This window comes from Mirounga angustirostris, unplaced genomic scaffold, assembly GCF_029215605.1.
Source record: "Mirounga angustirostris isolate CCGP_5_RB_7025 unplaced genomic scaffold, mMirAng1.0.hap1 SCAF_17, whole genome shotgun sequence".
In the NCBI taxonomy this organism is placed as follows: Eukaryota; Metazoa; Chordata; class Mammalia; order Carnivora; family Phocidae; genus Mirounga; species Mirounga angustirostris.
Window position 1 is genome coordinate 10,203,586 of NW_026991725.1, and position 511,045 is coordinate 10,714,630.

Sequence of the window (511,045 nt, forward strand, 5' to 3'; positions counted from 1 at the left end):
GGGATATACACGTGACTCTAAATATCCTCATGTTTCTCGTATGCAGGGAAGAGTTTCATGATGAGGCTTCAAATTCACAATAGGGGTCCTCACTATATCTTCTTAAATATGGTGTTATTGAGGGCGCCTGGGTGGCTCAGTTGGTTGGGCGACTGCCTTCGGCTCAGGTCATGATCCTGGAGTCCCAGGATCAAGTCCCGCATCGGGCTCCCTGCTCGGCAGGGAGTCTGCTTCTCCCTCTGACCCTCCTCCCTCTCATGCTCTCTGTCTCTCATTCTCTCTGTCTCAAATAAATAAATAAAATCTTTTAAAAAAAATATGGTGTTATTGAAATTACCTCATGCCAAACATCTATACCCAAAGAAAACCACGTTTCATTTGTTACTGCTTTAATCTTGGCATCACTAAGATGAAGCAATGCAGTGTTGCTTAAAGAGCTCAGGTTTGGGAATCACACAGATTGGGTTCAAAATGCAGCATGGCTGCATACTACCTATATAATTTCAGATGCAAGCTATTTAATGTCTTTGAGCCTCAGTTTCTTCTTCAGAAAAACAAGAATAATTATTAATCTCATAGGACTGTTGTGAGACTTCAATGAGCTCTTCTAATATGAAAAGTACCCAGAACTATGTGCAGCCAACAATAGGCACCAGTAAATGGTAGCTATTAAAAACTAATAATGTGAATATTATTTTCCTTAGTTTTAAGCCCTGATTGAATTTCTGTTTTCGATGGAGACATTCTGTATATTATAGACCTATATTATTGATCCAGCCTCAGGTCAGAGCTGATTTAAATTCAGAAAAGCAGGGCGCCTGGGTGGCTCAGTTGGTTAAGTAACTGCCTTCGGCCCAAGTCATGATCCTGGGGTCCAGGGATCGAGTCCCGCACTGCAGGGACTCCTGCTTGGCAGGGAGTTTTTTTTAATTAATACAAATGCATGCAAATTATTTATTCATATTAACTCCTTCTGACCCTCCCCCCTCTCATGTGCTCTCTTTCTCTCTCATTCTCTCTGTCTCAAATAAAATAAATAAAATCTTAAAAACAACAACAACAAAAACCAGAAAAGCAGGGGCGCCTGGGTGGCTTAGTCTGTTAAGCATCTGCCTTCAGCTCAGGTCATGATCACAGGGTCCTGGGGTCAGGCTCCCTGCTCAGTGGGGAGTCTCTTTCTACCTTTGTGCCCCTCTCCCCTAGCTCGTGCTCTCTCTCCCTCCCTCTTTCTCTCTCGATCACTCTCTCTCTCTCAAATAAATTCTTAAAACCAGAAAAGCATATCCTCCCCTGTAAATTCTCCCCAGGAAGTTTCACTGTGGGGTCTATGGACCTAGAGTTTATGCCAACTCTTTACTTCAATGTGGACCATCCACTTACAAGTTAGTAGTAACATGATTCCAGAACCCTTTATTCTGACAAGACTGGAGTGCCACCGTGAGGTCAGCTTTGGTCCTGGTGATATTTACTTGAATTCTGTCCTGATTACAAGAATATTTGAGTGGTTACATTTACATTGCATTATACTTAGATTAAAGCCTGAAAAGTACACTCTGTTGACCCTTATTGGCAAAAAAAAAAAAAAAAGGTACAAAAAGTATAAAAATTTGGATTTCTTATAGTACTTGATTTGGATTTCTTTCTTTCCCTTTCTTCCTTCCTTTTAACTAGGCTTCACACCCAGCTTGGGGCTTAAACTCACAACCCTGAGATCAAGAGGTCCATGCTCTACCAAGTGAGCCATCCAGGTGCACCCCCTTGATTTGGATCTTTAACCTACTATAGTACTGGTGAATCTTGAGAATTTGGAATTGAAAACTTAGCTCCAGGGACAGTGAGATTTTTCATCTAAGTGTGAGTGGCTGCTGATTTGTTATCTTTGTCCCATCACCCTCTCCCCAATTTTATTTTATTATTTTCCCCCCACCCCAACTTACATTTTAATTAAGCCCCTGAAGCTGTGATCTAGAAGTCTCTAGCTCCCTTTGCAAACAAATAATTCCCATTTCCAAATGACCATTAGGAACTCCACTCAGGTGTCCCACAGAAATCTCAAACTCAGCCTACTCAAAATTAAACTGATTACATTGTCCTTACACAAACCTAGCCCTCCAGTATTCTCCATCTCCATGAACAAAGCCATTCTCACCCAGTCACATAAGTTTGAGACATGGGAGTTATCTTAGCTTTCTCCCTCTCCCCATTTTCCTCCATCCAATCACTAAGGGAGTTCTAGCAGTGTTACTACCTTATTGTCCCTTAGTTCTGCTCTTTTAACCTCTTCCCTTTTGCTACTGCCTTTTCCCCTCGCTAGACTAACTACTGCACTTTTCTTCTGGTCTCTGACTTCAGACTTGCCTCCCTTCCATGTTGCTACTAGAGTGATCTTGTAAAATTAAAAACTGTTTATATCACTTGCTTAACATCCTTTAATGGCTGGATGCCTACAAGATCAAGTCAAAACTCCTTGGTATCCTATAAGGGGTATGGGGTCCAGTCCTTACCCACCATCCAACTCCATCTCTTGCTGCATTATCTGCTTCCACCTTTTTTTTTAAATTAATACAAATGCATGCAAATTATTTATTCATATTAACTCCTTCATTATTAGAATTTATAACTTCATGTCAATAAGTAACTTATGTCATATATCTTTCCATCCAGAAATAGGGCAATTTAATATATTTTGTATCAATGGCAAAAAGATTTGTTGTTTGTTTTATTTTGGTCCCAACTATGAAATTTCTGTGAAGATGTAAGGAATGAAAGGACTCCTAGGGTAGCCCTACACTGAGGCTCATGGGATGAGGAATATTAGAAAGTAAGACGCTGATCACTTTCTTCTGTTTGGCAAACCACTAGATCTCTGCACTAAGCTTCTATATTTTTATTCCAGTATAATTAACATATGGTGTTATATTAGTTTCAGGTGTACAATATAATGATTCAACAACTTTATATGTTACTCAGTGCTCATTATGATAGTGTACTCTTCTCCCATTCACCTATTCACCCATCCCCCCACCCACTTCCCCTCTGGCAACCACCAGTTTGTTCTCTGTTAAGAGTCTGGTTTTTTGTTGTTGTTGTTTTTTAAGATTTTATTTATTTGTTTGTCAGAGAGAGAGAGAGGGAGCACAAGCAGGGGGAGCAGCAAGCAGAAGGAGAAGCAGGCTCCCTGCTGAGCAAGGAGTCCAGTGCGGGATTCAATCCCAGGACGCTGGGATCATGACCTGAGCCGAAGGCAGATGCTTAACGGACTGAGCCACCCAGGCATCCCAAGAGTCTGTTTTTATCCACTTCCAGCTTTGCTGAACCACTAGTAGATCCCCAAACACAACAGGTTTTTTTTCATACCACTTTGCATTTGTTGTTATATTCCCCTTACTTAAAATAGCTTTACCTGTCTTGTCTAATTTGTTGACATCTTATTTTTTAAGGGTATGCCAAATTTATCTCCCCTATAAACCTTTCCTAACTTTCCAGAAAGCCCATCCTATCCTGCCACCACAGAGTGACTACTCCCTTACCTGCTATAACTTACATGACTGTACGTATATAATCTTCTTGCTTTGTCTGAAAATAGCTCTCTACCCTTAGCAGACTTGAAGCTACTCGAGAGCAAGGACCGTGTCCAATCCTTCTGTGTATCCCTAGGCCCTAGTCCATGCCGAGCCCACTGAAAACAACAGCCACAAAGTTTGGGGTATGATAGGTGGAGAGTGGAGAAGAAAAAAAATATTTTCAGAAACATAATTTTAAGGCATGGAGTGACCTCTCTATTCATAAAAACAAGATATCCCAAGTAGCTCCCACTACAGTGCTATCCAGACTTTGTGTTCTCACTTGCTACAGTTGAGAAACCATGAGTGTCCACCAGTCAGACCATACTGGTTTTTGGAGAAATTCCAGTTATACAAAATATGATTCAATTTCCTTGCCACTTTTATTGACAGTGGTTCTAAATTGCTTTGTTTTGTTTTTTCCCCAAGAGGAAATGGTCCTTTAATGAGTCACCTGGACATTGTCAAGATCAGAATTGATAGAACTCTGATAGTTCCTATTTGACTTTATTTATTCAGCCCCAATTTATTACAAAGCACCAAGCAAAAGACATAGGTCCTTTCCTAAATCCGCAAGGTTGGCAATTTCAGGGATCTTTGTCTATTTTATTTCACCTCATTAACTCAACAAGATTTATTGGCCACTTACTATGAAACGGGCTCCATGCTAAGCAAACATAATATGAGAATAAGTGAGATACAGGCCCAATCCCCCAAAAAGCTTAAAGTCTTGTGTGGGACAGATGTGGAAGCATAATTACAACACAAAAGGAAAAGAGCTAAAATAAAGGTATTTACAAAGTGGCACGAGAACTCATGGAAAGAAGACAGACTATGTCAAAGAGGGGACATTCAGGGTAAGCTTCACAGAGGAGAGGAGATATAAAACTGAGTTTTGAATAATACAAGGAGTTTGCCAGGAAAAGGAGAGAGGCCATATCAAAAAGAAAGAAAAATATGTACAAAGGTTCTGAGTCAGAAGAAGCCAAGCCAAAACGAGATGATAAAATTAAAGCTTAGAGAGGATAACTTGTCCTAAGGTCACATAGCTGGTAAGTAAAAGGGGTGGGGGCTGGGGGAGTTGAACCCCAGCTGAAATTATTCATGGGAGTATGTCATATTTCTTGAGAGTAAGCAGAATCATTGCTCAGGGCCTGGCATACAAGTTACAGGAGCTCAGACTACACTCAGCAGAAAATGGGGAATTATGAGAGGTTTTTAAGCAGAGAAACAACATGGTCCCATTGGGCCTTCAGAAAGATAATTCTAGCAGTGATTTTTAAATATTAAAAGTAAATTTATTCATTAATTTTTTTGAGTAGTGCTATTATGAACATGCATGTACATGTACATATTTGAGTATCTGTTTGCAGTTACTTTAGGTATATATTTAGGGGTAAACTTCTGGGTCATATGGTAATTCTATGTTTAATGTTTGGAGGAACCAACAAATGTTTTTTCCACAGTGGCTGAATCATTTTTACATTTTTAAAACAAATACATTTAACAGAAGTACATATATTTTTAACACAGTGTATGAGAGTTCCTATTTCTCCATGTTCACTAATTTGGCAAATACATACCGATTACTTTAAATGTTCAAAATGTAGTGTGGGGCTATAAAGAGGAAAGAAATGGAACTAATATTTTAAGACATAATGAGGCCTGATGTCATCCACTTGATTAAATCATGACTGTATAATCTAATTCATCAAATTCTTCACATCTCACAATTTAAAAAAAATTCTTGAAAATAATTGATACGCAGTGTTACATTAGTTTCAGGTATAAAACAGTGATTCTGTAAGTTTATGTGTTATGTTGTGCTCACCACAAGTGTATCTACCATCTGTCACCATACAACATTATTACACTATCATTGACTATATTCCCTATGCTGTACCTTTTATTCCCATGACTTATTCATTCCATAACTGGAAGCCTGTATCTCCCACCCACCTTCATCCATTTTGCCCATCTCCCCATCCCCGCAGTGATTCTTAACCCTGACTTTAATTAGAATCACTTGAGAAGCTTTCAGAAATTATAGGCCTGCTACACTAAAACAGTTAAACCTGAATTTCTGGGACCCAGTTTTCTTTTGTTTTGTTTTTCTTTTTTTTTTTTTTAAGTAGGCTCCCAGCCCAGCGTGAAGCCCATTGTGGGGCTTGAACTCACCACTCTGAGATCAAGAGTCAGACATTCAACCAACTGAGGCACCCAGGTGCCCCATCTTTTTTGTTTTTTAAGTTCCTCGGAGGAGTCTAATGTGCAGTGAGGGTCAAGAACTACTCAACTAGGAGAATGGGCTGAAAGATAGAAAAGAACTAATGTTTATTAAGCACTACTTTTATGAGATTTTATTCCAAATGCTTTATTCAAAACTATAATTTCTATATATTAGCAAATGTATATATATGGTATCCTGACCTACTTCTACCATTTTGAGCCCTGTGTGGTGAACAATCATATTATTCCTAACCTTCAAGGTAGATATTATAATCCTATAATCCCTATTTTACCAATGAGGAAATTGAGGCACAGACCAGTGAAATAACTTGTCTAAGATTATCACATTAGGTAGATACAACTGGATTCACCCATAAGTCTTTCTTTCTTTCTTTCTTTTTTTTTTAAGAAATACATTTTATTTATTTATTTGAGACAGAATGAGAGACAGAGAGCATGAGAGGGAGGAGGGTCAGAGGGAGAAGCAGACTCCCTGCTGAGCAGGGAGCCCGATGCGGGACTCGATCCAGGGACTCCAGGATCATGACCTGAGCCGAAGGCAGTCGCCCAACCAACTGAGCCACCCAGGCGCCCCCACCCATAAGTCTTTCTGATACTCCACACTCATGCTCTTTCCACTCTACACCATTGCCTATGAGCCTAGCTTAATTCTCAGAAGAATCCTGGAGTAAGTCTCAGGATCCTCATTTTACAGATGAGGAAATGAGTTCTAGACAGGTTAATTTGAATAGGTCACAGCTATTAGGTGGAGAGGCTGGGAGGTATTTAAATTTAGACTTGTTTAACACCAACTATATGCTTATGAAAGTAAAGTATATAGCACATATTCAACATTCAATACAATTCATTACTCTGAAAGAAGAGAGGCATGATGGATTATTAAAATAATCCAGAATATTATTCTTTTTTTAAAAGATTTATTTATTGGGACACCTGGGTGGCTCAGTCGGTTAAGCGTCTGCCTTTGGCTCGGGCCCATGATCCCAGGGTCCTGGGATCGAGGCCCACATCGGGCTCTGCTCAGTGGGAAGCCTGCTTCTCCCTCTGCCTTCCACTCCCCCTGCTTGTGCTTTCTCTCTCTTTCCTTAATAAATAAATAAAATCTTAAAAAAAAGAGATTTATTTATTTATTTGAGAGAGAGAATGGGGGAGGGGCAGAGGGAGACAGAGTCTTAAGCAGACTCTGCTGAGTACAGAGCCCAACATTGGGCTTGATCTTACGACCCTAGATCATGACCTGAGCAGAAACCAAGAGTCAGAGGCTTAACCAACTGTGCCACCCAGGTGCCCCCAGAGCATTATTCTTAATAAGGAGAGCCATCCCTAGGTCTTCCTTCTTAGGTCTCAGGATGCTAAACCTCTGTTGAACCACCAATTCTAGGGGCCTTTTTTTATCGGGGGGAAAGAGGCACAAAGAATTCTGCCATAACCCTCTATCATATTTACCTGAAAAAACTTTAACCCTGGCTAAGTTCAACACTACAATGTCTTCACACCTTTATCTAAGCAGCTGACTCATGCTGATTGGTTTCTTTTTTAATTCACTGTCTCCAACTCAAATGGGCATTCACTGCTCAGCAGTTATGCATTGTCCTACTAAGTTCATTTTCCCACTCTAGAGGATATTATTTCATATCATTTCTTCCATTCCCAACCCTCCAATGCTCCCTGACAAAATCTCATCCCACCCCCAGTCCACCAGTCTCCACTCTCCGTTGCATTATTGATCTCCATCTTCTCCATTTAAAGTCAACTAGGCATCTTCACATGTCCAAAACATAGCAGTTGATTCCTCACCACCACCACCACTCCTGTATCTCATCCTCACCAAAAAGCTGTTCTTCCATAATGGTTCCTGGCTCAGTAAATGGCATACCATCTACCCAGGGTTTCAAGCAAAAAATCTAGGAGTGGTCTTTGTGATTCCTCCCTTTCCCTCACTTCCACATAAAATCAATCTGGTACATTTAGCTCTACCTCCAAAATATATCCCAAATCTATCCATTCATTTCCATCAGCACAGAGACCCACCCTAATCCAAGCCATCATCATCATTTCTACTTTGACTAGCCTCCCTCTGTCCACTCTTAGCCTTTCTAGGATTCATTCTCCAAATTGCCAGAGTAATCTTTTATGAAACATTCACTTATTCAGTCACCAAATGCTTATTGAAGAGTGCACAGAAACTGGGAATACAGCAGTAAAGCAAATTAGATCCCCATGCTCATGGACTTTCATTCTAGAACAGAGAGAGGCGATGCATAAGTGAATAATTTTGTACATTACAATGAAGAAAATAAATATAAAGTGATATGCTAAATCATGTTGTTCTCTCAGTACAAAAAAAATTTTAATACCTTCACACTGAGATTAGATTAAAATCCAAATTCCTTACCATGACTCTGTTATAAGATTCTATGAGATCTGGTTTCTATTTGCCCCTTCAGCCTTATCTGTATCACACTTCCTCATTACAACTTGGTTCCAGTCACCTGGGCCTTCTATTCCTCACTGTTCCAAACCTTTCCCCTTCTTCAGACACGTGTTTCCTGTATGTGGAATGCATTTCCCAGATCTGGGAAGGGCTGCCTTCTTTTAGCTAAAATATCACTTCTCCAGAATGAACCTGACTAAGCTACCTAAAAGTGGCTTCCCGTCCCTTTCTCTATCAATTACACCGTTAGTTGTTTTATAGCACTTTTCACTTTCGGAAATTATCTTGCTTATTTAACAATATCTTTGTCTCCACTAAAATGTAAGTTTCCTGAGGTGAGGAATCTTAAGGTGTTGTTCACCAAAGTACCCATAAAAGTCTAGAACAGTGCCCGGCATAAGAGGATCTTGATAAACATTTTTGAAAAGAACAGATAATGTCGGGCTATAGGAGGTAAAACGGTTTAATTTCTCGCAGCCGCCAGGCTCCGCCCCCCAGAACCACTTCCGCCCACGGCCCAGCCCCAGACCTTCTGGGGGAGGAAGTTCTCTGCGCAGGCGTCCTGGGACCGCGGTGCTTTCTGGGTAAAGATGGATGCTCACGATCTCTTTCGCCGGCTTGGCGTGGGGGCCAAATTCGACGTGAGACGTTTTTCTGCGGACGCAGCGCGATTCCAGGTACTGTACGCAGGAAAACAGAAGCCCCAGTAACTGAGAGCGCAGGGGCCCGAGAATGATCTGGCTGCTGGGAGAGCCGGCGCTGGGAGACCGCGGCCTGGTCGTGGGGCATGTTCCCTCTTTGCGTTGGGCTCGTGCTCAGACCTATCTGGTCAAGTGCTGCCATCGGAGTGAACTCTTACCATTCATTTGTAGACTTCGGTGGGCCTAGCACAGAAACTCTTCTCCCTCCCTGCTTTTTAGTTTATTCAAAGCACAGTTAGAATCCTTTCAAAAGTAGCTTTTTCTCCGAAACTGGTAGAAAGGAATTTCGAAAACAGAATGAACCCAGAATGAAGAGAACAGATTCTTTCACTCTAGTCTACCCAGGTTGGCTTGGCATGCATACACCTTTAGTGGACATGAGTCTTTTTATTCCTGTAACCTCATGACGTGTTAAGTAACCAGTGAGAAGAGCGACTTAGAAATGGGGACTCTTACATAGTTAAGTAGTGGGTGAATGGTAAATCGGGAGAAGTTAGTTGGGACCCAATTATGGAAAATCTTATCAGCCTTGACATTGAGCAACACGTGTATTTCTCCTTTCTCTGGCGGTAGGTGTAGTTGTTGAGTTTGAACTCTGGAGCCGGATTATTTGGGTCCAAATACTGGATCTGTCACAACTTTTGAGACCTCAAGTTATTTGACATCCTAATGCCTTGATTTTTTTTCATCTGTAATATCGCTATTTACCCCTTAGCATTGTTGGAGGATGAAGTAATTTAATATATATAAGCATGCTTAGAAGTCTGCCTGACAGCATATAGGTGTTATGCTGATGAGCATATAAATGGTAATTACTGTTATGATTATTACTACAGTTAAAAGGTCAGAAAAGTCATCTTGTATTCCATTTGCTCAAACACACTTGCCAGCTCAACAGATACTTGGTGAAAGGATTAAAAAAAGGTGGGGAGTTATTAGACCCACGCCCTTACTGCCAGTACTGCTTGGGTGAAAGCAGTCAGTCAGTAGATTGCATTTTAAATTTTTTGGGTTTTAGGTAGGAAAAAGGAAACATGACTTTGATTCTTCAGAGGTGCTGCACGGACTGGACTTCTTTGGAAACAAGAAGTCTGTCCCAGGTGAGTGTGGAGCATCAAGAACTCATCAGGAGCTTAAAGATGAAGAGAAAAAAGAAGACAGCCTAACTGAAAAGAAGAGGGAACAGAGCAAGAAAAAGAGGAAAATGATGATGTCAGGTTAGTTCTTAGTTTCTTTTTTTTCCTCTTTTTTTTTTTTTCCAGTTACAAAAATAATACAGGCTTAAGGTTACAAATCAGTATACTGTCATTCATTAGTTAATGGCATTCAGGTTGTTTCCAGGTATTTGCCATTACAAATATTGCTACAATAAAAATACTTGTGTATATATCCTTTTGTACAGGTTCTGTTATTTCTGTAATTACCATTCCCAAAGTGGACTCACTGGCTGAAAGGGTATGCACACTTCTTTCTTTGAATAGATAACGAAAAATGACTTCCCACACCTGTGTCAATGCTGGATAGTATTGGTCTTAAATTCTTTGTCAACCTAATGAATGAAACTAATTTCTGTATATATTTTCTTGATAACTGGTGAGGTTGAGCATGTTTTCATATGCTTTAGTGGATATTTACATCTCAGCATTTGTGAATTTTTGGTTCTTACTCTTTGCCTATTTTTCACAGGGTTTTTTTTTTTCTGTACATTAGGGATATATGATCTTTTTCTTGGTTATATCTATTAAGTTTCCTAGCCATTTACCTTTTTCAGTAAAGTAAATACTTACACCTGGTTTTTATTTTATTTATTTATTTATTTTTTTTTTAAAAAGATTTTATTTATTTATTTGACACAGTGAGAACAAGAACACAAGCAGGGCGAGTGGGAGAGGGAGAAGCAGGCTTCCCGCTGAGCAGGGAGCCTGACACGGGGCTCAATCCCAGGACCCTGGGATCACGACCCAAGTGAAAGGCAGACGCTTAACAACTGAGCCACCCAGGCGCCCCATTAGACCTGGTTTTTAAAAGTTATACAGTGGTGAAAAGCAAATTTTCTTCCCACTATTTCTAGTCCCCTATTTCTCCAGAGGCAACTGCTGTTAATCATTTTCTTATGTATTTTTATAAAGATATCTATTCACTATATTTATACCTCCCTTAAAAAACCTGAACAATAGCATACTGTATCTGTTGTTCTATTCTGAACCTTCTCTCCTCCTCCACTTAAAAAATATATATATATATATATATATATATATATGTATGTATGGATGGATATATTTTGGAGATTGTTTGGAATCAGTAGGAAGTGCCCTGCCTTTTTCATTTTAACACAAAATATATCCCATTATACATTCCGTAATTGATTTAACAAGTTCGTTTGTGATGGACATTTAGTTTGTTTCCTCACTTTTGCTATTACAGTGTTGCAATAAATGCCATCCCACTTATCATTGTGTGTATGTGGGTATATCTGATAAATTCTTAGAAATGGAATTTCAGAGTTAACCAATAGGTTTATTTTAAGTTTAGGTATCTTGAAATTGTCCACCAGAAACGTTGTATCAGTAGGAAGTCCACTGCTTTGTTCATTGAATCATAGTATAGTATGCCATTACACATTATAAGGATGTTCCGTAATTGACTTGACAAGTCCACGTGTCAGGGACATTGACTTCGGTTCCACACTTTTGCTGTTACAGTTTTACACATTTTACTTCCCTGACGGCAAGGAAGTTCGATAAAGACTTCCACCAAGAGTAGTTAAAAAAGAAAAAAAAGACCTGCCACAAACTTGGGAAAAGGATTCAACTGTTGGGCAACCAGAAACACTCAGATATGTACTATAATGTAGCACATATGTGGCATAGTACAGAGTAATGCGGCATACCATGTTTTGATTGGACAACTAAATATTTTCTCCCTGAGGTGATCTATAGAATCAATGCAAAACAAACTCAGTTAAAATTTCAGTAGGCTTTTAGGGTAGAAATTGACAAAGGACTTTTTTAAAAAGTTAGACATACACCTACCATATGACCCACCTATTCTATTCCAAGAATTTACCTAAGAGAAAGGAAAAATCTGTGTCCTCACAAAGACTTCTACCAGGTGTTCATAGCACTGTGCTTTTATTTTCAGTAGCCAAAAACTGGAAATGACCCAAATGTCCTTCAATTTATGATCTTAGGATAAGGATCTTAGGATAAACAATTTATATATCCATAAAGTGGAATACTACCTTTAAATAAAAAGTTAACTATTGATACATGCTCCAACGTGGATGAATCTCAAAATAACTATTCTGAGTGAAAGAAGCCAGACTAAATTTAGTACATACTACATGATTCCATTTATATAAAATTCCAGAAAAAGCAAATTGATCTACAGTGACAGAAAGCAGACAGGTGGTTGCTTAGGGATGGAGCAGTGCATTACAAGGGGCCACAAGGAGATTTTGGGTGGTGATGGAAATAAATGTAATGATGATTTAACAGATGTATACATATGTCAAAATTCCTCAAATTGTATAGTTTAAATAAATGCAATTTATTGTATATCAGTGGTACCTCAGTGAAGTGAAAGAACTTTATTTTTATTTTATTTTTTGAAGATTTTATTTTTTTCATTTGAGAGAGAGAGGAAGTGTGAGTGAGGAGGGGCAGAGGGAGAGGGAGAAAGAACCCGAAGCAGACTCCGTACTGAGCGCAGAGCCTGACTCAGGTGTCAATCCACAACCATGATATGACCTGAGCTGAAACCAAGAGTTGGATGCTCAACCAACTGAGCCACCCAGGCGCCCCTCCACATGAACTTTTAAAGTCAGCTAGTCTGGCTTCCAAAACAATCCTGCCATGACTTCCCATTGAACTAATTTTAGTTATAGATTAGTGAGAATTACTATCTTTATATCAGTGACTAGTCCATAAGTACTGTGCTATGTTCATCACTATTAAAAGTGAAATCTATTCTTTCATCATTTATTTTCTAACTGGTTGAATATAGAAGAGCTGGCTACCTTATTGAAATCTCTTACTTAAGTATTTTCAATTTAATCTGTTACTGTTTTCAAGTATACAGTCATCTACATATCACACAGCTGAAATAACTAACGAAAAGAAGAGAATGAGCTTCAGAGCTCTGATTTTACTGACAGAGAACTTGCCTCTCCTTTTTCCAATTGTTATTCCTCCTATTACTTTCTTTTCTCTGTTGTATTAGCTAGTACTTTACTTTTGTTTAACGTGATGCTGTGGCCTGTTTGCTACTCCCAAGAATGTTGCACTTAAAAATCTTTTGATTTTTTAATATATATTTTAGAAATTACTTCTCAAGAAGAAGGTTCTACTATACAGTGGATATCATCTGTGGAAGCGAAGATTGAAGATAAAAAAATTAAAAGAGAAAATAAACTAACTTCAGGAAAGTTGGAGAATCTCAGAAAAGAAAAGGTTAGAAAAATGTCTTAGCCCCAGTTTCTTTTCTGACCTAGTGAATTTTTCCTTGTCCTTGGGTTATTCTCTTGGTAAAAGTGAATATAGTTTTATGAAGATAGAAGATTAATTATATTAGTTTAGATTTCACTCTAATGGAAACTTAAAGTAGGTATTTGTGCTGTGGCTGAAAATTTTAAAGTTTAAAATTCCCCCCCCTTAAAGATTATTTATTTATTTATTTGAGAGAGTGAGCGAGAGAGAGAGAAAGAAGCAGACTCCCCTGCTGAGCAGGGGCTTGATCCTAGGACCCTAGGATCATGAGCTGACCCAAAGGCAGACGCTTAACCAGCTGAGCCACCCAGGCACCCCTAAAGTTTAAAATTCTTGAAAGTATCTTGAAACTTGAACAGGTCAAAAGATTTGTGTGTGTGTGTGTGTGTGTGTTTCTTCTCATATTCTCATATACTATATACTGTGAATTTTTGACCTGTCTAAATTCACATTTGGAGTGAAATTTTTAAAATTCATACCCCCTTTGATAAACATAAAATTTGCTCCCTTTCTCCTCTTTGTTACGCTCACTGGTTTATTTTTTTTTCTTTTAAGATTTTATTTATTTGACAGAGAGAGCACAAGCAGGGGGAGCAGCAGCAAAGAGAGAGGGAGAAGCAGGCTCCTTGCCAAGCAGGGAGCCCAACTCGGGGCTCCATCCCAGGATCCTGGGATCATGACCCGTGACACTCACTGGTTTAGAAAGATTTCCTCTGATAGAGATTTGAGAGTTAGAATTATTATTATTATTTTTTAAGATTTTATTTATTTATTTGAGAGAGAGCACGAGCAGGGTGGAGGGGGAGAGGGAGAGGGAGAAGCAGACTCCCCATTGATCAGGAAGCCCGACTCTGGGCTCCATCCCAGGACCCTGAGATCATGACCTAAGCCAAAGGCGGATGCTTAATGGACTGAGCCACACAGGTGCCCCAAGAGTTAGAATTAAGAAACCTATTTTATACCTTGGGGTGGAGTAGAATACAGAACAAATAACAAATACATCATTGTCATGTCTGCTGCACACCTGCTATGTTGCAGATGGAGAGTATTGTTCAGCTCACTTCAGTAACCCTGAATCCAGCATTTGGCTGTCATTCTCACAGAATGGGAAAACAAACCGAATCAACACCACTTGACTCTGCTTTTGGCCCTCAATTTTAATAAATAGAGTTTAGAATAAATCATCAAAAAGCATTGGCATTTGTGTGCTGTCATATAAAGAAAAAACTAGATGGATTCAATGTCTGCCTTCTAGAAGCTTATATAAAATTATAAGTTACGATTATCATTGTGGCACATTAATATAAATAACCATTACTCATGCCACTGACACATTAATACAAGAAAATGGATAGATAGGTTTTATGGTTACAAAGGTCTTCTGTCTGTGAAAGGGCATGAAGTATATCTAATATCTGTATCTTTTAGGGCTTGGAATTTAACCAGAAAGTTTCACATGTTACTAAAGCTTATCCTAGAAACCGTTACTGTTGCTTTACAACATCTTACAATGTATGTGACAGTCTGTGACCCCTTTATTTCACTTTTCAGATAAACTTCTTCCGGAATAAACACAAAATTCATGTCCAAGGAACTGATCTTCCTGACCCAATTGCTACATTTCAGCAACTTGACCAGGAATATAAAATCAATTCTCGACTGCTTCAGAACATTCTAGACGCAGGCTTCCAGATGCCTACACCAATCCAAATGCAAGCCATTCCAGTTATGCTGCATGTGAGTATTAGAATGCCTCTAACGTTCCTTCCTCTGTGTCTTAGGTCATTCTCTTCCCTGTTTTTGAAGTCTTCCTCTCTACCTTGTCTCTCCCTGTTGAAATCCTTCCTTTGCTTTTAAGGTCCATCTCAAATGCCTGGGCCTCCATATCACTACAATTAGATGTGATCTTTTTCTCTTACCAACACTCTTCCCTCAACCACCAGTTCTCCAAGGTATTTAGTGTCTTTTTTTTTTGGCAACATTTATCTTAAACTTTACCCTATTATATAGTTATATTACTTGTGTATACCTTTTACATTTTACTAGAGTGTAAACCCTCTGAGGATAAGGGCTATGTTCTGTTTATCCATCCATGATTTAGTTTATTATTCCTAGGAACTATTTCAGAAATAGCGAATTCTTGTACATAGGCTGACTTCTTTTTCCCCAGTACTTTTTGTTACTGAAGTATACCTTATATACAATAAAATGCATAGATTGTAAGTTCATAGTTCAATGAATTTCGACAATGCATACACTGTATAACTATCCCCCCCAGCAGAGACGTGTTACATTGCTCTCACCCCAGAAAATTCTGTTGTGCCATTTCCATTCAGTCCACACCTCACTCCTGCCCAGGGAACTGCTGTTCCGATGTTTATTGCCATGTATTAGTTTTGCCTCTTCTATAGAATGTCATATAAGTGGTATCATCCATTATTTATTTTTTAATTTGTGGTTTCTCTCATGCTGTATATTGTTTTTGAGATTCATTCACATTGCATTTATAATTTGTCAGTGAGTAGTATTCTGTTGTTTGAAAGTACCCCAGTTTGTTTATATTCTACTGATAAAGGCATGGGTTAACTTAGAGTTTCGGAAATTAAATTTTTCTGAGGTTTTTTTTTTTTGTCCCTATGAGAGCTGACTTTTTCCCCCATGAAGCCAAAGAATAGGAGTTCCCTTTTCATCCGTACTAGTCCTTTTTGTTTTCTTTGGGAACTGAAGTGAGAATACATTTGAATGATGTTTTTGTCTCACATTATAGTAAATTTGCTTCTGATTTTCATCTAAGATTGTTTCTGTTACAACTTCAGCTTAAAGCTCTAAAAATCATAGTGACGTTTTGAAGACTGTCACCTATAAATTACTGTCACTCAAGTTATTGCCACTTTTTATTTCTTATCTTTAGCCATTCTGTTACTTATTAAAACCATCCCTAGGGATTGAGCAGTACAGATATCAGGGGGAAAAGTTGGTTTTATAATTTTGCTTTGATAAGAGAATTTGATGGGAAAGAAAAATGGAAATAATGGAAATACTTGAGGTTTTGAATTATCTTTGGATTTTAGTTATCCATATTCTTTACCCAAGTCAAATGGTATTTGGTGGCAATGGTCAGAAACTCCTTTGGGGCACTGGTGGCAAGGGTGGATGATGTTAGAAAAGCAAATATGGGAAAAGTTAGACAAGCGGCGGGAAGATGAATGATTACATTCATTATGATTATTTTGTTATTTCTATGGCTGGTTGTATTACTTGACCAGGCTCTGAAAAGTTTATGTACTTACCTTATACTTAATATACCTTGTTTTTAGGGTCGAGAACTTCTGGCTTCTGCTCCTACTGGATCTGGAAAGACTTTGGCTTTTAGCATTCCCATTTTGATGCAACTAAAACAACCCACAAATAAAGGCTTCAGAGCTCTGATTATATCACCAACACGAGAACTTGCCAACCAGGTATGACTTGTAGCTTCGAAAGAGGATGTATTTGGTGTTTGCTTTAGTCATTTCTTATTTGAGGGTAGTAAAATGGTCTCAAAAAGAGTAAGGCCCATGTCTTTTGGCATAGGCAAATATTCTGTACTGTATCTTACTCTGTTCTGTAACTTACTACACATGGGCAAGTTTTTTTGAATCTTTTTATAATTTTCTAAAACAATGATTTAAACATTAATGATGTTTCTTTGGCAAATGCTCTAAGATCTTTTAAGGTGAGGCTACTGGAATATATAGTCCCTCTCTAAAATGTATTTTTTCACCTAGAAAAATTAAACCTCATCTCAGTTTTTGAGAAAGAAAAACTACACAGTGACCTGCTCCACGCTTCCAAGGTGCTTAATAGAAAATATATGCCAAGCATGAGATAGTTTTCTAATAGCACTGTATTCCAAAAACAGTATGTAGCAGATTGCAAAATGCTGAGATTCCAGGTTAATGCACATATTTTTATGGGTTTAATTTCAGTTATTCATGGGCTGGTAATAGGTTTATTTTAATAATGTAAACAAGACTATACATCTTATCTAAGTATCTTAGCAGCTAATATTTTTGTCATTTGCCATTTCAGATTCACAGAGAATTAGTAAAAATCTCGGAGGGAACAGGATTCAGGATACACATGATCCACAAAGCGGCAGTGGCAGCCAAGAAATTTGGACCTAAATCATCTAAGAAGTTTGGTAAGGGACTCATGCTTGAGATATAGAGCATATAAGGGATTTGCAAATTACAAATATCCTTAACTGCCACCTAAGAGTTCTTAAAAGTGTAGTCGTACACACAATTAGTTTGGTTTTTAGAGAAACTGAAAGAGATTTCTCCACTCCCACTCGGTACTTATATAAATATATACCAGTGATTCTCATCCAGAGGCAGTTTTGCCCCCCACCTCACCTTCCACCCCAGGGACATTTGGCAATATCTGGAGACATTTTAAGTTGTCAAAACTGGAGTGCTACTAACCTATGGTAGGTAGAGGTAACAGCATCCCACAATGCACAAGACAGTCCCCTACAACAAAATGTTATCTGAACCAAAATGGCGGTACTGCTAAGGCTGAGAAACCCTGCTTTATACTGTTGATTTTTAATCTGCCATGGAAATACTCTGCAGATTAGAATGGCTTACATCCCTACCCTATATCAGTCAGAAAATCAGCTTTAACCTGTCTTTAATTTTGAGCTTCTGAGTAAAATTTCATTTAAAGAAAGGATTTTCCCAAAAAACAAAACTAAATATTTGAAAATAACAGTTGGCTTATAGTGTTCTTGCCTCTTAGAAGTTGAGAAGGCAGATCAAACATAATAAAAGGAAAAGTAAGCATATAGTAGTTTATGCTATCGTGGATTAAAAAATACATATATTAGCTTACAAATAAGAAAGAACTTTTGTGGCGTTGGTGTAGTAAGATAGCAAGTATAACCTCCCCCTCCTCTCCCCTCTTCAGGTTCTTCACTGAAATTCAGGAGGCTTAATTCCCTTGTTTAAGAGAGATGAATCTTGCTTTTGCAATTTGTATCATTTGTTTTTCCTATAGATATTCTTGTGACTACTCCAAATCGACTAATCTATTTATTAAAGCAAGATCCTCCAGGAATAGATTTAACAAGGTACAGATAATATTTTAATCTCTTCTGTGTGTATTTTCATTTAGTTGATTCTATTTTGCCCTTGACTGCTTGTCTTATGGCCCGTTGGATCTTGCTTTCTGCCAGCTTTCAGTCAGTGTTGGTGCTGAGAATAATAGTTTTCATTAGACTCGTAGGAAAGTAACTGTCTGGTCTGGAAGAAAGTTACAGATTCTGATAAGCAGTTAGTATAGAATTCCCCTAGATGTTTTCACTTCTTTCAGCAATGGTGATGGAGTTTATAAGGTTTATGTGAAGCTCTGTTGTTGCTAATGGAACCTCATGTCTTTGAGGTTAAAGGAATAGGACATTGCTTAATGTTTATCTTGTTTTTACCTTTTTCCTGCTGAGTTTTCTTTTACCTTTTTCTGGTATGATGTGTGGATCTGAGAAGTACCATGATGGTTTGACTGGTTCATGTGTCCCCACAGTTTAGTGAAGTGTCTTGGATCTTCCATCCAGTTCAGTACCCACAAGATGTTTTGTTATTTCTCAGTGTTGAGTGGCTGGTAGTAGATGAATCAGACAAACTGTTTGAAGATGGCAAAACTGGGTTCAGAGACCAACTGGCTTCCATTTTCCTGGCCTGCATATCTCCTAAGGTCAGAAGAGCTATGTTCAGTGCAACTTTTGCATATGATGTTGAGCAGTGGTGCAAACTCAACCTGGACAATGTCATTACTGTATCCATTGGAGCAAGGTAATTGTTCTTCTTTGTTATCCCTCTGACTTTTTTTTTAATACAAGTCCGTTTGTTTTTGTTTTTTTTTTTTAAAGACTCGAGATAGGTTGTTTGGCCTTAGATTAAAAACAGGGAGAGTTTTACTGAAGGACATGTATTCTTTAAAGTCAAGATTGAGTAAGGATTTTCTATTTTATTTTATTTTATTTATTTTTTAGAGAGAAAGGTAAGGGGGAGGGGCAGAGGGAGAGGGAGAGAGAGAGTCTTAAGTAGGCTCCATGCCCACTACAGAACCTGACATGGGGCTTAATCTTAAAACCCTGAGATCGTGACTTGAGCCGAAATCAAGAGTCGGACACTTAACTGACTGAGCCACCCAGGCGCCCCAAGGATTTTCTATTTTAGAATAATCCAAAGGGAGATTCTCGAATTATCATATTAGTATTTCTGTCATTATTTTTTCAGTTGATTTTTCCCATCTATCCATAAAGTGTGAAAGGAGCTTTATAGCCACCCAGAGGATTTAGTTTCTTTGATGGCTTAAGTAGGACCATAGGGCCACTTGATTTATAATCCTTTTAAAAAATATTAGGGGAAGCATTTTATATTAAATGAATGTGCACTAGTAGAAAAATGTTTTAGGAAATTGTAATATAGACACGTGATAGAATATTATGTGACCCATGAAATGATAAGTATGAAGACTATAGCTATATGAAAAAGTGCTTGGGGGCACCTGGGTGGCTCAGTCGGTTAAGTGTCTGCCTTCAGCTCGGGTCATGATCCCAGGGTCCTAGGATTGAGCCCATGTCGGGCTCCCTGCTCAGCAGGGAGCCTGCTTCTCCCTCTACCTCTATGTTCCTTCTCTCTCTCTCTTAAGTAAATATATTTTTTTTTTAAAAAGTGCTTGAATACCATATTAAGTAAAATAGAAGCCAAATGGAACAATAAAAAATACTTTAAACTTAAAAACTTCTGTTTATAAAAAGAAAGAACAAATACACCATAAATATAAAGGCAGAAAACAGAAGGGAGGGGTGCCTGGGTGGCTCAGCGGGAAGCCTGCTTCTCCCTCTCCCACTCCCCCTGCTTGTGTTCCCTCTCTCGCTTTGTCTCTCTCTGTCAAATAAATAAGATCTTTTTAAAAAAGAAAAGAAAACAGAAGGGAAAAAATATTTATGATGCAGTGTAATGTACTACAGCAACTTTTTTTTTTTTTAAGATTTTATTTATTTGAGAGAGAGCACAGAGAGACGGGGAGGAGGATCAGAGGGAAAGGGAGAAGCAGACGCCCTGCTGAGCAGGGAGCCTGACATGGGGCTCAATCCCAAGACCCTGGGATCATGACCTGAGCAAAAGGCAGACACTTAACCGACTGAGCCACCCAGGCGCCCCTCTACTACAGTATCTTATTAGTGTTTATAAAGCCTTTTAAGGCTCACCCCCGTCTATAAAAAAGCTCTTCTGAATCGTTAAGAGAAAAAGCTCAGACCTGTAATAACCTTAAAAAGTTATCATTATTTTATCCAGTAATTTTATTTTTAGAAATTTTTGTATGTAAATAATTAGATACATGAAAATTTATGATTAGGCTACAATAAAATGTCACAATTTATTCTAAAATGGTAGAATTGTAGACAATTTGTTTTACTGTTTACATTTTTCCCTATTTTTCAAATTTTCTTTAGATAACTTTTTTTTTTAAGATTTTATTTATTTATTTGACAGAGAGAGACAGCGAGAGAGGGAACACAAGCAGGGGGAGTAGGAGAGGGAGAAGCAGGCTTCCAGCTGAGCAGGGAGCCCAATGCAGGGCTCGATCCCAGGACCCTGGGATCATGACCAGAGCTGAAGGCAGACACTTAACGACTGAGCCACCCAGGCGCCCCTAGATAACATTTTTATAATTAGAATAAAACATTTAAAAATAACTTTGGGGGGCACCTGGATGGCTCAGTCAGTTGGGCATCTGGTTCTTGGTTTCAGCTTGGGTTGTGGTCTCAGGGTCGTGGGGTCAAGCCCCGAGTCAGGCTCCATGTGGAGTCTGCTTGTCCCTTTCCCTTTGCTCCTCCCCTGCGCATGCACGCACGTTCTCTCTCTCAAATAAATAAAATCTTTTCAAAAACAAATGAAAAATAAAAATAACTTTGGGGCATCTGCCTGGCTCAGTCGGAAGAGCATGCGACTCTTGATCCCAGGGTGATGAGTTCAAGCCCCATGTTGGGTGTAGAGATTACGTGAATAAATTAAACTTCAAAATAAATAAATAACTTTGTCTTCATATTAAAGTATAAATAATTAAATGCTTATATTGACAATGGAAAACTTGATTCTGTTGGGGTTAAATGTAAATTTTTTCATTTATTTAGAATTCGGGGGAAAAGCAAAAATTGGCTCTTGCAATCTACAAGGTATGTTTTCTTTTCAGGAATTCTGCAGTAGAGACTGTAGAACAAGAGCTTCTCTTTGTTGGGTCTGAGACTGGGAAACTTCTGGCCATGAGAGAACTTGTTAAAAAGGTATATTTGGGCTATCTTCTTGAATTTTGATGAAGTTCATCAAATCTTTTTTTTTTTTTTAAGATTTTATTTATTTATTTGCCAGAGAGAGACACAGCAAGAGAGGGAACACAAGCAGGGGAAGTGGGAGAGGGAGAGGGAGAAGCAGGCTTCCCACTGAGCAGGGAGCCTAATGCAGGGCTTGATCCCAGGACCCTGGGATCATGACCTGAACCAAAGGCAGACGCTTAACGACTGAGCCACCCAGGCACCCAGGTTCATCAAATCTTATATGACTGGTGGGAGGCCGAGCACTATTTCTGTGTCATACTTAGTAATCTAGTGGTAAATTCTTAAGCACATTGAGTCAACTGTTGTCCTGAGCAGGGAGGCTCACCACTTAGATTAGATTAAGTTTTCTGTTCCCAGCTCAGGGTGGGCTAGGAAAAGACCTACCTGATGCCCTAAAAGTCTCCTTTTTCCACATGTACATCTGTTTTTCATCTCCCCCCATCCCTCTGCTGGTTTCTTCTAGAACTCTAGGAGCATTGTAGAATGAGTAGGACACTGAGTGTGGTTTTCTGGGTTTTTTTTGTTTTGTTTTTTTTTTAAGATTTTTTTTTATTATTTATTTATTTGTGAGAGAGAATGAGAGACAGAGACCACGAGAGGGAGGAGGGTCAGAGGGAGAAGCAGACTCCCCGCTGAGCAGGGAGCCCAATGCGGGACTTGATCCCGGGACTCCAGGATCATGACCTGAGCCGAAGGCAGTCGCTTAACCGACTGAGCCACCCAGGCGCCCGTGGTTTTCTGTTTTTATCCTTTCAGTAAATATTGAGTAGAAGCCATAATTTAAAAGTTAACTGTGAGGGGTTAGGGCAGGGGAAAATAAAACAAATAGAAATCTTAAGCCCTGCCCCTAGAATTTAGTCTTTTTTTAGGGGAAATATCTTAGATATAGACTTGTGTAAGATAGTTTGCAGTAAAGTGTCATAAAAGGCTATAGAGTGTTTTTCTTAAGCACCCATGTAGTCATAATGGGGCCAAGAGGGAGAGTTGAATTGGTTGGGGAAAGCCTTATGGGGGAAATGCTACTAATTTGGTCCTTGGAAAGATCTGTGAGATAAAAGGGCAAGGGAAGTTGATGGTTGGAGGAGCGGCTGGAGTAGTCTAAGCAGTGGAGGGGAACACAGTGGGTTTAGAGACTTATGAAGAGATTACCTATTTTTTTTTTAAGATTTTATTTATTTATTTGACAGAGAGAGAGACAGCGAGAGAGGGAACACAAGCAGGGGGAGTGGGAGAGGGAGAAGCAGGCTTCCCCGCGGAGCAGGGAGCCCGATGCGGGGCTCGATCCCAGGACCCTGGGATCATGACCTGAGCTGAAGGCAGACGCTTAACGACTGAGCCACCCAGGTGCCCCAAGAGATTACCAATTTAAGGCAAAGAGTTTATGGTGAGAATTAAAGAAGATCAGGTTGGACAGGAAGGTTGGGGTCACCTTAAGAGAAACCACTGGACATTTGAAGAATTTTAAGGAAAATTACTTAAATTACTTGTAATGGCAAGAGACTGAAAGTAAAGAAATCAGTAGGTTGTTAAATTAGGCTGGTCAGAGATGAGGAGGAAATAAATGAGAGAAATGAGGGTGACAGCCTCAATGGTGGAATGTTAAGAATAGTTAGAGGGTGAAAGGGAAAGGTGTTTGCAGGTACCTAGTGACTACAGAAGTGGTTAAGAGTTTGAACTTTGGAGCCAGACTACCTGAATTGGAATTCTAGCTTTAGGCAAATTAACCTCACAGCTTCCTCATCTGCAAGATGGAAATGATAATATCTCATAGAATTGTTTTAGTATTAATGACTTGATACAAACATAGTACTTAGAATAGTGCTCAGCACACCATGCCATGCACATTCGTTTCATTACTATTCTGAAAGGTATCATTTGGCACTAGGAATTTTAAGGTTTTCACATGGATATTCACATGGAGATTATATATCAGGGATTTCTAGCCATGTATGAGCTTAGGAGGTCTGTGAACCCTCTGAAGTTGTTAGATTTTGTGTGAATGCATGGTTGCCTATTAGAAAGCTTCACAGCTTTATTAGATTTCAGAAGGGGAGATTATGAACCAAAATAAAAAGGTAAAGCCCTAATAGGGCAATTGAAAATAGAGAAAGCTGGTTTGAGAGAGAGGTGGGGTTTGATGATAGAAATGTAAAAATCATCTGCTTAGAGTGAGTAGTTGATAACTGAGAATATATTTAACATAAGATAATGACTATACTGAGAAAACTGAGAACCAAAGACTGAGCTTTGGAGGAATACCCACAATTAGGATAAACAGTGAATTAATAAAAGTTACTGCATTTTAGCAGAATTTAAAAATCTGAGCACAGAAGCCAAGAGATGATTGTTCTAGGGAGTGGGTATCTATCATTATAGGAAGGTAAAGGGGATTAATTAGACATGATTGTTGGAATTAGCAAGATGGAAATTAGAGTTCAAGTTGAGAAGAGAATGGATGGTGAAGAAGATGGAGGCAGATACTAATCTGAGAAATTTGGCAATAAAAAGTACACTGAATTGGGTTCTTTTATGAACTAAAATCATATGAAATACTGCTACTGTATTCTTGATTATGGGTTATATGTGCTGATTTTTGCCTTTTCTCTTTTAGGGTTTCAATCCACCTGTTCTTGTTTTTGTTCAGTCCATTGAAAGGGCTAAAGAACTTTTTCATGAGCTCATATATGAAGGTATTAATGTAGATGTTATTCATGCAGACAGAACACAGCAACAGGTAAAGTCAAGTGTATACTTTCAAAATGATAAAGAACTACTTAACTTTAAAATATTGGCATGAAATTTATAAAGTACTTGTTTTCTGTTCCTAGAGTGGTACTAAAACATTTAACATGTGTTTTATTAACTAGAGAGATAACACAGTCCACAGCTTCCGAGCTGGAAAAATCTGGGTTCTTATTTGTACAGCCTTGCTGGCCCGAGGGATTGATTTTAAAGGTGTGAACTTGGTGATCAACTATGACTTCCCAACCAGTTCAGTGGAATACATCCACAGGATAGGTGAGTTGTCTCTCCTGCTGCTACCCCTCTGCCCCCCACAACCCCTGCCACCCCCGGGCACTACTCGTCTGTCTTGCGCCTACTCCTTCCCTTCAAACATGCTCATTTTGTAGTGCTCATTTTAGTGAAAAGCCAGTGACTTGTACGTGAATCTTGAAGTTCCCTTTCCCCAGAAAAGTGGTTTTGTTTGTTTTTTTTTTTTCTTTTAGGTCGAACTGGAAGAGCGGGGCATAAAGGAAAAGCTGTTACATTTTTCACTGAAGATGATAAACCATTATTAAGAAGGTAAATTAGGAAAAATAACTTAGTATTAAGGTGGCAGGACTGCTTCATTATTCTTGCATGCACACACAATCAACAGATAATTACAAAATGGCCAGGTCCCAAATACGGTCATGGCATTAGTCAACCAGGTTTTAGCCATGACAAAAGGAAAAATGATCAAAGGGCTTTGTTTTTGCATTTTCATTATTAGAATTTGGAAGTATTCATAATGGAATATTCATTATTAAATTTCAAACTCACAGGATTCTCCCAGTAGCCATTGGTTGGTATTACTCACAATGTAATAGTGAAGTTTTTGGATTGGTGAATAAAGTTAACCCCTGAGTCTCTTCAGCCCAGTCGAAATTATCTCTTACCATGATGCACCCTTCCCTTAACTCTTATGGGCAGATGGAGTTTTATATTTAGTCCTGGGAAAAACCGTTTCAGTAACACACTCCCAATATTATTCAATTGTAGCTCTTTGAAGCCTGGGTAACACATGCACTTTTAGAATCTTGGGTCTTAATTTAGCCCAGCATCATAGATCTTAAAATAAAATCTGAGTTTCTTACATTTTGGCTGCCTACAGTAATTTTAGACTGATAATAGCACTTTGCATTTCTAACAAATGAAATTGAGTTATGGCCAGAGGCAGTTTGTACTTTGATGTGTTTATCAGTTTTGGCAAAGATTTTGATTTGTGCCTTCTGAACCTTGGCTTTGTCAGCCTTGGATATACTTTGAGCAGACTTTTACACGTTCATGTGTAGGGGAGTCTATTCCAAAAGCCTAAATTCACCTACATCTCCTCAGTTAACTCCAAGCATGTGAATTTCATGACCTCCATGTCAGTATAACCATGCCTCTCAGTTTTCCATCCAGGCAAGGGGGATAATAATAGTGTTTCATTAGTAAAGGGTTGTTGTGTGGATTTGGATTGAAGAAGTCACTACATGTGAAAAGCCCAAGACAGTGCCAAGTGCATAGTAAGCACTATCATCTAATAAATTCTAGTCAGTGTCCTCATCCAAGATTGGGTTAGTAGCTTTTCAGGGCTTGGTAAATGTTGGGGAGAAATGGCTGCTAGATAAAAATTACTCATCGGCGCATGGATTTCAGTCCAGCAGACAGTTCTCTCAGCAATCCTGCGTGCTTACATCTGGTGATCATTTATAACAGAACGCTGTCCCAGGGGCGCCTGGGTGGCTCAGTCGTTAAGCGTCTGTCTTCGGCTCAGGTCATGATCCCAGGGTCCTGGGATTGAGTCCCACATCGGGCTCCCTACTCAGCGGGAAGCCTGCTTCTCCCTCTCTCACTCCCCCTGCTTGTGTTCCCTCTCTCGCTGTCTCTCTCTCTGTCAAATAAATAAATAAATAATCTTAAAAAAAAAAAACCAAACCAGAACGCTGTCCTGGATTACTTTCTTGTGGGTGTAGTTTTCATTCCTCTCAAATTGTGCAGAGGGTTTAAGTACATAAACATCAATTTGACTAGATACAAATTTATGTTTATGGGTTCCTTTTTCAGCGTTGCCAATGTTATACAGCAGGCCGGATGTCCTGTGCCAGAATACATAAAAGGTTTCCAAAAACTACTAAGGTACAATCTTGAATTTGCCTAGATGATCTCTCTCTCTCTCTCTCTCCCTCTCCCTCTATCCCTCCGTATGCATTCTTGCTTTCACACTCTTAAAACTACAGTTCTAGCAATACTACTAGTTTTAGGAATTCTAAGATAAAAATTTTCCTTTTTAAATATCTGTGAATATGTTCTTTCCTTATCAGTTTTTTCATTCTTGAAATGCTAATCAGATTTTTAAAAAATTATTCAATGTAAGTGAAATATGCTTAGAATTTATTTTAGTCCATAAAACTGGTAAAAAGCAGTTAATTGCCCCAAGTGGAACTTCAGTGCTTGTTGGCACAGGATATAAGTGTGACTCAGGACATATTTTAATCAGTGCCTTTTTAAAAAATTGATCAAATTTATCATCCCTTTGGGTTATCTCTCTAAATGCTACTGGGTAATTTAGCATTTTAAAGTGGATATAGTGTCACCACAAACCATAAGTAGATTAAAAAGTGAATTTTTGTGATCAAGAATCAAAACTAGTTTTAGCTTAAGCTGTTTTCAATTAAGTTCTACTGAATTTCATTCCTTTCTCTTTTTATAACTTTCAGCAAACAAAAGAAAAAGATGATTAAGAAGCCATTGGAAAGGGAGAGCATTAGTACAACTCCAAAATATTTCTTAGAAAAAGCTAAGAATAAACGGTAAGTATATGATGACTGTTCAACTGTCATATGGTTTTAGTAGGCATTATTTCTCCTTAGGATAAATTTTTCGAGGTAGAATTGATAGGTTCAGTCAGTTATAGAATGTAATGAAAGTAATGTATTTTAGGTTGCCTGTGATTTGGGAACTTGGATGATTCAATCTCAGAATTTTTCTCTATCTGTATATTAATGATCTGGTTTTTTCCATCTTTGAAAGAATGATTTCAGTTCACTTTGAATTAGAACTGCACTGCCCACCACCTCCACACAGCCTACTTCAGGACATACTGCTGAGGCAGTGAGGGCTGTTGACTCACATTGATGGAATCTTCCCTGAAGGCTCCCTATTCTAGGCAGGATTTCAGTATAATCTTAGGCTTATGCTGAAGCACCTTGTAACACCTCTAAAAAGTATGACTTGAATAAATTTGTAGTAGTTTAGCTGAGTTTTAGGACGATGTTCAAGCATTGTTGTTTTGTTTTAGTATATACACAGGACTACCTTTTGATAGGGGTAATCAAGACTGTGCTAACCTCTACTACTCTTTACACTATTTAAGGAAAATGACACTCTTCAAATTCTACCGGTACCCGTTTATATCTAATATATATAAAATGTAGGCATTTACCAAGGACCTTTTCTCCTGCCAGGTGCTTGGGTATGTGAATGAATGTAAAATGAGACCCCTTTCCTAGTATACATTAAAAAACATTAGAGAATAATTTTTAAATAAAATAGAAGTTTGGAGAGGACAAATACTCTGAATTGGTGTAGTTACAAAAAGCTTCAAGGAGCTGGAACTATCTTTAAGGACAGGCAAAATTTAGGCATATGGAAGGGACAAGGTGAACAAAGGCAAGAAGACTGGCATGCTTTCCATCTAAGTGGAACAAGAGTCTTACTTGACATTTTGTATTGACTGTGAGAAGTATAATGTTAAGTTCAAGGATGTAGAGTGTACACAGTGTCCCAAAGTTTTAGTGCAGTTTTAACCTTTAATAACTTGGGAAGAATAAATGCAACAAACTTAACAAAAGTATCATTTGAAAGCTTAAAACATTTATTTATTTATTTTTGGATGTTATGTACTCTTTTTTTAAAATTTTTTATTGTTACGTTAATCACCATACATTACATCCTTAGTTTTAGATGTAGTGTTCCAGGATTCATAAAACATTTTATTTGTATCTGTACGTACTCATTTTTGTTAGTTCTTAGTATTAACACTTTTTATTTGAATTTTTTGTGGTAATAGTTTCTGGCTGACACTTAAACCAGTGGATTGGTAGAGATGGTCACCCTGCTTGGCCACCTTGGTTACCTGATCTATTAGACTTTTTCTTGTAGCTGTATCAGAACTGTTGTGTATGCATCAGAACATTATTCTGTGGGTGAACTTAAAGCTAGAATTAGAAATGTAATCTCTTCAGGCACTGAGCAGCAGCTGATGAAAATTTTAACAAAAAGTCAGAAATCACATATAGTATTAAGATGGTGGCTGTGTTGAATTTTAATAAGAAACATAATATTTTAAAGAATTATACTTTGGGGGCACCTGGGTGGCTCAGTTGTTGGGCGTCTGCCTTCGGCTCGGGTCATGATCCTGGGGTCCTAAGATCGAGCCCCGCATCGGGCTCCCTGCTCCGCGGGAGGCCTGCTTCTCCCTCTCCCACTCCCACTGCTTGTGTTCCTGCTCTCGCTGTGTCTCTCTCTGTCAAATAAATAAAATCTTTTAAAAATAATAATAATAATTATACTTTGGATGTTGATTTTATATGTTTGTAGCATTTACACTTGAGGTGTTAAAACTTAGCTGCACTGAGACTTCGAGGACACTTGATATAAATCTTGTCACCTAAGCCCCCCATTTAAGATGCTGTGGTCATGTCCATTGTTTCACTTTTCTTTTTAAAGATTTTATTTATTTGACAGATAGACACATAGTGAGAGAGGGAACACGAGCAGGGGGCGTAGGAGAGGGAGAAGCAGGCTTCCCACCAAGCAGGGAGCCTGATGTGGGGCTCGATCCCAGGACCCTGGGACCATGACCTGAGCCAAAGGCAGACGCTTAACGACTGAGCCACCCAGGCGCCCTGTCCATTGTTTCACATTTAAAAGCCATCCTCCTTAATAGAGCATGTAAACAACACCTGATCCAACTCCAGCTTACCTTTTTACTCTAGGTGTTCCTTTAATGATCCCACACCTTGCTGAGAACTCTGAAGTCCATATATCCAGGCCCAGCTTTCCATATAAACCTGAATCCTCTTGCCTAGTGGACCTCACATCAGGCACTACAAACTGAGCCTGGTAGAGTGGAGGGAAAAATTGGATTTGGAGTCCGAAGGATTGGCTCTCATACCACCTTTTCCTGTGTGACTTTGGACAAGTCACTTCCCCCTGTATATGATAGAAATAAGTATGTAAGTCATGCCAACTCTGCTACTCAAAGTTGGTTGAGGATTAAATAAGTTAATATACATCCAGGAACTTTGCATTACTAAACTGTAGAGTGCAAACATTGGTTATTTTCTCCCCAAATTTTTCCTTTTCCTCTGTTAACTTAATTGATGGGCATTCACCAAACTCTAAAATCAGACTGTCAGGGTTCATATCTAACATTTATTATCAGTGTGTGATGATCAGCAAGTTATTCAACCATTCTGCCTCATTTTCCTCATCTGTAAAATGAGGGTAATATTAGAATCTTCTTCGTAAGTTAGGAATATTATCTGAGCTGATACATACAAAGCACTTATAACAGTATCTAGCACTTAATCAGTGTGAACTCTTAACTATTAGTAATGTCAGAGTCAGACTCCATCTTTTATACTATGTTGTAGTGTAGTTTACGATGATGTTTCTGTCTCACTTAGGTGATTTTGGTTTCCTAAAGGGCAGAAACCATGTCTTATGCATCCTTGTGTTCCTAGTGCCTCGTATACTTGATTATACAGGTTTCAAGAAATGTTTGTTAAACTGGCAGAGTTTTAGAGAGTACATATATCTAGAATTTTGGATTCAACTTTAATTTTCTTGTCACAGGAAAAAGGTCACTGGTCAGAACAGCAAGAAGAAAGTAGCTCTTGAAGACAAAAGTTAAAAACAGACTTTTTAAAAGACTGTATCAGAAATGGAATTTTATGATCCCAGCATGAATGTTTTCATGAAATACTTCAAATCCTGTAATCACCTGTAACATTTGAAATCAACTACAAGAACGTGGGACTGATGAAAAATGATCCTGAACTATCAGTGCATCATGTCAAATTTCAATTTGTAGGTGACTTTTAAATGATTACACAATGGAAATAACGTTCATTCACATTTCTGTGGTGTGAATCCAGAGAGATACTTCTTATAGAAGAACAAAAGCTTATGCTAAAATTAACAACACCCAAATGTGGTGAACTCTTAAGGATTTTTTCCTTCAGTGTGAAGGAAGGTGTGATGTATGCTGTGGTGGGGCATCTGGAACCAAATTTCAAAATAAAGCCTTGAGATTAAATGCCCCTTTTCACCACCACTCCCCCCCCCCTTTTTTTTTGAATGGACAAGAAGCAGCACAGGCTGTCTACCAAGAAGAGACCTATTGCTCTCTTTATTTTACTATTTCTTAATTTGTTGATGGCCTTTTGTGGTAATGAGCCACAACAAAGAGCCTCTTCTGTGACTTGTTACTCAAGTTCCCTAGGATTTTAAATTCTTTGGTCTATTAAATATCCTTATACCTCATTGGTAAAAGCTCATGCCTTACCTGTCATAATGTTGCAGCTACAAGATTATGGTCAGCCTCCCTCTTTCTTCCATTTTCCATCATTTAATCATGCTCCCCGTCTCTTTCCATTCAAGATGACTTTGCGTGAAAACTGATAAACACTTTATCCTGATAAGGAAGAATGTTTTTGTTACTTGATATACCTGTGGCTGCATTCTCTTACAGCTTGTCTTTCCTGAGGCTTTACGGCCCTGCATCCATTTAGGAGACAGGTCTCTGCCAAAGGTAAAGAGTCAAGCTTATACAGTGATGGAGACTATTCACTATTAGCAGATTTTTCTTAGTTGCTAGTTTTTGTACAGTTGGAATAAAAAATTGACTTCATATATGTAAGGTACTTACAATGGCACCTGACATGAAGGTAGTTATTACAGTACTACTACAATACTGTAATGTAAATAATCTTAGCAGCATTTGAATTAAACATATTAATTTCCTTTATTCTCAGTCTTTTATTCTAATGTCAGGACAGATAGACTCCAACTTGAATATTTTAAATGAGACAAATTGTTCATCTTCAGAATTTATGTAAATGGAGACCGTATGCTACAAGGTACAAAAAATACATACAAGCATGTGATCTTTTTTTTTGTTCTTGCAAACAGATTCTTGGCTCTATATATCCTGGAGGTAGTTGTGATGGTGCCACCTATTGCCAACTCTATGACTTTGAATAGGTTCTTTAATTTCTCAGAGCTTTGGTTTTTTTATGTATGAGATTGGGGGTAATACCAACTATGTCTCAGTATTGGAAGTGCCTAGCTCTGTGCCTGACACGTTATATATTAATGCCAAATACTCCTTAAACAAACATGATATATTTGGTTAGGAATACAAGGCCTAATAACACCGTCTATGCCCTTAGAGTGTAGTGGTGGGTATAGAGTAAAGGAACAAATAGTGTGGCAGGCAAATGCTGTGTTATACATAAGGCCAAGATGCTGAAGCATCAGAGGATGGCATCTAATGTCATGGAAGGCTGACCTCCTGTGCTGAGTCTAGCAAATGTAGGAATCCACAGGCAAAGGAGAACAAAGTATCCTGGCAGAAACGAGATCACATCTTCTATGATCCTGATATACCCCCTTCATTTGACTTTATTTTCTCTTTTTAGTATTTCCTCCTGTGTAACTACCCATCCTTAAATAACAGTGGCTATATACACCAGTATTAACTTGGTTTGTCAATGGATTAATACCGAATTTAGCACTTTTATATCTGTTGGGACTATATGCTACACAAATTTCAGTTTCACCTAAAGAAGAAGAGAAATGAAATTAGTAGACCGTTATGAAAAGAGAATACATGATAACAATAGCTGCGCTAGTGAAATGAGTAAGGACTTTTATGTGTAACACCTGGGTTTGAATCCTGGTCCTGCTGAGTTGCAACTCTATGACCTAGGCAAATTACAACTTCTTTTGACCTTAAGTTTTCTCATCTGCAAAATGCCGATACTAACTCTTAGGGACACTGAAGACTTGAAAAAATTCAGTAAGGTTCCTGACTAGTGATTTGTGCCCAATAAAAGATAACTATTATTACAAATGGTTTCCCTGTAAAAGCCTTGGGGCAAGAGTGAAAGATAAAGCTAATTATAATTAATTCACTACCTGCTAATAAGCAAACTGCTTGAAGGCTTGAAAAGGTTTACATCGGACTTCCGTATTCTACTTAACAGTAGTTCGAGTAGGGGAAAAAAATATGCCCAAATTTTATATATATTTTATGTAATATACCCAGATAAGTTCAGAGTAATGATGAACTGCTTACCAAACACCGTTTTGCCCCTGCTTGCAAGTATAGGAAAAGCAGGGATTATTGGGTGGCATGGTGGCAGAACCAAACACATTGGAACGGTGCGCGTTGAAGGTTTTATATACGGGCTAGGTTTATTTGCGCTAGGCTGCTTCACTAAATTTTAAATACCTTTATCTTCTGGGGTGGGTGCCAAAAGGAAGCTGCCGAATTCTCGGGAAGAAGTAGAGAGAGGTGATCACTGACCAGCGCCGTAAAGCTATCAAAGGAGCGTCCAGGATCCACCTACTCTTTTAAGTGTAAAACGAATAAAATACCCGTGCACCCATCATTCCAATTTAAAAAGCAGGATTCAATCTCCTCTTTTCACTAACCAACCTGACGGTTTTTTAAACGGAGGGACAACGCTTTGCCGCTGGGCCGCCAGCCGGACCTTCCGGAGGGCCTTGCCAGAGAATGAATCAGCTCCCCTGAGCCGTCCACGCAACCCCAGAACTAGAATCGCACTCGGAGGACCCCCAGCGGCGGTCGGGCCACGTGACGAGGGCGCGCCGCACTCCCCCTCCCCGGGGCGCGGAGGGTCACGTGGGCGCACGGCTCCGCCCCGTCGCCCGGTCCGCGGCGTGGAGGGGCTGGCGTTTGCCCCGGAAGTGGCTGTCTTCCCCTGACAGCTGCTTGTAAGGTGGCGGCGGCGGGCCCGGAGCAAGATGGCGCTGCGGCCGGGAGCGGGAGCTGGCGGCGGTGGGGCCGCGGGAGCCGGCGCTGGGGCTGCCGGGGGAGGCAGGTGGGTGTGAAGAGCCGGGCCGGACCCCAGGGCTGGCCCCGCCGGGGCGAGGGCTGTGTGGCAGTTATGGCGGTTTTCGCCCGCTTCGACCCCTTTTCCCTTGGCACTGGGTTACGGGAGAAGGGGTCCTCCGGGGACCTAGGCCGAGGGGGCGGGGGAAACCCGGCGCCCGACTCCTCTGTCTCCCAGGCTCAGGGGCCCTGGTGCTGGGGCCGAGCAGCGAGCGAGAGCGTCCCAGTGCGGGGAGGGGAGGAGGAAGAAGAGCAGGAGGTGAGGGTCCGCTCGGCTGGGCTGGCACCCGGCCGGGGCTGGGGAAAGCAGGAACCCCGACGTCTCGCTTCTAGCCCGGGCTGGCTCCGAGCGACCAGACTTCCCTTTCCCAGGGCTTTCCGGGCTTGACCGGGGTTAGGGTAGTGAAGGCTCTGAAAAAATCTGGTCACAAAACTGAACAGCTGATTCCAAGATTTGTGTGTGTGTACTATTTGTCTTCCCCCGTTTAGAATGTCCTGTCCTTTTTATCACCTTAGGAACACACGAGAAACAGCAGGAAAAGGTAAAGACCTTTGAATTAATAAATAGAGCTCTTGTAGACGTAACCCTTAAGACTTGTCTCCTTATTAAAATCAAATCACTATTAAACAGCAGTTACACAGTTATTAGAACAAAGCTTCCAGACTTTTACTTAGTCCTTAAATAAATCTGTCCTCTGTCATATAATAATTGCCTGTGGTTCTCATATCCAGAATGATAAAGGAGAAGAACGTCTGCAACTTGACAAGTTCATCATTTAAGGAAATCCTTTATTCGGGGAAGTTTTCACCCCACTTCTGTAATGACCTAGTCTGAGTTTGTTTTGTTAACCAACACACAGTGCATACACATTTGAAGATAAAATTAGTTTTTTATCTTCATCCTAAATTATTTTTGGAAAGCAAAGTGTTAGTATTTTGATAGGCAGTGTTTTAATTTTGGAGTCAGGAACACTAAGCAGTGTGAAGTCTTTAAAGTTATCACCTCCTGCAGGTGCTTATATATATGCTAGGAAAAAAGGGCAGTGGCTGTTGAATGAACCACCTGTGTGCAGCCCCATTTTCCATTTCCTCAACACATCTTTTACTTTAGATTTAAAACTGTTTTCTTTTGTTTTCCAGTCTACGCTGTTTCATTAGAGTCTTTCATGAATCCTTGATATGTCAGTTTCTGGCTGCAGAAGACAAATACGTAATCTATTTTCTATAGGTGATGACAGTTTCTAAAATGTTCTTGAGTGGCATTAATTTGACCAAGTATATGATTAATCATGGCACTCAGTTCTGAAAAAATATAAATTTGGTATTTTAGGCCTATGGGTTTTCTTTTGGTTGTTTGGTTTCTGTTTTTTGTGTGGGGGGAGGACCATGTGCAGAAAGTTGAGTGGATCATCCCCCTTAGTTTATAGTGTTTTAATGTCACCAGTCCATGAACACTCATTTTTAAAAATAAGTATGGCCTGAATTGTGATAGAAGTTCAATTGGTTTTAAAATTTCTTTCATCTATAAAAGGTGGTTGGAGTAACATCGAATTCTAAAACTCTAGAGGAGAGGGACGCCTGGGTGGCTCAGTCGGTTAGTATGATCCCAGGGTCCTGGGATCCAGTCCCGCATCAGGCTCTCCTCTCTGCAGGAGCCTGCTTCTCCCTCTGCCTCCCACTCCCCCTGCTTGTGTACTTGCTCTGACAAGTAAATAAAATCTTTAAAAAATAAAAATAAAACTCTAGAGGATATGTGGGAGAGAAAAGTGGCTTAAATGTTCCTTACCTTGCAAAATGTATGGTAACTGTTAGGTATATTGGAAACTTTCTGAGGCTGAAAAGCTGTATGCTCAATAAAGAAAGAATATTACAGTTTTTAGAGAGCAGTGGTGAGGGCTGAAGTTATTTTATAAGGAAGTTAACATTATGATAGCCTAAGTATATTTTAAGGGAAAAGAAAAAGAGCCAGGCGATCTTTCTCAGCTTTTAGTAGAGAAAATCCAGGAACTATAAGGTACCATATTTCTTAGATACTTGTTTCTGTTCTAAGAGACTAAACAAAAATCAATGACATTTTCCAACTTCCTTAACATTAGCCTACTTTTGATTGGTATCCTGGTTGGGCTACTTTAGAATAAATGGTAGAGTTATATAAAGGACAAAATTTACCCAAGAGATGAGAAGTATAATTTAAAAAAAAAAAAAAACACAAAAAACAAGTACAGTGGAGAGAAAAGAATTGAAAGATCTTGATTAGTCTGTATCCTTCTGGGATATTATCATTTGTGAGCTTGTCTATGTTTTTCCTTCTCTTTTACAAGCTCCTTTAAGGACTTCCTCATCTTTTCATCTTCCACTGCTTCTAGTACATTGTAACATAGAAAACATTCTCTAAATATTTGTGGATTCAAACTACATTGAAAGTAAAGGAGGTATTTCAGCTGGGCCCCATTTGGAGGAAGAGGAAGGGGTCAAGGGATTGTCATAAGAAATATGAAGGCCTACTGAACACTAAGGGAACAGCAGGTAAGGCCAGATGGATTGTGGCACTAAATGGGAGATGAGTTTTGTGAGGTAAAACTGAAAAAGTTGTGCTAAAACTGGAGGTGGCCTTGGATATAAAGGAAGGAAATTCAACTTAAGGGGGAATTACTACGTAGTTTTAATCCCAGGAGTGGCCTCATCAAATGGTCCTTTAGGAAGATGCACCTCACCTGTTCTCTATGAGCTGTATTAGGAGTTTGAGAGTCTGGAGGTGGAGAGGCTTTAGGAGGTTTTGTTGGAGTCCATGCCTGCCAAGGGAAAGTTAGTAGCAAAGGTAACTGAAAGGGAAGGATGAATGGGACAGGCATGTGACAAGTAGACCTCTTGGTTCTGCTTTCATACTCAGGTATTGGTAATAAATAGTGGTTTTACCTTTGAAATTAAATTGTTGGTCATCTTGCTGCCCAGTTTTTGGGTTTTGGGGTTTTGTTTTGTTTTTTTTTTGCCAAACTTTTGCTGTCTCATCAGTGTCTTAGCTGCTTGTCTAACCAGTCTTTTTTTTTTTTTTTTAAAGATTTTATTTATTTATTTGAGAGAGAGAATGAGATAGAGAGAGCATGAGAGGGGGGAGGGTCAGAGGGAGAAGCAGACTCCCCACTGAGCAGGGAGCCCGATGCGGGACTCGATCCGGGACTCCAGGATCATGACCTGAGCCGAAGGCAGTCGCTTAGCCAACTGAGCCACCCAGGTGCCCCTTGTCTAACCAGTCTTAAAGCATGTTGATGTTAGTTATCTAAACATTCCAGAGAATCATATGAATGGTACATAGGTCACTGAAGAGTTTGGGTTGCTAAATAATTACTGGAGTAAGTCATGCTTGTCAGTAATGTTCTTAATTTAGTTTTTATTGGTTTTCAAGATAACCTTTATACATCCTATACATTTATTCCTATCTGTTTGGTTATCTTAGTTGGGACCTTGGCAAACTTACAGTTCTTGTGTTGTCATTTGACAGGGGGAAATAGGACAGGGTGGTGAAGGGGTTTGCATAGAACTTTACAGTTAATTTATGGCTGAACTGGAAAAAAAAATATAACTTGAGTTTCTGGTTTTTACTTAGCCACTAAACCATATTGGTAATTGTAATCTTTAAGACTGATTTGGAGAAGTCTTGACAAGTTGATTACTTAAATGCATTGGTTCTAAGTTTATAAATCTTAGTATGTGTGAGTAGCTTTTTAAAAAAAATGATACTACCAAATTTCAACTTGCAGTTTAAACATCTTATCCAGGTAACACACAGCTTAACTAATATATCTTGTGTGCAGTTCAAAAAAGCTGTTCACTATTCAAGCCTCTCTTTGGGTGTGGGCCTGCTTGTCAGCAGTAGAATTTGCTAACAGTTCAAATCCTCTACAAAGCTATAAATCACATATAACTAGATAGATATCCAACTAGAACTTTGTAAACCACTTTACAAAATTTTTTTTAATTAAAAATATTTTAGAGCTAAAAGACTCTAAAGTTTGGTTTTTAGCCTTTTTCCTGGGAAGGGGGTGTTATACAATAGAAAAATGCAAGGACACATAAATTTGGCATATAATTCCTGGATTTCACTAGATTCCTTAAAGATTATTCAGAACCCCCTTCAGATACTTTGACTCCCAAATTGAGTCTTTCCCACTCAGACTTTTTCTTCCTTGAATTGTCCCATTTTCTTTCCCTCCAGCCTTATAAAAAGAAGTTTCTCTTCCTTTTCAAAAGAGATCCTTTTTGCTACCTTCCTTTGTTAATCTCATTCCCTCAGAAACTTTGTTTTATCAGTTAGTAAGTATATCTTTTCTGTCCTAAACCTTTCTCCGTACAGGTCCAAGAGTTTCTCTTCCTCTTGACACTGTTTACTCAGAGATCAGCATTTTCGGAAGCAGTGAGCTTTTTTTGTTAATCCTCATTCTGATCACCTTTTCTAAAGCATTAGATACTGGTAATTACTTCCTTCTTTCTGAAATGTGGTCCTTCCTCAGTTATCACTCAATTATAACTAACTCCCTTGGTTTTCAGTGGCCATTCCTTACTCAGTTTTCACCATAGGAATTCTCCAAGTTGCCCTTTGGTGTCTTCTCCCTATATATGCACATTCCCTTAACTATTTCATTCACAACCAGGGCATAATTTTATTTTTTTTACCTTTATTTAAAAGAGCCTCTCTAGGGGCGCCTGGGTGGCTCAGTCATTAAGCATCTGCCTTCGGCTCAGGTCATGATCCCAGGGTCCTAGGATCGAGCCCTGCATCGGGCTCCCTGCTCAGCGGGGAGCCTGCTTCTCTCTCTCCCTCTGCTGTTCCTCCTGCTTGTGCTCTCTCTCTGTCAAATAAATAAATAAAATCTTAAAAAAAAAAAAGATTTTATTTATTTGACACAGAGAGATAGTGAGAGAGGGAACACACACACACACACGCATATATATATCTCCAAAAGAATTGACAGGGAGGACTCAAACAGATACTTGTACACCAATGTTCTTAGCAGCATTACTCACAATAGCCAAAAGATAAAAACAACCCAAGTGCCATCAACAGATGAGTGGACAAACAAAATGTGGTATGTACATACAATGGAGTATTATTCAGCCATAACAGGGAAAGAAATGCTGATACCTGCTACAACATGGATGAACCTTGAAAACATTATGTCAAGTGAAATAAGCCATGTACAGAAAGGATAAGTATCTCATATGATTCTACTTAATCTGAGGTAGCTAGAATAGGCAAATTCATAGAGACAAAAAATAGTGACCACCAGGGCTTGGGGGAAGGAGTGATGGGGAGTTATTATTTAATGGGTATAGAGTCTTTATTACGGATGATGAAAAAGTTCTGGAAATGGATCATGGTGATAGTTGTACAACATCATGAGTGAACTTAACGCTACAAACTATACACTTAAAACTGATTAAAATGGTAAAATTTTGTGATGTGTATTTTACCACAATAATCTCTGCCTTCATATAGTATTCAGAGGAAAATCAAAGGTCCTCCACAGTCTGCTTCTCTAATCCTATATCTTATATTCAACCTTAAATCATTTCTGTAAACACACAGCTCTGGCCTCAGAGCTTTCCCTCAAACTATAGTGTGACTCTCTTTGAGGGTTCAGCTTAAGAGATACCTTCACAAAATTGTGAGCTGTACCCCATCAAATTAATCTTTTTCTTTTCATCTCTGTTAGTATTTTGGACCTCTCTCAGCACTTAGCATGTTCTATCCGATATTAGAGTTAGTTGCTTGCATGCATGTCTTCAACAAGACCGTGAGCTGCTTCAATTCCTCCCTGTAATAGGTACTCCGTAAATGTTTGCTGAATTGAATCGAATCCAGCCTTCTCATATTATGGATGGAGAAATTGGAATCTAGAGAAGCCACACAGTGACAGGACCAGGACCAGTTTCAAGGTCTTCTGTTGTCTAGTTCAAAAATTTTCTCCCTATGCTAACATGCTGTCATGCATCCTATGGATGTTCAGTCTGTATTGATATTCAGTATTGTACTATAGAACAAATGGCAGGACCCTGTTTACACTTCTTTTGTTTATGTAAAAAATTACATGTTTTATTTGAAATCATTGTATATATTAAATAATCCTGATATGTTTTTCTTCTGTTCTCAGCTTCATGTTCCCTGTTGCAGGTGGAATGAGACCCCCTCAAGGTATGTGAAAGCTGAAGTTTTAAACTTTTCACTTTCATGTTTCTGAACTTGGGAATCAAGTGAATAAAAAAGTCTTGTTGCTGCCAAATAGAGTAAAATTTTCCTACAGTCTTGAACCTATATATATGCCAGCTATTCTTAAAATTTCTCAAAAATTGTGTAATTCTAGATTGTTAGCTCCAGAGGGCAGAAGCTATGTCTGCCTTATGCTCGTCGGTATCTGCAGCACCCAGCATACTGATAGAAAATTATAGGGTCTCTGTGGACGTTTGTTGAACCCTTTAATTACTTTATACTACCATGTTTTCTCTATATGATTTGGTCTTATGTATGTAAGAGAGCATATATTCTGATGCAGTATAAATTATTTCTTAAGTCTCAGTTTTATTCTTTTCAATTTCTTTACTGGGTGTATCCCTTCTGTTTCAGACAAGGGCCTACCAATATCAGTTCTAGCTGTGTCTTTAGGGCAACTGTAGTGAAGGGATACAGTCTTGACTCAACGCCACTGTGCCACTGGGACACAGCACTGAAGAAAGAATGTGTCTGCCTTTCTCTTCTTTCTGCTCACACCCTGACACATACCAGTCTGCTGCTGAAAACTGTCCCTTCTCACAAAGCCAGTGTTGATTGCTTATGGTGGAATTGCTAGAGAAACAGAGACTCCCAGGTCACCACTAGAGATGAAAGATAAAGAGTGGCTCAGTAGCAGGTGGTCAGTGGCTCATACTGACTTTGTCTACATTTGTAATCAGTGATGGAGGTTGGGTTTCAGGTAAATTTTTCCGAGGGTCAGTTGTATTATTTTCATTGTGCTTACATTTATGCATTATTTAAGCTATCTGTAATTAGATGTGTCCCAGATTTAGACTGAATGGTTTGAGATCTTTTGTTCTTTAGGAAGGCGTTACAGAGTTATTCATTACTGTGGCTCAAGATTTTGCATTTTTATAAAACTTTCAAGTAAAAATCTGCATTTGGAGCAAGAAGAGAGCCCAAAAGTTTGCCTGATATTTTTTCTTCTGGAATTTGGAATTGTTTTTGAGATTTTTTTTCTTTTTACAAAGTATGTTAGTATGGACATTTTGATCATTACAAGGCTTTAAATTATGCATGGATTATTTCTGAAAGCATATACAAGAAGCTGACAGCAAGAGTAACCACAAGATCATGGGTAGGTAAACAGGAGACGAGAGAAGCGAGAGTTTTCACTGTGCATACTTTCATGCCTTTAAATGTTGTACCAGATACCTGAGTTACCCATTCAAGAATTAAATAAAACTAATCCAAATGAACAAAACTTTAGGTCCAAAGGGACAAGAAGGAAAACATGGAAGTTCCATGAGGGTAAGGACCTGGTTTTGTAGACTACCATATCCCTAGAATGGTGCCTGACAAGGAGTAGGCCCTCAAATGTTTGAATAAATGATTGAATGAATAAATGAATGCCACTAATAATGTTACTTGTAAATATGGATGTTCATGCTTCTGAAATTAAACTGTGTATAAATAACCTTTAAGGTACACAGAACTCACAAGGTAAACGTGGCATACTTTACCAGACTTTTAATTTTTTTAAATCAAAATTTGATTAAAAGCTCCTTATAGTAGAACCAACACAGATGTAATAAAGTGCAAAATTAGGTTGAAATTTGTGTTCAGGCCATGTAGGGATTTTGTTTTGTTCACAGTTGTATACCAACTCTCTAGAACTGTGCCTAAAATATAGTAGGCACTTAGTATTTATTAAATTCCCAAAGGTATATATCTTTAGTCTCCACTCTTGGGAATACTTCATTGGAAAAGTTTGGGAGTTATTTTACTCTAAATCATATTTTCATGATAGTTCTCCTGCCATTGCATTATATACTTTCCATGCTGATGGCTATTTAGTGGTAAATGTTATATTAACTATTCATGTAAGGAAAGAGAAGAGGAATACCATTTCTTCAAGCATATTAGGTATTAAACAGTTTTACAGATAAGAAACTGAGGCACAGGGGCGCCTGGGTGGCTCAGTCGTTAAGCGTCTGCCTTCGGCTCAGGTCATGATCCCAGAGTCCTGGGATCGAGCCCCGCATCGGGCTCCCTGCTCAGCCAGGAGCCTGCTTCTCCCTCTCCCGTTCCCCCTGCTTGTGTTCCCTCTCTAGCTGTCTCTGTGTCAAATAAATAAAATTTAAAAAAGAAAAGAAAAGAAACTGAGGCACAGGGGCGCCTGGGTGGCTCAGTCGTTAAGTGTCTGCCTTTGGCTCAAGTCATGATCCCAGGGTCCTGGGATAGAGCCCCGCATCGGGCTCCAGCCCTGCATTGGGCTCCCTGCTCGGCGGGAAGCCTGCTTCTCCCTCTCCCACTCCCCCTGCTTGTGTTCCCTCTCTTCGCTGTGTCTCTCTGTGTCCAATAAATAAATAAAATCTTAAAAAAAAAAAAAAAAAAAAAAAGGAACTGAGGCACAGAAGTTATAAGCAAGTCCCAAAGGTACTAAGTGACATTTCTCATTGGCATCCACAGTTCATGCTATTAGTATATATGTTATTGTATAGTTACATGCTGCTGCATAAAAAAATACCCCAAAACTTAAAAAATACACATTTTATTATTTCACATTGTATCCACAGATCAGGTATCTGGGAATGGCTTCACTGGGTGGTTTTGGCTCAGGACCAAAGAGATTGCAGTAAAGATGTCAACCAGGGCTGTAGGCATCTTAAGGTTAGTTAGGGCTGGGTGATCTGTTTCCAAGATGGCTTACTCATACAGATGACAAATTTGTGCTGCCTTTTGGCAAGAGGTTTCAGTTCCACGCCACATGGATTCTTCATAGGACCTTGAGTATTCTTACCGTGTGGCAGTAGCTTTCCCCAGAGCAAGTGATAAAAGAGAGCAAGGAGGAAGCTGCAGTGCCTTTTAAGAAACCAGCCTTGGAAGTTATACACAGTCATTTCCACCATATCCTATTGGTTATACTGGTCAGCCCTAATTCAGTGTGGGAGGAGTGACAAGGGAATGAGTACCAAGAGGCAGAGATTGCTGGGGTCCATCTTGAAGGCCAATATCACAATTAGGCCATCCTGTCCATTTTTTAAGTATGCACAAAAATTCTGTAGAAAAGTTATTATCTTCACTTTACAAATGAAGTTTTGTAACTTGCCCAAGATCGCATAGCTAAGTAACGGATGGAATTGGAATTCATACTCAGGTCTGTCTGTCTCCACGGCCTGTGCTTTTTCCACTAAACTGTGCTGCCTCCCAGGTAACAAGTCCTTCATGTACTTACGGTTTTAAGAAAATAAACTTTAAAATACATTGACTTTAGGGGCACCTGGGTGGCTCAGTTGGTTAAGCATCTGATTCTTGATTATGGCTCGGGTCGTGATCTTGGGGTCGTCAGATCAAGCTCCGCGTTGGGCTCTGTGCTGGGTGTGGAGCCTGCTTGGGATTCTCTCTCCCTCTGCCCCTCCCAAGCTCGCGTGCACACACACACACACTCTCAAAAAAAAATTTTTTTTAATAAAAAATAAATACAGTGACTTTAATGACACCTTTGTTTTTCAGCAGGACTGATGCCGATGCAGCAGCAAGGATTTCCTATGGTCTCTGTCATGCAGCCGAATATGCAGAGCATGCTAGGAATGAATTATAGTTCTCAAATGTCCCAAGGACCTATTGCCATGCAGGTACTTGCCTCTTTAACCAATTGTTTACAAAGTTACTGTTTGTTGTTACATGTTACATACTAAGAGCTACATACCAGGAGCTTAATATTATATTTGGAAATGTCTGCCTCTTAGGTGGCTTCCTTCAAATATGTTCATAAGAATGGGGGAAGATAAATCATGTAAGGAAAATCTGGTGGTGACTACTTTGATTCCTGGCTTAGAAGAATTTTAGAATGACATCTTGGAAAGTTCAGGGACCTGATGCCATGAAGAAGCATTGTTAGAAGTAACATTGTTCTCGTGAAAGGGGCAGTGTCATTGTTTGGAAGACTTAGAGCCTTCTTTATATTGAATTATGTAATCCCATAACTTTTTAAAGAGGTAGTGTCTCCATTTTTCTGAGAAGGAATCTGCAGCTTTGTGAGGATGCTTACAGAGCACAGGAAGCCAGGATTTGAACCTAAGTCTTGAATATCAAGTCTGTTTTATCCAAATTAATACATTGAATTCTGTCTCAATTGAATAGTTTAAAGCAGTGGAATGATACAATCAGGTTTGTATTTCAAAAAGATCATCCTGACTGCTGACTAGAGAAGGATTGGAGGGAGAGAGGAGGGAAAAATAGATAGAAGGAGAATCATTAAAAGGCTGATGTAGTTAGAGCAGGTGATATGTTGACTGAATAAAGCAAATAATGTTACATTTTAATTTTAGAATTGGTGAATGAAATTGATAGTATCAGGATTTAGTAAGCACTGCCTAAGATGGGCCTCTTCCATTTTGGATCTCTCTGTCTTTGTAAATTATCTTCTTTAGCTATGATATCCATTTAAACCAAGTAGCCAAATAAACTGAATCCAGGAGTCAGGTCTTTGAATGGCTGAATCCAAAGTGTTACAGTAATTTTTTTTTTTTTTAAATAAACATATTGGGGGCGTCTCGGTGCAGTCGGTTAAGCGTCCAACTCTTGGCTTCTGCTCAGGTCGTGATCTGAGTCGTGGAATCCAGCCCTACGTTGGGCTCCATGCTCAACATGGAATGAGCTTGAGACTCTCTCTCTCCCCTGCCTCCTCTGCCACTCCCCCCGCACTGTCTCTTTAAAATGAATAAATAAATCTTTAAAATAAATGTATTCATTCACAAATAAGCCAGAACCAAGAGTTTCCATACTGTTGGGCGCCTGGGTGGCTCAGTCGTTAAGCGTCTGCCTTCAGCTCAGGTCATGGTCCCAGGGTCCTGGGATCGAGCCCCACATCGGGCTCTCTGCTCCGTGGGAAGCCTGCTTCTCCCTCTCCCACTCCCCCTGCTTGTGTTTCCTCTCTCTCTCTGTGTCTTTCTCTCCCTGTCAAATAAATAAATAAAATCTTAAAAAAAAAAAAAAGAGTTTCCATACTGTTAATAAATATTATAATGGCATATATTTTGTTTTTGCTAATTATTTAAAATTTTCTATGTGTGTTTTATCATGTATACAGATACATTAGCACAGTAGCGCATGTATATAATTTATAAATAAGTAATATTCAGCATTTACAATTGGAATTTAAGTTAAAACTATTGTCATGTTGAAGTCATTTAAGCAAATAAAGCTTCTGTGTTGTATGTAAAGATTTGGGAGAACTTCCAGAATCATTGTTTATTCATCGCCAGTAAAAGAAGAAATGGCACCAAATTGAGCTTTTGTAGGTTTTAAATCCATGTTACTCAGCTTTTGCTAGGTTATGTTACATAAACAGCAATCCCAAAATCTCTGACTTAGAAAAACAAAAGTTTATTTTTTCATTTGTGATACTTGTCCTTTGTGGGTTGGCTGTGACTCTGATCCATGTTCTCTTTATCCTGAGACCCTTACCTAGGACATCCCAGACTCTTGACATAAGGAAAAGAGATGGCCAAACCCTGTTACAACTTCTAAAGCTTCCTCTCAGAGGTGGCATTTATCAGTTACTTCTACTCACCAAAGTAATGTGGTCAAAACAAACAGCAGTAGGGGAAGAATATACCAGGAAGAATGCACATCACATAGGAATGTATAATCTTTGAGTAAAGACAGCAAATAGCTGGAAACAATCTACCGTAGAATGCAATATTGTTGTTGTTGTTTATTGAAGTATAGTTAACATACAGTGTTATATTAGTTTCAGGTGTACAATATAATGATTAACCAATTCTATATATTACTCAGTGCTTATCAAGATAGGTATACTCTTGATCCCCTTTTTTTCACCACTCCTTCCATCCACCTACATCTGGCACACACTAGTTCTCTTAAGAGTTTGTTTCTTGGTTTCTCTCTCTCTTTTTTTTTTTTTTTGGTGGTTCCCTTGTTTTGTTTCTTCAATTCCACATATGGGTGAAATCATACAGTGTTTGTCTTTCTCTGAGTGACTTGTTTCACTGTGTCATGGCAAATGGCAAGATCTTATTCTTTTTTATAGCTGAGTCATATTCCATTATATATGTGTGTATATATGGCACATCTTCTTTAGCCATTCATCTTTGGATAGACACTTGGTTTGTTTCCATATCTTGGCTATTATAAATAATGCAGCAATAAACATAGGGGTACATAGTGTTTTCATTTTCTTTTTTTTGTTGTTGTTAAAGATTTTATTTATTTATTTGAGAGAGAGAGCACAAGTTGTGGGCAGAGGGAGAGGGAGAAGCAGACTCCCCACTGAGCAGGGAGCCCGATGTGCAGCTCAATCTCAGGACCTCGAGATGATGACCTGAGCTGAAGGCATATGCTTAACTGACTGAGCCACCCAGGTGCCCTGTGTTTTCATTTTCTTTGGGTAAATACCTAGTAGTGGAATTACTGGATCATATGGTAATTCTATTTTTAATTTTTTGAGGACCCTCCATACTGTTTTCCACAGTGATGGTAGCAGTTTGAATTCCACCAAAGATGCGTGAGGGTTCCTTTTTCTCCACATCCTTGCCAACACTTGTTATTTCTTGTATTTTTGACTTTAGCCATTCTGACTGGTGTGAGGTGTTATCATTGTAATTTTGATTTGCATTTCCATGATGATGAGTGATGTTGAGCATCTTTTCATGTCTTTTGGCCATCTGATGTCTTCCTTGGAAAAATGTCTATTGAGGTCCCATTTTTAATTACCTTGTTTGTGTTTTTGGTGTTGAATTATATATATTGAATAGATAGATAAATATTGAATTATTTTGGATATTAACCCCTTATCGAATACATTATTTACAAATACCTTCTCCCATTCAGTATGTTGCCTTTTTGTTTTGTTGATGATTTCCTTTGCTGTGCACAAGCATTTTATTTTGGTGTAGTGCCAATAGTTTAATTTTGCTTTTGTTTCCCTTATCTGAGGAGACAGATCTAGAAAAATATTTCTATGGCCAATGTCAAAGAAATTACTGCCTGTGTTTTCTTCTAGGAGTTTTATAATTTCAGGTCTCACATTTAGGTCTTTAATCCATTTTGAGTTTATTTTTGTGTATGGTGTAAGAAAGTGGCCCAATTTCATTATTTTGCATGTAGTTGTCCAGTTTTCCTAGCACCATTAGTTGAAGAGGCTGTCTTCCCCATTGTATGTTCTTGCCTCTCTTTTATTGTAGATTAATTGACTATATAAGCATGGATTTATTTCTAGGTTCTCTATCCTGTTCCATTGATCTGTGTGTCCTTATTTTTTTTGCCAATACCGTATTGTTGAGGGTTTTTTGTGGGGTTTTTTTTTTAAGATTTTATTTATTTATTTATTTGAGAGAGATTGAGAGAAAGGCAGAGGGAGAGGAAAAAGCAGACTCCGCGCTGAGCAGGGAGCCTGATGCCAGGCTCGATCCCAGGACCCTGAGATCATGACCTCAACAGAAGGCAGACACTTAACCAACTGAACCACCCAGGCACCCCAGTACCATATTGTTTTGATTACTACAGCTTTGTAGTATATCTTGAAATCTGGGATGGTGATAACCTCTAGCTTTCTCAAGATTGCTTTGGCTATTCAAGCTCTTTTGTGTTCCATACAAATTTTAGTATTATTTGTTCTAGTTCTGTAAAAAATGTTGTTGGTATTTTGATAGGGATTGCATTGAATCTGTAGGTTGCTTTGGGTAATATGAATATTTTAACAATATTCTTCCAGTCCATGAGCATGGACTGTCTTTCCATTTGTGTCATCTTCAGTCTCTTTCATCAATATCTTACAGTTTTCAGAGTAGAGGTCTTTTGATTCCTTGGTTCAGTTTATTCCTAGGTATTTTATGACTTTTGGTGTAATTGTAAATGGGATTGTTTTCTTAATTTCTCTTTCTGCTACTTCCATTATTAATGTATAGAAATGCAACAGATTTCTGTATATTAATTTTGTATCCTGAAACTTTACTAAATTCATTTATCAATTCTGATAGTCTTTTGGTAGGCTTTAGGGTTTCCTACTTATAGTATCATGTCATCTGCAAATACTGACAATTTTACTTCCTTATCATTTAGGATGCCTTTTATTTCTTTCTCTTGTCTGATGGCTATGGCTGAGACTTCCAGTACTGTGTTGAATTAAAGTGGTAAGAATGGATATCCTTGTCTTGTTCCTAGTGTTAGAGGAAAAGCTCTCAGTTTTTCACTATTGAGTATAATGTTAGCTGTTTGTTTTTTATATACAGCTTTTACTATATTGAGGTATGTTCCCTCTAAACCCATTTTGTTGAGTTTTTAAGAATGAATGGATATTGTATTTTGTCAAATCCTTTGTCCACATCTACTGAAATTATCACAGTTTTTATCCTTTCTCTTGTTAATGTGATATATCAATGCTGATTGCAAATATTGAGCCACCCACCCTTGCATCCCTGAAATAAATCCCATTTGATATGGTGAATGATTTTTTTTTTAATGTATTGTTGGATTTGGCTTGCTAATATTTTGTTGAGGATTTTTACATCTATGTTTCTCAGAGATATTGGCCTATAGTTTTCTTTTTTTGTAGTGTCTGTCTGGTTTTGGTATCAGGGTAATAATGCTGGCCTTGTAGAATGAATTTGGAAGCTTTCATTCCTGTTCTATTTTTTGGACTAGTTTGAGAAGACTAGGCATTAACTTTTCTTTAAATGTTTGGTAGAATTCGCCTATGAAAGCATCTGGTCCTGGACTTTTGTTTTTTGGGAATTTTTTGATTATTGATTCAGTTTCATTGCTAGTAACCAGTGTGTTCAAATTTTCTATTTCTTCCTCATTCAGTTTTGGAATGTTACATATTCCTAGGAATTTATCCATTTCTTCTGGGTTGTCCATTTTGTTGGTATATAATTTTTCGTTGTATCCTCTTATAATCCTTTGTATTTCTGTGGTATTTGTTATTTCTCCTCCTTCATTTCTGGTTTTATTTATTTGAATCCTTTTTTTCTTGATGAGTCTGGCTAAAGGTTTATCAACTTTTTTTTTCTTTACAAAGAACCAAATCCTGGTGTCATTGATCTGTTCTTTTTTTTTTTTTTTTGTAGTCTTTATTTCATTTACTTCTGCTGCAATCTTTATTATTTCCTTCCTTCTACTGGCTTTGGGCTTTGCTTTTTTTTTTTTTCCTAGTTCCTTCAGATGTAGGATTAGATTCTTTATTTGAGATTTTTCTGAGGTAGGACTGTATTGCTATAATCTTCCCTCATAGGACAGCTTTTGTTGCATCTCAAAGATTTTGGACCATTGTGTTTTCATTTTCATTTGTCTCCATATATTTTGAGATTTCCTCTTTGATTTCTTGGTTGACCCATTCATTGTTTAGTAGCATGTTATTTGTGTTATTTCCAGATATTTTCTTGTGGTTGATTTCTAGTTTCATACTGTTGTGGTTGGAAAAAATGCATTTTATATATATATATATATATATATATATGTAAAATTGTTATATTCTGTTGTTGTCCTTTTGTTTCTTGTTATAGTCTGTTTTAATGTCTATTTTGTCTTGATGTAAGTATTGCTACCCTAGCTTCCTTTTAACTTCCATTTGCATGGTAAATGTTTTTACATCCCTTACTACTTTCAGTCTGCACGTGTCTTTAGCTCTGAAGCAAGTCTTTTGTAGGCAGCATATAGGTGGGTCTTGTTTTTTATTCATTCAGTCACCCTATGTCTTTTGATTTGAACATTTAGTCCATTTACATTTAATTATTGAGGGGCACCTGGCTGGCTCAGTCAGTAAAGCATGCAACTCTTGATCTCTGGGTCATGAGTTCGAGCCCCATTTTGGACATAGAGCTTACTTTAAAAAAATTAAAATGAAAACAGATCTTTTAAATAAAGTAATTATTGATAATTGTGTACTTATTACCATTTTGTTACTTCTTTATGGTTGTTTTTATCATTCTTTTTTGTTCCTTCTTGCTGTCTTTCCTTGTGGTTGACGGCTTCCTTTAGTATTATGTTTGAATTCCTCTCTCTTTACTTTTTTTGTATCTATTACAGGTTTTTGATTTGTAGTTACCATTAGGTTCATATATAACATCTTAATGCATGTAGCAGTCTATTAAGTTGATGGTCACTTAAGTTTGAACTCATTCTAATAGCACTAAATTTTTACTCCCTGCCCCCATATTTTATGTATATGATGTCATACTTTACATCCTTCTATTTTGCAAATCACTTGGCTGATTTTTATAGATATAATTGGTTTTACTGCTTTTATGCTTTAACCTCCATGCTGGTTTTATAAGTGATTAATCTACTACTTTTATTATATGTTTGCATTTACCTGTGAAATTTTTTTCCTTTCATCATTTTCTTACTCCTGATTATGACCTTTTCTTGCCAAAGAATTCCCTTTAACATTTCTTGTAAGGCTGGTTTAGTGATAAACTCCTTTAGCCTTTTTTTTTTTTTTTAAAGGTTTTATTTATTTATTTGACAGAGACACAGTGAGAGAGGGAACGCAGCAGGGGGAGTGGGAGAGGGAGAAGCAGGCTCTCCGTGGAGCAGGGAGCCTGATGTGGGGCTCGATCCCAGGACCCTGGGATTACGACCTGAGCCGAAGGCAGATGCTTAACGACTGAGCCACCCAGGTGCCCCACTCCTTTAGCTTTTGTATGTTTGGGAAACTCTTTATCTCTCGTATTATTAATGATAACCTTACACGGTAGAGGATTCTTGTTTGCAGGATTTTTTCTTTCAGCACTTTGAATATATCATGCCACTGCTTTCTGGCCTGCAGAGTGTCTCCTAAAAAATCAGCTAATAGCTTTATGGGGTTTCCCTTGTATATAACTGTTTTCTTTTGCTGCTTTTAAAATTCTCCCTTTATTACCTCTTTTTAATTATTGTGTGTCTTGATGTGGACCTCCTTGGGTTCATCTTGTTGGGGACTCTCTGATTCCTGATCTGGATGTCTCTTTCCTTCCCCAGATGAGGGAGGTTTTCAGCTATTACTTCTTTAAATAAGTTTTCTGCCCCCTTCTGTCTGTCTTCTCCTGGGATCCCTATAAAGTGAATGTTGTTACGCTTGATGATATTGCAGTTTCCTTAACCTGTTCTCATTTACTATTACTCTTTTTGTTGTTGCTGTTAAGCTTGGTTGCATTTCATTAAGCTGTCTTCCAGATTGCTGATCCATTCTTCTGCTTCCTCTAATCTGTTGTTGATTCCCCCCAGTGTATTTTTAAATTTTAGTTATTGAATTCTTTAGCCCTGATTGGTTCTTTTTAATATTTTCTATCTCTCTGTTGATGGTCTCACTGAGATCCTCCACTGTTTTCTCATGCCCAGTGAGAATCTTTGTGACCATTACTTTGAATTCTTTATCAGGCATGTTGCCTGTCTCCGTTTCATTTAGCTCCCCTCCTACCCTTTTTATTGTGGCCTTCTCTCTATAATTAGCTGTGGAAGGTCTATTCTGCCAGTCCTCGGGCTGTTTTCAGAGTTAGTCACATAGATGTAGTTCCTGTCTCAGTGTGTCCATGGGAGGAGGTGAGCTCAGGATCCTGGTTCATCCAGGATCTAGATTTCAAAAGAACTCTGCCATCTTCCCCGAACTACCCCCATTCTGTTTTTGTTTTTGCTTTTGTTTTCTTAAGTAGGCTGTACACCCAACAGGGGCTTGAACTCATGACCTGAGATCAAGAGTTGCATGCTCTACCAATTGAGCCAGCCAGGTGCCTCCTGTTTTTTTTTTTTTTTTTTTTGGTAGTAGCTGTTTTAATGGGTGTGAGGTAGTATCTCATTGTAGTTTTGATTTGCATTTCTCTAATGAATGATGTTGAGTATCTTCTCATGTGGTTATTGGCCATTTGTATATCTTCTTTGGAGAAATGTTTATTGAAGTCTGTCCATTTTGGAATTGAGTTTTTTGTTGTTGAATTGTAAGAGTTCTCTATATATTTTAGATATTAATCCCTTATCAGATGTATGATTTGCAAATATTTTCTTCCATTCTGTGGGCTCTCCTTTTACTCTGTGGATAATGTTTCTTGATGTACAAATTTTTAAGGTTTTCATGGAGTCCAAGTTGTTTATTACTTTTTTTTTTTTTAATGTTTGGTAGAATTCACCAGCAAAGCCATCAGGTCCAGGACTTTTCTTGTTGGAAGATTTTGATTACTGACTAAATATCTGTGGCTATATGACAAGTCTTCCCATGTTCTTCTTTTCAAAATTATTTGAACTATTCTAGTTCTTTTATCTTTCCATATAAGTTTTAGAATAATGTCTATATCTATGAAAAGTCTTACTGGAGTTTTGATAGGAATTATTAATTACCTTTTTATCAATTTGGGGGAAATTGACATCTTTAATATGTGAATTCTTGCAATATATGAGCATGATATGTCTCTCCATTTATTTAGGTCTTTGATTTCTGTCATTCGCATTGTATAGTTTTTAGCATATAAGTTCTTTAAATGTTTTGTTAGATTTACGTCTAGGCATTTCATTCTTTTGAGTAATTGTAAATGGCATTGTAGTTTTTATTTCAGTGTCCTGTTCATTGCTAGTATATAGAAATGATTGATCTGGGTATGTTTGTTTTGTAACCTGCAACTTTGGTGAACTCACTTATTCTAGGAATTTTTTTGTAGATTCCTCAGGATTTTCTTTGAAGATATTCATATCCTTTTATCGAATTTTAACATACCGTATTTGCTTCATATTTTTAAAAGAATTGAACAAAACAGTTACAATTCCATTCTTCTACTTCCCCAGAGTTGGTTATCACTATCAAGAATTCAGTGCTTATTGTTTTCATATGTATTCTTATACTTCTACTATTTTACATGTTTGAATATTCATGGACATTATATATTTTCTAGGTTTTGTACCCTTCTGCTTTGATTTTTTTATTTGACATTGTTTCTCCCCTAGATTTATCCCTGTTACAGAGTGGTCAAGTTTGTTCATATAGCTGCTGTGTAGTGTTCCAGTGCATGAGTATATATACTTCTGTTGATGGACATTTAAGTTGCTTCCAATTTTTTTGCTATTTGTTCCAGTTTTATTGATTTCTAAGAGTTCCTTGTATATTCTGGGATCTTGCCTTTGTGGTTATTTGTGTTGCCAGTGTCTCCTCCTAAACTTTGGTTTGTCTTTTAATTTTGGTGGTGGTGTCCTGTGTTGTAAAAGTTAAGTCAGATGGATAAATAATTTCTTTCATGGTTTTGAGTTTTGTGTCTCAGACATAGTCCTACTCTGAGATCATAATATTATTCTCCTATATTTTCTTATTAAACCTATCTGGAATTGTTCTTTGGTATCAGTGTGAGTCTAAAGTTCTAATTTTATTATTTTCCATTTGAGTAGCCAGTTGTCTCCAAATCATTTATCAATATCTGATTCCTTACTCATTGATTTCTAAGATTACTCCTATACTATCCAATTTCTTTATATGCTTTGGATTAGTTAGAGCTCTTCTATTTATCCCATTGCTATTTCTGTCTATCCCTGCATCAATAACTATCTTAGTCTCCTAATTTTTCTAGCCTAAGATAAGCCTTGATATCTGCTAGTGTGATCTTCTTAGTTCTTCTTTTAAAGAATTTTAGCCCTTCAGGTTCTTTCCTCTTCAATATAAATTTTAAGATAAGCTTGTCAAATTCCACATAAAATCTGTTGGGATTTTGATTGAAATTGATGTTTTTACTTTTTTAGTCTGTCATCTCTCTCCAGTTACTCAAATCTTTAGTAGCCTTCAGTATTCTTCATCTAGGGAGTGAACTTCTTTATCTTTAGTGTTTTTAGCAGTTTATTGGATATATCTCAGATTTCTGAGTTATTTCTTTTGTCATGTCATCCACCCAGTATATAACTAAAGATTAGTATTTTTTAATCTTTTGGTGTATCTAGATTTCAAAAGAATGTATTAAAAAACTAAAAATGTATAAACCTTTCAGTAGTCAGAGAACGACAAAATATCATTTAGCAAGTTTGATTCTTCTTGAAGAACAGAATTTTGTGAATAGGAAGGCAATGTGCATAATAATGCCTTTCCTTCTTTCATTCTTTGTTATTTTTTGTGGAATATCTGGTCTTTTGACCTATATGAGTTGGGTGGGGTTTTTTGCATTTTATGTGCCTTGGGTAAACTAAATCAGTTTAAAAAGGAACTTAATCCCTCACCACAAGAAAGAAATGGTGATTATGTGACATGATGGAGGTGTTAGTTAATGCTGTGTTGGTCATCATTTTGCAGTATGTAAGTGTATCACATCAGCAAGTTGCGTACCTTAAAATTACACAGTGGTATGTCAGCTATATCTCAGTAAAGCTGTAAAAAAATAGGAACTTGATTAAGTAAGTTATTATATTTAAATAGAGCTGGAAAAAAATAAATGTAATCCTAGGACTACAGTGCTAATTTTTAGCAGCAAGAGAACCACACTATGACTAAAAGTAAGTATACATTGCCACCCCCACCCAAGATTTAGCATAGAAAGTGTTAGTAATTAAGCAATATGAATTATTTGTAATTCCCGTTGTAAGGTCCTAAAACTCATAAGCCTTCCAAGCTGCTACTATTCATTAAGCAGGTATATGACTGAGCATATGAATAGACACACAACAGAACACATTAAAATTGTTTTTAAGTCGGGCGCCTGGGTGGCTTAGTTGGTTAAGCGACTGCCTTCGGCTCAGGTCATGATCCTGGAGTCCCGGGATCGAGTCCCACATCGGGCTCCCTGCTCAGCGGGGAGTCTGCTTCTCCCTCTGACCCTCTTCCCTCTCATGCTCTCTCTTCCATTCTCTCTCTCAAATAAATAAATAAAATCTTTAAAAAAAAAAAATTGTTTTTAAGTCTAAATCTGTGGTAGTTGTTGGTAATTGGAGAGGCAGCATGGCCTAATGGTGGAGAACATGGACTTTGGAACCAGACGCTGCCTGGTTCTAATACTGGCTCTGCCACTTACCAGCAATAAGTAAGGTAGGTAAATATCTTGTACTTCAATTTCCTCATCTGTAAAATGAGAATAGTAGTAATTATTATTATTAGTTATTATTATTACTGTTATAATAGTAATGGATCTTAGTCTTGTTAAAAAACAAACTTCATTAAAAATGCATTGCTGAGGGGCACCTGGCTGGCTCAGTCAGTGGAGCATGTGACTTGATCTCGGGGTTGTGAGTTCCAGCCTCTTAGGTATAGAGATTACTTAAAAGTAAAGAATCTTTAAAAAAAAAAAAAAAAAGTGATAAAAATCTGACTATATTAATTCCCAGAGTGTGAATCTAATCTTTACCTTAAAGTAATTTAAACTTGGTAGTTTACATTAACCAAGTTTGTATAAGGTTAGGGGAGTTCAGTTTTATTACAAACACATCCTTCATCCTCTATAACTGAAAGTAGCAATCCTGGAATAATGGACTAGGCAATTTGGGCGACTGAAATAGCTGGATGCATGTATTCAGGTTTTTGAAGGAAGAGAGAAGATAAAAGGTTTAGAAGAAGCAAGGAGGAATATTCCCCTTCTTTGCAGGAAATGTGGAAGAGAAGCAGCAGTCTCCAGATGAGAGAGTGCTTCTGGGGACAGCCAGGTTTCAGTTAGGGAACAGAAGGGAAGCCTTTCAGGAAGAAGGCTGAGGAGTAGAATTTCCACTCAGTGTAAATTAGCCATTATCATCATTATCAGTGTCCTCATCATCATTATTAACATTTTTGTGATTATCTATTGTGTAATACTATTCTTACTTCTGGATGCTTGAATAAACTTTATACTGTGGTATTGCTATGTCATTTATTGCTGATTAAATACATTTTACTTTCTGTAAAAGTTTGGATATCAGGTCTGTGATAATAAACATCAAAATACTCATTATCCTATCATACTTATTGGAAAAGCATGTTTAATCTCATTTTTGGAATAACTACCATATGCCAAGCTCTAATCTGTTGCTGGAAATACAAAGACATGTAAGATCTTTTCAAGGAGTATGGGTGAGTGAGCTCACCAGAATATACCCCGTGTGTGCTTCCATGCACACACGCCTTCAGACTGTTAGTAGTGGTCACCTCTAAGACAAGGAAATGAAAGAGGTGAGATAGTAAGGGGAGATTTCCATTTTTAGCCTGTATTTTTTTACTCTATTATTTTAAAAAATCATCATATAGTTCATTAATATATTAATTAAGAATTTATGGAAGTCATATTTTTTCTTTGTAGCAATTAAGAGGAGGAATTGTGGGGCGCCTGGGTGGCTCAGTTGGTTAAGTGGCTGCCTTCGGCTCGGGTTATGATCCTGGAGTCCCGGGATCGAGTCCTGCATCGGGCTTTCTGCTCAGAGGGGAGTCTGCTTCTCCCTCTGACCCTCCCCCCCTCATGTGCTCTCTCTCTCTCTCTCTCAAATAAATAAGTAAAATCTTTTTTAAAAATTTAAAAAATAATAAAAGGAATTTTGTTTTTTAAGCCTTTGTTTCTTTCAGGCAGGCATACCAATGGGACCAATGCCAGCAGCAGGAATGCCTTACCTGGGACAAACACCTTTCCTGGGAATGCGTCCTCCGGGCCCACAGTATACTCCAGACATGCAGAAGCAGTTTGCTGAAGAGCAGCAGTAAGAGACCTCAGGAGTCAAGCATAAAGACGCATGATAGCTGCTCTTTTAAGAACGGTCAAATGTTCTTTAATGCAGATTTGAAGCCAGTACAGTCGTGTCGCCTTTAAGATACTTGCAATACATTATTATATATGTTTTAAGCAAGAATGGACCTTACGGATCCTCTGATTCAACCCTGTAATTTTACATTTAGGGAAAGTGCGGTTCAGAGGATGAAGTGACTTGTCAGTCCAGGTCACACAGTTACTAGCAAAGCCTGGACCCAAATGTAGGCCTCCTGATGCCCCAAGCATTGCTCTTTCTCCGGTACAACACTGCCTTCCCAAGTCAGAGTTTCCTTTTTGTCTACCTTTGTCTGTTTTTGGAGATTATTTTTGAATGCAAAAGATTGTCTCTTTCTCTTGCAAATTAGACAAGAAATAAATTCATGTGTATAATTTAGGTAAATCTTTTTTTGGACTCATTTCATATATTTCAAAATTAATGTAATGAAGAAATGGTATTGTCATAAGGAATTAGATCTAATTAGCAGTGAGGTTTTTAGTTCTAGAAATGTAAGGTGATATTGCTAAAACTATTAGAAGTATGAATATAACACAGTTGACTCATTTCATTTATTCTGGAATTAAGATAATGGGGAAATAGTATTGTCATAAAAAATCAGATCTAATTAGCAGTGAGGTTTTTAGTTCTAGAAGTGTAAGGTGATATTGCTGAAACTATTAGAAGTGTGAATATAACACAGTTTATAATCTCTGAAGCTAGTTCTTTACTAGATTGTTTTTCCTTCAGAAAACGATTTGAACAGCAACAGAAGCTCTTAGAAGAAGAAAGAAAAAGACGCCAGTTTGAAGAGCAGAAGCAAAAGCTCAGACTTCTGAGTAGTGTGAAACCTAAGGTAATATATTCCACCACCACAGCCCACATACACCCTGCATATGCCTCTCACTCATTCAGTGGATTCTGTCACTTGGGCACTAGCCCAAGCTCAGGCTGTGGTTGATTCATTTGGGTCTGAGTCTAAAAGTGAAGAATTCTTGTTTTCCTGTAAGACATTGTATTATTGAACGGAATGAGATATCAACCGTCATCTTTTCAACTCTTTTTTTACTACCATTGGTATGTTTGTGATCTTTTCTTGGGAAGATTAATAATTGATTTTAATACTAATCAATATAGGATACTTAATATCTTTTGTTTCCTGAAGTATTTATAAATGAACCCTTTAATATTTTTGTGTTTTATAGAGTGTCATTTTATGCCTTTGGTATATGTATATACTTATCAGTGTTTTTCTGACTTAGAGAATTCCCTATCCGAAGTATGTGGTAAAAATACTGAAAACAGACCAATATCTATACTTTTAATTTGGGAGGATCTAGGATGAAGTAAGCCGTAATTGAAGATATATCCATATATCTGTTGTCTCTTAGACGGGAGAGAAGAGTAGAGATGATGCTTTGGAAGCCATAAAAGGAAACTTGGATGGATTTTCCAGAGATGCTAAGATGCACCCTACTCCAGCATCACACCCTAAGAAACCAGGTAATTTTAATTTAAAATTTTTCTTTCATTGGAAGGTGATTTCCTGTGTGTTTAATTGACCATTACGTGTGTGTGTGTGTGTGTGTGTGTGTGTGTGTGTGTGTGTGTGTGGAGAGTCAGTGCTCATTTCATCCTTCAAGCTAAGTAAAGATTTGGATGTTTTAAAATTTATAAGGGGTTAAGAATAACATTTCATTAATAGATGAAGAGTTGTTGAATCATTCAGCCAACCAAGTACTCTTTTCTGCTGGCATATATTACGTTGATAAATTTTATCTTAGACTCTTGTATTGTAGTACCTTTTATAGGTGATATCAGTAGGGAATAATCTAATATCGGCACAGTTACCAGTTCTTGACTTTCTGGGACAGCTTTAACTCTGGCCTATTAAATTCGCTTGTTAGATTATATACTCAGATTCTCATTCCAAATGTTCCCCAAAGTAAAATATATAGCAAGCTTGCAAAGAGAATGGATATAGCAGTCAGATTGAGTTCAGAAAGGAAAAACATAAATAAAAATGAAAATTATAAGCTAAATAACCACTCAGGAAGTAATTGAAAAATAGATATTGGAATGCTTGGAACTGGACCCTGCGTGGAACTTAGAAGAAGAAGGCAGAGATGAATGGTCATTGTTAGGGCAAACACTGTTCTGTCCATATAATGCCCTTTTTGGACAACTAGGTGTAGTTTAACAATCTCATTGTTAATAAATTGTTTTGATGTTTAAGTGGTCTCATGAATTCAGTCAACATGCATGCAGTAGCTGTTTCGAGTTACTGCTTTATACTTACCCAAAAAAAGATTTTTTAAAGCAAGCCCAAGAAGTTTCCAGAGTTTCTCCAGTTAGGGACTTATACCTAGGCCTAAAGTGCATAAAAAGAGTTTTCAGCCTTTTACCCACCAAAGGCATCTATTAATCCCCTTACCCCCACTGACTGTTTACCTTAAAATGTGGGATATACAGACTATCACATAATTTTATACTTCTTAATCATGTATATCACTGTGAGAGTTTAAAAACCAAATATATATAACACATAGATTAACATAATTCTAGTCAAATGCAAAGAAACATTGGTTTAGCATTTGCAGCCTTATTGCTGGTAAATATTTAGGGTCCATTTAAAAAATACTCATAGTAGTTCTCAGTTTTCCATTATTACTATTTTCTACCAGTGCTGGTCTGAGAACCCAAATTGAGAACTTAAATTCACACATTCATAACCATTTTTAGGAGGGGTGGGAATTCATTGGGTCATGGCTTTTTTTTTTTTTTTAACAAAATTAATTAAGACAGTAGTCTTGGATATTCATTTTACATCTTTCATAAAACCTGGAAGCATTGAAGATTCTATTTTATGAATCCAAAGGAGAAGTGTCCAAAAGAGAAGCATGTGGTGTCCCCATTTTTCAGATGAGAGCCTTTTTTAAAAAGACTGCTCCTGTGGCATTAGACTTTAGTAAATGTTAAAGCAATTTAAAGTAGTTAAAAATGTGAAGAAGGTTTACATGTAGAAAACCCTAAAGACCACCAAAAAAATGTTAGAACTAGTAAATGAATTCAGTGAAGTTATAGAGTACAAAGTCAATATGTAAAAATCTGTTGCACTTCTATACACTAACAGCAAACTATCAGAAAAAGAAATTAAGAAAACAGTTTCATTTCCACTTGCATCAAATAGAATAAAAGACCTAGGAATAAATGTAACCAAGATGAAAGACCTGTATACTAAAAACTTTAAGACATCAATGAAAGTAATTGAAGAAGACACACACAAAAAAGGAAAGATTCTTTGTGCTCATGGATTGAAAAAATGAGTATTGTTAAAATGTCCATGTTACCCAAAGCAATCTACAGATTTCAGTGCAATTCCTATCAAAATTCCAATGGCATTTTTTCACAGAAATAGAACAATCCTAAAATTTGTATAGAACCACAAAAGACCTCAAATAGCCAAAGCAGTCTTAAGAAAGAAGACTAATCATGACGTACCTTGATTTCAAAGTATATCACAAAGCTGTAGTAATCAAAACAATATGATACTGGCATAGAAACAGAAACATAGATCAGTGGAACAGAATAGAGAGCCCAGAAATAAATCCAGACACATCTGGTCAATTTATGACAAAGGAAGCAAGAATACACAATGGGGAAAGGACAGTCTGTTCAATAAATGGTGTTGGGAAAACTGAACAGCCACATGCAAAAGAATGAAACTAGATTACTATCTTATACCATACACAAAAATTAATTCAAAATGGATTAAAGACTTGAATGTAAGACCTGAAACCATAAAACCCTTAGAAGAAAACATAGGTGGTAAGCTTTTGACATTGGTTTTGGCAATGATTTTTTTGGATCTGATTCCAAAATCAAAGGCAACAAAAGCAAAAATAAAGAAGTGGAACAACATCAAACTAAAAAGTTTCTGCATAGCAGAGGAAACCATCGACAAAATAAAAAGGCAACCAACTGAATGGGAGAAAAATATTTGCAAATCATATATCCATAAGGGCTGATATCCAAAGTAGACAAAGAACTCCTACAACTCAATAGCAAAAAAAAAAAATCTGGTGAAAAAAATGGGCAGAGGATCTGAATAGACATTTTGACAAAGAAGACATACAGATGGTCAACAGGCGCATGAAAAGATGCTCAGCATCACTAATCTTTAGGGAAATGCAAATCGCATTGCAAACTACAATGAGATACCACCTCATACTAGAATTACTGTCACCAAAAAGACAAATGACTGTCACCAAAAAGACAAACAATAAGTATTGGCAAGGATGTGGAGAAAAGAGAACCCTTGTGCATTGTTGGTGGGAATGTAGGTTGGTGCAGCCACTGTGGAAAACAGTGTGAAGGTTCCTCAGAAAATTAAAAATAGAGCTACCATATGATCCAGCAGTTCCACTACTGGGTATTTATCCAAAGAAAATAAGAACACTAACTCAAAAAAATATATACACCCCATATTCATTGTAGCATTATTTACAATAGCCAAGGTATGGAAGCAACCTAAGTGTACATTGATGGATGAATTGGTAAAGAAGATATGGTGTATGTATACAACAGAATACTACTCAGCCATAAAAAAGAATGGAATCTTGCCATTGGCAACAATGTGGATGGATCTTGAGGGTATTAGTCTAAGTGAAATAAGTCAGAGAAAGACAAACACCATATGATTTTACTTGTATGTGGAATCTGAAAAACAAAACGAAAGGAAGGAGAACAGAACGGTAGTTGACAGAGGAAAGTAGGGGGTGGGAGGTGGGTGAAATGGGTGAAGGAGCTCAAGAGGCTCAAACTTCCAGTTATGAATAAGTCATGGGGTTGTAATGTACAGCATGAGGACTATAGTCAGTAATTTTGTAGTGCATATTTGAAAGTTAAAGTTCTCATTATGAGAGAAAAAAATTTTTTTGTAACTTTGTATGGTAACATGGTAATGAGACTTACTGTGGTGATCATCTCACAGTGTATACACTATTATCAAATCACTGTGTTGTACACCTGAAGCTGTGTGTGTTAGCCACACCTCAACAACAGCAACAAAGGCAGATTGAGAGGCACATCGTCCAGTTTGAAGCTGGCTGCGGACGATGGAGGGACAGAGATGGAGATAGTCAGGGACGATGTTGCCTTTATCTGTGTATCTGTGTGTGACTGTAGTTTTTAAAAGTTGATTTATTTAAAATAAATTTTGTGGATTTTGAGAAAAGAATAAGAAGCAAAAATAATATTACTAAATGAAGTCCCTATAGAGAAGCCTTATTACATAAGTAAATCTCACATTTAACAGTAAAGAGCTGCAATGATGTTTATAGACTTTAGAGCCAAAGATCTTTTAAACATAGTCCTCAGTCAGGGTTTACTTTCTTAAATTGTTGAGTTGTTTGACTTAGCACTTTATGGTGTCCCAATTTTGATGCTTTTTGCAGTACCACCTTGGTATTTGGTTTAATGTTCTTTTGTAATTTTCATTCCTCAAGTGGTAGCTTTACTGATGTGAACTATGTATGTAAAGTGTATGGATTAGGCATGATATATTGAAAATGACAAGTATTTATCCTGCATTGTTTCTAACTGGCATAATGAAATTTAATCATCAGAGTACGTATCTGTCCAAAATGTATTCAGCAGCATGGAGGTAGGTTTTCTAACATGTGGTACATACTGGTTTGAGAGGATATAATCCAAACATGACGTGGGTGTCAAAAGTAATCACCACTTTGATGTAAATTATTAGTGGTCTCAGGGAAAAAAACTGGTATGAACCTAATAAAAGAAGGAAGGAAATTTTGAGTTTAAATTTTCTTGTTTTTGAACAAAATGTAAAATAACCATAAAACTGCTTTTTGAAAAGAGAAAAATTGTAAATAGACATCAAAATGTTTTTCATTCATTTCATAATTCCATTGGACTCTCATTGCATGTTAGTTCTTGTTCACCTCTGCTATTCATGTTTCAGGATACTCTTTTGGAATTGCACTACATCTTAATTTCTTTTTTCCTTGCTGATTTTCATTTCTGAGTGTTTCATTGCCATTTTCCATTTTGCAGATTATTCCACATCATCTCATTCTACTAAAACTGTCTCCCCATCATCTGCCTTTCTTGATGAAGAAGAATTCAGTGACTTTATGCAGGGGCCTGTTGAAGTGCCCACATGTGGTCCTTCTTCCACTTCCCAGCCTTTTCAGTCTTTCCATCCCACCACCCCACTTGGCCAGTTGCATACACAGAAGGCTGGAGCACAGCCTCTCCCTCCAGGTCAGATTCCAGTGTCTTTTGCCTTACATGGTGTCCCTGGGCAAATTCCTTCTTTCTCTACTGCTGCAGCCTCATACAATGTACAGAAAGCAGGTAACTCCTAGAATATTAATGAAAGCATTCTTAAGATAATCTTGGATAATTTATTTCTTTTATATAAGTAGAATAATACACTGTTGTTGGTAAAGAAACATGTACCTGAATATATGAGTACTGTTGAAATTCACCCAAATAAGAATCTAGATTTTTTAATTCTGGGGGCCTCACATTCCAGAAAAATGATTTAAAACTTTTGCTCCTAAATTAGGAGCTATTTAAACCACCTTCGAACTTTAAAAACAAACTGATTTCTACAGAGTACTCTTGTTTGAGAAAATCACCAATATTTTGTTCAGAGTAATGAATCAAGAAAAGCTGCTTTAGAAAGTGCTCTCTCTGGTTCAGTGGTAGAGCACTTGCGGGGCAGAAGCCCGGGTTCTCCATTTATTGTCAGTGTGTCCTTGGACAAATCTTTAAACTGTACCTTAGTTTAGCACTTGTGAAAAGATGGGAGGGGGGACAGTTACACCTTCATTCTTGAGACATATATCCTAGCAAACATATACTTAGTCCAAACTTCCCCAGTTGGCAGATGTAGAAACAAACCCAGAGATAACTTTACTGGCCAAGGGCAGTGAGTAGAAGTGTCTCTATCTTGTGGAGGTCGTCAGAGTCCTAAGGTAGCACTCCTTCCACTATACCATTCTACCTGCTGGCTCATAGAATTCTTGAGAACCAAAGTAGGTAATGATGTTTAAGTTCTCTAAAACCTCTAAAGTCTTTCAGGTCCTATACAAGTGTGTAGTGACTGGATTATTTCAAAATTTACGTTATGTGTGGCAGGGCCTACCCTTGAGAATCTGGGGATGGAAATGGATAATTGAAAAAAAATCCAAAATTTGCAATTTTATACAAATAACCCTTCATGCTGTTTGTTTAGGCCCTTCCTTGGAGGAGAAGCTCCTAGTATCTTGTGATATAAGTACGTCTGGGCAGGAACAAATTAAATTAAATACTTCTGAAGTTGGGCACAAAGCCCTAGGCCCAGGTTCCAGTAAGAACCATCCCAGTTTAACGACCAAAAACGGGGGTGCTGTAGATGGACGTGTAAGTGGTACCACCACTGCAGAGGCAGAAAAGACTTCAGACCAAAACCTGTCCATTGAAGAGAGTGGTGAGCTCATGAAATACTCAGCAAAAAGTTTATTTAACCAAATGTCGCTCAAATGCTAACACCTTAAGCATTAATCTTCAAATGAATGCTGCTTCATTTTGCTAATCAGTGTTTTGCTTAAAATATTGTTAATGCATTCCTTTCTCCAATTAACCCCTACGATTTTGCTCTGAATTCTTTCAGCACAGTTATTCCTTTTAAAAATTTCAAAATAACCAGTTTTTTAAATCAGAATCATTCCTGATTTTAAATTTCTTTTCCTTTTATTTTATAAAAACTCTTTCACCCCTCTTACACTTTCTGTTCTTCTATAAGGGTTGAAAGTTAAAATTTAACTGGAAAAGTCACCAATGAGAAATAGTTTTGTTTCTCTGAAATAAATCATACACACTGCTGCGTAAAAGATCCAAGTTTTTATAAACTCAGCTTGCAGAGATAAATTAGAATTTGCATGGCATAGGAGACAAACTTTTGGAGGATTTTTTCTGAACAAAATAAAAATTAAAAATCCTATACATTAAGGCAGCAGTGTTATATTCAGGTTAAAAAAAAAATCAGACTTTGCAAAGTATTGTTAAAAGCTGCAAGGCAAGCTTGAGCCAATTACATTTTTTTTTACATGTGTAATTTTTAAACCACTGGCTGTCATGTTTTCTCCTTTAATTTGTAATATGTGAAATGATGCAAGCCTCATGTGATTCAGAATATTGATTTGGTACATTTTAGTTTCTTTTGCTTTCTCTTTAGGACATAGTTAATGTACAGAGTTGTTTAGAAACCAAATCTTTTAATCGTATTGGTGACTTTTTTTTAGTATCTTCAGCCAGCGCTCTTCTTATAAAAAAGGGTGACTCAGTGCAATTTCCCCATCATCTGCATGGACCGTTATGTACGTTAAATAATGTTTCTTATCTCCTAGGTGTGGGAGTATTTCCCTCACAGGATCCTGTTCAGCCCAGAATGCCTCCTTGGATTTACAATGAGAGTTTGGTTCCAGGTAAAAAAGCTGCTTTGTCCAGGATTCCCATCTGGATATTTCACTTTAAGTGTTGAAAACAGAGTTGTGAATATCTACTGTTGTGGTTACAAAATACACAGAAGGAATTTTAACTTTTTTCTTGTTTATTTTTTTCTGAAAGAGTACAGAAAATTTTAAAGATCTAATATTTCTAAAGACAGCCTTATGTGTGAAATAGCTATATAAATGTGGGAGAAATGTTTTGCTTTAATGTTTTATTGACCATCATAGACTTTTATTTCTAAAAGCTTTGCTTAGATTTATCATGCTTTAAAAGATACTGTTATTTCATAGATTATTAATAACCTCTCAAGAATAGTACTAATACGAGTGCCTGGGTGGCTCAGTTGGTTAAGCGTCTGCCTTCGGCTCAGGTCATGATCCTGGGGTCCTGGGATTGCGCCCCACGTCAGGCTCCCTGCTCAGTGGGGAGCCCGCTTCTCCCTCTCCTCTGCTGGCTCCCCCTGCTTGTGCTCTCTCGCTGTCTCTCAAATAAATATATAAAATCTTAAAAAAAAAGTAGTACTAATACATTTAATGTAATTTTCTGAACTCGTGCTGATTAATTTTTATATTTTAAAATATATTTGTTTTATGACATATAATATGTGAAGTAAAAGACCAAGTAGCATCTTTTTCAACATTGGAAGGTGGTGTTTACTTTTTACTTTATGTATATTATTACTGCTGAGCTAAAAAAATCCCTAAGGTGCATATTTTGTGATAGTATTCATTTGATACGAGGAAATACTCTGTTGAGCCATGGCTGATGTGCCCCCAGTAATGACTATTATAGCAGCATGGGTTAATCTTAATATATTGTAACATGTTCAGTTTGCTGTATTTTGCCAATCCCTGGAAAATTGTAGCTGAACTTCTTTTTGGGGTAAAACCAGTAATGTCTACTTGATATAATAATCATATACTCACCAATTGAAAGGCTAATTTCCCCAAATCCTATGGGACTTCAGTTGTACATAAAAATAATAGGTTTTCTTCCAAGTGCCCGTTAGACAGTTTGCATCTTCTTACTCTCTGTCTTCAAGCCAAACAAACAAACAAAACCCAGATCTTGGCGCGCCTGGGTGGCTCCAGTCGTTAAGTGTCTGCCTTCGGCTCAGGTCATGATCCCAGGGTCCTGGGATTGAGCTCTGCGTTGGGCTCCCTGCTCAGAGGGAAGCCTGCTTCCCCCTCTCCCACTTCCCCTGATGTGTTCCCTGTCTCGCTGTGTCTCTCTCTGTCAAATCAATTAAAAAAAAAAAATCTTAAAAAAAAAAAAAAACCCAGATCTGATATATTTTGGAGTTCCTTCCATTTTCTGCCAGCTTGTATTTCTCCCTCCTTCCAAACATACATGCACACATAATTTCCTAGGCAAAATATGTGTTTTTATAGCCAACCTACTAACCTATAATCCATATTCAAATCCTGGATGTAAATTTTTTGCTTTAAACATTTTTTTTTTCTGTCTGCCTTAGCCCTACCCACTGTCATCCTCCAAAACTCGTCTAACTAGGGTTGCCAGATTTAGCAAATAAGCTTATATGACATCTATTCAATTTTGAATTTCAGATAAATAGTAAATAATTGTTTAGTATAAAAGTATGTCCCATGTGATATTAGCATCCTCTATTTTATATGGCAACCTCATCTCTAAGAGCCTTTCCCATTTTGTCCTTCGGAAACCCTGTTTGATTGTGGAAAGACTCCTCAGCAGTTCCTTCCTTTTTTTTGAAACATGTATTCTGCTTTATCAGCTTGACTGAAAATTGCTTTCTCTGAAGGCTCTATTCCCATAGCACCTTACCCAGTACTATTTTTGCTCATAACCTCTAATTCACTGGGGGAGGAGACAGGTAGTATTGGTACAGTTCTCGCCTCCCTACTGCTGTTTTCAAACTATTCCCACCATCATTACAACTTCTCTTTTAAAGTGCAAAGCATCTGTTTATACCACCTCCATCTTAGTATTGTTACTATCTTCTGAATTTTAAGACTTTCTCTGACCCTTAGCCCCAAATCTTTATCTTCAGGACCAAGTTCCAACCTGTATTATATAAGCTGTAGACTCTGATTGTGTGTTGGAAATTTCCACCTGAATAACCTTTACAGCAACTCAAACGCTGACATGGCTTCAGTTCTGTTAAAGCAGTTTGACTTAAGATTATTCTTGTGTAAGCAACAATGACAACAAAAAAGAGCAACCACTTTTAATATGTTTATATTTGTAATCTGGTCTTTCCTTTGATAGATGCTTATAAGAAAATTTTAGAAATCACAGTGACTCCAACTGGAATAGATACTGCTAAACTTTATCCCATCCTGATGTCATCTGGACTTCCCAGGGAAACTCTTGGACAGATATGGGCCTTAGCTAATCGAACTACACCTGGCAAACTTACTAAGGAAGAACTTTATACTGTTCTCGCCATGATAGCAGTAACACAGGTAGACATTGTTTCTTAAGTTTGATCAAATAACTTTCAATATAAATCCTATTGACTACAACCTTGTAGAACTCCTTGTACATTAAAATTTAGATTATTTTTAGGATACAGTACTTCAAAAATGTACAGTTTTATATGATGCACATACTAGTAAAATATTCTCTTGTTTAAAGACTGTTTAGTATATTAACATTCTCTGACCTAACTGTATCCTTTCTGAACTTGAAAGTTATTCAATAATAGATGAAATTACTCTTCTTGTTTTTGAAGTCCTTGTTTAAAATTCCTTAAATTTAAGTATTCTTGGTCTGGTAGCAATTTTTCTTATAATACAAAATCATTTTAAATGATTTGATTATAATGAATTAACCGAACTTGTCAGAGAGTACAGTGTCACCATTGAGCTGTGTTAACCATTTCTTTGCCTGATATTAGGTTTACATGGACCTTGTAAGTTATTTTCTTGTATCAAATTCATGAGTTTTGGGACTCAGTGTAGAAAGCTATCAGGACTACAGATTTTACATTTAGGTCTCCCTTTGCTGGATTTAGATTATATGTGGTTTTCAATCCCCTAAAATGTTTCCATTTTCCTTCTATTCTGTATAGAGGGGTGTTCCTGCCATGAGTCCTGATGCTTTAAACCAATTTCCAGCTGCTCCTATTCCAACTTTAAGTGGCTTTCCTATGACTTTGCCTACTGCGGTGAGTCAGCCAACTGGGATGTCTTCAGGCCCTGCAGGCTCCATACCCCTCAACCTCGGACAGCCAGTCATGGGCATTAACCTTGTTGGACCAGTTGGGGGAGCTGCAGCCCAGGCTTCCAGTGGCTTCATGCCAATTTACCCTGCAAATCAGGTAAGTGGAGCAGCTGTGCATATTCCAAATAATCCCTGAAAGTGAATCTAGCAGCTTTTTTCCCAAGGATGCAGAGAAGGTTGTTGTATTATGATGGACACTGGAGGTGAAAATTAAACAGTAGTAAAACAATACAAAATTTCATTTCTCATTATTTAAAAAAAATGAAATTTCTTAAGTCTTAAGAGATTTGAATTTTGGCTAAAAGTTTATATAGTTCTTTATTATATATATTTTAAACATCAACCTTAATGAGGTTGAATTCCTAGACTGTGTCTTTTGGAAAGGATACTAAACCTGAAATTCAAATGCTTCCATTTATTTTTCACTTCTCAGACTAGCAAAAAGTTTAGAAAACAATAGTGTCAGGGAAAATGTAGGGAAAATGGTTTGCTGGTACAGCCTTCTTAGAAGGCAGGTTTGGCAGTAGCTGCCCAAATTCTAAATGTCTGTATATTCTGACCTAGCAGGCACACTATTAGGAATCTATCCCATAGAAATAGTAACTCAGATTAACAAAAATATGCAAGGATATTTGTTATAGCATTGTTTATTAGAGTAAAAAGTTAGAAATAGCTAAATGTCCCTCAGAAGAAGGAAGGTAAATAAGTTTTGCTTCATCTATATAGTGGTAAACTATTTGATCATTAAAATGAAGGAACTACTACATGTACAACATGGAAGCGATGTCCACATTATATTTATAATTACATCTTTTTTTTAAAGTGCAGAACAACATAGTATAAGCTCATTTTTCTATAAAACAAATGAACTGTTCACAGTACTTACTTCCAGAGCATGTGATTAGGAGTCAGTGTTCATTGTTGACTTTATACATACACTAATGGATTATAACAAGCTTGTATCACTTTTGTAATTTATATCGTGTATAAAATGTTTTTTAAAGATGGCAGGTTCTCAGTAATAAATATGATTTAGCTGCTTTAAAATTGTGTAGATTAGTTCTTTAAACCAGTCTTTTACCATTTGTACAAGAGAGTATCTAAAAATACAAGACAGGGGGGCACCTAGGTGGCTCAGTCGGTTAAGTGACTGCCTTCGGCTCAGGTCATGATCCTGGAGTCCCGGGATCGAGTCTCACATCGGGCTTCCTGCTTGGCGGGGAGTCTGCTTCTCTCTCTGACCCTCCCCCTCTTGTGCTCTCTCATTCTCTCTCAAACAAATAAGTGGAATCTTCAAAAATAAATAGTAAATAAATAAAATAAAATAAAAATACAAGACAGGGCACCTGGGTGGCTTAGTCGGTTCAGCTTCTGACTCTTGATTTTGGCTCAGGTCATGATTTCAGGTCGTGAGTTTGAGCCACGCATCAGGTTCCACACTGGGGGTGAAGTCTGCTTAAGATTCTCTCTCTCCCTCTCCCTGTGACCCTCCCACCACCCCCCAAAATAAAAAAAATACAAGACAGATTCTTGCCTTAGGTACTTGAGTTGGTGTTATACCTAAAGTGTGTTCTTCTAAAATTAGATAGTCATGCCTACCTAATTTAGGTACCTAAACTGGGAGATTTAAAAGGTAGTTTTTGAGTTTGACAGTTGTAAATTTGTTACTTACTCTTTTATCAATTCTCTCTCTCTCTTTAAATGTCCTCTATACACCTAGGTGGTAAAACCAGAAGAAGATGACTTCCAGGATTTTCAAGATGCTTCTAAGTCAGGCTCCCTTGATGACTCATTCAGTGATTTCCAAGAGTTGCCTGCTTCTTCAAAAACAAGTAATTCCCAGCATGGAAACAGGTAGAAAAGGGTTGAATATAGTTAACATTGTGTTTAATAAATGAGAAAGAGGCATCCATTTATTTGTGGCTCCCTGCGCTCTCCCTTACCACCACCAACTCTGTCAGCTCTGCTTGGCGTGGAAAAAGGCTGTATGTGCTCTGGCCGCTGCCTGTTCTCTCGACCATTGCCCTTCCCCCACAGCTCATGCTCCACCCATGCCAGAACGACTCCAAACTGATCCTGCTCTTTCAGGCTTCTGACCTTTTACTTTCTTCAATCTGAAATTCTCTCTATAGTTCATTCTAGTTCTATTTCAAAAATCAGGAAGTTTTTAGGGGTGCCTGGGTGGTTCAGTCGTTAAGCATCTGCCTTCGGCTCAGGTCATGATCCCAGGGTCCTGGGATCGAGCCCTGCATCAGGCTCTCTGCTCAGCGGAGAGCCTGCTTCTCCCTCTCCCACTCCCCCTGCTTGTGTTTCCTCTCTCGCTCTCTGTCAAATAAATAAATAAAATCTTTTAAAAAAAAAACAACATAGGAAGTTTTTACTAACCTCTCTGCATTAATTGCCGCCTCAAAGATGAGGGCCCTTCCCTTTTTACTGCCCTGGTGCCTTCTAGATATCTGTACCCTGGTTACTGGTTTACCTGTTTCCCTTACTAGGCTGTCGTACCTGAAGACAGTCTTTCATGGCTGTATTTGTAGTACTTAACCATATTATGTAATTAATAAAGGATTACTGGATGAATGTGTTGCAGTATGAAGGTTGTAAACCAGATTCATCAAATTAGTGGTTTACTCCTCTGGGAAAAAAAAAGTCTCAGTGGGTGAAACTTTAAGATGGTGGCCAGATCCAAGATATATGGGATATTAGCAATTTTGTGTGGCATTATCTCCACATAATAGTTTACTTTCATACATAGTCATACTTTGTAGACTTTTTTTTCCGTTCTGACTTGATTACTTCCATGCTTACATGAAAACATTTTGCTCATGTCTAAGAATCCACACTCATTGTTTATTTACTCACTGAAAAACATTTACGTACCACCTGCTGTACGCTAGACATTGGGGCAGGACTAGAACTACAAAGGCAGAAAACGCAGTACCTGCTCTAAAGAAGCTTGGTGTTATCTGGGCATTTATGCTATAGAATAAAATTCTCTTAGAATTGGTCCTTCAGTCTTTGTGTGTGTGTACATGTATAATGAATTCCCTAGTTAATGATCTGTGTTCCATACTATGAGTTTATTTTAAAGGGATATTTGTTAAATGATGATATAAATGGCTAAGCCTAGGTGAGACTGCTTTGGGCAGCACTTTTTTTTTTTTTTTAAGTAGGCTCCACACTGGGAGCCCATCACGGGGCTTGAACTCATGACCCTGAGATTAAGATCTAAACTGAGACCATGACTCAGACTCTTTTCTTTTTTCAAAGATTTTATCTATTTATTTGACAGAGAAAGCACAAGCAGGGGGAGCGGAAGAGGGAGAAGCAGGCTCCCCGCTGAGCAGGGAGCTGATGCGGGGCTCGATCCCAGGACCCTGGGATCATGACCTGAGCTGAAGGCAGACACTTAACCCTCTGAGCCACCCAGGCACCCAGTGACTCAGACTCTTCACCGATGAACTACCCAGATGCCCCTTGGGTAGCATTTTTAAGCAAAAAATGGGGCATTATTTGTTCAAGAAGATGAAAAGCCAAGTAAGGTGTTAAGTAGGCTGGAGTGGAGAGTATTGTTAGTCTGTGAAAAAAAAATCTCATTAGTTAAGGGCAGCACCAATGTGGGATGGCTTATGATTTGTGACTAATCTGTAAAGGGTTTTAGAGATAATAAGTGGCCTGAGGAAAGTGATCCCTGCTACTGTGTGGGTAAATTCAGCTGCCGTAGTGATCCTGTGGTGAGCTGTGGAGAGGTGCTCTGGGTTTAGAGTCAGGCACTGAAAAGTGTGCGTCTGAGAAATTGGTCAGACATGGTGTCGAACTGGATGTCAGAGGAGAAATAGCTAGCCCTTGAGTCAGCATGAAAGGGGATCTGGAAGGCAGCAGTGTCGTTCATTTATGCATTCACAAAATACTTAACTGTGAGCCGGGCCCTGGGGAGCCTGGAACAGTAGACACCACAGACATGGGGTACCAATGCTAAAATAGTTCAAAAAGGATTAAGGTGTAGGGGTTTTGAGTTGGTTAGCTTCATTTTACTTTTTAAGTGGCAGTATTTAGTGTGGTGTCTCTCCAATCAGCCCAAATGTGGGGTGACAATAGGGTGGAAGCCGGTGACGGCTCGTGGTGCAGGGCTGTGAAAGGATTCACCCCAGGCAGAACAAAGGAGATAGAAGTTGATTGAATACACCGCGAGGACAGCAAAGGAGAGACCATCTGCCACCAGGCAGTGGGTGCAGGCTGTTTTTAAAGGGGGATGATGGGGAAGTATGGCCACAGATGGAATTTTCCCTATTTGGTGGCGATGCCAAGTAGCCCACTAGTCTGTTAGGGCCTGTGGATATTTTGAGCGAGTGGACTGATGGCCCTGTCTGTATTCATCCAGGTGGTCGCTGTGAGCCCTTTTGCCTTGATTAAGTTTCCGTGGCTCAAGCCTGTTGTCTAAAATGTCTCTACCTTTAGCAGGGTAAGCAACTAAGTAAAATCATCTATGACAGCCACATGGAGTAATTGTAAAACAAATGGATGCACTAGAGAAAAAGCAAAATACTTTTTTTTTGGTAGCCAAATTCTCTTAAGTCTTATCTTTCAATAGACTGCAGGTTCTTAAATTTTAAAACAATTTAAAACACTGAGTATCTTTCACTAGTATTAAATAGTAGAAATAACAGTTTTCACATTTGGAATAGATATGTACTTTATATAACTGGCCTAAACACTGTCATGGTGATTACAGTTCGGTTTTTTTAAAATAATTTCAGAGAACTAGAATGAATTATTCATTTGTAATATGCATAAAATTACAGTCTGAGTCAGCTTTTTTTTTGAGTAGAATTTTATTTTGTTGACTTCAGTCAGTATTTCATGACCTGAAGTTCCTCTATTTTTTTCAAATCCTGAAAATAATTTTAAAATTAATGATAATTATATGTCACATTTAGTAGATTTTACCAGTGGGCTTTATAAGACCGTAGCTAAAGTTGGCAGTTCATGAAAAACAAATAGGTTGTTCAACTTTGTGATTTTTTTCTCCCTCAAACATTAATTACTCTTATTTATATGTAACATTCTGTTCGATGAGTTGTAGTTTAATTGCTTATGGAACTTAAAAAATCCACCTATAATGTATAGATGATGACCTGTTTGTCAAGATCAAATACATCACAGCTGTCTGGTAGTGATGTGAAATTATAATGTTTGACAGCCCTAAGTCCTAAAGCACTGTGGACCTCCATTAGCATGCATGTGCAAGAGCTGGGTTTTTTACCTTGCTTGTAGGCCACTGATAAGACGATTTAAATGACTGTGGAAAGATTTTTGCTTCAGGGCAAAAAACTCAATAGAAATCCATTTATATAACTTGTGTGTGTGGTATTGAATGATACAAACTAGTGGTGGAATGTAGTCATTCATATGTAAAGTTGTTCTTCCAGGGAGCTGCCTGGGTGTGATAAGAAAAAAAAAAAAAAAGCTATGCTTTTATAGTATGTGTTTAAGCCATCCAAGAATTACCCACACAGATACTACTCATTACACTCTTTTTCCATCCAGCAAGAAATATGTCCACAGGCAAAAGTATCGTTATCTAATTTTGAAGTGATTGTTGTTTTGCTACAAAGATAGCTTCTGGAACCGCTGATGTGGTCCTTGTAAAAATGTAAATTGTATTAACTCTCCTGCTGCTTATCAGATGTGTGAACTTCTGCCAGTAAGCAATGCACTAAGATCAAGTAAGAACAATTTACATCTTGGCTTGAACAACATTTCATAAATAGATGTTTATCTTAACTATTCTACCTCTGCATTCTGAACCCATTTCAAAGAATAATTTATATGAAGGTTAACAGAATTTACTCTAAAATATTGGGTATACGTATTTGGAACAGTTCACTTTTGCAATTTTATGGACCTTAAGTTAAAATTCTAGGAGGTCATCATTCTATAAGAATCTATTTCCAGAGCCATTCCAACTGTTTTTGTGACTTACAGCGATGATTAGATGGTCATTGTGGGTCTGACTCCTCTTCAGATAATCAAACAAAGAATTATCACGTGGGCGGTGTGTCAGTATATTTTTACAAGAAAAAGGATGTGTAAAAAAAAATGTTTTTTCGCCTCTGTGGTGAATATAAACAGTTGCTAACTTTTAAAGCAGGGAGCCATGAATTTTAACCAGGTACCTGTTCACCATTTTAATTCTAAGCTTCTACTTGATAAGGGAAGGATTCAGTGTTCTAGTCATTAAGAAATATTTCATTTTCCCTTATAGTGCCCCTTCTTTGTTGATGCCACTTCCTGGAACTAAAGCATCAGCTTCGATGGATAAATATGCTGTGTTTAAAGGAATTACAGCTGACAAGTCCTCTGAAAATACTGTTCCATTTGGAGGTAAAAACACACTGTCAATTCATAAACCTATGAATGTAAACCTTTTTAGTGGCGGCCTTTTGTGAGAAATGTATAAAATGCTTACACCACATGTCAAGTATGTATGGTTTGGTTAACCCAATCTGCCTGCCTGCCTTCCTTGAGTTTCATCTCAAGGTTCTTAAACTTAATGGACTTTCTGTCTTTTCATCATAGAGCCTGGTGATAAATACAGTGCTTTCAGAGAACTTGAACAGACCGCAGAGAGTAAATCTTCAGGTAAGTTTTTGATTCCTTAAATGGATAAATTACTTCAATTTTTCTTTTAAGATTTTTATTTATTTATTTGGCAGAGAGATAGCACAAGTAGGCACAATGGCAGGCAGAGGGAGAGGGAGAAGCAGGCTCTCTGCTAAGCAGGGAGCCCGACCCAGGGCTCGGTCCCAGGACTCTGGGATCATGACCTGAGCCAAAGGCAGATGCTTAATCGGCTGAGCCATCCAGCCGCCCCTAAATTACTTCAATTTTTAAAAAATTTTATTTATTTTAAGTAATCTCTACACCCAATGTGGGACTCGAACTCATGGCCCCAAGATCAAGAGTCGCATGTTCCTCTGACTAAGCCAGCCAGGCACCCCTCAATTTTTAATAAAAAATATTTTTGATAGTTCTTTCAGTGATATTCCTGAACATGTCTTTATAATATTGTGTGTGTGTGAGGGTTTTTTGGCTTTGTACCTTTGTAAATTATAAGGAAACAAAATGTGGTTCAGCTATTGGAAATTATTTTCTAAAATTTAGGGCAAACCCCAAATTGAGGCAATTTTTTTTTTTTAAAGATTTTATTTATTTGACAGAGAGGGACACAGCGAGGGAGGGAACACAAGCAGGGGGAGTGGGAGAGGGAGAAGCAGGCTTCCCGTGGAGCAGGGAGCCCGATGTGGGGCTCGATCCCAGGACCCCGGGATCATGACCTGAGCCGAAGGCAGACGCTTAACAACTGAGCCACCCAGGCACCCCAAGGCAGTTTCTTTTGAAGCTAGTGCTTCTCTTTCACTGGAAGCCTTCAAGCCAAGTTAGACTTCTGTATCAAATGGAGGGCTGTGACTGGTCTCAGTTATTTTAACGTTTAACAAGAACTTGAACTATTATCAGTCTGTGGACTATGGAAAAGGTAGCAACCAGTCTTTTCAAGATTTTCAAAATTGGCTATAATTTAATAAGATGAGGTAAGAGGGATTTATAGAAGGGCTTAAAGAGAGTAGAAAGGAATATAGAATGATAGTTTGAGAGCCATATGTGTAAAGACTGGAAGTTATGTTTGTGGTTAAATCCTAACCTGATGTGTAGGGTTTAGATAATCCATAGGTCAAATTATGTCCTTCAAAGCTTAACTGCACATGCTATGATATTTGTATACTCTCATGAGGATTTCTTCCTCAGTACAGTGCCATATTCTGTCTTTGTGTATTGAGTGCTCAAATTTGAAACATCCCTTGATAATCATTTGTTCTCACCCTTCTGTCCAAGAGGGTGGGAGTGGTGGGGGGAGGTGAGAGGAGATTATAGGAAAGATAATGTATGTGTGAAAGTTCGAGGGAAAAGTGTACTGCTTAGGGCGCCTGGGTGGCTCAGTCGGTTAAGCGTCTGCCTTCCGCCCAGGTCATGATCCCATGGTCCTGGGATGGAACTCTGCATCAGGCCCCCTGCTCGGCGGTGGGGAACCTGCTTCTCCCTCTCCCTCTGCTGTTCCCTCTGCTTGTGCGCACATTCTCTCTCTCTGTTGCAAAAATAAATCTTTAAAAAAAATTTTTTTAAGTGTACTATTTAAATATCTCTAAAAAGAAAGACCCACCAATTCTAAAAATATTCAATCCCTTATAGCTGTTAAGTTCTAGAAGTGTTGCCTTGTTTCATTCAAGCCTTTAGGATGTAATAACTTTTTTCCTCAATGCCTGTGTTAGGCACTAGGAGTACAAAGATAAACCTTAGAGGAACTTGGGGCACCTGGGTGGTTCAGTCTGTTGAGGGCCAACTCTTGATTTCGGCTCAGGTCATGATCTCGGTCCTGAGGTTGCGCTCAGCGGGGAGTCTGCTTCAGGATTCTCTCTCCCTCTGCCCCTCCCCCTGCTCACTCACATGCTTTCTTTCTCTAAAATAATAAATCTCAAACACACACACAGAAAAAAAAAAAACCCTAGAGGAACTTTTGGCTTGTCAGTTGGGTTTGACTCCCAGCAGTGCTTTCCTCACCTACCTCTTGGGCCAAGGCAAGTTTGGAGTAAAGAGCATGGTTTAATATCAGAGTTCTTTGTGTAGGGTGGTATTAATCATCATATCATAGGTATGTTATTCCTGAGAAAGACCGTGGTGCCATCAAAATGGAAACAGTACCTTAGTGCTGCTTTTAGTAGTACTTTAGTAACAGAACCCCATATTGTTGCTGCCATGTTTGTTGGCTTGCTTTCATTCCTGCCTTAACTTTAAGTTAAAGAGTTCCAGGTAGAGGTGCCAACTCTTTGTTCATTTTAGAAGAATATTTTATTCTGTTTTCATTAAAAATACATTGGCCTGGGCGCCTGAGTGGCTCAGTCGTTAGGCGTCTGCCTTTGGCTCAGGTCATGATCCCAGAGTCCTGGGATCGAGTCCCACATCGGGCTTCCTGCTCAGTGGGAAGCCTGCTTCTCCCTCTCCCACTCCCCCTGCTTGTGTTCCCTCTCTCTCTGTCAAATAAATAAAGTCTTTAAAAAAAAAAAAATAACATTGGCCTGAATGCATCAAGTATGTTAGTGTCTTAGAATTTATGAAAAATCATGTAGTATTGTGTTCAGAACTGTGGGTTTCGTAGGTTACTAAGTGACAGAGATTAATGTTATTTCCTTTTTTCCTACCCCTACAGTTTAAACCATAAATTTAAGGAGATGAGGAAAATACTGTGTATGGAGAAGTGACCCTTCTTACTGAAGTTTTAGCAAAAAGTGACCTCTGTTGAAATGTTTTTAGGGCCTAAAAAGTGACAAGTAGAGAGGGGAATTTATGGGGATTCAGAGGATTAATGTACCCTCTGATATGCAAGCTTCCAATGACTGCAACTAGTTTATTTGCCCCAAAATTCCCTTTGTTTTTGAACTTGTAAACCCACCCATTTTTATTTCTTTTTGACCCTTTCACACAGCTTACATTTCTAATGGAAACATTTACAATTCATCAGTAAGTTTAGTTTGCTGTAGTTTCTTTTTAATTTCTTTTTAAATTTCTTTTTAAAATAACATTTTCTTTTTAAAATTTCTTTTTAAAAATAACAAAGCAAGGGGCGCCTGGGTGGCTCAGTTGGTTAAGCGACTGCCTTCGGCTCAGGTCATGATCCTGGAGTCCCGGGATCGGGATCGAGTCCTGCGTCGGGCTCCCTGCTCAGCAGGGAGTCTGCTTCTCCCTCTGACCCTCCTCCCTCTCATGCTCTCTGTCTCTCATTCTCTCTCTCTCAAATAAATAAATAAAATCTTAAAAAAAAAAAAATAACAAAGCAAAACTTGTCAATTTCACAGATAATTTCAAAGCAGCACATCAAAAATATAGAGTGTGACTAAATTGGCTGCTTGTTACGTTTTCATTTGCAGAAATGATACAAATATTATCAGTAATATACTTATCCAAAATTGTAAGGGTGATTTTTTTTTTAAAGTTTTACATCTGCTTCTCCCGTCAATTTGTGAAATTGACTTTAGTTTTATTAGTGGTATGTCTTGAAAACATAAAATACAGAAATTTTGAATGCTGTTCCTCTCTTTCTAAAATTTCCTTAATGTTAAATAGATTTCTCTGTGTTGATGAATTATGCTGGTGAATTGATTAAATCAGCTTCCATTGTTTTCCATGCTTTCTTCTTATATCAAAGTGTATATCATGTTACAAACACAATATATTTAAAGCCTGTTTTATTTTAATGACAGTTTTAAGAATTAGATTTTGGTTTGAAATATACTTTTATAGCTCATCTGTTTCTATATCTCATTTTTAGGGACAAATAGAATTTTAAAAATGGACAAAGAAATTAAAGCCTATATTTTAGTTTATAACTGTCCAGAAATAGCACTCATATTTTCACATAAGTGATGTTGGTATAGCTATATTTATATTTTGATTTATCTCTTGATTTTCATTACTTGGTAAAACCTAGTGGATTTTATGGAAGACCTTCAGACAGCATTAGAAAAACTGAGATCATCTGCATCTTAACCTCATACTTATGAGTGATAACGTTACTCTGATAATAAAAGGAATTCTATTTAGAATCATGGGTCTAGATTTCTATCAGCATCTTAATTGAGTCAATTTATTTATTGGAAATACATTGTACCTATTTTCTCTAAAAAATGATGAAAAAAATTTTCAGTAACTCCTTCCTCAGAATAGCACAATATAAAGTTTAAATCCTATCCTTTGAAATTTTTAATACAGTTGTTATTTACTCAAATCCCTCTGAATTTTAATAAATAAGAATAAGCACTCATTGGTACAGTGGGATGGATGATTTCAAGAACAACCCAAGTACTCAGATTTTTTTTTCCATGAGATTGGCTTATTTGTTGTAGGGTATAGAAAAACCACTTTAAAATGTGTCCTTAGCAGGGGGTGATGCAATCAGTTAAGTGTCCGACTCTTGGTTTCGGCTTGGGTCTGATCTCAGGGTTGTGAGATCCAGCCCCGCATCAGGCTCCCTGCTCGGCACAGAGTCTGCTTGAGATTCTCTGCCCCTCCCGCTTATGCTCACATGAGCATACATGCTCACTCGCTTGCTTTCTTTCTCTCTCTCTCTTAAATAAATAAATCTTAAAAAAAAAAAAAAAAAAGTGTCCTTAGCTAGAATGCTTTGCAAATAAGTAGATACCTTTTCAAAAATTTTCATCAAAGTTCCCTTCAAATTAATGCCTCCGTATACTGGAGCAAGACCACAAGATATCTAACAATATGCTTACAGTGCCACGTTGAGCAAAGTGTTTCACATCCTAAATATTAGATGCAGGATTTTTCATAATACCTCATTGGTACCTGTGACATTTTTTTCCTGGTTGATCACCATGTAAAACATTTCATCTTTAAAGGATCATTATTTCAACGTGTGTCTCTTCGGGATCCTTCAGCACGTACTTCTCCTTCTCTTATGTGCTTGGCTGGCTAGCTGTAGTGAGAAGTCCTGAGAGCAGCGCTTTGGGCCAACTGGAGGACCGGGCACTAGGAGACCTAGCACACTTAGATGAGCAAATGAAACTGACAGTGTTAGGTGTTCTTGGTTTGATTTGTATTTCTTTTGGTATCACTAGCCTTCAAGGTGGAAACAGATGTGTAGTTTCCAAAGAGATGTTTTGGTAGGGTTTACAGTGTAGTTAAATAATGTCAAGCCGGTGAGAGAATAGTCTCTAAAAGTATGCTTGTAATTTAATATGCTGTGCATCATGTGGTTTTCAGCTCAGCATTCTTATTCATTTGGCTGTGTTTTTTTTTTTTTTCTTTCAGGAGAAAACTTTGCAGAATTCCGATCCGCAGGCACTGATGACGGCTTCACTGATTTTAAAACTGCCGACAGTCTATCACCACTAGAACTACCAACAAAAGACCAAACTTTTCCAGCGGCCTTTCCCTCAGGAGCTATACAACAGAAACAACAAACACAAGTGAAAAGTCCTCTGAACTTAGCAGACCTAGACATGTTTTCCTCTGTTAACTGCAGCAGCGAGAAACCCTTGTCTTTTTCAGCTGCATTTAGTGCATCCAAAGCTGTTTCCACACGACCGCCGCCAGCAGGATCTGCTGCAGCCACGACAGCATTGGCATCAACGAAGATGTCTAGTCTGGCTGATGATTTTGGAGAATTCAACCTTTTTGGGGAATATTCTAGTCCAGCATCTGTTGGGGAGCAGGATGACTTTGCAGATTTTATGGCTTTCAGTAATAGCTCTGTTTCAGCTGAGCAAAAGGCCGATGACAAATACGATGCCCTTAAAGAGGAAGCTAGTCCTGTTCCTCTAACCGGCAGCTCGGGCAGTACAGTGAAGACTGGACAAAACTCAGCTGCTGCGTCTACCAAATATGATGTCTTCAAACAACTTTCTCTGGAAGGATCTGGACTAGGTGGTGAAGAACTGAAAGATAACACTCCTTCAGGAAAAAGTGATGATGATTTTGCTGACTTCCACTCCAGTAAATTTTCTTCCGTGAACTCAGACAAATCCCTGAGCGAGAAATCAGTGGCTTTCAGACACACCAAAGAAGACTCTGCTTCAGTGAAGTCCTTGGATCTCCCTTCCATCGGCGGCAGCAGTGTTGGCAAGGAGGACTCTGAAGATGCACTCTCTGTTCAGTTTGACATGAAACTGGCTGATGTGGGAGGAGATCTTAAGCATGTCATGTCTGATAGCTCTTTGGATTTACCAACAGTTAGTGGCCAGCATCCTCCTGCTGCAGGTGAGGAATTGGTGAGATTACTCTGGTGATGGTGATGTAGATTTCAAAGGTGGTTTGGTGGGTGTCAATTTACAGTAGAGTGAGGCTCTGGCTCTTACCTTTATGAATTTCTAATAACATCTTCGTTGCCAATCCCATTAAAGCAGTGTTAAATTTGATTCTATAGACACTTGGACATATGGATCCCATGAATACTGTGGAATTTAGATTGGATCGCTAAAATATTTTTACTTTCGAAATCGAACACCAACTTGGTGTTAGAGGCACATAAAAATCCACTGCTGAAGGAACCCTACAGCACTAGGAATTTTACAAAGACTTCTGCAGTGTCAGTAATGTTCCTCTATTTCTGTAAGTGAGGTCAGTGTTGCCCTCGCCTTCTCTCTTCTCATGGGTCTGTTTGGCAGCTGCCAATGTAGTATTCTGTTCGGTTTACAGAAACTGACTCTCGGTAGGCCAAGAAAGTAAAAATGTCTAGCCGCTTGTATTGCAGTTGGCCACGTCCCCACAGGAGAGGAGGGAAAGCTTGTCTGTGGATGTCCTGTGTGCCAGAGTCTGGCAAGGAGGAGGGCGTGAGTTGTTAGTGGAATTCAGGTACGGTTTTCGGCCTGAACTCTATGACTGGAAATATTAAGTCGTAACAAATCTGTAGATGGTAGAATAGGGTAACTACTAACTTTCTCATAAAATGTTTGAAAACGTCTTACAAGGGAGCCCTCTCTAAACTCTGTATGGATTTACTTGGAGCGGTTTATTCTCTAGTCCAGCTTCCTGTCATAAAAACTAGATTCCCAAGTGTCCTCGTTTTTATTTTGGTTTGTTATTTGGTATGTTATGTAGAAAGATAAACCCATTTTGTGGCCTTTAATAATGAGAACTCTCTCAGTATTACTGTATTACTCTAGAGAACGTCTTACGCATTTGAAGGGTTTGTTGTGTTTTAACTAGAGAGGGACACACAAGACACTTCCAAGTTTACAGATTGTGGCGGAAACATCAAAGTAATACGGCTTTTGCATATATCAAGTTGGTAAGTCAGAGAACAAAATTGCATCCATCCTTTGGCGACTGAAGTGTCGGAGGTACCCTTGAACAGCGTGCTGGATCAGGAGCAGGTTCTCAGAGGCAGGATGCGTCTCACACGGCGGCTGGCTAGGGTACTGTCCGAGGGAGCGGGCTGTCTGCAGAGCTCCTTGCGCCCCACTGTCTACTTCCTTTTTTTGTACTTTTCCTCAGATGTTTTCCTATTTTTTTTGCTGCTGTTTGTTTGATCGAGTGATTTTGTTTCTCTTTTTTGTATGAGCGGCTTGAGCCAAGGTGGTCAGTTGCAAAGTGCTCTGTTTTTTGAAAAATATCTGATTTTTATTTAAAAATCTCATGACATGTATACTAGCCTTTTGGACTCCAAAGTTATTAATTAGAAGCTATTTTTCTGAAAGTGAATCTATATTCTTTCATAGTGCCAAGCTAGGTGTCTTTATGAGATGAGTCTAAATCAGGTTTGGGATGTCTTTTTCTTTTTCCTTCTTTTTAATTTTTTTCATTTTATTTGGGGAGGGGAGATTTTTTTTTTGACCGAGCTTGTTTTGATTGACCTGTTAAAATAATCTTCTGTGCTCATGTTCTTTTATGTATGTTTGGAACATCCCCAGCTTGGAACCTGTAATGTTCAAGCCAAGTCTCTTCAGTTTGAGGATATTCTCAAAAGCAGATTGTTTCCTCTTTTTGACCTGTAAACCGCCTGTCAGAAAGGAGCAGTATCCCTTTAGAGCGGTTGGTAAAAGGGGTTGATGTCTCACCAATGAGCTATACTGTTGCTGAGCAAAACTGCTGCATACATGTATTGTCGAAGGTAAATGGCAGGGACTTCTTCAATGCAGTTTGGTTTTACTTTAACCTCATGTTGACCACAGTGTCTCTTGCTCTCTTAGTTTGAGGGTTAAAGGTACTTCTTGTTGGAGAAATAAAAAGGGGGCTGATGAAAAGAGAATGAAACCTAGTAGATTGCTATCTCTGGACCTTAATCTTGTTTAGAAACCCTAACTTAACTCTGAAGCGGATACTGTCTCTTTTAACTCCTGCTATAATTCTTTGTATGGAAGGTAGATAATACTAATAACATTGCCTGATTTCTCTGCGTATTATTACATTTAACCCTTTGAGCCCTTGCTGCATATAATTTCAACTAGGCTGCTTTTGTCCCCACCACCAAATTTAATCTCTCTGGCACTGAAGCATCTTGATGTGCAGTCCTTACAACCATCTGGTTTTGTTGGCAGCAAGAGTTTACCCTCATTTGTGCCACTCTCAAAGGGTTAGCAAGACTTCTGTAGCTAGCTACCTACCTACCTGTAAAGTAGCTCTTCTTTGACATTGAAAATCGTTGTATTTTAATCAGCGCCTTATTATTAGTATTTTTTTTTTGGCTGCTTTTCTGATGTCTTTTTTTTCAATTTAGACATTTTCTGTGTGAATGTGCCTTTTCAAACTTGCTTTGGTATATTCCTCTGCAAATACTGATCTGCATGCTTATTCTGATGACTTCTTTTCCAGCTCTTCTGTACCACTCTCTTTTGTGATCTGTAAGTCCTATGTTAATAAATAATTCTTTGGCATATTTTGAAAGTGTGGGGATGTGTGTAATTTGTACTTTTTCAGGGTTAGACCAGAGAAATACCTGGTCCGTATCAAGTGAAAAGCAATAGCACCTCCTGTGATTAGAGGGTCTTTCTCTTTTGTTTTGTTTCTTCAAATACCTTTCTCCTAAGAAAGTATTGGTTTAGCCTTTGCCCCTTATAATTCCATTGATAGAAATTTTTAACATGACACTGGATTAAAACATTAACTTTAACCTTACACTATGCAATAGGAAAAGTTTACTCCTTTCTTCTAGTGAAAAAACGGAGTAGATCTTACTGCTTAGTAAACATGACAGAGCCTGTCTCCAAGACAAGAGAGGGAGCAGCTGAGGGGACAAATCTAAGAGTTGAGTGTTGGGGACAGGGGATACATCTGTTAATAACTAGATACCTGTAAATTTGACTGAAAATAAATCATGAAATGGTATTGAGATGGACTTCTGAGCACAGTACGTGAAAACTGAATTTAAATTGATAATCTCTGTAATGGAGAGTGTTCAGTGTTAATATCAGGAAGTCTTCAGGACTGAATTCAGTGTGAGTCTGAAATGGGCACTTGGGCTCTAATTGTAGAGCATGTTCTTTCCAGCTTCAGAATGTATCATGAAGCCACCCTGAGTCTTTTTTTTTTACACTCATAGTCCATAAAGCAAGTTCTTTTTTTAAAAGATTTTATTTATTTGACAGAGAGAGACACAGCAAAAGAGGGAACACAAGCAGGGGGAGTGGGAGAGGGAGAAGCAGGCTTCCCGCCGAGGAGGGAGCCCGATGTGGGGCTCAACCCCAGGACCCTGGGATCATGACCTGAGCGGAAGGCAGCTGCTTAACGACTGAGCCGCGCAGGCACCCCCATAAAGCAAGTTCTTAAAACAATTTTAGGGGATGTCCTCAAAGTAAGCTTTAAACCACTTTCCTTTTTAAGAAAACAATTCTAGAAAGACACATAAAGGTTAGCAATAAGAGAATGCCAAGTTTGGAAAATATTTTTTCCATTTTAGAGTATATTAATAGCAAAAAACCTTGGGAATATTATTGTTTTGTTTTGTTTTGTTTTTATCATAAACCCAAGACCAGTAAAGACCTTGGAAAAAAAGATTGTTTCCACGGTTGACTTTTTTTTTTTCTTATATTTTGAGATTTTAGTTCTTTGTTCTTTTTTCAAAATTTGAGGCAGACAGGAGATTAAACCATTAGATGAGGATTTTGAATAGGATTCCAGAGAGATCACTCACAGTATCTGAAATAGGCCATTTGAGAAAGAAAAAAGTTGCATATTGGGGTTTGGATTAATTCAAAGAAAAGCTGAGTCTGCCATTCAAATTACTGTGTTTGGATAAATATATTATGTCTTAATTATGATGTGTGCTGCAAACTAAATTGGAAGAAAGAGATCTTGGTATAGCCTCCATATAGTGATGATACCAACTGCCCTTTATTTAGGATTTTCTTGTGCCATATTTAAAACCAATCTTGTGGCTTTGGTGAGGAAATTCCTTTGTCAATGGAATTATCTAATGCTAGATTGGTCCATCTGGGACTGCTTTATTTTGCCCTTTCTGCATTTATCTGAACAAGCTGCAGAAAATAACTAAATATAACTGTGTGTAAAACATAATCACGTTCATTTAATAATATAATAATATAAACTTGTAATAAAGACTTGAAGAACTCTATGCTATAGGTTCAAACAAAAAATACTGTTCTGTTTACTCCTATGTCAAGTAAAGTAATACAGCTGGTGCTTGATGTCATATATCAGTGCCTGAGAAATTATACAAGTGTATTCATATTCTACAGTCACTCGATTGTTCACATTAAAATCTCTGCTGATTTTTAAAAGTAGCAGATGAACATGAAGGGGACACTGGCAGTATCGAAGAAGCCGGGCTAAATCCTAAAATAACTCAAAATCAAATTATTTTCTTTTTAAAGAGTTGCTTCTAGCTTTGTTTTCCATCAGTTGAATTCTTTTGATAAGTTGTTTTGGAAAATGTTGGCCAATGGCTTTGAGAGCATGATAAGGTCACGGGCATAAGGGGTCTTTTGGGTGCTGCCCTCTCTCTTGCATGGCCAAAAGACCCCACCTACAGTTGCCATCTTCTGTCCTCATATGGTGGGTTTTTTAATGAGATTTTTCATGATGACCATGAGCAGTCCCACTGTATGGTTGATCCTTGAACAACATGGGGGTTGTTGCCCCCAGTGTGGTCCAAAAATCCCCATACAGCTTTTGACTAATAGCCTACTGTTGACCAGAAGCCTTACTGATAATATAAAGTCAATTAACACATATTTTGTATGTTATATGTATTAGGTATTAAAGTAAACTAGCAAAAAGAAAATGTTACCAAGAAAATCACAAGGAAGAGAAAATACATTTACAGTGCTAAACTGTATTTATTTTTTTAAAACTCCACGTGTAAGTGGACCTGTGTGGTTCAAACCCGTATCATACAAGAGTCAACTGTATATCCTGAAACTCTTCCTTGGCCTCCCAGCCCCTTCTGACTTAAAATATCCCCAGAATAGCTGCTTTTCTGTGTTGAACTTGAAAGCACTGGTGCAGAAACGTGGGCATACTTACAGATAGTGTGGGTATCATTTAAACCATAGATTTCTGTGAGTCGGGACAAAGGAAGAATGGGAGGTTTCTATGCAGATTAGGGAACATTAGAAGGCAATTATACCACAGCATTTTGTAGCCTGTCATACTCACACTGTGATCACTTTCATTCCTCTTTTCTTGAACAACTAACTCTCCGAGTGTTTGAGACTTCCAGGACATAGCCAGGTTCTATAGTTAATAGAGCATGTGAAGGTAGAACAGGGTCAGGGGTGGAAAGAAGTTGAGATGTATGAATATTTCATGGTTTGCTTTGGCATGTGAAGTTTGGATTAAACCACTATTGGAAATTAAAAGATATTTCTTCCTTAGTCCCATGAACATTTTTATTGCTATATGAAACCCTGGAGAATAGTGGACTTTGCACATGTATCCTTTCTGCTTTTTCTAAACTCCCTTCTCAAAAGCCAGGAACTTAATCACCTGGGCATATGCTTACTGCTTTAGAAAATTTCCATGGAAATCGGTATGGCCTTTGCGTCGTGTGGTGGCGGCTCACATTCTTTGTTCCAAGAAATATCTTGTTTTTGTCTTCAGCATCCGTTCAGAGGGGATTTGCACAGAGGTCATGGAAGAGACTGCTAGGGTTACTTGCCAGCATAAGCAAGAAATCCATGTCTTGATTTGAGCTCCATGATGGAAAGGAGCTCGCCTACTTGATTCCTCTGGCCTTTGTAATAGGACATTCCTGGTTGCCAACAAATACCAGTATTAGAGCACACAATTCGGCCTATTATCTGTGTGCAGTTGCTGTTCAACCTAGCACAGCCCCAGAGCTCTCCAGGAGAACTGGAAATACAGTAGTGGTTCTCTTTTCATTTTATTGCATCCATTCTCTGTTTTCTTTTTCCTGTTTCTCCCGCAATTTTCAGAATTCAGCTATCAAATGAAAAACCCATCTATAGAAACTTGAGCGATTACAAAATGTGGGTTATTCCACATCATTTTTCCAGACAGGGTTTCCATCACTTACGTTTTGGGACTTACAGCAGCTTTAATATTTTGAAAACCATCATACAGTAATACATGTAATTTGACTGCTTAGAAAATGTAGACTTGTTAACATGGGAAATGAGAAATTTTCTTGGCTTAACCTTCCCTCAGTGAACTGATTTACTACATTTTTCTTAGAAAATGGCTTACTAAGATTCCCCATTCCAGAAAATACTACTCAGTTTTTATATTATTTAAAAATGCTAAGACTTAGAAAGACAGGGTTCTCATTTTCCTTACGTAATTCAGTGTTAGTACTTCCTTGTGTGTTCAAATGCATTGCACTTCAGTAAATTTTTTTTTACACTCTAGTAGCCAGCAAATAAGCAAAGTAAAATTTTAAAATCAACGTTGAGGCTGGATTTTGGTATATCTTGTATATTTACTCTTCTTTTTTTATTATAAATTTTTTTTTAATCTTTCATTTGGTCATTTCTGTAAATTGCTCCAAAAGGCAAAATGTTATGCCTCTCATTTTTAATAAAAGTAAGGTTTGTTGAAGATCTGTAGTATTATAAAAATATTTAAAAGCTCTTCAGCTAACGTAATCCCTTATTGTTTATAATGCCTTTTACCTGATTATATTACAATCATTTCTGTTTTGTTTTTTTTTTAAACCCTTGTTTTTTTCTTACTGCATAATTGCGCAAAAGAGTCTTTTTATTAACGTAGCAACTGGGTTGTGGTTTTTGAACTAGAGCTTAACTTTTCATTAAATTTACCTTTGGTCTTTGGGAAAATTGCTACCCTTTTAGTAGATGAGATTCTTGGAGCAGTTCATAATACAGCTTCCCCAAAAAGCTTTCTAGTAGGGTCTGATAATAAAAAATACCCATGTTGTGAGACATTTTTCTGAATGCACCCCTTGGAGACGACTCTCATGTTTAACTGCATCTGCCTCCTGATTGCAGTTCACCTCATTTGAGTCAGGGCACCTGCTGATCCCTTTCATTATTTGGGGGAGGGGTGGGAGGGACAAAACACTACAGCCAGACTCCAAGAAGGCATTTTTGTCTGGGGCCTCTTTTTATTCATTCTAAACTGTACATTTCTCACCTGAATCTTTCTTTCCCCATCCTGTTTAACCAGCCGGATTTGAAGGGTACCGTTCACACCACAGAGGTTTAAAATACACTGTTCTGTGAAAGTTATCTGCTTTTTGCTGGTTCGCCTTTTGTGTAATCCACGGTTTTCCACTTTTATTATTTAGTGCCCATTTCCTAATTGAGTTGAAAGAGAAAGAGAGAGGTTTGGAGTCTACTCTTAGAAGAGCTGTGGAAATGTCAGGAATCCCTTCATCCTCAGGGGAAGACAGACACAAGGACCTAGTGTGGTTCACCTATTGACTTAGTCAGCAAAACCTGGGTCACAGGACTTTCGAGCATTGCCTTGCCAACCACGCTTGCGGTGGTGAGAGAGAGGGAGTCTCGGCCTGGCCCGCCGAGCGGGAAATGAAACTCAGCCGGTCAGCCAGACTGGACGGGCGGCCCGCGGGAGGCGCGGCTCCGCAGCCTCGGCTGCTTTGCCCTTTGAAAACGGGCAGGAAACTCCCCCCAATTAAGACCATTAAAAGGATGAGTTGACATTTCATTGGTACTCTGAAATAATTCCATTTTAGGCCCTAAGGCAGCAACTAAATGTCAGATGGAGGCCGGCGGCCGCTGTGCTGTGTACAAGGCCCGCTCTCGCGCCTTGCTCCCCAGGCGCTGAGCTGGGCCCTCTACACGCGTCACAGCACCGCCCTTCCAAGGCCATGGTCGGCTAGGTTTACGGAGAAGCAAACCAAAGTTATGAGAACTGTTAAATAACTTGCGTCGTGTCACGCAAGCAGTAGGTGGCACCGTGCAATTGAACCGTGATCTGTCTAAATCAAAAAGCTACATTCTTGGGGTGCCTGGGTGGCTCGGTCAGTTAAGCCTCCGACTCTTGATCTCAGCGCAGGTCTTGATCTCAGGGTCATGAGTTCAAGCCCCACATTGGGCTCCACGCTGGACATGGAGCCTACTTAAAACAAAATCTTACATTCTCTCTGCTGTTTTATGCTACCTCTTAAATTCTTTAAACGAATAATAAGACTGCTTTGTAAAATGAGTCTTCTGCCCCAGCATTTCTTTTTCTTCTTTCTTTTCTTTTTTCTTTTTTTAATGAGGGGCTGATACATAGTTGAAGGAGAAACAGGAACCCACCAGAACCCAGAAGTTTGATTCTATTTTTTAGAGGCTAAAGTAGATTAGATTGATTTTTTTTCTTTCCTCATACTCCATCACAGCAGTGTGGCGTCCATATTGACAATAACAACTAGGTAAGTAACTGCTTAATTAAAATCTTACCTTTGATCTTGTCTGAGACAGAGACTCCTAAGAATGGGTTAAAAGTTAGGTAACGTTATTTTCACTTCCCTTTTGAGAAATTGTCAGTTTTTAAGTCGTTTGTCATGTACGTTTAATATGTCCATGTGTTAAAGGAACCTTTCCCAACCAAGTCAAGATGAAAGGGACCAGTTTTAGGCAGGGAGTATTGTAAGTACATTTGAAAGTTTGTATGTGAACAGTTTATTAAATGACCTGAACCATGTCATACACTGGTAGATGATATTCCTGTCTTTTTATAGTAATGTTTACATTAAAAAAAAAAATGGCTCTTTGTAACTAAATATAAATGCCAACTCAAAGCTAATGTGGGTTTTTAAAGACCAGATTTTACAGCCCGCTTCCTTTAATTTTAGTACAAGCTCTAAATTTAGTTAACTCCAGCATAGCATAAAACTAATCAAATATGCTAGACATTTTGCTTCTGCAGAGTTTAGGGCATTTTGCCTAAATCACGAGCTTGCCTCTAATCGTGGGGTCTTATTTCCCTTTCAGATATAGAGGACTTAAAATATGCTGCTTTTGGAAACTACAGTAGCAATTTTGCAGTGAGCACACTTACGAGCTATGACTGGTCAGACAGGGATGATGCGTCTCAGGGCAGAAAACTCTCTCCATTTGTCCTCTCAGCAGGAAGCGGGTCCTCCTCAGCTGCCTCAGTTCTTCAAAAGAAAGAGACTTCATTTGGCAGTTCCGAAAACCTCACCATGACCTCTCTCTCCAAAGTAACAACCTTCGCAAGTGAAGATGCTCTTCCAGAGACCGCCTTCCCAGCTTTTGCCAATTTTAAAGATGTGATTCCTCAGGCCAGTGAGCAAAAGGAATATGAAAGTGGGGAATATAAAGATTTCACAAGACAGGACTTGCCAACAGCCGAATGGAGCCAGGAGACCACCTGTCCGAGCCCAGCTTCCAGCAGCACTTCTCACGACACCCCCAAAGAGTGTTCAGATGACTTTGGAGAGTTTCAAAGTGAAAAGCCCAAAATCAGCAAATTTGACTTTTTGGTGGCCAATTCACAGAGCAAAATGAAATCCAGTGAAGAAATGATCAAAAGTGAGCTGGCGACCTTTGACCTTTCTGTTCAAGGTGAGTAGCTTTTGGTGTAGACTATTGTACTCTATGGTCTTTTCGGAGCTCGGTGCAAATCCATGACTAAGGCCTGGAAAAGCAGCCCAACCCTTATGCACTGATATTTAAAGATGTTCTTTCATACGAATAAAAAGTTGGCCTCTGGTTTAGAGGGAAATAGATTTTGCAGCCTCTGAAGTCAGGGTCTGTTACACATAGCTGTAAAAAAGGTTTGCAGCTGAACTGAAGGCAAGCCAATATCCCTCAGATAATTGCTTTTGGGGCTAAAAACAAACATAGCTCAGAGTCTGTTGTTCATTAGCATGTTGGCTAGAGGGGTACTGTGTTAAAAGAGCCAGAGAAATGGATTTGATCCACTTGTGGGCAAGTTAGCTCCGCTCCTACTCCCTGGCCATGGACGGTATTTTTTAATCCAGAGACTGCAACGTGGTAGCCATGGATCTGGATCCGGTTTGCAGACTTTTGATTGAGCCACACAGAAGGTTTTTTAATGTGTGGAACAGTTGCCAGTGTATAAGAATCATGAGATTTCCTAGTCTAGATTTCTAGCTTTTTTTTTTTAATTTTTTATTGTTAAAAAGTATGGAACGCTTCACGAATTTGCGTGTCATCCTTGCACAGGGGCCATGCTAATCTCCTTTGTATCGTTCCAATTTTAGTATATGTGCTGCCGAATCGAGCACTAGATTTCTAGCTTTTCTTGAAAAGTTGTCCTATCTGACACTACTAAGCCTGTGTCTCCCCTTTTGACAATCCCATGGGGCTGAGTAGCACTCTGACAGATGGGACGCGCTGTCCTGGTGTCACAGGCCCACCACTTCTTGTTTCCGGCTGGCCTACTTCAGTCATTTACTTGACCTGCCTACTCCCCAAAGGCATTTGAGTGTGCCCTTCCTGCTTTAAGCCCATCCTGAGCAAAGGCATCATTGATTCCTGTTGGATTGGGAGTAGGTAGGAGCTCGGTGCAAATCCATGACTAAGGCCTGGAAAAGCAGCCCAAGCCTTATGCACTGATATTTAAAATGCTCTTTATTGCACACTTAACAGACTACAGTGCAGGGTACACTCACTTTTACATGCACATTTGACTCCCCTTATTGCAATACTCGCTTTATTGACGTGGTCTAGAACCAAATGCACGCTCTTCCTGAGATATGCCTGGATAGTTTGCCAGAGAAGAATGAATAAGGACTGTGTTTCTGGATGCTTCATGACATAAGCATCTGAAGAAGAGAGGGTCGTGTTCGCAAGGAAAAGCCTTGGCTTGAATTAACCTGAGTGATGAGGACCCTTGACTGTGCCATCCGCTTCCCCAGGATCACACAAAAGGAGTTTGAGCCTCGGTGATAAAGAAGTAAGCCGTCCTTCCCCCTCTCCGGCTTTGGAGCAGCCTTTCAGAGACCGTTCCAACACGCTGAGTGAGAAGCCGGCCCTGCCTGTCGTCCGTGACAAGTACAGAGATCTGACAGGAGAGGTGGAGGTGAGTAGGGCAGTTTCCTCCAGGGGGCAGGTCGAAGACCAGCCGGGCACTGAGGGCCTCAAGAAAAGATACTTATGCGGAAGCGGGGGCAGAAAGTCACAAGGAACCAGACATAAAATACTTAACTAGAGGGAGAGGATGGTAACACTAGCCCTGGATGAAAATACTTCTCAGATGGGACATCTGCCAAAAGTTGTCCGTGACCCTAAAATTGAAATTATTCATGAGACTTCACAAGGACGAAAGTGTTTAAAGGAACTTTTCTTTGAGCGCTTAGACTTTATCGTTTTAGACTTAGTGAACGTTAAAACGTCAAAATAGAGGAGAGGGGGACAATGTTCTGGATCTTTGTTTGTTGGCTGCGTCCTAGTCCCACACTGTCTTCCTCCCACAGCCAATGCTCTTAACTCTCCGCCTTGGCCCTCCTTGTCACTCACACGCGCACAGTGGCCTAGCTGCGGCGCGGGAAGCCGGTGCTTTAGGGTTGGCTCTCGTACGAAACATCTGTGTGGTGAGCACCTTTGACGCAGTTTACGCTATTACTAGAACAAATGAGGCAACATTTACAGAGGGAAGCTGCTACAAAACCTTTCCCTCGGATTCGCAAATCCTGTGCTCAGAAGTTACACGTATTAATGATTTTGAATAGTCATTAGTGGTTTCAAAAGATAAACTGTGCTTGAAGTAGAGGGGTTTTAATAAAAAGGAAAGTCTTCTAGTGCTCTTTAAATGGACAGAAGTCATCTCTGATTCCGGCCTTTCTGGTTTAACCCAGTTCTTGTTATAAATTTCACAGGAGAATGAGAGATATGCATACGAATGGCAGAGATGCCTGGGGAGTGCCCTAGATGTGAGTATGTCATTTTTGTGGTGCTCACATGCATGTAAGTGCTGTCTTGTGCCATTTTGCCTTCTTTTGGTTCATTCGAATGGACAGAGGAAAACCCGAGGAGAGCCCTCCCTCAATGGCCTCGTGCAAAGGGAAGCTCTATGGAAAGCCAGACAGCTTAAAGGAGGCTTCTTTCACATATATGATAGCAAACACTGGCTCATTTGTCACTTGTGTCCTCACCTGTCACTGTGTTTAAAAAATAACAAAATGATATCATTAACACTGCCTAAATTAAAATAGTATTTAAAGAGCCTCTCTCTTTTCCAGAGAAATGGAGGATTGTTTCTTCAGGGTTAAAGTTAAGTTCTCAGATTCGTGTCCGCATAGTCATAAACATCTATCAGCCTGTTGTGCTTTTTCACACCTCCTGGCTTCTCCGTTGGGTTTTCTCCTAATAGGAAATTGATTTGCAGTGACTATTCTCGATTATCTAAGGTGATGTGATTTCATTTCCCGTAGGTCATTAAGAAGGCAAATGATACTTTAAATGGAATCAGTAGTAGTTGTGTGTGCACAGAAGTAATCCAGTCAGCTCAAGGCATGGAGTATTTATTAGGTATGTTCTTTTGTGTTTTACTTATTCAAAATCTTGACACTTCACAATATTTTCAGTTTTCCCTTATGTTAAGTATTTTAACCTAGATCTTTCAGAAAGCTACATGTGACTTCACTAAGTAGCATCTGCATTTGTAGGTAAGATGCTTAAGTCACAGAAACAATTGTTTGACTTCAGGTCCCTGTGGCGAAGTTTCTAAGTCCTTATACACATACCAGCAACAGTGTAAACTTGGGTCTGCATTACTGGTTTATCAAAGAACCTGACCTAGATGAGGCATTAGAATGAAATCCTTGTGGGGGCGCCTGGGGTGGTTCCATCAGTTAAGCATCCCAACTCCTGATCTCAGCAAAATTCTTGGGTCTCCAATTAATGCCTTACCTTGCTCATGCTCTGTCGATTCTTCCTCTGTACCCCTTAATGACTTCACAGATTCCTTACCTCCCTGACCATCTTCAGCTATTAAATGTCCCAGTCCAACTTGAGACCCCAGTCTCTGTCCAGTCCAGTGTTGCTCTCCTCCTGAAGTTTATGCTTGGCCATGGCCAGAGCCACGTGCGCTGGACCCTAGTCGTTTTCAGATCTCTGCTCAGGTGCCACCTTCTGAGTGAGGTCTTCCCTGGCCTCCCTTTCTCATAACTGTGTCCCCTAACCCTACCCTTGCACTTCCTGTCCCTTTCCCTGCTTGTTGTCTCCTTTGTCCTGTCGCCTTTAATAGCTTGTATATTTTACTTATTTTTGCTGATGATCTCTTTCCCTCCCTGGAGTGAACCTCCAGGAAGGGAGTGATTCGGTCTGTTTTGAGCCCTGCTGTGCCTCTAACACCTTGACCCGTGCCTGGCACACGGTAGTCCCTCAGACGTGCGCTGGCCGAGCAGGCGGTAAAGGGATGCGGTCTCTCCTTCGCTTCTGCTGCCTCGCTCTAGCTCCTGCCCCCTGCTTAGTCAGGCACAGCCCCACTGCACAGACAGACCAGTAGGAGGGTGCCTGTCTATCCTCGTCTAGATTTCCTGGTATCTGTGAAAGATTGTCTTAGAAGCCCCCTCCCTTGGCTTAGGGTAAGCAGTCATTCCTGCCCTTCCTCTGGGGAAAGAAGAGGAAAAGCAGAGCGCTGTACCCCAGCTCCTGGTGCCCTACTCTGAAGACCCCCTGGAATTCCTCCAGTCCTCTCTTCTAGAGGCTCGGGGGGAAGTTGGGCATGTGTCTGGTGGCTGTCCTTAGAAAGTGAAGATACTTGGCACCTTTCATCCTGGCTGGAAGAATTCAGCCACAATTCAGAGACCACAGGAGAGGAACCATCCTATGTTCTGTTAAGTATATATAAAAGATGCATGAAGCCACAGGGTTTGTAAATCATTGGGCATTCAGAGAAGTGAAATATTTCTTAATTACTTTGTGATGATGTTGACATTCAGATTCTTCTAGGCTTTTGATGTTCCCATTTTCTGCCAGTTTAATGGGATTTCCCAACTTAAACAGATGGACTTATAAAGAAGCCAGAAAAAAATGAGTTAATACTTCCGTAGTGTCTCTTGTTCTCCGGGGACTGTTCTAAGCCTTTTACAGTATTAACCCATTTAATCCTCTCTGGTGAGGTGCTTTTATTATGCCCATTTTACAGATGAAGAAAGTAAGGTCCAGAGAGGTTATGTGACTTGCCCAGAGTGACACAGCTAGTAAGTGGCAGAGCCGGGATTTGAACCCAGGTAGTGTAGTGGTGGTGTGAGCTCTTACACTGCAGCACCGTGTAGACTGGTCGCAGGGAGTAGTACATTATAGTCCATATTTCCAGCTAAGATACCAGCAAGCGGTAGTGGGGCCCTGTGCTGCCCGTCTCTGCACTCCCCGCCCTCACCTGGCGCTCTCACCCTGCAGGTGTCGTTGAGGTGTACAGAGTGACCAAGCGCGTGGAGCTCGGGATAAAAGCCACCGCAGTGTGCAGTGAGAAGCTCCAGCAGCTGCTGAAGGACATCGATAAAGTATGGAATAACCTCATTGGCTTCATGTCCCTGGCCACACTCACGGTAAGGCTGGTAGACGCTCAGCACTTGCTTTCCTTTCCAGAAACCTCAGTGTAAAGCGAAGTGTATGTTCCTGCGGCGGCATTTCCTGCAGTATGAAGGTGAGGTGCCTGCTGGATCGTGGGACTTACGGTGAAGGAAGGAGATCAGTGTACCGTTAGCTGAATAGCACCAGCTTGGCTTCTTGCTAGCCCCCGGGCCTGCGGTGCCACAGAAATCAAGAGCATAGGAAAACATTCACTCTGTCAACATCCTGCTGCTTCTTTTTTTCCCAAATTTTATTCATTTAAATAATCTCTCCACCCAACATGGGGCTCAAACTCACAACCCCAAGATCGAGAGTCTCACGCTCTTCCGCCTGAGCCAACCAGGCGCCCCGTCTGCATCCTTCTTAAGTCACATACATAGACACGCATTTTGCAGAGCCTCAGTGAGTTCCTGTGTTTGCTCTTCTAGTTCCGAATGGCCCCATATGTGTCCTTTTAAAAAGCTGAGCAACACACGTTGTTGCTGTCCTGTGGTTCACTTAGCCTCTTTACTTGCTTAGGTCTTTGGATTATTTCCACTTCATCCTGTTGTGAATAGTTCCATCTGAATCTCATTAAACAAATGACTGTTTATCCTTTCTGGGATATAGTTCCTCCAAGTGGACTTAAAAGGTAGGAACGTGTGTTTGCACACGTGCGTGCGTTCATACGTAGCTGTTGTTACTTTTCTTGTGTGGCTTTCCAGAGAGCTCGGGCTAGTGGGCAGTGCTTCCAACAATATATAAATGTACTTTTCTTTACACTGTGTTCCAGCTTTCTTTGTCCGCCACTTCATTTAGCAAGTGTGTAGTGAGTCCCTAAAGGTGTTTTGTTTTCTTTGTTTTGTTTTTAAAGATTTTATTTTTAAGTAATCTCTACACCCAATGTGGGGTTTGAACTCACAACCCCAAGATCAAGAGACACACACTACTGACTGAGCCAGCCAGGCGCCCCCCTCCAGGTGTTTTTATGTTTCATTCATTTCGTAGAGGCTCTGCAGTATTCCAAAGGATAATTTACTCTATTTCCTTTATGTGTAAGTTGATCATCTATCTGTTTTGACCGTTTGACCATCTATTCAATGAAATACTGTTATTAACCTTACATATTTCATATTTGTAATAGATTTATATATACACACATAGACTGGCAAGCTTATATCTGTTATTTTCTTCATCTTCTATTTTCCCTTCGTTTTCCATTTCATTGGGCAAAACTATTTTATTTTTTATATTCATACCTATTCAGTTTGTCTCTGATAATATCCTTTATTTCACAATAGTCAGAAATTTATCTTCCTTCCACAGCTGGAATAAATATGCTATTCCATTTTCTTCCTTTCTCTTTTCCCCCTCACATATAACTGTGTGACCCATCTGAGTGGGCCCGCAGCCGTGGGGTGGGAAGCAGTTCTTACCATGCTGTGCTGATAGGCAGGCGGACACCAACTCTCCCAACAACATGCCTTCAACAGCGGATCTTCTCACCATTGTTATGTTGCTTCTGGTTTGTAATATTAAGTTATTTTTTTAGATTTTATTTATTTATCCGACAGAGAGAGACACAGTGAGAGCAGGATCACAAGCAGAGGGAGAGGGAGAGGGAGAAGCAGGCTTCCCGCTGAGCAGGGAGCCCGATGCGGGGCTCGATCCCAGAATCCTGGGATCATGACCTGAGCCGAAGGCAGACGCTTAACGACTGAGCCATCCAGGCCCCCCTGTAATATTAAGTTCTTAAAGAGTTTAAATCATTTCCAAAATCTCTATTTTGTTCCCTTGGACTATTTTTCAATTTATAGCCTAAAATCATACAGTTTGGGTAATTATGTTTAAAAAATACAGTTCTGGCCAGTACAATAAGAAATGAAGTATAAATATTTGAAAAGAGATAAAATTATGTTTATCTGGTGATATGAAATACAGAAATCTGAATTCAAGAGGTTAAATTTATTGAGTTTGGCAAAAACTCATAGCATTCTTACATATTAATCGTAGCTAGAAAGTATAATAAAAATGGGAACCTCAGTTTTCTTAATGTATTAAATTACTCAGGTCCTTGTCACTTCTGACCGCATCGCTAGAGTTGCTGGTTCATTTTGTTATCCCTTATCGATCTGTCCTGCACACCCTCCCAGCCTGTTCTTTCTGAAATGCCAGTCTAGTCGTGTCATTTAAATCCCATTTAAAATCCTGCAGTGGGCTCTCCATAGTCTTCAGGATCAAGTTTCAACTCCTTAGCTCAATATATAAGGCCTTTTCCATCCCTTGGACTGCCTTTGCCTCTTTCTCTGTTAGACTGCTTTTCCCTCTGGACTCTGCATTGCTTCTCCCAGAAGTCATTCCAAAAAGCCCTTCAGTCTGAATTTGATGCCCTTCCTGTGTGTCCACAGCCACATTTCCCTCTGTCCGAGCACTTAACGTGCCTGTTGATAATCTTGTGTTTGCTTGGTTCTTGCCTGCTAGGTTGTCCGCTCCTTAAAAGCCAGACCGTGTCCTTTATTTCTTTGTGTTCTAATGCAATATTTGGTGGGACTTTGTACGTGTTGTTTTATACCCTTTTGAGCCTTCCAATTTTGTTCAAACTAGATACGCACTTTTTATACCTCATAATGTTAATAACTGGTTTAAATTTTTTAAATAAATGGATAAGAAAAATGAAACAGGGGAAGAAGAAAGGAGGGAAGATAATATAAAGCCAGGAATGAAGTTAAGTATACAAAAGTGCGTGCTTTTAAAGGCTTACATTTGCTAGTGGTGAGCTGTACAGTTAGTTGACTTTACCCTTTCTAGGAATTGACCTAAAGAAGACATGATGAGTTCCGTGATTCACTGTGTTCATAACGTAAAAATGCACCCACTATTGGGAGACGCATAATTATTCCTGGTACTGATACCAGAAAGCATTTCTTTTGTGGGCTTTTGTAAAGAGGAAACTAATGTAACCTATGTTATCTTCAACCTCCTTTCAGCAAATAAAGCAGTAGTTTTCACGGAGTCGTTTCTTAGGAAATCTCTCCATATGGGCCAAATGGCGTAGCTCCAAGTACAAGTTAGTGGAAGTCATTCTGAATGTGGGAAAATAGACTGAATGGGAACTGGGAAATAGCCCAGCAGGGCACACGGACGGTGGGCTCATGTCTTTGCTCCGTAAAGAAAACCTGCAAGTAGACAAGAAATAGACCAACATCCCAGTAAAATCTGAGCAAGACCGTGATGTGACTTGTGAAAGGGGAGGCACAGCTAATCAGTAAACATTAATTCAGACCCAAGCAAGATTTCATTTTCTACCTAATAATAAATCCAGTTTTTGTTTGGTTTGCTTATTGGAATCCTAATGGGGTCGATGTGGTAAAATGGGGATGATTCCTTAGGGAATTTATTAAGAAATATAAATCGGTATCACCCTATAAAGAGTATTTAGCAATATACTTTCCCCCTGTCTGTGAACTCCTTGAGGACAAGAACCAAGACCACATGTTGTTCATATTTTGTTCTCTATGTGAGCACAGTGCCAGGCACTGCATAAATACCCAGTAAAAGTCAAATGAATTAAAGGACTTACATTCAGAGTAGTTGGCTCAGCAGTCCCGCCTGTAGGAAAACTTCCCAAGGCAACAGTTCTAAATACAAGCTCACAAAAAGAAGCAAGATAAATGCACAAGTTGTCCTTTTAAGAGTGAAAAATCTAGAGGATCAGTCAAGTCAGTTGTGTGAATCTTCATATTAGGATGTTGTGTGGCCGTTTGTTTAAAGGAGCACCAAGTTTGAAATAACACAGAACTGCTACTACAGGGCTGGAAGGAACTAAGCCACAGTGACAATAGGGTTGTGTTTGGGTGACGAAACCTTGGGTTTTCTAATGTTTCTAAGTACCAGCTACAAACCAAGTGGGTTGGCTCATGACATTCAAGGGTGGCTGTGGGACAGGGAAGGACATGGAGTTCACTGTGGTGTTACCTTTACTTCACCTGAGCCTCTCTGGCTAGTCTTACGGAAGTCTTACCTCAAAACTCACCTGTGGCATGTTTTTATAGCAACAAGATATCTAAGACCAAGCATTAGCAATCTAGAGATGATGTGTCTGGGTCTCTCCTAATTCACCCATCTTTTGCTTCCTAACTTCAGCCAACTTTTACTGAGCGCTGACCATGTGCTATTCCCTGTTCTTAACTCTTAACTTTTTAATTTACTTAATAGAGAACTTTTGAGGATAGATACTATCATTCTCCCCGCTTTACAGGTGAAGAAACTGAGGCACCAAGATATTAGACCTGGGTTCAGTCTCAAAGTCAGGAGTCTGCTCTTCAATCACTATACTCTGTTGCCTCCTTGAAATGGGCAAACTGGATGGGGAAAACCAGAGATGTGCAAAAGCCTTTTTGGGGAAAGAGGGTCATTACTTAGCATCTGAGTTAATGAGGTGAAACACCAGGCGTCTCTCCTGGCAGCAACTTGATAGGAAAAATCAAGTTCTTTTCTGTACATTTTCCCCCTATTTTATATCCCAGGACTAGAGAGCAGCTTAAGAACCTTCCCCTTTCCATTTAGATTGTAAGACTCTTTGATTTGGTGGCAGTTTCTCATGTAATTAATGCTTTGAAAACTAGATTTCTTTACAAACCCTCCAATCAGGGGCGCCTGGGTGGCCCAGTCATTTGACGGTCCGACTCTTGGTTTCAGCTCAGGTCTTGATCTCTGGGTCATGAGATCAAGCCCTGCATTGGGCTCCGTGCCGGGTGTGGAGCCTGCTTAAGATTCTCTCTCTCCCTCTCCTCCCACCGCACTTGCGGTTGTGCTCTCTAAATAAATAAATAAAATCTTAAAAAAAAATACCTCAGGTCAGCTACCCATCTCTTCTCTCCTGCTGCTGGTGGGAAAGGATGGCTGTGATAGCAGAGCATCTTTCTTTGTCCCGATCTCTTTGAAGAAAAATTATCATGAAAGACCAAGCACCTTAACCAAGCTCCTTCTGTATTAATGCTTTTCAATCTGGGGCCAGGACAAATTGAGGAGAATCCTGGCATGGGTTGCTATCATGTATTTACTTCTTGAGGTGTAGCTGCTGTCACTGGGTGAGGTGGAAGCCAGGTTCATCTGTGCACGTCGCCTCCGACTCGCCGGTTCCCCGGTGCTACCGCTGCTGCTCGTGAGAAGGGCTTGCCTCCCAGGCTGCCCCGGCCGGCCGGCCGGCCTCCAGAAAAATGCAAACCTCGTTATACCACTCAGTAAGTTGTGTTACTTAAACCACTGAGCTTTGACAAGTGTGTACCCCAAACAACTAATACCCCTATCAAGATACAGGCTATCCCATCATTCCAGAAGGGTTCCTTATGCTTGTTCTTTGTCATCATCCCGCTCCGAGATTGTCATCCCTGTGCTGATTTTTTTTATACCAAGGATTAATTTTGTTCAGACCTTTTTAGGGAAGCCATAGGGGGGCGCCTGGCTGGCTCAGTTGGTAGAGTATGCGACTTTTTTTTTTTTTTTTAAGATTTATTTATTTGGGGCGCCTGGGTGGCTCAGTCGTTAAGCGTCTGCCTTCGGCTCAGGTCATGATCCCAGGGTCCTGGGATCGAGCCCCACATCGGGCTCCCTGCTCGGCAGGAAGCCTGCTTCTCGCTCTCCCACTCCCCCTGCTTGTGTTCCTGCTCTCGCTATCTCTCTCTCTGTCAAATAAATAAATAAAATCTTTAAAAAAAAAAAGATTTATTTATTTGTTTTAGAGAGCATGCACTCATGTGAGTCAGGGGAGGGGCAGAGGGACAGACTCTTCAAGAAGACTCCCTGCTGAGCATGGAACCAATGTGGGGCTTGGTCCCAGGACCCTGAGATCACAACGTGAGCCAAAACCAAGAGTCAGATAGATGCCCAACCCACTGAGCCACCCTGGTGCCCCGAGCATGTGACTCTTAATCTTGGGGTTGTAAATTGGAGCCTTGCATTGGGTATAGAGATTACTTAAAAATAAAATCTTTTAAAACAAAAAAGAAAAGCCATAGAATTTGCTTTTGTGATTTCAAAGAAAGCCTGTTGGATCTGGTTACCCATCTAACCTGGGAAGTGTTGCCCTGTTCACATGTGGTGATTCTAAATCCCTCAGTGTGGCAGAAAGTGAGGTAAATGGGAAGAGTTGCCAGACAGTCATGCCCTCTCCATCAAGCTCCCATGAGGAACTTCCATATCTAGCATCTGCGTCTAGTGAGTAATGTTACCTGACATTCTTTTTAGACACAGGGTAACAGTATAGGGATTAATTAGCCTGCAACTAGACAACCCAGGACTGCATGCAAATTGTACGTGAACACAACTGAGTATTCATTCCTCTAATTACCCATGCTTTTCCACTTGTGCCTTTTTCACCAAGTTAGCTGTGACAGAAAAACAATCCTTCTCTGCTTGGTTATTGTCATTATTCCTGATTATACCATGTCATTGCCTTTTGATAACTTGTAGGTCTTTGGTCTATAAAACTTGCTTGAATTGCCCACTGCATGAAGAATAGTGTGCATTCTCCAGAGGAAGTATTAAGATATGACTTATCACAAAGAAACCTTACTCTAAAAATAGATATGCGAGGGCGCCTGGGTGGCTCAGTTGGTTGAGCGACTGCCTTCGGCTCAGGTCATGATCCTGGAGTCCCTGGATCGAGTCCCACATCGGGCTCCCTGCTCGGCAGGGAGTCTGCTTCTCCCTCTGACCCTCTTCCCTCTCATTCTCTGTATCTCATTCTCTCTGTCTCAAATAAATAAATAAAATCTTTAAAAAAATAAAAATAAAAATAGATAAGCGAATGTAAATGACACAAACCAACATCTGCGTAGTTCAGCTGGAACAAAGCTCTGCAAACTTCAGGGACTCTGGATGGGAGACTCAATGCAAAGAAATCATTACTAGAGAGAAGCAGGACCGAGGTTGTATAGGAAGCTTGTAACTTTTTTTTTTTTTTAAAGATTTTATTTATTTATTTGATAGAGAGAGAGACAGCGAGAGAGGGAACACAAGCAGGGGGAGTGGGAGAGGGAGAAGCAGGCCTCCCGCTGAGCAGGGAGCCTGATGCGGGGCTCGATCCCAGGACTCGGATCATGACCCGAGCCAAAGGCAGACGCTTAACGACTGAGCCACCCAGGTGCCCCAGCTTGTAACTATTTATACCATTGTTTCATTTTAGGTAGAATTTAAATTTAAAGTTCCTTAGTGAACCAAATTGCTATAGTCGGGCTCTTGATTCCAGTACTGTAATAGTTTGTTTTGCACTAGAACCTGTCAGGTGTCGTGCTGTATGCTTTCCATTCATTCTCGTTGAACCCTGGTAGCCGTCCTGTGAGGTCACTGGTACCATCCCCATTTGCAGCTGAAGAAATTGAGGCTCAGAGATGAACCTTGCCTGAAACTGACAAGTCAGCAATTTGAATGCACATCCCAGTTTTATTTATTTATTTTTTAAGATTTATTTACGGGAGGCCTGGGTGGTATAGTGGGTTAAGTGTCCGACTCTTCGTTTGACTCAGGTCGTGATCTTGGGGTCGTAAGATCAAGCCCCGCGTCAGGCTCCATGCTCAGTGCAGAGTCTGCTTAAGACTCTTTCTCCCTGGGGCGCCTGGGTGGCTCAGTCGTTAAGCGTCTGCCTTCAGCTCAGGTCATGATCCCAGGGTGCTGGGATCGAGCTCTGCATCGGGTTCCCTGCTCCGCGGGAAGCCTGCTTCTCCCTCTCCCACTCCCGCTGCTTGTGTTCCCTCTCTCGCTGTATCTCTCTCTGTCAAATAAATAAAAAATCTTTAAAAAAAAAAACAAAACTCTTTCTCCCTCCCCACTGTTTGTGCATGCTCGCTCGCTCTCAAATAAATAAAATCTTTAAAAAAAAAATAAAGATTTATTTACTTATTTGAGAGAGAGAGAGAGTGAGAGCACCAGTGGGGTGGGAGGGAGCAAAGGGAGAGGGAGGAGGAGGAAGAAGACTCTGCGTTGAGTGCGGAGCCCCACCAGGGGTTCGATGTCACAACCCTGAGATCGTGAGTTTCAGAAGTCCACTCTTCTTACTGTGTCCATGCCAGCTTCCAGGATGCTAAAAAATAGACTTGTTTCTTCCATGAAGACATCATGAAACTATTCCCATCAAGAAGCAGCTGCATTACCTGTCTTCGGTGAAAAAGTCCTAGAGTGTTAGTGCTCTGTCACAGTAGTGGTGCTTGGGCTGAGGAAAGCAAAGTACACAGCCCCAGACTCCAGACGACGGCTCCCTGATAGTTACCGAAGCGGGGAGTTTTCCGGCCGAGTTTCAGCGCGCTCTTTATGCACCAGCGCCCTCTCGTGGTGGAAGCATGTGCACCTCTGGGCGCAAACTGTGAAGGAGCTGGGCGTTTCTCAGGAGGTAAACATCATCTATTTTAGTGAGATGAGTGAATGGTTACCTAAGAGATGAAGTGCAGTAGGTTTGGAACAAAGACAGACTCAGCCCTGGAAAACAAAACGGATCCATTTTGCCATATAAAATCTTGGAAGAGAGACAGGACTGTTAGTCTCCTAACCTCCAGTCAACTGAAAATCACACAGGCTTTGATTCCACTGTTTTCCTCAGTACAATACAGATTCTTTTGTACTTCCCTCCAATGTGAAATAAGCAGTGAATTTCAGAGTACTTACTTCCCACTGCTGTGGCATGTCAGGAGGTCAGTTTATTTTTAATAACGATAGCATTTTTGTCATCTTGCCGGTGCACATGTTGTTTTAGAGACCAAATCTTCATTATGTTTCTGCATGGCTATCCTCAGTTGACAGAAGGTGATAGGGTAGATGGAATAAGGCACACACACCCCCAGAGATGACCATGTCCTAATCCCTGGGACCTGTGAATTTATTACCTTATGTGGTAGAAGGATCTTTACAGATGTGATTAAGCTAAGGGTCTTTAAATGGGGAATTTATCCTGGATTATCAGGCATAAAGTGAGCACAAGAAAAAGCCATATGACAGTTGGACCAAAGAGAAAGATTGACAGATTCTCTGCTGTTGGCTTTGAAGATAGAAGGTGGTACCATGAATCAGGGAATGTACAGGTGGTCTCTAGAAACTGGACAAGGTAAAGGAACAGATTTTCCCCTAGAATTTCCAGAAGGAATGCTATGTTGCTGGCCGACTTTAGAATTCTGACCTCCAGAACTATAAGAGAATAAATTGAGGTTGTTTTAAAACAACTAAATTTTTGCTATTTTGTTAGGGCAGCAATAGGAAAAATTAGACAAAACATTGAAACTAAGAATAAAAATGGTTACATTGTAACTCGCACCAAAAGTCTAGAATTGCTTGTGGAACTGTGTCGAGATCATTTTTTGTATTAGTCAAACTAGGTCGGGTTTGCTATGGGAACACTTCCCCCCACCGTCTTAGTGACGTAAAACCGCAGAGCTGTGTTGCTTCTGCTACATGTCCATGTCAAGTTGGAGGGGTCCCTGTGGACGGGTCCTTCTCACTCAGGGACCTAGGGGACAAAGCCTCCACCATGTGGAACATAGCTAATCACCGTGGGAGGGTCAAGGGAACGTGACAAACAGCACATCAGTCTTAAAGGCTTGCTCCCAGAAGTGACACGTGTGACTTACGATCACAGTCTGTTGACTCTGCATGCTATTTGGCTATGCATCATTTAAGGGAATAGGAAGTGCCCATCCTACCATTGTCCAGAAGAATTATAATGAGGATATTTGTAAAGAGCACCAATTACTACCAAGTTCTTCTTCCTTGATAATGATTTTCTTGGACACCATTTTAGCAGTTTATTATTGGCTAAAGACTCGGGATTTATATATCCCAGTCTGACTTTGGGACTTACTGTATTCAGGCCATTTATACTGTAACTACTTATTAAAATCTTTACCAAATGCATGAAACACTTGCCAGTTAATGTAGGTGATGTGCAATTTAAAATGGCCTGTAGAGGGCGTACCTTCTTAAAAAATTATGGCCATGGATTGGTGTCCCGCAGCTTCTATGTACAAAACAACCCCCCTGCTTATAGTTGTGTATTTATAAAGGTTAATTTTATCATTTAAAAGATTAATTTGACCACAGGGTAATTTATGAAGAGCCTTATGATTTTCACGGGAGATTACAATATGACCTTTTCATTCGCTTTCCTTATGCCTTTGGTAAACAGATATTAAAGGGCTTTTCTTAATTGGATTGATTTCAAGATTGGGTTTTCCCAGATTCTAGTTATTTCTCAAATAGCCCTTGTTCCGTAACATGATAAATATCTATAACATAGATTATAGAAGTGCTACTATTTTTTTAACCTCTTAAAAAAGCTTGTTAGATTTTGTCAGGTAAATAATTTTAATAATCATTTAGAGCATTTCAGAGAACTTTTTATATATCTCTGAGGGTCCCAACAGCAACTGAGGAAGGTAGGAAGAACAAGTGAAATTGTTAACCATTTTATAGATGACAAAATGGGACAGCAAACAAAGTATAGTACAACCTGCTTCTAGATTTGACCAGAGTTGGCCATGATTGCGTTAGAAAAGTTATTGTCTATGGCTAAGGCCATGTAGGTTCATTTCAAGGTCAGAGTCCTCATGCATATCGGTGAAACATCTGCCTCCCCTTTTCTTTGAGAACTGTCTGTCCTTCCTTCCCTGGGTGTGATCTGAATGGATTCAGCTCAGGTTAGTTTAAGAAAGGTTTGTAAAGCTAATACACAGTTTATGATTTCAAATTAGAAAGGGATGAGGAGGGACGCCTGGGTGGCTCAGTTGGTTGAGCATCTGCCTTTGGCTCAGGTCATGATCCCAGGGTCTTAGGATCAAGCCCCACATCAGGCTCCCTGCTCCACAGGAAGTCTGCTGCTTCCTCTGCCGCATCCTCCCTGCTCGTGCATGTGCACTCTCTCTCTCAAATAAATAAAATCTTTTTTAAAAAGTTGGGGGAGGGGGGATGAGACCTATATAATCTATACATTTTTGTAGGGAGGAGCCATTCTTTTTTCCCCTAGGGAAGAAGAATACAATTTTTCAAATACAAAAACAGTACACTAACTCCTCAGGGGTTCAGCTTAAACTAAGTATAAAAGATGTAGCTATTATTTTGGCAGGAATTTGCCATCATCCTGGGTCACCTCAGTATCCACGAGGACAAACCACCCAACATGCCAGGCTCCCAGATCCTTGGCCACTGGCCTCAGGGACTCTTGTCTCCATGGCACTTCGGCCACCCACTCACATGATCACCTCAAACTGCACGACATGTGCCATCTTAAATTCAGACCTCTTTCTGAGCCCACATTGGTAACCCTCTGACTTGCTCACACCTGACTTACACTGCTCTTGTTTGGGGTTCTTGAGATAGGACAGTTGTTTGACCCTTTTACTTGGTTGCCATCGACTCCCATCCTGACCTCTTGTTCCCACCTACTTGGTTCTTAGCTTTTGAGGTTCCTTATGTCTATCCTTGGACAACCACTGATACCAGTTTGCTTAGGACTGAGGGATTTCCTCAGAGCTGAAACTGGAACAGTCTTGAACAAACCAAGAAGTTGGTCACCCTAGTCTGTTACATTCACATGTGGAAACACTATAGGATGGTACTGCAGGCATCTCTTCCCAGCACCATGTTCAGCGACATCACACTGGCACCTTGAAATCAGCCACGGTGGCAGTATTTATACCAAGGAGGTCCGCAAATGCTATATTGTGAATAGACCAGAAGCTGAGGAAATGTTCTTCAGTATTTGAGAACCGTTACCCAATTCAGCAGAGTCATTCACATATCTGACAGATGAGGGACATTCTGAGATCTGTCTGCTGTGCCACCTCGGTCTCAGTCCTTAACGGAGAACCACCACCCAGTGCTCACAACATCCACGCTCTGGTGAGCACAAGCATAGGCTGACTGTGGATCCAAGCGTTGGGCAAATGTTTGCAGAAGCAGCACTGTGAGACTCAAGTGACTCAGGAATTTGCAGTACAGATGATTGTATGTTTTATTATTTGTAAATTGTGTGCTTCACAGTCTTTATATCAATAAATATTTATAATAAGCTCATGTACATGTGTGTGTTTATATGTGTATATATATTTGTATGTATGTGTGCATATTTTTTTTCTCTTTGGAAAGTCCATTCTTAATGGTGGAGGAGGGGGTGATTTTGCCCCCAGATTGGCTATGGATCCTGTTTAACATCCTCCAGTGCAGAGGACAGGCCCCACAATAAAGAATTATCCAGGTTATCAGTGGTGCCAAGTTTGAGAAATCTCTGCTCAAGGGCACATAAAATCAAAATTAATTGGTGGGGCGCCTGGGTGGCTCAGTTGTTAAGCGTCTGCCTTCGGCTCAGGTCATGATCCCAGGGTCCTGGGATTGTCCCCACATCGGGCTCCCTGCTCAGCAGGAAGCCTGCTTCTCCCACTCCCACTCTCCCTGCTTGTGTTCTCTCTCTCGCTGTGTCTCTGTCAAAATAAATAAAATCTTTTAAAAATAAATAAAATAAATCTGTTTAGGTATATCTAAAACTTCTTCACATTAAGAATACAACTTTTCTGGGGCACCTGGCTGGCTCAAGTCAGTAGAGTGCAACTCTTGATCTCAGGGTTGTGAGTTCGAGCCCCACATTGGATGTCAAAATTACTTTAAAATCTTTTTTTTTTTTTTTTTTTTTAGTTACTTTTAAAATCTTAAAAAAAAAACAACTCTTCCGAAACTTTTTTTTTTGGCTTGTTTTGTTTTGGTTTTATAATTCAAGTGTTTTTCTTAATTGAGGGATAACTTAGTGAAATGCACAGATCTTAAATACATAGTTGAATTGGTTTCAACAAATGCATTTAGCCATCTAAGCCCACACCCTATCAATTTATGGAGTGCTTTCATCACCTCTTAAAGTTCTCTCTTGCCATGATCTGATTCCAAAAATAACCACTGATCTATTTTCCATAGACTTCTATCACCATAGAGTTGCCTGTTCTAGAACTTCATATAGAATTACATAGTATATATGTGTTTTGTGTCTGACTTCTTAGCATGTTTTAAAAATTCATTTACATTGTTATATCACTTTGATCCCTTTTATCAGTGAGTCCTATTCCATTGTATTGATATACCATGGGTTTTTAATACATTTTCTATAGAGATGTACTATTTCCAGTTTGGCTAATGTGAATGGAGTTACTGTGAACACTTTTGAGGTTGCACTTTTGTGCAAGACTTGGTTAACATGTTTTTATTTCTCTTGGATAAATATCAAGGAGTGGAATTGCATATAAGTTCATATAGTATAGTAGATATGTGTTTTAACTTTTAAGAAATGAAGAGCTTTGGGGCGCCTGGGTGGCTCAGTCGTTAAGCGTCTGCCTTCGGCTCAGGTCATGATCCCAGGATCCTGGGATCGAGCCCCACATCGGGCTCCCTGCTCCGCAAGAAGCCTGCTTCTCCCTCTCCCACTCCCCCTGCTTGTGTTCCCTCTCTCGCTGTGTCTCTCTCTGTCAAATAAATAAATAAAATCTTTAAAAAAAAAAAAAAAAAAGAAATGAGCTTTCAGGGCGCTTGGGTGGCTCAGTTGGTTAAGCGACCGAGTCTTGATTTCAGCTCAGATCTTCGTCTCAAGGTTGTGAGTTCAAGCCCCGCACTGGGCAGCATGGAGCTTACTTTTTTTTTTTTTTTTAAGATTTTTATTTATTTATTTGACAGAGAGAGACACAGCGAGAGAGGGAACACAAGCAGGGGGAGTGGGAGAGGGAGAAGCAGGCTTCCCTCAGAGCAGGGAGCCCGATGTGGGGCTCGATCCCAGGACCCTGGGATCATGACCTGAGCCGAAGACAGACGCTTAACGACTGAGCCACCTAGGCGCCCCTGGAGCTTACTTTTGAAGAAAAAGAAGTGAAGAACTTTCCAGGACCACCTGGCTGGCTCAGTCAGTAGAGCATGTGACTCTTGATTTTGACATTATGAGTTTGAGCCCCTGTAGGGTGTAGATACTACTTAAATAAATTAAGAAAAATTTTTTTAAAGGGGCAACCCCTTCAGGTCCCCTACCTCCTTGGGAGCTTTGTACTATCACTTTACTGTCCCTCAATAGACCTTACTTTGCTGCCCACCAAAAAAGAAAAAAATTTTTTAAAGAAATTAACAGCTTTCCAAAGTTGGGACCTGCCCTGTTAATCATTGGGCTATACTCCTATTTCATAGATTTGTTGTAAGGAAGAAATTAGATAATGCATGTGAAGAGCTTGATGTGATACATAGCAAGTAAGGACTGATAATAGCTGTATGCTGTATTTATATTTCTCTTTCTAGCTGATAACTTCTAAATCTCACAGTCTTGAGCACTAGAACTATATATCTGTCTTACTGCTTACATAACATCAGAACTTGGCTGTCCCACAGGCAGTTCCAACTCAGCATATACCAAACTGAGCTCTGTTTTTTTTTTTTTTTTTTTAAATTGTATTTATTTATTTGACAGAGCACAAGCTGGGGGAGCTGCAGGCAGAGGGAGAGGGAGAAGCAGGCTCCCGGCTGAGCAGAGAGCCTGATGCGGGGCTCGATCTCAGGTCCCTGGGATCATGACCTGAGCCAAAGGCTTAACCGACTGAGCCACCCAAGCGTCCCAGCAAACTGAACTCTTATCCCCAGCCCCCAGCCCCAAACATGAGTCTCCTTTCATGTGCCTTATGGCAAATCCTGTTGGCTGCCCAGGCCTCTCCCCTTCTTGCACATCTCACACATCACGCAGGCTTTTTCAGGTGACCATTTCTCTCCATCCCCCACTGTTGCTTCCCTAGTTCTAAGTTCCTTCACTGTCTCCTGGACCACTTACAACAGTGTCATAACTGAGGCCCATACCTTGAGGATTGCCATCCGCAATTGGTTGCCTACACTGCAATCAGAGGGATCTGTCCATAAGACAGACCTGATCCTGTCATGGTCCAGTTAGAACCCGTAGTGGCTTCCCAAGATAAAGTCTCTTCTATTCCTTTATTCCTTTCAAGGCCTTCATGCTAGAGTTCCATCTCCTACCTCGTTCCATAAGCTTGGCGCCCACCCCCTAGATTTCTTCCCACAGCCGATCTTTTGCTTAGAGGCCTTTGCCTGGTTGCTTGTTCTGCATGGAATAAATACCGTCTCCTGTCTTACCTCCCCTTTCCTGTCCCCTTCATGTAGCATATACCTCTTGAAACTGAGCCAAGGTGTTTCTAAGTGCTAGGAAGCATCCTCTGCCATCAGGCTCTTTTTCCCTTGGGTCGGAGTAGGTGCCGCCCAGCCCGTGTGCCCTAGTGCAGCTCTTCTGTCACCTGTCGCCTGGTACCTACCCGGCCACCCACCCTGGACTGTGAGTTCTCAGAGGACAGACCGCTTGCTGCTCATGCTAGCACCCCTAACACCTAGAACACAGCCGGTACCCAGTAAACATTTGGGAAATGGAGTAATTGTACTGATGGGATCAGAAGTGAAAATTTGCTGCTAGACCTGTTGGGGCTGAGTGATTGGGAGTGAAGCCAGCAGCATTTAGAACTGCTGCGCCCTTACCCATTTGTCTTGTCCTCACAGCCCGATGAAAATTCCCTGGATTTTTCCTCTTGTATGCTACGGCCTGGGATTAAAAATGCTCAGGAACTTGCCTGTGGCGTGTGCCTTTTAAACGTGGACTCCAGAAGCCGGGTAAGTGACACGCCTTCCCCCTGCCCCTGGCAAAGCGCCTCCCTCGCGTGACCTCCGGGGACCACCCTGTCTGGCCCCCTTCCTGCCCGGCCTGTGACTGCAGGCGGGGATTTTGATGAAGCTCAGGAATCGGACCCAGAAGTACCTCGGTCCTTACAAAAGGCCAGTGTGGGGAGCGGTTGCGTGAGGCGGTGGCAGAGGCCTTCCCTTCGGCGCCCTGAGCACAGCGGGGTGGTGAGGAGAGGAGGTTAAATGTGGGAGGCTTCACTTGGAGGCACGAGGCCCTGTTCTGGGACTTCTGTTGACCTTATGGTTTCGGCGTTACTTCAGAAAGAAGAGAAGCCTGCAGAAGAACACCCTAAAAAAGTACGAACCGGTCACACATTATCCTAGTGTCACCATCTCAGTTTTGAGTGTGGAAGGCAAATCCACGGATTCCGCCACCATCCTGAACTGTTCTGACCGGGAGCCCTTTGCCGAGGCCTGTCTGTTCCCGTAATGTTTGATTTAACCAACGGGTGTGTCTGGGGCGGGGGCGGGGGGGCGCTCGTGTCTTGTTTGCGCACTTGTAGCTCATGATTGGCTTCCGGTGTTGCGGGCATTTTTCTCCGTGATGCACAAGGTAACAGATGGAGCAGCTTCTGGAAGACAAAGTTGTGACACAGAGAATGAAATCAAAGAGCAGCAGGATTCCGCAGTTATCAGACAAAAACAAATTGGGGTTCGGAGTTCTGTTTACTTGTAGTGCTTTAGAAAACCCCCGGGGAGCTGAGGTTAGGACTGGCTGAGTGGGACTTCCCTGTAAGCATTAGTCATCTGGGAGTCATTCTTACGTGCTTTAGTATCTCTTTTTACAAACCCTGTACCTGGTTGGACTTTTTAATTATGTTGATTCAGTTATCAGGCCCCAGTGGCATTAGTCCCGGGAGCTTTCAATCCTGTGTCTTTCCCATGGGAGGACGGTGGGGGATCGCACGCATAGTTAACGTGCAGGCCTCGAGGCAGGCCTCGGGGCAGGCCTCCTTCCACACAGTGAGGGGTAAAAATCAGCCACGGCCCTTGGCTGTGTCAGTTCCCCATATAATGAACACCCCCACCCCCCATGGTCTCCCCGGTTCAACCTCTGTCTGCCTTTTCTGTGAAAGATTTGGCCTCCTTTGGCTGAAACTGGGTTTAATGGTAAAGATTTTTTTAGACCCTTAATTAGCAGCGAAGAACTTCCTCACTTGAATTGCTGTAGCTCCCTGCTCAGCTTCTGAGGCTGTCGGAGCGCTGTGCGTGCTGGCCGCCGAGCGAGCGGCGCTTGGCTGCAGAAGCAGCCTGACCTGCCCCACTTGTCCCTCTCCTTCCGGCAGGCGTTCAGCTCAGAGACAGACGGTTTCAAGCTGGCCTACGGGGGACACCAGTATCACGCCAGCTGTGCCAACTTCTGGATCAACTGTGTTGAACCAAAACCTCCCGGCCTCATCCTGCCTGATCTGCTCTGAAGAGCTCCTCGACAACGTACCTACCGGGTGGTTGGGGGGTTTTCCCCTCACACCCCGTGAGGTGACAGGGAGCAAGAAACAGAAGGTTCGCCTCCAGAAGCTGTATGAAGACGCCCCCCCGAGCCACAGCAGGAGGAGGAGCTGCTGGGATCCCAGGCCTTCCTACAGACGACCTTTGTCCCCTGCGGTCCCACTGCCGGCCTTGGGGGCTTGAGGTAAAATAGCCCTGCCCAGACTGCACGTGGTACCAGAAGGTTGCTAACTTATCTCTCGCTCTGGTAAGATGTTTGAAAATGTGGACCACAGTTTTCTCTAAGGAATGACTTGCTGCTGCAGGACTGATACTGTGAAGAACTGATGTTTGAAGAAAAAGCAGTTCCAGGACCGCAGCTGGCAAGCATGTTTGGAGGCAGGGCTTCCTCCGATCTAGAGCACTGTCGGCCTGTGAAGTAGAAGGCACTTACCCACACTTAGTTTGTCGATATCTACATGAATAAAAAGGGGAAATTGTGATTCAACTGATTTTTTTTATTATGTTAATCCCCATACATTACATCATTAGTTTTAGATGAAGTGTTCCATGATTCATTGTTTGTGCATAACACCCAGTGCTCCATGCAGAACGTGCCCTCCTCAATACCCACCACCAGGCCAACCCATCCTCCCACCCCCCGTCCCCTCTAGAACCCTCAGTTTGTTTCTCAGAGTCCACTGATGTTCTTTTTATAGAAAAACTTCTGCTCGTCTCCGTGGGACAAAACAAGGGCAGGTAGGTGAGGGTAGATTGACCAACTTTACTGTCACAACTGAACCAATTCTCCTTTTGTTCATTTCTAACACTGTCAACTTTCAAGAAGACTTTTTCCTCCAAATATGCTTGGGCACTTTGCAATGAATTGAATGTTCATTTTGACAAAGACCCAAATCCTTGTGTGTCAGGATGAATAGCCTTCCCCTTAGGAGCCTCCACAGAAAACTTTGGTTTACCTCAAAGACTGTGAACGTGGTCCTTTTGTTCAGACAAGATTTGGAAAGGCAGCTGAATGAAACCTCTTTGCAGTGGCCTGTGTCCAAACTTCCAGAAATGGTGGTGCAGGGACCAGTGCTGCCGACTTGGAAGTATCTATGTGAGAGACCTGAAAATTAGTTCGGGCTAGAAGCCAGAGTTCCTGGCCTACTGAGGTAAACAGTGAGATGGCTATTTACGGTAGCAGGAGAGACTTAGATGCCGTGGAGGAAAATTGTTCTAAAATAGATGGCATTCTAGAAGGCTCATGCTTGCTATCTGGTGTAGGGAACTTTCTTTGCCACTTAAACTGAATGCATAAAATCAGTAGGGGGGACAAAAAAGCCAAATGGTTAAGGATCGTCAAGTCCTGGGAAGAATAGGCCAAACTAGGACATACATTTCTCTGAATTCTAAGTTATGTGCTTTATGAAGAGACTCTGAATCTTGTGTTTCACATTGTAGGACTCAGGCTGTCTGACCTCGAGTTAGTTTTTATTTATAAACTGAACAAATTAGTTTTGTCTATAAAATAGCTACTTTACATCACTAATTAGATTGTTTTCCCTTCTCAGGACAAAACTTGAAGGGATTCTGTTGTGTTCCATCTTACACCCATTAGCTTCCATCTTCTCCAGGAAAGGAATAGAATGTTTTCGTTGAAGAGCTCTTGTTGAGGCTTCTGCTTTCCCTTGCTGTGCCCCAGAGTGCAGAGAAGTGAGGAGATGAATCTGCTTTTCTCTTTTGCTCCAGATTCATCTCCAGCTGACACAGCTGTCTGAATTATTACCCTCAGGGTTGTTGTCCTCCGTGGGGCTCGCGGAGTGTTAGTAACCACACGAGTGGGCCGGTTTCTCAGGCTTCCCTGAGGCCTCCGCGCTCCACGTCAGCCTGAGCGGCACCTCGTCTCCTCAGGGCCCCAGGATTCAAGCAGGCTTCTAATCTACCTTGTACATTCCATAAGGAACCGTGATAACAGAATCGACCTTTGCCTGCAGTAAGAGCGTCTCCCAGTTCGGCAGAATTTACAGTGCGGAGAGTTTTCGGGAATGCCATATGGACTATTTCTGTGTCGCTGTGGCCTGTGTCAATGACATTTTCAAAAGTATGCTCACCTGCTAACTAGAATGGTTCCATTCCTGGATTCCAGGATGTAAGCTAATTGCCGCTGGCCTTACCAAGCACGAGGGGTTTAGTCAGTCCATGGGAGGTGCAGGAGGACACAGCAGACGTCACCAAGAAGCCTTGGCTACGAGAAATAGTCCCCCCTTGTAGCATCTGTTCACTCACATGCCACCAATAAGGATTTCGGGAGTGTGGAATAATACTGCGTGTCCTTTATGTACACAAGTTAATTCGAATGGCTCCACGTTGCATTCAGCTTCACCTCGGCTCTTCTTGGCCGAGTCCAGTGGCCCTGGAAACAGTAACCAAGGTTACTTATTTCCGTACCACGAGTCGTGCAGGCGGCTTCAGCCCCACCGCTTGAGTGGTGATTAGTAAGCGCTCTTCTCTTTTGGTATTGTGTTTTGCTTCTCAACATTCTAGGGCCGTGTGTATTTTTTTTTTTAAGATTTTATTTATTTGACAGAGAGAGACAGCTAGAGAGGGAACAGTGTGGGAGTGGGAGACGGAGAAGCAGGCTCCCGGCCGAGCAGGGAGCCTGATGCGGGGCTCGATCCCAGGACCCCGGGATCATGACCTGAGCCGAAGGCAGACGCTTAACGACTGAGCCACCCAGGCGCCCCTGTGTAATCTGATTTTTGTCTGGACGCGCTTGAGGTAGAAGAGGCACAGGGTGTGTTACTAGCCATGCTTTATTTTGTCTGTGGCTACTAGTTAGCACTCTCTATAGGTTGCATATTTTAAATTATTTTCATGTTTTGTATGCACGGACGTATTTTTTGTCATTTAAGGATGTCTTCTGCTTTTATTTAATGACTTGTGTGATCTCAAGCTTTGGAAAGATTATAGGACCTTTACATTACAGAAATTTGCAATGTTTGCTTGGCGCGGGGATCACCATGGAAATTCCCCTAACGCCCTCTGGGTCACACACCTTCCTTTGTGACCCACTAATAAGCTCTGACATTTAGATAAGGTGTTAGGCTTCTTAAGTACTTAGTTACATCCCAGTCGTGGTGCTGGCCAGGATTTCTGCAGGAAATTTTCCTACCAAGAACATCTGTCACCAAGTGTTCCCTGCCTGTAGTATGGAGGTTATTTTTGGACTCTTAATCCACAGACTACAAGACTTCCAGTTCGCCTTCATCCTAGAGAAGCCACAGCCGTGGACTGTTTCGTTCTCTTGACTGATGTTTGACCATGTGCTGATGTAGCATTTATGGGTTCCTCTGCTTTCCCATTGAAACTATTAACTTCATTTTAATTTTCCTATTTAGACAATGGTGCATGTTTATAAAAGTAAATGGTATGAAACAAAGTAGAATTTGGATGGAAACCACTGCCACAGACCAGGTAAGATCTAGAAAATATAATACATATAAACATGTAGCCATGGGCATTATATTTATGGCTTCTTGCCAAAATAGGCCAAAAATCTAGAAAATTATTCCGCGAAGCAGCAAGCTGCAACCTACCTGGCAGCATCGTGACAACGCAAGGGCAGCTGGAGGACTCCCAGTAGTTTGTAAGGGGTGTGGAATAGGGGAGAACCAAGTAAACTTCTACCAAGTCCCTGAGGAGCTATGTGATCATGTTTTTTAGGAGCAGTGAAACGGGTGACATTTTCCAGTTTCAACAAAGGAAGCCATTGTTACTTGCTTATCACTTGAGGCTTAGCCGAGGGCATTTTTGTGTGTGTTAATGCAGCAAAGGCATAGCTTTTGTTAAACAGTGTCTTCGATGGAGGCCTCCCCGCTTTGGTGCACTCCAGTTACGGAGAGACAGCTGAAAACAGGGCCCTTCCTCAGAGTGCACACTCGATGCCGTTTCACACTGTTCCAGCATCGGGAATGGCATGAGTATCTGCCCGTCTGCAAGGACGGACGCACTGACATAGTCCAGCTGGGGTGTCTGTTTTAAGTAGCATTCACAGCTGTCACAGGAACCATATTCTAACGCAGTTAGGGGAGAGCATCTTTCTTCCAGCATCAACACACGCATCCACATACACACCCTGACATTCTTAGTAAAAATTCTAATACGTTATGCAGGTATATTTATTAAAAATAATGCTAATATAGTCCTGGGGCACAATGATTCCAAGAGGGTGTTTGCAGCAGATTTCATTATAATTACTTAACAACTAGATAATAAAGGTTTATGTTTTTAACTTACAGAGTCACTAAATAATAGGAAAGGAAAGAGTAGGGCTAATCCAGTAGACTGAAGCTGGTATCAATAGTCCCTAAGCATTGGTTTGGTCGGCAGCCTTGGGCAAAGCTGGTCTCTAAAGGGTTAATCAGGACCCAAAGTGATTTTTGCACTGAGCTCCTCCCGCACCTGCCATGATGCCTAAAGGCATGGGATTCAGAATACAGCAGAACCAAACAGTTTATTAAACTGTTCAAATTGTTAAAAATGATTAAAAGCCGGTTAAAGATTTTCATAAACACTATTCCAAAATGTTTAGTTTTAAAAATGATACTAGCAATGTGTGCATTCCCCTCATGTTCTTCCCCTCCCTCCCTAGCTTTTAAAATAAACTTGAACAGCCAGTGTAAAAAACACTTCAGGGAGAACCAGAAGTCAACCATTTGAAAAGAAAGGTGAAGAGGGGAGCAGACGGTGTGTAGCAGATGCTGGTTCTGCTCAAGGGGCTGCTGATGCAGGCTTTGGTGGCTTTATATCCCCCAGTAAGGCATCAGGTGTCGGGACTCTTTCTCATAAACGTCTGGAACTACGCCATACGGCGTCTGTACCATTTTAACTGTCGACTTCCCAAAGAGCTGGCGCTCGTAGTCTATCAGCTGCCTCCAGAAGCCTACGTTGGGCCTGATGACGGGCCTGCGGGCCTTCACCCAGTTGTAGGCCTCCAGCAGGCACACACTGTGGCATTTCATCAGGTAAGCGATGCAGAGAGTGGCCGAGCGGCTCACCCCCGCGGCACAGTGCACCAACGTGGCCCCGTGCTTCCTGCTCACGCTGTGGATCTTGTCGGCCACCGTGTCAAAGTACAGTCCAATGGGGGCATGAGGCATGTCAGCCAGAGGCACTTTAACATATTCAAACTGGGGCCAGTTGAAATTGGGGATCTCGATGGTAGCATTAACGATGCAGGTGATGCCACGAGCCTGCAGGAGGTGCCGGTTGGAGGCCACACTGCCCCTGCCCAGGAAGAGAGAGGAGGTGATCTGAGCGATGCCTCCTACATCGCCCTCAGAAATCATCCGAGGGGCCATGAGAGTCCGTGGAAGTGTGCTGTGACCTCTGGAGCTCATGAAGATGCCAGCGATCACACTTGCATCGTTGGAAGCAAGACCAGAGGGTTTGGTTTTCCTCCACCAAGGAATCCAAAATCACCGTCTCCTTCCTGAAAAACACAGGTATCAGTCAGTACTTTCAATGCTCCCGATTCTGGATGCATCACGGCCTTCCCTAGTTTTGTACACTAGGAAGGTGAAAGGATTAGAAATGGTTCATTTTTTCAAGGATGTAGATAAATCCTTTTCTACTGATTAACAGGAAAAGCAGTCAAAGACAACATGTAAAATCCATGTTAAAATTCAGCTCTCTGGTGATTCTATTAAAAAAAGGGGGGGGTGTAAATGGAAATAGTCCTATTTTAGAAATAATTCTAAACTCAAAACATGCCCAACTGATTCCTGAAAAACAATCTTGCAGGGCCTTGCTCTTTTTGAAGGGGGGGGGGGGTGGTGCTCCCTGGTAATTAGGAAGAAATTAGAAATTTTGATTGCTCCAAGAGCCATGTGCCTTCATATACCTCTTGCCTAGTTCCATAGCTATGATGACTATATTTTCCTAAACCTAATTCTAGACATAGAGATCTTACAAAGATATCAAAGTATAAAAATGATACATTAGGTAATATATTCAAGGAACTGCCTTTATAAACTGAAAAGATAACGAATTCAGAAAAAGTTACAGAAAAGCCAAGACATATGGTCACCTTAGCCCTTTATTATTAAAAAAAAAAAAATAGCTAAGGGGCACCTAGGTAGCTCAGTCAGTTGAGCATCTGACTCTGTGATCTCAGGATTATGAGACTGAGCCCTGCTTCAGGCTGGGTGTGGAGCCTGCTTAAGATTCCCCCTCTACACACCCCCCTCCACATACTCTCACACTCTAAAATACATCATTCATAAATTAATCACTAAATAGTAACATGCTGTGGCATTTCCATGGCAATAATCCCAGGTACTTTGAAGGCCATGATCGTACATTAGTCTACTGGGTGCCTGGCTGGCTCAGGCAGTAGAGCATGTGACTCTTGATCTCAGGGTTGTGAGTTTGAGCCCCATGTTGCGTGCAGAGATTACTTAATTTTTTAATAAATACATTAGTCTAGGGGCGCCTGGGTGGCTCAGTCGGTTAAGCATCTGCCTTCAACTCAGGTCATGATCCCAGGGTCCCCTACTCAGCGGGGAGCCTGCTTCTCCCCCTGCCCCTCCCTCCACTCATGTGCACCCTCTCTCTCTCAAAATCTTAAAAAAATCCATTAGTCTAAGTTCATGAGCGTTTTAGTTGACCTGACCCTGGGTGTGGTTAAATGAGAACATCACCTTCCTCAGCCAATTCTCAACTCCAAGACGAATCCCACGGGCTTCAGATGCTTGCTGGAATTAAATTTTAGTTTAATATTTGAAGATCTACCTTCTCTCAGTACAGTGTTTAATATTATATAATGTCTATATAGGACACCAGTAACAAAAGAAATAGAAAATACTGGTTTCCTGAGATTTTAGATCACTTCTTCACACTACTATACAGTCTGGGCCTGTGGGAAATGTGCTCCTCCCCACCCAGGGTACCGTAGGGGCCCCTGAAATGATTGCAGTTGGACAAGAACATCCTCAGTGCCACAGACAAAGGTGGTGCCAGAGCCAACTCACTTGTGAGGAATCTGGTTACTCCGCAGTCCTGGGTCAGGATCTGGAAAGTCCTAATTGAGAGTGCTGATCACAGTGGATACAAATCAGATCTGCAGAAAGACAAGGAGGCAACAATGTGGCCAATCAGGAAGTTCAAAAGAATTCCTCCTGGGTTTTATTACTAAACTGACTGGAATAAAACCAGCAAGTGGAAAGCATGCTACCTAAAGAACGTACCAGTAAGAAATAGCAACCGGAGTCTCAGCTTTTTGTTAAGGACATGTAACTCATGATGTAACAACCGTACGTACAGGTTTGGCCGTAACAAAGGCAAATTTTTGAGAGGAAATGTAATAAGGCACTGCTCACGGGGCCTGGGAAAGATGCAGACCAAGCGAGAGCATCTTCCCTGTGCCCTCAGTCCACTCAGCGGCTCGGCCAGACGCAGGGAGACCTGCACGAGCAGCGGCTGCTGGGGCCGGACGGGCCGGACGGCACTCGGAGCCTGCACCTTCTCTTCCACACTGGACCTCTTAGCTGTTCGTTTACTTACGACATGATGAGCACCAATAAGCGCTGTTCCAGCGTGTTCCTCCCCTCCCTGTCCCTCTGCTTTTCCCAGGTAACCATCACAAGTACTTTCACAGCCCTGTTGAGGTGTGACTGACACACCACTTGACCAGGTGTACAACCTGATGAGTTTTGAATTCTGTGCATACACCCCACACACCATGACTCAATGTGGTAAATCTCTCCATCACCCCCTCTAGGTTTCCTCATGCTCCTTTAATTCATCCCTCCCTCACCCTCTAGCCCCTGCCAAGCAAGCAATGATGTTCAGTCACTGTGTGTACATTTCCTAGACTTTATATAATGGAATCCTCCTGAAAGGATCTGTTTCTTCATTTGGCCTGGCTTTCACTCAGCATAATTATTTTGACATTCCCCTATGTTGCTGCATATATCCACAGTTCATCCTTTTCGTTGCTGAGTACTAGTCCATGGCACAGACACGTCGTGGTTTAATCACTTACTGATGGAAAGTGGGTTGTTTGTAGTTTGAGGCTATTACAAGTAAAGCTGATGTATAACGTGACGTAAAACATTCATGTGTAGGTATGTGTGTGGACATACGCCTTCCTTTCTCCTGGTTAAACACTCAGGAGCGGAAGGGCTGGATCATAGGACATGTTCATATTTAACGTTTTTTAAAAGCTTTAAAAATAGTTCTAGCTTGGGGCCTGAGGGGCAGGCGTCTAAGTTAAACACACACGGATGTAAGCATCCACTGCAGTCCTCTCCAGGATGCCAGTATTTCCCAGACAGGAGCTTCTCCACGTGTCTGTGCCCTGGTTTTGGTGGCTGCCAGCCAGGGGCCACCCACTGCCTGCCAGCTTGGTGCTCAGCAGGGCTTGCGTTCCTGGGCCCCGTGAGACTAACAAACGAGGAGACCATTCTCACTGGCCACCACCCCCAGGGCACTGCACAGCCAGCCAACTGGGGGAAAAAAAAATACTCTCTTTCTGTGAAAAAGGCTATTGCTTGTCCTGGAGCTTTAGCCTCAAGGGCAGGCTTCTGCCTTGGCACACGCCTGGGGGCCACTTGGGCTCACTCCAGGGACCAAAGCCAGGGGACGCCATCTTTGCGCTTTCCCTCTGCCCCACTCCAAGTGTCCAGTATCTCCTGGAAAGGAATTGTACACTTGTCTGGTGTCCTGATTTTTTACTGCTGTCCAGGGGACACCTCTAGATCACTGGGTTCTGTTGGCCAAGGAGACTGACACTTGCAGTCCCATAGGACTATGTTTATCTGCATATATTAAAAGCTGCTGAGTGACATCCTCCCCTTTAGAACACTGACAGGTCTTGTCACACGAGCAATGACTGGGAGCCACTAAAAATAAATAGGCTGCTGGGACAATCACAAACGTCTGAGAGAAAACCAAAAAGAAGGCCGTACTGAATACTAAGTTTCATTGCCTATAAGAGGCCACTCCTTTCAAGCCTGGGAGAGGTGGCTGTTTTATCAAATGCAGAGTCGAGGAAAATGAAGAAACAGAAAAATATGTTCCAAATGAAAGAACAAGATAAAATCTCAGAAAAAGTCCTTAATGGAGATAAGTGATTTACCTGAGAAAAGAGTTCAAAATAATGGTCAGAAAGATGCTCACTGAACCGGGGAGAAGAGTGACCATAGAGCTTCAACAGATAGAAAATGTAAGAAAGTACCAAAGAGAAATCATAGAGCTGAAGAACACACTAACTGAACTGAAAAATAAACCAGAGGGTTTCAATGGGAGAACTACCTGATAAAATCAAGCAGCAAAAGAATGAACAAAGTGAAGACAGCTTAAGGTATTTATGGGACAACATCAAGTGGACCAACATTCACATTACAGAGGTCCCAGAAGGAGAAGAAAAAGGAGCACAAAACTTATGTGGAAAAATAATGGCTGAAAGCTTCCCTAACCTGGCTGGCGAAAGAAAGAGACATCCAGATCGAGGAAGCTCAGAGAAGTCCAAATAAGATGAACCTAAAGGGACACACACTAAGACACATTATAATTAAGCTGTTAAAATGTTAAAAGACAAGGAGAGAATCTTAAAAGCAGCAAAAGAACTTGTTACATACAAGGGAACCCCCCCCCCCATAAGATGATCAGATTTTTCAGCAGCAACTTTGCAGGCCAGCAGAGAGGGGCACAACCGATTCAAGGCAGTGAAAGAAAACACTTCCAAGAATACTCTACCCAGCAAAGCTGTCATACAGGAGTGAAGGAGAGAAAGAGTTTTGAACTACAGGAGTTCATCACCACTAAACTGGCCTTACAATAAATGTTAAAGGGACTTCTTTAGGCTGAAAAGAAAGGGTGCTAATTCATAACAGGAAAACACATAAAAGTACAAATCTCACTGGTGAAGGTAGATATAGTAAAATTTAGAATAATGTAAAGGTGGTAGATTAGTCACTTATTTATAAAGCTACTATGGGGACGCCTGGGTGGCCCAGTTGGTTAAGCGACTGCCTTCGGCTCAGGTCATGATCCCAGGGTCCTGGGATCGAGTCCCAAATGGAGCTCCCTGCTCAGTGGGGAGCCTGCTTCTCCCTCAGTCTCTGCCCCTCCCCCTGCTTGTGTGCGCGCGCTCTGACACATAAAATCTTAAAAAAAACTACTATGAAGGTTAAAAGACAGAAGTAGTAAAAATAACTATAACCGCAATAACTAGTAAAGGGATATACCAGATAAAAAGATGTAAAATGGGACATCAAAGGGGCACGTGGGTGGTTCAGCTGGTTAAGTGTCTGACTCTTGGTTTCACCTCAGGTCCTGATCTCAGGGTTGTGAAACAGAGCCCTGAGTCAGGCTCCACACTCAGTGGGGAGTCTGCTTCCCCTCTCCCCCTCCCCACACTCACAAGTGCGCTCTCTAAAATAAACCTTTAAAAAGTAATTTAATGGGGCGCTTGGATGGCTCAGTCAGTTAAGCCTCTGCCTTTGGTTCAGGTCATGATTCCAGGGTCCTGGGATTGAGCCCTGCATCAGGCTCTCTGCTCAGCGGAGAGCCTGCTTCTCCCTCTGCCTCTGCCCTCCCCTCACCCCACTGCTCGTGCTTGCTCGCTCGCTCTCAGATAAAATGTGACATCAAAAATATAAAATTGGGGGTGTGTGTAAAAGTGTAGAGTTTTAGAATGTATTCAAAGTTGAATTATCAACTTAAAGTAGACTCTTTTAAGTTGTTATATGTAAGCCTCATGGTAACCACAAAGCAAAAGCCTATGGTAGGTACACAGAAGATAAAGGAATCTAAGCATACCACAAAATCATCAAATCACAAAGGGAGCAAGAGAAGAAAGTAATAGGAATTACAAAACAGCCAGAAAACAATGAACAAAATGGCAATATGAAAAAAGACCCATCTATATGTTGCCTACAAGAGACTCACTTCAGATGTAAGGACACATGCAAACTGAAAGTGAAGGGATAGAAAAATACATTACATGTAAATGGGAACCAAAAGAAAGCCAGAGTAACTATATTTAAATCAGACAAAAAAGACTTTTAAAACAAAGACTAATAAGAGACAAAAAAGGCATGACATAATGATAAAAAGGGGTCAATTCAACAAAAGGATATAACATTTGTAAATAATCATGTGCCAAGCAGGGGCGCCTGACTGGCTCAGTCAGTGGGGTGTGTAACTCTTGATCTCAGGGTTGTGAGCTTGAGCCCCACCTTGGTGTAGAGATTACTTAAAAAATATTCTTTTAGGGCGCCTGGGTGGCTCAGATGGTTAAGCATCTGCCTTCGGCTCAGGTCATGATCCCAGGGTCCTGGGATTGAGTCCCACATCGGGCTCCCTGCTCAGTAGGGAGCCTGCTTCTCTCTCTGCCTCTCTCTCGCTCTGTCTTTTATGAATAAATAAATAAAATCTTAAAAAAATATATTCTTTTAAAAATAATGCACCCAACATAGGAGCACCTAAATATATAAAGGAATATTAACCTTAAAGGAAGAAACAGACAGCAATACAATAATAACAGGGGACTTTAACAATCCACTTTCATTAATGGATAAATCATCCAAGTCAGAAAATCAGTAAGGAATCATTGGTCTTAAACAACACCTTAGACCAGATGGACTTAACATATACAAAACATTCCATCTAGAAGAGAATACATATTCTCAAGAGTACATGGAACATTCTCCAGGATAGATTATAAGGCTACAAAACAAGTCTTAATAAATTTAAGAAGACGCAAGTGATATCTAGCATCTTTTCCAACCATAGTGGTATGAAACCAGAAATCAATTACAGGAAGAAAACTGGAAAATTAACAAATATGTGGAGATTAAACAACATGCTACTGAACAACCAAAGGCTCATAGAAGAAATCAGAAACTACCTTGAGAGAAATGGAAATGTAGCATACCAAAATTTAAGGGATGCAGCAAAAGCAGTTCTGAGCAGTTTATAGTGATAAATGCCTACATCAAGAATCAAAAAAGCTCTCCAAAGATTTAACTTTACACCTCAAGGAACTAGAAAAAGAAAAACAAATTAAGTCCAAAGTTAGAAGGAAGGAGATACCAAAGGTCAAAGTAAAAATAAATGAAATAGAGACTAAAAAGACACTAGAAAAGATCAATGAAACTAAGAGCTGGTTCTTTGAAAAGGTAAAATTGACAACCTTTAGCTAGGCTTACCAAGAAAAAAAGAAAAGACTCAAATTAATAAAATCAGAAATGCAAGAAGGGAAGCTGGGACCAATACTACAAGAAATACCAAGGATAAGAGACTAAACAATTAAACCAACAAATTTGACACCTTAAAAGAAATGGACAAATTCCTAGAAAGATACAACCTGCCAAGAATAAATGATGAAGAAATAGAAACTATGAACAGATCAACAACTAGTAAGGAGATTGAATCAGAAATCAAAAACCTTCCAACAAAAGTCCAGGACCACTCAGCTTCACTGGTGAATTCTACCAAACATTTAAAGAAGAATTAATACCACCATTCTCAAACTCTTCCAGAACATACAAAAGGAGGGGATACTTCCAAACTCATTTTACAAGGTCAGGATTATGTTCATACTAAAACCAGACACCCAAGAAAATTACAGGCCAATATCCCTGATGAACATAATGCAAAATCCTCAACAAAACACTAGCAAACTGAATTCAACAATACACTGAAAGAATCATACATCACAGTCAAGTGGGATTTGTTCCAGGGATGCAAGAATGGTTCAACATCTGTAAATCAGTGTGTTACACCCCCGTGAGATACTACTTTACACCTGTTACAATGGCTGTTCCAAAAAGACAGGAAGTAGCAAGTGGTGGCAAGAATGTGGACAAAAAGGAACTTGTGCACTGTTGGCGACAATGGAAACCGGTGCAGCTGCCATTGAAGAGAATATGGAGATTCCTCAAGAAATTAAAAATAGAACGACCAGGGGCACCTGGCTGGCTCAGTCAGTGGCGCATGTGACTTTTGATCTCGGGGTCATGAGTTCAAGCCCCACAATCAGGGTAGAGATTACTTAAAACAAAAACAAGCAAAACAAAACAAAAAAACCTACCATATCATCCAGCAGTCCACGTCTGGGTACTTATCTGAAGAAAACAAAAGCACTAACTTGAAAAAATATATGCACCCCCACGTTCACTGCCAAGACACGGAAACCACCTACGGGTCCGTTGACAGATGGAAGAGATCAAGAAAATGTGGTATATAAACACAATGGAATGTTATTCAGCCATAAAGAAAATCTTACATTTGAGGTAACATGAATAGATCTTGAGGGCATTTTGCTAAGTGAAATAAGTCAGAGAAAGAACAATTATTCTATCAGTTATATGTGGAATCTAAAAAGAAAAGAAAACGAGCTCACAGACACAGAGAACTGACTGGTAGTTGCCAGAGGTGGGGGAGGGGGCACTAGATGGGCGGAGGAGGTCAAAAGATACAAACGTCCAGTTATAAAATAAATCATGGGGATGTATTATACAAGTTAATATTACTGTATTGCATATTTGAAAATTGCTGAGAGTAAATCTTATTAAAAGTTCTCACTGCACACCCCATCATCTTCGAGACACCCCAGTTGTGATGTGGAGGAAGAAGAGCCACCTGCAAGATGGATACGAGAGACAAGCTGCACTGTGAACCCGGGCACTCTGTGCCGACACTGCCAGCCTGCGGGTCTCTGAGGGCACCCCCCCCAGTCGGAATGCCAAATTCTCCGGTTTGCCCTGGGATATTATAGCAAATTATTTGTATGTTTAATGAAAATAAAACACACCTCGTGACAAAAAAAAAGGTTCTCATTACAAAAAAAAATTTGTAACTATATAGTGATGGATGTTACTAGACTTACTGTGATGATCATTTTGTGCTAATGTAAATATCAAATCATTATGCTGTATACCTGAAACATGTTATATATCACACCTCAATAAAAAGATAAATGAAACAGTTATAGCTACATAATACAGTGATTCTCAAACTTTAGCCTGCATCAGAGTCTTGTTAAAACAGATTTCTGAACTATACCCCAGGAGTTTCTGATTCAGTAGCTGCAAGGTTGGGGGGGGGGGGGGGGACTGGCATCCCCAAGGTGATGCTGCCAGTCAGAGGACACACTTTGAGAACCACTGCAGAGGTCGACGCCAGGGTGAGCCACCGGTTCCCCACGTCAAGACCAAGGCACTCAGAGTGCTGGTCCTGGTAAGTTCCAGAGTCTGCCCTCGTCTGAAGGGTGCTGCCTCCCCCAAGGTTCCAGCCTTCTCTGGGGGCCCGCAATTGGATATCGGCGGACACGCAGTATTTAGGTGAAATCGCACCATGAAGAGGAATAGGAAGTAGTCACCCAAGGAAATGTGTGCAGGTATGTGTTTTAGATGGAAATGGGCAGAATTTATATAGGAGAACATCCTGTCCTGCCGCAAAGTACAGTCTCGCGCCACTTCCACATCCTTCCGTGGCACAATCCCAGTGATTTAAAAAGCAAAGTCACTGTAGTAATAAACACAAAATCAGGCTCTCAGACTGCTGGTGCTAACTCCCTCCTGACTGAGGAAAATCTGGCAGATGCTAATCAAACCTCCAACCAGGTTATTTAGTCACTGTCTAATTACTAGTAATTCAGTCTTGTGGTCTCCCAAATCATCATTCTGTTCGGAAGCCACTTGCCCTCCTGAGACAAAGGTCCCAGACTCACGGTCTTCGCAGCAGAAGGGGTTCATCAAGGGTAAATAATGGGTGGTCCGGAAGCCTAACCTACTCTGCTAACTCTCCTTTGTTGAGCAGTGAGAAGGTACTTGGTACTGCAGAGAAAACAGATTGTGAGTCCTCAGGGCCGAATCCAAGTGAGACAGACATGATGCTCCCTCCCTGCTGCTGCCAGTCAGTCTCGTGCCAGCAAACCTGCACCACCCTGCCAAAGCCGGGTCCGACGCTCAGAGAAACGACGTCTGCTGGGGAGCACGCAGAGGGCACAGCTATTACTGATGCTCCGACAAACGCTCCTGGCCCCTTTACAGACCAGAAAATGGAAGGCTCCGAGAGGGCGAGCTGAGTCCCACTTGGAGACGAGACGTGCCCGAACCAGAAGGCCCAAGGTGTCTGGGCTCCTAGCTCAGGCCCACACGCTGCCCTCCTGCGTGACTGTGACCTCACAGCACTGCGACACCAGCAGCCGGCACCCGCAGTGCGGGAAAGGGGTCCCGCATCTGCCGAGGACAATGTGGTTAAACGCTGCTTACAGAAAAGCCCAGACAGGCTGAGCTACTCCAGTTTCCCCTGTGGCCCGGAATAGGGAAATACTGCCAGACTGGTGTACCCTTCAGGACACAGACGGCCCCCCTGAGAGCAGAGGGGCCTCAGCAGGGAATGGTTCCACGGAAGGCACAACAGGAAGCCCTAGTGTGCTCTGAGGCCAAGACCAGGAGATTCTGACCGTGAAGAAGGAAAGAATTCATGTGTATTACATCACAGGCTCATCAAAATCATCTTGGTCAGCGTGTACTGGAGGACAGGCCGAGGGGCTCTATGAGCGGAGTAAGAGGCTGAGGCAGGCTGGGGGGACCCGCGACCGCAAGGTACTCTGAGTGAGCACCCCACTCCCACTGCAGCACACCCGTCTCCGAGGAGCACCCAGGGACGTTCACGTCGCTGTCCATGGTGGTCAACTCAGTCCTTGCAAGTTGCTCTGGCAGCTGCATTTACCTCTTGGCGGGAAAAATGCTTTCCGGGCCAGGAGAATGGGGGTGGGGTGGGTGCAAGACAGAAGGGAGGACCTATCCTAAACCAACCCCAGAGAGGTACTTTTTTTTTTCCCCCCACAAGTTCTAAGAAACATCTTGCTGGTCTGTCTGAATAATAAACATCAAAGCACTAAAGTGCTCAGCAAAAACACAGAGCTAGTGTCTGTCCCGGTGGCCCGTACTCTCGATGCATAAGCTAGTAACACCGGACTGCTCCGTGCGCTGGGCGGTCGTGGGATGGGGGCACCAGCCTTGCATTAAGCACTGGCGTCCGTACCTGGCGCAGCCTTGGAATCGCTACCTGGGCTCACGAGGTACTCAGAGCATCCGCCCCAATGCCATGGAGGCTAGTTTGCTTGCTTTTTTTTTTTTCATCATAGCAAATAACCACTAGAATTAGCTGTTGGAAACTAAAATTCTATATTCTGTTTTCTCTCTTCTCACATTGAATAAGCAGAAAATGGCCATAGGATGCTAAAGATGACCGTGTAAATGATCTGACTAAATTACTTTTAGCTGCTTTAGGAATTTCAGAAGGACACAGTATATACTGGAGGCCGACACTGTTATTTTTTTATACCTGAAAAGCCCATGTAATCACATTTTCTCCTTCTGTTAAATATTTAAGGTTTTTTTTTTTTTTTTAAAGAACTAGCTAAAGTCACCCTTTTTAAAATAGAAGCAGGTTAACCTACATTGCCATAAATAAATAAATGCTACTTTTCTCATTAATTTTTATTAAATCAGAAATGTGTTCTGCTGGGGAAAAAATTAAAATACTCTTAAAAATAAAACTCATAGGGGTGCCTGGGTGGCTCAGTTGGTTGGGAGTCTGCCTTCGGTTCAGGTCATGATCCCAGGACCCTGGGATCGAGCCCCACATCGGGCTCCCTGCTCAGCGGGGAGTCTGCTTCTCCCTCTGCCTGCTGCTCCCCCTGCTCATGCTCTCTCTCTCTCTGACAAATAAATCTTAAAAAAAATAAAACTCAAACAAATGTTGAGTTATATTTGTATTAAAATGAAATAAAAGATACAAATTGTTCTTGCTCGTCTGGAAAGCTTTAGTAATTTGGCTAAAACACCTCAACATCTTACTTATGGAAGAGGGGTTGTTTTTGCTTTTTCCCACCACATAAATGAAATGATATGAAGATGTCCTGGGATGAGGATAAACATACATAATACACATAAAACTAAGGACAGAGTCACCATTCTGGTTTGGCCACAGATATTCCCCCAGTGTGACACATAATGTGCTGTATAGCAACTGCCTAAATAGTTGTGATCTGACTGATCACCTCTATGTCCTCATGTGCACCACCATCCCATGAACTGAGCCTAACAAAGGACAATCATTTTAGAGACTCTAACCAGCTGCTGGTTAGAGTCCAAAAGAATGACATGGGTAGTCAGTCCACCTGATTAGAGCAGGGAAAAAAGTATGACAATACAGTGACATATATAAATGCACAGACTTTAAGAAGTTTACTGATAAGTTCAGAGATTCCCATGTTGGAAATAGAATGAGTACTGAGAAGAGAGTATTAATAACTATAAAAGGTGAAAGCACATATTTATTTGGGTCTCATGGGGTAATCTGTTCATATCTGAAGTGAATTTTTGAATTTGGTCCTCATCCACCTGAGTGTTAAAATTACTTGCCACTCATTCACACAACAGTCTTTACTGAGTTCATGGCATGTGTTCAACACTATTCTAAGTGATGTGGGGATTGAGGGAAAAGGTCTTTGCCACAAATGACCATGAGGGAAAAGGTCTTTGCCACAAATGACCACAATATCTCCCATCCCACTTGACCTTCTTACAATATGACCAACTCAACCAAAAGAGTAGAGCAGAAATAATACTTCAAAGGCTACATTATAAACATGTCACACACTTCTACCTTGTTGTCTTGGGACTTGCTCTCAGAACCCAGCTGCTATGCTGTGAGGAAGCTCAACAGTTACCATGTGGTGAGGTCATACACAGGTGTCTCAGAGAGCAGCCAGCTGGTGTCCCAGCTGAGAGCCAGGATCAACTACGAAATACGTGAGTAAAGACAAATCGATGATTCTAGCTCCCAGCCATCGAGTCACCTACAGTCTTTGACTATCCCACCACTGGCCCCAGACATTGTGGAGCAAAGACAAGTTGTCCCCACTACATGAGGTCCAAATTCCTGACCTATAGGAATCAATGAGCAAAATAAAAATGGTTGTTTTTACACCACTGAGTTTGGAATGGTGTGCTAGGCAGCAATAGCTGGAACAAGGATATGAAGGTGTAACATAAACCATCACCCTATGCTAGGATTTTATCATCTTAAAGAGATGACACAAGATACATTATAAAACAGTTGAATAACAATAGGAGATCAACTACCATTAAGTGACTCAAATGAGTGGTGCAAACAGTGGGTACCTTAGCAATTCAGAGAAGACACAGGATCAAAGCAAAGTAAAATAGTCAATGGGGCTAAAAAACAGAGTTGTCTGTTTCTTGGGGAGGTGTCTCATAGAGGATACTATCGTACTTTTTCTCCAGTCCACTTAAAACATACTGCCATTTATGGGCTCCTGGGTGGCTCAGTTGGTTAAGTGTCTGCCTTCAGCTCAGGTCATGATCTCAGGGTCCTAGGATCAAGCCCCGTATCGGGCTCCCTGCTTGGAAGGAAGTCTGTTTCTCCCTCTCCCTCTGCCATGCCCACTCTGTGCACTCTCCCCGACTCTCTCTCAAATAAATAAAATCTTTATAAAAAAATTTAAAAAATAAGACTACCATTCTTGACATCCAAGAGCCTTCTTATTTTCAGATTCCAAATAGAGAACACAAGCCCTTCTCTTTTTTTTTTTTTTTTTTTTAAGGATTTTATTTGAGAGAGAGAGAGAGCATGAGAACAGGGTGAGGGGCAGACGGAGAAGCAGACTCCCCACTGAGCAGGGAGCCCTACACAGGGCTTGATCCCAGGACCCTGGGATCATGACCTGAGCTGAAGGCAGTCGCTTAACCGACTGAGCCACACAGGTGCCCTCAAGCCCTTTTCTATAACCCCTAACCCTCCAAGTGTGATTCCAGACCCAGCAGCATTAACCTGGAGCTTGATAGAAATGCATAATCTCAGGCCCCATCCCAGACCTATGGAATGGGATTCTACAGTGAACAGACCCCAGGTGATCTATATCAACTGTAAAGTGCGAGAAGCTTCGCTCTCAATCAGCCTCAGTCTGTCCCACTGGACTTGCTGGAAAAAAAAAACAAAAACAAAAAACTCCAGTGCCTGTTTTGTTGAAGCTCCATGAACATGCTCAGCCTCACGTGAATCAGTATTGTTCTGCTGTCATGGTTCCCAGATGAGGAATCAGAGGTAAATGAAGGTTAAGAGGCTTTCCCAGACTTTACATAGAAAAGTAGTAACCCCGGGGCGCCTGGGTGGCTCAGTTGGTTAAGCGATGGCCTTCGGCTCAGGTCATGATCCTGGAGTCCCTGGATCGAGTCCCGCATCGGGCTCCCTGCTCGGCAGGGAGTCTGCTTCTCCCTCTGACCCTCCTCCCTCTCGTGCTCTCTGTCTCTCCTTCTCTCTCGCAAATAAATAAATAAAATCTTAAAAAAAAAAAAAAAAAGAAAAGTAGTAACCCCACTGGGACCAGAACCCCTTTTTCATGAGTTGTCCATTTGTTGATTAGTCATACAATCTGACCACGACAGGTCAACTGATTGAAAGACTACCAAAATGTCATTTCATTGGGGAAGAAAACAAAAACTGCAAAGGAAAGAAATTAAGGCACATAAGGTCAGTCTCATTGTGCTTTATCAATAATGTAGATATGAATCTAAAAAATCCTAAACTGCTATGTGGTATGAGATGGTCTTAGGATGTGAAAAATGTGATAAACCTAAACCAAGAAAATGCTTGCAAAATCTTCCACAATCACATTTAAATCTGTTTGGTGATAACTAGAAACCAATTTGTGCCAGAGCCTATATACTTTAAAATCTTCAAGGAGTTAAGTGGTAAAAATTAAATATGAATCATAGACTCTTGGTTAAGCAGTGAACTTTGATTTATATAGGTCATAACATCTAGATGCAGAGTACTTTAAAAAAAAAAACAGCAGGGGGAGGAGGGATGGGGTGACTGGGTGATGGACACTGGGGAGGGTATGTGCTCTGGTAAGCGCTGTGAATTGTGCAAGACTGTTAAATTTCAGATCTGTACCTCTGAAACAAATAATGCAATATATGTTAAGAAAGAAAAAAAAAAAGAATGTAGCAGGAGGGGAAGAATGAAGGGGGGGAAATCGGAGGGGTAGACGAACCATGAGAGACGATGGGCTCTGAAAAACAAACTGAGGGTTCTAGAGGGGAAGGGGGTGGGAGGATGGGTTAGCCTGGTGATGGGTATTAAAGAGGGCACGTTCTGCATGGAGCACTGGGTGTTATGCACAATGAATCATGGAACACTACATCAAAAACTAATGATGTAATGTATGGGGATTAACATAACAATAAAAAATTAAAAACAAAAAACCAAAAAAACACAGCAATTAAACCCAAAATAGATAAAAATGTGCCTCAAAATTGCCAAAGTCATTACCACCTCTGAGAAGCAAGACTATGAAATCTCAGAAAATGCAGATTTTTTTTTTTTTTATAAATAAGATCTCAGTCCTTAAAAGTTCATTATTACTTTAAGGAAGACAAAAAAGGATTTATAAATTAAAGTTCATAGGACTAAAAGCTCAACAGTGAATAAGTGACAAACTTCGACCATTTTACTCTAATGTCTTAGTGGATGTACCAACACCCTTAAAACCCAAGCAATGAGCCTCAACTTTCTCTCTACAAGGATTTCTTTATCATACTCATGACCCAATTCCACATTTTTGGTGATTTCCTAGCAAATTAACTTCATTTATAAAGTATTGATAAATTAATTTCCCGTTTTTTCTTTATAAATCAAAGGCATCTAATTACCCACTAGAGTTCCCGAGGAGAGTAAGATAACCAGCCACGTAAGGCTCTTGAATTTACTAGAAGGAGGGAACCCGACGAAGCTCCGTGCCCTTTCCCTGCTGGGACAGCAGCCCTACCTCACTCTGAGGGCAACTGGGTGTGTCTGGGCCCCCCTGTAGCAAAGGGAGGAATCAAGTTTTTAGCTAAATATAAGTGCAAAGGCAAAGGATCCTGAAGTTATTCCCTTGTCTTTATTTTTTTTATTCCCTTGTCTTTGTCTCCTGAAAAAATAGTCTAATAGGACAATATACGTAATTCTTATGACAATTGTTTATATTATATTACTATATTAGCATAATTTATATAGATTGTATTACTGTTATTCACATGCTATGAAAGAATGCGGCGGCCGGTGAACCTCACTCTACTCCGCTTCAAATCAGGGGTGGGCAAACCACGGCAGACAGACCATGTCGAGCCCGCCATGTTTTTGTATAGCCCATGAGCTCAGAATGGCTAAAAATTAAATCACAAGAACAGTACGCTTCATGGCATATAAAAACAGTGTTCATGAATGAAGTTCTATTGTAACACTGCTGCATTCATTTGTTACAGATTAACTACGGCAGCTTTCTTGCTGTTAAAGTGAGTTAAGTAGTTGCTGGAGAAACTACATGGCCCACGAGCCTAAAATATTTACTACCTGGCCTTTACAGAAAAGGCGTGGTTGAAATTATGTTCTGAAGCCATCGTCCTATGGCAAAGGAATATTTTCAAAGTGTGGACCTAAGGACAGCTGCATGAGAATCACATCAGCTACTGGTTAGGATGCATATTCCTAGGCCCCACCTCAGACATAATAATCAGGATTTCCAGGGGTAAAGGCCTGGAATTTTTATTTCTAGCAAGTATCTCTGCAAAAGGAATTTAAGATAATATTAAGGGGCACCTGGGTGGCTCAGGTGGTTAAGTGTCCAGACTCCTGATTTCAGCTCAGGTCTAGATCTCAGGGTCATGAGTTCAAGCCCTGTGCTGGGCATGGAGCCTACTTAAAAAAATAAGAAGATGGGCGCCTGGGTGGCTCAGTCAGTTAAGCATCTGACTCCTGATCTCAGCTCAGGTCTTGATCTCAGGGTTGTGAGTTCAAGCCCCACAAAAACAAACGAACAAACAAAAAGACGTAATCCAGTATGAAAACAAGTTTCACTTCATTTACATTTTGGATCATCTTTATCTGAAAGTTTAAACCAGGGAGTTGAAACTCTGTAAAACATTGAATACTTCTCCAGTTTTTGCAAGAATCATATGAAATGATGTACAACCTCTAACCCTGAAAGAGTTCTGTCCCCTAAACACGACATATGTGACAATGCAAATTAAAGGCTATTGAAGGGGCGCCTGGGTGGCTCAGTCGTTAAGCGTCTGCCTTCGGCTCAGGTCATGATCCCAGGGTCCTGGGATCGAGCCCCACGTCAGGCTCCCTGCTCTGCGGGAGGCCTGCTTCTCCCTCTCCCACTCCCCCTGCTTGTGTTCCCTCTCTCGCTGTGTCTCTCTCTGTCAAATAAATAAATAAAATCTTAAGAAAAAAAAAATAAAGGCTATTGAAGATTTGTGTCCATCTGACATTCATCAAAAATGCACTATTTTAAATGAACAGATATTTAAATAAATCAAGTGGGCTGAAGTGAAACCTATCAAATTCATGGGGCATGGTTACCTCAGTGGGGAAGGAAAGGAAGGGCCCCAAGGAAGATTCAACTTTATAATCCTCACCCTGCTTTTTTTTTGATAAAAGAAAGTATCACCAATTTGGGGTGGTAATGATATAAATTTGTTCTTTGTAATTTTCCATATGACTGCAATTTATTTATTCATTTATTATTATTTTTGAGAGGGAGGGAAGGAGGGAGAGAGCATGAGGAAGGGGGGAGGGGGAGGGAGAGAGAATCTCAAGCAGGATCCATACCCAGCACAGAGTCCGACGCAGGGCTCAATCTCACAACCCTGAGATCATGACCTGAGCCGAAATCAAGAGCTGGACACTTAACCAACTAAAAACTAAACCACCCAGGCGGTGCCCCAGTATATGATTGAAATTTCTAAAAATAAAAATTATTTGGAATAGAAGAAAATTAACTACAACAAATGGCTGTCAACACAAACCCCCCCTCCAGGCTCTGGCCTGCACCTGCTGTTCACATGGGAGCCAGATTCACAGCTGATTTGGTAAGAGAACTTGGCAAGGACACCAGAGCGGCACAAGGGCTAAATTAGTGAAATTCTTAATTATAAATTTTGATTTCAAATTTGTATGTAACTTGCAAAGCTGACAGTACTCTCCCGGATTTTATTTTTACCAGTACTTCCTCAAAACTTCAAGCAAGCTCACCTCATAGTCTCTCTCTTCCAGACGAGGAAGGCTGGTGCTTCCCATGCTCGCTCTATCTGCCACAGAAATGTTTACTAGTTCAACAGAAGCAACATGCTCTACCTGAAGAGTCCTCTCCTGTGTTACCCACAAACTCAAAGACCTAAGGAATCAAGATCTGCTGCTATGCATAGGCCTATGATGCTGAAACTATTCTGGGACAAAGGCAGAAGACCAGCAGTTGCATGTGAATTTCAAAAGGGCCCCTTGGTGGGCGCCTGGGTGGCTCAGTTGGTTAAGCGACTGCCTTCGGCTCAGGTCTTGATCCTGGAGTCCCGGGATCGAGTCCCGCATCGGGCTACCTGCTCAGCAGGGAGTCTGCTTCTCCCTCTCCCGCTCCCCCCTCCTGTGCTCTTTGTCTCTCTCTCTCTCAAATAAATAAATAAAATCTTTAAAAAAAAAAAAAAGGGCCCCTTGGGCTGAGACTTTGAGAAGGCACGGTGGCAGGGGAGAAGCTGGCCAAACTGTCGGTGCCCTAGTAGGGGCAGTTAAAACTGGGTCAGTGCAAAGAGCAAGAATGGCAAGTGGCAAGGGGAGCTGGGAGGGCCGTGGGTGTAGGTGACGTTGTGTGGCCGGTAGGGCCACAGCCTTGGCACCCACCCTCCACCCCCTTCCCTACAACAGGTGGAATCCGGAGCTCTTCCATCAAGTACTGCCCGCCGGAAGGGGTACCAACGAACACAAATAGGACTCCTCCCCCCATCACTCGGATTCAGAGGCTTGCACACTCCTTTTTGTACTTTCTTTAATTTACACAGTTTTTAAAGTTATGACCATTTTAGAGAATCTGAAAAAAACTTTAACATGTAAGTGAAAAAGTTCTCATGATTTATGAAAGCCGGAAAATAGAGCATATAGCCCTTTTCTAAGATGCCTTACAGAAGAAATAAAAAAAGAACTACAAATCTCACATTCTTTGAACTATTCTTCCTTTACCCCTCCAACTAAGAAAAGGGATAGCCCTGAAGGTATTTTCGAAACCTACAGAACTGTAGAACATTCTACTCTAACAATGGAAGCAAACTGTTAGCAAATAATACTAGGCACTGTAGATACTCAACAAATACCTGCCCTGACATAACCTCCCCATCTCTCCCTATCCCTACCCCCTTCCCTTCTCTCTCTCCCCTCCCCCCACCTCTGTCTCTCCTGGACACACACTCCCCACACACCTAGCTTTAAATCCAGCTAGCAACACCAAACACAAGCAATTAAAGTTAACCTGGCAACTGTCTCCTCAAAAGCAGAAACTGTTTCAAACCCAGGTTTAACTATCTCTACTACGTTATACTAAGGAAGATTTGGAAAGAAGTACATTTTAAAGATTCTAAGAGAGTACTTTATTCCCATAGCAAAGAAGCTGTGGTTCCTTTGGAAACGCCAAGGGAAGAGGAGCCTTGGTCTGTGCTCAGTGCCTCTTCAAGGATCTGCACGCGCACACAGCATTCTCGGAGGGCCCTCCGAGGGTACTTTAACAAGCACTGGCCTGGGTTCCTGCACACGTCACACACTATAAAGCCAGCACTGCCGACCTACACATAGGGCTGGGCATCACGGCAGGCATTCACCAAGTCAAGGCAGCATCGAGTGGCCCCAGAGGTAGGATTCACCCAAAACCCTTAAAAGACTTTTAGGGAGGGGCACCTGGCTGGCTCAGTCGGAAGAGCATGCAGCTCTTAATGCAAGGGTTGTGAGTTCAAGCTCAATGTTGGGTGTAAAGATTACTAAAAAATAAACAAACTTTAGAAAAATCTTTTTTTCTTTTCAAAAAAAATACCTTAAAAAAAGTAAGACTTCTAGGTAACTAGACACTTTTATTCTTCACTTTGCATATTTAAATTTTCCTATAACTACACATCTGTTTTAAAAAAAAAAGGGAAGGATTTTCTTGGGTATTTGTCAACCAAATAGAGTGGAAAAACCATCTCTGGCCTTGGGTGGTATGTTGGTCCAACCCACACAATTAAACTTATAAGTATATATAAATACACTGGTACACAAAGGACCAGGGATCAGACCACCTAGGTGACATTCATTCATTCACACTATGGTTATCCAAACATACTGTGATATCCAAACATACTGAGGTTCAACAACAAATACGTGGATTATAAATTCAAGGCTGATACCACTGGAAGAATGTAAATTGGTACCAACCACTTAGGAAATGAGGCATCACCCAGTAAAGCTGCAGATAAACACACCTGCAGGCCCTGTTCATAACTGCCCCGGACCAGAAACGACCCAGCTGTCCGCCAAGAGATGAGTTAACTTGTGCTATGTTCATACAAAAATGAACTAATTACAGTCACAGATAACAACACAAATGAATCTTTAAAAAAATACCATGCTGCAAGAATTTTAAAAAACTGTAAGTGTCTGTATGTATATTCCTATATACACACATGTATATATACACCCACGTATGATGTTGACCCCCCAAAAAAAGTATTTAAAAGAATACCTACTTTGATTCCATTTGCATAAAGATGAAAACAGACAAAACAAACTTGTTTAGACATTAATATTTAGGGGAGAGAAACTAGCAACAAGAAAGGAAGTGATTTCCACAAAAATGAGGCTAGGTTACTTCTGGGGTGAGGGGAGAGGTTGTCATTGGCAAAGTACGGGAGGAAGGTGCTTCTTGACCTTCGAGATGGTTACAGCTGGGTGTTCTTAAAAAAAAATCAGTAATTTACCCATTTGTTTCGTATGCTTTTCTGTGTGTTATAATTCACAAAAAAGTTAAGTAAACAAAATGTTGATGTCCAAGAATTCAGAAACATTACAATTCTGGCCAATGTGGGGAAAGAACACTCCCTCTCTAAATGTCACTACTAGCTTATCAGTTTCATCGGTTTTCAGGGACCTTATTTGCCTTCTACCCCAATATTCAGCACTGGACCTTCAGCATGGCAAAAGTCCTCTAATATATAAACTCCTGATGTGAATTCTGTTTGAACTCACGTGTCTCCTGAAACTACTGATCTCAACTGTGCCCACATTAACACTTCCCTTTGTTTCCCAGTGAAGCTTTCATAAATAAGTAAAACTACTACCTTAAATGTTCACCTGTAAGTTTATACCCAGGGGCTGTTGCTTTAGCAACTCTCCCTGCCTTCCGCTCCCTTTTATGCTTCCTTATAGAGTAGATACAGTAGTAGTCCTAGATATTTTTTTTAATGGAAAAGTTTTCATTTTCATCTGAGAGTAACACCTAGGATCTTAATGATTTAAGTGCTTTTAAGGCTTTTTAAGAAGGGATCATTTGCCCATTGTCCTGAGAAATACTACCATGCTACAGAGGTAATGAACCTTTACAACCAGCTGTACTTAAAACACATGCTACCTCTTGTGGACAGAAGCCAAAACTCTATGAACAGAGCTGGTTAATTTTATAATAATTCATTTCAATTAAAAAATCACTGCGCAGACACATAAAAATGCTTAGAAAAGTCTAAGAAGTTATATACAAATCAATAAAGATATACACAGCAGTTACTTTTGGGAAAGATACTAAAAAGAAGGCTTTAACCTTATCTGTAAAATTCTAAGTTTTACAAAGAGAATTATTAATGAATTTCTGGTGACAGTGAGAAAAAGCATTTTCAATCTACCTTGCCTTAAAATCCCAAATGCAAAGGAATTTACCAAACACAAATTCCTCCCTATAGACCATCATTTAAAAATGTTAAGGTTTTCATGCTATAGCTTTAAAGGATTGCCTGGGTTTACACACCTGAGCAGTATTTTTTTTATATGAATACACATTTATGCCATTCTATTAAGGAATATTACAGAAATCATACCTGCATTCAACCAATATGACAGATTTCAGATGAGAACTCAGCATAGACACGTTTGACACTGACGTTAAAACGACTTGGAATGAAGGAAACCGTCTCCTGTTTTATGGGGGAAAGCCAAAAATATCAAGCAACTACCTTCTCCTCCCCCAAGCGTCAGAAGATGAGTCAGAGCTGGAGGCAGGAATAGGGCCCATGTGTCAAAGCCGCCTGTGCAGGGCGCCTTCCTACCTCCACCCGACAACCCTTCCCCCCCACCCCCACCCCAGGTCAGGGTCCCTGCCTCAGCCGGTCCCTGACGGGAATTCTCAGGTGTCCCTGGTGAAGAAGAGGCAGTTATTCATTCCGGGGTGCCTCATTCTCTGCATTTCTTAAAAGGAGCCCAAGAATGGGAGCCTTTATGAATCCACCACAACTAACAATCACCAAATGCAGCTCAAGGGAGTGGAGCCTCTAGACACACTCACGCAACTTTTCGAAGAAGACAGCACCTTTGTTCCCCTCATCTTAAACAACAGGAAACATGTAGGGAGCAGCTGTGACTTGTCCAGTATCACTTAACTCTTACGCAGCAGAGCCTCAACCACGCTGACACCCAGCCCCAGCCTCTCTGACTTTTAACTGCTCTGTACAATCTCAGGGAGGGTGCTCCAACATTCCAGTTTCCTTCTGTGTAGCCTAATGGACTAGGAATTCCAGGAAACTCAGGGTTAAAGATCTTGGTCCATATTCCTTTAAGATTAGTAAAGAATCAGGACTTGGTTCTTTGCTTCTGTTTTTACATCTGTAAAATGAGATGCAATGCTCTCTACCTACCCCTCCTAATAAAACTACAATGAACGGCTATAGCACATGCCAAATGCCTTGAGGTCCTGCTGGATGAAAAGTACAAGGTAGTTGTGTTGTTGTTTTTGTTTTGTTTTTTGTTTTAAATCCCTACACAGTAGAACTGCAATTGTAAGTCACTCCTCCTTCCCTCGCCTCTGGGATGCCCAGTTACCATAACACTTGCTGGTACCAATGGCAACATCCACCTAAATAAAATATAGTTATACAATTCACTAAGGCAGCTCCCGCAGGCGACTCCTCTCACACACAAACAACTCAACTTCGCTTTGAAGAGAGGGTACTTAGGAGGGTACTTCGGAGAAATAAAAAGAGACGTTAGCACTGTGCACCCCAATCTACCACCGCAGAGAAACACTCAAGTTGAATACTTGGCATTGCTGAAAGTCAAATTGCTTTTATCAATGCACCAGAAACCTATGGAAGAAGCAAAGCCGCCGACAGCTCCAGAGGCTCGGAGCGGGTGGATGCTGATGGCGGGTGAGGGGCTGGACAGACCATGGCGCGGCCGGAGTGCAGAGGGTCAGGAAGGAGGAGGAGAGGAGGGGAGCCCATAGGACGCCGGCTAAGGAGCCCGAGGGCCGGGACGTCGGCCGCACCGGGGCGCAGCCGGGGGGCGCGCGCCCAGAGCCGGCGAGGAGGGGGCGCTGCGGAGGGCCCCGGGCCTCGCCCCTCCCGGCCGCCCAGAGGAGGCGAGAACCGCCCGAGAGCAGGTGTGGGGGCCGGCACAAAGTTTCCAGAAATGAGGGTCGCGCGGGGCCCCGGCCGCCGGGTTCCGCCAGCCCCCGCCGGGGTCGCGTCAGAGCCAAGTCCCGCCCGCCCCCCGGTCCTTGCCCGGGCCCGCGGCCCCCTACCGGCTCGGCCCCGCGGCGGCTGGCACTCCGTCCTCCTGCGCGGCTCCCGGCTTCTGCGGGTTACCCGCCGCGCGCGCCCCTCCTTCTCCCCTCCGCCCGCGCCCGGGGCGGGCCGCGCGCACGCTCCCTGCGCCCCACCGCCCTCTCCCGAGGGGGGGCGGGCCGCTCGGGGCGGGGGAGGGGCCTCCGCGCGAGAGGCTCGCTGCGGGCGGGGGGGAAGCCGGCGGGGGACGCGCGGAGCGGCGGGCGGTGCGCGTGCGCACTGCGCCGTCCGCCGCCGAGCGGAGCTGCGGGGCGCGCACCCCCGCTGTCCTGGATGCCCCTCGGGTCGGGCGTTCCCTGGAGTCTCCTGCGTTTCACATCCTACGACCCCTCTGGTCGCCACTTCGGGGTTGGGGCGGGGGAGCAGGGGTGGTGTACTGGGTACTTTCTGGTTGCGAGAGGGTTAAAGGCAAGGAAACAACACAAATATAAAAGGTGTGAAGACTGCAGTAAGTGACTAATCACCGCCTCTCACCCCACCCCCACCTTGTATCCAGCACGAGAGCGCCCAGGAATTAGGACCGAAGAGTGAAGGGAAAATACATCTCATGGCAACTACTGGATGAATTTTGCTTGGGCAGGTACAGGCAGTTTCTAGTAACTCTGGGAGGCTATTTTGTCCGAGACTCAAAAGTAGCTATAGATAGGTCATCTCCTGCCGGCCCTGAGACCGCCAACCCACCATCCTACACCGCAGGTGCCATCGGACTGTCAAAACCCCAGATCCACAAACCGTGCCTCCCAGGTAGAGCTGTAGGGTGTCCGAAGCCCAGGCTGAACACATGGATTCGTGGAGGGCTTATTTGCTGTGTCACTGTGAGGGTCTTTTTAAATTTAGGTTTGCCCATCTGTAACATGAGTAGATGCGAATGGACTTTCTCAGCACAACCTGCCCTGGCAGGTGAGGGGAGGTATGAAGGACTTCCTCAAGGCTCCGCAGTGAGTCAGACACCCGAGTCCTGACCACGCCCAGCCCCTTTACTCACCAGCCCCAGCTCCTCACCGTTGTAAATCGTTGGCGTCAGAACTGCTGAACAAACGAGTAGTCCTAGGTTTGGGGGGAGGGGATGGGGAGGGAGGTTAAAAACAAAACAACAACAACAAAAAAAAACAAAAAAACACGCGCTTTGGGTTTACATCTCCCCGGCATCTTCAACCAAAAGCTCCGAGGCTTTTTCATGCTCTTCCTGATCTCTGACTGGATTCAGAGTCATCCCGTGGGTGCAGGAATGTCTAAAAGTTCTGTTTCCCAGACAAAAATATAACATGAAGGCATTTTAGTGATAATCTTAGGGGAGTTAAAAAGGCCTGGGCTGGAGAGATTTATTTTTGCCTTCATTAAAGAGAGAGTTAAAGCTTTAAAATTCGGCAAAATTAATCTTTTCGGCAAGAGAACAAAACAGAATCTGATTCAAGAAAAAACACTAGGAGTTCGAATCTTGCCTGGGAAAGGCATTTTTCCGGCACTAAATTGCTCCACCACCAATTCATCTAGTGACTTATTTTGACATGCGAACACCAAAATAGCAAAATCTCTAATAGAAACGATTGTATGCAGCTTCTTCCCCCCACCCCCACCCCCCCAGCCCCGCAGACCTTCCTTCAGTCAATTCAATGACTCAGCAACACAGATACATCCCTCTTCAGATTCAAGCTTGTTACTTACACAAGGCAGGTTTCCAGTACAGCTCTAGTTAGCTGGGCATTTTCACGGATTATAGGAACTAAATCTACCCTAAAGAATCATCCTCATCAGTGAAAAGGAGGGAGGAGGGCTAAAACAGAGTTTGTGTTGAGTGTGATGTATGTGCAAAGATCTAGAGATTAAGGAAAAGTAGGAAGAAGTGCTAAAGTCAGTAAGACCATTTAGTGACTATATATATATATATATATGCCTGTGGGCAGGGAGGTGCTTTACACCTTTAAGTGCAGGCTGACCTGTGCCTCTACAAAAATGCAGTTTGAAGGTATTATCTTCTAGATCAGACTGTCCAGTACTGAACTTGATGTGATGGAAATGTTCTGTATCTGCACTGTTGCACACAGTAGCCACTAGCCCCATGTGGCGTCTGAGCACTTGAAATGTGGCTCTAGTGTGCCTGAGACACTGGATTTTTTATTTAATTAATTTTAATAAATTTAAATAGCCACATGAGGCTAGTGACTGCCTTACTGGACAGCACATTACTAGACTGTACATAGATATTTTTATAACAACTATTTCAGATGTAGATACATCTTAGAGGCCATCTGCTACAGAAGTACGACTTGTCTATGCCCAGGGAAGGGGTGGTTCATCCCCACTATGTCTAAATAAGCAGTGCTTGAGAGCAGTACAGCTTCTGTGCAGAATGAGAGTTGATCTGATTAGATGCAGTAAGTACAGAGTGGAAACTTCTACTCTGCTTGGCTTCTGAAGTCCGCTTTTCCAAAAATATTCTCCTTAATTGCTTGGGCAATGACTTAGATTAGACTAATCAGACCTTTATGAGTCCCTTAGAACAGTTGCATCTCCCATTCGTATCATTGCCTCTGGTTAACAAATTGGCAACAGCTTTGATGTATCTGTCAGCATTGGGGAACAGCTGTGATCAGGGCTCCCCTGACCTACAGAAGTCTACAGAGGTTTGATTTCTGGGTACCATGAGGTCCCAAGGCTCACAGATGTTTCGAACACCTGCTTGCTAATGCTCCTAATTCCAGAGTATATGCCATTGATAGTTACAAAAATGCAAATCCCCTAAAGAAGTAAATCTTTATTGTCCTTTGACATGTTGGAGAAGAACAGTGGACACCAGGTGTCTGGGAGGAAACTCATAAACGTGGAAAAGATAAAAGAACTAGGACAATAGTCCCAGAACACATTTTATCAGGATGCCTGGGTGGCTCAGTTGGTTGGGCGTCTGCCTTCGGCTCACTCAGGTCATGATCCTAGGGTGCTGGGATCGAGTCTGGCATCGGGCTCCCTGTTTGGCGGGGAGTCTGCTTTTCCCTCTGCCACTCCCCCTGCTTGTGCTCTCTCTGTCAAATAAATAAATAGAATTTAAAACACACACATTTATCTACTACAGAAATTTGCTGAAGTCTTGTGCTATTTTATAAGATGTAAGATAGCACCTTATATGGCTATCATAAGGATTAACTAATTTTATTACATGTAGAATATTCCAAACTTCATTTTTAGAGTTTTCATCATTCTCATAAAATATTATTTTTCCAGGGACTCCTGGGTGGCTCAGATGGTTAAGTGTCTGCCTTCGGCTCAGGTCATGATCTCAGGGTCTTGGGATCGAGTCCCACATTGGACTCCTTGCTTAGCAAGGAGCCTGCTTCTCCCTCTGCCTGCCACTCGCCCTGCTTGTACTCTCCCTCTCTCTCTCTGGCAAATAAATAAATAAAATCTCTTTAAAAAAATATTATTTTTCCATTAATAAGCAAATGTCACGTTGCCAAAAAAGAGAGAGAGAAAGCATCACCCATAATTTTACTACTTTACGAAAACAGCAATTCGCAACTTTCTGGTCTTTTCTATACATGATTTTTTAGTTTTATTTATACAGTTACAATAGTGTATACACAGTTTTGTGGCCTGACTTCAAGTTTCTTGAGCTAGGCATTATATAAGGGAATATTACAACATACCTATGACAACTAGGTCACTTAATATCTGTGTCTGAAGCTTTCTGCCCTTAATTCAGCCCTGGGGCTGTGACAGTGATGCACAGTGATGAGAATTCCAAAGAAACATCCTTGAAAAAGGCACATCTACCTGTTTTAACATTTGCTCTGTGTCTTTTAGATCTTACTGTCCCTCTGTGAGACTTTAGCATAGTTTGAATTGTGTGGTACAGGAAAATCAAGCGCTGTTCATACCTGGCTGGAGTTAAATGAAAATATCAAAGGTTCGATGGGGAGGAAAAAGAAAGGAGGGCCAGGTGTGTTATCCCACTTCATTTTCATCACACTAAGTCAGGTAGGTATTATCAACCACACGTTAGCCATGAGGGGCTGAGAAACTTGCCCAAGGTTGCATTATTATTAAGTAGCAGGATAAGAATTAGCACTCAGGTTTTTCTAATACACTGGGGCAGGTAACAAGAAAGCATATAAATGTTATTAAAAAGGAAAAGAGAGGGGTTTTAACAGATTTTTTTAAAAGATTTATTTATTTATTTGAGAGAGCACACACACATGAGTGGGGGAGGGGCAGAGAGAGAGGGGGAGAGAAGATCTCCAGCAGACTCTCTGCGGGGCATGGAGCCTGACACGGGGCTCCATCTCAGGACCCTGAGATCATGACCTGAACTGAAATTAAGAGTCAGACTCTTAACTGACTGGGCCACCCAGGCACCCTGAGGGGTTTAAAAATCTTTTTTACAACAGAATATATGCATGTATTTCTTGAAAAAAAAAAAGTGGTTTTTTTTAAAGATTTTATTTATTTGACACAGAGAGAGAGAGAGCACAGACAGGGGAAGCAGCAGAGGGAGAGGGAAAAGCAGGTTCCCCAATGAGCAGGGAGCCCAACTCGGGGCTTGATCCCTGGACTCCAGGATCATGACCTGAGCTGAAGGCAGATGCTTAACCAACTGAGCCACCCAGGCGCCCCGAAAAAAAAAGTTTTTAAAGAAACCTTTAAGGAAGAGTAAATGAAGAAGATACTTCTCCCCAAGTGAGTTAATCACCTCTGGTAGTAACAATACCAGAATTGGTATTTTTTTTAAAGATTTTTTTTTTTTTTTAATTGAGAGAGATAGTGATAGAGAGCATGAGAGGGGGAAAGTCAGAGGGAGAAGCAGACTCCCCGCCGAGCAGGGAGCCCGATGCGGGACTCGATCCAGGGACTCCAGGATCATGACCTGAGCCGAAGGCAGTCGCTTAAACAACTGAGCCACCCAGGCGCCCACACTTTTTTTTAAGATACTTAATTTTATTATTATGTTAAATTAGCCAGCATATAGTACATCATTAGTTTTTTAGAATTTTTTTTTAAAGATTTTATTTATTTATTTGACAGAGAAACACAGCGAGAGAGGGAACACAAGCAGAGGGAGTAGGAGAGGGAGAAGCAGGCTAAGCTGAGCAGGGAGCCCAATGCGGGGCTCGATCCCAGGACCCTGAGCTCATGACCTAAGCCGAAGGCAGACACTTAATGACTGAGCCACCCAGGTGCCCCACATCATTAGTTTTTGATGTAGTGTTCAGTGGTTCATCAGTTGCGTATAACACCCAGTGCTCATCCCCACTCGTGACCTCCTTAATACCCATCACCTGGTTACCCCATCCCTGCACACCGCCCCCCACCCTTCTGTAACCCTGTTTGGTTCCTGGAGTCCAGAGTCTCTCATGGTTTGTCTCCCTCTCCGATTTCTTCCCATTCAGTTTTCCCTCCCTTTCCCTGTGGTCCTCCACGCTATTCCTTATGTTCCACATATGAGTGAAACCATATGATAATTGTCTTTCTCTGCTTGACTTATTTCACTTATTATCACTTAGCATAATCCCCTCCAGTTCCATCCATGTCGATGCAAATGGTGGGTATTCATCCTTTCTGATGGCTGAGTAATATTCCATTGTATACATGAACCACATCTTCTTTATCCATTCGTCTGTTGAAGGGCATCTCGTCTCCTTCCACAGTTTGGCTATTGTGGACATTGCTATGAACACTGGGGAGCATGTGACATCCTGGGTAATTAATGCCACTTTGCATAATCTACTATAACATCAAAAACAAAAAACCTGATCCCACTCAAGGGGAGTAAATAATCTACTACAACATCAAAGACAAAAAACCTGATCCCACTCAAGGGGAATAAATGTCCATGTCAACTCAAGAGCCTGAAGACTTCCCCTCTAGTTATGAATTGCTACTTAAGTTGAGCCTTTGACTTTGTAAATGAGAGTGGACTATGAATGGGGCAGGGGTAGCAGAGGTTCCCAGATAGGTTAAAAGGCGACATCTAACCTACTATGTTGTTCACCAGCTCTCTACTTTGCCAAATAGTAGCAAATCTGTGTTACAGGAAGTTGGAAGCCTCAAATAATTCTTCGCCAGACCTAAGATTACACACTGTAGTTGCAAACATATCTTGACTGCAAAGTGTATCCCTAGAGCCTTGGAGCAACGTGTGGTTACATCCTGGATGCTAATCTGGGGTATCCCCTTTCACCAGAGAGCCTCTAAGCTCCAACGCCTATATCCACCCCATCTTGCCACATCTGCTGGAAATCCATGACTTGCTTTTATCCCTCTCCTAGTTTCCATGGAGACCCAACAGTTTACTTTTTTCCCCCAACTCTCAGCCATGGTTATTTTTAACTGTAAAACTCTGAGCCAGGTCACAGCTGGGATCTGGAAGATGTAATGACGTCTATAGCCACCCTTCTCTCCCACAGACGCCTTCTTTTCTGCAGTTGCTGGGGGCGGAGGCACTCCTGGGAGATTTTGCTCTCAAAAGCATTTTGCTTTGCATTGTGAAGTTAAACCTATGCTGACTTCGATCTGACAGGTGTCCTGAATCTGAAACCGTGCACACCCGAAACAAGGCAAGATTTTCGTGGGGTGGGGGAGGAGGGCTGCCAGGTAAGCTTGACGTTGCTGTCACGAATCTGTGGCTAGAGCTTAGGTAAAATACCCTCTGGTAAAAATAAATCAAAGTGCTCTCCTCTGGGGAAAAAAAATAAGGGCTCTGGCTCCTGCCCCCAGTAGAGTGGCTTTTTTTTTTTTTTTTTTTGCTGCGGCCTGTCCTTGGTTAAAAAGAGGCTTCTAACAGGATACTGTATGTTAGAACCGTTCTACCTCTCCAGGGCAGACAGCAAATTCCCATGGGGTCAGGGTGGGAACCCTGCTGCCCCCTCCTTCTCTACGGAGAGTTCAGATCAGTCCACCCACCCCTCAGGCCCCTGGTACTTGGGAGCTAGTGTCTTCATGGCATTTCTGAACTCTTCACTCCTTTTCAATATTTCTGGGGTGTGGGGGGGGAAGCTATTAAATAACCCTGGAAATTGCCCTTCTCATCTTAGACAACATCCTAAGATTGAAAATGGACATAAAACATAAGACACTTAGCTCCAGTTCAGTATGTTTTCTCACAGGGGACACTGATTGGGAACATTAAAAAATTAAGCACCAGGGCACCTGGGTGGCTCAGTTGGTTAGCGTCTGCCTTCGGCTCAGGTCACGATCCCAGGGTCCTGGGATCAAGTGCGCATCAGGCTCCCTACTCAGCAGGGAGTCTGCTTCTCCCTCTCCCTCTCTCTCCATGCCAAATAAATAAAATCTTAAAAATTAAGCTCCCCAGTGCAGGTTCCATTAATTTTTTATTTCTTAAAATAATACATTTTTATGTTTTTAAGGAATTCCCTAAATGAAGGGTGATCATAGGGGAAAATCCAAATCAGGAGTTATCTATTGTTTAATGGGAGAAAAGAGAAGGTTAGGTCATTGCAAACAATTTCAGAAACAGAGTATATACTTGGCAGACAGCTCTCCAAGGAGAAGAGAGACACATTGCAAGTGTCATGACTTGGAACTTGGCTGTCAGTTCACTGAAGAAGGGTGATAAGATGACAGCATTTCAGCATTTTTACTTTGATTAATAAAGTGCTGGTTTCTTAAAACAACTATGAGGTCTCCTCCTTTCCACACTTCCTAAGATGCTATTCTGTTCAACAGAACTCTAGACCAAGGCAGGATTATTAGCAGGCTTCCACGGAAGACCTCAGGGTAAACCAGAGCAAGCCGGAAAAAAAAGTGTTGCTTGGTTAAGAATGATTAATTCAAGCAAATAATTAGTGTGGTGCCACAGAAATCCACCTCCTGTGCTCCAAAGTAGAAAATAAGTGGCTCAGACTTAATTATCCAGCCCTGAAAGACATCTAACAAGTCTGGGCCGGCAAAGGTTAAGTATAGGGCTTGCAAAGACAAAGGGAGGTACATCTATTAAATTAAAAAAAAAAATTTTTTTTTGTAGCTCTCAGTTTTGGGTTTTAAACCTTTTAATGGTCAACTTTCTGGATTCTTATCTCAACTTCCTCGTTATTCCTGCTCTTAACAGGGAAGAGGGCCCAGTACACAATACATAACAAGCAAGTAACTCATCGTGACAGAGACTTTTAATGTCAGATGTTAAGACAATCACGCTTCCCTTAAATACCTGTCTCTTGACTAGTAAGCCTGGTCAAATCAAAGAGCAGTCGATACTCTTACCATGGCGCATCTCAACTGACAGAAGCCAAGGCAGCAGGCAAAACTGAACAGAAAAAGAACTCCCTTCCATTAGATTTACAAACTGGCTTCTCAAATGATTCACCTGTCCCCGTCTCCCAGCCCCCAACTCCTCAAAAGCAGCAAACTTAAGTTCTGGTGCATACTACACGGATGGGCTACTTAGGTTCCAAAATATTCACTAAATGCTCACTTAATGTTCTCGCAAATTAAGTGCCTATGTTGGCATGCCCATGACTATCCTATCCAGGCTGCTCTGACCCTGTTTGCAATCAGAGATCCGGCTCCATCTCACATCACACTCAGAAGAGGTGGTTATTGTGTCTGATTGAGAAATTCTTTGTCTTAGTTCCTACACAAGGCTACAGGCATGGCTGTGTCCCTTTCTGGCAGGTCAGGGAGAAGTTAACCACAGCTGGCTAAACATACTAGGAAGGAAAGCAAAAACTTCCAGATCAATACTTCCTGAAACAAACTTTAATTTTTAGAAATTCAGACAAATGATGGGCGCCTGGGTGGCTCAGTTGTTAAGCGTCTGCCTCCGGCTCAGGTCATGATCCCAGGGTCCTGGGATCAAGCCCCACATCGGGCTCCTTGCTCCGCGGGAAGCCTGCTTCTCCCTCTCCCACTCCCCCTGCTTGTGTTCCCTCTCTCGCTGTCTGTCAAATAATTAAATAAAATCTTAAAAAAAAAATTCAGACAAATGAAAAACCAGGTACATAGGAGCTGTGGAAAGGCTTCTTGCGTTAACAGTAATAGAGCGTCTATCTATAAGGTACCCGCAAAGACATCCTTAAAAATGGATGGGCAGTATTCCAGGGTACTATTTAGAACACAGCACCACTCTCCTACCCAGAGATAAATGGAAGAGTGTTACGGACGAGTTTTTCCAAGCTTCTCTCTACAATTTGGGTCTCTGATTCTTTACACTGGACATTTTAGTTCTCTTATTACATAGCTACAGAGTTCCTAAAGCTGGAGTGACTTACCAACTGGAATTTTGTTGTTGTTGATGAATGTCATTGGTCTTCTCCCCTTTCTGGCTGACCACAAGCTGGTTTCATGACTCAAAACTAGGAAGCTTGTTCTTACCTCTCAGCAAGGACTGGTTAGTTAGCTGAGTTCAGATTTAAATGGGGGGAGGTGGGGGCAGGGAGGAGGAACGCAGGGGGTACTGTAAACAAGAAAAGGATGAAAACTGGAACCCAAAAAGAGATAAACCATGGAGTTAGTTGGTCTCAAGAGAGTCTAGATCTTTGAGCATGGAAAGGGTCATGACATGGGAAGAAATTTAATCTTTATTTCCCACCCCTGGCAGAAAAGGACATACCTAAAATTCCAGCAGAAACCTTTAACTTTAAATTGCAATAAAAATTCCTAACAGTAAAAAGTATTGATGTCACCAAGTTTGAGTAAATGCTCCCTCTTCAGAATGCTATGGACTAAGAGAGACCTCGATCAGTGTAGTTGGTTTATAGCCAACTCTGTCTAGCAGCAAAGGGGAAGGATGGAGTATACTTTTAAGGCCTTTGCTAGCTCTGAATTTTGAGTAACAAGAAGGGCCTCCTTTGGTGGTAAGAACATAGAAGGAAACAATGTATTTACACCAGCCAAGTCAAATATCACCAAGTGCTTTTCTATTTTAAGTGCAAAAAGATGGTGACTCTGACTGAAGAGTAGCCCTTACCCAAAATATGGCTTGATCTTTGAGAAACCTACCAGGGATTCTAGGTCATAAATTTTGTACAGTTGGGCTTACCACAATAATAACCCTACTTCCTAAAATCTAATCATTTGAAATTACAGCCTGATTTTTCTATCACTATTTTCAACCATGCCATTTTCCTCATCAAATCTAGATCCCTCCCCCACCCCATCAGTTTTTTCAGAGTTTGACTGGTTCCAAGGTTTCTATCAGACTGTCCTCCCATCCTCCCACTCCTAACTACCCCAGCTGCCCCTTGTGTCCTCGCCAACTAAACCTCTTGGCATCATTTTCCTCACTCCCACTGCTGCCTCCACATCATCCTCCACCCACTACGTCTGCAACTGTCTCCCACTTCCATCTGCCACTTTCTCTCTCTCCTCTCAATCCTCTCATTGCCTCAAGAGCTCACCTCTCCCAGGGAGCCTTCCTTAATCAAGACTAAGGACTCTTGGGACTATAAGAGACACCACCTAACCTTGGTGTCTAATGCATCCCCAATTTTTAGAACAGGAATTACCTTTCAGGAACAAGAAGAAATCCCTTTATAACCAAGTAGGGGTGATGGTAGTGGCAGAGCACATTTTCTAAGAGGTATAACAATGTAAAGACAAGACAGCATTTCCACAAGTCACCCTTTCTCAAGATTGAAGTCTTTTATTCTAATTCCCTCAGATCCTAAGAGTCTCCTTTTCATGTGCAACCCCCAGGTAAGCATGCATATTTACGTAAGTCAAAAAGTTTGAGCAAATAATTCCAACAAAACATACAATATTTTACTTAGATATGTTGAATGCTGAAAGAATTGAAGAATCATTCAGCTACTGGAGATAATTTGTGCAGATTCTGAAGTTACTTCTACATACAACTTTGCTTCTAACAGAAACGGGATAACCATGACTCCACGTTTGGCTTACTTTGTGGAAAGGTTTGAGGATCAAGTTTCAGATGTGGTGGGGTTACTCACCCTCATATCTAGTGAGTCCCATATATGAACTGCTTTACTTTTGTTTTAAAAGTTGCTTTTCTTGCAGGCTAGCCTGTCACCATTGAGAAATTACGGTTTAGGTCTCAATCCAAGCAAAGCCGAGGTTAGCTGTGTCATCTCCATCCTCAGGGGCCTGGTATCCTGGGAAACCCAGGGTAAGAACAGGGTGACTCCAGGACACACATGTTAGCAGAAACAGTGCGGCGTGATGAGGCGGGCACTCAACACCCTAAGTGTGCTTTAGTTACCAGAATACTTGACACACCCACAAATTAGGTAGCAAAACATTTTAATCCATTAATTCTAAAAATAACAGACATTTTATATCCGGTGCCACCTCCTCAAGAGTCTACTGCAGATTAGACAGTCAAGTAGAAAGCCAGACATTAAAAGGGGAAGATGTAGTTTGGGACAAGACCATCACGGGGAGATTTTTCCTCCCATTTGCTCATAAACGTAAGTCATCAGCTTAAAAAAATCCGCAGAAGGAAAGAGAAAGCTTTCTCATACTCTATAACCTTTCTCTTTATTTTAGATCTTTCTGTAATGTTTGAAGGCAAAACAGATAATCAGAAAACCAACTTCCCAAGTACAAAGATCTGGACTCCCGGGACTACAGACTGCTTCAGTTCTATTTCTACCGACATTCTGATGTGAGGTACTATGGTTCTTGTTTTAGTTACAAGAGGTGTTGGGAATAGAGGCCCACTCACATTTAATAATAGCTTATCTAGCACATAACTTTGCAGCACAACACCAACAACAGGAGTGTTTTAAAGCAGGGTGGAAAAGAAAAGTAGATATTAATACAGCGTAAGGTTCCCTTTGTCCTTCCCCTCTTTTTACAATGAGAACTCAGCTCAGCAATGAAACTCTCCAGAATGCCTGTGCTGTCCTTTGGCCTACCACATTCCAAATTTGTGATTTCTGATCCGAAGCCCTCAGAGCCTCAGGCTTTAGTGATGTATCCTTCTCGGATGAGGAAATCATAGATTTTCCGGGTTTTGTTCACATCTATCTTGATGAGTGCTCTTGCCTGCGCCAGTCTCAAGCCTCCTTGCTTGTTACATTCGTTCAATAGAGCAGATTTGTATTCTAAATAGGCTCCTGGGACCAACCTCACCATCTGACAGAGCTGCAAGACACGGCAAATTTAATAAACATTAACATCTGTCATTCTCATAATTTAATCCAATAGGTATAGCCAAAATAAAATTTAAAAAGTGACATCAACCTCCAACTATTTATAGGAGCTGCTGGGTGGCTGGACCACATTCCATTTAGTCTCTTCCTTGGAGAGAATTCTCCCTCACTACAGACACTGAGGAAGAGAAAGCCAGAGTCTGATGTCTCTCCCAGCAGGCTCACCTGGGTCTGTCAAGGAGCACAAGTATGTGTCCTGAGGAGCAGCCTGGGTCCACATAGCTCTCGGCCCAGCACATTCCAACACAGCCAGTCGGGGAAGAGCCACAGGGCACAGCAGGGGCGGGGGTGCAGATACTTGGGTTTCCAAGTGTGAATCACATTATTTTTAGTATCGGCATAAAGTAGTCATCCCTGCTTTTGTGACTACATTTCCTACTTTGAAGGAGGAGGAGATACAGACCTTGCGAAGAGGCTACTTCAGCTGCTAAAAATCTAGAAAGCTGGCTCAGTCCCAGTTCACCTGCCACGGCACCCCAGGGCAATGAGCAGTATGAGGTCACTGCTTGTGGGTAAGGATAAAAACTGCTTGCAACTCCCGGCCACTCAATACTTGACTCAGAAAGGCCTGTGACCTTCTTCAGCAAAACTGAAATAGAACATACACTCCTCTCTATTCCCAAACTAATCTTCACTGCTCCTGGGGGCTGAAATCAAAGACTAACAGCCCCCACTCCATGACTCCCCTTACTGTCTGACCTGAATTAATGACATGGAGTGGCAGATGGGGAGACTGATCTTGGGAACTGTAAAAGGAGCGCATGAGGAACAGAAGAGGGTTCCTCTTTTGGAATGGACTTCAGAGCTAGGCACATTTTTTGGAAAATGCTTGAGGATGACTCCTTTGAGGCTGGCTTTAAATTTTTGAGACAGCCAAAAGTAATATGAAGACAAGTCTGATGATTTTAGTGGAAAAGAAAAGTAGGTCATGGCATTTTTAATCAAAATTAGTATATGACTATATGTGATGATGAAGTTCCTTACTTATGGCTTACATACATGCTCTGGAAACAATCTTTTAAGTGATGGTTGTATTGTTGGGATAAATGTAGAGCTCATCAAAGTGACCATTCTAATAGGAAATAACTATTTTCATATACAAGTTATTTTAAGTTTATAAACAATTTCATTCACATGAAGCACTTAGTACAGTATCTGGTACATGGTAATGCTCAATAAACAACAGCTACCATTATTTAGATTTATATGTCATAATCAACCCTACTCTTGCTCCTCTAGCCCCCCTTCTCTTTGTTACCTCCTTTTCTTTTTCATTCAGCTTCTCTGTGCCAGGGAGGCCAGTGAGGTTCAAGGGTGGTGCACTTCGTCTACCTACAGACACAGAAAAAGGTATGTGTTTCATAGGAGTGACAATTCCTCAGGTGTGAAGTAACACAGCCCACTGCAACCAGGCCAGTGAGGTACAAGGTCACGATGTCCAGCTCTAAGAAATCTCTACCCATCACCTCAGGCCTCAGTCTAGTTGGCAACGTGGGCACCCCAATGTTTGCCTGAAAATACAAGTGGTAATTCACGTGCCCTTTGCTCTGCTAAACTACACAATCACATACACCCTAGCAACCCAGTTGCTACTCTTTCCAACCCAGTAAGATTCTAAACTCTAAAGCCCAGATGTCACCCAGTGAAGGACGGTCATACGCTGCCCGCCCCAACGGCTGATGAACGGAAAGAACAGCTCCACAGGAGAGACCCTTCCCAGCCCTCAGGACTCTGCCAGGAGCGCAAGGCAAACACAGTAATTAACCAAGTACCATTTGCTTTTGGATCAAAGGCAGACTGTTAGGCCAGCAAAAGGCCCTTCTTATTTATTATGTGAGGGAATATCTGTTCCTTCTAAAGAAGCCCTGTTTACCTGAAAGATCCACACAGAGGAACAATGAGCCATTATATGGCAAACCAGAAGCTGAGGTGAACTCACATACTGAGAAAGAAACCCAAGTATGAGGTCACTGCCCAGGATGGGAAGTTTCATGTGTAAGATTTTTTGCTTTTGTTTTGAATACATATTTGGGATTAGTGTTCAGTTGGGAGATAGGTGGGCTGAGTTAGGCAAAAGAAAATGTAGAATAATGTATTAACAAGTTTTATGGCGGGTGCCTTTTAGGAGGTGGCGAGAAATAGGGAGCAAGTGTTAGAGGCTGCTCTGAGAGAAAACAGGCTTCTCTGTAGTATCAACAAGCGCAAAAGAGCTTCTCCATAACCAGTAGGGCTAGCCTTCCCCTAAGTGTTCAAAAAGGGAGACTAAAATCATTTGGTACCTCACCAAAGTTACCAGAGGCTAGGTTGTAATTAATGATCCAGGCTTTCTACTTTGTACTGCCTTAGGAGCAACGGAGAGCATGAAGAGGAACAAGGGGTCTCCTCAACCTAAATACAGGGGGCGAGAAAGGCTAATACCAGCCTAGGAAGCAACAAAGAATAAATGAGTACAGATGGTTCCAAAAATGCAAACACCAAATTATTAATTATCACTGTACTATATTTTTGTTATTTGTATTTCTGTATTTAGATTCGGGGGGCAGGGTTAGAAATAAGAAATTTGGAAAATAAAATTTGCATTTAGCTGTTGTGACTACTCTCTAAAAGACTCTTTTCTCTTTTAAGTATTAAGAAATAATCACCTGAAACAAAGGAATCAATTTTTTAAAAAGTATCCCTAGAGTAGCCATCTCTGAGCCCTGTCTAGATCCTGAATCTGATTTTTTTTTTTTTTTAAGATTTTATTTACTTATTTGACCGAGAGAGAGACAGTGAGAGAAGGAACACAAGCAGGGGGAGTGGGAGAGGGAGAAGCAGGCTTCCTGCTGAGCAGGGAGCCCAATGTGGGGCTCGATCCCAGGACCCTGGGATCATGACCTGAGCCGAAGGCAGACGCTTAATGACTGAGCCACCCAGGCACCCCTAGATCCTGAATCTGAGAGATTTTAAATGGGATCACAAGGTCTATTGTTTCAAGCTTCCAAAGAATGGTAAAACTGCAATTGGGTCATCTTTTTCACTAGTCCTGTCTCTACAGGGGAATGGTCTGTATGTTCTGATACGGGAAAGTGGCTAATCTAGCATATGGAGCAGGGTGAATAATAACCAAGAGAAGTGGCAAAAAAAACACTACAATTTTGGATCAGAGCTCTATAAATCATACCACCCCAAATTACCATTCATTGATTTATCAAGCACCAAGGATTACCAGATAACATCTGGCTTAAGCTTGCTCTGAAAACTAACCTCAAAATAGAGGACATACCCAAAGAGATAAAGATAACAAACAGAAATACCTCAAGTCTCCAACTTATAAAGAAATCCTTGTGTTTCTGCTCAGGATACAAATCCTTTTTTTTTTTTTTTTTTAAGATTTCATTTATTTATTTGACAGAGAGACAGCGAGAGCAGGAACACAAGCAGGGGGAGTGGGAGAGGGAGAAGCAGGCTTCCCGCGGAGCAGGGAGCCCGATGCGGGGCTCGATCCCAGGACCCTGGGATCATGACCTGAGCCGAAGGCAGACGCTTAACGACTGAGCCACCCAGGCGCCCCAGGATACAAATCCTTTAATTGATCCCCTGTGAGACAAATCTCAAAGTCTGTGGTAGATACAACCACAGTAAACTAACTGCTCATGAACATTGGTAAAATACAAAAAACACCTCTCTGGAGCTCTTTCTTCCCTGTCTCTGTACTCAAACCCTGAAGATAATCTGTGGTAGATACAACCACAGTAAACTAACTGCTCATGAACATTGGTAAAATACAAAAAACACCTCTCTGGAGCTCTTTCTTCCCTGTCTCTGTACTCAAACCCTGAAGATAATCTCTATCTGGCCATGAAGATTCTGAAAACTTGCTGATGTTTATAAACTGGGATAACACTTACTTACCTGATCTGCCTAAGGACCCTGCTTCCACAAGGGGTAAGGGACTACTGGGTGAATCCCTAGAACAAAAACTTCACAATCAAGACATGCTCCAGCCTGAAAAATAATTACCTGAATTTGAAGTCATCGGAATAGAAGGGCTCAGGCCAGAATCACTAAAACAAAGAACAGGAATTTAACATAAGTCACACCAAAGAAGGCAATTTCCAAAAGCCCACGTGGGACTGGGTGCCATTTATCAGGCTGGTTACTTTATTTATTTTAAAATATATATATATTTTTTATTTGAGGGACGTCTGGGTGGCTCAGTTAAGCGTCTGCCTTCGGCTCAGGTCATGATCCCAGGGTCCTGGGACTGAGCCCCGCTTCGGGTTCCCTGCTCAGCGGGGAGTCTGCTTCTCTCTCTCCATCTGCCTGCCACTCCCCCTGCTTGTGCTTTCTCTCTCTCTGACAAATAAATACATAAAATCTTAGGAAAAAAAAAAGATTTTTTTATTTGAGAGAGAGTGCGAGAAAGAGCATGAGCAGGGGGAGAGGCAGATGGAGAGGGAGCGGCAGACTCCCTGAAGAGCAAGGAGCCCAATGCGGGGCTTGATCCCAGGACCCTGGGATCATGACCTGAGCTGAAGGCAGACACTTAACCAACTGAGCCACCCAGGCGCCCCAGGTTGGTTATTTTAAAGGGATACAGAGATAGATGGTACTGTTTTATAGGATATCCTACTATACTAACCAGGAAGGGTGATCTGTTCTGAGGGGTGTAAGAAATCGCCTGCATTTGTTAAGAAGAACTCTTAGTCTGGAACATCATGGAGACTAATCATGGGGAAATGACAGGGACATGATTTGCCAATGGAAATCATTCCATTAGATAATGGGGTGGAAAGAGGAGGCATGGTGGGGGAATTTACTAATTTTTGAAAAGAAAATCAAAGTAGCAAAGTAGGACTCTAGGGGGCCAGCTATGTTTCTCAAAACTGTCAGTATCGCAGTGTTTCTGAGACAGACTGCTAAGATAAGAATTCTGAGTTCTTCTAGCTACCCAATTATTACGACTCTGCCATGTGGGTGGGGTCCCCATGGAAATGTCTGAAACTACCTGTAAAAGCCAAAGCATCCCAGACGACGCCCCCCCACCGCCCCGGACTAGTTACCCACATGTCAGCCTGCCGCCGGAGCCACTGCTGGCAAGCACTGCTGTCCTGGATGTACTGCAGGACTTCCGAGAGCATGGTGCGTTTAAGGCGCTCTTCCTCCCGCGTCTTCTTGAGGTGGTCATAGGTTCTGGCACCTGAAGGTGACAAAAACAGCAGGACTGCGATGACAACGCAGCAGAACTAACTGAAAGGCTTCCTCACTGACCAGCAAACAGTTCGCCGCTTTTTGGTTTCTTTTGCAAAACTGCTTCCGGGGCGCCTGGTTGGCTCAGTCGGTGAAGCGTCTGATTCTCGGTTTTGGCTCGGGTCATGATCTCAGGGTGGTGGGATCAAGCCCTGTGTGGGGCTCCGTGCTCAGTGGGGAGTCTGCTTGAGATTCTCTCCCTCTCCCTTAGCGCCTCCCACTCTCTCTCTAAAATAAATAAATTTTTAATAAAACACAAAAAACTGCTTCCACAATTATTTTTCTTCTTTAGAAGATTTTATTTTTTAAAGATTTATTTATTTGAGAGAGTGAGTGAGCAAGAGAGAGCACGAGCAGGGAGAGAAGCAGGCAGAGGGAGAAGCAGGCTCCCCACTGAGCAGGGAGCCCCAAGCGGGGCTCCATCCCAGGGCTCCAGGACCACGACCCAAGCTGAAGGCAGACACTTAACCAACTGAGCCACCCAGGCGCCCCTATTTATTTATTTTTTTAAAAGATTTATTTATTTATTTGAAAGAGAGAGAGTGAGTGAGCATGAGCAGGGAGAGGAGCAGAGGGAGAGAATCTCAAGCAGACTCCACGCTGAGTGCAGAGCCCCACACCAGGCTTGATCCCAAAACCATAAAATCATGATCTGAGCCGAAACCAAGAGTCGGACATTTAACCGACTGAACCACCCAGGTGCCCCTATTTATTTATTTTAGAGAGAGAGAGATCACGGGCAGGGGAAGAAACAAGGGGAAGGAGAAAGAATCTCAAGCAGGGCGCCTGGGTGGCTCAGTTGGTTAAGCGACTGCCTTCGGCTCAGGTCATGATCCTGGAGTCCCTGGATCGAGTCCCGCGTCGGACTCCCTGCTCGGCAGGGAGTCTGCTTCTCCCTCTGACCCTCCCCCCTCTCATGTGCTCTCTCTCATTCTCTCTCTCTCAAATAAATAAATAAAATCTTTAAAAAAAAAAAAAGAAAGAAAAAGAATCTCAAGCAGATTCTGTGCTGAGTGGGGAGCCTGACACAGGGCTCGATCTCACGACCCTGAGATCATGACCTGAGCCAAAACCAAGAGTTGGATACTCAACCGACTCAGCCACCGAGGCGCTCCCCAAAATTATTTTTTTAAGAGCAATCTGATTCCCTTAGTTTGAAATCCCTTTTTTGACAAGAAATAATTAAATTTTTATTCTCTTCCTAGCTTTAAGAAATTTGGAGGCAAAAGCCCCCCAAACAGAAAAATACAAAGAAAGTAAGAGTCACTTATGTTTCCACACCCCAAAAATAACTAACTTTTAATACGGTCATGTTTTTCAAAGTTACACAAGTCCTATATGCATATACTCTTCTTTTAAAAACCAATTAAAATTACAAATAAAAATAAGTCCTCATTGACTAGCACGATTCCTTTCCCAGGTGCAATCAATATCAGGTAAGCAAAACCTGGTATCAGCGTCTTATTAAACAAAGGTTGCATGGTGTTTTCTCCATGTTAACAAAGGTGTACAGATTCCAAAGTAACCAAACCAGTGAGTTTTAAGCCATGTTCCATAAAGCCCCAGGAGCCCATGAAAATATCTCAGGGGTTACTGTGAAGAGCAAAGACACTACCATGTACAGGTGGTTTGGGTTCTGTAAATGACCTGCACCATCAGGCTTCAAAGTAGTCCCACTTTCCTCTTATTTATAGATTAGGGCTCTACATAAAATTTCATTTTGAAATAGTTTCCATTGTTAAAAATAAAGAACCATTACACTAGGCTGAACTTACACCCCACAAGGCTACTTCTCATGGGTAGTGGGTGATAGCTTTCAAGCAACAGAAAGGAGGGAATGCTAAAGATCTAACAAAACATGGAGCGCCTGGGTGGCTCAGTCTGTTGGGCATCTTTCTTCGGCCCAGGTCATGATCCCACGGTCCTGGGATCGAGCCCCGCACCGGACTCCCTGCTCAGCGGGAAGCCTGCTTCTCCCTCTCCCACTCCCCCTGCTTGTGTTTCCTCTCTCACTGTCTCTCTCTCGGTCAAATAAATAAATAAAAATCTTTAAAAAAAAAAAGATCTGGGGCGCCTGGGTGGCTCAGTCGGTTAAGCATCTGCCTTCGGCTCAGGTCATGATCCCAGGGTCCTGGGATCAAGCCCCGCATCGGGCTCCCTGCTCTGCGGGAAGCCTGCTTCTCCCTCTCCCACTCCCCCTGCTTGTGTTCCCTCTCTCGCTGTGTCTCTGTCAAATAAATAAATAAAATCTTTAAAAAAAAAAAAAGATCTAACAAAACAAGAGAAACTGCCATTTATTGAGCATTTACTGTGGGCCAGGTACTGTGCTGTTTTCATGCATTATCTCTAATCTTACTAACTCTAAGAGACTTGGAAAATTGAAACCCAAACAAAATTACAAATCTGATAAACAGGAGAGCCAGAACCCAAACCCAACCTGTCCAAGTCTATACCTCAAGCCCTCTTACTACTGTAACACACTGCCTTCCCTTATGACCTGGCTCTATCTCAAGTATCTCTTTAACCGTTTCAAACCTTAGTTTCTTCATTACATGGAAATAACAATGCCTATCTCCTAAGTTTGTTATGAGAATCACATGATACCATCCAGGTGAAATGCTTAGCACAGGGCCTGGTGTATGGTAAACAGCTGCTATTTAGATGTTAGCTGCTATTAATATAATTATTATTACTACCTTAAGTAACTGGGATGCAAGCACATAGAGCCATTTGAAGCTTGGTTAATACAAATGATCAGACGATGTATCACAAAATTTTAAAAGGCTGAGGCTAAAAATTAGAATACAAAATCCTTTTTTTTTTTAGAGGCCACAGCAGATTCCCAAACCTAAAGCAGCACCTCTCTTTTGTGTCGTCACTTTTATTTTACCTGAGATAATCCATACAATGGCATTTATAAGGACTAAACAGATGAGACTTTACTGGAAAGATCAAAAACTCACTCCAAAAAAGGAAAACTTGTTTAAAAAAAATCCACATGGCCTCAAACAGAGACTTCCTCTATGTGTTTAGAAGACACTTGCCCCCAATACAATGTGTAGCTTAAGCATACTTACTACAAAAATTGGTAATGCCTGCTGTCCTGTATTCCTGGAGCCTCTTGATTTCCCTTCGGAGTTCAAATTCCACTGTTTATGCCAAGAAGAATGAAGGAGAAAATTTGGAAAAACAATATCATCATCAATGAACACTTTTGCTGTTATTTTCAGTAATTCTCCCTTATATACGAGACCAGGCAATTCCATTTGAGGGATCCTATACGTTGGTGACATCTCATTAGAAATTTTACCCTCGAGCTGAGGAAAGCCTACGCTAGCCATCTTTTGGCTGCCATGGCCAACTGGAAAACGCAGCTGGAACTGTCCCCCAGAAAACATACAGTGAACCGGCTGAGTTCATTTAGCTACAGAAGGAACAAATATAATTTTTTTAAACAACTAAGTTTCCCCGCTCTATTTATCCTCTATTAACAGGTTTACCCACATAACCAAATTCTTTTATAAAACCTGTCTCTGCTATTACTTGATGTGGCCCTTTTGCGAGCAAAGGACAAAAGCTCTGTGCTCAAGTCCCAGATAGTTTCTTTACAGCTTTTCTCCTATAGGAACAAAAGAGCATTGTTTTCCATAAACCAAAGATTTCTGCCTCCTCTAAGTGCACAGCTCAGGTTGCAACTGCTTGGGTTATTACGTGATAGAACATTCAAAATTGAGTGCTTTGAAAGAGAGCATGATGAAGGAAGAGCCTGAACAAGCCATGGGGTGTAATTCTTTGGAATGACGCATAAACCAGGGGTGGCACAAACTGGGACAGGAAGTAAAAGATCAGTCACCCAGTACAAACCACACAAAGAATGCCAACCAAACACGGTGCTTGACGAGGACAACCAACCTGGCTCAGATAAATGCCTGCAATGCCATGCAAGAAATATTTGCATGATGAGAACAGGGTAAGAGCCTTGGTAAAGCATTCTCCCAGAACTAAATTTGAGGGTCAAATACACAAATCTAGTGAAGAAAGGTGTAGCCTAAGCCACCCAGTCCAGATTATTGTAAAGTGTAGGCCTCACTGCCTTAACAACTTCAATTTTTTTATTGTGAAAAATCAAATGGTAATTGGGTAGAGTCTCTCAGGAAGACAGGCAAAAGAATGGTGGAAGTACTGGGAAGCCTGGCTGGCTCGGTCCATAGAGCATGGGACTCTTGATCTTGGGGTTGTGAGTTTGAGCCCCACACTGGGCATAGAGATTACTTAAGGAAATAAAAAAGTGGGTTTTTTTTACTTAAAAAGAGAGAGAGAGAGAGAGAGAATGATGAGGGAGCCTGGGTGGCTCAGTTGGTTGGGCGTCTGCCTCCAGCTCTGGTCATGATCTCAGGGTCCTGGGATCGAGCCTCGCATCAGGCTCCCCGCTCAGCGGGGAGTCTGCTTCTCCCTCTCCCCCTGCTTCTCCCTCTACCCCTGCTTGTGCTCTCTCTCACTCTCTCAAATGAATACATAAAATCTTAAAATAAAATAAAATACTTAAGAGAGAGAATGATGGAGGTACTATCTCTATGAGTCATCCAACTCTGTCCCCATTTTAAAATCTAGTTTTAATACTAAAGTATTTATGAACAAAATGATCTGATGTCTGGGATTTGCTTCAAAATAATCCAGCTGAAGGTGAGAGAAGAGGGGGTGATAAAAATGAAACTGGATTGGCCATGTGTTAATTGCTGAAGCTGGGTGATGGATACATGGGGGTTCATTACACTATTATGTCTATCTTTGTATATATTTGAAAACTCCCATAATAAAAAGTGGAGGGGGAAACTACTAAACTACTGCTTAGCTGGGAAAAAAGAAAGCTACCAGCCTTTTTAACCTCTTCTGTCCTACCCCCAAAGTCCCAAATTTAGTTCATGGTAATAAAGGGGAAGAAAAGATAAAAATATCCATTTATTTATTTATAGAACTTCACCTAAAACATACCATTTTCTCTCCTATTTATATCAACACACACACACACACACACACACACTTATGCAAGGCTTAAAAAGCACCTACGTGCGTGGCTTTCAATGAACTTGTCGTGCTCCATTGGCCCCACTATCCTTGCAAATCGCCTCATTGTTTCGTAAAGGTCTTGGACTTCCTTGGGATACCGCCGTTCCATTACTACAGAGAACATAAAACACAACCATGCCATAGAGAATATAAGAATCTCTAAGTTCTCTGCATTTCTTTTATAAGAAGTGAGATGGAAGGACACTATGCCTAACCTCACATGACTAATTTACCCATGACGGGAAGCAAACAGGAAAGCCAAGAATGCAAAACACTAATCATCAAGATAAGAGCATCCCAGTGACTATCATACAGGGATGTTGTTATCCCTGGAGAACTGAAGACCGTCTGCATCACTGAGTGCCCTGGTGACCTCCACACCTCAGGCTCTTCATCTGTACAGGGGCAGGGACCGTTGGCAGTAATGGGAAAGATGATTGAAGGCAGATCACCATATTCTTAGGAACAACGTTGGGCAAAATTTCTGGTATTAACTTCCGCAGGAAAACAAGGGAAGTGCAGATACAATAATCCATCTAGAAGAGGTAGACTAGCCTAGAAAAAAAAGTGTGCTATCTTTCATGCCCCACCAGAAATCTCCCTAACAACACGGCCTCCAGTGAGGCATTTATTTCTTCACTCTCTATCAGGGTCATTTTGCCTTCCTCTAAACTAAGTACCACAACTAAATTTACTACTAATGAAGTTATATTTTGATAACTATCATCCACGTAAATGGTATATACACAGGGTAGCCACAGTCAGTAACTCTGAGGATCACTAACGACCAAATTTCTAATAAAAAGTAGTATCCGCAAAGAAGATGGGGAGTAAAACCTACCAACAGTACGTGGTAGGTTGGAGTAGCCAGAACAGCTACTTGGTCGTTTCAATCAGATGCACTAGGCTGAAACTAGGTGATTAGATGAGCTAATCAGTAACTAAGCTAGTTCTGCTCACTTTTGGACTACAGATACAAGCTTTCTGTCATGACAGTTATTTAAATTAAGTCCTTTCCTCAGCTGAATCTCTTCCCTTGAGGGAGACATTCTTATCCACAAATTCCAGGTGCTGATCTGATGGGCAGCCATAGACTATTTTGACTACCAAACCCTCCCCCCACCAAAACCAAAAGCAAAAAAACACCCTACAGGGATAGTACAGAAGAATTAGGAGTAAAAACTTTAAATTTGATGAAAAAACCCCTCTGCCTACAATATTAAGGTCACATACACTCACTAAAATGGCAATTGACACCTCTGAAACCAACAAAGCCTCCTCTCAGCTTCTAAACGTACAAAATACAATTAAAAAGAATAATCAGGCTAAACTGACCTCTGTTTACCAGCTGAGAATAGAGTTTATATGAGAGTCAAGGTCTATTGACCTTGGTCAAACCCCTATTGACCTATTATTGAAAGCCCAGGCATTCAGACATGGGAACCCACTATTGTAGCTACTAGAATATGACCAATAATTGTCTATAGAAAGGGCAATGGAAATCTGATCCTGAGTTATTTTTGCAAACCCACAGTCCTCAGTGAAGGATGAGGTTAAACCGGCAATCTCATCTATTGCTAGAAGGAATATAAATTGGTACAACCATCTTTTGGAAAACAATCTGGCAGCGCAGGTCAAGCATTTTTAATGATCACATTTTTTGACCTATTACCTCCACTTCTGGGAATCTACCTTAAAAAAAATTCTACATATATATAAAGCTTTATTCACAAATTCATCATAGGATTATTTATGATTCAAAAAAAACTGAAAATAAGCTAAATATCTAATAAAAGTTTAGCATGTTATATACTTATATATATACAACATATTACATAACTATTAAGAGGGACATCTTCAAAACACCTCAATCACTTGAAAAAGTGTTAACAGAAAGTGAAAAAAAATGTAACATACTTATTTATGATCACAACTATATTAAAAAACACTTAACCCATGACTGGCTGACCTGAACCCTACAATGGCTCAGAGTGTCAAGCCCTCTAAGATTCTATCAACTAGGATAAGAAGCACAATAATCGTTAGGAACTTTTACAAAAAGGACTACTGTGACATACAAGTATTCTAACATTTCTATATAAATACTGTAATCATATTATGAGTCATCATTCTTATTTGCTGAACAAATTCTACAGTGTAGAAGAAGAAAAAGTACAGAGACTTTCTGCTCAGCCTAGGTATCTCCAATATTTAAAACAGTAAGGTCAAAGTGTGCATTCACTTAGAAGTCATTATAGTTTTACTATCACCATCATACAATGCTAGATGTCTGTTTGTCCACTACTATGCAAAATAATGGTTGCTTTTCCCATAAAAATGTTTAACAACCCAATGACCAAGGTTATGTTAACATATAGTTCCTACCCACTTCCAGAAAATGATCCATTAATAGTCATGCTGTAATTATGATTACAGCTTTACTTTAAAAAAAAAAAGTATCATACAAGTGTTGATCATACATTAATGGTTCTGAACTCTACTATGTAACAGAATTTCCTTGAAGATTTCTTAAAAATGCTCTAGCACTAACCCTCAGAGATTCTGACTTAATTAGCCTCAGGTGATACCCAGGCATCAGAATTTTTTTTAAAGCTTCCAACATGAGATGCTGGGGCGCCTGGCTGGCTCAGTCGGTAGAGCATGTGACTCCTGATCTCAGGGTCGTGAGTTTGAGCCCCGCACTGGGTGTGGAGATGACTTAAAAAAAAAGCTACCTACATGATGCTAATATGCAACTTGGATTAAGAACCACTGCCATAAATGATTTGTTCAAGACTGTTCAATAATGTTGGAAGAAATTTTAAAATAAAGCAGCTAATACTTACACTGAAACTTTCTAAGGTTGATTAATCCATGGTCTCTTATAATTCTAGGATGAAAACCACAATAATGTATATTATAATTAGTTCCACATCTAATAATGTCTTCCACATACAGCTTTTATTACACATTTGAAACACTATGAGGTGGAATACTGAGGTTCAAAGACACCATCATTCCCCACTAAGTTCTGAAGGGTAGTGAGTCTGCTAACACAATTTTAGGCTTTCAAGCATCATATATTTTTCCTCTCCTTGCACCTGATAGACTCTCAGTAACTGTTTGCTGGATGAATGAATGAGCACTCAAAAATACTGAAATACATGTCTATAACTTGGAATGAAACAGAAGGGAATCTGTGTCTATGTCATAAGAATTAATCTGTTCAATTTAGGGAACTGATAATTGAGAACAGTCATTTAAGGGAAACGGCTAAACCATAAAAGGGCACCGTGATCACACCTTCAACATTTACAACTGCACACGTGTACATTCACAGAACGTTTTGAAGCTATTTGAAATAAATATTGTGCATGTTTAGTGGAAGGGCCTCAACATAAAATCTAACAGCATCCTCAACCACTGAGTTCCACAATACTGGCTAGCTCTAATTATGTGTTTTAAGCAAAAACAGAATTTAGGTAAACCATGCAGAGCTGTGTCTGGAACCGCAGGTATTCATGACTAGTGATGAAGCTTCTCACAGGGTCAGCTGGGTAATCTCCTTCCGCACTTCTCAGAAGCTGACTCTAGGCACGCTTTACTTTAAGGTCACATCTTGGTCCCTCAAGAGTGCCTCCCAAGTCCTATTCCTCTTTTTTTGTTGAGATGCCACTGTGTTTCTACTCTGTAACACCATGATAACACACACACATGTTCATACCCCTGCATACCCTTTTCTGAACTGTTAACAGTCTCTGTAAGCTAACAGGGGTCTGGGATCCATAATTTCTCAGTCTGAATGTATGTTTTTTATTCTGCTGCAAAGAGAAGGAGTAACTCTGAAACCTGTTCAGAATTTCTTTGAAATCCTATTTTAGATAAGACTTCTCATAAAAAATGAGCAGTTAGAATGAAAGCATTAAAAAAAAGCGTAACAATTTGATAACACCTTGAATTTATCTTGTTCCTTTTTTCCTTAAAACAGTGCACCCATATTATTCAATGGTCATCATAACATAAAGAAAGGGTAAGAAAGAGGAGGTAAAAAAACAAACAAAAAAAGGACAAGTATTATTATCCGCATTTGACAGATGGAAAAATTAAGGACCAAGGAAGATAAGTGTCTTCCTCAAGGTCACAAGACAAGCCACAGCTAGAATGTACTATGGGCTATATGTGGTCAATAGTCCATACCTGAAAGAAGGCTGGATGGTTTTCTATACTTACTTTTTTCGCCTTTGTCTCTCCTTTAACCTGGAATGGTAGATATCTACTACAGCCATCTTCAGAGCTATAAACAAACACATACACACACATAGATATAAAGCCAAGACAAAAATAAATCTTTTATCCGAATGGTCTTAAACCTTGAACCTCATATTGCTAACTATTCCACACTCACTGGTCTAGGCACTTTGTCTCTTGGAAACAAAAATATCCTAGGATACTGAATTTCTTTGTCAGTAAATTACAGTGAAGATCTTTTTTCCTATGTATCTGTTTGTATGGCATTACCCAATAGATAACAATTTCTGCTTTCTACTGAACAGCTCTTTTGGCCATGCCTTGTTATGCATATTACTAGGTTTCATATAATGGGAGTCTGAACTTTGGTCATACACGGGCTAGAAATCGCATCTATTAGAGTAGTCATAAAAATGAATATTGACTGGGGTTATAACCTCACAGGAGTAAGTTCAGGAGACAATATCAAAAAAGACTGATATGAATAAGGTGCAGCAGAGACATTTTCCCAGAGTAGCACTTTTCAGTTGTGGAGCAACAACTATTTAGGGGATAGTTTTGCATGCAGTAGTGAAAAGTTCCACTAACTGGCCTAACAACCCCAAAGCTATGTTCTGCTTTGTTGCGCATGTTCCAATCCTTTCCTGGCTTTAGCCTCATGTTAAAGACACAGGGAATTAGGAGAAAACAGTCAGCAGATGGCAAAAGGTTTCATCAATTCAATAGTTCTGGTTCTCTTTCTTTCCCTGGCCAATTTTTCCAGCTTCAGAGTTCCTCAGGGTTCTGTTCTCATCTTTCTTTTCACCCCTCACCTTATTCCTATAAACTCATCCACTCCTATGGTTCCAAGTACATCAAAATATATAATCTCAAACTCAGATATTTATTTTAAGCTCCAGACCCTATCTGGATATCTCTACTCCCATAGTCCTCAGTTACAAATTTGTACTTTACCTCTTTCCCAAAACTCTGTTGTCCAAGACAGAAATCAGCCTGACTCTCCCTCCCCTCCCTCCATATCCAGTCAGTGAGTCTTACCTATACTGAAGGCTTCAGTCTGTCTCGAATTCATCTCTTCCTCTTTGTCCCTAACCCTATTCCTTAGCTCGGGTATCTTGTCTCACCTAGATCACTGCATGTACTTTTTAGTAACTCCAGTCTATCTTATTCTAATTCAACCCTTCAAATGGTACCAGGGTAATGTTTTTAAGCATTATCTGATGGTGTATTTCCCCTGCTGACAATTTTTCCAGTGGCTTCCCATCCACTTACAGGAGTTCAAACCCTCACATATTATACAGAACTCCTTATTGCCTTGAATCTCCCTATCTTCCCAGTTTCGTTTCCTACCATTCCTTCATATGCCCTATACACCATGCAGGCAAAACAATCTGCCCTCGCTCACAGAGCTGCTAAGTACAGAGCAGGGATCCAAACCCAGTTTGATTCTAGAGCCTTGGAGTAGCAGAGACACTGAAATTGCCCAACATGTTTACTTTGTGAGAGTAGAGAAATCTGGCTTAACTAAAAATGAAATGAGTGTTTAAAAAAAAAACAAACTCAGAAGTAAACAACTCCCACAGGCTTTTTATAATCTGAAGACCCTCTGAAGTTAAGAAATAAAGACCAACCGTTAACAGCTCTAGAAGAAACTGAAGACTACTTGACTTGGCACTGTGCAACACAAACCATTCTTAACTATAATCCATGGATTCTGAAGGAACTTTTTTTTAAAGATTTTATTTATTTATTTGAGAGAAAGAGAGAGAGGGAGAGAGAGCACAAGTGGGGGGAGGAGGGGCAGAGGGAGAGGGAGAAGCAGACTCCCAGCCAAGTGGGGAGCCCGATGCCCGATGTGGGGCTCGATCCTAGGACCCTGGGATCATGACCTGAGCCGAAGGCAGACCCTTAATGACTGAGCCACCCAGGCACCTGGATTCTGAAGGAATCTTAAAATTTAATGATTTCAGTAGATTCTGGAACTATCTTAGTAACTTGTTATCCCCTTAGGCTTTGTGTAAGTTGAGAGTTTGATGGGTTTTGTTTTAATTACTGAATGTAGTCACAGAAGAAAGAGGCTCTAGAGCACAACATAATGACCTGACACGTGTCCTTTGAAAAACTAAAATATACTATTCAGATGGTAGGTAATAAAATTTAACACACCAGCCGTGCAGCCAAGAATTTATTGTGTATGACAATCACGTCTTCCAGGTTAGTGAGCTTCACTGAACCAAAATAGAGCCTAGAGCCTCTGTAATACTGATAAACAAAAAAGGCAATATAATCTCATTGCTCATCAGAAGGATGTGAGATACAAATTCAAGTTTAACCCATGGGGGCAATAAGTCAACACAGATTTGCATGTTCTCCTAGAATAACTTTTAAACGTTGTTTTCAAACACGTTCTTATTTGAAACGGACAAGTTAGGTCAGCTTTAGCTGAACCTCTTCTCCCTATTCTACCTCAGCTACCTTTTCCTGTAGTAGTCTCTGAGGGTACCTCCGTGGAATAATTTGAAACCCATACTTTTGCTTCCTGAAACTAGATTTTAAGGCAGGAAAAAAAATGCAACCAATCAAGTAAGAGAACAGTACACAATGGCTCGTTACAATCACGAATTTCTTTCAGTATATAAAACAACAAAAGTTGAGTAATGTACAATTCTGAGGCAGTGTCAATATGGTATTCCTGACAAGATAATAAATTCTGGATACTCCATGCTGACTCATTACTGTGCATCTCACTGCTACCTGGTCTCAGGACAGTCTCAGATTAAAAGGAAGAAATACCAAAATCTAACATGTGGGGCTATGAACAGATGCACTATATATGTATGTAACTTCAATCACTGGGAAATGACCAGGAATACTTTATCTAGGCCATTCTGCCTTGAGTCTGAGATAAAAATAACAAATTCTAACTGGATGATCTGAAGAGGTAAGTGGATGCATTACTTTTTAAAGTTTAAGTATAAAGAAAAAAGTATTAGTTACTACAGATTTTCTTTGTTCATTTCTAATAAGTTCAAAATTTTATTTATCTAAAGATTTTATTCAGGGGTGCCTGGGTGGCTCAGTCAGTTAAATGTCTGCCTTCAGCTCAGGTCATGATCCCAGGATCCTGGGATTAAGCTTTGGGCTCCCTGCTCAGTGGGGAGTCTGCTTCTCCCTCTCCCCGCCCCCCTGCTCTCTCACTATTGCTGTCAAATAAATAAAAATAAATTTTTAATAAATCTTTAATAAAGAGAGAGAGAGAGTGCACGCATAAGCAGGGGGAGCAGGAGAGGGAGAAGCAGGCTCCCTGCTGAGCAAGGAGCCCGATGTGGGGCTCGATCCCAGGACCCTGGAGATCATGACCTGAGCCGAAGGCAGCTGCTTAACTGGCTGAGCCACCCAGACGATCCAGTAAGTTCAAAAAGTTAAACAACACTGCTTTATTTTTCCTCACAACCATCCACAGATAAAAATAATTCAATAATATCAGATTCAAGATTTAAGGCAATGGTTTTCAAACTTTTTTTTAGGTAGAACTCTTTCTATAAGTGAGCTCTTTCTTGATGTAGAGGGTTGTTCCATATAAAAGCCCAGGTATCATGAAATACCCCACTGCTTTCTAACACCCTGCTGTAGTTTGATAAGCTCTAGACTGCTGTGCTGGTGGAGATGCACTTGATATCCCTGTGTGGTGGAACAGGCAGGTACGAATAGGGAGGAGAGGATGTGTCTCTAACCAAACACAAGTTTTACAGTGGACTCTAACTCTTTTTCATATGAGAAACAGAATTAGGCAGTCAACAGTTCAAGGCAGGAGAAGCAAAAAAAGGAGGGGAAAAAAAGCTACGGACACAGTTAACACACAGCTGAGTACTTATCACATTCCAAGCTCTTTCTGGGTCTTATCTTATTTACCTACCCAAACAAGATGAATTCAATAGGAAAAAAAACGACTTGCAGATCTAGTGGAAATTATTGCTAATTCTGAAAACATATTTCTGTAATCTTTTTTTTTTTTAAGATTTTATTTATTTGAGAGAGAGAATGAGAGAGAGAGCAGGAGAGGGTGGAGGGTCAGAGGGACAAGCAGACTCCCCGCCGAGCAGGGAGCCCGATGCGGGACTTGATCCTGGGACTCCAGGATCATGACCTGAGCCAAAGGCAGTCGCTTAACCAACTGAGCCACCCAGGCGCCCATACTTCTGTAATCTTTCTAAGATATTAACTTATCAGGTTGTTTCCTGAGATTTGTGTGGGAATGACTTAATTAACACAGAAAAAAAAAAAAAAAACTGAAGAGACTACAAAAAAAAAAATCTATCGATACTGACAACTGGTTTCACTGCTTGATCACTTCAATAGTTTGGACTGTGCAACTGGCTCTGGAGAACAAAGGGAAGGAAAGGCACACACAGAAACAAATGGGAGAACTGGAATTCTCCCAGAGGAAAATGCGTATTTGGAAGCCGACTCTTTTCTTTGCACTCAGATAGCAGCAACTGATTATAAAGTCTTAACTGCATGAATAACCCAGGGAGGACCACAGCACAGCAGGTAGAACAGAAATGAGAAGGCAGACACTGAAAGAATGGGAATCACAGGTTCACATTCTACTTAAAGTGACTGGAAGTTCCAGGAAAGCAGGCAAACAAAGAACCAGAGATTATAAACAAACCAACCAAAACCACCCATAACCTATTCACTCCTGAAATCTCAGCTTTGGGGGAAGAATTGTCTCCCTGTGATTACACTGGGGACTGATAATAAAGTTTCTAAACGGCTGGCCTTAAAATATTTCAAGAAGTGGGCATAAGTCAGAGGCAGTTCCTTCCCACTGCAGTGTATTTCTAACATTGTTCAAAATAGCTGGCAACATGTCTCTGTTTTCCTGACAGAAGGCACTTACTGCTTGCTTGGCAAGAAAGCCAACTCAGAGACCTTAACTGCAGGGAAGCCAATCAAAATCCCTATTGCAACCACACAAGCACAAACCTGTGACTCAGGTATTCCCCAGAAGCAAAGCTTTTTAAAAGTCATTTCCCCCAAAAGCTTTTGGTCAAGATGTACACAATTAATTCTGGGACGGAAAGAAGATGATGGGACCTAATGGTTAAAGTCAGCAAGTAGGAAGCCATAGTTACTTAAGTCCTTTGTGCACTTTCTTGAATGTAAAGTGGGAAAATATCTACCCCTACTTCTCAGCAATGTGGTTAAGCTATAGAAGATAACAAATGTGAGATTTCACAAACACACACAAAAAAACCCAGCAATAAAAATGCAAGGTTGTAAAGATGATAAATATTGTACAGTATTAACAACATAGATTCTGGAGATGGCTCTGTCACTAGCAGGTTATATGACCTTAGGCAAGTTACTTGATATTTCCATTCTTCAGTTTCCTCATCTATAAAACAGAGATGTGGATGATGATGACAATAATGCCAAGCTCATAGAGTTTTGTGAGGATTAAATGAGGTCACGTGTGAAGGGCATAGAATGGTACCTAGCAAACAGTAAAGGCTGTATGTATAAGCTATTATTACTAACAGCATTTATGTCTAAAATGTCCTAAGCATAAAACTTTACATGCTTTATATGCCTTTAAAGGGAAGGGTACTGCCAATAGGTAGCTAAGTATACACAGTGACAAGGCTGGACCTCTAATCTACTAACCATTCAATTATCTAAAGGCTGACAATATGAGCCAAAGAAGAGAAAAAAGGAAAAAAAAAAAAAAGGTGGGGGAGTATCCATGCCTGGCCAAGAAATTGTGCTGAAATTAGTTTTCCAAATAGAGGAAGAGTAATCTGTCCTAATGGGCAACCCTATGAAGTGTTGAAAACACCAACCCAACACATAGGAAGGAGCGCACAACACCTGTTGCTTGCCTAGGTTATAGGACAGCAATGATTAGAAGATGCTGCACTCAGGGTTTTAGAACCTGTGAAACTCTGGGAAAGGGGATTCCACAAATCGAGGAGCGGTTTTCCCAAATGGAAGCACACTGGGGAGAGATGGCCCACAGGAAAAAGGAACACCACTATGCATCTACACTGAGATCCCAAACATACCAGGACACAGGAGAATGCCAAGTTATGAGTCTTCTGCGTCACTCTTTCTGAGCCAATAATTTCTGCTTATTTCAATAAATACATGGTGGGGTCATTTAGGGATCCCAGAACTTCCTTATTTTCTTCCTCAGACACTGCTGCACTTGCAGTATCCTTTCCAGGCCCATTCTGAAAGCCTCTGGTATGGCTGGAATGCAATCAATTATCCCTCCACTGTATCCCAGGCCTCTATAATGGACCATTCAAACCCATCATATTAGACAAATTCCATGAATCATAGCAAAAATTTTGGGTGAGGAAAAGAGCTTGGTGGCTTCAGCCCTGGGATGGAATATAAAACCCAGCCAGTTTGTTTCCTTGCCGTAGTTATATAAGTGAGGGAACATAAAAGGAATGTTATTAACGCTCAGTAATATTAAGAGTATAATGTTGTAATGGAATGGTAATAACACCAATCTCAATTACATATTATCTTCATTGGAGACATTCACACTCTGACTAATCAGTGTTACCCCTCCTTTACTGGCAGTGGACATACACAGAAAAAAAAAAACCCAGCAAGCAAGATTGCAAAGACTTGCCCAAGATCACACAATGACTGAGAAGTAGGCCTGAAGTAGAATCAGTGTCCTAATTTGCACAAAATATGTGCCCCTCTCTCTGTTCTAGGTGTGCTCAGAAAGCTCCTTCTCATTCCTTCCTGTCTCTGGCAAGAAAACCTCTTGCCACTGGGAGTGGGCTCCCAGTCCCTCCCCTTCACTGGGTATTCTGCAAGAAAGTGCTCGGCTCAGGGGCTCGGGGGCCATACATACCACACTGGACAGTGGATCATGCAGCCAGAGGAGCTAAATAAGAACTCTAGACCATAAACAAAGCCTCCTTTTGTGGCACCAGCAAGTCATCCCTTTGATCTCAAGCACAGCTAAACCTCTTTCAAATGTCAACATCTTTTAAAAGGCACCCATCTGAGTATCTTATAGTTTGCCACTAAGACAGGGACGGAAAAGTGAGGCAGGGCTGATTATTTGCATTCTGTTAAAGCTGCTTATTGTAACAGTCAGTAACTGATGCTTCGATTCTAGCTCAAATTAACTAGAATCAAGGGACTTACAAGGCTGTAGAAATTGCAGGAAGAACACAAACTAAAGTATGTTCTAGGTTTGAAATGCTAACTGAAACAAAAACTGCTAATCAATAGCTTCTTTCTGATTTTTTTTCCTGTTGCCCCTACTTAGTTACAGAAAGGACCACAGTGTACCAGAAGAAATTGCAAATCTTGCTTCTACAAAGAATGAAGAGTGAAATTAAATACCCACCATTACCACAGTTTTCTTGATAATGTTGAGGCTAAAGAATGAAGACCTTGGGAAGAAGTGATCTGGCAAGTCTCTGACATAGTTGAGCCATTATTGACGTGGAAAATCCTGACTTTCAAAAGTTGGTTATTTTTGAACAGTATCTAAAAGGGTGATATTTATGGAGCTACTTTTTTTTTTTGCATTCTGAATAAGAAAGATGCAAGTCAGGAACAATAGCATTTTAATTAAAGCTGGTGTGACTGACAAATACTGAGCAGCAATCTGCACACTGCAGTTGGGGAACACCCCCAGAGGGGGGAAAGAGCAGCACGCAAGTTACTGGGCTGGAAAGGAAGAGACTGAAGTGGAAGACTGAACAAATACAGTCTATCTAGTGAATGCTCGAGTAGTTTGCTTTCAAGCTTTCCTCTTTTAGTGCCATCTGCGTCACCTCCACTTTCCTTAAAGTCGTGTGGGAGAAAAAGGGCGGAATGAAATTTTGCGAAGAAAACAGCTCAAGAAATATGTCGACAGTAAATCCTGAAGGTAAAATTTTTAAGAGGACTCTTTCTCTGTCCCAGATCTGGTGTAACGAATGCCTAAATAGCTCCTGTATGGAGAGCAGAATCAAGTGCCCTTTTCAGTGACAGAGTATCAGTTAATGTAATATGCAAGCTTGATTTGCAATTCCACAAGGATTCTCCTTGCCTTTCCTGCCTGGGATATAGATTTAAGAGAAACAATGAAGACGCTGTTTGGGAAATGCGGGAGAATCCAAGGAGTCATTGCTCACCTATTGTATCACATTCAATTCTAGACTAAAATGAAAGAAGATTGGGGATTATTTTAAATAGGTAGTTCAATGTAAATGGAAAGAGGGGGAAGAAAAGAGATTCAATGGAAGTCTTAACCCCCCACTTTTAAGAGCCCTGCTGACATTAACTACTTATGTTATAACACAAGAATGGACATAAATTCTTAGAGGGCTCATCTTAGGTGAGAATTCAGAAGTGCTGAAAATTCAACAGTACTGAGAAACAAGAAATTCCCAAGCTTGGTCTAAAAACCCTTGAAGAACTTCCATTCTTTTTCCCTGCTAAGAGAAATTTGGGGTAACAAATTATGGTGAACATCTAGCATCATCAGTTGCTACTGAAGTTCCCAAGGTGTTCACACTGACTCCCTTCCTTCTAAGGAGGCAGTGAGAGCCATTCAACCAACTACCTCATTATAGGCTTATCTCAGTCAAAAGAAAGATCACACAGTCCAATACTGGAATACCAACCACCATTACATGATCCATTCTCACCCTCATCACAAATGATCTTTTTCATGTGGTCAAAACACAACAACAGGTAAACGCAGCAACTTACCCCACCAAGTTTTGAGTCCCATAAAGGCAGGGAACATGTTTTATTCATCCTTTTATTCATTCCTAGCACCCAACACAGTGTCACCACACACTTTACAACTGATAAAAACGTGCTGAAATAAAATGTTACCATGTAAAATGTCCGAGTCATCTTCAACAAAATCGATGTCTCTCAAGTCCCATTCTGCGTAATTGTCAAACTCCTGTTTGGGGAAAAAAATTCCCACCCCAAACCCATCAGCTTTGAGTAATGCCTTCACAGTAGCCATGCTTTAGAAGCAAACAGAAAAGAAACAAACACTTGTTAAAAAGTACTGAATGGAGTAGTACATGGTCAGGAAACTACTATAAGAAAGAAGAAGTCACAGGAAAAAGCTGGAGAGGCTTTCAGGCAGTAGAGACAGCAAAAATATGAGAAAGTTACGAGTCCAGGAATAAAGCCAAACCTAGGTTCTAAAAATTAAAAGTAATCTGTTCATAAAATCTAAACTGAGAAATCTAACTCTGAATAGACCATCAAGTATTTAGATAAGAACACTGTCTACATTAATTCATTTACCTTTTTACTACCTTTTGAGGCTCTATTTATTTGATTTTGCTTATATAGTTGAATGGGTAGATTTGTTCATATTCGACTCAATGAGTACAATTTGTGGGAGCAGCGTCTACAGGGTAGCTCCAAAGTATCAGCTGCCATGAACAAAATGATGACCTGTATGTGGCTGGCAAAATTATTGTATTTTGCTAAACTTTCAAATTATCTCCAGGAGCGTTGTCATTGAAGTAGTGTTCCATGATTCATTGTTTGTGCATAACACCCAGTGCTCCATGCAGAACGTGCCCTCTTTAATACCCATCACCAGGCTAACCCATCCTCCCACCCCCCTCCCCTCTAGAACCCTCAGTTTGTTTTTCAGAGTCCATCGTCTCTCATGGTTTGTCTACCCCTCCGATTTCCCCCGCTTCAAGGGAATATACAGTTTTTATACACATTCATCATGCTTTATGTATTTGTGAATACACAACAGGGATCAGCAAACTATAGTCTATGGACAAATTTCAGCCCACTGCTTATTTTGTAAATAAAGTTTTATTGGAGCACAGGCATGTTTGTTTGTTTACACATTATTTATGTTGCTTTTGCACAGTAATGGCAGTTTAGTTGTGACAGAGACTTTATGGTCTACAAAAAATATCTACTGTCTGGTCCTTAAAGGAAAGTTTGCCAACCCCTGATATTGTACAACTTTGAAATGCCCGAAGGGTGGAATGAGAACCAGACCACAGAAACCCCATATCTATTAAGTGAGAGCCAACATCTTTGCAACTTAAGAAATAGGTTCTTGGTGTGTAAAACTACATTTCATATGTGAAAATGTCATGAATGAGAAAAGACACTCAAATGAAAAAATGTGGCTGCCTAAGGCCCTATAAATTACAGAGCCTCGAAAATCTGTTTTTAGTGGTATGGAACCTATAAGTAAGAGATATAAGCCTCATGTGAAACAAAAACAAGTTTCTCCTACCTCGATGAAATCTGCTCGAGCTGGCATGTATCCTGCCATGTCCCGAGAAAGCAAGGAGTCAAAGGTAGGTCGGGGAGGGTCATCTGTAGCTGGAAGAATTTAGGTTCTTAGTTAGTTAATAAAATATTGGCATGAAAAAGTAACAGAGAAATAGTCGTCATTTACACTCTGAAATATTTTTGTTTGGAAAAAAAAGTGTCTGAGAGAATAAATAAAATTCAAAACATTTTTATAAAGGGAAAAGTGAGAAAGATAAAATATTACGGAAACAGACTGAATTCTTAAAAAGGAAACTAAGACTTAGGAAATTCTCTAAATAAAATGGGGAGATTCCTTCGATTTGTGCTTTCTTAACGTAATAGAAAACCAAGGATCTTCTCTTTAATATTACAGAACATAAGTATTTACCCTGTCTGCTTCAGTTTCCTTACCCCTTACGACCAATATCAATTTACAAATCTCACCCAACGGAGCAAAAAAATCCCACAGGATTTGGAAGTTAGCTGGAATTGAGTCCCAGCTCTAATATCCTCTAGTCCCATGAAGCACAAATTATTTAACCTTTCTGAATCTGTTTCCTCACGTATAAAGCAAAAGCACTTGCTCTCCCTATCTCACTGGGTTGCTATGAGGAACAATTGATCTAATGGATTTGAAAATAAAATGCTACCACCCAAAGTGTTTTCCAAATAGGTATCATCAGGCTTTGAGTTAGTCGGCTATGAAACTGTTTCTACAGAGTCTGAGGAAAGGGGCGGGGAGGGGTGGTGGTGAAGAAGACATTCATATCTCATTATTTGTGCTTCTGGGAGTCATTCAGCAAAGATGTCCATTTATAAGTCATCATGGTTTTGTTTTGTTAGAAGACCCATGAGTCCCTTAGCCACATGAGATAAAAAAAAAAAAAGCTCGCTATTACTACCATAACTAAGTGAACTAAAATAACAAGCTGCTTCTTGGACTCAACACTGGGATGATTAATTAAAATGAATCAAATACTGGACTCCCGTAAGTAACTAATAACATCTAGAATCGTAAACCCTCCAAAGCAGCGAAGCTTGGTTCAATTTGGACATCTCATCCGCAGAAGCATTAAAGCTGGCGGATATGTTCACAAGCCTCAGAGTGGGTGGGACTACACACTGTTTCTGGGCACCGGGATTTCCGGTGCAGGACTTCAACCCCTCTTTTCCCCATTACAGCCCTGACTCTCAGCAACTGCCAAGCCAACTCCTCCCATCTTCCCTAAGCTCTTCAGCTGCCCAAACCACTGTTCATCTGCTACAGCAACAGGGCCGGAGGGTGAGCTCAGCACCTCTTGGCAACACGGGAGGCACTTACACTGAAATGGTATGGCTGTGTCAGCAGTTTTCGCCTCCTCCGCGTGCTTCAGGTTCAGCAGGGTAGATGCAAACAGAGGGTTATTGATGAAATGCTTCATATAGTGCTTCTCACACTCTTCCTTGGTCTTGGTGCACATCTGATTGGCTACATCCTGCCTAGAGGATCGTGAGAAGAGAAAGCTCTGACCATTTATACAGAGTGGTCAAAACATGGTTTGTTCTTTCCATAGTTTAAGTCCCAGCTCAGTAAATGTCTGGAATTTGACACCTCCAAACCAATATCATGGAGATATCAGCTGAACGATGAGAGAAACATAAGCCTAATACTGGTGTAATCTGATGTGCCAAATCAGATTCTATTCCAAGAGATAGAAATAAGATCCGAAAAGCGCTTTCCTTTCCACCAAAAGCAAGGAAGATCACTAGAAAATCTGTAAATTTCCGTGTGAGCTAGGCCTCAGGAAAAGAATTGCTATAATAAACCACTTCAGAACACTCAAAATGTACATAAGTACAGTTTCATTATTCGCATCATGTTTTATAGTTTACAGAACACTTCACATCAACAAACATTTCTTTACTAGAGTGCCCATGATAGGCTAAGCACTAAGCTAGAAACATTCACAACATAACTGAAGTTAGCCCTAGTATTATCCATGTAGTGTTGAGTACTTACTAGCTCAGTTTCACAGATGAAAAAGAGGCCCAAAGAGATTAAGAAACTTGCTTGAGAAAATAAAACATGTAAGTGCACAAAGCCAGAATCTGTACTTCAGACCTGACTCCTAAGCCCAGATGGTGGAGGAGTAGAGATGGAAGCTCTCCAAGTTCCCTCTTGACCTCTCTCCTCTACAGTACTTAACCTGCCCATCTGCTAAGGTATCATTATGCTCTGCTTCGTGTACTCCAATCATCCCTACATACATTTTGATTTCCCTACTGGATTATAAGCTTCTTGAGGGCAGGATACATGTCAAAATTTTTATCCCTACCACCCTCACCACCAAGTTTAGTGTCTTACTCACAGTTGACAGAGAAACAATAGTCTTTTTTTGTGTAGTCTTTACCAAGAGGGAAGGGGAACAGGGAGGATTAGTCCATTTTGGAACATCAGAAAGGCAAGCAAAAAAATGAAAAACTAGGCCCAAGATGATTAGCAAGCTCCTCACAAGTGATCACTTTTTTCTGTTTTCTTTGGTATTCCCCATAGTACACAATATTTTATGATGCTTACTAAATGCTGAATAAATACAAGCAAAATGTGAACTGAACTCAAGTTTCCTTCTGCAGGGCCCCGGACGCAATGGAGGTAGCACAGTATTTTCTATGGCTATTGGGATAGATTACTGACACTAGTAAGTCAGGACAGGGAGGATCTAGTTAGGAGTCCTTCACTAATAAGCTATGTGATCATGAGAAATGATCTTAACTCCCTAAGCTTCAGATTCTTCATGAACGAAATATAATTTAATAATGTCCCTACTATCTATTTTGCAAAAGGAAATCATCAGTGTGAAAGTATTCCCAAAAGGTAAATGTGAAAGTGGTAACATCATTATTAGGTGGCATTGCCTCGTAGGGCAACAGCAATGAATGCTGTTCAGTTCTGCCAAGCTTTGACTTATCTGCAAGCTAAAAACAGGGAATGCGAGTAACAGGTCTCCCAAACTCGAGCCTTAAGTAAGCTATGGCCATCTACCTAAAGTCTGACTCACTTAAATGATAAGGGTATCTACAGTCAAGAAAAATTCCTAAAATCAGAAGGGAGCAATAACTAATAAGTCTAAACTTCCCCAGTATTCAGAAAGAAATAACCAACCTTCCCCGTCTTGATATATCCAAAGTGGCCTTTTAGAGCTGCCCAGTCATGGACAACTAAACATACCATATCTCTGTGAGGCATTTCAGCCACTGAAAATAATATGCAGAATGGAAGAGGACATATCTCTAAGTCATGGGTCAAGAGAAAAGTAACACATAGCCCCAAACTCCTCTTTCTGAGGCTCCTCTCTTTACCCTTCAACAGCACCTTCCTCTCTGAGCCCACTAGGGCAGGACAACCCTTAACACCAAGCTCTTACCAATTTCCAAAGCCACAGTCCATCACAGCTTCTAAAAGGGCCATTTCTTCTTGAGCAGTCCAGCTGGGGTCAAGAACAGGAAAATCTGAGGTCTAAGGGGGAAAAAATTTTGCCTAAGAACAGATGTAGAAATGGAACCCAGCAACCTGAAATGTAATGCTAATTCATACTTAAATGACTGTCATTCTCATGGTTTTGAGAGGTACCTAAAGTATATTCTTATTAGTTGTCCATCTCTCCCACTTCTATTTCCACCATTAACTACAAGAGTCTCCAACAAACATTATCACTCAGAAGTGCCATGTAACTCATGTAGACATATATATTTTGGAAGATTTTATTTAATTAATTAGAGAGAGAAAGAGTGAGCAAGCAGAGGGAATGGCAGAGGGAGAGGGAGAGAGAGAATCTCAAGCAGACTCCACGCCAAGTGTGGAGCCCAACACGGGGCTTGATCCCATGATCCTGAGATCATGACCCGAGCCGAAATGAAGAGTTGGACTCTTAATTCACTGAGCCACCCAGGCACTCCAAAGTATTTTTTAAACTTAGCACAAAGGTAGAGATAAATATTATAGTATGTTCCCACTTAGCTAAGAAAGAAGGCAATACAAATATGTGTATATTTATGCTTTTTTAAACAGAAGAATAAACGATGTATTTTAAAAAATGGTTACTTATGGGGAAGGGAGGGACAGAAGCTAAACCTCTCTGAATATTCCTTGTTTGGTACATCTAACTTTGAAATATAAATATTGTACATTAACTACTAAATTTAAAATCCTAAGAGTCAAAAGCAAAATGTAACAAATAAACCTATGAATTAATTTTAAGGCATAATCACAGAAAGAAAATATCCCACATGACTTTAAAACACAGTGATTTGATTATAAATCTCTAGTAGAATACATCTCAGAAGAAAAACGAATTGCTGGGGCACCTGGGTGGCTCAGTCATTAAGCGTCTGACTTTGGCTCAGGTCATGATCCCAGGGTCCTGGGATCGAGCCCCGCATGGGGCTCCCTGCTCAGCGGGAAGCCTGCTTCTCCCTCTCTCATTCCCCCTGTTTGTATTCCCTCTCTCGCTGTCTCTCTCTCTCTGTCAAATAAATAAAAATCTTTAAAAAAAACAAAAGAAAAATGAACTGCCAAAAAAAAAAAAACTTAACACTGTTTTCAGGAGTGCTGGTATAGTTATTCTGAGGTTATTATGTGCAGATGTGTTATGGGGTAAAGCAAGTAAGAAACTGTGGTGGTGTCATTGGGCAGTGGGATTTCTGGCTTGGGGTTTAGAAAGATATAGATATAAGATCTATGCTTATATAAAAACCTTATAGTCTTATATTTGAATTGAAAGTTTTAGTATGAACTTACAATGGACTTTGTCTCAAAAGAATAATTTCCTAACACTGTTCAGTGAAAAAGTCTAGAAATGACAACCAACCCAGTAGCAATGAACACTTCTAATGCCCAGTATGCAGTCACTAAATAACTATTTCCCACTAAGGAAACAGGGCTCTTTGAAGAAAGACCTGAATCTAGGTTCGAGTAAGAAAATGTACCAGATGAGACTAGAACATTTTGTCATAATGGAAAGCAAAGAGGTTCTCAAAGCCAGTGAGGGTCATGTCAAAAGGATTCAGAGGCCAACTTGTAGAGGCTCCCACTAACCAAAGATGGAGCATTTTGAGCATTAACAAGGATAATAACTGCAAAGGACTGAAATACATAAAATCTTCTAAATATTTAGAGGATGCCAGGGAACCAACTCATATTTTCAAGATTAGTAAATAAAGGGAAATAATCAGGTATTTTATCCTGCCTTTCCTGTATAAACTTTACCTCAGGGTGACCACAGAGATGAGACATTTCTTTTTATAGAATTATATTTATTTTTTTAAAGATTTTATTTATTTATTTGACAGAGATATAGTGAAAAAGGAAACACAAGCAGGAGGAGTGGGAGGGGGAGAAGCAGGCTTCCTGCAGAGCAGGGAGCCCGATGCAGGGCCCGATCCCAGGACCCTGTGATCATGACCCGAGTTGAAGGCCTAACGCTTAACGACTGAACCACCCAGGTGCTCTAGAATTATTTTAACTCATAAATCAAAATGAGTTCTGGGGGGCACTTGGGTGGCTCAGTCGCTTAAGCGTCTGACTCTGGATTTGACTCATGATCTCAGAGTTGTGGGATCGAGCCCCATGTCGGGCTCTGCGCTGAGCATGGAGCCTGCTTAAGATTCTCTCTCTCCCTCCCCATCTCCCTCTGCCCCTCTCCCCTCCCTGCTCCCTTATCATGCATGTATTTTCTCTTAAAAAAAAAGAGTGCTAGTGCTAAGGTTAAAAGATAACTATTTTGCAATCCCTGATGAACAGATCTACACAATGATCATAAATGAATCTGGTACAGCTGCTATATGTCACTACCAATTTATAGAAAACACAGAAGACCGAAGCAAAATTCACACTCTACTAATATATGTAAGACAGAGAACTCATGTTTTTTAAAAATCAAATAACTATAAGAAACAAGAGAAAGAGTGAGGGAAGGGGGACAGGGAGAGTGGAACACCCACAGAACAGAATACATGTAAGAAGCAACCAACTGGAATGTATGGACCTTATTTGTATCCCAATTAAAATAAACTGTAAAAGTAAAAAAAAAATTATGATACCACTACACTCATGAAACCCACTAGCACAGCTAAAATGAAGAAACCAACAATATCAAAAGTTTGCAAGCACGTGGAACAATTAGAACTCTCATTCATTGCTGGCATAGGTGTAAAATACTACAGCCACTTAGGACACTTGATAGTTTCTTAAAAGTTAAATATAAATAATCACTTATTCTATGGCCTCGCAATTCCACTCCTAAGTATTTATCCAAGGACAAAAAACGTGTGTCCACAGAAAGCCTTATACAGGAAAAGTTCATAACAGCTTGATTCGTAATAGCATAAAACTAGGCAAAGCCCAGGTGTCCATCAACAGGAGAATGAATAATGTTATATTCATACCACAGAATATTACTCAGTAACAAAAAGGAATGAACTACTATACATAACATGAATACATCTCAAAAACATGCTGAAAGAAACCAGAAACAAGAGTACATGCAGTATGAATCCATTTATATGCAGTTCTAGAATATGCAAAACTGATCTATGGTGATAAAAATCAGAACAGGAATTATTTTCAGGGGTAGAGAAGGGAGCAGAGATATTTTTAAAAAGCTTTTATGACATGACTGGGGAATAAAGAAGAGTGACTTGAATTAAATTTTAGAGAGATCTAGTAAAACATTTATAGATGAAATAAGACGTCTGGGGGATTTGCTTCAAAATAATCTGGAGAAGTGGGGGTTTAGATGAAACAAGATAAGCTAGGAGTTGATAATTTTAAGAGCTAGTAACAAGTATATGGGACTTCATTACACTATACGTGGTAGTTGGGTTACAATGGTAGCCCCCATTAACTTCTAGAATTCACATCCTGGTGTAGTCCTGTCCCGTTTAATATGGGCTGGACCTGTGACTTGCTTAAGGCCTGGCAGCTTCCATTTTTGTGGTTTTGGGAGCCCTGAACCACCACCATGTAAGAAACCTAGCCTCCTTGCTAGAAAGACCATGTGGAGAGGCCGTGCCGGGGGGGCGGCTAAGGTTCCCTGGAGAAGAACCAGACAGTTAAAATGTTCCTGCTGGGGGCACCTGGATGGCTCAGTGAGTTAAGTAGCCAACTCTTGGTTTCGGCTCAGGTCATGATCTCAGGGTTGTGAGATCAAGCCCCGCATTGGGCTCTGTGCTCAGCACGGAGTCTGCTTCAGATACTCTCTCCCTCTGCCTCCAGCTTGTAGGCTTTCTCTCTCAAATAAATAAAACCATTAAAAAAAAAAATGTTCCAGGTGTCTCCCAACCAATTCAAGCCATTCTGAGGTACCAGAGGTGTGAAAAAAGCCCTGTGGACTTCTAACCTCCGCACATCATGTGGGCATGAAAGCCACCCTCACCGTGCCCAATCTGAATTCCTGACCTGTAGAACTATGGGAGACAATAAAATAGTTGGTATTTTAAGCCACAATGTTTTGAAGTAGCTATCAGGCAGCAACAAATAACGAAAACACCATTCTATTTTAGGGTAAAAATAAAATTTTGTTTTTTCGAAATTTTCTGTAAGTTATTTTAAAAAGGTGACAGGAGAGGTCTCCAGATTACACAGGCATTTAGATTGTTATACCGGGGCACCTGGGTGGCTCAGTCATTAAGTGTCTGCCTTCGGCTCAGGTCATGATCCCAGGGTCCTGGGATCAAGCCCCACATCGGGCCCCTGCTCTGCGGGGAGCCTGCTTCTCCCTCTCTCACTCCCCCTGCTTGTGTTCCCTCTCTCACTGTGTCTCTCTCTGTCAAATAAATAAATAAAACCTTTAAAAAAAAATTGTTATACCTTTTGTTGATGACCAAAAAAAAAAAAAATCTGTGATTTATGAAATTACACTGCTAATAAGCAACACATTTTTACCTGAGTACATACTATGAATAGGCCCAGCATATGAGGTACCATGAGATCCAAAAGAGAAGTCTATGTCATATATTGTCTCTGTCTATATTCATAATAATCTGGCAAATAGCACAAATACATATAAATATGAAAACTCATAGTTGAAGAGCTTATGTTATTTCTAAAACTACTTTAGGAAATTAATTAGTCCTCACCAACTTTACTGTGAGATAAACAAGAAAGACTTTCTACACCAAAAAATAAATGGGCATAAGGGAGTTTTTCTTAAAGTTGAATCAGTGTTATTCAATTCCTGGACCCAATCTCAGCCTTACTAACCAGAATCTTTTTTTTTTTTTTTTAAGATTTTATTTATTTGTTTGACAGAGAGAGACACAGCGAGAGGGAACACAAGCAGGAGGAGTGGGAGAGGGAGAAGCAGGCCTCCTGCAGAGCAGGGAGCCCGATGTGGGGCTCGATCCCAGGACCCTGGGATCATGACCTGAGCCGAAGGCAGACGCTCAACGACTGAGCCACCCAGGCGTCCCTAACCAGAATCTTTAAGAGTAGGGCCTAGGAATCTACAATTTTAAGAAGCTCCCAGGTAATTCTTAGGCACTAAAGTTTTAAAATCACTGGGTGTGGCAGAAAGAGGTGCCTTGACTTGTTCAAGGTTCTAAGAATTATAAGACAAAAATAGGCATAGAGCTCAGAAATCCTGATTAATGCACCACCCACCACAGCATGAGTAACTTCCAAAAATACAGTGCTATGAGATGACAAAAGTACGAAAACCCATTTAAAGTTTTCTGTGGCTTCATATGCAAAAAAAAAAAAAAAAAAAAAAAATCAAGTTTCTAGTGGCTTCATGTCTAGAAAGCCAAAATTTGGTCATCATTCCTACAGAAGGAAAGATTCTTCTTTTCCTTATCTGGGAATAGATAAGATTGGCAGGAAAAAAGAGAGTATCAGTAACCCCCCAAAACTCCCCAAAGTAAAGGACAAAATTCCGAAATGTGTTTGTATGGGTGTTGAATATGTGAGAAAAGGATGATGTAATCAGAAGACTTAATTGCCTTGGAGTGAAACTTAGTGCCTTCAGCATTATGCGGAAGGCATGGTGCCCAGAACAGATAGAACACAGCTCAGTTTTCCTACAGTGGATAACCATCAATCTACCCAGCCTATATTGAATTATCCCATAAGGAACTGTGGAAACAATTTAAAGGAAAAAATCTGTGTTCTGGTTCTAGGCATGTTTGTGTGAATTTGGAAAGAATAAACCAGTTTTCTGAAGATCTGCTATGTTGGTGAAATGAACTCAAAGTCATGGATACTTTGACCACATTTCCCCAACCCTTCATTTATTTTGCAGTTGACAAGAGAAAAAAAAGTTATTCATATGAAAAGACGTTTCACATCATATCTTATCAGAGAAATGTCAATTAAAACAAGAGATGCCACTATACGTCTATCAGAATCGCCAAGATGCAGAACACTGATGTCAGTGCTGGTGGGAAATGCAAAATGGTATAGCCACTTTGGAAGACAAGTTTGGCAGTTTCTTACAGAACTAAACAACCTTATCACGTGATCAGCAATTGCACTCCTTAGTATTTACCCAAAGGAGCTGAAAACTTATGTCCACAGAAACACCTGCACATGGATGTTTATAACAGCTTTATTCATAATTGCCAAAACTTGGAAGCAAGCAAGATGTCTTTCAGTAGGTGGATGGATAAACTGTGGTATGTCCAAACAATGGAATATTATTTACTGCTAAAAGAAATGACCAATCAAAAGCCATGAAAAGACATGGAGAAAACTTAAATAAATATTACCAAGTGAAAGAAGCAAATGTGAAAAGATTACATACTGCATGACTCCAATTATATGACATTCTGGGAAAAGCAAAACTATGGGGACTGTAAAAAGATCAGTAGTTGCCAGAGGTTGGGGGTCGGGGGCAGGGGGGGAGATGGATGAACAGGCAAGGCACAGAGGATTTTTAGGGCCATGAAACTACTCTGTAAGATACTATAATGGTGGATACATGACATTATATATTTGTATAAACCTACAGAATGTGTAACACCAAGAATCAATTCTGATGTAAATGTGAACTCTGGATGATAATGAGGTGTCAATGTAGGTTCATCAGTTATAGTATAAATGTACCACTTTCGTGGGGGATGTTGTTAATGGGAGAGACTATGCATGTGTTCGGGCAGAAGATATAGGGGAAATCTCTGTACTTTCTATTCAATTTCGCTGCAAACCTATAATTGCTCTATAAAATAAAGTCTAGGGGCACCTGGGTGGCTCAGTCGTTAAGCGTCTGCCTTCAGCTCACGTCATGATCCCAGGGTCCTGGGATCAAGCCCCACATCGGGCTCCCTGCTCGGTGGGAAGCCTGCTTTTCCCTCTCCCACTCCCCCTGCTTGTGTTCCCTCTCTCGCTGTGTCTCTGTCAAATAAATAAATAAAATCTTTAAAAAAAATAAAATAAAGTCTAATATAAAAATATCTTATTCCAAATCTTATAACTAGTGGAGAAACTTTAAGACTGAAGGTGTTTAGACAGAAGTTGGGGAAGGCTAGTCAGTTGGCTGCCAAGAACTCTTAGTAAGGAGCATTTTCTTTAATTATGGACCAGGATCTGACTCTCAGCATTATAGGCCCAGAAACTCATCTTAAACAGGACCCCACAAATAATCAGACTCAGAAATGCTAATTCACCCTTTCTAAACTTTTTTTTTTTTTAAGATTTTTTTAATTTATTTTTCAACAGAGAGAGAGATAGCGAGAGAGGTAACACAAGAAGGGGGAGCAGGAGAGGGAGAAGCAGGCTTCCCAGCGAGCAGGGAGCCCGATGCGGAGCTCGATCCCAGGACCCTGGGATCATGACCTGAGCTGAAGGCAGACGCTCAACGACTGAGCCACCCAGGCGCCCCCTTTCTAAACTTTTTAAAGAGACTGAGGTAGATACATTATGGCACTATGGTAGGCAGAATTCCAAAGATGCACCCCCCTCTCCCCCCAAGATTCCTGTCCCCTGATTATTCAATCAAATAGTAACTAGATATTGCTGTGAGGGGACTCTGCTGATGGGATTAAGGCACTAATCAGCTGACCTTAAAATAGGGAGAGCAGCGTAGATAATTTGGGTGGGTCTAACGTAATCACACAAGCCTTTAAAAGTAGAAGAGGGAGGTAAGAGAGGGGCATTTGACTGGCTTAGTCAGAAGAACATGTGACTCTTGATCTCAGGGTCATGAGTTTGAGCCCCATGTTGGGTGTAGAGATTACTTAAATAAAATTTCCTTTAGTTTATTTTTTTAAAGATTATTTATTTATTTGACACAAAGAGAGAAAGCACAAGTAGGCAGAGGGAGAGGGAGAAGCAGACTCCCCGCTGAGAAGAGAGCCCCGATATGGGGCTGGATCCCAGGACCCTGGGATCATGATCTGCGAAGGCAGACACTTAAGACGACTGAGCCACCCAGGAGCTCCAATAAAATCTCCTTTAAAGAAGAAGAAGGGGTGCACCTGGGTGGCTCAATAGGTTAAGTGTCTGCCTTAGGCTCAGGTCGTGGTCTCACGGTCCTGGGACTGAGCCCCAAATCGGATTCCCTGCTCAGCAGGGAGTCTGCTTCTCCCTCTCACTCTGCCTGCCGCTCCCCACTGCTTGTGCTCTATCAAATAAATGAATAAAGTCTTAAAGAAAAAAAAGAAAAGAAAAAAAGAAGGGAGGCAGGAGATTCAGCACAGAGGAAGCAGGAGAGGTCAAAAAGACTCCAGGCATTTTTTATCAATCACCTTCAAGAACTCCTGGACACTGCTAGCTTTGAACATGGGGAAAGGGAGGTCTCAAGAGGCTGAGAGCAAGCCCTGGCCAACAGCCAATAAGGGAAGAGTGGCACCAGTCCTACAACCTCAAGGTGGAGAATTCTTCAACCTGAATGAGAATAGCAGCAGATTGGAAGCAGACTCTCTCCCAGGGCCTCTAGATAAAAGCCCAGGCTAGCAACACCTTCATTTTGACATTATGGAATCTGCAGCAAACCAGGTGAGCCTAATGGTCTTCTGACCTACAAAATTGTGAGACAATAAATTTGTGTTATCTTACACCACTTAATTTTTGATAATTTGGTATAGAAGCAACAGAAAACTAATACAAGTATAAATGGATTAATTCACAATGTGAAATTATTACTGTTAAGATGCCCAGCCAGTATTCTTTCCTGTAAAAAAAAACAAAAACAAGAAACCAAAAAAACTGAATGGGAGGCCAAATGTAAGAAAACTACTTGGTGAATTGTTATTTTCTGATAACTGACAAAACTATCTTGACGAAGATGTATACACCTGCCAAACAGACCAGATATTCATTTTGGCTTATCAGAGTGCCCACTCCTCTGGCTAGAGCTTGAAAGGGACACTCCCAACGTCTGCCTCTCATTCCTTCTTTAGAGGTGGCAATATAATCAATCAGGTCCCAGCCAAGTTTTATTCTGGCCTATAAGCCAGTCTGTCATATCATTCACTCAATGTTCATTTTATAACTTCACTCTCAGAGGGTTAACTAATCTCCCCAAGGTAGGAGGAGGGAGTGCCAGACGTAAACTTCACCACTGCCCACATGAACCACATAGTAAGATCATTAGCCCCAAAACAGCAACAACACATTTACTATATGTTTATCAGTGAACCTAAAACGCAGTGTACCTCTTATCCTTACATCAGTAAATCTCAAAGTACTTTTTTTTTTTAATCTTTAGAATTTTTTAAAGTAAACTCTACCCCCAACATGGGGCTTGAACTCATAACCCTGAAGTCAAGAGTCACACACTTTTCTGACTGAGCCAGCCAGGCGCCCCTCAAATTCCTTCCAAGTTTGAAACAAAAATCAGAGTATAAAATGATTTTTAGACTTAAATGCCTTAGTAGATCCATAAAACCCTAAAACACTTACTAGGAAATGATTACCTAATTCAGAAGAGGAGGAGGGCGCCTGGGTGGCTCAGTTGGTTAAGCGACTGCCTTTGGCTCAGGTCATGATCCTGGAGTCCCGGGATCGAGTCCCACATCAGGCTCCCTGCTCAGCAGGGGGTCTGCTTCTCCCTCTGCCCTCTTCCCTCTCATGCTTTCTGTCTCTCATTCTCTCTCTCAAATAAATAAATAAAATCTTAAAAAAAAAAAAAAGATTTAAAAAAAGAAGAGGAGGAAAGAAAAGGGAAGGAGATACTTGGAGATGAAGAAAAACAGAAATCCCCAGTACAACACTTGACAAATGAATGGAAATTCCCTGCAACTTCACCATTACCATGATCTCATAAGTATGATCACTCTGATGTTTCTTGTACTCAAATCCTCGAGTGAAACACTGCAAAAGAAAGGAAAAGTAAGTTACCAAAAAGCTACTTTTTGAAATGCTTTCTTATAGGATAAAAGATGGTTTGGGGGTGCTCTACTCTTACTATGAGTTTTTAAGAATTCATTTAATCTTGTCTGCAGCCGCAAGAGGATGGTTACATACCTGATCACAGCTCTTCAGTGGCCCTCACAGAGGAAAAAATAATCTGAAAAGAAGACTTTTTCCGAGGACTTCGCCTCTTTTGATAAGAGCATAAGCCCTGGAATCAGACTGAGTAAATTTGAATCCTGGCTCCAAACCTAAAGTTTCTAAGTTAAAAATTTTAGGCAATTCTAAGACAGGTATTTTTTTATTTTAAAACTCCAAAATGAGGATTCATCTTATAATAAAAAGTATATTACAACTTCCATCAGCCATTTATCATTTCTAAAATTGGGATGCTTCTTATAATCAATAGCATCTTGGATCCAATAACATATGGTATTTGCTGTGTGACCTTGAGCAAATTACTTAAACTCTCTTTGCCTGAGTTTCCTCTATAAAATGGGGATGCTAATCATACCTACTTCATAGGGTTATAGTGATGAACTAAAGGTTAATTCACGTAAATTACTCAAAAGAGTGCCCAACAACAAAGGAAGCACTTGTAATTAGTATTATTACTATCATCATCCACAGAATGATTTGTTCCGTTTGTCACCTGCCCAAAGATCACGCTTCAATAACAGCATCATAGGTGCTATCAAAAGGAATAATCCTCCAATTCTGTTTCCTATAGTCCCAATACTTTTTTTTTTTTTTGAAGGTTTTTATTTATTTGACACAGAGAGAGAGAGAACACAGGCAGGAGGAGTGGGAAAGGGAGAAACAGGCTCCCCACCGAGCAGGGAGCCCGATGTGGGGCTCGATCCCAGGGCTCTGAGATCATGACCCAACCTGAAGGCAGAGAGAGGTCTGAGCCTCTGACTGAGCCACCCAGGCACCCCTGTAGTCCCAATACTTTAAACCTACTGGCAAAAACAGTGTTGAGCATTAGGTTGATATAGAGATGCAGAATATTCAACAGTCTGTGTCATCCATCTGCTCTGTTCCCCAACTTTTCACTGGTAAAATGCGTAATGGAAGACCAAGTAGAAGGAATAGATTTAACAAGGTATGGTTCTTCTGAGTCTTTGATAGTCATCTCTGAATTTACTATATCCATAAAACTAGGCCAGGAGAGGCAAGCCTCTCCTTAATGAGTTACCTGTAAGCAGAGGAAAAAAGGAGGTGGCCCACATTCAGCACACTTGATATAAGGCTCCATGAGGTAGGAGGAGCAGCTGCGGCAAGGTGGCTTATCAGAGGGATCATCTAGAACAAAAAGGACAATCTATCAGCTTCAAAACATGTTATGATTACCAAAGTGCAAGGTGAAAATCTGCAAACAACTACACAGGTGGTGAGCTGTGTGGAAGACTCAGCTCGTCTTGGAGACAAGATGAGCTCATTCTAAATAAGAAAAATCAAAAATCACGTTCCTTTTTCTCTGAAGGCAGCTTTGTTCCTTCCTATAGTAGTATCTACTACTATAAACAGCATTTAAGCAGATATGACCCCTAGAGAAATTTACCAGCATAAGCTTTCCCTCCTAGTTATTTTTCCAGGAGAGAAAATGTCACATACTTACACAACACACATACATATTTTTAGATAAAGCAAATCTGACAAAATGTTAATGATTGTTGAATGTAGGGAGTGGCCAACCGTACTGCTCTTTCAACTTTTCTGTAAGTTTGCAAATTTTCATAGTAAGAAGTTGGGGTGAAAAACTCCTTTAAGTATCTGTTTTGTGATATACTACTTTACATCTGAGTTAAGATTTAAACCCAGGAAAGCTCCCTTTCTCCCATGGTAAGCAGAGCACAGCTCACCTTCTTCTAGTTCCAATGACCGTACTGTATTGTCTCTGAAATATTAAGGCAAGAACTACAATCTAAACTGTCTAAAGTGATAAAAAAGCAGATTATGTGTGTCCCTGGTTGCCCTAAATTCTGCCTCTCTAGAGTCAGGGCAACCTGGCAGAGTCGTTTTCGGTGCTGAGCAGTAGGGGTCTAAGAAAACACAGGCTTTGAAGGTAGATGAAAGAATTTAATCTGCTTAGCCTGAGGCAGGATTTCTCACATTCTGTAATAGCATTTTCCTTCCTAAAGCCCAAGAAACACTCTTCAAGGCACCTTTCCCTCCTTCAAGTGATGATTATTGTTCATTTGTTTCTAAATGAAGACCTGGAAGAAAATAACAGGGGAAAGAAACATAATCCTTCTGACAATAGCTTCAAAATAAATATATATAACAGCAACTATGCCACTTCTCCCATTTCAAATTTTGACATGGAAGAACAAATATTGTTGTATATTAAGTGTCAGATGACAATTTTTACCAAATGACTTCTTCCTCACATCATTTTAATGATATAAGCTTGTTTTTCTTTCCTCAGGAAAAAAAAAAATCAGTTACTGACTGAAGTAAAGAGCTTTTAAACCCTTACATCAAGAAGTAATTATTTTGTAAAAGTAACCCAGTTTGTAGTTTTAAAAATTTTAGACAACAAAAGCATAAAGTCATCCTTTATTAACATTCTGAGTTCCAGGCTTTCTTCAATGTATGCGTGTGCATATATTTTAACAAAAATGATGCTTTACAGGATGTTTTGTAGGCTTTTTTCTCACTTGACAATATACTGTCAACATCTTTCATGATAGTATGCTTACATCTTCCTTGTTCTTTTTAATGGATGAATAATATTCCATTGTGTCAATCATCTAACCTATGATATATGTCCCTTACCCTTAAATGATTCTGTGTCAATCATCTAACCTAATAGTTTTCAACTGCCCCCTAGGAAGGCATTTTGAAAATGTGAGGAAAAGCTTTTTTTTTTTTCCTGCCACAATAACTAAAGAGCACTACTGGCATTTAGCAGGTGAGGACCAGGGATGCTAGATATTGTACAAGGCTCAAGACATTCCTGCACAACAAAGAAGTGACCTGTGTCCTGTACAACTTTCAAATATTCTACCAGACATTCAAAGTTGGTGACAAACCTGTTCATAATTACATGACCTAGAACCTAGTTCCATGTTACCTATAAAACAAAATGTTTTTGACAGTTTTAATATATATTTAATTTTCCAGGAAGGCAACTACATGTACTTCTACAGGAGATTATATCTTGTTTTGTTCGGAACTTTACCAAGAGTTATTCAAGCTTGTGGGATTTCTGAGTCACTAATACAACACAAATGAATCACTGTGCTTTTGTAGTTGTAAGATTCACAGTGATTCAACATATGGGTGCAAGCATCTGACTACTTAAGTCATTATGTCTCCTACTGAAATCGTGTCTAAACATATTGAGATACATACATTAGTTCATTTTTCTCTTTTGCTTATCCTTTGTATTATAGTTAGGGCATTATTATTTCTGTTTCTTTGACATCATGGGTGTAGATGTGTTATGCTATCTATGTATTTCATTTCCAAAGAGCAAATGGGCTCTAAAAATGTTATAAAAAGAAAACATGGGATCTTGTAAGGTTGAAAACAGCTGATCTAAGGCGTTCTCTACTGGTGGACATTTATGTTATTTCCAATTTTTCACTATTTTGAAGAATGCTGTTGTGTTCCTCAGAATATATATTTTTCTAGAACTAGAACTGTTGAGCATACAGAGGGTTTTTGATACACATAGCCAAACTATCCTTCACAAAAATATTTTAGAACTTTTCTATAACCTAAGAGTAAGGAAAGGCTTTTTTACCATCATTCAAAATCCAAAGGCAATGAAAGGTTAATAAATTTGACTACCTAAACAACACAAACAAAAAACTTCCTTGGCAAAAAACACCGTACGCAAGATAAAAAGGCAAATAAGCTAGAAGAAAATATTTGAAAACCTATTATAGATAAAGGACTAAAATCCCCAATATACAAAGAACTTTTAAAAATTGAGGGGAAAAAAGAACAAAAATCCTATTGCAAAAAAAATGAAGAGATAATTAGAAAAAAAAGAGAAAGACAAAAAAATGGTCCTTAAACATATGGAAAGACACTCAACTTCACTCATAAGAGAGAGCTAGACTGAGATATAACTTCTCACCCATCAGACTGACAAAAATTCAAAAGCTTGATAATACTTTCTTAGTAAGAATGTGGAAAAATAGGCATTCTCATAAGCTGCTGATGGGAATACATTAGAACATTATTTGGAATTACAAACTACTACCTAGTTATCCAAATGCTGGAGACTGGTTGAACAAACTATGGAGTACCCACACAATGGAGTACTATGCAACTATAAAAAAAAAGAATGAGAACAACCTTTACAAACTAAAACAGTATTTCCAGAAGATTCTATTAAGTGAAAAAAACCAAACTTCAAAAAAAGCACACATAGCATGCTATCTTTCCTGTACAAAATGAGGGGAAAAACCCCAAATATTATGTATGTCTGCTTATCTTTGCAAAAAGAAATACAGGACAGCTAAACTAGAGAACAATGAAGTTGGATACCTACAAGGGGTTGGGGAGGGGGAATGGAATGGAGTGGAGTGGAAGAGACATAGGAAGGAGCAACAATTCTCCAAATATATATTTTTGTATAGTTTTGACTTCTGGAAGTGTACTTACGTTCCTCAAATTTAAAAAACTGAAGTAGGAAATATAAAAAGGGAAAACTAAAAGCAGTATGAACAGATGAACCTAATAATATTTCAAAAGAACACTGTAACCACACTGAAAAGGAAAAAAAAATCTAAGTAACTTACGGACATTTAACAATATACCTTCAGTCTTGGGTGATGCTAACAAATCCTGAACTTGTTGAAGGAGGTCTGTTTTATGCAGTGGTATGTGAAAAGCAACTCTGACATAATTTTGGATGTATTAGAAGACTGAGCAAATGAGTAAATGTGCTGATGTTGGGTGTCAAGGTTCTCACTGAGGAAAGGACACACAAATAAGGAATGGGGGAAAACAAGAAAAAAGCTTATGCAGATGACTTGGAGGTATCAATGGGAACTCGTGATTTCTTAAAAGTGTATGTATGGGTAAGTATGTATGTATGTTGGTGTATATGTATATAGCATACATGCACATATATTTCATAGCTCTGTGGGCCTATGAGCCAAGATACAAAACATGCTAGTAGCAATGACCAGATCTTGGTCTCTAATATCAGTCCTCTTTAAAAGGAACCAGGGCTCCTCGGAGAAGTGGCTGATTCCAGGGCTGGGGCAGGGAAGATACAAGATGCACCTGCAACATGTAGGCAAAAGGTAAGGAGATGCTCAAAAAAGTGATGGGTGTTATTAAGGATGTAGGAGCCAGAACGAAGGAGCTCACAAGGGTCAAACTGGGACAATCTGAGAGCCAAAATAATTAAGTATGATAATGAATTATAAATCCTTGAAAAAAACAGGAATTCGCGTGTCCACTTACAATAAATAGGTCAGTGAAATAAGCGAGATAGGTCTCTTGATTATATAATCAAGAAATCATATAATATGTATCATTACATATTACATGTAATATATAGTTGTATAATTACATATATTATATAATTATGTCAGTGCTAACTACCAAATGTGGAGAGTGCTGGATTTGAAAAAAATCATTTTGCATGATAGTGAAGACTGGATCAAGGAAAAATCATAATGGATGTTAAGTCTAGGGAGAAATTTTGATGAGGAGTGGGATACTTTATGGTGTCAAAGTGTCTCCCTATGGGTTGTTTTTATACCCAAGGGAAAAATACAAATTATACATTGGAGAACTCAAACAGACACTATGACTGGGTTTTCAAAATCATTATCACCAAAGAGGTGTAGAGCAAGAACAAACAAACCCAAAACAAGAAACCTCAATTTTAAAAAAGGGGAGGGAGGAAGGGCCTGGCTTCTTCAAAAGCGTGAATGTCACTAAAGATAAATGCTATGGAAATGTTTCAGTTTAAAGGAGGCTAAAGAAACATAGCATTAATGTAAGACCGATTCCTGTGTCATTAGAAGGAAAAAAATACCATAAAGGACACTGTTGAGTCAGCTTACAAAACTGAATGAACTAGATGGTAGATTGGATAAAAATATTTTATGGATGTTAAATTTACTAGTTGATAACCCTACTGAAGTTATGTAATAGAATATCCCTATTCTTAGGAAATAAACACTAAAGTGCTTACGGGTAAAGGGCTATGATATGTCCCTTACCCTTAAATGATTCTGAAAAAAAAGGGGGGGGTATCTATATCTACCTATACATAGTATAGTATATAAATATATATTACTTATAGTGTATATATTACATACGGTGTATATAATGTATATTTACAGAGAAACAAAGAGAACACATGCAAATGGAGTAAGAAGTTAACAGTGTATGTGGATTCTTTGTATGATTCTTATTCTTCCAACTTTCCTGTAAGTTTGAAATTATTCCAAATAAAAAGTTTAAAAATATTTTATTTATTTTTTTAGTATTTTAAAAAGGGAACGGGAGTGGTTTCAGTTTACACTTCCAGCATCAGGAAAATTCATTTAGGTTTTCTCCATGTGTAAAATGAGAGATTTGAACTAGATGTGTTTGAAGCCTTCATTCTGTCCTAAATTTATATATATATAGGTGTGATGAGAGAGTAAATAAGAGGTCCTTTAAGAAATTGCTGAAAAGGAAACAATACCTCAAAAGTGCCTTTCTGTTTCTTCTCATTGGGACACTACTAACATCTAACAATAGAATTTCTATTTCTGCCAAATCTCTTATCATCAGAAACAAAGAAAAGGCAGTGTATTTTTTTCTCCATAGCTGGGGGTGCCTGAATTTATTTCACACACACACCATAATTTTCTGCATTATTATTATACTGTGGTTCACTCTTAGAACACAAGTTCCCCCTAAAAGGGAAGGGGGAAGAGAAGCATGTCTTTTATTCTACCACTGACATTTTTTATCAAGGCATCTAAAATATATTACTGGTTCTAAAGAGAAATCCAAGTGCTTTCTTAAGTCTAATTGCAGGTTAATCATATGCCTGAGCATAGTTTTCTTACAAGACCTAGGGTGATATGATTGTGTCATGTGTTTAGTGGGCAATCAATAAGTATTGGTTAATTTTATTTTGATTTGATAACTCTTATTCCTTTAGGATCAGATTCGCAGGGCTTAACTTCAAAGTGCTTATTTTTCTTCTTTGATCAACTTCCACTTGAGTCTGCTGTTAATATTCACCTGGGTCTTGTTCCCACTATACTTACTGCTAAAGGAACCCAAACGGTCCATTCCCTAAAATTTGCAAACAATCTTGTTTTGATCTTCCTCAATGCAGCACTCCTTCAAGGAGATGTCAGAACTGGCCAACACATACACCAAAGCTTGAGGACTCCCTATGAACAAACAAAAGCGGCATATGGATCAGAAAATAATTCAAAAGGACAAGATGCAGAGAAGACAATGCAATGTACTCAATTCTACCACATCCTAGCTTTGTAATGCTAAGCAAATTATTTTATCTTTTTTTAAATTTTGTTTTAAGGGGTTTTTTTTTAATATGTAATTATTTTAGAGAGAGAGAGAGAAAAAATGCATGCAAGAGTTGAGGGAGAGAGAGAAAATCTCAAGTAGACTCCCCACTGATCACGAAGCCTGACACAAGGCTTGATCCCATGACCCCGAGATCATGACCTGAGCCAAAATCAAGAGTTGGACACTTAACCGACTGAGCCACCCAGGCACCCATTTTATTTATTTAAGTAACGACTGAGCCACCCAGGCACCCATTTTATTTATTTAAGTAATTTCTACACCCAATGTGGAGCTCGAACCCATGACCCTGAGATCAAGAGTTATATGCTCTTCTGACTCAGCCAGCTAGGCTCCCCAATTATTTTGTCTTTATAAGCCTGTGTCCCCCTCTGTAAAGTGGGTATGAGAAACAGTATCTACCTCCTACAGTTATTGTGAAGATTAAATACCAAAATCCATATAAATAATGCACCGTGGTGGCGGCCCATAGTAAGCCCTCTATAAAAGGTACATATCTCTAATAAACAACTATTGTTTTTCTCTACCCAGTTTGACTTACACTTATACTTACGCCACTTACACTTGGCCCAAGTCACTTCTCTCCTTAACCCTCTTTCCTTTGGGACACTGACTCACCCACATTTTCATATGGTTCTGGTGGCGTTACCAATCACAATACTCTAAACCCCAACCCCACAGCTAAAGCGGCCAGATCTCTTATGAAAATCTCAATCTTGAGTAAGACATACAAGGACAGACGTCAAATGGAGCCCAGTCATTCACTAATCAAAGAATTTGGTCCATGAGCTCTGGCTATTGAGATCCCCAACCCCAAGGGTGGCCCCAACTGTTTAGATTTCTTCTCATTTCTCTATCTTTCTAATACTTTAATATGAATGACTATTACGAGAAACCAAGGAACCCTATTACGACATATATTTGTTCACTTACTCTTTGAATAAATATTTAATGTTTGAACAATGTACAAAGTATTTTCTTGAAGGCAGAAATGAAATCATACTTCACCCTAAGTCAAGAAAACATCTCTCCTTCTATAGTCCTACAGCTTCTTAGCTATCTCTTTTCTGGCAACCCATTCTACTTTGTGAGGATTACTTCTGAATGCATATTTTTTTCCCATTTGTAGACTAAATGAAAGCAGGAACTGGGCGCCTGGGTGGCTCAGTTGGTTAAGCAACTGCCTTCGGCTCAGGTCATGATCCTGGAGTCCCGGGATCGAGTCCCGCATCGGGCTCCCTGCTCAGCTAGGAGCCTGCTTCTCCCTCTGACCCTCCCCCCTCTCATGTACTCTCTCTCATTCTCGCTCTCTCAAATAAATAAATAAGATCTTTAAAAAAAAAAAAAAAGAAAGCAGGAACTACTATCCAATATACATCTGTATGCTTCAAAGTGCCAAACACAGAGAAAGAACTCAAAAAACAAAACGTAATGGACGAATGTTAGTTTTACAACAGGTTAATTCATCTTTAGTTCTCCTGGAGTGATTTCTTTCACCTGGTACACTGAGCTTGGGGTATAATTCATCCTTAAATCTGTATGACATTCAGATTACATGGCTGTCAATAAACTTGTCTTTTTTGAAGTGGGCTGGGATAGGATGGTTCTCACCCTACTCTGGTCCCAGGAAGAGTTAGCCTTGAAGAAAAATGGGTTTAGCAAGAGGTATTACGCACTCAGTAATAAAATAATGACCAACATTTACTGACTTTTCTCATATGCCAGGTACGGCGGTCCCACTCACTGTATGTGGATTATCTCTTTGAATCCTCACAACCTTCAGGCATGCTGCTTTTTCAAAGAAGAAAGGAAGTTCTGAAAGACTGCTACTTGCACAATGTCTTAAAGGTAGTGAACAGCAGCGACCTTCAACAAAGGTTAATAGGGATGGTCAAGTAAAGAATATATAAACACTCCATGTCATAAGCACAATATTGCAAAAAGCAGAATTTTCTTTTTTCCTCTCCTTTCTTCTCACAGGAGACATGACATCCATAAAAGGATGGGGGTAGCTCCAAATTAACATCTACCAAATTCAAAGTCACTGGGAGGTAGAAGGCAGGCACGCGAAGAATGGCATCCGCTGTGGTGCAGAGTACAGGTGCAGGGTTTGGAGTTTTGCAGACAAGGCGGAGCTTCTCACTTTGTTCCTTAAGCTGTATGATCTTGCGCAAGTCATTTTACCTGAGCCTCAGTCGGCCTCAAAATGGGGCTGAACTACCTAGTGTGTAAAGCCTACTTGAAAACCCGAAATGTAACGTCGGTCAGGTGCACGACACAGAGCTGCTGTTCCCAGCGTAATTAGGCGCGCCACCGCACAAATTGGAATCCCGAGGCTCTGGCAGTGCAGGGCCGCCCAGGGGGCGCAGGGGGCGGGGCGCGCCAGGCACGCCGCGAGGCGGGGCCGACCGGTCAGGCCGAGCCCGCGCCGCCCTCCACCAGGCGCGGCGCGGCGAGGCGCGGCGTGGCCCGGCTCCGCAAGCCCGCCCGCCGCGTTTCCCCCCGAGCCGCCGGGGCTCGCAGCTCGCCCCCGTCCCCGCCGCCCCTCGCCGTCCCCGCCACCCCCTCGGCCGCTAGAGGGGCTCGCGCCCCGCCGCCACCCGCCTTGTAGCGCCTCGTGCCTCACCTCGCTGCGTCCCCCTGCTCCGCGCTGAGGAGCCGCCAGCCGCGCGCGCCCCCGGGCGTGCGTGCTCGCTCTCGAGCGACACAGGCGCGAGCTCGCCGCCGCGCCGCCCCTCCCCGGCCTTCGCGGCCCCGCCGCCGCCGCCGCCGCCGCCGCCGCCCCCCCCGCCGCCTCTTCGGCCCGCGCCTCGGCCTCGCCGCGCGCCCGCCGCCGTCCTCCAGCAGAGGCCCGGGGGGTTAGGGCGGCCTGAGCAGCCTGCCTGACTTGAGTCCGGGCAGCAGCCGCTTTTGCGTGAGGCGCGTTCCCGGGCGCCAGAGGCTCCAGAGTGCGGTGAGGTGGAGCGGGCCGGTACTGTCCTGCTTTTGTGTTCCTAACATTCCCACTCCCGCCGCCCCTGCTGACGCGAAGGCAGCTGAGGCGGAGCGGCTCTTGCAGCGCTGCTCGCGGATTAACCAGACTGACTGAATGGTGTAAGGGTAAACAGGGTACGTTTTATTCAGATGCTTCTGGAACGTCGAAATTCTCTTCTTTGGAAAGAACCCTCCCCTCTCTGGGCTTCAGGGGCCCAGACTGAGGCGCAATGATGAGAGGATGTGGTGGTCCACTCTGATGTCAATCTTGAGGGCTAGGTATGTCCCAACATCTCTTATTACTACTACTAATTATTATAATAGCTACCATTTGTCGGGTATTTGTGCATGCCAGGCATTGTTACAAAAGAGGTGACATCCATGGTGTCATTTAATCTTCAAAACAACCTTATGAGGTGGGCACTATTATTACCCCCATTTTCCAGGTGAAGACATTTAGACTGGCTTATAAATAACTTGGGAACACACGGCTAGAAAGTGTTGGGAAGGGGATTCAAGCTGTGGTAATCTGCACCATTATGCTCTTACATCTATTTAGAAGTCTGTCTTTCATAAATTCGCCCAGCCTCTCTTTAAATTCATTTGCATTTTCTGCTGGTGTGGCCTCTTGATTCATCTTTTAGTTTATGAATGCTACAAATTCGTCCTAAAAAATAATCAAAATTCACACCAGCTCCCACTGTGTTAAATAAACAGTTAACATTTTGGTATACTCTTCCAGACATTTTCCTATGCATCGTGTCAATAGATCTATTATAGTGTAGTTTAATTTTGATGTATCCTGAAAATCTAGTCATTTAGTCAACAAATATTTAATAAGCAGACCCTGTTCTAGGTGCTGAGAACTCAGCAGCGAACAAAATAGTCTCTGCCTTATATAATAGTGGGGGAGATTGACAAGAAACAATATACATATTACTAAAGAACAGGTAGTGCCTGGTAATGTGGCAAGTTTTATGGGAAAAAAATAAATCAGAATAAAGGGATAAGAGTGATGTGGGCACGGTCTTTTAGATGAGGTAGACAAGGAAGGCCTCTTAATTGAAAGAGCACATAAGTAGAAACCTAATCATTAAGGGAGGCAGCACATGGATTTCCAGAGGGAAACTAGAAGAGAAGCAGCAATTGCAATGGCCCTGAGATAGGGACTTGCTTGGCCTGTTGGAGAAGCAGCAAGGAGACCAGTGTGGCTGCAGCACAGCAAATTAGAGAAATAAGTTGCGAAACAGGCAGAAACCAGATCATGCATCATCTCGTAAGCCATGGTTGGACTTTGGATTTTGGGGGGATGTGGTAGAGTACCATGCAAGGGTTGAGAGCAAAGGAGTAATCGGAATTTTTTGGGGGGGGGGAGACTTCTTTTTAGGGTTTAACAATTTGGAAAACTTATTTTGCCAAGCAATGTGGATTCGAATTTTATGTATTTTAGAGCAGTTTCTTTGCAGAGATGGCTCATGAATGACTCCTTGGTGTGTGGTGGGGGAGGTAATCAGATTTATTTTAAAAGGATCAGTCTGGCAACTGTGTGGAGAATAAGATGGTAGAAACATTAAAGTTACTCTTTAAAGCATTAATTATCCTTTTATACAGCCATCATTCAACAGTTAATCAACATTGGTGTTTCACCTACACCTTTACACCTCGGCAACCACTCATCTCCACAAAGAGGAGATAGGGTCAGACACTTGAGGACTTATCTTCATGTCTTTCTCACCTAAAGTGAAGTTTTTTGAGACTGGCTAGATCTCCATATATCCAGATCTGGATGTCATGATTGTCAACAAATTGAATATGAGTCATCAGTGTTGTACTATTGTGGAAAAAACAATCCCACATTAACACTGGGATCTATTCGTTAAAAACATAGCATTCAAGCACCTGAAAATTACCCTCTGCTTCAATTGATGTTAGGCCCTCATTAGAATTCTTAGCCCCAATTTAGTCATTTTGCTTAAGATGTGGAAAAATTAAAATGCACAGTGAAAGAAAGGGTAACACTGTTGAAGGCAGTGCTTTTCTGGGTTTTTGCCTTTAGCAATGTAATGGATAGTGGCATCAATTGTAAAACCAGCTGCAGGAATAACAGATTTGGAGGAGAAATTAAAAGTTCTGTTTTGGATTTGTGTTTTGCAATCTGAGTGGAAATGATATATATTAGATATATATTAGAGCTCAGAGGTGTATAACTGTATCAAAATTGTTTCTTTGGATGTGTGTCTTCTTTAGACAGAGCTTGAAGACAGACACTATGTCTTTTCTTCTTTGTAACTTCTGTGCCCGTAAGTGCATCCTGGACAAATATTTGTGAAATGAGCAAGTAAAGGCAAAGGTATGGATGAAGTCACTCAGGCAAAATATATAAAGTAAAAAGAGAAGAGATACCTGCTTTCACTGGAGGTCCAAGTACCTGAACATGATTTATAAATAGGGTGACCTGGGGCGCCTGGGTGGCTCAGTCATTAAGCATCTGCCTTCGGCTCAGGTCATGATCCCAGGGTCCTGGGATCAAGCCCCGCATCAGGCTCCCTGCAGGAAGCCTGCTTCTCCCTCTGCCTGCCGCTCCCACTGCTTGTGCTGGGGAAGCTTAACCGAATGAGCCACGCAGGCATTCCCCAAGCCCTTCCATTCTTAACGGAGGAGGTTGGCCTTTGAACTTGAAACCCAGCAGGGAAAATTGTATCCTACTGCCAGGGTCTGTAATGTAGCTGCCATTGACTGAGTCCAGAATATGCCAACAGGTCCTCTTCAACTGTAAAGCTGCTGTGTTTAGAATCAGAAGTGTAGTTTCTGAGTTCCCTCCCTATGGAAATGATTCTTTATCATTTCTAGTTACTCACTTGTCCTGAGTGCTGAGTTTATAAACTTTATCTCATCTAATACTTATATTTTTTCTAAGTGAGGTGGTTCTTTGTAGTCTGGTATACAAATAGATAAAAACAGAAAGTCTCGAAGTCTCTGCTTTCTTCTGGGTTTCAACTTCCTCTCCTTTAAGCTCTGAGGTATACCTAGTACATGTAAGTTAGCCAGAGATTTAGGTCCTGGAGCAGAGTCCTTTGCCAATTACCAGGGCTCTTCAAGGCAAGGGATCTTCCTTTGACACGCTCAGAAGAGAGGGTTTCACCCCACAAAAGGCGGGAGCCTCAAGGATTACAGCTCTTAGCTCTCAGCAATGTGAGTTCACACACACTAAGTCACTTTCCCAGAAGCATAGGCTCCCCTGTGGCCTAGTTCAGGACTGATTCTAGCCTCCTCAGGCTCTGCTGTGGAGTCTTGCATTCAGGAGCATTGCTTTCCTCCTTCCTGCGCCTTTACTCCACCTTCTATCTTTCTCTCTTTGTGACCACCCTCATCAAAGGAGTTAAGGAATCAATCCTTTTCTTTCCAGAAGGTTCCTAGACTGCTTATTTAACTTGATCCACCTCAACTGTGACCAGTCTGCAGAGGAAAGGTGGAAGCAGTCCTGCTAATCTATTTACAGAAATATAAGGTCTATATAGACATTTCTCCACACGGTGGCATGTCTGGGTTACTTCTGCATTAAGGAAGAGGGCCCTAAAGATCTCAGAGGTGAACAAAATGGAAAAAAAATTTTTGCTAAAGGGCCCTGCTGCATCCTACATTACAAATAAGGGAAAATAAGGCTCAGAAAAGGAAAACCATTTGCCCAAAGTCATTTAGTTACTAGGTAGCACAGCCAGGATGAAAGCCAAATCTGGCCAAATGTTACTAATAAACTACCTCTGACTCTTTAAAACTGAAGAGTTAGCAGGTATCAGGATTTTCATAATGCCATAGCCATTAAGGAGAGTGTCCGTGAATCTAGGCTTTTGCTACCCATCTGTTTTGCCTCTTCCTCACCATCCTGACTTCTTTTTGATCTATGTAAAGTGCAGAGTATCTGTCTCGTGAGTCACCAGGCTTTGGGTAGAATCCAAAAAGTTAGGTGAACTAGGAATGTATTGTTGCTGAGTAACTTCTGTTTATCCGAAAAATTTAACTACTACCCTTTACCACTTGCAAGTATTTAAGCAAGTTATTATCTTTCTGTGCCTTTTTTCTCCTCGTGTGTAAAATGAAAATTATAATACCTAATTCATAAGAGTTTTGTAAGGATATGACTATATATATAAAATACCTAGTTCATGGTGGGATTCAAATAAATTATAATTGTGATTCTAATTCTAGAAGTGCTCCATAGGATGACCCTGGGGCTTGTTTAGAAGTTGTAGGAGGCTAGGTTAGCCAGTGCTCAACATTAGAATTTTTTCATTATTTGAATCCTATCTACCTACTAGAAACCTGTTTCCAGAACACTGAGCAATTAAATAGAATTTCTTTTGCTGCTTGCTTCTTTAGCACCTTACTATACATAAGTAAGGGAGTGTACTTTATCTCCTAGGTCACAGAACAAATGCATAATTGCCATCAAGGATGGATAATCCAGCTTTACCTCTAGTGCAGAACAAACTCAGGAGCTGTGTCCCATTTACTTAATGTAAATAGTGAACAGACTTAGGCATTGTGAGCAATTAACTATAAGATTGTTCCTTAGAGTACAGAATGAATACTTTCCTATTATAATCAAATAAAACTTACAATGAGGTTAATCTGATGCATATTTAATGATAGATGTAATTGTTATTGTGCTGCATGATAATTAGGCCTTAAATGTTAAGCTGTTTCCATAAATGACTGTAATTGGTTATTTTTATACAGCAAAACACATTTTTTAGTGTTTGTCCACTCACTTTATTAATTTCCTAGAATCTATAATCATACCAAGGACAACAGTTTTCCCTGAGTCTTTACTGTTTAATCATGCATTCACACAAACACACTTTCAAAATGACACAGCAGGGTTCTCATCCTAATTTGGTACTAAAAGTAACTATTGTTCAAGGCTTTTTATATATATCTTTTCTCATTTTAGTCCTTAAAAACCCATTAAGGGAGGTGTTGTCACTCCCATTTTACTGATGCAGAAACTGATGCTCAGAGAATGTAAACAGGTAGCATAGTAGAGATTCAAACTTCTATCTCCAACTTGTAACCACTACTTTATACAACCTCAGAAGATGATGGGTCCCAGCCAAGATATGTCAAGATTTTCAGGAAGTGGACTGGCTCCTGGGAAATACCAAATATGTATAGTATATCCAAAGGGAGAATGAGTCATCCTGAAAGAGGGAGGCGTTAGTAATGGAAGTTTGAAGCCTATGGAAGCTGACTTTCTGAGTGCCCATTCAAGAAAAAGAGTCTTGGCCAATGAATTCCACGCATAATCGCCCTGTTATAGGCTGTGATATTGTAGAGACACCATATCAGCCTAATGCCATCGAATATCTGAATTTTAGAATTAACCCCGCTAATTCTGATTCCTTAAGAAAGAATCAATATGGGAGTTAAACTGGTGTTCTCAGGCTTTTTATCATGACTATCAGCCCTGAAGAGCCTTTTAGACATTCTTTTTCCTAATTGCTTCCCCCATTGAAGTTTTAATACTACAGATATGCCAGATAGATATCTGTTTATATACTATATGTCTACCTGTACTTTATATATAAAGAAAGATTCTTTTTGCCCTTCAAGATTTAGGTTTTTTTTTTTCTTCCATGGAGAGTGCAAACAATTATGCATGAATAATGTAGCTTCCCTTCAGGTTCAGGATATGCTACTTATACAGAGAATAGTATTTTTGTACTTATGACAATTATATTACTAGTTGTAATTAATAAATTGATAAATTTACATACAAGCTTGGTTAGTGTGAATCTGCTCCTAAATAATGGGACCATTCTCTGTGTGGAAAATTTGGGCTTCTAAGCCTGTAAAACAGCCTGAGAGGCCTTCAGACAGACAGCCTATTAGTCTTCTACAAGTCAACCTACAGAACATATCTTTTTATTTGAAATTTCTAGAACATTTTTTTTTAAGATTTTATTTATTTGTCAGAGAGAGAGCTCACAAGCACGGAGAGCGGCAGGCAGTGGGACTCCATCCCAGGTCCCTGGGATCATGACTTGAGCTGAAGGCAGATGCTTAACTGACTGAGCCACCCAGACGTCCCACTTCTAGAACATTCTTATGTGTTCATTCCTTTACCTTACAAATATTTTTTAGCCCTACTCTAGGATGAGGACTATGCCAGGTACTAGAGATTCAAGGACTAAAAAATAGTCTCTGCTCTCAAAAAGATGCTCACTGTCCAGGGGGGCCTGGGTGGCTCAGTTGGTTAAGCATCTGACTTTAGCTCAGATCATGATCTCGGGGTCCTGGGATCGAGCCCTGTATCGAGCCCTGCATCAGGCTCCACACTCAGCAGGGAGTCTGCTTGTCCCTCTGCCCCTTATGTGCTTGCATTCTCTCTCTCAAATTTTTTTTTTAAAAAAGATGCTCACTGTCCAGTTGGGGAGACAGATATGCATGAAAATAATTACAATACAAGATAATATGTGTTGTAACAGAGATGTGTTAGGTATACTAAAGGCTCCAAGAAGAGGTTAGTCAATTGTAGGGAGAATTAAGGTGTAAGTCTCTGGAAAGTGATGAGTTAAGTCTTGGAGAGGAGTGGGAAGGAACTTCCAAGCAGAAGGAACAAATTATTCAAAGGACAGAAGCATGAAATAGGGTGGCCAGCTGGTCCATATGATTGGAGTACAGAGAACAAGAACGGAGGGCCACTGTACATGACATGATATGGGTAGACAGAGGCCAGACCATAGTGGGTTTGACACTTTACTCGGCCATGGAGAGCCAGTGAAGCATTTTGAGTTGGGGAGCAGTGTTATCACTCATCTGAGTTTTAGACCTGAATCTCTCTGGCAGTGATGTGGACTGAAAAGTAGCAAAATGAAAGGCCAGGGGGTTCAGCAGTCCAAGTAAGAGATGATGAAAGATTGAACTAGCACCATTGGAATGGGGATGAGGAAGAAGAAATGGATTTAAGGCGTTTAAGAAGCAATTAATTAGGTGCCTGGGTGGCTCAGTTGGCTAAGCGTCTGCCTTCGGCTCAGGTCATGATCCTGGGGTCCCAGGATCAAGTCCCACTTTGGGCTCCCAGTATCTCCCTCTGATCCTCCCCCCCTCATGCTCTGTCTCTCTCTCAAATAAATAAAATCTTTTTTAAAAAGCAATTCGGGGGAGAAAAGTGATAAATAAGTGGTAGAATTAAAAATGATTTTCTATGTCCAGCATAGTTGATGAATAATGGCTGCTCACCAAGAGAGGGACCATCAGGCAAAGAGCAGACCTGAAGGGGAAGGGGTAGGTTTTGTTCTGGATGTGTTAAGTTTGAGGTGTCTGTAGGATGTACAGGTGCCCTTCACTAGACAGATTCAACAGCGGAAGGAAAGGTCTAGGTCAGATATACTGATTAGGGAGTTAGCACAAACGGATAGAAGTTTTGAAGCCATAGGTGGTTCCGTCAGTAGACCGTGTGATTCTTGATCTTTGAGTCAGAAGTTGGAGCCCCACGTTGGGTGTAGCGTTTATTTTAAAAAAAGTTTTAGGGGTGTCTGGGTGGCTCAGTTGGTTAAGCTTCTGACTCTTGGTTTCGGGTCAGGTGATGAGTCGTGGGATCCAGTTCATGGGATCGAGCCCAGTGTGGGGCTCCACTCTGAGCATGGAGTCTGCTTGTCCCTCTCCTTCCCCTTCTGCTTCTCCTTTCTCTCTCTCTCTCTCTAAAATAAGTAAAATCTTTTTTTTTTTTAAAGATTTTATTTATTCATTTGAGACACAGAGATAGAGAGAGCATGAGCAGGGGGAGAGGCAGAGGGAGAGGGAGAAGCAGGCTCCCCGCTGAGCCAGGAGCCCGATATGGGGCTCGATCCCCGGACCCTGGGATCATGACCTGAGCCGAAGGCAGACGCTTAACCACCTGAGCCACCCAGGCGCCCCATAAGTAAAATCTTTAAAAAAATTTTTTTAATATTTAAAATAAAAATATCATAAGCTATAAAGTATGTGTAGGGACAGCAAAACGAAGTTCTGATTTTTCCTCTGGTGACCTCTGTGAGTATATCTTCATCGTTATTATTTTGCTGCCCCTGACTTGCTAGTGCCCTAAGTACGTGTTTATTCACCTACTCAGTAACCAATATAGCACTGAAAGTACATCAAAGAAAATGAATTAGTCAACAGTGCCAAATATTACAGAGAAGTCAAAGATAAAGGTTAAAAAATGCTCACTGGAGAAAAGAAAAAGTACCAATTATACAAGCATATAACAGAATAGAATGTATAGAAGTAAACCAAAATAAATATAGGAACCTAGTATATAATAAAGGTGGCTACTCAAAAAATGGTGTGGACAAGTGGATAATATCCGGGAAAAAAATAAGTGTCAATTTGTACCTCACACCAGGATAAACTCCAAATGGATTAAATATTTAAATAAAAATATAAAAATTGAAAACAAAATATGAGAAAACTCATTTAGCATCTTGGCACAGGGAAGGATAATCTAATGATTCAGAATACAGAAAGCATAAAAGCAGAGATTAATAATTTGACTACACAAAGCTCACAGTTTCTGCCAAACAAAATAACACCTTAAGCAATGTCAAAACATAAGTGGCAAAGTAGAACAATGTTTGCAACTCGTATCACAAAGGGCTAATCCTCCTAATAAAAAGAAGTAGATAAGGAAGAGGTTAAACAGTTAAAGAGAAATATCAATGAAAGATGTAATTGGCAGGGCTCATATGTAGTGGTTAAGAGTGTAGAGATTTTGAGGTCACCTACCTGCATTGGAATCCTAGCTCTGTCACTTGCTAGCTCTGAGACCTTGGGCAAGTAAGTGGCTGATCCCTCACTTTTCCATAAAATGCAGATAATAATTGTAGTTCCTTCAGAGGGTAAGATGGGGACCAGGCTGGTGACTCATGGTAAAAGAAGGGAGGACACCGAGAAGATGGATTATAAATTTCTAGGATTGGGGTGCCTGGGTGGCTTAGTTGGTTAGGCGTGTCTGCCTTTGGCTCAGGTCATGATCTCAAGCTCCTGGGATCAAGCCTGTGTGTCAGGCTCGCTGATCCACGGGGAGCCTGCTTCTCCCTCTCCCTCTGCCCCCCCACCTGCTCATGTTCTCTCTCTCTCTCTCTAAGATAAATAAAATCTTTTTTAAAAAAATGAAAAAAACAAATTTCTAGGATCTGGGAACCTTGAAGGAAAGAGAGTCTGGGAAGAGAACCAACTCAGCCCCTATCTGTCTCACCTTTCATGAAGGGCACTTATTTATGAAATCCCTACACATGTCAGACACAGCTCTAGGACTAGGGACACAATGTAAGTAAAACAGGCATGGTGCCTGCTCTCAATGTAGCTCACCTCTATGAGAGAGGCGTCCATCAAATGCCACAGGAGAACAATTACAAACGGATTAATTCTGTGGAGGAAATTTACACTGTAAACCTAGTGGAGTTTGGGAGGCCAGAGAGGACTCTGTGAAGGAGGTGGTTGTTGAGTCAATATCTGAAATATGAGTAGGGGTTAAATAGGCAAAGGGTAGGGCGCTTGGGTGGCTCAGTTGGTTGAGCAACTGCCTTCAGCTCAGGTCATGATCCTGGAGTCCCGGGATCAAGTCCCACATCGGGCTCCCTGCTCAGCAGGGAGTCTGCTTCTCCCTCTGACCCTCCCCCCTCTCATGTGCTCTCTCTCTCTATCTCAAATAAATAAATAAAATCTTAAAAAAAAACAAAAAACCTTTAAAAATAAAATAGGCAAAGGGTAGTGAAGGAAGGGGAAGGTGGGGTAAGGGAATGGGAAATGGTGTCAGAGGCCCAGAGAACAGCATAGGCTCTGAGGCAAGAAAGAAGGAAGCTGGTCCACTGTGGCCGAAGCTAGAGTCAGGGGAACAGTGAGGGCAGATGAGACTGGAGAAGGAGACATGCTAGACTATTCAGGGCCTTAGCAGTCTTGTTAAGGATTTGGGGCTTTATCCTGATAGCGGTGGGAAGCCACTGAATGGTTTTTAGCAGAGGAGTAACACGATCAAATTTGTGTGTTGCAAAGCTCTTTCTGGCTGCAGTGTGGAGAACGGTGTACAGATTAAAGAGAGGCAAGAGAGCAACTATGGGGAGATAGAGTATGGTAGTTTAGGCCAGCTATATGCTCCTTAATCTACTTGTTTCCCTACTGTTACTTTAGCAGAAGACAAAGCTTTTGTTCTTACATAACAGATGTGCATGAAATGTTAGCTGTTATTACGGTCTACGGTTAGAGGACAGAGGTTTAAACTTAATCCACCAGGAAGAATGAGTATGTGGGGAGGGAAAGGATTTCATTGAGAGGGTATGGGAATCCAATCGTTTCCTATCTGGATAGGAAGGAGGGGATGGAAAGGGTAAACAATGACATCTGCAACAGAGAAAAGGAGGCTACGCTTCCCTAAGGTGATGTTGCTCTGGCACATGGACCGTCTCTTCTGCCAAAGTTCATTTTCCCATGCTTAGACAAATAAAAATGTTGGGCAAAGGTACTTTATGGCTTACCCTGGAGAGCTCTGTGCTTTTTAGTGGAAAACAGGCCCAGGAGTTTAGCTATCCCTGCATGTTGCACTTCTCTTCAACACTATAGAGTCATCACAAATGCCTGGGGAGAAAAATATCTAAATCAATCATTCTGAAATTGAACATGTGCGTTACTTAGCTGGTTTAATTTCAGAAGAAGACAATGACAGATACTAGTAGCTTCATGAGACCTACTTTTTTTTCTCTTCCTGCCATCAAGAATTGAATAGGGTTGGACGATCTGATGACCCAACTACCTTATTTTGTCATGTATGTGTTGGGCAAAGCAAAGTCCTTCAAGATGGGAGTTCTTGAAATCCTTCTAAGAAATACATTCAGTTTTGTGGGAGTTTTAATGTGTCAAACAGCTTTTTAAATGCAGCTGTAGAAGCCAAAGTCAAAACAAATTCTTGGAGCCAAATGGGATTCCCAGAGCTTCAGAGCCTGATGGTTGCTTTTTATGTATAAATCTGCATGTTGAGGAATAATATCTTAGAAATACACTTTTGATTGTAACATGTTTCACAGACAATTAGTGTCCAAGAATATAGCCAAGAATACAGACTTCCATAACAGTAAAAAAAAGAGACTAACAGGGGTTCCTGGCTGGGATTCTCGATCTCAGGGTTGTGAGTTTGAGCCCAATGTTCAGTATAGAGATTACTTAAAAATAAAATATTAAAAAAAAAAAGATTAACAACCCCCCTCCCCCAAAAAAGGGGAAAGGTTATAAGCAAGCAAGAGAAAACCTGAATGCAAATATGTGGAAGGAAACTCAACCTCATTATTAAGCAGGAAAACATACATAAGAACAACAATGACACATTACTTCATAGAGATAAGATTGGCAAAAATTTTAAAGTCTGATTTTCAAGTTAGGGAGATAGTGGAATAATACTCTAATGCTGGTGGGAACGTATTTGGTACAACTGCTTTGGAAAACCATATGCAATCTAGCAAAGTTGAAGATGTATGTATCCTACAACCCATGAATTCTACTCCTTGTCATATGTCCTAGACATAGACATGTCTGAGAAAATTCATTTTAATTATTATTTTTTTTAAGTAGGCTCCATGCCCAGCGTGGAGCCCAATGTAAGGCTTGAACTCACAACCCTGAGATCAAGACCTGAGTTGAGATCAAGAGTCGAATGCTTAACTGACTGAGCCACTCAGGCAACCCCCGCCCCCAAGAAGATTCACTGTAGAAGAAATAAACTGCTATCTGGTATTATATGTATAGTTCATAAGTCTTCAAATTCAGTGTCTCTTCTGTTGAATGTTTGGTTCTTCTAGAGGGCAATAAGGAATTTATAGTATAGCCTGCACTGTTTATTCTTCTTTTCCAGTACATTAGGGAGCAGTCATGACCTGAATAAATCCTTGGAGAGTCTTCTGGACATTATCTTATTCTGTGGAGACCATGACACTATACTCTGAACATATCCTTCTCCTTCCTATTTTAAATTTTAGAAAATAGACTTAAAATAGGGCAGGATCTTGGTGTTTATGAATGTTTTTTAACCCCCCTTTGGGCCAATAATACATACGGGCTTCACATTTATTTACATTTGCTTATTTTCATTTATTTTTGCCCACTTTTTTCAGAGGATGAAGTTAGCGACTTCAGCCACTGGGTGGCGCAAATTCACAAGTGTCTGGTAAAAGTTTGTATATTCCAGCCCAAAGTGCCCCCGTTGCTACACTCTACCATATGAAGGAAGGTTAGTTAGAAAAAAGGCTTTGGGGACCTGAAATCTAACCATAGACATGGATCCAAGTTCTCTAGGAATTCCGATTAAGGGAAATTTCTGGTATTAGATGACTGGTGAGTCAGATCACTAAATAAGGAAAAGGAAAAGAAGGAAATGGGAAAGTGTTAGAATAAGGAACAGGAAGAGAAAGATGAAGGGATAAAGAAATACGAGAGAAAAAAATATATTAAAGTCCAGAGAGATAAATTCAAATGTTACCAACAGTTCCAGGATGGCCTCTTGTTGGTTTGCGTTTACCTGGTAACCAATAGCAGCTTTGATTTGAAGTAAAGATACCTCATTTTCTTCTAGGAAGTCAGTTATGCTACCCTCAGCTATCCATTTAGTGGAGTGACATTATCAGCATATGTGTTGAGTGTCTGCTATGCACATGGTGCTGTGTCAGATTCAAAGTAATATAGTCATATACAAATTAATACAGCTACTACAGGCTTCAGGCATAAGAACCAGGCAGTCCAGGCAGCATAGAGGAAGAGATAAATGGCAACGTGGGGCAGCATGTGTAAACTCCAGAAATAGAACCCTGAGAATGGAGGGTCCGATTGTGAGGCGAGGAGGGGCCATACGACTGTCAACCGGTCCAAGGCAAAGAAAAAACAAGGATTCCTAGCTCCCAGTCCTAAGTACATATAGCAACTATTCCTTGGAAAATGGCTATTTCTGGTCATAAACATGGGAAAAGTGCTTTGGGTCAGAATCCACTGAACACTGCTCAAAGAGGCTCTAAAATAAGTAGGGTGGGGTAAGAGGATGATTAGGAGAGACCCATCCTTAAGTCCCTCTCTGATTAGTAACCCAGAAAAGGAGGGATGCTAATGTCCTGCTCAGGCCTTTCAGAGGTCCAGGGAGTCCTAGGTCGCTTTGCTTTTGGAGATCACAGGTATATAAATGAATCACAGGTTAAAAATGAAGAAATGACAGAACAAAATATAAAACTTACATATGTTAAGTCTTTATATTGAAGAAAGTTAGGCTTTTAACACACAATTGCAACTATTAATGTGATTCAACAATACCTTTAAAAGTTTAAATTGGAGGGTTCCTGTGAATGTTCCTTTTCTGTCCTAAGCAATTACCCACCTTAATCTTTGGGCCTATCAGAAGGTTTTGGGGTCACTAAAGCCCAAGAGAGAATGACTGCCAGGCTTCTCAACTCTAAGACTTGGGAAAAAAAAAAAAAAAGCACAACTTAATACTTGTGCCAACTGGGGCCAACTGGCTGGCTCAGTCAGTAGAGCATGTGACTCTTAATCTCAGGGTCATGAGTTTGAGCGCCATGTTGGGTATAGAGATTACTTAAAAAATAAAGAAAGAAAAATTTAGGGGCGCCTGGCTGGCTCAGTCAGTAGAGTATGCGATTCTTCATCTTGGGGTTGTGAGTTTGAGCTCCATGTTGGGCATAAAGATTACTTAAAAATTAAAAAAAAAAAAAAATCTTAAAAAAATAAAAAAATTACTTGTGCCAACTGGAAACACAGCAGTAATGTATTAACCAAAAAAGAAGGACAGGTTTAAAATAGTATGGAGAATATGATGTGATTTGTGAAACATGTGTCTTTATTTATAATGTCTGTAGAGAGATACATCCAAGTATTAACAGTGGTTATCTTTGGGAGGGGGGATTAGGTATCATTTCTTTCTTGTTTTTTCATTTATTCTTTTTTTTTTTTTTTTTTTTTAATATTTTATTTATTTATTCATGAGAGTCAGAGAGAGAGAGAGACGCAGAGGCAGAGGGAGAAGCAGGCTCCCCGCCCAGCAGGGAGCCCGATGCGGGACTCGATCCCAGGACCCTGGGATCATGACCCGAGCCGAAGGCAGACGCTCAACCATCTGAGCCACCCAGGCGCCCTTTTCATTTATTCTTTACACTTTCCAGCATTTCCTAAAAATTGTTATAATGAAAGTGTCCTTTAATAATCAAAAAACAAAGTGTGGTAACTTAATGAGAATGAATTTGCCATAAAAATCTTCCTGGCTTGTCACTTCCCAGCGGAATAATTGGCACTCCTTAGAAACTTTTTTATCGAGGGGCACCTGGGCAGCTCAGTCATTAAGCGTCTGCCTTCAGCTCAGGTCATGATCCCGGGGTCCTGGGATGGAGCCCCACATTGAGCCCCCGCATCGGGCTCCCTGCTCAGCAGGAGTCTATAGCTGAGTCTAGAGTGGTGACGACAGGGAGAATTGTGCCTTGCTGTGAAGGGACTAAAAGTTCACATCCCAAACTCCACATGAGAGTTCTCCCCCCCAACAGAAGGGAATTCTGTTGTCTGTCCCGTCTCTCCAAAGATCCCTACCGGTTCTATGGGATTCCAAACTGTTAACTAATTAGGGAGTCAGAAAAGCCTCAGAGGACCCTTGCTGTGTCAGAGGAAACACGTTGTCCTCAAAGCAAAGTACACAATTTTGATTCCGTCAGTGAATTTCTATAAAGTCAGTACAAACGTTACCCAGATCATATTCTTGCAGAAGATGTAAGAAATGTAAACTTTGCCACAGTTTTCGTCTCCTAGGGAACCTCATGTTTCTGGATTAAAGGACATGCTGTGGTGGGTGAGGCTGGGAAGGGTGGGGATGAATGTAGGCATCAGTCCTAGACCAAGAGTTTCTAAGTATAGAATGTTTTTAATCATCCTCCCTAGTGGTCTTGGGAAGGAGCAAGCTTTTTTCTTTTTCTCCCCATATCTAATGTTTAGACTGAGCCCCAGGATAAACTGGAGGCGATGTCGTGAATCAGTGTGGGGTGCAAATGATATGCTCATTTATCCAAATGGCAGCCCCAGTGCTCTGTCCTCTCCACCTCCTGTATTTTCAAAACTATCATCTTCCATGCTTTGTATCTGTTCTCTCTTCCAGGCTTAGCTTGAATAATAAATTGGAGCTTGGAGTGAGATATTTTCCCCTGTTGGTATAGTTTAGAGAATAACTTTTTTGGACAGTACCTGAAGTGAAAGAGAGAAGGATACAATCCGTATGTGGTTTTTACCCGAGAACTAAGAAAACAGAATTACTTAGTGACAGTTAAATATGGCCAAAATGAAATGGAATGGTTTCAACACTCTCATACTAGAAGCAGGATGACAGTCTTATCTCTGCTGCCATTCCCTTTTCTTAACCTGTTCCCTTCAACATCCACTGTTTCTGCTTCCTTGCCAGACTCTTACTTGAGCAGGTCAGACTTGACTCAGAGCTGTGCCTTTGTAAGGAAGATCATCAGAATCATTTTGCTCTGGAATCCTTGTTCAAAATGTATTCAGCTCAGCATTGTGGTTTAGGGTGTAATGTCAGGCCTGCTTGAAGAGTTGTGGATCATCAGGAGACCTTATGTGTGTCCTATTTTATGCAGTCCCTAAACCCTTTGGGGATGACTTAGAAGAAGGACTTCTGGAATGCTTAGGGTCATGTTTCCCTCACCAGTGTGTGGATAGCTCCGTGTAGGGCAGAGGCTAAGTCTTAAAACCCTATGAACATCAGCCTGGGAAGACAGGAACCCCCACCCTAAGCCAGCTGAGAGCCAGTGAGCATGAATTCAGCTGTGAGGATGACAGAGGCGTTGGTGAACGGTGCCACACTGGTGGCTGTTTTGCCACTTGGAGGCTATGTTTAAACCTTTTGTCAAAGACAGCAATAGGTCCATTCATAGTGCTCGGAGGGAAGACTTTTTGTTCTCATTTGATGAGAGGAAAAGATACCCGTTCTCCGTGAGGGATGAAGTGAATCTCAGAGGTGTGGGCTAAGATAGTAGCAGCAGCATGAGGGTAAGTCTGACTGCTAAGCCCAGGCTCCCCCTTCATTGGCCTGGCATTACTGTTTGATTGTCCTGTCCCTGCTGAAGATACGAGTGAATTCGCAAGGACCTGCCAATATTGGTTAATGACAGGGAGAAGACCATGTGGTATCCTTCATTCCATGTGTGAAGCAGAGAAGAGCTTTTCAGAAGTATGTCTCGTGGATGATAGTGATCCCTGCAGCTTTCTTTGGGCTTGATGAGTTGGGAGCATCTTGTCCAACCTAGAGATTGAAAGGAAATGAGCGGTAAAGAGGATGCAAATCGGTATTCCTTCATGTACCAACACAGAGATGGCTTAGTACAAAACCCAGTTTAATTCCAAGTACACATCATTTTGCCTCTTTGTTACCCAGCAATTCTAGGAAAAGTTATTGTATTTACACAGAAAGTATCAGCAAGGTGCATTTATTTATGCATGAGAACCTACAATTGGTTGGGCCCTATAACCCACTAGCAAAGAGCCCATCCACCCCTTGCTTGACCCATTTGCCTTGAATGGAAAAGGCTACTTTGGATCCCAGTTGCACAGGGATTCTACTTCATTTCTTGAATCAGACCCACACAATCTCACTATGTTTGAAAAGGGACAGAGATCTGAGTCTCTGTGGACCAAATATTTTATACTAATCCCATTCCACTCTTGGTATATCTCATTCCATATCCCATCCGATTTTCTGTGTTCTTTCTAAAGGCTTAACTATTTTTTTTATAGATTTTATTTATTTATTTGAGAGAGAGAGTGAGAGAGAGAGAGACCACAAGTGGGATGAGGGGCAGAAGGAGAAGCAGGCTCTCTGCTGAGCAGGAAGCCCAATGCGGGGCTCGATCCTGGGACTCCGGGATCATGCTCTGAGCTGAAGGCAGACGCTCAGTCGACTGAGCCACCCAGGTGCCCCTAAAGGCTTAACTATTATGAACATAGACTGTGACCCTCTTAAAGTTAGGGAACTTGGTGCATAGAAGGTTTTCAGTAAAATTTCAGTATAGGAATGAAAGACCTGGATTTCAGTTCTGTTTCTACCAGCTGTATGTCACACAACCTCTCTGAGCCTCAGTTTAAGTATCAATAAAATGTAGATAACCTGCTCTAGCTACCTCCCACAGTTTTTGTGAGGCTCAAATGAGATAAAATTGCTTATTATTCTTTTTATTAATTCCTTTATCATTTAGTAGCTTATTTTGTTGATGGGAAGAATTCAGTCAGTGTTGCTACTACATGGTTACCTCTAACTCTGGACTAGACTCTTTATTCCCGTTCAGGCCTATCTCTTCCACTGTTCAGTAGAAATGATAATGCAGATTGGAGTGAAGAACTAAACATACATCCTATGTTTAATCATACTAATTTACATGAGCTCATCATCCAATATTAGTAGAAACCGGATTATAGAAAATAGTAACCTTGGGCGCCTGGGTGGCTCAGTTGGTTAAGCGACTGCCTTCGGCTCAGGTCATGATCCTGGAGTCCCGGGATCGAGTCCCACATCGGGCTCCCTGCTCGGCAGGGAGTCTGCTTCTCCCTCTGACCCTAACCCCTCTCATGTGCTCTCTCTCATTCTCTGTCTTAAATAAATAAATAAAATCTTAAAAAAAAAAAAAGAAAATAGTAACCTAGACCAGAGATGACAAATAAGTTGGCATAAGAAACTGTGATAAATACTCTGTGATAAGAAATACTCTGATGCCATAGCTGGATAGAAAGAGTGCTGTGCTTCAGTTTCAAAGATTGAGATATAATTTACATAGAACATTGTGTAAGTTTGTGTATAGTGTCTTGACTACATACATTTTTTTCAAGATTTTATTTATTTATTTGAGAGAGAGAGAACTAGCATGAGCAGGGAAGGGGGGGAGGCAGAGGAAGAACAGACTCCCCGCTGAGCAGGGAGACCAATGCGGAACTTGATCCTAGGACCCCGAGATGACCTGAGCTGAAGGCAGACGCTTAACCGACTGAGCCACCCAGGTGCCCAACTGCATACATTTATAGATTGCAATATGATTACCACCCTAACACCTCTATCATGTCATAATAATTACCAGTTCTTTTTGTGGTGAGGACATTTAGGATCTAGTCTCTTAGCAGTTTTGAAGTATATAATACACTACTGTTGACCATAATCACTATTTTGTGTGTTAGAGCTCCAGAACGTATTCAGCTTCTAGGGCACTGTGCTTGATTATTGATATGTGCAGTCGACACAGAATTAAAGAGTAGACACATGTGTACCATCCTAGACTAGATAATCTTTGAGACCCATTCTCAATGCTCTAATTCTGAAAAAATGGATTCCTTTTTTAATTTAATTTTTAAAAAGATTTTATTTATTTATTTATTTTAGAGAAAGAGTGCAAATGGGGGGAGGAGCAGAGGGGGAGGGAGAGGGAGAAAGGGAAAGAATCTCAGGCTGACTGTGCTGAGTGAGGAGCCCAACACAGGGCTTGATCTCACAACCCTGAGATCATGAGCTGAGTCAAAACCAAGAGTCGGTCGCTTAACCAACTGCACCAACCAAGCGCCCCCCCTTCTTTAATTTTAAAATTATTGGAGACCTCATCTTAGTGAGTGTTGTGGATGTTGTAGAGAAGGCACACATCAGTTTCTGGTATTGAAAGGCTGAGTCCACTTCTGACAGGGAAACTGGATTTAAATTTTTTTTTTTTTAAAGATTTTATTTATTTATTTGACAGAGAGAGAGACAGCGAGAGAGGGAACACACACAGGGGGAGTGGGAGAGGGAGAAGCAGGCTTCCCGCGAGTAGGGAGCCCGATGCGGGGCTCGATCCCAGGACCCTGGGATCATGACCTGAGCCGAAGGCAGACGCTTAACAACTGAGCCACCCAGGCGCCCCAGGGAAACTGGATTTAAAGCAGCCATGCTGAAACAGTGGTAGTGTGTTTGTTTTAGACACTAAAGGGCAATATGAGCTTATGATGCTGTCAGGAAAACCAAAGGCCAAGAGGAAAGAAGCTACTTTGCCAAGTATTCAAACTTTTCAGGGTGGTGGTTCCTAAACTTTGTTGTGTATATAAGAGTTACCTGAGGGCAGGGGTGGATACATATGCTGTGGGTTCTGAACTCTTACAATTTGGGGTACCTTTTTTTAAGGAAAAAAATACAAATTTTAAGAATACAAAATTAGATACAAGCTTTATACAAGTCCCATGGGTCCTTAAGTTTAAGCTTCATTAGTTTCACAATAAATCCACCTCTGCTTAGGGGGGTCGTTAAAAATCTTAAAAAATAAGATTCCTGGCCTCACTCTAGACATTTTGAATGATTATATCTGGGGCTCAGAAATAATATATTTTCAATAAATACCCTATTATGTTATGGCTGGGCTGATGTTAGGAAAATAAAATAGTAGTACAAGTACCTCCCTATTTCCTGACACATAAAAGAAACGCCAACATTTGCTTCGTAAGTGAAGCAGCTCCCTATCTCCCAGCACTTATATATTAACCTCATTTTTTCCAAGCAAATGACATAGACCATACAGAGACCACTTTCCTTCTTGGGCTGAGACTCAAGCTGGGATTCAGCTGCCCCAGGTTGCTGGCCTTCTTCCTTTGCCTTCTGCCCAACCACTGGCATCGGCATAGCTCTCTGCTCCCCAGCACTGACTCCGAAGAGAAAAAGTAACTGGTGATAGTTTTAGGTGGCCGGTATGCATTTGGCCAGGCCATTTTAAAAAAATCATCTTTTTTAAAGAAAACACTCAATCTCGTTGGATCTGTCGTCCGTAAAGAATGTCCAAGTCCAGCAGAGGGCAGGAACTTGCATTTAGCAAGCGCCACCAATGTGCCAGGTGCCTTTCACACAGGATCTTAATTAACCTTCAAAAACACCATGAGAGGCAAATATCATTAGTCCCATTTTACAGATGAGCCAACTCATGTTGGGGAAGTCAAACAACTTTCTCAAAGCCATTCTGCTTGAGTGTGAGTGGCAGTTCTATCCAAACCCCAAAGTCCATGCTTTTTTCATTATGTGAGCCTGCCTCTGGAACAGAAAAAGAAAGTCTTTATAAACATGTTTTTTTTTTTTTTTTAAGTAGGCTCCGTGCTGGACATGGAGCCCAATACAGGATTTGAACTCACAACCCTGAGATCAAGACCGGAGCTGAGGGGCGCCTGGGTGGCTCAGTCATTAAGCGTCTGCCTTCGGCTCAGGTCATGATCCCAGGGTCCTGGGATCGAGCCCCGCATGGGGCTCCCTGCTCAGCGGGAAGCCTGCTTCTCCCTCTCCCACTCCCTCTGCTTGTGTTCCCTCTCTCACTGTGTCTCTCTGTCAAATAAATAAAATCTTAAAAAAAAAAAAAAAAGACCGGAGCTGAGATCAAGACTGATCTTGATCTGAGCCACCCAGGTGCCCCCAGAAGAAAGTCTTTATAGATCCAGTCCAGGGACCCAATACATTAACAAACTTACAGGGCATGGGACTTCAAAAAGGACAAACACTATCATGGCGACTCCACTGAGCAACAGGGTGACAGCAATCAGAAATTTGACCACAGTGCTCCATTTCTGCCTCTTCTTTAGGTTCTCATCTGTGTCTAAAAGGAGAGAGGAGTAGAAGAGGGAGAAGAGAGAACTTGAGAGAGGGAAGAGATTGATCCTCTGATTTGAAGTTCTTCTAGCTCCCCCAGACTAATAGGGGCCCAGCCCGATGCAGAGATAATAGGCTGAATTTCCATTTCAGACTCAGAGTCAGGAGTGGGGTGGGCCTCGCTCTAACCTCCTTTGCAGCCTCCTTCCAATGAGTCACCTTCCCTGGGATTTGGGATTGGCCATGATCAAGTAGGAATGATTCTTGCATTGTTTTCAGGGGAGGAAGGAGGTGGGTGCGCAAGGAGTTCTGAATTCATCTTTCACCAGCACCCTCTCAGGGTCTCTCCCCTTGTGCTCAGACAGACACACTGTGTGGGATCAGAAAATCACCTTCCCTATTCTTCTCTTGACTATATTGGGGAGTAGGAGGAACAAGGGTGAATTGGCATCACTTTTGGGTCAAAGGCAAACTTGGGGACAAATCGCTCATACACATCTTGTTATTACTAATCTTTTTTTTTTTTTTTTAAGATTTTATTTACTTATTTGACAGAGAGAAACACAGCGAGAGAGGGAACACAAGCAGGGGGAGTGGGAGAGGGAGAAGCAGACTCCCTGTGGAGCAGGGAGCCTGATGCGGGGCTCCATCCCAGGACACTGGGATCATGACCTGAGCCGAAGGCAGGCGCTTAACGACTGAGCCACCCAGGCGCCCCTTGTTATTACTAATCTTATATTTACATTTCTCCCAAGGGAACTGGGATGTAAACTAAACTGGAATATTACAGAATTTGAGTCCTGGCCAATTTAGGAAGAGCCATTTCCTAGAAACAGTGCAGATGAAAGCATGCACTTGGTTGTTGTCCTCATTGCAATGATGCTTGGTGTTTTAGATGTTCATCTATACATGCAATGGCTGGAATCCCCTACCACACAAGTACAATTCATTCTGTCCCCAAAATGGCCACAAGCTCACTTGTGTGGAGGCAAATGATTATTAATAGTGTCAAACTACATACATTTCTGGGACCTTCTTTAGAGAAGCTGATTTTTTAAAAAAAGATTTTATTTATTTATTTATTTGACAGAGACGTAGAGAGAGAGAGCACAGATAGGCAGAGCGGCAGGCAGAGGGAGAGAGAGAAGCAGGTTCCCCGCTGAGCAAGGAGCCCAACGCAGGGCTCAATCCCAGGACCCTGGGATCATGACCTGAGCCGAAGGCAGACGCCCAACGACTGAGCCACCCAGGCGCCCCTGTCTAAATAAAGTCTTAAGTCAACTTCTTTGAGAGAGGTTTGGGGAAAGCAGAGGGAGCTGGAAGAAGGAGAGACCACCCAGCTTCATGCACTCCTCAATTTCATTCTTTCAGAAAGAAAATTTTTTAAGTAGGCTCCACCCAACATGGCCGCCAACATGGGGCTTGAACTCATGACCCTGATACCAAGACCTGAGCTGAGATCAAGAGTCAGACATTTAACTGACTGAGCCATCAGGCAACCCAGAAAGTAAATTTTTTTTAAGATTTTTTTTTTTAAGATTTTTTATTTATTCATTTGACAGAGAGAGACACAGCAAGAGAGGGAACACAAGCACGGGGAGTGGGAGAGGGAGAAGCAGGCTTCCCATGGAGTAGGGAGCCCGATGCGGGGCTCAATCCCAGAACCCTGGGATCATGACCTGAGCCAAAGGCAGGCACTTAACGACTGAGCCACCCAGGCGCCCCAAAGCAAATATTTTTAAATGAATATCCATTCTGTACCAGGGACTGAGATTTTATTTGTTTATTTGATAGAGAGCACAAGCAGGGGGAGCAGCAGGCAGAGGGAGAGGGAGAAGCTGACTCCCCTCTGAGCAGGGAACCCGACGCAGGACTCCATCTCAGGACCCTGGGATCATGACTTGAGCTGAAGGCAGGTGCTTAACCTTAGACTGGGCCACCCAGGAGCCCCAACTTTATGTTATTTTAGAAGGAGGTAAGTGCTAAAAAAAAAAAACAAACTAAAAGCAGAGCAAGGTTAGGGCGAAGTCTGGCGGTGTAGGTGGGCAGTGGGGGGCAACCTGCAATACAAGCTGGTTTCCTTGAGAAAAGAAGTGAGCAAGGCTTGACAGAAGTAGGGGATTAGCTAAGCACACACCTGGGAAAGCAGTGATCTAGGCAGAAGGTACAGCTAGGATAAAGGTCCTGAGGTGGTGTGAGTGTGTCAGACGTGTTACAGTTTTAGAGAAGCAAGGAGGCCAGTGAGACTGGAATGGAGTGAGCACAGGGCAGTTGGAGATGAGGAAAGTTCTAAAGGTAACGGGCCTATATCAAGAGCCTCGTAAGCTACTTTAAGGACTTTGGTTTTTATTATGATTGAAATGGGGATCCATTGCAAGGTTTTGAGCAGAAGTGGTGGATGGCTTTGTTTCGAAAGGATCACTGACCTGCTGTGTTAGAAATAGACTGTAGGGGGCAAGCGTCAAAGCAGAGAAACCTGTTAGGAGGCCATTGCAGAAACCCAAATGAAAGATGCTGGTGACTCAAACCAGCCGCTGAAGTGTTGAGACATAGCTGGATTCTAGCTGTGGTCTAACTAACTAACTAACTAACTTCACTTGGCTCCAGAATTGACCTAATCTAATTCACACAGGTTCCTATTTTGTTTCTAATGGTCTCTAATCATTGCTTATTAAATTAAGGTCTGTAAGTCCTACTTGACTTTTCTAAATTACTTTCCGAAGTCTTGATTAAGTCCATGTGAAATGATAGTTCTTGCCTTCAGAGGCCAACGGCCACAGTACCAGGCACTGCATGTAAAATTACAGAGGAAGGAATAGTCCCTGCCTTCAGTTTAATCAGGAAGACAGTGTTGGCAAAGATCGGCAGAGATGGAGAGCCAACAGGTTGAGAAGGAAAAATAAGGAAATTATATTAAATATTTCCAGCATGGTGCCAGTCAGTTCTCTGAAGTAATAATGTATGTGTTTCTGAGACAGATGAGAAGGAAGATAAATCTCACTTTGGACGAGTCACATAAGTTCTTTGTGTTTTGGTTTCCTTATCTGTAAGATGGTTATAATAAAGTAATTCTTGGCCTACCTATTTCACGGCGTTAATGGGAAGATCAGAAACAAATAAAAATGAGGAAACAGGTGTGAAAACACTTTGCACACCGAGTGATATTGTGATTGAAAGAGAAGGGAAAAACCTAGTGATCCTCTAGTAGAAGAACTGTGCCCTCTAGCCACAGGGATAATGGTATTTCAATGTGGCATGTCTTCCCACCTCCTGGGAGCCACTGTTTCAAAGTCTTCTTAATAGGCTTCATCTGTCAGTGTATTTTCAGTTCTGCTTAAGCTTTGAAATTAATGTCCATCTATGTTGGCAGCTCTTTTAGGTCTCATCTGCTAGGTAACTGAGCATTAAGGTGGAGCACATCTGTAAATACAACCACTCCATTCCCGGTGATGATGGAATTGCAGTATTAGTTTTTTGTTGGCTAAGGATATTTGAGCAAGAATGCCCCCCTCTCAGATGTACAAACTCCAAATCTATGAAATGGATAACTTAGCAGATGATGCTTTGCTTTATTACAAAATAATTTATTTTAAATAGGGAACATTAGATACAGTATATTTAAATGGAAATCTCTCTTGGAGATTATTCTGTAATAATACTAGAAGGTCAAAAGGGCTTATTTGAGAGGTCTTACCTATTGCTGTTGAGTCTGTGCTTCAGATTTAAACCTCCCTTTGTATATCTAGAAATGATATCATCTAGTCAAATCTCTCATTTGTAGCTGTAGAAACTGAGCACTGGAGAAATTAAGTAACTTGTCAGAGATGATAATATCAGAATGAACACTTGTTTGATGTTATCTCTCCTACACCCTAGTTTCACATGGGGTAAACAGTCCTTAGAAATTGGTTCACACTTGGGGCACCTGGGTGGCTCAGTCGTTGGGCATCTGCCTTCGGCTCAGGTCATGATCCCAGGGTCCTGGGATCAAGCCCCGCATCAGGCTCCCTGCTCCGCAGAGCGCCTGCTTCTCCCTCTCCCACTCCCCCTGCTTGTGTTCCCTCTCTCGCTATCTCTCTCTCTCAAATAAATAAATAAAATCTTTAAAAAAAATTGGTTCACATTAATCAAATTCCAAGGAGCCTAATCTATATACTAAAATGACATTTAAAGAAACTTACATAGAATGTATCCATCAAATGGATCAGGTAGGATTTTTCTCTTCTAGGGATCCTGTTCTAAACATATAGGTTCTTTTGAAATCTAATTAGAAAGTCTAGATTTATATAGAATCTGAGCAATAGGAACTAGATGGTATAAACTATATTATATCATAAGTGAAAAACACCTAATGAGTCATCTTTGTCCACCAGAAAGAAATTTGGGGATATTTATAGTAAAGGATCTTTTCATTGGCCCAATTCCATAAACAGTAACAAATAGTCTCCATCTGACGTTTTTCTACATTCCATGTTGACCCACATCTTCTGATGACTGTGTTGTAGTATATTATCATCCTTCCAGTTTCAAATTCCTACTTTGCTCTGGGAACATTTTCATAAACTGTCTTCTGATTGTTTCTGGGACATCCTTTTGTGCAGACTGATGTCAACCATAGTGTGGTAATTTCAGAGGGCATCTCTTTTATGACCTTGTATATTTGGCCTTTTATTTAATTTTTATTTCTACCCTACTTGGTGTCTCTCACATCCTGGTATTCAATGTAAATTTAAATTCAGAATTGGCAGTTTCAAACTTATAAATGGAATGATATTTCAAAAGTCCATATATAAGTTGGTTGTTTGGAATTCACCATTATTCCATAGAAATGTATCATGAATGTTGATTAAGTCCACAAACTAGCCAACAAACATCCATTTAATCTCTTTGCACAGTTCAAGTAGTACTGGCTATTAGCCTACATTCTGAATTCAGGAACCAACCACCATGCCATGAAGGAAGGAGGAAGAAAGAAGCCCAGGGCAAATTTTTGAATTGGGTCAGGTTGATCTCTGGCATCCTTCCACCCCCTTAATCACCCAGTTTCCCTTGTTCCAAATTTCTAAGAACAAGTGTCCTTAATTGCCCAAATCCTACAATGCATAGCACTATATCCAAGAAAAATCCATCCTGCACAGAGTGCTCTAGACTCTAGAATGACTTAAGTTCACTAATATCGACACCTGCCATTGGTGGAGGGGTGTCACATGTTAGGAAAACAATCTGGTTGAATTACTTCACATTAATATTGAATAACCGAAAACCCCCAAATGCTGTCAGAATTTTTTTCAGTTTTTAATAAGAGGGTTTTTTTTTTTCCCACACAAATCGTTACCATATAAACTCTAGAAAGTACAATAAAGGGAGTGAAAACATTCATATCATGTGAGGATATATAATTTACTATACCTAGAATTACACCTCCCAAGAATCTCTCCACTTATTTCCCAATCTCTAGTCCTCTAAACAGACCATAGTTTTTAAAGTTTTTTTTTTCCATTATCCTACTTGGGAACCCCCAGTTTCTCTACAAGTGTTAAGTTTTATTTTTCCAGCAGTGCAGCAGTGGCATCTAGGGGATTGCCTGTATGTAAAGGGAAACTGCCAAAATCATAAACTGCTTGACAGAAAGAATGGGTGGGGGAAGGAAAGGAGGGCAGAACAGAGAGACTTAACTGATGTCAAGAACCATTGCCCAGGGGCGCCTGGGTGGCTCAGTTGGTTAAGTGACTGCCTTCGGCTCAGGTCATGATCCTGGAGTCCCGGGATCGAGTCCCACATCGGGCTCCCTGCTCAGCGGGGAGTCTGCTTCTCCCTCTGACCCTCCTCCCTCTCATGCTCTCTCTCAAATAAACAAACAAAATCTAAAAAAAAAAGAACCATTGCCCAGCACTTAGGGGGAACAGGCATTTTCACGGTGGGGGTGGAAGGGCAAAGTGGAATCACCGGATGGAAGGTAATGTCGCAGTAGCTAACAAACCTGTGATGCAGCAGAACTGCTTCTTGGAATTTACCAGGTGGATAAATTGTAGGTACACAGAGAAGAATGGATAAGGTCATTGCTTGCAATATTGTTTGTGTTTACAAAAGATTAGAAACCAAAATATCCATTGACAGGAATCTGGTGGAATAAATTATAGTACAGGGGCGCCTGGCTGGCTCAGACGGTAGAGCATGCGACGCTTGAGCTTGAGCCCCATGTTGGGCTTAGACATCACTTAAGGGAATAAACAAAAATTATAGGCATATAAAGGAATACTGTACAATTGTTGAAAGAGACAAAGTCATACATACTGATATGCAACAACCTATAAGATACATTGTTAAATGGAAAAAAAGCAAGGTACAGAACAGTGTGTATGGTATGCTACCATTTAGGTTTTTAGATGTATACGTCCGTCTATGCTTAGAGTAGGAAGGAGATTCAGTTAAGTTGGTAATAGTGGCTCCCTAGAGAACTGGAAGATTGAGAGATTGGAGTAGGAGGGAGACTGACTTTTCACTATAAATCCATGCTGTTTAAATATTTTATTGTCTGCATTCAAAATAAAATTCCAATAACCATTGTCAAGAGAAGACCCATCAGAAATGAAAACCCCAGCATGTCAGGGTTAGAAGGGCCCATAGAGATTAAAAAAACCCTGATGTTCAGAGAAGACACAGATCTGCCCAGGAGAGGATAGTATGTATCCTTGAGGGTTTAGCTACCACTGAGGCCCACCTGGCTTCAAGGATGTCAGCTAAAAGCCAGTGCCTACCTTCATCTCATTTTCCAGTCTCACCTTTGCCTGTTAGAAGGGATCCAGTCTGAAACTTGGATGTGGGGGTTAAGTGACAGTTTGGGGAGTAGTGCTGTTTCTGCAGGGAGCAGCAAGGACTCTCAGGTTCTTCAGCGTTTGCTTGACCTTTGACCTTTTCTCTGAATACACAAGGTTGACTTTGACTTTGCTCCCAGAGCCAAGGCACTGCAGGGTAGCCACAGTCTGATTTTGAATGAATGTAGACCTTTTGGTTTCTGGAAGGAGAAAAGCCAGACAGAAAAATGAAGCTGGTTCTTAATCTGAATGGTACCCAGCTAAGCAGCTTCCACTCGTGACCCCTGTTAAAACTCCACTGCTGTACTTGCTTCTCTTTTTTTAGTTCACTTCCTCCTCAACATGTGTTTATGGTCCTAAGTATACAAGCCCTGCCTTTCCTCCTTCCTGCCATGGGTCTCAGGAAGATAGGTGACTGTGATAAATTCAGCCCAGAGAAACACTCCTAGACCGTTTCCTCCAATGCAGAGAGGGTTGCGCGCTGCCTCCTTCTCTTTCTTCACCCTCAGTTGTTTGATTTACATAGCCATGCCTTAGGTCATGAGTGTTAATTTAAAAACTGGTTTCCAGAAAGCCTCTTGAGGGGACACATATCTTTAAAATAGGATATTTGAGATCTGGGCTGGGAATTGGGGGAGACGGGCATCTTTTAAAGGTAAAGATTTTCCAGAATGGCAAGGGGATTTTTCAGGAAGGGCCCATTCCCTACCTTGCACGAGCACATCCCTGATTCTTCTCACATCCTTTGGGAAGAACCCTGGCAGCTGTCCCACATGGCAGCTGCTATCTCTGAGTTCTGGAAACAAAAAGAAAAAAAGGTCAGGATTTACAATTTATTGGGTACTGTTCAGAATTCCAGGTATTGGAGACGGGGATTGCAAAAGAATGCAGTGTCTTCTCATAGAGCTGGCAATTGGGGAGATCAAACACTATCAAAAAAAGATTTTAAAATAATGATTTTATCTAGTACAAAGAAAACTGAGCACCAATCCATTACACTTAGGGGGGAAGAAAAGGTGAAAAAGAGTTAAGTGAAATTAGCTAATAAGTTAATGAAAAGACTAACCAACCCATTCCTTCAAATGCTGCTTGTTATCTCTTCTCCTCCTTGTTCTAGCTGCCTTCTTATATTAAAACTTCTGAAAGTTTATTAAATGTAACTCTGAACAAGGTATCTCTTCAGGTTTCCATGGAACCACTAATGCTTTTTGGCACTTAACTCACAGGATGTTGTGAGTTTTCTTCATCTGTTAAATTTGTTACTGCTGTGCCTTGAGCTGTTTGGCCGTAACTCTGATCAGCTAATTTTAGAGATGAAATGTTTGGACACTTTGGAAAAGCATGTTTTAAATAAACAGTTACCAGATAGCAGCAAACGGTGCCATTCCAGCCTACCCCCCTTACCCTCACCTCCCTCTACCCAAGAGCATCCCCATCTGTTTGGATGTACCACCTTAAAAAAGGAAGACAGCATCTTGTGAGGGTTATGAATTTGGGAGTGGTAGGTGTTGACAATACTGAAACTGTGACAGCACCCTCCAGTAAAGAAAGACATCTAATGGTGACAGCACTTTGAATGTTCGTTACATGAATAAGGCAGAAGAATGCATCATATTCTCTGAAGAATTCTTACCGTGGGGGGCACCTGAGGAGCTCAGTCTGTTAAGTGTCTGCCTTCTGTTCAGGTCTTGATCCCAGCATCCTGGGACAGAGCCCTGCTTCCTGGGGAGTCTGCTTCTCCCTCTCCCTCTGCTCCTCCCCCGGCTTGTGCTCTCTCTCTTCCTCATTCTCTCAAATAAATAAATAAAATCTTTCAAAAAGGGGGCGGGAAGACTTCTCACCATGGAACAGCTATCTCTCTGAGTTGAAGTAAGTTACAGTCCTGCCTAGAAGTAAGAGAATACATGGGATAACTGTAAAGCGTCACCTACTGAGAACTGGCTTTATCTCAATCTGGTGGAATAGACCTCCAAACAGTCTAGGTGTCTCTTTGGATTTTCTAGGATATTAGACTACAGAAGTACTTACCTTTCTTGCTGACATCATAGGACATGATGATTAGGCTAAAAACCAAGCACATGCTGCTAATCTGCCACAGCCCCTTTGTCTTCTTGCAAGGCGCTTGCACTACTGTCCTGGAACCAAGTTTGACCCCAGGAGAGTCTGGTTCCAACCTATTTTTGCCCCATTTCCTGAAGACCCAGGAATAGAGCTGATTGGAGAGAGAACCAAATGTGCTTGTTAGTGATTGACTCAAAAAGTCTTCCTCTGACTTCATAGCTGGTGCCGACATAAGGAACTGTAATTACCTAGAGGTTTCCCTAGAAGAAAGGACATAAACACCCAGTGATATGCTTTACAAATACTTGCACATGGACATGGAGACATTCACATGCATGCTCACTACATGGGCACATAGATTTATACACTGACACAAAGAGATGTGGAGATTTCTCTTAAGGAAAACGATTGAAGAATAGAGTGGGGGGACGCCTGGGTGACTCAGTCGGTTAAGCGTCTACCTTCGGCTCAGGTCATGATCCCAGGGTCCTGGGATCGAGCCCCGCATTGGGCTCTTTGCTTGGCGAGCCTGCTTCTCCCTCTACCTGCTGCTCCCCCTACTTGTGCTCTCTCTCTCTGACAAATAAATAAATAAAATCTTTTTTTTAAAAAAAAGAATAGAGCAGGAAACTAGGACTGAATGAGTTAGTGAACTACACTGGAGAGAGCACTGGACTAAGAACTTGGTAGACTTGAGTTTTAGCATAAGCCCTGTTATTAATATCACCTTGAGAAAATTGCTTGACTTCTCTGAATCTCCGTTTTCTCCTCTATAACTGGAGAATTCCAACCAAATAATCTCTAGAATTCATTCACAGTTGTACACATAAACTCATGTTAGCGTAGGCGCATCTACCTAGTTTTGCACATTTTCACACCCATGAATAGACCACATTGCCATGACTATTGCACTAGGTAAGTGCTACCATCTGCAGTTTGGGAAGGTTTTCCTAGACAGATAACCATTGTTGTAGAGTTTTCTAACTTTTAGCAAAGAGTTTACATCTAGTGTAATACTCCGTAGACTTTGTGATAGCATAGCTAGGAGGCTCATACAGCAGAAATGAAGATCTACGCAGATCCTCTGCCGAAGTCATGAGCCTCTGCAGTCTTTCTACTCACTGTAAATTTTCTTCACTGGAGCCACCATAGGTCTGGCTATGCATAAGAAGGTCTTGGAGCCTGACACTCTGATAATGATGTGAAGGGAGCTTGAGGTAAGGGATTTTCCATGAAGGAGTTCATGAGATCGGAGTCAGATCATAATTTAAATATTACCCTGTTTCCTGGCATTTTTAATTCAGGTTGAAATCTGGCTAAATTGAATTCAGGGGAAGTCTTGATGGGGAAACAGAATGGAAAGAGATGTCACCAGAGGACAACGTGCTGCCTGAAATGTGGAAGAAGGGCTGAGCATTCAGCCACAGTGCCTTTCACCCTTTCGTTCAACAAGTATGGTGGGCCTACTGTGTGCCGGCCACTGTTTTAGCAGTGAGCCAGACTAAGTCTGTGTTCACACGAAATGATGGGAAGCAGACAATAAATGCAGTTGGAGAGACAATAGTGCAGAGGGCTAGTGATAATACACGAATGCAAATACAAGATAATTAGAGGTTGTGATAGTTGTAAAGCAGCAAACAGGTGATGAGGTGAAGGACTACCAGCAGAGGTTACATTTACAGTGGTTAGGACAGACTTCTCTGAGGAGGTGACAGCTGAGCTAAGAAAACCAGGAGAGTGGATGGCAGAGAAGCCAGTAAAGAAGAGTCTTGCAAGGAAGGAATCAGGTGGTTAAGTGCAGAGAGGTTGTGTAGAATAAAGACAGTACCGGTGGGTTTGACAGTTTTGTGACTGCAGTTCTAGCAGAGTGGCAGAAGCAGGAGAGGGCTGAGAGGAAATTGGAGGTGAAAAAGCATACATCACTTTTTCAAGGTGTTTTGCTGTGGAAAGGAACAGAGAAGCAAGGCCACTGAGTGGAGGGAACCATAAGTACCTCAGATCTTTATTGACCGTCTTATTTCCTTTTTCCCTGGGGCAATTGCCTGATTCTCTTAGCAGGGCAGGTGGTTAGGGCAGAATAAAGGGCTCCATTGCCTTTCCTTTCATGATTTTTGCTTACTATTTCCTTCACATGATTACATGATTCTCTGCTCCCTTATGATATCAGAAACTCCCCCACCCCACCCCCATCCCGTCTGTCTGTTTGAAATATTCTGTAGATGAGGTCCTTCTTAGATGCCACTTAACAGTGCTGCCCCCTTGGAGCCGGGGTAGGAAAGAATCTAGGGCTTGCTATTGTCATTCTGTGTCACAAGGTGGCAGAAGAGCTCACTCTTCCCAAAGGAAACCTTGTGCTTGGACAAAGCGGAAGAGTTTTCTTTTATCAATTTCCAGACCCTTCCCTTTTCCTTTGTGTCTCAAAGGCCTAAAAGTCAGCCTGCATGGGGGGTAGCTATACTGTGGGATACAGAGAAGCAAGAGAGCTGCATTAACAAGGCAACATATCTGGGTCTCTTTCTGTACCACTAGATATTTTGACTGGTTTTCGAAGTGTTTAGAGTATTTGTAGAGGAGAGGATTATCTCTCCTGATCTCCTTTCCCCACAGCAAAGATTTCTAATTTAGGAGGGGAAAAAAAAAGCACTATAACATAGGTTAGTTTTCTGATATGTGTAGATGAGAAATGTGACTCTGGAAGATAACTGGAAACTAGGACTGGATGGATCAATCAGGGTGGGTCTGTGGGAGGAGCACTTGACAAGAAGCCAGGAGGTTTACCTAGGTTCTGGATTAGGCTCTGTAATTGACTGAATCCCTTTGAGTAAGTCACTTAACTTCTCTGGCCTCTATTTCAGTTTCTTGAGATGGTTAGACAAGATGATTCTGTTTGTTTTTTTAAAGATTTTATTTATTTATTTGACAGAGAGAGAGTACAAGTGGGCAGAGTGGCAGGCAGAGGGAGAGGGAGAAGCAGGCTCTCCACCGAGCAGGGAGCCAGACGTGGGGCTCCATCCCAGGACCCCAGGATCATGACCTGAGCCGAAGGCAGCCGCTTAACCGACTAAGCCACCCAGGCACCCCAGGCAGACAAGATGATTTTGAAGGCCTCTTACAGCTCTAAAATTATTATCTTAATGTCATGCTCTGCTTTTCTTTCTTATAAAGGTACATTTGGGGTTGGTTGGTTTGGTTTATTTTAAATTCTTTTATTATGGAACGTATCATACATATAGAAGAGTATATAGAACATAAGTATAGTTTTAATAATAGTAACAGTAATAATAATGGGAACACTATGTAGCCATCAGCCTAATGATGAAATTGAACATTGCCAGTGTCGTAGAAGCTGTTTATCTTCTGATCACACTTCTTTCCCATTATTTACCCATGCTTTTTAAAAATAGTGAACTATCTGGTATATAGATCACTAAAAATAGGCTTTTTTATTTTTGCCTGCTTTTGAACTTAAGTAAATGGAATCATTCTTTTATTATGTACAACACAAAATGGATATACCTCTCTTTGTGACTTCTCCCGATTGCTACCTACCATCAGGAGTAATCGTTATCCAGACTTCTACTGCCACAGATGAGTTTTGCCTATTTTTGAACTTTATATAACAGGAAACATACTTTTTGTCTGGAATTTTTGCTCAACATTATATTTGTAAAATTAATCCGTATTTCATGTAGCAACAGTTTGTTCATTCTCATTGTTTTGCAATACTCCATTGTATGAATGCCTCACAATCTATGTACCCATTCTACTGCTGAGACACATGGGGTTTTTTCCAGATTGGGGCCATAATGAACAATGTTCCTGGGCACATATGAAAGTTTCTCCAGAGTATAAATTCAGCAATGGGAGCTGGGTTATAGGGTAGACAGGGGATATTCAGCTTTACTAATTAATGCCAAACTCTTTTCTAAGAGGTTGTCCCCATTTACACTTCTATCTGCAATATATGAAAGTTCCTGTTGTCCCATGTCCTTGAGAAAGAGGCCAAAGAGCCTTTTCAGTGCGGTACAACCATGGGACTGAACAGGGCTCAGAGTGCCAACCCTGAAATATTGGTTAGTTTTCAGAAGCCCAGGCCACAGTCACTTCTCCTGTTTACTTGCTCCACCCAAATGAGGGTAAAGGATTCAAATAATCTCTAGGTCTCTGAGCACATGCTCTGTTACACTGGGAATATTGGCCTTGGGTGAGTGGGGTGGTGAATTTAATAACATAATCGCTCGGGTGAGTGGGGTGGTGCATTTTTTTTTTTTTAAAGATCTTTTTCTTTTTTTGAAAGACACACAGCGAGAGAGGGAACACAAGCAGGGGAGTGGGAGAGGGAGAAGCAGGCTTCCCATGGAGCAGGGAGCCCGATGTGGGGCTCGATCCCAGGACCCTGGGATCATGACCTGAGCCGAAGGCAGACGCTTAACGACTGAGCCACCCAGGCGCCCCATGGGGTGGTGAATTTAATAACATAATCATTCCTGAATGAAGTGAGCATCCATAGGATATTTTGTTCTTGTACTGAGCACTTGTAGGAGATGGAAGGGGGCACAGAAGGCAAAGAGGAAGTGATATTTTCAGTGTGCTTGTTATGTTCCAAGCTCTGTGTTAGAGACTTTACATTTTGGTTATAACATTTCATCCAAAACACAACCTTCCAAGGTAGCTATTATACCTCAGTTTTATAGACAAGGAAACTGAGGCTCAGAAAAGGGGTCATTTGCTCAAGGTCACAGAGCTAATTATTGACAGAGTCAAGATTTAAAGCCTGGTCTATCTAATTAAAGAGCTCAAGCACTTTACAATATAGAACAAGTCCCTGCTGCTCTTGAGGTGTTTTGACTTAGATTGCCAGTTCTCAGAATCAGCTCATCTCATTTCTGCTTGCCTATATTGACCCCCAAAACTATGCTGTTCAATTTATTATGGCCATCTCATTCACTGATTGATTTATTTTTTAAAAAAGATTTAAAATTTTATTTATTTATTTATTTTAGAGAGCGGGGAGGGGCAGAGGGAGAGGGAGAGAGAATCCCATGCTGACTCCCCACTGAGTGTAGAGCCTGATGCAGGGCTCGATCCCAGGACCCTGAGATCATGACCTGACCAGAAATCAAGAGTCGGCCACTCAACTGACTGAGCTCCCCAGGTGCCCCCCATTCATTGATTTAAACTACATTTTATTTTCATTCATTTTTGGTTTCCCTTATTCTTCTTTCTTCCTTTTCATTTTCATTAAGAAAATTCAGCCCATCGCCAAGACAGCAGGTCCACTGATGAGCAAGGCTTGTGTTGGGGACTTGGCTTTCTACCTGCTGGTCTGATGTGTTGACTAGAGGTGAGAGTAAGAAAGGACAGGAATATTGTGAAATCTTCTGATCCAAGTTATGATATAGGAAAACTTTAAGACTGAAGAAAAGGATGAGAGGAAGTTGAGTGATAGCTCACTTTTCCTTGAAAGGAGAGCCTTGATAAAAGTTACTAATGTTGTATTTTATTATTTATTGTGTTGCATACAGAATAATACAGTGGAGAGTGAGGGTATTTGGGGTAGATAGGTGGGGGCCTAAACATGTAGCAGGAAAAAGCTGAGTCTGATATGTAAAGAGTAATGGAGACACTGGAGAAGTCTGAAGAGAAGGTGAGGACAGGAGTAGAAAGTAAACTCATCAGGAACATTTTCATTGGTTTGCAGGAGAGTGAGGTCAGAGATGAGAAAAGTAAAGCTGATCAATATAAAATGTCAAAATCCCAGCATTGGGCAAGACCTAAATGAGTCATCTTGTCCATTTTCCTCCCCTTAGATAAAAGGGCCCTTTAAACGTTCTTTAGCTGTTTAGTTGTGAGGTGTGTAGAACTTAAAAAGATTAAAAAAAAAAAAGATCTTGGAGGTGTTGTGGAAGAAGCAGCTAAGATTAGGTAACCACCAAATATGGATAGGGACTAGGTATTCGGGATTAAGTAACAAGGAGGGAGGGAGAACTGAAATGCCTTGTGAAAACCTAAGTACCCATGTAAAAACCCAAGTGTCCATGTGAAAACATTGTGGTGAGTCTGCACTATGAACTATGTCCTTCATTTTGTAATCCTACCTTTCATCATTAGGACCAGACTTATAATGTGGCTTCCTTGAGGACAGTTTCGGACACTACGGTGTGAAGTTCCCTCAGGCACTTAACTCTGGAGAGACCTGAATGGCTGACTAGAGCAAAGAAGCATAGTGTTCAGATAAGGCCTTCATGTCTTCCCCTTATCTCACAACTGGAGCCACAATTCTGGTCAAGGCACTGACTTTCTTGATGAAGTCTGTCCATCTATAAAGCAGCCAAATATCCTACTGGTGTCTTTGCCTCCCAGAGGTGACATGAAGACGGATAAGCAGACATCAGGAGCAGAGTGGCCTCTCAGGTACAGAGCTAATCTTTATTTCAGTCAGTGAAGCACTTACTAATATCTGTACTCTAAGAGCTACAGAGGGGAGTACCAATCTCTAAGAAATGCTCTCTGCCTTTAAGATTATTAAAATTCAGTTGGCGAGCTAAAACCAACACACACACACAAAATGATAGCCTAATAAATGCTGAGCCGTGTGGTGGTGACCAGATTGGTACAAGAATTCAGAGGAGAGATAATTAGTGGAAATTGGAGAAGTAAAAGAGATCTTCTTAGAGAAAATGGGACTTCCAAGGACTGGAAGGATTCAGAAAATAGGAGGGAGGAAGAACGAGTTTGCTAGCATCACCAAGGTAAGAATAGGCATGGCAAGAACTAGAAGCCAGGTTAGAGTATATGTTATATCCCGGAGGCCAGTGGGAAATAACATCCCAGTGTTTCCTCTAGCCTCTATTGTAAAGGTTGATCACCGACCTTGCTACCTAAGGAATTTGGAACCATGGCCAACCACCGGGACAGGGGGCTCTTCACGATTCCGTTTCCTATTAAGGCACTTTTCTTTCCTCCCTTGGTTTAACTCTGGCCTGACCTGAGACTTTCCTGTCTTAGAAGTTCAAGTGTAGGAGGCATTGCTGTTTAACAGAGACACTGGAACAAAGAGGGAACAATAATGATAAGCCCTAAACTATTGTTCTCAAACTTCAGGGTGAATAATTGCTACTTTAGAAAGTCTGCGGTGGGGCTAGGAATCTGAATTTTTAACAAGCACCTAGTGATTCTATTTCAGGTGGTCAATGGAACATTAAGAAACACTGCCCTACGCTAAAATAGAATGGACAATAAGGTGCCAAAATGGCTTGGACGTTGACACACATACTGTTTATGTATTTCAAGGCTTACTCATATTTGAGAATTTATCCTCTCCCATCTATGGCTTTTGTAAAATCCACATGGCTAAGGAGCAATACATAGACGCTGTTTTGGTGTTTAGGTTTGTCTTCCTAACTAGATTGTAATCACCTTAAAGACAGAGACTGCTCGGGAGTCTTCTTACTTTACCTACAGTAGGGTGAGAAACCATCTTTAAGGTTGGAAAGTAGCTGGAAGGCTCAGGATTAATCCCTGATACCTTCATATAACCTTCCTAAAAGACCTGGACGCTGTTTGGTATTTGGGAACTTGTATTCGTTTTCTAGGGCTGCCATAATAAAGTACCACAAACTGGGTGGCTTAAACAACAGAAATTTATTTCTTCACAGTTCTGGAGGCTGTAAGTCCGAGATCAAGGTGTCTGCAGGGTTGGTCTCTTCTGAGGCTTCTCTCTTTGGCTTGTAGATGCCCATCTCCAGCATAAGAGCCACAGTCCTGGTAAGTGCTTCATCAACTGTGATTCACAGATGGTCTTCCCTCTGTCCTTGTGTCCTGATCTCCTCTTCTTATAAGGATGCAAGTCATTTGGAATGAGGGCCCACCTTAATGACCCCATTTTACATTTTAATTTCCTCCTTAAAGATCCTATCCCCAAATACACTCACATTTTGAGGTAATGGGGCTTAGGACTTCAACATATGAATTTTGGAATACAATTCAGCCCATTATAGCCATCTAGTTTCAGCTTCTAGAAGTGTGCCACTCCATTCACTCTCTTCCCTTCCACCTGTTAGTCTTGTACAGTAAGTTCTCTCCACCCTCTGGCTCTCCTCCTCCGCTTCTTACAGAGGTATTGGCTTGTGTGGCAAGAACTCAGAAGAGTACAGACGAGCCTGTACTAGAGATGGGCAGGTTGTGGCATGTACCAAACAACACAGCACTGAGGAGCTGTTGAAATTGTAGATGTACTGTTTTAAAGACATAGTTCTCTGCCCATTCTTCTTAACATTGGATAATCACTAGATTTTATATAAGTGGTTTGGGGACGTTCTAACTCATCCTTGGTTTTCTTCCACTGTAGTTCTTTCATCAGGCCTTGCTTTGTCTGGTTCTTTTTGGGGCTCAATTACTTCAAATATTCAGTGAAGACAAAAGCAGAGTAAGGGCTTGCTGAAGTTTCACATAAGGACAGTTTCTGAGAGAAACCCCCTGGTTTTGCCATGCTCCTAAAGCTGATAAACAGCAACACCACTAAGAAACACTCTTGGGGCAAAGTTCCTATTATTTAATAGGAAATAAGAAAGGTATATGGAAAGTAAAAGAGGCAGCCTCAAGATTTTTAGTTCTTTCCGAAGTCTTTTTTTAAAGATTTTATTTATTTATTTGAGAGAGAGAATGAGATAGAGCATGAGGGGGGGAGGGTCAGAGGGAGAAGCATACTCCCTGCTGAGCAGGGAGCCCGATGCGGGACTCGATCCTGGGACTCCAGGATCATGACCTGAGCCGAAGGCAGTTGCTTAACCAGCTGAGCCACCCAGGCGCCCCCAAAGTCTTTTCCTTCATGCCAACTTGAGAGGGCACTATTAGGGAGAGGCAAAGCTTCCCTCTTCCTGGGGCCTTTTTTTTCCTAGTCAGTCAAGCCAAACATTTTGTTAAACCAGGACGTTTTGCTCAATTATCTTTAAAGTTTGTTTTATTTAAAAAATTATTATTATTATTATTATTTTAAAGATTTTATTTATTTATTTGAGAGAGTGAGAATGAGAGAGAGAGAGAGAGCACATGAGAGGGGGGAGGGTCAGAGGGAGAAGCAGACTCCCTGCCGAGCAGGGAGCCCGATGCGGGACTCGATCCAGGGACTCCAGGATCGTGACCTGAGCCGAAGGCAGTCACTTAACCAACTGAGCCACCCAGGTGCCCTTAAAAATTATTTTTTAAGGATCTTATTTATTTATTTGACAGAGAGAGAGAGAGAGAGCACGCCTGCAGCAGAGGGAGAGGGAGAAGCAGACTCTGCGCTGAGCAGGGAGCCCTACACGGGGCTTGATCCCAGGACCCCGGGGTCAGACCTGAGCCAAAGGCACACACTTAACCGACTGAGCCACCCAGGCACCCCCCCAAAAAATTAAAAATTTTTTGTATCAAGTTTTTATTTAAATTCTAGTTAGTTAACATATAGTGTAATATTGGTTTCAGTAGAATTTAGTGATTCATCACTTACATATAGCACCCAGTGCTCATCACAATTGCCCTCCTTAATACCCATCACCCATTTAGCCTATCCCCTGCCCACCTCCCCTCCAGCAATATGCCCATTTATCTTTAAGTTCTAACTTTCCTCTGTTCATTGACAGATGCATCCAGTGACAGACACAGTTATTGTGAAATATGGTTCACTGCTCTGTAAACTCCAAATCTTTCCAAATTTCTATTTCCAGTCCCTTTTAAAGTAGGTTGGTAAACTCTTGGAGAAGCCACCAGCTAGGTATTATAAGGAGTCCTAGGTGAATATTATTCTTGTTGACCAATCTTCCCATCTTTCTGCCTCTGCTTCTGCCCAAGAATTTCTGACCTCAGTGTGTATTTCTACCCTAGTCACTTTTTGCCCTCTGGCATAGAACTTCCCACCAAATCATCATTCACCATACCTCTCCAGACCCTTAGCACAAGCCTGTGTAACGATCAGGAAAGTACTCTGGGTGCTTCATTAAATTCCTGTAAGGGATTAAAATCACCCCATTGTTCTGAAGTGCAATTTTCTCCAATTTTCTTTCTTTTCCACCCGATAATTGTATTATATACTCTCTTTCCTGTTACTATTACTTTTCAGCAGCCACCATAAATGTCTTACTATGAAGTAACTGGCAAAGCTAGAGAAATTGGTTGGCTCCTGTTCAATGACTTGGTGTAACCACAATGGAGTTTGGGAGGCACGCTCCAATCTGAGAAATTGGGAATTTACTGCCCTCTATTTTCTCTGCTCAAGGCAGGCAGAAAGTACTGTTGTCCATTGGCATTCTGCCCTTCTTACTGAGCTTCCTTTAGTGAGGCTTTCCCTCAGTGCTTCAGGATCCTGCACCTCAGAACCCTTTGGGGTGGGCTGCTTTGGGGCTGCTGAGCAAGCCAAGGGGCTGGTTGTGTTGTTCCAGAATAGGGGTTAGTTAGCCTGTACCAACTTGGAAACCAGCCTGTGTGATCCTGGGCAATTCTTGGATGCAATGTCCACCTCTTCAGGGGGTTAGTATTGAAAACCATAAGGTCCTTCCAGGCCAGAACACTGTCCTCTTTGGTTCTGGACTCCCTTCCGGTGCTGCAAGTCTGCCGGCCCCTCACTTTCTGCGGCCCAGGCGCCTCTCTACCTCCTGGGAGGTGCACGTGGGGCCATTTCCCTCACCCCGCTCTCCGCGGGGAGGAGAAGGCAGGCTGCCCCGCCCCCGGCCCCGCCCCCGGCAGAGGGGGCGGTGAAGGCCGAGCGCGGGGCGCTGCGACTGCCCGGGACCCGCCCGCCCTCTCGCCGCTGGGCCCCGAATGGCAGAGCGGCGCTCGGACCATCGGCATCGCCTCACGTCGTTCCGCCCCACTCCGCCCTCTCATTGGCTGTCGCCCGGCCCTCGGGACCCGCGCCTCTCCTCGAGGCCCGCCAGACCGCGCCGCAGCGGGGAGCGGGGTCAGAGGTGAACGGCCGGGAGTAACCCCGGACGTAGTCACCTCATGGTGCTCGCACGCTGAGGTGGGAGGCAGGGGCGGGGCGGGGGCGGGGCCGCCTCCCGTGAGGCCCCGCCCCTTCCCCGTGTGCCGGGCCGGCCTGGTGCTGCGCGCCTGTCAGCCATCGCCGGAGCTGCCGGCGTCTCCTCCCGCCCAGCACCGGATCTGCGCAGGGGCTCCCCGGCGCCGCCGGACCCCGGACGCCTCCGCCCTGAGGTGAGGTGAGGGCCGCCTTAGAGCCTGTGATCCGGGACCTGGAGTGGCCGGGGCCCGGGGAGGGGCCGCGGCAGCGCGGAGGGGGGCCGCCTCCCATCTTCCGCCCGCACGCGGCCCGGGCTCCATCCCGTCCCAACCTGTGCGGGGCAGCCCAGCCCTCGCCGCAGCCCTGGGCCCTTGAGTTCCCCCTCTGCGGAGACGCGGAGAGGACTGGGGTCTCGAAGTAGGGGGTGGGAGTTCAGACCCCGGAACTGGGAGTCGTACAGCCCAGGGCCTCTAAGGAGGGACTGGGGTGTCTGCCGGGAGCTCGCCACCATCCCCCTCCCCAACCTTGGTGTGGGCTGATTCCTTCCAGACCTCTCTTCAGTCCAACCCCACGCTTGGCAGAGGGGGAAGACCCACGTGGGAGAGGGATGTTGAGGATTAGGTCCAGTTGCATTGAAAGTCGTCTTCCTCTCGCAGAGTGAAGTGTGGGGTGCAGAGCCCCTGGCTTCTCTGTCTTTGTATCGTGGTGGGAGCCAGGGCCAGGCGAGTTGTCCCTTGCCAGTTCTTGCTCCTGGGATTTTATTATGTTTTCTGTGAGGGACGTAGTCAATGTACATGCCTGTTACTCTCTTCGCGTTTGCTATACTGATCAAGATAAGGTATTGGAGATAGAACGCAGGAAAGTCTATGTGAAGGTAATGATTTCAGAGGGATGTGCGTGAAGGTCCTGCTTCGGTCAGTACCAGCATTATTTTGGATTCGAAGACGGGAAAGTAAACACTAGTGGACCTTTGGAATCAGCCGTAAATATCAGGGACTTCTGTAGGCCTTGTGGGTTTTATAGAAGCATAAGAATATAACTACTCAGGTAGGAGAAATACTCTAATTTCAGATATTTTTTGTTTGGGGCCCTAAGTTTAGGATGGAAATCAAAAGACCCGAGGACTTCCTGATTTTATCTCTACTTAAGCAGTGTTTCTGTAATTTCCCAATGTGTGATGGAATAAACCTAATAATTGGGTCATTCTTTTTTTTTTTTTAAAAGATTTTATTTATTTATTTGAGAGAGAGAATGAGAGAGAACACGAGAGGGAAGAGGGTCAGAGGGAGAAGCAGACCCCCCGCTGAGCAGGGATTCCTGGGACTCCAGGATCATGACCTGAGCCGAAGGCAGTGGCTTAACCAGCTGAGCCACCCAGGCGCCCTTTGGTCTTCATTCTCAGAAGTTGGTCCCCTTGAATCTCTCTTTTCATTCATTTCTTTTTTTCCCCAACCCAAAGTGCAGATTGAGAAGCATGCTTGGGTTACCTGGTTTCTTCTTACTCAGGGAGTAGGAATTCTCTGATTTGCTTCTTGTTGGGGATGCCTTGGATGCCTGTGATGAGAAGTTCTGTGCTATTTGACAGGCACTTTTTTAAGATTTTATTTATTTATTTGACAGAGAGAGAAAGAGAGCCAAACAGGGGGAGTGGGAGACAGAGAAGCAGGCTTCCTGCTGAGCAGGGAGGCAATATGGGGCTGGATCCCAGGACCCTGGGATCATGACCTGAGCCCAAGGCAGATGCTTAACCGACTGAGCCACCGCCTCTTGACAGGCACTTTTAAGGGAAGTATTGTGGTCCTATACAGTAGGAGAGCAGCTGCAGTGTCCAGGTGGGTGCCTACTTGCTACAAAGTAGCAAGTCTCTTCCCACTTCTCTTGCCTCAGTTTCCTTTTTTCTAATTATACACGACTGTTGTGAATCCAAGAATAATTAACTCTTGTAAAGTGGCCAAATGAAAGTTGTCAAAGGCATAATATTAATTTATAAATCTGCCTGTGTTTATTTGCGTTGCAGAAGTTTTGTTTTGTTTTTAAAGATTTTTTTTTTAAGTAATCTCTACACGCAATATGGGGTTTGAACCCACAATCCAGAGACCGAGAGTACCATATTTCACCGACTGAGCCAGCCAGGCGCCCCGCAAGTTTTGTTTTGAATCACCAGTGCAGAATAGAAATATATCAAGCATAAGATTTAACTGTTTGTTGTTGTTTTTTTTTAAGATTTTTATTTATTTGCGAGAGAGAGAATGAGAGACAGAGAGCATGAGAGGGAGGAGGGTCAGAGGGAGAAGCAGACTCCCTGCTGAGCAGGGAGCCTGATGTGGGACTCGATCCCGGGACTCCAGGATCATGACCTGAGCCGAAGGCAGTCGCTTAACCAACTGAGCCACCCAGGCGCCCAAGATTTAACTGTTTTAAAATGGAAGGAAAGATAGGGGAATGGTGGCATTTGGTTTAATGAATTTACAGTTGAGATAATGACTAGGTTATGTCAAAGAATAGGCATTGTGAAAGCCAGCATCAGAACTCTCTCATCTGATAGTGACCTCGCTTAAATGCTGTGAACTGGTTCAGGTGTAGATCACTATGTAACATTCTATTTCCTTTTCAGTCAATGACTAGGACAATTTTTTTTTACCTGTCACACTGACTGGTTTAACAGGTCTGGGGCTAGTGTTTTTCCTTCTTTAAAAAAATTTTTTTTGATAGCTAATATCCTAATAGTCTTGGTTGAAGAAAGAAGTAAAATAAAAATTGTTGGAATTAGACATTGGTATTTCTTTTTTTTTTTAAGATTTTATTTATTTATTTATTTATTTATTTTGTTAAAGATTTATTTATTTATTTGAGAGAGCAAGAATAAGAGAGAGTACATGAGAGGGGGGATGGTCAGAGGGAGAAGCAGGCTCCTCGCTGAGCAGGGAGCCCGATGCGGGACTCAATCCAGGGACTCCAGGATCATGACCTGAGCCAAAGGCAGTTGCTTAACCAACTGAGCCACCCAGGCGCCCTTATTTATTTATTTTAGAGAGAGAAAAAGTGCGCCCACCTGGGGAGGGCCAAAGGGAGAGAGAGAATCCCAAGCAGACTCCCCACTGAATACGGAGCCCAACGCGGGGCTTGAACTCACGACTCTGAGATCAAGACCTGAGTTGAGATCAAGAGTTGGACGCTTAACCAAGCCACCCAGGGACCCCTACCTTAGGAATTTTCTAGTCAAGTTTTCTACTCATTATGAGAATATTTTATCTGATTCTCCTGTTGAAGACTTCCAGCTATAGGCAGTTCATCATCTGACCTAATGCATCACAGGGCAACTAATTTTTCAGAGTTCTTCATTATTTGCAACTTAAAACTATCTCCCTAAAACCACATAAGATGCTGTAATTCCGAGGTGCCTGGGTGGCTCAGTCGGTTAAGTGTCTGCCTTTGGCTTAGGTCATGATCTCAGGGTTCTGGGATTAAGCCCTGTGTCAGCCTCCCTGTTTAGCAGGGAGCCTGCTTCTCCCTCTCCCTCTGCTGCTTCCCCCCTCTGCTTATGCACGCTCTCGCTCTCAAATAAATAAATTAAATCTTTAAAAAAAAAGATGCTATAATTCCAAGAGGATTAGAAATGTCTGTTTTAACCTGTAAATTTCTCCGTCTCTGCCAGGTAATGTAATCTACAGTGCCTTAATACATCCAGGGGACTTGGGGGGGCCAAAAAAAAAAATCAAGAAATATTTCTTCAAGGAAGATATTGTTCTTATCTTTGAGACTCTGGAAGGCTGTTGACATACCTCAATCATGGCTCCCACTTTTTCTGAATGCTGTTCTATGAAATAAGATTATGAGGATGAGGGGCACCTGAGTGGCTCAATGGCTTAAGTAAGGGTCTGCCTTCGGCTGAGGTCATGATCCCAAGGTCCTGGGATCAAGCTCCTCATTGGGCTCCCTGCTCGGCGGGGAGCCTGCTTCTCCCTAGCTCTCTGCCTGTCGCTCCCCCTGCTTGTGCTCTCTCTGTCAATTAAATAAAATCTTTTAAAAAAGAAAAAGACTATGAGGACGAATTGATTCATAATCCCAGAGCTTTTTGAATTCACAAAATGGCTTTTTACCTGGAAGCCTCCAAATGTTTCTAGCGGATAATATTTGAAATAAGCACATGGCTCCTGTCTCCTAGTTTTGTAACTCCAATGTTCATTTGAATTCCTAGGGAACACTCAGCCTGCAAAGGCCTAGTGTTTACACAGTGTTGTGTGCTATTGGGGGTGGTGGATCCAAAACAATCAGAAGGGATAATAACTTTCCCAGCTTCATTGAGGAGGTAACTCATAGTCAGTTACACAGTAAGACTAACAAGGGAATGACATACCTGTTGTCTACTTAAATGTTCAGGCAGATATGAGATAAGGTATCAGAGTGGCATGGAATTTGGTAAAGTTTTTTATTAAACTTATTTGAAAAGCCTCAGTTGCTAACACATGAGTAATACATTCACATAGTTCAAAATTTTAAAACATATAAAAAGACAGTCTCCCCCCCAACCTTGTCTTGCAGCCGCCCAGTTCCCGTCACAGGAGGCAAGCAGTGTTCTTAATTTCTTTTTCTAAAAATATGTTTTAATTTTTTTTATTATTATTATTTTTTAAAGATTTTATGTATTTATTTATTTGAGAGAGAGAGAGCAGGAGAGGGGGGAGGGTCTGAGGGAGAAGCAGACTCCCTGCCGAGCAGGGAGCCCGATGCGGGACTCGATCCCAGGACTCCAGGATCATGACCTGAGCCGAAGGCAGTCGCTTAACCAACTGAGCCACCCAGGCGCCCCTATGTTTTAATTTTTTTTTAAAGATTTTATTGGGGCACCTGGGTGGCTCAGTTCGTTAAGCGTCTGCCTTCGGCTCAGGTCATGATCCCAGGGTCCCGGGATCGAGCCCCGCATCGGGCTCCCTGCTCAGTGGGGAGCCTGCTTCTCCCTCTCCCGCTCCCCTGCTTGTGTTCTGTCAAATAAATAAATAAAATCTTTAAAAAAAAAAAAAAAGATTTTATTTATTTGAGAGAGATACACAGCGAGAGAGCACAGGTGAGGAGGAGAGGGAGTAGCAGGCTCCCCCCCAGGCAGGGAGCCCAATGCTGGGCTCGATCCTAGGACCCTGGGATTATAACCCGAGCTGCAGGCAGACGCTCAACCAACTGAGCCACCAAGGCGCCCCTTAATTTCTTATTATAATTTCTCAATCATTCTCAGACATACTGATTTAAATTTAAAGTTGTTAATTTCTTAGTAATTATCAGAGATTTTATTCATGTTCAAACATCTATCCCCCTCTGCCAATTTTTTAAATATAAATTGTGCACACTTTATATACCATTCTTCACCTTTTGTTCGCTTAACATTATAGGATGAACTTTTTACGTTTTTATTTTCATCGAAGTTATACATGCACATAGTTTAAAAAGTATTGTTTTACAGAGTTTGTTACAGTCAAACAGCATTCCCTCACCCCCTTCGCACTTTCTTTTATTTTAGCTGGTATATTTATTACTATACCCTTTCATCTGTATATAACATTGTCTTGCTACCTCTTGATTATTCATTTTTAGACATTTCCTATTGATATCCTACTATGGAAGATGAGCATTTGACTCTCTTAACTGCATCACATCTGGAGGCAACTCATGTCAGTTTGTCCTAATAGTGGTGGTAATATAAACACTTAGAGTGATCACTGTATTTCTCCATTGTAAAAGTATCTGTTCCCCTTTGTAATTAATATGTAACCTGTGAGGTGTTTCTTTCTTCAATTTTTCTTGTGGTAAAATACATGTAAAATTTACCATCTTAACCATTTAAAGTACAGTTCAGTATTAAATACATCTATAACATTGTGCATCTGTTACTACCACCCATCTCCAAAACTTTTTTCTTCTTTTTTTTTTTTTTTTAAAGATTTTTTATTTATTTATTTGACTGAGAGAGACACAGCGAGAGAGGGAACACAAGCAGGGGGAGTGGGAGAGGGAGAAGAAGGTTTCCCACTGAGCAGGGAGCCTGATGCAGGGCTAGATCCCAGGGCCCTGGGATCATGACCTGAACCAAAGGCAGACACTTAATGCCTGAGCCACCCAGGAGCCCCTCCAGAAGTTTTCATCTTGTGAAACTGAACCTCTGTACCCATTAAATAATAGTTCCCATTCTCTGCTTCCCCCAACCCCTGCCAACCACTATTCTACTTCCTGTCTATATGATTTTGATTAAGTACCTCATGTAAGTAGAATTATACAGCATTTGTCTTTTTGTGACTGGCTTATTTCACTTAGCATAATATCCTCAAGGTTCATCCACATTGTAGCATATTGCAGAATTTCCTTCCATTTTAAGGCTGAATAACATTTAATTGTATGTGTATATCACATTTTGCTTACCTATTCATTCATTAGTGCACACTTGGCTTTTTCCATGTTGAAGCTATTGTGAATAATACTGCTATAAACATGGATGTACAAATATATCTTTGAGAGCCTGTATTCAGTTTTTTTGCATATATATCCAAAAGTGGAATTGCCGGATTTTATGGTAATTCTATTTTTAATTTTTTGAGGAACCACCATACTGTTTTCCTTACTGGCTGTACCAGTTTACATTCCCACTCATGGTGCCCCCAAGGGTTCCAGTTTCTCCACTTTTTTCTCTTTTTTTTGATGGTAGCCTTGATGGGTATGGGTTGGTATCTTATTGTAGTTTTGATTTGTGTCTCCGTAATGATTAGTGATGTTGACCATATTGACGTGCTTACTGGCCACTCATATATCTTTTTTGGAGAAATTTCATTTTAAGTCCTCTGCCCATTTTTGAATTGGGTTTGAGTTTTAGGTTATTAATCTCTTATCAGATACATGATTTGCACTTATTTTCTCCTATTTTTTGGTTTGCCTTTTTACTCTGTTGATAATCTTTTGCTGTGCAATTTTTTTTTAATTTTCAAGAAGTCCAGTTTGTCTATTTTTTCTTTTGTTAAGCTAGCTCTTGGTGTCATATCCAAGAAATCTTTTCCAAATCCAATGTTATGAAGCTTTTGTCCTGTGTTTCTTCTAAGAGTTTTATTGGTTTAGGTTTTACATTTAAAGCCTTGATGCATTTTGCGTTAATTTTTTTAATATGGTGTTAGGGAAAGGTCCAATTTCATTTGTTTGTATGTGGAGATCCAGTTTTCCCAGCACCATTTGTTGAAAAGGCTGACCTTCATTAAATGGTCTTAGCATCCTTGTCAAATATCATTTGACCATGTATGGGAGGGTTTATTTCTGGGCTTTCTCTTTTTTTAATTGAAGTACAATTAACATACACTGTTATATTAGTTTCAGGTGTATAATATAATTCAACAATTCTAAACATTACTCAGTGCTCATCATGATAAGTGTACTCTTAATCCCCTTCACCTATTTCACCCATCCCCCCACCCACCTACCCTCTGACAACCCACCAGCTTCTTTTCTGTATTTGAGAGTCTGTTTTATTATTTGTCTCTCTTTTTTTAAAAGGACTGATTTATTTATTTTTAAAGAGAGCTTTCAGGTGAGAGAGCACCAGTGGGGGGAGGGGCAGAGGGAGAGAATCTTCAAGAGGACTCTGCACTGAGCCTGGAGCCCTATGTGGGCTTGATCTCAGGACCCATGAGATCATGACCTGAGCTGAAACCAAGAGTCAGATGCTCAACTGACTGTGAGCCATCCAGGTGCCCCTATTTGTCTCTTTTTAAAATTAATTTGTTTTGTTTCTTAAATTCCACAAGCGTGGAATCATACGGTACTTGTCTTTCTCTAATTTAATTTTACTTATTGTTATACTCTCTAGGTCTATGCTGTTGTTGCAGATGGCAAGATCTCATTCTTTTTGACCTCTCTGTCCTATTTCCCTGGTCTGTATATCTGTCTTGATGTTAATACTGCAGCTTTGTAGTAAGTTTTGTTTTTTTTAAAAGATTTTATTTATTTATTTGAGAGAGACAGAGAGCATGAGCGCAGAGAGAGGCAGAGGGGCAGGGAGCCTGCCATGGGGCTTGATCCCAGGACCCTGAGATCATGACCTGAGCTGAAGGCCGGCGCTTAACTGACTAAACCACCCAGGTTGCCCCTGTAGTAAGTTTTAAAATCAGGAAGCATGAGTCTTCCAGTTTTGTTCTTTTTCAAGATTTTTTTGGCTATTTAGGGGTCTCCTGGGATTCCATACGAATTTTAGGACAGCTTTTTTATTTCTGCAAAAAACATTTCTACAGGGGCACCTGGGTGGCTCAGATGGTTAAGTGTCTGCCTTCGGCTCAGGTCATGATCCCAGGGTCCTGGGATCGAGTCCCATATCGGGCTCCCAGCTCAGCGGGGAGCCTGCTTCTCCCTCTGACCCTCTCCCCTCTCATGCTGTTTCTCGCTTGCTCTCTAAAAAATAAATAAAATCTTTAAAAAAAAAATTTTCTACATATAAAATCAAGTCACCTACTCCCCCCCCTCCGTTTTTAACATTTTCTATTTCCACATAACCCCTTCTAGTTGCATTTTTTTTTTCTATAGGTAGTTGTTTTTGATTCTTTCATATTGGAGGTTTTTCTCAGACTATATAGTAATCTTTAATTGCTTAATTTTAACAGAGGATGATTAAAAAGCTAATTCAAGTTTATGTGAATGTGAATGAGGCTGGTTGACTGTTAACTTCCTTATAGGGTGATCTGGTGGGGCATCTTAATTAGTGAACTCCAGCGTTACTTTTTGAGGTTTTTTCCCCTTGGTCTAGTTAGATTCCACAAAGAAGGATCTTCTAATTTCCCTCCTGGTTGGTGAAAATTGGGGAAAGAAGGCTGGGAGTTCATACTCAATATGCTTACTTAATTTCTCCATTTTCAACATGGTGCTCTCCCCTTTACTGTTGCTGATATCCCCCAGTATCCCCAGCACCTGACTTTACTAGTTGGGAAGGAAATCAAAGGATCTGAAGCCTCTGAAACAAAATTTCAACCAGATCCTCTTTATTTTAGCTCCATCATTCACTTCCATTTTCTGAACATTTTCAAGATTCTTTGATATAAAGTGTTGATTATGAGTTTACCACAGATGGCTTATGATTTAGTTTCCCAGGTTTGTGTAGTCATTTATCATGTTTCCATCTGCTTTCCAAGAAAATTATCTTGCTGTTGTCTCCCCTGACTTTCTTTTCCGGGGTGGGGGGTTTTGGGGTTGGGGAGGAGATGGGAGGAGTCTTTTGTGAATTATACCTTTTAAAAAAATTCCTTTATTTTTTTTTTAAGATTTTATTTATTTACTTGAGAGAGAGAGGGAGAGTGAACATGAAAGAGAGAGCAAGAGAGCGCACACCAGAGGGAAGAGAGACAAAGGGAGGAGAGGCAGACTCCCCGCTGAACAGGGAGCCCAGCGACAACGTGGGGCTCAATCCTAGGACCCTGGGATCATGACCTGAGCTGAAGGCAGATGCTTAACTGAGTGAGCCACTCAGGCGCCCCTTTACTTTTGTTTTTTTAGTAGGATTTTAGGGAGGAACAAAATGGATATGTATTCAACCTACCATCTTTATCCAGAAGTTTGGCAAGGCTTCCTTAAAGATTTCTTGAAAGATGCAGAAGCTTTCACCAGCTTCATCCTTGAAAAATATTCTATATCCATGGGCTGAGAAATGCAGAATAGAATAGACAATTACACAATGTTATTTTCTTTCTAAAGACTACTTTACCCTAAGGAAATACTCTTGTTTTTTTAAAAAACAAACAAAAAAAAGCCCCTAGCTGGCTCTTGAAGGAAATTACCTCAAATCTTGAAGCCATTCAGGTCTGGTATTTCTCATAAGTCGTTGTATTCTACAATCTGGATGTTTATTCAGTGGCTTCTTCTACATGGAGTGCTCCTTCCTCTCTGTCCTTGTTTATATCCCAGTTCTTTATTGTTAATGTCTTCCCACTCTGGGAAATCTTCCTTGATCCCTGTCCTCACCATTACCACCTCCAAGTTTGGATAAAGTATCTTTCTTTTTTGTGTTTCCATACCTAACAATTATTACACTACTATAATTGTCTGTTTCTTTAGGTATCTATAGCATCTTAGCCAGGGACCAAATCTTTTTTATCCTTCAGTATACATCATCCATCTCACTATTTGGGACACAAGTGTTTTTTGTTTTAAAATTTAAAACATGGGGCACCTGGGTGGTTCAGTTGGTTAGGCATCCGACTCTTGGCTTTGACTCAGGTCATGATCTCAGGGTCACGGGATTGAGCCCTGAGTCGGGCTCTGTGCTCAGCCCGGAGTCCCTTTGAGATTCTTTCCCTCTGGCTCTCTCTCCCCCTCTGCCCCTCCCCCAGCTCACGTGCCAGTAAGCTCAGGCACGAGTGCTCTCTTTCTAAAAATAAATAAATAGATAAAATCTTTAAAACTTGCAGGAAAATAAAATGTGGCTTTAAAAAACTCATGGTTACTGAATTAATACTAAAATCCATTTAAAAGTTTATCAGTAAAACGACAAAAATGAAAAGCAGATTCAGTGATTATTTTTGAAGAAATTCAAATGAAGTTACTATGACTTAAAAGGCAAGGACATGTTGTGTCAGCTTGGATACTTTTTTTTTTTTTTTAAAGATTGATTTATTTGGCAGAGAGAGAAAGCAAGCAGAGGGAGAAACAGGCTCCCCGCTGAGCAAGGAGCCTGATGCAGGACTCAATCCCAGGACCCTGGGATCATGACCTCAGCTGAAGGTAGATGCTTAACCGACTGAGCCACTCAGGTGTCCCCAGCTTGGATACTTTATCAGTGGCTATGAAAACTAATTGATGCCTCTTTATTAGAATCACTTGGAAAATAGTGTCACTTGAGTTCAAGGGAAACATAAGTTTGGTAAAATCTGTTCTGTTTTATTTAGAGAAATATCCCTGGGTGAAATGCAGGCTGACTCTTAAATAAAAGTGCATTAGCTATAATTAGCTTTATCCCATTTTCAGGCACATAGGGTATAGTTTGGGAGCCTTCTGCAAATATTTTGAAGAGTTTCTAACAGTTCAAGAACATTTTAAAACTTTCTTTTTTAATAAAGGAGAATTTGACAATTTGATCTAATGAAGAAAATTTTTATTTGGATAAGCAGAATGTACTACCCCTCCGTCTGGGGAAAGGCCTTCTTTTGGCCTTCTTTTGGAGGTGGTGAGATAGCAGCTATATGAGCCTTTCCCAGGGATCACCTCCATTCTTTGTCTTCTTTCTAGAGAGAAGGATCTTAACCTGATTCATGGCAAGGCTTTGGGGGTCCTAAACTTGTATGTAAGCAGAATTTTGTGTGAGGGTGAATTTTTGTCAAGTAAGAGTCCAGAGCTTTTATCAGATTTCTAATAGTGTCCTGACCTAAGAAAGTTTAAGAACCATTGGTTTAGGTATTAAGTCACTGTGTTTGTTCTCTTGTGAGAGCATAAAGTGGAGGGGGCAGGAGAGCAAGGATTCATTGTGACTCTAAGACTTTTTTTTGGACATACATATAACGGATATAAAAATTCACAGAACAATATTCGTCCTTACAAAGTATGGTTACTCTTAACATCTTCTGTTCTATTTCATTTTTTGTTTAAGATTTTATTTATTTATTTGTCAGAGAAAGAGAGGGAGAGGTCACCAGCAGTGGGGAGGGGCAGAGGGAGAAGCGGGATCATAAGCCGAAGGCAGACGCTTAACTGACTGAGCCACCCAGGTGTTCTGTTCTATTTCATTTTTAATGACTTTTTTTTTTTAAAGTAAACTATGCTCAACACCAGGCTCGAACTCTCAACCCCAACATCAAGAGTGGCAAGCTCGGGGAACCTAGGTGGCTCAGTTGTTAAGCGTCTGACTTCGGCTCAGGTCATGATCCCAGGGTCCTGAGGATCGAGCCCCATTTGGGGCTCCTGCTCAGCGGGAAGCCTGCTTCTCCCTTACCCACTCCCCCTGCTTGTGTTCCCTCTCTCGCTGTGTCTCTCTCTGTCAAATAAATAAATAAAATCTTAAAAAAAAAAAAAAAGAGTGGCATGCTCTACCGACTGAGCCAGCCAGGCGCCCCTTCATTTTTAAAATGTTGGTTGTATGGACGCTTGGCTGGCTCAGCCGGGTAAGTGTCTGCCTTCGGCTCAGGTCATGATCCTGGGGTCCTGGGATAGGTCCTTGCTCTGCGGGAAGCCTGCTTCTCCCTCTCCCACTCCCCCTGCTTGTGTTCCTGCTCTCGCTATCTCTGTCTCTGTCAAATAAATAAATAAAATCTTTAAAAAAATAAAATAAAATGTTGGTTGTAACCTTCTAAATTTATTTCTTACTGTTCTGCTTGGTGGTAACCCATAGTTTGAAAAACACTGGTCTAGTACATAGTTTACAGAATACTTCATATACTCTCTGTTTTCACAGCAGTCCCCTGAGGTAGCGTATGACCTTTTTATTTTTACGGATGACGAGAATCAGAGATGTTAAGTGACTCGTTCAAGTTTGCACTGCCAATACTTGGCAAAGTCAGAATTTGAGCTTGAGTCCTAGGTTTTGACTCCAGCTCTACTGCCCCTTTGGTTGCATCTGATTCAAACTACTTCCTTTCTCCTTCCTATTCTCACCCCCTCTTCCCTACCACAACTGTAGGGAATAATACCAGCTTAAACCACATAATTGGGTAAATCCAGCTTCCTCAGTTAACATACCTGCACTGTCCCCAGTCCTATCGCTTGTCATTCGAGGTCTTAGAAGTTCTGGATTTCTTCTCCACCCTGTATCAGTGGTTCTCAAGCCTGGAGATATATCAGTGTCAGTCAGCTGTGGAATTTAATATTCAGATCTCTGGGCCTCCAGCAGTGAATCTGATTTGGTAGATCTGGGGTGGAGTTTAGACATGTTTTTTTTTTTAAAGATTTATTTATTTATTTATTTGAGAGAGAGAGCACATGAGAGGCAGGAGGGTCAGAGGGAGAAGCAGACTCCCTGCCGAGCAGGAAGTCCAACGCGGGACTCGATCCAGGGACTCCAGGATCATGACCTGAGCTGAAGGCAGTCGCTTAACCAACTGAGCCACCCAGGCGCCCGAGTTTAGACACGTTTTTAAAAAGCACCATGGGGTGGCCCAAAATGGAGGCCAGCCCCTGCTGGCGTTTCCTAAAACTCTGTGAGGAATGGCCAGTGGAGGAGACCAAACGGGCCAGGCGTAGCACAGGCCTTTCTGGAGGGAGAGAATACTCAAGATTGTAGAGCCTGAGGCCTGTGATCGGATGTATGAGAGTTTCACATGGCTCCATTCAAACTGTTAGAAACACAAGGACCCTTGCCCCAAAGACGTGAGCTTCACTGGCCTGTCCACAGAAGAGTACAAGCCGATCCTGTCCACAGACATCTTGAAAGAGTTTAAGGAAATGAATAAAGGAATGTGGAAGAAACTGGGGGAGAAGTTTGCCCCCAGGAATCCCAACGAGAAGCAGAAGGCATGGGCTCAGTCCTTATCTCGCCCACGCTCCTAAGCGTGGAGTCTTCTAGTTGCCATCATAAATAAAACTGCCTGGTTCCCCTCCTCCCCCCAAAAAAGCTCCACAGGCCTGAAACCAGTGTAACATCATGTGTCAACTATACTCAAATTAAAAATAAATAAATAAATAAGTAGCTCCATAGGTGATTGTTATACATAACCAAAGTTGAGAATTTTTATCCTGGATACATATAAATTGTTGGGCATAGAAGGAAACCTAGGTTTCGGGAAGTAGCTAGAGACTTCTTGATCCCTTAGAGTTTTAGGGATCTAAGGGATTTAGATTTAGTTTTTAGTTTAATTTAATGCAAGATCTGTCCCCTTCCTGGCTTCCAACCTTATATGTGGGTATAACCATTTGGAAATATAATCAGAGTCTGAGTTCCAAGGGATCTAGTGGTTCTCTTCTCCCCCCCTGCCTCTTTTTTGATGAAATATTGGCTATCATAGGGTTGGAATATGTTCATCGAAGTATACAATTGGAAAAGGCACCTCCTGAAGTGGTAAGCTTGGATTATTATTTAATACTTTCATGAAAAAACAAACTCTTTGTGTAATGCTTTTGATTTATAGATATGAATAAATAATAGTTAAACAACTGAACTTTATGCTTCAAATTAAACAATAGATTTGATCAGAAAAATGATACTTTGAGTACTATCAGTTTTGTATCATGCTGAGCAAAACAGGAATTGCTAAAATTTGGGTTTCTTAAAAAATAAAACCACTTCAAATCTCTCTCTTTCTCTCTAGTTCTTTTTGGAGGTGGATATCTGCTCAGACAGTAAGAATTATAAGAGGTCAGTTACAAATAATATTCTTTCATGTTTACAGTGTGATAAAAATTTCATGTTCATGTGCTAAAGTATTAAACTGTAGGCATTTATGTGAAAAGTTGCCTTCTACAAAAAGCACATAGGCAGATTTAGCGGGGGGAATAACCTGAAGTGAATGGTCTGACAGTGGTAGTATTCCACCCCCCTTTCTCTTTAATTCTGGACTAGATTCAGTGGAAGTGGGACGGGCCATAGAGTAGTTTCTAGAGTGTCTGGACATCTACTCAGTGATTTTCCATACATGACCTCTCTTTTCTGGTGCTTTGCAGGCTTGTGCCCGGGGATACCGTTCAGGAGAATTGCTGGTTGGTTGATAGGCTCTTTAGCTGCTGACAGCTGAGCTGCTTCCAATCTTTGCAACAATTCAGGGGAGGCTGCCTTCATGTTCTTAGCTAGGAAAGAAAAATTTGAAGTTGACCTTATGGAGCCTCTCGTTTATTAGTTAAATCATTTCTTCTTCTTCTCCCATGGAATCAGAGAATTTCTCTTTTCTCATGAATTTTATTTTTTTGTGTAGTCATCTAATTTCAGTCAGACTCTAAACTAGAACATGCCCCTGAATGCCTTATTTATTTCTCCTGTGAAGAAGGCAGCCATTATTTTCTATATTAGTTGAGATGGAATTTGGAATTCTGCAGGGGTGGGGAGGGAAGGGGGTCTTTTCTTATTTTTTTATGTTTATTTTTTTAAAGATTTTATTTATTTATTTGACAGAGAAAGACACAGCGAAAGAGGGAACACAAGCAGGGGGAGTGGGAGAGGGAGAAGCAGGCTTCCCGCAGAGCAGGGAGCCCGACGCGGGGCTCGATCCCAGGACCCTGGGATCATGACCTGAGCCGAAGGCAGACGCCCAACGACTGAGCCACCAAGGCGCCCCTCTTATTTTTTTTTTTAAACTTGATTATTTACTGCTCTAAAATGTGAAAGAAGTAGACTTTTTTGTTGCTGTACCTTTTGGTGTTCCTCAAAGTGGTCAATCTGTTGGAACTTTCCCTCCCTCCTTCCCTCACTTTGTCCTTCTTTTCCCTTTTTCCTTCCTTTCTTCTTTCTCTTTTTAAATGATTGGTTTTCTTTTAGATTTCTGGAAGTGATTATCTTAATAAAATTTGGAGACATTTAAAAATTATTTTAAAGAAACCTAGTATCCCAAGGGAGGAATGTATAGTAAATTTAGATGTCAAGTTTTTCCTGTTGCATACCATTTTTATATTTGATTCTAGTTTTTAAAATAAAAGTTAACTGAAGTAATCTCTAACTCACTATTGGGAAATACCTAGAAGTAATTTTTTTTTTTTTTTTTTTTTTAGCATTCCTGGCAATTTGTTATTACTGTTTTATTCTTATAGCAGAGTGGTTCTCAAATTTTTAGGATTTGTTAAAATATAGAATACTGGGCCCCAAACTGTAGATTCTGATACAGTTATTTGCTCTATGGTAGGGCCTGAGAATCTGTACTTTTTTTTTTAAAGATTTTATGTATTTATTAGAGAGAGCATGAAAGGGGAGAGGGCCAGAGGGAGAAGCAGACTCCCTGCTGAGCAGGGAACCCCATGTGGGACTCTGTCCCCAGACTCCGGGATCATGACCTGAGCCGAAGGCAGTCGCTTAACCACCTGAGCCACCCAGGTGCCCGAGAATCTGTACTTTTAAGAGGTACCCTGGTGATGTTGCTGCTACTGCTGCTGGCCTGGCAACTACATTTTTTGAGAACCACTGCTCTATCATTTACAAATACTGTTTTGTCTTTGTAAATGAATAAGCTCTGATTCACCAATGACACAAGAATAATGGTGCACGTGTCATTTTAATGTTTAATGGTGATTTCCAAACATTTTTAAATCTTTTTTTTTAAGATTTTATTTCACACAGAGAGATAGCAAGAGCAGGAACACAAGCAGGGGGAGTGGGAGAGGGAGAAGCAGGCTCCCCGCTGAGCAGGGAGCCCTATGTGGGGCTCGATCCCAGGACCCTGAGATCATGACCTGAGCCGAAGGTAGATGCTTAATGACTGAGCCACCCAGGCGCCCCAAACATTTTTAAATCTTGATGTTTTGTTATCTGATGTCAAAGAACACTGCTTTCTACCTACTGTTATACTTCAAAGTAGTCTACAGCATAATTTATTAATATAAATTTATTATCTATTGATACACCTTGAAATCAGTATTGGGAATATTGCTTTCTAAATTAAAATTGTTAGGCCGCAAGAGGTTCAGTGCTAAGTTGATGTGTAGTTCTGAAGGGTTTTTTTATGGAATTTTTTGAGTGACAGAATAAATATTGTTTCTTTTAGCTTTGGTTTTTATTGTTCTTGTGGGCTTTGAACTGTTCTGGTCTTTGTTAATTAGTTTGCTAGTAGTTGGAAATATTTAATTTTGGCTAATAAGGCCCTATACCTAGAAAACTAATACTTAATTGAGATCACCCCTCCCTTATTTTAATTATAGGTTTTGAATTTGATAGTACATTCATTTTCTCCCTATCGATGTCAGCACATTAGAGCCAAGAGCAGACATTTTTGGATGAATTTTTAACAGATGTAATTGAAGAAAAAACTCATGAGGACAAGTAAAGATTTTCTCTCTCTCTCTATTAATCAATGTCAATGTATTTTATGTGTATATATTTATACAAAAATACACATATGTAAAATTCACAACCTCTCACAGTGTACAGTTGGAACGAGGTGATAGTTGTATAGTTTACTCTAAATACCTAGTTTGAAACAACCACCACTCTCCGCAAATCTTTTCCTGCATTTCTCCCTAGTATTGACAACTGAAGTCACACTAGCATGAGCAGCTTTCACCTACTGCAAAGGTTTCTCCATTGATCATAATTATTTCTTGGACGTTACCAAATTAATAAAGAGATTGGGAATGGCTTATAGTTTTTTGAGAGAGATTTCTTTGAGGAAGAGGGAGCTAATTTTAATTTTTTAGGCATGGTTATCATGATCTGGATTTTCCTCCCTTGTAGAAAACAGAGGCCCTGAAATAGATAGCCAAAGAAACTAGTTCTCAAACTATATGTTGCTTCCAAGTGCCAGCTGTAGTATATTAGGTATAATCTATGGTTGTCCTCTGATAACAGGTTGTTATCCATAACCTGCTTTTCTCACTCATTTTCTTCATAGCTCTGAGAGCTCATTTTGAAGGAATAATGGATGAACCATCCCCCTTGGCCAAACCTCTGGAGCTGAACCAGCACTCCCGATTCATAATTGGTTCTGTGTCTGAAGATAACTCAGAGGATGAAATTAGCAACCTGGTGAAGCTGGATCTGCTGGAGGAGAAGGAGGGCTCTCTATCACCAGCTTCTGTTGGCTCAGATACACTCTCTGATTTGGGGATCTCCAGCCTACAGGATGGCTTGGCCTTACACATAAGGTAAGACAGAAATTTAATGTTTTACTTATTTAACATGACCTATGGGTTTCACTGATTTTGTTCTGGAAAGAGCAAGAATAATTTTAGCCCAGGTTGTACCACCTTTAACTGCATCACTGGACTTGAAGCTTTTTTTTTTTTTTTTTAAAGATTTTTTTATTTATCTATTTGACAGAGAGAGAGATAGCGAGAGCAGGAACACAAGCAGGGGGAGTGGGAGAGGGAGAAGCAGGCTTCCCGCAGAGCAGGGACCCCGACGCGCGGGGCTCGATCCCAGGACCCTGAGATCATGACCTGAGCTGAAGGCAGACGCTTAACGACTGAGCCACCCAGGCGCCCCTGGACTTGAAGCTTTGATGAATAAATGAACTTTGCATGAAGTGCAATTTTCAAAGTGTCTTTTCCTAAATGTTCCTCTCAACTTTTTCCTGTTCTTTGTACATACTTGGTCTTTTAGTGACATCTAGTCAGTGAGAGTTAGGTTGAGGAATTTTGGTTTCTGTACTACTTTGACTAATGTTGTAACTGTCTTAATGGTTGATAGGACTTTTGCAGGGTTGGGCAAATTTATAGTAATCGTTCTTTGAATTGCTTTCTCATGTCAGGAAGGTATATACTATTTCTGGCAGGGTTCGTCCTCAATAACAACCTGTGGCAGGAACAAAAGGTTGTTATAGACCTCCCTTTTTCTCTAGAAATGGAATTCTTTATATGTAACCGAGAATGTCAGTGAATAGTAACAGTGGATTATTCTTATTTATTGATGTTTGATTATACAGCCAGTATGTGATATACTGATCTTTGGTCATTTGCTTTGCATTTCTTGGATTAAAGAGCCTGGATTAGTGGTTCTTGGTTTTCACTGTACATCAGAATTACTTGGTGGAACCTTAAGAAATGAGCCCCATCTATCTCCAGAAATGAGATTCTGATTCATTTGATATTGGCTTGGTTTGGAGCTGGGGCATTTTTTTTTTTTAAACTATCCAGGTGATTCTAATGTACGGCCAGGGTTGAGATGATAGTCTAGCAGAGATAAACATTAGTTAGAGTGACTATTGCTGTTATTATCTTGGTGATTCTATTATTAATGGATCATAAAATAATTAAGCTCCTTTTTATATACTCAAGATATAGACCGTGTAGTAAAATCCCATACCGGCTCTGGCTGAATGTGACTCTTCTGGGACTTTGGGGTCCTTACTTCTGAAAGATGAGGTAGTAAGTGTCGATGGACACCCCCATTTAGCCATGTGGAGTCAAAAGAGTTAAGCCAGTTAATTATGTTTTATGTCACAGATTCCTAGAACTGGGATAAACCTGAGAGATAATGTAGCCTAATGCTTTTTATTTAAGTAGATGAGAGAACTGAGGCCTAAAGAGGGGAAATAACTTGTCTAAGGGTGAATAACCAGAAAACTGGAATTCAAAGGTGCCCTGATTCCATTTCAGTAACTTTTCTACTCTACTTCCCTGACAGTAAAAGTGTCTTAATTATTTAGCTAGTTTAGACAAAGTTGGTGTTCAGGAGTTGATGAACAAAGATTTCATTTAATCTCTGGGCTAAAAAGATGAATAGAGGGCAGTATTTAGTGGCAGATAAGAGGGGTCAAGTCTTTTTTTTTAGGGGTCAAGTCTTTATGTAAATATTTCTTATAACTTTATAGTTCATTTAATGGTTGACCTGAAGGCTAAACTGCTGGTGATATCTTACCCTTTGAGGTCATTTCTAAATGTGTGAGGGTTGTGACTGGTGGGAATACAGGGGATACATTCCAAGACCCCCAGTGGATGCCTGAAACCACAGATAGTACTTAACCCTCTATATACTGTGTTTTTTCCTATACATACGTACCTATGTTAAAGTTTAATTTATAAATTAGGCATGGTAAAAGAGTAACAGTAATAACTAATAATAAAATAGAACAGTTACAACAATATGCTGTAATAAAAGTTATGTGAATGTGGTTTCTCTCTTTCAAAAATCATATATCAATCTCATCCTTCTTGTGATGATGTGGGAGGACAAAATGCTTACGTGATGAAATGAAGCAAGGCGAATGATGTAGGCATTGTGACGTAGCTTTAGGCTACTATTGACCTCATGATGTGTCAGGAGAAGGATCACCTGCTTCTGGACGGCAGTTGACTGTGGGTAACTGAAACCTTGGAACGTGAGACCACAGATAAGGGGGGACTACTACTGTACCCTTGCATTTAAAGGACAGAGGACCGGGGCACCTGGGTGGCTCAGTCGGTTAAGCATCTGCCTTCGGCTCAGGTCATGATCCCAGGGTTCTGGGATCAAGCCCCACATTGGGCTCCCTGCTCCATGGGAGCCTGCTTCTCCCTCTCCCTTTGCCTGCCACTCTGCCTACTTGTGCTCTCTATCTCTGTTAAATAAGTAAAATTAAAAAAAAAAAAAAAAGACAAAGGACCAGTGATTCTAAACCTTCTTCAATGTACTAGATAATCTCACATAGCCAAGAATTGTCCTCAAAATGTCATAGTGCCACTGTTGAGAAAGACCGGGTTAAATCTAAATCCTTAAAGCCACATAGCACCTTGAGAAATTTGTCCAATTTGAGGCCATGTAAAACAGACTAGCCATTTGTTGGACTAGGAAATTGTGTTTGGCAATGGTGGCATGAACACCATTATAGGAAACTCAGCCAGTGATTTGCAAGGCAGCTTGTAGTTGCCAAGTTGTTCCCAAAGTTGATGTTTCTTCTTGCAAAGACTGTGTGGTCAGTGGTATGAGTGCCTGAGAATTTTTTTGCAAGCCCTACAGTTGGAAAACTCATGCCCATAGCTCATGGAAGAGCAATGAACTGAAGTGTGATCAGCAGCCTGGGGAGGAGTTCATACCTGCTTCCCAGCTACTGAATGTTCCAAAATAGAACACATGTTTTCCACTGATCCATTTCTTTTTTTTTTTAAAGACTTTTTAAATTTTTTTATTAGAGAGCACAAGCAGGGAGAGAGGCAGGCAGAGGGAGAAGGAGAAGCAGGCTCCCTGCTGAGCAGGGAGCCCAATGTGGGGCTCTATCCTAGGACCCCAGGATCATGACCTGAGCTGAAGGCAGATGCTTAACCGTCTGAGCCACCCAGGCACCCTCCACTGATCCATTTCTAAGTCATTTGTGGATATGGTATCCTTGGGGTTAATTTAAATTGAGTCAGATTCACTTGATATTAGAGAGATCTCTGTTCTTGCATCTGCCACCAATTAGGTATGTGACCACAGAGAATTCAGAGAAATTACCTCTTTGGACTCATTTTCCTCATCTATGAAAATGAAGATACTGGTTCAGATACTCTTTTTCACTCTTTGAACCCAGAGTTAAAGATTGGTTTAGGATTACCTTCCTGAATGAATAATCTAATCTTTTACAAGCGATATAGATTAAAGGGGCAGGTGCACTCCTAACAGGTCATCTAAAACCAAGTAATGTGACTGCCATAGTATAGGATGAGAATGGGCCTCTCAAGTTTAGGGCTTGGTTTTTTATGCTAAATGAGAAGTTTAATGGGCATGTTGGATAGGCAGGAATAGAAAATAGACTGTTACAGAGATGGAGATGACTTGTATCACATATTTTGAGCATCACTGAAGGAAAAATCACTTTCTAAGCTTTATGACCTAGGGTACCTGCCTGGCTTAGTCAGTAGAGCATGCAACTTTGAGCTTGGGGTCATGAGTTCAAGCCCCATGTTGGGTATAGAGATAATAAAATCAATCAATCTAAGCTTTACAACCCAAACAAAGCTTTACAACCCAAACATTTGAAAATAATACCCTAAGAAAGTAGTTATAGCAAAAAAAAAAAAAGTAGTTATAGCTTGGTGGGACTATATAAGCCTCATTTGTAGACACCTGTGCTTTGGCTTATTTTTATTTTTTTATTTTTTATTTTTTTTTAAGATTTTATTTATTTATTTGACAGAGAGAGACACAGCGAGAAAGGGAACACAAGCAGGGGGGGTAGGAGAGGGAGAAGCAGGCTTCCCGTGGAGCAGGGAGCCCGATGCGGGGCTCGATCCCAGGACCCTGGGACCATGACCTGAGCCGAAGGCAGACGCTTAACGACTGAGCCACCCAGGCGCCCCGTGGCTTTTTATTTTTAGGTAAGATCAGCTAGGGATTGATATAGCAGCTAGGTTGATATATTTCTGAACCTCATTATTAATATTTAATTGAATATTTGAGAAGAAAGACCATTGAAGACTGAATGTAGGCATCTTAATTTTAAGAACTTAGGTGTGATTTGGTAGCATATAATAGAGCTATCTAGTTGCATGGATAATGATATCTGTTCCTTGTGGGATGCCACTTGAAGTCAGATTGTTCTGAATATTTACAATGCAGTGTAAATCCAGATCACCCCACAATCATGCTATCAACCAAAGATTATAATCAGTTTTGTCAACTAGTATGCTGAATTCCTGGTTGAAGTCCAGTTGGAAACAGGTGAGCCCCACAGTTGGGTCTCTCTTAGAGTAGTATGGTTTCTTTAAACCTTTTTTATCCTATAATTCATGTTACAGTATTTGAAACTCCATCTCAGTTTTCCTTTAAACTTCTTAAAGTAAATCCCCAAAGTATCAAATGGCCAACATTTTATGCTTAGCAAGCATGTTGGTGATTTCATTTGAGAACAATCTGTAATTGCTGTTATTTTTGTATACATAAATCCATCATATGATGTTCTATAGCTGGGTTTAAGACAGTGGTTACTGCTTTGGTAGGAGAGAGAGATTAAGTTTGCTAAGGCAAGGCCTCTTGAAAGTGAGCTACATTACTGTCTCCTTTCTGGTCTAGAAAGAAAAGTACTTTATCAATATCTTAGAAAATTTAGAATCCAGATATGTGATTGCCTATGAATTATTATTATTATTATTATCATTTTTAAAGATTTTATTTATTTGACACACAGAGAGAGCTAGAGAGGGAACACAAGCAGGGGGAGTAGGAGAGGGAGAAGCAGGCTCCCGGCTGAGCAGGGAGCCCAATGCAGGGCTCGATCCCAGGACCCTGGGATCATGACCTGAGCTGAAGGCAGATGCTTAACGACTGAGCCACCCAGGCGCCCTGCCTATGAATTATTTTTGACTCTTAAGAAGAATCCAAGTAGAGAGTTTTGAAGCTATTTTGTAATTAGAAATAATCTATAAAGTTTATCCAGTGATACCGGTCATGGAATACAAGCAGATAATATACTGAGTTGGGGATCATCTCCTAGATACCATACTCCTGGTCATAGACCTTTTTTTTCCCTTTTTTCTTTTTTTTCTTTTTTCCTTTTCTTTTTTTCTTTTTTCTTTTTTTTAAGATTTTATTTATTTATTTGAGAGAGAATGAGAGAGAACGAGCACACGAGAGGGGGGAGGGTCAGAGGGAGAAGTAGACTCCCTGCCGAGCAGGGAGCCCAATGCGGGACTCGATCCAGGGACTCCAGGATCATGACCTGAGCCGAAGGCAGTCGCTTAACCAACTGAGCCACCCAGGCGCCCTCCTTTTTTCTTTTCTTTTCTTTTTTTTTTTTTTTATTTATTTGCGAGAGAGAGAATGAGAGACAGATAGCCTGAGAGGGAGGAGGGTCAGAGGGAGAAGCAGACTCCCTGCTGAGCAGGGAGCCCAATGCGGGACCGGGACTCCAGGATCATGACCTGAGCTGAAGGCAGTCGCTTAACCAACTGAGCCACCCAGGCGCCCTCCTTTTTTCTTTTTTTTAAAGTAGTCTTCATGCCTAGCGTGGAGCCCATTGCAGGGCTTGAACTCATGACCCTGAGATCAAGACCTGAGCTGAGATCAAGAGTTGGATGCTTAACTGTCTGAGCCACCCAGGCACCCCCTGGTCATAGACTTTTAAAAAACACAAAGAGGGAGGTAGGTGGGGGATGGGTGAAATAGCTGAAGGGAATTAAGAGTACACTTACTGTGATGAGCACTGAATAATGAATAGAGTTATTGAGTCACTATATTGTACACTTGAAACTAATAGAATACTATACATTTAATTATACTGGCATTTAAAGACATATAGAGCTGTACGGACCTTCATCCAGAGGAAATAGCAACGAGGTGAGATTCTGAGAGGATCTGTGAGTGGCTTTCAGCTTTTGCTCCCATTGGGTCAAGAAGGAAATTTAGAAATTTAGGGGACAAGGATAGTGAGAGATAAAGCTGATCTATTGCTGTTACATCCTATCTTACTTTTCACATTATCTGTGAGAATTAGCAATCTTGTTTTCTCAGTGACTAATTACAATAATAGTAATAATAGGTAAGTTCATCAGGTGCTTTACTATATGCTAGACAGTCGGCTGTGCTTTATGTGGAGTTCCATACTTAATTTTTACAACAACCTCATGAGGTAAGTAATGTACTGTCATTGCCCACAATTTATGGATGGGGAACTGAAACACAGATTAAATAATGTGCCCAGGGTCACACAGCTAACTGTCTGTTGGATCCAGTCAGAGCCCATACTGTCAGCCACAATGCTAAACGAACCCTGGGTGTAATAGGTATGCTTATGTTCTCTTTGAGCAGTATTCCTCTGATTAAATGTTAACCTTATTAAAAAGATAGAGGGGCGCCTGGGTGGCTCAGTTGGTTGGGCGACTGCCTTCGGCTCAGGTCATGATCCTGGAGTCCCTGGATCGAGTCCCGCATCGGGCTCCCTGCTCGGCAGGGAGTCTGCTTCTCCCTCTGACCCTCCCCTCTCTCATGTACTTGCTCTCTCTCATTCTCTCTCTCTCACATAAATAAATAAAAATCTTTAAAAAAAAATTTTATTTATTTGACAGAGACAGAGACAGCGAGAGCAGGAACACAAGCAGGGGGAATGGGAGAGGGAGAAGCAGGCTTCCTGCCGAGCAGGGAGCCCGATGCGGGGCTCAATCTCAGGACTCTGGGATCATGACCTGAGCCGGAGGCAGATGCTTAACAACTGAGCCACCCAGGTGCCCCATCTGAATCCTTTTCTATGCATATATATGTATGCATTTCTTTCTACTGGAATGAGATCATCCTGTATACACTGTTTTATAATCTGTGCTTTTTTTGTTGTTGTTGTCAAGAATTCCCAATTTTTTGTTTCAGTAAATTTTCGTCTCATTTGCTATACCCACCATATTCCAGTTTCTGCAGTTGACTCCAAAATGCTGGTTCATCCAAACTCATGTCCAATCTAAGACCACACATTGTGTATTCTGTCTCTTAAATTTCCCAATATTGTATTACCACCCCCCTCCTTTTTTGGTGACAGTGCCTAGCCATTTGTTTAAAAGGAATTTAGCAAATCATGAAAGTATATGGCTACTGCTAAGTTTGGTGGTATTGAGAGAAATGGAAGGAAAAATAAAGGATAATTTACCGGGTGCCTGGGTGGCTCAGTTGGTTGGGTGACTGCCTTCGGCTCAGGTCATGATCCTGGAGTCCCGGGATCAAGTCCCGCATCGGGCTCCCTGCTCAGCAGGGAGTCTGCTTCTCCCTCTGACCCTCCCCTGCTCATGTTCTCTCTATCTCATTCTCTCTCTCAAATAAATAAATAAAATCTTTAAAAAAAATAAAAGGATAATTTACCATTCTACATTTTTTATAGTTATAGCACTTGTAGGAAAACAATTTAGTGTTGCACTAATGATATTTTAATGAATTTTATAATCAAAATGAAAGTGGACATTATAAAATACAGTGTGATTTGATCAAAAGCTATGAAGGACAGAGCTTTTTAGTTTCAGCTGTGTTTGTTTTTATTTGACCTGGACAGAAATTCTCTTTCCTTTTTAGTCTCTCACTTTAAACTCATGAGTTTGAAGTGATTTTGTTTAAATCTAATAATGGAGGTGAAGTTAAATAATATCTGCAAAGCTTTTGGGAAAGTAAAATGTGCCGTACTATGTAATATGATATTATTTATTATGAAGGAGTGCTCTTGTGAGGTAAAATTTTTTGACTGGATAAACCTTTTTAAGTCTTTTGCATATTAGCTTAAAACTTGGAAATTTAGATCTGAAAGGCTTTAATGACAGGACACATATACTGTCAATGTTATAATTGAGATGTTGAGAATAACCATTATTGAGAGGACAAGAAATTTCATTTTTCCTTCCTATCTGTGGCTCATCTGTCTCCAAGCTTTAACATGTGAAATAAGGAAAAACTGGCTCTAGTTGAGTTTATATATGATTTTGCTTATAGATGGGCCTGTGAGAGTGTTTTTATGTTTTGGCTTTCTTCACATTTCTCATTCAGCTTCCCTGAGCTTTCTCCCTTCCCCCAGCAGCTTTCCAAACCCTTTACTCTCAATGCTCCTTCCTTGATATTCTGAGGTTCCCAGTTGCCATGGTGCCTCAGAAGTGAGTAGACAGAGAAGGTCATTATGAGATTAGCAACTTGGTACTCTTTTTCTGAAGGCAATAGTTTGCTCTATTTCCCACCCACTCTTTCCATTCAGAAAACAGGAGCTGTCTGTGTATGTATTATAATCTCCAGAGTTTGTTCTATAAACTTAGCTAATTGTAGAAATGAAATTATGAATATGGTAAGTAGGGCTCAGGACGGCCACTTGACGATGTTTATTATTTTTATTCTTCTATTATTTTTTTAATTTATATGACAGAGAGAGAGAGCGAGAGCAGGAACACAAGCAGGGGGAGTAGGAGAGGGAGAAGCAGGCTTCCCGCGGAGCAGGGAGCCCGACGCAGGGCTTGATCCCAGGACGCTGGGATCATGACCTGAGCTGAAGGCAGACACTTAATGACTGAGCCACCCAGGTGCCCCTATTTTTATTCTTCTAGTGTAATGCATACATGTGAGTGAAGTTTGCATTTACTACTTAAAACTTTAAAATTATGAGGTATATACTTATTATAGAAAAGTTAGAAATTCAAAAAGCATGAAGGAATAGAAACAATCCAGAATATGATTGTCCGGTGATAATTGCTATTAATATTTAATGTTTCTTTTTGGTAATTTTTACCCCATAAAGATAAATTTCATTAAAAAACACATACATGGGGCGCCTGGTTGGCTCAGTCAGTTAAGTGTCTGCCTTCGGCTCAGGTCATGATCCCAGCGTCCTGGGATCAAGCCCTGTGTCGGGCTTCTTGCTCCGCGGGAAGCCTGCTTCTCCCTCTCCCACTCCCCCTGCTTGTGTTCCCTCTCTTGCTGTGTCTCTCTCTGTCAAATAAATAAATAAAATCTTAAAAAAAACCCAAAACCACATACATGGATGATATCATAATGAATACACAGCTCTGTTATTTGCATTTTCTCATGTCATTAAAAGTCTTTTGTAAGCTTCATTTGTTTTAGCTTTTCATTTTGAAATAATTTTAGATTTACAGAAGAGTTACAAAGACAGCAGAGTTCCTGTGTATCCTTCACTCACCTCCTCTACTATTAATATTTTCCATAATCATAGTACATTTATCTAGAGTTGTCAGATGTAGCAAGTAAAAATATACGATGCTTAGTTAATTTTGAATTTCAGATAAACAATGAATAATTGTATAAAAATATTAAATACTACAAATACTGCATTAGACGTACTTTTGTAAAAAATTATTTGTGTTTGCCTGAAATGCAAAATTTAAATGGGCATTCCGTATTTTATCTAGCAACCCTGTATTTATTAAAATTAAGTAGTTAACATTGGTGCAATACTTTAAAGCAAACTACAGACTTTGTTTGGTTTTCAGCTCTGTCTCCACCCTCACTAAGAGAGATCTACTGGACAATTCTAATTCCTGAGTTTTTCCAGAGTGTTAACCTGGAATCATGCTTGTTTCTAAGTGGCTTTCCCTACCGTAGGCTCTTTGGTCTCGAGGCGGTTACTTCTTGACCATCCACTTTCTGTTTTCTGCAATTTTTTGACGTCTGTATTTGTTAGGGACTCCTCTTTAATTTTCTTTGTTCTTATGTCTTTATGCCTCTTTTATTATCGTCATTTTTGTGTGATTTTTGGCAGAGAACAGTAATACACCAGTGCTCTGACAGTCTGTTACTGTCACCTGGTAGTTCCATCAGCTTCTTACTCTATTGCTGGCGGCTTCTGCTTCTACCACTTCTCTGAAACTACGCTTAGAAAACTCACCGGTGATCTCCTCGTGGGCAGAATTTGACAGTGTTGACTTTTCACTCATTCTTGAAACTACTCCTTATGTTTTATTAACATTCTCTCCCAATTCACCTTTCTGACCCTTCCCTCTCAGGTTCTTGAATAGACTTGGCTTTTTTCCCATGACACTTAATTGTTGATTTTCTGCAAAACTTCCTGGCTGTAGCCCTCTTCTGTTAGGCTACATCCTCTCTTTTGATCTACCTTAATTAACAGCACTGCCATTTCTCTGGTCTCCCGAGCCAGAAATATGGGTGTTATGCAAGATTCCTCTCTCCTCCACCCCTCATACCTAATTAGGTATGCTTATTGATGCTATACCCCAATAATTTTTTTAAGATTTTATTTATTAGAGAAAAAGAACAAGTGGGGTGGAGGGGCAGAGGGAGAGGGAGAAGCAGACTCCCCGCTGAGCAGGGAGCTCATTGTGGGGCTTGATCCCAGGACCCTGGGTTCATGACCTGAACCGAAGGTAGATGCTTAACCAACTGAGCCACCCAGGTGCCCCACCCCAATAATTCTTGAATCCATTCCCTTCTTTCCATTGCTACTGCCATTGTATTTGCTTTTATTACTTGTTTGGATTATGGCAATAGTATTTTAGCTCTTCTCCAATCTCTTTCACCTGTCAGTATAATAAGCTCCAGATGGTCATTGGAATCTTTCTAAAAGGTAAACTGATCATCTCATGGCATTACTTCAGTGGGTCCCTTTTACCAATAGGATATATTAGTGTCTAACCAAACACTGTGCCAGGTTCTTTTTTTTTTTTTTAAGATTTTATTTATTTGAGAGAGAGAGAGAGAGCATGAGCAGGGGTAGGGGCGGAGGGAGAGGGAGAAGCAGGCTTCCCGCTGAGGAGGGAGCCCAATGTGGGGCTCAATCCCAGGACTCTGGGATCATGACCTGAGCCGAAAGCAGACACTTAATGACTGAGCCACCCAGGCGCCCCCATTGTGCCAGGTTCTTAACAATATTTCCAATACGAGAGTTTTCATCATTGTTATGGTGGGCTTGTTGAGATCTGTAAGGGTTAATAATGTCTCAGATTTGTTTGAACTGGGTTTTGAAAGAATGAACAGAAAACGGGCAAGCAACAGAGTTAAGTATATATATATAGCGGGAACATTAGTGATGGTAGGGTTGACAACATGTGCGAAGTACCAGACGGAGACATCTAGCATGTTCAGGCGATTATAAATCATTGAGTATTACCATAACATAAGGGAGACAGGATGTTGAGTGTCGTGGAAGAAGGGGCGGGTAAGAAAGAGGTGAGATCATTAAGCATCTTGCCTGTCACACTAAAGACATATATAAAATGGGAAACAGTATTTAGATTTGGCTGTGCAACAGAGTCATCTGTGGAGCTTTAAAAAACTATGCATTTAGTTTTTCCACATCGGGCTCCCTGCTCTCTGTCAAATAAATAAAATCTTTAAAAAATAAATAAATAAAATATTTCATTTATTTATTTGACAGAGAGAGAAATAGCAAGAGCAGGAGCACAAGCAGGGGGAGTGGGGGAGGGAGAAGCAGGCTTCCCGCGGAGCAGGGAGCCCGACGCGGGGCTCGATCCCAGGACCCTGGGATCATGACCTGAGCCGAAGGCAGGCGCTTAACAACTGAGCCACCCAGGTGCCCCACCTTCTTTACATTTTAAATATCCCATTTTCTACTAAATCATTCCTGTTGGCATTCAGGCATGCTCTGATGACTCCCATCTTTATAAAATCCTTCTTTAATAGCCACACTCCGTTTGGACCACTGCCCTGATTATCTACCCCATGTCATGGCCAAGATTTTCAGAAGAGCTCCTACTTCCTTGTCTCCCATTCCTTCTTCAAGCTGCACTAGTGTATACTCTGCTCCTGAAACTGCTCACGTTAAAAATCACCAGTGACTATGGTATTGCTAAATTCAGTGGGTGCGTCTCAGTTCTCATCCTTCCAGGTCTCTCAATAGATGACTACTTTTTCCTTGAAACACACTCTTCTCTTTTCTGCTGAAAACCTTGCTTTTTTTGTCTCTCCTCCTATGTCCCTGGTACTCTGTCTAACCTGCTTTGCAGGCTCTTCCTTTTTGATGTTACTTCCAACAATTAGTCCTGCTTGGTCCTGGACCTTCTTTTCCTTTTACTTGGTATACATTTTCTTCCTGTATAATCTCACCGCTTTGCTACTGTGTATATGCCAGTGACTCCCATTATTTATGATATCCATCTCATACCTATCTTCTGAGCTGATTTGTTACGTTCGACTATATGTAGTGTCTTCACTTGAATGTGAATAGACATGAACTGTTTTTGTTTTTTTTTTTTAAAGTAAGCTCTATGTGTAATGTGGGGCTTGAACTCACGACCCTGAGATCAAGAGTGGTATGCTCTACTGACTGAGCCAGCCAGGCACCCCTAGACCTGAGCTCTTGATTTCCCCCATCCTCAATAAATTTGATCCTTGTATAATCTTCCACATCTTACTGATAAATACCGCCTCTGGTCACTTGACTTAAGTCAGAAACCTGGGGAATCGTACTTCAGTTCTGTTGATTCTGTCCCCAGTGTTTACTTCAGTACATTCACTTGCCATCACCTTAGTTTAAGCCTTAGCCCCTCAACTTTGTTTGGACTTCTAGAATGGTCGCTTAACTGGATGCTCTGCCTCCTGATTTCCCGTTGTTGGCACTTAGCATGAGATACTAAATAAATTCACAGCTTGGCTCCTGGGCCCCTGAATGATCTGACTTGTCAGCTTCAGTGTGTTGACAGTGCTTCACCCATATTGGGTTTTCAGTTCTTCCTATCTGGGGGCCACACATGCTTGTGTGCCAGTCTTTCCTATCTGGGGGCCACACATGCTTGTCCTTCCACCTGGATTCACTTTTACTCTCTCAGTGATTACTTGAGGCCCCCCCCCTTTTTTTTAAGAGATTTTATTTATTTGACACAGAGAGACTGAGAGAGAGCACAAGCAGGGGGAGTGGCAGGCAGGCAGAGGGAGAGGGAGAAGCAGGCTCCCCGCTGAGCAAGGAGCCCGATGCGGGACTCGATCCCAGGACCCTGGGATCATGACCCAAGCCGAAGGCAGACGCATAAGGACTGAGCCACCCAGGCGCCGAGCCCTGCTTTTATTATTCATAATCCTTTTGTTCTTCTTTCAAAGGACTTATCACAATTTGTAATATTTTCATTGGCATATTTATTTGATTGCTTGTTTCTGTTACACTGTAACTAATATGAGGGGCAGAGATCATATACGTTTTGTTTGCAATTGTATACCCAGCACTTTTTTTTTTTTTTTTAAAGATTTTATTTATTTGACAGAGACATAGCGAGAGAGGGATCACAAACAGGAGGAGTGGGAGAGGGAAAAGCAGGCTTCCCGCCGAGCGGGGAGCCTGATGTGGGTGGGGCTCGATCCCAGGACCCTGGGATCATGACCTCAACTGAAGGCAGACACTTAATCTGAGCCACCCAGGCGCCCCTACCCAGCACTTTCTATAGCATATAAATAGATATTTGTTGAATACATGGGAGAGATAACAAGATTGGCCAGGGGCAGTCACAAAATGTAATAGTATTTTAAATTATGCATATATATGCCATCTTTTTAGTAGATTTAGGATTATTCGGGTTTTCTGTTTCTTCCTGGGTGGAATAGAAAATTATTTTTCTAAGGATTTACCAATTGAATCTAAATTTTAAAATTTATTGGCATAAACTTCATAATAACATACTCATTTCTTTTTCATGTTTTAGGATTTGTAGTGAGTTCCCTCTTCATCATTCCTGATATTGAGCTAGCATTTTCTCTTATTCTTTTTCTTTTTTTTAAAGATTTTATTTATTTGAGAGTGAGAGAGCACAAACGGGACAGGGGAGGGGAGGGCCGGCAGAGGGAGAGGGAGAAGCAGTCTCCCTGCTGAGCAGGGAGCCTGATGTGGGGCTCCATCCCAGTACCCTGGGATCTTGACTTGAGCTGAAGGCAGGCTCTTAACTGACTGAGCCACCCAGGTGCCCCGCATTTTCTCTTATTCTTGATCAGTCTTAATAGAAGTTTATTAATTTTTTTTTAAGATTTTATTGAGAGAGAGCATGGGGGGGGCAGAAGGAGAGGGAGAAGCAGACTCTCTGCTGAGCAGAGAGCCTGACATGGGGCTCGATCCTAGGACCCTGAGATCACGACCTGAGCTGAAGGCAGACGCTTCACCAACTGAGCCACCCAGGTGCCCCTAGAAGTTTATTAATTTAATTGGCCTTTTTAAAGAACCAACTTTGTCTTTGTTGATTTTTTTTTATTGTACATTTGTTTTCTCTTTCACAGATATCTGCTATCCTCTTCATTCTCTTCTTTATACTTTCTTTAGGTTTAATTTGTTTTTTTCTAGCCTTTTGAGATAGATGATTATCAGCCCTTCTTTTCTAAGCTGTGTACTAATGTCTACAAATTTCCCCCAAGCCCATCTTTAGTTGTATCTCATGTCTTTTTTCAACATTTTATTATGAACAACTTTAAGCATACAGCACAGTTGAGAGCATTTTATAGAGAACGCTAGATTTACTCATCACCTAGATTCTACCATTAACATTTTTCTATACTTGCTTTATCATTTATCCATTTCTGTATCTCTTTATCCATCAGGTCATCCTATTATATCCCCTCAACTTTTGATGTGATAAATCTTTATTATCATTCAGTTTGAGATATTTTCTTATTTTCATTGTGACTTATTTTTTAATTTTTTGAGATACAATTGACATAACAGTATATTAATTTTAGGTATACAGCATAATAATTTTATATTTATATATATATATATAAAACGTACATACTTATATAATGAAATAATTACCAAAATAAGTTTAGTTAACATCCATCACCATACACAGTTACAATTTTTTTCTTTCTTCTTGTGATGAAAACTTAACATCTACTTTCTTAGCAACTTTCAAATATACAATAATACACTATTTGTTAACCATGGTCACCATTCTGTACATCACATCCCTAGGACTTATTTATCTTATAACTGGAAGTTTGTACCTTTTGACCACCTCCACCCATTTCGCTCACCTTCAGTGTGATTTTTTTTGACCCATAAATTATTTAGAAATGGAGTCATTAATTTCAAGACACTTGGGTATATATTAAGATCACTTGGACATATTTTAATATCTTTGTCATTGATTTTTTAGTTTAATCCATTGTATTCAGAGGATATACTCTGATTTCAAATCTTTGAAGTTTGTTCATACTTTATGGACTAGCATATAGTCATATTTTTTCTTAATCAGTTTCTGTTGTATTTATTTATATTTATTTTTAAGTAAGCTCAATGTCCAACATGGGGCTTGAATTCACAACCCTGAGATCAAGAGTCACATGCTCTACCAACTGAGCCAGCCAGGTGCCCCTAGGATATGGTCAGTTTTGATAAAGCTTTATAGCACTTGTAAAGGATGTGCATTTTGCAGTTTTTGGTTATAGAGTTCTATATATTGAGTTTTTCAATTGTTGTTCCTCAGTATCTCTGACATTTTTCCCCCCTACTTGTTTTGTCGGTTGGTAAAACCAGAATAAAATATCTTGTTTCTAGAATCTTGTAAATCATTAAGAAAAAGATATTTTAATGTCTTCTTTTTAATGGAACCGTAGTTGATATACAATATTACATTAGTTTCAGATGTGCAACATCGTGATTCAATGTTTATATACATTATGAAATGATCACCACCATAAGTCTAGTTACCATCTATCATCATACAAAGTAATTACAGATTATTGACTGTATACCCTATGCATCCCTGTGATTTATTTGTAACTGTAATTTTGTACCTCTTAATCTCCTTGCACTTATTTTGCCCTTCCCCCCTTTCTCCTCCTCCTTGGCCACCACCAGTTTGTTTTCTGCATTTATGAGTTTGTTTCTGTTTTGTTTGTTTTGTTTCTTAGATTCCACATATAAGTGAAATCATAAGGTATTTGTCTTTCTCTCTCTGTTTGACTTATTTCACTTACCATAATACCTTCTAGGTCCATCCATGTCATTGCAATTGGCAAGATGTCATTCTTTTTTATGGCTGAGTAATATTCTATTGTCTATGTATACCACATCTTCTTTATCCATTCATCTCTCGATGGATACTTAGTTGTTTCCTTATCTTATTGTAAATAACCCTGCAGTGAACATAAGAGTACATATATCTTTTCAAATTGTGTTTTTGTTTTCTTTGGGGAAATACCCAGAGGTGGAATTGCTGAGTGGTATGGTAGTTCTATTTTTAATTTTTAAAAAATTTTTAAAATCTATTTTTAATTTTTTGAGGAACCTTCATACTGTTTTCCATTTCCCATTCCTCCCAACAGTGCACAAGGGCTCCCTTTTCTCTGTATCCTTCTCAATGCTTGCTATTTCTTGTTTTTTAATGAAAACCATTCTAGGCGTGCCTGGGTGGCTCAGTCAGTTAAGAGTCTGCCTTCAGCTCAGGTCATGATCCCAGGGTCCTGGGATCCAGTCCCGCATCAGACTTTCTGCTCAGTGGAGAGCCTGCTTCTCCCTTTGCCTGCAGCTCCCTCTGCTTGTGCTCTCTCTCTCTTTCTGTTAAATAAATAAATAAAATCTTTAAAAAAAAAAAAAAGCCATCCTAACAGGTGTGAGGTGATAATCTCATTGTTTTGAGATTTGCATTTCCCTGATGACTAGTGATGTTGAGCTTCTTTTCATGTGTCTCTTGGGCATCTGGATGTCTTCTTTGGAAAAATGTCTACTCACATCCTCTTTCCATTTTTTAATTGGCTCGTTTGGGGTTTTTTGGTGTTGAGTTGTACGAGTTCTTTATATATTTTAGCTATAACCCCTTGTCAGATATATCATTTGCAAATATCTTCTTCCATTCAGTAGGTTGCCTTTTCATCTTGTTGATGGTTTCCTTGATATTTCAGTGTTTTATAAAGACATTTCAACCCAATAGAAATATGGGGAAAAGACTTGAACTTTACAAAAGATATCCAAATGGCAAGTAAGTTTATTAACGGTGTTCAGTATCATTGGTCATCAGGGGTTTGTGAATTAAAATTCCAATGAATTAAGTACCACCCCAATCAAAAAGGTTAATATTAAAAGACTAACAGTATTAAGTGTTAGCAAGGATGTGGGCCTACATTGCTGGTGGGAATGTAACTTGGCACAACCACTTTAGAAAACTTTTTGGGGGTTCCTGGGTTAAGCGTCTGCCTTCGGCTTGGGTAATGATCCTGGAGTCCTGGGATCGAGTCCCACATCGGGCCTCCATGCTCAGCAGGGGAGTCTGTTTCTCCCTCTGCCCCCCACCCTGCCCTCGTGCTCTCTCTCTCACTCTCAAATAAATAAATAAATAAAATCTTTTAAAAAAAATAGAAAACTATTTGATAGTATCTTTTAAAGTTAAACATACACATATTCTATCAACAAGCAAGTCCACTCCTAGGTATTCACCCAAAAGAAATGAATGCATTTGTCCACCAAAAACCAAGTACAAGGATGAATATGGTCAAGATTCATAAACAACTCAAATGTCCATCAATAGTAGAATAGATAAATTATGGAATAGTCACACAATGGAATACTACACAGCAATGAAAATGAACAAGCTACTGCTATGTCACAAGGATGAATTTTATAGACAATGTATTGATGAAGTACATTCAGACTGACACTATATATATGAAGTTCAAGAACAGGCAAAACTGATTTGTAGTGATGAGTTCAGAATAGTGTTTACACTGGGGAGGATGTTGACTGGAAAGGAGTGCAAGGGAGCCCTCTGAGACTCTGGAAATATTCTGTATCTTAATGGAGTGGTTGGTTATGTAGGTATATATATGTAAAATTAACTGAGTGTATACTTAAGATTTTTGCTCTTTACTGTATGAAGTTATATCTCAAAAAGTAAAGAAAACAGGCAGGACTTCCAGTTATAGCTGAGTAAGGATCAATAAATCCTTAACCCAAAAAGCAACTATAAGGCTTGACAAAACCACTTCAGCACCCTTGAGATCAACCAAAAGACATACAACAATCTGAGAAAAGGTGGTTTGAAAACACTGCTGAAATTCAGTAAGAGCAGGAGGTGGCCTAGGCCTGTTCCTATTCCCTTCCCTCTGGTTGGTTGGTGTAGAGATTTTGCCAGTGGGGGACTACCAGTTTTGATGCTGAGGTTGAGGGGAGCTTACTCACTTTGGGTGGTGGATGATGCCCATGACCACTGCTGTTGTCAGTGGAAATGATTATCTTGGTATTGGCTGTGTCCAGTGGGCCAGTGGCTCTACTAGACTGAGGTGTGTTGGAGCAAGCATATTGCTGGCTGAGGTTGTGTGCATGCACAGAGTAGACATAATAAGGCCCAGTAGGAAGTAAAAGCCAGAGCAGACTTGAAAATGTCCTGGACTTTGAATGTGCTACCCTGCCCCACACACAGATACATGAACAGAGTACAGAAGCCTTAATGGCTTCAGGTGTTTAAACATAACCCCTGCCTAATCACTGGGAGACAGCTAAGCTAAACCTTAGAAGGCAGGTTTCAACGTAAAAACAAGCAATATAAAGAAAATAAGCTGAGACATCCGTGATGGCACACTTAGGGGTAGACAGATTTCACAGATTTAGCCCAGGCAAGTTATTAAGCCAAGGAAGGAAGGGATGTAGAGAGGAGATAATAGTAACAAAACAACCTTCATAGGTAAAAGAAAGCAGAATCTAGGCTTGTTACAATACATTATTTAATATGTTGAGTCTTCAGCAAAATCGTGAGACATGAAAAGAAATACGAAAATGTGACCCGTATTTAGGACGAAAAGAAGTCAATAGAAACTGTCTAGAGGTGTCCCTAGATGCTGGATTTAGCAGACAAAATCTTCAAAGCAGCTATCGTAAATGCATTCAAAGAACCAAAGGAAAACATGTTTAAAGAATTTTTTTAAAGTATGACAACAGCGAATCAATAAATAAAATTCTCAATAAGGAAAGAGAAATTACAAAGAGGCAAATGTCATCAGAGGTTATACAGATAGCAAATAAGAACATGAAAAGATGTTTGACATCGTTAGCTATTAGGAAAGTGCAAATTAAAACAAGATAAACAAACACACCTATCAGGTTTCCTAAAATAGAAACTAGTTGATGACACCAAATGTTTGCAAGAATATGGAGAAATGGGATCACCTGTACATAGTTGGTGGGAATGTAAAATGATACAACTGCTATGGAAAATTATTTGGAAAAAAGTTTTTTTTTTTTTTTTTTTTTTTTTTTTAAATAATCTCTACACCCAGCATGGGGCTTGAATTTACAGTCCTGAGATCAAGTCACATGCTCTACCGCTGACTGAGCCAGCCAGGTGCCCCTGGAAATTTCTTAATAAAACTAGCTAGATATTTACCATATGATCCTGCAATTCCACTCTTAATTACATACCTATGAGAAATGAAAGCATATGTCCACATAAGGATTTGTGCCTGAATATCCACAGCAACATTATTCATAATAGCCACAAAGTGGAAGAAATCCAATATCCATCAACTGATGAATGGATAAACAAAATATGGTGTAGCCATACAATGGAAAATTGTCCGTAAAAAGAAATTAAGTACGAATACTTGCTACAACACTGAAAGCATTATGCTAAGTGAAAGAAGCCAGTCACTAAAGACCATGTATTATATGATTCTATTTATGTGAAATAACCAGAATCTATACGGACAGAAAGTAGATTAGTCGTAGCCTAGAACAGGGAGGGGTTGGGGGAAATAGGGAGTGACTGCTACTGGCTATGAGGTTTCTTTTTAGGGTAATGAAAATGTTCTAAAATTGTGATGATGGTTCATAATTGTGAATATATTAAAAACCATTGAATTATATACTTTAAATGGCTGAAATATATGCTCTGTGAATTATATCTCAATAAAGTTGTTACAAAATTTGAAAATGAGTTTAGCAAGGTCACAGGCTATATGATCCATATACAAAAATCAATTATATTTGTATATACTAGCTAGCAATAAACAAGCAAAAAACGAAATGAAGATAATTTCATTCACAATGGCATCAAAAAGAAAATACTTAGGAATATATTTAACAAAAGAAGTATAAGAATTGAGTATTAAAAATTATAAAACATTGCTGAGAGAAACTAAAAACCTAAATAAATGGAGAGACAGTCCATGTTCAGGGATTGGGAAACTCAGTATTGTCAAGATGGCAGTTTTCCCTAAATTGATCTGTAAACTCACAGTCCGTATCAAAATCCCAGCAGGCTTTTTTTTTTTCTTTCTAGAGTTTGACAAGCTGATCGTAAAATTTACATGAGAGCCCAAAGGGCCTAGAATAGACGAAACAGTTTTCAAAAAGGAAAGCAAAGTTAGAGGACTTACACTACCTGATTTCAAAACTTGCTGTAAAGCCATAGTTTTCAAGGCACTGTGGTATTGCTGCAAGGACAGGCATATAGATCAGAAGAACAGAATTTAGAGTCCACAACTAACCCTTTTGTATTGGGTGAGTTGATTTGCAAAAGAGGACTATCCTTGATCCAAGGTTTCTCTGCCTGGAAAAGCCCAGCGTAAAACAGTCTCTCGCGGTGTGGGCTGCAGTATAACTCAGACTGCATTGCAATCACGCCAGCTCACGCATAACTGTCTGCTGGATAAACCGCCACGTCATCCTCGGTGCTTGGCATGTTACAATGCTGGGATCACTGTGGGCTTCTGGTTGGATGTTGTGCCAGGTATGTGTCTGCTTTGGACACTCTCTATTCATGGTAGACGAAAATGGGGATGCTTTGAATTGGGAGGAATGAATGTGGCTTTTTTATTTCTCGTGTTCTAATATTACAGAGGATTGTGAGCAGCATCCATAAAAGATGAGAAATTCAAGCTTTGTTTTTGGATCTGGGTGTGCTGTGTTAGTGTTTGGTTGCTTTAGAAAGATCCCTCTGGTGAAAGGAAGCACAAACTCGATTATTCAGTGTACCTTTTTAGTATATTTTTCTGATAAAATTGAGTGCAGAGTAGCCTGCTTTACTCTATACACCGGGCTTTATTTGGTTTTTGGATGTTGACCTTATTATATAACAAAGGCAGAGCATGATTCTCTTGGGAACTGCCTACATCTGGAGACGCTTAGATGTGTAAAATCGAACTGCTTCTACATCTGTGGTCACTGTAATTGTTCTGAACAAAGACCTCAGCGCTCTATTTTTTGAGACACATTATTCTGAAGAGTCATAAAGATAGGAGGGCTCCTCTGCATCAGCTTGGTTCTTCAAAGGAAAAAAAAGTAAACTTGACTAACTTTATCAGACCTTGGCATAGTGTGTAAGGAATGATGCGAAGTGGTGCAGACCAGAAGACAACCCAGGACGTACATTTTCGATTATGGCTGATGGTCATGTTGAGTGGCCTGATTGAATCTTTTCAGGTCGGGTCATCCGAATGTCCCAAGGATCAGGGTTTGTCTGCCTTAATCATCTCTTTTCTATTTGATCATTTATCTTCTATCTCTGCTCCAAGTTATTTGTATACTTCTGTTTTGGAGGGTTTTTCTGGAAGATTAATAGGTTCTTAGCATAGTTGGCATCAGATGATTAACTATTCCTATCCTGCATTTTGGTGGGAAAGAATTTTTCTGTGGTGCATGAATCAGGTTACCACATTATTCTGGTGAATTATATTCTTCCCGAGAACTTATCATAGGAAGTTGTTGTTCTGTAGATTCTAGCTGTTGGAGTCTCTCCCATTACAAGGGAGCAATATCATTAACAACAGTTTTATTAGAAGCTAAAGTAGGACTTTAACATTCAGCCACTGTTTATTTTATTTAAGGGATCTATCTGGCAGATTTGCTTTTATACCAATATACGTGTCCCAGTAGCCTTTCTAGATAGAGTTTTTTCCTACCCTACTTAATCTGGGTTAGACCTCTGTGTCTAAAGTATTTGTCTGGGCCCCTTTTCTTTTCAAGGATTTTGTCCACATCTTCTCTATGTCCCATTTGTCCCAGCTCCGTTCTTACTCTCAAGTTTGCATGAAGAAAATCTCAGATCTTGTAACTTTAAAAAAGGTTTTTGCATGCATGTATCACTACTTTGGCCTGAAAATTAGAATTGTGGCTCCGACTTTATTCAAAGTTCCTTAGTAGTGGCATGTCCTGTCCTTTCTACTTGCTTTCTTTACCTCCTGACCTGCTTTCCCCGTTCTTGCAAGCTGATAATCCGTATTATTTGTTTTGATTGGATCTCAGAAATTACCTACTTAGACTGTGTGCTGTCCTCCCTCTGGATTTCATGACCCCATTATTTTCTTGACTTAGTCGTCCTTGTAAACGTTCTTTTTGCCTGGGGCCCTCCCTGTCATGTGCTCTTGGCAGCCAGGAGAGACTGTGGAGCTTTTCTCTGGTGACTGTCAGAAGAAAGTGACCGTTGTTGAAACATGTTTGCTGTGGCTAATGCAGAGCTAAGATCTATCTTCTAGTTATACAAGGTTTTATATTCCTCCCCCTCTCCCCTTAGTCCCCTTGGGAAATCAATTCTGTGTGTGAACCAAGTTGAGGGAGAAAATTTAAAAAGGAGGAAAGGTGGGGAAATACGGAAATTGGGGACAAAGTAGACAAAAAGGCTGTAGTTTGAGTCCATCAGGAATACTCCAGTCTGACTGAAGCAGGGCCAAGAAGTAGGCAGAAGGCACTGTATCTCTTGTCCTCTTGGGTTTTAAGCACCTGCAACAGGAGGACGGACTGCAGCTTGTGTTTACAAGGCTGAAACCCGAAGAAAAAATCTTCCATTCCTTTGCCATCTTGATATGGAGGGTTCTGCAGAGGAAATTAAGGAGATGAGATATTACATGCTTCAAAGGTAAGTTTTAGGGTGCCATATTTGGGCAATATATACCTTTAAAAACCAGTAAGTCATTGACAGCTAAGCCCTGGATCTTAGGGGAAATTTGATTTTTTTGTATCTATAAGAAACCTTTTTATTTTAAAGGAAAGGAATAAAAACTCCCATATTTGCTCCTGGATTTCAAAGCCTTTCTTTTACATTCAGAATTTGAATCAAAGCTACCCACGCACGTGTGTGATATTGTAGCCACGCTGAAAACAAGCACCCCTACGAGGACCTTGCTGTGCTGTTCTCTCGTTAAGGGATCTCAGTCTGTGCCTGATTTGCTCACCGGCTTGGGCTGGTTTTTCAAGAGTGATGTCTCTTCACCTACTGCAAAGGGAGCTATCAATTCTGTGTAGTTTTTGTGTAGTATATGAGCATCCCGTGGAGGATAGTTTTGAGAAAACTTCTTAAAAATATGTCTCTGGACACATTGATGGAAGAGAAATCCATTGATTGGAGAATCTGCAAGACCATGAGGTTCTTGATCTGTGCAGGGTATTAATGTCTAAGAGCTGCCTATTCCAGGATTTCTCTAGAGGCTGGCAAGAGTTCTGAACGAGTTGTCATTTCTGTCTTGCTGGTCTAACAGGGTGGGGAACGTCCGAACCTTAGGACCCACTTTTCCTTTTTTACCCGACGTTTTCCTGCCAGAACACCGTGGGTTGTTAATTGCCTTGAGTTGGAAAACGGTTTGCATTTACAACTGTAAATTTATTCATCCTTTTAATTTATGTAAGGTTTTTGTACACAGTTCTCAATTCTTTAAGAGATGACAACAAATTTTGGTTTTCTACTGTCATGTGAGAACATTAGGCCCCAGCAACGTGTCATTGTGTGAGGAAATAAAGTGCTGCAGTAAAAAAGAAAAATGTGTCTCTGGGGCCGGGAAAGGTACCTGCTGCCATTGCCTTACAATGTGACGGTGGGCAGCTGGACTGGAGTTGTGGAGGGTGCCAAGCTCTCCGCCCGCCACCCCCCCATGGGGGTCTTTCTTCTTCCTGTCCCTAGAACTTGGGGCTGAGGAGGAAGTGAATCAGGCCTTCTTGGCCATCTTCAAGCCACTTGCAGGTCTGTGCATGTCCATCAGAGGATTAACATCAAAGACCTGAATGATGGGCTTGATAGCAGTCAGTAAGGGCTCCTCCGTTATCTTTTTTTATTTGCTTGTTTTTGCAGTCTAGAGTTCTTATTCTAAAAAATATTGCCTGAAAATTAAACTGGACCTTGGTGGAAACAGAAAATAAGCAATAAACACTGAGTTGACAAAATTTATCTTTAGAACAGTTATCCTTTCCTTTTCCTTTTCATTTGACCTCTTCCACCCTTTAGGGGGAAAACCAAGCGGAACTTCCACTGGGTGTCAAATAAATAAAAAGCATTAAAGCTATATATATATAACATATATATAATAAAAATGATTTTTATGTATATAAAAGCATTTTTATATAACACTGTTTTATTGTTTTTTATTGTTTTTTATTTTTTAAATTTGTTTAATTTTTTTAAAGATTTTATTTATTTGACAGAGAGATAGCGAGAGCAGGAACACAAGCAGGGGGAGTGGGAGAGGGAGAAGGCAGGCCTCCCGTGGAGCAGGGAGCCCGATGTGGGACTCGATCCCAGGACGCTGGGATCATGACCTGAGCTGAAGGCAGATGCTTAATGACTGAGCCACCCAAGTGCCCCTTTACTGTTTTTTTTTTAATTTATTTTTATTTTATTTTTTTAAAGATTTTATTTATTTATTTGACAGAGAGATAGAGAGCACAGATAGTCAGAATGGCAGGCAGAGGGAGAGGGAGAAGCAGGCTCTCCACCGTGCAGTGAGCCCGATGTGGGACTTGATCCCAGGACCCTGGGACCATGACCTGAGCCGAAGGCAGACGCTTAACCGACTGAGCCACTCAGGCGCCCCCCCTTTACTGTTTTTTATATATAAAACAATCATATATACACACATGTATAAACAAAACATACATATAAATCACACACACCAAGTTTTGTTTTTCTGTGGGTAAATACAACAGGTGATCTGTCCACTGTTTTCACAGAGGCATCCCTCCTGGAGCAGCCAGTCCTCTGATTTGAACTGTCACCTAGGGAATTTCTTCTCTTCTTTATTAGCTCCTCTGTTTCTTACGTCCCTTCTTTTCCTTTTTCTTGGCTTACTCCATCCTTTTGGATGACAACATTCTCTAATAGCTTCCTGAGAAAAGATAGGTGAGTGGTAAAGATTTTGAGATCTATTCTCTCTTTATACCTGATCCTCTTGTTTTCAGCATCGTGCCTTACTTCAGAATATGCCTATGTGAAGGATCCCTTCATTAAAAGTAAGATTTTTTTTTTTAAAGATTTTATTTATTGGGGCACACCCCGGACCATGCTCTCTCTCTCTGTCAAAGAAATAAATAAATAATTTATTTATTTAAGATCTCATTTATTTATTTGACAGAGAGAGAGAGAGACAGCTAGAGAGGGAACACAAGCAGGGGGAGTGGGAGAGGGAGAACCAGGCTCCCAGCCGAGCAGGGAGCCTGACGCAGGCTTCGATTGCAGGACCCCGGGATCATGACCCGAGCCAAAGGCAGATGCTCAATGACTGAGCCACCCAGGTGCCCCAAATAAATAATTTTTTTAAAGATTTTATTTATTTATTTGAGAGAAAGAGGGAGATGACATGAGCGGGGGGGGAAGGGGGGGCGGCAGAGGCAGAGGGAGAAGCAAGCTCCCTGATGATCAGGGAGCCCGATGTGAGGCTATCCCAGGACCGTGAGGTCATGACCTGAGCCAAAGGCAGACACTTAACAACTGAGCTACCCAGGCGCCCCAGTAAGACAGGTTTTTGTTTTTCTCCCTGCTTTGATGATAAATGATCCTCAGAGCACTCTAAACTATTGATTAAATCTTATGACCAATCCCTTCTCCACTTTAATTTCATCAATGCTTTGCTTCCTTTCTTGTCTTAAACTCAGGTAGCTCCTTACTGATTCTTTTCTTTTTTTAAGATTTACTTTCTATTTTATTTTTTAAAGATTTGTTTGTTTATTTTAGAGGGGTGGGCAGAGGGAGAGAGGGAATCTCAAGCTGACTCCTTGCTGAGCACAGAGCCTGATGTAGGGCTTAAGCTCAGGACCTGAGCCCAAATCAAGAGTCGGACACTTAATTGACTAAGCCACTCAGGCGCCCCTATTTTTTATTTGAGAGAGAGAGCAGGAGTGAGGGGGTGGGGGATGAGCAGAGGGAGAGAGAGAATCTGAAGCAAATTCCCCACTGAGTGCAGAACCCAACACGGGGCTCCATCTTATGACCCTGAGATCATGACCTGAGCTAAAATCAAGAGTCAGTTGCTTAACCAACTGAGCCACCCAGGTGCCCCAGCTCCTTAATGATTCTAAGTTATAACTTACCTGTCCCTTCAGTCCTTCCTTAAATAACTGACAGCTGATCTCTGAGGAGTGTGTGTGTGTGTGTGTGTTTAAATTTAGGTGTATAGAATTATGTAACATCCTTCCTGGCACACTCATTGGTCCATTTGTGGCCTACTATTATTTATTTATTTGGTTAGTTATTGCAGTCTTTAAAACAATAATGTGAAAAGAATTTGAAAACCCATCACCTAAAACAAAGGTTGATCCCTGGCCATCACCTCATCCAACCATATGGTCTCTCCTCCTCAGCGCTTCTCCCTGCATTCTTCCACCCAGATAATCATTTTCCTTAATCACATGTTCATCATATTCTTTTATCTTCCTGTTTATGTAGTTTTACTGTAACTCTATGTATCTTCCAAAAATGTGTATAATTTTAGTTGTTTTAACTTTATGATATGTTTTAAATTTATAATCTGTAGTCTTTTTTTTTTTTTTTAAAGAATTTATTTATTATTTGACAGAGAGAGACACAGCAAGAGAGGGAACACAAGCAGGGGGAGTGGGAGAGGGAGAAGCAGGCTTCCCGCCGAGCAGGGAGCCCGATACGGGGCTCGATCCCAGGACCCTGGGATCATGACCTGAGCCGAAGGCAGACGCTTAACGACTGAGCCACCCAGGCACCCCTGTAGTCTTCTTTATATAATATTTTTGGAGTTCTTGTATATTAATCTGGATACTTGACTGAAGTCTCCTATTTCTTTTTTTTTTTTTTTAAGATTTTATTTATTTATTTGAGAGAGAGAGAATGAGAGAGAGCACATGAGAGGGGGAGGGCCAGAGGGAGAAGCAGACTCCCTGCCGAGCAGGGAGCCCGATGCGGGACTCGATCCAGGGACTCCAGGATCATGACCTGAGCCGAAGGCAGTCGCTTAACCAACTGAGCCACCCAGGCGCCCTGAAGTCTCCTATTTCTAATAATTTGCAGAGTCTTTTGTGTTTTCTCTGTAAACGATTATATCACTCACAAATAATGACAATTTAACTTCCTTGTTTGCAATCCTAATGCCTCTAATTTATTATTTTTTTCATTTTATTGCACTTGCTGGGAAATCTAACACACAGTGTTACATTTATGGATTTCTAAATTTTTTAAAAATTTTATTTATTATTATTTTGAAAGATTTTATTTATTATTTGACACAGAGAGAGAGAGATTGAGAGAGCACAAGCAGGGGGAACTGCAGGCAGAGGGAGAGGGAAAAGCAGGCTCCCCGCTGAGCAGGGAGCCCGATGCGGGGCTTAATCCCAGGACCCTGAGATCATGACCCAAGCCGAATGAAGGCCAGTTAAGCCACCCCGATGCCCCTTTATGTACTTTTTAAAAAGATTTTTATTTATTTATTTGAGAGAGAGAGCATGAGCGGGAGGGAGGGGGGTAAGGGGAGAGGAAGAAACAAGCTCCCCGCTGAGCAGGGAGCCTGATGTGGGGCTTGATCCCAGGACCCTGGGATCATTACCTGAGCTGAAGGCAGATGCTTAACTGACTGAGCCACCCAGGTGCCCCCATTTATGGATTTTCTAAAATTAAACAATACTTGCATACCTGGGACAAACTCAACTTGGTCGTGGAGTAATGTTTTTTTACTAATATTTTACCCATCCTTGCACCAGTACCCTACTATTTAGAATATTATATTTAGGAATTTTGCATTTGTAGTCACGAAAAAAATGCACCTGGACTTTTCCTGTTATGTGACATACTTGTCTGGTTTTGGTATCAGTGTTACTCTAGCTGAGGAGTTTTACTTTTTTTTTTTTCAAGATTTTATTTATTTATTTGAGAGAGAGAGAATGAGAGACAGAGAGCACGAGAGGGAAGAGGGTCAGAGGGAGAAGCAGACTCCCTGCCGAGCAGGGAGCCCGATGCAGGACTCGATTCCGGGACTCCAGGATCATGACCTGAGCTGAAGGCAGTCGCTTAACCAACTGAGCCACCCAGGCGCCTGAGGAGTTTCACTTCTTATTGTCTGGAAGTTTGGTAGACTACTGCCCTTAAAAGTTTGAAAAAACTTATCTTTTAAAACCATCTGGGGCGCCTGGGTGGCTCAGTCGTTGAGCGTCTGCCTTCGGCTCAGGTCATGATCCCAGGGTCCTGGGATCGAGTCCCACATCGGGCTCCCTGCTCAGCAGGAAGCCTGCTTCTCCCTCTCCCACTCCCCCTGCTTGTGTTCCTGCTCTCGCTATTTCTCTCTCTGTCAAATAAATAATAAATAATAACATCTTTAAAAAAAAAAAAAAAAAAAAACCATCTGGATCTGGGTTTTTTTTGTGTGTGGGAAGATTTTAATCATACCCTTTTATTTTGAAAATAATTTTTTAAAAAAGATTTTTAAAAAATATTTTATTTATTTGACAGAGAGAGAGAGAGAGTGAGAGCCGGAACACAAGCAAGGGGAGTGGGGGAGGGAGAAGCAAGCTTCCTGCTGAGCAGGGAGCCCCATGTGGGGCTCGATCCCAGGACCCTGGGATCATGACCTGAGCCGAAGGCAGATGCTTAATGACTGAGCCACCCAGACGCCCCTAAAAAGATTTTTAAATTTTATTTGTCAGAGAGAGAGAGAGAGTGAGCACAAACAGGGGGAGCAGGAGGCAAAGAGAGAAGCAGGCTCCCCACTGAGCAAGGAGCCCAATGCGGGACTCGATCCCAGGCCCCCGGGATCATGACCTGAGCCGAAGGCAGACGCTTAACCGACTGAGCCACTCAGGCTTCCCATAGTTTGAAAAGAAATTACTGCAGCATCAAGGTTAGAGTGCAGGAGAAAGGAAGAAAAGGTGGGAATAAGAAAACAGCTGTCCACTGAACAGTGTATACAAGTGCTTAGTTATAGCTGTTATCTCATTGAACCCCCAAAACACCTTTTCAAAGAGGGTCTGTCAGTCAAGGTCCAGTCAGGGAAAGAGAAACTGCCTTAAGTATTATAAACAGTGGGCATTCAATAGTGAGGACTGGTGACTTGGGTGTTTTCTGAAGTAGCCTCAAATTAATACTTGCAGGGGCGCCTGGGTGGCTCAGTCGTTAAGCATCTGCCTTCGGCCCAGGTCATGATCCCAGGGTCGTGGGATCAAGCCCCGCATCAGGCTGCCTGCTCCACGGGAAGCCAGCTTCTCCCTCTCCCTCTATCTACTGCTCTGCCTACTTGTGCTCTCTCTGTCAAATAAATAAATAAAACTTAAAAAAAAAATTAATACTTGCAGGAAGTAGCTACCACCCCTAAGGCTGGGAGAACAAAAAGGAAGAGGTAGGGTTACCAGAACACAGGAGCTTGAAGGAAGGCCCCTGGGGGCCAGCACTTGCACCTCTGAGAGGAAGCTTTGAGTAGCTGGTGCTTAGAGCAGATGGAAGCCTGGCCGGACAGGTCCTTGATCGATAGGCCCAGGCAGCACAGCCCAGAGGCTGCGTGAGCATGGAAAGGCTGGGACTCTGCCAAGGAGCCATCATCTGCTGCTCCTGGTACCTCTAAGGGATGCAATGAGGGCCTCACCAGGAACGTTGAAAGATTCTAGAGGCCAGAATTAACTCTCTGTTACTGTGGAGCAATGATGCTAAAAGCTGGAAAACAAGAATGAAATCCCTATTCTTACTGTCCCGCCTTCCCATTGGCAGAACTGAACAGTTTTGCAGTCTTAGCTCTGTCATCACAGAGCAGAGTGTAAAAGGATGGGGTCGGAGCCGAGAGACAGTAGGTAAATAACCAGAACACTGTATATTATGTGTATTTTGCAAAGAGAAAACTGAAGCTGAGCAAGGTTAAATTACTTGCTAAGATCATTGGAGCTATTAAGTGGGCAGATCTGGATTAAACTCAAACCTATGCTGTTTCTGCTACGTATTTCATCTATCCTTAACACACCATTGATTGTTAGAGGCACCATTATTGTATGTACCACTGAGGAAAAAAAAAATTCTGCCAGTTAAAGCGCACCATCAGTTGTAAGATACATATCGATTTCAGATATATTTTTTTAAGATTTTATTTATTTGAGAGAGCATGAGCACAAGTGGGGGAGGAGGGGCAAAGGGAGAGGGAGAAGCAGACTCCCTGCTGAGCAGGCAGCCCAACACAAGGCTCGATCTCAGGACCCTGGGATCATAACCTGAGCCGAAGGCAGAGGCTTAACCGACTGAGCTACCCAGGCACTCCCAATTTCAGATATTTTTTTAAAGTTTTTTTTTTTTTTTAACTTTTTTTAAGGAGGAGTGTCTTCTAATCAATGAAATACGATCTATTATGCTGCCTTGTAAAGTATCTGGTTTTGGAGTTACTGATTTTGAAAAGCATATGGAATACAGAAATAAAATGCTTAGTAGGCAGTTAAAAGTTTAGTTTCATAAGAAAAATGGAGACTGAAAAAAAAAAAAAGAAAAGAAAAATGGAGGCTGGAGATACAAAGGTGAAAGTCATCTGTGTGCCAGAATCATGATCCAACAACAGCCTTGCTGTTTATTTAGCTTTCCCAGTCTCTTATTATCTCTGTCATCTCAGTTCATCCTGTCTTTTACCTATCTCTTTGTGATGGCATCTTTTCGTAAGCCTTAATATTATCTTATTCAAGAACACTTAATTTTTTTTCTTAAATTTCCACAAGCAAAGACTTTTTTTTTCTCTTTTCCTCCTCTATTCAAAAAGTATGTGATCTGTCAGCGTGCAGTCTTCACAAGGGTGCAGTTGGAAATGCTGTTGTAAGTATGGTCGTGAAAAGCAGATCTCCAGGGGAGATAGACAGTGTGAAAAAAATCCTATCTATAGACTTTCATGCTTTCTCTATTTTTACAGGTCCAGCATGTCTGGCTTGCATCTAGTAAAGCAAGGTCGAGACCGAAAGAAAATAGACTCTCAGCGAGATTTCACTGTAGCTTCTCCAGCAGAATTTGTTACTCGTTTTGGGGGGAATAAAGTGATTGAGAAGGTAAGTTATAACTTGCTGAATTATTTTTTCAAAATCTCATGAGGTTCAATGCCTAGACTTGTTGTCTAGATTTGCTCAAAACTGATACTTGGATTTTCAGAGACTGCCTCTTTCTGCAGAATTAACCTCTCTACCTCCATAGTCCTGTGAATTTCACCATTTTCTATGTATATACCACTGATAATTTAGGCAGGGGTAATTAAAAAGATGAAGTGGTGGTCAAAAAGTTCTTTTTTAAAAGCTCTTGCAGTTTTATGGGGTTGGGCTGCCCCACTCAGAGGGTATGAGAAACCGACTAACTCATGGGGTAGCGGTGAAGAGATACGTCACCACATTGGAGCAAGAGCTAAGGGAGTGGAGGGAGTTTCAGAACAGAAGGCCTGAATAGTTTGATGCACTGCAATTTAATGGCTTCCAGCAGATATTTGAGGTGTTTGGAGGGACTACAACGTATGAAGTACCTAAAGAGATTACAAATATTTTGAAATGTTAGGAGTAGTTCTGTGCCCCTTTTATCTAAACCATGTCCGAGCTGAAAGGACGACTTGGCTGAAAGAGCTCGCAGTGATTAAGAGAATAAAGCGTGGGGACCTATACTCCCACTTTAGGAGTATTGCTCCAGTGGTGTCCAATCTGATAATCAGATTGTGTATCTCCTAGCCTCTGTTATCCTGGGGCCATGATTGCAAGATAGGTCAGGAGAGATTTGTTTACAGAGACATTTCAGGATCATTGGTTCTTCCACGCTTTTTCTTGTGACCATTCTTTGTAAGGCAGTCTCTACAGTTCTAAGGCATTTAGGGTTCAGCATTTTGGAGAGAGAGAGTGGTTGGTGGCAGCGTTCTTACGCCTGTTCAGGACTCTGCACCTTGTTTAATACAACAGGGAATAGTGCGTGACATTACACTGTTTAGTCGTCCCCCATTCCTTAATAATACATCATTCCTCTGAAGTTTGTCTTCTGTTTGCCTAGTAACAGGTATGGTAGAATAATTTACCAACTCACAAGATTTGAAAAATTGTGATTTTCCCCTTGAAGAAATGAAGATAGAAAGCAGTAACTTTTAGCTGGCACATATTAAAGTATTTGCCTAGCTAACATTTTAAAATATCCCTTGATTATGTGGGAGCTGGTTCCTAACTGCCTAGACATAGCAACACAAATTCCTAATTGCAAATCTGGCTTTTCAGAGAAAAACAGATCTACAGAAATGTAGATCTGCCTTTTCCTTGATCATTGCCTGCCTTTTGTACTTTTCTCTCCAATTCCCGTCCCCTCACTCTCCCAGGTGCTTATCGCCAACAATGGCATTGCAGCAGTGAAATGCATGCGGTCTATCCGTCGATGGTCTTACGAGATGTTTCGAAATGAACGTGCAATCCGATTTGTTGTTATGGTAACACCTGAAGACCTGAAAGCCAATGCAGGTGAGTGATTAGCATTAAGAAAGCATCACCCTTGGGCGCCTGGGTGGCTCAGTCAGTTAAGCGTCTGCCTTTGGCTTGGGTCATGATCCCAGGGTCCTGGGATCGAGCCCTGCATCGGGCTCCCTGCTCAGCCGGGAGTCTGCTTCTCCCTCTGCCCCTCACCCAACTCTTGTGCTCTCTCTCACTCTCTTTCTCAAATAAATAAAATCTTAAAAAAAAGGAAAGCATCACCCATGAGCATAAAGCATTGGAATAGCAAAGTCTTAAGTAGGAGAATGTTAACTTAGGGGGATTCCCAAACCCAAGGATTTCGCTTTAAAAAAGTGTCAATAATAGGCATATACAAGTGATTGTACTATATTTAACCTCAACACAGTCACCTGTGTTCTAAGTAAAAATAAGTGGACATTTAACCAGTGTTTTTTGGGGTTTCCAGGTCTGCCCTTCTAGTGACAAGTATTTGCTAAGCTATATACTTTAGCATGTGTAAGTGGAAAGATTTTGAAGGAAATGGCTATTTCACTTACAAGCTAAGCTACATTGAATTTTAGAGAATCTTAGGGTTAAGATTATTTTTTACCCTCCTTCTGAGGAACCCAAGTGGGTTTTATCCTGCAAGCTTTTCTGCATATTCTCTCTCCTCAGATGGCCCTCCATCTGAGAGTTGTCGATAAAGACTGTTAGGATAGCTGAGACAATATGACTAGTCTTTCCTCTCCGTACTTTTTATTGCTAAGGTATAATCTCTAAGGTAGAGTACCCACAGATAACACTAGCTCTTTAAGGAGCTATCTTTTTAAACCTATTTTGGTCTGTGTATGTTCTCTCTCTATTGAGACAATGATGTTAAGACTATTCTTAAGGAGTAGGGATTATTATCTTATTTAGAAACATAAGATACCATTTTATTGGAAAGCATGTTATTATGTAAAATCATTTAGTTTGACCCTTTAACATCTCTGAACCACAATTTTTGTATCTGTAAAAGGAAGATGATAATGTCTAATATACTGGATACTTATAAAGATGAAATTGTCTGTGATAAACATAAAACTACCTTGCATGATTTCTTTTTCCTCATCTATTTCCTACTAATTTATTTATTTACTCAGTGAACACGGAGACCCATAGTTGAATAAAATGTGATCTTGCTCTAGGAAACAAATAATTTCAATACAGTGAGGTAAGTGTTATAATACAAATATGCACAGGGTACTGTGAGAACACAGAGCTGAGGCATCTTACCTCTAACCCCTGCTCTTGATAGCAGGGTTAAGAGAATGCTCTCTAAAAGAAGTTACGCCTAGCCAAGAATGAGCAAGGATTAGTGAAGCAGTCAATATGACATTCCAGGCAGGGCGTTCCAGGTAGAAAAGAACAGTCTATGCAAATGTATGAAGGCATGACACAATGGTTTGCTGGAACCTACAAGTATACTTGTTAAAGTTTAAGATGTGAGCTAATATTTCTCAAGGAGGGCGTTGATTTTTTTTTTTTTTTTAAGATTTTATTTATTTGAGACAGAGAGAATGACAGACAGCATGAGAGGGAAGAGGGTCAGAAGGAGAAGCAGACTCTGCTGAGCAGGGAGCCCCATGCGGGACTCGATCCTGGGACTCCAGGATCATGACCTGAGCTGGAGGCAGTTGCTTAACCAACTGAGCCACCCAGGTGCCTGAGGGCGTTGATTTTTATCCTCAGGAGCATAGACTTTATTTTTTTAGGGGTGTGTGTGTGTGTGTGTGTTGGACATTAAAGGATTGGCATTTTAAATGGATTAGTTGTTGTTTTTAACAATTCAAAAGTCGAAGAGTATAATGAATCCCTTCTTATTTACCTATCATCCAGCATCATCTGTTATCAACTCATGGTCAATCTTGTTTCATCTTTACTTTCACCTCCTCCCCACTCCACACATAATTTCTGAAACAAATCCTAGATATATTATTTCATCTGTAAGTATTTCAGTGTGTATCTCTCTCTCTTTTTTTAAAGATTTTATTTATTTATTTGAGAGAGAGAATGAGAGAGAGAGAGCGCATGAGAGGGGGGAGGGTCAGAGGGAGAAGCAGACCCCCCACTGAGCAAGGAGCCTGACCTGAGACTCCATCCCGGGACTCCAGGATCATGACCTGAGCCAAAGGCAGTCGCTTAACCAGCTGAGCCACCCAGGCGCCCCTCAGTGTGTATCTCTTAAAGGTACTTTTTCTTTTCTTGAAACGTAAGCAGTTAGATGGACAATTCAGATAGCATCTTGGAAGATCCATTTGTGGAAGGCAGTACTACAGAACATGATGAGGCTGAGAAGAGAGAAGAAAGGGATGGTTTAGAGGCTTAGGAGGTAAAATTAGCAAGATTTGGTGATAGAGGGAAGAGTTGATGATTACTGTTAGGTTTCTAATTTGGTTGACGAGGCAGATGCCAGTATCATCAACAAGGGCAAAATAATAACGTAGCCAGAAGAGGAAGGTTCTTTGTGGGGGTAGACAAATGAGATTTGGGTACTTCTGTATAAGCAAATCCTACAAATCCTGTAAAAAGTTGGATATATCCTTCCAGAATTTAGAAATAATGAGAGCTGGAGACTAAGAGTCTACATTATCAGCAAACATATAGTAGTTAACACTACCCCCAAGCTCAAAGAACAGATAGAAAATGAAAAGAAGAGGGCTAAGGGTGAATTTTATAGACGAGTAAAATTTTAGGGATAGACTCAGGAAGATCGGCCCATAAACAGTGCTGAGAAAAGATGACTGGAGACAGAAGAAACAGAAGAGAGGAAAAGAATTTCCATAAGGAAGGGCCAAATGAGTCGGCAATCCAATGAAGTAGGAATAGAACCTGTCCAGTAATTAGGAAATCATGGTAGCGTTTGCAAGAATAGTTTCAGTGGAACAATATGAATGTGCAGATAATAGAGGACGTTAAGGAATGAATGGGAAGTGACATGGAGATAGCCAATATAGACAGATTTTTTTTAAAGAATTTTGAATGAGAAGGGAAGAAGAAAAGGTAGTAACTCAAGTGAAATCCAGGGTTAGGGAGGATTTTTATTTTTAAGAGTGAAAGAGACTTGGGAATGTTTGTAGTTCAAGAGGAAGGAACCAAAGAAGGAAAGGAGTGGAAGTGCATAGGGACCTGGAGGAGGTAGAAGGGGATGTGGTCTAGAGCACAAGTGGACAAAAATAAGCATATTCCCTGGTATTTATTCTGAGGAACAAAAAAATCAGTAGTGGGGGGCGCCTGGGTGGCTCAGTCATTAAGCGTCTGCCTTCGGCTTGGGTCGTGATCCCAGGGCCCTGGGATCGAGCCCCGCATCAGGCTCCCTGCTCGGCGGGAAGCCCGCTTCTCCCTCTCCCACTCCCCCTGCTTGTGTTCCCTCTCTCGCTGTGTCTCTCTCTGTCAAATAAATAAAATCTTTAAAAAAAAAATCAGTAATGGGGCAGATGTATTCATACAAAGATATATTTTCATTATAGGGTTACTTAAAATAATGAGAAACTGGGACGCCTGGGTGGCTCAGTCGGTTAAGCATCTGCCTTTGGCTCAGATCATGATCCCAGGGTCCTGGGATCGAGTCCCGCATTGGGCTCCCTGCTCAGCGGGGAGCCTGCTTCTCCCTCTGCCTGCCGCTCCCACTGCTTGTGCGTGCTCTCTCTGACAAATAAATAAGATCTTTAAAAAAAAAAGAGAAACTGGGGGAGTAACTTAAGTGTCCAACATGAGTGGATTAGTTACATAAAATGTGCACCAATTCTGTGAAGTACCATGCAGACATTAAAAAATAATGTTGTGGAATAACATTTGTTGGTCTAAAATGCAGTCTAATAAATTGCTACATTATTTATCTATTTTTGTGTAACAATATTACCATAAACTTGGTAGCTTAAAGCAAGTCATTAGTTCACAGTTTCTGTAGGTCAGAATGTGGCTTAGCTGGGTCTTCTGCTTCAGGTATCATAAGACTGCAATCAGTTGTCACCTGGATCTGCAGTCTTATCTGAGGCTTGACTTGGGATGGACCTACTTTCAAACTCAGGTGCTTGTTGGCAGCTTTCAGTTTTCTATGGGCTGTTAGACTGAGGGCCTGAATGTTTAGCTGGTTATTGGCAAAAAAAAACTACCCTTGACTCCTTGTCATGTGGGCCATCCCAAAATGACTGCCTGCTACGTCAAAGCCAGCAAGGGAGAGTCTTCTAGTAAGATCGGTTACTTTCTTATGTAATGTTATAGAAGTGACAGCTCCCTGTCCTTGCCATATTCTCTTGGCTAGAAGCAAGTCACAGATCTGCTCACACCCAAGGAGAGGGGGATTCCTTAAGGTATGAAGACCTGGAAACTGGGATCATGGGAACAGACAATGTGTCTGTCCATCACTGTTGCAAAGAAAAAAGTTAGCTATAGGGTGACATAATAATAGGGAATAAATACATTGCATATAGTCAGAAAAACAAAGGTATAATGGCATATACCAACAGCAATACTAGTTGTCTTTCAGGGTGGTATTTTGGGGTGTTTTTATTTCTGTTTCTGCTTTTTCTAACTTTTTTACAAAGAGTTTATACAATTTTACGATTTCTTTAAAAGTTATTTGAAAAGTAGAACTTCAGGAGGATTATAATACTAGTGGTATTGAATTAAGGAATTAGTATTTTGGATGATTTTTCCTTTTTTCTAACTTTTCTATTATGTTAATTATTTTAGTACCTTTCCTGAATATAATTTATGTGCCATAAAAAGTTCACAGTTCTATGAGTTTTAGTAAACTTGTACCACTGTGCAGTCACATAGGAATCCAGTGTAAAACACAAATTACTTTTGTAATTTAAAAGATTATGAAGAAGGCGGCTTATGGAAGAGTTGGTTATACACATGAGGAGAGGACTTTATCCTCTGAGACCTGGAGTGGGGCGGGGGGGAGCAGGCATACTTGACAGGTTAAATGAGGTGGTAATAATCAACCCAGGTGCATATTTTTATGTTATGCTCATTATTGGGAAAGTTGGAGATGTGGATGATTAGTGTAATCTGTGGTAAAGAACCAAGGATTCTCTTTTGAGGGAAGTTTTGTTCATTTGTGAGTATTCTTTAGCATATCTGGTGGTAATTATGGCAACTGTGGGAACCAGGAGACGATGAAGAAGTCCAAGCTGTGTGAATAAGATGTGCTTTCTTCTTCTATTTACCAGGGCTTCCCTTAAGGGTCTACAATCATGAGAATAGAAAACTGATAGGTGTGGAACTCTGAACCGTTGTTGGTTGTTGACCACAGTACCTTTGTAGACTGTGTTTGTGTGCATGTGCATGTGTGATGTAGGTCAGCAATTAATGTAACTTTTTTTTTCTGTACCCAGGGCTACAGAACTTCAGAAAAGACTAAACCACAGTAGAAAAGTTAGATGGATTTGACTATATAAAAATTTTTATTTAGCAAATAAAAAAAAGAAAAGTTAAAGACAAATAGTAATCTGGAAAAACATTTTGCAGCAAAGAGTGTGTACCTATAATAGAGAAAATGACACCCTTTAGTAGAAAACGAACCAAGAACATGAACTAGGTAGTTAATAAAAGAATGAAAAAGGAACAATAAACACATGAGAAGAAATTTGATACTAATGGTAATCAAAGAAATGCAAACCAAAACAGTAGTCGATTGGGATTTTTTAGTTTATAAGACTGGTAAAATTTAAAAGAGTGATAAGGGGCACCTGGGTGGCTCAGTCAGTTAAGCGTCTGCCTTGGGCTCAGGTCGTGATCCCAGGAGCCTGGATCGAGCCCCGCGTCGGGCTCCCTGCTCAGTGGGGAGCCTGCTTCTCCCTCTCCCTCTCCCTCTGCCCGCTCTTGCTCTCTCTTGCTCACTCTCTCAAATAAATAAATAAAATCTTAAAAAAAATAAATGAGTGATAATATCTAATTTAGATTAGAGTACAGATAATTTGTCATCCATGTTGCTGATGAGAGTCTAATGTGATTCAATCTTTGAAAATGTGGAAACCTTATCGCTTCTTGGCCTTTTGGCTAAGATCAAGTGAAAATGTGGAAACCTTTTTTTTTTTTTAAGATTCTTATTTATTTATTTGACAGAGAGACCCAGCGATAGCAGGAATACAGGCAGGGGGAGTGGGAGAGGGAGAAGCAGGCTTCCCGTGGAGCAGGGAGCCCGATGTGGGGCTCGATCCCAGGACCCCCGGGATCATGACCTGAGCTGAAGGCAGACGCTTAACGACTGAGCCACCCAGGTGCCCCCGGTGGAAACCTTTTGACCTAGTACTTGTACTTCTAGGAATGTATCCTGTGGGTATAATTAGACAGTAGTACAAGGATATTCATCATTGCATTATTTTAATATTTTCCAAATTATTAATGACCCATATGTCCAACAATAAGTTAGTGGTTAAATGAATTATGGACTATTGTGACATTATGGAATAGTAGACATCCATTGAAATATCAAGTATATATTAAATATATCTAAAATGTTAAATATATATATTATCAAGTATACCTTTTTTGTCATGTATGGGAAGATACCCACAATATATTGTTAGACTGGTTAACAGTTTTTGGTTTCTAGTACAACAAAGCATGAACTGATTATCTTTGAGGGGTGGGAGAATGAGTGATTTTAGCTGTTAAAAAATAGCATTACATCCTGATATATTACCTTTTTTTTTTTTTTTGTAATTAACATGCTCTCCCTTTTATTGTCAAAGAGAACAATAAACCTGTCTTTCTTTTGAACAAACTTTAGGCCTTTGTATCTTACTTTGAAATTTTTTTTTAGAAGGACATGAAACCTTTAAAAATTAAGAACAAGGTAGAAGAAGCATTAATAAATATGGTAGAGATGGACCTTGAGCAAGTTACTTGACTGCTCCAAGCCAATTTCCTGTAAACTAGGTGCCAATAATACCTGTCACTTGTAGGAATTTTGAGTATTACATAATATATGTAAACTGCTTAGTATAGTCACTGTGCCCTTAGCTGCTCTTCTACAGTTGCTGCCAGAATAGGAAGAGAGAGACATCAGGGGACCCTGGGCAAAAAAAATGTAGGGAGCAAAAGAAGGTATCTTTTAAAAGTGTCTTTCAAATATGCAGTATCTCCAACATTCCAGATAAACTCTCTTCAAGTACTTGGTAGATGCCTGTAACTGACCTTTCCTGTTCAGCCAGTCTGCAAGCCCTTCAGGATCTCCCCTCCCTTCCCAGTTTGTCCTGGCTCTGCACCAGTAAAAGGGCTTTCTCAGAGTACAGTGCAAGTTGACGATAAAGACTGTCAGGACTAAAACTTTTTATCAGACTAGAATAATTGTACAGGGGCCTCTAAGTGCCATCCTCGATACAGACATCTTAAAGACCTTTCTAAAAGGTTACATAATGAAATGTTTGAGAACTGTTGTTTTAGTATAAGAGCTTCCTAAATATGAGATTAGCACATGTTAGTGCCTGTGACTTCATAAAGTCAGAGCCTCTAACTAAATGGTCCTGGGACTTACCCCATTAACACAGTTTGTCCTGTCGTCACCTGTGATGGTATCTGTCCTTTACAGAGTTTTGCTCTGCTGTTATATTTCTGAAAATAAAGCATGTCTTCTCTATTAATTTGCTTGCATTTTCAGAATACATTAAGATGGCAGATCACTATGTGCCAGTGCCAGGAGGACCAAACAACAACAACTATGCAAATGTGGAATTAATTCTTGATATTGCAAAAAGGATTCCAGTACAAGTAAGAGATGCCAGTGTGTCCTTTCAAACCAGATTTAGCCATTTGACTGTTAGATGCAAGGGGCTATCCAGAGAAGAAGTTTAAATTTTATATAAAGCATCTTTGTTGAAAGTTTGATAAAAGCTTTTTTATACGGGATATAGCAGATTAGGAAAAGAAAGATGGAAAAAAATGAATGAGTCAAAAATAAAGTAAACATAATACAAACAGAAGGTTTGTAACGGTCTTTCAGAGATTATTTATGTTATCCATTTTACCTTCAAACTATTTCAAGTAAGTAAAAGCTCCTGATTCCAATGGAATATTCTTACCTCAGAATATGGTGGTGTAGAAGCAGATTATTTCTTCCCTATTATATTGTGTTAGGAAATTTAGTGTAAATGTCCTTAAGCCCAGAGAGAAAAAAACTAGAGATTTATATGGCAGTATAACCACTAGATATAAATGTGGAGTTGGGTGACCAAAGTAATTGAATCTGTGAAAGAAAACCAGTATTTCTAGAAAGGGCTCTATAGAGTCTAGTGGAAAGGCTATGAATTGAGTTTCCTAAAGAGCAGCAAGACTAGCTGGATCTTAATATCAACTTCAACTTGGTTTTGACCTCTTCAGAGGTTTTGCCACAGTGGACTGCTTATTCTTGTTCTGTAAAAAGTTTGCCAAGAATCAAGCACAGAAGCTGAATTAAGCGTTCAGCTCTTGTGGAGTCATTGTACCTCATGGAGTAGGGTCAGTCTTGGTAGAGAGTAATACAGTTGATCATGTATTTTTTTAGTATGAATTTTAAGAACAAATCATTATCTTCCCTTATAGGCAGTGTGGGCTGGCTGGGGTCATGCTTCTGAGAATCCCAAACTCCCAGAACTTCTTTTGAAAAATGGCATCGCCTTCATGGGTAAGGCTTTCTGACATACTCTTCCTGTCTTTCTGGTTCTCCCTGTCAGTTTTGCCTGTATTCCAATCTATATTCTGCTTTTCTTCTGTTTAACATGCACTGGGCTCTTATTCTTCCTCAATTAGCAACTCCCAGAGTAATCCTCTTCATTCCTTTTTCCTTTTTTTCTCTTCCTTATTTCTTTCATCCTACTTATCTTTCTTCATCTTGTCTTTTCTGTCCCCAGGTTCTTTTCCATGAGATATGGAGAAGGCTCTGATTTCTAAAACACTGGCCTTTTAAAACTTTGCCATTAATTTTAAGAAAATATATGGAGAAAGGACCTCTTTTTATATAGCAGAACTAATTGAGTATTAGGATACCCTAGCACTGTGCCCTTAAATATGAATCAGCACCTTCACATTTAACTATATAGGTTATATTCTTGCAAGTGAGTGCTGTTTCTTCTGACTTTCCTGCTCTCCTATAGCAGAGAGAGAAATCAAGAGTATATGGCTCAAAGTGTTTCTGTCTCTGTCTCAGAGACCTTCCACAATGATGACTATGTTTTGTAAACCCTATTAAAGATAAATCTTCCTTTTGGATTCCCCTAAGACCAAGGAGGGCATATTTCAGACTTGAACCCCAAACTTTTTAGTCCTTATTTTAGGATTCGTTAAAAAGAAAAAAAAAAAAGACTTTGATAATCTGGTCAAGTTGGATCATGAACAATGATAAAATCTGTTAGATTTGTTAGGAATTTAATTCAGTATATATACTGAACTCTGTATGCTAAGAGCTTACTACATTTGGTTGAGTCATAACATAGTAATTCCCCTAATCAAGTTCATGATCTCCATGATATGTAATATAGGGAGAGATAAGACAAATACAAAAATAATTATATAGAAGACAAAACTCTGTGTGACAGAAATGAGGCCAAAATGTTACAGTCAGGGTTCTTCTCTTGTTTTTAGGTCCTCCAAGCCAGGCCATGTGGGCTTTGGGGGATAAGATTGCATCTTCCATAGTGGCTCAAACTGCAGGTATCCCAACTCTTCCCTGGAGTGGCAGTGGTAAGAAAATACTTCTTGTTTGTATTTTGAAGTGCAGAAAAGCTCAGTAGGTATTTGGGACTGTGGCCTAGGTGTTAAGTTTATTTAAAATGTATTGGGTGATGGGCATTAAGGAGGGCATGTGATGTGATGAGCACTGGGTGTTATATGCAACTGATAAATTATCGAACACTACATCTGAAACTAATGATGTACTATTTGTTGGCTAATTGAATTTAAATTAAAAAAGGAAAAAAATGTATTCGGATATGTGATAAGAAATAGAATCGAGGTTGATTTATGCTATCTTGTATTTCCTAGCTTAATTAATACACCTGTGATTTTATCATGTCTTAGGAATATAAATTTTGTACCAGGTGCACAGATGCTAAACTGTGATTTAAGTGATCTAGGGACTTAATTTGAATTTGGAGAAACTCTAGGAAAACTCATATGGTTCTGTAGATTGGGATCTGCTCTGGGTAGGCTAGAATCTTTGTCAGAGATGGACTTTGGCGGAATTAGGCCTTTGAACCTGCCTGGCAGGTGACCTGGATCACTAAGAAAAACCTAAAAACCCACTTATTCACATATTTGCCTGCCAGTGTTTTCTTAATGTCAGCCCACTATCTATTGATGATTTGCTTTGCCTGTTCAATACCATTCAACCTCTCCTTTGCCCTTGATGCAGAAAATGAGGGCAATAGTCAATCTTTCTTCCAGGCATACAGAAGAATACAATTTTTCTTAAAATGATTTATACTTGACTAATCCCTTAAAGAGTGCTGTGTGAATCATTGTAGCTGATAACAATATGAACTTGCCTTTTTTAGTACTCCAGCACAGGGAGCAGACATACTCTAAAACCTTTTTTAAATGGGAATGACCATTGTCTTGAGGCTGAACAGATTTGAACTCTTGTTATTCTGGCTCTACAGGGGGATTGCAATATCCTCTCCAGACCTGCTGGGTCAAACAGTTTAAAATAAAAGGTTGAATTTGTTCTTGTTTGAATGGAGAGACTATAGCATTCCCCTTGTGGCTGAGTACAGGGACATTCAGGGAACATGGAATCATGACTCTGCTGAGGCCTATAAAACCGCCATTTCCATTTCTAAGGGCTCATAAAGATTGAATTATTTCCCAGACCTCTGGCCCTGGTGCAGGCCTGAACACACAAATCGAAGGTATTTTGCCTGCTGAGTTGCTGTGAAAAGTCTGACTTTTTTTGTGTGTGTGTCTTGTATGTCCTTGCATTTTTATAAGTTTCCTCCCTATTAGCTCTCCTGACTTCTTCCAGGGTGAGAACCCGAGTTGCCAGCTCCTGCTAGAGCTAAATATCGTTAACCCCAAGGACTGATGAGGTTTTTATGCCATCGTTCTTTCTCACATTTATTTTGGATAAATATTAGAGCATTTTAAAGAAGGAATAGCAGAAAACTGACAAGAACAGAAGCTTTTTTAGCAGCTTTTAAGTCACTGTTATCTATTACAGGTCTTCATGTGGACTGGCATGAAAATGATTTTTCAAAACGTATCTTAAATGTTCCCCAGGAATTATATGAAAAAGGTTATGTGAAGGATGTGGATGATGGGCTGAAGGTAGGTTACGAACTCTAGGGAGTGATGTCTTTCAACTGACCAGTTAGAGTCACAAAGTAATTTGTAGCCTGGTTCATGATATACACCCATGATGGCATTGGGGTTGTAAGAACCGGAGATACAGTTTATAGAGTAAGGAAGTGACCTAGATTTAACAAAAACAATTTAAATTTGTTTTGAAGCAAGCTGCTCACCTGGACAGAACATTTCTTAGGTGGCTAAATCAGAGCTTTTAGGGAGTACCGATTCTGCTCTCTACCACCTGTTAGTGTGTGTATGAGGTGGCAGCGGTAGGGGACAGAGCGACACACAACACACATTTGCCCCTGCTTGAATTCAAAACTAAGAAGCCAGGCAGACAGAGAAATGTCAGCTTTATTTCAAATGGAGATGTTGGTGAAAATGGCTTCAGTGTGTAAACTGAACGCCCGAGTTCAACATGCTTACTCACTGGGTACTTGCAGTGCTGAGTAACCACAGACTTTCCTCTGCAGAGACAGAGCTTTTTACCATTCAGCTTCTTGTATCACTGAGAGCTGACTAAGAGCATATGTTTTGTGCAGTGGGCTGATTCCAAAGGGCAAGAGGCTGAGCTCTGCATGCTCAGTTCCTCCTTCCAAACTGACCAATCACACCATTCACTCTTTTTTCCTTGGGGAGGGGTGAGGGAGGGAGCCAAGAGAGGCTGAAGGTGTCTAATTACTGTCCATTCTTGTAGAAACAGGAACCCAAGCAAAAGGAGATCCTTTCTCCCAACAGTGCCTTTTCTTTCTTTTATAGTTCTCCCCATTTTGTTCCCCTTTCACTTTTTAAATAGTTGGAAGTGTCAGTTATGCTTCCAAGTAGATGATGAAAGAGGCTATTTTAGAAAAACACACTACTTGTGTTTGACTTTGTATGTTATAAATTCAAGAGGGATGCTGAAAGCTCAACTAATTTTGCTCTTTTGTTTGCATTTCAAGTTAAGCCTCTCATAATCTCCTGAATAATTATTTCTAATTGAATTGCAAACACTATACTCTATTTGCTGTAACTTGCAAAAGAGTAGAAGCCCTTTGTAAGGAACTAGCTATTTTGCTTATCAATTGAAATTCCTTTTTTTTTCCTGATCATAATTTTAAATGTAAAAATTTCTGGTAGAAAATTTGGAAGGCCAGAAAAGAGATGATGGTAAAACCACCCATAAACCCACCATCCAGAGATAGATACATGTTCATAACACATTCATACATCTTATTTCAGCCTTTTTTGATTCATAGTATATATTATTATCATGTAGTGATCATCTTTATTAATAGATTCTCATAATTATGATAAGTATAAAATTAGGGTCTTACTGTATATATATATATATATATATAGTAGTATATGTACTGCTAGTATATATACTTAGTAATCCTAGTTTCTTTTCCTGTTTTTTATTATGTATAGGCATTTTCCTCATGACATTAAAATTCTTCTAAAATATTCTAAAAAGGGGCATCTGGGTGGCTCAGTTGGTTGGGCGTCTGCCTTCGGCTCAGGTCATGATCCTAGGGTCCTGGGATCAAGGCCTACATCAGGCTTCCTGCTCAGTGGAGAGCCCGCTTCTCCCTCTCCCCCTGCTCGTGCTCTTTCTCTCTCTCTCTCTCTCTCTCTCTCTCTCTCACTCTCTCACTCTTTCTCTCAAATAAATAAATAAAATCTTTAAAAAAAAATTCTGAATGGATGACCTGTGCCTAGAGCCTTCATATCTTTTTACACAAGGCCTACCTTCTTACTGCCATCATGTGGACCACCCTATTTTTTTTTTTTTAAAGATTTTATTTATTTATTTGACAGAGACACAGCGAGAGAGGGAACACAAGCAGGGGAGTAGGAGAGGGAGAAGCAGGTTTTCCGCGGAGCAGGGAGCCTGATATGGGGCTTGATCCCAGGACCCTGGGATCATGACCTGAGCCGAAGGCAGATGCTTAACAACTGAGCCACCCAGGGACCCCTACCCTATATATTTTTTTAAGTCTTTTTCACATTTGTGGCTGATTCTTTGGTACTTAACACTCAGTGATAGCTCTTTCTTTAATAACATTATTTCATCAGGCTACCTCCGTTTATAAGCATAGAAGTGAATAGAGGTAAGAGAATTTTAGAAGAGATGGAACTGTACTTAATCGACTAATTCAACATCTGAAATGCTCTTCTTTCTGTTGGTACATGTTTAGATATTGTTATAATGGAAACCGTAAATCACTGGAATGTTTTAACAAAGGAATGACTTAGTTATTCTAAATTTTGGTTAACTTTTCCCCACTTTACTTTTTGCCATAACAATACAATCTGGACATCTTCTGTATTGTTACATGTAAAAGTCACCTCATCCCTTTTAATACTTGCACAGTATTCTAATAGATGGACATATCTTGATTTAACTAGCTCCATCCTTAACAGATATATGATAATTTCCAGAAAGTTTTAGGATTGTTACCTGATCATTATTAAATTCTATAAATGCAAAAACCGCATTTAGAGTATGTGTTGAAAATTAGTGTTCTAATTTTTTTTTAATATTTTAGTGTCTTGTTATTTTTATCTTTTATGAAAAGTTGAGTGAGAAAATAATTTCTGGATACACGGGAGTTCTGATTTGTTGAATCTTATACGTTGTCAGAAGCTGTACTGGGACCATCAGCATTTTATTAAGTGAACTACTTACACCTTTTTTAAAAATAAAAATTAGAGGTAATACATGAATACCTACATACTATAATTCCAATAATAGAGAAATAAATATAGTAAAAAGTAGAAGTATATCTACCCATCTTCCTTTTAGAAATCACCACTGATGTATATTCTAGACTTTTTTTTTTTTTTTTAAAGATTTTATTTATTTATTTGACAGAGACAGAGATAGCGAGAGCAGGAACACAAGCCCCGGGAGTGGGAGAGGGAGAGCAGGCTTCCCGCCAAGGAGGGAACCCGATGTGGGACTCGATCCCAGGACCCTGGGATCATGACCTGAGCCGAAGGCAGACGCTTAACGACTGAGCCACCCAGGCGCCCTAGACTTTTTTTTTATACCCTGATATGTGGGTGTATGAATGCATACATAATCATATATAAATACATAAGTTTTTTAAAAGATTTTATTTATTTGAGAGAGAGAGAGCGCAAATGGGGGGAGGAGCAAAAGGAGAGGAACAAGCAAACTCCATGCTCAGCGGGGAGCCTGATATGGGGGCTTGATCCCATGACCCTGAGATCATGACCTGAGCCAAAATCAAGAGTTGGATGTTTAACTGACTGAGCCACCCAGGTGCCCCATAAACATATAGTTTTATTTTGTTTTTGATGTATATGGGATTATTTTAGGTTGAACCATATGAAAATGCCAGTATTCAACAATTTTTTTTTTTAACCTACAAAAAAAGGGCACTTTCTTTTTGTTCAACCTAATGCTACAAATACTGTTACTACTTTTTTTTTTTTCACCTATGTTACTACTTTTCTTTTTCACCTATGTCTTCAGGACCTTTCTATTTTACTACTTTCGGACCTACCAAAAACAGCATTTTTTTTTAAGATTTTATTTATTTTTATTTAGAGAGCGAAAGAGAGAATTTGAGCAGGAGGAGGGGCAGAGGGAAAGGGAGAGAGAGAATCCCAAGCAGAGTCCATGCCCGACATGGGGCTCAAGATATGACCTGAGCCAAAATCAAGAGTCAGTTACCCAGGTTCCCCCAATGACAGCATTCTTAAAGGGAGAAGGTGCCAGTTTTCTCCTTCCCTGTTAATACTACTCTTATTTCCATTTTTCTCTTTTTTTCTTGAAGGCAGCGGAGGAAGTTGGATATCCAGTAATGATCAAGGCCTCAGAAGGAGGAGGAGGGAAAGGAATCAGAAAAGTCAACAATGCAGATGACTTTCCTAACCTTTTCAGACAGGTAGAATACAAGTTGTTTTTGTTTGTTTGAATTTACATGTATGTCAGAGATATATCAGAGATACATGATATAACTCACAGTATATATATAAACTGTTACGTTGTACACCAAAAACTAATATAATGTTGTATATCAATTATACCTCAATAAAATAGAAGATAATAAGTCATCATATAATTTGGATGTCCAGAAAATATTTAATTTTCTCTGTAAGTACTCTAGTCTTTCTCTCTAGCTCCTACCTCCTTATTAGCAATGTCCAGTTCAGTGTAAGGTTTTATTCCCTAAGATAACTCAAACAATAGTTACTCACTCTATGTAAAAGTGCTCAGTTTCTCAGATAGCTCTTCCCTGTATGGTGCATGTGGAAGAGACGCTAGTAAAAGATTGTGCAAAGTAAGATTTTGCCTTTCTACCTTTTTGTGTCCCTCTTCTGCTGTCACTGCAAAGTATGCGGTTAACTCTTATTCTGGTTGCTCTTGGCTTGGCCAGACTCAGGCTCTCTGATTGAGTTTATCTTACTTTAGTTCAAATTGGCTGCAGGCTCCTGAGTTTTTGCTGTGTGTACCAACTACCGGGCCAGCTCTGCAGTCTACACCCTAGTCTGTGCTGCCTGGCCACCACACGCAGACACCCTATGGCAGGTTCACATTCTATAACTGGGGATGGTTAGGAAAGCTAAACCTCAAATCTCTGTCTGTCTAACCCTCTGGTTTGCAGCCAAGTGGTGTAGCCATACTACAAGTTAGTTGTGGAGGCCAAAAAAATGATCTCTTTTCAGAATCTTAGATAATTGGTAGACAAAAGTCTCTTCTTTCCTGCCCTAGAGCTACCCTCACATACTTGACTCATACTTTTTTTCTCCTACCAGAAAAAGAGGAATCAGAAAAAGGAAAATTGGGACACATTCTGGCCTTTCACTCTCCTAGCTTCCCACTGTTCTTATTTTTCCCACCATTTTTACTTTGCACAATCTTTTACTAGTGTCTCTAGCCACCTTCTGTTTGCTCTCTTTTTTTTTTAAAACCATTCAACAGCAAACTGATAAAGGTGATAAAGGTGTTGTTTTGCTGCATTGTCCTATTTTGAATGTCAAAATTCAAATATTACCCTTCTTTTTCTTTATATTCCTTTTGTAGTTTATCTAATTTCATAGGTAGATCAATGCCTCATGGGGTCTAAAGAAAAGGTCTTTTGCTCTTAGAAGCAAAAGAAAAAGCATGTTAATTTTTTAAAAATACAAGTCCTTTAGATGTTTCAAAACTACTTATTACTGTGGAATCAAATAGTTGAAGAATCTAGAACACTAAGATTAGGAAGTTTTACGTGAAAGTCCTCAAGTTCCAATAATGATTAATTAAATAACAAACCAATCATCCCATTGAGAACAAACTAGAAAAGCTGGACAAATTTTTTTTTTAAATCTATTTTAAGGCATTAGAAACCTTTCAAGACAATAAAGAGTAATGGGGCTAAGGTATAAGAGAAGAAGGAAACCTGAGGAGGTGGCATTTGAGACCACTTTTTCCCTAGAGATATCTTCTGGTTTGAGAAGAAGGAGTTAAAAAGCTGATTGGAGTTTTCAACAGTTTTACAAGACTAAAAGGACAAAACTTAGCCTTTAGAGTTTGCTAAGGAGGATTCCCTGGGAAACCCTCCCACATTTTAGGTTGGGATCTTGAAGGGACTATACCTTAGGAGTAAAAATAAACTGGAAATAGACCAACCTTCACAGGGACTAAATCTCAGCTTCAAAATACTCAACCTTTGATTCAAGCAAGGGGTTCTAGGATTGCTAGTGTCACTAGCCACTAGAAAGAAGCAAATATAATAACATCCAGAACCTCAAATTATTTCTATTTATTTTTCAAATGAAGTTTCAAATAGCCATTTCAAAGTAAGCAAGCATATCAAATTACATGACTGAAAATCTAGAAAAATAAAAGTCAGTTTTAAAGGGACCCACAGAGAATTTAGGTAATGGATCTATCAGACAAGGATTTTAAAGTAACTATACTTAATGTATTCAAGGAAATTAAAGACAAGAATTTGGTTGGAAAACTGGAAACGATAAAGAAGAAACAAATTCTAGAACTGAAAATACAGTAACTAAAAATAAGAAGTCAATAGAGGAGTTTAATAGCATGTTAGATGCAGTTGAAGAGAGAATTAGTGACTGGAAGATAGAAGAAAATTCAGACCGAAGCCATGAAGAGACAAAAGGATGAAAAATACAGAAAAGAGCATGTAAGAGATTATTTGCAAAGATGAACATGATGACTCCTCCCATCTCTCTATACAGACCCCTATGATTTTTGCCTCTCTTCCCATCAAGAAAGACTGTCTTTTTTCCCCACTCTTTAAAGTTTGGCTAACCCTATGACTTGTTTTAGCCAAGAGAATGTAGCAGAAATGATTTATAAGTTCTGAAGTCTAAACCTCATTTCTGCCCTTGCCCTCTTGAATTGAGCCTCATACTGACAAGTGAAGAAACCAGTCTAGCCTTTTGGAGAAAGAGAGGCTGCATGATGTAGAGATGATTTGTCCCAGCTGAGACTTCCTAGATCTACATGCTGACAGCATCACATTTGAGACAAGCAAGTGAGATCCTATTAGACCATCCAACCCCAGTCAAGTTGCCAGATGACTACAGCTGCATGAGTAGCTCCTGCCAAGATCAGCAGAACTACCCACCTGTGCCCCACTCAAATTGCTATAAGCAAATAAAATAAAATGGTCGGTGTCCTAAGTTACTAAATTTTTGGTGGTTTGTTAGGCATCAGTGGGTAACTGCCACAGAAATTGCTACCCCAAAGGTGTGATGCTGCCACAACAAAAAAGTAAAATATGTGCACTGGCTTTAAGACTGGCTCATAGATGGAGGCCAAAAAAATGATGAGATTTTTCATGAAGGCTGGAGGAATGATGAACAGACTGTTAGTGGAGGCTGGATAGGCTGTGAGGGAATTAATAGTAGAGTCTGATAAAAAAAGGTTAACACATGTTTTATAATGACAAAACAATTGTCTGAGGTAACTTGAAAGACAGAGAATGTATTTAATGAACTCATGGACCTAGTTAAGGAAATCTCTAGACAAAGTGTTGAAAGCATCTGTTAAATCCTTCTGGTTACTTAATGCTAAGGAATTATAAGAGAGAGATGAGCTAATGAAGGTGTTTCAAGCTTGTTGAATTTGAAAATAGTTTCTCATTCCCAGTCTCTCCACCTGGCGAAAGATCTTCAAAGTGAAAAGTGACCTCAGGGTAAAGGCCAAGTAAAGAATACCTGTGAGATCCTTTAAGGCTTCAGACATATTTAAGACACGACCGGGTAGATTACCCTCTCAGTTAACAGGAAAGAGCTTCAAAGAATCTTAAAGGTGTTGTCCCACAGCAGCCTGATATGCCCAAAGTATAGAGATGTCTGTGCAGAAAAGTTACAGATCTTTTGGGGCAGGGAGTAAATCTCCCAGTGTGATTCATAGGAAACCCACAACATTTTCAAGAAAGTTGTACTGATGATTACACCAAAGGATCCAAAAGGGACAGAGGTAGTTCAGACTTCAAAGAGGCTTCTGTGTCTCTTCAACTTTCTATAAACAGGAAGCAGACTGAGAAAGCTATTCAGCTGTAAATATCAGTCATTTCCAATAAAAAAAGAGATTTGTCAGAGAACAGAGCTAGGAACCCAGAGGGCAGAGCTAAGAGCAGAGGAGAGCCATGGATTAGGAAAATCACTCCCAGGGAGCAGAACAAGGAGCCTAACAAAATTTCCCTGTCTCTAGAGTCAGGAAACCTGAGATGCAGAGTTGCTATGGAACAGTGACTGCTGTGTACTTCCCATCCTCTCTTCTTTGAACAGGAATATCTTTTACAGTTATCCTTTCCCCATCTCATCATTAAATATTGGGGGTGTTGGGGCAGATAACTTGTCTTTTTAGTTCCCAGATCGTTGGATCAAGAGAAACTGTACCTGAGGAGCTGCACCCAAGGAGTCTCATTCGCATCTGGACATGATTCATGAGAAAATGGACGTCAAGCCTGATGCCATGATTGGATGACTTTGGGGGTCTTGGGAGGGGGTGAGTCAATTTTGCATGTGGGAGGTATATGAATTATTGTGGCCAGAGGGCTGACCATAGTAGATTGTTTGCAGAGATGGCCGCAATAACTCCTCCCATCCTTGTATGTATATCCTTTTGCAATGTGATTGCCTTTCCTCTCATCAAGAGGTGGCATCTCTTTTCCCACCCCTTGAGTCTTAGCTGGCCCTGTGGCTTGCTTAAACCATTAGAATGTGGCAAAAGTGGTGTCGTGTAAATTCTAGAGCCTAGAGCTTGTGAAGTCTTGCAGCTTCTGCCCTTACCTTCTTGGAACACTGCATTGAAGAAGCCTGAGCTAGCCCTATTGGAGGATGAGAGTCCACATGCTATAGAGATGAGCTGTTCCAGTCAAGGCTCCCTGGACCTACCAGTCAACAGTCAACACAAGTCACCAGACATTTCAGTGAGACCATTCAGCCCCACTTGAACTACCAGATGATGATATGCACACAAGTGACCCCAGGCAAGACCAGAAGAAGAACTGCCCAGATGAGGACAGTATCATGAGCAAATAAAATGATTGATGTCCTAAGCAACCCACTGAGTCTTGGGGAGACTTGCTACATAGCAAAACAGCATAAAAGACATATGGGATATAGTGAAATGATCTAACATCTTGGGCTTTGAATCTCAGAGGAGGGAGAGAATGGAACAGAAGCAATATTTGATGACATCATGGAGCAGAAACAGTATTTGAAGAGATAACGGCTAAGAATTATCCTGAACTTATAAAAGATACCAAGCACAGATTTTAAAAAATAAAAAACTATGAGCCACACAGGATAAATACAGAGAAAACCACATCTAAGATTACCAGAGTAACTCTGCTACCTCGCCCCGCCCTAAAAAAAGAGAGAAAGAAAATCTTAAAGCAGCTGTAAAAGGTTACTTTCAGAGGAGTAACAATATGTTGATAGCTGACATCTCAGTAAAAGCAGTGGAAGCCAGGAAACGTTGGATGATCTTTAAAAGAGCTACAGGAAAACTACTGCCAATGTAGAACTCTATCTCCAGGGGCGGTGTGCCTCCACACTGAAGATCCAAGTCCTTCAACTACAACACTGTGACAGAATGCGAACCAGGAAGGCACCTCGTCTGGAGCAGGGTGTACATTTGGCTGTCTGCCGCTGATGGCCGTATTTCACCCTTTTGTGGGATGTGTGTGTGTCTTTTCAAACTATTTTGTTTTTCACTTTTGTAACACACTGGATGTTCCTGTGTTTCACAATCACCAAGTAATATCAGTTATATAACTAAGAATGCAGGATCTTAAAAATAGATGAGGGCATGAGCTATGTTTTATTCATTTCTGTATTCCTACTAATTCACGTGGTCCCTGACACTTCTAGGCATCTGCCTGTTGAAATTGAAGCAGCTTATCAGGATAGGAAAAATGCTTACTACTTAAGAATTTGTTTTATTTCCTTTTCTAATATAGGTTCAAGCTGAAGTCCCTGGATCTCCTATATTTGTGATGAGACTAGCCAAACAATCTCGTCATCTGGAGGTACAGATCTTAGCAGATCAATATGGCAATGCTATCTCTCTCTTTGGTCGTGACTGCTCTGTACAGCGCAGGCATCAGAAGATTATTGAGGAAGCACCTGCTGCTATCGCTACTCCAGCAGTATTTGAACATATGGAACAGGTGTGTATATGAAAAGCTGTAAGTTTTGTTTTCTTACACAGGACTACTACTCATTCAATTCATATACCAGTCTGAGAATACTGGAATTTCACACAGTGGTTCTAGATAATTTATAAGATTATATCCTTTTCCTAAAGGAAAAGTGATTCTACCATTCTCCCTCTAAACATTTCGGGCTCTCAATTAGTTAACGCTTTTGAAAAAAATTATTTAGTATACTATTTTGAGTAGGGATAAAGAAAAGAAATGTTTGGGGATTTTTAATCTTACTGTTTAACATTTTTTTTCAGATTTTATTTATTTAAGAGAGCGAAGGCTTGAGCAGGGGAAGGGGTAGGGAGAGGGACAAAGGGAGAAGCAGCCTCCCCACTGAGCAGGATTCTGGGATCATGACCCGAGCCAAAGGCAGACACCCAACGGAATGAGCCACCCAGGTGCCCCTAGAGGGAGAGAATCTTAAGCAGACTCAGCGCTGAGCACGGAACCCGACATGGGGCTCTCTCTCAGGACTGAGCCACCCCGGTGCCCCTGATTTTTTTTTTTTTTAATAAGCTCATGATAATCAGGTAGTTCCATTTTTTGAATCTTCAGATGTATTTATTGAAATCCATTATCTCTTAAAAGGTCCTCTACGCATCTCTAAAGTTTATATATTCTGTATTTTTGTGTAGAAAAGAATCTCTCAGCAGTCTTGCACTTGTAGTTTAAGGGTCTGAACATGGGCTTTTCTGGAATAGTGACTGGGTCATCTTATCGGAAATATGTTTTCCATCTCTTTTCTCCTGAATTTCAAATAAGCTAAATATATGGTCATCTGTGTTGGAAGTTTAATTTATACATTGTGTGAATTTATTAAGAATCATTTCTTTACCTGCTGTAAAAAAGAGGCCTCCAAAATTCAGTGGCTTTAATAAGGTATAAATTCTCTTTCTCATTCTCACCATCATTGCAAGATGAGTTAGTACCAGGGACCCAGATTTATTGCTGTGCCATTCACTAGGAATGGGGTCAGCAAACTACACCTTGTTAGCGAAATCCAAACTGCCAACTTTCTTTGTAAATAAAAAGTTATTGCATCACAGCCATGCTAATTTATTTATGTCTGATCTGGCTGCTTTATCACTGCAATGCCGGAGTTGTGTGGTGTGGCAGAAACTATATAGGCCACAAAGCTGAAAATAATTACTATCTGGTTCTTTAATGAAAATGTTTGCCAACCCTTGCTCTAAGGTGTTATTATCTTCATGATTAAAGGTTCCTCACAAGATGAGGTTCGTACTATAGCCTGTGGGAGGAGGCGAGAAAGGACTAGGAGGGCAAGCATATAAAAATGTGATCCAGAAGTTACCCATATTACTTCTGTTCATATCCCATTGGGCAAAATTCAGTTACACAGTCACACCTAGCTATAAGGGATGTTGGGAATTGTAGTCACTAACTGGGTGGCCATATACTCAGCTGAAATTCAGGAGATGCAATTACTAGATGAATGACACACAGAAAAATCGCTGGAGGGCATTTAATAATTTAATAATCTGCCTCAGTCTGCTCCTCTGGCTACCCATTATCTTTTCACACCCCTTTTCTCACTTTCTTACTAACATACTTAGTCTTTCCCCAAAGAAGACAGCCCAAAGTACCAACCAGTTACTACAGTCAGCTCAGAGTCCAGGATCTCTAGGTCATGTACATTTCTCTGCATTAAATGTTCATGTGGCTTTTCACGGGCCAGTGGCCTAAAATACAAGTTATCTACCCCCAGTCATTCCTCCCTCCAGCATCTACCCAATATACAGTGATGGAATATGAACAGGATTACTCCCCATGGTCCATAGCAGTTAGCAGATCCTTCTAGGCAGTAATTGTGGTGATTTCATTTAGCCCTCTCGCTGCCTCTGGTTCTGCTCTCAGGTAGTAAATCCCTTGCCCATCGTCCCTGAAGTACCTGGCTTCGTTCCCTGTGAAGTTCTTCCTCATTGAGTTTTCTCTGTGATTGGGCTTTAGAGACTATGCCTTCTTTGGCAGAGCTGGTGCAAGAGTGGGGCCACAAATACTACTCTAGTTATCAATCACAGGCTTTTCAAGGCCAGGTTTGTGGTATGTTTAGAAATACAATTCCTTCAAAACTTAGTTAAGTTTCTGGATTATTTGCTTGCACCCAGCTTCAGGTAGGAGTAACCACACTCCCCAAATTTCTAGATACATTAAGTTTTCCTCTACTAGTGGATCTTTGATACTGGGTTGCTTCAGGGTGAGAATCTAACCTGGTTTTGGGGTACAAAAGCAGTTGGTTTTTTCACATTCTGACTTTATCTAACTTTTTCTTAGGGCTTACTTAGTGTGTTGTCTGCCATCCAAGTTATTGTGGAAGACAGTTTACTGAATGTTTTGTTATGCCTAACAATGAGGCCACAGCCTTTTCTTTCAGTCTGCAGTATTTGATTCCTTGCTACCCACTACTCTGTTGCTAAGCTAGCATCCCATATTTTAATTTTTTTTTTAAAGATTTTATTTATTTATTTGATAGAGACAAAGCGAGAGAAGGAACACAAGCAGGGGGAGTGGGAGAGGGAGAAGCAGGTTTCCCGTTGAGCAGGGAGCCCGATGTAGGGCTCGATCCCAGGGCCCTGAGATCATGACCTGAGCTGAAGGCAGACGCTTAACGACTGAGCCACCCAGGCGCCCCTAATTTTTTTAAATAGTAGCATCCTACCTAGATTTTATAATTTTTTTTTTTTAAGATTTTATTTATTTATTTGACAGACACAGCGAGAGAGGGAACACAAACAGAGGGAGTGGGAGAGGGAGAAGCAGGCTTCCCGTGGAGCAGGGAGCCTGATGCGGGGCTCGATCCCAGGACCCTGGGATCATGACCTGAGCCAAAGGCATATGCTTCACGACTGAGCCACCCAGGCGCTCTGAATTTTATAATTTCTGTATTGATTAGTTTACAGGTTAAGCAGTTAATAAAGAGATCCAAAAAATAAAATGACCTTGTTGAGGTAGAAGTTTATCTTTCCTTCCCATCATAATCTCAGGTGAGCTCTCCAGGGTTGTAGGACAGTTCTGCTGCCTGAGGCCATCTTGCAGTTCAGGTTCTTTCTGTTTTGTTCTGCCATTCTTAGTATGTTCTCATCTGCATGGTAGAAACTGGCTTGAGCTATTACGACTGTGTTCCAGTGCACAGGAGGGGAAAAGACAGGAATAGAGGATAAGTAGTTTCCTTTCCAAAACCTGATTCAGGGCTTATGCATATTACTCACTAATGCTGACATTACTATGTCAAACCTTAGTAACTAGCTGCAAGGGAGGTTAGAAAATCTAGTCTCTAGCTGGACAGCCATGTTTCTAGGAAGAGTAGTAGGAATACTAAAAACCAGGGCACACTAAATAGTCTGCCATGGCGGCTTTTTTTTTTTTTTTGCCTGCATACACTTACACCTGAGAGGGTGAAGTTGTCTGTGATCCCAAGTGAGAAACAGTTTTCCCCCAGCTCTGGATTGAGTTTGCCATCCATGTCTTAGGGGCCTTGTATAGTAATCAGGGAGGGTGAAATTTACTCTTATGTGGCTGAAAGCCTTTGGTGGCTCTTAAAAACGGTGGATATTTGAGTCAGGGAGAGAGGGAGGGGCTACAGTGGTCCACCAGCTCATCAAGGTTGAGATACTTACGTTGACTTATGTTTCTTTGAGTGTGCGGTGAAACTTGCCAAAATGGTTGGTTATGTGAGTGCTGGGACTGTGGAATACCTCTACAGCCAGGATGGAAGCTTCTACTTTCTGGAACTGAATCCTCGGCTGCAGGTGGAACACCCTTGTACAGAGATGGTGGCTGATGTCAACCTCCCCGCAGCACAACTCCAGGTGAATCACCTTGATCTTGGCTGAGCGAGTTGCCTGCAGGAGTTCGAAAGTCTGAGATGCCCAAGGAACGGGTTTAACCGGTGCCTGATAAGAGAGAAGCACCTCCTATCTAAGTCTCATCTCATGTTCATCTCTTGCTGTATGGGTTGTGATGTGTGGGTTGGTTTTACTGATGTGGTACAAATCTAGTAATACTATCATGTTTTTTAAGCCAGACACGTCTGATAGAAACTGTCACATTTTAGAAAGAAATTCTTAAAATAATATGCTTTTTAATTTTTAAGATTTCATTTATTTATTTGACAGAGAGAGAGAGACAGCGAGAAAGGGAACATAAGTCGGGGGAGTGAGGGAGGGAGAAGCAGGCTTCCCACTGATGGGAGAGCCTGATGCGGGGCTCGATCCCAGGACCCTGGGATCATGACCTGAGCCGAAGGCAGACGCTTAATGACTGAGCCACCCAGGCGCCCCTAAAATAATATGCTTTATTCAATTAATTGTAAAAAACTTTACAGCTTTGTCCTCCACTCCTTTTTTTACTCGTGTTCTGTAATGAAGCAATTCCACATCAGGGTGGTGGTGGAAGTTTTTCCTGGCAAGACTCTGGTAGCACCTGTTTATTTTTGTAATGTTTAAAGTGCTAGTTGTCAATCTTGTTTTCCCATTCGGCCCAGGAAACAAATGTTATGGGAAACAGTAATGGCTAATGGTGAGGTTTGGTATTATTTGTATTTAACACGTCTTTACCCACAATGGGAGGTCCTTCTGTATTCCAATGAAGTACTAAAGATTTATTTACTTTCTGAGTGGTTTGTGGGAATAATTATGACACAGTTAGGACTTTTTAGCTGTCTGAACTTCTTGGATAGTCACTTACACTGACTCTTCCCTTCTGTATTTTAATCCTGCTCCCTTAATGGAGAAATGTCAGTAGACACACACAACTAGGGTTACTTATTTGATTGTTGTAGAATACAGGCTACAAAGATGTCCATCGACAGATGAATGGATAAAGAAGATGTGGTGTATATATACAATGGAATATTATGCAGCCATCAAAAGGAATGAGATCTTGCCATTTGCAACGACGTGGATGGAACTGGAGGGTATTATGTTGAGTGAAATAAGTCAAACAGAGAAAGACATGTATCATATGATCTCACTGATATGAGGAATTCTTAATTGCAGGAAACAAACTGAGGGTTGCTAGAGTGGGGGGTGGGGTGGGAGGGATGGGGTGACTGGGTGATAGACACTGGGGAGGGTATGTGCTCTGGTAAGCGCTGTGAATTGTGCAAGACTGTTGAATCTCAGATCTGTACCTCTGAAACAAATAATGCAATATATGTTAAGAAAAAAAAAGAAGAAGAAGAAGGTAGCGGGAGGGGAAGAATGAAGCGGGGGAAATCGGAGGGGTAGACGAACCATGAGAGACGATGGACTCTGAAAAACAAACTGAGGGTTCTAGAGGGGAGGGGGGTGAGAGGATGGGTTAGCCTGGTGGTGGGTATTGAGGAGGGCACATTCTGCATGGAGCACTGGGTGTTATGCACAAACAATGAATCATGGAACACTTCATCTAAAACTAATGATGTAATGTATGGGGATTAACATAAGAATAAAAAAAAATACAGGCTACAATAGAACATTTTAGGTGGTGGCTTACTAAAATGAAAAATCTTACAGGTAATCTGATAGCCTCCACATTTTAAGGAAAGTACCCATGAAAATTGAGTGACGTTTTTCCTTTCAGATTGCCATGGGGATCCCTCTATACAGAATCAAGGATATTCGTATGATGTATGGGGTATCTCCTTGGGGCGATGCTCCCATTGATTTTGAAAATTCTGCTCATGTTCCTTGTCCAAGGGGCCATGTTATTGCTGCTCGGATCACCAGTGAAAATCCAGATGAGGTAACTTATCACTTAAAAGGTTTACACTTTTTTTTTCTTGTGAACTTTACTATCAATATGGTATCTGGAGGCCTGCTTCTGCAATAATCTTGGGACTTCCTCTGGAGAGGGAAATTTATAGAAGTCTCATCAGAGCAGACAAATAGGTGATCACTGCTCCGTTGACCATTTAATCCAACTTTAGTCATTATAGAGTCCTCTTTGGGTCTGTAGTACTGAATGTTGGCCCTTAAGCCTTTCTGATTTTTGTGCATCATTTCTGCTTCCCTATGTGATTAACACAGAGCCGAAACAATGAACATATAAACGTTCTCTTCCTTAGAAATATAATATGGTTTCTCATATTCTTCATTCTCTAACAGGGTTTTAAGCCCAGCTCAGGAACAGTTCAGGAACTGAATTTCCGTAGCAATAAGAACGTTTGGGGTTATTTTAGTGTTGCTGCTGCAGGGGGCCTTCATGAATTTGCTGATTCTCAGTTTGGTCACTGCTTCTCCTGGGGAGAAAACAGAGAGGAAGCAATTTCGTGAGTATAATAACATTTGATTGCATTTAAAAAAATAAATTTGTGCTAATCTTCAGTGAAAGGGTGAGCTTGGGAATGTGAATCATTTACCTGCTACAAAGGTACTGATATGGACAATGTTTTGGAAGAAATATATCTTCAATTGTACTTGCATTCATGTTGTGTTAAATTACGCAGTGTTTGGCAGATGGCTTTGTTCTGAGTCTTTTCAAGTATTTTTACTTTCAAATAGTTTTGATAAATTTATAAAATTGATTGCTTTAAAGAAATAATATTTTTCCATAGAAACAGTATTGTTTTGTGGGGGAGGTAAATTCTTGACCAAGACCTTGGCACGGTATGAAATCATAGATAAGATTTGCTATTTGTCATCAAAATAAAGGTATGGCTGTAAATGTCCTACAGCCATTTAAAATAATAAACTGCTTGTTACATGAAAATGACATAAGGGAACTATCCACACTGTTTACATAAGAGTCCTCAGCGTGCTATGAAATTTACACACAGCTTGTACACATATAACTGCTATATCGTGTTATTAATATTCTATTAAACATAAACATTGAATATTATTATTTTATTTATCTTAATTAAACATAAAATATTAAAAGAAGTTCTGCTTGCCTGAAAAGTAGGGCTCTAGGAGGTAATTTTACACTTCAAATATTTTAGAATATCTATCAAAAATTGAACTAGTGCTTTCTATTTTTTAATTGTCTCTTTTCTTTCTTTTTTTGAAGATTTTATTTATTTATTTATTTATTTTAAAGATTTTATTTATGTGTTTGACAGAGAGAAACACAGCGAGAGAGGGAACATAAGCAGGGGGAGTGGGAGAGGGAGAAGCAGACTTCCCGTGGATCAGGGAGCCCGATGCAGGCTTGATCCCAGGATCCCGGGATCATCACCTGAGCCGAAGGCAGACGCTTAATGACTGAGCCACCCAGGCACCCCAATAAAATCTTTTTTAAAAAAATGGGATGATAATGACAACACTGGTTTTATATTCCACTTGGCAAAAGTTAACTGAAGCTTTGTATGGCTGATGCTTTTAGAGGAAACGTGAACTCTCTTGTTCATCCAGCCCCCACCAATTCTGCCTCACTCATTTACATTCCCAGAGGGGCATCTGTTGGTATTTACGTGTATAGTCCTAATTAAGGAGACCGCTGAGTATTTTCTCCAGGCCACATCCTCTAATCTGGTTAAGAAGCCTTGCTCCTTACCTTCTGATCTAATCTGTACGTTCCTCTACAGTGTAAAGCTAACTAGGGTTAACTTTTAGCATATAAAAAATACGGTTTCAGGGGCGCCTGGGTGGCTCAGTTGGTTGAGTGTCCAACTCTTGGTTTCAGCTCAGGTCGTGATCTCAGGGTCCTGGGATCGAGCCCCACGTCACGCACTGTGCTTGGCGGGGAGTCTGCTTGAGATTCCTTCCCTCTCCCTCCCCCTCTGTTCCCCCCCTCCCCACATTCCCACGTGTGCACACACTTGAGCACACGCTCTCTCTCACTAGGGTGAATAAATAAATAAAATCTTTAAAAATATATATATGGTCTCTATAATAAGCTTGCTTCTTGACAACATGCCAGAAGTTCATTCTTCAACTCAGTTCGTTTCTCCTCTCTGCATAACATTAGATCTATATTCTTCAGCTTGGTGTTCATATTCTTGTCCTCCAGAATAACCTCAATCCCCATTTTCAGCATTATTTCCCATAGATGGTAATCCAAATACCACAAGAACAGGACTGTGTCTGCCTTGTTGCTGCTGTTTCCCCTGGACATAGTACGTGCTCAGTCAGTATTTGTTCAATAAGTGGCTTTGTCACTGGTTCCTGTCCTCATATCCCCTGCTTCAATCATAATGTTCCCTGAACACGACCCATGTTTTTGTTCCCCTTTCCCTTTGTTCTTGCTATTTCCTCTGTCCATTCTTTCTTTTTTTTTTTAAAGATTTTATTTATTTATTTGACAGAGAGATAGAGAGCACAAGTAGGCAGAGTGGCAGGCAGAGGGAGAGGGAGAAGCAGGCTCTCCACTGAGCAGGGAGCCAGACGTGGGTCTCGATCCCAGGACCCCAGGATCATGACCTGAGCTGAAGGCAGCCGCTTAACTGACTGAGCCACCCAGGCACCCCTGTCCATTTTTTCATTCACTGCATTCATCAGATATTTTTTGAATATCTGTTGGTGATGGCAATATAAGGTGGACCCAAATAGAGTCTCTGTCTTAATGGAATGTTATAGTCCACAGGAAGATAGGCAATAAGTGACAAAACTCAATGTAACAAATATTGTTTATGATAGTGGGGTTACATAAATGTGTTACAGGAACATAGAGCTGAGTCCACTGACTCAGTCTAGAGAAGGTCAGAGAATGTTTCCCAGAAGGAAGTGACATCTAGACTGACAGTTGAGAAGCGTGAATAAGCCAGGCCAAGAGGGTGTGGAGAGGGAGATAGAGGTGAGAAACAGAATAATATTCTAGCTGAGGGAATGCCTCGACCATTGCATTGGAATGATACTCCTTTTTTTTTTTAGATTTTATTTATTTATTAGAGAGGGACAGAGATAGCAAGAAGAGCGCATGAACGGGAAGGAGAGGGAGAAGCAGGCTTCTCGCTGAGCAGGGAGCCCGATGTGGGGCTCGATCCCAGGACCCTGGGATCATGACCTGAGCCGAAGGCAGACGCTTAACGACTGAGCCACCCAGGCGTCCCTGGAATGATATTCCTGTCATAGTCATAATCCCACCTATACTTTTATCCCATGTCAGATTCCACATTCTTCTTGAAACCATAGGGAGGCGGATTTTCTCCCTTCCTAAAACTACTCCAGCACTTTGCTTATATCTCTACTGACATTTATGATATTCTGCCATATGTTTTGAAAGCAGTTATTGAATCTATATTCTCTTTCCCTTATGAGTCTAGTATGTGTCTTGAGTCTGTGAGGTGCCTAATTAAATATTTGTGGAGTTAAGGATGTGCCCTGTCCAAGATAGACACTGGGCAGAAATATACAGGAAAAAACTCATAGTATTTGAAATTTTGTTAAAATTAGATCATTTTACACTTAATTGGGAAATAACAAAAGTAATGAGCAATTCTTTCCACAGATGTGTAAAATGCAGCTTAAAAAAACACTCTCACATGCAAGGTCAGACCGATAACTGATTATACCCAGCCAGTTGCCTCATTGTATGGGAACCAGTTAAGGTATTAGCATTGGTCAAAATGTATTGAACAGTATACTTAAATATATTTTATTATATGTAAAATATACTTTAATAAAATAAGGTGTAAGGAGGGGAGAATTATACCCTAATTCTAGTTAGGAATGATGGAAACCCAATAAGTGAAAACTGAGGATGGTTTGCACATAATTTGTTCTGTACTCTATGTAATGAAATATCTGTGATTTGCTGATGCTCTTATGGTAGAATCAGTCAGAACTCCTAAGTTTACTGACTTATAGATTCTCCTGCCTGGAATGCACATGAATGAGCACACTTACATGTGCACCCTCATTTGTTTGTGGAACCGTCTCTCCCCTCCCTCCCACGACTCCAAAGGATCGAAACGATTTTTTAAAATGATTGAAAAAGAAACAGATCTGCTTCTGTTCTCACAGAAACATGGTGGTGGCTTTGAAGGAGCTATCTATTCGGGGTGACTTTCGAACTACAGTTGAATACCTCATCAAATTGTTGGAGACTGAAAGCTTTCAGTTGAATAGAATTGACACTGGCTGGCTGGACAGACTGATAGCAGAGAAAGTACAGGTGTGTATTTCCCCACTTGCCAAACAGCTTTGGGGATTGGGTTTTTACAGGGTTGTGGTGTGATCAGTCCATGTCACTAGAGAAAATGTATTTGATTCTAATGTAAATGATGCTTGATCTACTTGGAAAAAATCTAGGAGTCAGTGTAATTTTAGCACCGTAGAGTCCTTGTGCCTGTGTTACCTGGTCATTTTATGGGTTCTCGTATTACTTCCTGTAGTGTATTTGAAGAGAGGCATCCAGGGATTGAAATACTTCTGTCCTCATTTGATGTTAAGTCGGCTTCAGAGTTACCAACTTTTACATCCGTCTACCAAGTGCTGATGAGAGGGGTCTCATTTAAATCAGCAGTTACCCCTTGTTTCTGAATCACTGGGCTATTCTAAATGAAATTTTGTATAAAATCATTAGACTCATCTAAATTATCTGAAGGTCCAAATTTTGATTATATACCATTTTTCTTTGAGATTAACAGTAGCCAGATCCTTACACCTTTTTGATTTTATTTATGACAAAATCTTGTTTTTGAACTCCTCTTTGATGGGTTCAGTGGAAATCTTAGGGAGAGTAGAGAGAAAGGTATTTTTCATCTCAATTCAAATGAAGCCTTTATTCAAATTCTTTTTTTTTTTTTTTAAAGATTTATTCAGGGGCTCCTGGGTGGCTCAGTCGTTAAGCGTCTGCCTTCGGCTCAGGTCATGATGCCAGGGTCCTGGGATCCAGCCCCGCATTGGGCTCCCTGCTCAGTGGGGAGCCTGCTTTTCTCTCTTCTGCTCTCCTGCTTCTGTTCCCTCTCTCACTGTCTCTTTCTCTCTCTGTCAAATAAATAAATAAAATCTTAATTTAAAAAAAGATTTTAGAGAGAGAGAGCACAAGTGGGAGGGGCAGGGAGATGGAGAAAGAATCTCAAGTGGACTCCAGACTGAGCACAGAGCCCAATGTGGGGCTCAATCTCATGACCCTGAGATCATGACCTGAGCTAAAAGGAAGAGTCGGACACTTAACCGACTGTGCCACCCAGACACCCTTGCCTCTATTCAAGTTCTAAAAATAAATATGTTTTTACCTCAAATATCAGTTGAATAATAAGGATGGAGGTTCTCAATGCTAGCTGTTTCTTCAGAGCATATGTGTACCTGATTTAAATTGAGGAGCCATGGTGCTAAGTGACCGTGCTTTTGATCTGCCTTCTTTTTCTTTCTTTTAGGCAGAGCGACCTGACACCATGTTGGGAGTTGTATGTGGGGCTCTCCACGTGGCAGATGTCAGCCTACGGAATAGCATCTCTAACTTCCTTCACTCCTTAGAAAGGTAGGCTTTGTTTGTTATAGGCACGTTAACCAGTAGTCCTGGTTTGAAGATCCATTTATTCTTCTCTCTATTCCTGGCAGTTTGTGAGTGCTACATGTTATTCAGTGATCATGGAGGTGGGGGAGAGAAAAGGTGGGGGAGAGAAAAGATGTGGGAGGTTTTTTTTTTTTTTTAAGATTTATTTATTTATTTGAGAGAGAGCAAGCAGGGTATGGGGATCAGAGGGAGGGAGAGAATCTCAAGCAGACTCCTGCTAAGTGCAGAGCCCATCTTAGGGCTCGATCTCACAACCCTGCGATCATGACCTGAGCCTAAACCAAGAGTTGGATGCTCAACTGACTGAGCCATCCAGGTGCCCCAGAATGGGTTGCTTTTTAAAAACGAATCCGGCCGAAATAAGCATTCTCTCCTGTACAAGCATGAAATCTCTCCACCACCACCCCCCCCCCGCCCAGTGATGAAAATCTGGTGTTTCTCTCTAGAATCAAACCCTGAATATTTCATATATTGCCTGCAACACCTTTCAGAAATTCATAATTGAGGCTGATATTCAAGATGACCTTATGAGTCTAGCAAATAGAGGATCAGACTATATGGGGCTAAACTAATTTCTAACTCTGGTTCTAGAGACTAAGCTCTGTCTTTGAGTCCCTGGAGGAATGGTCCGAGGGACTAATCATTTTAAAGCACTTTAATCACAGGCACTTTATTTCCTTCTGTGTTGTTAGACTGATACAAGCCTTCTTTTAAGGTGTCTGAAAGGAAGAAACAAAGTTTTAAAAATTGAACTGAGATTGCACAGTTATTCAAGTCTTACGATAAATATCTTTCATTGTGTTGCTTTCATGCACTAAAACCTTCAGCAGCTCACATTACCCTTGTGCATTAAATCTAAATCCCTCAATGTGTGACTTTCAACTCCCTATATACTTTGGCCCCTTTTTACCAGTCCAGTTTCACTTATATCTGTTCCTTACCATGCAATCTCTAATCTAGTTAAATGGCTTTCCTACTAGTGTACAAATGTGTCACACATAATCTCCTCTGCAAACTTCCCTCCATCTTTTTAATGTTAATTAAAAATAATGTTATTATTTTTATTGACTGATTGATTAAAGATTTTATTTATTTATTTGACAGAGAGAGAGCACACAAGCCAGGGGGAGAGGGAGAGGGAGAGGGAGAAGAAGGCTTCCTGCTGCTGAGCAGGGAGCCCAATGCAGAGCTCGATCCCAGGACCCTGGGATCATGACCTGAGCCGAAGGCAGATGCTTAATCAACTGAGCCACCCAGGCGCCTCTATTTTTATTTATTTATTTATTTTTTTTTTAATTTATTTGTGAGAGAGAATGAGAGACAGAGAGCATGAGAGGGAGGAGGGTCAGAGGGAGAAGCAGACTCCCCGCCAAGCAGGGAGCCCGATGCAGGACTCGATCCAGGGACTCCAGGATCATGACCTGAGCCGAAGGCAGTCGCTCAACCAACTGAGCCACCCAGGCGCCCCTGCGCCTCTATTTTTAAAACATGTATTTTGAAATAATTTGATTTAAAGAAGAGTGGCATCAACAGTACAAACAACTTCTATATATTCTTCACCCAGATTGACCGGTTATTAACATCTTGCCTCACTTGCTTTATCACTTACTCCCTCTTTCCCTTGTCAAAAGTCTTTCTTGATAATGTTTCCCTCCTTGGCGATGTCCTTCCCTTTCCCTTCAACCCAGCCATGGCCTATTACCTTTTTTTTTTTTTCTTTTACTACCCCAAATGAAGTCCCAGTTGATAGCAGTAGATGGGGGTTGATTTTACTGGGGCATTTCTCTTTTTTTTAAGTTTTGATTTTATTTATTCTTAATAACGAGTAATATATTCACATTGTTCAAATTTCAAAAGGCACAAAAAGGTAGATAGTGAAAAGTTTCCTTCTTTGACCACCTAGTTTTTTTCCCTGTAGTCAATCCATGTTACCAGTTTCTTCTGTAACCTTCCAGACATATTGTAAATTTATATAAGCATATACACGTAATATTTATTTCTTCCCACCCCTTATTTTTTAAAAACACAAATGGTAGCATACTCTGAAACTGTTCACAGTTTCACTTGCTTTTTTTCACTTAACAGTATGTTTTGGAGAGTAGTTTGTATTAGTACATAAAAGCCTCCATCTTACTGGAGGGTATTATGTTGAATGAAATAAGTCAAACAGGGAAAGACATGTATCATATAATCTCACTGATATGAGGAATTCTTAATCGCAGGAAACAAACTGAGGGTTGCTGGAGTGGGGGGTGGGGTGGGAGGGATGGGGTGACTGGGTGATAGACACTGGGGAGGGTATGTGCTCTGGTAAGCGCTGTGAATTGTGCAAGACTGTTGAATCTCAGATCTGTACCTCTGAAACAAATAATGCAATATATGTTAAAAAAAGAAGAAGAAGGTAGCGGGAGGGGAAGAATGAAGCGGGGGAAATCGGAGGGGTAGACGAACCATGAGAGACGATGGACTCTGAAAAACAAACTGAGGGTTCTAGAGGGGAGGGGGGTGAGAGGATGGGTTAGCCTGGTGGTGGGTATTGAGGAGGGCACGTTCTGCATGGAGCACTGGGTGTTATGCACAAACAATGAATCATGGAACACTTCATCTAAAACTAATGATGTAATGTATGGGGATTAACATAAGAATAAAAAAAAATTAAAAAAAAAAAAAAAAAGCCTCCATCTTTCTGGGCACCTGGCTGGCTCAGTCGGTAGAGAATGCAACTCTTGATCTCGGGGTCGTGAGTGCAAGCCCCACATTGGGTATAGGGATTATCAATAAGTAAACTAAAAAATAGATACATAAAAGCCTTCCTCTTTCTTTTTAATGACTTTATAATATTTCGTTATAGGGCTTTTTCGTAATTCATGTGTCAGTCCCTTACTGATGGTCCTTTAGGTTGTTTCCAGTCTTGATATTCTAAAAAGTGCTACCATTAATAACCTTTGAGATTTCCTTATAAACTTCTGGAACTTTCTGGAAGTAAATGTGACTCACGTTGTTGTTTCAGGGGTCAAGTCCTTCCTGCGCATACACTTCTGAATACAGTAGATGTTGAACTTATCTATGGGGGAGTCAAATATGTACTTAAGGTATGCTGAACCCCACTGAAGACTACACCATACTTTTTGTCTTTCTTTGTTAGCTTGCTTTCTTTAGGTCCAGAGATGGGAGAAATGTTTGGTTTACTGCAGGGCAGGGTATTAGTGAAATTATAGTCATTATTTGTGTCCGTAGCCTGAAGCAGTTTTTGATATTTCTATGAAAATGTTTTAGTGTTCTTTAATATGACATAGGCAGCCAAGAGATAAAGGAGTCAGAGAACAACCAGGCTAGGGAAAAGCATCGAAGGTTGCCCTATGAGCTTGCAGCAGTACTTAGCCCAGCCCAGACACTGATGCTAAGAGCACCTTTTCTCCGAGAGAGCTTTCTTTCCTATATTTTGGAAGTAATTATTTCTGGGGCCCCACCTGGTAAGGGACACGCTGACTTGTCCCTTCTGGTTCTCACTCCCTGCAGGTGACTCGGCAGTCCCCCAACTCCTATGTGGTGATCATGAATGGTTCATGCGTAGAAGTAGATGTGCATCGGTTGAGCGATGGCGGGCTGCTCCTATCCTATGATGGCAGCAGTTACACCACCTACATGAAGGAGGAAGTGGATAGGTAAGGGGCTGTGTGAGGGCCACTTGCTGGTCATTGTGTCAGCTTCCTTCTCAGTAGTCAGCAGCTCTGCAGCTTTTTCAAGGTCTTTTTGGGATTCTTTTTTAAATAAGAAGAATAATACATGTACTTAACAAAAATTTCAAAAGTACAAAAGTGTTTACAGTTAAAAACGTTGTCTCTCTGCCACTCCAATGTGAGTAGACAATGAAAAATAAGTTCCTCTCTTTTTAAGCAACCACTGTTAACGGTTTATTTATTTTTGCAGGAATTTTATATGTATATACAATTTATATATATGTACATACTGTGTTTTTCTTGTGAATACATCCACAAATAAAAATAACCGTTAGATACTGTTCTGCACTTTATTTTTTTCCTTTAACATAGATTATAGACTGTTCAACACCAATCATTCAGTGTTGTTGTGACAGTGAAATGAATTAACACGTGTAAAGTGCTTAGAACATTGCCTGGGACATAGTAAGGGTTCAAGAAATGTTAGCTGTTATATCATCATCATCTTTGTGTTGTTTTTTTTTTTTTAAGTAGAGTTGTCTATTCTTTTTAATGGTCATATAGTGTTCCATTGTATGGATGTACTATAATTTATTTAATCTGACCCTTATTGAAGGAAGTTTTGGTTATTTGCATTGTCAACAAAGATGGAATGAGTGTTCTTTGTGTCTATGTGTATATAGATAAGGTTTCCAGTTTGGCGTGCACGCACATGTGTGTGTGGGTGTGTGTGTTGTGTTTTTGTTTTGTTTAAGATGGACATCATTCTTCCATTCTCTTTTACAACCTGAGGTGCTTTATTGGCTCACATACTCCTACTTATCTCCTAGATATCGCATCACAATCGGCAATAAGACCTGTGTGTTTGAGAAGGAAAATGACCCTTCGGTGTTGCGCTCACCTTCTGCTGGGAAGTTAATCCAGTACATTGTGGAGGATGGAGGCCATGTGTTTGCTGGCCAGTGCTATGCTGAGATTGAGGTCAGGGCATGGGAGGGAAGGTAGGAAAAGAGTCTGCTGGGATGGACTAGGACTGAAGAGTAACAAAAGAAATAGAAAATAGAAAGTAAAGAGCATTCGTTGGTTTTATTGGCTTATGAACACAATTTTAGAAACAAATAAGAAGCTCAGAGTTTTTCTTTGACAGATGAGGAGTCTCTTCCTCCAAAGATAGATACTAGACAATGGCACTTATTGAATGTCAGGAATCCTGCTAAGTGCTGGTTATACAGAAAAAAATATGATAGGTGGAGTGGGGCCACAAAACAGACAAGTAATGAAATACGAATTCTGAGAGAGCTAAGCACAGAGTGCAGGGGGCCACTTAACCCAGATTGGGGTGCAGCTGGTGGATGTAATGGGTAGTAGGGGAAGACTTCCTGAGAGAGGACTTGGATCTTACTTTTGAAAGATAGGTAGTAATACACCAGGTGAAAAAGGGCAGGGTGAATGTGTAAAGGGAAGAATAGCGTGTACAAAGGCACAGAAGAGAAGATAGTATATTTAGGGAACTGCAAGTACATATTGTATTGCTTGAAAATGGACTGAGGTTAAATGGGAAGTGGCAAGCAAAGATGCTAAATAAGTAATCAGAACTTGAGGTCATGTAGGACCTTATGAGACATAGTAAGATGTTGAGACTGTCCTGGAGGCAGGCAGTGAGGAGTCCCTGAGGATTTTACACAGAAGAGTGATACGACGAGATTTGGGCTCTAGAATGATTGCATTTAGTGACCTCGTTGAAGATGTATAATGGGTAGGGAATCCTGTTGGGAGGTTTTTCAAGTACTCTAGGCCAGACATGGTAAGGGCCTAAATCAAAGAGATGGCAAGAGAGGAAGATTTCTGAGAGAGCTTTAGAAGAGGTACTTGGCTGGGCTTGGTAATTGGCGGGTAAGGGAGAAAGAGGAGTAAAGAATGACCCTCAGGTTTTGGCGTGGGAATCTTAGGTTGACAGACCAAGCACCTAAAGCCATGGGTAATAGGAGGCTAAATCGTTAATCAGTTCTAAGTATAAAACAAGTAAAACACAAACTATGGCAAAATCAATTTAAACATTAGAAACAGGAAATGTCAGTAGCTGTCACTAATCCCTAAAGCTAGGTCCTGAGAGATTTTCTAATTGCTTTCCTTGTACTCTCTTGGAGGTTTCAGGTTTCTCATTTTTCTGGGTTGAATTAGAGATAATATGACTTAGGTGTTGAGGGGAAAAACTAGCCTCTTTAAATCATTCATCTGTGTAAAGAGAGGGTAAACTCTAATTTTATTTATTTTTCATTATAGGTGATGAAGATGGTAATGACCTTAACAGCTGCGGAGTCTGGCTGTATCCATTATGTCAAACGGCCTGGAGCAGCTCTTGACCCTGGCTGTGTAATAGCCAAAATGCAGTTGGACAACCCCAGCAAGGTCCAACAGGTGAGTAGGAAGGTACTTTTAATTTTGCTCTCCAAGAGCTGGTAACACGGTAGGGGTAGTTTGGAGGGGGCAGATGATTTCAGTGTTTAGTTTCCTTAAGCTTTTCTTAAGCTTCCTTCCCTCTGATCTCATGCCTTGTATTTGTGCCTATAATGTTATGGAACTAGACTTTGCAAGAATTACTGTGATACTGATATTCTATGATTTCCTCATGACGCTTCCTCCATTGACTTCTCTCCTTGTAGCTGGGTATGATGAAGGGATGTCTTGATTTTGAATGATGAATCTAAGTTGCAGTGGTGTGTGTGTAACCTGGATAGAAGGTAGTGGATGACTTGATCTCTCATTGGGGTTGACAGGCTGAGCTTCACACGGGTAGTCTGCCACGGATCCAGAGCACAGCACTCAGAGGCGAGAAGCTCCATCGAGTGTTCCACTATGTCCTGGATAATCTGGTCAACGTAATGAATGGATACTGCCTTCCAGATCCTTTTTTTAGCAGCAGGGTATGAATCACTTCTCTTGGGGAAAGGATGTACAAATAGGGTACCTGTTCTCCAAGATAGATTAAAAGTCACATGAGGATTTTTTTAGAGGGAGCGAAAGAAAGCTGTTGGGCCTGAAACCTTGATTTATGGGATTTGAGGTCTTTAAATCCTTGCTTCTTATCTGTGTTACTGATTTCACATTTAATTGGGATTTAAACCAGAGAACAATGGCAGTGTTAGGTGCCTATATTACAGTTTCACAGTAAATACTGTATGGTACTGAATTTAGAGATATCACTTTATTTTGGGGATTGTGTTAATTTTGTCTGGATCTTATTTTATTATTTTCTTCTCAGGTAAAAGACTGGGTAGAGCGGTTGATGAAGACCCTCAGAGATCCTTCCTTGCCTCTCCTAGAATTGCAAGATATCATGACCAGTGTCTCTGGCCGTGTTCCCCCCAATGTGGAGAAGTCTATCAAGAAGGAAATGGCTCAGTACGCTAGCAACATCACATCAGTCCTCTGTCAGTTTCCCAGCCAGCAGGTATTTATAGAGTGACATTTTCTCTACTAGCTACCAATTCTGGAGTTCATGTAGGATTCCTTCCTGTTTGGATCCTCTCTCTGGATCTTGTGCTTTTGCAGTCTTGAGTGTTGTTGTGCCCTTCACAAAAGTGTCTCAGGATATAAGCCCAATAACAAAAGTATACTATATGTGAAATGTAAAGTATTTGTGGTTATGAGGAAAACCTACTGGCCATGTAGTTCATAGAGGTTTATTCTTGGGCCTGTGCCCTAATTAGATGAATTTTGTGAATTTAAAGTAGGGAGATATTTGAAGTTTTATTAGCAACAACTTCCTTACTGTTCCAGCAGCATGCTTACCCTTTGCCTGTGAAGCTAATTTACATGTAGGGAGTTAAGCTAGGCAAGTAGGGACTAAAGTTTGGACCTTGACCATAAGCATATCCTGCCTGTCAAGGGCCTCTGGTGGGGTGGTATCTTTTGTGATACACTCATTAGTTCATATGGGAAAGGGTGAAAAGAAATAAAAGTTGCTTATTTCACACAAGCCTCTAACCTATGCCCAGTAACTTCCAGTTGCTCCCAACATGGGAAAAACGGAAATGATCATGTTATAATTGAGATTACTAGTTGTGATGCTACACAGGCTAATACTTTGGGTCCCTTTGTTGGTTTGGGTTCATTTTTTTTTTCTCTTTCTACTGCTTTAGATTGCCAACATCCTAGATAGCCATGCCGCTACATTGAACCGGAAATCTGAGCGGGAAGTCTTCTTCATGAACACTCAGAGCATTGTCCAGCTGGTTCAGAGGTAGTTACATGTAACTCCAGAAGAAAGATTCTTTTCTTCTAAGTAGTCACCAAGAGATTTACCTCAGGTTTGACTAGAGAAATTAGAAAGCACTTGTATCTTAGAAAATACCTTGTATCTTCTAAGTACCTTAGAATTGCGAGCTAAAATATTTCTGATTACTTCTTTCTAGTCTACATCTTTCTGTCGATTATTAAGGCACAGAAATTTCATTGCTTTCTTTTTCCTTGCAGTTTTTTTTTTAAAGATTTTATTTATTAGAGAGAGAGCGAGAGCAGGAACACAAGCAGGGGGAGTGGGAGAGGGAGAAGCAGGCTTCCCTCTGAGCAGGGAGCCCGATGTGGGGCTCGACCCCAGGACCCTGGGATCATGACCTGAGCCGAAGGCAGACACTTAACAACTGAGCCACCCAGGCACCCCTTTCCTTGCAATTTTGATGAAACTCCTAATTTTTCTTCTGGCACAGGGCCGAGTATGACATTCATTCCTTAGCTTATGGAGCCAACTATTGGACAGAAGGAACATTGACAGAACATTTTCAACTTCGAGATGCTCATAAATTTTTCAGATAGCTCTTAGCCATTTCAGGAGTGTAGTGATCATTGATTCTTAGCAGTGGGACCTGAACCAGAGTGTTGTTAGGTAGGGCTATCAAGTGGTTTTTGGGGTTTTGTCCTCCTTTTTTCCTCTCTCCTTTAATTAAAAAGAAAAATCTTGTCTATAGGCAGATTTCTTAGGCTTAGAATTTAAGTTGATCCGGTTAGTTGATTTTAGGCTGGCCTCTGTCCTGCCCTAGAACTCAGTGGGAAAGCAGTTCAGTAGAAAATCTAGAAAGTAAACCTGGGCTCTGGGCTTATAATTTAAATAGTCTGTTATTTAATAGTGTTAGTCTGTCGGGGTTTTCACTGGAGACTTTTTCTGCTTGCATAGGTACCGAAGTGGCATCCGAGGCCACATGAAGGCTGTGGTGATGGATCTGCTGCGGCAGTACCTGCGAGTGGAGACCCAGTTCCAGAATGGTAAGCCTCTTCCTGAGGACTCTGTTTCTGAGAAAGGTTCCCTGTAGGACTGTGCAGTCACTGAGCCAGTTCTTCCTGTCACTAACACCTGCCATGAACAAACTCTTCCCCCTGTTACCCCTTCCTTAAAAACTAAACCTCCATATCCCACTGGTGCCCAAGAAAGGACAACAAAACACAGCTTGATGAGATTGTGAATCAGGTGTGCTTCTGGGAAAGAGTTGAGATAATTTTTCTAGTAGAGATGAGTATTCCCTGTTGATGTCTTCTTGACCTTGTTTAGTGAGAGTTGGTTGAGTCATGACCAGGCTGAAATTGAAAAACTCTATCTGAAGAGCTTGCCTCTTGGCAGCTAATCCACAGATTGAGCCACAGTCATCTGAAAAAGGCTCAGATTTTCCAGTACTTTTCAGTGTATCATTTCAGTGGAATTTATCCCTGGCTTTCTCTGAAGAGCTTCATTAAATGATGTATGAAGTTTCTAAATGTGAAACACCTCCAGCTAAGATTTTAAAAGCTTCGTATTGCTGATATTGCTTCCTGCCACAAGGTGGCAGTGAAACATCATAGAATTTGAAATACTAATTGTTTTCTTGTATGTTTTGCTTTCTTTTGCATCTTTTAAAGGGTGGCTGTGCCATTCATAATCAGCAAAAATACTCAAGTAAAAATTAGCAAACCAAATCCAACAATGTGTAAAATAATACATCACAACCAAATTGTCTTTATCTCACTAATGCAAGCTTGGCTAATATCAGAAAAACCAACTACTGTAATTTATCATCTGGTAGATTCAAAGAGGAAGAACCATGGTCATCTAAAGATATGGGGGAAAAATTTGACAAAATTTAATACTCATTCATGATAAATAAACTCTTGGCAAATGATGAATGAAATGGAACTTCTTTAAACATGTAAAGTTCCCGTACAAAAAACATCCTTAGGTACTTAATGCATAATGGTAAAATTGAAAGCATTGTTGAGAGCATCCCCTTTAAGAAAGGAATAAGACAAGGACACCTGCTCTCACAGCTTCTTTTCAGCATCATACTGGATGTCTGAGCTGGTGCAGTAAGATAAAAAGAATTAAAAGGTATGAGAACTAGAAAAGAGTAAGGTAATAAATCTGCCACCATTAGATACGATGTCAACCTAGAAAACCTCAAAATATCCACATATTTATTATTAGAATTAAAGTCTTTTTTTTTTTTTTTTTTTAAAGATTTTATTTATTTATTTGAGACAGAGAGAATGAGAGACAGAGAGCATGAGAGGGAGAAGCAGACTCCCCGCCGAGCAGGGAGCCCGATGTGGGACTCGATCCAGGGACTCCAGGATCATGACCTGAGCCGAAGGCAGTCGCTTAACCGACTGAGCCACCCAGGCGCCCCTAGAATTAAAGTCTTAACAAGGCTGTTGAATGCAAAAGTCAATATACAAAATCTAATATACATTTGAATTTTTTATATCTTTATAGTACAACAGTTGTTTAGAAAAGCAGTTTAGAAAAATAGACCATTTAAAATAGCAACCCAAAATATGGAATACTAAGGAATAAATCTAACAAAAAATGTACAAGCCTCGGGATACCTAGGTGGCTCAGGCATTGGGCGTCTGCCTTTGGCTCAGGTCATGATCCCAGGGTCCTGGGATCCAGCCCCACATTGGGCTCCCTCCCCGGCAGGAGCCTGCTTTTCCCTATCCCTCTGCCTGCCGCTCCCTGTGCTTGTGCTTTCTCTTTCTCTGTCAAATAAATAAATAAAATCTTTAAAAAAAAAATGTACAAGCCTCTTTTGAAGAAAATTATAATGAGTAAACAATAATAAAGATCTAAATAAATATCACAGTCTTAGATTGGAATATATACTTGCAAAGTATTGATTCTCCCTGAATTCATCTAGATTCATTGATGTTCCGGTAAAAATCCTAGTAGGGAATATCTATGGAATTTGTCAAGCCAGTTCTAAAATTTACATGAAAGAAAAGCCTGACAATAAACAGGATACTTTTTTTTTTTTTAAGATTTTATTTATTTATTTGCGAGAGAGAGAGCATGAGAGGGAGGAAGGTCAGAGGGAGAAGCAGACCCCCCGCTGAGCAGGGAGCCCGATGCGGGACTGGATCCCGGGACTCCAGGATCATGACCTGAGCCGAAGGCAGTCGCTTAACCAACTGAGCCACCCAGGCGCCCTAATAAACAGGATACTTCTAAAGAAATAGAAGGTGGAAGGATTTGTCCAGTCAAATATCAAGATTTAATATAAAGCCATATTAATGAAGAGATTGTGATATTAGTGTAGGGACAAATTAATAGACCAATGGAACATAATGGCCTAGAAACAGATCCGCACATATATGAAAACTTACATTATAACACAACAGGCATGATCATGAGGAAAGGATAGACTTTTCAGTAAATCATACAACAATGGCTTATTTATTTGCAAAACCAAAAAAAAAAAAAAAGAAATTGGATCCCTATCTTAAACCATATGCACAGAAATCAATTCCAGATAAATTAAAGACTTAGACATGTTCTATAGAGGCAAAACTACTAATTTTTTAGGAGAATAGCCTTATGAACTCAAGGTAGGGAAGATTTTGTCATAGAAGACACATAAAGTGCAAACTATACAGGAAAAGGTTGATTAATTTGACTCCACTTAAGAGCTTCTATTCATGTAAAAATCCCCAAAAGAGACTGAAAACATAAGCCACAAAGTAGGAGAACGTATTTACAAAACCTGCATCTAACAAAGGGTGTCAGTAAATAAGTAAAAGACAACCTCATAGAAAAATGGGCAGAAGATAATTCACAAAAGAGAGAATACAAATGATCCACAAATTTATGAAACGATGTTCAAGCTCATTAGTAATTAGAGAAATGTGAGCATAAATGAGTTTGGCAAAAATTAAAAAGTTGGATCATCTTCCACTGCTTCTGTAAGTGACAGTGCAAATTTCCAAAGTGCAAACCACTTTGGAAAAGTTTGTCAGAACCTAATAGAGTTGAACATTTTAAATACTCTTCAACGTAGCAATTTTACTCTTAGATAATAGACTCTAGAGAAAGTCTTACATATAAGGAGACATATACAGGCCTAATCGTGGTAGCATTGTTCGTTTTTTTTTTTGTTTTTGTGTTTTGTTTTTTTCTTAAAGATTTTATTTATTTATTTGAGAGAGAGAGAGAGAGCACATGAGAGGGGGGAGGGTCAGAGGGAGAAGCAGACTCCCTGCTGAGCAGGGAGCCTGATGCAGGACTCGATCCCGGGACTCCAGGATCATGACCCGAGCCGAAGGCAGTTGCTTAACCAACTGAGCCACCCAGGCGCCCGGTAGCATTGTTCGTAATAGCAAAAAGGCAGGCAACAATTAGAACATACACAAGTAGGATAGATAATTGAATTCTAGTATATTCCTACAATGGATTTCTATACAGCAGTGAAAGTAGATGAACCAAGTTACACATCTGAACAAAAGGATGAATTTCAAAAACATAACATTGAGAGATAAATGAAATAAATGTAAAGAAAAGCCAAAGAATGAGTAACATAAAATTCAGCTTAGCAGTTGTTTCTGAGGGAAGCACATAGGATCCTTCAAAGATAATTAAAAATGTTCTAAGATAGATGGTAGTTACCTGGGTGTTTATTCTTCTGTATGTATATTTCACAATAAAAAGTTTTTAAAAAGGGAACAGTTGGTATCATTGCTATCTTTCTGCTTAGGGTCTCTGCTGTCTCTTCCCTGGGTAAATAGTCTTTTTATTTCTCCTGGTACTAGTGATTCCCTATACCAAGATATATTTCTGTTGTCTCTTCAAAGCTTTCTTGGTTGGGAAAAGTATGAATTTGTATAGGACAACCAGTTTTTAAATAGCCTCTATTTTGTTCTCAATGGGTCTTGTGTGAGATTGTCAGTTCTTAAATATTGTAGCCCACTGTTACTCAAATATATTTAGTTTCATTTTGAAAAAAATCGATCTCTAATATTTAAAACACAGCCGAGTTACCCTGATTGAATGTACTCAGTATTCTAGAAATCCATGGTAATACAGTGGAACTGTTCTGGTTTGTAACTTAACATGGATTCTGAACTGAGGTGATAATCCTTTCGTATTTTCATGATTTCATGAAATTTTGACCTTGAGACTTTTCAAACACGAATTTTCCTTTACTTGGAAATTTAATTCTGAGGTAAGCTGTTTTCTGAAGAACTGAATATTATATCCCATGGCAGATATCACTACAATAAACGTGAAGCTTAGGCCTCTGTTGCAAAGCATAGCTTTCCTTGTCGGAACTAACCTGCCCCTGGTGGCCTTATAAAGGGCCAGTGAAAATATGCATAACTGTACTCTCCCTACAGACCTTTTGACTTAATGCAAAGTTCTCCTTGATCTCTGCCTTAGTTTGGATTTGGAAACCTAGGCGTTGCTTAGCTGTTTCATGGATTTACAGGGCAAAATGTTGATTTCAGAGGTAGCAGCCATCCCTCTGTAGATATTGACAAGTTTGTATGGTTTTATTTTTGAGCTAAAACTGTTCCTTATAGCTAGGGTGAAACATTTTCAGTGAGTCAAACATGAAACCAGAATCTCAAGCCGGGGGCAGACTTTAAAGATCATCAAGTGTAATGGTATTGACATTTCTTTTTAAGCAGCAGAACCCTCTCTGCTAAGGAAATCTTTCCAGGAAGCTAAATGAGAAAGTTTAGAGTGAGGGTGGGGGTTTGGAATTATCAACAACCACCCAGTCTCTAAGACATACTTTCCCTCCACCCTTTTTTGGGGGGGGGGGATGAAAATGAGGCTCAGAGAGGTAAAGCGATTTTCCAAGAAGCACAAAGGAAATTGGTAACAGAGCTAGGCTTTGAGCCCAGGTCTTAGACCAGATTGCCTGACTCCTAGTCCAGTGTTTCGTTTACTAAACCTCACTGCCAATTCTGTACAAATTCATCCAAGCAAATTCTTAAGGTGTTTCCTCTCACTGCTTATCAGGTGAATCATAAAAAAAAACAAATCGCATGTAACTGAACATTCATCCATGCATGAGGAACAGTTCTCTTTGCTGCTTGCAGGTCACTATGACAAATGTGTGTTCGCCCTTCGAGAAGAGAACAAGAGTGACATGAACACTGTACTGAACTATATCTTCTCTCACGCTCAAGTCACCAAGAAGAATCTTCTGGTCACAATGCTTATTGTGAGTACCATTTTTCAGAACCTATAAGGATGGTTGATGTGAAGAAAGCATTTCTCCTTCTGAGGTTCTGTGGTCAGAGGAAAAGCTCCTTGTCTTTTGTAATTTGGGGATGAGTGGTGCTTGGGTTGTAGGTGAACAGTTTCTTACCTCTCCCTCTGTCCTTGACCTGAAGGAACCTGCTCCAGTCAGGAGAGGCTTGTTCTGGCTATTGTGTATGCAGTCCTGCACAGGAACTCAGACAGATCTCTTGACTCTGCTTAAAGATGCCTTGTGCTTCCCCATCCCTGCTGTCACTCATGACAATAGCTTTAAAATGTTATCTAGCTGGTATACTTTGTCATGATAACTCTTGTTTGTTCCATGAATATAAGGGCTCTTATGTCCCAAAACTTAAGAACAAAAAACAGTGTTAGAATTTCAGTACTGCCCCTCCCACCAAAGAAATTTAAATTTATTCTGCATCTTCTTTGGGTCCCTTTCTCTTTTACCTACATGGAACTCTAAGCTCAGATTCTTGTACTGGTAGTGGATACATGCTTTTTTCCCCATAGCCTTGTAATATGAGAATTAGTAGAAAGTGGGAAATAGAGGTGAGACTAGTAAATGTGATTAGAATTAATGTACATTTGACCAATGGGTAGAAGTTTTGTGGACTTTGGACTTAAGGATTTTTAAAGATGATTTGTAAGTCCTTCATTCCTAGAGTTTTCCAGTTGAGTTAGTTCTAGGAATCGGAGAACAATAAGACTATTCTTAGCGTCCCCACCCCATGAACAGCTGCATGGCTACTCTTTTTTGGGGACTGAAGTACCTCTTTACTCCTAGAATTTCCTCTCTTGTCCCTTTGTGGAATTAGCATTCTTGGTACCTTGATTCCATCATTACTTCTCGGAGGGGAAAAAAAAAAACTATAAATCATTACTGCTGTTTTTTATTTCATAGTTCAGAATAAAGGGAAACTATCTAGTTCACGTTTCTGGTTAAAAATAACACCACAACTTTATATCTGCCTAGCTGGTTAACTCTCAAAGATATAACTTTTTTTTAGAATAGCCACTTTTAAAAACATGTAATTACAGGGAGAGTTCATTACATTTGCTACCCTAGAATGGCTAGATGGTAGGGAAATCAGAAGATGCATTTGAAAGGAAAAAAATATGTATCAGCACTATGTAATATTTCAACTTCCCCAAGTGACAGGTTTTGGCAAAGAAGTGCTATTATCTATGGCAATGTGCTGATTTTTTTTTTTTCCTCAATCAAAAGAAGGAAGAGATCTCTGAGCAGTTAGTTTTTTTGTTTTTGTTTTATTTCAATACAAGGATTGCTAATTCTCATTTGGATAAAACAGGACTTTCTGGCAGAAAAGAGTAATAAGGAAGGAGTGGAAGAATCTCTCAGTTTGGACCTAAAATGGGGTGTATTTGCCTTTTTAGGGAGCTAATGATGGTGAGTTTTCATTTTATTATGATTCCCTTTTTAAGGACTTAACAGTTTTCTGCACTAAAAATAGACCAAAGCCCAGAATCCTGGGAGCAGCAGAAGAGTAATGATCGTCCAAGACTGTCGCTGGGTTTCTTAAATTCTAATTTGTAAGATATAGGGGCTTGGCTCGCTCCTTTTGCGGAGTGATTGTAAGTAACGCTTGCCTTAAGAATCTCATTATTGGAACACGGAGCCATATTTCCTCTGAGGATTCTGGAGTAGCTTTGAGCCGGGGCTGTTCATTTCTCAAGTAATCACGCTGGTGTGATGGAGAGAGAAAATGGCAGCTGTTCGGAGCTCAGGCCTTCAATTTTCTTCAGAGTCCAGTCACTCAAGTGTGTAATTACACGGGGGGTGCTGCAGAGGCGCTGGGCCCTGTCAGAGAACTGGTTTGAGGCTTTGCTTTCTGCTTCTGCCAGTCAGGACAGGCAGAAGCCAATGGGGCTCTGACTTGCTGCTGTTCTTTCTTCCCCACCTTGTCATCCTGCTTACTTCTTACCTGCAGGGATGGTGCCCAAACTTTCTTTCCAACAGGCTGAGCTCTTTGGAGAAAAGCGCTGTTGTTAGTGTTTGGGTTTGGGTGACTAGGGTGGATGGGGAGGAGTGGGGGAGGGGGAGGAGGAAAAGGCTGAAGATGTGAACGAGAAAGATGGATTTGTCCTTTATTTTGGCATTTCACATTTTTCTTAAAAAACAAAACAAACAAAAACAAAAACTCAACAACCCAAAACTCAGCCAACACAGTAGGATCTGTAGGCTTTTGTATCACTGAATTTCTTTTGAAATATCCGCTGCTTTCACCTTATCGTAGAGATTTGGAAATCAAGAAGTTAACTGATACGCTTGAGCTGAGGACCAGCTAGCCATGTCCTATGCAGCAGAAATGAGAGCTCAAGAGGTGCTCCTTTCTGATCTGATATTACTGAATACCAGATGTGGGTTTCCTCATTCCTTCTTTGGTAATGGCCAGGTCTCACCCCCATCACCCCACCCCACATCTGCATTAATGTTAATGGGTGGTAAAAGCTATTTTACTGGTTTGGCTCACTCTTCATGTAGGTCTCACTGTCTTTTACAGATATCACCTGGACATGGTAGCATTTGAATTCCCCAGCTTGTGTTCTCTGCCACTTCCCCTTTCTCTGCTTACCTTGGCTTCCTGATCGATGGTTATGTGCCCGGCATTTCAGTCTTTGCTTTCTAGAAGCACGATTGTTGCTGGTGTGCTTTGCTGAGCTAGATGATGATTTCTGGGGCTTTTGAACCTACAGGGAGGGATCAAGACAATCAGGCTTCTGTGAATCAGTGTTACGGAATGTGGGCAGCTCCAAGGAAGCCCTCACCCCCTCCAGGCATTCGCATAGCGCCTAGTAGTAACTTGCCTCAAGGACTCTTGAGCAAATTTGTTCTAATCTTTCTCTATCTGGAAAGCAGAATACCAAGTAAAATGCTAAAGTCCTATCATTTTTCCTCCATTTGGAGGAACATGGTGCCTCGATTAAAACCAAAGTCTGGAAGATCAAATTTATTTTTTTGAAAGCTCTTTTTATTTCTTAAATTTAATTTCATAGGAGGGGCGCCTGGGTGGCTCAGTCGTTGGGCGTCTGTCTGCCTTCAGCTCAGGTCATGATCCCAGGGTCCTGGGATCGAGCCCTGTGTCAGGCTCCCTGCTTGGCGGGAAGCCTGCTTCTCCCTCTCTCACTCCCCCTGCTTGTGTTCCCTCTCTCGCTGTGTCTCTCTCTGTCAAATAAATAAATAAAATCTTTTAAAAAAATAAAATAATTTCATAGGAAAAAGCTTGGAACATTGTTTACATTTACTTAGAGATACGAGATTATTTTTTTTTTTTTCTTTTTAAGAGAGAGCTCGAGTGGGGAGGGGCAGAGGGAGAAGGAGAGAGAGAATCTTAATAGATGTGGGGCTCGATCTCACAACCCTGAGATGGAGACCTGAGCTGAAATCAAGAGTTGGACACTTAACCAACTGAGCTACCCAGGTCCCCTTATTTAAGAGATTGTTTAGCCAAATTAAGCAGTTTGGCAATAATATAAAGTATCAACATCCTTGTAGCTGTCTAGATAGCAAAGTACATATCCAGTAGCCACCTTGATGCTGAGTAGTCCTCCCCTCACTACTTATATGTTATTTCTGGTATGGTCCACATGAACATGATATAAACCATGCTCCTTATGAGTAATGCTGTGCCTATGAGCCTCTGATTTGGTTTAGTTGGGGAGCCTTTCCTTCTTCCTCTTAACATGACTGCAAATAATTTTGTCCAACGTGTAAATAAAGAAGTCTTTCTCAGTGAACCCAAGTTTACTGAATAAGGGTGATATTAACAATGTCTTGTTAAACCTGTCCCATGACGTCCTTGGAATGTCAAAAAGTCCAGCTGTGACTGGAAGAAGCTACCAGTCCATTGCTGATTTTGGGATTAGTGCCTCACCCAGCTGAACAATAGTTAATGTCTTGAGAGCATTACACATTAGTCACATTCCATTTTGAATTGCCTTCAAATCTTAGGATGCTAAGATCATGTTGCATTATACTGGGCTCTTCTGACAGTCAGCTGCATAACTTTGACTATGGTTTTGACACTTAAGCATGTTTGTTATATTTCTGCAAATCTGAAATATGCCCTGTTGTTAGCCACCATCCAGCTTAAGAATAAATATGAGAAATAAGTGTGTGATACACAATCTTAACCATTACTGAATAATTATGTTCATTTTGGCCTACAGATTTATGCAAGTAACCTGTAATCCCAGAATCAGCACGTAGGCTCATTAAAAGAACCTCTTTCTATTGAGGAAGCACATCTATGGACATAGTCACCATTTAATGTCATTGTTACAAAGTATTCGCCAGAATTAGATGGTGATGTTGGGCTTCCCATAAGAAGCCTGTCTCTAGGCTAGAGGGCCATAAACTTCCTTCTGGATGTTTGTATCTTCGGATGGTTGGTTCTAAAAAATAGAATGGTCTTTAGTCCCTGGCGGTTTCTTGTAGGACCTGAACATTGTCCAGGTCAAGGACAAGAAAAGGTTGAGAAGGTTACTATATATGTGATTTTCTATTGCCAGTCTCTTTCTAAGTACTCATGATGACAATGGAGAAAATAATATTTGAATGAAAAATCCAAGTCCGGATAAACTAATGGAGGTAGTGGTTTATTGGTACTGTATTTGATGCTTCACATCCCAGAGAGGTCCGGGAAGACTTTTGGTTGGTGATTGTGAATGAATAATTACTTCCTGATTATTTTTTTTAAATCCTCCATAGTTCACTTTTCTTTCAGATACTGTTTCTTTTTCCCTACCCGTCTTCTCCTTCCTTTTCTCTTACAGTGGAAAGATGAAACAAAAGTCGTTTTTTAAAAAAGTGGTTTTGTATGTTAAGTAAAAACATGACTTATAGTTAGGCAAGAGGATAGCTCCATTTTTATGTGTGTATTTTAGTTTAATCTCAAAAGGTAAACCTGGATTCCTTTCAAGGGAAAACATTCCATATCAAAGCTGTTGTGTCTGATACAAGTAGGTAGCTAATGTTCTTACTCTGTCATGTCGGCTTTTGTTGCTAGATGTTGAGACTTGAGCCTGGCTGTTTGCAGAGAAGCTGAGTTTTATTACTTAGGACACCTGTTAGGTTTTTAGATCTTTCCTTGAGTCTTTCTGATGAATGGAGTAAGAACCTCAGAAAGGAATATTTATCTTAGGAACATTGGGAAAAGAGGGATTTGGTAGGAAAAACTTGTCTTGGTTTCCCTATCCACTGTTAACCTGTCTGTTCTTCTGTCTTCCTGTGGTCTTGTCCCTGGTGACTTTACATACTCCTTTGAAATTCTCTTTAGCTCCATAGTTCTCAACAAAAGATGCAGCCCAGTTGCATTTTCTCCCTCCTTTTTTCTTTTATGCCCTAGGGTAGGTGGAGAGGCCCTCTGGTCTATGGACTCCATGCTCAATCGAACCCTGGATTTATAGTCACCTTTTAGCTGCTTCTCCCCTCCCCTCTCAGATCAGTGAATTCCCTGAACTAAACAGGTGAATCTTCCCACTCAGATCAGTGAATTCCCTGTGTTCAACAGGTAAAAACAATACGTGCACTTCCTTAATTATAAATCCTATCATGTGTTTTACGACTCTGGACATTTGGAGTAGACTTCTGGTTGGTGGATTGGAGAACCAAAAAGTATTTCCTGTTTCAAAATGTTTGAGAAGGGACATCTTGGTGGCCCGGTTGGTTGAACATTCAACTCTTGGTTTTGGCTCAGGTCATGATCTTGGGGCCGTGAAATCGAGTCCCACGTTGGACTCCGCGCTCAGTGTGGAGTCTGCTTGAGATTTCTTTTCTGTTTCTCTCTCAAATAAATAAATATATAAAATATTTTTAAAAAGAAAAAAAAAAAATGAAACCTTCTTCCCAGCACGGTGGTGCTGAGTACTCCAAAACTGTTTACCCTGTGATGTGGAAGGTAGTAGGGGTTGTGGAAAAGGTGTTTTGGGAAATGCATATCTGCCCTAAAAGCCGAAAGCCTCAAACTTTTGTTTATACTGTTGTGATAAAGGGACTATAAAGAGTATGCCTGAGATGAGGAAGGTAAGTATGACATGGAGATTCTTCAGGAAAAAGGCTGATAATCAAGGTAGGAAGAAAATCAAGACAGCAGCAGTAAGCCTTTGGGGATCTGGTCATCTTTCATGTCCTGTTGGTAGTAGAGGGAGAATAAAAATTCACTATAAAGGCAATTATTTCAAACTCCAAGTAGAGGAACTGTGCCTAAACGTGTATATTTTATGTGGTATGGTGTTAGGAACTTCTATAAATAGCTCTGTAAATTTCAGAAAAGGACAGACATTTATAAAAACCACATCTGCAGTTTTCTCAGTTTAGATGAAAATTACATGGATAATGGATGAATTTAGGGAATGAACTAATATTCCGCTGGAGAAGAAGCATTTTTCTCAAAATATGATAGAGATTTTTTCTTAGGAAATTTTAACTTTTAGGAGAGGAAGGACCCAATTGAATAAACCCATGGACTATATAATAGGAGCTTGGTTTTTCCCTCTAATCCATCTAAGGATTCACCAGGTTTAGTTATCCTGGAATGATTCTTGGTACAGCAAGAGGATAAATGATTTCGGGTATAGAATTGTCAGCATATGAGATGGTGTTTTTATTTAGTGTGTGTTTTTAAATGAATAATTTGTTCTTGTGCTTCTGTTTTGCACCCTCCTGGGATGCTGAACATTTGGTGTGTGGAATGAAAACCACCAGGAGTGGTTCCTTTTGCTTTATTCTGCCTTCTTTCCAAAAGTGGGAGAGGGAACAGGAAAGCCTTTAGTCCCCATATTATTTAAAATCTCTTACAACTCTGAGGCCTCATCTGTTATTTTTTACTCAGAATCCCCTGGCCCCTTTTAATGGTCTCCGATGATTTCTTCTGTGTGTTGAAAGTACAGTGTCAATTTGTAAAGGAATTCACTAGGCATTTTGAATACGAATGACTAAGGGATTTGGGTTTCTCCTTTGCAGTGACTTCCTCTGGGATCTTCTTGACCACATTGTTTGGGATAAAAATAACAAGAACTTTGCATTTTCTTATGAATCCAGCTATGTTTACTTTGGTTTTGTCCCCTTTTCCTATTTCAGAGTTCTAGCCACAGTTCTTTTTAATGTGAATGTGTATATGTTTTTCACACTAACAATTAGGACCAACTGTGCGGACGGGACCCTACTCTCACTGATGAGCTGCTGAATATCCTCACAGAGCTAACTCAACTTAGTAAGACCACCAATGCCAAAGTGGCACTTCGAGCACGCCAGGTAAAGACATATGTTGATGATCTTGAGAGAGAAACGGTTTTCACAGATTGGGTGGTCTTAGAAACTGAGCTTTTGGGCGCCTGGGTGGCTCAGTTGGTTGGGCGACTGCCTTCGGCTCGGGTCGTGATCCCGGGGTCCTGGGATCGAGTCCCACATCGGGCTCCTGGCTCGGCGGGGAGCCTGCTTCTCCCTCTGACCCACTCCCCTCTCATGCTGTTTCTCTCCTGCGCACTCTCTAATAAATAAATAAATAAATAAATAATCTTAAAAAAAAAAAAAAAAAAGAAACAGTGAGCTTTTACTCAGTCGCCTGACAAAGATTGTGCAATTTTCTACTTTATGTCTTCTCTTTGCCCTCAGAACAAATGTTTTCATGTAGTATGTTTTTTAAAGAGAAAGGAAAACATTCACATTGAGTCTCTTTAAAATAGAATTCTTTTTCCCCCTTATAAAATTTTGTTACCATTTCCTACCTTTCTAGGAGCCTTGCAATGGTAAACCAGGATCACGTGGAGGAAAGGAAGCTAAGGGATGGCAATAAACTCAATATTTTTCACTTCCCAAAGGGAGCTTAGAAGCACGTGAAAACTTTTTTAAGTGTGTAGGAAAAAATCAAGTGTGGAAAGCAGAAAGATAATGCAATGAATCTGAGGTGCTAGCAATCAGAACAACCCTGGAGAACTCTGGTTAGTTTCACCCTGTAGTCTTCATTTCCATTCCAAAAGGTTTCAGCAGGGAAGCCAAGAAGTGGTGCTCCCTGTTTCAGTGCATGGGCATTGACAAGGAAGCAGCATTTGAAGCTGTTCAGTGACCTTCTGCTTTCTCCACAATTGTATCCATGTCACTGAGCTACTCAAAGTTACTGAACCTCTCAGTGACCTGCTGAGACTATTCAGGTCCCACTGTGTCCCTGTGTGTTTGTGACGCTGCTCCTCAAATGCATTGGTGTTACATCCCGACACCTTCTTGATACCAAGTACCTGGGGCGGTCAGAGCAGCTTTTCCTAGTCCTTCTTTCTACTTCAGAGTTGCAAAAGCCTAGCTCTGTTGCCTCCACCTTACCCACAGCTGCTCCCTGCCAGACCTGATTCCTAATTAACAGCTAGTCACGCAGTCCCCAGGACTAGCAGCTTTGCAATGGTAAATCATATGCACTGAGGGAACTTGATTGAAGCTGTTTTCTCTCCCTCCCCTGATCCCCCCATGGGAAATTGCCCACAACGCAAATCATGGTGAGAGTCAACCGAGATGCAGTATTTGGTGGCACTGGCTTTATGTTCCAGGACCTAGAAGTTGTTCCACTTGGTCTCTGTTTTATCTTTGATGCCTGCACTTACAGATTTATATTTATTGCTTTTGTATCAGAGCTGCCTAATAGGAGGCTAGAATAATCACTCCCTCAGGAACTTATGCCTCTTATTTTGCTCTCACTCTAGGTTCTTATTGCCTCCCATTTGCCATCATACGAGCTTCGCCATAACCAAGTAGAGTCCATCTTCCTTTCAGCAATTGACATGTACGGACATCAGTTTTGCATTGAGAACCTGCAGGTATACATGTGGTCCTTTTCTACCACTGTGGTAGAAACAGTAAAACTATAAAGTTGTCCCCTTTATTCCCAAGCATGATTTAATTAATCGGTCTATTTTGATTTTCTGTGGTAGTGAAATTTCATGCCTTGACTTTATAAAATGTTGTATACTTACGATATTTTTTTCATAAAACTGCTGTTTTGTAGTTGAACTTAAAAATCAGATAGGCCTGCCTTGTTAGACGTGTTCTGTTGAAGTCTTTACCTCTTGTGTTTTTTATCCAGAAAGTATTCTGGCCTAGAATTAAGTGGTCACACTGGTTGATGTCTGGTATTTGAGTCAGATGTGTAAATAGGTAGTTGTTAGTCTTCTAGAGACAAAACTACTTAAGTCATTTAAGTTTCATTTTATGATAATGCTTACTAGTAAGCTTTATACAGAGCCACTTTTATAGAAGAGTATTGGCTAATTTTACTACTAATTGGAAGGACCTTGACTATCACTTTTTTGACAACATCGTTTTCTCAGGAATGACATTCTATTTTTCTACCTGTAAATAAGAGTAATACTGTTCTGTCTAGCCAAGGGAGTCTTCAGGCTTTCTGTCAGATTTTCTTCTGGAGAACATAGAGAGGAGGAAAGGATGTTTTTGTTTACTTGGTTCATAGTTGAAATAGAGGGTTTCAACTGGGGTCCAAATCTGTGGTTTACTGTAGTGGAGGGTTGAGACAATATTTGAGAGGTTGAGTACAGATATATGTCAGGAAGGATATTAATATGGTCATTAATAATGTGTTGTTAGTGTATTACTTTTAAGAATTTTACATTTTCTTAAAAAAGCCAACAGACCCATGAGGATAGGTATCATTATTTTCCCCATTTTGTAGCTAAGGAAGCTGAGGCACAAAGAAGGTAAGTTCATACATGACATCTGTAGACAGAATTCTTGGGTTACTGAGTGCTTCAGAATGCTAAATATTGTGCACTGAAATCGGTCTCTTTTGGATGTAGTGGTTCAAGCTTGTCTCTGTGCCTTCCAGAAACTCATCTTGTCTGAAACATCTATTTTTGACGTCCTCCCAAACTTCTTCTATCACAGCAACCAGGTAGTGAGGATGGCAGCTCTGGAGGTGAGCTTTCATAGCAACACGATGTGACCTTTTTCTTGGTTTCTAGCTGATTTCTTCTGTCCACTTGGCTACTGTATCAGTCCTTTTTATTTGGCCTTAAGGTTGGTGCTTTACAGTCTTCTTTTCCCCTGAAACAAAGACTTGCTTTACTCAAGTGTTTCAGCTGAACTAATCACCACTTCTGGGCTCCAATCACGGGAAAATAGCTGCCAGCATTTTTCAATAGTCTCTACTTTCCAGATATTTGAATTCTCTCATTTCATAATAAATCAAAATTCCCTATAAAACAATAAATAAAAAAACATGGCTGACCAGAACATGTACCATTTTGTGATTTGGGCCAAATAAAATGGATTTTAGTTATCTTCTGAATTTTCAGGCAGCACCTTGTGCTGTGCACCTTGTGCACTTTATTTAACACAGCATCACTATAATCTGTTGCAGGCTCCTTTGGCTTACTTTTTATTTGTATTCTGTGGGTAGAATATAATGTATTGTACTCAGTAAATACCAAATTTTAAAAATATCTAAGTATCTTAGAGTGCTTTCATGTCATTTAATGAGAAATCTTATATACTTCACATGATGATAGAATCCCACGTAGCATTTTCTGTGCGTGGCAAATTGGCTGCGAAGTGCACAAGGTCACCTTTTGAAATATTTTGTCATGAGAAAGAAAGTAATAATAACATTTAATGAACTGTGTTTTAGGTGCTTCACGCTTTTTCTCATTTAACCCTACCATTACTTCATGAAGTAAAAAGAAAGTTAGACTCTGAGTTTGTGACTTGGCCACATTTACGTAGATTATAAGCTGAAGGGTTTGCATTTGAACCCAGGTCAGTCTGACTCAAAGACTTTCCTGTTTCCACTACAGCACTCTACCTCATTAAGCACAAAAATTGCAGGCCCTGAATACTGCTGTAAAATTGCCAAGTAGATGTTTTGTGAAGATGAAGAAAAGGAGTGTTTTAGATGACTTTATTTAACACAACATCACTACAATCTGTTGCAGGCTCCTTTGGCTTACTTTTTATTTGTATTCTGTGGGTAGAATATAATGTATCGTACTCAGTAAATACCAAATTTTAAAAATATCTAAGTATCTTAGAGTGCTTTCATGTCATTTAATGAGAAATCTTATATACCTCACATGATGATAGAATCCCACGTAGCATTTTCTGTGCGTGGCAAATTGGCTGCGAAGTGCACAAGGTCAGACTGATGGTTTTTGCTGAGATGGAGCCTGTTGCTGTTTCTTTTAACTCTTGAGTCAAGTTAGTACGTGTGAGATACTATGTCACATTATGTCTTACTGCTCTTGCCTACGGTTTGGGGGATATGAGTAATCTAAAATAATTCAGGGCAGTGGGAAAACAAAGATAAAGGATAGTGAAAGAGTTGAAGTGTCTCTGTCTTCTGCCTTCATTCCGCAGGTGGCTCAGAACCAGTACCTCTCATTTTTCTCGCTGCTTGCTTTTATCTTCTGTTGGGATGATTGTGCGCAATGAGTTAGTAGTTGTGATTCTATATGCTCGCTTTTACTAATGATCAAACCTTCTCCTGAGTTTGGGTTAGTGTGAAAGGTTTATGGCCCAGCCAGAGGTATCCAGCAGAGGCAGGGCAGTTTTATTTCCATTTATAGTCACGGGTATAGTTTTAAGACTTTAGCTTTATTAATTGAAGCAAGTTATTTATGTTCAGAGCCTTCTTCTACATTGCATACCTCTTCTCAGGAGTATCCTTTTCCTGGACTAAGCATTTCTTAGTTTTTGTTTTCGAAGTGTATTTACTGAGGATTACTTTTTGACCAGGTTTATGTTCGAAGGGCTTATATTGCCTATGAACTTAACAGTGTACAACATCGCCAGCTTAAGGACAACACCTGTGTGGTGGAATTCCAGTTCATGCTGCCCACATCTCATCCAAACAGGTGAGTTTGAACTGGGACATGCTTCTGAGCCAGCCAGAGATGTATCAGGAGAGTTAAGAGGAGTAATGTATGTGACAATTCCATGCATTTTTGGTTTTGGCTAGAAACATAGAGCAGAAAATGAACACATTTAAATCATGAGAGAAGAGCCTCTTGGTACCTACTTTTTTTTTTTTAATCTTTGAGTCTACTTAAGATAAAAATTTGAGGGTTGCCTGGGTGGCTCAGTTGGTTGAGCAGCTGCCTTTGGCTCAGGTCATGACCTCAGGGTCCTGGGATCGAGCCCCACCTTAGGCTCCCTGCTCAGCAGGGAGTCTGCTTCTCCCTCTGCCCCTCCCCACCACTTGTGCTCGTGCATTGTGTGCTCTATGTCTCTCTCAAATAAATAAAATCTTAAAAAAAATAAAAAATAAAAATTTGAGGATTACTCCATCATTCATGTTTCCTTGTATTATGTCATTGAGGAAAACATAGTTCTTTTCTTTTTTCAGGTCAGAATTTACTGGCATTTTATTTGCTGGAACTTTGCTAGAAAAATCACTTTTTTTAGCAGTTTAAGTCAAACAGTTGGAACATGAAAATATCTTGGGTGGGGGTGCCTGGGTGGCTTGGTTAGTTAAGCATCTGACTTTTTTTTTTTTTTAAGATTTTATTTATTTATTTGACAGAGGGAGACATCGAGAGAGGGAACATAAGCAGGGGGCGTGGGAGAGGGAGAAGCGGGCTTTCTGCTGAGCAGGGAGCCTGATGCAGGGCTCGATCCTGGGACCCTAGCATCATGACCTGAGCCGAAGGCAGACGCTTAACGACTGAGCCACCCAGGCGCCCCTAAGCATCTGACTCGATCTCAGTTCAGGTCTTGATCTCAAGGTCATGAATTCAAGCCCTGAGCTGGAGCCTACCTAAAAAAAAGAAAAGAAAAGAAGTTGGCTGGAATGCTTTTCTTTTCTATATATTTGTTATAGGTTAATTGAAACTTAAATCAGGTTTTAAAAATCACAGTTCAGAAGCAAACTGAAATTCAACTAAACTATATAATTAAGCCATGCTAATTCCATTATTTTTCCTTTCCTAAGCCGTTTAAGAAGTAAAATGTACATACAGAAATTTATTTTAGTATTGCTTTGGTTTTAAGATGAAACTACTTTATCTTGTACACTGATTTATTTTTAAAGTATTCTGAGGCAGTGAAAACTGAGGAATCCCACCCACACATATATATGTTCATCCCCTCCTGTATTTTCATTCTTTTTAGTAATACCACAGGAAATATAAATACCACAGCCAATCATAAGCTGCCCCCCTCCATTTCTTCTTTATGGGCTTTGGTTCTTCACTTCGTATTACAAAGTACTGTGTCTTCGGGGATCCTTAGTTATAGACAACAGAAATGGTTTTGTTCTGAATTGCTACTTCACCCAAAGCAATAGAAACCATTCCTAGAGACAAAGAAGTCTGTGTTGAGACTTTTGGCCACTGGATGCCACTGTTGATCCAGCAGAGGCCAGCAGATGAGCAGAGGCATCTTCAGAAAAAGTACTTCTCTTCTTTGTCTCAGAAGATCCTTTCACATCTCTACCTCAAAAATACCTTATGGCTGGCAGAGAAAAGCATATATCCTTGATTTAGCAAGCATCTCTCGGTACATTTTTGCCTCCATGGATTTCAGAATCTCATTTTCTAGAAACGAATGGTTGTCCTTCAGCGAGCGGCAGAGTACTCACGGCACACATGGGCTCAGCGCTCCGTCGTCTTTCTTCTCCTGCATTCCTTGAATAATTGTAGAGAACTACATGCTATACTTAATGCTCTTTGTAATTCTCAGGACATTCTCCTTTTCTTCCTGCTTTCTACTACCTCTTCCCTGTGGGCAGTGATTTGTAGTCATGCTGCAGAGCTGCTTCTGATTTCCTTCCCTCCTCATTGCTCCCCTTGTCTTTCTGAATTGCTCTCCCTGTCCTACTTTTTATTTGAGGCTACGTGTCCAGTTTGGTGAAGGAAAGTCGACTGGAAAATGAGAGAAATGCTTCTTAACTGTTTCTTAAGAAATCTTACTCACCTTTCCATCTCAAGGATATGAGTCTTGGTTATTCCTGGTATGGCTTCAAAACTTGGATGCTTGTCCCTCGCAGCATCTGAAGTATACACATCCCTGTGGATAAAGACCAGACTTGAACAGAACTGTGATCCTGTTTTCTCTCTCCAGTCTTCCGTGGTTGTATGTATATGAAGTTGTAAACTGCTAGATTATTGTTAGTAGTATTAACAGTAGTACTAGTACTGTAGATATAAAGGTGAAGATGAGGACAAGTGAAGGAGGATAGGTAAAATAATCCTTGTGAAAACCAGAAAAATGTTAAAATTGCTTTAATGCTTTTTTAGATCTAAAGTCCTTTTGTTAGCTTAGGAATGTAAGATGCTATCAGATTTAATCACCGAATGATATATCCAATTATAGAGTGTGGCTTTTTCACTGAATTATAGATTTGCTACTTGAATTTAGTTTTTTTAAGATTTTATATTTTCTTACAAATGTTTTTGTTACAATTTGAAGTTATGACTTCATTCTGACACCAACTGGTGTGCTGCCAATTCAATTCTGACGCTAACCACCTGAGTTGGATCAGATAACACAAGTTAAGGGCTCGATCCTTCATAAAACTGTCCCTACTTCAGATGGGGCCACAAGTGGGGTTCCCAAGCCACCTATACTCCTGACCAACTGGCTACAAATTTGGGGTTTCCCATGACCCCATCCAGTTTAGTAAGCCACTAGAACAACTTACAGAAATCAGAAAGCACTATACTTATGAACACAGTTTTATCATAAAGGACACAGATCAGAACCAGCCAAACGAAGAGACCCTTGGAGTAAAGTCTGGGTGGGTGCTTTCCTGTTCTTTCCCTTTGGAATCAGGTACTCATCCTCATAGCATATCAGTATGTTCACCAGGCACAAAATTCTATTAAAGTTCAGTGTCCAGAGTTTTTATCAGGCTTTCATTACAGTGGCATGATTGATCGAATCACAGATCACGTTAAACTCAATCTCTAATCCCTCTCCCTTCCCCAGAGGTCTAGCTGGCTCAAAGCCCCCTACCCTCTAACCACATGGATGGTTTTTCTAGTGGAAAACCCTCTGCTGAGTTATCTCATCTCTTAGCATAAACTGAGGTGTAATCCAAGAGGCATGTGAATAATGAAGATACTTCTGTTTCTTTTGAGAAATTACAGGAATTTAGAATCTCTCTCCCAGGAAGCAGGGACAAAGGCCTGTCAAATTCTTTATAGGCCAACTCATCTTATAAAAGAATTCTAGGGTCTCTTAATTTTAAAGATTTTATTTATTTTTATTTTAGAGTGCCCACAAGCTGGGGGAGGGGCAGAAGGAGAGAGGATCTCAAGCAGACTCTGTGCTCAGCACAGAGCCTGACGTGGGGCTTGATCCCACAATCCTGAGATCATGACCCCAGCCGAAACCAAGAGTAGGACACTCAACCAACTGAGCCACACAGGTGCCCAAGGGTCTCTTAATTTTAACTAGTTTTGAGGCAAGTTCCAACTTTTTTCCCCACCTCTGGTACTATTGTTCTTTCCTATTATTGTTTTGAACAAGCAGGCAATGCGCATACTGGTTTTTATTCTACAGAAGTAAGTTACAGGAGATGATCTATCAGTGTCTATTCCACTCCCAATCTCCTAAGACTCAAGGACACAATTATGTCCACTAACCTCTAGACTAATGATTCTCAGAATTATTTTGGAAATATTTTTAAAATACTGACTACCAAGATTCTAATTTTTTTTTTTTTAAGATTTTATTTATTTATTTGAGAGAGAGAATGAGATAGAGAGAGCGTGAGAAGAGGGATGGTCAGAGGGAGAAGCAGACTCCCTGCCAAGCAGGGAGCCCGATGCGGGACTCAATCCCGGGACTTCAGGATCATGACCTGAGCCAAAGGCAGTCGCCCAACCAACTGAGCCACCCGGGTGCCCCAAGATTCTAATTTATTTTAAACCAAACTCCAGGAGACCACTCTTTGAAAATTGTGATGAGCACCTGCAGTTAAGGATCATTGCTACTAGATCAGCAGTGTCCAATAGAAATACAATGCAAAGCCACGGATGTTAAATTCTGGTTTTTGTTGGCCCCATTTAAAAGGGAAGAAGAAATGGATAAGGGGTGCCTGGGTCAGTCGGTTAAGTGTCTGCCTTCGGCTCAGGTCGTGATCTCAGCATCCAGGGATCGAGTCCCGGGTCGGGCTCCTTGCTCAGCGGGAAGCCTGCTTCTCCCTCTCCCACTCCCCCTGCTGTGTTTCCTCTCTCTCTCTCTCTCTCTCTCTCTCTATCAAATAGACAAATTTTAAAAATCTTTAAAAAAAGAAACATAAAATTACCTTTAACAACATTTTCTTTAACCCATCATATCCAAGATACCATTTAAATATGTAGTAAAAAATTGAGATACTTTATTCTTCATACTCAGTCTTTGAAATTTAGTGTATTTTATACATATAACATTTCTCTATACAGATTAGCCATATTTCAAGCACTTCATAGCCACATAGACAGCTCAACTCTAGACCAAAAATTAATTAGGACAATCACACTGAGCCCTCTTTTTATTTTATGTTAATGGTAGTGCCCCTGGGATGGATTTAAAAAAAGAAAACAAAACAAAAACCTCTTATGTTTCTTGTTCTTAATAGTTACAGGAATTATCCACACCTGATACTATAGGTATTCTACTACAATATTTTATGCATGCTTTAAAAATTACTCAGTGAGAACAGAGAGCAAGCATATGAATATACATATTTTACTTATCAATGCAAAACAGAATTTTACAATATTTTTCCCAGTTGGGGTTAACAAACCAAAAATTCTTGGGGGAGAAAACAGATACATTTTTTTTTTTAAGATTTTATTTATTTATTTGAGAGAGAGAATGAGAGAGAGCACATGAGAGGGGTTAGGGTCAGAGGAAGAAGCAGACTCCCTGCCGAGCAGGGAGCCCGATGCGGGACTCGATCCAGGGACTCCAGGATCATGACCTGAGCCGAAGGCAGTCGCTTAACGAACTGAGCCACCCAGGCGCCCCGAAAACAGATACATTCTTAAACCAATTTTTTACATTTTCTTTCCTGGTGCTTGGTTTTCACATTCCTAGTTAGGCATTCATTTGAAGTAGACTAAATTTGTCCAGAAATCCTTAGAAGTGAGTATCTTTCTAAGTGTTATCAAAGCAAGACTACAGTCTCTTGTTGTGTATGGGGTCACCTGGTGGAATTCCATTCCTGCAGTTTATTTTTGACTAATGATTTAGCCCTTGTGGGTTGGGATGAAACATAGCTCTCTGCAAACTGACGACAGTAAGAGCATTTTTTCTGAAAAATGCCTTAGATACTGTTTGACTTGAAGACCCATCCCATTGGGACATGTTTTGATTTTTAGAGAAGTAGGCAAAACACAAGCAAATTCCATTGCAAATGAGTGAAGCAGCTCCAAGAAGGGAGAAGACACCCTTTTGGGGGCACACTTGGGCAGTTAGTATGTGGCCATGTTTGGTGCTTTTTTATTTTTGTTTAAATGCATCACGGGACTTTGTATTGCTTGACATTTTCAAATACTTTTTTTTTTTTTTAAGATTTTATTTATTTATTTGACAGAGAGACAGTGAGGGAGGAAACACAAGCAGAGGGAGTGGGAGAGGGAGAAGCAGGCTTCCCGCTAAGCAGGGAACCTGATGCGGGCCTCAATCCCTGGACCCTGGGATCATGACCTGAGCCGAAGGCAGACGCTTAACAACTGATCCACCCAGGCACCCCGGTTTTTTTTTTAAACATGCTTTGTAACCAGTTAGCAATTGTTTTTAAAGTAGTGAGTGAGTTTTTTTCAGTCATTTTCTTGGTATAAGAATAGTTAGGACAGCTGATCTGCACTAAAGAACATTTTTTTATTATCCAGACTTTTAGGATTTATTTCTCTTGTCTAAGATTTCATCAGCCCAGCTGTTTAGTGAATTCAACCAGTATTTTGCATGGATTGATCCTTGAGCTCAGACTAGATCATTCAGTGTGCCTTTTCCTCTTCCTTCCTCCAGCGAGGCTCAGGGCTTAGAGCCCCAGGGATGTGTGTGTGTGTGTGTTCGTCTTTTTTCCCCATCCCAGAACCCTAGTTGATCACTCTCTGGTGCTGGTGATGGAGAATAAACTAAAGCATCATTCTGAATGTCTTTATTTTTGGCAACTCATGGAATCATTTGACATTTAGGATTTCACTTGGCTTTGAACACATTTAAGTAACTCAGAATAATCTGAAAACAAGTAAGTTCTTTAGTCAGTCTATGTATTTGATCTTTTAAATATAGCTATATTCATAAAACATATGTAAAATATTATCCCATAAACTCTGGCTGTGCATATTATGATAATCTGGGAGTGTGAAATTTAAAACTCCAAATGATTTTCATAAGCAACACACATTAGTAAACAGTTTGTTTTTTTTTTTTAACTTTTAATCTGTGATTCAAATAAAAAGCATCAAAATTGATGCGGGAGATAGAAGTATATTTTGTTGTATGTTTCTATACGTATATAATGGGTGAGGACCTGTTGGTGTTTATTTCCACCTATTTCTTAGATGGAAATCCATGCTTCAGTTAAGTCAAGTTGCATTGCATCTTCTCTGCTGTTTGCTTCTTACGAACTTGGCCTTCTATGTTAAAATGTTTTAATTCAAGCACTTTCTGTTTCACATGTGTCACATCCAGAAGAGGTTGGCTGTGTTTTCCCCTGACGGCACATGTTTTGGTCATGACTGAGTTTAGGCTCCTTGGCACCTTCAGTGTTTAGCTGTTGGTGGGTGGCCTGTGGACCTTCTTCTTATGAGGAAGGTTTTGAGGAAGTTTAGAAATCAGAAGCCTTTCATATGACTAAAGAGCAGCCTGCTGCCATTCTTGAGAATTCTGATAATCTCTGACACCCAGAGATTAGAGCGTTCTTTGGATCGTACTGAGACACTCAAAAGTCATCCAACTTGTAGCATTTTTTAGCAGTGGGAACACTTGGTTGTAGTTAGCAGGCCAGAATGAGCTATAAATAAATAAAATCCTACAGTGCTTGCTTGCTTCATTCAGGGTAGTCTGCTGATAAGATGCAAGCATCTGGCAGAAGAGAAGATTCTCAGCAGGTTTAAGTGCTTACCAAAGTGCTTTCGTGTATCCATGGCTCAGCTTCTAGTCTCTGCTGTGTTATTTTGGCACTCGTGACTTGTAAGATTGGAGAGCCGGGTTTAAAACTCTCAATATATCATTAGGGTAGCCCAAGGTCCCTTCTTGTCAAAGAAGACTAGCTGATTCCAGAGGGAAGGAAAAGCAGAATCCAGAGCACCTGTAAATCCCTGTAGTTTTGTGCTGTGGGTTTGTAGCTAATTATACAGCAGGCAACACTAATATGCTGTAGCTCTGTTGGCATACTTGTTTCAAAAAGAGCAAAACCTTCCAGCAGAGCAAAGAAGGGGCTGTGAAAGAGCTGCAAATGAATGAAGCAATGATCATTTTATTGTAAACGAAAGCTCTACAGTAGAATTGGGGCATCTGAACTGCAAGGACGTGGTGGGGGAAATGCCAATAGAAATACATGGTTCACATGTGTTTTACAGCTCTTGATTTGGATTCTCCTGCAGAAATATAGTCACACAAGGAGACCACCACTGGTCACAGCCAGCCAAATTGCTCTTTCTCCTATGGTAGTGCTGTTAGCGACTGCTAGTAGGTTAGTCAGCCGACCTCTTCTGATTCTGCTTTGCTGCCTTATTTCAAAAGATTTGCCCTATACTGGCTTTCAGTCACAGCTTGATGTAACCACTGCTTGTTTGCATGCATCCCCATCATTTTCATATAGGGTCTTTTTTTTTTTTTTCCAAGTTAGACGGCGAAAGAATCAGGAGCATTTTTATATGATAAAAGATTTATGTAGGGCCAGCTAGAATCAAGCAAAATGAAATTCAGCTGGAAGGGATGGTAAAAGGCTGAGAGAACTTGTGACTGCCAGAGAAGTCAGTGTTCCTTAAATAAAGAGGGTTCAGCTAGCATGCAGCAACTCTGACTTTGCATTCATATTGAAGCAGGTCTCCAGCCATTCTGTGCAGGCAGATCAATAAAATCAGAGGTGACTTAATGCCAAGAACCTCAGAATGCAAAGGATTTCTCTTGTCCTTCTTTAAATTTAGTCTGTATTGATGTGGAATGCTAGCCTCAGGCACAGAGATGAGAAAATGCTAGGTCTAGAATCTGGTTTATGACACTGTAGTGAGCAGTGTCCTTGGAAAACATTCCCTTTGCTTTCTCAGTTATCACATCTGTAAAATGGAGCTAATCTGCTGGGAGGAAAATGCTTCCAGTATTTATCAAAACACTGTGAATAAAGATTCATTAAGTGCTTCCAATAGTTTAAACAGCAAATGTCTAATGAGAAGTGAATTTATATCCCATGTATGTATTTGAAAATGCAGCTGACTGCCTTATCAGAGATTGAGTAGTTTGACTATTTTTACATGATGAGTATGCAGTGAAATGTTGGTAGATTTGATTTTATTAAAAGCTCTATAAATGGAATATTAGATGCTATACAGTTTCTTCTTTGGTTGTTCATCTTTATGCAGACCATGGATCTAGCTTTCTAGTGTGTCACAAGTGTGTGCAGTATATCCCACACTGGTCATATTCTTCTTTTTTTTTTTTTTTAAGATTTTATTTATTTATTTGACAGAGAGAGACACAGCAAGAGAGGGAACACAAGCAGGGGGAGTGGGAGAGGGAGAAGCAGGCTTCCCGCGGAGCAGGGAGCCTGATGTGGGGCTCGATCCCAGGACCCTGGGATCATGACCTGAGCCGAAGGCAGACGCTTAACGACTGAGCCACCCAGGCGCCCCTCACACTGGTCATATTCTTAAATTGAACAAAGAGCCCCTGTCTAGGGCAACAAAATATACAGATGATCATTGTGGACATGGTTAAGTATTTAGATGGTGATAGAGTTAATCCTTCTTTCCCTGCTCATCTCCTGTGCAGCCCCACAGATTCTTATTGTGCCCAAGAGGATAAGCTGCATCTAAACTTACTTCTTCCATGAATGATTTGGGGCCATTCTGTTAAACACTGGAGATGCTGGGAGTTTTTCTTCTTACCCCATGCTGTGTAGATGGTACAGGTTCCTATAACACAGCAGCAGGGGGCTCCCTAGGAGAGCTTTGACAATTGCTGATGAAGAAGTGCCGGCTTTTTGTTGGGGATGTTCTTTTCATTCAATCTGGGCCCTTCTTTGCTGAAAACTTGGCCCTCGTCCTGTGAAGACTCCAGAAGGGATTATAGTGCAGCTACAGAAACAGTGGCACCACTTTACTCATTTAAGAAATTGGTTATCAGTTGAGAGAGATTATACTGGTTTCCAAATTCCAGAAACCTGAATGAATGGAGCCTGAGATTGCTTTGGTTGTAGGATTCTTCTCTCTGAACTGAGGTTCATGGTAGGAGGCTGTGTGGGTGTTTTCTTTAGAATCCTCGGTATCTTGAAAGGAAGACTTTCCTATATTCTCATTAGCATTTACTGTTAGTTTTCTGCTTAGCTACAACTCCCTCTGCCCTAGAACCTGTGCATACTTTTTGTTTGTTGAGGATGGCCACTGTGCATTGTGACTAAGGAACTCTTATTAAATGAAACCCATTCCCGTGAACGAGAGGCTCAAAGAATCCAAATTGCAAAGGTGCAGGTTTTTGCACTCCGAGGTTGCTCTTGCTGCCGTATGAATTTGCTCTGTGATACAGGTTTGATGCAGAGAGCATTGCTACTCACAAATCACACGAGGTATACAGTTTGTGTGCAGTGATATGTCACAGCTTTTTATTTATATGGCCAGCTCAGTCTATTCTGCTCCTTTCACTGCCATGGAAAGTGCATCATTTTCCTCCCTCTCTCCTCCTTCCCACATATCATCAGCACCACCCACTATGTTCTGCCCATTAAGTTCTGTGTGTGCCAGAAAACCCCAACAATGATTAAATGCTGATAAAAGAATGTTAGAAGGTTAAGATATCAACCAATCAATGCCCTTATAGTACTCCTAAATTGTGGGTGGTAAGTATAACTTTGCCCTTTTAACATTGAAAGTAAGGTTTGTGGGTTGGTTTTTTTGTTTGTTTGTTTTTTTCAGTTGAGGAAATGACTTATGTCAAATTAAGGACGGGGGAGGGAAAGCCTTGGTGGCAAAGACCAAAGAGAATGCAGGAGACTTGCTTTGCAGTTTCCATTCTTACCCTAATCTTTCTTTCATGATATGGGCACATTCTTGGTCAGGAAACCCTAGGGCTGGCCAAATTTAGGTACGGTTTTATTTATGACAGGCCTAGAGTTTTTGAACTTGCAATAATCTTAAAAAGTCATTATTACCCTAAGGTCGTTTAGTTTTAAAAAGTATAAATTACTTAATTTTAAGAAAGGATATCACTCTAGTCATTGAATCATTTATCATTACATTCCTATATGATTTTCAGGTTTTTTTTAAGCTCCCATAGGCGGAGTACACTCGTTTCCAGCACCACCACTACCTCTCACCACCTCCCTGGTCTGTGGGAGGAGGAGCATGGGTAAAGAGGCTTAGAAAAGGTAGCTGGGAATCCAGATTCCGGGCTACTTTTCGTTGGAGGAGACTTTGTGAGTTCACCTCATATCCTGGAAAAGCAATTAAGGTGGGAGGGGCTGTGAAATCAAGTTCTCTGGACTTCTTACAAAAATTTCAGTAAAACAGGAGCAAGAAAGAGGATTCTGTAAGAATCGTGTCAAGAATGACATTTCATGTTGAAGCTTAAGATAATATACCATATCCATAAAGCTTAAATTAATTTTCATGAGGCTGTGTTTTATCACTACTCTGAGTTATTTTTTTTTTTGTAATAGAGCTATTTTTAAAAATCCATGGTAAATCTATTCTGACCCTTTCCATCAACAGTTGCTGTGGTGAGGTAGGTCAGGAGGCATGCCTCTTTGGAGGCACCCTGGGGGTTAAAGGGTAATGAGCACTTAATTATGTCTGTTGAATACCAGAGCACCCAGACTGGAGCTCCTCATGACCCGTCTGTATCTGCTCTGACAATTCTTTTATTATGGCTTTCACTAACCTACCAGTAACTAACTGTGGTTGTTTAATTACAGAGGGAACATCCCCACGCTAAACAGGTACTGTATGTTTAGTTTCTTTTCCAATTAAAAGCACCTCTTTTGTAACTTAGAATAGTGAAATCAGGGAAAAAATAACACTATATTTGACAAGTAATATGCTGTCTTCTGCTAGGGGTTCCTGAGCTCCCCTTTAGACATACTAAATTATTCTTCCTTGGAAAACATGTCTTCAGCTTTTCTTTACTGTTCCAGAAGCAACACTTGAAAATCCTCAGTATGGAGAAGCCCCCCTTCCACCCCTCCCATCTAGCTGTATATGACAGGGGAGTTGTCTGCCTGATGTTCAGCTTTGCTGTAAACATCTTCTTCTACTACGTTCTCTGCCTAGTTTGGGCCTTTCAGGGGAGAAGGCTTTAAGGTTACTCCTACCCTGGCAAATTGTTCACAATTTTTTTCAATTTTTAATTTCTCAAGTTTGCTTCTCCTTTTAGAAGAATGTAAACACAGGAATAGCTGATCTCATGTTTTATCAGTTTGTTAGCTTTATTAATTTGTTAGCTGCTTCTCTAAAGTGTTACAATGTTGTGAGAGTCAAATTTTATTTCAGACTCATGAGATTAACATTCGAAAAGTGTGTTTAAGTTTTGATGTGTGTAGCCCTGTGAAGAAGTTTCCAGGCCAATATAACACATTTTGGTATTTTGAGTTCCTCCTGTTTCTGAGCCAAGCAAGGCAACACAATGCAAGTTTGAGAGGATAGCCGTTCTGATTGGAATTGAATCTACAAAATGCCAAAGCAGTAATAAGTGGGTGGTGAGCTCTTTGTAGATGATCAATTATACATTGAAATATTTATAGGCTTATGTTTATTTTGTTCCTCTCCCTTTCAATATTAAGTAATCAAAACTGATTATAGCTTCTAGAGTCCAATTTGGACGGGGAGAGAAAAAGGAAGTGCTTTGGTTTGGTCTTTGTGTCTGCCTTTGGAGAGTGGGCTTGGTTCATTCCTGCCTGCCAGGACAGCCATGTCCTAGCCCCTGAGCAAAGGAAAGGAGGGGTAAACTGAATAGTGGCTGTTTCCCTTGGGGTCCAGGTGAGTGAAAAAGACACTTAACCCCATGTTTGCCACAAACACAGCCTGTTAGCTTATTCAGAGGGAGTTCCCTTTAAGTGCTATCTGGAACCCTTTTATCTTTCCTGTCTAAAGCCAGGCAGGTAGAAAAGATATAATGCCTCACAAACTTGCTCCTTTAGTAAATACATTTGGTGATCCTAGAAAAGAGGATGGTAGCATTTCTGAGTTCATATAATTCCGAATCCCAGTTTCTAGTGAGCACCATGTGTAAGCCTTGCTTAATGTGTGTTTCATTTGTTTGTTTCATTCATGGTTTCAATGGTTTCCTCTCCCACTCTGCCTTTCTGTTCTTTAGTACTGTCAAAAGATGAAGTGCCTTTCTCATAGTCGTCATTTGCCAAAGGTATAAAAACTTGGAGTGTCAGTCTCTATAGTCTGTGTGAGCAGCACTCCCATCCCCTGAAAAATTCCATTGCCTTTTATAATTACACTTTGAATAGAGTACAGTCTGTATCCAGACCTCAAGTCTGCATTGCTGCCTCTCCCCCCTGCAGTTCGGCAGGTGGTACACTTCAAGGAGATTTTTGAGCAGCTCCCCAAAATTCAGGTGCCATTGCCTTGCTCTGAACTTGATTCAGATCAGTATGCCGGTAGCAGGTCAGGCAAGTCCTGAAGGCATCCTTTACTTGGTCCTTCCTAACAGGCTGCCCTGACTGGGCATTTGGAAATACTTCCCTGTATGACTTACCAGTACATGCTGCTGAGGTGCATTAAGGAATATACAGACCCCTTCTGTTTTTAGACTGAACAACTCAGTTCTCTTTGAGCATCTCCATTTAGCACCTGTTTGTCATGCTTACACATACTTTGAGACCCATGCTCTGCCCCTTTGCATCTTGCTGGGATTTATTAAGGGCTTTCAGTTGAAGATATGTTTCCTTTGGTATAGAAGTATTTAAATATAAAAAAGGAAATTTTGCAATTTCGAGTTGAAAAAGGTCTCTTTTTCAAAAAGGGAGGAGCTATATTCCTTATAACTGCTATCCCAATCAGCCCAGTAAAGGAAGAAGTAAATACCGTAGTAAAGTTCCTTTTATAGACTGTGACTTGTTTCTGTATGAGAAATAATGTTTTCTACAATGACTTACTAAACCATTCCAAATGACTTTGTTGTTGTTGTACAAGCATATATCTATCTGTGAATACTTAAAGGCATTTTTCTTTAGGAATTCTAATAGATTAAGTGTTGCCTCGTTACAACCCACTTGGCTTGCTTCTTTTATAAGCGGGAATGTTTTAGGGAAGGGGAAGATGCAGGATGGTTTTTAACCCCTGTGTGCTATTCATTCATTAGACATATCATGGTTTCATTGTATTAAAACTGCCATGTAGTTCTTAGCTATCCTTAGATTTTTATTTGGAGAAATTTTGGGGTGCTAAAAATAGTTGGTATGGGGTAAGCTCAGATGAAAGGGGTCATATGAATCCATCAAGACAGTCTTATCCACAGTGGGTAAAAAACCAAATCTGCTCTGCAACCTGACCCTACTTCAGAGTTTTCTCCTGTTTCTTTTCTCTATTGTTACTCTCCCAATCCTGTTCCTGCTTTCCTTGTCTAATGCACTTGATTGAATTACCATTTAGAATGTCCTTCTCCTCCAACCTCAACCACTATGGCATGACTCACGTAGCTAGTGTCAGCGATGTGCTGTTGGACAACTCATTCACTCCACCATGTCAGCGGATGGGAGGAATGGTCTCTTTTCGGACTTTCGAAGATTTTGTCAGGTAAGACACTGTGGAACTGTGTGCAAGGGGAGCCACGGGCATCTCTCTTTGGGGGTCTCCGATCTCTGCCAAATAAAGGCCCCAAGAATTGCCATGAGCCAGCTAAGGAGATACAGCCTTTGCTGTATATGTCCTTGGAGAGGTATTGTTCTTCCATTTCTACCTCTTATTCAGGCTCTGCAAGCCTCTACTTGTTATATGAGCCTGGTCAGAAAAAAAGAAACAAACAAAAACCATCTTTTCCTTAGGAGCTAACAGAAGAAGCTGTCTGCTCTGTGATGAGTGAAATGTCAGGAGAAATTAAACACAACACCAGAATGAGCCCCACCAGAGACGATACATCTTTTGATTAAATGCATTCAGCATCTATCTCTTGATGTATACTGATGCATTACCCTAGGGGGAGGGGTAATTACATTGGTCTGTCACTGCTCTAGTCCCAGGCTCTTTCTGTTACTTTAAGACCGATGATGACAGTGGTGCTCATAGCTTACACGTGGGGGGAAAAAAAAGCTGAAGATCATTCTTTTTTTTAAAAGACAAAATATATATGGTTTATTAACATTTAAACAATCTATCCTCCTAATTTCTGCCACTTGGTGAAATTTTGCATGTCACCTCCAGCCACTGGTGATTCTATTAAGTTGACTATTGCGCACAGAGTAGGATAGATGCTTCTTGTGGGCCGGACTGGCAATGGCAGCGTTAGTTCTCTGCCTCTTGGGTTTTCATGGTGGGTGTTCCCCTGGTATTTTTCAGGATCTTTGATGAAGTGATGGGCTGCTTCTGCGATTCCCCACCCCAAAGCCCCACGTTCCCTGAGGCCGGTCACACGTCTCTGTACGATGAAGACAAGGTATAGTGTGCCCTTTGGGAAACTGCTTTGTTAGTTTAGACACAGGATTTGTAGTATATGCTATCTTTCTGACTTTGGAACATTATAGGGAAGAATTCATCTTTTTACCCTACTTTATATTAATTTTATATGCCTCATCAAAGTATTTTGGGGGGCAGATGGAATATAAATTCTAACCTAAAAAAAAAACTGTATTAATCTGTATCCATACAGATTCTCACTACTCTCCGTAGTGAGAATAGCACATGGGCTCAGCTAGACCCATTGCAGCTGCCTCTGAGTCTCTGAATGTTGTTTTAAAGACTTGAGCCGTGGTAGCTGTAATTCTTAGCAATGGCTTGTATGTTTGCAGAATGCTGCTGTCGTAGTATTCAGGGAATTGTGGACTTTAGATAGCAGAAAGTAAGAGGCATTTTGTTTAAAACTTTGTCCTTTTATTAAATCCCTTCTTCTCATTTCTCAGTAAACAGATGATTCTGTTTTTTCCCTCTGAGGTTATTTTCCCATGGCTTGATACTTCCACTGTTTGATAAATTGTTAGGAAATATATTATGTGGGAATATGTTCAGATGGCTTCTTTCACTCATTTTGCTTCACATTCTGTGAAGAAATGTGGCAAATGATTTCATTCCCACTTTATTGGCAAAAAGTTGAGGATTCAGTGGTCTTCAAGTTCATGTCAAGTCAGGATTTGAGGCTACCTCTAGTTAATACCTTTACTGCCTTATCTTTGAAAAGCTAGATGTTTTACTTAATTTACTCTCTGTTGTGGATGCTGGGCAATGGTTTCAATTTGCTTATTCATACTAGTGGGCAGACCAGAATGTCCTGTGGAGTGTATCTCTTTTTCAGGTATTCTACCAAGTATTGTAACTTCTCTCTGCCTCGGTATTAGCCAGCTTCCTAAATTTCTTTGTCTGTGTTCCTGAGTTACAGGTCCCCAGGGATGAACCAATTCACATTCTGAATGTGGCTATCAAGACTGACTGTGATATTGAGGATGACGGACTGGCAGCTATGTTCAGAGAGTTTACCCAACAAAATGTAAGTCCTTGGTTGGGTGGAAACAGATGGTGGCTGCTTTCTTGCTGGTGTATCCTACCCATCCTTTTATCAGTCACTACTTATTAGCCTGTCACTGATAATGGCTATGTCTTTTACATAGTTCTGCCTGTAGGGGTAAAATTCCAAAGTGATTTAATAGTACATAATGAGTGTCTTATGTCAAGAAATATAGACCTCAAGTGTTCAAAATGTTTTAAGGAAAGTAAGTTGTGTTCCTAAATCTTTCCCAGAGCTCTGTCTTGAACTTCCATTCACCTGCTGAATATTTACCTTTGGTGACTTTACTCCACATGTCTAGGCCCAAACTCCCCTGAGTTTCCTTCCATGTCCTTCCCTTGCCTCCCTTGAAAATATCAGTTACACTTCCATCCTCCTTTCAATTTTTTGTCCCTTGGATATCTTGTTGACATCAAATGTCATACTTTAAACCTAAATTTCCATCTTTTTCCTTCACCTCTGTATGACTCCCCCAACCCTCCCCCCATCAAAAAAAACAAAACAAACCCAAATAACCAAACCCTTTACTCTCCTGGTCATTCAGAAATCATTGACTTCTTCCTTTCCTTGCTGTTCCATTAATCTACCCCTCTACCCGCAGTCTATACTTGTTTATTTCTATCTGGCCAGTCACCAAGGTCTGTGAGGTTTTTCTTTGCAGTGTCTATTACCCTTTCTCAGCTTCTTAATTCTGAACTGCCATCACTCTAGTGTAAACTCTTGCCTCACATCTGAGGCACGGCAACAGGCTTACCTGTGATCCACCTATATTCCCCTCGTTCTTCCCCCAGTTTCCATTCTGCCTACCCCCACAAAATTAAATGTCCAAAATGCCCCCTTATCAAGTTTTTCTCCCACTCAGCAATGGTTCTCTCACCCTCACGATACGTGATGTGACATGCCTTAAATTCTGGTTTCTGTTATATAATCTACCAGCAGGTGCTCAAGGGGCCTTAATCTACTTGAGCTTGAACTTTTCCCCACGTGTACAGTAGAGTAATTCCTGAATAATCCAGGCCTATGGGATTGTGATAAGGTGCAAATGAAAAAAATTCACATAGAAGTTCTTTATAAATAAAAAGTGTTATTACTGCTAATAAATGTATGCTGACCAATTAGAAATGCAAGGAAGAAAAGTACATTTTAGTGAGGGCTACTCAAAGAAGTCTTCATGAAAGGTAAAGTTTGAGACAGCTCTTAAAACAAGCAGGAGGAAAGGAGGGAAGGAGGGGAGGCTTGTGATGCCAGCTCTAGGGGGCTCAGATCTAGGTGCTTTAGGAAATAATACATTCTTGGTCCTGAAGTTGCTTATAGTCTAGTTGGAGGGAATGGTTAGGCATGCTCAAATAATCTGCAGTTATATTACTTTTTTTTTTCTTTTTTAGGATTCTAGTGATTTAATGCAGTTGTATTTCATTGTGACATGATAGATGTCAAAGCACCTCTCTTCATCTGCCGTTAATGACAAGACCCATGTGCTTTCTTTGAATGGAAAATACCTAGCTCATAGTGCTTATTATAAAGAAAGAAGTCAGTAGATGTTTTTTAAAATTTAATTTCGCATTATAAACAATTAGTGCCATAGGCATTCACAGCATGCTAATGGTAGGTACTCAGGAAGAGATGGTCACTTTGTGCTTCACGTGAGCCTTAGCATTTAATCCATTATACTCTCACAGCACATAAACTGACTGGGAGACTGTAATGCCCAACATGAGGAAAAGGTATTTCCAGAGAAATGAAGGTACGGGACATGCCTGAGAATTTTTCTTTAGAAATTTACCTTCCTTCTTGCCCTGGACTAGTGACTGCCTAAAATTAACCTGAGACCAGTGACCAAGGTAACCTCAGCTGGAAGAGATCTAATGTTGTGTGTGGCTGCTGACTATGCTGCTTGATGAAATAATCTGTGGCCATTTCTTCCCAGGTTTTGAGGCATTAATTGCCTATATTTCATTGTTCTGACCTCAACTTTAGGCTTTTTATTACCCTCAGAACCAAGTCTTCTCTATCATCACACGTTGATTTAAAGAAGCAGTTTCCTTATTTTCACTATATTTGTAACATTAAGTGGCAATAGGAAATTGCCTTTTCCCTTTACCGAACTTACAAACCGAGACACAGAGAAATCCAGCATCTTTGTGTATGGCTTTTTGGAAGGCTAAGGGTACACTGTGCTGACATTCTAAGCCTAGAAAAGCTATTCACTGCATCAGGTACTGTGCTTATCTAGGAATATTTGGCATTTCACCTCCTTGTTTTGGGGGGAAAAACATAAAAAGGAAGGAAAAGCAATTAAAAAAAACCTGAAGTCATAACTAGTTTTGTTTTTCAGTTCTTGATCATGCTCCTAGTAGTTCAGAAAAAGTTTTTTTTTTTTTAAAGCACACATTAAACTATCAAATAGGTTGATCCAAATTGTCCAAATAATCTTCTAGTCCCAGCATGTCTTTTTTTCTCTCATAGAAATTAGGATCATATATTTGTAAATGACTTGTGGAGGAGATTGAAGCAGTCAGTGTAAATGGAGTTTCTCCAGGTGCTGATGCCTAATCGCTGGGTAATAGCTGTGGACTTGCTGTGAGACCCGCATTATTACAATGTAATCAGAATCCTGTTGCTCTGCTGTTATTGTCAGCCACTTGTGGAATTTTAAAAGCAATAACAGTTTTGATTTTAAATCATGGCATTATTAAAGTTATTTTCTTCCCTTGCCAGAACACAGCTATTGATGCTTGTCTTTGAAGGACTTGGCTGTAGTGGAATTCTTTGTTGGTGTTGGAAAAAAAAAACAACAACAAACGTTTCTGTTTCTGGGCATGCTGAAAGACAGATAACCACCACAACCCCCACTCGGCTCTGTTCTTTTAAAATAGTTTTTTTCTTATTGTAGTATCAATACTTGGTTATTTACACTAATGGGTATGATGCTAGTACAGATCATTTTAAAATGTTATTAAGCCAAAATTTATTCATGTTTGGCCTGGGGATTTATTATTAGAAAATTAATTTTTCCAGTTATCTTTTGTTTATGCTGTTAATTTTATTACTAGGCAGTGCCATAGTGGAAATGGAGAAGTAGAGGAAAATGGCTCAGGAATGTGCTTATTTATAAGAGGAAGCTAATTTGGATGTAAAAAATTCATAGTATCATGAAAGCTAAGAATTGACTTATGAACATAGCTCTTGGTTCAGGTTATAGCAAGGGATGTGATCAAACTAAAGTCTGAATGTAGGTTGTGAAAGTCCACATATTTTTTTCTATTTGTGTTATTCGTATATTCTCTCAGGCCATTCAGATGGAATTGCCTTTCTTTTTGTTGCCACATAGCCCCTCTTTGTTAGGGACCTTTAAAAGCATGTCTCTTACTTAATTTTTTTTTAATTTAATTTTATTATGTTATGTTAGTCACCATACAATACATCATTAGTTTTTGATGGAGTAATGTTCTTACTTAATTTATTAACCTACTTCTTTGTCTCTACTTTGGGCATAAGTGAGCAGTACAGTATAGAGGAAGGCTTAGATCTGAAGGCCCAAGGCTCATGTAAGGGTCTATCTCGAAACCACTGGTCTCTTTTGACTCCTTGCCTGTGCCAAGTGAAGATGTAAATAACCACTAAGTTTAAAAGCCTGTTAAACATTGCTTTACCAGTTTTTAAAGAGAATCTTTTAAAAAAATACCTTCATGTAAAGCAGGGGGGAAATGTTTTAGAAGAACTGAAAAGGTCAGGACTTAGTTGAATTCTAGGAATGCAGTATCTGATGATAGGTAATATCTGTAAATAACAGTGTAGCACCTGAATTTTCTGTTTTATGGAAATTTCTTCTTTTCCCTCTACCTGATTACATTTAGCTTCTGTATCAGTATTAATTTTCACAGTTGAATACAGGCCCACCAGTTGTGATTTTATGAGCAGAAATTGTGTTAAGGTTCACCTTGATGTAAATCAGTCCTTAGAGAATTTAGGTGACTTCGTATGATCCTTCCCTACAAAGTTCTCCTTCAGTTTTGTCCAGATCAGTATATGAAACCTAGTCCACCGGAGCCAGGTTGAGATTTATTTGCAAGTTGAAGGTACTGAGGCAAGATGTAGAGATCCAAAAAGGGTGCTTGCCCAATCAGAGCTTTATGAAGACCAAATGGGGTAAAATTGAAGATGAAAAGAGATCTCATCTGTTTTCTGTTTTACATGTTTGTTTGTAGAAAGCTACCCTGGTTGAGCATGGGATACGGCGCCTTACTTTCCTGGTTGCACAAAAGGTACTGGCCTGTGAATGATCCCTCTCCAATGTGTCTCATGCCGCTGCTAGAACTTCTAAAAATAAAATATGGGATTATAATCATATACTTACTTGTAGAACCTATGCAAATAAATAATTCTATAAATTTAATCAAGAAAAAAACATTAATTTAACTGATTGCCTTTTACTTAATTCATTTTTAATTCTATTACTGATTGCCAGCTTCTGTTTTTCCTTCTTTTCTGTCGTTCATTTGAAAGGATTTCAGAAAACAGGTCAACTGTGAGGTGGATCAGAGATTTCATGTAAGTAAAAGGAACCACAATGAAAGATTATTTACTGTTTTATCTGTTTGCCACTGATTATTTAAATATATAGAATATGTGTGAGTTATTTAAAGGGCTGAACTGATGTTTGGTTCTTCTTTTAGAATGTGTTAAAATGAATCTCCCACTTCTGTAAGAGTGTGCAAGCTGGTGGTGTTTTTTTTTTAACCCTATAATGAATTCTCAGTATCACTCTGAGAAGTAGTTAAGGATGAACATATGTGTTTATCCAGATGACTAAGGAAGAAGCAGGAACTAACTAGTAATTTCTTCTGTGTACATAGTGAATAAGGGACTCAGTAATCAAGAACTGCCGGCTGAGGGGTGCCTGGGTGGCGCAGTCGATTAGGCGTCCGACTCTTGGTTTTGACTCAGGTGGTGATCTCAGGATCCTGAAGTCGAGCCCCTTGTCAGGCTCTGAGCTCAGCACGGAGTCTGCCTGGGTCTCTGTCTCCCCCTGCACCTCCCCTCTGCTCTCGCATGCTCTCCCTCTCTCTCCCTAAAATAAATAAATAAATCTTTAAAACAAAACAAAACAAAAAAACAACTGCTGATTGTATTTTGGGGTCTCGGCTTCTACCAAAGTTGGATTCAAGTTCTATTCTTGAGAATTCTCAATTCTGAAATGAAAAACAGTCATTTATTATTTAAAATATTTTAACAGAATCCAAGTTGGTGTTTTTCTTGTGTTAATTCTAGGAACAGGAAATAAATAAAATTTTTAAGCATTAAATTGCTTGTTCTCCCGTTTAACTGAGTTACTTATTAATATTTATGGAATTAACAATTTTGTTGAAAAGAGAACTAAGTTAGGGGGCGCCTGGGTGGCTCAGATGGTTAAGCGTCTGCCTTCGGCTCAGGTCAAGATCCCAGCGTCCTGGGATCGAGTCCTGCATCGGGCTCCCTGCTCCTTGGGAGCCTGCTTCTCCCTCTGCCTCTCTCTCTCTCTCTCTGTCTCTCATGAATAAATAAATAAAAATAAAAAAAAAAAGAAAAGAAAAGAGAACTAAGTTAATAGCCTGGCATCTAAACTATGGTATATCCATGATCATACCTAGTATGATAGTCATAAGGTCAAAAATCCAGTTTACAATCAGGATGTCATTTTCTAAAATGACTGATTATAGTCAACATATTTCTTTAAAAATTGACCTAATGCAACTGAGTAAAATTCCAGAAGATATTAGGTTGGAAGTCTTAATTTTCCTGATAAGAATTTTGTTTTGTTTTGCTTTAACAATTAAGATAATTAAGTCAGTTTTCAAGCACTGCTCATTTGCAATAATGAAGATAGCTTTTGGGATTCTGGAAAGGACTTTCTAAATTCAAGAACCTATGTGTGATTGCTTTTATTGCTCTTTGTTTATTAGGTCTGTAGTACTTGACATATTGTTTTCCTTCTCACAGTTCACCTTGTTGGTCTAGTCTATAGAGAAACAAGAAACACTATCCTACAAGCTAAAGAGCTAAGATTTTCTGAAATGCTTTAGGAAATGTTGTGGACTGCACAACTTCCCTGTGTTATTGATGTCAGGAAATCAAGCGGAGTGCAGATATATATCAATCAATAACTTTAGATAGGAAACTAGAGGCAGTGGAGAAGTATGAGGAGCTTAAAGAGAACCCTGGGGCTTTAGGAAGAAAAATCAGGAGCTTAGAGTATAAAATTGATTCTTGGGATAGAATATGGGAGCCCATGAATAAATCGTATGGCTAGTAAATGCTGATCAGAACTAAGGTAGACATGCCAGACTGAGACCTGGGTTTGGAAGAGTATTGGGCTAGGTTCTATTTTTTTTTTTTTTTTTAAGATTTTATTTATTTATTTGACAGAGAGAGAGCACAAGCAGGGGGAGCTGCAGGGAGAGGGAGAAGCAGGCTCCCCGCTGAGCAGGGAGCCCTGTGTGGGGCTCAGTCTCAGGACTCTAGGATCATGACCTGAGCCAAAGGCAGATGCTTAACTGACTGAGCCACCCAGGTGCCCCTGGGCTAGGTTCTTAAGTCTTAATGTGATATTTCATTTCTCACTGACTTTGGAGTAACATAATATTCTGGGAAATAATAGTGAACTTGTAAAGTTATTTTCTTTTCCCTAATAGTTCAGATGGAGTCTTCTTGTCTATAGCACAGAACTGGTTTCCTATAATAAGCAGTCCGTGATAAATTAAAACCCTCCACTAAAACTTCTAAAAAGCCAAAGTGATTAATTCTCCCGGGCATTATTTTTCTTTTGTACTTTCTTACCTCTGAATCTATGTCATGTCATAGAGTGTATCTACAGCTTTAAAACGTTGTTGTTGTTTTTTTTCTCTCTGCTATCCAGTAGGTTAAATAGGGACTTATATAGGCAAAATCTTCTAGGAAATGAGCCCAGTAGCTGGTGTTCCCCAGCAATCATTGTCCGGTTCCTATTTATAGTGGCATCAAGTGGGAAATCTGTTAAATTATCAAGTGTCTTGTCACGAGTGTAGGAATGTAGAGAACATTAAGGTTTAGGTGTGGACTGGATTTTCTCTGAAGAATTGAATGGCAGAGGAGTTGGGGTGCTTTTATGTTAGGCTCCTTAGAAATGATCCTAGTGGTTATGCAGGGGGCAAGGCCAACTATTACTGAGCTCCGTCCAGGATCCACAATAGCCAGCAAGCCTTGGCAGGAGTCGTACAAATCCAGGGCTCACTCTCATGGTACTGCTGTGAGTTCCTCTGCTGGTAGTAGCTTGCCATTCATGAAGGATGCTTAGCCTTTGTCATGTCATTTGATGTGTGCTTGCCCCATAGTTAGTGTAGTGTGAAAAAGAGGAAGCTTTCTGGGAGTGTTAGAGATGAATCCCTTGATCTCTCTGGCTTCTTGGTAATCCACTGTGATGTATGCAGCCTCCCCTGTTCTACACTGTGAAATCCCTATATTATTGAATAGAAGAGAGAACGCGCACATGAGGGGGCAAGGAGAGGAGGAAGGTTACCAAGTACAACACTGGCTGGTGTGGAATGAGGCCGCTAAGCTGTTGCATGGCCCTCTGGCTGCTTCAGAACCAGAACCAGCCCATGAGTGAGACAGAGGAGAGATTCCTAGAGAGCATGTATATTGTTAGGTCCTTCTTCAGATGCCAGTGAAAACTTCCTTGTCTAATCGCCACAGTCCCCCAAGAGCTGAGCACTGGAATGTCTGCTGCTGCCTTTAGTCTCTTGGAGACTCTCTTAGAACCCGGAGCCTGTCCTTCCAGGCTGGCCCTATCCACCAGCAGTAAGGAGGCTGTCTCCAGGCTGTTTCCATGGCCGTCTAATTAAATCAGGTGCCCAAAACAGGACCCGAATAACTGCTTAACATGGATATTTACACAAAGTTTGAGGCCAACCCATCCTTGTAAATATCTCCTCCATATTAAAAAAAAAAATTGAAGCTTTGAAAGCAAAAGAACAGGGTCTTTGAGTTTCTGTAGCTGAATAAGCTGTCCAGTTTTATGTAGTATTTAAGTCTCTTAGTTTCACTCACATTTCAGATCTACAATTCCAGAAAGTGCAGCAGAAGGTGCTATTTGATTGGGATGTATTATGCTTTTTGAAGCTTTCCATATTTTTTTTCTCAGTGCAGTTTTGTTAAGGGTACTAAAATGCAAATTTTCAGCATTTCTTCTGATCCTTTGCAACCTAAACAAAAGCATTAGGTCCAAACATGGTGATAAGATTCTAAAATCAGTTTTTCATCTAAGTTTCCTTTTGCTTCTTGTTTGAAAGGATTTATGAGATTTAAAAAATTCTGCTATTAGTCACCTAGGAGATAGTTGTAGCTTTACCAGTTTTGTAGGAGTGATTCCCACTTTAAAATGGTTTGGATTATTTGGGCCTGAAGGAAGAACCCACTATCAAAAATAGTTATCATGGTTAGTAGTTCATTTCTTTAAAAAAAATTGGTATGTCAATTATATCTCAATAAAGCTGGGAAAAAATTGGTAGTTTTGTTTGCTAGTGGATCAACTATTAGTTTTTCAGAAGGTTTGGTTTGGGGTTTTGTTTTAATTACAGTCTATATAATTAGTTCTCAGCATGTTGAGGTAAAAGAGAATTGCACCAGCAAGTTTCCAATTTCTTCATCTCATTAGGTTTTTAACACGATTATTAGTATCATAATCAGCTATGATGTTTTCTGTTGCAGGTTTTCACATTCTCTGATTTGCAGGGTGTCTTGATTGGCTAATTTAGGCAAATTATTTTGATTGTCTTGATGATGGTTGGCTGATTTGAACACAGCAGGGGTATAATTTCTTCCTGAGAAATGTTGTATTCTTTTGGTTTTTGGTACCAGAACACTAAGAGGATTTTTCTTTGTGTACATTCAATTATGATATTTACCCATAACACTAGTAGAATGCCTGGAAAGCAATTACATTAGTGATGGAATAAGCATGAATGCTGTTAGTGCAAAAATTGGAAGTTTCAGGATGAGGTAGGGTGAAGGAATTTACTACAACTATAGGTCCAGACTTCTTCATTTCTTCTTCTCTGTGTTTCTGTGATTTTTTGAGCACCGAAAGAGGTGACTTGCTATAAAAGTCTTCAGAACTTGTATAGCTTTCCAAGGATCACTCAGTAATCCTGGTTTCTCATCGCACAGAACTTCTGGCCATCTCCTGTTCTGAATGCTTCACACTTAAATTGAGGACCTCACTATGGAACTAAAAAATTTGCTCAAAAGTTTAAAAAGAAAAAAGTTTGCCTGTATCATCTCATAACACTTTTTCTTAACAAAAGTGGTTTTTTTATTTTGGTAGTCTTTGCCCATCTCTGTCAAGAATTAGTCAGCCTCTTTCATTATTTGTTGTAAATTTGTTCCATTCAGACTGTTTGCTTCCCATGCCTTTCAGTTACTACAAATTTTCTTAATTGGCTGAGTAGTAAAGACAGTGTTTTTTGGTTACCATTGTGATGTTTTTGAAGAAAAATGATTTTGATCCTGCATATATACACACTTGAATAAATGGTACACTAAATAAATATTTTAATTAATAGTTCTGGCAGAATAGGGTGTATGCTTAAGAGACTTTATTATGATTTTCCTTGCCTCTTCTTTCAGAAAATTTCATGGGAGGATTTTATTACCTTTCCTGTTTTTGACCTGTGTTGCTTTTTTAGCTAATGCTCTGAAAGCCATACCTCTCAAGAATAAAACCAAAACTAGGCTATATAAAGCCATGAGCATGAAATCTACTGACAACTCAGCTGAACATCTTCCTGCTTAACCTTGAAGTCATCCCCATGTTCTTCACTATCATTCAGGGGAATTATTTAGAACAAAACATCATCAGTAAAAGATCAGTGCTGTGTAAAACCCACTTTCAAAGGGCTTTTAAAGACCCGAGCCTGGACAGGGGATTTCCTGGGCTTGCTAAACAAGCTCCTAAAGCCTGTTAAATGCAGTTTTACAGTCAAAATGCCAAGGAAATATAAAATGATTTATTAACTTTGTAAGCTTTAGTTAAGGTATGAGGTGTAAATACCTGTGGAAAGTATTCAGGCTCTCAGTAAATTCAAGAACCACAAGTTTTCAGCAGGAGTTTTGCTTTGTTTTTTTCCTTTAAAGCCTTAATTTCTGTTTTTTATCTCATCAGGAAGTCGTCTAAATAAGGAATTTGGATTATGACAAGAGTAGAAAGGTAGGGCCCTACCCTTGAGAGAGAGTGGTAGAAATGAAAGGGTGTGGGCTCTGGCAACAGAGACTCAAGTTCACGTTCTGGTTCTGTGATCCTGGGCATATCACTTGGCCCCGGCTTCCTCAGCTGTAAAATGGGTCATCATATATACCTGAGAGGTTGTTGAGAGCACTTGTTCAATGGAACAGCACATAAGAGCGCCTGCCACCTAGAAGGCTTTCGGTTCATGTTTCCTTCATGCTTCCTGAGGCTCATTGAGGGATATTTAGGCAGCTAGCTAGTCCTGGTCTCTCTGCCTTGTACCAATAAGTGTTTGATTATATTGCACTCATAATGAAGAAGGTACCTGATGAAATCTCCTCTAGAGGCCGATAGTAATGACTTGATTCCAACACTGCTAGTAGAGCCTCTCATCCGAGAAACAGGGGTATTTGGTGTTAATAAGTTAAATTTCAGAAACTAATGGACTCTGCTAATTGAATTCATCTTTGTTAATTAATAAGGTTCTAGGAAATTGGTTGCTTTGTTGTGTAATGCCCTGCAAAAGAGCAGTAAGACCTAATGACTACAAGTTCCCTAGTTCCGTCCCATTCTCTCCTATACATAGAGTGTTAGTGACCAAAGTAACATCTTATACTTTTCTTTGTCTTGAAATATTATTGTTTAAACCCTTGGAATTATTGACTTGAGAGGGAATGTGGACAAAAACATGGATTGGGGATCCTGTGCTATCTGGCTGGTTTACATTTTAAGTTTCTTAAGGAGAAACTTGGGAAATCAGTCCAGTGACTACTTTTGCAATGCTGCATCGTAAGGGTATATTAGTTTTATTTGCCAGGTTGTGCCAAAAGCAACACCTGGGAAGATTTTTTTTTCACTTGGGAGATGAAAAAAATACTAATTTTTTTTTCCTAGGAGAGGGTAGCTATTAAAGTTAGGATAATAGTGTGGTGATTTCATATTTGGAAGTGGGGTCAAAGTGGTAGCTACCCAGAGGATCATTCATATTCCCCAGGCTAAGCTTAGGTAAGGAGCATGTTTTCTAGGAACTGCCTTCTAGATGCTTCACTGTTTCTATACTTACGATGTGTTTATCCCCAAAGAGCCATATCTGTGAAAGACTGACACGTTTTCCCCTTCTTTAACACAGAGAGAATTTCCTAAATTTTTCACCTTCCGAGCAAGGGATAAGGTAAGGACTGATTCCTTCCCACTTTTTTTTTTTAATCTTCATTTTGTTCTTAAAAACCCAAGAATGGCTTATTTTTGCCATGTGCTCTTCTTGCCATTCTCCTTTCTCTGACTGAACTTGTGCTTCCCTTTGCCTTACATGTGTCTTGGAACTAAAGAAGACTCCTTTCTGAAGGAATTTGGTTTAGAAAACAATCAAATGTATCCGGAGAAAGCGATAACTTTCACAGTTCTCCCTACTCTTTAGGATGATCCTAATGATATAATATTAAAGGACTACTATACTTAGTAGTAGTATTCTTGTCACCCACAGACAGTTCATTTATACCCAAGTCTTGTTTATGTGCATTTTTTTTTCAATTTTGAAATACAGAATTTCAGACCATGTTGGTTTCTTCCTGTTACTGGCTTTGACTCTCCCTCTCCTTTCACTCAGTTGACATGTGCTCTGGAAGAACGATTTTATTTCAACAAAACATACAGTAAATGTAAACATAACTTTTAAAAAAGATACATAAATAGTTATATATCTGTAGGGATGGAGAATATTCCAAAGCCAAATATTTTTATTTTTAAAAATTATATGATGTTTATTTGTTGAGTATTTCCTGTGTCATTGATACTGTGCCAGAAATAAGAATATAAAACCAGGCCCTGCCTGTAAACATTTTAGTTGGGTAAACCCAAAACACTGGTATGTGAAGTAGATATTAATATGAAGCAGTCTGTGGTTAATTATCAAAAATGAATTGTATAGACAGTAATGCAGTGAGAGTTCTGAGGGAATTGGTGTTTTTGTTTGCTTGTTTTTAATGGTGAGCATCACCACTTGTAAAAGCATAAATGATGAAAGCTTGGGAAGTAAATAGGCACTTCAGTCCCTAATCTTATGTAAGCTATAGCATTACCCTTGTATGTAGCTCATTTTTTGTTGCTTATTTGCACATCATCACTTATGTTTCTGTTTTCAAGCATCTCTTTTTACGTACATGTTCTTCATAATGTAATTTTGTAACTGCCTCTTGTGGGCTCTTTTGTTCTCCACTTTCGTGCTCAGTTTGAGGAGGATCGTATCTATCGTCACCTGGAGCCTGCCCTAGCTTTCCAGTTAGAGCTGAACCGGATGAGAAATTTTGACCTTACTGCCATTCCATGTGCTAATCATAAGATGCACCTGTATCTTGGGGCAGCCAAGGTGGAAGTGGGCACGGAAGTGACAGACTACAGGTTCTTCGTTCGTGCAATCATCAGACATTCTGATCTAGTCACCAAGGTGGGTACTGTACTTTGGTGGGAAGTCATCCCTGAGGGAAGGGGCAGAGAAGTAGGCGTTGTTGAAAATCAGGTTTTCATTTTTTGAATCACGATTCTTATTCTCATTCTTCCCACTCTCCCGTATCCGGCAGAAGTCTGAGAGTGCTTTCTCTCACAGAAATAAATATTCCATATTATAAAGGGCTTTAAAAAATTTTTTTTTCTTGGTAGTGGGGAAGAAGCATGAAAGCACTCACTTGAGAGAAGCAAAAGCGTCTTAATGGAAAGATCACAGGGAGAGTTAGGTGATGATAGAAGATAAAGAGAAAAGTTAGAGATGGCCCCGTTGTAAGCCCATCTAGACATAGGGTAGTTTCTGTGTACAGCAAGGCACTTCCTGGCGCGTTAATTACTGCATCCCATAGCTATACCGTTTTCAGCTTTTATTTTCCAAACAGATTTACTTTCTAAACTGCTCTGTTTGCCATACCTGAAAAGTAATCCTATTGGAGGTATAGCTTTGGGGATGCCCAGCATAGCATGTCCACCTGTTGGAAGGAAATGGCTTGCTAGGAGGCAGGAGGAAGGGCTGCAGGAACTCTTTATCTGACCATTGCCTGCCCCTGCCACCTACAGTCATTGAGCCGACTCTAGGGAGAAAGGTAACATCAGCAGGTGCTTTATGATTCATGACATACTACTACTCAAGTTATTATAATTTTCCAGTTCTTTATTGACTCTCTAAAACACACTAATGTTGGTGGTGATTTTCTTCTTGCATAGGAAGCTTCTTTTGAATATCTACAAAATGAAGGGGAGAGGCTGCTCCTAGAAGCCATGGATGAGTTGGAAGTCGCTTTTAACAATACAAATGTTCGCACTGACTGCAACCACATCTTCCTCAACTTTGTGCCCACGGTCATCATGGACCCATCAAAGGTACATTTCTCCTTAGCTTCTCTTCCAGCACTACCAAACACAAGCAGAGAGATTCATCCATATTTATTCTCACTTGGACCTGGGAACAGGTACTCTTGGCCAGCTAGTTGAGCCCTTGATCTTTAAAGTTTACGGAATGCTTGTGAGACAGGGTTTCCAGGAGGGTGTCAGAAATTCAATATAGCCACTGAGAGCAGACATCAAAATAGAAGGTGGTATGATGTTATCTTGCTGGTCATTTATAAGCAGTACAAAAACATAAATTTCTTTCTGTTATTCCATGATATTTGTCATCATAGTGGTCCTATTTTTATATGATTCCCTAGGATTTCTCATCTGGAATAACTTTGCTATTATTGGGCCTTTTGGCAAAATTGCTGCTGCTTTGCCCTAACTGTTACTTACCTGGTGGCCTTAGGGAGACAATACGCCTTCACAGAGTGTCTAACCTGTTTCTCTCCGGTATTTTTACACAGGGAGAGAATTTGTTTGATGAGGAATTTTCACATGTATTATGTATGTTTTCTATCCTGAGGTTCTCTTCTAAAATTCATTCCATATAATTTAAGGAAGGAAAACAGGGTGATTCTGCACTTGACCTTTTATCCCAGGTGTAATAAAGACCGGCTGCTCTCTGTATTCCCTCTAACCTTTTTCTACCGTGGTATTGTGGAATTTCGTTAGGAGAACCAGTATTCCCCCTTCTCAAGATCAGTTGTAGGCATGGACTTTTGCTTTTTTGAACTTAATTTCTAAGACCTGAAAAGTCACTTTCTGCTTTTTTTTTTCTTCAAGACTCCAAATGACTGATAGGTTGCTTTACTCTGTCAGGAAAACCAAGGACCACTCCCTGAGTATCAAGTCTCATCATCTAGTTTAACTAAAGGTTCTCTTAAGCATTCTGGGACTGATGAGGCTGGAATACTGAAAATGGAAACCATATAACTATATATATTATATATAATTATATAACCATATATATTTTTAGGTTTGACTTAACCATTTCTCAGTGAGTTGTTTAATATCTGCCTCTCTGCCTCCGCTCTAAATACCCATACACCCTAGCTATGCCTTTCCAGTCATAGGAGCTGTCAGTTTCCCATACGTAGAGATTGTTGACTTTTGTTCCCTCACGAAAAGAACAGATAGATACCTCTTGGTTAACAAGCAAGTGTGGGACTAGAGAAGTCAACTCCTTGAAATCCATTCTAATCTAAGATTCTGTGGTGCAAAAACAGACTGCAGGGGTGGCACATACTTCAGAAGAACTGTAAGAGAAGGGTGGTAGAAGATATTTTTGATATTTTCTAAGTTGAGAAAGCATTTTAGATACTTCATTTAAGAAGACGTTAATTTTGAGTAGTATGTCCTAGCTGCCTACAGCCATATTGGGAAAACAAAATTTCACTTTAGAATGTCAGTAAGGAAAAATCCCATCTAAGGCCATTTGGTTAAAATAACTTGCCTAAACCTGAAAACTAGGAGTGCTAAGCTGCCTTGGTATAAGCCTTAGAGAAACTATGGAACATCCCTCATCTACTTAAATCCCAGTTGGACTTGGCAATGACCAAGCTTCAGAGCCCTGTTTAGAGAGAACATTCTAGCCCCACCTACGAATTGCCTCTCTTTAATTTGTGCAGTTTACCAAGAGGCATGATATAAAGTTTAATAAAATTGTATAGGAAAAAACTCATGGTGGTAATTGCTATGATGATTTAAGGTCCTGTAAGTGCAATGAAACATAGCTACCATGCATATAAATGCTACTTAATAGCTATTTAACTAGAGATTTTATTCTTATTTGGGGCTTTCTCTTAAATCCCATGGCTTGTAATTTTAGATATTGCAGATATTCGATATAGAATATGAATATCATTGGGAAAGGGGTAGGGAGTTGCATAGATTAGGGTGTTGTGAGCCAGAGAACCCTACTCAAATGCCAGGCTGGCATGAAATTGTCCCTGATTTGTTCTAAGCGAGAGTAGGGTTGGGGAGAAATTATCTTACTTTTTATAAAGAATACATGTAGTGCCCATCTCCAGAAACCAGCACCTTTTTCCATTCCTTCTTTCCCAAAGATGGGCAGACCTGAAAATAGGTTCTAGTTCCAAGGTGTTTAAGTTTTGTGCTTGGTGATGTGTCTGTGACAGATTGAGGAATCTGTGCGGAGCATGGTAATGCGCTATGGAAGTCGGCTGTGGAAATTACGTGTCCTCCAGGCAGAACTGAAAATCAACATTCGCCTGACACCAACTGGAAAAGCAATTCCCATCCGCCTCTTCCTGACAAACGAGTCTGGCTATTACTTGGACATCAGCTTGTACAAGGAAGTGACTGACTCCAGGACAGCACAGGTACAGCAGGCTCCTCAGAGTTTTGATTGGGTCCTAAAGATGAGCTACTTGTCCTTGTTAGGGAAGACCCACACTCACAAGTCCCATTGCTTCACGTAGTGGAGTTATCCTCTGTCAGCTTAAATGGTCACATGAATTTGAAAAACTTCATTTGCCTTATAAGATGTGCGTGTGTTCTTAATCATGGTGTTATGAAACCCTCAATCTTTTGTGACATACTGATGAGCCCTAACAGATGCCAGATGAACCTGACTCCCGAGATAATTCTGCAGTTTAGGGTTCTTTTTTAGAGGGCTCTTGAGCTACCTGAACTACCTTGTCTTGTCTGGTCTGATCTGTCCTTCTTCCTGTTTTCAGCCTAGATAGTCTATTCATTGGCAAGTAAAGAGAAGAGAATTGTTGAAGTATGTCATCAACTTTGATTTTAAAGAAGGAAAATTTCAGTGTAATATAATAGCTTGAACAATGTCAAGCAGTGACTTTATCATATTTACCCATGATGTTATTCACATTTACACACGTTATTTTTCCTTCAGAGAGCTCAGAGTATTATGTTTCTATAAAAGAGCAAAGTAGCGAACCTTAACCCCCTTTTCAGGTAGAAAAATCAAGAATGTGAAAATGGAAGATGACTCTTTCAGTAGATTGATTCTGTCATAACAGAGAATTCCTTTTAATCTATGTTACCACCTTCATTTCTAAGTATTTGTGCCATTTGTTATGATACTGGATTTAGGTTGGTTTGCCATGGCTCACATATTCTTAAGAACTGGGTTGTTATTTTAGGTTTTTGTCCTGAATTTGGGAAGTGCATTTCTTCTGGTTAAAGGATGACCTTGCTCCAGTATGTGTACACAAAGATCTCAGTTTGTTCTATGCATTGGGTACCAGGAAGAGATTATATGTCTCTTGTTTTTATCTGTGTCCTTTTAAATCCAGGAATAGAGGCAAGAGAAGACATTTTTGCCAGTATTTTGAAGATGAATTTTAAAAATCTGAGTTTGGATAGTTGTCAGAGTGACCTTTCATTTTGTGCTTTGATTCCTAGTTAGATGGCCAGAGAAATCTATCCAGTGAGAAGTGAACAGTTAAAACAGAGAGAGAGTGAGCACGAGAGCACAAGGGATGAGCAAGAGAAAGGGTATACAATAATTTTTGCTGCATTTGATGTTTTTCAGGACAACCTTAAAGACATTTTCAGTCAGAGCTTTCCACAGTCAGGGATATTTTTAATTAACTTCTACAGTGCCTTCAAGGCAGGTCTATTCTTGTGAAAAATAAGATGGCCACTTGAGATTTTAATGTTTTTGATGAATACGTTTGTTCTTCCTAAGGACTTTTTTTTCCTTTTTTTTTATTAGAAAGCTCTTAGATTTCCCTCATTCTGGCCAGTGGTGGCACAGGGGCATGAAAGGCTCAGATGCCTTCAGCCAGGATTTAGTACTATGCCTGGCACAAAATAAGCACTCAGTAAGTATCTGAAAGAATGAATGAGCTCCCTTTTGCCTGAGGGAAAACCCCTATTACCTTGGGTCCTGCATATTTAGGAAGCCCTGAAAGAAGAGGTCTCCCTCAGGCTCTTCAGTGGAGAGAGTTCAGCGGCCACTGCTGAATGTAAACCCAGGAGCCCAAAAGCCCCTGGCTAGAGGAGGGAACCATCAAAAGAACAGCCTTCAGCTCTTCTCTGGTGCTCTTAATGTCTACCTGATGCTTATTGCCAACTTATTTTTTCCTTGTCTTTGTTCTAGTAAGTCATTATGGTAAATTTAAAATAATGTAGAGCCCTGTGTATCATTCATTCATTTGTTCATCGATGTACCATCGATTGACCACCTATAGTGTGTCAGGCACTATGGATTCAAAGATAAAAAGTAATCTCTATTCTTGAGAAATTTACATCAGAGGGGGAAGAAGACAGATAATTAGTTTCTCAGTAGTATGATTATGATTTGTGCTATAATAAAATAATAGTGGTGAAAGGTGTATGATATATATAATACATACATGTTTTCATGAACTTGTAAAACATACACTTTACCCATTTTTAACTCCTATGTCCATTATAGTACAAAAATGGAATTATTGTAGGTAGCCGATCATTCAGTAGTATCCACTACCACCAGCCTCTTGCTCAGCACTTCATTTATTCTTTCTGACAACAAGAAGCAAGGTTGAGGGGCCCCTGGATGGCTCAGTCATTAAGCGTCTGCCTTTGGCTCAGGTCATGATCTCAGGGTCCTGGGATCGAGCCCTGCATCGGGCTCCCTGCTCGGCGGGAAGCCTGCTTCTCCCTCTCCCACTCCCCCTGCTTGTGTTCCCTCTCTCACTGTGTCTCTCTCTGTCAAATAAATAAATAAAATCTTAAACAAAAAAACAAGAAGAAGCAAGGTTGACTGGCTTGAGCTTCATTTCGTTTCATTTTCCTGGTAAAGTCTTTGTGTTATTAGCTGTAATGAACACTGATGTCAGCCAGTCACAGTGGGGAGAAGAGATTTGGGTAATCCATTGCATATGTCAGTTGATTTCCAATGTGTAGTGTAAGGGAGAAACTATACATTTTAAATGACCTTTATTGAGATACAATGTACATATAAAATGCAGTTATTTTATGTATATACTTGGGTTCATTCTGAAATTGTATACACCTGTATAACCATCATCACAGTCATGATAGAGAACATCTTGACACCCCTTAAAGGTCTCTTATTTTCTTTTGCTGTCAAAGGTAGAGTCACCAGCCCCAGCCTTAGGCAACCACTCATCTGCTTTCTATTATTACAGATTAGTTTTGCCTGTCCTAGAATTTCATATATATGAAATTAGACACTATGTACAGTGTTGTATCTGGCTTCTTTTGCTCAGTATAATAATATTTTTGAGATTATTCTATGTTGTATAGACAATGGGTATGTTCCTCTTCATTGCTGAGTGGTATTCTGTTTTATGGATATACCAAAAAAATTTTTTTAAAGATTTATTTATTTATTATTTTAGAGAGTATGCAAGTGAGCAGGGGGAGGGGCAAAGGGAGAGAGAGAATCTCAAGCAGACTCCCCGCTGTGCGTGGAGCCTGATGCGGGGCTCGATCCCATGACCCTGAGATCATGACCTGAGCCAGAATCAAGAGTTGGACACTTAACGGAGTGAGCCACCCAGGCACCCCTGGATGTACCAAAATTTGTATATTCATTCACCTTTTGATGGATATTTGAAGTTTTATTTTCCAGTTTGGGCTATTATGAATAAAGCTGCCATATGAACATTCATTTATAAGTCTTTATGTAGATATGTTTTCATTTCTCTTGGGTAAATATATAAGAGTGTAATTACTGGGTCACAGTAAGTGTATTTTTTTTTTAAAGATTTTATTTATTTATTTGACAGAGACACAGCAAGAGAGGGAACCCAAGCAGGGGGAGTGGGAGAGGGAGAAGCAGGCTTCCCGTAGAGCAGGAAGCCCGATATGGAGCTCGATACCAGGACCCTGGAATTATGACCTGAGCCGAAGGCAAATGCTTAACAACTGAGCCACCAGGCGCCCAGTGTATGTTTAATTTTATAAGAAACTGCTAAACTGTGCAAAAGTAGTCATACCATTTTAAATTCCCACCAGCAGTGAGTCTACCTAGAGGGCTTTCTCCAGTCCCCTTTCTCAGTCCACATAATTATGTTGCTTAACTAATGACCAGCCTGCCTTCATTCCACCTTGGCAAAAGTGAGTCTCAAACTCTGACCCACAGCTCTGGTCTTTCCTAATAGACAGGAATGTAGTCCCAAGAACCTGCTGCTTTTACTCCTTTTTCTTATTTTGATTCAGTTTATCTCCTCTGAGTCCAGTTTTCTCATTCTAACACCCTGACCTCACTTAACACTTTGAATTTCTTAAAACATTTCCATTTCTACCTAAGATATTGCTAATTCTACCTCCTACCCAGTGACTTTGACCATTAGTCATGTGGAATAGGACTGGAAGCTCCCTTCTTTGGGGTTGTAAGCCTCACAAGACAGTTTTTGCCCACTGTAGGACCTGACTGACAAATCAGTAGAACATATTTGTTCCTCTGAGGTTAGGAGGGTAAGGATTCACTTAGCTAAATGGTGTCCAGAGTTTGGGAAAGTACTTAATTCTGTTGTTAAGCCTATATATTGGGTTCACAAATCTATTCCTTAATGGTAGACTTAAGCTTATTTATTTTAGACCAGAATAGATATGTGGGTGTATACACATACCCTTATTTCCCACATTTGTATTCACTGTGTTGGGAATCTATATTTTATGTATTCATGCATAAAGTGCCTAGTTTAGTGTCATACAACCTCTGGGCACTCAATAAATATTAACTAAACTGAAGTAATGGCATACCTTATAAATATTCATCAGCAAATAAAACTAAGTATATGGAGTATGAAGTACTCTTCTCGAAAATGTTTGGGTTAAAATGATTAAAAACTGGTGTGGTGATTTCATTATGTGACAATATAGGTATTGCCGGAGCTATTCACTAGTTTTAGACCTAGTATACTGAGGGAGATAAATATGTATATCTATATTATATAAATATATATAACACATTTATTTTACTATAGGCTATGTCTTATGAGCTAATGAGAACTGACTAGCTAGATGGATGGATGAAATCCATTTCTGGCAGAAATCTTTAAAGCCTTTGTGTGGCTAGTAACACTTATGAAGAAGCACCTTCTAATCAAGTAGACTAGAGCACAGATAATAGGGTAGAGCCTTGACCTGGCCTTCTCCTGTTGGGGAAAGAGCAGAATTCTCTTCAGTGCATAGCTGTTCCTCAACTTAACTGTGAGGACTGCTCAGACTTGTTGGTTGACATACTTCATTTCTGAGTATGTGGAATTCAAGTTACTTTAGAAGGCAAGCATTGTCAGTCTGTCTCTGAGGTGTGAAATTTACACTGTGCTTTCTTGTTGATTTCAACTAATCCAAAAGTGAGAGCAGCGCATGGTGTGTCATTGGTCACATACCATTTTTTGGAGTTGGATCATCTGTAGAGAGGTGAGAACACTACCCAATGTGTAAAGGCATGTCTTAGCTATTCAACCCACCAAAAATGTGAAATAACATTTATGAAGAAAGCGCATCCAGGCAGCTGATTTTATTCTGTCTCTTAACTCCCATGCCATTCTCTTCCTCCTGCAGATCATGTTTCAGGCATATGGAGACAAACAGGGACCACTGCATGGAATGTTAATCAACACTCCGTATGTCACCAAAGACCTGCTTCAATCAAAGAGATTCCAGGCACAATCCTTGGGGACAACCTACATATATGATATCCCAGAGATGTTTCGGCAGGTAAAGGTGGCTCACTGGAGGGAATTTCATATGTTCCAAAGAGACAGGATTTTTCCTGAATTTCCATTAGAGGCAGCTTAGCCTGGAATGGGGGCACTCCCAAAGGGCAGGAAATACCTTAACACCACTCTCATTTCTATCTCGTTTGGGATTCGGTGACTGCCAACTCCAATATTGGGTAGTTCTTTATGAATTAATGGAATGGTAAGGATAGAAGCCTCTGTTGAGTAGAAGAAAGTAAACTGAGACAGCATGCCTGTGATGGTAGTTTACAATAACCTGTGTGAGGAGTTATGTTCAGGTATATATCTCCTAAGCCTATAATCAAATTATGGATATTAAAAAAGAGGCTTGAAACTCTCTCTTTTTCCTATTTTCCAAGATAACCCAGGTCTTTAGCTGATAGCCTAGGTTAATATGATGAGAATCAATACTGGTAACATATACAAAGGATATAGAGTTCATGACACACAGTTTAAAGTATCAATTCTTTTGTGGGAGATTTATTATAGCTGAATAAAAACTAGTGTGAAAAAATACAACATTATGATTCTCACCTTTATATGAAAATAAATTCCTTTGATCTGTATGGTGAATCATCTCTATGCTACAGATTTTTCTTCCATCAGTGGAAGGCAAGAAAAGTACATTCGCAGCAGAAAATGCAACAGATAAAGTATCAAAAGAATACTGAATTTGTCCTTTAAAAAAATCTGTGAATATAGGATTTTTCCGAGTCTCCTAGTCAGTACTACCAGTATTACCACATTTGAATTTTAATAAAGTAATATATGTGGCCTTGGTAAGCAGTCTATCTGTAATTCCTGTATTATTCACAAGTATAAGATTTCCTTTATGTAGTCATTTGTTTACAACAGAAACATAGCTATCTTCATTTAGTATTACCAGCATTAGTAGCCTACAAGTGGAGTGTTGGTTCTGTTCCCCAATGCCAGAACTATAAATAGGAATGTCATTTTATATAATTCTCCTTATAGAATAGACATAAACACTGTGATTGGAACATGTAGGTATGAATGCGTCATATTGCCTTTAAATGTTGCTTTGAGACAAGCAAAGAAACAACCAGTTCCCACTTCATGAGGCATTTGTTTTGGTAATATGGAAGTTGGAAATGGAAATTATAATGGTTTTTAAGTGGATCAGTGTGTCTGTCTGTCTTCTCATTTTTGAGCAAAATTGATCTGCACATTTACAAATAGTCCTCCACCTCTCATGAACTAATTCCTGCATGCGGGCTGATAGATCTGAAAAGAAAGAGGATGCTTCCCCTGAACCTCTAGTAGAAACGTTTTTCTTGCCTTCTTGGGTTTTCTTTGTATTAGCTGAGTGTCATATCACTTTTCCTGATTATTTTTCTATTCCTCTAGGATTTTTCTTCCATTTTTTAAAAGAGGGATTAATGCTACTTAGTTTTTTATTTTAATTTTCCTGGGGGGTTAGTGGTCAGGTCTGTTTGTTAGGTCTGTTGTGTTTGTTAATGCTCTATGCTGATTCAGAATCACTCAGCAATTTGACTTTGTTGGAAAAGTGCCTGCTTTTGACATGTGAAAAACATTATGTGAAAAATCATTACAAATCTGTTTTTTAACTGAGAATGAGAGCTGCAGAATTTGGCCTAATGCTTCGATGCTCAGCAGAACACTTGGAAAGGAAAGAGCAAAATCAGATTGACTGAAACTTAATATTTATTTTTGTGATGTTGAATCGCTCATTGTCACTGATGACTCAAACTTCTCTCCTCCACTAGTCTCTGATCAAACTCTGGGAGTCTATGTCCACTCAAGCATTCCTTCCATCACCCCCCCTGCCTTCTGACATGCTGACATATACGGAGCTCGTGTTGGATGATCAAGGTCAGCTGGTCCACATGAATAGGCTTCCAGGAGGAAATGAGGCAAGTAGCTGAATCCCCTTCCCCCTTTCCTTAATCTCTGTGACCACTAGTAGCAGCTTTCCATGGAGCTGGTCATTAAATAGCATTAATTTAGATCCTGCATTAATTTAGGTGCTACATAGGTAGCATAGTAGTCTTGCTGGTAGAGAATATTGACTAGATATCAAGGAATTAGTAGTTTTTTAGGTGTGATAATATTTTTTAAATGGTGTTAACAATTTTGCTTTCTAAAAAAGAATGATGTTTTCTGTTGGACATAACCTATTTAAAATAGTTACAGGTGAAATGATCCAGTGTCGAAGATTTGCTTCAGAGTAATGGTGGGGTGAGCGTGGGACTATAGATGAAACAAGATTGTTCATGAGTTGTTAATCAAAGCTAGATGATATATCCATCGAAGTAGACCGTTTTCTCTATTCTTGTATATACTTGAAATTTTGAGATTTGTCTATAATAAAAAGTTAAAATGTTGTTTTGCTTGATGTTTTTTTCTTATTTGAATATTTACATACTAGTATACCTTTTTTGGCATGTTTTCTGTGCTCAGGTAATTTGATCTGGTGCTGTTAATGATCATGGTATATATATTCTTAAAGAGGCTCAACCAGAACCAGAGATTTAAACATAAAAGAAAGTAGCAGAAGCCCATTTCTGGTAGTGTCTAAGAATGCATTTTCTGGCATTGGAATCCTCTCTTTTATGGTGCACTGTTAATAATGATATAAAGTCGTATTCTGCCCTTTGGCCTATGTCCTCCTCTTCCTGATTTTAACTATGCTTTCAATGTATAGTTACAACCGAAATAACAACAATAATACACCTAAAAAGAGATAGGTTTTTATTTCAACCTTAGATAGAATCCCTAGATAAATCTCATTCTTTAGAAAGAGTAATCTTTACCTGGGTATTCTCCATAAACAGGCTGGGTAGACCTCTGGAGGTGATATGTGGTATTTTCCATTTTGTGCAGTATCTTTTTCAAAATCTGTTACTGTATATACAAGGTGTGTGCTGTTTCAGTAAGTACACCAGTGGATGCCAAAAGTAGATGAATTGGTATTAAGATGGATGCAAGCATTGGACCAGATGGAGAATGTCAGACTATAGGAGTTCTTCTAATCTAATGCCTCAACAAATAGAAAGGCAAGAGGTGAAGGAGGAAAGATGCGTAGAATTTTGACAAGAATAGATACATACTCGTTAATACACAAAGTTGAAGCAGAGGTTTGTGCCACGGTGTAGCATCTATGTAGTGAGCCCCTCAACAGCAAAGAAAAGCTTCATTGTGCTAGACTTAAATTCTGATTCATTCAACAGTGTAGTCTTTAGGAATGGAAGGCACCCTTGTGAACATGGGGCTGAGAGAAAAACGGTTTAACTAATGTAATTAACACAAAAAAATGAGATTTTTGGCCACGTGAAAGCTAGCAGCACTGCTGTGTGAAACCTCTTGCCATGATCTTTCTCTTCTGCTTTCTCTCTGCTCTCATTCTGTGTTTGAGCGAATGGAGACTGGGGGAATAGTGAAGTCCCAGAGGGACAGAGCTCTGTTCTTGCTGAAATTACAAGCACAGAGCTGCCTGGGCATGAACATGTAGTGTTTACTCTGCCAGTATGAATACAAATAGTCTTATTATACGGGACTCTGTACCCAAAGACCACACACACACACACACACACACACACACACACACACACAAGAATAAAAAAAAAATTAAAGGTTTTTTTTAACCCTTTTAAGACCCAACAAACCTGGATGCAAAAGGGATGTCTTAAACAGCCGCAGAGTACTACCGTTATGAGCAGTAGAGTCGGTACAGGGGCCATATGTTTTCCTTTGCCCAGTGCTTTAATAATCTTGAAATCAAGAAATCTAATGGTATTTGAATTTTATTTTTTTGTATTTATTTTATTTATTTTTTTTATTTTGCTTTTTATCAGTTCTCACTTTCTTCTTGTTCTACTCTTTTCCCTCCTTAGTTGCCTATTTTCTTTGTTCTCTTTTCCTTTTCTTCAAATGATTGACTAGGATTGAGGCGGAGTTGTTGGCTTGCTGTTTCTGAGTCTGAGCTCGGGAGGAGTGAGACTGATGTTCTTTTGTGAGCAGTTAGTGACTAATGCCTAGGGTGGCTGGTGAAGTCAGTCAGTAGCTGTAGCTAGATTATAGGGCATTGCGCACCAGGAATGAGGTTGGGGTATTAGTATCAAACTCCGTTACCAATAGCTTGAGCGTACAATGGTGCATGTCCACTGAGAAACTGACCAATCTAAAGATGGAGTTTCAGCACTCAGAACTCTGAGGGACAGCTGTGCCTAAGAGATGACGAGGTGTCAGTGGGATGTATTTCCTCATGCTGAGCCCAGTTTTATCAGAGCAAGTTGACTTTCAGCTATTGCAGGTTAATTTTCTTTGGCCAAAGAGACAAGTTTGTCATGAACCTGGCACTCTCCCTATTACCCCAAGAGTGATGTGAAGGGAAAGAAAAGAGCTCACGCTGATGAGATTTGGAGCAAATCTGTCCTGTCCCAAAGAGAATGGGCATCTGAACAGAGCCTTGAGAAATAGTTTTATTAAAGAAGGAATAAAAAATTGACCCATTAATGTTCTGAGAGCCAAGGCTCCATGTAAATGCATTGATGCTACATAGACATTAAATCATCATAATGTGGTGTTCTCCAAAGGTGATGGCTCTACCAGGTCATCATTGTGGGTGATACTGCATTACCTTGAAGGATTGGAGTTTCTGGGTTTAAAAGCTAGCACATGGATATAAGGAATGAAGGTAAAACAAGAGCTTCCTGCGGAGTTTCCCCATGAATCGAGATGCTTTTCCCCATAATCAAACGCAGAAAACCTGTACTTATAAGACCATCGACTGTATGGGTGGCCGGCTTTCTTCCTTGTTTTTTTTCCCCCCAGGACAGTAAATAGGTAAAATGGTGATGGGACCAGGACTTGGAACAATTCAGTTCCATTTAGTTTTAGGTAACTTGTGTGCCATTTGAAAAAGAATATTGGCTGTTTCAGCAGAGATGTGACCTGCATTTTGAACATTGTACCCATGTTAAAAGCAGAAGAAAGCGATTTTCTGATGTGGTGTTAGCCACTTTCTCCTCTCTGTTTTCCTAGTTGTCCCTTCCCCATCAAGAAAGGTGTAACTGAGCATGCCACCTTATTCATGATGGAAGTATGGGAGAACACATTTTTCTCATTGTCAGGTTTGAATGGCATTGCATTTAGTATGAATTTAGAGTAGGAATAAAAGAGATGTAGACCAAATCTGTGAACTGTGTTACTTGCAAATAGCTCCAAAGATGAGTTGTCTAGGGTTTTTTGTTAATAGTTTCAAATAAAGATGAAAATTGTGGAAAATGTGATTGCGACATAGACTAAACTTATTTCAATTCTAGCGGCTATGATGCTACAGTGATGGGTACCATATGTAAATACACAGCTAGATGAATGTGTACTGTTGAGCCTGGTTACAGAGGAAATGCAGCTAACCAACAGTTCTACGTTTACTGCTTCTCAGTTTTGGGGGAATTGTTTTCATTTTCCTGCCAGTTTGCTAACCTGTTTTGATCATTTGGTGGAAGCTGTAATTGCAGGTGGGAACATCTTGAGTAACAGTTCACAATCTACTGCAGCTGCGTTTCACGCTAAATCCTGTTATTAAAAGGCTCAGGCTAAGATCAAGCCAAGGGTGGTAACAGACTTGACAGAGAACAACTTAACTTTGCCTGGTGTAGGACAAAGAAAACACTAGCCTTCTTGAGACCACTTTTTTTGTTGTTATTGTTCTGAAATGTTATTAGCATTCTTTTATTATATTTCCTTTAACTGCTCTGTGAACTAGATCATGAATCTCTAATTGGGCAGCGAGGAAAGACATGATAGGCAACTTTTGTAGCACTTTTGGTGTGGACAGAAAGTAGGACCCTGTTTTCCTTACTCTTTCAGCACGTGGGCTTTTTAACAACATAGACCCTCCCTCTCATCTCTCATGTCATAATGAGAAACTGAGATGAGAACATTCTCTGTTTAGAAGCAGCTATAATAATTAGGTACAGGGTGTGTATTCCAAAAAAGGATCAGTAATGAAGGACTGGAATTCTTGCATGGCATTAAATTTTTTCCTTAAAATTTTTCTGGGAGATAAGCATATTCCAAATTGAATGCAATCTGATGATCACCTTTGCACGTACTACCACACTTAAGAATTGTAGTCACTGCAAGGCTTCATTTCTTCAGATGGGCACTAGGTGTCAGGGTTTTTCCTTCTCAGCACCTTGGCATTTAGACAAGCCTCTGGAATTGCCCTGTTTGGTGAGGCAGATCCAGTGGTATCCAAACTTCTTTTTTTTTCAGTTGGTATGGTGGGCTTTGCCTGGTGTTCCTCCAGTATGCAATTGCATTTTTAACTCTTGGGCAGAGATCAGGTGAACCTTACTATATCATGCTCTACACATTTTTACAGGAAACGTTTTTTTAGGAAGAGGATGATTGAGGAAAAAATAGTGTAGATTAAAGTTTAAAGACTGGTTGCCATCGTGACTGGTATCTTTTATGCTCTTGGGGTGGAAGGGTAGGGATGGTGGGAATTAGGAATTTAGTTCTAGAACTGCCCAGCCTTGCCCATAGTTAATTGTTGGCAACATTTTGATGTTCAGCTTCAGCAAGGTGTAAGTGTCTGTAATTTTTTATCATAAAATATTTCAAAATTATAGAAAAATATGGAGAGTGATATGACAAAAACCCCTGCATCTACTGACTGCTTAAAAAGAGCTTATCGTTTTGACACTGCTCCTCACTTTTATGTTGTTATAATCCTTTGAAATCTCTAATTGGAGTATAAAAACAAAAAAAAATTTTAGGAATTAGTAGGGAAAGAAGTTGGTAAGCTTATAGAAGCCTAAAAGATTGGAAGAAATTAATTAGTAGATCCATTTTGACAATTCTTAGGCTGGACCTCTAAACCCAAAGGACCTCTTTTTTTAATTTTTTTTTTTTAAGATTTTATTTATTTATTTGACAGGGAGACAGCGAGAGGGGGAACACAAGCAGGGGGAATGGGAGAGGGAGAAGCAGGCTTCCCACTGAGCAGGGAGCCCAATGTTGGGCTCGATCCCAGGAACCTGGGATCATGACCTGAGCCAAAGGCAGACGCTTAACGACTGAGTCACCCAGGTGCTCCCCAAAGGACCTCTTATTTTAGAAAAAACACCATAACCCCCTGCCTGAATTCACTTGGTTGACGTTTTCTATGTTCTCAAAGGAATTGTTTGGGTTGTCCTGGACTCAGATTCTAGTGGAACCTGTTATGCTTTGAAACTCTAACTGGAAAAGAGTGTGTATGTTTGTGGGCTTGAGTCCATTTCTCATGCACATAGAACCCAAATATTTTCCTAGTTTAACATTAGACTTCTGTATATTGTTTTACTCGATTTAACCTCAGAATAGCTCCATGAATGTGAAGCTAATTTGGATGTATTTTACTGTGCTTTTGTTTCATTCTTTTGAAATCAGTTTACCTTTTCATGCTGGGTGTAGAAATTGAGTCCATGTCAATCTTTTAGATATGTGTTGGAAAAGAGGCATATTTGTATTGCAATATGCTGAAGGTGAGCTTTGAAATAGACCTGAAGAAGGCAGATCTGAAAAACAGGACCATGGTCTGTGCACTGATTGTTCAAGTTATAAAAAGAGACTAATGGTCCTTGCCACCAATCTATCCCTGAAGATGGGGAAATGTTTGTAAGTGCTTTGAGATCCTCAGCAGAAAAGTAACACACACCACTGATTATATGTAAACATGCATAATTTGTGCTTGTCTTATTTTTCATCAAGGGCTTCAAAAAAAGAAACCCCAGTCTTGAATCCTTTTAGGCTTAACAAGATAGGAATTTCAAGTATAGAAAAAGACGGGTTATGAAATATGTGGTTAAGATAGTTTTATTTAAAATTACTCTTTTACCCTCTAAGTGAGCATGTTTGGTTATGAGTCTTTGTCTAAAATGATCCTCACAACCAGAGTTGAGCCCCTCATTAGAAAAATATTGAGGCTAATTTTGAAAGATAGGTCTTCCTGCCACGGAATTACTTCTAATGAATTTCTAACACTGTTCTTTTGGGATGCATATACTTTGCTTTTTTTTTTCCCTTCAAATTTTTATTTAAATTCCAGTTAGTTAACATAGAGTGTAATGTTATTTTCAGGTGTAGAATTAATCATTTACATACAACACTCAGTGCTCACAAGTGCCCTCCTTAATCCCCATCACCTATTTACTTTGCATGTAACTTTTCTCAGAATTCCTTCTGAGCGACTACTATTGATACTGGAGATTTTTCAACAGGTGGATTAGTTCCTTTGACTCTTTTCATTATTAGCAAACAGAGGCCCAGTGAACTTGAATGACTGGAAATCCTAATGCATCCATTGGCCGACTACAGAATTTGTGGAGGGCTCCTCAGTCCCCTTCAAAAGTCAGTCCTAGAGATAGCCTTTAAACAAAAGAATGTACTTGCCAGCATTTTTGTACACCTTAAGTTTTAAGATTTTACTGAAAAAGGATGTGATATAGTACCCTATGTCAAGAAACTTTACAGCTCCAACTAAAGGCAATAATGAACATCAGGACAGCAACAGATGACTCCAGAGCATGAGGTGTAGCGTGAAGCATCAGAGTTCAGCATTCGTTTATATGATTAATGGGCAAGGCTTCCTGAACTGTAGTAGGCCAACTTGCTTAATTTCCATATCATCCAATTACTCCTATGCCCCATTTCTCAAATACCACTGGCTTGTATGTGCTCTATTGCATGTTTTTTAAAAAAATTGGTATGTTTACTAAAAGCATTGTGTGTATATGCATAAAATTACTGTGGTTTCATGTTTATAAATATTGTGGGGAGAGATAATTTCCCTGTTCAAAATTATTGTTTCTAATCTTCAGTAATATTTTCAAGACATTACCTCTGGGATGAAATTTTTTTGCTCCAAAAATGGTATTTTTCTTACCCTTTTATCGCTTTTTGGAAAGGTTGAGGTAAGTTTGTTCAGCCATTTTTGAATTATCCAAGCATGAAAAAGAGTTTTTCAGCTGTTAAGGAAATTGTTTTCAGCTCTTTTATGTGATTCATACAACACTAGGCAACGGAATATGATATCCAGCAGATAATACAATATGGAAAGGCATTAACATTTTTTCAGCATGGTTTTTCTGAATGGCACAAATTATGTCAAATATCGTATTGCCTTGTGGTTTAAAAAGGCACATTTTAACACCCATACAATATTTTTCACCATTCCATCAGATAATGTTTTTTTCATGAGATTCTAATACGAGTTAATATTGTAATTATTTTTTGATAGTATCTAACTAAAAGTGAAGATTTAATATTCCACACAAGATACAAAAGGGGAAGAGGTTGGGGTGCCTGCATGGTGCAGTCAGTTAAGCATCTGACTCTTGGTTTCGGCTCAGGTTATGATCTCAAGGTTGTGAGATCGAGCCCTACGTCGGGCTCCATGCTCAGCACGGAATCTGCTTGGGAGTCTCTCTTCTCTCCCTTTGCCCCTCCTGCTCGTGCTTGCTTGCGTGTACATTCTCTTTCTCAAATAAGTAAATAAATAAATCTTTAAAAGGAGGAGGTGACACTTTATTATGTATCTATAAAGGATTTTTCATTCAGAGTTTTTCACTGAGTCTTGGTTTTCTCATCTTCATGATGCAGATAATGCTTAGGTCCATTTCAGCTCTAACACTCTAGAATTCTTTGTATTGCTGCTCCTGGGCCTTGCAGGATGGTCCTCTTCCTGGCATTAGCAGTAGTAAAACAATAGCTATGGGAGGGTTTGCCAGAAAATTTCAACTTTTAGACTTTTAGCATGGAAAATAAAGCTTTAACGTATCAGCCACAGTCTAACCTATATCTAAGTCCACACAGAAAAATATTATTACAGCTGAACTCAAAGTGAGGAGATATAAGAAAGGCAACCATGGCAAAGATAATTCTTTTACTGCTTCCCACAGCATAGCTACAGTTGATGGATGCTTCTTACATTCTTAAAAACATAGTCCTGTCCTGTTTTGCCCCTTAGCTTTCCCCTCAAATTTATTGGTTGAGCTTAATATTAGTATTTTGTTTTGTAGTAACAGCAGCTTTTGAAAGTGTGCGTGCGTGTGTGCGCTTGCGTGCGTGTGTGCGTGTGTGCAATTGCACATTCTCTTCACACTGATAGTACAATTAATGTTGATGTCAATTTTGGTGTTAATTTTGGGTCATGATTAGTGTTGACACTTCGTGTCAGACTAATGGCATTTATGGGCACCATCAGAATAAATGTTAATATTGTCATGTTTTTAGTATCTGTTATAGTAACATTAAAGCAAGTTCCTCCCAGGAGAAAAAATACATGTATGGATAGATAGATAATGCCTTTCTGTGTCGCTGGTGTTACTCAGCGAGAAAATGACATCTCAGGGCAGAATCCTAATCACTGTTTGGAGCATCAGAAATAATGATCACCTCTGATCGGGGGTTGTGAATAATTCATTCGGTTTGATTTTCACATCCTGTCCAGTGATACTTTTCAAACCAAATGTGTTTCTACAGGAAAATAATGGTCCCACTTCTTATGGAAATACTGTGGCACAAATCATTTTACCCACATAAAAACAGTTAAATAAGACTGTTCTCTTCTGCTTGCTTTCTCCTCCCCATTCCCTCCTCCCTCACTTGCATGTGTTTATTCCAGAATCAGACTATGACCAAAGAAATATTTTCTTCCTTAGAACTTGCATAAGGCAGATATTTATTTCTGCTCATCCTTTGCTTATTCACATTAACTCTTTTGATCCTCTTCCCTTTTTTCATTTTAATTAGTTTAGGTTGATAACCCTAAACCTAAGAAACCTGCTATTCGGAGTATCCTGTTATCAAAAATCATCTGAAATTACAGATTTTTAAATGATTTATGGCTATATTAATGAAAACATAATTGGCAGGAAGCGGCTGGAACCACTCGGTAAGTCAGTGGTCAGGAAAGAAGCTTGTGCGCTACCTGGGCCCCGGAGCCCGAGTCTGAACCTTCTTAGGCCATAAACTCACCCACTGTGGCATACGCTCTCAGGCTGCAGCCCTCAGTCCTGGTTTCACCTCCATCAAAGCACTGGAGGGAGAGAGAAGCTGGAGCAAGGGGATTCAGTGGTGGAATTTCCTTTGGTTATTATTTTTCAGTTAATGTACTAGGCATCTTGGGCTTAGGTGAAATCAGTGAATGTCATATTCCTAATACATTGTCACACTTGTGTATATATGCTTTTATAGTGATTGCAGAATTTTCAATATAAAGTCTCCATTGTATGTATAATATAGATAGACCCATCTGTATAAAGTATTTGACTGAAAAACTTACAGTGTCCTAATTAAATAGGGGGAGAATATGACTGTCTTCTGAAGTAATGACCCAATCCTCTGAGACAAAGCTATTCTTAGGTAGCATATTTTGAACCATTTCTCCTGAATGTTGTGACCTTTTTTTTTTTCCTCCCTCTTTCTCTCTCTCTGTCTCTAAATCTAACAAGGGCAGGGGGAAGCGTTTCTCAACCTACTTCTCATCATCAGACAAAGTATTTTGCATTCGGAAACCATTTCCAGTATCAAATTCAATTTTGTCAAGTGATTAGTTGAGTTTGGTAGACAATAATTTAAAAACACAAAGCTGGAAATGGCCATGGTGCTTCTGCACTGGAGGAGAGCGGTTGCTATCCTCAAGTTGCAAGCCCTCTTCCAATGACTATGCATCACAAGGTGGATTATTGTGTTACATGTCTTTGCAGCTGTTACAGACCTGCATCTGTTGACACCATGTGTTCCTATCCCAGGCTGCTAGAAGAAATAGGGGAGTGGGTGAATTGATACCTTGTCTGCCTATCAGTGCGAACGTCCTTTTATGTACATATGTTTGTAAAGCTCTTTAGCCCCCTTCAAGATTAAAGGCTCTGTATAAATATAAGCTTTCGATTTTAGTACATGTTTGTAATACATGTGGTACAGTCCTAAATATGTATTTAGCTGATAGGCACTGTTCTTGTCTATTGTACAAATATTGACTTTAAAAGTATAAATATGTATTTAACCATCAGACCAGAAAAACACTGAAGCAGTTACTTCTCAGGTAGAGATATTAATATTGTATAAACCTATATATACATATGTTTACATTCTACTACATCATTGCAGAGCATTTCTTTTTTAAAAATGAAATGATAGCCCCAACAAACTAAGGCAGTTCTTGATACTCTCCCTTCGAGGTGAGTCTTGATTTTTAATTTTCATGCGTTTCACTCTCTCCTAACTTTATATAAATATGATCTGTCGCGGTAAGACTAAAATGTAGAGTCAGCTTTTGTAAAGTATGAGAAATCCTTAGGCTGGGGAGATACTTTTCCCTTAAAAAAATTTTTTTTATTATGGTACGCTAAAGTAGAGACAATAATATAAGTTTTCACGTACCTGTCACTCAGTGAAGAGCTATTTGGTAGTCTTTTCTTAGTTCCTTTTAAAACAAATCGCACTGACATCTGGAAGCCTGGAGAATCTGAAGAATAAGGGAAAACTTGAGAATAAAATGTAGTAGTAAGACCCACTACTGTGACCGAATAAAGGGGATGTCTCATGAAAAAAAAAAACAAAAAACTTAAATCACATTGACAATTTTATAAACACATTAAGGAGAATTTAGAAAATAGGAAAAAACCCCACACAATCCCATCATTCTAAAAATAATTATCATCCCATTTTGCTATGGTTTTTTTTTTTTATTTTGTTCCCCCCTCCTCCCAACACGTCTGTAGATACAGTGTTGTAACACTTACTGTGCACTTACTATGTGCCAGGTACTGTTCTAAGGCTTACCATGGATTTAATCCTTACAACAGACTTTATAGAAGAGGTTATTATTACCCCATTTTACTGATGAGGAAGCTGAGGCACATAGAGGTCAGTAACTTACTTAAGTGGCTAGAAAACTGACTGAATCTCTATTCTGTCAGAGTCAGATTCTATTAGATTCACATTCTCCAAATCTGGCTTCTGAGTCTGTCCTTAACCACCACACTGTTTTGCATCTCATAGTTATTATGGTATACAGACAAGTTTGTTATACCACTTCTTCAAATTTAGTATATCATGGGCATTTTAATATGCTATTTGTGGTCTTCATAGCCATCATTTTGTAAGGCTGTACAGAATACTAATGATGACCTTATTAGCCAGTTTACTTCCCTCCAAAAGAAGGAAAAGTTTTTATCATGACATTTATTTTTTAACTGTTTATCTTAAAATATTTTAGATTTATAGAAAGGTTACAAAGATAGTACAGAGAGTTCCCATATACCTAATGTTAACATCTTACATTATTCTTGTTACTCAAATAATCTTTTATGTAGGCAGAAAGAGGTATGTTAAAATATATCTAAATAAAACCATTGATTTTTCTAATGTTGACATTTTGTATAACCATGGTATAATTATCAAAACTTAGAACTAACATTGGTACAATACTAATAAGTAAAATACAGACTTTGTTTTGGATTTCACCAGTTTTTCTACAACTGTCCTTTTTCTGTTCCAGAATACCACATTGAATTTAGGTGTCAATGACATTTATGTTTGTGTTATAAATGATGTTCATCTTTCTATATTGTTTCTGCTAACTGCAGTGGCACTAGTCTGGAATATGCTTCCTTAATTTCTCTAGTAAAGGAAATTATGTGAACTGTATTTTTAAAAAATAAACGTACTAGCTATAAGGACAAGTTACTTAATTCCTCTATACCTTAGTTTTCTCAAGGCAATAATAACAGTTGCTTCTGAATTAATAATTTGAGAACTTTTTATAATTGGAAAAATTGAGACTATATGAAGTTAAGTGATTGGTTCAAGATTATATAGCTAGAATAAAGCTGAGATTTGGATCAAGGTAGGATGGTATTCCCCAGACTAACCTCTTAACTATTGTCAGTATTTGTCCATTTAGTATAGTACAGCTTGTGATAGATGTTCAATTAATGGTAGCTATTATTCTTGTTATTTTTTAAAAAATAAAATAGTTGAATGATGTTTAGGACTGTTATTCTGTGATCCCTAGAGATAAGTCATAGACAGTGTTCTAGCCCTTGGTGTTGACTATTTTCCAAGAATCATTTAAAAAATGAAATGACTATGGAACCAGCAAATATTTATTACTCCCATATTATGTGTTGGGATCCTGCCAGGCACTGGAGATGATATAATGGTTTAGGCTGGCAAGCTAAAAACGGTCCTAAGCAATATATGATTAATTATCGAATGAATTCTCTACATGAAGGTCTTAGTAGGAGATCGGAGAAGAAAGGGGTCACTTGAGGCTAGGTAAAGCTTTACTGAGGAAATGGAATTTGAATGAATCTTTTTGGAATGGGTAAGATTTGGATACGCTGAGAGGAGAGAAAGGGGCAAATTTTGTATGTTGAAGTTAATATAATAGATTGCCATTTGGAGTAATTGATTCATCAAACCCATAGACATTGTTAGTTTTGTATGTGTGGGGACATTGAAGCTCAATAAAGTTATTTTTCCAAGGTCACACAATTAGCAAGTGATAGGGCCTAGATATGGATCGAAGTTAGTTTGACGCCAAAGCCCATCTTCTCCATTATGTGCCCTATTGTTCAATTAGCAATAAAATCTAAATTTCAGTATAAGTTGAGCAATAGATGCCTTCTTAGATGTTTATCCATATGCTCACTCAAAACTTAATCTCTTCTGGTAGGGAGTCTGACTATACAAAGGCTGGGATAGCACTCTCCATTCTGTAATGGTACTTTTTAAAGGAGGAGGGAGGTGGTCGATGAGGAACACACTTTGGAAAGACATTGATAAAGAGTAGTGTGTTCTTGGTGCTGCTGTGTTGACACCTAATTAGAAGTCAATATTGCAAGCATAATGACCTAGCCAATTGCTGAACTGACTGCCCAAGTGACACAGTTAGAGTCCCCAGGTAATAACAAAAGGTAAGAGTATTATTTGCCTGCACAGTGCCACACAGACAAGATGTTTGCATTAGCATGCAAATGGTGAAGTAGATTCGTCAAGGCTTGTCTCTAAGCTACTTCTAGCCTAGGTGGCTAAGGTTAATATATCATAAAATTTGGTGTAAAACCCAATCTTCCTAACTACAAATGCATTTAGAGGAAATAGCTTTTCCTTCCTGAAAAACAAGAGATGTTAGGTTAGAGGGCCACGTGAGAAAGCAGGTGTAAAATATTTCTCCCCACACAGGCATTATATTACCCAGCTTCTTAAAAACCATGACCAAAGTTATCCCGATATTTGCAGTTTCTCCGTGCTATATTTTGGAAGATCTGTTTCTCCTTCCTTTCTGTGTCTTTAATGAGCAGATAGAGTAATACCTTATCTCGGAAGGTGATTGGATTTTTTTCTGTGTATTATATCCATTTTGATTTGTATTTGGCCAATGGTATGATATATTAAATAGCTTATATTTATCTGTGGGTGTTTCATATATATATTTCTTAATGCTGAGAATCACAAATAGCTGTGTGGAAAGCTTCAACCAGCCTGATTACAGTGGATGTGCAATTGGATTGAGGAATGTGTACTCAGAGCTTATGATCACTGGCCCGGTTGAGTCTGGGTGATGCATGTGGCTTTCCAGGGATGCTGCTATTTACATCTGTTAATGGCCCTTCTTGATGGCCAGCTCCCCAATGAGGTGATATGCAGCAGCCTGGGGATGAGGGACCAAGGCTGCAGATGTGGCTGGGCTCCATTAGGCAGGACCAGGAATGTTCATCTGGTAGGCTTTGTGTTTGGGAGCAAGTGGAGGGGGTGGGAGTGTGGGGGGCGGGGGAGACAGAAAGAAATGGGAAAAAAAAAAAAGAATGGAAAACATTACTTATCTGGGTATAGGGAAACAGACAGGCAGGCATAAAAAACTGCAGCTGTACCTGGGGTATGAGTGAATAGAAAAAGAAATGGAACTAGCAGATAAACAAGTAGAAGGACTGACTAGATCTCATATAGAAGGAGATTAAAAGAAGAGAGGACTGGGAGGGTTTGGGAAGAGACATGTCCCCCCTGCCTTTTGAGTCAATATCATTTGTGTGGCTGGTCAGATGCTACTGAACAGAGAGTAGAGATATACATATATCGTTCCTTGCATGCTTTGGTTTTCTGGTGCTGGGAGAAAGTGTCAAGAGATGCTCCCAAGGATGCGGTGTTGAGCTCTAGTGAATTCTTGCAGAAATGGAAGATACCTAAAGCAAGCCAGTAAAGAACGCTGCTATTACTCCTGTCAAATGCTAGAGAATAGTAAAAGGATCCAGGATCACAAAAGTGGTATAGTTCATGGCAGGTGATTCTCTTGCTGCTCTCCTCACATGTGTAAGAAGTTTTTCAGAAAGACTCTCACAGAAGATGGACCTTAGTGTCTTAGTAGATAGGGTAGTAAATTAGGGAGTTTGGGATTTAATTCCCTGCACCATGGCATTCTTCCGCATATATCCTGAGTGCATTTAAACTTTGGTTTTTCCATCTTTAAGCAGATTGAAACAACTGTGAAATACATAGTAAACCAACTGTTCTCACCATAACCTAGAGAAGTGTGCTAGAATGTTTGTTTTAGCTTCCCACAGGAAACTTGGCTCTTCAGCACTAAATATCTTTACATGAAGGCTGTGTCTAAGGTATAGTCTGATACATTCAGGGAACCTGAAAAAAAATTCTGCATGTAAGAAGCTTCTATTTATTTGTTTCTCTATGCCTTTGCAGATTGGCATGGTAGCTTGGAAAATGACCCTTAAAAGTCCTGAATACCCAGAAGGCCGAGATATCATTGTTATTGGCAATGACATCACATACCGAATTGGGTCCTTTGGGCCCCAGGAGGATTTGCTGTTTCTCAGAGCTTCTGAGCTTGCCAGGGCAGAGGGTATCCCACGCATCTTTGTAGCAGCCAACAGTGGAGCAAGAATTGGACTGGCAGAGGAAATTCGTCATATGTTTCACGTGGCCTGGGTAGATCCTGAGGATCCTTACAAGGTACAGACTAAGCAAAGATAAAACTTCAAGACAATACATGGTTGTGTGTGTGCGCGCATGCACGTGTGTGTCCACACGAATAAATAGGTTGGGGGAAAGGTAGAGGTTTAAGTTCAAAAGTCAGGACTTAGAGTGAGCCATAACCATGTTGGAGACAAATTGTCTCTCAGTATATTCACCTAGTTTTTTTTCCTCCAGCTTTGAAATAGATTGCTGTTTTCTTGGGTTGAACACAAGAGGAAATAGATATGCATTCAGCATGAGACATGCTAAGCCAGAAATATCTATCTTTAAACTATTCCACTGTGGCTTCCAGAACTTATGGTCAGTCATTTATAAAAGCCCTTATATCCTCAGCTTCTTCTCTGATTGTTCTCTACTTGAAATCTGCCTGTCCTCTAAAGACCCTGCTTTCCCTGTAGCCCTCTTAAAGAGTGACTGATACCTCTCTTCTCTCTTTCCCTGTCCCACTGAGCCTGGAGAGGCAAGAGTGTCTTCTTTGTGCCTCATCACTGCTTCCAGACCCTTCTGCCACACTGTTCTCTCTGAAAACGCCCATCTTCGAATCTCATGCCATCAGACTGTGCTAAACCACCACTTACTAGAGTGGGCCCCACCTCTTTGGTCACTCCTCATTCTTTGCATGTTTTAGTTGCCGGCACATTGTCACTTGCTCCAATACAACGAGCCCTGTTACAATTCTTGGTGACTTCTATATCCATGTAGATGATCCATCCCATAATCCAGCCTCTTAAATCCTTGACTTTCTGTCCTCCGCCCCAGCTCAGCCTCTTCTTCCCCATGATCTTAATTTCAACCATCCCTTTCTTTGCCTCCATCCTCCTTACATCCTCAGCTTACATTCTATGGTCAATCATAGGTTAATCATTATAATCGTATTATAATTACCACCTTCCCTACACCCTCAACTCTCTTTGCTTCTCTCCTCATTCTGCTTACTCTGTCTCTCTTTTTTTTTTTCTTTAAAGATTTTATTTGCTTATTTGAGAGAGAGAATGAGAGAGAGAGAGCATGAGAGGGGGGAGTGTCTGAGGGAGAAGCAGACTCCCCGCTAAGCAGGGAGCCCGATGCGGGACTCGATCCCAGGATTCCAGGATCATGACCTGAGCCGAAGGCAGTTGCTTAACCAACTGAGCCACCCAGGCGCCCTGCTTACTCTGTCTCTTTACAAAAACCTTGTTTAAATCCAATATTCTCCATTTACTCACATATGTGAACCAGCATAGCTGGATGCTGATAGAAAAAAATATCCAGTGCTATAGACTGGTCTTACTTTAAATTCGTTTATGAACCTCCCAAATGACAATTTCACATCTTCTCCTCTCTCCGTAAACTTCCAAAATCCTCTTGCCCCATCATCCCTCTTAGCTGACAACCTTGCTCCCCAATTCACTGAGGAATTGGAAGGAACAAGAAGAGGGCATTCATAAGCTCCCACATATCTGCATCTGTGCCTTTATTCTCTGCATCTCCCCTGTACTTTGGATGAACAGTCCCTGCTCCAATCTAAGGCCAGTCACTCTTATACGCTTAACCCTTTCCTTCTTGCATCCTCATTTTTTCCCTCTACTAAATCTACCCAGTTACCTCACAAATAGCACTCCATTCACTATCCTTATTGACAGCAAAGCTTCTTAAAAGCATTGTCTTCTTGCTATCTCCAGATACTCTCCTCCCATTCCTTTGGAACCCACTTCAGTTAGGCTTGCACCCTCACCAGCCCACTGAAGCTGCTTTGTCAGGGTCACCATGGATTCCATACTGTGAAATTCTGTCACGACCTTCAGTCTTCATCTGAGTGTCTCAGCAGCCTTTGACACAGTTGGTCACTCCTTCATCCTTGAAATACTTTCTCCTCTTGGCTTCTAGGCCCCAGAGTCTCCTTTTATCTTCCTAAGTGCTCCTTCTCAGTTTCCTTCACTGAGACATCTTTTAAATGTAAGAGTGTTTCAGGGGATGATAGAAATATTCTATATTTTGATTGTGGGGGTGATTTCCCAAGTATCCACATTCATCAGAACTCATCACACTACAGTACTTAAAATCAATGAATTTTATTGCATGTAAATTACGCTTCAATAGAATTCATATTAAAAGTGTATGGAAATTGTTAGTGACTGTGTTTCTTTTTGGGGTGATGGAAATGCCCTAGAATCAGAGAATGGTGATGGTTGCACAACATCAGAATATAAGAAAAACTACTGAATTATTCATTTTAAAATGACCAGTTTTGGGGTGCTTGGCTGGCTCAGTTAGTGGAGCATGCGACTCTTGATCTCAGGGTCGTGAGTTCAAGCCCCACATTAGGCGTAGAGCTTACTTAAAAAAATATGTCCAGTTTTATGTTACATGAATTTTAACCCAAGGCCCTACATAGCTTGGCCTTCCAATACCACCTCCCTCATTTCTTGCTGCAGACAGTCTCACTCCACGCTGGCTCCACAGGCCTGCTTACTTTTTCTGGAACTGCATGAGGCACACTCATGCCTCCACACTTCTGCACCTACAGTTCCTTCTGCCTAGAATTCCACCCCCCACCCTCCCCACCCTGTCCTGATATCATCATGTTTTGTTTCCTTCTCTTCTTCAAGGCCTTACTCAAATGCCACTTTCAGTGAAGTCTTCCCTGGACTTTTCTTTCTACAAGTTCAACTCTTGGAATGCTCTTTTTTCTTTTCCTTAAACGCTATTCTCATTAATATTGTATGTCTTATTTATGTGTGTTTTTTCCATCTCTTTCACTAGAACATAGTAAGTTCCATAAGGCTGGGAAATTTTGTCTGTTTTGTTCATTCCTGTTTTTCCAGTGTCTAGAACACTTGCCCATAAGAGGCACTCAGTAAATACGTGGTGACTGACATACTAATGACCCTGAGCACTACAAGGTTTTTGTCATAAGTCGTAGAAATTCAATGACAGATTCATGTCTCTTGCATGTTGTGCTCACTGTGGGACAAATTCATTGAGTTAAACACTGGCATAATTTCTCACCGTATTTAAAACGTTTTCTGCTGCTTGCTTACTTTTTTTTTTTGACTGCGTGACTAATTCACTTAAGTTCAACACATATATCCTATAAACCTACTTTGTGAGTGTGTGTATAAATAATTACAAAAAGTTAGTATAATTTTTTAAATGTAAATAGGAATTATAAGTTGTTTATTGAAAACAGCAAAAGGCATGAATTCAGTGTTCACTGATGATTATCACTGCATAGAGTTCTGATTTTAATATTGCCTTCCCAGTTTTATGATCCTTTCAATTATCTCTTACCCATTTATATTTTGATGGTACTATGGATTTGAGAAAGTAAAGAATAGTACTCCAAACAGTTCTTTTATTTTGTGTTGATATCTTTAATAGAGGTGTCACAAAAGATCAGAAAATGACCCTTTAACCCAGATGAAAATGAAATGGATGGAATATCCTTGCAGTTGTAGCTACAAGATACCTTGTTTCAAGGACAGTCAGTGACTGGAGAAATAGGCACCTCCCTCTTTCAAAGGAGAACTGTCTGTGCTGGTATTCCATTAGACAGTAACTCTAAGAAGCGATGTGGCAATTTAAAGCTAGCTTTGGGACAAGCTGTGTTATGCATGCTCTGTGGTGTCTTCTGGTTATGTGCTGATGGCAAATAATGAGTTAGAAACTATTTGTGCTCCACAGGGATACAAATATTTATATCTGACCCCTCAGGATTATAAGAGAGTCAGTGCTCTCAACTCTGTCCATTGTGAACATGTAGAGGACGAAGGAGAATCCAGGTAAGTACATATGTAGTAGAATAATTTGGCTATGGATTAAAGATGGGAGAGTATGATCATTTCTTCCTCACTGTGCCGCTGATCATGACCTTGAAGAGCAATGAAGATTGCTTGTTACATAATCTGCAAGTCTTAGGTTTGTATCATAGGTCTACCACTAATTAGCTGAAGACCTTATTGATTGAGGTTTTTAAAGTTTTTTTTATTATTTGAGAGAGAGAGAGTGTGTGAGAGGAGGGAGGGGCAGAGGGAGAAGCAGACTCCCTGCCGAGCAGGGAGCCCGATGTGGGACTCGATCCCGGGACTCCAGGATCATGACCCGAGCCGAAGGCAGTCGCTTAACGAACTGAGCCACCCAGGTGCCCCGATTGATTGAGGTTTTTAAATTATGTTTATAATATTTATTCATTTTAGAAAAGTTGGAACATGTGAATAATTATGAAGAAGAAATAAAAACCAGCTACAATCCTACCGAGAGAGAACAATTTTTTTAAAGATTTATTTATTATTTCAGAGAAAGAGAGAGGGTGCAAGTTCAAGCAGGGGGAGGGGCAGAAGGAGAGGGAGAGAGAGAAAATCTCCAGCAGACTCCCCGCTGAGCAGAGTCCCACATGGGGCTCGATCTCACGACCCTGATGTCATGATCTGAGCTGAAATCAAGAGTCGGACTCTTAACCAACTGAGCCACCCAGGTGCCCCGAGAGATCACAATTATTAATGTATATTATATTCTTGCTGTCTTTTCTGTATATATATACCTTCTTTCTACATAATCAGAATCATAATAGAAAAACTCTTTTGTAATTTGTTCTTTTCACTAAAAACTATTTTGGGGGGAATTTTGTATATTCTTAAAATATTATATGAGAATATGATATTTAATGGCTTCATAGTAATTTATCATAATAAATATTTTATTTTGAACTTTCAGACTATTTGCACTATTTACTGCTATATTCCTGGGCTAAATTTTTTTTTATAAAAACTTTTAGGAATATCTCTCATTATTCCCTTTGGGCTAATTTCTAAAAGTGGAATTACTGGCCAAAAATATGTCTATTTTAAAGATATTTTTGATAAATTCAAATTGCCCTCCCAAGTCTGCACTCCCAGCAGCAATATGTGATAGTATGTTCTTCCCCTTTAATTTTTCTCCACCCTTGCCAATATTAATTATTGTCAATTAATAAAAGAAGATTAAAACAGCAATTATTTTAACTGGTACTTTTGAATACTAGTGAGGTTGAACATTTTTACAATCTATCTGCAAGTATTTTCCAGATTGCTAATCAACTACTCCAATACCATTTATTGAATAATGCATGCTGTCCTCACTTTTATAATAATCTCAACTCAGTTACTAGGCTTTGTATTGGTTTTTTTGTGCTGTCTGTTCTTGAGCTAATGCCACATTATTTTAACTATTCTAATGGGACAGATTTCCCCACATTCTTAATTTTTTCCCCCATGTTTTATTAGCTATTTTTATCTTTTTCTTTAGATTCATTTTTTTAATTACCAAAAACTTTCCATAATGATTTGATTCAAGTTACATCTATAAATTAATGTAGGAAGATCTGACAACTTCATAATATTAACTCTTCCCAGCAAGAAACATGGAACATGCTTTTCCATTTATTCAGGTGCATCTTTTAAAGTCTTGTGATTTTCTTCATATAGGTTATGCCAGAAGTTCCCAGTCTTTCTTGATTCATAACACCCTTGCTGTCTCAGTAATGTTTTCATAGCACCTTTGGGCTAAAAGTTATACCCAATATTTCTGTTTATTAAGTAGTCAGACCCAAACAACTTCGTAAGTATTTATACTCTAACAGTAATTATTTGGGAATTATCATACACATAAATGGAAAGGTTTTTTTTTTATTTTTAAATAATTACAATTAACCAATTAAGTAATTTTACTTACTAATGGGATATCTCCATCTATACGAAATCTCAAGACTTAGATTCAGCTTGGATGTCGCCACCCTTGTTTCTTGTTCTGCATTGATTTTTGTACAGAACTTGTTTTTTGTTTTTTTGTTGTTGTTGTTGTTGTTTTTCCACAGAAACTGAAAACCCAGCTTTGCAAAGATAGGACATTGTCAAAAGGAATGTAGTATTATCTAAAGTTTAATTATGAACTACCTAAATCTAGTAGTTCATGTGGAATCCAACAGATGTTCCATATCAGAGTGTTTCCTCTCAGATATTTAAAATATCCCGCAGCGGGCGCCTGGGTGGCTCAGTTGGTTAAGCGACTGCCTTCGGCTCAGGTCATGATCCTGGAGTCCTGGGATCGAGTCCCGCATGGGGCTCCCTGCTCGGCAGGGAGTCTGCTTCTCCCGCTCACCCTCCCCCCTCTCATGCTCTCTCTATCTCATTCTCTCTCAAATAAATGAATAAAATCTTTAAAAAAAAAAAAATATCCCGCAGTGCCCCTCGCAGTTCACCGTGACACCAGAGGCACCATGTGGGTATAATGGGATTTTTGTCATTTTTTAAATGTTTATTCCTAAATATTTTTCTTGCTATTCTGAATGGGATTCCCCCTCCCCATTATATTTTTTAACACTTTATTACTGATATTTTTAAAAGCTGTTGATTTTGTGGGGCGCCTGGGTGTCTCAGTAAGTTAAGCATCTGCCTTCAGCTCAGGTCATGATCCCGGGGTCCCAGGATCAAGCCCCACATCGGGCTCGCCATCAGCAGGGAGTCTGCTTCTCCCTCTACCCTCCCCCGTCTCGTGCTCTCTGTCTCTCAAATAAATAAATAAATTCTATTTTTAAAGAAGAAGCTATTGATTTTGCATATTGCTTTTCTTAAAGCAAAACATTTTTCTTCTCTCAGCTACAGTTTCCTCATCTGTAAAATGAAGATCAAGTGAATTAATATATGTAAAGTCCTTAGCACAGCACTGAGTACATAGTAAGCAGTCAAAAATCCTGGCCACTATTATCTATAATAATGGAGAGGATATTACCTACTATACTGGATTGCTGTGAGGATCAAAAATCATAATGTATTTATGAATGTGTTTTGTTAATTGTATTACACTACACAAAGATTTTTATTACAAATAACATAAAATTTAGTACTACTTCAAACAAAGATAGTCTTAATGGTAGAAGACTCAGATCATAGAGCAGAAAATGGGAAATTTGTATTCTTTTTCATGTAATACAAAGGGAGAAGATGTCACTTAACAAGTCATGAATACTGAAGCGGTATGTAGTCCTTAGGAGGGAAAAGATCTGCTTTGCAGGGAAAACTGACTGGACCTGAGTGTTCGTGACTACATGGCATGTGAGCCTTCCAGAAAGGACACATTAAGCCCCCCTCCAATTACTGTGGCCCTTTAACCCCTTAAGGGAGATTAGCTTTGCGTGCAACATAACTCTAGAATTTAGAGCCTAGATGCAGAGCAAAAGGAAGAATTGGAGAATTCCTGGGAGAGGCTAAAAATAGAAAGACAAGGGAATCTGGGAAGCAAAGATGCAAAGCCAGAGACCAAGGGCAAGGACAAAGGGAAGGAATTGGTGGAAGGTTAGAAGTAAAGAAAGAAGGGAACAGAGAAATATGAGGGCAAAAAAGTAGTTTAAGAGCCACCATGGGATATTTATTTATTATTTCAGTGTATTAAACCATGCCCAGTGCCAAGCTTTCTGGGTACACACAGAACAGTAAATAATACACGCCCATCTCTACTTCCAACTTTGTATTTTTCCTTTCTTTTATTAGTTGCATTCCCCATCTCCCACTTCCCATTATCAGCTATCACTCCTAAATTCCCTGCCAAGAAGACAGATGAGTGGCTCCCACTGGATCCACAGGATGCTTTCTGGACAATTTGGCCAGTATTTCATTTCCACACACATTCCATTTGCCCCTCCAGAACACTAGAGCCAGGACCGCTCCTGTAGGCACGTGATATTTACGAAAGAGCAGGAATGGGCATGTACTATTTTGATCTTACCCTTAGTCCTGTCTTGGAAAGAGAAAGGATTTTTTGACTTGAGAAATTGGGCTGAGCATTCTCACTTGGCCTCTGAATTTTTTTTTTTTATTATTCCTTTGTAACATTTATCTAAAATTGTTGACTTAATGGCTGTTGCTGATTATAGAGAGATCTACATTGACCCCACTTTTAAGAAACTTGTCCTAGAAAGTAAGAGAGGGCATCTAAAATCAGAGCGCCATATATGTGTCAAGCCCTTTCTTTGTTGCTTTAATTTAACTCTCATGTCAACCCTTAGAGGTAGACATTATCTCCATTTTACGGAAGTTACTATTATCCCCAGAGTTACATGGCTGCATGTGTCAGAGCAGGGATTTAAGCCTGTCTACTTCATTTCAGAGTTTACTCTTTCTGCTATACTATATTGCTTCCAGCAAAAATAGGCACCAAGCTAAAGAGGAAAGATAAATGAATGAAAAGTATAAGAGTATAGAGCACTGGCTTTAAATGAGCTTTCAGGATGCTTTTAGCAGCCTTTTAATGGTGATTGTTATTTTAATGGATTGTTACTCTTGGGTTTAACCTTTATAATTTGGCATGGCTGTATCCAATAGGTACAAGATAACTGATATTATTGGAAAGGAAGAGGGACTTGGAGCAGAGAACCTTCGAGGCTCTGGAATGATTGCTGGCGAATCCTCATTGGCCTATGATGAGATCATCACCATCAGCCTGGTAAATCTTAATGGAATATAACATTTTTGAAGAACTGACTGTGTGACTAGGAGTTATTTTTGTCCCATCTCTGTATTCAGTCCCAAATGAGAACATTTCTTAAAAATTATATATCTACAATTTGATTTTAACTGTGTATGATAATGTAAATAATTTAATTTCCCAGATAAGCCTAGCGCCTCATTTTAGCCTTTAGTTTAACTTATTTCTCTAAACAGAGCTGTAACAGCTTGAATTTCTTTTTGTACTACTTTCCTTGTTCTTACCTCTAGTGTAGATGCCAAGCATCTGTGAAACAGGCAAAAATATAAGAGAAGTAAAGGGCCCGTGAACCTTTAAGTGTCTAATCCTTGAATCATTCAGCGATTTCTGTACCTTTTCTTTGACCAGGGAATTGTGGGGCTTAATATTATTATTATTTTTTTAAAGATTTTATTTATTTATTTGACAGAGAGAGAGATAGAGCAGGAACACAAGCAGGGGGAGTGGGAGGGGGAGAAGCAGGCTTCCCGCCGAGCAGGGAGCCCGATGTGGGACTCGATCCCAGGACCCTGGGATCATGACCTGAGCCGAAGGCAGACGCTTAACGACTGAGCCACCCAGGCGCGCATGGGTCTTAATATTATTAATCAAACTTTGCAGAAAGCAATATTTTTTTCTGTTAATGTGGATTTTATACATCTGTGCCTTAGTTCTTACACTTTGGAAAGGACATAAATATGTGACATGTAGAATTTATTCTCTCTCTCTCTTTTTTTTTTAATTTATTCTTTTTGAAGGTTACATGCCGGGCCATTGGGATTGGGGCTTACCTTGTCCGGCTGGGACAGAGAACCATCCAGGTTGAAAATTCTCACTTAATTCTGACCGGAGCTGGGGCCCTCAATAAAGTAAGTTTCTAGGGTCTGGGAGAAGTATGTGAAGCTGTTTGAAGATGATTCTGAATTCTTAATTCAAGACCCTGATTAAGGAGAAGCCATTCAGGCCATGCCTCCCTCAGTCTATTTCCCTCTCCCTCCATCTTTCCTGCCCATCGCCTTGCTTACCTATTCATTCATTCATTTGTTGTATTCAACAAATATTTTGAGGACCTACTATATGCCAGGCACTGTTCCAAGAAGCCCTGTGGATATGTTCATGAACAAACCATATAGAATCCTTGCTCTGAAGGGTTTACATTCTAGTGTCTTTCTAGAAAGACAGAGAATTAATTGAATGCTTTCTTTTTCTGCCCTCCTTCCCTTTCTCTCATTTATGAATAAGTGAAGAGATCTGTTCCCAGATGCGGAGCTGTCTCTGAAACATCTTCTGAACGTGTTGACAATATCAAGTTTTAATGTTCTGAGAAATTTGTGAATGTACCTCTTAAAAAGGACACTTAACGGTGGTCCCTTGTACATAGAGGAAGTAATTGGTAAACATTGAATGGAGAGATGGGTGGACAGATGCATGGATGGATTGCTGGGAAAGAGTATGACAAAGATTTATCATCCCTTTAAAAGAAATTCTTGTGCAAGATGCCTGGGTTGCTCAGTCGATTGGGTGTCTGACTCTTGATTTCAGTTCAGGTCATGATCTCAGGGTTGTGGAATCAAGCCCTGCGTCAGGCTCAGTGCTCAGTGGGGAGTCTGCTTGAGGTTTCTCTCTCTCCCTCTGCCTCTACCCCTCTCCACCGTGCTCACCCTCTCTCTTTCTCTCTCTCTCTCTCAAATAAGTCCTTAAAAAAGAAAGAAAGGAAGAAATTCTGTGCCTTTTCAATCTGAGCTCAGAGGGGCTTTTCCAAAGGGGAAAAATAAAAAAAAACAGTTGGTGAGGTCACTGCTTGTAAGAGTGAAAACTAAGAATACCTGGATATACAAAAAATGACGTAGTTCTGACTTCTCTGCAGACATAGGAAAATGATTTTCTCTCCAGAGCCAGGAATATGTAATAGTCTGGGACTGGCTGGCTGACCTTGTGCAACTCATATAACCTCTCAGCTCCTCCGCTTTCTTTGTCAAAGGGGGATAATTACAAGCTTAAATGACGTGGTGGAGATCAAATGGGAAAACATAAGTAAAAGTACCTAGCACCTGGCATAAAGTGTTGGTCCTTATTACAACTTCAGTTCCCTTTTCTTCTCTTATACATGATTTGGTGATTTATCTTGAGTTATATGCACACTGAATTGTATCGGATACTGGGTTTACTAAACTTGCACAAACTTTATCAAGCCTTGACTTTCCAGTGTAAGGATAGGAATCAAGTGTTCTGTTACCTTGTTTTTTAAAAGTTGATACATCCGGGCACCTGGGTGGCTCAGTTGGTTAAGCGACTGCCTTCGGCTCAGGTCATGATCCTGGAGTCCCGGGATCGAGTCCCGCATGGGGCTCCCTGCTCGGCAGGGAGTCTGCTTCTCCCTCTGACCCTCCTCCCTCTCATGCTCTCTGTCTCTCATTCTCTCTGTCTCAAATAAATAAATAAAATCTTAAAAAAAAAAAAAGTTGATACATCCATTGGTCCAAATAGCTTTTGGAGTTGTCAGAAATGAGGAGAATCGTTTGATGTGATCAGTTTGCTCTCTACATTCATATAAGGTCTGTATCCTTCTCTGGGCTTGCTTTTCCCTCCAAGGAAAGGCAAAGCAGTGCTAACAATGGCAAACTTGGATACCCCGCTCCCTTTTTTGGAAAGTGGCTTAGAAATAAAGATTGTGAACTGCCACTACTGAAGGAGACTATTGCAGTGGGAGAAACTGCTGAGTCTTAATTTTTTTTAAGTTGCTCTTTTGGATACCTTCTTAGGACAAGCTATTGATGAATGTTGAAAGAATTGTAGGTGCAGTTATCTGTAAGGGTGCAATTTAAAGAAGACACCTATATTCCTATTATGTTCCCATACCTGGACAAAGAGCTAATTTCTGAAATGTATTTCATTACATTTTCTTATTTTCTCCCTAGTAACATGTTATACACAAAGAATAATACAGAAATACAATAATACAGTAATACAAAAAGCAAAGGTTTTGTTGCTGGGGGTTTTTGTTTGGTTGGTTTTTGTTTTTTGCCTAGAAACTTGCTAGTTGAATTTCATTTGTGCCATAAAGAAAGCATTAGGGAATTTTTCTTAAAATCTGGTTGAATTGTTCTGATCAGATTTATTATGTTCCCCCTCTTCCTAGCCTACAGGGCTGCTTGTTGAAGGAGAAGTGTAGTTGTAGGGAGAAAGATGAGGAAAGCTGTAGCTGTAACTTACCAAACAATGCTCCTTTCCAGGAGGACATGATCATTTGTAGCTGAAGGGAGTGATCAAGTTGTAGAGGTTACCTAATCCTGCTCTGCCTGCTTCACTGTCTTCATGTCAGTGCCTCTTAAGTACACAGACATGTTGTTGGAAGACACCCGATTTCATGCAAATTCATTCAGAATGTCCTGTGTGTCCCTTCGCCTATCCAGTATGAAAAAGGACACTTATATGCAAGCTGCGCGCTTAGATTGCTTCCTCCGACTCACTCCTTTTGCGTGTTCTGTCTTTGTGTATACTGGTGTCTTTCGACATCTCTGTTTGCCTTTCTTTCTGTAGGAATCTGTCTCTATGGGTGTGTGCAGGTCACTTTGAGTGCGAGTCTCTTCCTGGGTGAGTGCTGGTCTCTCTCTTTGTGTCTGTATCTTGCTTCTAGATCCCTCTCTTTCTCTCTGTGTGCCTCCCTGAGTATCCATGTGTGAGGAAGTCTTTGTGTGTGTCTGAAAACACTGTAGAGCCTCCTTAAGCCTTGACCATTTTGTTCGGGTATGTGTGTACCTGTGCAAACTGGAAATGTAGGTGGTGTATGCAAGCTTTGAGACTGTAAACATTTGACTCCCACCTTTTTGAGTCTTCATCCTTTATGTTAAACATGGGGGTGAAGAATAGGAAGGGAGGGGGTGTGCAGAGGTTGTAGGAAAAAAGAAATCTGTGTGTGCAAGTGCCGATCCCGTTGACCCCTCTGAAAATTGAAATAATGATAATGCGCGTCTCCTGACTGCATCAAAGTATCAGCACATCAAAAGCCAGGAGGCATGAAATGCAAATGATAAAGTGAAAGCAGATGGATTGTGCATGATCGCCTGATGCCCAATGAATTTTAAAAGGTGCCGGTTTGCAAGGGGGGGTTGGGTGAGGGTTGGGGGTGGGGGGACTGAAATAAACACGTTATCCCTGCAATTTTTTTTTGTTCTTGACGCTCACTCCTGACAATATTTTTTCACACTTGAGTGAACACCCACTCCATCTCTCCCTTTCTCCCTCTCTTTTTCTCTCTCTCTTTCTCCCTCCTCTCCAACACCCCCCACCACCACCACCTCTTACACGTCTCAGGTCATGTCGCTGCAGCTCCGGTGGAAATAATAAGATATAAACCACGAGGTTGTTATTTGCATAGAAATAGCATGGAGCCCCAGGCAGCAAGGGAGAAGGACACAGAGATCATTTGTCTAAAATTTTAATGAAAAGTTTTGCTGAGGCAGAGATTTTTTGAAACTTTCTTTCTCCCTGCTTTTCTCCTCCCCTCCCCACCCCACCCCCACACCCCATCACTGATTTGACTTAACATGGTTCAATTTGAAGAGAAAAGGTTGACACACAACATATCATACTCCTGTAATACAGCAACATGTAAATTGTTTGTTCCTTTAATAGATATGAAGCTGGAGAGACACACATTCCCAACTTAATACATTGCATGTATGCATCAAGCTTTTATGGCCACACTCCATCTCACTGCACACGTGATGTTGCCTGTCGTTAGCCGACCTGTTTTTAATTAGTTTAGACCTTCCTACCTTTTGCTTCCAAAGACTCCTACTTTTTGAAGGTTTTCTTTTTGTAGCCAACAGTAGTAACCTGCAAATAAAATATAAATATTCTAGCATTTTCCTGTTTCTTTACTTTCAGTGGTTTTACCATACACTTATACATTTTATTCATGGGCACCATCCTTTGCCACTGTGTCTTTTGTTTCAAAACCAGAAAGTGCTTCCCGCATTTGTATTTTTGTCCCTTTCCCCTTATTATCTCAGTATTTGTATAATCTCTTTCCGTGTCTATCTTGCTCTTGGTTGCCCGTAGTTATTTGTAACTATTTGTAAATATTTGTAATATTCAGAATATTACCAAGTTGAGAAATGCAGCATCTGGGTTTTCTTAAGTGCTGCAGAAGCAGATTTGCTATGTGAACTAAGGCAGTGGGCTGGTGATTAGAAGCAGTTTGGATGACTTTATTTGAAACTTAGATCAAGAACATCAGTCCAGCTCCTTTCGACCTTCTGGGGTGAGCTAGTGGTGTCAGGGCCATTTTACAGATGGGAAGACTAAAACAGAGGTAAAGCGACTTGGTTCCATTGGCAGAGACTAAATCAGCATGAGAACATGAATTTCCATGTCCCCTAAGTTTCATTCAAGATGGGCTCAGTTCCCTGTGCTTAGTGTCCACAAGGCCTGAGAAGAGAAGATGGTCTGGTCATTTTCCTTTTTGTGCAAATGTCATGAGCATGATGATGTAATTAAGAGAAACTTCCAAGGGTCTGCTATGTCATGTCACCCAAGGTAGGAGACCATAGGTTTCTAGCTCTACAAACTATAGGCTGTAGGTGGCAGGTGGCTCAGAATTCCTCACTGAGTGGTAAGGCAGACCTGATGGATGCGACAAACTACCCTGCTTGAAGGGTGTCATGTTAGCCTGGCAAAGACAGCAACTATGTGCTCAGGGAACTGGTAAGATGGGCCCTTAAGGGGCTGGGACAGGTTTTGTATAGCCATAAACTGCTAAGTCAAGGCGCCACTGGATATATCCAGGAACTTTCAGATTTACTTCCCGCACCCCACTCTCTGTTTCTACACAACATCTTTAACATGGCATTTGGTGGTAGGTAGGCTCAAAGGACTAGTGTTGTAAGGGAACACTGACGTAAACGAGAGCTGCTAGTTCTCAGTCCATCCCCCAGACTTGGTGAGGTATACACAGAGAAATCAGAATTTGCGATTTATAGCCTGTCCTAATTGTGGAGGTAGGCATGTGCCAGTGGCTGTGATAGATGGATTATAGATTCGTTCAGGAGTTGATATGTGACATTTTAAAGCTTCTCCTTTAGGGGAAAAAATTCCCATAATCTCATCTCCCTTACCCCTGTTTCTACTGCATCTGCCAGGAAGAAAGAGATTATATGGTGGTGTGGCTAGGCTATATATGTCAGGCCTGTAGGGCCCTAGTTCTAATGTTGCTTTTGAGACTTCATAGGAGTCCTTCTCTGGATCTCAGTTTCCAAACATATTTTTCTGTATCTGGGCAATATGAAATGTGAAGTTGTTGCTCACTTAGTTGGATACAGTATCAGAGTTCCTCCCACGAGCTCCTAGGACCAGGGACCTGTACTGTATGTTCTCTGTACTCCCCCATGACTCTGTGACACACAACATGAGAGAGTCGTGGAGGCTCAAGAAGGGAAGGAGAGAGGGGCGCCTGGCTGGCTCAGTCGGTAGAGCATGTGACTGTTGGTCTTGGGGTCATGAGTTTGAGCCCCACATTGGGTATAAAGATTACTTAAAAAAATAATAAATATATATTTTTTTTTTAAAAAAGGAGGGATAATTTAGCTCTTGCCGTGAGTCAGCATTGTAACTTTCACATAACTTAAAGAGCTGGAATGGTTAAGAGCGTGGACACTAGAGCCAAACTACCTGGGTTTAATTCCTGGCTCTGCCCATACTAGTTGTATGACCTTGGGGCAATTTTTTTTACCTTTTCTGGGTTACAGTTGTATTAACTGTTAAATGAGGATAATAATAGTACCTGTTTACCAGGTCTTGTGAGGATTAAATGAGTTAATATAGGTAAATCACTGACACCATTGTAGTGTTCCCTAAGATGAATATAGAGTCCTATCTCATTGCAACTCATGATCCAGGCCCTAGAAAGGAAATACAAACACAACATTCTCTATATGTTCTGATCCTTTGAGGGCAAAAATTCCTTTAAGAAAATGTTAGATGTCAGTCCTTGCCGTAGCAGTACATTCATGAATTGACTTTCCCAATAGATGTTATCTGAAGACAATCACCGCACTTTGGAAAGCCGTTAACGTCAGAGGCACCGTGTTCAGTCCTGATAGGGTAGTATATGTGTCAGTCATCTGTCTACAGGAGTCCCCAAGGACTTGTTGATACAGTAGCCCATAATCACTCTAAGGATCAGACCAGCAATTTGCATTTTTAAAAGTCCCTAACTATCTATTTTCACAATAGACAGTCCCTGTACTCTGGAAGCTCCAGATGGGATCGCTCTCCTTTTTAAAGAAGGCATTTGAGCTTCCTTTCTGAGTAAGCCTCACTTTAGTATTATGAATGAGTTCTCAGAAAGGATTGCAGTGGGCACATCTCCTTAGTTTTTAAGCCCTAATCCCCCATACCTCCAACACACACACACACACACACACACAGCACAGCACATGGGCAAACCTGGCCCCGTTTTGGGGATGGTTTTATGTTTCATTTGATGTTTCTCAGGTTTGGTAGTTTCTCAGGGCGTTGTTTCGTGTTTCACCTTGGTTCCTCAGATATGTTTGAGTCCATTAGTGAGTCATTGTGATCTGCCCTCAGCCTGATCCTCTGGTTTGGAGATCTTGCAGGGTAGAATTTCCCTTCAGAGCTCCATTAGAGACATTGCCTCTGACCAAGAGAGCCCTGTGTAGGTATGGTGGCTTGGAGACTATTGACTTGGGAGAACCTCAAGTAAGTATCAATACTGAACTTTTAGATGAAGTGAAAGCTCTGAGGCCCTGCCTGAGGCATTAAATACAGACTCAGGAATTACCGTGTTTGACAGCCTCTTAAAATTTGCTCAAACTTCTTGAAGTTACAAAACCTTTAGATTTAAAAAAAAAAAAAAGGCAAACAAAAACTTTTGATCATTGCCCTCCCTGCCATTTACTAGGTAAGTAACTTTGGGCTTTCATCTATTTGGGCCTCAATTTCCTCTTTATAAAACACATTTCCCATCTTAAGGTGAAGACCAGAGGATCTGTTAATCTTAAATTCTCTTTAATTTCTAGTACTCTGTTATGCTGTGAAGATGTATATTAATTTGTAGCCAGGGAACCATGTTAGGCTGGAGCAGGGAGAGGATAGATTGGGGATGAGGGTGAGTAGGATCTAAAAGAATTGCTACATATTAGGGTGTTATATACTAGAACGATTACATATTAGTGATATGTGAAGTTATTACATAGTAGCAAGATTAGGAATGGGAGTGTAAAGCATAATTATTGAAAAATTTGTTCATCTCATTTCTTATCCATATTACAAAAACAAATGCCACATAGTAGTGATGATGGTAATGTTGTTACTGTTGATGACAGCAAGTGGCCATAGAATTATAATTATCGGGAGTGGAAGATCCCCAAAAGTCCAACCACCCAACCATTGTTTGAATTTCCTCTGTAACACCACTGCCAAATAGTCATTCGTTTATGCTTGAAAAACCCAACTGAAGGGGAGCTCGGTGCTTTATGGCCCAAACCCTTTCATCTATATGAAGTTCTTACATTTAGCTATAGTCTGTTTCTTTGCATAAACAGACCAATTCCTCTTAAAAAGTAGTGTTCAAAATTAGCAAAGCAGCTCCCAGTGTTGTGGTGTAACATGTGTGGAATTGAGTGGAACCAAAATCTTTCCCATGTACTTTGCTTTCAGAGTCTGGCCTTGTCTTAAGAACAAACATAGTAAAGATGAAAATGCTATCCAAAGGTAGAAAGGAAACTGGATTAATAAATAACATTCTTGCCAGCCAAAACTGTGAAATAAGTAGGAATTACAAGAGAAACAGCTAAAACTTACACCATTTGGATGTACTCTGTAGAATGTTGGGGGTCTGCTGCACAGTGTCATGCAAGGCTTTAAGAGCCTGGTTATCTCCTGCTTCCCCACCTCCTGCCTTGTTGACCCTATACATGGTTGGAGGATGTTTTCTTGGGTGCTGTGTATTTAGATACTGGTTAAAACTCACTGGGTCCAAAGTTAGGTAGTACTTATTTCAGGAATCAGTAAAGGTAATGTAGACTGAGGTACTCTAAAGCTCTAAGGGCACACAACCAAATCTAAAAGGCTAGAATTTATTTCCCTCTCACCTCAGTGAGCAGTCTCCAGCTCACTTTCTATGTGTGCACCTTTGTCATCTCTCTGCCCTATCTCCAGAGTGTCCATTTCAACTTCCAGGATTGTGCTGCTTTTTGAATATTGGAGTGAAGAAATGCCTCTGTCTCACAGGTTCCGTGGCATGCAGGGTCTCTGCACTTTCCGCCTCTGACAAAACATTGTCCTTGAACTCAAGCTAAGTGCCCTCTTAGGACTGTGAGCATGATCCCTTAGGCAGAGCAGCTCAGCTTCTTCATTTTCCAGTCAGTCATCTGTTACACCTTCTTATGCTGGATTTTCTTCACCTTTCTCTCCTTCTATAAATGTTCATAGCTCTGTCTTTGCAAATTAGTGTTCACTGGAAGCTTTGCTATTCCATTTACCCTTCTCTCCTCCCTTTAACCTTTCTTCTCCCCAGCCCCAGCCTGAAACCCAAGTAAATTAGCTTCTCACCCCTGCCCCCCAGTTAAAAAAAAAAAAAAAAAAAAAAGAACCATACTCCTCCAACAGTGTCTGTTCTTGGATTTGCAGTCAGCAGCCATCTCCAATAACCATCAGGCTGTCAGCTTTGCAGCTCCCCACTACCTCCCACCTCCCCCATCACTCACCAGAGGAAAAAGAGAGCCAGAGCAAGAGCTTGAAATATATCATGCAATAGTGTATCATGAATTTGTTGTGAATCACAGCGGTGAAGCAGGTTTATTTATTTCTGAGACCTTAAATCAATACAAAGTGGGTCTCTTAGTTCTGAAGCTGGGATGGAGTGTGAAAAAATGAGCCCACTGTACTCTTAAAACTTTGGGGAAAGGAGATGACAGCTATATAATTCCACTTACCAGGCACTAGGGGCTTTAATGTGAAGGTGACAGGGAGCTCTTTGTGCATTTAGAGCACCATATCTTCTAAATAAAAGATCTGTAGACTTGATAGTGGAGCATAGCTCCAAGTTTAATAATCTCCAAGCATTAGACCAAGCCAGTATGTTCCCAAGTCAGAGAGTTCCCCCCCAAACACTCATAAATTAAAAGTGCAAGAACTGCACACGTTGGTAGATTAGGAATGCAAGGACTCCAGTCTTTCCTAGCAGAAAGACAGACCTGGGCTATGGCTGTGCACAGGCTGCTGTGTGAATATGATAAAGACGCAGGAAACAAGACTATTTAGAAACCTGGCTCCTGGCTGTTCATCATTCTAGGGAATGTCCCCTATGCTGGATCCAAATTGAGCTATGTCCCCTCTCACTCAGAGTGGCCATCTTCGCACATCTAATCAGCTAAAGTACACAGGAGTGTTGAATTATGAAAGGAGAAGCTTTAAGAGCTCGTTAGATTGAACTACAGATTACCATGCCCAAGTGTCAAGTTTTTCTGGTTGATTCTTGACTGGTTCCTAATTTTAATGTCTCAGTGTCTGGAATTTAAGCCTTTCAAAATAGTGCACATAAGAGAAATTGAGAAATCAGTGTTATTAAGGAAAAGAACCCACCCAAATTTCACTAACAGCATAAGATGCAAATCTGAGAAGTGAAGACCATTGGAACATATAATCAAGTTTTGAGTATCTTCATTTTCTATCTGACCCATTGATAAAATATGCCTTTTCTCAACAGATAAAGCAGGTTTATGCAGCTCAGTAGAGCAACCCTAATATAATATGACTTTATATTAGATAGAGTTACTAGCTTAATTCAGGCTCAGGTAAAGAATTTTGAAAGAAAAACCCAGTGTCTGCACTGGGGATAACTAAAAGGTTGGGAAAATTGAGCCACTCATTTTGCTTAAGAAAGTTGCTACACAGTTATAACACTAATATGGAAGATTTCTTTTGCTTCTCGTAGTTCAACTCGCTGAAAATAGAAATCAAAGCTGAGTTTTTATAGAGCACTAAGAATTACAGCAGTTCACCTGCATTTACTGCATGCCAGTTATGTTCTGTTCTTGTGCTGGGGGGCATACAAAGATGATTTCTGCTTTCATGGAGCTTCAAATTTAGACTTGAAAGACAGTAAACAGGCTTTTCATGTGTTCTAAGGGTAAAAAATAAAATCGCTGCCCACCCTACATAAATAAGAAAACACAAACAAAAAGGTTGCCGGGATGAACAGTTTGTGCTACTCCACGAGAAGCTGGGCCCCAGCAAGCACCGAACTCTTTACCTAGCCACTGGTGGGCCCAGGCAGTCAGTCACACAGCCCTCTGCCTTTCCACACCGACCTCATATCTTCTGTCCTTGTCAGAAACCCACTGGGATCTTTAAAAAAACTTTTCCATCTTTTGAAAACATCTGATAGAAGATTGTTATTGAGAATATATGAAGAATTCTCACAATTATAAGAAAACAGCACATTTTAAAAATGGGCTTAATTTGGGGCACCTCGGTGGCTCAGTCAGCTACGCATCCAGTTCTTGATTTGGGCTCAGGTCATAATCTCAGGGTCGTGGGATGGAGCCCCACATTGGGCTCCACGCTTATTGGGGAGGCTGCTCAAGATTCTCTCTCTCCCTCTGTCCCGCCCATCCCACGCTCACTCATTAAAATAAATCTTTTTTAAAAATTAAAAAGTGGGTTTAATTTAATTTTTTAAGAAATTTGAACAGACATTTCATCAAAACTATGAGGATGGTAAATGAGCACATGAAAGGATGCTTATCATTAGGGAAATGCAATCTTAAAACCACAATTAGGCACTACTAAAATAAAGGAAAAATATGTTTTTAATAAAGAAAATTTTTAACTGACAATACTAAGTATTTGCAAGAATGCAGAACAACTGGAACGCTTGTACATATTGGTGGGAATGTGAAATGGTACAGCCACTTTGAAAAAGCTTAAACAAGAATGAGATCTTGCCACTTGCAACAATATGGATAGACCTAGAAGCTATAATGCTAAGTGAAATAAGCCAGTCAGAAAAAGACAGATACCATATGATTTCACTCATGTGGAATTTAAGAAACAAAACATGAACTAAGGAAAAAAGACAAAAAATCAGACTCTTAATACAGAGAACAAAATGGTGGTTTGTAGAGGGGAGTTGGATGGTGGTGACGGGTGAAATAGGTGAAGAGGATTAAAATCACCCTACGTTATGAAGTGATCACCACCATACAACTAGCTACCATCAGTTATCATCTTATCTAGATGAGCACTGAGTAATATATAAAATTGCTGAACGATTGTATACTTGAAGCTGGTATAACACTGTATGTTAATTGTACTTCAATAAAAAAAGAAAAATATTTAGCACCTTTTTTAAAAAAAAATAAGATTAAACATTTGCCATACAACCTAGCAATCCTATTCCTGGGAGAATTGAAATAAACATCCGCACAAAAACCTGTCCACAAATGCCAATAGCAGCTTTATTCATAATTTCTCCAAACTGGAAACTACCCAATTACCCAGATGTCCACCCAGAGGCAAACAGATGAACAAGTTATGGTATTTCCATAAAATGGAATACTACACTGCAGTGAAAAGGAACCTCTGACACCTACATCAGCATACATGAATCTCAGATGCATTACGCTAACTCAAAGAAACTAGACTCCAAATACTGTGTAGTATATGACTCCATTTATAGAACATCCTAGAAAAGGTAAAACTGTTGAGGCAGAACAGGGGAGAAGGGAATGGATTACGCAGGAGATGAAGGGAATTTTTTTTAATTCAAATGTAGTTGACATACAATATCATCTTGGTTTCAGGTATACAACAGAAGTGTTTCAACAGTTGTGCACATTATGTGTGATCACCACCATACAACTAGCTACCATCAGTTATCATACAAAGTTGTTACCATATTGTGTGTTTTGTTTTGTTTTGTTTTGTTTTGTTGAAGATTTTATTTGTCAGAGAGGGAGAGCATAAGCAGGGGGAGCAGCAGGCAGAGGGAGAAGCAAGGCTCCCTGCTGAGCAGGGAGCCCAATGCGGGACTCAATCCCAGGACCCTGGGATCATGACCTGAGCCGAAGGTAGACGCTTAACCAACTGAGCCACCCAGGCACCACACCATATTGTTAACTATATTCCTTATGTTGTACATTACATTCTCATGACTTATTTTGTAATTAGAAGTTTGTAACTTTTAATCTCCTTCCCCTATTTTGTCCACCCTCCCACACACACACTTCCCTCTGGCAACCACCATTCTGTTTCCTGAGTCCATTTATTTTTTAGATTCTACATATAAATAAAACCATATGGTATTTGTCTTTCTCTGATTTATTTCAGTTAGGATAATATCTTCTAGGTCCATCTGTGTCATCACAAATGGAAAGATTTTTTTTATGGCTGAGTATTATTCCATTACACACACACACACACACATACACATATCTTCAGTATCCATTCATCTGTTGATGGACACTTAGGTTGCTTCCATACTGTGGCTATTGTAAATAATGCTGCAGTGAACATAGGAGTACATGTATCTTTTTGAATTAGTGTTTTCATTTTGTTTGGTTAAATACCCAGAAGTGGAATTTCTGGGTCATATGGTAATTCTATTTTTAGTTTTTTGAGGAACCTCCATAGAGTGGCTGCTCCTGTTTGCATTCCCATCACCAGTGCATGAAGGTTCCCTTTCCTCCTCATCCTTGTTCAACACTGTTATTTCTTGTTTGTTTGCTTGTTTTTGATACTAGCCACTCTGACAGATGTGATGTTATATCTTATTGTGGTTTTGGTTTGCATTTCCCTGATGATTAGTGATCTCTTCATGTGCCTCTTGGCCATCTGTATGTCATCTTTGGAGAACTATCTATTCAGGTCCTGTGTCTATTTTTTAATTAGATTGTTCATTTTTTTGATACTGAGTTGTGTACATTCTTTATGTATTTTGGATATTTACCCCTTATTGGATGTATCATTTGCAAATACCTCCCATTCATTAGTTTGCCTTTTCATTTTGTTGATGGTTTGCTTCACTGTGCAAAACCTTTTTAGTTTGATGAAGTCCCACTGGTTTATTTTTGCTTTTATTGTCCTTGCCTGAGGAGACCAATCCAAAAAAATATTGCTAAGACTGATGTCCAGAAACTTACTGCATATGTTTTCTTCTTGGGGTTTTATGCTTTCCAGTTTTACATTTAAGTCTTTAAGCCATTTTGAGTATACTTTTATATATGGTGTGAGAAACTAGTCTAGTTTTATTCTTTTGCGTGTAGTTGTCGATTTTTTCCAAAACCATTTATTGAAGAGACTGTCTTTTCCTTATTGCATATTATTGCCTCCTTTGTTGAAAATTAATTGGCCATATAAGCATGGATTTATTTCTGAATGCTGTATTCTGTTCCATTGATCTATGTATGTTTTTGTGCCAATACCATAATCTTTTGATTACTTATAACTTTGTAATATAGTTTGAAATTGGGGAGTGTGATACCTCCAGCTTTGTTTTCTTTCTCAGGAGTGCTTGGGCTATTTGGGTCTTTCGTGGTTTCATAGAAATTTTAGGATTATGTGTTCTAGATCTGTGAAAAATGCCATTTTGATAGGGTACTTTGATGGGGATTGCATTGACTCTGTAGATTCCTTTAGCTTATGTGGACATTTTAACAATATTGAGTCCATGAGTATGGAATATCCGTCCATTTATTTGTGTCTTTTTCAGTTTCTTTCATCAGTGTTCTATAGTTTTCAGAGTACATGTCTTTTACCTCCTTGGTTAAATTTAATTCTAGGCAATTTTATTCTTTTTGTTGCAATTGTAAGTGGGATTGGTTTCTTAATTTCTCTTTCTGCTAGTTCATTATTAATCTATAGAAATACAGCAGATTTCTGTATATTAATTTTGTATCCTGGAACTTTACTGAATTCATTTATTAGTTCTAATGGTTTTGTTTTTTTATTTTTAAAGATTTTTATTTATTTGAGAGAGAGAAAAGGAGCAGGGGGAAGGGCAGAGGGAGACGGGAGAATCAGTCTCCCTGCTGAGCAGGGAGCCTGACGTGGGGCTTGATCCCAGGATTCCGGGATCATGACCTGAGCCGAAGGCAGACACTTAACCAACTGAGCCATCCAGGTGCCCCAGTTCTAATAGTTTTTTGATGGAGTCTTTGGGGTTTTCTATGTAGTATCATGTCATCTGCAAATCAGGACAGTAAATAGGTATTTTCTTCTTTTCTAATTTGGATGCCTTTTATTTCTTTTTCTTGTCTGATTGCTGTGGCTAGGACTTCCAATACTGTGTTGAATAAAAGTGGTGACAGTAGACATCCTTATCTCATTCCTGATCTCAGAGGGAAAGCTTTTAGCTCTTCACTGTTGAGTATGACCTTAGCTGTGGCTTTGTCATCTATGCCTTTTATTATGTGGAGGTATGTTCCCTCTATACCCATTTTGTTGAGAGTTTTTATTATAAATGGATATTGATTTTTATTAAATGCTTTTCTGCATTTATTGAGATGATATGGTTTTTATACTTCTTTTTCTTCATGGGTACATTGATTCATTTGCAGATACTGAACCATCCTTGCATCACTGGAATAAATCCCACATAATCATGGTGTATTATCCTTTCAGTTTGCTTTTTTTTTTTTTTTTTTTTTTTTTTGAGGATTTGGCCTGTAATTTTTTTTTTTTTTTTTGGTGGGCTTTGTGGTTTTGTTATCAGGGTAATGCTGGCCTCATAGGATGAGTTCAGAAGTATTCTTTTCAATTTTTTGGAATAGTTTGAGAGGGATAGGTATTAACTCTTTTTTAAATGTTTGGTAGAATTCACCTGAGAAGCCATCTGGTCCTGGACTTTTGTTTTTTGGGAGTTTTTTGGTTACTGATTCAATTTCATTAGTAGTATTTGGTCTGTTCAGATTTTTTATTTATTCCTGATTCAGTCTTGGAAGATTGTATGTTTCTAGGAATTTATCCACTTTTTCCTAGGTTGTCCCATTTATTGGCATATAATTGTTCATTGTAGTCTGTTATGACCCTTTATATTTCTGTTGTACTGGTTGTAACTTCTTTTTCATTTCTGATTTTATTTATTTGGGCCCTCTCTCTCTTTTTCTTATGAGTCTCGCTAAAGGTTTATCAATTTTGTTCATCTTTTCTAAGAACCAGCTCTTAGTTTCATTGATACTTTTTAGCCCGTTTCATTTTATTTCCACTCTGATCTTTATTATTTCCTTCTTTCCACTAACCTGGAGCTTTGTTTGTCCTTTTTCTAGTTCCATTAGGTTTAGGGTTAGGTTGTTTATGTGAGATTTTTTTGTTGTTGTTTACTGAAGTGGGCCTGCATTGCTATGAACTTCCCTCCTTAGAACTGCTTTTGCTGTATCCTGTAGATTTTGGAAAGTTGTGTTTTCATTTTCATTTGTCTCAAGGTATTTTTTTATTTCCTCTTTGATTTCTTCAGTGACCCATTGGTTGTTTAGTAGCTAGTATGTTGTTTATCCTCCACATGTTTGTATTTTTTTCCAGTTTTCTTCTTGTAATTGATTTCAAGTTTGTACCATTGTGGTCCATGTGTACCACATGCTTGATGTGATTTCAGTCTTCTTAAATTTATTGAGACTTGTTTTGTGGCCTAGCATCTGATCTGTCTTGGAGGATGTTCCATGTGCATTTGAAATGAACGTGTATTCTGCTGGTTTTGGATGGAATGTTACACACACACACACACACACACACACATCTGTTAGGTCCATCTGGTGTAATGTATCTTTCAAAGCCACTGTTTCTTTGTTTATTTTTCTGTCTGGGCGATGTATCCATTGATATAAGTGGGGTATTAAAGTCCCCTGCTATTATTGTATTACTGTCAATTTCTCCCTTTATATTGGTTAATATTTGTTTTATGTATTTAGGTGCCCCTATGTTGTGTGTGTAGATATTTGAAATTGTTATATCCTCTTGTTGGATTGATCCCTTTATCATTATGTAACGCCCTTCTTTGTGTCTTGTTACAGTGTTTGTTTTAAAGTCTGTCTTGTCTGATACAAGTATTGCTACCCCAGATTTCTTTTGTTTCCATTTGCATGGAATATCTTTGTCCATCCCTTCACTTTCAGTCTGTGTGTGTCTTTGGATCTGAAGTGAGTCTCTTATAGGCAGCATGTAAGTGGTCTCATTTTTTTTTTATCCATTCAACCACGCTATGTCTTTTGATTGGAGCATTTAGTCTATTTATGTTTATTTTTTATATATTTTTTAAAGATTTTATTTATTTATTTGAGAGAGAGAGAATGAGAGAGCACATGAGGGGGGGAGGGTCAGAGGGAGAAGCAGGCTCCCTGCCGAGCAGGGAGCCCGATGCGGGACTCGATCCCGGGACTCCAGGATCATGACCTGAGCTGAAGGCAGTCGCTTAACCAACTGAGCCACTCAGGTGCCCTAGTCTATTTATGTTTAAAGTAATTATTGATATATATGTACTTTTTGCCATTTTGTTGATTGTTTTCTGGATATTTTTGTAGATCTTCTTTGTTACTTTCTTTTCTTGTTCTCCTCCTTTGTAATTTGGGGACTTCTTCAGTGTTATGTTTGCATCCCTTTCTCTTTACCTTCTGTGTATCTATTATAGGTATTTGGTTTGGGGTTACCATGAGGTTCATATATGACATCCGGTAGTATACAGAGCTATTTTAAGTTGATGGTCACTTAAGTTCAAGTGCATTCTAAAAGCACTACATTTTCACCCCCCACCCACATTTTATGTTTTTGATGTCATATTTTACATCTTACTTTGTGTATCTTTTGACCTCTATGGTAGGTCTAGATGATTTTTACTACTTTTCATACTAATTATGTAGGTAGTTGATCCACTACCTTTACCATATTTTTACTTTATAATAATTTTACCAGTTAGATTTTTACTTTATAATAATTATAATTTTAATAATTTTCTTATTTCTAGTGATGGCCTTTCCATTTAAAGAAGTCCCTTTCATATTTCTTGTTAAGGCTGGTTTGGTGGTGATTAACTTCTTTAGCTTTTGCTTGTCTGGGAAACCCCTTATTTCTCCTATTCTGAGTGATAACCTTGCTGGGTGAACTATTCTTGGTTGTAAGTTCTTTCCTTTCAGCACTTTGAATATATCATGCCACTCCCTTCTGGTCTGTAAAGTTTATGCTAAAAAATCAGCTCATGGTCTTATGGGGGTCCCCTTGTACATAATAAGTTTTCCTCTTCCCTTAAGATTCCCTCTTTAACTATTGACACTTTGATTATAGTGTATTATAATCAATATAGTGATGTATAGTATAGTATTATATTTTGGTGTGGAACTCTTTGGGTTCATCTTATTTGGGACTGTGTTTCCTGGACTTGGATGTCTGCTTCCTTCCCCAGGTTAGGAAAATTTTCAGCCAGTATTTCTTCAAATAGGTTTTCTGTCCCTTTCCTTTTCTCCTTCTGGGACCTCTATGATGCAAATGTTAGTATGCTTGATGTTGTCCCAGAAGTCCCTTAAACAGTCCTCATTTTTTCATTCTTTTTTTTTCTTTTGAAGATATTTTATTTATTTATTTGTCAGAGAGAGAGAGAGAGCATAAGCCGGGGGAGCAGCAGAAGGAGAGAGAGAAGCAGGCTTCTCACTGAGCAAGGAGCCCGATGTGGGACTCGATCCCAGGACCCTGGGATCATGACCTGAGCTGAAGGCAGACACCTAGACTGAGCCACCCAGGCATCCCTCATTCTTTTTTTTTTTCTTTTTGCTGTTCTCATTGTGTGGGTTCCACTACTCTTCCACATTGCTGATCCATTCTTCTGCATTATCTAATTTGCTATTGAGTCTCTCTAGTGTATTTTTCATTTCAGTTATTGTATTCTTCTGATATGTTCTTTTTTATATTTTCTCTCTGTCAGCGTTCTTATTGTGTTCTTCCATTCTTTTCACGAGCTTAGTGAGCACCTTTATGATCATTACTTTGAACTCTTTGGTAGATTGCTTATCTCCATTTCAGTTAGTTCTTCTCCTGAGATTTTTGTCTTATTCTTTCATTTGGAATGTATTCTCTCGTCTCCTCATTTTGCTCAACTCTCTGTGTTTGTTTTTATGTATTAGGTAGATCAGTTTTACCTCCTGGTCTTGAAGAAGTGTCTTTATGTAGAGAGTATCCTTTGGAGCCAGCAACACAAAACCACCCCGTTCACTCAATCCAGGTACCCTCTGGGGTGTCCCCTGTGAGCTACATGCCCCGTCCTGTTGAGGCTGAGCCACAGTTAGTGCAGACTTGCTGGTGTGTGAGGCTGGCCCCTCAGGGCAGGGGTCACTGGACGAGAGGGGCTCTGGTGTTGCTCTGGTGTTGGCAGAGGCTACCCCCTGGGTGTGGGGGGATGGGGAGTCCACGGGGAAATGCTGGAGTGTGGTGAGTAGTGCTAGCACAGGAGATGGGAGAGTGTCAGAACTGTCTCTCCGATGGACTCTGAAAAACAAACAGGGTTCTAGAGGGGAGGGGGGTGGGAGGATGGGTTAGCCTGGTGGTGGGTATTGAGGAGGGCACGTTCTGCATGGAGCACTGGGTGTTATGCACAGACAGTGAATCATGGAACACTTCATCTAAAATTAATGATGTAATGTATGGGGATTAACATAAGAATTAAAAAAAAAAAAAAAAAAAGAACTGTCTCTCACCACCACCAGGCCAACTAGATAGAAGAGAGCTGAAGAACATGGTGCCTGCCAATGCTTCCTTCCCTGGAGAATGTTCCAACAGATCTCTGCCCCTCTAGCACATGCCCTAAAATTCGTCAGTGAATCTCTTTCACACGTAATCCCCATGCTTCTCAAACTACTGCTTCTGCACTGGGATTTGGAGGGAGTAAAATTATGCGAGCCCTTTAAGTACAGTCTGTTTCCTGCTGCCCTCCTGGACATAAACCCTGCTGGTTTTCAAAGCCAGATGTTATGGGGGCTCCGCTTCCTGGTGCAGGTCCCCCCAGCTGAGCCCAGGGTAGGGCCTGGACCCCTCATTCCTCAAGGAGGGCCTCTGTAGTTGTGATATCCCTCCCACTTGTGGGTCACCATGCCAGGGGTGTGGGTTCTGACTAGACCTACTCTTGCCCTACCTACTCATCTTGATGTGGCTTTTTCTTTATATTCTTAGTTGTGTGAAATCTTTTTTTCAGTTCATTTTCAGAGATAGTTTTTCTATATGTAGTTGTGGTTCTGGTTTGTCTGTGGGAGGATGTGAACTCAGGATCTTCCTGCTCTGCCATCTTGATCCTGCCTCTTAGAGGGAAACTTTTGGGGTGTTTTGATGGTGGTTATATGAGTATATATATTTGTCAAAATTCATAGAATTCTACACCTAAAAATGATTTTTCTATATGTAAATTATACCTCAGTAAACTAGACTTTTAAAAAATTTCCATATTTGGAAGCAATTTATTGTCAGTACATTCAAATCTGTAGATCAATGAACAGTTGTTGGATCCCTGAGAGAAGTGATTTCTCTTTGGCAGTCAGTTTGCACTCCGGAAGCCTGTGCCTTTTCTCATACGTTTGACAGGTAAACTGTCATGTGGCTCTTCTCTACCCCCATTACATTAAAAATGCATTTCTGTTCCTCAGACAGTCCACCTTCAAATCCTTGTCATCCTTCTGCCATCTAACTCATTCCTCTGCTTTCCCCACCCCTCAGTAAGCAGAGGTCTTCCAGTGGCCTGTATATCAGTCTCCTCTTGGTGTTAAATATCTTCTCCCACCACTGGTTGCCCAGTCCCTTTACTCCCAATTTACCCATCAGCAGACCTGATCATTTCATCATGCTGCTGTGTGTGGAGAGGTTTTTGGTCTTGTAGTGGATGGTCCTGAGTCCATTTGTGGCTCAGGTCAGAGGCTTTCCCATCCTGTGCCAGCAGTAGGTCACTGTGCCTCTTTTCTACCCCCCAACCCTAGACTACCAGCTGCCAACCAGCACTCCAGTTTGCTAGTGACAAGTGGCAATGAAGAGGGGAGAGGAAGTTGTAACCCTGAGTCTGTGTATCAAGAGGCTGTGTTTTGGGAACCCCCAAATATTCTTGGTTGCATGCACCAGTTCTGCCTCCCTAGAGATTTAATTCCATTCACCCTTGGATACATTCCTGGAGAAACATTTACACAGGAATATGTGCTGCACCACTTAAAATTGTTAATTGGAGATTGAATTACTTGTCAGCTTTTAAAAATGTAGTCCTCTCAGATCAGGGAGGAGAGTGTCAGCAGCAGGAGTAGATGAGCTATTGCGTTTCTTTCTTTCCCTTCCTCTTTTCTCCCCCCTCCCATTTCCTCTCTCGTTCTTCCTCCTTTCTTTTGTCCCTATTTTACCATTTTTTTCCTGCTCCCACTTATTTTTTTGTCCATATTTGTCTCTCTTTCTGCCTTAGCCAAACCTTTATCAATAACCTGACAGATCCCACAGTGACTTTAATGTGTAGAATCGTGAACGAAGTCCAGCAATGATAATTGCTTGGGAAATGTACAAAACCCCTCCTCACATCCTCTTGAGGATGGAAATACCCTAATGAGAGGGAGGATTGCAGCAAGGACTCAGTTTGTATAGCCTAAATTCTTAGATGCAAGAGGAATTTTATACTTCTTGCTTCTTTAAATAGAGGATCGCCCTGACCCAAGAATTGTTTAAAGGGGGAAAGAGTGGGTAAAGGGGGGAAAGCAGCAGATTTCATTTTTTATTCCATCGATATGCATCATTATTTTTCACATCTTCAGCACATGATTGCAAATATTTTCCTGTAAGTCTAAAGGCCCCCAACATAATGTGTATATCAGGACAAAGGCAGTTTTTAAAAAAATTGAGCTAAGTTGCCTCTATGAAACTTGGAAATCTCAATGCCTGTGCTGACAAATATCCTGACAAGTAAATACTCTACTCATTCAGTATTACATAGTGATTTCATTTGCACAAAACCTCACAATGCTCTGCCACTTCAGTCAAACGTCTGGAGCACTGGGGAAAGGAAGAACGTGTTTATCTTGATCTCCAAAAAGGGATTTAAGGGAGAGAGCAGGCGGTATATTAGACTGTTTTCATTGCCTGTCAGCTATGGTAAACCTGAGCTGTCTGCAGTGTCTCTAGATAAGCAGCAGCAGCAGAGGCCTTAGCATGTATGTATGACTGCATTCATTTGTACTTCTTATGTATCTCAAAATTTCTAACGGCTGTATAGCATCTTTGGTGGAGCCTTTAACAACTGTGTCTCTGCTAATCAGTGGCTTTTATGTGGTGCCCTTAATTCCCAGGTCTGCCACCTGCAATGAATGAAGAGCTGGATGAGGCTTAGGTTTATACTGAGTGGGGGAAGATCCTCTTTCCCCTCAGAATCAGCCCTTATTCAGTTCTGTGGGCGTGGGCACTCCTCAGTGGAGGACCCTGAGGTGGTGCCTGTTCCTAATATTTTATGGTACTGCTTCTCCACCTAAACCTGGCTCCTGTGTTTAAATATGGTTCCTGATGCTTGTTGGGAAGATGAATTAAAAGTTTGCATCACGCAGTAGAAAATGTGAGAAAAGTAATTTGGGAAAATGGAAAATGGTCAGCAACTCGATTTGTATAGCTATGTGTATGTCACAGTGGAAAAACTGATGAATAAAGCTCACCTACTTCATGAAAATACTAAGTCAGTGAGGATCGTTTACCCCACATTTTTCTGTGAAACGTTGGTAGGGCAACACCGAAGAATAAAGCTGTGGTACCGTCTATGTGGGCTCTTTTCTTTGCCTTCCTAGATGCTGATCAGGGTTTGCGTAACTATTCCAGCATGATCATTGCAGAGTTAGGCAAAATGGATTTTGTCCTAGCCCAGATTCTGCTTCTTTGGTTGGAGCTTTTGTTGTGAAGTATTCTAAAATCATTAAAACCACTTGAGTCAGCAACGACCCCTATAAATCAGGAGCTATTGTGTGCACCCTCATTCTGCTGGTGCATGCTCCAAACATACGGTCATTGAAGATGAACTGGAGGGTACTGCCTTCTCTTCACCGATTGTAAAGTAGCTATGATTGTTAGCATTTGTTTGTGATTAGTGAAGCAGGTTTCATTTCTGCGTGTCCTTCCCTCCCCACCCCCACCCCCTAAGATAAGGCCAGTCAGAGAGCCATTTGGAGACTCTGTTAGTCTAGCCTGTAATTTTTCCCTTTAATTCCCAAAGTAAATGAATTTTCTCACATGACAAACATTTCTTTAGTCCACAAATAGTGTCCTTGGTTGTGGTAAGCCCTGGTTAGGTTTCTTTCTGAATCCAGTGTACAAATACTGCCTTTTCAGAACAATGCCAAAGCGTCAGAAGCTGAGTTTTGCTTGTAAAGGGAAGATGTGCTAGGTGATTAAACTCTTGCTCCCTCCAAGTTTGTCCCCCATTAATTTATAAGAATATGGGGTGGAATGGGCAAGTGGCAGAGCCTCCGCGAGTAGCCCCGGTCCTGGATGCTCTTCCCTTTTGAAGTGAGAGACCAAGTTGTGTGGGGAGTATGTATTTGAACAGCTGAGCAGCTCTTGGTCCACTTTGGTCCCTTTTGCCAAGATTGGTCCTTCAATCCATCACTCATTTTGGAGGGGGGTGGGGTGTGAGGTTCTAAGCAGGTGGACATTATCAAGTACTAGAAATAGTGTTTCCTAGGAAAGAAAACCATCTTTCTGAGTAGGAAATGGCCCCAGCTCTCTTCCAGGCAACTAGGAGTTCCTGGCTCCTGACATAGAGTGTGAATATCAGATATTCAGGGTCAGTGCAGTGTCTCCTTTTTATTTCTTTTCCCCCTTTCCAATTTTATTTTAATAATTAAAAATACTGCTGATCACACTGAATGACTTCTGGCAGAGAGGCTGTCTGTCCCAGAAGGACCAGTTGTGGGCCATCGGGTTTATGACGTCCATAAAACCAGAGCCAGATCAGAGCGCGGCCTCCCTGAGTGACAGGGTTTTTGCTTCCACCAGGGTCCCCCATCAACTGACTGCTTTGGATATTTGTTTGGGGTTGGTTTTTTGTTCTGTTTTGTTTCCTGATGCATGTGTGACTATACATGTGTGCACAAATTTAAAGATATAAATGAAACAGGTATGTAATGCCCTCTGCCTGTTAGAAAGACTAAAGCCATCAAAATAACAAACGGCGTGTATTTGCTAGAATGTCAAAGTTATGAGTTTATTTTGTAATGATGTGCTCCTGCCTTCATGAGGTAAACTGGCCGTGGCGGAGGTGTTATTAGTAATATGGACTCAGTGGAGCAGAAAGCCGAGTGACCGAGAGATCAGTGTATCAGTCAGAGAGAGGGCAAATGGAAAGAGACAGCAGGAGAATGAGAAAGGAGCCACAGTGCCTGGGCTGAGATTAAAGACAGACTGAGAGGAGGAGGGGGAGCCCAGTGGTCACATACAGTCTCCCCTGTGCCTGGGGCTCTTTCAGAGCAGTTGCCGGCTTGTCGCTCAGCTCAGGGCTATCTGCAAAGACTGGTTCTCTGCACTTCCTCACCAAGGAAGGCAGTTTTGCTTTCCATATTTCTTTCAGAAGAGTCTCTTCCTCCCTTCCTAGCTGAAGTTATGTGGAGCGAAGACCAGCTGGGTCACACTGAGGTGGTGACTTTGGTCGCCAACTTCCTCGTCCTTTGCAGGGACTTGATATGGGGGCTGACCCAGCATGGAGGCGAATATCTCAATGCTCCTAACAGGAAGGGGCAAGATGGGAATATACAGGTAGAACTTGCTGGCCTTCCCTTTATTAGGTTCTTCCCAGAGACTGAAAATGAATGAAAGTTACTAAGGAAGCAAATTTGTGTTGTGGTTATTTTCTGGAGGAGGAGGGGAGAGAGAAGAGAAAAGGCAAAACACAGTAAGCGCTCTACAACTGTTCAGAGCTCTCCAGGGCTACCCTAGATGACTGGCAATTACTACACACTCAGCAGTTTGCAATAGTCAGTGATCAGGCTGGCTTCCATTGCTGGGTTAGAAAACTTCCCTCCCTGAAAGAAATTATTAACTAGTCTTCTAAGGAAAAAGAAACCTTACAATTTCCAAGTCTACGAATATTTTTTCCTTCCTATTTTTTGTCCGTCTTTAAAGGAAACTTTGTGGTTTCCAATTGCAGGTGCCTTTCAACCTCACACAGGTTAAACTCCTCCAGGGACACACCAGGGATAGAGGCCCTCTGTATTCCCTGGAACCTTGGGAGAGAAGGACACAGGAGAGGTGGGCTTGGGTATAAATCACTGCCCTCCACCCAGCACACAAAGACAAATTTAGACTCAAGGGTTTATGTATGTATGAGTTGCTTCAGGATTTTGCCCGCCTTAGGACTTGTGTGTGGGGACCAGCTTGAAAAATCAAATGTAAGGGGAAAAGTAATCTTTAAAAAAAAATTAGGGACCCAAATCTCACAGCATTTAAGTGAGACTTGTCACTAAAGATTGTCAAAAGACAGGCATGTTACCTCTTTGTGTATATATGCAGCAGTCCACTCACCTGCAGACGCAGGCATAGCCTGCACTTCCGGGTCACAGCCTCAAACCTCCCCCGCCCCCCCCTCCGCTGGTTCTGGCTGAGTCGAAGCATGCTAACACCTGTCTGTGGCAGCTAGGAGAGAGAGGGAGATGCTTTTGCTGGTTTTTAAATTGCAGTGGTATATATGATTGTTCACAAAAAGCCTTTTTGATTTTCTCAGCTTTCTTTTTAAGACAAAGGTCCAGAGAGTCCCTCTGAACAACCCACAGAGGCTGGAATCTGTCTGGTGGAGAAAAGAACCCATTTTAGTGAGAATCACAAAATAGACTTTGCCTTTATTTCTGTCAAGACAAATGTCTTTTCTCCTGCTTATTTCTCCAGGTCCTTGGGCGGGAGGTATATACCTCCAATAACCAGCTTGGGGGCATCCAGATCATGCACAACAATGGGGTGACCCACAGCATCGTTTGCGATGACTTTGAAGGGGTTTTCACTGTCCTGCACTGGCTGTCTTACATGCCTAAGGTGAGCCCTTCCCACCCAGCGGACAAAGCCCACAGAACCCGGCCTTCCCACCACAGCTCACACGGCCTCTGTGTTTGAGGTCTCCTCTTTATGGTGGAGAAGCTGTTTTATGAAATATTCCTCTGGAAGTTATTGGTTTCTCTTTTTCTTGCAGCCATCTTTGGGCTTCTACCTTTAAAATGCCTTTGGATTTCATTGGTTAGGCCCCTTTCTGATGTTTTCCCCAGTCACAGAAGCCTTCATGGCCTATCTGGGCTCAGGTCACTGTGGGTTTTCTCTTTTGTAATAGCCATCTATCCCCCCAGGAAACTTCCCATAAAGTGTGGGTACACGGAAATCAAGAGTCAGAATGTACCTCTTTTTGCCAGGCTCCTACATGAGACTTGAGATCTGTGCATGTTCTCAGGGCTTGGCATACAGTCAGGATGCCTGTAGCTGATGACTGGGACAGATGGGTATGATTCTGTATTTGGTCCCTACTGTCTTTGTAACGATCGTGGCTGAGTCGGGATCATGGGCCTGCTATTCACTGATTGCTGTGCTCTTTCCTCCCAACCACCTTTTAGAATGTGCGCAGTTCAGTTCCTCTCCTGAACTCCAAGGATCCTATAGATAGAATCATCGAGTTTGTTCCCACGAAGGCCCCATATGATCCTCGATGGATGCTAGCTGGCCGACCTCACCCAAGTAGGTATATATTTGAAGGTCCGGTAGTACCCTGGCCCTCAGGCTGTCAGTCTTCCTTTTAATCACTACCCAATTCCTGCACAATAGTATGTGGCATAACAGAGCTATTAAAGTAACTGTGGAAATGAGACAAATCTTTAAAACCGCTCTCTGAAGATCAAGGTGGAAAATCCTTCAAGAACAAATGAGAACCGAATGAAATTAGATGTATAAGTCAGTCACTGAGGCATACGCAGGGCAGTCACTAATACATTTCTTCTGTTAATTCTGTTCTTAAAGCACTTATTACTTAATGGGTTCAAAGACTTCAGAACAGTTAAATCTAAGCAATAAAGTCATAGAATCTTTGACCATCCAGTCTCTGTAAACAGAGATCAGTCAGATCAGTTTTAGAAAAGATATTTGACCCTTTAGTGTGGAACGTGACTACACTCTTCTCGTCAAGCTATTTCTGAGCATCCACCCTTCATTGTACCCTTCATTTCTTATGATATTGGTAAAAGTACTGGTACTTGCTTTAGTTATTAATGTAAGGTTACTTTGTAAGATCATTATTCATGAAGAGATTGTCCAGCACTCTTTAATTTTATAAATATATCAAGTGAGAACAAAACCTCACCCCATACTTACCTAATATATCCCTCTGTCTTATGGCTGATTTTACCTATCTTTAAAACAAAAACAAAACAGAAAAAAAGTGGTGGCTCCAGGTAAGGTTGAATGTACATTCTTGTTTGTCAGTCCATTAGGCTGTTTTAACAAACCTTACTTATCACGCGGTTCTTTTGTGAAGCCCCAAATCCCCCAGCTACCTTTTGAATCTATTTTTTTTCAGGTTGTTTGAGAAGATGTTTGTTCTTTTTTGCATGTTTATTGCAACTATTTCAAAGAAAGCAAGTGCAGAAGATAATTCATTAAATTTAAGTCACTGTGATTTTGTTAAAAGAAAAAAGAGGTCTGCATAAGGAAGACTTAAACCTTTGTCAGTACCCACTCTGAGCGAGGTGGGACAGCAAAGCACTTCCATATACATTATCTTATTTGGGCTTACTACTTCTCAGAGATGAAAAGAAATTACCACTTTACAAGCTCAGAGAAGTTAAGTGATTTGTGCAAGGTCACACAGCTATTACTTAGGAATTAGGGCTAAATCTGCAGCCCAACTATAGATTGTATAGAAAAATCACCAGAGGAATTTTAATTTAAAATTTTACCTGTTGTCGGGTGCCTGGGTGGTTCAGTTGGTTAAGTGACTGCCTTCGGCTCAGGTCATGATCCTGGAGTCCCTGGATCGAGTCCCGCATCGGGCTCCCTGCTCGGCAGGGAGTCTGCTTCTCCCTCTGACCCTCCCGACCCTCCCCCCTCTCATGCTCTCTCTCTCTCAGTCTCTCTCTCAAATAAATAAATAAAATCTTTAAAAAAAAATTAAAAAATAAATAAAATTTTACCTGTTGTCTTCAATGCCTTTTCTTGTTGCTCTTAATAAAACTAGTTTTTCTTACATAGCCAGAAAAATCACCATAGTAATCTCCCTACCTCTCATTTGTATGCCATGATTATGATAAGAACTATGAACCTAAGCTGTCTGTCAGCCTTAAAAATCCAGGACTTTTCTGGGAGAATTCAGAGCAAGACTCTGTGAGTCCTCCTGGGAATCATGTGGGGAGGAGGGGGTTGCATCTTAGCTGGCTTCTAAGTTCTGCATCTGAACTGAACACAGCCTGCTCTTTGGGGGGTTGGGGGGTGAAGCCTACCTACACTAGCCATAGCCCACCAGTGAGTCCCCTCCCCCAATCAACATACATAGCCAGGAGGATTTTTAAAGAAGAAAGTCTTTCCATTTTGATGAATTCTGTTGTTCCAAATCATTGTTACTGAAGTAAGAATCCTAAAATGATCCAAGCATATGAGGTTAAAATTTCAGTATCCTGATGCACTTAGAAGTTTGATTTAGAACCTTCATCAAAATTTGAGCCCTCTTTCATGGGGTGAACAGATGTGTGTGTATGTAAGTGGGCATTATCCTGGCTATTATTAATGCGACCCACAGAATAAAATGAAATTTGTGATAAACTAAGTTTTCTGTTTTTTGGATAATATTTTTTCATCGACTCCCTAGTAATTCATCCTGCTGTCTATGTGCAGCTAACACTGGCTCCCAAATCGAGTGACTTCAGATTTTAATTTAGTGGAAGCGTTAAAGAAAGCAGATGATTCCCTGTGATAAGTTAAAGCAGATATCTTCTAGGTGAAAAGTTAAAGTCATTTATTAGAGGAGATAGTGCTGTGATATTCTTCAAACTGACGCCCAACACGAGACCAGAATCTAAACGATCAGCTTTGGGCTCACGATAGAGAGATAATTTTGAAATGGATGATCACATTTTACACTGGGGCCATAGAGGCAAGGAATGTAGAACACAGTAATTACAAATTTAGTCTTGATAAAACACTCTCCATCCTGTTTAAGTCAGCAGAGGTTAGCTTGCTCGGATCTCCACTTTTAATTGGTTTTGGACTTGGGTTTTTAGGGGGCGGAGGGCCATGTTCAAATTAGAAGGATCACTGAGAAACCATGAGCTGAGGGGCAAGCTAGGAAACAGTTATTTGCAGAAGCTTTTATGGGGCCTTGGTCAAACACGGATACCTGTGGAACAGAAGTTTTTTTCTTAACCTAAGATGTCAAAAGTTACCTGTCTTGCCAGTGAAGGAAATTTTGTGTGCAGGGGAGGTTAATGACATTAAGTGTGTGCATCTTAACCATTATATTTTTGCTATGTGTCAAGAGTATATGGGCATGGCCCTTTCTTGTAGAAAGATTATACTTTTTGAGCTGTAAGTAAAGTGGATGTATCTTGTTGCTTTTCTAGCAGAGAAGCCAAGTCCCTTTTTTTTTCCCCAAATTTGGGTCCTCATCTGGTCATTAGTACTTATCATTGGTGTCTTCAGCTTTCCATTAAAAAAAGTCAGTGGAATCAAACAAAATTGTAAGCTAAGTTTTAAAATAGCAATAGACATTTTGAAAACACTTCAATGACTTGGCTGCCTTTTGACAAATGTTTGTAGTGTTTTGAAAAAAGCCAAGTTATTTATTTAAAAGCATGCAAACTCTCTGCTAGCTGAACCCCATCGTTTAACAATAAATGATGCTTTTGCTGATAAATGATTCTTTTTATGCAGACTAGCAAATGAAATAGGAGATGATGTCTGAAGGCAGATGAACATTCAGCTGCCTAATGCGTGCATCTATTATAATATGGTTAAAAAAAATAACAAACTCCCCAAAACAATCCACCAAATCCAACCTTAAATTTACCAGTTCCAGTGCATTTTCAATGGATTGATGGTCTTTATTCTCTCTTTGTTCTCTTTCTTTCCCTTCTGTAGCCCAGAAAGGTCAGTGGTTGAGTGGATTTTTTGACTATGGATCTTTCTCAGAGATCATGCAACCTTGGGCACAGACTGTGGTGGTTGGCAGAGCCAGGTAAGAGCTCTTTTGTTTTGGAAGCTCTTCTTCCTCCCAACTAAAAATGAGAAAGGAAAGGGCCATGGCTATAGAGATTTTGGGGGGTGGGGTGGTTTGGGGTTATTTTGTTTTGTTTTACCAATAATGCTCTCTTTGTCTAAACTTTCTAAGAATATTGGATTATAGTCATGCCCATGGCAGCATAACTGGAGTGCTGGTTCCCAGTAGTCATTTACTGTGTCTCTCCAATGATGCGTTTAATCTGAAGTCTGGTTTTGACATTTCCTTTCTATAATACTGAAAGAAAAGCTCTTTGAGGGCTGTAAAGCCCAAATACAATAGCCGTAGCCCACCAGTGACCTTCCCCTTCCCCAAAGACCATTTTCTGCCCGAAGTAGGTGACAAATGAATCAGACTCATCTACCTTGCCATGTAACCCCAAAGATCTATGTAACCTAGAAGAAGTTCCTTCCTGGCATCAAGATTATTTAAGTATAACAAATGCACGATATTGGCTTATCATCAGCTTTGAACTGCAAAGAAAAAAGTTTACCTGAAACAGGAGTGAGTAAAATAAACTGGAATAGATTTGCCGGGCACCTATATTTTTCAAATGGGAAATTGAAGTTTCTATTAAATTTTAATACCCACTCTAAGAAGTGCTTCACTCAACAGCAAGCTCTGCACGAAATAATCTGTAGCGCTCACTATAACGAGCACCTGCCAAGGCTGATCTTAATCTCGTTCTGCACTGCAGAGACATGCTGCCCTAGGGACCCACATCTGGAGCTCACCTTCCTCTCGGGGGCAATCAGTTTTCCTTATCTTGGTGAAAAGTGGCACCTGCTCAAGATTCTCAAACATGCCGCATTGGGTTGAGATTTAGATTCTAGCCTTGAAAATAATTCTAGGCTTTGTGGTTCTCTCAGTACAGGAGGTCAGCATGTCTCATGCTGCCAGTGACGAGGAGCCATCAGATGCCAAATCCAACAGACACGATCTTCCACTGTGACTCTGAATAAGAGTCAGGCCTGGAGTCAGCCCAGACTGAAACTCACAGGGGCTAGCTCCCATTTTCTCTCACATCTCAGGTCTTCTACCCTCACCACAGGCTTCTGGGGCCCAGTGAGAACTATTCTTTGTGCCTGGTAAAATTCCTACTGGGGGATGCATTAGAGAGAGCCTTCCTACCCAGGATCTATCGGTTTGTTATGGAGGGCCCTCACATCACACTCAGACCAGCTTTCCTGAAAATTTGTCTGTTACCTGTGCTGCTTCAGTCTTCCTGTCTGTTAAAAACATGACAGGCTTTAAGCCTCAGAAAGCGAAACCTTTGTTAAGGTCTTTAAGATCCTCCCATGGGAAACAAGAGAATAATGCTTTACACTTAGGATTGGAAGAAAAGGGATTATTCTGTGAGCAAGATCAGTCAAGCTTGGCTTTAGTTAGCTCTGCCATTGTTTATTGCAACACTCACTCTGACTTCTTCCTTTCTTTCCATCTGATGAGTTCTGGGCTTCTTACTCCAAACACATACACATGCTCACAAGTATATAAAACACAAATGGAGCTAGCTTCTTTCAAAAGCAATGGCATTTCGAGAAATAAATATAAATGTATTCTTCTGGGATTGTTACTGTAAGTGCTGCCAAAACTCATCTTTGGTATGTATGTTTGGAATATGTGTGCTATTGGCTGTAAATTGTCTTTTATTATTCCATGGCACCTTGTCCAGGGACACACTATAAAACAAGATGTAGCATCTTCATGTGCTAGCCTGATAAAATTTATATGAAGTATAATAGAAAACAGAAGTTGTTCTGAGCTGTTTTCAAGTTCAATAAATAACTGTAATACTCGGATAAAGATGTTCTTTATTAGGTCACATGGGCCCTAATATACAAGTTATAAGTTACCGATTTAGGGTGGCTTTTGCAATTACAAGTTTCCAGTTGGATTATTAATCATTGTGAACAGAAATATTTCTAAACCCTCCTGTGTACCTCCTGCTCGTTGTCTGGTTGTCTAGAGGGCTTTTGATTCTGATTCAGTGCAGGCAAGTGACAAGGGGGTGGGTGGTCCCCACTCAGGCCCCTGTCAGGCCTCTTGTGATGACAAGAATCCATTTTCAGTAGCCACTGTAACAACCAAAGACCATCCTTCATGGAAAGTTTGTTATGGAGATGCTGGGGGAATGAGAGACTATAACCCATCCCAGCCTCGGCCCCAAGGAATGCAGCTGAGAAAGTGAAGATTGAATCACATTTTCCAGAGTAAGGACTCATCCTGTACCTGCAGCAACTGCCACCCCTCCCCCCACTTTCACTCACCCTCTCTTTCTTCCTGATTTTTACCAGGACATCTTTGGAGGACGAAGTTGAGAGGGTATCATGCAGCCTAGATGCAGAGGCTTTGAGCTCCTGAAGAGTTTTTTTAAATTAACATATGTTGGAGATGAAATGCATACTTTCAATATAGATCGCCTATTTCACCAAGAGTAATGGCTGCAAGTTATCCCTGTGCCACTGCTCTTTTCCAGTGAAAGAGAAAGTTCAGGGCTTATTTAACCACCTCTGTACACTTGGCACGTATTTTTCATCATTTCCATAACACAGCTGCACATTCCACCCCCCAAAAAAAATACTCTGGACTTTTTATTAAAATAAAACTATTGTTGTGGTAATAGTATAGTGGTCTTTATCTTTCAGATACTGAAATATTTATAGACAAAATTATACATTTAATATTTGCTTCAAAGTAACATGGGACTCATGGAGGAGAAACTAGATAGAAATGAAGATGGAACAAGACTGGCCAGGGGTTGATTATTGAAGATAGGTATTGGGTATATGGGATTCATTGTATGGCCCAGTGTAAATTTCAGGTGCCTCCTCCCTTTCGGACCTTTTCCCTCTGTCTTCACCAAAGAGATGCTCTAGAGTGAGCTGAGAAATTTCATTTGGCATCCACAGAAAAAGGTGTGTGCGTGCGTGCCTATGTGTGCACACACACATCTAGACTGTTGTTGGGTCTAACTGCTGAGGCTCACCTAGTTCAACCCTTGGTTTGAATGTGGTAGAGAACAGGAGTGATTCTGAGAGCAGTCTTCTACCCCTAGAAGAGTCGGATTTCCCCCTGTTCTCTGTATTTGCAGTTTCCAGCCCCCACTCCACACACACACTCCAATCTTTTGATATGGGGCTGGACAAGAAATGACTAACTGTACTATTTACATACATTGGGTTCTTCTTTGGCTCATTTTTATCAGGCTAGGAGGAATACCTGTGGGGGTAGTTGCCGTAGAAACCCGAACAGTGGAACTAAGTATCCCAGCCGATCCTGCAAACCTGGATTCTGAAGCCAAGGTTAGTAACCTCGAGTACCCTGCACTCTTGTGCTCAGAGCTGGCTTTCCCTTCTGCAGAGCCTGTAGAAATACTGGGGGCATTGCAAACCATCATGTGCTCACTTTTAAGATGACTCTAAATGGACTACAAGCTAAATTCTAATTGAAAAATTACTTAGGCCTTGAGAGTGGTCTTGTTGATGCTAGTAGAGAACAGTCTATGTTCGTTGGGGAGGTGGTCTTACAGAAAGGCAGCTGAGGGCTCTTTGGTCCCAGATTCTCTGAACACATACATGGATGAGCTATTACTAGAATTAAGAGGAAGTCTGCCCTAATGGCAAATGTGAACACCACCACTCATCTTTGTTTTAAAAGGGTAGGTTATATTTTCACATCCGGACAAGAGTCAGAAAATGAGGGGTGGGAGAGGCCAGGGAAGAGGTTACTCATCAGTGTCACATCAAGTGTCTGTTGACCAACCATAGTACAGAGAAAGCTTGTACTAAGCACAGAGTGAGAGGACTGGGAACTATGTACAGTTGGCTTGTTTTGAGGACTAGTGTAGTTGAGTGGCTTAAAATTGCCTTTAGGAAGCCTACAGTGAGGATTCATTCCCAAGACGGCATTCTTCCATTAGAAGCAGTAAGGTTTCCTCCTCCTGACTGAGGAGTGGTGGTGTAATCAGGACTTAAAAAGAGGAATATTTAACAAAGTCAAAGATCCAGGATCCTTTCTTCTTTTTGAATTCAAAGATGATCCTCTTGATGAACAACAACAGTTTTTGTTTGTTTGGTTTATTTGAGTTTTTAAAGTAAACAAGTAAAACCTTGTTCACCTTGCAGAAATTCCCTCTCAAACTCTGTTGTTAACTGTGTCTTCCTTTTTAACTTTCCCCAATAGATAATCCAGCAGGCTGGCCAGGTTTGGTTCCCAGACTCTGCGTTTAAGACCTATCAGGCTATCAAGGACTTCAACCGTGAAGGGCTGCCTCTGATGGTCTTTGCGAATTGGAGAGGCTTCTCTGGTGGGATGAAAGGTGATTGGCCTGGCTCTGGGCTGGGGGTGCGTAACTGTTTCCCCAGAACTTTACAGCACAGGGAGGGAGGGTTTATACTGGGCAGAACCAATGGGTAGCCTTACAGCCCGTCACCCTAGGCTTTTTGGGGATTATACTTTCTCTGAAATATATCTTCTGAGTTGCAACTTGAGTGGGAAAATACTGTGTGGTTTTCAATTCTGTACAAAATTTCAGAACAGTCTACTAGTGTGATCTAGATGGGCTGCTGTTGTGGATCTGGCTTTCACAGGTGAATGATAGACTGTTCTCATGATCCGGGGGAATTGTGATTGTGCTAGCTATCCTCTGTCTCTCTTTTCTGGGCATATTCTCTGTGGATGCTATGCTCGAATGCTCTATCATGCCTGAGGTAGATACCGAAATTAGCCTTCACCAGAAGAAAACGAACAAATTCTGTATCAGAAGCTGTTCTTTGTGGTAATTTGTGGTGTATTTTATTATTATCCAACAACAGCCCTGGTGGGCCCGTGGCTCCAGCGTATCAGGCCATTAATATACAGGCTCCGTTCTGTGCTCTGGGAATCGCTTAGTGATATAGGCAGCTAGTATCACCATTTACTGAGAATCCTCCCTGTGCAGAGCCACCATGGATGGTTCAAGAGAGCCAAAGGAAACTCGTTCTCCCTCTTAATAGCAGCGAAGTTCTCTCTCCAATGACCAGAGATTCGTGGCCATGCTGAGACCAGAGACTCCTTACCAGGAGGGGATGAATACACTGGTCAAAGTCAACTTTGTTCACTGGGGGAGAACTCAGGGTTCTGAAGTAGTAGAATGAGTTAGGGGAATGGAAGGAGGGAGGAGTTGGCAATGCTGGAGTAGAGTGGTGAGAGAGAAGGACATATAAGATGTGAAACAATGAACCCAGAAATAGCTTGGGGCAGGAGCATCTCTACCTCTGAGGGAGGAAAAGCCTGAGACAGTTACCCTTTTATAGATTATCAGCTGTGTGTGAAGAGAGATTAGAGCCCCGTGCCAACAACTTTCCCTTAACCTGGCTCAGAAGAGCCCTGGACGGCCAGGCTTCCTTGGTGAAATATGGAAGACTAGGCTGGTTTTTCTTTTCTTTTTTTAAGCTGTAAAGTTCCCCTTTGCCCGTATTTGCTGGAGAACTACCACATTTTGCACTTTTCTTGGGGGAGACTTGGACTGTACATGCAAATTAATGTTTGTATACTTTTATAGACTCTCAGGTGAATTATTTTATGACGAAGAGAATAAATCAGTGAAAATGCCGTGCGATGTTGAAAGTATAGGTTAAACAAGTCAATCCCGCACATTTTTATTGAGTTCCTATGTGCAAGGAATTCTGCTAGCTACTTCTGAGAAAACAAAACTGAATCAGAGACAGACATTGCCTCAAGGAGTCAAGAAAAATGTCTTGAACAAAATGCTACAGTGTTCAAAAGAGTATGATACTATACTGAAGTGGTTTTTTCTGGGGGAGGAGCCTGAAAGTCCTTTCATTCATATGTTTGAGGTTTATTTAGCATCCAGTTTCACTTGATCCCAGATTTCTTGGCTGTAAGATTTACATTAAGATGGCGCACCTGGGTGACTCAGTCAGTTAAGCAGCTGCCTTTGGCTCAGGTCATGATGCCAGGAGGGATGGAGCCCCTCATTGGGCTTCCCGCTCAGCAGGGAGTCTGCTTCTCCCTCTCTCGCTGCCCCTTCCCCCAACTTGAGCTCTCTCTTTCTCTCTCTCTCTCGCTCTGCTCTCTCAAATAAATAAGTAAAATCTTAAAAAAAAAAAACAAAGAACAACAACAAAAAGATTTACATTAAGACTTAGATAAGGCAGTGCCAGTACTCTAACTTAGTTACCTCTCTTCCCAGGAGCCGTTGAGAATTCACTCTTCCTGACATTACTTAGGAGTAAGCCAGCCTGGCTCATTTGTCCTAAGGAGTTCAGAGTTCAGGAGTTTGCTGCTTGTAGGAAAAGCTTCAACTCTGCTGCATGTTCTGGCTCAGGCCCAGATTGGCTGCTAGCCGTGTAACAGTAAGAACAACAATTAAGATTTGTTGAGCTCCTTTCACCAGAAACCATGCTAACCATTTTACATGCGTCATCGTACATAATCATCACAACAAGCACTTCTAAGGGGTAGGCTATATTATTTATCGGTGTTTTATATACATTGAGACTTAGATTAAGTAGATTTCCCAAGATTGTTTAGCTTAAAAAATGACAGAGCTGGGAGAGGAACGCAGATCTGTCTGGCTTCCTGTAGCACAGTTGGGTGAGTTTAGAGCCTAGGACCAAGCCAGCTCTACTACAACATCTCTAGAATAAACTGTGTAGATTCCTGAGAAAGTTATTAGCCACCTACCTGCCCTCTGCTTTGAAGTTGTCCTTGGTTATTATGACAAGAAATTTCAAGAGTTCAGATAGGAGTTGTATATTTTTTTTATTGCAGCAAAATACACATAATATTTATTATTTTAACCATCTGTAAGTGTACAATTCAGTGGCATTAAATGTATACACAGCGTTACGTAACCGTCAGCACTAAATATACCCCAAACCTTTTCATCATCCCTGACATAAGATCTGTACTCATTAAACAATAATTTCCCCCATCCCCCTTCTCCCCTGCCCTTGGTCAAAAATGAGTTACTGGCCTGATATAGACCAGGGCCAGTTCTGCCTTCTGAATTTTGGTGCTGCTGTATCCGTTCACACATCACTTAAGGTAAATAAGCTTTAGGGAAGATAGAGATCAGTGTGAACGTAGGAGGGGGAAGAACATCGCCTTTCATATTTACATATAGGTCAGGATGTTTTCTACATATTATCTCATGTAAAGGGACCTAAGATGAGAGTCATTCCATATCCCTTGGGGAGATGTTTGCAGTTTTGGTTTCAGTACTGGCTGGGGATTATGCAGGGAGGGAAAATAAACAATTATGCCATCCCTCAGTGCACACAAACACACAGCCAGGAGCCGACTGCACTGTGGGTAAAATGACTCCAAAATTGTGTGTAATGAGTAGGAAAAGATTAGAGACAGCTCTTGCTATGCTGAAAATTGACATTAGTGGAGGGAAAAAAAAAAAAAAACTCTTTACTAGTCAGCCTAGGAGGTCTAATTCGAGCAGTAAAAATATAAATAAATAAATAAAAGTATGTCAAGATGGTATTGGTGCTTTTTTCCCAGTGAGTTCTATCTGGCCGGAAGGCTATTCAGCATAATGCAAAATTAAATTATAAAAACTGGCTGAATATTTAGATGGAAGAGCCATTTGGAAGCAGTTTATTTAGACGAACCGGCAATGACCCACAACAGGGAGACATCAAGCGTGAAATTTACTAGAAATTAGCACCAGGGTCCCAGCCTCAGCATGAATAGCTTGATAGGATGCAAATCCCAGTGATATTAAGCTGCCTCACTGCTGGTGCTACCAGGTCACTCTCAGTTGGCTTTTCATGTTATACTTATTATTTTTTCCTGGGACAGGTTATAAATAACAATAAAAAAACATTTACTGGAAACTTTAACTGGAATGAAATCTATTTTAAAGTCTCTGATTACTTGGTTGTCGAAATACTGTGTCAGCCGGCCCTAATGAACTGATGAGACACATTATGTATATGCAGCTTGTGTATGTCCAATGTTTACCTTCAGCTTCTAACAGATAATCTCGCCCCAAGCCAGTAAGATCTGTTCCAGTTTCAAGAGAATGGGGCACTGTGGAAACACCCTACCACCCTGCACCGTGGCTGTCACAGTTTATCCATGTTGTGTAACAATGAAGGCCCTAGGCAGGGTTGGTGCCTGGATGCTGAGAACACACTGGAAAGGCTGTGTGATCATATGCAGATGTGCTTTGCTCACGGTGCTTAGGAAGTGCCAAGCCCCCGCCTTTCCACTGAAGAACCTATCAGTATTTTCCATTCTCAGTTGCTTTTCTCATGGCCTGAGAATTGACAGTCAGCATATGCATAGCTTTAAAATTCCCTAGACTGATGTCTAGCCTAAACCCTTGGGAGTACACTCTCCCCTGCTACTCTTGGCTGTGCTTTTGCTCTGTCTCAGAAACGAAGGGATTTCAGACAAATGTATGTCAGACTGTTGCCAGGTGCTTCAACCTGCCTTTCACAATGTGTGGTTTGGGGCTGCTGTGATTCATCATGAGCATGTTGTTTGTACGGTTTGTTTTGTGTGTGTCCGTTCACATTTTAATAGCCTTTGTTGCTTTCTGGGTCTTTTGATGGTTGGATTGTGGGTCTGTTGATGTTGCAGGTTAGAGGGAGGCATTGTTTTCAGTCCCAAGCTTGTCAGCTTTAATGAAGCCTGATGCCCCTTCATTACTCACCGTCTTGGGGCCTGAAGATAATTGCTCGGCAGTCAGATCCAAGCCCTTCACATAGCTGGTAGTGTCATCCGTACAATTTCTGACTTTTCTGAACATAACAAAAAATCCATGGGGCGCCTGGGTGGCTCAGTCGGTTAAGCGACTGCCTTCGGCTCAGGTCATGATCCCAGGGTCCTGGGATCGAGTCCAGAGCAGGGAGCCTGCTTCTCCCTCTCCCACTCCCCTTGCTTATGTTCCCTCTCTCGCTGTGTCCCTCCATCAAATAAATAAATAAAATCTTAAAAAAAAAAAAATCCAGGCAAAATTTACAAATCTTCATTTATTCCAGTCTCTTTTCTGGTTTTTGCTTTACTCAGCCATTGTGTCAGATGCTGGAAAGCAGGTCACCTCGGCCTCATGCTCTTCCCTCCCAGTAAGAACGAGGTCACAGAAAGCGGACTTCAGAGCCCTAAGGATCTGCGTTCGAATTTTACCTCTGCCATTTATTCACTTATTTAACTACCTCAATTTACTCACCTATAACATGGATGTAAGAACATGTTTTCTGATGATTAAATGATTCATATGTGTGTGTATATGAAATCATGCTCCGTGGTACACAACAAACTAGCCATGATGATGAAAAGGAGAGACCAAAGTTCATTTCAAAAACTGCACACACACTCCGCTTCCTCCCAAACAAACTGCATATCCTATGAACTTGAGTTTTTACAACTTAAATAAGTGGGCATACATTTTAAACACAGTCCTTCCTTTCTTTCTGGGGGCTGGATCTGTTCATCATAGGTAGTACGGGCAGATTTTAATATAGGTAGATCTTTAACAAACAGAAGTGACAAACTCTCTTCATTTACCTCTACCTTTTTCCTCTTTCACATAGGATGACTGTGTGTGCTATTTTCTGCTGTTTCGCTTTCTCCTTCTATCCACCTTCCATTTCTTCTCTCCGCACGAGACCACCGAGGGCCACTCCTCTCTGTTACTTGTTCAGAGACTGAGACTGTACTCTTGGCAGCACTGAAAAATGTACTGCTAATTACACAATTATTTTATTATGTAGCACTGGTTGAAATATCCACTAAAGAATTAATTTAGTTAAAATAATTTGAACTGAGCAATTATTTTCATAACCACAGAATTAGCGTAAAGCGCTTAAAGTCCTTTATTCCCCACTCTTCATACAACAGTTGTGTAATTAGCAGTAAATTTTTTTGGTCTTTGCTTTCCTCCCAAAGGAATAAATGTCTTTGCTCTGATCATATATACAGAGCATGTGACCATACACATTTCTCATAGAGTAGGGAGTTTTTCCTTGGAGCAACTTCTGAATTTTTGAAGTTTCTGAAATTGTCACAGAGTGGCCAGGCCCGGCAATGGAGAGAGGCATATACTTTGCAGTGAACTGTGCTCACTGATGGTTTGTATAGAGAGAGCCATTTTTACTTTGGAGAAGGTGGCAGTTTAATTTGCCAGTAACGACAATGAAAGCAGTTTCTATTTGGGTTTGCTCTTAACTTTCTGAAAAATGCTTCTTTGCTTTGGATTTCCAGAATTGATTTATTCCAAATTGAGATCCTTGCTTTGATAGGAAAGTTTGAACTCTGTTGAACCTGTTATTTGGTGTTTAGAAAGGATCCATTGTGGTTCCACTGAAGTGCTCATTAAATATCTGGAATCATAAACCTAAAACTTTGGCCATGTGTAGAATTCAGGGAGCTAGGAGATGGGAAGAAGTCCATAAATTGTTGGGAAACAAATAATAACTGATCCTACTTTCCAAGGACTTGCTTTATTTATGCACCAGGGTACCTTTTCTTCAGGCTGCTCCTGGCCTTGGGATTACAAAGTGTGCTCTTTAGCAAAATAAAAAGGTAGCTCTTCTTTTTATGTGGCTGTGTGATATTTCCAATAACTACATATGCATTTTAAGTTTTTTCTTTCATTGATGCCCTGATAAAAATGCAACTGTTAAAGAATTTGTTGTTCTTTCTGGTTATGTTCTTTCCAAAGTGTGTATGTGCTCATCCATTCCTTCAGCAGACGCTTATCGTGCACTAACTGTGTTCGAGGCACTGGACAAGACACTGGGGATACAAAGAGGAAAGATGCAGTTTTTGAAGATAAAATTTTTGAAGGCTCCATTTCCACTAGCTGCACATTTTAAGAGCTTATCATATTCTAAGTATCACGGGAAGACTTGAAAAGAGCTTGAATCGTTCCTTCCTTCAGAAAACTTAATGTAGTGAGAGAGATCACATATTGACATGAAAAATACTCAACATTTGTAGAGCAAATGTGAATTAATGTGATGAGACCTGAATCCAGCAATTCAGAAAGGCTATAAAATGGATAGGCAATCCACAGGGCTTGCACATTGTGTCTTGTGAAAGACCGTACACTTCTCTTGTGCTTTTGAAGATCCCCTGGAGTCTTGAACAGAATACAGGTGGAAATACCCATCCTCTCAGTCTTCAGGGTGGCCGGACAGGACCCGGGGTGGCTGAACCCCCAGGCCTGTCGCCTCTGGTAGGAGCAGCCTCCTCGTGGAGGCACAGTGTGTTATTTTCTGTGTGTGCCATGATGTGAACAATATTTGGAAGCACTGTTTCGTGATTTCTGATTTGTCTCCTTCTCCACAGATATGTACGACCAAGTGCTGAAGTTCGGTGCTTACATCGTGGATAGCTTACGGGAGTGCTCCCAGCCAGTGCTGGTATACATTCCTCCTCAGGCTGAGCTCCGGGGGGGCTCCTGGGTTGTGATCGATCCCACCATCAACCCCCGACACATGGAGATGTACGCTGACCGAGAGAGCAGGTAGCATTCCTTCTTTATTTCCATTCACTGTCTCTAGGGGTGCTCTAGCTGTTGGTTTCCTCCTGGAGAACATTAGAACCAAGAGATCTTTATTTGAATCTGTCTATTCCCAGAGGGCTCCCAGGTCAGAAAAAGAGATTTTCTAGATAGTGTCTGCTAGGATGAGAAGGAAAGCAGGTGGGAGTCAGGCTTTCCTAGTGTGACCCCCCAGCCCACATTCTTGTACCAAGAAGTCTGTCCTCTATTCCAGGCACTGGGAGAAACTTGGAGGGATTCTCTCGATTGTTGTGCAGATAGGCCTGTTCGCTCTCCCTTTCTTAGACGTGTGACAGAGGGAGCTCAAGGCGAGTTGGAGTGGAAGGACTAAATTCTTAGTCTGTGGAGTTCTAGGGTCTTCACCCAGCTCTGCCACTGGCTGGCGAGGAACCTGGAGCAGTCTTACTCTCCTTGAGCTGCTGCTGCTTGTTTGTGGGACGAGCTGCTGGTCACTGAGGTCACTGAGCAGCCCCCGCATTCTCTGATTCCAAGCCGGAGCTGCTCACTCTGGCATTCTGGGAGGCTTGGAGAACACCGTGCTCACGGCACCCAGAGAACCATAAGAGAATGTCCCAGGCTTTTGTCAGGAGGTGGTCCTTGAAAATACTTAAGTAAAACAGACCACATGCAGCTTCCTTTCATAATCTGTTTTCAACCCTTTCCAAAATAGGTAAATCTCACATTGTGTTTCCTTGACATTGCCCATGCCAATTCCTGCCTCCGATCATTCTACTAGAGTACCTGTTTCTCTCTCTCTCTCTCTTTTTTTTTTAAAGATTTTATTTATTTATTTGATAGAGACACAGCGAGAGAGGGAACACAAGCAGGGAGAGTGGGAGAGGGAGAAGTAGGCTTCTGCTGAGCAGGGAGTCCAATGCGGGGATCCATCCCAGGACCCTGAGATCATGACCTGAACCGAAGGCAGACGCTTAATGACTGAGCCACCCAGGCTCCCCACCTGTTTCTCTCTTTCCCCAAGATTTTAGCTTCCTTCTTCAACAGCTGCTTGGGAGAGCCCCGTAGTTTTATTGCAAAATCAGTAGGCTAGCAGTCTGTACTGAGGGACTTACTATTTTTAAATCCAAATCTAGCCCCTGATCTGATAGCAGATCACAGACAATTCCTCTGCAGACTGTGGAACAAGACCACCTGGTTTCAGATGCAGCCCTGTCACTTGTTAGGCTTGGACAAGTCTCTTAATGCCCTGGACCTTAGCTTCCTCATCGGCAAGTTGGGGGATAATAGTTCCTTCCCTCATAGGGGATGCAGACTGGGTATAGGATTGCTATGAAGCTTTATATGTAAGCACTTAGAACAGTGCCATGTATATAGGAAGTATTAGCTATAATTTTTTTTTAATGTAAAACGTGGCTGTTGTTGTTTTTTAAGTTGTCCAGGGTAAAGTTCCTGGTACTAGAACATCATTAGTATGCACTAGAAGCTAGAAATAACCCTGAGACCTCCCCATAGCGGTAGACAGAGTGTTTTCTCCCCTGCTTGGCCTGGCCTAGCATGTGGGAGTCCCACCAGCGACTGACGGCTGTGTGCGGGACCGCTTGGCGTCGACCCCTCATTGCACCATTGTAGATGGTGGAATCGGTATTCCTCTTTTGAGATGGAAGTAGACTGGCGTGGTGGTAATGAGAATTATTTTAATTGCTTTTTGCCTGGCCTTCACACCCCACTTAGACACTTTCTGATGCCTGCTTCCCTCCCTGGGGTTACTTCTGTGAGCCATGGGTGGCCAAAACCATAATGAAGCTATTTCCTGGTCTGCAAATTGTAACCGGCCTCATTCTGTTGTCTCCTTCCTTTAAAGTGCCTCTATTTCTGTTTTGTTTCTCTCTGATCCAGGGGATCAGTTCTGGAGCCAGAGGGGACAGTAGAAATCAAATTCCGCAGAAAGGATCTGGTGAAAACCATGCGTCGGGTGGACCCCGTCTACATTCGCTTGGCTGAACGATTGGGTATGTCTGCTTGTCCTCCTGGCAAATCAATGAGCCATTCAGCTGATTTGTAATGAGTGCATTCATAGGCCAGGGGAGGAAGCACTGAAGCATTTGATCAAATTCATGATAATCTTTATTTACTATCCTCTATATGGTAAGAGCCCTGGTAGAATGAAATAGTGTATGTAATAGGAGGGAAAGTGGGACCTTAAAAAAAGCAAAAGTCACCCAAGTTTTCTTCTGGTATTTTCTTATAATTCACAAAGCCCATCTTTCTGGCCTTGTGGGTGTCCTTGTAAAGAATGATTAGCTAGAAGTTGCTGTTGAGGGGCAGGCTGATCAGGCAGAGAACATGCGAGGCTTCAATGTCCTGTTTCTGTCTGTGTCTTTGGACAAGCCCGCCTCATTTCTGAGACACTGAGAGTCAGTGTCACGGGACAGAGAGGCTGGAGACCTACCCAAGGTGGTGTTCTGGGGCCATCCTGAGCTAGAGAAACAGAAGTAAAGACTGTGCACTGTGTGCTTCCACACAGAGGCCGTGGCAGCAGTCGTCCAGGCCCGGGAACATTTGAGCGTGATGCTTCCAGCCACTACTCTGTTGCTCATTTGTTTTTGGAGCTTTTGGAAGATGCTGCAGTTTGCACATAGGACTGAACCCTGGGAGCCCTGTGTTGAGTCCAGAGACCGAATGAGTTTCAGATCCGTTTAAAACACATCTTTCTGCCCAGATCTCCCATCGAGCCCCCTTGCTATGTTGGCGAAGATAATTGCTTGAGGTTCTTTTATTTGTTGGTTTGTTTTGGTTTTGTTTTCCTAAAGGAACACAGTGATTGTCTTTAAAAGGTAGTGAAACTTCATGAATGGAAGGCATAAAAAAGAGAGATGCTAGTTCATTTATGTTTCAAATAGTAAATTAATAAAACACCATTTGTGGACTCTTTATATGCTCACCATCTAGAGACACAACCTTGCGAGTGCTTGTCTGCACTCGAGAGACTGCGCATCCTGGCAGTTTGGAGCCCTGAGCTAAACCCAGTGACTGGGGTTCTAATAAACCCTGTGTGCGTCCCATTGTTTGCCATCAGGTAACAACCGTCAATAACTCTAGCCCATCTCGGCCTGATCCTTTTATGGGAAGTGCACACATACAACAAGAATTGGCAAAGCTGTTTCTAAAATCTATTGCCACCCAGAATTGTTGAGGTGGTATTTTTCTCTTTCTTCTCCAAACAGGATAATTACTTCTGACCAACACTATACACTTTAATTAAAGTAACTGCAGCTCAAGAGCAAGTTACTCACAACTGTATAGAGAGCTCTAAAAGCTTCAGCCACTGATAAGCATCTCGCTTAGATGGCTCATAATTGCTCCCAGCATCAGGCAGTCGTCGCTGCTGTTTTTACCACTAATTCTGTACAAAGGCAGCAGTACCACAATTGTAGGACACGGTGCATTGTGTAATTTTCTCTCCTTTTTTTTTTCTTTTTTTCTTCCCTTTTTTTTTTTTCTTTTTCTTTTTTGCTGGTTTTCTTTCTGGCCAATTTAAAATTTGTCAAAGTCGGTCTTCTTCTGGATCACTGCCCTTTGATATTTCGCGCACTCCATTTGCCACAAACAAGCCGCAGGGCCGCAGTTCATGCTGACTCTAGCAGAAGCAGAGAGAGCTCCATTTATCTTACACTGCCTGCTGAATTCCTACTCATTAACTGGGGGTTCGCTGCCTCTTTTTAACCCCCCAATGGCTGTTATCATCCCTTCAGAGTAACTGGGTGGTAGGAAGAGGGATCCTCTCTGACATCTGTTTGCAGAACCACTGGATGGTGAGGGGTGTGGGGCTGAAGCTTCTTTCTCTTGAAGGAAAGTAATATCGTTCCCACCTTCACCCAGCACCTTTTAACTTTTGAAATACAGGAAGGGGAGAGGGAGGAGATTCCCAAGTGATGGCCGTTTAATCATTTGTTACAAATCATCTCATTATCAATTTCCTCTCCGCATTGAAGAAAACCATATTTATTTAACCTTGACCAAAAATGGCACTAGAGAAAGAATCCTTAGTCTGCTAAATGGGAAGCAGGCTCTGGCCCAGGGCAGGTCGGGAACACGAGAGTGGATCTAGAATAGAAATAATCATGTACAAGTTTCGGTTAGGTTGCGTGCAGGTAAATTGTTTTAATTACTAGTTTGTAGACGTTAGCTTCTTCATCTAAAAGTGGGGATAACGCCCCCACTTAGCCACCATGAATATCAGGTGAATGTGCATTCGCTTTGAATCTACGAAGCATTTTTCAAGCATGGGGATTGGCGTCATTTCCTTTCCACATTAATCAGAAGAAGCGGACAGCCACGTTTGTTATCTCTGTGGCATAGGTCTACTTTTGGAACAAATGGTATAGGAAAAGAAATACGAAAGAAACGGAAGAAGTGGTCTTGTCCCTCAGGCAATTGCGGTTTTTCAGGGGGATCATACATACCAAGTGTATTTGTGGGGCCACAGGCCAGTGGGGATGTAACAGGACATGCTATGAACTCAGCTCCTTTGGGGTTTGCTTTGGCTTTTGGCTCCTTTCTCGATCAGCGCTTAGAATCAAAGACTGCCAAGATGCTTTTTCACAGTGGGTGAAAATGACCTCATTTTCCAGATTGAGAGATTAAGGCAAAAAAAGACTTAAGTCATCCAAGACACAAAATAATGGACGCCAGAGCCCAGAACGGAATTGCGGTTCCCTCTGTTGTACTTTTCTCAGGATTTCCCCAGATTTGACCTCAGCTGAATACTGAGCCTGATCACAATTAAACAGGAATTCTTTCCCTTTGTTATCTAAAGCCAGTTTCACTGAAATAAATCTGATTTAGGAGAAAGCCTGTAGGAGTGGATGTTACCTTATGTTCTCAATCTCTTCCCAGATTGGCCCCTGCACCAGGGAGCACGCTGTCAGATCACTTAGACAAACCAATGCACAACTGACTGACTGTGTTCAAAAACATAATTAGGATTTATTCTCTAAGGATAATGAGTAGTATTTAATTTCTGAACAGCTAACTTCATCTTTTTCAGGTTTCTTATTTTTAAAAACTGACCTTTTGTCATTTTATATAGTTCATTTGGGTAGAAGGTGAATTACTAGTTTGTAGTTCCGTGATTATCATAGAGTGTGAAAACAGCTATTGATTCCTGATAGAGGTAAAGAGAGAAAGAATGTGATCTAAGCCCAAATACCATGGTCCTGCACTGCCAGATTCTCAGAACAGGGTTGGTAGAGTCAGTGCAGGACAGATAACATCCTACCAGACTGACTGCCTTAAGGAAATTGAATTCCTTCTCTGAAAATAGAGCCCCAGCCCTCCACGGCCTCTTCGTGTCTCCCTGACATCCTTCTGCCTCCTCAGAGAGCCAGGAGCAGGGAGTAGCTGTGGGGTAGGATGGCCTTCCTAGCCTTCCTAGCCCGGCCTCTTGACGCCAAGACCTGAGCTTTTTCTCCTGGATCCTTACCCTTGTCTTGTGCTCAGAGGGAGATGACAAATCAGTTAAGAGAGAGTGAGAGCTGCCCAGTCCCAAGTGTGAAGCAATCATAAATTCCCTTCCGTCCCTCTCCCTCAACACAAATAGTCTTTAGGCAAAGGAGCCACTTCGTGAAATGTTATCCTGCTCCAGACACACTTTTTGAACGTGGCCCTGTTCCCAGCCAGCCAGGCAGCCTGCCACGCGGCAACTCGGCTGTGCCCACATGGAGCACGCCCTGAGAGGGACGGTATGACACAGGCAGGGGCAGCTCTAGCTGAACACTGCGGCTGGCCCGCGCCTGGCCCTTCCACCCAGCACCCTCTCTGCCCAAGGCATCCTGGGTGTAGAGGGAGTATTGTGGCTTCAGGTGAGGATAAATGTGTCTGTAGACATCTGCGGGAATGCCTTCCTCCCAAGCCTTCTCTTTAGCAGCCAGATGACAGGAAAAGGACCCTTCCTTGGGTTAAGGGGATTCAGGGGCTAAGCTGGTTTTCTGGCAGAAGTGATCAAAGTATCTGAGCTGTGTGTGCTTTTTCTATCACTTGTGTCCATCTTCAAGATGTTGTAAGCTGAAAAGAGCTAGAGTTGCTTGTTTCAGTCAGAAAGCAACATCCTTGGCCAGAAAGTTGGAAGGGAAAGAAGTTCTGGTTCTAATGCATGAGAAGTGGGCTCTTGCCCTGGTCACCTCTTGTACACATGCAGTGTCCTCACTTGGCACCATGGCCGTCCAAGCACTGGGCTTTGGGGTAGGCAGGTGCCTTTTCCCTGAATTAGCAATAGCTTACCACCCATCTCGTCACACTGATTCAGCAGTTCTTTGGTTTGATGCAATATGGTGCAATAATGACAGCATTTTCTGGGAAGGCCAAGGGGCTGTTTTGGTCTGTTCCATTCATCTGGTTTTATTTATAAAAGCACCTGGGCTTGCCTCATTCCAGGAAGCAGTGATTCACAGTTCTGTCAGATGGGGAGACCTGGCTGGCATTTTGTTGGACTGAACCTAAGCTTCTGCCTGCCTGTGGGCTGTCATCAGAATATGTCTGAGAGACCCTGTGCCCCGCCTGGCCCCAGCTGACCCCCTCCAGACTGGGGGGCGAAGGGGCGGCGGGGGGAGCAACTAAGGAAAGGAAAATAGTAAAGACTTTGAGACTTAACTGCCTCAAGAATTCAGAGAATTCTGTGTGGCTTCCTGACTCTTGTGTGGACTGTTTGTGTGGGGGCACAGGGCTGCAGGGGGAGTAACAGATTCTTTGATTCCTATTTGGAAATCTCTGGGTGTACTGTATTGATTTTTAAAAATATGAACAGCGGAGCACTAACACAATTACAAGGAACCTAGGGTTAAACATCCCTGAGAGGATTGCTATTAAAATCAATATGCAAATGCCGTTGTATATTTAGATAGTTGTGGCCCCCTTTGAAGAAAAGCAGATATATGAAAATGGGATTTTAAAAAAACTAGATACATTGGGAGAAATTATTCCCATTACGAAAGGATTATTTGCTTTACCAAAGGATTCACTGCAGGGTCCCTTCTAAATAGCTCCCTTAAGGCATTTAAAACAGGATCTGATTTACGCAGTTTTTCCAGAATGCTTTTATGTAAAGAAAGGCACACCTGTGATGGATACAGAAATCGTTTTGCAAGGGGTTGTTTTTTTTTTTCCACCCTATCTTACTATCTTTACAGAGAAATTTCTTTCAACATCGAAAATGTGATTACACAGATCTTTTAAACAGCTACTTATGTTTGTACTTCTGAATCTTAATAAGATTCCAGTCTTTTTTATGCTGATTTTTCAGTCTCAAGGTTGAGGTACGGGTGTGTGTTCTTGTATCTGAGATATTCTGGAGCTGAGTGAGAAGGGTGGTCTGGTCCTTTTCTTTAGCTTCATAAGTATTTAACCAATCAAAGCAAATTGCTTTCTTAAGAGAAGGAAGAAGGGCCCATAAAAGTTGAAATTGGGTTTAAATTTACATAGGCTTCTTAGTGTAACTAAAAAATAAAAAACACTTTAATATCACATTCTTTTATAAAACAGTTTCCCTCTTTGCCAGCTTAGGATTGTTGTTCCATAAACGAGAAACTGAGCACAGAAAAGAGATTTCTGCAAGGTCACCTAGTGCCTTTGGCTGAGTGGAGAATTTTCAGCCTACCAGTCTGATTTTTTTTCTAAGCTTTGAAAGTCTCACCCCTCCCCCGAAATCCTCCACCATAGGATGTGATCTGCCCGTCCATAGGGTGAGGGTCCCCTCCTCCTGCTCTCCTTCAGTGTCATGGCTGGGTAAAAAACACCTCCTGCTACAGAAATCAGCTCTCTCCTCGGAAGCTTCTCTCCAGCTTTGACCCCATGGAGGAGAAATGTGGCTTTTCATTATGTCCTGGCCCCAGGAACACCTGACAGGCTGCTGCCCTGTGGACACTGGTGGGTCAGTTTAACTTGTTTCATTTAAAGGGCATTGGCTCTATATCACTTCTCGGCCTTTTGGCTAAGATCAAGTAGAGTATCTGTTCTTATCAGTTTAATATCTGATATGTTCTCTATCCGAGGACAATATATTAAATGGATTTTTGGAATTAGAGGAGACGGAATAGGAGCTTGCTCCCATCCACTGCACTCGTTGACCTGCTATTGCCGTACTTCCAGGAACCAGGCATTCACTCTGGGGGAAATTTTAAAAATAAAAACTGAATTTAAAAAGAGCATGGGCTCTGAAGCCAGAGTATCTAAGCCCAGATCCCAGCTCCATGGTTTCCTAACTTCGCAGCCTTGGGCACGTTACTTCCCTTTTTTGTGAGTCGGTTTCCTCATCTGTAAGGCAGCCATCTTTGAGGGTGTTTGCCAGACTTAAAGGAGAGGAGAGGTACTTCAACATTTCTAGCACACAGCAGCACCACAGTAATGTTAGCTCGCCTTATTTGATCAGACTAGTACTGCCCCTTCTGGATTCAGCTCTTCATGTTAAAATATTTTTAACTCTAAGGTTGGATTTTTAGGAGTTCATGGGGACTTTTTATTTGGGGAAGGTAGAGATGGGAGTAATCTACCTTTCTTCTCCCATTTCAGCCTGTTCCTAAAGTAGGATTCTAGAAAAAGAATGACTTTCCTCCCTGTAGCATATTCTTAAACACCCTCACACACGCACACGACGACTTGCTTTCCTAAAAACCCTGAGGCCCTGCAATCTGGCTAGAAAAGAAAGAAAACCATTCCAAGATATTTAATTGTACAGGGAGCTTACAGGATTGATCGAGAGCTTAGCTTTTTACAATAGTCCAGTGAATAAGAAATGCTCCTGACAAACGATCAATGATAGGATAATCACTCTTTATCCCCCTCCTCATTCTTACCTTCTTTCTTTCAGGGGAACAGGGTTCAGAAGTCAAAAATCTTTATAGACGCCGCTTTTAAATTAAGCAGAAAATAGACATTGACATATTTGTTAATCTCCCTTAAATCATTACCAGGGCTGGCTGCTTTGCTGTACAAGGAGAGAGGGACCCTCGGTGTGCTACACAAGGGTCTAACTAGCTTAAGAGCAGCCTTTTATTTTTAGAAAATAAAATTTAGCAAACCTTTTCTCCCCCCCACTTAAAGCACACAAATCCTTGACTTTCTCTTGTGCATTTTAAAATACACACACCCTCCACTTCCGTCTGTTCCTTGCTTTGATGCTTTTCTGAGATAGGTCTTGAACTGTGATCAGAGGCATTAAGGAAGGAATCAAACAAGGCAACCTTTGGGGGAATTTCTGTGATCTTCCTAGTCTCAGGAGGGCCAGAGCATTGCAGGTGTTTATTCTGTTACTCTTTTAAAGCTCTGGACTAGCTTGACTGGGTAGACAAGACCTTTGTTAGTCCAGGAGCCAGCCTTCTCTGTCCCTCCAACTTGGTAAAGCCAACACCTTGTTTCCAGGATGCTGTACTCCTGAGCCCAGAAGTCCTCCCTCTCTGCACCCAGTGCTGAGCTGTGCTCTTAACTCCTTTCATAACACAATGAACTAAACTCTCCAATTGATCTGCCCTTCTGTGGCCACTGCCAGGATTCCTGCTTGGCCGCTGTTGGTGCCATTTCATGTGGAAGAACACAAGCTTTGGAGATAGCCAGACCCAAGTGTAAATCCTGACTGCTACTTAAGAGTTGGATGCCATTGGGCAAGTAACTTTACATTTCAGAGCCATGGTTTTTCTCATTTGTAAAATAGATGCCCTGTCTGTAAGGTTGGGTTGTTACAAGGATTAGAGACAATGTACGTGAAGCAACTTGGAAAGCGCTCAGTGACATTGAGATCTACAGCTTGGCAGCGGTGTTAACAGCTGACCCGACCTAGGTCTGAATTGTGCATGGTGACTTACGAGCTATGTGATCCTGAAAGCATTGAGTGTGGTGCCTGACACATAGTAAGTGCTCAGTAAATGGTACGTGTTCTATATGGTACAGGTGTACACATATATGTACACGTACAGATATACACATATGCAAGCACAGTTTTGGTTATTTACCCAGAGGGAGGATGTTCTAAAGGTCTGGAACTTCCTATTCATCCATATCCTTGCTCCTGCCATCCCTTGTCCCTGGCAGGGCTGTGATTTTACCTGCTGTTGTATTAGTTCTTGATCTCACACTAACATGAGGAGCTACCCTTAAATCTTAGGCCTGCCCAGCAGGTTTCAGGGACTCTGGGGTTGGAGCATGAGTGGTGGGAGAGTGGATGCTCAGGGTGCTCAGGGCTGTGACTCCTTGACAACCAGTACAGAAGTGTTGTAAGACTAAAGTCCCACTGTACAACCAGTCTCCGGCCTGAACATCACTGCGCCTGAATGTGGCTCTGGACTAGCCTATTTCTACAACACAAGAGCAAACAACGTGCTCTCCCAAGCTCAGACTTACCGTTTGATTAAGGAGTAAAACATACAGTCAGGTGACTCCCAGAGGATACTAAGCACTCTGCCCTTAGTGGGAAGTGTGCATAATTTCTAAGTCATGGGCAGCCTTAGACTGAAGAGTGGAAAACAAGGAGGATAGGGGGGCAAGTGATGTAGAGAGAAAGGCCCAGTGCCTTCCAGGTCCTGTGTCACAGAAGCCATCTACATGAACTTTTAAACACTCCCAACAGCATCAAGAGGACAAGTTCTTGGATCACTGTAATGAACGAGTCTAAAGCCACTGCTTTCTTGTATGATGGGGAGATGGCTCCTGACTCACAGAGTGAAGGAAACATTTCTGTTTCACCCTGGCAGTCAAGGAACCAGGTCTGGGCTGGTATTAAAACTTCACTTTGGGTGTTCTGAAACGGTGCAAACAAATGATACTGTGTTCATATCAACATGAAGGTGGGTGAGTGGAATGTAAAGTAAGTTGAAGGAGGAATATTTAGTGAGTAATGCTATGGGCCACATTCTGTCTTAGGGACGTGGGATATAAAGAAACGATACAACAAACATGGCTGATTCAGGAGATAATCTCATAAACAGATGTAATGTGGTAAATATGATGATCAGTGTTTACAAAAATATTAGGACAGGGGCGCCTGGGTGGCTCAGTTGTTAAGCATCTGCCTTAGGCTCAGATCATGATCTCAGGGTCCTGGGATTGAGCCCCACTCAGCAGGCAGTCTTTTTGTCCCTCCACCTCTGCCCCTACCCATGCTGTCTCTTCTCTCAGATAAATAAATAAAATCTTTTAAAATATTAGGACAAAGTTTAAAAAAAAAATCTTAGGCATGCCTAGGAAACTGTCTGATCTACAGAGCAGGAATTATTGGAGATGTTGTCTTGGTCTCAGTTATGGAATGGGACTAAGACGGAACTTCAGCTGTATCAGCCAGGAGCCTGCCATCATCATTTAGCCTTTTCTGAAATGAACGAGATTCTGCTACTGAAGCACTTCCTTGTCTTCTGGCCCAAGTAAGCAAGAAGAGACAAGATAACATAGTGTCCCAAATCTCTGGGGGCCACGCTGCTGTATCTGAGACCTGGCTCTGCCCCTTGCTAGTTTTGTAACCTTGGTGAGTGACATAAATTCTCAGTGCCTCAGTCTGCTCACCTGTAAGATGAGAATAGTAAGAATACCAGCTTTAAGGTGGTTGTAAGGATTAAGCGAGTTAGTAGATACAAAGCACTTAGAATAGTGCCCCATACCCCACAAATACTAACTTTGACTTCTGATTTTAGGCATCAGGGAGCCAGGAAAAACATTTTTTTTTTAGCTTGGCTTATTTTTTAATTTTCCATTTGATATAATTTCACCAAACAAGTTACTAGAAGAGTACAAAGGACTTGTGATGCCTTTTTCTTAGATTTACCTGTTGGTAACATCTTGTCCCATTTGTTTTATCGTTTGCATGTGCTCATGTACATGTGCTTACTTATGCACTCTCCACACACACACAGTTTCTGCGAACCATCTGACAGTCATTTGTAGACATCATGCTCCTTTATCCATAGATGTTTAGTGTGTGTTTCTAAGGACACAGACTTTCTCTTATGTAACCCAAGACGCTTATCTACATCAGGAACTATAACATTGATACAATACTACTCTCTGATTCATGATTCATATCAAGATTTTACCAGTTGTCCCAATAATGTCCTTTATAGACTTTTTTCTTTTTTTGTGGTTTAGATCTGAGATCTAACCCTAGACCACACACTGCAGCCTGTTTTCAGTTATTTAGCCTGTCATCATCTTGACTTTTTTTTTTTTTTTTTAAATACAGACCACGTTTTTTTGGGTGGGGTAAGATTTTCTTTTTTTAAGATCTTATTTATTTATTTGACAGTGAGAGAGAAAGAGAACACAAGCAGGGGGAGCGGCAGGGAGAGGGAGAAGCAGACTCTCTGCTGAGCAGGGAGCCCGATGTGGTCCTCGATCCCAGAACCCTGGGATCATGACTTGAGCTGAAGGCAGATGCTTAACCAACTGAGCCACCCAGTTGGTTGTGGTAATCTCCACACCCAGCATGGAGCTTGAACTCACGACCCTGAGATCACGAGTCACATGCTCACTGACCAAGCCAGCCAGGCACCACAGGCCCCTTTTTTGTAGCATGTTTCTCAATCTGTGTTTGGTTTATATTTCCCCATGGTTAAATTCAGATAACGCATTTTTGGCAGGAATATTGCAGAAGTGTTATTTATGATCAGGACATCATATCAGGAGGCATATGTCAGTTTTTCCTATTCTTGATGGTAATTGTGATTACTTGTTTAAGGTTTTGTTGGCTAATAGTAATTTGTGAGGGGATACTTTGAGACAATGTAAATATTCTGTTCCTCATCAAACTCTCACCCACTAGTTTTAGTATCCGTTGATAATTCTTGGCAGAATCAATTGCTGTGACAGTGGTAAAATGGTGGTTTTCTAATTCCATCATTCCTTCTACATATATTAATTATTATTCTGCTGGAAGGGAGAACTTTCCCTTCCCTCTTCCCCTATTTAATTATTTATATTAGGATGGACTCACAGGTTATTTCATCCCATAAATATTCTGGTAATTAATATCATCCTATTTTTGATAAATTTGATACTCAGACTGTCCCAGATTTGGCCAGTGGGAACACGTTCAACCCGGCTCCTATGTCCTTTTAACACATCCCAATCACTTGAGTGTGGTCTTGCTTTTTATGACCGTATGTTCCAGGCTCATCTTCTGTTTTTCCTGCCCCAGCCCTGGAATCATCCACTGTTTCTCCAAGGAGTCTGGGTTCCTCTTACTAGAGAAGGAAAAATGTTTGCTTCCCTGTCTAGGGTGTTACAACTGAGATAATCTCACCTCAGAAGAAATCAGTTGGCTCTCTTCCCATCGATTCTTTAGGCAGAGCCGCCCCAGAATTGGATGGGCCTTCATCTCATCCCATAGCCCTGCTCTGCTTGGCATGGAAAGAAGGCTGCTGAGTGTTAGGGCCCCAGTGTGATAGGTCAACGATTGCCCTCTGTGTGAGAGCCCAAGAGGAGATAGCCGGCAGCTCTCTTCCTCGTGGTTTTCAAGTAGTGATGGGCTTAAAAAAAAGGAGGTGGAGGTAGGCATCTGAAAAACCTCATAAAAATGAAACTGGGTCCTGTGGCTACATCCCTGTTCTATTAACATGTGTTTATCTATAATACTTACGGCTCACTCAGCAGCCCAAGGCTGTTTATGGCATATGATTCATAGTGGCATAAAAAGCAAGGCCTGTTTCCAGACAGACATGCCTGAAATAGACCTTTCTCTTCTGCAACCCATCACCTGTGGTCATGTATTTATTTGTCAGCTTTGGTGACAAAGCACTTCAGGTTGTCCCCAACACCAGGGGCTGTCACCTATTGCTCCTTCAGCTAGACTTACTCCTCTTTACTAGGCAGGCAGCTAAATTTTCAGTATTGATTACAAGTCCCTTCTGAGAGTAATTAGGAAGGAAAGCATAACATAGCAGCACCTCTACTGGGACGCTACTGACTGAAGGCAGGAGTCGGGGCGGGGTGGGGGGTGTCTGGGGAGGGGGCTCCTCCCTGTTACAAGGAATTCCAGATTTCTTACAGGAATCTGTTGAATGAGGGTACTGGGTGCTTAGAAGCTTAGTGATCCAAATGGGATTTGTAGGCTGCCTTTCTCTTTTCCCTTCTTCCTTCACTTTTAGCCCAAGAACTAGAATGTCTTTCTCTCTCTGGTCAGGGGTTGGCTCTGGCAGTAGCAGCCCAGCTGTAGACTAGGAAGCTGGCTAATCTAACCTGTTGAGCTGGCAGAAGACACCCAGATCTGGCTCTAATTAGAGTACATTCTACTGGTTTCAGGTTAAGAGTTTTCAGACCCGAGATTAGAAGCTGTGGAGTAACAGCAGCTTGCAACTTTAGGAGTCCTTGAGTGGGTGACTTGTGTGGACTTGGGAGAAGGGGCTGCTGGTCTGGGCCTGGAGGCGTAGCGACTGCTCCCCACCCTGCCCCACATTCACAGTAGTCAGGCCCGGGCCTGGTGTCTTGCCTGGGGAAGGAGGCGCCTGGCTGTGACTCAGTGAGAGACACAGTCCCCCAGGCGGTTGTGTGCACCTGCTCAGAGAAGGACTTGGGGAAGGGGACTCCCATAGCTGCTTCTACAGTTGTGACCTCCACAGGGAAAGGAGGACATGTGGGCTCCCCATGGTAAGATAAGGACCAGTCTGGCATCTCACAGAATTCTGTTACTCAGCAAAGAGGTGGTGAAGACAATGGAGAGCCAGGCCACAGGCGCGCGGGTCGGGTGGGGGGATGTTTTTGAGCTTCCCATGACTATGGCTGCTTCTGTGCAGAGAGATTCCTGGTCGTCGCAGAGTGTGACGGGCAGGTTTACTTAATTGCAGGCACCCCAGAGCTAAGCCCAGCTGAGCGGAAGGAGCTGGAGAACAAGTTGAAGGAGCGGGAGGAGTTCCTAATTCCCATTTACCATCAGGTAGCCGTGCAGTTTGCTGACTTGCACGACACACCAGGCCGGATGCAGGAGAAGGGTGTTATTAACGTAAGTACAGCGGTTGCCACTTCCCCTGACTTGTCAGAGCCCTGCGAGCAGGCAAGCGAGCGTATGTCTCGTGCACAGAGACTCACCAGCAGGAAGCTGTTAGGGTTGGATTGAGACAGCTTGTGCAGATCAAACCATTTTCAATTTTTTTGGAGAGACTTTTCCTTTTTTTGTTTATCCGTTGTCAGCCCAAAATGATTTCTGGTTTACATGGCCATGGACCCCTCAGAAGGCAAGCTCCATTTTACTGGTGGGAAACTGAGTCTCACATGGCTCCTCTGGGGAGAGCTGCGCGGGTGGTCCTAAAGCTGTGGATTCAGTGTCAGGGTTCCAGCAGCAGCCAGTTCACATCTGACCTGCGTGCAAGTTGTTTGAGCCATTCGGCTCCAAACCAGTTCCGCACTGTCTCATTACCTGGAGATTCACAGCCGCCCTGCCAGAACATCCCAGCCTCGGGTGGGGCTCGCATTGACGGGGCCATGGCCGGGCGCAGTGCCCTGGGCCGGGGGCTGTAGCTCCCACCTGGGGAGACGGCGGCAGGTGCCTGAGCGCTGGCCAGCTGTTAAGTCTCTGAGGGGCCTGCTAGAGAGGATGGGTTTTTGTGCCAGTGGAGCTCCCTCTGGACTGGGCACTGCGCAGGGCTTGGGGCTGCGGTGGCTGAGCGTGTTCCTGTGTGTACGTAGGACATCCTGGACTGGAGGACAGCCCGCACTTTCTTCTACTGGAGGCTGCGGCGTCTCCTGCTGGAGGACCTGGTCAAAAAGAAAATCCACAACGCCAACCCAGAGCTGACTGACGGCCAGATCCAGGCCATGTTACGGCGCTGGTTTGTAGAAGTGGAAGGGACCGTGAAGGTAGGTGGATGCCCTCAGAGGAGCCTTCGTGCTCTGCTCCTTATCCCCACCTGAGGATCCCCAGGCCTCTCAAGGCAGGAGTGGAAGGGAAGCCCACAGGCCTCAGCCCTGTCTCCTCCCCATACAGACATGTCATGATAGAGGTCCTAGGACATTTTTTGCTGCTCGTTCTGTCCTTCAGCAAACCTTTTTGAAGACTTACTATGTACCAGACATTGCATTAGGCCCCAAAAGCGACAGAGGCAGATGTTCTTCCTATCCACACCGAGCCCACCATCTCGAGGGAGAGATGGATTGGCCAAGAGGTCATGTACAACAGTGTGGCTGATATCAAACATAGCACACCCAGGACATCATGGAGCACAGAGAAGGGCACCTGAGCCACTCTGCAGGAAGGAGGAGGAGAGTTAGGACTTCCAGAAGTGGTGTCTCAGCAGACCTGAAAACAAAGTAGGAATGAACCAGCAGAAAAGGTTGGGATGGGGGTGAGGAGTAGGGGGAAGGTAGGAGGAATGTTCCAGGAAGAAGGAATGACATGTTTCAAGGCCTGATAGCAAGAGTATCATGCATCCAAAGCACTGCAGATATTTCAAGATGGCAAGAGATCCCAAGAGATTGGGATTGTGCTGGGCCGTGGAAGGTGTGCTGAGGGTTTGGACTGCGGTCTGTGGGGAGCCACTGAGGTATTTAAAGCAGCAGAGTGATGTGTTCTGATTTGTGTCGCAGAAGACCGCTCAGGAGGCTGGATAGGGGGTCAGGAGCAAGAAGCCTAATCAGAGGTGATGGTTATCTGGGCAGGAGGTGCTGGGGCTTCAACTGAAGAGCTTCTGGTTTCAGATCTGAGCTGGAAGGAAATTTCCACCCTGCCTGCAGGGAACCATGAATCCGGCATCTTCTTGGGATGATCTCATGGAGAGGACACAGGGCTTGGACCAGTGCCCCCACTGAGATGGTGTCCCTGGTGCTCTGGCCCCAGGGCTGGGCTGGGCTGGGTCTGAGCCCAGGTTGACGAGACACCAGCATTTGCCCCTGGAATTGTGGGCTGCACAAGACAGTCCATAAGAGGATGGGAAGAAAGAGTTGGAACTTTTATTTCTCTATTTACTTTTATTAAGAAAAAGAAATTGACCTTTATTGGTAGTTTATTATGGGTTAAAAGTAAATCATATATGTCATATATCCATTTTATCAGAATATCGATAGTATATGCTGAAAATGTCTTTTCCTTATAGTTGATCAGAACATTTGGTGCCTCCTGGGTTAGCATGCTGAAGGAGGGCAAGCCCTTGAGCCTCTTCCTGCAAAGTGTTTCTTGACGTCTCTGTCGACTGTTCTCAGGAAGGAACTCCCAGGATTTGCCATCATTGTTAAAGCCAGTGAATCTGGGTGCTTCGAAGATTCACCTCTGTGTTAAGCCTACCCATTTCTTTACGACTGAAAAGCTTCTTTAGATAAATATTTCAGATGTGCAGCAGGCAAGCGCAGCCTTATGCGACATCTGGTTCAGGTTAAGGTCAGTCTGTGGCATCATAATTGAGTGAGACAATTTTGTCAGTGGCTACTGGCAGCTTCTAGTGGAAGTTGGCATTGAAAGTCACGCAAGTGTAAAATAAGAGGTTGTTCTCCAGTTAAGAGTGGCCGGCTAGGTAAATGGAGTGTGTGTGTGGCCAGGAGCGGCCCGCACCGCCTTCCTACCACATTAGTCAGTAATGGACGTGCATGGCCTCAGTAAGCACAAGGATGAGGAGAAGGAATAGCTTCCCTCCGAGCATGAAGCGAGTGGATAGGCCCTTCAGTTGATCCTTAGCATCCTGTAGCCAGGGGATGGTGCGTCTAGAGAAGCAGGTCCTTGCTGTCTCGTAGAGCTGGAGGGAACAGTGGGCTGTCTATACACAGACCCAGCTGGAAATCGAGTGCAGGAGACAACCCTGGCCCCAGAGGGCAGGAGGAGGCTGCCTGAGGCACTGGGAGCCAACTGTACCCAGGCATTTAAGCTGTTCCTTCCCTCCCTCCGTCTACAAAAGACCGCATTCTCTTGAGCTCTTTAGTCCAGGAGGACAGCTGAGGAGAGAAAGGAAGGGCAGGGATGCTAGGATGTGGCTTTGAAACCTCCTTCCATATTCTGCAGGCTCAGCAGGACTAGTTGAGTGTGGGGTGGCTGATAAAATCTCTAGCGCCCTTGAGAGAAGGAAGTGTTGCACAGGTCAGAAGCGGTCTGTGCTGCCTCTGAAGGGCTGGCATAGAATCGGCTCTGTATTGGGGAATGGCTTGAAACCTTAAAAATGTCACCCCTCCGCCCCCCACTGGTTCTTCAAACAGTGATAAATATTGTGCACTGAGTCTCAAGTGCAAACACCAGCCAAGTCTAGACCTTGGCTTTGCATCAGGAAGTGACCCTCTGATCCTCTTTGGTTACTGGCAGGGAATGGCATTTAGTGATCGGCATCTCTGAGCCGTGCTGTGTGTTCTTTTGTCCCAGAGAATTTTTTTTTTTTTTTTTTAATCTCCATCCTGAAGAAAGAGATTGAGGGACAGAAAATTTGAAGACACTGCGATGTTATGTGACTTAGCAGGGCAATTCTTTTGTTTCCCATAGAGGAATCTGTTCCCGGGAGTCACGGGACTCTGTGGGAACCCACTGGAACAGTCCTGCTGTAGGAAATAGTAAGGTTTATGGTTCAGGGCTTCGCTGCAGAGAGAAGCAAAGCATCACTGCAGCTCCCTGAAAACAGTACCAAGAATTTCAGTTTAAATTGGGTCATAGGAATACAGTGCGTGTCTGTTGTGCAGGTAGGTTCTCTGTCTCGATTCTTAGATCCACAGTCTGAGGTATGTGGAATTTCAAAGACTGATTTTTCCCCCCAAGCCCCAGTAGTAGAAACTGAGATGGGAACTGTGTGGGGCCATGAGCAGAACGTGGTCTTCGGAATCTCACGAATGTGGTGCATCCCAGCCCTGCCGGCTTGGACATGGTATTTATTTAAGCCTCCGTCCCTTCCTGTGTAAAATAGAGAAGATGTTTCTTTCACAGGGTTCGGTGAGTTTTAAATGACATGATAAATAAGATATGAAGCACAGTGCCTGGCACTCAGTAGACACTCGAGATGCCCGTTTGCTCCTCTTCTCTCAGCTCAGCACACGTCAGAGGGTAAACTGAGAGCTACAGACGTGTGACTTCGTGATCATGGCAGGAGTCTTGAGCACAGTCTATTCTCAGTGCGTGTGCTTTGATGTGGTTTGCTCTAACTTACCCGTAATCTAGGGTGCCAAAATTCGTTCTTATGATTCAGATCATTTACCACCCATTCACTGTACTCTGGATTTCCAAACGAGATGGTCAGTCAGTGGAGGCCCCTGTGAGGATGACAGAGGAGAAAGCACCAGTGATAGGGTTATATGATTTCCCCTGTCCCCAAAGCCCAGCCTCAAGCTACCCCTGGACGAATCTCATGCACCAAACTTTTGATTTCAGGCCAGGGAAGGAGGAGGGAAGGCAGAACCTAGAAAACATGTTTTGGGCCCTGGGTGGGGCTGAGACTGGAGTAGCTCTGAGGAGACGGGGTCCACAGGCCACCCCAGCCCACATGGCTGTTTGCTATTTTACTCCAAAGCCTCAGAAAAAAATCACATTGCCGGAGGGGTCTCCAGATAGCTCCCAAGATGAGTTATTTACAGGGCATGGTAATTAGGACTCACATCCATCAGACAGTGCCCTGGTCATTCTCTGGTCCTCCTGTACATTGAATAAGGAGGACTTAACAGCTATCCAATACTTAGAAAGGAAACTTTCTAAACCGGTCATTTAGATTTTGTGCGATAGACTAATTACTACATACAATTAGTGAGACTGCATAGTGCCTGAGATACTTATCCACTGATGCAGAGAAAGATAAAGCATCCGCTGAACATTTATTGTAAGGCCTAGTGTTGTGATGTTTAATTATCAATACTTTATTAGTATTAAAATGTTCTGATTGGGATGAGTGTGAGACAGGTGACTTACGAGCCCAGGCCTGTCATGAGATTAACAGTCCAGCATTTCACACTTGCTTTTAAAATCCACACTGGAACACTGGGAATAATCAGCCATGTTTTCATAATTTTAAGGAGGGAAATGATAAGGGCTTTCTTTCTGGGAATAGGGTTGGCCTGTCCTTCTGGATGGCTAGAATGATGAGTCTTACATCTTTGTTCTAGGAGGGGCAGACAAGGAACCGTAGCCCCCAACTCTGTGGAAGGGAGCCTCGCTCTTTCCCGGTGATCTCAGGCCACAGCAGTACCTTAAACCCTCCCAGCCCCGTTAAGAAAACCCTGTGGCACTCTGGGTGCTTATGTTTGTTTATTCTTGCTACAAATGCTATTGACTAGGATTTGCGACCCCTTCGCCTTGGTGTATTCTGCTGTGATGGAAACTTTACTGAGGTTTGGCTTGGTGGTTGTCATCCAGTTCTATTTTGAGCGAACAGCAAGTCTTTCATACATGGGGCCGTTTTTGAGAGCCTCAACTCCAAAACTTGGAATGTGTTGCCTTAATCCTGTCTCGGAACTTTTTAAATGTTTAATTTAAACACCTAGCATATTCTGTGGCTACCGGAGGGGAAGGCAGAAGAGTTTTCTCTAGAGGGTAGCTGGCTTTCCAGCATAGTGTCTAAGCATCGTTAGAAGCAGGCATCTCGTTAGCTAATACATTACACCAATCAAGGAGAGTTATCTTAAGCCACAATTAATCTGCTCCCTGGCATATGTTGATAGGAAAGCATCATGCTGTTTCTTAATTAAAAGCAAATGGATTAAAAATGATTAATAAGAGTATTAAATATTCTCCTAAACTAAAGGCTTTGGGATTCTTGGGTAAATCTAGTTGTTGTTTTTTTTCCCATTCTGAAACCCAAGAAGCATTCACTGTTTTGTTTTTTCCAACCCCCAAAATCTGCATAAGTAAGGGCATGTGCATAAGTCCTCAAGCCATGGAGAAGTCTATAAATTACCAATGATAGAGATGGACATGTCTGAGTTCGGTGGCAGTGGGTAAGAGTCCCGGTATCCAGTCCCTATGTGTGGGGTGCACAGGGCTGGGATGCCAGAGAGACCACTGCATCGTGGGGAAAACAGCACCACCCACCCACTTTGTCAGGAGAGATTGACGTAGCACCTCCTTTCCTTCAGAACAAGACGCTTCCCTGCCCCTTGCCCCAGAGATGGCAGCAGAGTCCTGACCAAGGCTCGGGCTGACACCAGCTTGGCCATCCCACCCTGACGAGGAGAGTTGATCTTTGTAGCCGCTATTCCAAACAAAGTGGGCACGTTGGGGGCCAGAAAGAGAACTCTGCATAAAAGAACTAGGAAGGGTGCACTGCTGACCCTTAATCCTGGGCTCCTTAATCCTTCAACTGTGAAGGACTCCATAAGAATTTTTAGAAATGTGGAAGTCAGTCACATGACTTAATAAATAAGCAGTCACAGCTAACTCACCAGCGAAGTTAGAGATGAGGAAGTGAGAGTCTGCAAGAAACCATCCTTTTTGAAGGCATGAAATAGAAAGTTAGAAAACCACACCACACCGCGCTCAGTTTCTAACTGCATGCTGCCCTTGAAGGGTGGGAAGAAGACACTCCCTCTGTGCCTCGCGGGTCCTGGAGTGACCGCCGTGCTCTGGTGCCTTGCTTGTGTACAGGTTTCCTGAGCCCCATCTCAAGCCTCAAAGCCTCCGAGAGTCCCTGATGCACCCACCTATTAAATTATAGCACCAAACTCATTGTCATTCTGACTTTGACTTCGTTAGTGATAACAGAGAAGGATAGCGCACCTTTAAATGACGAGCTTTGTGTTTAATTACCCAAACAAAATGACATAAATATGAATGAGCCCTAATGGTGGTACTTGGTTTTCCGGAAACCATTATCAAAACGATTCCTAAATGATTTGTAAAGAAAATGAGAGGAGAAGAGAGCAAGGAGAAGGCTATTAGGTTTCTAACACACTCCTGAATTATTATGTAGTCAACTACCTAGGAAATACTCAGCTAAATGATCTCGAAAAAAAGGAGGCACAAGGTGGTTTGTTGAGACTTTCAGGGTTACAGACGCCTTGCCCCTGTGGAATATTCTCATAAAAAGTAAAATGGGGGGTAGGTTTCTGACCTAGCGGCTCTCCCCTAGCAGCAAGACTCCCCCTCCATGCCTCGTTGAAAGAGCCTCCCATAAGCGGGCAGCTCATCTGCCAGCTTAAGAATTGTGGCTCACTTCCTCAGAAAAGACACATTTCATTTTAATCTTTTTTTTTTAAAAGATTTTATTTATTTATTTGAGAGAGAGAGAATGAGAGAGAGAGAACACATGAGAGGGGATAGGGTCAGAGGACCAAGCAGACCCCCCGCTGAGCAGGGAGCCCGATGCGGGACTCGATCCCGGGACTCCAGGATCATGACCTGAGCCGAAGGCAGTCGCTTAACCAACTGAGCCACCCAGGCGCCCTTTAATCTCTTTTTTTTTAAGATTTTATTTATTTAGAGTGCACACATAAACGGGTGGTGGGGGAGGGAGAGAGAATCTCAGGCAGGCTCTGCGCTGAGCATGGAGCTGGACCCCAGGCTCGATCTCACGACCCTGAGATCATGACCTGAGCAGAAATCAAGAGTTGGATGCTCAACCAACTGAGCCACCTGGGCACCCCTTAATTTTTTTTTTTTTAAACAGACATGGACTTTCATTTTTTAGGTAAACTCTACACCCATGTGGGTCTTGAACTCACAACCACGAGATCAAGAGTCACACGCTCTACTGTCTGAGCCAGGCAGGTGCCCCTCAATCAGCACTTGACTAAACAATTTGGGCTTTTAACCGTTTCTCTCAAGTCCAGCAGCTGATTACATTCTCTCAGGCTTTGTGGAATAGGTAGAGCCCTAGAATGATAGGACTTGAGTCAGTGTGAGCACTGAGGCCTCCAGGGGCCCAAGAGGCATCTTGTCCCAAAAGAAGGAAAGAGAATGAGGACAGCTCCTGTCCTGAGGCTTCTTTCCACTACAATGCCAACAATAGTGGAGAATCGTGAATAACTATTTTACAATGAGCAAGCTGTTGGAGTGAACTTTACAGATCATGAACAATCGGGGTGTCCAGCCTGGCCTGGCCCCTGGTGTTTGACCAAGAGTTGTCTGTCTGCAGGCCTACGTTTGGGACAATAACAAGGATCTGGTGGAGTGGCTGGAGAAACAGCTGACCGAGGAAGATGGCGTTCGCTCAGTAATCGAGGAAAACATCAAATATATCAGCAGAGACTATGTTCTCAAGCAGATCCGCAGGTGAGACCCACAGTGGGGGATTTCTGTAGGAGAAATTGGGCTCGCTTCCTTGGAAGGAGCAAAGATTTAAGAACAAATCGTGAGGTGGTGCCTTACAATCTTTGTGGGGGTTTTTTTCTGTTTGAGACCACTGTAGTTGACCCTCCAATAAAAATAGAACCCTGAAACACAATTCTTTCTCAGCTCCTGGTCCCAAGGCACTTAGTAATCTCCGCTAGATGAAGGCTTAGTTCATTGTGCCCAACTATTAGCTCAAAGTGCAGATCTTCTGACTGGATGAATGATTCTGTGAGAAAAGCTGATTCCATGGCAGCATCGTGGGAAACTACCTCCTCCCCTCCTGCAGCCAAGAGTTTTCAGTATTCTCCATCGGATGAGTGGTGGGGACGGCTGGGGACATTTGTAAATGTCAGTGCAGAAGACAAATTTGTACTCAGATGGACCCATTATTTACAGTTTACCCCATTTGCTTTATCACTTGTGAGTGTGCTTGCTTTCCCACAGATACATGTTCCCATACACCTACTAAGGATAAGTTACACAGATCATGGCCCATCACGGCCCTTTATCCTAAATATTAAAGTGTGTATTTGCTAATATGGATATTCTCTTACATAACCACAGTAGGATCAATTTTAGTACATTTAACATTGACAGAAGTTTTGTTTCTTTCTTGAGAGAGAGAGCAGAGGAGAGGCAGAGGGAAAAGGAGAGAGAGAATCCCAAGCAGGATCATGCTCAGCACAGAGCCTAATGCGGGGCTCAATCTCATGACCTGAGCCAAAGTCAAGAGTCAGACACTTAACCGACTGAGCCACCCAGGCGCCCCAACATTGATAGAAGCTTATATCTAATCCACCATTTGTAAAACATTGCTCGTTTTGATTTTGTCTGATGTTTTCTCATGATTAGATTCAGGTTATACATTCTCCATATACATGAATATTATATACATGAAGGGGCCTTCACAGGGCACCACCTCTGGAGACATGTCATCTGCCCCTCCTGATGTTAGAATCACCTGGTCAAGATGCTACTCAGTTTCTCCACTGCATAATTACTGATATCCCCCATTGCACCTAATAAGCAATCAGTCTGTGAGGAGACACTTGAAGGCCATGCAGATATCCTGTTCTTCAGCAGGATTTCCACCTAGATCTAGCATCCATGGAAGGCTCTTGTCTGATCCAGTCTTTACAGCAAGGTTGCAAAAGGATAACTTCCCAACTCTGTGTCCTCCACCGTACCCATTCCAGTTCTCCTGTAAGCAAAAAGTCGTCTCTCTTCCTCTAGTCATGTATGTATTCATTAGTCTACATCGATCATGAATTTCTATTTTTTTAATAATTTGCAGTTCATTATTTCACTTGAATGCCCAAAATGTCCCAGATTTAGCCAGTGGAAGCACCTTTGTGTGGGTTCCACTTTCTTTGTGACATGCCCCCCATTGCTTTTGTTGGGGTGTTTGGTTTTTAAGTAATTCCTTACTTTCTGACATAGCAAAACGTGTCAGGTCCATCTTGTACTTGCCTTGCTGCTGGGGACTTTTTTCATGTAGGAGAACAGATGAGGTGAGGTGGTGGCCAAAGTGTGTGCAGTGGGTTCTGTCAGCATGTTATCAGACGGCTCTTAAGCTTCCCTCATCTAGACGCTGCTCCCTCTCTCTTCTTCACTGTCCCCCATCTTCCTCTTCAGCTTGGTACAGGCCAATCCCGAGGTTGCCATGGACTCCATCGTCCACATGACTCAGCACATCTCACCCACACAGCGAGCAGAGGTCGTGCGGATCCTCTCCACGATGGACTCCCCTTCAACGTAGGAAGAGCTTCCTGCCCGTCCCCGCCCTGCCTCTGGAGAAAAGCTGCCTCTTACCGCCGAAGGCACCAGAGACCCAGCCCTGGAATCCAAGTGGCATTTTGCTTCCCCTTGAACGTTTTCAGGTTATGCATGACATACTGGGATATAGGGTCACAGAGCCCCCAGCGGTCACACCCATCCCATTCAGTATTTATTACCTTGTCTGTGACTACAGCTCTCTGTCCCTGCCAGGACCTGAGAAGGCAATGAAGGGTACAAGCTGTACCATGAGGTCTCACTACACAAAAGCAGGGCCGCTGCTGGCCTGACAGCTCCTTGGTCCCAGTGCAGGGAAATGGGAGGTGTTTCCGGGCAGTCAGCAGCCCTCCCTCACCCCTGGCCCCATGAGCCTGCAGCCACAGGCAGCAGAGGAGGGCTCGGGCGAGGAGGAAGCCTCAAGTCCGTTGTTTTTTTTACCTCCACCTTCAACCTGGTACGCACTAGGTACAGGAGAGTTCCCAATTTAATCACACCAAGGGAACTGTTTCTTCTTCATGGAGTGTGAAATCTGCAAGCTCCGTGGGAACTCAAAGATGAGGGCAAAACCATGATCCAAGAAGCAGACCAAGTCAATGCTGGTGATTTAGGGGCCTAAACTGTGGGTTTGATTCTCTTAGAACAAATGGAAGGATGGTTGACCCACTACTACCTTACGTGTCCCTGCTCACCCAGCTGGTGCACCTGCTGGGAGCCACATAGGCAGTGCAGTAGCCTGAGCAGGGGCCAAAAAGGAGCCTGGGGGAATGGCCCCTTCTGGCGCTGATGGCAAGTAGTTACTCATGCCACAGGGAGGGGGGCCGGATAGTCTCTCTCTTTTAGGACTTACTATTAAGCCTGGAGCTTTGATAGTTATAAAAGGTTACTAGTGCCTACGGAGTCTCTCAGCTCTATTTCCAGGGCAACTCTCCTACTCCCTCTGGGTCTCATCTCCTCCTGGAGTGTCCACAAGCAGCAGGTACAGCTGGTCTCCCCACAGCTGTTGAAAGGACCCTGGTGAAGTCTCTGCTGTCAGCACCGGGAACTGGCCTTCCCCGGTGTGAGCAGGCTTCCAGGGAACAGAGAATCCACATGACCTTAAGATTATCTACAACTCCATCGTGGTGCTCTGTCTTCCAGGCTCACTGGTCCCTCCCTGGCCGGCAGCAGGGGCCTCCTCACCAGTGGTGGAGATAGTTTATTTTCAACAACCCATTTATTCAAGAAGGAAAGAGTTTACGGATTCCCCCATTGGTGTTCCTAAAGCAAGAGTGGCAGGTGATCAGGGCTGGTATAGCATCTAGTTATTACGGTGCAGCTAATTGCATTTGTCCCTGATGACCAACGGGGAAATAAATCACTAAGACATTTTAGTGCAATGGTATGAATACTTTTGTACAAGCTACAGTTTTGAGCCTTAACGCTAGAGTACGCACACAAGAATGAGCCCCGCCTCCCTTCTTTGGGAACCGTGTGTGCACACGGGCACCATGTAGCTGGATGCATCACTGACCGCCCGCTGGAGCTCGGAGCCTCGGCCATGCTGCCCTGGTGCAAGGTGCGGGCATTCAGCACCATCAAAGAGGGCAGGAAGAGGTGGGGAACAATGTTCAGTCCAGAAAGAAGCATCCACTACCATTGGTATCGGCTTAAGTAAAAATTGGATTCGTCTTGGACCAGGTGATTCTTTTCCGTAATTAGTAAAAGTCCACATACCTGTAGGTGGTACAAACCCCTCTACTCGCCCTGGTATTTCTTCAGAGGCAGGGCGGGTCACACTTGTTTCACCTCTCCCCCTTCGCCAGATTATGACACACTAAGTGAATACGGTTCCTCTCGAGAAGTCTGTTCGGCCTACTCCCCCCAACCCCCAGAGCGCTTCACTGCAGGTCTTCCCCCGGACAGGGATTTTTCATACAGAGAAGCCAGGAAGAGCCATAGAACATGAGCAATCTGATATTCCCCCAGCCCATTACATACGCAAGGTTACTGAGCTAGGAGGAGTATAAATGATGTATTGACCAAGACTTGCTTGAGCAGAGATTGCCATATTCACTTCGTTCACAAAGCAGCCTTCACTTGTCTCATTGAGAATTCGATGGACACATACCCTGATGAGCAAGGAGCATCAGTCAAATGTATTTGTTGAAATAAACCTCCACATTTGTAGAAGAGTCACTGTTTGTCATTTCAACCCGTGCCCAGCTACCTCATTCGTGTTCCACTGAGCAGGGGGCTTTCAGCAGAGGTAGGGTGAGCCTCTGTCCGTTACAGGGACAGAACAGCATGCATGCATTGCTTCTGCAAAGTGACATCGTTCAGAGACTTGGGGGTTTTTCAGATAACACATACCCTTGATGGCCTGGGCAGTTTCAGGGGTGTTCTTAAAAGGAACCTCTTGGTTTGCATGATTTTGTGAGATTTTCTGGGTCAAATGAATAGTGAACCATTTTCAGAGCTCACCTCAGGCCAGCTTTATGGAAAGGTTATGGATTCTCTTAATTTAGCTGCTTAGTGGATTTTGTTTGGGCACAAAAAGGCACTAGGGGCAGGAATCTCATGCTTGTGTGCCTTCAACCCTCTGCCTCAGTTTCTCTCTGTAAATCCATGTGGTTGAAGCAAAGAGCAAACACCAATCCCTAAACATTTGCAAAGAAAGGTAGAAGCCACAAGACAATAGGGAAGGGAAGCACCGGCCTTTGCTGATAATTAAGCTTGGTATGCTGTGTGTCTGTCTCTGGGATGTTTAGCAAAGCAGAGGGTGTTTTTTTTCCCTAAAATAAAATGTTTTGTTTTAAATGTTTTTATATATATTTATTTTATATGTCTATACAATATATTGTAAATATATATCCACTTGAATCACCTTAAGGTAGATATTCTTAGAAAGAGTAATAAGAAGGGAGATGTGAGGGAAAATTACTACTCTTTGCCACCAGCTGCCGCACTCCATGGGCAGGGAGTCCTGTTCGGCATAGAGGCCTTGGACCTTCTTCCCTCCTCCCTAAGCAGGCAGATGAGAAGCAGACCCCAAAATGTGAACTTACTTAAAGCTGTCCCTGCTCTCAGCCCACACCTGGTGGTGGTGCTGGGGAAGGTCAGCAAGACGAATGGGAAAAGATTCTGCTCCTGCCTCCGGGAACTTTCCTTACACATACAGTGCTTTCTTCTGTTGGGGAGTGATATTTATTTCATTGGTCTTTTTAATAAAAGAAAACTTAAAACCTTCACTAGTATTACCGGGATAATAAGAAAAGCTAGAACAGCAGGGATTCCGAGATCTAGTCCCAGGCCCACCGACATTTCCCCAACTGAAAAACAAGGACACGGTGATGAATACAAGTGCCTAATTACCATCACAGGGAGGACCCCTTCTGTGCTCCTTCCAATGTGCAAGTCTTGGCGAGAAGCCTAGAGAGGAACTGGGCTGGGAGGTGAACTCAAATGCTGGCTCCTTGGCTGAGAACTGCAAGGCCAAAAGCTGAGCCCACCTGATCCATACAGTGAGGCAGAAAGTGGTAAGGGCCACGTGAGTGGTGCAGACAATTAAGGGCCAAAGCCTCCTGGCAAAGAGCAATTTCCAGATAGGAAAGGAAGGCAAGGTGTCTCAAGTCAGAGCACTGACATTTGCAAAGTTCTCAAGGGACACTAGGAACTTTGGAGAGAACACAAAAAGTGCTGTGGGGTGGGATGGACGATGAAATCTGGAAAAAAGCAAGCAGGTAACGGATCATGGATCCTTTTAAGTGATAGGCCCAGGAAGAAGATACATCCTGGAGAGAGTGGGAAACCTTTGGTGGTTTGGGGGCATGGGAAGACTGGGTACAAAAGTTTAGAAAGCAGCCTGAGGGAAAAGACCACCGGGGTGTGTGCCAAGAAATCCAGCTTCAAGCCCAGCTCCATGTGTGTGTCAGTGAGTTGGGGTCACCTAGGATAGTCAGCCCAGGCCACCCCAGGAGGCCTAGAGATAATAAGCAACTGTCAGCTATTTTCAATACTCCAGAAATCCTGTGTGTGCCTCAGGCAGGCAGCTAAGGCTCACCATGCCACTGTCTTTCTGATGATAGTTTTGCCAACCCAAGTAGTGCTGGCCAGAAGTTCCAGTTCATGATGATAAATAATGGGAACAGGACATCTTCATAAATGCAGTGTTTGAGTAGGCAAAATCAAAAACAAGATTCCCTGAGGTTGCAGGGGGCAAGGAGGGTGGGTCGGGAGAGGATAATTGTGTCTCAGCTCTGAGAGGACCTGGAACCAGCCAGTGGGCTCTGCCCATTGGGCACCTTATGGAGGAAATAGACTGGAGCTCAGAGATGGCTGAATGATGGGCCTAATCCCAAACATTCTTATCTACAACTGGTCGGAGTGAGCAAGAAGGATTGGGGGTGAGGACAGAAAGGACTAAGGACATCCAGACCCTAACTTGGGAAAAAGCTAACAGAACACTCTTGTCCATGTGAACACAGGTGGGTATTTTCAGAGCCATTTAAACGAGCATAGACTTTGGAATAAGCCTGAACTGGGTTCAAATATCTGGTCCTTCATTCCTGTTCTTTGGAAAGTTCCTGCCTCCTTAATCTGTGAAATACGGATAATAAAGAACTCAAAGGGGCTTTTTGAAAAATTACCTTAAGTTAGTTAACACAAATCAAGCGATGGACATTAGTAGCAAATTCTCAATATATGTTAGGGTTCTCTATGCTCTACCCCTTCCTCGTGCTCACAGGATATGGGATCTGTCATCACTCTGGAGTCTCATAAAGCTTTCAGAGAACCATCCGCCTTACCTGAGCAGAAATCTAGGGACTGTCACCAGACACTAGTTCCATGGACACAATGCAAAATGTCAATGAGGACTGCTATGCTCTGTCCCCCAAAATTGATGTGTTGAAATCCTAGCCCCCACCAGTGATATATTAGAAGGTGGGGCTTTTGGGTGGTGCTTAAGTCGTAAGGATGAATCCTTCATGAATAGGATTAGTGCCTTAAAGAGGATCCAGACCAATCCCTTCCCTTTTTCATCATGTGAGGATACAACATGAAGTCAGGGGCCCCAGGAGAGAGCCCTCACCTGACCATGCTGGCATTCTAATCTCAGACTTCCATTTTGTTGTGGCAGTCCAAATGGACTAAAAAAAAAACTGGACCACAAGGGTGCTGCTGTAACAAACCTAAAAATGTGGGAGCAGCTGGATATAGAGGGAAACGGACCTCAACATAATAAAGGACATGTAGGACAAGCCCACAGCTAACACCAAACTCAAAATGTAAAGCTGAAAGCTTTTCTTCTAAGATCCAAGATCAGAAAAAAAGATAAGGATGCCCATTCTTGCCACTTCTATTCAACATAGTACTGGAAGTCCTAGCCAGAGCAGTGAGGCAAAAAAGAAAATGCATCTAAATTGGAAAGAAAGTAAACTGGAAAGGAAGAAGTAAAACTCTATTTGCAGATGACATATATATCATGTCAAAGCTAAAATTATGTGTAAATATATAAAGATTCAACCAAGAAATTGCTAGAATGAGTTCAGTAAAGTTGTAGGATACAAAAATCAATATACAAAAATCAGTTGCATTTCTATACACTAATAACAAACTATTAGAGAAGTTAAGAAAATCCCATTTGTGAGTGAATAAAAAAAAAATACCTAGGAACCAATTTTACCAAGGAGATGAAAGATCCATACACTGAAAACTGTAAGACAGACACTGATGAAAGAAATTAAGAAGACACAAATAAATGAAAAGATACTCTATGTTCATCGACTAGAAGAATCAGTATTGTTAAAATATCCATACTCCCAAAGCAATCTATGGATTCAGTGCAATCCCCATCAAAATACTCTACCAAAATGACATTTTTCATAGAACTAGAACAAATAATTCTAAAATTTGCATGGAACCACAAAAGACCCCAAATAGCCAAAGTAATATTGAAAAAGATGAAGCTAGAGGCATCATACTTCCTAATTTCAAACTATATTACAAAGTTACAGTCATCAAAACATTATGGTATTGGCATAAAAACAGACATAGATCAATAGGACAGAATAGAGCCCAGAAATAACCCCAGGCATACAAGGCCAATTAGTTTACAACAAAGGAGCCCAGAATATACAAGGGTGAAATGATAGTCTCTTCAATAAATGGTGTTGGGAAAACTGGACAGCCACATGCAAAAGAGTTAAACCAGACCCTTATACCATACAAAAAAATCAACTCAAAATGGATCAGAAACTTGAGTGTAAAACCTGAAACCATAAACTCCTAGAAGAAAACACAGGGGCTAAGTTCCTTGACATCAGTCTTGTTGTACTTCGAATTTTACACCAAAAGCAAAGGCAACAGAAGCAAAAATAAACAAGTGGGACTACATCAAATTAACATGCTTCTGCACAGCAAAGGAAACCATCAACAGAATGAATGAAAAGGCAACCTATGGGAGAAAATATTTGCAAATCATCTGATAAAGGGTTAATATCCTAAATATATAAAGAACTCATAACTCACTAGCAAAATAAATAATCTGATTTAAAAAAAGAGGAACTGAACATTTTTCCAAAGATGACCAACAAATGGCCAACAAGTACATGAAAATGTGTTCATCATTCATCATCAGGGAAATGCAAATCAAAACCACAATGAGATATCACCTCACACCAGTCAGAATGGCTAACATCAAAGACAAGAGATAACAAGTGTTGGGGAGAATGTGAAAAAAAGGAACACTTGTGCACTATTGGTGGGAATGTAAATTGGTGCAGCCACTATGGAAAACAGCATGCAGTTTCCTTAAAAATTTAAAAATAGAACTACCATGTGATCCAGCAATCCCACTTCCAGGTATATAGCCAAAGGAAATGAAAACAATGTTGATGAGATATCTGTACTCCCACATTACAGAATTATTCACAATAGCCACCATATGGAAACAAGCTAAGTGTCCATCAGCAGGTGAATGGATAATGAAGATGTGAGATACACACATATATAATGGAATATTATTCAGCTGTGAGAAAGAAGGGAATCCTGACATTTGTGACAACACAGATGGACTTTAAGGACATGATGCTATATGAAATAAGCCAAACAGAGAAAGACAAATACTATATGGTATCACTTGGATGTGGAATCTAAAAAATAATAATAATAATAATAATCCTCAAACTCATACAAATAGAGGGGAAAAAGTGATTGCCAGAGGCTGGGGTGGGGGGCAGGGAAGGGAGAGGTTGGGGAAAGAGTACAAACTTTCAGCTATAAGATGAATGAGGTCTGAGGATCTAGTGTACAAAATGGTGACTATGGTTGATAACACTGTATGGTGTAATGGAAATGTGTTTCGACAGTAGAAATTGTGTTCTCACACACACACAAAAACAATAGTGAGGTGATGGATGTGTTAAATGACTAAATGGAAGGAATCCTTCACAATGTAACCTGTGTAGCAAATCACCACAATATATACTTTAAATATCCTACAATTTTGTATGTCAGTTATGCCTCAATAAAGCTAAATTTTTTAAAAAATGATACCAGGAGCGAGGAGCTGTAACAAATCTAAAAATGTACAGGTGGCTTTGGAAGAGTTTGGAGGTTCAGAGAAAAAGCCTACATGCCCTGAACAGACCTTTAAATGTGATTTGGGTGAGAGCTCAGAAGAGGAAGAGAGCTGTAGAGAAAGCCTCCATCTGCTTAGAGAATCAGAAGTGATGGCAAACAATGTTGATAGAAATATGGATGCTAAAGGTCATTCTGATGGGGTTTCCAACAGAAATGAGGAACGTATTATGGGAAACTCGAGGAAAGGTGATCCTTGTTAAAAAGTGGCAAAGAACTTGGCTGAATTGTGTTCATGTTCCAGTGTTTTGTGGAAGGTATAACTTGTGAGCAATAAAATTGGGTATTTGTTTGAAGCTGTTTCTAAGCAAAGTATTGAAGGTGCAGCTTGGCTTCTCTTGAGTTTTTCTAGTAAAATATGAGAAGAGAGAAGGGACTTAAAGACAGAATTGTGAAAAGGGAAGCAGAAACATAAGGTTTGAAAAATGCTCCATCTATCCCTATTGCAAAAAATGTGGAAGGATGTTCTGAAGAAAACAAGGGTGTGGCCAAGTGACCCTTTGATATGGAGAGTAGCGTAGGTATGAAGCATGGACTTCAGGGAAGAGACTGGAAGGAAAGAAGGAAGATTGTTGTACTTTTTTTTTTTTAAGGTTTTATTTATTCATTTGACAGAGACAGCAAGAGAGGGAACACAACAGGGGGAGTGGGGGAGGGAGAAACAAGCTCTCTGCGGAGCAGGGAGCCCGATGGGGGGCTCAATCCCAGGACCCTGGGATCATGACCTGAGCCGAAGGCAGATGCCCAAGGACTGAGCCACCCAGGCGCCCCCCAGATTGTTGTACTTCTTAAACTTTACAGGATAGGATCACAGAACTACTCAACTTCTAACATGCTCTTTTCTTTAAGACAAGAGAAGAAGATTGGGGTGCCTGCCTCAGTTGGTAGAGCATGTGACTCTTGATCTAAGGGTCATGAATTTGAGCCCCACACCAGGCATATAGTCTACTTAAAAAAAAAAAAAAGAAGAAGGATCCTAAAGGCAATTCAGAGATCATCAGAGCTGCCTCAGTTTCAAAAGGCAGGTTTGGGGTGGGGGAGGGACCACATTGCCTGGGTTTTAATAGGCCAGATATTGAGCCCCACCCAAATCTGTGGGCACCAGACTCTTGCCCAGCAGAGCCGTGGGAGTGGGGCCCCTCCTGAAGACTCCACAGTAGTGCTGCTGACATTTTATTCTAGCCCAGGAGAGCTGCTGTGTGGACTGTGTCCAGCAAAGCCATGGGGCAGGTATACCCCAGGGGGTCCAGTGTGTCTGAAAGACAAGACCTCTACTTGTCTAGTGTACAAAATGGTGACTACGGTTGATAACACTGTATGGTGTAATGGAAATGTGTTTCGACAGTAGAAATTGTGTTCTCACACACACACAAAAACAATAGTGAGGTGATGGATGTGTTAAATGACTAAATGGAAGGAATCCTTCACAATGTAACCTGTGTAGCAAATCACCACAATATACACTTTAAATATCCTACCTGGAAGGTGGTGGCAGAGCATCAAGTTAAAGATGGTTCTCAGCCTTAAGATTTAATATTTGCCTTGTTGGGTTTTGAACTGGGTTGGGACCTGTCACCCCTTCCTTCTCTATTTTTTTTTAAGATTTTGTTTATTTGTCAGAGAGAGAGAGCACAAGCAGGGGGGCAGCAGACAGAGGGAGAAATAGGCTCCCCACTGAGCAGGGAGTCCGAAGCAGGACTCGATCCCAGGACCCTGGGATCATGACCTGAGCCCAACGCAGATACTTAACCAACTGAGCCACCCAGGTGTCCCTCTCTCTATTTCTTTTGGAGTGGTAATGTCTACCCTGTGCCTTCCTACCATTGTATTTTGGAAGTACATAATTTGTTTGATTTCACAGGTTCATAGCTGGAAGGGAATTTACCTCAGGATGAATCATACCTTGAGTCTCACACATATCTGACTTGAATGCTATTTAGAGGAGACTTTGACTTTTAGCCTTTTAAGTTGATGCTGGAATGAGTTAAGGCTTTTGGGGTTGTTGGGATGGAAAGGCTATTTTACATGTAATAAGGACGTGAATGTTGAGAGCTAGAGACAGAATGCTATGGTCTGAATATTTATCCCCCCCCCCAATTTATGTTGAAATCCCAACTCCCATAGGTGATGGTATTAGTAGCTGGGGCCTTTGGGAGGTACTTAAGTCATGAGAACAGAGTCCTCCTGAATAGGCTCAGTGCCTTATAAAAGAGGATCCAGAGAGATCCCTTCTCCCTTCGGCCATGGGAGGATATAACAAGAAGTCTGTGACCTAGAAGAGAGCCCTCATCCAACCATGTGGCACCCTAATTTTGGACTTCCAGCCTCCAGAACTGTTAGAAATAAATTTCTTTTGGGGCGCCTGGGTGGCTCAGTCAATTGAGTGACTGACTCTTGATTTTAGCTCAGGTCATGATCTCAGGGTCGTGGGATGAAGCCCCGCATTGGGCTCTGTGCTCAGTGGGGAGTCTGCTGTCTCATTCCCTCTGCTTCCCCCCCCCCCCGCCTGCTTTGTCTCTCAAAAAAATAAATAAAACCTTTAAAATAAAATAAATTTCTGTTGTTTATAAGCTATCCAGTTTGTGGTGTTTTGTTATAGCAGCCCAATGGACTAAGACAGAAAAGGCTGAGCTCTAAGTCTGGGTGTGCTTACAGTGGGGTCTTGAGCAGCCCAAGGGCCTTCTGGAGTCTTGGTTTCCCTAGAGTGCATAAGGAGAGACTGAATGAAAAAATCCCTAAGATCTCTTCTATATCTAGAAGGATTCTAATGGATGAATCATGGATGAAGCTAAAGTCTGGGTAAAAATATTCCATATCCAGTGGTGTTGTCAGTAACAGTATTAATCTCAGTGGGAAACAACAGACCAGCAGCCTAGCCAAAAATTTAACAGATATGAGAAATAAGACAGTCCTAGGGGGCCTTATAAGCTCTCCCTGAAGGAAAGACCAGACGGCCCAATCTATCCCCACATCACTAACTGGCTGTGAACTTATACACATGTCTAGAGGAGATGCAAGAGGGCCCATCAGAAGGCAAAAGCCAGAGCAGACTAAAAAACTGCCTAAATTTTTAATGTGGGGGTTTAATAGTGGCCCCAGCTACTAATACCATGCTCCCCAACACACACACACGCATGCACACACAGACAATTAACAGAAGGTGGAAGCCTTAGTGGCACAAGGTCTTTGAGCACAACATCTGCCCAAACCTTTGGCTGACCATTAGGTGACTGGCTGACCATTAGTCACAATGGTGATACCTATGAAGCTAGGCTTAAAAATAAGAATGAGTGGGGCACCTGGCCGGCTCAGTCAGAGGGCATACAACTTTATCAAGCCTCACATTGAGTATAAAAATTACTTTAAAATAAATTTTTAAAAATAAAAACAAGAATTTTTTTAAGAAAAGATTTTATTTATTTGAGGGAGAGACAAAGCACAAGCAGGGGGAGGGACAGAGGGAGGACAAACAGACTCCCCACTGAGTGGGGAGCTCAATGTGGGGCTTGATCCCAGGACCCTGAGATCATGACCTGAGCTAAAGTCAGACGCTTAACCAACTGAGTCACCTAGGCTCCCCCAAAACAAGCATTTTTATATATTTTTAAGAGATTTTATTTATTTGACAGAAAGAGAGAGCGCACAAGCAGGCTAAGTGGCAGGCAGAGAGAGAGGGAGAAGCGGGCTCCCTGCTGAGCAGAGAGCCAGCTGCAGGGCTGGATCCTAGGACCCTGGGATTATGACCTGAGCTGAAGGCAGACACTTAACCAACTGAGCCATCCAGGTGCACCAAAACAAGAATTTTCTAAAAGAAAAACTGAGCAGAGACTTTAGCTTCTGCATACCATAGGGGAAACAGAATCCACAGATTTAGTCTAGTCAAGTTATTAAAAAAAACCCAAAAACCTTTGGGGAGAAAGTCAGAATCCATAGTTGCTATATTATAAAAAACGTACAAAAAATTATGAGACATTCAAAGAAACAGGAAAGCATAACCCATCCTCAGCTCAGAAGAAAAAAAAAAAAATAGACAATAGAAACTGTTTCTGTGTAGGTCCAGATGTTAAACTTAACAGATAAAGACTTCAGCTATTATAGAAATTTTTAAAGTAAATTTTGAATAAAATTCTGATATATGCTATAATAGTGATAAGCCTTGAAGACATTTATGCTAAAGGACACATTACTCCAAACACAAAACAGGAAATATTGTATGATTCCACTTATATGGGGTATCTAGAATTGTCAAATTCACAGAGACAAAGTCGAAAAGTGCTTACCAGATGCTGAAGGGAGGAGAAAATGGGGAGTTACCATTTTAGGGGTACAGGATTTCAGTTAGGGATAATGAAAAAGTTCTGGAGATGGATAGTGGGGATGGCTGCATAACAATGTGAATATACTTAATGCCACTGAACTCTACACTTAAAAACTGTTAAAATGGTAAAGTTTATGTTATGTTATATTTACCACAATTTTTAAAAATCTGGAGTTGAAAAGTACAATAACAGATGAAAAATTAACTAGTGGACTAAACAGTAGATTCAAGAAGGCAGAAGAAATAATCTGTAAACTTGAAGATAGAGCAATAGAAATCATCCAATGTGAAGAACAGAGCCTCAGAGACCCATGCAACATCAGGTATGCCAATTTATGTGTGTTGAGAATGCCAGAAACAGAAGAGAGGAAAAGGGGCAGAAAAAAATATTTGAAGATATAATGGCTAAAAACTCCCCAAATATGATGCACAACAATCTGTAGATCTAAGAAGCTCAGATCAAAGAGAGCTATACCTAGATACATTATAGCCAACCTGTTGAAATACAAAGAGAAAATCTTGAAAGGAGCTAGGAGAACTCATCACATATAGAGGAACAACAAAACAAAAACCAAATGACAAATAACAGCAATGGAAACCAGAACGCAGTGGGCTGATATATTCAAAGTGTTACAAGGAAAAAAAACCAAAAACCCAAAACCTGTCAAACAAGAATCCTATATCCAGCAAAACTATCCTTAAAACAAATATGAGTGTTGCCTAGCTGGCCCAGTCGGTACAGCATGTGACTCTTGATCTCAGGGTTGTGAGTTCAAGCCTCACACTGGGTGTAGAGATTACTTTAAAAAAATAACATTTTTTTTTCTAAGTAGGCTTCATGCTGGATGTGGAGCCCAACATGGGGCTTGAACTTACGATCCTGAGATCAAGACCTGAGGTGAGATCAAGAGTCAGATGCTTAACTGACTGAGCCACCCAAGCTCCCCAAAAATAAAATCTTAAAAAACAAAACAAAACAAAAAAACAAAGATGAAATAAAGACATTCCCAGGAAAAAGACCTCAAGAATTTATTGCTAGAAGACCTACCTTACAAGAAATATTAAAGGTAATCATTCAAGATATAAAGAAATGATTCCAGACAGTAATTTGAATCTGCACAAAGAAACAGGCATTTAAAAAGGTAAATATATGGGGGCGCCTGGGTGGCTCAGTTGGTTAAGCGACTGCCTTCGGCTCAGGTCATGATCCTGGAGTCCCTGGATCGAGTCCCGCATCGGGCTCCCTGCTCAGCAGGGAACCTGCTTCTCCCTCTGACCCTCCCCCCTCTCATGCTCTCTCTATCTCACTCTCTCTCAAATAAATAAATAAAATCTTTAAAAAAAAAAAAAGGTAAATATATGGATAAGATTGCATAAAACATATTGTATGTTAACTACAATTTTTTTTTAATTTGGTAGTTGTTTATTTATCAAGAGAAACTATTCCATAACACAATATTCATGTTTCATAGTTCAGGAACACAGGTCAGTGACAAACTTCAATGGAACTCAACCCAAAGAAATTCTTTACATTCCAAAATCACTTGGCACTCTGAAAGATACCAGCCTTCTTCATCTCCTCAAAATCTTTCATGGAATCATAATTTCTGTAGAAATCTGCATATGCCTTCTTTCTTGGTTTAGCCACAACAAACTTATAGAAAGCTGCAACCCCCAGGGATACAGCAAACACTCCAACAGTATGAAATCATAATCACTTGGCCAGAGGGCCTCACATCTGAGGTTTCATCAAAGCACTGGAAGTCATGGTAGTTGTTGTCCTCAACACCAACCTCAAACCCAGCATCCTTCCTAACTGATACAGAAATGGACAGCCTAACTATACTTCAATTAAAAAAAAAAATAGTTGAATAAAAAAATTAAAAGATTGCATAAAGCAATAATTATATCTTTGTATTTGGGGGTTTGTGGCATATATAAATGTAATAAATATTACAACTACACAAAGTAAGGGGAAGAAAAAGTGATCTATATTAATCTCAAATATCCCTGATGGTCTAGTGGTTAGGATTCAGTGCTCTCAAATAGACTATAATGTAATCTCTAGAACCACCAAGAAAATGATCTAATGAAGGGTTAATATGCAGAATATATAAAGAACTTCTATAATTCAACAACAAAAACCCAAATAACTTGATTTTAAAATGGGTATATGGCTTGAATAGATACTTCTCTGAAGATTATAGACAAAGGGCCAACAAGCATATGAAAAGATGCTCAACATCACTAATGATTAGAGAAATGCAGAGTGAACCACGAGATATCACCTCACAACAATTAGGATAACTTCTATCAAAAAAACAAAAACCAAGCAGAAAACAGTATTGATGAGGATGTGGAGAAATTAGAATCCTTGTGCATGGTTGGTGAGATTATAAATGGTGCAACCACTATGAAAAACAGTGTGGTAGTCCCTCAAAAAAATTAAAAATAGAATTACCGTATGATCCAACAATCCCAAGTCTAGGTATATATTCAAAAGAATTAAAAGCAGGCTCTTGAAGAGATATTGCACATCTATATTCATAGCAGCATTATTCACAATAGTCAAGATATGGAAGCAACCCAAATGTCCATTGACTGATGAATGGATAAACAAAATGTGGTATATACATACAATGGAGTATTCAGAAAAACTGTTACATGGATCCTGACACATGCTACAACATGGATGAACCTTGAGGACATTATGCTTAGTGAAATAAACAAGTCAGAAAAAGACAAATACTACATGATTTCATTTATATGACATGTCTAAAGAAGTTAAATTCATGGAAAAGAATGTAGAACGGTGGTCACCAGGGGCTGGGAGAGGGGGAAGTAGGGAGTGCTTGCTTAATGAGTATAGAGTTTCAGTTCTGATTAAAAAGCTCTGGTGAGGGCGCCGGGGTGGCTCAGTCATTAAGCGTCTGCCTTTGGCTCAGGTCACGATTCCAGGTCCTGGGATCGAGCCCCACATCAGGCTCCCTGCTCAGCGGGAAGCCTGCTTCTCCCTCTCCCACTCCCCCTGCTTGTATTCCCTCTCTCGCTGTGTCTCTCTCTGTCAAATAAATAAATAAAATCTTTAAAAAAAAAAAAAAAAGCTCTGGTGAGGGGAGCCTGGGTGACTCAGTTGGTTAAGCGACTGCCTTTGGCTCAGGTCATGATCCCAGGGTCCTGGGATCGAGCCCTGCATTGGGCTCCCCGCTTTGCGGGAAGCCTGCTTCTCCCTCTCCCACTCACCCTGCTTGCGTTCCCTCTCACACTGTCTCTCTCTGTCAATTAAATAAATAAATAAAATCTTTAAAAAAAATAAAAATAAATAAATAAAAAGCTCTGGTGATCTATCTGTTAAGCATAACAATGGAAATAGTCTTTTTTTTTTTTTTTTAAGTAGCCCAATGTGGGACTTGAACTCATGATCCCAAGATCAAAAGTTGCATGCTCACCTGACTGAGCCAGCCAGGAACCCCAGAATATTCCTAACACTACTTAAAATGTACACTTAAGATAATTACATTTTACCATAATTTTTTTTTTTAAAGATTTTATTTATTTATTTGACAGAGAGAGACACGGTGAGAGAGGGAACACAAGCAAGGGGGAGTGGGAGAGGGAGAAGCAGGCTTCCCGCAGAGGAGAGAGCCCGATATGGGACTCGATCCCAGGACCCTGGGACCATGACCTGAGCCGAAGGCAGTTGCTTAACAACTGAGCCACCCAGGCGCCCACCATAATTTTTTTAAAAGAATAAATATATGGTAAAAACAACAGTGGAATTAAAATGGCTTACTAACACAAAAGAAGTCAGTAAAGGAGGAACAAATGGACAAATTCTTATTATTAATTACATTAGATTTGGAAGGACTAAACACTCTAATCAAAAAGCAGAGACTGGGATGCCTGGGTGGGATCGAGTCCGGCTTCGGCTTTGGGCTCCTTGCTCAGCGGGGAGCCTGCTTCTCCCTCTGCCTGCCACTCCCCCTGCTTTTGTGGTCTTGTGCAGTCTTTCTCTGACAAATAAATAAATAAAATCTTAAAAAAGAGAGAGACTGTCAGAGTGGATAAAAAACAAAATCCAGGGCGCCTGGGTGGCTCAGTTGGTTGGGCGACTGCCTTCGGCTCAGGTCATGATCCTGGAGTCCCTGGATCGAGTCCCGCATCGGGCTCCCTGCTCGGCAGGGAGTCTGCTTCTCCCTCTCCCGCTCCCCCCTCTTGTGCTCTCTCTCTCTCTCACTCTCTGTCTCAAATAAATAAATAAAATCTTTAAAAAAAAAAAAAAAAAAAAAAAAAAAAAAACAAAATCCAACTCTGTGTGGTCTAAGAAACACACTTTAGATTCAAAGACATAAATTGGGGGAAAAAAAGACAAATTGAGGGTGCCTGGGTGGCTTAGTCAGTTGGACATCCAACTCTTGATTTTGTTCTGCTCAGGTCGTGATCTCAGGGTCATGAGATCGAGCCCACCCCCATCCCCCCTTCCAGCTCTGCACTCAGCAAGGAGTCGGCTTGAGATTCTCCCTCCGCCCCTCCCACATTCACTCATGCTTTCTCTCTAAAATAAATAAATCTTTTTTTTTTTTTTAAGAGACATAAATAGGTTAAAGGTAAAAGTATGAGATGCCTGCCTGCTCAGTCAGTAGAGCATGCAATTCTTGATCCTCTGGTTGTAAGTTCAAGCCCCACTTTGGGTATAGAGATTACTTAAAAAAAATAAAACTTAGGGGCGCCTGGGTGGCTCAGTTGGCTAAGCGACTGCCTTCAGCTCAGGTCATGATCCTGGAGTCCCAGGATCGAGTCCCGCATCGGGCTCCCTGCTCAGCGAGGAGCCTGCTTCTCCCTCTGACCCTCCCCCCTCTCATGTACTCTCTCTCATTCTCGCGCTCTCAAATAAATAATCTTTAAAATAAAATAAAATAAAAAAATAAAACTTAAAAAAAAAAGTAAAAGTATGGAAAAACATATCCCATATAAATAGTAACCATAAGAGAGCTAGAGTGGCTGTATTAATATTGTTAAATATATACATTGAGATAAATATCACTAGAAACAAAGAGGAACATTTATAATTATTAACATATCAATTTGTCAGGAATTTGTCTAACTATTATTAATGTATACACACCTAAAAACAGCTCCCAAATACGTAAAGCAAAAATTGACAGAAGGAGGGAGGGGGGTGGAGTGATGGGTAAAATGAGTGAAAGGAATTAAGAGATACAGACTTCCACTTATAAAATAAGTAGGTCATGAGGATAAAAAGCACAGCATAGGGAATATAGACAATAATGTGGTAATACACTTACTGTAGTGAGCATTTTGTAATGTATGTAATTCAATCACTGTGTATACAACTGGAACTAACTTAATATATGTCCACTATACTTCAATTAACGTGTTTGTTTTTTTTTTTTTAATTTAAAACCATGGAAATGTCCTGGTCAAACCAGGAGGGTTGATCACCCTAGCAAGAGAGCAGTTCCTAGAGGCCAGCATCCTGGGCATGATGAACATTACAGAGAGTGAACTTAGAGGAGAAGTCAGAAGATACACACTATGAGGCCGTGGTAAATATTTATAAATTTGAATAAAGAACCATGATTAATTATCTTAAAAATTGACAGAAGTAAACAAAAGAAGAAATAGGTAAGTCACCAGAGTAACAGGTCTGGATCAATAACTTAAACTTCCATCCTAAGAAAGTGGAAAAGAAAGAACTAAACCCAAATCAAGCACACTGGAGTAAAAAATAAAGATGAGAGTGGTAACTAATGAAACAGAAAACAAAAAGCAATAAATAAAAATTAATAAAACCCAAAATTAGTTATTTGAAAAGATCAACAAAAATCGACAAACAAGAGACACAAATTTCCAAAATCAGGAACGAAAGAGATCTTGCTAGTGATCCTTCTGAAATTAAAAGAATTATAAAGGAATATTATAAACAACTTTATGCCAATAAGACAACTTAAATAAAATGAACAAATTCTTAGAAAGACACCATTTACAAAAACTGACTTGAGAAGAAACAGAAAATCTGAATAGACAATAACAAGTGAAGAAATCAAGCTAATAATTAAAGATCTTCCCAGAAAGAAAAGCCCAGTCCTGGAAGTCTTCGTTGATGAATTTTCTTATCAATATCTGAAAGAAGAAATACCAGTCTTTCACAAACTCAGAAAACAGAAAACATTTTCCAATTCATTCTCTGAGGCCAGTATTATCCTGATACCAAAGCAAACAAAGACATCACAAGAAAGGAAAACTACAGACCAATATCCCTCATGAACACAGATGCAAAAATTCTTAGCAAATATTAGCAAACCAAATCCAGCAACATATTACAAAAAATTATACATCACAGCCAGGTGGGATTTGCCTCAGGAGTGCCAAGTTAGTTTACCATCCAAATCAATTAATGTAATATACCATATTAATAGAATAAAGGGCAAAACCCACATGATCATCTCAATAGATGCAGAAAAAAACATTTGGTAAAATTCAACACCCATTCTAAATAAAAATTCTCAACAAACTATGAAAAGAAAGGAATTTCCTCAACCTGATAAAGGGCATCTATAAAAAAAAAAAAAAAAACACTAACATCATACTTAATGGTGAAAGATTGAATACTTTCCCCTCCTAAAATCAGGAACAAGGCAAGAATGTTGACTCTTGCCATTCTACTCATACTGGAGGTTCTAGCCAGTGCAATAATTGCTAAATAAATATTATAGGCTTGTAGATTGGAAAGAATTAAAACTATCTTTATTCACAGAGGGCATGATCCTTTGTGAGGAATGGGTTTTTAAAAACCAGAATAAACATATTCAGTAAAGTCACAGGGTTCAAAATCAATATACCAAAAAAATCAACTGTGTTTCCGTATACCAGCAAGGAGCGATCCAAAAATAAAACTATAGAAATAAGCATTGACAATAGCATCAATAATGGTAGAATACTAATGAAGAAATTTTACAAAAGAAGTGCAAGATTTATACACTGAAAATTATAAAACACTGCAGAGAGAAATTGAATATAAGTAAACGAAGAGACATTCCATGTTCATGGATTGGAAGACTCAATGTTGTTAGGATCGCAATTCTCCCTAACTTGATCTATGGAGTCAATGTCATCCCTATCAAAATCCCATTAAGCATTTTTATAGAAATTAGCAAATTTCTATACTGAAATACTGAAATTTATATGGAATTGTAAAGAACCCAGAATAGCCAAAACAATTTTGGTAAAACTTTGGCAGACTTAAACTACCCATTTTCAAAACTTCTACCAGTATAAAAACAGGCAAATAGAATGGAACAAAATTAAGAGTCTAGAAATAAATCCTCATATTTATGGTCAATTGATTTTTTACAAAGGAGTCAAGGCAATTCAACGGGGGAGAAATAGTCTTTTTCAACCAATGGTACTGGGACAACTGGATATGCATATGCAAAATTATATTTTTAGACCCTCACACCATAGGCAAAAAAATAACTCAAGATAGATTATAGACCCAAATGTAAGCTCTAGGGGCGCCTGGGTGGCTCAGTTGTTAAGCGTCTGCCTTCGGCTCAGGTCACGATCTCAGGGTCCTGGGATCGAGCCCCACATCAGGCTCCCCACTCAGCAAGGAGTCTGCTTCTCCCTCTCCCTTTGCCCCTGCTTGTGTTCCCTCTCTTGCTGTCTCTCTCTCTGTCAAATAAATAAATAAAATCTTTAAAAATAAATAAAAAAATGTAAGCTCTAAAACTTTACAAAACTTCTGGAAGAAAGCAGAGGAGAAAATCTTTGTGACCTTGAGTTGGGCAAAGATTTCTTAGATATGACCCCCAAAACACCCACCCATAAAAGAAAAAAATTTGATAAATTACACCATCAAAATTGAAAACATTTGTGATTCAAAAGACAGCATTAAAAAAATAAGACTAGGGGCGCCTGGGTGGCTCAGTCGTTAAGCGTCTGCCTTCGGCTCGGGTCATGATCCCAGGGTCCTGGGATCGAGCCCCGCATCGGGTTCCCTGCTCAGCGGAAAGCCTGCTTCTCCTTCTCCCACTCCCCCCCCCGCTTGTGTTCCTGCTCTCACTGTGTCTCTCTCTGTCAAATAAATAAATAAAATCTTTAAAAAAAAAAATAAGACTAGCAGAACTACTCTGGGAGAAAATATTTTGCAAGTCTTAGCTGATAAAGGATTTTTATTTAGAATATATAAAGAATTCTTATATGCAATAAAACAAGCAAGCAGCTCAATTAAAAATGAGCAAAAGAGGGGCACTTGGGTGGTTAAGCATCTGACTCTTGATTTCAGCTCAGGTCATGATCTCAGGGTTGTGAGTCCGAGCCCTGCATCAGGCTCTGCACTCAGTGGGGAGTCTGCCTGTCCCTCTCCCTTCCCTGCCCCCCTGCCCCCCACACTCTCTAAAATAAATACATCTTTAAAAAAATAAAAATGAGCAAAAGATTTGAATAGACATTTCACCAAGGAAGGTAGATATATGGATGACTAATAAACACAAGATAGCCATCCCACATCATCCGACACTAGGGAAATACAAAGCCACAAGAAAGTCCATTGCTTACTAGAATGGCCAGAACCCAAAGACAGACAATAACAAGTATTAGCAGGGATGTGGGGTAACTGGAACCCTCACACCTTGCTGGTGGGAATGCAATGTGGTGCAGCCACTCTGGAAGACAGTTTGGCAATTCCTTAAAAAGTAAAACATAAACTTACCATATGACCTAGCAATTCCATGCCTTGGTATCCATCCAAGAGAAGTGAAAAACATGTCCCACATAGACTTGTGTTTGTTTGGATCAGCTTTACACCTAATAGTGGAGATCTGGAAATAACTCAGATGTTCATAAATGGGTGAGCAGATAAGCCAAATGTGGTGGAGCCACACCACGGGGACTGCAGCGGTCCGGAGAAATAAACCAGCAATGTGGGCTGTGACGTGGATGAACCTTATGCTACGTGAGAGAGGCCAGACACAGAGCCTACACGGGGTGGGATTCTTCCCGGAAACACTCAGAGAGGACAGCTCCCGAGCTAGGGAAGGCAGATCAGCTGCCGTGTGGAACAGCCCAGCAGCATCGAGTTACGGATTGGGCTCATGGAAATGTTCTAGAAGTCAAGTGTGTTGATGGCAGCAGAAATTTACTAAAAACAGGGGCGCCTGGGTGGCTCAGTCGTTAAGCGTCTGCCTTCGGCTCAGGTCATGATCCCAGGGTCCTGGGATCGAGCCCCGCATCGGGCTCCCTGCTCAGCGGGAAGCCTGCTTCTCCCTCTCCCACTCCCCCTGCTTCTCCCTCTCCCATTCCCCCTGCTTGTGTTCCCTCTCTCGCTGTGTCTCTTGCTGTTAAAAAAATAAATAAAATCTTAAAAAAAAAAAGAAATTTACTAAAAACATCACGGAATTGTGCATTTACAGTGGGTGAACTTATTGGTATGTAAATCACACCCCACTATGAAAACTGTGAAAGTCCCGCAAAGGGTAAGAGTACACGAACCTCACTAGCAACAGCCAAAAGCCTGCCTCCCGCCTTTGCACCCGTGTCCACCAGCAACTCCTCCAACACCCACGGTTTTCCCTGCAGGGATCCTCCCCGACGCCCAGGGTGGTGTTCACATTTAGCTCATGGCACTGCTCGGGAGAGGACCATCTTCCTGCCTGTCCTCCCACACGACCCAACTCCTCCACCTGATCTTGGGACCAGAGAAGCAGGACCACCTGTGTCGGAAGCTCCTTCCGCAGGGCCCTGTGAGCTCCCGCGGACGAATCGTGAAGTCTAAACTTCTACTGGGCAGCTAAGCCCAGAAATGGACCCCAGCACCTTTCTAAGTTAATTGAGTTACAAAATGATCCTTTTAGGACCAAAGTCATTAAAACAGCTGCTTCTATGACCCATCGTATTTATTATTACCTTTCGTCAAAATCTACTCTGGTCTGCCACCCTCTGGCCTAGCCCAACCACACCCACCCTGTGCCCGAGAAAGCCTGGCGTGGAGGGTGGGGGGCTCGGTCACCGGCAAGCAACCTTGACAGCAACGATACCTGGTACCCACCCACACATTTCACAATAACGGGCGGGAGGGCTCCTTGTTCCGGGGTCCTGCACGGTTTCTGTGGCCTCCAGTCCCCGCAGAGCCCTATCTGTTGTTCTTCCCGATAAGCCACAGCCCCGCTCCAGGCCCAGACTGGAATGATTTACCCAGCGGGCCTGTGAGCAATACTACATCACGGATGCTCCCTCTGGTTCAGAGGCTGGCTGAGCGCGGGGCAGACCCCGAAGTAGCAAGATCCAGCTTGGCCAGCGGTGAGCTCCCCTTGAACTCAGCGCCAGCAGTGAGCAGCATGCCTAACCCCTGTCACCACAGGCTGCCCCACGCTGCAGCTGGGCCCATCTCGGGCGGAGCACCGGGCAAGGGCCACCTGGGTGGGGATCCTGGTCACCGGCCCCTGCAGCAGCACCTCCTGCAGGGGGTGGGGGGGAGGCGCCTTGCTGACCACACGGGCTCCGGGCTCTGCAGCGGGCTCCTGCCCAGGAGCTGGGATGCTTTGCACTGTCCACTGCAGGCACCTACCTCCACGACTTTCTTCACTATTCGAGAGTCACACCCCCAAACCACGGCTAGGCACACACAGAAGCACAATTCCAGGAGGCGGAAAGTACTCAACTCCAGCAACGCATCCAAAACTCTACCCTAAAATATCTGCATATTAAACTACCAAGGACAGTTAAGCTTTCAAAGGGAGAAGATCAAAGTGCTGTCATCTTTTAATTTAATCCTTTTGTTGCATCAGTGGTCTTAAGAGGGATGAGAGAGATCAAAATAAAAATGGAAACAAACTATATCTTTGTGGCTGTTGTGTTTTAGTCTTTTTTTCCCTCAATTTGGGCCACAAAATAGGTCAGCTCCATTACTGATCAGCCTTCCCACAAATATTTAAAACAAATTGAATTGCACACCCAATACCCATCACAATTACACCAGGCACAATAACTAAATTAGCAATTCAACAAAATAATTGGAAATGCGATTCTCTCTATTCCACCAGTCTCCCTCGAGGGTTTAGCCGATCTATGGGGGAAAACTCAGCTTTCCTAATTCTGCAGCTAATTAGAGACACACTTGTAAATGAAGTTGTTTGTCTTAAAGTTGAAATTCTCATCTGGGGGGTTGGGGGAGAGGGAAGGAGAGAGGAGAAAGTCCTTCCACTCTGGAGCAAGTGTATAAACAGGTAGAGAGAGCACACGCCTGGGTTCTAATTAGCAGCCATATCTGCAATTAATAACACATCGCTATTTACCATCACTTCTCTGGAAAGGAACTTCAGAAGCGCCAGGCTGGCTGGATGGCTGGAGAGAGGCGCGCACCGGCGGCGGCCCCGGAGCCTGGGGTGGCGGGCCGTGTGAAGCTGTCTGCAGGGAGCACGGGCCCACCAGGACCACCGGAGGCCCGGAGCGCAGCCGACTCCTGCGTGGGTTCGGACCAGGGAGCCCCGGGGCCTCTCCCAGCAGGAAGCGAAGGGGAGGCTCCCAGGCCAAACAGACCGTCCCCTCCAGTGGGCGCCCCCCAGCCAGAGGCGACAGTCTACCTCGGCCCACTTGCTCAGGCCACTCTTGGAGAAGCAATCTTGAGGTTTCAGTTAGGCTGTCCTTGGCCTCTTTTTGCTCCTTCAGGAAGGAAAATCTCCATTTAATTATATAACGGAGAATTAGGGCTTCCTTTTGTCCCCTCTTACCCTCCTTCAGGAAGATCGGGATGTGACTCTAACATGCACCCCCTCCACAGGGCTCCAAAGTCTTGAGACGCCGGTCATGGTCACGGGTCGGGGCGGTTCGGTGCCCCCGTGGCAGCCGGGAGCTGCTCTCCCAACCCGGGGCCTGTACCGACCGCGCTGTGCGCACACGGGTCGCGCACCCTCGCCGGGAACAAAGGCCTGACCGTAGTGGCAAGGTCAGCACATGAAACGGTGGCCCCGGGGCCTGGGGAAGCCTCCGTTCTGAGATCCTCCCAGAACATCACAGCACCTAGGTGGGGGCTGAGGCCGGCCGAGGAGCCTGCTAAAACGCTGATAAGTACATTCAAAAGCACCTGCTCCTTACTGCTTATCTCCTCGAACAATGTGAACTCGGGAGTTATCACATTTAAAGTGTTCCATATTAGCCTTACATTTAGCTCTTAAAACCAAGTGCAGTGCGCTACAACTTTAAAGGACACAAGAGTCAAACTGGAGAATAAGCTGAAGGCCGCGGGATGGGTGGGGCCGGGCTAGCCTACCAGGCGCCCCCTCAGCCACTCTGGGCACCCAGGCAGGAAGCCACTGCCTCCCCATCCCTTCTTTGTACCCCAGGTCACAGCCCAGCCACCCCAAAGTCTCAAGCAGGCCCTCCTGCTCACATACCTGGCGTGTGAAGGAGGACACTGCGCCTCGCGGCCCCATCTGTTGATCGCTGACTCCGTTTTCAATGTTGGTGCTTGCTGTCACTTGCAAACGGTTGGGAAATATGTGTCTCGACCCGAGCTATCCGATCTAGTAAGCCGTCAGCCAGGCGCAAGTGCCCAAAGCCACACGTGGCTAGAGACGAGGGTGGGCAATAGCTCAGAACGACAGGATTCCATCCCCATCGTCCCAGGAAGTTCTACTGGACAGCACTGTCTAGATGTTCTGCACGCAGCTAGAGCTAGAAGAGGCTTCTCCTGGGCTCCGCAGAACTCCCCACGGGAGAGTGGAAGGGACGCTGGGAGCTCGACGCTGCCCAGGCTGTGGAGGGGCAGAAATCACAGAGCGGCGGGCTAACTGCCTGGGGCTCCGTATCAGCCACACCTGCCTGCTGACACACCTGGCCGCCGAGGCAGGACCCTGGGCCCGACCCCGGAGCCCCGGGGAAGTGCCCTCCTGCCAGGAGTTCTCACCTGGGGCACCGAACCTTGGAGCGTGGTGCCAAGCTCGGAAAGGGGCTCGGAGCCAGGCCCCCCAGGAGTGCCCGCCAGGATTAACAAAGGCAGTTCCAGAGGAGGTAACGGCTTTGATCGGACCCAACCTGAAGCACACGGAACTCTCCAGTGCAGGGGAACAGACATGTACCCAGAGACTGGGTCACCTGCCCCCACAGCCCTTCGCCAAGCCTCCACCAGGGCCTGGCACACAGCGGGAGGTCGACAACATCTGCGTGAACGGACGTGAACAACATCCTTGCACCTCTGCTAAACCCAAGTCTACGGAGCTGCCTTTACTCGGACGCAGCTGCCTACAAGTGCTTAGCTGAGCCGCATCTTACTAAGTAGGAGCCTGAGGCCCAAAGGTCAACCGGCTTCCCCAAGGTCAAACCCGAGCGGATTTCTAGTCCAGGATTCGTCCCGCTTCACCTTTCGTTCCTATCTGTGCTTTGCTCGGACACCACAGCCACCCATTCCAGGACTAAGCTGTGCCCCCAAGTCTCTGTAGGAGCCGGTACCCCCGGCCCTTGATAAACCCAGCAGCCCCTACCTTGGGGAAGGGCAGGCTGCCAGCCAGAGCGGCCCCAGCTCATTTCCAATCCAGTCACAAACAGGAAGGGGGGTGGGAGGAGGGTGGGCAGGGATCTTTATGTGTTACTGTCACCATGCCTGTTGGGGCCCTTATATTCTTCTTCTGCCCTATCAGTGATGCGGGATTGTTGGTGGCTGGTTGGTTGTTGGTTTGGGTTTTTTTTTTTTTTTTTACACTCTTTTAAATTTTCTTTCCCGAGAATTCAGTGTCCTTGACCTCGACAAATGAACAGAGAACCCTGAACCAGGGGAAATAAAAGTAGCAAACCACTCAGGAATAGCAATGCTGCTTTGTAGCAGTGCCCTGGAAGGAAACCCCCGAGGGGCGCCCCCTCTGCGCTCCCACCGCCCCTCAACTTGGCCAGGACAGCTGTGCACAAACTGAAGAGACGCAAATCAGCAGGGCGACACGGACCCCGCGGGACTTGAGAGAGAATCAGTGAATGAACTTACCAAATTGCTGGCCATTATTTTGGAGATGTTGGGTAGAAAGAGAAAGTGAAGAAAGATGGAAAGAAAATGAGGTGGATGAGCTTTAAAAAAAAATGACTAAGGCAAAAGCGTAATGTGACTCCTCACACAAATGCCCCCATGACACAAGCATACACATACATTTAAAAAGTAAGAACAGGGGGCTCCTGGGTGGCTCAGTCGTTAAGCGTCTGCCTTCGGCTCAGGTCATGATCCCAGGGTCCTGGGATCGAGCCCCGCATCGGGCTCCCTGCTCAGCGGGAAGCCTGCTTCTCCCTCTCCCACTCCCCCTGCTTGTGTTCCCTCTCTCACTGTGTCTCTGTCAAATAAATAAATTAAAATCTTAAATAAATAAATAAATCTGTCTGAGCCTCAATTTAAAAAAAAATAAAAATAAAAAGTAAGAACATGTAGGAAACAAGGTTCATCTGCTAGAGACGAGGCCTACTGCTTGGATTTGCCTTTAGGAAGCACGGGGACACAGGGCCGCAGAGGCAGGGCCTGGCAGAGGGGTGGCCTGCAGCCCCGCCGTGACAACCCCGCGACCGCGGGCCTCCTGGCCTTTACCTTGGCTTGTCTGCAAAGTTTTGCTGAGACAGGTGCCTTATTCGTGAGTGTGGCCCAGGGAGACTTGGATCTTGGCATCACCGCATCCCATGGACACAGTGAGTGACTGCTACGTCCCTGGGGAGTGTGGTTCCAAGGCTGATGACGAATGTCACGTTTGGATTCATTCTGTGCCTCGAACTCAGCTCTCTCCTGATGAAACGGTAAGAAGTGAAGAGGCGGTGATCTTGGAGAGCTCTTAGCAAAGTCCATGGGGACCAGGAAAACCAACCTCTTAAAGGAAACGATGTTTCTAAGTGGGGGATGCAGAGCGAGGTGTGGACTGCTTGGAGTGGACTTTTCCCATTGTTCCGTTGGTTCTCGGGGTTTCCGAATGATGCTCCTGACGGCGACCTGTGGACCCACCAAGGGCCGGACAGGGTAGCGGGGAGGAACGCACAGCCAAGGCGAGGGAAACCCTCCCGAGGGGCCCCCAGGATGAAGACCCTGAAAGCAGCAAGAACCTGAAAGCTGGAGGGGAGAGTGGAGAGCAAATTATATGCGATCCAGCAGCCAGAAAAAAAGATATGGGGGCGGAGGAGGGAGATGGTGGTGTCACTTTCTATTTATCCGCCATCTTTCATGGGAGCCTCTCCAAACACATTATAGGCAGCAGCTCTTTAATCCTCCCAGAGGGGGATGCCGATTTGCAGGGTTCCCTGGGGGGCAAGAAATAAACCCCAGGATCAGGCTCCTGGGCCAGTCTCCTCTCTGCCTCTCCACACCTTTTGCTGGGGAATGGCCCGGCCTACAGCGAGTGAGCAGTGAACAGGGTGCTAAAATAAGCCTCCATAATACGAACCAAGAGCCTCCCAAATAGTTGGACTCCTTCTTTCCCTTGGCTCATTTTACTCCTAAAAATGTATGCCAAGGAAAAAAATTTGTTCTTTTTTAAGATTTTATTTGAGAGGGAGAGAGCGAGCACGCACACAAGTGGGGGAGGGGCAGAGGGAGAAGCAGACCCCCTGCTGAGCAGGGAGCCTGACGTGGGGCTCGATCCCAGGACCCTGGGATCATGACCTGAGCCAAAGGCAGACGCTTAACCAACTGAACCATCCAGGCGCCCTGAAAAAAATTATTTCCAGAAGACAATAAACGAGTTTATGTACAAATATTGGACAGTAACATTATTCATAATGGCAAATAATTGTTAACAATTAAATGTTCAACTACAGGGGATTTGGCTAAGTGCTGAAGATACAGCCCCAAATGGAATTATTAATTAGCAATTAAATGACTTAAAAGGTATCTGTAAAAACATGGAAATAATCTTTTACTGTACTATTTTAAGTTTTATTTTTTTAAAAGATTTATTTTAGAGAGCGAGTGCAAGTGGGAGGAGGGCAGAGGGAGAGGGAGAGAGAATCTCAAGCAGACCCCCTGCTAAGCGCCGAGACTGACACGGGGCTTGATCCCAGGACCCTGAGATCCTGAACTGAGCTGAAATCCAGAATTGGACGCTTAACCAACTGAACCACCCAGGTGCCCCTAAAGATTTTAAGTAATCTCTATACCCAACGTGGGGCTTGAACTCACAACCTCGAGATCGAGTCACATGCCCCTCTTTTACTGTACTATTAACATGCAGGATACTATATGTATGTACCGGTGGTTCCCAACCGGGGGTGTGTGTGTGTTATGTGGACGGGGAGGGGTGGCCGCATGGATAGTTTTGTTTTTTTGAGTGAGTAGAAAACTTCAGATAGTCTGAAGTAAAAACTAAGGCTCCCCCTGCCCCCCCAGCTGCCCCCCGGGGAGAAGAGGGGACCACTCTACCTGGTGGTGCCCGTATAGGAAAGACGGCTCTGGAGTACGGAACTGTGAATACCGAGAGGTGGATATTTCTGGGTGGTAGGGTATCGGCCGAGACTTATTTGTCCCTTCTACTTTTCTGTAGTTAGTTGTTGGTGTAAATAATGTAAGGCAAGGAAGCAGCCTCCGTCCGCTGTCGTGAGGGGAGGGGCCCACTGCCTGCTTCGCAGCCCCAGCGGGGGCGCAAACCCGGCCGCCAGGCAGCAGGCCCCGCCGGGAGCAGCTCGCCGCCTCGCTGTTCTGCGAGCTCTCCGAGGTCTGTGGCTGTGCGTGTCGTGTGTGCAGTAGTCAGCTGGGCAAAAAGAAAGTAAGCAAACTCCACACAAAAGGGAGGAATGCTTCAGTCAACACTGAAAAAGGGCCCTGGATTGAAACTCGTGATAACAGTTCTCACCTCATTTGAAAATCAGCATTAGCTACCAAAATGTAAAGTATTAGTTTTATTAAAATGCAAATCAATCAACTAATCTTTCTAGTAACAGTTGAATTGCAGTATCCGTGTCAATTAAAATAGTTTCCAATTTATTCTTGGCTGGAAGGAGGGTGGTCTTCTGAATTTTAAAATGCAAGCCTCTCTTTACTGAAAATTCTGTCCTTTCTCATCTCTCTGGGTTTTAATTCATTTTAATTAAACACGTTGGACTCCAAATATCTTGAAGTACCTGTTTAAATCTTTTTCTTCATCATGTCACCAGTGACTGTGACAAAGATTTCGATCTCTTTAGGAAACGGAGGTCAGCATCAGGCTCCCCGGAGTTCGGTATCAGGAGGTTACTTACTGCTGTTCTAATGTGCATGATCCGGACTCCTCAGGCTAGGTGGACAGGATTGGATGTTCTCTACTTCTAAAAAGTGATCATTCTGAAGGGAGTAAATGTGGGGGAACTCTATTCCTGTTGATCTTTCGGGTAACTGGAGACACACCGAAAATTAAACATTCCCCTGACAGTCAAGCCCAAGAGGTAACTACTGAGACAAAAGAAACAAACCACCCCGTACCAAGGTCCAATCAATGTGAGGCGGAAAAACCCTCCTCCCCCCGTCCACCCTCCTGAGCTCAGCAGGCACTCTAATGCCCGTACCACATGCGGGACTCACTTCATCTGGAGCCCAGCCTGTAGGCATGGTGCGTGGTCCCCAGACACCCGCAGTGTGACACGCAGGATTCCCGGGCACCCAAATCTGTCACTTGGTTCTGACATTTCAAAACAGTATCGGAACCGGATGTTAACAACAGTGACTACTTATGCACGACGACTGAATGTACGTTTCTTCTCG

The 511,045-nt window shown here is 41.0% G+C and overlaps 7 protein-coding genes, 3 non-coding genes and 1 pseudogene across 58 annotated transcripts; 6 read left to right on the forward strand and 5 right to left on the reverse strand.

The window, feature by feature from the left end:
• Nucleotides 1-8,793: 8,793 nt before the first annotated feature.
• DDX52 (DExD-box helicase 52) lies at nucleotides 8,794-31,599 on the forward strand. The gene is made up of 15 exons (XM_045889356.3): nucleotides 8,794-8,924; nucleotides 9,967-10,165; nucleotides 13,269-13,399; nucleotides 14,987-15,172; nucleotides 16,753-16,896; nucleotides 17,507-17,618; nucleotides 18,476-18,548; nucleotides 19,063-19,266; nucleotides 21,677-21,767; nucleotides 24,430-24,552; nucleotides 24,686-24,836; nucleotides 25,046-25,121; nucleotides 26,631-26,702; nucleotides 27,284-27,376; nucleotides 30,426-31,599. The coding sequence occupies exons 1-15, from the start codon at nucleotides 8,838-8,840 to the stop codon at nucleotides 30,481-30,483; spliced, it is 1,800 nt and encodes a 599-aa protein (XP_045745312.2). The 5' UTR covers nucleotides 8,794-8,837; the 3' UTR covers nucleotides 30,484-31,599.
• A 1,942-nt stretch (nucleotides 31,600-33,541) lies between these two features.
• Nucleotides 33,542-136,210, forward strand: SYNRG (synergin gamma). 21 transcript variants are annotated; one of them, XR_010408563.1, is made up of 23 exons: nucleotides 33,543-33,700; nucleotides 39,861-39,901; nucleotides 43,454-43,575; nucleotides 56,424-56,554; nucleotides 57,350-57,455; nucleotides 57,991-58,102; nucleotides 62,678-62,980; nucleotides 63,867-64,100; nucleotides 65,020-65,097; nucleotides 67,370-67,566; nucleotides 68,175-68,423; nucleotides 70,047-70,180; nucleotides 74,592-74,710; nucleotides 74,906-74,968; nucleotides 80,204-81,151; nucleotides 90,271-90,864; nucleotides 92,184-92,347; nucleotides 93,144-93,197; nucleotides 93,699-93,795; nucleotides 95,671-95,819; nucleotides 111,376-111,486; nucleotides 112,842-113,188; nucleotides 136,085-136,210. XR_010408563.1 is itself a non-coding variant. In XM_064582805.1 (23 exons), exons 1-23 carry the CDS (start codon nucleotides 33,624-33,626, stop codon nucleotides 112,971-112,973), a joined length of 4,251 nt encoding a protein of 1,416 aa, XP_064438875.1. In that variant the 5' UTR covers nucleotides 33,543-33,623; the 3' UTR covers nucleotides 112,974-113,188. The 21 variants fall into 21 exon arrangements, 19 of the variants coding, with proteins under 19 accessions (XP_064438869.1, XP_064438874.1, XP_064438875.1 ...); XR_010408564.1 differs by having other exon boundaries at nucleotides 136,135-136,156; XM_064582805.1 differs by lacking the exon at nucleotides 136,085-136,210 and adding an exon at nucleotides 111,817-111,852.
• LOC123854854 (U6 spliceosomal RNA) lies at nucleotides 91,444-91,550 on the reverse strand. Its single transcript, XR_006793404.1, has one exon. It is a non-coding gene; the product is annotated as a U6 spliceosomal RNA (small nuclear RNA).
• On the reverse strand, nucleotides 117,138-141,813 carry DUSP14 (dual specificity phosphatase 14). Of its 2 annotated transcripts, XM_064582813.1 has the most exons (4): nucleotides 141,659-141,720; nucleotides 139,962-140,057; nucleotides 120,015-120,103; nucleotides 117,138-118,474 (listed from the first exon to the last, which is right to left on the reverse strand). In XM_064582813.1, exon 4 carries the CDS (start codon nucleotides 118,380-118,382, stop codon nucleotides 117,786-117,788), a length of 597 nt encoding a protein of 198 aa, XP_064438883.1. In that variant the 5' UTR covers nucleotides 118,383-118,474; nucleotides 120,015-120,103; nucleotides 139,962-140,057; nucleotides 141,659-141,720; the 3' UTR covers nucleotides 117,138-117,785. The 2 variants fall into 2 exon arrangements, with proteins under 2 accessions (XP_064438883.1, XP_045745295.1); XM_045889339.3 differs by lacking the exon at nucleotides 139,962-140,057 and having other exon boundaries at nucleotides 141,659-141,813.
• Nucleotides 141,814-152,895: 11,082 nt separating this feature from the next.
• TADA2A (transcriptional adaptor 2A) lies at nucleotides 152,896-202,267 on the reverse strand. 8 transcript variants are annotated; one of them, XM_045889334.3, is made up of 17 exons: nucleotides 202,138-202,265; nucleotides 201,256-201,377; nucleotides 199,226-199,354; nucleotides 193,180-193,286; nucleotides 191,883-191,942; nucleotides 182,062-182,153; nucleotides 179,979-180,136; nucleotides 178,638-178,726; nucleotides 177,242-177,314; nucleotides 168,356-168,419; nucleotides 166,972-167,015; nucleotides 164,126-164,236; nucleotides 162,136-162,207; nucleotides 158,876-159,008; nucleotides 157,829-157,872; nucleotides 155,085-155,158; nucleotides 152,896-153,758 (listed from the first exon to the last, which is right to left on the reverse strand). In XM_045889334.3, exons 3-17 carry the CDS (start codon nucleotides 199,248-199,250, stop codon nucleotides 153,573-153,575), a joined length of 1,332 nt encoding a protein of 443 aa, XP_045745290.1. In that variant the 5' UTR covers nucleotides 199,251-199,354; nucleotides 201,256-201,377; nucleotides 202,138-202,265; the 3' UTR covers nucleotides 152,896-153,572. The 8 variants fall into 8 exon arrangements, with proteins under 8 accessions (XP_045745290.1, XP_045745292.1, XP_045745289.1 ...); XM_045889336.3 differs by having other exon boundaries at nucleotides 178,638-178,720; nucleotides 201,221-201,377; XM_045889333.3 differs by having other exon boundaries at nucleotides 201,221-201,377.
• TRNAR-CCU (transfer RNA arginine (anticodon CCU)) lies at nucleotides 166,762-166,834 on the forward strand. Its single transcript has one exon. It is a non-coding gene; the product is annotated as a tRNA-Arg (tRNA).
• A 23-nt stretch (nucleotides 202,268-202,290) lies between the features above and the next one.
• On the forward strand, nucleotides 202,291-485,891 carry ACACA (acetyl-CoA carboxylase alpha). 20 transcript variants are annotated; one of them, XM_064582783.1, is made up of 58 exons: nucleotides 202,291-202,763; nucleotides 238,116-238,418; nucleotides 239,663-239,771; nucleotides 257,247-257,293; nucleotides 260,466-260,718; nucleotides 291,968-292,100; nucleotides 293,390-293,528; nucleotides 301,150-301,259; nucleotides 302,070-302,151; nucleotides 303,108-303,206; nucleotides 304,681-304,787; nucleotides 308,597-308,707; nucleotides 314,249-314,458; nucleotides 318,151-318,321; nucleotides 320,075-320,236; nucleotides 320,599-320,762; nucleotides 324,397-324,547; nucleotides 325,755-325,858; nucleotides 328,905-328,986; nucleotides 329,414-329,559; nucleotides 330,405-330,555; nucleotides 331,858-331,992; nucleotides 332,352-332,498; nucleotides 332,837-333,025; nucleotides 333,717-333,817; nucleotides 334,748-334,836; nucleotides 339,919-340,043; nucleotides 347,244-347,357; nucleotides 348,794-348,907; nucleotides 349,930-350,019; nucleotides 351,834-351,952; nucleotides 363,163-363,186; nucleotides 365,849-365,992; nucleotides 366,752-366,848; nucleotides 367,785-367,892; nucleotides 372,119-372,175; nucleotides 372,417-372,461; nucleotides 379,280-379,321; nucleotides 380,378-380,593; nucleotides 381,358-381,513; nucleotides 383,664-383,867; nucleotides 389,038-389,193; nucleotides 390,965-391,111; nucleotides 405,954-406,223; nucleotides 409,911-410,008; nucleotides 414,581-414,701; nucleotides 415,481-415,591; nucleotides 440,601-440,744; nucleotides 441,311-441,431; nucleotides 444,819-444,915; nucleotides 448,166-448,262; nucleotides 449,143-449,278; nucleotides 456,274-456,451; nucleotides 458,342-458,454; nucleotides 471,259-471,413; nucleotides 472,097-472,267; nucleotides 479,431-479,567; nucleotides 481,263-485,891. In XM_064582783.1, the coding sequence occupies exons 5-58, from the start codon at nucleotides 260,492-260,494 to the stop codon at nucleotides 481,384-481,386; spliced, it is 7,041 nt and encodes a 2,346-aa protein (XP_064438853.1). In that variant the 5' UTR covers nucleotides 202,291-202,763; nucleotides 238,116-238,418; nucleotides 239,663-239,771; nucleotides 257,247-257,293; nucleotides 260,466-260,491; the 3' UTR covers nucleotides 481,387-485,891. The 20 variants fall into 20 exon arrangements, with proteins under 20 accessions (XP_064438853.1, XP_064438857.1, XP_064438856.1 ...); XM_064582787.1 differs by having other exon boundaries at nucleotides 202,291-202,619; XM_064582784.1 differs by lacking the exon at nucleotides 202,291-202,763 and adding an exon at nucleotides 237,287-237,348.
• On the reverse strand, nucleotides 218,722-232,023 carry CUNH17orf78 (chromosome unknown C17orf78 homolog). Its single transcript, XM_064583276.1, is given in 9 exon segments — nucleotides 218,722-218,799; nucleotides 222,073-222,143; nucleotides 222,146-222,203; nucleotides 223,011-223,135; nucleotides 229,295-229,345; nucleotides 229,911-229,976; nucleotides 229,979-230,143; nucleotides 230,653-230,739; nucleotides 231,972-232,023. Coding segments are annotated over 9 exon segments (753 nt in total).
• LOC123854232 (ubiquinol-cytochrome c reductase complex assembly factor 2-like) lies at nucleotides 255,205-257,218 on the forward strand (annotated as a pseudogene). The gene has a single exon (XR_008507204.2). The product of XR_008507204.2 is annotated as a ubiquinol-cytochrome c reductase complex assembly factor 2-like (transcript).
• LOC123854838 (U2 spliceosomal RNA) lies at nucleotides 464,410-464,603 on the forward strand. The gene has a single exon (XR_006793395.1). It is a non-coding gene; the product is annotated as a U2 spliceosomal RNA (small nuclear RNA).
• An 8,929-nt stretch (nucleotides 485,892-494,820) lies between the features above and the next one.
• On the reverse strand, nucleotides 494,821-495,227 carry LOC123853541 (cytochrome c oxidase subunit 6C). The gene is given in 1 exon segment (XM_045888114.3): nucleotides 494,821-495,227. A coding segment is annotated over 1 exon segment (267 nt). The 5' UTR covers nucleotides 495,146-495,227; the 3' UTR covers nucleotides 494,821-494,878.
• Nucleotides 495,228-511,045: the final 15,818 nt, after the last annotated feature.

What these genes read in the sequence shown, in the direction of transcription:
- SYNRG (XM_064582805.1), top strand. Translation starts at nt 33,624, where the DNA reads ATGGCGCTGCGGCCGGGAGCGGGAGCTGGCGGCGGTGGGGCCGCGGGA. An exon ending in AAGGACCTATTGCCATGCAG is followed by an intron (nt 43,576 to 56,423) that starts GTACTTGCCTCT and finishes TGTTTCTTTCAG; the next exon opens with GCAGGCATACCAATGGGACC. An exon ending in CCAGCATCCTCCTGCTGCAG is followed by an intron (nt 81,152 to 90,270) that starts GTGAGGAATTGG and finishes TTTCCCTTTCAG; the next exon opens with ATATAGAGGACTTAAAATAT.
- TADA2A (XM_045889335.3), bottom strand. Translation starts at nt 199,250, where the DNA reads ATGGACCGTTTGGGTTCCTTTAGCA. An exon ending in CAACCTTAGAAAGTTTCAGT is followed by an intron (nt 164,237 to 166,971) that starts GTAAGTATTAGC and finishes TGTTCTCTGTAG; the next exon opens with TAATGGAACGGCGGTATCCC. An exon ending in AGGCATTACCAATTTTTGTA is followed by an intron (nt 159,009 to 162,135) that starts GTAAGTATGCTT and finishes TGTCACCTTCAG; the next exon opens with GTGCCAGAACCTATGACCAC.
- ACACA (XM_064582782.1), top strand. Translation starts at nt 202,726, where the DNA reads ATGTGGTGGTCCACTCTGATGTCAATCTTGAGGGCTAG. An exon ending in AGGTGGATCAGAGATTTCAT is followed by an intron (nt 372,462 to 379,279) that starts GTAAGTAAAAGG and finishes TCTTTAACACAG; the next exon opens with AGAGAATTTCCTAAATTTTT. An exon ending in GAGGACGAAGGAGAATCCAG is followed by an intron (nt 410,009 to 414,580) that starts GTAAGTACATAT and finishes TGTATCCAATAG; the next exon opens with GTACAAGATAACTGATATTA.
- DUSP14 (XM_045889339.3), bottom strand. Translation starts at nt 118,382, where the DNA reads ATGAGCTCCAGAGGTCACAGCACACTTCCACGGACTCTCATGGCCCCT.
- DDX52 (XM_045889356.3), top strand. Translation starts at nt 8,838, where the DNA reads ATGGATGCTCACGATCTCTTTCGCCGGCTTGGCGTGGGGGCCAAATTC. An exon ending in CGGACGCAGCGCGATTCCAG is followed by an intron (nt 8,925 to 9,966) that starts GTACTGTACGCA and finishes TTTGGGTTTTAG; the next exon opens with GTAGGAAAAAGGAAACATGA. An exon ending in CACGAGAACTTGCCAACCAG is followed by an intron (nt 16,897 to 17,506) that starts GTATGACTTGTA and finishes TTGCCATTTCAG; the next exon opens with ATTCACAGAGAATTAGTAAA.